General features: G+C 37.5%; 8 protein-coding genes and 1 long non-coding RNA gene across 10 annotated transcripts; 7 read left to right on the plus strand and 2 right to left on the minus strand.

Annotated features, from left to right (window-relative positions):
• The first annotated feature begins 16,523 nt into the window (after window positions 1-16,523).
• LOC306852557 (dual specificity protein phosphatase 3-like) lies at window positions 16,524-28,729 on the plus strand. The gene is made up of 3 exons (XM_079389480.1): window positions 16,524-16,859; window positions 22,235-22,461; window positions 25,011-28,729. The coding sequence occupies exons 1-3, from the start codon at window positions 16,693-16,695 to the stop codon at window positions 25,217-25,219; spliced, it is 603 nt and encodes a 200-aa protein (XP_079245606.1). The 5' UTR covers window positions 16,524-16,692; the 3' UTR covers window positions 25,220-28,729.
• Window positions 28,730-36,351: 7,622 nt separating this feature from the next.
• LOC306852193 (sclerostin-like) lies at window positions 36,352-40,752 on the plus strand. The gene is made up of 2 exons (XM_079388876.1): window positions 36,352-36,670; window positions 38,858-40,752. The coding sequence occupies exons 1-2, from the start codon at window positions 36,430-36,432 to the stop codon at window positions 39,250-39,252; spliced, it is 636 nt and encodes a 211-aa protein (XP_079245002.1). The 5' UTR covers window positions 36,352-36,429; the 3' UTR covers window positions 39,253-40,752.
• Window positions 40,753-100,807: 60,055 nt separating this feature from the next.
• LOC306852587 (homeobox protein MOX-1) lies at window positions 100,808-106,571 on the plus strand. Its single transcript, XM_079389534.1, has 3 exons — window positions 100,808-101,567; window positions 105,046-105,218; window positions 105,832-106,571. The coding sequence occupies exons 1-3, from the start codon at window positions 101,111-101,113 to the stop codon at window positions 105,952-105,954; spliced, it is 753 nt and encodes a 250-aa protein (XP_079245660.1). The 5' UTR covers window positions 100,808-101,110; the 3' UTR covers window positions 105,955-106,571.
• Window positions 106,572-138,158: 31,587 nt separating this feature from the next.
• On the plus strand, window positions 138,159-164,789 carry LOC306852625 (ETS translocation variant 4-like). The gene is made up of 12 exons (XM_079389609.1): window positions 138,159-138,557; window positions 139,152-139,242; window positions 139,473-139,520; window positions 144,893-144,946; window positions 154,426-154,555; window positions 156,170-156,370; window positions 157,680-157,960; window positions 161,300-161,368; window positions 161,937-161,984; window positions 162,550-162,722; window positions 163,632-163,733; window positions 164,337-164,789. Exons 1-12 carry the CDS (start codon window positions 138,501-138,503, stop codon window positions 164,562-164,564), a joined length of 1,482 nt encoding a protein of 493 aa, XP_079245735.1. The 5' UTR covers window positions 138,159-138,500; the 3' UTR covers window positions 164,565-164,789.
• Window positions 164,670-174,430, minus strand: LOC306852623 (ATP-dependent RNA helicase DHX8). Of its 2 annotated transcripts, XM_079389606.1 has the most exons (23): window positions 174,287-174,430; window positions 173,650-173,735; window positions 173,461-173,533; window positions 173,233-173,324; window positions 173,037-173,143; window positions 172,605-172,940; window positions 172,356-172,500; window positions 171,563-171,766; window positions 171,377-171,464; window positions 171,128-171,225; window positions 170,852-170,999; window positions 169,975-170,156; window positions 169,694-169,888; window positions 169,410-169,595; window positions 168,788-168,998; window positions 168,520-168,701; window positions 168,268-168,408; window positions 168,033-168,188; window positions 167,804-167,941; window positions 167,571-167,699; window positions 167,242-167,438; window positions 166,709-166,888; window positions 164,670-166,623 (listed from the first exon to the last, which is right to left on the minus strand). In XM_079389606.1, the coding sequence occupies exons 1-23, from the start codon at window positions 174,393-174,395 to the stop codon at window positions 166,404-166,406; spliced, it is 3,603 nt and encodes a 1,200-aa protein (XP_079245732.1). In that variant the 5' UTR covers window positions 174,396-174,430; the 3' UTR covers window positions 164,670-166,403. The 2 variants fall into 2 exon arrangements, with proteins under 2 accessions (XP_079245732.1, XP_079245733.1); XM_079389607.1 differs by lacking the exons at window positions 173,650-173,735; window positions 174,287-174,430 and having other exon boundaries at window positions 173,037-173,141; window positions 173,461-173,483.
• A 377-nt stretch (window positions 174,431-174,807) lies between these two features.
• Window positions 174,808-215,497, plus strand: spata20 (spermatogenesis associated 20). Its single transcript, XM_079388973.1, has 16 exons — window positions 174,808-175,092; window positions 175,602-175,736; window positions 176,155-176,219; window positions 176,318-176,472; window positions 176,562-176,705; window positions 177,911-178,112; window positions 178,322-178,452; window positions 178,550-178,654; window positions 179,639-179,713; window positions 180,294-180,506; window positions 181,895-182,087; window positions 183,119-183,287; window positions 188,572-188,780; window positions 191,959-192,158; window positions 195,291-195,371; window positions 214,824-215,497. The coding sequence occupies exons 1-16, from the start codon at window positions 174,890-174,892 to the stop codon at window positions 214,992-214,994; spliced, it is 2,451 nt and encodes an 816-aa protein (XP_079245099.1). The 5' UTR covers window positions 174,808-174,889; the 3' UTR covers window positions 214,995-215,497.
• A 21,694-nt stretch (window positions 215,498-237,191) lies between these two features.
• LOC306852702 (voltage-dependent T-type calcium channel subunit alpha-1G-like) lies at window positions 237,192-472,152 on the plus strand (the record flags this gene model as incomplete). Its single annotated transcript, XM_079389755.1, has 40 exons — window positions 237,192-237,821; window positions 238,380-238,709; window positions 324,456-324,567; window positions 334,767-334,900; window positions 349,612-349,709; window positions 356,748-356,907; window positions 358,629-358,920; window positions 360,323-360,415; window positions 362,003-362,816; window positions 363,648-364,030; window positions 373,077-373,228; window positions 374,631-374,816; window positions 374,912-375,026; window positions 376,016-376,171; window positions 386,553-386,618; window positions 388,448-388,522; window positions 389,854-389,947; window positions 390,609-390,790; window positions 392,039-392,518; window positions 392,710-392,810; window positions 397,776-397,899; window positions 408,855-408,923; window positions 411,158-411,342; window positions 432,753-432,879; window positions 433,811-433,936; window positions 434,140-434,229; window positions 435,649-435,841; window positions 437,230-437,277; window positions 449,549-449,700; window positions 451,075-451,184; window positions 453,120-453,253; window positions 454,692-454,762; window positions 456,670-456,748; window positions 458,594-458,715; window positions 458,827-459,252; window positions 461,026-461,169; window positions 462,511-462,633; window positions 465,596-465,785; window positions 465,870-466,039; window positions 471,304-472,152. Exons 2-40 carry the CDS (start codon window positions 238,387-238,389, stop codon window positions 472,150-472,152), a joined length of 7,548 nt encoding a protein of 2,515 aa, XP_079245881.1. The 5' UTR covers window positions 237,192-237,821; window positions 238,380-238,386.
• LOC306852473 lies at window positions 338,558-342,277 on the minus strand. Its single transcript, XR_013782593.1, has 4 exons — window positions 342,001-342,277; window positions 341,530-341,559; window positions 341,208-341,251; window positions 338,558-339,998 (listed from the first exon to the last, which is right to left on the minus strand). It is a non-coding gene; the product is annotated as an uncharacterized lncRNA (long non-coding RNA).
• Window positions 472,153-503,222: 31,070 nt separating the features above from the next.
• On the plus strand, window positions 503,223-539,967 carry LOC306852071 (urotensin-2 receptor-like). The gene is made up of 3 exons (XM_079388684.1): window positions 503,223-503,685; window positions 504,704-505,795; window positions 538,125-539,967. Exons 1-2 carry the CDS (start codon window positions 503,634-503,636, stop codon window positions 505,792-505,794), a joined length of 1,143 nt encoding a protein of 380 aa, XP_079244810.1. The 5' UTR covers window positions 503,223-503,633; the 3' UTR covers window position 505,795; window positions 538,125-539,967.
• Window positions 539,968-576,716: the final 36,749 nt, after the last annotated feature.

Genomic DNA, 576,716 nt, shown 5'->3' on the forward strand with positions numbered 1-576,716 from the left:
ATTTTGGCCTCATTCTGGTTGTAATTTCACACATCACAAAAAAAGTGCACATAGGTGCTCGGGGAGCTCTTTCTGTGGAATAGCTGGCAAATCAAATGGCCCAGACGTTCTTATTTGTCACCTCAGCAACTGTGAGCGTGTAACCATGGGTGACCTCAGAGAGCTGCGCAGGTACTTTTAATTGCCTTTGTGACTGGGTATGTATTTCATGTGGGGGTGACAGAGGGGGCAGAAAGGGATATAGAGTATTAATGGCTACTGTGTCTCTTAAGATCTCAAAAACTCTTTATTGCGCTAAATGTAATATTGTCTTGAAGACACCTCACGGGTCTGGAAGAGATTCAATGCGGTATGAATGTAAGACCGCCTCTCACACTGGGGGATACGAATGTGTTTATCGTTTAACCGTTGTTGTCAGGAGGCGGGGACCTCTCTAGCCAGCACTATTTTCCACAGGCTCATAAAGCTGCCACTGGGACTGAGATGAGAAAGTGTCCTGGGGAGTGGGATTGCCGAGAACCGAACACAGTCCCAGGGCAAGAGAGCGTGGGTCATAAATCTATACCCCAGCTCAAAAGGTTTGCTGGGGAGCACATAGTTTCACTCTTTGGAGGCTGAAGAAAACACTCTGAAACAGTGATATGTAATGGACTGGAACTTTAGTGGCTTGTCTCTATCTCTTCACAACTAAAACTGGGTCTTTGTTAAGGTAAAATCTTATAAACACCTTTTTCGGGGGTAAAATGTCATGGGTGATGTTCCCAAATATCTAGAAAATTATATTTCTGTTCTTATATGCAGCATGGTTTTGTAAGTGTGATTCATTAGGCAGGAGGCCCCACTAGAACTATTGCCTTACATAAATACCAAAATGCTTGAGCCAAAGGTTTCTCATAATTCAACAGTGGGCCTCTGTACATTCAAAACACACCTCATTAATGTTGTAATACAAACCTCAATATTATTAGCTCCCGTGATCAACAAAAAATGAAATGAAATGTGAATTTAATCATTCTACATAGATGATTTACCCATTTTAAGAATGCATTGTGTTGATACTCTTTGTGTCTGCTTTACTGTAAAATCCTAGGCATGTTAATCCTAAATATTGGAAAAGCACGTTTGGTAATGCTGGTGTGGTGCACTGGGATCTTTAAGCAGCCTTCACTGAAGTTCAGGCAGGAAAAAAAGGTTTTTATGTGTTTATCAACAGTATTTTCTCTGAGGTCTAGTGATGCTATACCAGGATTACCCCAGTATCCCATCTGGCCAGACAGCTCTTGAGGATTAATGCAGCAATATCCGATCCACTGCTAAACTCAACAGCTGATTTATGTTTTGCAGTGTTGTGGCTGTTGAGAGTGATTGAGAATTGATCTACCTCTGTTTTGGTACATTGACAATCCTGGAATGTAAACACTGAAATTAACAGGAAGTTTTAGAATCTTGAACAATTAGGATTTAGAAATGAATTTAAAAGTAAGAACAAACATGTGCAGGTATTTGAGCGTGAGATCAGATGCAGAGCAGGTTTTATAAGCATACATGATTTGTAGCAAATTGTACAACCTATGCCTCTTCTGCAAGACAGGGTCAATAAGTTCTTCTACTTTCATTAAGTTAATGTACGAGACTCAATTTTGACGACAACAGCACATAAAGCAAAATTCTCTGACTCAGCGTGTCTGAAGCTTCAGGTAGCTTCATTATCGTCTAGTGTTGCTTTAAACATCCCACAGCACTAATAAATGTAGCACACATCAACTCGATGTATTTTGAAAATAGGATAGGATGATGAAAAAAGGAATATTCCCCATCAATGTTATGACAGAAAACCTACATTTAGTACCAGTTCTGTTGGGGCTGAGACCTGCATTCTTGACAAAACACTACTAAAAGTGAGTTTCTAGCACTATTCAGCGGCATTACAACACAACTACTACAGACCAAACATATAGTCATCAGTGTATTTTGATTACCAAATGAATGTCTCTTATCATCCGGGTTCTTTAATGAATCCAAAAGATAAATTATGGGCAGTTTAGTTTGATTCCAAAACAAAGGCCATTATTATGAAAAACATATAGTGTAACCAGTGTAGTCCCAAATGAATTAGCTGAATCTTTTACTGAATCAAAAACATACGACTAGTTTGATTCTTGTCCAATTCAGAACATAGAACCAAATTTGTGAAAAATTACTCTTATGAACAAGCTTGTCACACAGCGAGATAAGAATAGTCAGATTCCCAAACAAGTGAGTCTTATGAACTAGTTCTTTTAGGGAATCCAAAAATACACAGCGTGACCCAGGATGTTTCTAGACCCTTTTTACTGGGACACAAGCCCCACTGAAATACTGCTGTGGCCCAGTAAAATATATAAATCCTTGTCTGAGGATAGAGATTACCATACACTGACCTGATAATCATTTTCCCTTATTATATTTTAGCAGTCATGTCAAATATGTAATAAAGAGCCCTAGACATGACATTATGGTGAAAAAATCTAATATATTGTGGACACAAATTAAGAATTTGCTCCCACAACTTAATTAATACATGGTCATGGCTTAACTAAAATGAGGGAATTAATGGATAAATTGTGGAAATTAATTAGTAAAGCATGGCCATGATATACTTGCAATTAGGGAACAAATTAATAAACCACAGAAACACATTCTTACTTTGTGGTGATGATTTATTTATCTATTTTTTCCCATGTCATGTGCAGGGCTCTGAAAAATAGTGTTTCTAAAATGTTTAGAAGCTAGAAACTAGTGATTTGCGATTTGTGTTTTACTTCAGTTTTCACTTTTTGAGTTCTACTACTGTACAGGCTTTTACATTTGATTGCACAAATGATTGACAAAACACTTTGTGCTGGCATATTTTGCATTGCAGTTGCAGATGCAGCAAAATTCATGTTTTTTTTGTACCACACTATTACTTATGAAACAGATCAAAATCTTTTATCATATCACTCCATCAGTAGCCTGCCTACCCACACTCAGGGCTCTTCTTTCACCACCCACCATTTGTTTTCTGATAGTAAAGCAGTTTTTAGTGTGGATGGGTGATCTCACACTCCCCTGCGCTGCCTTTGGCAGAATGCACACTGGTGCTGATGCCTTTGTTGTACAGCAGGACACCCCTATTGCTCCAGCATCCCATTGTCTAACTCGTTTAGTAAGCAGCCAACATTACAGTATGCTAGAGCCATTATTGCTCAACCAGCCATGGAGAATAGTGAGTGGGGTCATGGTGTGAGAGAAAGGAACACACGTGTGAAGTGAAGCCCACGTGAGTGTGGGAGCTCATGGAGTAAACCGATTCACTTGGTAACAAAAGAGGTCCTCTTCACTCAGAAGGACTCTCATCTCTGATTTAGAATTAGAAATCCCATCAGTATGATCATATGAAAAGCTCCCAGACTCCAAAAAAGCAAAACAAATTCACTGAACAGTTGTTCAATAATTAATTTAAACAATATTTTACATTAATATTGTTTTTATTATTATTAATGTTATTGATTTTTTTTTACTTGAATAGTTGTGGCACATGCAAAAAGTGTTTTATTCATTAATTTATTAATTCTTAATATGAATAACATTTTACATTCAAATTATTTTATTATTAACGTTATTGCTTTAATATAATATTATTAATTTTTTTTTTGAACACAACAATTGTGGCACTTGCAACATTTATTCATTCCTAAATTTTATTATTATTAATGTTACTGCTTTAATATTATATAATTCATTTTATTCACTGAAAAGTTTTTTTTTCTTTAATCGGCTATAAACCTATTTAAACCAGGCAGTAAATGTGTCTAAAGCTAAATAATAAATGTTCTGTGCACATCTAAATTTAATTGAATTTCTTTGTTGTCATTCTTGCAGTGCAAACACACAATTGTTCAAAGTGTTAAATAATTAAAATGTTTATCATTTTTGGGTTTGACCTAATTTGAATACTTCCTATTGAATCAGGTGCTTAAACAACACAGACAGGATGTGTAAATAAATGACAATGCAAAACATTCTTAGTAAATTTCCTCCCATGACTTCTGTGCAAACACACATATGAGGTCCACAACGCTGTTCTTTCATTAAAAGATTTAGGCCTTTTTTCTAGAACTGGACTTTTCACGGCACTCACACCCTTTATTTTTGAAAACAACTACCCTATTTAAGAAGCCATTCTCCCCTAGTGCGTGGCAGTGAAAACAGTTTTCATACTGGCAGCTGGCAGGCTCTGCAGGTGAGAGTTCAGGTAGCTGTTAATCATGCGCTGTGTGTGGGTCATCTTTGAGCCCAGGGCTGGAAGCCAAGCACGGTTCCTCTCATGATTGTTAAGAGGAACCCATGCAAAGCAGATTGGGTATTTACTCCACGGCCCCTAAATTAACACCTTGATAAAGAGGCTTTTGTTTATCCCTGTTGCTGCCCAGTCCATCGCAAGCTTCCCAGACAATTATTTTCTGGCTTGTGCCTGCTCGGTTGATTATTTTCTGAACCCATTCTTCTAGAGCGGTCATCAGTTCGTGTTCAGAAAGGTAAACGGACATCGTTCTATTCCACTCAGTGCTTATGGGTTTCAAAAATGTATGAATCCGTTGCTGTGAGATAACTTTAAATTCCCCATGAATATGTTCACATATGATCCATGAATTATAACAGACAGCTAAATGGCCTCAAAAATTTGTGGGAGATTTATAAAGAGCAGTCAGCCAGAGATGACAGCATTGCTTTTCCATTGCCTCATACGTTACCACTGAAGATCAGCAGACTCTTTGCTGTTACTGCTTAATACCATGTTTGGGGACAAACTCACTCATCTTCTTGGAACTAGCACTTAACTCAAGTAAGTAACCAGCATTTGCATAAACATCACTTGGGCTTGTTTGGAAAGGATCCGAATGTTTAACGTTTAACCACAGGCAATGAAGACGCAGAGACGCATACTAACTTTGAAGCACACAAATGAGACTGTAAAATACATAATACAGAAAATATGGTCCCTTCATCAAATTTAACAATCACTGTGATTTTGATCACTAAAAATAGAAGAATAACTGCTTGTATTTGACCATTATGTGGTCTTATTTAAGAGATGGAGGCTAAGAAATTCTCTAGACATTCTAAACAATTCTCAATCATCTAAAAACACAAGTCAAGAGCTACAATTAATCTACCATAACACTATGGCTAAGAGGAGAACTGGGACGCAGCCAGTAAATGATGCAAATAATGAGATAAGCTAATGGTTTTGCAGTATTTTCAAGTGGGTAATTGCTAAAACAAACAGCAAAAGCTTTGATTCTGGTCTAATGTTTGCACTCATTCCATTTCCGTCTCATTAAACCCACCAAACCCCCATGAAAACTCACTAGTACTGCAAATGAGGAGTTTAAGTTTTGCCCAGTGGCAATCTAAAATAAACTGCATTTTAGCATATTTTTATACTATATTCACAATAAAACAGAACCAATTATTAAGTTAGAAACAATAATTGCTTGTAGTTTTATTATGAATTATTCATTGTGTATAAAATATGTATGATTGCAAAATAATACAGAGAAAGGAACCTTTCCATTCTATAAAAGGCTCTTTAATAAAATGTTCTTCATACAAAAAAATTATGAATTGTTCACTGAAAGATTATTTGGGAACCCAAAATATTTTTTCCATAGTATTACTGCAAAAATTTCTCATTTGGAACTTTTGTTTTCCAGTGAGTGAAGCTAAATGTACAAATAATATAACTGAAAATAAAGTTAAGCAGAAATAGATTCGATTATCTTTAGTTAACAATACTAAGTATACTAAATATAGTACATAAAAGCATTTCCATTCATTGTGGCCATAATATTAATCCTAAGTATTGTGCAATTACAACGTGACAGTAATATGCAACATTACAACACACTGTTTAAGGAATGTGTTGAGCGCTGCACTCCCTGTCTCCCGCGTCCCGCAATTCCCACTTTGCGATATGTGGGTCAGCATTAATGTATGCAGCACCTGAGCTAATTGGTGCAGCACAGAACCTGAAAAGACTCTGTGATCACAGAAAAAAAATAGCTCAGACTATCAAAGTACAATCAGGACAAGCCATCCATTTCAATGTAGTTAATCTAGGTGCGATGGGCTGCATAGATGGACAGTCAAACACAAAGTCACTGTGATGCTGACTGGGTGAGGGAAGCCTGACAGCTCGCAATTTCAAGGCAGCAGTCGAGGGGAACAAAGCTGTCAGAAAGGTGACTGTAAAGGACGATGGGGACTGTGAAGAGTTATGGATGTAAAAAGCATAGATGTATGGCACAAGAGAGGAGAATAGAGAGAAAATGGATGTGATACAAATAGGGATGTAACGATTACCGGTTTGACGATAAATCATGATAAAATTCCCCGCGGTTAGTATTACCGTTTCATATTTTAATTATCATTAAAACCGTATTCGATTACCGTGATTTAAACAACTCGCGATAAATAAATACTGTCCGGCATAAAGCAGAGTTTTCAGTAACAGTCTCACGTGCGCACAGCAGCACAGTAGTTTCGTTCTGAGTGAAAATAGGGCGGAAAAGCTGGGAGGTTTTAAAAGAGTGCTTAGGGAATTATACAAATTAATATATCAATGAATTAATCATATGAATGTACCTCTGAAGGATCTGACTGTCTTCAGAAACGATTTGATGGCATTTTGTTCTCATCTTCGCTCCATGTAATACCTAAAGGAAGTGTTCGCGGAGTTCACAGGAATTAGCTGTAATTCAGCTTTTCCGTATAAGGCGCCACCTGCTGTCAGAGAGTGGATTTACAGACACTTATTTACATTCAGTCTGTGTGCAGTTTCTGTCTGGCCAAAAAATTGACCAAATTTGCATGACCTGCTGTAAATTTTAACCGGTTGATGAAAAACAAACTTATGTACATTTAAACAATTCAGATATGCTATATAGGATTATTTATGGAGCAGATAAAATACATATAATCATTTATTAATTATCATTTTAATTTAACCCTTTTCTTTAAAGGCTGAAATGTGTGGTCTACCTTTATGTTAAACTTTTTCAAAGCTTTATTTGAACATTTACATTATTTATTTGAACATGCTATTAAACTGGTGTCAGTCAAATTGTCATTTAAAATCCAGACCTCACTGGTAATGTTATTGTTTTAGTGATTATGCAAACAAAAAGTCATTTTATTTGCTGTTTGTTGATTTTTAAGTATGAAACTTGGTGAAGTGATTTATGTTTCGGTACTTTTTGAACATCTCCAGCACATTTTAACAATACCGTGATAATACTGATAACCGTGATAATTTTGGTCACTATAATCGTGATTAGAAATTTTCATACCGTTACATCCCTAGATACAAAACAGCAGCACCGAAGCTTGCAGCTCTGCTCCCCAGGCAGGTTCATACACTTTACTGCATTGCAGAGAAAAAAAAAGGGTGGTGTAGGGGGTTGGTTAACACACACACACACACACACACACACATATACGTGCGCGCATCCACAAACACACTCACCAGTACTTGCACAAACTCTAAAAAGCTTCACTTCTCTCTCCTCACTGATCAGCAAGATTATTCTTATGCTGAATTATTTAAAGAGTCAGGGATGGTGTTTTTCTTTAAAACAGTAGCCCTAAATAAAGAGATTTTGTGCACTGTTTTGCACATACTGACTGGATGAAAGTGCACTTAAGGGGTTAGAACTGATCTATACATTAACATGAGCTCATTTGCATGTAAATGTAAATCAGTGCATACATTTAAACCTCTCTCGTAACACACAGATATACTCAGGTGTGACATTGCTGTGGATGGGTAACCTCTACTGTCCACCTGTCTGAATAGCTGAAGTCTGACCCTGATCTGTCCTCTGGATCCCACTGTGGAGTACAGAGTAAAGCTAACCGCTGTTAGAAACCATGCCAGGGCCTATTTTAGCAGCAAACTTTTCATGTCCTCACTTGATCCTCCATTGAAAAGGTTAAGCGATCACATGCTAGAGGGAGGAGATACACCCTAAATAGATAATGGTAATCTCCTAATAGATAAAATCCCTCCATTGCCCCCTTCAAGTAAAAACACAAATTGAGATGCAATAAGACAATCTTCTAAAGTATTGAGAAATCCACACGTACATAATGTTCTTCTGGACTGGTGTTGGATCCACAAGTAATGTGAGGGCGGTCAGTCGGCCTACAGGAGGAGGAGGTGTTGTACTGTGTATGTGTGTGGGTGGGTGGGGGTTTGTTACAAACATAAATGTCAGTTTTCACTATAACAATCTCACACAATGAATGTTGTTACCAACATTTTAACAGTTATAAACAGCATGCATTATATTATCCCTTTCCATCTATTTATTTCCATCTCTGTTTCAACAGAGCTGATATACAGTAAACAGTTTGTGTCACTCCGTTTGTCTTTTTTTTTTTTTGCATTCCTGACTGATTGTCAGTCTGTGTATTAGTTGTTAGTATAATTCTGGGACTCTTTAAAGTGTCTTCATTAATCATTGAATCATTCATTCAACCAATTAGTTTGCAACTATTGCTGTAAATTAACATGATGGATGTAGTATGTCTAGATTTCATCTATGTCTAGATTTTAATCTTTGGCATAAGGAAGTAGTTCAACTCACAAGATTAGAAAGACAGACAGACAGACAGACAGAGAGAGACAGACAGACAGACAGACAGACAGAACAGCACACTGAACTTAAAGCAGAACGTCCCCTGTTTGTTAAGCTTCTCCCTAACAGTTAAAGATCAGAGGCACACACACATAAACTCTCTCACCTTTTCAACACATACAGATACACACACACACAACACACATAAGCATCTCACTCAAGTGGAGCTCGTGTTTCCACAATAGCTTGCATGTGCGGGGGCTGTGGCTGTGGAGAGGCGTCGGTGCACTGCCTCCAGCTGACAGCTCCCTTCTGCCTGAGATCAAGGCCAGCTGAGTGCACAGTCATTTATTCTCACACAAAAACATGTGGCATGTGCTTCTCAGAACTAGGTTTCATCTAATCTGCCCAGTAACAGTTGCAGTGTGCAGTGGAAGGAGCAAACAGTGAGGAGAAGGGATAGTAGAAGAAGAGGAGGAGGAGGAAGCCACTAGGAAAACAATCCAGCAATAGCTAAAGATAGATCTGAGCTTCCAGGCACGCTAAGGCCTGGCACACTCAAGGTTAGTGAATGCACTGGGCCACGCATACACATATGCGCACAAGCAGGGAGGAGCACAGACGAGAGGCCTATGCAGTGGATAGAGGGAATAAGCAATGCTTGCTTTGGAATTCACATGGCCTTCAACATTCAGAACAGTGTTACTTCACTACCATTGAGATACTATTGTAGGTTTTTTTAATATTATGAATTTGCTTTTTTTTTTGGTGTTTTCCATGTAATTAATTTTTAGTAATCTTGTGTGTTTTTGTCATTTTAGTTTTTGTTTTAGTATATCTATATAGATTTTTATCAATTTTAAGTTTTTTCAAGTTTGAATAAATGAAAATGAGAAATGTTGAAAATAAAAACTAAAATAAAAAAATGCTAAGTTTAAGTTTTTAAATTTTATTTCAGTTAATGTTGATTTTAGTTCAAGTGACAATTTTTTAATGATTTTAGTTTTAGTTAACTATAATAACCCTGATTCAGGGTCATGAGTAATGCATAATGATCTTTCTTCTATATATCTAATGTAAAACTCAGTATATTGTAAATTAGATTCTTGACTGAATCACATATTCATCAGATATTACTTGTAAAAAATTCACAGATGGTTTTTATGGAATGATATAGATAGGAAATAACTCAAACTATGGATTTCAAGTGTTATATCATATTTTCAATTATGTTACATGAATTATAGATAAGGTAAATGTAAAAAATTATGTATAGAGGCAGAAACTATGACCAAAATATCCCACTTCATGTCTATTTTACAAAAAAGTTTGTTATTCAGGTCTGATCATATGAACCTAAAAATAAAAATAAACACACACACACACACAATTTTGAATTTCTTTCTTCTGTGGAACACAAAAGGTTTTTTCCCCCAAGTGTCATGAACGTCTGCTCAGACGGACTGTCACGTGTACAGTACGTATGCCAAGCTGTGGTTTTGGACAGGCCCATCATACTGACCACTGTTTAAAAAGGAATTAAATGATGAGAAACACCACATTACTCTAGGTCCATTTTGGGTAGCATTTTCACAGGACTTGGCTTTGGCAACTTAACACACTACATTTGCAAAGGCTTTAGAACTGAACTTGTGCTGAACTCCCATGAATGAACTTAAATCCAGACTCAGAGTAATAAGTTCAAGGGGTCTGAGTTAGTTTTATTTATTTGTTGTTGTGTCCAGCCAACAATCCTTCCATTGAGACAGACTAAGCCACTTGGAGACGTTAGATAAGGTAATATGCCCCTTTGGTTAACCTAATAAAGCCTAACCTCTTTCCGACAGGCCTATTACACCAGTCTAGCCTCGTTCTGAGGTGTGACATCCTGTGTTCTTCTTTCAAAAGGGTTTTGCAGTCTAAAAAGCTGTAGCTCTTTTGAACCTTTTTATTTAAAGCAACAAAATCTAGACTCTCTCTTCTCTAAAACTGCAGCGAGTTATTTTCTGAAACCTACTATTTGGTACCAAACAATGTATAATTACAGTTTACAAGTTTTTAACTCGCATAAGATAATTGTAGCCTTATTTCAACCCTGTGCTTACAAGCACTGAATCCTCATGTGACAGAACAGTCATCAATTTGGATTCAAAGATACAATTTGCTCATAAAAAACAAAGTCCTCTCAGAGAATGAAAACAAGTGCAGCCTTCAAATTACATAAGAGGTCTCTGAAGAACAGCCTGTGTTCAGGGCCAGTTACATACTGAACTCATGATGTGGAAAACAGTACTCTACTGAGCACTGACGGGGACTGTTTCATGGCACGGATGATAAAAGGAAGAGAGAGAGAGATGACAACACTTCTACAGAATCTTTCTGTTTGTTTGATTCAACTAATACAGTTTTTGAAGGAAAAACTAAGCTATTTCTGTGTTCAACAAGACCTCTATTGTATTCATTCTTATTTGGTCTGGCATGTTTGTTGGACCTCTAATTACTACAACACAAGAAAAGACGCCTGTATCTGAACTTGATACAGGACGGATGTTATTAAAAGTGCAAGGAGTTTTAAATAAAGTTTTACAACATGATGATTTGGTTTTTGGTGCTTTTGTCTTTTAGCTATTAAAAAACAAAACAAGCCACAACTACTTATGGCATCTTCCTTTACAACATATCATTGCGTTGTCAATTTTGGAGACACTCGTTTATCTGAGCAGCAATATATGTTTTTTTTATATATATATATATATATATATATATATATATATATATATATATATATATATATATATATATATATATATATATATATATATATATATATATATATATATATATATATATATATATATATATATATATATATATATATATATATATATATATATATATATATATATATATATGGGGAAGTCGTGGCCTAATGGTTAGAGAGACGGACTCGTAATCCAAAGGTTGCGGGTTCGAGTCTCGGGCCGGCAGGGATTGTAGGTGGGGGGAGTGAATGTCCAACGCTCTCTCCACCCTCAATACCACGACTGAGGTGCCCTTGAGCAAGGCACCGAACCCTCAACTGCTCCCCGGGCGCCGCAGCATAAATGGCTGCCCACTGCTCTGGGTGTGTGTTCACGGTGTGTGTGTGTTCACTGCTGTGTGTGTGCACGATGGATGGGTTAAATGCAGAGCACGAATTCCGAGTATGGGTCACCATACTTCGCAGTATGTCACTTCACTTCACTTGTTGTCAAAATGTATTTAATATTATTAAATATGTTTTACATATCTTATGAGATAAACATAAAATACACCTGCCTAGAGTACTGAATAATGCAGTAACTAACTCCTATAAGCAAAAAGTATTGTGTGCAATGTATATTAGGCAACAACAACAAAAAACAACAACAATATATATAAATTAGAAATAGCGTAGAAAAGATATATCATAACATCTCAACAATATATAATATGCTTATGCTCACCAAGGCTGCATTTATTTGCTCAAAAACACAGTAAAAACAAATATTGTGAAATATTATTAAAATTTATAATAACAGTTTTATGTTTTAAAATATTTGCAAACGTAATTTCTTCCTGTGATGGCAAAACTGAATTTTCAGCAGCCATTACTCCAGTTCACAGTGTCCCATATTGCTTAAGAATTCATTCTAAGATGCTGATTTGGTGCTCAATAAACATTTCTTATTATTTGTCACTGGTAATATTTATGCAGAAAACATGAAACATGTTGTTGCTTAAAAGTGCAGAAACAGAAAGGATAATGAACCCATAGTTCACAACACAATGCCTGTCACGGAAAGATTAAAAGCAATAAAAACTTTGACTTGAAGACCAAACAACTGAAGAAATCAAAGAAAAATCAAACAAACAGAAAGATGCTCAAATACCTTAGAAAAACCCCAGAATCTCTTTCATAACTAGTTTTTGGGAGTCAAGAGCTCATCTAGAATTCTTTGATGAATCAAAATCAAAAGAAGAGCATTTATTTGAAAACTGGAATACTTTTACATTAGAAATGTTTTTACCGTCATTTTGATCAAATTAATGCATCCTTGCTGAATAAAAATGTTAAATCTTAAAATGTTATAAAGTTTAATGTTAAAATGTTAGTTTGTTTAAAAAATGGAGATGATCTTATATGAAATATCTGTGAATTAATCGTTGAATCGAAGAAATCGTTGTAAATGGTGACCATGAATGATCCAGTGTGAGACTTTTAGGATGTGGAAAGATTCTGTGTGTCGTGTCTTGTTATTTAGGTTAGAAAATGTCCTTCTGTTTAGTTATGCACCAGTGGAGCAGGAGAGGGTATGCGGGGGGGTTCAATGAAAGTGCAGATCTGCACAGATTAAAATGACAAAACCAAACATCATGTAACCTCGTGTACTGGGACACACTAAATCTTCCACAGTGGTTTTATAAAAAAACGTTTTGTTTTTGATAGCATAGTCAGACATTGATGGGTACAGGTTAAACGTTTCTATCATGAAAAAGATCTGAAAATATGAAACTTGAATGCATCTTTTCTAAATGTCACTGTCTCAAAATAAACAATGATCCTCAGGTCTAATGCAGATGACTAAACAAAAAGACTAAGCTGCTGTGGACCAGATGACCTGATCTCAATGACAAACATGAGTGGCATGACCTCATGCCTCAAGTATTCAGTCTCAGTGTCTCTGAAACTCTTGATGTCTCTGAACACCTCTACCTCTGCAAAGTCAGTCTCTGATTTTTGCTGTCATGTCTAGAGTCTGCTCAGGTGCTTCAGCAAGCAGATGGTTAGATTATGCATGACTCCCTATAGTGCAGTAGTCTTGAAGGTCATTAGTCAAATATTCTTCCAGAAGAATCTGATAGCAATGATGACAATAAACGTAGAGAGTAATAATGCCAAGGTCATAATCAGAACGATCGCTGTGTTGTGCAGGTAATATGGATCAAAACATGATTTGCTCTGATAACATGTTAAGATCTTGTCCTCAGCTGTGGTCACATCCTCTGTGTCTGTGGTTTAGTACTCTTAAAAACAAAAATCTAGATCTGAGTGCCACCTACTGGTTGAAAATTGATACTGACTACTGCAGTAAGATTTTTCCTGAATCTTTGAATTTTCACTTTAGGTCAAAGAAAATAAGGGCCAAATACACTTGTGGAGGAAACATTTAACTTTCTTTATCACTCAGCTGGTTCAAAACAGACTGTTTTATATATATGTGCATACATCTCCATTGCTCAAACTAATCAGAATGCACATTGTATAGTCAAATTCCCTATGGATCTCTAGAGAAACATGCTGATTTGGCATGAGGGCATGTTGCTCCCTGGGGTAATGAGAATTGTGCCTCCTTGACAAACATAAAGACCTATGAAACCCAAATGTACAGCGCTTAAGTGTGTGTGTGTGTGTGTTCTTTTTTAATAGAGTAATTTTGTAGAAACATTTTTCTTACAAAAAGAAACTGCAAAATGTATAGCTATGATGTAAGTACATAATATGCAATTATTTTTTATATTTGAAAGAACTAATATTTATTAATATTTAACTTTATTAAGAGTATTTAGTTTTCTTGTTAACAAATGACAGATTTACAAAATTATATATATGATATAAATTATATATTGTAAACAAATATAATTGTATTTTGTTTTCTTTTAAAAATGGCAGATATACAAAATGACTAAAAAATTATTAGAAGTAGTTCTACTGAATGTATACTGAATGCTTGATATGTTGTCTGGTTTAGTTTGTTTCTGGATTAATTGGATGGACATACAGAGTCCCAAGTTGTCAATAAAAGGACAATTTAACTGATGCAGTCCCTCCTCCAAGTCCATCTAACCCCAGATGCCTTCCCAAATATTCAAATCATGGCCTTGGCTACATTTCAGAGAGAGAAATCCTCACAAGCACTCAGGAAGAAATGTAAACAAGTGAAAAAAATATTTTTGATAGGCTTGTTGCTATGGAATTGTATGGCACCTCCTCATATTGCTATGGCAACAGACAATGACTGCTTTTCTGTGTCAAATATTGTAATAGCATGTCATCCACAGAGGGCAAAGTCACAGCGGGTATGCAAGACATTTCGACTTGATTTACCAATAAAAAATGGTGCCCACAGTAACTTTAAGCTTGCCGGTCCAAAATATAATCACAGACTAACAAATCAGATTGACTGTATTTATGCAAATGTGGAACAGAAGTCACACCAGAGGTCAACTGTTATTGGACACAAGACCAGCTCTAATCACTCTTCTCTCATTGATCAACTGGATTCTGTGAAATGCTCGTCTCTTACATAAAACAGCTGGAATAAGGACACTACTGCTCACTTGACTTATGGATTTCATTTGCAGTTTTTAGTGAAAATGTTACACAAAACAAGAAATTCTGAAGGGTTTTATTTAATATATTTTATTATTATTATTATTTTATTAGAGGAAAACATCTGCATTCAGTATTTTATGGTAAATAAAATTTTACACAAAGAAATACATTGCATTTTTGAGAAAAAATCATTAAAATGTAAGGACTCCAGTCATATCAGTCTTCTAGAAGCAACAACAACAACACCAGTTTTTCTACATAGTCAGGCATGTTTATTTTAACTTGTTTGACTGCATTCAGTCATGGTTTAATGGCTTAATCTCTGAGAATGCAGACCAAACATAGTTTCTTTCATTTTCATTGTGTTTTGACCCTTGATCCTTTTCATAAAATTTTCTTAAACAGTTTACCATCTAATAAATGTACTTTTGCTCCCTCATGTGGTTATATAGATCATTACAAATTAGACGTATAATATTTTGTTTGCAAGCTTTCATGAAACAATGTATTATTATGTATTTTAAGGCAGCTGATACACAAGGTAGAGGTAGTTAGTGAGCAGACAGCAAAACTGTAATATTACTACAGAGGCAAGAAGACAAGATTGAAAACAATAGGAAGCATGCGTTTCTTCAAAAGCCCTACTAAGGGCATTAGAAGTGTCTTATTAAAAGGCCTTTAAATCCTCAGTTAAAATGTAATGTAGGGCAATATAAAAGTAACTTAATGTGTGAACTCTGTGTTGTGTGCCTATAATTCAAATGAAAAACCATGAGCCATGATTGTTTGTTTATAACTTAGCACCACGTCAGTTTCATGGCAAGGGACTATAGAAAGCAAACAAATATTATACATAGGCTATATATACACTGACTATCTAAACAAAAACAATATTTTTGTTTAACTATTAATAAATAAAAACTAGTCCATTTGTAATATAAGCCAAATTTGACGAACAAAACAATTATGACTTTTCACACTTGGCAAGAATCCACAACCACTTTCCTAAATGCTCATAGTTGTCTTGTTACTCCATCAGTTAATTTTCTTTCTGTGACACTTTTTGGACCAGATAACAAATTTTCCTAATGGGAGCTCTTGTAATTGGCTTGAAAGTGGGTCAAATTACACCTAATCACAGAGTTAAAATACAAGGGTTAAAAAACGAGAGAGAACTACTTTCAGTAAGCCTGCCTGTCATAACATCAATTAACACACAAATCTAGCTTTATATGAAGGGAGGGGTTGATGTTTGGGAATACACTAGTGTTACTAGATCAATGAGCGTTACAAAACGGATTGCTTGTATATAATGAGCGTTACAGACACGTTTACGCACAACATGAACACGTGAAATGCTGTCTAACCTGTCAGAAATGTGAATGGATTCGATGAGAGAGAAAGAGAGAGAGTGATGTTTCCTTTAAAGCAGCTCTCAATGATTTGTGTATCGGTGCGTTGTCGCCATCTTCTGCCAGTTCTGTTACCGACCTCACCGGAGCATCACATCAGACCGCCGGTGGGCGAGTCCCGGGTGTGTCTGCCTGCCTGCGTTCAGGAGAGCACGCTAACAACACTGAGTTGGGAGGGAAATAAAATGCTAGGGAATCGAAAGCCGTGACATCTTCATCACTAGACACTTGTTGTTTTTTGCTTTTGGGGGAGGACTGAAGCATGAAGAAACATCACAGCCCCGCGAAGGGACCACTGGAAGTCACCGTACCAGACACCGAGGCGACCATACAACAACTCAACAAGCTGCTGTCCAACGGCAGCGGTTTCTACAGCCTCCCAGCACAACATTTCAACGAGGTCTTTCCCAGGATTTACATCGGCAATGCGTAAGTTCAGCGATCTTATGGAGACTTGGGTGCTTCTGATGGCAGGAAAACACTGACAGGTAGCTGCTTTCAAATGCTGGATAAATGTGTTGATTGTGGCACAGGCAATTGATCTGTATAGATAACTAAACCCTGTCAGTGAATATTGACTGAATCTTTTCAATCAGTGTTCAGGTGCAAAACAACAAACCTGTGAATGGAGCATGTCAGCTCTCCGCCAACGAGAACAATCACGAAGCCACAGGAGATTTTGCTAACCTTTAAACATTGAGTCAGACTGCAAGAGAAGCTGCTTTTCTCCTCTCCTCTATCAGTGCCATCTTGATCTCTCTGAGATCACTGGTTACAAAATCGCTTCAGTTAGACCTCAGTCACGTGTTTCTTTTTATTAAACCTTACTAATACACATTAATTGCACATTTCCTCTATCATACAAAGAGAAGACGACCTCAAGGGGGTTTAACCAGTCATTTGTTTTCACGATGCGCTGATTAAAATCCCTGTCGATTCAACAGCACCGTTCCTAAAAATATGACTTAAATTATGTGCTAAAAATATGCAATTGTGTAATTGTGACCTTTTACTCAGAATCCTTTGTTTACAACTTCCCAGTGTGACAAGTTCGCTGTCTTCACTATTTAATCCAAAAGTCTATAAAGGCAGTCAGATTACATTAGCCTATTATTTTCATGTTTCAAAATTTGCATCAGGTTCATGATTACAGCTAGTTAGTGATTTTTTTCCTGGAATAGCCTACATTTGTAAAGTAACACGCACGGGTATTGCTTTTACATATGAATTGTTTTTGGTGCAGTAAAATTAAATAAGTGAAATCAGTAAATACAATTCTCAGAGATGGTTTGCAAAAACTTGAGAAAGATCAAAGATACTCAGAAACAAAATCTGTCATCATGACAACAGTCTGTTTAGTTCTCTAAAATATTTGTTTCCCAGGTAGTTTGTGGCTAATATGAATGATAAAAAGGAGAAATGTTTTTGTTTTAATTGCAATAGACCAATATACTAGCAAGGTTTGTAAACTGCTCAATATTTGGCCATTTTGAGATTATCAACATTAGCTAAAGCCTGATTGGCAGATCAACAGAAGTATTATCTCCCATTGTGTTATTTCAAACATGCGGTTGAGTGGATAATGCACAATTTTGGTTTTCAAATATTTTAAGCAGATATCAAGTAAATATTCAATTTAAAATATTTATTAAATTTCAGAGTATAATCTTTAGTTCTATGATGAAACTCTGTCTGTTGACATCGAATTGTTGGTGTATTGTGTTATGCTTTAATTTTCATTTCTGAAACTTGTAAGCAGCAAATCTCCCTCTACTTTCATAAACACACCAGTTGGAGATGGACTATTTATATATATATGACTATATATGAGTGGACTATATATGAGTGACTGTTCCCTGGTATCATTTATTTCTTTAATAAATCAGCTCACATAAGCATTGTTGTATTGGATAACTATAGAACAAGCTCATTATCTCTTTGTAACTACAAATCAATTTGAGCATAAAACCACAGCCGGATGTGCCTGGCTTATCTGTGCTACTAAGAGCAGCAGGAATTTAGAATTTAGTAGATATTGACAAAACATTTTCACTGAGCTGCTAATGTCTGTATCTGCCCTGTATGTAGCTTCCAGATTTATTTATATTCAATTCTAATATGATAGAGATGTATATAAATAGTTTGTTTAAATCTAAGTACACCTTGCACACCAAAGTTATTTTTAATTTTTTTACACTATGCACAAAAGAGTACTTAATGCACTTGTATTATATTGCACAAAGGATTATATTAGGACTGATATTGCAAAAGAATTATGTTTGAAATGAGATGATCCCATCCATAATTACCCATCTAGATAAGATTGAATGTCCACATTGTGTTCAGCATGCACTGCACTGTTTTGTTTGTTCATATTCTTGCCAATACTACAGAGCACATTAATAAACTAAGTGCAGATATTAGAGCGTGCCAAACCTTTGGGATTATAATTCAGTTAGTGTTATGACTGTAGGATATGATCTAAACGATACTGTCTTTAGTAATACAAAGTCATTATGATTATACATAAAAGAGAAAATCCTAAAATTTTGCTAGTACTTGATTTGGACCATTTACCATATGTAAAGGTGCAGTATGGGGCAATGGGCCACTTTCTTCATAGCACACCTCTCTTTGTAAGACTTACATTAATAATGCATGTGAAGGGACTGCAGTGAACAGAGTGCAGGACAGGTGAACAAGATACAAAGCAAACACTTTCTCTCTCTGTCTCACTCTCACTCTCTCTCTCTCTCTCTCTCTCATGCACATGCATACACGCATGCATACACAAACACAGGGAGAAATATGACCACAATCTGCAAAGGCTCCATATAGACAGGATCTCAGTGGGGGAGAGTTTGAATTATAGGTGTTGGGCGGTGCATCTGAGTCCATCACTTCATCACCACTGAAGAGCCTATGCTGCTGGCAGAAACAGAGACTGATGGGCTGCTACATCCTCCAGTTATAAACCAAAAGGCCTGGAGACGGGATCTTTATTTAGGGGGTTCTTTTGAAACTGTGTAAATACAGTGTCTGTGAAAATGACGTATTATAATTATATTAGGTTATATATATATATATATATATATATATATATATATATATATATATATCATCCCATATGTACAGTCTTTCATCTACTGCATTCTCACAAGGGATGACGCTGAGAAGCGGACTAGAGAGACATAAAGAGGCTGGATTTTTAGGAGACAAAGATGAAAGGGTTCTAGGTGCTCAAGCAAAATAGAGACAATGCAACTACATGACAGAGCATTCTGCTCATCTCTTGTTTTCTCTCTCTGTGGACTCAAGAGTCCTATTTTGGGCACTATGCTGGACGCCTATGGCTCTTTGTATGCCTCTGGGCAGCAGCCAAGATTTCCTTGGTGTGTCTGTTCTGGTTTAGAACACTGCTGTCCCCAGGGACCCTCTGACATAGGCCGACATCTCTGCCAACTAAAAGCGGCTCCACAATTCACTCCAATCAATCTCAAACTAGACACAGCAGACCGATCCATAGCTGAGGCTTATGGGTGGGGTTGGCAGGGTCTTGGGTTTACTGGAACTACAAACTGAGAGCGTGCAGATTGTCACTGTTTGTTGGAAATGCATTGAACATTCTTGATAAACAGTTATATAATGCAACATAAGGGGTTATGTAACTATTTTGTCAAGAATGAATGATTACAAGGTATTTAGCAGTGAGAGAAAAGAACACAAGAAAAGTCATCAATTTTTAATATACCCTAAGAAATTTATTTGGGAATAATGCTCAATCTGAAATCTGATGGGAAAGCCTAAATATTTTCTATGAATTCATATGATGTGAATTGTTAAAAAAATAGAAAATAATTACTAATTGCTTTGAGATTTCTTGCTGCCAAAAATAAATGCAGACAATTTCCATGACACAGTTTACCATGCATTTTTTTTTTTTAATTATCACCGTATGTGCGAACAGGTCATCACTGAAAATGAACAACTTCAGGTTGATTTGTTAGATCACTGTCAGCAAACACCAATTGAGACAGGGTTGTAGTTGAGACCAGCTCATTTGAGACCAGAAGAGAGTTGAGTTCAGGTTAAAAATGAAAATTCTGTCATTAATTACTCTAATGGGACCCTAATGTCTTTCCAAACCCTTAAGACCTTCATTCTTCTTCTGAACATAAATTAAGATATTTTTGATGGAATCTGAGAGCTCTCTGACCCTCCGTAGACAGCAACGATATTACCACGATCAACGCACAGAAACGTAGCAAGGACATCACTAAAATAGTCCATGTGACATCAGGGGTTCAGCCGTAATTTTACGAAGCTACGATATTACTTTTTGTGCACAACAAAAACAAATAACAATTTATTCAGCAATTCTTCTCCCTGAGTTACCGTCTTCTGCCATGCGCGAGCTGTCTACTGAACGTAAACACTGCTGATTTTACGTTGATTACATTCTTAGGTACTCTCCAAAATGGCGGAAGACAGTAACTCGAGGAGAAGAATTCTTCAATAAATTTTATTATTGCTTTCTTTGAGCACAAAAAGTATTCTCATAGCTTCGTAAAATTACGGTTGAACCCCTGATGTTACATAGACTATTGTACTGATGTCCTTGCTACATTTCTGTGCGTTGATCATTATAATATCCTTGCTGTCTATGGAGCATCAGAGAGCTCTCAGATTCCATCAAAAATATCTTAATTTGTGTTCTGAAGATAAACGAAGGTCTTGTGGGATTGCAACGACATGAGGGTGAGTAATTAATGACAGAATTTTCATTTTTGGGTGAACTAACCCTTTAAAGTGCCCCTATTATGGATTTTTGAAAATGACCTTTCATGCAGTGTGTAACACAGCTCTAAGTGAATGAGAACGTCCTGCAAAGTTTTAAATCTGAAAATGCACCGTGTATAAAGTTATTGTCTCGCAAAAGAAAGAGTCGACTCTGAATCATTGAAACGAGTCATTTTTAAAATGAATCCCAAGCCGTTTCATGTTCACCTCAACATGAATCATTAGCATATTGCCCGCCCACTTGTTGGTCTTTTCGCATTGGTCTGAATGAAAATTTTGGAGCGGTAAAAATAGCGATTTCCCCAGTAACGGCTGTACACCAAGCAGCACTGAGCTCACAAACGCTGCTTTATCAGGCATAACAATCACCGCAGATTAGCATTACGCAAAGGAACGGTTTGTAAAAATGAATCGTTGAGCGAATCAGTCGTTGAGGTAAAAATAAATGCATATTATAAGACAATGAAAATGTTTTTTGACACTGCATGCATGTCAACCTGTTGTTGGAGACTCCCAAAACCAAAATAGGAACCTTTCATTACCCATAATAGGGGCACTTTAAGACCGAGTCCACATGTTCTATGACGAGACCAAGACCAAAACAAATATTGCGTTGGACTCAAGAAACATGGCCATATTATCATGGTCTTGGTTTTATTGACTCCGACTCAACACTCTTCTGTCTCAGTCTTGAGCTGTTCTTGCCTACAACACTGCCTTTAAGGGACAGTTCATCCCAAAATGAAAATCTTTTCATCATCTACTCACCTTTAAGTTGTTCCAAACCTGTAGGAGTTTCTTTCTTCTGTTGACCACGAAAGAAGATATTTTGAAAAATGTCAGTAATCAAAACAGTTGATGGTAGCTAAATGGATTGGAACAAGTGTGTAGGGTGAGTAAATAACAGAATTTAAATTTTTGGGTGAACTGTCTCCTTAAGTTATAACAAAATTGGTTTGTTTGGTTCAGGTGAGTGTCACACGTGCTGTGCTTCTGCTCCCCAGGTTTGTGGCCCAGAATGTGATGCGTCTGCAGCGGCTGGGTGTGACACACATACTGAATGTCGCAGAGGGAAACTCTTTCATGCATGTGAACACCAACGCAGAGTTCTACGCAGGAACTGGGATCACGTACCATGGCATACAGGCCAATGACACTGAGCAATTCAACATCAGTGCCTTCTTTGAGGAAGCAGCAGACTTCATTGATAAGGCTCTGGCACATGGAAAAGGTCAGCTGCTCGTGCTTCTCTTTTTGTAAATGCTTTTGTTTCTTATCAAATACCCACTTTAGACCTACATAAACTGATTGTAAAGAAAACATTTTCCATTCACCGACAAGACTATCCCATGATATTACAGAAATGTTGTTTAGTCCATTTGACACAGATTCTTGATAAATCATGAAGTATGAAGCCAGCGATGTCTTTGCGGAGTTAGAATGCAAAGTATTCTGTGGCGTTCATAACTTGACCTTTCTTTAACAAACCAAGTTACTTATTTTTTCCTTATGCGTTCTTTTTTCATCACTTTGTTTTAATGCTTAGCTTGCACAAACAACAAACAAAAGTCAGGACAGAAAACAATGAAAGGAAAAATACAGTGGATTTATTGAATTGTTACTGTATATGTATCCACGGACAAGAATGTATCCCAAAGTGGATCTGGTAGTCCCTACACACAGATTTTATCCCTAGATATCTCACACCAGTCGTTTTAATTGGTGCATTCAAACCCATCTTTTATGGCATGGATTTTATGCCACCTCTAACACAGGGGAGCAATTATAAAGCATCTTAATTGCAAGTCATCTTGGCAGCAGGAGCCCAGTAGGCGGTAAATCAGACGCCAAACCTGGGTCCAGGGAGGACACTAATCTTTTCACTGAGAGCTTAAGCTGAAACAAAACCTCTAGAATATATGCTGCCACTTCGTAGCCCGGCTGAGCTCAGCTGTAACATTTGAGACAGCCGTGCTTACAGTGGGCTTGATGTCATCTGGTGAATTTGCTGGCTGAATCACAATGAGCAGTGGGAGGGATGAAGGTCTGAGTGCTCCCGCTGCTTCTGAGTCACACTGAATCTATTTAAAAAATATGCTCTGCACAGGGGTGGGTCTCGATGGCTGAGTTGTCGTCTAGGTTTAGATTTGTTCTTGTTTTAAGGTGTACTGTAGGTCTAGCAACAGTGCATTGCAGAGGATTGATGTGCTATTCAGTTACGTGAGCACATAAAAAAAAAATCAGTATTCTTGCTTTACCCATATATACTACGGTGAACCTAAAATAACTATTGCGAGTAGTTGGTTTGAATTTTGTGGGGTTTCAGGTTTACATCATTCATCATCCTTGATGTTAAAAAGATGGTGATAGAGAGGCCAAAGTTCAGAGAGCCGTTATCCTTAGGGGCCATTCACGCAGAATTTAAGGTTTTGTGCTTAAAGGGTTCGTTCATCCAAAAATGAAATTTGTCATTAATTCTGCATCAGAACACCAGCTCCTGTGTCACCATTGTAGAATTAAGTTGTTATTTTTGTTTTCTTTGTGCACAAGAAGTATTCTCGTAGCTTCATAACATTACAGTTGAACCACTAATGTCACATGGACTATTTTAAAAATGTCCTTACTACCTTTCTGGGCCTTGAACATGGTAGTTGCGTTGCTGTCTATGCAGGGTCAGAAACCTCTCGGATTTCATCAAAAATATCTTAATTTGTGTTCCGAAGATGAACGAAGGTCTTATGGGTTCGCAACAAGAAGTTGAGTAATTCATGACAGAACTTCAAAAGATGTAAGACTGAAGTGCTATGGTAACATCCTATGTGAACATAAAACATTAAGGATGTCCTGTATAATTGTGTAAGAAACCAACTAGCCGGCTGATTTAAAAAATACGGAGTGTCTATTTACATTAGTGCAAATAACCCACCTTGTTGGCAGAAGCAATTTACACTAACTCTGGCCACCAATGTGTGATTGGGATAATCAACACTACAAAAGATCATCGTCTAATAATAGCTCCAGTGGCATTGATGGTAAAGCATGTGCATTTATTTTCAATAAAAACGAAGGAAATAATCCAAAAGTTGAAAATAAACTATAGGTGCAACTATAGGTTAGGGTATAGGTGCAGGGAGGGCTTTAATTTCCCAATAAGGTGGCATCCATTTATAATTTGAATTAAAATTATAATTTAAACTCAAATACTTTATTATTGCATTCTGTTTTATAATGTACTACAATGCTGAGGTGCAGATAATTGCCACTATTTGCAATAAGTAGTATAAATAGCAGAAAATCCTGCTATTTTAACAGTGTAAATAGCATCTATCGCTAAGAAAATATGCTATTTACACAGTGCAAATAGCTGCTTCCTTAAAAATATGTAGTTTTGCATAGCCGTAAGCCGTAGCTCTGCATTGATCTACAGGGAGCTGAGATTTAAGAATCAATGAAGGTTATCTCCTTGACATATAAACAGCACAAAGACTCACAGGAAAACGTAAGTAAGCGTTTGGAGGAGGTATCAGGTTTCAGATCCTCTGCTGCATCTGCCAAATAAGCACAGCAGAGGCTTGCAAGGTGAATTCCTTCAGGAGAGTAGGCTGGTCAATAATGTATGTGTGTGGTTGCATGTTTGGAGGGGAATTGGTCTGAAGGTTGATTTGAGACGGTTCACGATGAGCTGATGTTGCGGCAGAAACCACATTTGTATCCTCAAAGGATGAGCTCTTCAGAGGTACTCCAAAACCAGCCTTTTAACCGTTCTTATTACTCTTCTAGGAAAGGTGTACGTTCACTGCCGTGAGGGCTACAGCCGTTCGCCCACTATTGTCATCGCTTACCTCATGCTCCGTCACAAGATGGATGTACGAGTTGCAACGGCTACAGTAAGACACAAGAGAGAGATCGGTCCGAATGATGGATTCCTGCGCCAGCTGTGCCAACTCAACGAAAACCTGGCAAAGGAGGGCAAGTTGAAGACCAAATGATAGAATGTGCTCTACCCCCACGCAGGCACATTGTCAAACTGGTGTGCACTATTTCCAGTCCAAGTATATTAACAGAATGTATGCATACATCCAGAGCATAAGCATGGAGATATACAAAGTGTATTCAAACACACTCTCACATACACACTCACACGAGGTGTTGTCAGTGTCCTGAATAATTACCCCTGCTTCCAGCTGGCTGGTAAAGGGACATTTACTGGCATATCTGAGTAATTAAGGCTGTAGAAAGAGCAAGGGCAGCATTTTATGTGTCATCACAACTGTTTTGTTTTTGCATCACTCCCCATGATAATTAGCTTCCGTTTTTTCACTAGGTACACCTAAAGCATTCCAGTACCCAACTGTTTATATATCTCACAAATTCAACTTTTGGAGCATATTAGCCCAATTGTCATCTGTAAAGTAGAGCACAATCATTCTATGGGTTCCGATTTGCCAGAAATACTGCGATTGCTCTTCCCATTTCTATTTGTATGAGGTAGAATATGATATTTAGGTATAAAAAAAGCACGTCGAATACACCTTTTAACCCATTTACAGACCTACAGCCAGATTTTTGATGGCTTTCCAGCATTTTAAATCAGGAGGACAAAACTGTTGTGTACCAGCACACACTCCATTCGCTCACTAAATTAACATTCCACTTTGTACCGGATGGTACAACCGTATGTTGTAGCTCGGATTCAACAGACACTACAAACTGGTTCAACCCGGTTCTATGCAGCAGTGATAATGCATCAGCCCCATTAGATCTCTTTACTCTGGAATCACTGCATCTCACTGCCAAGTCTCATGCCACATTTTGTCCATCACAAGATCACAGTCAGCCTTGACCAGAGACACGTCCAATAGATGGAGAGCCTCTGCCATGCCAGCTGCCTAATGATGTGCCCTTACACAAGGTTTGTTACCCAGAGGCCCAGTGCCCCTTCATACTGCTAGTTCAGAGACCGCAGGAAGCGTGTCAGTGACATCTGTGGAGTGTAGATCAGATTTTTAAGGGTAGCTGTTGAAATAGATTAGGTTTACTTCGGGCTCAGCTTTGTCCTTAAAACAGAATCACTTTAGCACTGGAATTGACTCATTTTGCTGCATTGCTGGCTTGTTTCAGGTTTTAAAGGGGTCATATGTATGTATTTTTATAATTTAATTATTTCCCCCGAGGTCCACTTATAACGTTAATCCAATTAAGCAGGCCGTTATTGCTGCTGTGCCTTTAAGACTTCTATGTAAGCATCCTTTTTGAAGGGAAGGAAGTTACATTGACAAGTAACTGATAGTTGTCGGTATAGTTTATGCTGTCCATCGTTCAGTTACAGCATCATTGCGGCAGATTCACAAAAAGGTCTGCACTGAAATGTACTGTTCAAACCATTCAGATCAGACTTTAACAGCAGAACTTTCCCACATTTTACTCTTATCATTAGTTATTCAGTTTTGGAATAATAGTATCCTTCCTACTTATGGGCCCTAAATATGGGCGGTCGAATGTTAAAGTATCCACATTTTTGACGTCAAAAATTTCAGTATGTAATGTCAGTATGTAAATGTGCTTTTTGGACTGGGGAGGAAATTTTGATTTCTTAAAGTTAACCCAAAAATGAGATTTCTCATATGACCTCTTTAAAGGAGAACCAGCATCACTTCATTTGGAATAAGTGCATGCAAAAGTTTCAAACACGTAGCTTTTTGAATTAGTCTAATTTCTCTTGTCAAATTTGATTGATCTAATATTAATAGCCCCTGGGCCTCTACATTTTATTATTACTGAAGGAAAATACTATAGTACAAATCGTAGGCTAGATTATAACACAAAGCACTAATTATGCCTCTTTTTTTATATTTCTATATTCCAGATATATACATACACACACACACTTGTATATACATATTTAGACGTTGACATATATGAATGTATTATCTGTCCATAATATTTGTGTATGACCAGTATCTATTACCAATAGAAATATCTAATATATTGTAGTCAACATCCACTTTATTTTGAAACGCCTTGAATGCCATGGCACATTTACACAAAAACACCATGTTTAGTTTCATACACCCAGTTGTTTCAATATTATCCAGTTTTTCTTTTCGCTGTGATGGAGAGTGGTGTATTTTGCTTATTTTATCATTTATATTGTATTAGAGGATCAAAGTCTGTTTTCACAGGTAACAAAAATTTTGTTTTTTTTTGTCTTACATTTAAAATTGACAGATACCTATATGTATGAAAGCATTCAATCTATAAACATTCCTTTAATATAATCTGGAGACCTAGGCTTTATACAACCTAATCAACTGTAGCTTTTGGAAACCTGTGTGCCGTCACAAAAACCGTGAACCAATGAGGATGGTCTGTGCCAATGGCAAGCAACCTATGGGAGTTTATCAGTCATTAAAACTGAACTGAAATCTTCCTGTGCTTTCAGAGATTTTAGCAGCAACTTTTAACCTCAAAAAGCAACAACAACACATTTTGAATACGCATATTTATAAATTTCAACATAAAGATGTGTTTGCTGGCTCTGTTGGCTGCAAGGCTTCAGAAGATGAAGGAACACACCCTTTTCTGAACTGGATCTGTGGAAGGAGAAACACTGCCATCTGCTGTTGATAACCCATGTGGTTTGCACAAACTTGCCTGCTATGTATTGCCTTTTATTCATATGTATCCAATTGTATCAGTGTATAGCAATTGTAAACAATGTAATTATACAGGGAAGATTAAATGAAAATGGTTGTACCACTATATGGGTTAAAGATGTCATTAGTATATAATATACGTATAACAATGAATCACAATGCTGCTTGGTCATTTTGTATTTGTCTCAATGTGATATTTTTGTTTTTATTTTAATAACACAAACTAAGGTGTCTAAAGTGGTGCATTTTTGCTTCTTTGTTTTGTTCATGTGTATAAGCACATAGTTGCATTCATGTGCACACACACTTGGTCAAACAACGCTGACTATGTAACTCTATATCGTCTATGTGCCGTCTCTAACTCCTGTATGCTTTGTGTTGTTGCTGTAATGTGATATTGTAAATGATTGACCACTTGTTTGTTGTAAAGGACACGGAAACCTCAGCAGTTGCAAATTTGGCAGGAGGGTTTGGCACAAATGTTCAAACTCTCAAATTATGTTTTGCATTTTGAGTTCGGGAGTTGCTTGATGTGACTAAACAACAGACTTATGGTTTCGTTTTAATCAGACTTCATCAGGAAAAGAATTACAGATTGCTTGAAGTGGAGGTCAAATGAATGCATTCACATGACACAGGCTGTCTAAACATCCCACCTTAAAGCCTTATCCTGAAGATGGATTATATCTTTTTGATTCATGTCTTCACTTCACAAAGCAAGGTGTACAGCTTCTACAGACACTTTGTTGAAGTGCACTTGATTAAATCAGTTATTTTTCTTACATTGAAAAATGTTCTTTTGTTTTATGATGTCTGAAAATAAATCGCAAAAATTCAAATGTGCTTTTTTTTCCCTTTAAAGTTTTATTCTTCTAGTTAAGTGAGTCCCAACTGGGTGAATGCATTGTTAAACCCATAAAACTGAAGTGACAAATTAATATAAAATATTAGGGTGAATATAAGGGTGATATAAAGAGTTAGGATGCTAAAAAATATTATTGTCAATTTGTGTGTGTGAGTGTGTGTGTATATATATACACTACTGTTCAAAGGTTTGGGATCAGTAAGATTTTGTGTTTCAATTTTAGGTTTTACTATCCTTGTGGGGACACAATAAACAAGTACACACACACACACACAACGTTTTAACATCAAATAGTATCCTCAACCTTGCTAACACATTATTTTCTCCATTCTTTTTCTCGTATTGCCTTTTCAAACTCCAAAGCCTGAAAAAACAACTTTAATATTGCATTTCATTGTTTCATATTACTCAATGCAATAATACATTATTTTTGCATTTCCTCCTAGAGCATGAGATGAACTCATTTCTCATGTACATGGGTAGTTTGCATGACAGTACCCTTTTAGTTCTCCTTGTGTTTTGCAAGCAGTCCGTGTCTGTGGGCCTCTGCGGTCTTTGATTACAACAGAACGGGGCATATGAAAAAGCGCTCACAACAGCCCCTAATTACTCCTGTTAGGTAACAGAGATAAGTAGGGTTACGTTCAGCTGTGAACATACTTTTTTGACTTGCCTCAGCAAATCTACAAAGACTGAGCAAATGAATGACTTCACTACATCCACAACTAGATTTAATGTGCATGGCATCATGTTTTACTGCATGTTATATATTTGTTGAAGAGATCATTATAAAATATGAGAGCAGGGTTAAGGTTTTGGGTCAGCATGTGTGAACATTTATGCAGTTATGGATATGTATGTATATTATTTATGCACTATGTTTATTCATAAATTAGAAACATATCCGAAAGATGCTTTATGGTATATAGTCTGCCTCCAACAGATGGAGACAAACGCTTCCATAAATCTGTCTCCCTCTTGGGTCCTGTGCTCCTTGTACCATGACTTGCACACTAACATACTTTCTTTTAACACAAATACACTCATATCCAATACTCCGTCACAGAATCACAAAGGACAATTTTAAATGCGAATGGTCTTTGAGGTCCTTTAGCATTTGTTCTGTGCACCTGGGATGACCAGCTCAGACTTCATGTATCCACAAGGATCACTGAAAACACTCAAATCAATTGGTCTGACACTAGGGCATATCTCTTTCCATGACCATGTGCACACAGCAATTACCCAAGCCCAGCTGTGGGGTCCTTTGAGAGAGCTGTCCAGGGGCTCCTCCCTGTCACACTCACAAACCATGCAGGACCACAGAGCAGGCTGGGATGTTCTCTAGTTTGTAATTAAATCACAGTGGTGGCCAAAATGATCAGAACACTAGTATTTTCACCAGCTAATAAATGGTTTTAAGTCAGTTATTTCTATCTTTTGCTGTAGTGTGTACATTTCCAAATATTTATTTAGCCATTATTTGTTATAAGCCAGTGAGATTTTTGTTTGCACAAGGAGTCTGACAACAGCCAGTGCTCCACACAGAGATCTGATCTCATCATCATCCAGTCTGTCTGGAATGACATGAAGAAACAGAACAAACTGGAGACAGACTAAATCCAGAAGAACTGTGGCAACGTCTCCAAGATGCTTCAAGAGACCCACTTGCAAAGCTACAGTGCTGTTAAAAGTTTTAGGCACTTGTGTAAAAATGCTGTAATATGTGGATGCTGTCAAAACTAATGTCATAAATAGATTTTCTTTATCAATTAACTTCTATAAACTAAATTAAATCAACACTTTAAAGCAGCTTTTGCTCTAGGTGCACTTGAGCATAGCTTTGCAGGTAGGTTTCTTGAAGCATCAGCAACAGCTATCAGTGCCAACAATTGTTTTGTTTGTTTGTTTATTTTTAAATTTAAATGAAAATAATTACATTATTTTTTAAGGTCCATGCATGCATATATATTAGTGCTGTCAAACGATTAATCATGATTAATTGCATACAAAATAAAAGTTTTTGTTTGCATAATATATGTGTGTATTCTGTGTATATTTATTATGTATATGTAAATACACACACATATAGTACATTTAAAAAAATATTTACATGCATTTACATATTCATACATTTCTATATTCATATAATTTATATATTTTTCTGAAATATATCATGCATGTGTGTGTATTTATATATACATAATAAATATACACAGCACACATATATCATGTAAACAAAAACTTATTTTGGATTTGATTAATCTTTTGACAGCACTAATATATATATATACACATGATTTTTTAATATAAAATGTTAAATGTAATTTTTATATATAGATATGGTATGATATGAATTAATAAATAATTTATTGTTTTATATTTTTACAAATATTGCAGGACAGAATTTGTAATAATGAAAACCTGAATGTTGAATGTTGTTCAGTTGGGCTTGACTAAATTCCAGATAATTTAGGAGCTCAATTTTAGTAACAACGACTCTTTTGAAATCTCATTATTAATGGCACTTCTCGTGAAGGTTATCCCCCCTTTTCTTTGTCGTCTTCATTAATGACTGGCTTAAATGAAAAGCATATGATGTTTCCCTTTTTCAACTTTTTTTGTCCCATTTCACTGCGTGCTCCCATAATGAAAACTTCAGAAAAAAGGAACATCTGTGAAGCAGCACTAATTATTGGGAAATATGGGAGAGAACATTCTTGGAATGGATGGGCTTCAGATCCTCTTCCAAGCACTTGTGCCCGCAGTGATGTTGCTCGTTTCATCTTCCTGCACTCTGCTGTTGTGTCGTTCCTGCGGGGCCTTGCCAAGTGGGTCTGATATCTATTAAAGAACTGTCATGTAAAGAACAGCAGAATATGGCTCCATGGCTCCTAAGGGTCCAAGTCAGATTGCTGGTGAGATACTGGCGGGAGTGTTTGATTTGGAAGCAAGTTAAAGCTGGATGCACTATTTCTTTTATTTTTCCCAAGGCATTGTTTGATTTAAGTTGTGAAATATGCACACGGCACTTGTTCGTAGTCATGTAGAACAACAAATTGGACATATCTAAAGCACAACTTCATTATTGTGGGAGATCAACCGTAATGATCTCTAATTAGCCACAGACACAAAAACCACATGAAAAAGGATCTTCATCTGCGTTATTGATGCACAAATGCAGCCAGAGCTAAGATACAAAAGAGAAACATGAGTTAATGAAGAACAGGCTTCACAGTTGACCCTTATTTGCAAGGTCAGGTTTTAATCCATTTGCTAGTTTTGGATGACACTGAAGTCTCGATATGGGTGCCAGAGATCCAAAGTAGCAAAAATAAGCAACACAATAAGCTCTAAACAGAGTAACACTAAAATGGATCTGTGGCATGTGTTTAGTCTAACACTATGTATTCCTCAGAAATAACAATTTGTGCATAAATAAAAAGCTAGGTATGCTGACAACAAAAACGACCTTTTAGAGTGACCTCTGACTTAAAGGAAACCAAAGAGAAGAAGGTTGTAACAATATATCAGTGGGACAAAGTAGGATTTACGTACACGTCTGTTGTCTTTGGCAGTCCATAACAAATCGACAGCATTGACAAAAACAGACGGAAGGAAAGTCCACACTGTGAGGTGTCTGAAACCTGTCCCTTCCCAAAGCAGGTTTATTTTCTCAGCACAGTTTCTTCAGTGTGGGTGGCCAGTGGGAATATCTTTCCTTCTACTCCATCATCAGCTACGTTCACATGACAACCAGTGGCATGACCCTGTTTATTAGTCCTGCTTATAATTAGTCTTTATTGGATTAGATACCAGAGAGCAAGATTATTTTCACATGCTTGTTATCTGGTTTTATTGAGCCCATAAAAAGCAAACTTGTGGAGCTTTTTGAAACATGCTCTTGAAATAACTTCCTTTTTTCCCTCCCTCTCTTAGAACTCAAATAAATTCCTGCATGCTCAGCAGCTGAGCCTTTTTATATGTTCATGGGTAGTTAACACACCTTTCTCAAGCATTCTGGGAAATGATGACGCTCTATTGGAAAAGCACATCATTGTGTGTTTCCACATACACTCAGAGACACTTTCACTAAGAAAAGTAACACCCAGTGAATGAGTGATTCATGTACTATGAAAACTGCTTTCGGCTCTTACAAAAATGTACGACTCTTTGTTTAACACACTAAATTGTAACATCTTGCGGAATCAAATTTTACACGCTCTACTTTCATTATGGCAACAAAAGCACACAAGAAACAATGTTTGCCTAAAAATGCAGAAATTTTATTGCTGAAAATTTCCTTTCCGTCAGGGCAACCATGTAGATGCATTTGTTTATTCATCAGAACCAATTTGGAGAAATGTTGCATTACATCACTTGCTAACCAATGGCTCCTCTGCAGTGAATGGGTGCCATCAGAATGACAGTCCAAACAGCTGATAAAAACATCACAATAATCCACAAGTAATCCACACAACCACAATCCATCAATTAACATCTTGTGAACAGAAATCAACTTCCATTTGTAATTACAAAGTTCCATTATTAAGATGTTTTAACTTTCACTCCAGTGAAAAAGTCTTATCTGAATCAGTAGAGAAATATGCAGCCATCAAGCACATTTACAAGCGAAAACAGTCCATACCAGTTCGAAACAAATGTTGGATTTTGATGTGAGAGAAAAACGGGGGATGGACTTTTTCACTGGAGGAAGCGCTATTATATGGATAGAGGACTCATATTTTAATGGTTTAATGCCTTAATGATAGACTCTATTCATACTCATTTACATCTTGGATGGCTGGAGGGTGAGTACATTTTCTCTTTTGGGTGAACTATTCCTTTAAGATTAAACAAACATTGTATCAATAATCACACAGTGTAAATTACAATGCCAAATCATTAGAGAATTTCAAGACGTGTTGTTGTTCTGCAAAATCACACTTCCAGTAATCCTGGACCAGATTTGATTAAAAACAAGCAATCTGGATTGTAACAAAGTGAATCGGAGAACAATGACGCACAATATTTCTCAATAAGGTTCTCTCATAACTACTAAAGTTGGAGCCTTTCTCCCAAAAATCTCATTTGTTCATAACCCCATCAGAATGAGTTTAATAGCTTATAGCTAAAGCTTTTTTTCCTCAGCATACTAGCTGCGACTGCACTGCCACCCTGTGTGCTTATAGGAATCATCAATGCATAAATGGACTGAATAATATGCTAGGTGATCAGTGTTTACAAATGCACTTGTGGGAGCACTCTACATCGAGCGGTTAACACATGGACCCAGTGGTCAGCAAGGTTTGCACTGTGAAACCACAGCTGAGGTTTTGACTGCTCTTCAACTCAAATGAACTCTTTAAAACATGATTTAGACTTGGAAGTGCTTTCAGTATGATTCAGCTAGTCATGGTTTATTTAAACATCTAATGTGCTTCTTGTTCTGTAAAATTTTCAGACTATTGTTTTTTCAGCATGAATAATGTGCTAATAATGACAAATGCAAATGTCTTGGCTGATTGAGAAGTGAAGTATTACTGTAAGCTTATATGTTCATGAGCTGCAGGGGAGCTGTACTTTATAAATCATGGATAAAAATGGATCCATCATTTATTTCTTCTTCTGTAACATTGCACAGATGCCTCATTTATAATAATATTTGTAAGGACTGTATTTCTAAATGAGACATCAGTCCCAAGGACAGCTTAAAATAGTGTAAATCTACATTTGAATAAAGAAATCGCTGATGTTTTGATGCAAAACGGCTCCATTTACCACTTATTATATGGATGTGTCCTCTTGGCAGACTTTGTGAAATGTTATTATGACTACATCCCTCAGAGTATCCCCTAATCTGTTTGCTGACTCTAGTTCTGTGTGAAAAATGACCCTGATTATCGCAGATACAAGATAATTTTCCCACTTTATTATTACACATGTACGGAATTTTAAATAAACGTGGAAATGTGGCACCAAAAAGTATTTGGACACTTAAGAATTTGTAGATGGACGCAATAGCAATAGATGTTGTTATACAGTGTGTGTGTGTGTGTGTGTGTGTATATATATATATATATATATATATATATATATATATATATATATATATAAAACCATAAGGTACAATATACTGTATTATTGTATAACTACTGTATATAATACATTTTTAAAGATATAACCATGAATCGGTGGGCAAAAAATTATTAGCAGGGACAAGAACACTTTGTTTTTGCAAGAGTAACATTTCTACTCAACTTTGACCCAGTTCCATCTTATCTGAAAACTTTTAATGCTCAGCTGCAAGTCAGTATGTTTGCATTTCATATATATTGAGTTCAGTCCTGTGAGTACAGATGAGATAAATGCTTTGTTTATGTGGCTTTGACATTGTGTTACCTTTTTTTCTTCTTTATAAAAATATATTTTGCTGGCAGCCCTTGTAAATCTGGAACACATCGAAGTGTTATTTATGCTCAAGCTGCTATCTTGATAAAGCATGCCTGGAGACTGTGTTTTCTGTGCACAAACCCAAAGAGATATAAAAACAGCCAGTGAATGACAGGGAAAGAACATAGGCTACAATCAAGACTAGGCCTGTGGTGGACATTGTGATCTTCATGATGACAGGACGAAAAGAAGAGTCACAATAGATCCGATTTTTCTCTCAGCCAAAGTGGTTTCTAAGCTTGAACAACTGGTGGACACAATGTATCAGAGTAGCGTTAGAAGTAGTTGCTCATCCAGTGTCATGCATACTGAGATATTTTCTATCCTTTGCTTAGCTTAACTGACAGGAGAAACAGAATGTCTACAATATGCCAGAAATAAGAAATAATATCCTTTCAAGATATTTGTTTGTTTGGGCTCCCTCAAGAGGGCAGTGTTTGTACAAAGCGATGCATTTAACACAGATGAGACAGTTACGTGCCATAAAGCATCTGCATCTTGAGCCTGTTACACTGCTTATTCATATTCATCTTTCATTTATGCTGTCAGACTGCTAATGTGTCCCTAATATATGTGCGCAAAAACAGAGTCAAAAAGGAAGCCAAAACAAAAGATCCGCGGTTAGTAAAAGTTAATACAAGTATATAAAATATTATCAAACGTTTCAGTAATGATTAAACTTACAAGTCAAATTTAACCGGTCGCTAAACACGCTACCAAAAAACACGTTACGTTCTCAAAAGATTGCGTCTGCTAAAAGATACTTTAGGAGAACTTTCCTTTAAAAAACGTTCATTTAAATACATATAGTCAAGTCATTGTAGTATAGTTTGCACACTGTCTCTAAAAAAAAAAAAAAAAAAAAAAGGCTCTAAAAATATTTTATTAAAAATAATTAATTTTAAAGAATGATAAGGTGTGTCCAAACTTCCGAGTGGATGTATTTGGTTTGATCTTTCTTAATAAAGACAGCATGCTGTCTCATTTCTGGTGAAAAATAGTTGACTTTTCTCTCTCCAAGTTGACCTTACACTTCTGCGCGTGCCCCTTCCTCCCTATCAGTTTCTGAATGAGCGTCTCTGCCGAAATCCCTCCCACTTCGTGTAAGCGCTAAATTATCTGGGTTTTTTGCGAAACCTGTGGTACTTTAAAAAGGCAAGCCTCTCACGAAGAGAAGAAAACCGGTCCGAGTTTGCCCCCTGAACGTGTCGTTCTCTATTCGAGTATGCAGGTGTCTCTAGCGCTCGTGCAGTGCGGCGCGCGGCTGTTGCTGCTGCTGCTGCTACAGGGATGTTTCACAGCTGCGCACGGATGGAGAGCTTTAAAAAACGATGCTACAGAAATTATACCAGAACACACGGAGGACACGAGTAGACCTGAGGAGCAGATACAAATTTCCAATAACAACACAATGAACCGAGCTAAGAACGGAGGAAGGAGGTCATCAGCCAACTCACGTACTTATGGTAAGTAAAAGGAAAAATAAATTTAATTAATAGCACTGAGCTCCATCAAAGCACAAACACAAAAATGTACTAGTTAAAATAATATAAAATTGATTTTTTTCTTTTCTTGTAAGATTATTTGTGGGGTATTTTCCCTTAAAATTGGGCCGTATCAATCAACATCAACACATTAAATGAATCTACCAATAGATTATTATTTTTAATTAATAACCCACCAGGTAGCCTAATTGCATTAGTTTACTTAGTTGTTTTGAATTTTAAGCTATTTTAAGCAACGACTTAAGAAAAAGTTATATTATTGTTTTGATATTTTATGTAAATTAGTACAGCTTGTTTTAAGTAAAATGAAGTAAAATACATTTTAACACTCTCAAGGAATATGTGTATTTTAGAAAGTGTTTGCATGTTTGCAAGTTAACAAAATTTGGGTACTGTGTTTTATAAATGTGTGTAAAAATCAAGAGGTATGATAAGGAATTCGTGTCAAATATAATTAGACAATTTCTGCTAGATAGATCTGTTATCTAAAATGGACATTTGCAACTGAAAAGTTCATAAGGGTTTATCCATCTATAAAGTAATATGCTCTAATAATTTTTAAAATCAACAGATTTTTTTGCCGACCACTGACTTTGAGAACTCACTCTTTATAGTGTAAGGTATATACATAAAATCATCATTTACTTGTGTGAAACTGGATATTCCTGAATTGGCTCTACATGGATGTGGCCGCTTTTAAATAAAAGCTGTATAGTAGTTCAGAAAGAATGCTTGCCGTTCCACCTTTTCACCAGCATAAGTGATGCACTAACTTCGATAACACTTTTTGTTTTTGTTCCTGTATCTCCAATTTTACATAATTAGACAAGGTCTGCCTTTCCATAACCATCTAATTGCAACAGTATGGTTTCAGGGTAGTTGAAAATGTGAGAAGTTATTCTAAGGGGTCATTTCTTCAGGCTATTGCCTTGATAGAGAATGACTCCCACCTGTGGAAAGTAAAACTACTGTGAATTCAAACCTCTAACAATATACACTTTGTGTGTGTGTTTGTGTACGTTAATGTCAGAATTAAGAAAAAATCTCTTAGAGCTTGTTTCCAGAACACAAATCAAGACTTTGGAAAAAAGCAAGTGTGTTTGAGAAATTGGAATGTCAAAATGTATTGCTAAATAAATACACAGATTACTTCCAAAAAAATTAAACAGCGAACCTCCATGAACAGAGTAATGAAATTATGACAATAACAATAAATAATAAAAATAATTAAGGACTGAGCAATTCGCAAAGTCAACAGGATAGTTTCAAATATCTAATTATGTCAATGGACACCCCTAAAATGATGTTGTGTTTCAGCATAAGGAAACAGTTATCAAGCCAAGCACGTACGTTATACTCGCTCATTAGGGGGTGGAGAAAGATATCACACTCTGCTCTTGAAGGGGTGACGTGTGGTGTAGTTTCTCTGGTGGTCAGTGTGGGGTCATGCTGAGATATGTTCATCTTCCTCTGGCTCTCGTCCCGCTCCTCATAAAACATCAGATCAGGTTTTCTGAGAATCAGGGGAGGCAGAACCTGAACTCATCACACACATAAATCCTTTGTTCTTCTCCATGAGGGGAGCTGAAGAAGGAAACAGATCTTTCCAATCTCACTTTCATCTCTTTAACTGACACATTAAAAGCGAAAAATTTGAGCTTTAAACGTTAAATTCAATCTTACTGCAAAACTTCTGATCGCAGTTCACATGCAATCAGTCCTTTCGGTACAGAACAAGCTGGTATGATGTTTAGTGTCTGTGGGTTCCTAATTGATTGGGATTCTCATCAATTCCACTCTCAATCAAGAGCATATCTATTACTTCTCTAGCCAAATCCAAACCAGATTAATAAAAAACATTGTACCAATATTTAAAGATTTTATCATGCATTTCCTTGCTGGCTGGACACACAACAACTTTTTTTCTGGGAAACTCGACAAAACACTCAACAAAGTCAACTTTAGGAAATTTACTTAATGCCTGTGGATATAACAAAACAAAATCTGTTTTGTGTATTGTAGCTTTGAATAATCCAAAACCCATTATGCACAGGCTATAATAAACGCCAGTTCTGGTAGCTGTGTTTTATTTAAGATGCATCCCTAAACATTTAACTAATTTGTTTGAGTTCTCCTCTCTTTTCCCAGGAGCCTCTGAACTAAGCTGCCGGGAGCTGCGTTCTACCCGCTATGTAACCGATGGATCTTGCCGCAGCGTCAAACCTGTGAAAGAACTGGTGTGTTCTGGTCAATGCCTTCCAGCTCACTTGATGCCAAACTCAATTCTAAGGGGAAAATGGTGGAGAAGCAGCTCATCTGATTACCGCTGCATTCCCGCTCACTCCCGTACCCAGCGGATACAGCTCCAGTGTCCTAACGGACCAAACCGGACATACAAAATCCGAGTAGTCACATCTTGCAAGTGCAAACGCTACACTCGCCATCACAACCAATCGGACGTCAAGGAGTTGTCCTCCAAGAAGCCACGACGCAATAAGAAGCACCGTAGCAAAGTGCCATCGGTCAACAGCAATTCGTACTGAGGGGAAAACATGAACTGATACAGAAACTGTATTGCACACATACAGATACACCTATATGCATATGTACACATATTTCAGAAACTGCAATCGTCAACTAAGGGAAGGAATAAACGCATTAGCTTTTAACAAACGTGTTGGCATGCCAACAAGTTTCCAATGTATTTCAGATGTCTCACTGTTCGTATGTGCTCTTGAGCTGAAATAGTCCCAGTTTGATCACAGAATGCCAGTGGACTAATGGACGCTTGAGTAAAAGACACATGCTGTTATGTGAGTTTAGTTCAGGGGATGATGATATTCTGAGGAAGGAGGAATAACTCCATATATTCCTGCCCAAGCAGTTCATTTCGAGTTTGAAGTTCATTGAAAGGGTAAGCTAACTACAGGCAAGCTCGCTGAGCACTCAACCAATCCACCAAGCGCTCATGTGAATGTTTGTGTACCAGATTTGTCCTCCTCTTCTGGGACTTGGAGCAGCGTATGATTTGACCGTCTAGCCGTGTCGGGCCCAAAAGACACGCCGCTGCTGACAGATCGCTGAGGCCCAGAATTCTTAACCTTGGTCAATTTGACCAGCTCACGAGTCCTCTTGACAGGCTGGGGAGCTGAGCCAGTTACCATGTGAGTTTCTGCAACTTCACATTTCCACAAGAAACTGATCAGAACTGGCAGTTATGGAGAGTTCGAAAAGTTGTGTCAGCCCTCCGCGGTCCAAGTCCCCAGAGGTCAAGAACCGCAAACGATATTCCTGTGACTTGTCCTAATTACCAAATAGTTCCATTCCTGTGTTTAGGATTTGAGTCATAAAAAGCCATTTCCTCTATTCCTGTTTGTTAGAACACCCGAAAAAGAGGCCCACATGTGTGCAAGAATCTGGAGCAATTCCCCCCGGGCAAAAAACCTTTCTGCACCCTTCTTCAATGGAAACCATTTGGAGATATTTAGCTATCTGCAATCGCTAGCAGGTTACCTACATTCATTAGTGAAGTCTTCAGCAAAGATGTCATCGTTCCTGTCTCGTGACCGGAAAAGAAGAGACAAATAAGCAAACCAAACTTTGAAATTGTGGTGTGGATGTTGATTTTACACAGGATAAAGAGATAAGAGAATGCCAATTGTTCAACATTTTCTGCTCGTGACTTCCCTGCCTTTTTTTTTCCAGATCAGTGCTGATAATACTTGCTTATTTTTCAATTGTGTATTTGAAATAGCAACTGGAAGAGATTTTTATAATGTAAGCAGACTTGCCATGAATAGCAACTTGTACATACTGTACCTGTGTGGTCTCATTGAGCGGCATCCTCCTCTAAAGAATGGATCTCCACTCTCTGTCCGACCAAAAGACTGTTACAAAGAATGAATTGTGTATTTATTTTTTTTCAATTTCATCATTTAAATTATTTATGCAATCATTTGTAGAAAATAATAGCCATTATTGTACTATATGTAATTATAGTGAATTTCATAACGAAATGAATAAAGTTAAGCAACATATATGTGAAAAGAAGTGTGTTTGTTATCATTCTTGTCAGACTGCTTTGACAGATCCTTTCTCCTCTTGGGCCGTGCCCGCATGCTAAATCCGTCCCTCAATGAGCCCTCTGTAAACAATATTCCACAATTAGGAAGTAGAGGCTTTGTAGCACTTTGGAATGTCTAAGACACCTTTACAAAAGGCGAGAAAAGGAAAGAATCTCCTCCTCAGTCAGGAACAGTACAGTCACAACAGAAACAGCTCTTTTTATCCGGTATAGTGAACTCAACCCACAGGCTTCCATTCATCTGTTTGTTTGTTTAAGCCTGCAGAGTCTGAGCCATATATTTACAAGGAAATGTGTATTGGCGGACTTGTTTTAGTCTTTCTAATCTTGTCTGTTGCACACTTGAGTGCTTCCTCCTGATGAAATTCTCTATATTGGTCTAACTGGGTCCAGGCTGCTCAGTACACAAACTACATGGACTCATTATGCTGTAAAACAAACAAATTTCCTTTTTATGTATGTTTGAAATGTTTTATATACTCTTATATTGTGACTAAAAGATGAAACATTCTTAAACTAAATGACTTTCAGTTCTTGTTCTACAATAAAACATTATTGAGAACATCTTTGACTGCAGTTCTAATATGATCGTCCCATATTCATGGCCACCTGATATGCCATGCTTTCGCACAAAAGTAGGCAGGCAGAAGCATTTCCAAGTAATTCAAGAACAAGTGCTTGAACGTGTCACTTGAGTAGTTTCTAAATAAATTGATGCTGACAAAGCATCTGACCTGAGTTACAGCCCCTGTTTGCAGTCGTTGCTCGGCAGGGACCTGGCACAGACCTCCACAGCCACAGGGAAAGCAGGAGTGTGTGAGAGAGGTCAGCTGGGACTCACTCCTCAGTGTGTGTTTAACACTTTTGTGCCTGCTTCACAGTATCTCAGACGCCACAATGCTGCTTAGACGCAGAGGTGGGTAGTAACGAGTTACATTTACTTGGGTAACTAATACTTTTAGAGTATATTTAAAAATGGGTACTTTTACTCTTACTCAAGTACATTTTTAGTGAAAAAAACTGTAATTTTACTTCGTTACTATGGGCGACGCTCCTCTCGTTACTTTATCTTAATGCAATACAAGTTAAAAATCCTTCAGTTTATTCCAAACACGCCGTCTACTTTTCCCTGGGCAATGAGCGATGCCCATTCGCGAATGATTCATTCTTTTGAGTCAATTCTGTTCGAAGGCTTGATCAAACCAGTGAATCGGTTCACGAATCAGTTTGAAAGATTTGTTCAGTTCACAGTTGTCTGAAGCGGAGACCACTCAGAGTTGTAACAGAAAGTTTAAGAACATCAAGAGCGTTGAAGACATGGCTTTGGCTCTACAGTCAATTGAAAGCAAATCTGCAAAGGCTATGGTTTGTTAGCTGTGAAGATCTTTATTAGATGAACACCGTGTGTGCTGTCGGTTCCACAGGTATACATTCGATTACAGTACATGACACCACTATGACATTACCAGTTTGTTGTTCACACCTTACACATTAAATACAATGTATAATTTATTCATTAAATAAGCTGTCACAGAGTATGAAATGAACACCCGCCAAACCCACGTTAGTTCCAGGACGAATGCCTTTCCTTAGACACAATTAATATTGATATTTTCACAATATTTACGCTTGCAGAAATAAAGGTTACATTTGTTTACATTTTGCAGAATAGATGGAAGAAGATCCGTCAATGTGCTTTTGTTTCGTTATGCTCAAATGTTCTGTAGCGGTCATATGAGGAGTTTTCACTCTTCAGGCTATGGTTATAATACATAAATAAACTTTAAAATATAATTGAATTTAATTCAGTGATGCAAATCAGAATTTTTATCAGCTGTTCAGAGTTTTCAGAGTCATACGATCCTTCAGAAATCATTCAAATATATTTATTTATTACCAGTGTTGTTGAAAAAAACAGCATATGCTGATTAGGTATGTTTTGAAGCTGGGATGCTGGTCCTTTGCTGGTTTAAGCTGGACCTTAGCTGGTCGGACCAGCACATGACCAGCTTAAACCAGCTAAGGACCAGTTTAAATCAGCTCAAATCAGCATTACCATGATTCAAAACATACTTTACCAGCATATGCTGTTTTTTTCAACAGGAAACAGTTTTGCTGCTTAATATTTTTTGGAACCTGTGACATTTTGTTCAGGATTCTCTTATGAATAGAAAGCTAAAAAAGAACAGCATTGATAATAAATGAGGCTGATAAAAATTCTGATTTGCATTACTGAAATAAATTATATAAAAAAAAACATTACAAGTTTTTTGAACGGCGGTGTGTGTGTTTATGTATGTATATATGTATGTATGTGTATATATGTATGTGTGTATATATATATATATATATATATATATATATATATATATATATATATATATATATATATATATATATATATATATATATGATCTAAAAATATCTATTTGTCTAAATAAAAATAGACTATATTCAGTGTATGATCGAAAGTAACTAGTAACTAACTATTTGAGCAGTTTTTTTATCCGATACTTTTTTACTCTTACTCAAGTAACTATTCAGACCATTACTTTTACTTGAGTACAGTTTTTGGTTACTCTACCCACCTCTGCTTAGACGCTTAACTCCTATAGAACTCCATAGAAGTTGTTTAAAATGGATTCCTAAACCCTACTATTGTCCTTTTATTTTATCTTGTTTGTTATATTAGTTGATATCTTACATAAAAATCTATTACTTAATTATTTTAAAAATCTATATAAAAAAAAAAGCAAAACAAAAGCACAAAAAAAAAAAAATTATATATATAAGATTTCAAGAAGTTTTTAAATGAGTTTTTAATTTGGCTTGAATTTGATCCAAGGGCCAGGCGGGTGTGGGTATTTAGGACAAGGAGTGTTAGGAAAATGAGGAGGCACTAAAAGTGTCATTTAACCCTGTTAGCCACTTGACTTGACTATAATGTATTAAAGACATTCATTGTTGAAGTCATAGTTCAACCTAAGATGACGTCTTTACCTTCCAGTGTCTCAAAACACACAGGCTGACCTTTCTTAGTGGTACACTGTGGACTTCCAACACATGATGGTGATTAAGTAAATCTCACTGAACCGCTCCAGAATGTCACTTCCTTTTGGGCAGGCTGCATGCATGCAAAATTAAAGACACTGCTTTTGCAAATGAAATGTAACAGAGCTGCTGTGTATTATCAAATAAAATCCCAAAAAAGTTGCATAGTACCTAAATAAATGTATGCTGACGAAGCATGAGTCTATAGATTAGTGACATCAGTCAGTAACTTCTTCCAAATATAAGCCAATAAAACATCTGATCAGCTGATTTACATATTATGTTAGAGTAGCTGGTTTCTGTTATTGCCAAAAACCAAAATACCTCAGTAATATATCTTACAGTGATGATAGCCCTGTTAGCTGGGATTATGTTGTAAGGTTTGGCTCAATCAAAAAAAAAAAGAAAAAAAAAAGTAAAAGGTCAAATTCTCACAATTGTTTTAATCTTAAGTTTCCTTCTAGACTTGGATATTGACGACAATAGTTGGGCCATTATACAAGTTTTTCCTAGGGTGGGTATATTTACTGAGCGTAATGTTATACAAAAGGAACAGAAGTTTGTCAGGAGCCCAAATGCATGAAACAAGAAACAAAATTCCCCAACAGTGCGTCCTGAAAGTCTGAAGCCACAACGAAACCATGAGATTCAAAGTCTAAGATCTGAAAATAAACAAATTAAATTAAGTGTAAATGAGGGGTTTAAGATTACATTAATATGAAATGATTATATTATAGATTATATATACAATTGTTCATAAATTTGGTGTCGGTAAGATTTTAAGTTTCTTTTTTTTTTTTAAAGTCTCATGCTCATCAAGGCTGCATTTATTTGATCAAAATACAGTAAAAACAGTACAATTGTGAAAATGTTATTACAGTTTAAAATAACTTTTCTATTTTAATATATTTTAAAATGTATTTTTTCCTGTGATGGCAAATCTGAATTTTCAGCAGCCATTACGCCAGTCTTCAGTGTCACATGATCATTCAGAAACCATTCTAAATGTTGATTTGGTGCTTAAGAAACATTTCTTATTATTAGCAATGATGAAAACAGTTGTGCTGCTTATTATATTTGTGATTATATTGTGCTGCTTATTGATTCTTCGATAATTAGAAAGTAAATTAACAAAACACACCTGGAAACAATAAAACAAATGGAAAAAGGCACAAAGGACAGGAAACAAGAGTATAATATAAAGCATATCAAAATAAAAGGGCATGGATGCAATGCATGCTATTGGACGCATTACTGGGGATTACTTTAATTCAAAGTGTTTAACACACCGGTCAGTCTGCCTAAAACTCAATTCAAGGCTTTCCAAAGAAGAATTAAATTTCCAAAGTCAAACACATGTGGGCTATGCATTTGGATACGGATGTTTGTTCTCCATCTGCCACTCCCTTATAAGTTCATACGAACTAACAGTTTCTAACATATCCAAAGCAGAGCAGCACTTGGCACAGACCTGGGAACATGGGAAGTGTTAGAGAGGACATAGAGCGGGATCTGGTGGCAGCGGGGGCGTCTGAGGGAAAGGCCAGGGTCAGGGCAGAAAGGAGAGACTGGAGCCACTCAGCATGTCCTCGGTCACACCCCCATCAAAAAGGCTTTTAAGTGTCCACTGCTCACTGGATTCAAAGAACGAACCCTGGGACTAAGAGTGGTAAAGGGCCGCCTATCAATGATCCATGAAGGATGACTCAGTGGGAAATTCGGGTGGGGGGAAGAACGGATGTGTCCAGGGGTGGATGGTAGCATCACGGGTCAGCAGCGTTTGATGAGCCTTGACCGTCCCAACCAAGTGGCAGCATCCGATGTAGGCCAAAGATACCCGGCGGGAAAGGAAACCGGATAGTCAATAAACATTTACAATACTCCCTCAAAACAAATATGCATTGGTGGACATTTTGTACTTCAATTGTCACCAATACGACGAAAGTCTGGAAGCTTCTTGTAGAAACACACCAAGTTGAGGTACTGCGCAACGTGTTTGTGTGGGAAGCAAGGTAACATTCGTATCAGTGTTAACCGCAGCCCTTGCCAGCTGGGTGTCGAGCCTTGGCTCTGGTTTGCAGTTTGTTTGTTTAAAAGATTACAATCCATCCAAGTCAAACAGACACCTTGAACATAACCCAGCTCTGCCAATAAACACATGCCAAATGGTGTGAGTGTAAGCGCTATGCATTCTTGCATCAGAGGGGAAGGAGAAAGGCCAGGTAAAGGCCACCATACGCACGTGTGACAGCAACATATGATGTCATCATGGCTACCAATATACAGAAAGTTGAACTGATTACATATAATAATTCTACAGCTTATTCAGTTAACATAAGCACAGTCGGATGTTTATGGAAAGTCTCATATATTCTTCATTATGTTTGGATCTTTGCATGACATATTCTGGAACGGCATGTCTGAAATTGGGTCAGTTTAAACTTTTGTCAAAGACAGGAAAATGTGATGAAGCATCGTCTATTCTCTCATTGACAATCATCACTTGTTTGTTTTTCAGTAGAATTATGATCAGAATAGCTTTAGCTGCCTTTTATGAGAAGAACATGGCCTTTAAAGTAGAGGTCCTCAACCAAACTTTCAGGGAAAAGTACTTTAAATGATTTAAGCTAAAATTTAAATTTTAACTCTAAACTTAATTAAAATGCTTAAAAAGCATAAAATTAAGATCTATACTAGAATATTGAATAATGAACAATTCTTTCCTCCCTCAAAAGCTATTGTTTTTACTTAAGTTTCAACAAAATATGGTTAGTTAATTAAATGCATCAACACATTAAAAAAAAAAGATATAAAAAAAAAAAGTTTTTTAAAACAAGCAGCATTTTTATAATTACAGCAGAAATACCACACATATGTATTCAATAGTGTTTTGGACAGTGAAAGGCCATTGTATCAAAAATGGTTAAGAAGCACTGCTTTAAATGTACAGTTCATCCAAAAATAAATATACTCACCTTCATGTTGTTCCAAACCTGATTGACTTTTTCATCTTGTGAAACACAAATATTGTTTATTTTATAAATAAAAGATATTTAGAAAAATGTGTGTGTTTGGCAATGCATTGAAATCCAATGGGGTCTACTATTGTTTTGACCCCTTTTTGTGTTCTGCAGAAAAAAAGAAATACATCTCGTTGGATATTAAGTAAAAGTAAAAAGAGTAAAAACCTACTGCTTGCATCCAAACACGTGTATTTGATTTGAAAAAAGTAGGAAAAATTATTGTCTGCATGATGTCTATCCATTTGTTGACAAAGGACAATCATACTGGTGGATATAAAATATGGTACCAACCATTGAAAATCCATGCGGGTCACGCCCACCTCTCATCACCCAGATGTGCAGCACAGCGGGTTTTGATCATGATAGAACTGTTTCATTTTTTTTTTGCCGCAAGCTTTCATATGTCTCTGTAGCCTCACCACTCAACACAGGGGCTGACAGCTCTAATGGTGGTTTCACTATGTCTCTGTAAAAATGCCACTCCACTACTTCAACATCCCCAAAAAAGAAGAAATGCAGAAACCTGGGAATCACATATAAGATATCACCTCATCATTGCCAAGTTGATTAATTTTCTTCTTATTGAAAGAGCAGATCTGTTCTGGTGCACATTCTGGTATTAAATAGTATTAAATGTGCTAAACGTTTTAATACTTTTAGCATTAAAATACACTTTTCACACTTTTCACAATTGTATTTAATTTGCCCAACAGCAGATATACTTGATTACAAGAGAGCTCTGTCATTCGTCTTGCTAAAGCTAATTTCAGATAAAGCCAAACAATACAGTATATGGCATTTTTTGTATCCTAAGTAGTCAAAATGAAATAATATTTTCCCACTTCTTGCAAAATCTGACAAAATTACAGCTGCATAATAAAAATCTGCTGCTCACAAGAAATATTTACCTTGGGTTTCATCATGTTTCATCATATTCTCAAGCATGATCTTCAATGACACTGTTGCCTCCTTGATAAAAATGTACATTACCTTTTAAAAAATATCAAATAATAATAATAAATCAAATCAAATAAAATAAATTGACTGTAGTAATGGAAATGATGCCACAACCAATAATTATAGAAAAAAAAAAACTGTATACAATAAATATTAAAATGGTTTATGTTTATTTGACTCTTCGGTTAGACCATATTTTATGATTTTACAAGTAATAATTTATAAAAAGAGCTTTTAAAAAGTAGCATACAAATACAATGGATGAGGGCACAGCTTTAATGTGATCTTCATTTAATAAATATCAAAATGTATAAAATTAAAATAAAATAATATAAAAATCAAACCCTGTGACATAAAATTAAAGAAACGCACAACTGTTTCTTGGGGAAAAAGATGTCATTGTGTGAGTTACATGTGCCCTCTGTTTGATTGTGTTACAGATGGGAACTGTTTTGATTTTTTGGTATTTTGAGTGCTCTGATTAATCAGTCTCTTTTGAATCCTTTAAAAAAGAAAGAAAGAAAAAAAGCAATCAGTAAAAATGCGGTGAAAATTGTTTCCTAGCCGTGTGGCATGGTGCATAGCCCAAGAGGGGGTTAGCAGATATCTTTTGGATCTCTGAAGCTTAGAGGGATTTGAATGCAGTGATCAATTCAGCTTTCTAGTCTTATCAGATAACATACAGCCTTTGGGAATATCCATACAAGCTCACTCACTTGAAATACCAAACAGAGGTGTGTAAACTTTCAAAAACTTCCAAATCCCTGTAAGTGTATAGCGAATAAAGAATGCAGCAGGACTCAACAAAGAAATATGCTTTTAAGTTGATAAACATGTATTATGACATTTACATGGTCAGAATTTGACTCTTCAGAGTTTGTCTCGTCTGACTTAAAGCTACTTAAAGGTGTGGCAAACCCCTGAGCTCAGATTCTCATAGATTTCTTTTGAAGTAGCGAAATATCTGAATTTACTTCCATTTTTCCTTTCAACTGAGTTTGTATTTGAAGATGGATCGGCGAATAGCCCATTTTAACCTCAGATGGAGGAGACATGCAGTGGGATGATTTTAGCAGATGCATATCCATTAAAAAAAAGTTTAGAAGAGAATTGTGTAGGAAGAACGTGTAAATTGGCCTGTAAAATTTCCACTCAAATCAGCCAAGGCCATTCCAAAAGACTTGGAATGCATTAACTTGCAGCCGAAAACTTTATATTAAGTATAGAAATCTGGTTGCATCTCCATTTTTTTTCTCCCACTAAACTAAACTTGAAGGTCACTAAACCTTTTTTTTCCGGTGAATAAAATGGACATTAGCCAAATATTTTTTATGAATTCTTCAAAAAAAAAAATCAAGCCATAGGGAAAATAAATGTGGTTGAAATCATCATGTCCTCCTGACATGCATCCTAACTATGTGTTTTCAATATTTTTCCTTCAAACATATGCAAAGCACATTATCAATCTGAGACCATCTGAGATTTCTGACAGAGAGCGTATTAGCGATGGAGACAGATGGAGAAGGAGGGAGAGAGATTATTATAATTGCACAATAATACTTTTCTAGTTGCCAACTAGTTGAATGTAAATATTTGCGTAGAAGTAAAATGACATTTTATGACATAATGGCATGCAATTGTTTCCCAATATCTGTTAAGCACATGATAATGGTTAAGTCAATATATGTGAATCATGCCGTATGATCTGTGAACTACTTTACCAGACACTGGCTAAAATTACAGTTTTAAATCCCACTAGATCCGGAGTGATGCTAAAGCTCAGTTTGGCCCCTGACGGACAGGTATCAAACACAAATCTCATACCACAACATCTTCGGAAAGCCTGATCCGAAATACGTAAAGCCGGAATTTCACTTTCTCTGATGACGCTCCGACTTGAAACTTCCCATCGTCACCAAACCCTTGGAGAAATCACTCTTAATCCCACCAGATGAGTGATGGGAGACCTTTTTTTCCCGGGTTCTCTGAGGCAATTTGTCAAGTTTTTTAATAAAGGTCAAATGCCTGTTTTCCTTTCTCACTTTCCTTGGGTTATCATCACATTTCAGCCATAAAATGCTTCATATGAAATTTTCACAATATTAACAGACAAGTTCAAACAGCTTTAAGCAATCAGACTTACAAAGGAAGCATAAAAAATAAAAAATGCAACATTATTATTATTATTTGAATAGCTATATTCCTAAATGTCCTATTGACATCAGTCATTCCTTTCAGAAAGTGAATAGTTTGAATGCTTCAATCTGTCAGAATGATTTTGAGGCCCCACTGAAACGTTAGAGTCCTCTGGAAACCATAGCAATGGTAAACCCTATAGACTTACAGTACACGTGTGCTGTTGAATGTAAATTATCCTGAGAGCCGCAAGACCTAGGTCTGGAGTCAACAGGGAAGCATCAGCATTCTACCCTGCGTCCCCTATGGTAACCTCTCTAAATGAGCCGTTCTGCTTTTATGGGTGAACGCAAGTGTTGAAATCTGTGAAGCATGTTGTAGGTTCCCTTGGCTTCAGTGCATCCATCTGGACAATAAACCCCACAGCAGCTAGACCAGAGAGACGTGCAAATAACAAACAAAGGGTGTGGGTCGGAGCAAATTCCATCCATCTCGCAATCGCTTACCACTTAATGAAAAATCTGATCATCTGAGCATAAAAGATACATCTGCAGGCAAGCACATTTTTCCCATAAAAGGACATGTCGAGAAATGTCCCTGATATTTCCAATGGCCAAAATCGGTGATTACGCTCGTTTCATCTTGCCTGGGCCTGATAAATGAAACCAGAAAGTGGTGAACACACAGTTGCTGTGGAGACAAAGCAGTAATCGTTCAGCAGGTGCTTTCCCCCAAAGCCAAAGCGTGGATGAAGCACACATATGCAGAAGAGGTGGTTGCTTTTTACACTCCCTTTAAACCGCAACACACATACCTCACATTCTCCACTGCCACGCAAGTGGAGGGGCACAAGCACAGGGTGGAACTGCACACGCCATGACCAACATTACATAATTCCTAAATATTTTGAAGGTCAACAAACATCTCTATTTTATTAAGCTTGCATAACATCCTGCGTTTGGAATCACAAGCTCAGTTCCAAAAACAAGTGAGCGTCCTCTGTAGGCAACGTTTTAAAGCTTCGTAGGTGTGATTGTGACACAAAAGCTGTTTTGAAACTCTGCTAACTTACATATGCTGCGTCTTCTTTTTGCCAAATTCTAATACTGTGTGTGTTCCAGATAATTCTCAAAACTAAAGCTTAAAAATAACCACTGGAATAACTTGGAGACATTATGTTTTGGTTCACTGTAACACTTAAGTCAGAATTTCAATTTAAGTATTCCTAGTACCATTCACCTCCAAATTAGTCTGCAACAAAGCAAATAGCAGCATCACCCATATGAGCTTCAGGCGTGGACTGATCATCAGGAGAACTGGGACAATTCCCGGTAGCCGATTCACTGCTTTAAAAAAAATAAAAATAATAATTATATAATTGCGTGCCGAATGTACTAAAGTAATTATTTCCGAATTCGCCATTTGCTAATAAATCTCTAATAAATCATGAATCGGTTAGTTGTGCCTGGCATCTCCGCCAAATGGTTTCGATCAGAGTAATCAATGCCAGAGATTTGAGAATAGAGTGGAAGCTCCCAGGTGGAGCAGAGAAGCAAAACTTCTGCTCAGGATTTCAAGTGCAAGTCAGTTTCATCTGTAAATAGGCGATTGTAGTTTTGTTTTTGTTTACTTAGTTAAGCAGTAGCAGCCCATTACTCATAACTCTAAATACTGTACAGTAAAGAACATCATTATTATCTGTTGTAAAGTTACAGTAATTTAGCAGACAAATAATTATATCGTTTTATAATAGGTTTAGAGGGAGCTAGGGCAGACAACAACACAAAGATTAAAATTAATGATGGTTTTACTGTAAATCCAAAGATAATGGTAACTGTTGCTAAACCATGGTAACCACAAATGGTTTTGCTACACTAACCATAGCTTAACCGTGGAATTTGTAGTAAAAATAAATACAAATGGTAATCCATCTGACAAAAAAACAAAAAACATAGTTACTGTACTTTTACTATAATAAAATCATGGTTAAATTTTGTAAGGGAAAAATATGACTAATGTTCAGTATTAGGATTTTTCTAGAAAGATATTGTAATGCTGTAGTTATTATTGACCTAATTTTGACATTTAGGCAATTTAGAAAGTATAGTTTTGTTAAATCTTGAGTATTAAAGTCATGTGAGAGACAGAGAAATAAGGGCAAAATAAAGAGTCTGAAAAGTAATATGGAAGTGAAGGTGCAGTTCAGGAGAGTGGTGTTCATGTGATGGCAAAGCAGTGTCTTCAGTGTCACATGATCCTTCGGAAATTATTCTAATACACGGATATGATGCTCAAGAAATGCTTCTTATTGTTATCAACATTAAAAACAGTTGTGCTGTTTAATATTTTTGTGGAAACTGTGAAACACTTTTTTCAGGATTCTTTAATGAACAGAAAGTTCAAAGAACAACTTTTATTTGAATTATACTTTTTAAACAACAGAAAAGACACATTTTGATCAGTTCTTGCTGAATAAAAGTATTAATTTCCTATTTGTTTTTTTTACTGATCCTAAACTTCTGCATACATTATGAAATAATAAAAAAATATATTTTTAAAAAACATATATACATATCTTTTTTAAGTATTGTGTCTTCTGTGTGTGGAGCAATATACAAGAGTTTCTGCTTATGCAGAGCGTTCCAAGTTAAGATGCTGCCTTAGAAGTTCATTACAGGTTTTTTTGGAACGTCTGTATAGTCTGCTAACAATCTTGGAGAGAATATACTCTAAAAATACCTCAGAATTATTATACCTGAAGGTTCTGACCAAATATAGCAGACAAAGAATGGAAATAATTAATCAAAAGATGGCCAAGTTAAACTAAGGACACCCAAAACATATTCTCCCCTCCAAAGTCCTCTAAACTAGCAGGTCTGCTAATGCTCTAAGAGACAACCAGTACAGGAAAAAATCCCGCTGACACAAACTGAAGTTCACACAAATCATCTTTCTGAACCTGGCCAAGCTCATGGGGGTAGGTCGACTGAGAGACGGACAGCCTCATTTGGTTCCCTCGTCCTGGGATACATCAGGATATGTGACAGACCGATTGTGGCCCCACTGTTCTGACAGCACCAATAAGTCCTGAATGAAGGGAAAGCCCTTGACTGCCCCTGCCCCCACTTGCCTTGCCTCATTACCCTCCACAGGTGCCTCCCGCGTCAGCCGCAGCCTTTATCTCACAGGACGGATTTGATCTCCCCCACACACTTGGACTCAACCTGCGGACCATTACTGTAACAATCCCCAGAGCCGAGCAGCCCCGGCCTTACATACGTGGAAGTGTCACACAATTCAAGAATGATTAAATGAAATAGGTGTTCAAAGTATATCAGGTGTCACAACAAATGAAAGGAAAGTCAAAGAGAACAGACCAGACAGAGGTATCGTCATGTTAAACTGAATGCCATATTTAGGCATCTGCCAAGTTACATAAACGTTCTCATTTGTTATTAGGGAGATTGAGAGATGTGTCATCTTTCATCACATACAGCAGACATGCTTGCAGATAAAGACGGTTTCATATGTTCATTTTTGTCATGCATTCTTTTTCATTTCAGAGAAATTCAAGTTTACTGAACTCTCACTCCAAACTCCAAATGTACTGTGCTTATATTTTTTTTTTCACGCACTGGCTGGAGACAAGGCCTGGAAGCCCTAATCCTCCAGACTGTGGATGAATTCTGTATGAACTTCATATGACAGAGGAAAAATAGCCTCCAATCTAAACACTCAGAGCACCTCTATGGGCCGCGGTGGAGATCAGCCTTTCAAAAGCAATGTTTTTACAATGAGACACATCCGGTGCTATCAAACATTGCAAAATCAAAAGGATAAAGACTAGTTCTTTAGCTTTTTTGTTATTGTTGCAGATAAACGAATACACATCGATATCATCTGTTGATTTTCAAAAGTGTTTGCACACATTTTTATTTAAATATCTGGTATGTCTATTTTGCATGCTGATAGCGTATAGTTTCCTGTGATACACTGCCAGAACGCAGCCATCAGGGATGAGTAACTGGATATTTTATGCTGAGATGCATTTGATAACTAGACAGGCTTGTTTCTGTAGCATTTCTCTCATTATGCAGTTCATTGATGGTTTACATGAAATTTAACTACAGTATTTTTATTAGACTTTACATTACAATTTTTTAAATCCAGGAATCAAGACTGAATTCAGTGTTAATTATGGCTACGAAAATGATCCTAGATGAGACTAACATTTGCATAATTAAATTAAATTTACTTAAACTTAATTTGAATTAGTCCTAAATTTACATTTAACAACATAATATATATAAAATATATACCTTTTTTCCAACTAAACCATCTAAATTAGATACTATTTTAGTTAACGGCAACTAACTAAATTTATTGAATATGACATGACAATACATTGATTACAATTAAATGATATTTCTGTTAAAAACTATGATTAAGACAAAAATTGTGTAAAAATTAACACTGGTTTATTTTAACAGTCATTTGTGAGTTCACTTTTTTGTCATTTAAATCTCGCTTATATCAACTAAAATTAGATATTATTTTACTCTTTATTATTTTAGATATTTATTATTACAAATAACTAAAATTAATGAATATGACATGACAAAACACTGACTAAATATATATATATTTTTTTTTTTTAAGGCAAAAACTCATATCGAGACAAAAAATTATGTAAAAAGTAAAAAGTTAACACCAGTTTAAATTTGATGGTTATTTGTGATATAATTTCATTGGTCGTTTTTGAGTTCACTTTTTTGTCAACCAAATCTTGTTTTTGTCCACTAAAATTAGTTACTATTTTAGCCAGATTTCAACTAGCCAAAATGAATAAATATGAAATGACAAAATATTGAGCAAATTCAAAGTTATTTTTATGACTAAGACAAACGGTGCAAAAATGTACACCGGTTTGATTTTAATGGTCATTTGTGAGTTGTGCAAGATGCTATAGTAAAACTAAAGTAAATGAGAAATACAAGCGCAAGCTATAAATACACAGGACAAAATGTCTCCTGATAATCCTCCTTGAAACTGCTATCAGTAGGTCACTAAAATTTTCTATGTGCTCTTTGTTAACAGTGCTGGGAAGTAATTGTTAAGTGCTGTGATATCCATTAAGATTGAAGGCACTTGCAGAGAATTACGGCCCTGTGTCTCTGAGGTGCTGATTGAGCAGACAGATGGTACATAAATTATGATGAAAAGACATCAGCAGGTTGACCCACCCCATCGAATGCTTAATCTGCCGCCAAGAGAGATTTTATTTTCCTTGAATGACTAGAAAAAAAAAGGGACAGAGAGAAAGAAAAACAAAACAAAAAAATCAAGAGAGTCATTCCATTAAACCTGTGGTTGGCAATCGCGCATCTGGAAAGCTTCGGCATCTGTTGCTAGATTTTCCAAAAGCGTGTTCTGATTTTCCAGAATGCTCACATGAAACGCGATAAATCATTTAACCTCTGTGGGTGGTTAAGAGGGATCATGCACTCGTACGTCCGGTTCACTTGTCCTCTTTGAAAAGCGGCATTAAAATTTACATACTCTGTCTTCCTAACAACCGCTGTGGCCAGAAAGAGCATCTCAACTATTGCGACAAAGGCAAATCAGTGAATTTAGGGACTGACTGCTCAGATAAAACATTCTCCTCGTCAATGACGAATGCAGAGATCGTTCAGCCTGAATGAACTTCCAGAACCTGTTCGCGCACTCGTTCTGCAAGGAGCCCCTGGAGGACTGGAGGGGGGCTTGTGTGCGTAACCCCTTACCCTACGTGTCCTGGATACACATCTGCACCTGTGCTTTACGCAGGTCCCCATTAGCCTCGCACGGTCACTCTTTGTCCTGTCTCTGCAGTCTCAGAACTTTTTAAGTGTCTCGGTGTCTGTGTCTAGTTGCGGGCCGTTCTCCAGGGACCCGATTAGAACAGGCCGCTCTCTCAGCTGTGTTCTCCTCATGTCAGAACGGGCCTGCTTTATTGTTTCATTATGGGGGGGGGGGGGGGGGGGGGGCATTCAGGGAGTGTGTTTTACTGCCACTGGCTGTTTGTTAAGTCCAGGGATCACGACTCGTCCAACACTCACTAAATCATGAAAAGCTTTTTTAAACGCTGATTGCTTTCAGAAACACAACTGCGATCCAGAATGATACACAGCTGAAAAAAGCTTTTGCAGTTCATTACAAATTAGTTTTTAGGACACAAAGAGCTTTAAGCAAACATGTTTCATTGATAAAAGGACATAAAATCCAAATTAAGCCAGTTAAAACATGTCATTTAAGAGTGCACCTGATACGTTCTTTCTGAGGCGTTTAAAGAAGATACAGGTGTTTTTCCCAATGATATCGTGAGTATGCACATGTTGAGATGCACATCTTTTGATAATGTCACGAGTTCTCAATGGCCATTATGTTTAAGCTCTGCTAAGCTGATTCAAATGCATTTCCAGCTCTTGAAGGACATCTAACACTCCTGAGCCTTAACCACGGCTGTCTCCCGATCCCGGCCTACGTAAGTCTCCAGCATGCCAACGAGTGACTGCATAAGAGCATATAAATTTATTTTTTATTGGGGATTTGGTAGGCGGTAACACTATACTTTGAGCTGTTTGCTTAGGAGGAGAATGGAGGTAAGGAAAGGGAGAAGATGGGTAATGGAAGATTAAACTTTCGAGTCCCCCACCAGGACGTGGTCTTGGCTCTGTTGGAGAGGATGTGTGGAAGCTGCCAAATGTAATGCTCAAATCAGTCATAGTGAACTAGTTGTGCTTTAATTTGACATTTTTCACATTTGGAAGATACTTTTATCCAAAGCAACTTACAATGCATTCAAGTTATATATTTACCAGGGTGTATGTTCACCAGGAAACAAATCCACGACTGTGTTTCTAGCGCCAAATTTAATTAGTTACATGAACATTTTTATTGTGGTGAAAATGTTTTTCAGAGATTCGTAGTAATAATACTTAAAAACAATAAACAAAGTATTTAGATCAGAGTGAAACTATGAAATTTCCAAAGTTCAAATAAACATTACTGTATATAAAGAAGACTGGGGCTAGTTGTCACACTCTTTACTCCACTTCTTTACATACTTCAAGTTTAGGTTTATCTGTGAAAGTCAAATTCTGTATAGAGTAGCCATATACCTTAATGCTATTGAATATATTCCCCTTTATTTCCTAGAAAAAAAGTCACTGAACACATACTGGAGACAAAACTGTCACACAAGGAGGTCTCTATTGCGGTTGTTACGGAAGTTGCTGTGCAACGTGGTCACGAAAACTTATCGTTTGCAATGCGGTTTAAAAACAAGCAATTTTAAGCCGTTGAAATGCAATCAGCAGTGAAAGAGAATTTATTTCATTATACGCACATGCTATCTGAGACTGAGCGCGCACATGAAGACGGTGCTCATAGAGCGTGCGTGTACTGAAGTTATTTTTGCAGTTTAATAGACCTTGAACGGTTACACAAACTTGTATGTGTCAAAATGCCCGTCTTTGCAAGTGTCCCCATAAACACAGTAATTTAGGTCTTAAGTGAAAACAAATAGCTGAGAAAGAAAACATGTGTAACAGTACATTGGATCCTGGAAGCTCTTAAAGGGGACATAAAACAGTTTCTGCCAATCTCATGTTAATCTTGAGTACCTATAGAGTAGTATTGCATCCTTCATATCTCCGAAGAGTCTTTAGTTTGATCAGATTTATAAAAGATACAGGTTTACACTTCTCTCAGTTGAGGCGTGCTGGAGTGGAGCTAAAGAGTCACGAGAACGCAAAGCTTTTGTGTGGCGATCATCTGCAAGCTGTGACATCGACGTAAATAAAACTGGAGCAAAAACGTCATTGACTTAAATTTAATTTAATCTGTTTATAAGACATTCGTCACCGAGATGCCATGAACAAACAAACACACTTGCACAACCCCTTTGCTGCCCTGGAGAAACAATCATCCACTGTTCCCTAAACACTGGGATCTTTGGGAAGCTGAACGAGGTTTTCTTTCCCTCACAATCAAAAACACATTTCTTAATCTTTGGTGACATTGTTGTTTTCATGTTTTACAAAATGACAAATCCTTATCGAGCAAGTCCTGTGCAGCACTGCAGATGACTTGCGTAACCCGAATGAAGCACGTAGAAGGGTGTGCTCTCGCTCTGAGGTGCGTTTCCCAAAAGCATCATTAGCTAACTATGGTGATAAGTTCCATTGAACTCTATTAGTAATGATGGAACTTGTGACCATAGTTGCTTTTGGAAAAAACACCCCTGGTTGATGTGTGCACACACTCTTCCGGGAGAAGTGCCCAAACAATGAATTCTGCCCTTTATGACAATGAGAAAATCTCTCATTGCTCTTGACTAAATCAATTTTGTAACTTTAACAATAAGAAAAAAATATATACAATAAAAAAAATTATATACATATGTGTGTACATTTATATATATATGCGCATACAGTGAATAATATGCAGTGTTTCTTTACATTTAATTACTTTATACAATGTAACATTTCTTATTTATTTGTTCTACTGCAGTTTTCTGTCCTATACTGTATTTACTCATTTAAAATAAGTTTACTTGTCTTCTGTGAGGTTTTTTTTTCTTTCTTTTCTTTTTTTAATTTAGGCTAGTATTAGTTTTTTTGCGATACTGACACTGGTGACAAGAATTATGAAATTTATATTGTATCAAAAATGTTTATATCATAAAGACCTTATTTAAAGCATATATAATCGTTACTGTGAAATAAAATGACTCATATCGTGATGGTCATATCGAAGATTTTGGTCATATCGCCCACTGCTACTTGTCACTATAATATATTTTATTACAGGCAATTAAACAAAAACCTTTTTTAAACCTCTAAACCTTTGCTTCGTCCAACAAATATTCTAAACATTAAATTATATAAAAACAAAATAAAAATACATGTGACTTGTTATTTGAAACAAACATACAAGACAAAACACATATTTATGCAACTGAACTTTTGACACAAAACCTTACAGTAGACATATAGCCTTTGTGACAGCCTTCCCATGTGACGACTAGCCCCGGTCTCCCCTATATGCTTAGCTATTTAAGACATATGAAGTTAATTGTATGAATTTATCTCCTGTTTTAACGTCAGGTTTATCCAAGGCCTCTTTAACAGATGTGTCTACCGGGACAGAATAACAAGAGTTTGATTAAACTACAATTGATTTGACTGTTGTAATGTTTATGAAACACTGTATAAGCACCTCACTGACAGCACAGCATCTGAGTCCAGGTGTCCTATAAAAGACTGCAGACTATTCTTTCTCTCATCCCTCTCTACTCCTGCCTATTTTGTATTCCACTCCCTAATAAAAGTGTCTGCATTTTCCCAACAGCAGATGTGTGGTGCTGAATTATGCATTGCAGCTAAAGGATACATTCTCGTCATGCTGCGGTTCTATAAAAATAAATCCCATAAGAGCATCGTACTGACAACGGCTGTACTCACCTGGGCCTCTTTTTAAGTCCTGTCACTCAACCTCGAACATTTAAAGCACCTCCTCTCAGAGATAAAACTGTATCCCATGCTAGCAGTAGTCACGGCTCAGAGTTTTTACTATTAAGTACAAAAAAGTGCAGAGTGATATCTGAAATCTGAAAATTAAAACACAGAAAAGTGTACTGAATAAGAGTATTGTGTTCAGTTAGGAAAATGCGATGTCATATTGCGAGATGCTTTTTATCACAAGAACGACAACATCAGTTTTGACAAAGTACAGAGGTCAAACTCGTTTCTTTCGAGCAATGTTCCCTCTAATTTTTCTTCACAACACCCCTTGTCCCAGACTCATGCAGCATTAACTGTGCTATTCTTTAAAAAAAAAAGTCTATAATTACAAATTCTTAAAAAGCAACAACAAAAACATAGGCTATATAATACAGAACAATTCATTTTCTCAAGATAACTTTTGTTGAGAGCTTTAGGCAAAATAGGTGAAAAATAGATCAAATAATAATGCATGGGCTTCTGTATGTTTTAACAATCATCATTTTCCTTTGATGCTGCTATAACATCTTCATGCTGTTCTAGGGTGCGACATCCTCCCCACACACTGTCTGTGTGATTCAGTGTACTCCTACACATGCTTTCTCAAACACTTACTGAACATCATTAAGCATCTGGGGGAACTCCAGTGGAAAATTCTGATTTTTTTTTTTTTTAATAATAGACAAAAAAAAAAAAAAAAAGTCAAGGAAGCTAAAGATACCAGAATCATGCTTTTAGTTATATTTATGATTTTCCTACCATTAGGTGTTGGCAGCCAGTTTAGTAGGCAAATATCTGAAAGAACAACTTCTGAACCCATGGAGTGAGAAATCAGAGAAAAACTATTTTGTTAGGCTTTTTTAAAAGTTACGAGCAAAAAAGAAAGAGTAAAATTTTAGCTAATCTGTGGAACATTAATGTCCCCAAGACGTTAATTTGTTTCAACAGAGCTTCTTGTATCATTTTACAGTAGTAATGCGGTTTCAAAATTGAACTGAAATCTGATCAAAAATCTTATATTGTTTAGTACTGCAGATGGTGAACAGAACAAGGCTCCTCCCTGTGAACACATGAAGAACCAGAGAATCATTTCATGTAATATAGCAAAGCTCATAGAAAGAGACTGTCCCAATTACTTTCTGTTAACATGACTGTTTAATGTTTCTGTGACAGAAACAGTAAGAACTTTATTTTATGTCTTTCCAAACCAGGCTTCATTATAGTAAAGTGGTCTGGCTCCACATACTAGGTGTCAGGTGAAAGATGATTTCACTTTGAACCACTGATAAATGAGATACATAATTATGGTTGGCAATCCAACATACAAGACAGCATAATTGAGCTCATGTAAAAGTACAGATAGCTGGAACTTCAGCTTTTTTGCCCCTGAGAGTGAAAAAGTATATTATACAGTAAAGACGCATTCACACTACGAAGGATAACTATACTAACTATAACGATAACGTTCTGTTTATTATAAGCACATGCTGCAGGTTTGTCTTCTGCCACTTCAAATGCTTCAGGTCTTTAAAGTCAAGTGGATTCTAATTGTCTGTCAGTGTTTTTACCAGATGGAAAAACAAAAAATGCTAAAAGTGATCCCAACGATATCAGCCATTAAAGTTATACCTGTGGTGCATGTATTAAATCTTTACATTTATAGTTATTGTTACAGTTATCATCTTTGGTGTGAACAGGCCTGAAAACCAAAAAAGATGTAGTAATGCACAATGTTTCTTTTTCCTATGAGCTTTCCACTATGCATTTTTCCAGACTTATTTCCATGCATTTGCACCTATAATGCAATATTCTTACAATTTTGATATTCAGAACACTATACAGATGTCATAAAATGGGATTCAATTAAAACTGTTTTGTTTTTATCATCTTAGAAAAACAAGACATGCCTCAAGCAAACTAAAACTGTTGCTAACTTTGGCAGGGCCAAATTATAAACTATCATCAAAGCTCTTCCAAAGAATATCTGCGATGACATGTACATGAAGACACTCAGTGTGTTTACTTCTGAACAAATAAGCCCTTTCAAAAGACTCTGAGGGAAAGCAGGACAGTAGAAGTATTTACAAAAGGGCATATTATGGTAATTCAGATGGCAGTGGCCCATGTTCCCATAACCATACGTCTAGAATGGTCGGCATGACTGGAGACAGATATGTGATTTATTATAAACCACTGCTTCCATTTATGGCCAAGGCTTTTGCACAGGCATACGGGTGTGAAATAAGGCTTTTACAGGCATATAAAACCATAGCGGCTTATTATTACATAATGCGCGAGATGATGGACCCACACTCGTCTTAATGGCAGATCTCCACATCCCTCAACAAAACCATGAAACCTCAGCCCATAATGCCTGCTCTTGTTCACACAAAGGGGCAGCGTGCCACGGAGCCCATGAGAATAGTTGGCTGAACATGATCTCTTAGACTTGTTTGATTCACCAGGCGGTGTATCATTTATTAAAATCAATACCAGGTGAGGGCAAAACGAAACCAGATAAAAAGCTAAATGATATAAGATGGCTCAATATAAATGTGCAAACACGAGTGAATGATAATCCCGTATATGGGCCCACCCATAAAACTGCGATCAGCTGGATATGAGTGATATCATGGCATATCAAAGCAGCATGCACGTGTGTCATGTTTTCTTTTGAGTGGGACACCCTAATCGTGACTGACACATCCAGCGTGTTGGCATGCCTCAGATCTTTGTTCCAGCCGAGCTCTGATTAGATCCGTGGAGTACTTCATCTTAATCGTACTCGGTCTAACTACTTTCATGTGTCGCATGGAAAGAGAGCAGGTATGGGCCCAGTCTAATAAAGACAGAACAGAGACTGTAGGAAGTGGAAGGCGTGGATGGGATGAGCAGGGCTGCTCCATATGTGAAGGATGAATCCAGTTAGACCCGTCCCGCTTTGTCCACCAAGACCTGTCAACATCATCATTTTTACTCTTGGAAACATATGTACAGTCTGAGATGGTAATATAAAACAACAATAAAACAGGATAGCTGAACTTGGGAGATATGCAGTGATTAATCCCCATATTGCTGCAATATTTTCTAGGAAACAAAATCACATGTTCAATGTGAATATGAGATGCTATGAGGGATGACATTTAGCTACGCTTACTTGCACGGGATATCCTTCCCTTTGATTATAAATGGTCCCTTTGAAGAGCCCAAATCATTTACAGTGGATCACAGAGACTTATGAACCATGCATCGAGTCATTCCTCCTTGTAGTGATTGTGGGCTCGCTGAGATCCTGTGGCCCCCTACAGGTCTGGGAATCTGGAATCAGGCAGGGGAATATGTAATGGTCAATGTGGAGATAGCACATGAATGCAGCATGGACCAGACGACTTGACCCAGGGTGAAGGGTGAGTGCCAAATATGCACCAGTGGCTGGCTGCACCAAGCTGTGCACAAGTAACTCAGTCTGTCTAGGAAAAATGAGTGCTAAGATACTTGCACACTACTAAATATGTGAATGTTGCACAATTAAACTGAGAACATCACCATCTACGTAAGACTAATGATTATGGAAGCCTCTGACCAGGAATGACTAGAATAAATGGTATGCTGATTAGATCATGTTTTACTTGACAATCATTTAGACATTTGTCATGTTGTTGACATTTACACGTGTTTACAGAGAGAATATTAAATGAATATATGACTTCAAGCAACTGTCAAACATGGAACCATTGTAAACTTCCCCTTGTGATAATTAGTATAAGTATAATAGATGTCATCAATAATATTGTGTCATTCTGGGAATTCATTTTTTTTTTACTGCTTCCAATTACAATAGCCAAAAAGAAAACACATAGCAAAAATTTTTTCTTAAAAAAAAAGAAAAAGATTTGCACTATTATTAATTTTAATAAGAATTATAAGAATGAAACGGTTTCATTATATTCTATCATGCATATCTTTAATATGAGTGATTTTGTCACTTTTAAAATACGCATTTATATCATATTCATTGTTGCTTGAAGTGACTGATCTTGTTTTAATGACATATATATTTCAACTAAAAGAATATTTAAGAATATGATGTTATATAGATGTTATATTATACGAATACCATATCACGCAATGACAAAATACTTCAAGAGATCTTATGACCTAATTGTTAAGCCTCACTTTAAGAACTAATAGTGCAACCAAATGAAGTACAGAGTTAGTTCTAACGTAGCTAGCAGTTACTAAGCCCCTGGTGTGAATATTAGGCTACATTCCGATTTAATTAAGACCTTATGAACGACTGGTGCAGCTACACCCTGGACTATAAAATCTCACTACTGATCTTTGTATAGAAAGAGAGTGAAAGGAGGGTGGTAGGCATGGCAGACTCATAAAACCCTTATCACAGCCTGATCTCTGACCTCTTGTGGGAATCACAGGACCCGGGAAACATGGAGGTCAAGGGCAAATCAATAAACCTTGTCTATCTGTCAGCTCCTCACATCCCCTCTCTTTTTCTCACACTCGCACTGTTTTCCTAAATATAGGCATGTTGAAACTCTCTCTATAAAGGAATATTCAAGTCTGTAATTCAGGGGAGCGAGGAAAGTATTCCTGGCAACTGGTTTTATCTGATAAAGGGAACTGAAATTCCTCAATGATTTGTTTTCCAAGTGCACAGGCAGTTTACAGTCTGCCAACACCAGAGTAATGCCACTGGAAGGCCCATAAGTCGGCACCTCCTGAAGCAGTTCAAGCATGTGAAGATCTGCTATGCCATCTCCCCTTTTGTCTCCTCCTGCATTTATCGCCTTCCTTCCCCAGGAACTCATTGTGATAGTTTAGCCTGAGATGTGTTAAATTAATGACACACTAACAGGGCCAAGAGTTCTGTCTATCAATACCACTGCAGGGCCAATACTGCCCATCAATTTCCCAGCATTTCTTCCCAGAGGGCCATCGTTCATGTGGTGCTTTGATGAGTGATAGATGAGCTGCTAAACAGCTCAGATTCCTCAAGTAATGAGTTTAATTGACATGTCAACCCTGGAGCTTTCTCACCCAACTCACTCTCTTCAACATCAGTGCTCAAAGTCATTGGCCACAAAATTTTCCTCCATTAAAATACCATGGGGCCCATGATACGGACTTGCAGAACATCACTGAGATAGAGTGTCATGTCTCTTTCAGATGTAGTAATTATGATATTTCATACAGGAGAAGAGGGTTTTACAAGTGTAGGTAAAGGCTGGGTGAAAATATAGAAACCGATCAATTGTAAATGGATGCTGCTGCAATTCAATGTCAAATCAGTTGTGAACCAAACTCTATGGTGTCTGTATTGAATGTGATGCAATAAAAAACTAAATCACTAATAATTGCATGGGTTATTTATATTTTCATGAACAGGAGAACTTCTGATGAATAATTTCCCACATTAATTTGTTTTTAAACTAGTTCTAATGTTAATGAATTTGGATTATTCTAAATGACCGACAGAGTGTCTGAAATTAGTCATTTGAATAAAACAAGCCCCAAAAATATACTTCATGCATAAAAAGTAAACATTTCAACTTTACAGAATTATAAGGCCACCCAGAGTTATGTGATTTTTGCATACATATGGTTTCAGTTTCTGAACATTTTTTCATAAATTCAGAATACATTTAAGTACACAATTTATTGGTGAATCATAATTTGTTTGTTAAAACATTTATACGTAAATATCACACAGATTTGTGCGCATGCTCACTTAGTGAATGAGACCTACTGTGTTCTGTAAAATAATAATCAGACATTTCTATTAAGCTGTCCTAGTAGGCTGCATGCAAAAACATACATGGCCATTGTAGTCCAATTCGAACAAAACGACTCATCTGAACTGGCTCTTTTTAATGAATCAAAAACAGTATCACAGCTGTAGTTTGATTCATGAACAAATGACTCTTATCAGTCTGTTCTTTTTTGAGAATCAAAAATATACAGCAACACCAGTGTAGTCCAATTCACAACCAAATGACTCTTATGAACCGGTTATTTTTAGTGAATCTCAAACATACATGCAACCAGTGTGGTCCAATTCACAAGCAAAAGTGAGTTTCTAACTGAAATAACCAAATAAATCAGAATCGATTTCAATTGAATCAGGAAACCTGTATCGATACCCAGCCTAGGTGTAGTTGCATCTGTTTAAATGAGTCCAAGCTGTGTTTTCATTTAAAGCTAGCCAAGAGCTTGCATATCATATAAGTAACACAACAGCACCAGTGTCTTTTATCTGAATAATTATAACATGACTCAACTCTGGACCAGTCTGTTGTCACTTGTTTTGAAGTTTAATTAAAGAAATGCCTGTCTAAATTAGAAACACCACCTGGTTGATCAGATCTGAACTTCTTCAGCAACTGTCAGTGGACACACGTGAGCAAGCAGAACTGCTATTGAACCATCAAAATGTTTGCATTTACAGGCATTACTGGTCAGTACATCAATTACAGTACATCTTAGAAACCACCACAACATGCTGGAATTTATTTAAGCCTGATGTGTTCTGCAGGATTGGGGGAAGTTGTGTATTACGTGTATTTTGTACGTTTGGTAAACACTGCAGTACTCACAGAGAGCTTTACGATGTCAGAATGATTTGCCAATGAAGGGTCCCATTAATCCCTGGACTAGTTTTTTTTTTTTTTTTTGAAGATGTGTGCGCATGGTTTCCAATGCTAAGCAATACTGGATTCCTCATGCTTGAAATTAATTTGAATACTCAGCACCTCATAATCCAGACAGAGGTTCATGCAGAGATGCACACAAACAACATTACTTGACTCCATTTTAAACAAGGCAGAACTGTTTTTGAGTCGGCTAAACTTGCTGACAGCTAGAAATGAATGAAGTATAAAATCGGCAGGGCTTGTGTGAGAACCAGGAATTCTTGAAAAGTCTTTGAAGTTTAATTTTGCAGTGATTTTAAAACAGGATTTCCAGGAACTTGCCATGCCGTACAGTGGTTTTTAAGAGGTTTGCATCTACAGTCATGGTCAGATGACATTTCCGGTGCCCACTCATTCAAAGTTCAAGATGTTCCTCTGTTAAGAAAACATGCTCCTAATAATGCATTGAAGGTATTTCAAATCTCTTGTTTTTTAGTAACTAGAAATAAGCTTTTCTAAATAGTAAAGACATTTGTAATCAGTCAATATTAGATTTTCTTTAATTTATCAGTAATATTGGATATTTAACAGTGAATTTATTATTATTAGTAGTAAACAGTCATAACACTGTTAAATGTAATCTTTAGCAAATCTTAATATCAATATAATGTTTTTTGTACATTGTAATGTGATGCCTAAATTCACTTTTAGCATTTAAAAACACATTTTTAATAAAAAAAATTCTAATTTAGAATTATAAATATTTATAAATACATTTTAATATCTGCAATTTTTCAATTACTAGCCATAACAAAAAATATTTATCAGCTAAACAGTCTCGACATCAATACACATTCACAGAGCAGTGAGATTTATTACACCAAAATATGGTTTAAAGTATCAAACACATCTATTTGCAAACCTATACTTCAGTTGAGATCTGTGTACCACCTGCATGACAAAACCTCCTGAGGGTAAATACAGTGTTTTTCAGCTATGGAAAAAGTAGCAGGGAGGAGGTTGCAGTGAATCCCTCAGGATGAGGTGTTGATTTGAACGGCAATGCATGAGTGAAAAACTAGCAGCATGGTGGTGGGAACAGGATGAGGTATAAGAGACAGAACAAGTGTTTTACAGTTGACACTCTCAGACACAACTAGGAGCAAACATAAGCCAAAACAAACCCATATGCTGCGGATCTTTCACTGAAACCGTATGCAGTGCAGCAACCATGATACATTTTTCTATCAAAATATTATTTATGCTGGAGAAACTCCAGGTTTCTTTAATTAAAAACTTAAGAGTTAGTCACAGGTATCAATTGTTTACTTTTTTGATTGGGTCACTCTCTGGTGGTGGTCTTGTTACTTGAATGTGCAAAATAAGCAACAGTACCATTCATTCTCCGCCATACTACCTTAAGCGCAATTTCTCATGTTACTAAAAACACAACAAATTCCGGGAATGGATTTGGCTTCTTGAATCTGGTTCCTGTTTGTAGCAAGAGGTGCGTTATTGCAACACAATGTAAAGAGCTTATTGGGCATGTCGAAAGTCTTGGCACCAGCGAACACTAAATAAATCAATGGCTACATTTACACACACCAATAGTCTGATTATTATCACTAGTCAGAATAAAGAATTGCTCAAATTAAGGTGTTTATATTACATGAGCAAACTTCTTTAATCCCTTTTACACGCTGCTTGCCATTATTTTGATTATTCGCTTTAAGAAATTAGGTTTCTAAGCTACTTTGATGCTATTCATTTGTAGCCCTACTCACAGCACAAAATGTAATGTGGACTGTTTTTATGCACCTGCTTCAAATGCACAATTTAGTTTTTTCATACGATACAGGTGTGTATGCATTTTAAACATTTATTTCATTCTGATCAATAAAGATAATTAAAGCTATATGAGAATATTTAGAAACAAAAGAACAAAAGTGACAAAATTACCACATAAAATTACACAAAAAAAATCTAATGAAAACTGAAAATATTAACAAAAGCAGATTCAAAATACTATAATAGTATATAAATAAAAGTCTTGAACATGAATACTGTTCTAAAACCAATTCATGCACTTTTTTGTTGTTTTTCTACAGAGCGACCAGTGCAATCTGATTCCTGAACAAATGACTCTGATTCACTGAAAAGGGCCAACTCATTAATCACATACAAGACTTAAGTGCTGTTACTGATTAGTTGTTCAGATGTCAACACATAGTTAAGCATGCACAATATGCATTTTGTCAGCAGTATTTATTAAAAGTACATGAATGAACTGTTACCACATTGTATTGTTGTTTATTATAAGACACTTGTTAAGTTAGTTAAGACATTATAAACACACCTTTTGCAATAATGGTTTATATCCTGTTCCACCATGTTTTAAACTTGTGCACGAGTGCATCCAGCTGAAGCCCTAACAAATGCACACTTTAGTCTGAGAGGAATAAATGTGATTAAATGCGATTAAACATGCCTGCATTGTGCAATTAAAACCACAGTACTTCACGTATTTTACTGCAATTATGCTAATTATGAGGATAATCACATAAACAAATCACAGTACTCTATTTACATAGCTTCAGCTTAATCGCATTATAAGGGTGCATGCAAAAGTAGCCAATGTGTAAAAACCAAACAATGTGGATTACTCTGCCCTTGTTGAAACAAGATGTGTTTTTTATTGTGTCCTTTCACAAAACAAAACTTTTCCTCCCTCACATTCTGTATGATTAATGCACAACATTAAGCAATTCAGATGAACAACTCTCCCTCCAGCCTGAGACAAAAGAGTGGTTTTACTTCGTCTTTGATCAACTTTCAAAGCAAGATATTTATTATTGATGTGGTGAGATAGAGTCATCTCGAACAACCCAGCATCAAAGCTATGGGAACAAAATTTCACGACAGTTCACGTTATAGATGTGTGTGTGCGTGCGGATTCAACATTTGCACCCCACAGATGGAATGTGAGATGTTTAATTAGGTGCCTGTGAGTGGTCTCATGGGAAGGTGCTTTTAATTTCTCAGGCTCATGGTCTCTCGCTGCACAGACCGAGCGCAGGTCAAACACAGAGGAGGGTTGCTGGGAGAGCGACGAATGCCGTGAATACCCACGAACCCCCGCCACAGTCTCCTCACAGCATCTGTCCCAACAAAGCGCGTTGCAACCAATTAAAGGCCACAATAGCTATCTGACATTGCATGACTAGTGATAAGATCACTGAGCAACAGTGAAATATGAATTACCCTCACACAAACTACTGTGGCATCAAATGAAAACCATCTTGCAACACAATACTCTAAAACATGCATCCCACAGCGTGCTTCCAAACATCCCTTGGGAAACACCGCCTTGCTTATTTGTGGCGGGGGAAAAACAGGCCTAATCCTTCACACTACCTGGCTGATGCAGTTAAAGGTGCTTCCTCCCCAGGGGCCGACATGTGACCCTGTTGAGATGGAGGACAAGAAAGAGCGAAAAAAAGAGAGAGCTGGAAGGAGTCATCGCCACCATGTCTCGGTAACCGCACGCACACACGAAAGGTCTGTTCCAAAAGCCGTTGACCTTCTGCAATAAAGAAAGAACACAAAACAAGACATCAATAACCTGAAAGCGATACATTGAAGAGGAAGCAGCCCTGTCGCATGGACTAGGTCTGAATGGTTCCTCGAAACAGGATCAACAAATAATGTGAAGGAAGGGTTGTGTGCCGTCATTGTGAGGGCAACAATAGCAGACGGTGAACTCCGGGTAATGGTGTATAAAAGACACGCCAAACTATGGATATAATTTTCTGTGAATGATCCTATTGTTCCACCGAAACACCGTTTTTTTGGCTGACGACCAAGCTGTGTCAAGTAACAGGTTGTTTGTAGAGAGATCTGTGGCGATACAGGACTGGAAAGAAGTAGACAGAAAGTGATAGTTCCATTGATGGTGCTTTTTCTCAATTTCGATTGCTTTCTTGGGCGCAGCAGGGTTATTTTCGGAACTAAAATGAAGACGAAAACTATGAATTTAGACTAAAAAACTAAAACTAAATGAAAATGCATCCAAAATATTATTAAACTGAAATAAAATAATAATAAAAAACAAATTAAACAATAAAATTCAAGTAAAAATATTAATAAAAGAATGTTTAATGACATTATTGCAAAATAAACCCCTTTGGGTGATAATGACCGGCTGACCGTACAATATTCAATATATTTTATTATATTCAGTAATTTTAATTTTAATATAGCTTTAAATTTCACTTATAGTTAATTGTGATAATTTTTTGCTAGTTAAAGTTTATTTTTTATTATATCCATTAGAATTATGCAATTTTAACAAACAAACTAATAAACTTAATGTTATTCATATTTGTCATAAATGAAACCGTAAGATTTTTGCACTCACAAAAATCATGGCACAGTTTATTTTTAACTACTGGTATCGATTTTATTTTATTTAAATAATATTTTCAAAATACATTTATTCAGACTGCTTAGAATCAGCATAAATCTGTTCCTTGTGAAAACAATTACATTTATTCATTTAAAAGGTATGAACATGGATAAAATATAGCTACTTTAACTGCAGAACAACAAATATTTAGTTAGGTAAAATGTATGAGATTGAAACAAATTGGATTTAGTGATAAATATTTATTGATAAAAATATAAATATGATTGTGCATTTCAAACAGTCAGTTTATTACTACAATTAGAGAAATCATGTTACATTTATGTATATCTAACAAATATGAATGACATTGTTTACGAGTTTATGTTAAAACAGTATGGAAATTACATATGCAATTTAAATACAACCTGAATTCCGCAGATGTTGGGACGTTTTTTAAATTTTAATAAAATTAAAACTGAAAGAATTTCAAAATCATATATGAGCCAATGTTTTATTCACAATAGAACATAGAAAACAAATGTTTAAACTGAGAAATTTTAAAATTTTATGCACAAAATGAGCTCATTTCAAATTTGATGCCTGCTACAGGTCTCAGATTAGTTGGGACGGGGCATGTTTACCATGGTGTAGTATCTCCTCTTCTTTTCAAAACAGTTTGAAGATGTCTGGACATCAAGGTTATGAGTTTCTGGAGTTTTGGTGTTGGAATTTGGTCCTATTCTTGCCAGATATAGGTTTCCAGCTGCTGAAGAGTTCGTGGTTGTCGTTGATGTATTTTTTGTTTAATGATGCGCCAAATGTTCTCTATAGGTGAAAGATCTGGACTGCAGGCAGGCCAATTGACCTATCGGTAAGCCCCTCCCCTAGAACGCAGACTAGCCAATAGCAGTCGAGTATCAGTTGTACAGGGAGCGGAACTCAGACATCTTTAGGTTTCAGCGTCAGAGAAACATTGGAAGATCTGAAACTCGCATTGGTTTTATGGAGTTTATGCTTCAAAAATGTTAAAACGATGTGCCTGAGGTTCTTGTAACACTGATTCCAGGTATCCCAAGAGGATGGGCAATATAATTTATTACATTTCCTGAATCCAAACAAAACAGAGCAAAATATCCATAAGTATTCAGCCCCAATACAAATGAAGACAAAAACGTTCATTTTCTGGTTGTCATACACTCATTAAGTTGCAATTTTCATCTGCTCAAGCAGAACGTTAATGTTATCTTGTGCTTTAGCAAGGTATCTCTGGCTAAAACTAGCTAGTTAGTGAGTCCATGCTAATGTACAAACCTAAATAGTGGACTGTTCTTGCGTCTTGTACAGTGTAGGTCAAAAACACAAAGGAAGGTCTACATTTCAGTGCCTCTCCATATTAAACTGGTTAAATGTACATTCATTTAATCGTACCCTGCCATACATGAACAGTGTTGATCCTGCATGTTGTCATCCGCGATCGTGATGACTGACCATAATATGAGCCTTCTCCCACTTGCATTGTGATCTGTAAACCCTCGCTTAGAGTTTCCCACCGTATTTATTTTGAAATATTTTATAAATCCATGGAATATTTAATTCCCATTTGGTGGCCTTCTGTGTCCAAAATTGTGCAAAAACATCATGGGACGAGGTTTTCACACTGCAGCCGTCATTGTAAGACAGTGAGCAACTCCGTTTGTTTGTCCGAGGGAGCAACAGTAACTAAGGGGGACGGGGCTTACCGATAGGTCAATTCAGCATCCGGACTCTTCTACTACGAAGCCATGCTGTTGTAATAGCTGCAGTATGTGGTTTTGCATTGTCCTACTGAAATACACAAGACCTTCCCTGAAATAGACATTGTCTGGAGGGTAGCATATGTTGCTCTAAAACCTTTATATAGCTTTCAGCATTCATAGTGCCTTCCAAAACATGCAAGCTGCCCATGCACTTGCACCCCCATACCATCAGAGATGCTGGCTTTTGAACTGAACGTTAATGACACGCTGGAAGGTCAACTTACTTTTCCAGCCCTTTTTGCCCCCATGTCAACTTTTTTTGAGACCTGTAGCAGGTATCAAATTTAAAAGGAGCGTATTTAGTGGATAAAAGTGTAAAATCTCTGTTTAAACATTTATGTTTTCTATGTTCTATTGTGAATAAAATTTTGGCTCATGTGATTTGAAAGCCTTTTAGTTTTCATTTTATTCAAATTTAAAAAAACGTCCCAGCATTTCTGGAATTCGGGTTGTACATACATCTTAAATTCAGGACTAAATATTTTTGGAACGTGAAAATAAAAACCTAAAAAGAAATACATCCACATAAAAAAAAAGGATCAAATTGTAAAACTGTAATAACCTCTTGGGACACTTAATCGATTCCATTCCATGAGAACATGTCTGTCAGGCCGTTGTGATACCTGGATGGGCCTGGCAGCAATGAAGCCTTTACTGGACTGGAAACCATCCCTGACAGGCAGGCTTCAAAACCAAAGAGGTCCAACCATCATGCACATGTTCCCAGTAAGAGCTTCAGTAATGTGGACAGCACATGAGAACAGGTCCATCTCATGTCACCTTATAAGTCAGAGTAATGTGGGACTTTGGTGCAACCCTTTGGCACAACCATGCCTGAAACAATTCAGGTGAGTTATTTTATGGACCTAAACCTTTATTTCTCATGACAGAATTACATTCAGATTAATGGAATTACGATATAAATGCCCAGCAAGGTCTTGCAGGCAAATACACACAGATGTGATTAATCTTCAAACTCCATCTGCAAATACCGACATGTGATGAATCCCTATCACAGGGAGCAGAGATCTCAGGCGTGCATTGCCTCGGCACAGCTGCTCTGTCCGGGGTTAGGATCTGTAGAGTCGCTTCCAAGGAGTTCAACATCCAAAGAGGGAAGTTCAGAGAAGATTAAAGATGTCATGGAATGAAATAGTAGAAGTTTTTGTATTCCCTACAGCTCTCTCCTTGCTTTCTCTTTCTTCCATGTAAGATAGCAGTACGGTTGGAACAAAAGGAATGACATGCGCCCAAAAACTTGACCTTTTTAGGAATTCAATCACGTTAATTATATTTTCCTAGATATAAAAGCTTTCACTTTTATGGCCTTTTGAATATTTATACACAAGTCCTATTTAACGAGCTATTTTAAGATTAAAATAACACTGCCGAAGGGTTACGCAAATATACAAAATGTTCACAATGAAAAGCACTTATTATATTTGTTGTTCTTACAGATCATTTTTGTGGCCATTAAATCAAAGTAAAAACCACTGAAGCCATGAGTAACAGTTCAACAATGCATCTTACCCACTTAATCCACCTTACTTCCAGTGTTCTGCATCTTTTGTTAGCTGAATAAACGGCACCAACAAAGAAGAAGTAGTCAGCCAGAGCTTCTTATTGCCTTTGGACGGTAATCCCTTTAAGAATAAGGGTGTACAGTGTTCGAGAAACAGAAGACACAGATGGTTAAATTTAATATCGAATGTATCTGGGCCAGTATCAGATGGTATGTCAGCCCTGAGGGGTGAAAAAACATGCAAACAACACAACAGGGAGGCAGCAACTAAAATGTAGTCAATTCAAAAAGAATAAACTTTAATAAAAAAATTATGAATTTTATAGGCTTAATATTAATGAACACACATTAACCCACATTTGTGTTGTCACAACAACTCGAAAACAACACAAGTGTGACACTTCAAGCTAAGACTCTGCATATTGAGTTTCGTCTAGAGGAAGTGCATGAAAGAGTATACGAGTGCTCCTTTATAGCTTTTAACACAAAGCAAAGCCCATACTTTCAAAATATGACATGTAACGGAAGGACCCACCCAGGTCTTACCTGCACTCCATTCACAGAGAGAGAAGGCGAATGGGTGCAGAGGATATCATTACAATTAAATAGGAAACATGGTTGAACAAATCCCAAAGACCATCAATTAATAGCTGAAAGCTTTATTGTGTTGGTGGTCGGAGGTTTAACATTTTTAAATGACACCTTTGCAAAGGTAAAAATCCTGTAGGCCGCACGTAAACATTAAAGGATTTAAACGTTTTATGCAACATCCAGTTCTTTAGCAACAGGTACTGAAATGAAACATAACACACCCTCTCCTCATCCTTAAATTAGTATGCAATGACTCATTCAACAAGAGGCTGGTGCTTAGTTAATCGTCTATGATTTACTACACTTCCTCCCTAGAACTTCACGTCGACCGCATCTAGTACTGAGTGTTGAGGAAAAGCTGGCGAACTTGTAGAGCTGGAATCCCAAGTGCTATTATTCATAAACATGCATTATTACTGCATGTCCTCACTCTAACCCTCTAAATACAGCTCTCAATCCTGAGGAGACAGGCACCGAGTACAAAGTCTTTATCACCCTCCACTTTCACCTGAGGGAGCAGGTTAGAGAGGGAAAAAAATGACTTACGGTAATGCAATGTGAGCCAAACTAGACTGGCAGCCAAAGAGCTTTTCAATACCATGAATATGGATGATTCAAAACCTGACAGCACAGCTGGGATTTTCATTTTTCTATTCGTTTAGTAGCCAAAAGTTTGATTTCGTGGAGATTTCATGGATGTATCTGTTCAATGTGAGTAGTGACAGGTCTGAAACTTTACTGGCACTGTGGTTTGTAGTCGAAATCGATAACTCAAATTATGCATAAAATAGTATATTAAAAATGATTTTAAAAAACAGGACTGTAGTTGCTTACTGATTGAGTTTATTATTATAATTATAACTTAAGTCCAGCTTTAGTGTTATTGAGAAGTAAACCGTTCATAACCATCTGTTTCATAGACAGATCTCATAAATGTATGAAATGTCATTTTGCTGTGCTTATTTTTTCATTACATTGTGGATATTCATTTCAAACTTGTCCTCAAAATGTCAAAACTTATCGGTCTAATAGTATAATTCATATGATATAAACAGTTTTACAGGCCATTAAAACAACGTTCACATGTGTCGGCTCTCCTGGTGCCATATTTATTTTTTACCTTAAGGCGGTTGTTGTAGCATTGAATAAATGTAACTTTATTAAAGTTAAATAATGTTGTTTTTCGCAGCAAAAAAGTGAGCAGTACTGGAACAAAATTATTTCCGTATTAAAATTTGAGGTATGCCCTGAAATAAAGTTTTTATATTATGACTAATAACTGATAATTGGCCGATGGTATTCTACACTATTTTGTGCTAAAAAAAAAAAAAAAGCTAAAATAAAAATAGAAAAATAACCACTAAATTTTTTTTTTAAAAATTACAAAAAATTATATTCATTTTGAGATTTGAGCCTACAGGGAGCTCAGGTAAGGTTTCTGGGGTCGTGACTGGACTAGTGGGGCAAGTAACAGGTTCATAGATTGAAACTGGACAGGCAGAAGGTTCAAAATCAGACTTGTTAACTGAAATAAGATAAGCAGACAACTCAACATAGGGTGAGATAAAGTGAACAGACTATACAAAACCAAGAGCATTGCCTGGAGCTGAACTGACACATAACTTATGGGCTAATACTGGGCAGACAGATAGTACTAAATCAGAATCATTGACCAAAGCTGACAAGTCAGACAGTTTGAAATCAGATTAATTTGTTGAGACTAGACGGACAGACAGTTCACAAACAGCCTCTGGAGATAGGTTGAGACAGGGCAAGAGTTCATGGCCAGTGACATGACCTGACAAAAGTTCATGACTGGACTCCATGGCTGGTTTAACATGAGAAAAGAGTTCATAAACTGCCTCCATAGCTGTACCAGGACTGGATGAGAGTTCACAGACGGCCTCCATAGCCGTGACAGGACAGGACGAGAGGTCGCAGGCGGTTTCCATTGCAGTAACAGGACAGGACGAGAGTTCACAGGTGGCCTCTATAGCCGTGACATGACGGGACGAGAGTTCACAGGTGGCCTCCATAGCAGTGACAGGACAGAGAGTTCATAGACGCCTCAATAGCCGTGGCTGGACAGACAGGGAGTTCATAGATGGCCTCCATAGCCGTGACCAGGGCTGAAGTGAAAGACGTAGACTCAGGAGGTTCTGCAGCATACGCCGCCACCTCCGTAGAATCCGGAATGAGCACCGCCGCCTCTGGAGGTTCTGCAGCCTCAGCTGCCACCTCTGGAGGATCTGGAGCAAGCACTGCCATTTCTGGAGGTTCTGCAGCCTCAGCCGCCACCTCTGGCAATCCTTCCATGAATGTCACTGGCTCTGGAGTTTCGGCGGTAGTGTGAGCAGCCCAGACACACCATAAAGCAATTCCCCACATGGGAAATGCTGCCGATAGAGGAATCAGTTCAAGAACTGGAAGACTCAGGTTTGGGGATACCAGCTGTGCGTGCAGATACCAGCTGTGCGTGCAGACACCAGCGGTACATCCCTCACACTGGATATCAAACTGGGATACTGAAGGACTGACCTTGATGATCTGGGTGCAACAGACAGGACGTGACGAGACTCTGGGAGATCAGCTGAGACGTGACGAGACTCTGGGAGATCAGCTGAGACGTGACGAGACTCTGGGAGATCAGCTGAGACGTGACGAGACTCTGGACGAACAGCTGAGACGTGACGAGACTCTGGACGAACAGCTGAGACGTGACGAGACTCTGGACGAACAGCTGAGACGTGACGAGACTCTGGACGAACAGCTGAGACGTGACGAGACTCTGGACGAACAGCTGAGACGTGACGAGACTCTGGACGAACAGCTGAGACGTGACGAGACTCATGAAGATCAGCGGTGACTTGACTTGACTCATGAAGATCAGCTGTGACTTGACTGGACTAATGAAGATCAACTGTGACTTGACTTGACTCATGAAGATCAGCTGTGACATGGCGAGGCTCTGGCAGGTCATACCAGACATACACATGCTCCGATGCGGCAGCCGCAATGTTAGAAGGTTCTGATGCGGGAGCCGTGGTGTGAATGCCATCCGAAATAACAACCGCGACATGTTTAGGATCAGGAACAATGGTAGTGTCAACACCGTAAATTTGTCGTCTCTGCCATTTTGTGAGGTTGTTCCGTGGCCGCGATTACACGAGCGGACGCGGTGTTGCCTTTCTCTGCGACACCCACAGTGAACGCTGAACCAACAGTCAACAAAGCATAGTCCATAAACTGACTGAGGGATGAACGGGGACCCTCACGGATTAGTTGTGATTTGAACGGCTGATTAATGCCCTCACAAAAGAAGTCTATGAGCACACAGTCCAGCATATCAGAAAAAGAGATCTAAATACTCTTGTACATAAAGTGATCCTCAAGTGATCGTAAGCCCTGCTTGAGGGTTAATAACAGTTTTGTAGTGTCCACAACTGGCCAATATCCACATGAAAAACTGCTGGATCCTTGTGTGGCCGAGTATTCTGTTACGAGGCAGATGAGACATGAGACGTGCGGATCCATATCCAGTCTGGAAAACAAGTGAGGGTCAGTCAATGTCGAACGTAATCCAATAGGGCAAAACAAAGAGAGATATTCCAGGTACACGAGCAATAGTCCAGGCAGGAGCAAACAGAGTCCAAATGACAAGACGAAAGGAGTAATCAAAATACACAGGCGAGAATCAGAACACGGGAAAACAGGCAAGGCAAGACTATGACAACAAGAACTGGCTCCGTAGAGTAGTTATCTCTAAGAGAGTGATATACGTTAAACAATACTCGGCCATCTGAAAGAGGAAGTCCAAAGCTTATAAAGCGTGTCTGATTGGATGCAGCTGTGTGTGTAATCAGTGCAATGGATGATGGGAATTGTAGTCCGGAGTGACATGTAACAGTCTGTGTGGTGTGAGAGTCAATATGATGGAGAGGCGACCTCTTGTGGCAGTCGGACGGAAGGCCACAAACCGGATTTGTGACAAATATTAACTATATAAACTAGTTTTAACATTTGATAATAATAAGAAATATTACACAAGCACCAGATCAGCATATTAAAATGATTTCTGAAGGATCATGTGACACTAAAGACTGGAGTCATAGCTGCTGAAAATTCAGTTTTGCGTCACAGGAATAAATTATAATTTAAAATATATTAATATAGAAATCAGTTATTTTAAATTGCAATAATATTACTGTTTTTATATTTTTAAAGCCTTGGTGAGCATACAGACTTTTTTTTTAAAATGATAAAAATCTAACTGACTCCAATCATGACTGATTCACTATTCCAAATGAGAAATTGCATGGAAGACTGCCAGTTTAAAATTTCCTTTAGAACACATTAAGTAGATGGAATGTGTGAAGTTTGTTTGTTTGTATGTTTAGAGTGTGAAAGGGAGTGATGAAAGTCGTGCTCACAGCTCCAGGCCCAGGACATTCCACTGCACCCCTCCCACTACATGACTTCATCAACGCTCCTTAGCTGGAAGATCAGACATCCACCAGACTGCCAGCCAAACCTCAAGATTTCAAATTAAAGAGCCTTGCTTTTACTCTTAAACACACATGCACACACACACACACACACACACACACACACACACACACACATCCCGTTATTTGCCAATCAGACATGCACAACCTGATACACAAATCTACAGAAACAACAGCGAAGACTAAACAAAAAGGTCAACAACCTTGATCTCGACGTGTAAACCGCTCTGTCATGTGTCGCTCACACAGAGTCAGCATGCATTTTACACATGGCAGATCTCCACATGCGTGTGATATTTACAGAGCATTCTTTATACAAGTGTGAAATCTCACAGGAATTTAACTGCTACATTTGACAGGCGCTAGTGTACAACGCTAGATGAAGTCTGAACATATGACCTCAAATGAAATCTATGTTGCATACAGGAGAAACCCAAGATGAGCAGAAGTGAAGGACAGCATTTAAAGGGAAAGTTCACCTAAAAACGACCAGTAATTTAGTTCTTCCAAACCTTAAGACTTGGTCTTCTGTGGAACACATAATATGACATTTTGAAAAATGAAAGTCAAAAAGGTCCAATGTTGTTTTGACTTTCACTATGTAGACAAAAACGGCAGGTTTTTTTGGGTGAGCTATGTCTTTATTGTGTCAGCTTTGGCCTCCGTGGATCCTGCTGACATAATATGGCTTTCAAATTGTGTTCCATTGCAAATGAGCCTCTTTATTTCAGACAGTGCCACTGGCACCCAAAAACCGCATTGCTCATTTGATATTTATGGCCCAAATCTGCAAATCGTAAAGCCTGACAGTGGCCAAAAAGGTCCAGAGACCAGTGGAGCCACATACAGTATACAAACTGGAGAGAATGTTTGCAAATAAAGTGGTGTGCCGGCTGATCGTTATCAACCTTTCACAAATAAAGTAATTCAGCGAACTGTTTGCTTTTTTTATTTTCATATGATTAGGTTTTTTTCTGGGAGGAAATGGATTATTATTATTTTGGGCCAAATATTTAATGTTCCCATTATTCGAGCAAGTCTATAAACAAATGTGTCAGGAGCAATTCATCGTACTTACAATAACATTCTGACATTTTCCCACAGTGTGGCCATGGCTGGCAGTAGGGCCAAGGCTTCCTTTGTACTCCTGAGAGCTGTCAGACCATAAGACCACCACAGTGCAGAAAGGTAGAGACAGAGGGAACACTGTCAGGATTGAACAGAACTCTACCGATCTGTTTAACTAGCATAGAACATTAGTGTTTAATGTAGTAAAAATGGTTGTGTGCGCAGATCCTCAGGTGGTAGAGCATGGCGCTGGCAATACCAAGGTCAGCCGTTCAATTTCATGGACATGGACTGATAAAATGTATTAAAAAAAGAAAAGTATAAATTTACTTCAGATAAAAGTATCTACCAAATGGTTATTAACAAATATTTAATTATTTTAACAAAATTAATGTAAAGTTAAAATGTAATTATAATTAATTTTTCAAATTAATTTGAATATAATAAAAAAAGAACATGCCACTAAATAGCACTTACCGTACAATGTACTGGGAAATTTAGCTCTGTTGAATATTTTTAATAATACCAGTTAGTGTATTAACTTTGGCAGCCCTAACATAATACAACTAAAATAAAACTAGCCTAAATAAACTGAAATAGGACAACTAAAACTTGATTCTCAATGACAGATATCTAATAATTAAAAAAATTATAATTAAAAATAACTATCAAAAAACCCAAAACAAAACAATGAAACTGAAATAAAAACTGAATAAAGGTGACCCTGCTGCCAAATGCATAAGTGTAAAATGTTGTCCTTGAACTGAAATTTTCCCAAATAATTAAACATTTTGCTGAGAATCAAGTGCAAGATATGGATGTAATAATCCACAAAATTAGATCCACATAACTTTTCCAGTACTGTGTATTGTTATATTAATTTTATTCTTTTTTTCTGCCAAATGTAGAATTAAAAGTGGCACTTTTCCCATTGGAAGCAGTTAAAAGAGCATAATATTGACAAAAGCCAAAGCACTTAACACAGGGAATACATCTGAAAGCACTTTTATCATAAGCAAATTCCTTTGCAGTTACATCCTCAATCACTAGGGACATGCGGCATGATGTAACCAGAGAACATGAGTCAGACATAAATCGTAAGTGCTGATAGAAAGCCTCTTCACATGTTGTACTTCATCACACAACAAGCTTCTCGAGACCCATCTGAAAACTTGTCTTATTAACAGCGTAAGAAACATATTTTGCTCCCTGCCATTCATCATATCTGAGGTTCGGAATTCTCGGAACGGAAACAGCAATGCATCACAAAGAAACTGATCTGAGCCATTTTAGGAAACCATTAGTGAAACGAGCGATGGTGCAGATTGTGTCAAGGCCGTTTCCTTGTTCCAACTCTGCCGGCTGCTATTTACAGTGTTCTGATAATTGTTCGGAGGCCAAACACCAGCCAGCAGATACATATCGTGAAAGAACCAAGTTGAGATCAAGTTCAGTCCAGTCCCTTGTAATTACAGTGAGAGACAAAGAAGCACACGTAAAAGACAGGCAAACGAATATAAGGGCACACGTACGTAGGATGTCAGAACCAACGCACACATGCACATCCTAACTATTATACACACACGCAGGGCCTCATCAATCACACTTTCTCTGGAGGGTCCGCGTGGCCAAAAGCAAATGTACATTGTGCAATTGGTCCTGTGTAGAACTTGAATAATAGTTCACAGTCCCAGAGCCTCAGCCTGGGTTGGGACTGTGCCTAAATGTTCCTCATGAAATCAAGTGGCGTACAGACATTTCTTCTCTTTGCTTTTCTCACCTTTGTCTAACCCAAGACCTTCATCCTCACTTAGCCGGTTCATGAGAAAAAACTAACCCAGTTGACATGCCGGCACCAAACAACTTCATCGTATTGGATTTTATTAGCTGCTCATCTTAGCGGGAGTTCTAAACAATAAAAGTCTTCAGTTTTCGCACAGAGAACTGAACCGTAAGTGTGGACATCTTGCACATTGCAATGCCTTTAAAAGGTGGAGAACATTTGCAAATGTCATCTTGTGGTGGTGGATTTGTTGATTCACCAAGACAACACTGGATTCTTCTGTTTTCAATGAAGAGAGAGAAAAGTGCATTAGTACATGAGTGTGTGTGAGATGTTCATCCATTCCTGCATTAAGCTCTTTAACCTCAGCTCCCTAAAGACTATCCTCCTTAAAGCACCCCTAAAAAAGCCAGCTATTTAACTCTACAGATGAAACGGTTCACTTTAAGAGCACAGAGAATCACTTGGGCTTTGTGATTGTTACATTTGCAAACCATGACCTTTTTCCTCATATATATTGTATATGACATCCCATAATAAATGTCTTTATGAAAACAGAGGAATCTAGAACAGACATTTAGAGTTAAACGGATGAAGCTGTAAACAGAATAATTATAATTGTAACTTTTAGAACTGAAAACATATTTACAGAGCGAAATAGTGAAATATAAGGCAGGGAATTTACAAAGGTTGTTGATTAGATGGAAGCAGATCTGAATGCAAACTTACAGTCGATTGTAAGAAAGGGGTGAGGTTTAAGCAGAGTAAATGATTGGAAAAGTCTGGTATATGTCTGTCATTTCACTGGAAGTTCAAGTTTTTGGTTCAAATATGAATTTTTTAAATTAAACATGCATACACGAATTGTTCACAATAAGAATTTATTCATTCAAAAATTTTAATTTCATGCCAACTTTAAGCAAAAGTTTGTCTGAGGAGGAAATTCAGAAACATTATAAGAGCTGGAGATGGGCCATTCAAACATATGAGGGAGAAAACTAAAAACGTTTTTGAAAAAGGTTTATAAGGTTGATTTAAAATGTTAATGTAATCTTGACCGGCAGTTTTTGATATTTTGGTTATTTCCAATTCATGTAGAAACAGACATCATACAAGTATGAGCTGTACTACCATGTCTGGAAACTGTTGCCTAGAAGTGTTACAAATATAGGGACAGTGAGTGAACTTGCCCTAAATGGACATGAGGAAAGTGGACTAAAATACAGCTTACAAAAGTATAGTTCAGTCCCTAAAATTTGATTGGATGAGCCACACTGAAGTCACTGTAATCAAACCAATATATTAACTGCACATCAGTTTAATTCTACTGTATATTAATACGCCAAGTTACTGCTCCACTTGCATCTGTATGCCAAACAACGCCCATTAATTGTGAGAAAATCGCTTTACTGCAAAGTCACTTGCTAATTATTACTTAATATTATCCCCTCTACATATCCTTTGATACATGGGATTACATAAACCCACAGCCTATTTAAATTATGATGTTTACAAATACTTTAGCCATGTAAAGTGGTAAATAACTCACTCACCAAACAAAATCACATCACATCCTCATATAAAAAGGAAGTTTCACTGCTCTGTACTCAATTGACTCACAGGCTTGGAACCGAATGTGGTTTATTCACAGAAGCTTATTAATGTATGTCTAAGTGATTAAGGAAATGAATGTGTCACTGCACACACAATTACACAACACCGAGTCCTTGTCTTTAATGGTAGATGCCTTGAGGATTTCGTTGAGTTGACACTGGCTCCTTTAAGGCTGAGATTATGCACTGTGCATGCCTCTGTGGCTCCAAGGTCTGACTCCTGCCTTTAATGCTCCCATGCATCACTGCCTAGAGACTCAGACGCCATATGAGTAAACACAGTACAGTAAACACGGAAGAGCATTAGATGACACCTGACAGAAAGGAGTAAAGGATCTAGCTTGGAGCTTTTTGTGAGTATGATGAAATTTATATTTCAAAAAGTGAATATATATTTCAAAAAGTTAAAGCTAAATGAATAGTGTTACACAAGCATACAAAAATTTTTGTAACAAAACTAAACTTTCAAAGCACAGATAATTTATTGATGTTAAAATACTGAGGTTATAAAACTGACATGGAAGTTACTTTTTAAATAAGATGGAGCTCTTTTCGGTTCAAATATTTCTTTTATGTGTGCTCAACAAAGAGTCCAAGTACAGCTCACAGCATGAAGACTTGGAGCTTGTGCTTGAAATCTCTGACAGCTCAACTCTGCAACCCACTTTATGAGCAGCAGCATTCTTATGTCCATTGCTCAACAATTACAAATCATTCTCCAATTACAGCGTCTCCATTAAAAAAACATAGTAGGTTATCTGCTTGTGCGAAATTAGTCTAGCCCCTCTCTATTCGGGCAAGCAGGAAAACCATGGATTCATTGGCACTGAACCTTAATTGAAATAATGGCGGTTATCTAAATGAGCAGACTATAGCCATGAGGGCCATTGTTTATGTCTGCGGTGCAGGGCAAATAGCCTGTCATTTATCGCAGCTCTTGTTTGTTATAAAATGCAGCTCTGCTGTTGATCGTATCAGTGCAGACGGGGCCAATTCACTGCTGGTACTCACATTTAAAACAGTCCTCTAATGCTAATAAGTCACTGTTCTGCCTGTGTCTTATGCACTGCACTGCCGCTGTAGGAATATATTGTATTAAACACATTCCTATTGCTTGTCATGTAATTTTCACTTTTTCATATTCCATGTATGTGCATGTTGGAACTGCTCAATGTCTATATTAAATTATAATCATGGACACATGAAAGCTTATATCCTATTGGCTGGGCAGTTTTTTCTCTGAGAAAAAAAAATGAAAAAAAAATTAGCTGATTAAGGGAATCCAGAATGTAGTCCTGCTGAACATTTGAGAAATTATGAGAAAAAAAGCTAGTTGTGAGAAGTAAAAAAATACAGCTGGATTTGAGAGGAGAAAAGGTCACAACTGTGAGATTACAAAAACTCAAAACTATGAGATATAAATGTCACATTTGTGAGTTATAGTGACAATTACAGGAAATTAAGTCACAACTGTTAAAAAGTCACAATTAAGACAAATTATGTAAAATTTTGTATTATTCTTACTCTGCAGAAGCAGGCTTTTACATGGACTACATCATTGAATAAGATAATGTTCTTTGAAATCTATCATGCTTACAAAGATTTCAGTTCTTATGGCAGCCTCTGTCAGCTTCTTTCAACAGGAAATGTGTCCACCTCACGCAACAAACCCTGCTGAGAAAACTGAGGGTAGAGCGGTCATTCACAGTAATGTTCATATTCACCTCCTCAACTTCTCAATTTCCTCAAAAGTAAAAATCTGAAATTCACTATACTGCTTGTTAAGAATATAATAATGGCATAGGGAATTGAGAAGTGGACACTAGATGGAGTATACAGTAAATCCAGGTGGAGAAGTAAATCCAAGTTTGCAGAAGATCTTAGATCTGGGAAGTGGCTCTGTTGACAGAACTGCTCACTGGACCCCTATAAGCACACTGTGTTTTAGAGTTTTACCCAGAAATCAACCTCTCCTGATATGCATGGACCCTTGACCCAAAGCGAACTTCTCTGGTGCAAAGAAGCTACAATGGCCCATCCACAAATTACTTATCTGGAAATCACAGCCTTACACAAAACAGACCGTTCCGTTCAGTGACAAAGAATAGAGACTGTCATTGTTTGTGTTTCATCTCTCCACCAGCACAGCTCTTCCTCTTCCCACCGAGAGCTGAAACACACAGTGAGAGACCAAACACGGGGCTCCTGCTTCTCCTGTCTGTGTGATGAATATTTTATAAGAATGAAAAGATCATGCTACGTTGCATCAGAGAGGGAGGAATGAGATAAAATGTCATGGGAAACGCTGGGGAGGAGCCTAAGAGTTCAGCGCCTCCCTGATGACTGTTGAGAAAAAAGAAGGTGGTGAAAAAAAGCATTTCCTCTCTTATTCAACATGTGTCATCTCTCAAGAGTTAATGAAAACAACTTGAATAGAGTGATGGGGAGTGTTGATGGAGCCGGGAGCAATGGTGTGTTAGACCTCATTAACTGAGGTTCCCTCTTTCATTTCTCCCTCCCTGCATTCCCTGATCTTTCCTTCTACACGCTGAGCTCTCTCCAGGTATTGGTTTCCATGCATTTATCTGCTCCCCTGCACACAGGGCAGGTCTGCACCCCAGCCACAGCCCCTGAGGTCTCCAGGACAGGCCGATTGAAACCATGTGAGATGAAGCAAGCTTTTCAAATGAGCTAAACGTGAGACCACAATGACAAAATCTAGGGAAAATGTAGGTTCTCAGGTCCCCATTTTAACATAAACACTAAACATGCATAAATGAATACATTGAATATGGTGTTTGGATTTCTTGACATATGGCCACACAAAAAGAGTGTTGCAGTAAGTTTACTCCCACTTTGTAACATTATGACATTATCCAGGAGTTAAAATTTAATTTTGAAGGTGGGGAATCCTAAATTTTGACTGATGATTCTGTGGTCTTGGCAAGACATTATAGATACGTCAAAAAATCCATAATATTTCAAACATTTTGTGATACTACTATAAATATTGCTTAAACACACACTTATACATATCAAACTATTCAAAAGTTTGGTGTCATTATGAAATGTTTTGAAATTAAATTATGTTTATTTCAAATTAATGCAGTTCATTTGAACTTTCTATTTATGTTAATCTAAATGTAAATTAATGTAAATAAAATTAACTCCTGGATAATATTTTACAATATTACTGTCTATACTGTTTTTTAACTGCAGCTTTGGTGAGCATATGAAACTTCTTCATACTGTATTGACCCCAAAATTTAGTGTAGTGTATATAAATGTATGAAATAACTGTGCGCATTTAAAAGACATTTAAAAGACTCATCCTCTGTTGTGTTGATACTCACACTACACTATGAATCACAGACTGTGCATCAACAAGATCCTCATCCACAAATTAAATTATGATCGAGGAATATAGTGTATGTGTGAAACAGAATATACAGTGTATGAGACCGAATGTGTGTACTGGATTAAAGAAAAACTGAACTGGATATTTCTTTGAATCAAAGATGCCATTCCAACTCACTATAACTTCTGAGAGTTTCCTATTGTCTTTAACTTCCCGTAAAACTGTCCTCACATGATCAAAACTCCCAGTATGACCGCACTCTCTCTGTGCTAAACCACAAGCTGAAAACATGCACAATTTCTGGTGTTTGATGAGCAGGTTGCACTTGAAATTAAAATGTAGTGTTTTAAAATGCTAAAAACATCTTCCCTATCTTGCTTGCACTTTCAGTAGAAGAAACCCATCAAAGCTCCAGATGACATAATAAGCTGGTCATTCAACTGCTAACTATGTCCCAGGCACATACTCATTGTGTGAACACATACAGTACTAGCGGCATTCAAGGATAAACACACACTCACAAGTTTGTTTATTTGTTTTGTCGCTCCAAAACCATGGAGCTGGGTCTTATATTACTTCATCTTTAATTTCAAATGACAGACCCTACAGATCATTCTCACTCTCAGAGCTTATAACATTGAGACCACTCCAGTTTGACTAATCATTTAGTGAGCAATGAGCTCAACTGTTCCATGACACAGGCCAATTTCACATCTCCACCATGGCCACCTTCAAACTCCATTTCAGAGTGATGCAAACCTCAGCCTGGCTCTTCTACGTCAGCCTGAGAACCAGCTGGGACTGAACGCTTTTACTTTTAACCCTCTCACATCACGTCAGTAGACATGGACTAGTGGTAGACTAATTCTAGGGTCTGTAATTGGCAGCTTTGGTTTCAGGGGGATATCGTTTCCGCCAGCCACCCCAAAGACCGCAGCACACAGAATGCCAGGTTTGAGTTCACACACTGTGCAATACAATCATTATCATATTGTGTAATCCATTCAGATGAACAGATCAAGATGTCTTGCATTCGCTTCTTTGAGGTGGTGAAATGCTGGATAACCACAGCTCTTTTGTGGCTTGCTTATTACTGTTCTTTGAAATGGACTACAGGGAAATGAGTTGTTGTGTCAAAAAAATGTCTAATTGCTCAGAAACAGACAAAAAGCTGACTGTGGTTTGATGGGTTGCATTCAGTACTGTAAGATAGTCTTATAAAGAGATATTGAGAGCAAAACACTGTATAAGAAGGACAGAAAGAGGAATTTAAAATCTATTCTCAATTAAATTCTGAATGGTAAACAACCCTGCTAGAAAGGTTCAAGAACTCAATGTTTGGATAAAGTGATCCTCAAAAGCCAGAACTATTACATGTTTAGAGAAGTACTAAACACTTCGAGACATGAAATAGGCTTCAGAAATATCCGAGGCAATGTTTATTTTCTGAGTGAGTGTTACTGTCCTTCCAGGTCATCACCATGTTGCTGTTATACCGAAATCCTCCAGCCTTCTGATACTTTTGTGGTGTTATTTTGCACAGGGGGTGCTCATGAGCATCCTTACAAAGCCTAAATGGCCCTGCAGTCTCCTTGACTTTCCCATCAGGTCTAGGATGGTGGAAGCTCCGTGAGGGGAAGGGAGGGTGAAGATGATAAAAAAAAACAGCTTGTGTGTAAACAGCATGATTGGAAGTCTGAAATTACAGACTGCAGATAGGGGAAGCTGGAAGAGATAAAAGTGGCAGGATTCGAGCGGTTCAATTCCCCACAGTTCGGTCTGAATGCACCTCCACACGCAGAGCACACGCACGAAACAAACGTCTTCCTGACTGATCCGAACCAGCACTAAACCACTAGATGACTTGGGGAATTACTTGAGCCGAAAAGCTAATCAATTTGCCCAAAGGGGAGTTTCAAACACGATGATAGTTTTGTATTTGTGGTAAACTAATATTACAACTACATGTTTATTTTTCAGTTGGGAATATTTAGTTCATATGTCAACATCTGAGTCAACACAATGCCGTATGACACTGAGGTCTACAGACAGGAATCCTTTTTTTTAATGCTACTCCAAACTCAAATGTCTAACTCAACATCTAAAACCTCCTAATGCTTGCCATCACTGCTCTGGAATGGCCATTAAAATCTTTGCAGGAGTTTGGAAGCACTCACATTCTGTTTTTTCAAATATGTATCTTTACCCAGAGGTGAATAATTCCATGTTTATCATTTGTTTGTCCCGACCAACCAAGACACAAACATCTGCACACAAAAACAAATAAAAGGGGTTTAGTATGTTTGTTTTGAATGTCCCTGAGAGAAAGATCTCTTTAAAAAAAAAAAAAAAAAAAAAAAAAAGCTGGGGGATGGGTAATAGAGAGCGAGAATTTCTCTTGGCGCTCTGCCTTGTGCTGCAATGTCTCTCTCTACCTCTCTGCATCTTGGATTTGACCCATTTCCTCCAAGTCAAAAGAAACATTCGAGGTGCCACTGAAAGATGACCCTCTCCACTGAAGCACAAACTCAACTGATAGTAAAACCCTTCACCAACCAGCTGGCAGGATATCAAAGAGCGAAACGCTGTGAAATTGGGATATCTCTTGAATGAATCGCCTCAAGAATTCAAGCTGCATCTGTTCCTAGAAAGACAATTATGCCTGACATTTTATACGCCGCTTGCTCTTCCTGACTTCGAAAGATTCAGTGGCTGATTCAGTGTCTGTACACACCATCAGTGGATAAATGACATTGCAGCATCAATATGTAGCGTCGGGATGGATGAACCACCTGTGGTCAGTAAACAGTGGAATGGATGAGGTCTGAATGGTAATACGATTGTGGTAAAAATGAAGAAAGAACACTCATCCACCCCAGACCAGCTGCTGCGCTCAAGTCAGAAAACAGAACAACACCTGCTGTTGAACTTCTACCAGAGGAAATATTCCCTGAACATAACCTGTACAGCATTCAGCTCAGTGAAGCTAAACTAAATGTCTTTGAATGTAGGGATGAATTCATAATGCCTAGTAAACTTCAATTAAATTCCTGAAATTGAATTGAATTTATATTACAGCAGCAAATTAGAATTCAAAATTAAGTGAATAAGAGTAATTTCGAAAGTGCTGTTTTATTTGTATTTTTACATAATATGGTAGGTACTATTTAAATATGAATAAGAAAAAAGACTAACTTTAAATTAACTGTCATCTTTATAATTTAGAAAAAAGCCTTACCAACTGCACCCATTTCTTTGAATTGTAATTCAACAAAATCAAAAAAGTTAATAAGCGAAACAATTCGAAAGTGAGCGACAGGAAGTAAGGAAGGAAAACTGAATGGGAATGTCAGGAAGTTGAATTTACTGAAAGTTTGTCTTGAGAAATGTTGTTTTCTAGTTACAAATGACAGCTATCAACCCAATCTCATGCACGGGAAACACAACTACTTCACAAGACGGCAATTTTTTTATGAATTTTTTGCAACAGGAAACATACAAACACATGTGATCTTTACGAAAAAAGTTATTGTGAAGACCAGCCCATAATCGCAACCCTAAACATTACAGCCAATGGGGCGCCATCAGATCTATACGAAAATGTATAAATGAGATCAAACGAAGACATACGAATTAGCCACCAATTTGCCAAAACGTACTACCATATGATTGTGTTGGTTATTTGCATTTCTTTGAATTCCAATTTATTTTCAGTCTCATTCCTTGCAGTTCTGCATCATGTTTTCAAACTCAATTGAAATTTGAAATTAGGGCTTGAACTGGAATTTTAAAATGGATTGTGTGCTTAACCCTGATATCCTGTAGACTTTTGTTCGCAAACTGCGGTGGTTTCTCATGATACCTCATCTAACTTATGGACCAAGACAATGACGGCTTATGGAGGAAGTACAAGAAATTGTTCATGCCTGAAAGCAGCAATTACTCACTCTTGACTCATTCGTTATCGTTTTCTTGATCTTTACCTCACTCCCTCTTTTTTCCTCTTTACCCCAGTGTGACTCCTGCCAACAATGATCTCCAGAGAGTAACCCCGTCTTGCCCACAATACCCCCAGCTCCAGCTCACAGCCAGACCGGAACTGCAGGGCATCCGTCTGCCAGCTAATGGCCTCTAATTTAGCCCTAATAGAGAACGTAATGAACAGGCTGGAGAAGAGGAGGAGGAGAGAGAAAAAAAATAAACAAGCAATAGGAAGGGGAAAAGGGCAATTTCAGTTGAAAAATATTAATGTAATCAAGGCAAATTAGTGGGTTTGGGATAACATTCCTATGGTGCAGACTGTTTACGTTCTGGGGGAGCGGTGGAAAGTGTGGTGGGTTGAGGCAGAGGGGAGTCTTGTCTATCACAAGCGTAACAACCCACAAGCAACATGTAAACATGCGCTCGTACACACATACCCATGTGGATGCCATTGAGGTGTCGTATACCCTCGACACCCCCAGACTGTCATCTCTGATGAGGATTAAAATGTTTCAGAAAACACAAACATGTCCTGCACAAATTATATTAGTGTATTGAAGACATGTGGGAAATATAAGAGGGTGTTACACAACTGAAACCTGTTGCATGATTTTTAAAACACTGAATGAAGGATGCCGAGGAAAGAGAACAGAGGATAATGTCAAAACATAAGACGATTGATGGAAGGATGTCTTGAAAACATGTTTTTTTTGCAAGAATTAAGATGAAACTGCTAAGACGGAGGGATAGGATGTATAGAGAGAGCAATAGGAAGTGAAGAGGATTTGTGGGAGCTGTGTTGATGTCCTGTTTTCTTATGGGGGCAGTGTCTCTTCTGTTTTCCTCCTTGTTAGACACGCTTGAGTGAAAGGAGGTTGACCCTGGGGAAAGAGAGAGAGGACGAGAGAAAGAGAGAGAACTCATGCTGAGCTCTACTACTGAATACACACTACGCTGGGATACAGCCTGGAAACTCATTAGAGGCTCTAAATACACACACACAAGTCATTTTATGAAAAGAGTATCATTTGTGTCTACAGCATTTTTCGAAGTGGACTAAACACACACAAGAAAAACTTCTGTTAAGTGTTTTGTGATCTTATATATTATTTAACATTTAAATGAAATAAAACAATATAAACTTATTGTAGCACTTACAGTATACTGTAAGTATGTGGTACTTTCAAGCAATTTTACTCAATGAAAACTAACAAATGTTATTGGTATCATCAGGCTATAAGGTCATATTCAGACAATGTATTACATTCATGTTATAAAAAAAACAAAACTCAAATCAATATTTCATTTCAACATATATTACTTTAATTTAGACAGTATTTTAATTTAACACAATGTAATAAAAAATATTTAGATTTTTAATGATTAATGATCCATAATACACCTTTTTTTGTTATATGACAATTACAGAAAAAAAAAAAAAAAATCATTTGTCACACTTATTTAGCCTAAAAGTGGAGTCAACTTTCACTTTAAATGACATCAAAAGTACACCATTGGACTTTTTTCATGCTAGTCACAATTTTATTCAAGCATAATCCAGTAATAAAACAGTAAGGAATTAATTAAAATATCTAAAAAAATACTAACGATTACACTGTTTTAGATGACACTTTAATATATTATTTGTGTGATAGAATTCATACGGAAATGTACTTGAAATTTAAATTTTCCAAAGTGGAAAAAAACCTGGTTTAAAAACCCTAACTCACATTCAAACCCTTCTCGACCGTTTTTAAATAAATAGTCGGGAAGCATGCAAATTTGGACATGGGAAGTGTGTCTCCATCCTCATATCTGCACGATAACACCCTATACCCATGTGGCTGTAAGCTACTTTTTTGGCTGGCTAGCATGCACAGTAACAAACATGCTCACACACAATCAGACATTTTAACATTCTCCCTCAGGTAACTATGTAACAGGTCCTCCATGCATCGGTCACGGCTGTGAGCTAATTTACTGATGTATGTTTGCTGTGGCTAACGTTTGAAACTGCACTCCCATGTGGAGGAAGGAGACTCGGAGGTGTTGAGACAGTCTGGCACGGTGGAAAAGGTGGTCAGACATGCGTGAAACGATGCTCAGGAGAGTCCGGAGCGCAAACATGACCGCTTACAGACTCGGAACCTCACAGCTGGGGCTTTATCCCACTCACTCTACTCAAATACACTACAGTGTACTACACAGAATTATATTTCAGAGGACATATGGCTTTATGCCGGCTCTTGAGGAATACTGCTTAAGGGTCTAATTTTTAAAGGGTCTACTTAATTTTTTTTAATAAAAAGATTTAAAAAATTACCACAACAAATGCAAAAAGAAAATGGAAAACTGGTATTGCTTCACACACACATACAAATGTAAACTATTTGCAAAACTGCCTAATATTTTGGCCATGTATAATGAAATTATACTACACAAAAACAAGAGAAAGAAATCATGAACTGAACTAAAAGTCATAGAGTTCCCACTAGTGGTGAAATTCAGTACAGCATGACAAATGAGCGACAAGGGAGAAATTTAAAATATATTTCTCCTTGCTGTATTAGAGAGAAATATCCAGCATCCAGTATAAATGTTGCACAATGTTCTGTGTCTATCAATAGGTATATCTTAGGGATATATAAACGAAAATGATGTAATGTAATAGAGTCACATAAAAATACAAGGGTCATTCATTGTCTGTGAATAAGGACCAGGATGGCTTTGGCTGGTTTGGATGAAATTGAAGACAGATGTTCTTGTGAAAACATTTCTTGGGTGGTGTAATTTAGGTCACCCTAGACGAAGGTGGGGTGGAGTGTGGGGTCAGTAAAAACAAAAGTCAAACAGTGAGCATGATCATGCTGTATACTTTCCAGCACCTTGCTGTTCTTGAAGCTTTATAGCATTGCAAATAAATCTATTACCCAATGGTTAAGCCAGAATGCATATGAAACTGGCAATATCAGATACTTTTGGGTTCAAATGCCTGTGAAAAGCACGCATTTATGACACACAGGGACACACTGAACATATACTCCTATTGACCTGTGTTAACATTCTATAATGAACGTATGTCACTGTTAATGACAGCAACAATCCATCTGGCTAATCTGTCCAATTATCCAATTAGCATTGGTCCTTGCTTTGTTTATAGTAACCAGTGCTGACTGATCTCTCCTGAGAATCAATAAATGTGTTAAACATCACATTAAACATGCTTTTCAACACCTACTCATCTGGAACGTATAACAGTACCGTTCTCAGAAATGACCCCACATATATACATAGATAATTTGCATTGTACCTAAAGAACCTCAACCTATAAAACATGGCACAAAAACGGTTTGTAACAAGTTCCAATAAAATTAAGTCAAGTAGTCCAGATAAATTAATTAAAATACTGATAATACATCATTTATATTATCTTAAAGCTTAATGTAAAAACATTTTGCCTAGAAAACACTAAAACAACATAACAGTCATAATACTAAAGTCATACGAGGGTATTTTCAACACAAACCAAATAAGACGGATGCAAATCTGCAGTGTGATATGAAACTAGCCAAGAAACTAGTACACTGAATGCCATAACTGACCACTCGGAACAAAGTCTTCAAGAGAGATGCATAATAGAACTAATTAAACTAAATACTTGTATTAATTATAATAAAATAATATATTATAAATAAATTACTAACAATTATGAATCCTGAAAATATATAATTCTGATCTACAGAAATTTAGAGCAAACTTTTTGTTTTCATTACCACTATTAACCACAAGAGGATGCCATTTACTTGAGAGAAACTTTCACAGTGGCTTGTTAATAGAACTTAGCATGAACTTGCTGGAAACACCAACAGTTAACAACCATTAACCAGTGACAGAAATTAATATAGAATTATGAACATAAAAAGCAAAGAATTATGCTTTTTTGCTTACTACTTTTCATAAGTCATCACCACTACACAACTGATCCTTTCTATGCTTCGTTCCCTCGAGTGCAGTCATAAAGTTTCCACACATGAACGTGCTAAATATATGAATGTATCGGAGCACGCAGTTTACAAGAATGATTTCTGCTATCATTTATTTTCCTTCCATAAAGCCCTCCGTTTTGTAGATTTGTTCTTCTCTTAAAGTAAGTGGCTGTTGTTCAACAGCATTCAGACAATGAAACATGACACTCCAGAGGTCTCATGATTCACATCAGCAGCCAAAGTCGCTTGTTTCTACAGCTTCATTAGCACTCTGACTACATCTGCTCTCTGATAAAAAGCAAAAATGGTGCCAAAGGATCAGCCAAACGGTTATACAACAAATCAGGGAAAGTCGTGGCCTAATGGTTAGAGAGTCGGACTCGTAATCCAAGGTTGCGAGTTCGAGTCTCAGGTCCGGCAGGAATTGTAGGTGGGGGGAGTGAATGTACAGTGCTCTCTCCACCCTCATTACCACGACTTAGGTACCCTTGAGCAAGACACCGAACCCCCAACTGCTCCCTGGGCGCCACAGCATAAATGGCTGCCCACTGCTCCGGGTGTGTGTTCACTGCTCTGTGTGTGCACTTTGGATGGGTTAAATGCAGACCACAAATTCCGAGTATGGGTCACCATACTTGGCCGTATGTCACGTCACTTTCACTTTCAGAAATGGACTGAAGACCAACTCTTTATGACATTCTACAATTCAGTCTGCTTAAAGTAGAAAAGGGAAATGTCCTTTACCTATGCACAATAACATCAGAAATTATAAAATTTGTTATAGTGATCTTTTAACTTGCAATGTTAGTACAAACCACACCAGTTATCATCATGGACAAAGTACATCAAATGCTAAGCAGAACCTGATGTTGATGTTCCCTATTGACTCCCATAACAGAGGCATTAAAGACCATGAAAAACAGATCATGAGTAATGCGCTTTGCAAAGGGACAATTTTTATATTAAATCAACCAATTTACCAAAAAAGGCACTTGAGGTCTAAAACACACGCTGCTGGGAAATCAGGTGCGTCTATAAAAATACAGCATGAAGATCACTCAAAAATGTGTGTGCAGATTTACATGTAAGAGTGTGAACACAAAAGAGTAATAATAATAATAGGACAGAGAGCTAAGTTTAGGGTGTTTGTTCACGTGTTTGTGCATGTGTGAGTGTGCATGTCATGTAAACTGAAGCATGCCTGGTGTAACAGGAGGTGTTTTCCACGGCTGTTCCCTTTTGGCTTGTTGAGTATGTGGAGGCCTGATCCTGAGAACTCTCTGGAGAGCAGTTTGGACCTCATTTTCAAAGCCCCGAGCTGCACAGCAGGAAGTCCTGCCCTTGGATGTTTGGGACCGGACAGGATCCACAGGAAGGTATTCCATGAACATGCCACGCAGGAGTCTCGGCTCTTCCCAGCAAACTCAGAGACAGCCCCTTGAGAACAGTAAAGTTCAAGTGATGCTTATAGAAAACAATGTTGTTCTGAGACTCTTTACTCAGTTACAAAATGTAGTAATCTTCCTACCTAGGCAGCATTTTAGGGCACAACAGGCACACTCCACACATCTGTTCTATGCTAATAGAACATCCTAATATGCTAATAGTTTCAGCCAAATTCCTCTTATTTTATGTTTTATTTCAGGTGGCAAACCAATCTTAGCCAAACTCCAAGGCAGCATAGACTTTAATCAGGTTAGACACCATATTGATTTTAACACAGATGAAAACAAGGTTGTGAGGGGTAGACTTAAAGTCTTTACAATGGCACACACTGTATAAAGGTACTAGATCATAATTTTCACACAGCTCACAACTTTCAAAACTCCTAATGGAGTTTTTGTCTACTGAATGTTTTTCGCAAGGACATTTCATCAGCTGAACAGAGTATGCTGTTAAACAAGTTCAATCCTCCCAGCCTCATTTTCATTCCTGTCAGAAATGAAACCCGAAGCTACCCTGATTCAGATGTATTGCATGCATGTTTCACAGAGAAGCCAATCCCAGAATGCACTGCAGTGTTGCCAACTGCTTTCAATTGAAAGTATCTAAAACTGGTAGCTAAATGTCACTAGATGACATCATAATGTCAAATTCACTAATCTATATAAAGATGAATATAGATCAGTGGGCAAGATAAAAACTTAGATTAGCGTTGTCCAAGAAGTTGCTATATTTGTCCCTAAACTTTTGAAAAAAAGTCTCAAAAGGGGTGGGGAAGTAGCTAAATCTAGCTACAAAATTGCTAAATTGGCAACACTGAGTCTGCAACATAGTCAGTGGAAAAAAATAGGCTGGTCCCCAAATTGCACACTCACTGAGTAGGTACTTTGTGACCAAACTCTATATAGTATGAATGTAATCCGTACACACTACATTTGTAATACTGTCAAGCCTCAGCGTTCATTGGATGTGCACTTTTGTACATAACGACTGAATACTACTGATGTACACGTCAGAATAAAATAAATATATAAAATCATTCATTACCAGACTTGTTTGCCGCCATGTTTCACGTCAACCCGCTCTTTCCAACATCTCAATAACCTGCTTTTAGTGTCTCCGACTCCACTTGAAGGCCGCATTAATCCGACTTGGAGAAGGAAGCAACTTAATGTTCATTCAGAATAAGCTTTTTCGTTTAGCCCTACAGAGTATCGATAAAATAGCCTAATGAATTTTAAAAGGATAATTTCACTCAATATTTGTGTGTATTTTATACTTATTTTGAGTAGTGCTTAGCAACATGCTAACTTAAAAGTCATTTTTGAATAAATGAGCCTCGCGTGCCAGCCGTAGTTGTCTGCGCGCGGGGTTCCTGCTTCAATTTAAGAGGTTCCACCATGACGATTTTGTTACCATCGACATTTTGCAGAACCCCCCGCCCCCAACTTTAATTAAATTACAACTTCACTACAAATAAAACAAACAAAAAAAGCTTACTGTAGTTAAACCAGAAGCTGAGTGGTGTTTTTAAATATCTGAATGTTCAAAGATGTTAACAAAAGTTATTTACCACAAAAGAGATCTTTTTCGTTTCAAATATAAAATTAAATTTGACAATCTCCCAAGACATAGCCTAGTGAGTAATATAGATTATTTTTCTGTCTTAAAGTATCTGTATTAAAATAGCCAACTCACCTCATACATTTGCGATGTCCACATTAAACCTCATTCTCAAAAAATGAATGTCCTTTATAATTTTTTATTCACCTTTTTACGTTTTGAGGCAATGGAAAATTAAATGTATTAACTCCTAATTATATGTTGCTTTTGGAATTCAAAAGTGCTGAAGTTTTTCAAGCTTATTAGTAGCCTACCATTCAAAATTCTGATAGAAAGACGTAGAACAAAAACAACCTACATCTATTAGGAAATATGCCATAAAAAGTTTATATAGCCTAACGAAAGAAAACTTATATGGTGATTGCTGGATATGAAATAAGCAGTCCAAGACATTCTGATACAGCTCTTAAGCATAACATGGTCTTTCTCAACCACTAGAGGGCAGCATCATTTAGTTTTTCCTTCAACTCAAAACAATTTGTGCAAAGTGTTATGCAGTTGAATGAGTTGCATCAAGTGTCAGAAAAATTGAACTACGACGTCAGACTAGTCATTTTTTACACACAATTATTTGGAGGAAAAAACAGTGTAATCAATAAACTGCAAAAAAATTATATATATATATATATATATATATATATATATATATATATATATATATATATATGTATATATGTATATATATATGTATATATATATATATATATATATATATATATATGTGTGTATATATGTATATATATATATATATATATATATATATATTTATATATAGCCTATATACATACACACATTGAATTTAAGACTATTTGCATTTGGAAAAAAAAATATGGTAAAAATAGAGATGTTTTGATATTTAATGGAGAATTTATTTCAAACTTTACTGTCATTCATTTCACTTGATGGTCATCTCAGTTCAAACAAAAGTTAAGCGCCACATGTGTGTGTTTTGGTTGTGTGTGAGAGTGTATCTCGCAGTTTGGCGGAAGCAGAAAATGAAGTGTACACCAGCAGGGTCTGAATCTCTTCTGTTCTCCCACAGCTCTCTGACCCGAGTCTGGCCTGGAACGGTGCTCCATTAGGACACTCTTTCATCCTTCTTATTCTCTCTGGTGTCATGAAGATGGATCAAATGAAAACACAAAAACACCCTCTTTGCCCCCAACCTGCCCTGGCTGACTGACGGCAACAGGTTTAAGCATGGAGCGGTGACTACTTCAAGACCCAAAATGTGCGTGGACTAACACACACTCACACAGAGAGAAAAAACCCCCGCAAAACTCTCTCACACAGATGGCCCTGTCTAAACGCAAATGCTGTCTAACCCCAGCCCCCTGTGGTCATGCTAAGGCCCAGGTTGCCAGTAAAGAGGTGGATGCTTCATGGCTCAGCTATTTGCTGGGTAAAGGGAAAGGATTGCAGTCTTACCTCAGAGCCTTTAAACATTACGCTGCTTTAGTCGAGGTGAAGGCTGTGCTGTTCACAAAGGTCAGGATCACACAGAGGACAAAGTGAAGCAACAATAAAAATAACCAAAAACCACAGTTCTTATAAAGGCAACTAAACACGTTTGCTTTCCATCACTTGTTATACAGCCTGTGAAGAGAGAGAAAATGAGAGATTCCAATCTCAACCACATTGAAATGTCAAGTGAAATCTGCTCAGTAGAGTACTTGCCAGAACAAACACATGGCTAGGATACAGGAGAAATGACTCACATTTGGAAGATACACTGTTTGCACGATTGCAAACAATGTGAAATATGGATAGCAGGGACTTCTTTATCAGTGTTCATTTATATGAAATCAAGCATGCCATTGTTTAAAAATCTATATTACTGACAACTATTTTTTTCCAAACCGAAACTTGAATTTTAAAAATTAACACACAAATGAGTATTGCTATCTTTAAAGTGTAAGTTATGTTTACATTGATAGCATTTATTCGATGCATATAATATAATATAATATCATATCATATAATATAATATAATATAATAATTGGTTTATATACATTACTGTTCAAAAATCTGGGGTCAGTCCAATTATTTTTAAAGAAATTATTAATATTGCTCAGCGAGGACACATTCAATTAATTAAAGACAACTATAACGTGACAAAGGATTTCTATTTAAATCCATCAAAGAATCCTAAAAACTAAAATCATAGTTTCCAAAAAAGGTTTATTGAGAACTAAATCAGCTCATTAGAATGATTTCTAAATGATCATGTGAAACTGAAGACTGGAGCATGCCCTCCTGAATCCACAGGAATAAAATACATCATATTAAAATATAAAACTATAATAATATAATAGAATATCTAATAATATTTTACAATATTTCTGTTTTACTGTATTTTTGGTCAAATAATAAAAAAAACTGTAGAAAAACAGAATTTTCATTGAGCCATGTTTTTTATAAGTTCAAATCATTCAGATAATTAAGATGCTAATGAGTTTACAGACTAATTTGGTGTTAATGAGAGCATGATTGTGTGTTTGTTGTACTATAGCTTGTGCACGCGAGAGGTGTGGAAGAAATCAATGCTTAAGTCAGGCCTTTTCACCAGCAGTGTGTGAGAAACCCCTAACTGTGTCCACAGCCAATACACACGTCCTTAACGCAGACTACAGAGCACCAGGATGGAGCATGGTCCATACTGAGTGGGGTACAAATTCCCACCAAAAATGTGAATTACATAAAAAGAGAAGAGTGAAAATGGGGGTTTTGGGGATAAAAGAAGCTAAAAAGGATCCGGTCAACTTTCCTGTGTGGGTGTTCATTTTATATTTTACAGACAATGTTCCTTTAAAAGCCAACACCTGGAAATCCCATTAGATGTGCATATAAAATCCCCCATGATTAATAGTATATGAGGCAGGACTGGGTTGGGGGGTACCAACATGTGGACCGCAGGACTCCTCCTCTGCAAGCTCACGTTACACTTCATAAACTTGCTACTCTTTCCCACCTAAGCATTTAAAAAGGAGGAGGGATCGCTTGTCAGGAATGTCTCAGAACTGTGAAAAGAGCGTGTAGAGCTGAGAGTGGATGTAGTGGGTCAGGCTGAAAGCTGAATGAGAGAGTGTGTGAGCTGATGTTTTACACCAGACTAACAGAAAGGTGGTCTGCTTTCAAACATCTGCTTATTGATTTGCAAAGGTGGACTTTGAGGCGTTGATGTGCACATGCTGAAGTGGATATTTCCCACGTTGACTTGCACCAGACCCAAAAAGCTGCATCTCTGAGGACACCTACTCTGTGCTGTGTGCTCTTCAGCATGGATCAGCCAGCCAGCAGTTGCATGCGGAGCCCTCACACGGGCAGCGCTCTGTGGGGATGCGTCAGGAGCCCCCATTCAGGAGGGTCCGGAGCTGGGCTGCAGCCCTACCAGCAGGCCCCATTCGCCCTGCACCAGAAGCACGATTTCCTGGCCTACACAGACTTCTCCCTGGTGTCGGCGCCGCACGCTTACCCTCGCGAGGACAGACTGTATCCGGAGGCGCATGGCGGGTACCAGCGGACAGAGTGGCAGTTCTCTCCTTGTGAACCCAGAGGCAGAGGGCAGGAGCCGTGCCAGGGGGCGGCAGAAGCGGTGGGAGCTGAATTGGACAGTGCAGGGGGAGACAGGCTGCCTGGAGCAGTCACAGCATGTCTAGAGGGAGAATACTCACCTCAAAGTGTGCCAGCAGTTGACACAGAGAAAAAAAGCTCCAAGCGGAAAAGAGAAATCACAGGTGAGTCATTTAGGCAAGAATGAATGAGATATGAGGCAATGGCTGGAGTGATTCATGTGAACTTTCTCATTTGTTGCCTGCTCAGAAATTGTAGCGCTTTATGTAAAACATTTAACTTAGCATAAGTTGTGCACAAAATTCAGTGTAAGGGTTGTTTGTGTTGATAAACACACCGTCGCTGTGGTTATAGCAATAGTGGTCTGTCTTTATCCAAAAATGACAATTCTTGTGATCATTTACTCACATTCTCATCATTTTAAACCTGAATGACTTTCTTTCTTCTGTGTCAAACAAAAAAAGATCAATTATCACAACTGTTTTTGTCTATGTAATGAAAGTCAGTGGGGTCCAAAACAACACTCGAACCGACTGACTTTCATTGTATGAGCAAAAACACTTTTCCTTTTGTGTTTTGCCGAATAAAGCAATATATACAAAAAGAGAGTGAGCGATTACAGAATTTTCATTTTCGGTTGAACTAAGGACATATTAGATTTTACTCCAGATATTCTATTTAAAACTCCTCACAGCAAGCATGCACATGAAGGATGACCTATAACACATTATTTTGTGCATATTATTCTGCAGTTGTTTCCTTCTATTGTTGGAGGCTCTTAGGTAAAGTTCAACTTTACAGTGTTTGCTATTGTTTTCAAAACATCTGTTTGGTGGTTTTGACATTCAGTAACATCTGTCACACTTTCTCAGCCCAGATCTGACTTTGTTAAATATTTTGATTCAAATGAAAGATGTGAAAGATGTAAAATAGAAATTCCAACAAAAGAATCGGATTTTATTGTCATGGACTGTATATGAATAAGTGGATATATGTGTTATGAATCTCTTCAAGTCTAATATACTGGACTTCCAAAAGAAAAGATGCTCAAAAATGAAGCCAGCATCTTGTGTCCAGTATCAGAAGTGTAACATCACTGAAATGGAGTCATAGAAGGTTTATTATTATTATTATTATTATTAAAATTACCCTTACAGCACTCGATAGTGTTCTCTATCGAAATGTAAAGTTTTGTGCTAAAAGTTCATATTCACCCATTTGCATATCTAAATAAATGTAGGTTTTGATGAGTCTTACAATTTTTGGCTAAATATGTCCATATCTACATAAATTCTGTAATGAATGCTCTTCATATTTCCGATTTCACGCTATTCTGAGAGGAGGAAAAGTGAACCTCAGTGTTTGTGGCACATCTGGTGCATTAATTTCATCTCTCAGCCTTTCTGTGGAAACTGAGACCACTCAGGGAAAATTTCTTGAAGATAAATACATTTCTCCATTAGTGCTTTGTACAGCATTGGCCAAAACAGCAAGACAATATTCGTTATGAGTGGCATTTAAAAATGATTAGCTCAAATCCATCACCAGGCCTTCTGCTACAACAATGCATCTAGGCCTCGTAGTCTAATGTGGGGAATAAATATACCCTTTCCTTCTCTGAGTTACCTTAATGTAACCCTACATCACTTGCGGTTGAAACAAGCCAGACCACGTCTGTAATATAACTTGCCTGCGATCCCACTTCTACATTCTTATCCATTGACATTTTCCTGTCGTTAAGCAGTAACAGGATCTCCACAGAACATACTCTCCATTTGACTGGAGAGAAATTCACCATCATGAAAATATTCTTCACCGAGGTTGAAGTTTAAGTGTGCATTAATATGAGGGAAGGTGTTGGTGTAAATGATAGAACAAAGGTGTGAAAATTTTGGCAAGGATACGATTATCAAATCTGGTAGTGATTATGTTTTCACCAGTTTTTTTTTTTTTTAACTGAAATGACAAGCAGACACTCAATGATTGTATCAAATTGTAAACAGATGTGATATTCGCTTCCAAAATGAATTCTGAATCACGAAGGATGTGCTCATCACTTTCCTTTCTCTTACAACATAGGTCTGCAGTTTATTTCAGTTTAGAGAAGCTACATTTTCATAGAAAATAATTAAATAACATGAATTGACACAACAGAAGCAAATTTGATCAAATTTTGGAGTGAAAATAAATGTATTTAAATATACTGTATATATTATATTATGTATGTGTGTGTGTGTGTGTGTGTGTGAGTGTAAATATATTTCTTCTGCTCTTCTGTTAGTTGTCATTTAGACATTATTAGTATGTATTGAACAGATTTATAGATAGTAATTTTGACTGTTCCTTTTTGTTTGGTGTCTGACAATAACTGGCGTAAAATTAAGCTTGTCAATTAATCTTGACTTCATTTGGTCAAATTACTTTAGTGCTTTCCTACATAAAATGCCAAATGCCCACCAGACACCCCACCGGGGGGGAAAGGTTGTTCCCTAAATGTTTATGGGCTTTTGCTGGGGAAATTTATTGGAGTCTGTTTTTTTGGAGCACGCACATACACACAGTGCCAGGTGTTTCTCCCCCAACCTGCCACCACCTTTCCATTTATTACCCTCAGCAGTGCATTTAAATGAACAGGACTTTAATGACGATAATAACGTGCCTTCTAAAAGGAACAGAGGCTACAGGTTGCCATATGTGAGAAGGTACTTGTCTCACTTTCCCACTCACATCTGGCAGTCCAGTCCATTTCACAGTCTGGCCAAGATCTGGTGAACACGAAGCACGAATTCTCACATTGACAAATTAAAGTCATTTAGCATTGCATCAGCTTTCTTTCAGTGCTACCGATTCTAATATGTGCCGTATAAAGGGTCACAAGGTTGGAATAACTAATTAAACTCACACAAACTGTGTTACGTGAATGCATTTTGAAGGAAACATTTTTTTCAGTGGCAGGGAATATATAAGGCACAAATTCACACTTTTAGATTTCAGCTAGGCCCATCCGAGCCTTTGTTCTTTTGTTAGTGGATTTAACAATGTTCCGGTGCATTCCTCGCTAACTTGAGTCCTCTGTGGTCAGTTGTGGCCCCCGACAACCCTCAAACTCCTGGCATGCTTTAACTGGGGCTCAAACACCCTGTGATCTGAACTGAGCCCTGTGCAAATGTGTGCCCTGTGTGGCCCACAAAACGCCTTGTAACCATGTTTTAATGCAGACAGAGTTTTAAACTTAACATGTATGAAAACACTCGCCGCTCCTGGGGGAGCTAAACTTCAGTGTTGCGTTTGAGTTTATTTTTTTAAAGGAATAGTTGAAAATTCTGTCATTATTTGCTCACCTTCATGTCGTTCCAAACCTGCACAACTTTCTTTTTTTCTGTGGAACAAAAAAGAAGACATTTTGACATATGTTTTGACACTATTGTCAGTGACAGTCAATAGGGTCCTAAACTACATTAGAACCACAAACCCCATAAAATATCTTCTTATGTGTTCCACTGAGTAAATTCAAGCAGTATTTTTTTATTTTTTGGTGAACTGTTCTTTTAAATAAACCTTTTTAAGAAACGTTTGCTTTAAAAATATGATTTAACTGTCTCAGATCACAAAACTAGTCTCTTTTTCCTTTGTATCCTCTAGATATTCAGGACTCAAGCTTCAAAGCAGACTCAAACTGCAAGGCCAGAAAGGAACGGACTGCTTTTACCAAGGAGCAACTCCGGGAGCTGGAAGCCGAGTTCACCCACCATAATTACTTGACCCGCCTGCGCCGCTACGAGATCGCTGTCAACCTTGACCTCACTGAGAGACAGGTACAAAAGATACTTCAGCTCATGCTAGTGGTATTTTTGGCTGAAAACAGCGAAGAAAACACTCATCCGTCAAGTCTAAATGAGTCTGTGTGAAATATGATTGACAATACTGAAGTAGTGCCGTCATCCCATCAATCCCTGACTTTGCCCTTCAGTGATTTCGGACTAAGCTCTTTTTTTTTCTTAGGCTCAGACCACACTTAGCTTGGTCCTTGATGGTTTTCCCAGGCCTGAGTCCCAAGCACATGCCAGATCCCAGCACAACTCTGGGCTTCTCCCGAATCCCTTTGCAACTCTTTCTCCACTTTTTCCGATGCATCCTACATATCTTGGCTGTCTGCCACCCTTTGCTTTCAAAATGAGTGGCAGACAAATTCAGTCAAGAAGGAGCATGTAAAAATAGTGTGGGAACAGATGGTCCATGTTCCTGTGTTTCCACAGAGATGCACAGGGGTCACAGACTTGCGTTCCTCAGAGCTTAGTCGTCAAAAATAATGTCACAAATCTCTTGATTTGCTGGCTGCAGAATTATTTCGAATCACTCAAGAGAGGATGCTTTTATTCTCAAAATCATTTCCAGACAGTTTTAATGCATCATTGTTTTTATTCACAGGTGAAAGTGTGGTTTCAAAACAGACGGATGAAGTGGAAGAGAGTGAAAGGAGGACAGCCTGCATCTCCTCATGACCTTGAAGCAGATGAGATGGACTCCGCCGCTTCGCCCAGCTCCGAGTAAAACTCTGATCTAGACATTTGCTCATATTTACAATCACCCAAATCACCCTGGCCATACACACAATGTCCAATTTTTCACTAGTCCTTCCACGTATCCCGTTGCACTGCTTCATGGACAAAAGCGTCCGTGCTTCCTGTTGCTCTTTTCACTCAGATGACTAATTATCAACAGAGCTTCAACGGCTTGGAAGCACCATCCACTTTCAGTCCACATGTTTCACTTTCATTCATAAACAGATCGAGTGAAATCAGAGACTTATAAAAACCCAATTACTCACGTGTAAAAACAATTTATATTAACTGTTCATGCCCTGGTTTAATAGCTTTGACCTCCAGCCGTGACGGCATGATGTAGGTCTTTCACACTGTGGTGATGGTGCCTGAACCCTGATCAGAAACACCTGTGAAGGTCCACAGAATAACTAGACGGTCTCGGGATCACGCCAAACCACCAAAGTGTCGATATCACGTCTTTATTTTTTCCCTAAATTGTGTTGTCAGGTTACTCTTAGAATAAACCTTGTTGAACTTTTTTTTGTACCTCTTTTTATATGAAATTAATAAAACACAAATGTTGCATAAAAATGAGAAAAAAATAATAAATATTTGAAAACTGAGAAAAAACTAATTGTGATTATTTTTTCTTCCGGTCTCATTTGAATTGTAATACGAACAATTTTATACTGACACCCACTGGCGGGAGGCAGCATTACACCAAAAGCATGCATACATTTAATAAATGTAACATAAATATCAACAACAATCAATTATATGAGATTTACAACTATTGTACTGGTTTGTGTGACATGAATACATTTAAAATAGATTTATGATCCAAGATGGGTTGTTTCATTATCATTAAAGGGATAGTTCCCCCAAAAATGAACTTTCTGTCAGCATTTACACACCATCATGTAGTTACATGACTTTTTTTTATTCTCAAAAGACAAAAGAGGATATTTTGAAGAACTCTTTTCACCTATAAATAAAAGTCTGTGAGGTCTAATAACAATGTGGACCCCACTCACTCATTTTAAGGAAAAAGTTGTTTCTTCACACAGAAGAAAGAAGTACAGTATAACAGATTTGTAATGACATGAGTGAGAGTAAATAAAGACAGAATATTTATTTTTGGGTGAACTATGCCTTTAAGCAATAATAATAATCTTCCAGAAAGCTCTCAAAGCTCTGGTGAAAGTGCAATGGGATCAACTCCTCTCTTGGCCCCAAAGTTTTGAAGGAAGCATCTGGATCGGCCCGAAAATCGATTTCAACCAGAACTTAGACCGGCCCACGTGGGGGAGATTCGCACCAGAAGTCTGGAGAGTGACCACTGGTGTAGTGCTGTGGAGAATAATAGGTGGGTAGGAGTGAAAAGATGACTTCTCAAGTACAGGATGTTGTTGTAGCAGGTAGCCAGTCATCCAATTTCCTGCTTCCCAAAGAAAACAGTGGTAAAGCATCCAGGGTCCAGGGACTCACAATGGTGGGCCTATACTTTGGCTGGCCAGCCGGCCAAACAAAGACAGGAGAGGTGAGTGGCCTGTGAGGTAGACCTGTGCAGGAATAGTTCCAAACACACCCATGATGGGGTTAAGACCCTGACCTTGTGCTGCTTCGGCTTGCTTTCCACCATTACATGCACTATTATTGCTTTTTTAGTAATGACTATGAAAATAAGCCATGCGTATAAACTTAATTATGATATTAGAGCCCCTAATAAAAGCACACTACATTGGTCCATTTACACCTGTGACATTTACTAAAATAAACACAGTAGGGGACTTATTCTTAAAGACACATTCGCATACAAGCTATTTAAACAGAACCGTACCGGTTTGTTTAATTTTGGCCCCCAAAAAATAACATGTTAAGTAACGTGATCTTGAGTACTAGTACTCGTTTGCCCGGTGACTTCATTTAGATGAGGATTCTCTTGGGTAAAACGGAGAGAAGAAACGAGAGAAAGAAAGACAGATGGTAGAGAAGTCTGGTCTACTGAACAGGATGAACATTCACAGCTCAGACTGACAGCTAACTAAAGAAACCAGAAGACAAAGTAAGGCAGTTTCATCATTCTGTGGCTGAGCTCTTGATGACAAATGCACATTTCAGTAAGAGACATTCTAAAGTGGCTCTTGACTGTAAGCTTTTTCAGTTTGATATTTTGTGGCCAGCAAAATAACGAGACAAAAATAAATTAGTTTGGCTATGCAACAAGAGATTCAGCCTGCAATACAACCGCATTTCATATTGCTCAGATAGAATAAATATGGTAGAACACATAAAGAGGCTAGTGATGTTTGGTGTTTTGTGTGATGGCTGGGTGTGATGGATAGCCGGAGGTATGCAGGTCAGATCTATGAGCCGGCTGCAGAATTAAAGCGTGGCTCACAGGCCTTGTTTCAGTGCTGTGGTCCATCTGTATGGTGTTATTGTTTACAGAGGCAACATTTCACTCTGACATCTAAGCTTCATGACCCTTCACACAGCTCAGCTATGCAACCACAAGCCTTGCCAAACTGCATTTTTGATAACTACACTATTTTACAGGGAACTTTTTTTTTTTTTGGGATAAGCATATTCTAGCATTAACAAGACATCCACACCAAAACCAAATAACATTAAACTTATACTTTCTTACGTCTAAGTACGCTAGGTGAAAATTACACAATATTGTTTACTTCTGGTTTACAAAATAAAAGTCAGTACTATAATAAGTATATTTTTGCCAAGTATTGTCATTTATAAAGTTACATTATGAAATTAATAAATTCTTTCGTAAGACTTCTTTTTATTTTTAATGACTTGTATACTTCTTTTCTTTTCTATTTCAGTTATTGCTATGATGCTATCACATATATTAGACAATCTCAATAAAAATGCCTTTCATAACATTAATAAATTCTTCCATAGTAGGTGCTTTTATTTTAAACACTTTCATCCATTTTATTAATTTTGTACTGACCTTTTTGTATTTATTTATTCCTATTCAGTCGATCAGTCATCATACTTCATGAATATGTTTTACAAGAAGATACTATTTCAGTTATTCTACTTAAAAAAAATATATATATATTTAATGTTTTGCCATTTCTTTGTAATTGTTTGCAAAATTTACCAATTAATTACTGAGATTTTTTCCCCAATTTTTTTGGTGTGTTGTTTAGAATTAAAAAAATGATTACGGTTTCCTTGTATGTACTAACATATTAAGGATTAAAAGGATGTCTTGAATGAAAGAATGAATGAAAGAATGAATCAATGAATCAATCAATCAATCTACTCTTACAGCCAGTAATGATCAGTTACCGGAATCAGTCTTTAATATTATGAGTTTTTATTACATAGTAATACAGAGGCTCAGAGGATCAAACCACTGAGCTATGAAGTAACATAATAAAACTAGTCTGCAGTTTTTATCTGACAGCCATCTCTACACTATCATCCCTAAGAGAACCTGCAAATTTACTCTAGTGTCTGTCTTTACAGAACTGTCTGATATTTGCTCCCTTGTCTCGGGAAGAAACTGCTGGGAAGGAGGGGAGGAAGAAAGAGCGGAAATGTGTGATAGCTTCCGCACATCCTCCCATGACAGTGCTTCCACTAGAGAGGAAGAAAAATGCATGTGTATTGCCTGTTCAGGTGTGTGTACATGTGTGTATGTGTGTGTGAGAATCTTTTGAAACGGCTTCTATTTAGAGGATGTGGTCAGCGAAGATCCGCGCCCCCAAAAGTCCCTGTAATGATTAGTGAAACCCTCAGGAGAAGTAAATCTCACAGTTTCATTGCACAATCATTCAAGATGGGCCAGAGACATGCAGTGCAGTTTTAAATTATGCAGGACTTCCTGCCATGTTCCTTTGACAGCTCTTATAACCCAAAGTAGAAAGGAAATTTTATTTGAATCTACTAAATATAATCTCTTTTGTTGTTTGTCAGTAGTTTGGACTGACCATTTACCTCACAGCAGGAAAGAAATAGGACAGGACCTGGCCACAGCGCCCCATGAATAATCTAAAATAGAACATGAAAATCACTGCTTGACCCATATGTAGAAAATGTTAAATCGGGAAACCATTATGTTAAAAGAGGAAAATTTCTGAGTGCCATCTTACCATTTAAGTAAGCTCTGTCAATAAAATTAACTTTTTTTTTTTTTTTTTTACAGGTTACATACAAAAAGCTATGTTGAGAAAATACTTATATTTTTTATTTAAATGATTCATTTAAATTGATTTAAGTTAAATTTAAAGATCCTTCAGTAACAAATAACCGTGCTCACATGGCAGCCCAGTGGAGCACCACAGTAGCTATCCATCAGCTGTGCTGTTTCAGTCTACCTCCTCCTGTCTCTCTCTCTCTCAGAGGTGTATCAGACGCCAGACAGCCATTACCAAACAAAAGAAGTCTTGTCTGATAGTTTCATTTGATCCGGTATCTGCCACAGCAGTTTAATACCCAATACTATTGATCCTGGCAGCTGAAGGTGCTGCCCCTGTGAGATCCGTGACTCAGTGAACCACAACCACCAGGATCTGCTACACCGAACAATAGACCCTCTTACTATAGCGCAGACATATGATCAATAAAAGTTATTACCTCATTTTTTTATCATCTGCTGTAAAAGATGAGGGATCAACTGGTACATATTTTGAGAGGCTGTTAGATTAAGAGACATGGTATACATGTGTTTCAACATTCCCCAGATTCCTCCTTAAAATTACTGCTATTTTATTTTACATCTGGTGCTTTTGAATTCACAAATCCATTCAGGTCAAATCGATATAAAAAAATAATAATTCTTTTTTCAGCTCAAATTTCTATTAAAAATAAAATTTTATTAATTATTTATATAAAATAACATTGTTATTCTATTATATTTCCTTATTCAATGTCAAATATTTGTGTTATATTATGTATTATATTTTTGTCTTATTGTAATCTATCTAAGAGATTAGACATATTTTTAAATGTCTGTTAATAACTTTATTGATGAATGACAATTATATATATATAGATAGATAGATAGATAGATAGATAGATAGATAGATAGATAGATAGATAGATAGATAGATAGATAGATAGATAGATAGATAGATAGATAGATAGATAGATAGATAGATAGATAGATAGATAGATAGATAGATAGATGGAATCCAAAATCTCTTGGAAGATCAATTGATTTATGCAACTGGATAAACCCTTGTTTGGATAAATGCTTGAACTGCTTGTGTAGGGTCTGATGTGAGTGTGTGTGTCTGTGTAAATGGGCACTGGAGGACCTCGTTCAGGGTCGGCTCACTCAACATCACTCAGCTCGCTAAAACCATGGGAACAGTTTGGGTAGGGGAAGTAAGCTTCATGCAAGAGCTCCATTTAAAAATAAAGCCACAGGAGCACATGCAGTTCAGACCAAGAAGTCAAGGTTTGGCCTGTTAGCATGGCCCAATTAACCCCTGCTGGTAAGATGATGTAAGTACACCATTCCAAAAAGCTTCTTTCTCCATTGTAGGCCATTCAAAAGTAATATTTAATTGAAATACTTGTAGTCTTGTGGATTATTGTGATGCATGTATCAGCTATTTGGACTCTCATTCTGACGGCACCCATTCACTGCAGATGATCCACTGGTGAGCAAGTGATGTAATGCTAAATTTCTCCAAATCTGTTCATATGAAGAAACAAACTCATCTACATCTTGGATGGCCTAAGGGTGAGTACTTGTTTTTAGCAAAATTCATTTTAGATTTTAGATAGATAGACTTATTTTAGATAGACTTATTTTAGATTTTGTCTCTTCAGGAAACAAGACTAAAAATCTTATGTAATTTTGCTAATCTAGTAAATGCAGCTTGATTTAAGCAGCTTTTTTTTTTTTTTTCAAAAATACCATAAGATAAGCCTTTTTTTTTTGCAGTGTATAAAAATGAAAAGAAATTCTGTCCATAATGACACCTAAGATCAGATAATAATGTAATATTTACGATATTTATGTCCTTCAACTGTCATTCTTCTCACACGCTAGAGAATATGAGGGAAATGTAGAAACAAGATGCATATATCCTATTAAAACTAAAATTATTGTTTTTTTTAATATATATTTTTAATCGATTTTCTTTCTTCAAGATCAATAAGAAAATTTCCCTAAATTGAAAAATCATCCATACTAAAACAATTTACTAAAACAAAATACTATAACTGACTTTGCAGGTGCATTAATATACAGATTTTAAATATAGGCTTTATATGACTGCATGAAGACTATACTGTTACTTGCTATCTTGTTCAAAAAGCTTTCCACTTCTGCTTTCAAGGGTTGGCTGAGATTTTAGCCTTTTTGAAGTATTAAAGAATGTGAATGATCTACTTCATCTGCTCAACACACTCCCCTGTTTTCCCCTCTTCTAACCACCCCCACACTCAGACTCCATCTCCCATAAGGCCATGGGCGGGGGCTGGGGCTGGGGGTGGCGATGGCTGAGCTGTGGCGTGACAGGCTGGGATTTCTGGAGCCTTAACACTGTCTTTCATCAGCATGGTGCTCCTGGGCCCGGAGTTCGGTTTCAGTCCGAGTCTGTGTCTGCGGCACGTGGGAGGAGGATTTCTAATTCATGGATCCCGTTCCCACCGAACAATGAAAGTCCTGTCGGTTCGCACTCCCTCACTGGGACGGTATGGGTGTGATGTCACAACACATGAGCCCACCCATTCTTCACAAGCTAAATCCCAGACGCGCATACACCAGCAGCACCACCGCACTGAGCTGGCTCTAATTAACACCTGCTTTCACGAGCATGTTCCCCCCTGACCAGGGTAAGCTGTTTGGTCTGGGCAGGATTAGTGTGTGAGCGCTGGTAATGCCAGGCCTGTGTGTCTCGCTCACGTCTGTTGGATACTGAGCTGCACGGAGCAGACAAACACAGCTCAAGTCTCAGACACGAGCGGCTGGAACTGTCCCTATGGGGGCGACCTGCTTGGCCTTCTGCCTAACAGTTACTGACCATGCCAACAAGCTGGCCACTACTGCAATCCAGTTCTTTTATGAAAGAATCAACTAGAATTAAGAATGAATTAATTAGCTTTACATTTGTTTTTGTTTTCATTTTTATTCCATTAGAATTTTAGTTTGGCTGACATTTAGACTTTATCTTTAATGTTGAAACAACATTTGCATCATGCTATGCATATATACACTACTTTTCAACCCAAATGTAATATTATTTATTATTACTATTTTTAAAGAAATTATTACTTTTATTCAGCAAGGATGGATTAAATTGATTAAAAGTGACAGAAATCTTTTGTGACATTATCTTTACTATTTCAATAAATGCTTTTCTTCTGAACTTTCTATTCATCAAAGAATCCTGAACCCCCCCCCCCCCCCCCCCCCCCCCGTCATGGTTTCCACAAATATATAAAGCATCACAACTTTTTTCAATATTAATGATAATAAGTAATGTTTCTTGAGCACCAAATCATGTTGAAATGATTCCTGAAGGATTGTTTGACAGTGAAGACCGAAGTAATGACTGCTAAAAATTTTGCTTTGCCTTTTCACAGGAATAAATTGCATTTTAAAAAGAATTCTAAATTGTGTTCATACATATACAGTATAAATTATGGCAACATTTTATAATAAATTTCAATTCATTAAAACGTGTTAATGCACAAGGGTTTTTTTGAACAAAGAACTTTTTTTACAGTCAGTTATTACATTACCTAATGTTAATTTAAATAACTTGAATTAAATTTTTTTTTACATATGCAGAAATTAACATTAATTATGGTTAAGAAAGTAAAAGTATTGTTCATCATCATTTCAGCTATTACTTTATTCTAAAGTTTTAGCAATAATAATTATACAGAAGTTTCATTGTATCACATAACCGTGTAATTAATATGTAAATATAATAATATGATTTATGTAATAAATCCATCAAAAGCTCCAATACAATCTAATTTTAAAATGCATCACTGGCATTTTTTACAGGATATTTGCATAAAATTTAGCATTTCTCAACTTTGAAAGCACTTTGCACTTTCCTCCATCCTCTGTCAACCCCATAAATGCATAAATACTCAGTCTGTGCCAGTGGACACCTGCTGTTAGATTTTTTTAAATTAAGGGCATTGATACTTTCTCTCGCTCCAGGATCACCCAGAGCGGGAATTGAAAAACCTGGAGTGGAGTAGACTGGACTGGTGTCATTACAGAGCATCCTCTGTACGTAGGCATCACAAGCTTGATGTTTTAGCTTCATTTGGAAACATTTTCATTGGTGGAGAAAATTTTTTATAATCTAATTGGCCAAATTTGAAACATAAGTTACTCAATATTAACTTCTTGTTTATAGAACTGTTGCATAAAATAAATAAAAGCTTGATGACATTCAGTACAACAGCACTTGTGTGATATTTCTTAAATGTGACATAATAGCTGTGAGGTCACACAGCAAATGTCTACATGGATTCTCATTAGTGATAATATCAACAGAAGCCTGACAACACAATTAGCCTTTAAGTTGTAAAAAGATCAACAACCATCTCAGTTTCACTTAAGACAACAGGACTGGGACTGTCCTCAGATTTCTCCTCTTTGAGAAAAACATTCGGAACTCGTTTGAACAAATCGAATTAGTCTTTGGTCCTGTCCCATGAGCTCACTATGTCGGCTGCTTTCTCTGGCATCAGTCAGAGACTCTCGTTCTCTGGTCAGCGCCTCCTGTGGTATGAAATGAGATATCTGAGAACTTTGAGAACTTTTGGGAAAACAACAGGCAGAGGTCAGAGCAGAGTTCAAGGATTGAATGAGTCGCGCTGAGGATTGTGTGCCAGAGGAAAGCGAATCAAACCCACTGGGGCGCTGAGAAAATGCTGCATGCTGCGTGGAGGACGTACACATACATACACACGTTTACCTCATTGGGACTTTCCATTGACATATGCAGTTCTTAATACAAACAAATGAAAATCTCCAAAGTGAAAGATTTGCCCATTCAGATTTCACAGTGGGTTCACATGTTGTTCCGTCACGTTGACCAGCAGAAAGCTGTTTGGTTTCGAAAGTGGCTTCATACATCCCTACACTTTTGACAATAGGTGATGGACCTATTTGCCTATTCCATCACAATTTTTGCACCTTAATTCAATGAGAATAGGGACGTCCAAACCACAACTATAGAGGTAACAAGGAACAATATCACTAGAATCACATTAAAAATGAAATTTTCCAGCTGCTGAGGGATAAAACCATGAACAGCCAATTAGTATTCATTGGATTTGAAAGAGTTCAAGAATTTAAAGCAGTAGATGACATAATGGTAGCTTGTTTTTATAATAAACAGAATATTATTATCCACTTATGTGGACGCTAGTATAATTATTGTTATAGCTATTATTCCTGGTCTGAGCCGGCCCTTAAAGAGATAGATCACCCAAAAGTGAAAATTCTGTCAGTAAAAACTCACCCTCATGTAGTTCCAAACCTGTAAGGCCTTCGTTCATCTTTGGAACACAAATTAATATATTTTAGATGATATCCGAGAGCTTTCTGACCTGACAGGAACGGCACTACCACATTCAAGACTCAGAAAGGTAGTAAGGACATTGTTAAAATACTCCATGTGACATCAGTGGTTCAACCGCAATTTTATGAAGCTACGAGCGAGAATACTTTCTGTGTGCAGAGAAAACTAAAATAACAACTATTTCTTCTCTTCTGTGTCAGTCTTCCACAGACATTCTTGACAGTACCATGTTCTATGCAGGGTCAGAAAGCTCACGGATTTCATCAAAAATATCTTAATTTGTGTTCCGAAGATAAACAAAGGTCTTACAGGTTTGGAACGGCATTAGGGTGCACAATTAATGACAGATTTTTTTATTTTTGGGTGAACTATCCCTTTAAAATCCAATAGTCTCATGTAAATTAGCAGCAAGGCTTATAAAGAAACACAGTTTTGCTCACTTTTATACAGTATATACATGTATTTATTCCCATTCAAATTTTGTCAGATCAGTAAGCAGTAAAGGCACATGACAGCTGGACATAATCCTGCCGCACGGAACAGCCTTTTGACACACTACAAACCCAGCCTTTGATTTTCGTAACACTGCTATAAATTAGCTGTAGAGGGGAACAAGATCCAACATGCTGTCTTGCAGCCCCTTTTCCACTTGTCTCCATCCACCACACCATCAGGCCTGTGCTCCCCAGTCACCTGCTTTCATTTCCCCCAACCATATGAACGAAAGACAGGAAATCTACCCTTGCAGTGATTACAGTGAAATTTGTCCGAGTCTGAAGAGGAAGTCTAAGCAGCAGTCTAACCAGCTCCTGCCAGGGGATTGGTTTTCAGAGCAGACCCTGGTGTTATTATAACATAGTCCATCTCGAATCGAACACCACTCATTTCATCCAAGCTTTATGGGTCTGGCCCACTGCATTCTGGGTTTATCCACAAATGTGCTGTTTGGTAATACCCTACTTTCCATCTACCAAATCACTGTCTCTGTATTTTCTTCTAAACTTGGTCCTGAAGTGATTTTACCCCACTTGTAATCTGTCTTACAGTTTGACTCGCAGTTTACAAGCAACTCCAGATTGTTCTCATTTAGCGGTGAAGATCTGACCCTTGACCCACGCAGACTGCTCTCTCCTCTCAATCATTTTTTCTCTGCCTTTTACAACTCACAGCAGCTGGCCTGGTCCTGGTGTCCTCATGGGATTGTTCTGGAGAGGTAAAAGAAGAGGCAAGGTAAGAGTCAGGAACAATCTATCTATCTATCTATCTATCTATCTATCTATCTATCTATCTATCTATCTATCTATCTATCTATCTATCTATCTATCTATCTATCTATCTATCTATCTATCTATCTATCTATCTATCTATCTATCCGTCTGTCTGTCTGTCTATCTATCTATAGTGGATCACAATTGATATTTGATCAAAATTCATATGTATGCGGTATTATATTATATTATATTACTGTTCTAAATTTGTTACTGTTCAAGATTTTTTAATATTTTTTAAAGAAAACTCATATATTCACCAAAACTCTATTTATTTGATCAAAATTACAGTAAAACCAGTAAAACTGTGAACTATTATTTATTTAAAATAATTGTTTTCTATTATAAAACATTTTAAAATGCAATATATTCCTGTGATGGTAAAACCATTTTTAGCTTGAAATGTTTGTGCAAACCGTGTTAATTAATAATTAAGTTAAAATAAACTCTATTTATTTGAAATTGAAATATCTTTACTGTCACTTTTAATCAATATGATACATCCTTTGCTGAAAAAAAGTATTTCTATCTTTAAAATTTTAAACAGCAATATATAGTATCTATTATATCAAATCTAGCCATGTTTTACACAATTTCTGCACACTTTTGAGACACAGTCAGACACAGTGGAGACCAAACAGACGGAAAAGGAGCCACACTCTCAGCAACACCTCATTTTGTCCCTTTTGAAGACCGGTAGACACTTTGGAGGAAATCTGATACAAGGCAAAAACAACTATGAAGTCAGACTTTTATTTAAGGAGCTTGACAGCCGATCTCTGATATCCCAAGTGCTGATGCGGAGCTGAGGGGAGGGAAGGGGGTTCTGGGTGAGGTTTGCTCAGTTGTTTTCTGAACGGCTGCCAGGAAAAGTTTAATGGCTATGGAATTTGGACAGGAAAAAAGCAGGCTGGAAGTTTCAGAGGAAGCAGGGATTTGTGGCTCACGCAGCACCTCTGTTTGTGTTCTTCTGGGTTGGCTCCACTTCGGCCACTGCTCTGCTCCACTTCTAGCGAGGAAGAGCGTCAAGCGCTTTTCCACGTATGAGTGCGTTGCCTCAGGAGAATACCTACCGGCGACATGCAGGCCACAGCCTATAGACCTCCACCCCTCACACACACACACCGCTGGACAGTTCAGAGGTAGTGCTCAAACTCACATACTCACAAGTTCTAATCGAATACAATACAAACGTTCAGTTCCAAAAGCACTTGCTACTTTAACCTATTCCTCTATTGTTTTCAGAGAATGTGACTTTTTTGAACTTGACCTTTGAACTCAAGTTCCATCATGGGATGCAAAACAAATCTATCATGTTACTCAATTTGTTTAATCAAATAAGCATACATTGTGGTTCTTTCTTTTTTGACTTCAACCACAGTTATGTTTCCATACATGACCTCAAACATGGTTACTATGTGCAAACTTGAGTTTGTGGGCTAAAACAGTAGTTTTGCCAATTTAAGTCTACATTTTATATACGGATAATGCACTTCCCCCGCAAATTATATGATTTGATGGTTATGTCATATTGTTTCCATTTCACATCAGCAATTGTCCCTAGACATTGAATATTTTCAACATAAAATCTCGCAACGTGCGCGTCACCATGCTCCAGATGTTTCTCAGTCAGCTTTCAGTCCCCCATGGGTACTGACTCAAAGAGGAGCTGGTTATGAGGAAAGGGAAGCTTGTATCACTGAGATGATGTCTGCAGTCCCTGTCAACAGTAATCACCCCTGCTCCCTATCGCTCAGCTCACACCTCCACACATTCCCTCTCTGTCTCACCACACAGACCCAGGATAAAGTCTCCTATCCAGCCTCGGTCAGGCATCGCTATCCGACCAGGACCACTGAATTTCTGGAACATTTCTCCCTCTAGATTTCACAGTCTCTTATTTAGTGTTTGGATTAAAACGGGCTAGCACATACTAACATAGACTAGATAAGAGAATAAGAGAACTCCAGTCCCAGCAATATAGATATAAATACATTGCCATCAGTTCCAAACTAGAAATATGTAGTTTTAACTGATATTGTACTGAAAATCATTTAGCATGATCATGAATATGAATAAAACGATCATCAGGACTGTAAGAAAGATCATTATGTATGTTTATGAAATATGTTTTGTTATATACATAAATAAATTAATACTTTTACATTAAAAAGGACACATTAAACCGAGCAAAAGAAACAGTAAAGACATTTAGAACAGATTTCTATTTCAAATAAATGCTGTTCTTTTTAAACTTTTTATTCATCAAAAAATCCTGAAAAAATTTTACACACAAAAATTAAGCAGGACAACTGTTTTCAACATTAATAATAAGCAGAAATGTTTCTTCAGCACCAAATGATTATATTAGAATGATTTCTGATAGATCATGTGACTCTGAAGACTGGAGTAATGGCTGTAATAAATTGCATTTTCAAATATATTAAAATAGAAATAGAGTTATTTTAAAATGTATTAATATTTCACAAAATTACTTTCACAAAACCAGTCAGCATTGTAAGAAACAGTTTTAAAAATAAAAATGTGTGAATATTCATTATTACAGTATTTCACTGTTAAACAAACTTAAAAACAATACATTTTGAGGCTCGCCAAGTAGTAGGAGAAATATAGAATTCTAAAAAACACACAAATAAAATCTTATATTATATACAAATATATAAATGTATTACTGCATTTAGTTTGATAAGGGTTTGGCTTATAACAAAATTTGAAAAATTTTAATAAATTAGAAAACAAATAGTTTTGACACTAATAGACATGCATATAGCCACATATATTGATACTAATTATTATAATAAAGTAATCATTTCAAAATCAATGTTTTTCTGTACATATACTCCCTGTACATACTCCCTGTACATATACTTAACAGAGATTATTGCTATACACAATGTCGACTCAAAAATACCTGAACACCACCACACAAGTGTTAAAGTGATGCTGCCCAGTTCAACATTTGTTCATTATAAAAAGTGCACCTTTGTGGGTAAAACTTTTGTCTGTTTTGAGTCCAGACTGCTCTTAACAGTGAGCACAATTGGCCTTGTGTAATGGTTTTGCGATCGCTCCTCAACACATTTGGGTGAAAGAGGCTTGTAAAGGTCCGGTCATCAGTTAAACTCGATGATCAGCTCCAGTTTGGGAGGTGTGAGTTCAGACACTACAGGCAGAAACATAAACAGAGAGAGAAGGAAATGCTTATGGACAAATGGCCTAAATGTGAAGGGAGCAAGAAACACATAAAAACCCTGGTGAAACACAGAGAGGGAATGGCCTCCGTAAAGCTTGTACCGCCACTGCGGAAAGCCCCCTGCCAAGTGCAGAGTACAACTTTTGACACTGAAGCAGCATATAGGAAACAAACTTCTAGCACCCCAGTCCTCCCTAAACAAATAAACTAAAGCCTCATGTAGGCTAGTCAACAACTATTGAGCAAGTGGACATGATTCTCTATGTCATCTGGACAATTCTCATGAAAACAGATCGTTTTAAGGAAAAGAATAAGAGAAATGAGAAAGTATATTAAAAATTATCTTTCTAAACAGGCCATACTAATAAAAAATAACAGGGTGAAAAACAAAGTCCCAGGTCCAGCTGGAATGCCGTCTGTGGTTGGATCAAGTGGGAAAGGCAGTGGTTTTGTTCTCTGATATTGATCTACTTCACCAGTATGTCGAGACACAGAAATGCAGTAATCAGTCTTCCAGCTCAGTGCCAAATGAAAGGGGTACAGACTAGCTTTCCCAAAAATTTCCATTGTGTACATTTTTTAAGGAAATAAGGAGAGCTTTCAAATTATATATATATATACATGTAATTTGGATTACATAATCAGATTCCAAAAATTAAGTTCTTGTAATTAGGAGATATTACATTTTAAAAAACATTACATGATTACATATTATTTATGCAATAGCAGTAAATAACTCTTTCCTAAGTAAGTAACTTTTTCCTCTTTTAAATTTTCCTTTCTAAACTCCTACTGTCATACCATTCAGCTTTGACTATATTCACAAAGACAGATACATATATATATATATATATATATATATATATATTTGTGTGTGTGTGTGTGTGTGTGTAATGTAATTATTAATGTATAATTTAACTTATACTCTGCACAGTAGTGGACAGATATGTTAAAATACTTATTTAATGAGAAAGAACTTTACATAAACACAATATTTTAAATAAATAAGAAGTTTTTGGATGCAGTAATACACCCAGATATGTAGCAGAAAACATCTGGGTCATGTTTGCATTTTCTTCTGTCATTAGTCATAATTCTAACCCTGGAATTAGGATTAGGCATAAAATTATGTCTTCTGAATCATTCATAAATGTGGAAATCAGCAGAGAATTTAACAAATAGTTGTAAACTGGCTAAGAGGAAGATATGAAACATATCTTATAATATCTGTATATATATTACTTTTGTGTGTTCCACAGAATAGAAGTCATGGTTTGGACATGAGGGTAAGTAAATTTCAAATTTCAGTTCCAACTAAGTTTCTGCACTCTCCTCCTGTTCTGCCTAGCCCTCATCGCCCTCTGCTGTCCCCTGTGCGTGACAGGACCATCCCAGGAGAGAGCCAGGGGGTCTTGGGGAGTTGTGTGGGGCGACCAGGGGATTTTGGCAACCTGTAGCTGAGCTCCCAGGCTGGGCTGGAATAACGTGGCCTGTTTATTCAGCTGGTTCAGGGGAAAGAGGATGTGTTCAGGGCCTCATTAATCACGGGCGCTTCGGAAGAGATAAACAGCCAGGACCCAATGGGGGTGCTGACGCTCCAGGTTAGCTGGAGCAGGGGAGAGTGGGGGTCTGTCCTCACCACAGGGGGGAACGTCTGAACACTTGCTGTAGAGTTGTTCGGGACAGCTTTGTGAGCCCTGAAAATATGTCTAATGAGCTATTTTAGATATTTTAATGACAAGAAAAAATGATTTATTAATTTTTATTATGTATTTGTCAACCAGTTATTGTTGAATTATTACAAATATACATTACACTTCAAAATTTTGGGGTTGGTATGATTTTTTTTTATTGATTTTTTTTTAAGGAAGTCTCTTCCAAGGCTTTGATCAAAAATACAACAAAAACAGAAAAAATTGTGAAATAATATTACAATTTTAAATACCTGTTTTAAATATTTCAAAAAAATATTTTGAAATATTTTATAAAGTAACTTATTCATGTGATGGCAAAGCTGAATTTCAGGATTCATTGCTCCAGTTTCCAGTCAGCATGTATTTGAAATACTGTATCTTTTGATTAATTTAATGCAATTAATGCTAAAATATTAATTTCTTTAAAAAAATAATCTTACTCTACCCAAGCTTTTTAATGGTAGCATACATATAACCATAAATCTGTCACACCATTATATATTAATGGTAGTTATCGTACATTCTTATAAGCTACTGTTATCCTTTGAATCTGTATTTTGTAACACTTATTTATTGCATTTTAATGTAGTATTTATTTATTATATGTATTATATGCATTATATGTCTTAATTGTGACATCAGACTACAAAACCCTTTAAATAAAGGGTTCTAAATAAAGAAAATAAATAAACCCAAAAGTATATATAAATAAAAGTATAATAAATACATAAACTTATTTAAAAGCATAAACATATCATAACTTTAATATGTATCCCATCTAAATATTATGTTTATACAAATAAATGCTATAACATAATACTTAATATTCAACTTTTACTCAAAAAGGCTACAAAGAGTGCCATTATCATTTATGTTACATTTATTGAGCATTTCATTTATACTAGTTGTCACCGACTTAATACTTGTACAGTATTAAGATAGTTGTCCAATCTGAGCAACAAATTACTGATAGCCTTACATCAAATCTGGAACACTGAATACAATGTACTTTATTTATGATGCTTCAAAAAAAAAAAAAAAAAAAAAAAACTTTATATATATATATATATATATATATATATATATATATATATATATATATAAACAAAAACAGACCACATCTGCACCTGTGACAACAAACAAGACAAAAAAACACAAGCGCTGACAGAATAATGTATCTCTTCTTCAGAGATATTCAGTGGGAAAGGCTCATTTATCTGACGAATTTCAAGAATGAGAAGTTCAGCTCCACATATTTCACTTGTTTTATTTATTTCAGGGATTTGTTTGATCGTACCCACTTGTTCTTTAACATGCTTGGAAGTGATTGCAAAATGGCTTTCACAGAACAAACTCATTTTGAAGTCTTATTTGAATACAGGAATGTTCCACAGACGCATCAGCAAACAGGCGGAGGAAAAAATACAGAATCTGTCATCCACTGCAGATGTCCAGCCAAACGGGTGTTATTCTACACTTCCAGATGTTCTCCTGTCTTCTCTTCTCCTCATCAACAGAAAATAAAATGCTGCTGAAATCCTGACCCATTCCAAAAAGGCTGCCATTATTACCTGCCGACCTTGCGGGCTTCTCGCTCGGCCCATGTGGTTCACTCCAGGCTGGCTTTCACTCATCTTCCTGTCCATATTTCAGCAAGGATGGGGGGGAGAAGTGGTGAGGAAGGGGGAAAAGAACAGAGGGCAAGTGAAAGAGATGGAGAGGGAGAAAATGAAAGCAAGAGGAGGAGATGATAAGTGTAGGTGCATGCTGGGAGAAACAGAGCACAGAAATGAAATGTTTTCAAAGTCAAATGACTGATCTACAGGCCTGACAGATGGGTTTAAATGTTTACAACCTGGTGAATGTGTTAAAGATATCGAATTTCCCTGTTTAAGTAAGATTGGTTTTAATGTTTATACAGGATTATTATGCAGTAAAGGTATACGTGGATGTATGTCTCTGTGTACATTCAGAGGTTAAAGTCTAATTGGTTTCGAAAGTTCTGGAAAGAACAAGACATGGTTTTCCATGGATTGCTCCCAATCACAGGTACAAATTAGTTGAGCTATATGATGTAAGGAGGTTAGTGCAAACATGCTTTCTTCTTATTGCACTCAAATACACAAATATACTTTCAACATTGATGTTCAAGCAAAAATAATGTTTAAATGATAACTAGATTATATTCATAGCACTTGCTTATTATTGCTCTTTGTTGGTTTTGATTGCTCATATTGTCCTCATTTGTCAGTCGCTTTGGATAAAAACATCTGCTAAATGGCTAAATGTAAATGTAAATATTCAGATTATGACAAGGAGTTCCATACGTGTGCTATATAGTACAAGTTTCTTTTCCTAATATATTGGATAAACAATTAATGCTACAGTTTAAAAAACTGAAAATCATATTAATTTTACCTTAACTTTTTCTTTCAGATCTTTTAATAAAATATCCAAAATAAGTAATTACTTAAAATAAAATCTTTAAATTCATTAATGATTTTTAATTCATTTTGATATCCTCAATTTCAATTTCAAACCTGTTAGACTTGGCAATAACACATTAACAAACAAAAGCCAGGAGCTTAATGGTATCATCTCCCAGAAAATGACATTATTTCAGAGGGAAAACAGAAGCACTTACAAGTATGTAGCGATAAATTACAGTATATGAATTGAGTTCAGTATCTCAAAAGCTAGGTAAGCTCTTAACTTTAGCTCTGTACTTTCATCCTATTAAGGTGCTTACACTGTCTAAATATAAGTTATCATTAATAAAGTTTAACGTGAGTTTGACCAGAGCATATTTCTGGCCGTCTGATATACTAGCTACATTTACGTATTTACATTTTACCTATTTAAATTACAACACAAGAATATTCATTTCATGAGATATACTGCCATCTCATGTTGTCCTGCCATCTACTGGAGAATGTATGCATATATCAGCAAAAGAAGCAAATTCGCTAATTGACTTGATTAAAGAAGAAGAAAAAAGTAGTATATAGGCTATATTTATACATGAAATAGATAGGCTAGGCCTATTTAAAACGACTGAGCCTTAAAAGAATAGTTCGCCCTCAGACAATCCAAGATGTAGGCTAGATGTGTGTATCTTGATTGGAACAGATTTGGAGAATAGCATTATGTGACATGCTTAACAATGGATCCTCTGCCGTTAAGAATAAGAGTCCAAAAAGCTGATAAAAACGTAACAATAATCCACAGTCCACCAATTAACATCTTATGAAGTGAAAAGCTGCGTGTTTGTAAGAAACCGTCGCTTCTGGCTAAAATAGAAGTCCATATGAACGCTTTCGGTATTGAAATAATTCCTTGTCCTCTCACATCAAAATTTCTCCAAATTTGTTCTGATGAAGAAACAAACGTATCTACATCTTGGACGGCCTGATGTTGAGTACTGTTTCAGCAATTTCTTATTTTTGGGTGAATTATTCCATTAATGCGATAATACAAGCACACTTTAAAGCAACGATGCAGTAGTAAGATGAAAATAGAAGCCATTTCTGATGCGTAGCAGTTTAGTATAATAAGTAATCCCACTAACACTGAAAAATAAAAGTTGTAAAAGTGAACTCATTTTGGGATAAGTTCTGGACACAGAATGTTCTCACAAAGACCACATGGTGGCGCATCTTACCACAACTATGGTGTTTGGAAACCCAAAGGTCAGTGCACTCACATTAGTGGTATGAGATTACAATGATCTCAGTCAGTGCAAACTGACTCAGTCTAATAGGTATAGTATTGCTTTTGTAGCAAAAACAACACGTCGATATAATGCGATTAAAACACTCACTTTAGTTGAACTAGTCTAATGAGAGGAACCATAACGGATGTATAAAGTAAACTTTATCCCCGCCTCCCCAAATGCACAGAAACTGACTTGTTTCTCTCTGTTTTATAAATATACACAGCTCAACTGTATATAGCGGAAGTCAGGTGCTTTACCAAAAACCCACAGAGCTGAGCTCATGTTTACCTCCAACAGACAGGCTTCTGGATTTATTTCATTGGATTCTGTTGCTGAGCGATAGAGCCATAAACCTTATCGAGCACTTTTGCTGAATGACCCCATCTGTTCCTACTGACATCCAATGAAATATAATTGTAAGAGTGAGAACGCTTGGGCCTGGAATGATGAGGACGTGGGTACATAACTGTCCAATGTTTGCTCAATGACACAAGCCTATTTTGCCACCTTCGAGCGTTACAGAGGCTGTATTGACTTTCACCATGGCAGTGGCAGGATGCTCAGTTATGGGTAACAGGAGATGTTCCCAACTCCCAGATTGCCCTGGGCTGAATGAGACATGATCACCTCAATGAAAGACGATGTGCCCAGCTATTCTGTTCAGAGCATGCAGGGGTAACAAAGCTGAGATTAACCTTGGTATTTTGTCCCACGACACTGTAATATTGAAAAAAACACACACATTAAATCACATGAGACCAAAAGATTTTGCAAGCCTATTTGTGAAGATGCAACAGAATGTGATATCTGAGTGTCCCAAGAAACAGGGCCAGCAGTTACAGTAGCAATACCTGAAGGTGAAATGAATCCTACCACAGATATTCTCCCACGGACTGTGATGCTCTACACAAACAGGTTCTCCAAAGGGCTTAAATAACAAGCAGCGACGTGACTTGTTTTGAATCTCCGGTGATTATGCAATAGCAAGTGTAATTGAATAGCTAAATATACACGCAGCCGGTCAGACTCACCCATTCACACTACAAACATCTTTGGCTGGAGGGCCAATGGCATAACGCTCCTTTTATTTTTGTCTAGATCTATCAATTATTAAAAATCATACATTTCCTCTATGATTAACATTGAAATTAGTTTTTAGTATTATTGGGGGGCATGAAATCAAGACAGTAAATCATGATGAAGGAAAAATAATAAAAGGCTTGTAAAGGAAACCTTATTAAGCTGTTTTAATATTAATCTTTTAATATTATATATATATACTAGAAACAACAAATAACAAAATTGCTTCACTGCTTATTCATACTTAGAAGACGTTTGTCTGTGCAACCAACATGCAGAAAAAAATCGATGCAAAAATGTAAAATAAAAATCTAAAATAAACAAAACAATGAAAGATAATGGATTAATCAAGGCCGAAAGGCCTCTTAAAATGCATTTATTCATATAATTTATTTAATATTATTTTAAAAATTTGTATTAGTTTGATGATTTGAATTTCTATGACAAGGTTACAGATTATAAATGTCATGTTGTAAAACTTCCTAAAAACGTATTGATTTAATAATGAAACTAATAATTTGCGTTATTTTGTGAATTTTATTTCATTAATGTTTTATTTTTTTGCAATTTGTATTCTCATACTTGTTATGCTGCTCAAAAAATGCTCTTTTGTTTAAAAAAGCTTGACAAATTTATATAAAACTTTTTATAAATGACTTTTTACTTGATGGTTACACCATGTGACATGTTTAAAGCCATTCATTTTAAACATGTTTCTCAAAGCCATATAAAACCAGCATGAACACAAGACCTTGCACATGTGTTTTAAACTAGACTTTTAAACTAGTTTAAGTAATATATATATACACACACATCCGTATATATACACACAGTGGAACAGTAAAGACAAAATTGCTCTGTTGGCTGTGGAGTCAAGACATTTGCAAATATGATTAAAAGATGAATATGAGACAAAATGTCACATTTTATTATTAGCCGTTTCAACACATACACGTTTGACCAAATAAAAAGAACAGCACTTTTAGAGTTCATCCCACTCATTGATGTGAGCATAAGTATTGGGACAGTTGAACATAAGGCAGATATAAAAGATTAAAAGCTATTATTTAGTTGCAGATCCCTTGCGCACAATCACAGCAGTGAGTCTGTGACCCATAGACATCACCAGACTCTTGGTCTCATCCTTTGAAATACTTTTCCCAGCCTTTAATGCAGCCAATTCCAATTGTTGCTTGTTTTGGGGAGTTTCTGCCTTTACTCTCCCCTTCAGCTGGTGAAATTCATGTTCAATCAGATTTAAATTGACTTCTAAGGCAATCTAAGACTTTCCATTTCATTGCCCTTATAAATTCCTTGACTGAACTGGCAGGGTGTTTTGGGTCATTGTCCTGATGCAATATGAAGCACTTCCCAATGAATCTGGTGGCATTTTCTTGAATATTGGTAGGCTAGATGGTTTTGTACCCTTCCAAATTCATTCTGCTACTGTCATCATACATTAAGACATCAGTAAAGTTGAGAGGGCCTGTTCCAGAGACAGCCATGCCATGACACCACCTCCACAATGCTTTACAGATGAGGCTGTATGCTTGGGATCATTTGCAGTTCCCTTTTTTTCTCCACATTTTTGCTTTCCCATCACTTAGATAAAGGTTCATCTTTGTCTCATTGGTCCATAAACACAGTTCCAAAACTCTTCTGGCTCACCTTTGTGCTTTTTTGCAAACTCTAATCTTGCCTTTCTATTTTTGGTGCTGGTCAGAGGTTTGCATCTTGCTGTGATCTGTAATTCTGTGTCAAAGTCTCCTGAGGACAGTAAATTGTCAGAGCATCACCCCGGTTTTCTGGAAGTTGTTGCTGATTTTACAGACATGTCTTTTAGGGTTCATTTTCATAGTTTTTATGATTTGTCTGTCTTCAGCTACTGTTGTTTTCTCAGCCGATCAGGTAGTTGCTGGTGTCGCTGGTGGTTTCCAAACTGTTGATTTCTCCATGCCCTTTGTTTTTGCTAGAGCTATAACTGACTTCCTCTTTTCTTTTAGCAGCCAAATTGCTTGCTTTTCTCTCAAAGTCAGCTCCCTCATCTTCATCCTGGTTTGTGTGTGTCATCATCGAATGCAAGATTCAGAGTACAGAAGTAATGGCTATAACTGATACAACACATTCCCTGCTTTTAATATCTGAAGAATTAATGCAACAGGACACAGCTGATCACTTAGAAAGACCTGTGAGGCAACTGTTCCAATACTTATGCTCACATCAGATAGAGGGATGAAACTCTAAAAGTGCTGATGATCTTAGCTGGTAAAACATCTCTGAGTTGAATTGCCCAATAATAAAATGTGACATTCTGTAGCTTTGTCTCATATTCATCTTTTAATCATATTTGTAAATGTCTTGACTCCACAGCCAACAAAGCAATTTTGTCTTTACCGTTCCAATACTTTTGAAGGGCACTGTATGTATATATATATATATATATAAACTTTTTATTTTATTTTATTTTTGAAGCATCATAAATAAAGTACATTGTATTCAGTGTTCCAGATTTGATGTAAGGCTATCAGTAATTTGCTGCTCAGATAGGACAGAGCATGTGAATGTGGCAGGTGCTGTGTTTAATATTCAATGGCTAAATACAGCAGACATCATCTGTTCACTGCTATAACTCAACTGAATCATCACCTTCTGAACATCAGAGAGATCAAAGTTGGATGGCATACACTTTGTTCCTCATTTAACCCAAGATGAATTCGGTTCCTCGCTCTACTGGGGTCACAGGAAGGTTTAGCATCTGATACCATTCTTCGAAAATGTACACAGAGAAAACTAGTCGCTGCTTTTTACGCCATGTAACAAGATTCCCAGCTAATCAGTGACTTTCCTGCGTTATCTCAGCCATCAGGACACTGGGGAGGATGTGTAACCGAGACAAGGGCTGATGTCATGACTTGATGGATAAGGTGGAGTTGAAGAGAGGGTGATGGAGACCGTTTTGATGTTGTATACCTCACTATTCGATATGCATCCCTCAATTACAATCAGATTATAATGAAATTACATGGATAAGTGGATCAACTTGTATATGAATAAAAAAAATGGGTGTATGTTAGTGTGTGCGTCCATCTTTCTGTGCCAGCGGTGATATCTATAGAGTGAGGTTTCGGGAAGGTGAGAAAACATGATGGTGTGCACTCATCTAATGATCTAAATTGAAGTAGATGAGCTTCTCTCACTCACTCTGAGTGGAGGTGTCTTTTACACTGGCCCTCTGTGCAGCATGAATGGAAAAATGAGCTCATGCCTTCAAATACCACTGACTTCATTTACTGACATTAGACAGCACTGAGATCAGTCACAGGCTACCTGCTGCACTCCTGGCACAGAGGGCGATGTTTATTTAATTTAGCATTACGCTGAAGCAATAGCAATAGGTTTTGCTTTCTGTTAGGGAACAACAGGACTAAAGGTCCACCTTAAAGAAAAAATGCCATCCTTTTTCTCATACCAAATTGTTAATAAGAAAATGTTAAAAGAAAATGATGATTTTCTTTTAACATGATAGCTTTTTAGTGTTTTAGGATAAAAAAATAAAATCAAAATAGTCTTTTCCCAGAGGCTTTTTGTCTTGTTTATCCTTACTTGATGCTTATTAGTGATCAAATTCTTGATAAAATTTGCAGTAAAAATGGTGGGTTAAAAACATCCCAGAGGTGGGTGAGATATGGACAAACAAAGCAAATGTTTAACGCAATCTTCTGGGTAGTTTTATTTATCACAACTATTGCTTAAAAAGTACTATGTTTCTTACTTAAAATTAACCCAAATAGGTTGGAAATTAACTTTAATTAATATGTCCAATAAATTAACATTTATTAATAAGTTGAATAAATAAATAAATAAATTGCTTATTAATAAATGTTTACCTTTTGATTATTGCTGACAGCTCCAGTAATTATGTGTCTGATTTTTAATTTACAACCTATTTTGGGTTCATTTTAAGCAGTAGTTGAGTCAAATCAAACTAGAAGGTTGGGTTAAACATTTAACCCAACCACTGGGTCAAAACAACCCAGTTGCTGGGTTTGTCCATATTTCACCCAGCACCGGATTGTATTTAACCAAGCATTTTTTAGAGTTTAGTTGCATTATAAGTTCACTTCTCGGCTGATTTCATTCTAAAATGTAGCACTCTTTCCTGTCAAACGCAGACCTGTCACCCGTTTCTGGAGTGAGTGTGAGCCATCTCTCCATGTGGACACATTTAATTACAGAGGACTTCAAGAAATATGGAAGCATTTTTAGCCTTGAATGCATCCCATAGACAAATGCCACTGTACTGGAGCACAGGTCCCACATGCCAGACATGCAGATCCCAGCTGCCTTTCATGACCAGAGCTCAAGGCAAGCCTGCGTTTAGCATAGTAAAATGTTCACACCATTCCTCACATGCATGTCCTTTCTTGTGATTGACAGGGTTTGGAGAAAGTTAATGCCAACTCCTTAAAACAAGTACACATTGGATTAGGAGACTATACACAAGTATTTTTAGGCCTCTTCAACAGCAACACTGAATAGGTCGATGGTTTCAGCCTTATTTTTCTTATATGAACATAAATGCTATGAGATATAAATGATAAACCGAATGAAACCCACTAAAACACATATTTTCCCAGCTGGAAGATGGTGTCAAGTTATACATCTGTGGTCAAGCTGAATGTTATCAGGCAACACAAAACCGGATAAGCCTAACCTAAACACTCAAACCTTTTTGTTTGCACTCCCAAATGGGCTTGTGTTCATTTAGAGGAAAATCTGGAGACATTGTTTATATTGCTCTGTTTGTACGAAGGCAGACTAATTACAACTCAAAATTAAACTGACTTTACAGTAATCCCTTTAGAAAACTCAAAGAATATGGATGAAAATTACTATTCAGTGATTATAAACAGAGCCAAAACTCCAGAGGCCCACTGTTTTGTGCACTTAACATCTTATTAACAGACCACATGTAAAGCTCAGATCATCATTTATTCCTTTATACACGCATCAAATCTTAACTTTGTGACTACAAAAGGCAGAATGTGAGAAATCTTCACACTAATGAACAAATAAAAGTGCCAGTAACCTGTTTGTTTGTGCTTTTTATTAGCATTAGCTAAACTAGCCAGAAAATGTGTTCTTTTGCACTATTTGAGCTAAATAAGCACACTTCATGGATTCATTACCAATATGGCCACAGAATTGCTCAAAAGCAGTGGTTCTCAAACAGGGGGCCTCAGCAAACTTCTAAGGGGGCTTAAAACATTAAGATTTTTTTATTTTAATTCACCCCTTCCCAATTTGAAGATCCAGGGCTCCTACTTTTTTGGAAAACCTGGATATATGAAGTAGTTTAAATTTAAAAGTGTAATTTCTCAATCTTTTTTTTTTTTTTTACTTATATCATGCTCATGATATTTTATTTAATAGAAATTGCGGGCAAAAATCCTTATTCAGTAAATCACAAACACACTCATTAAAAAAGGTTTCATTTTGGGTTCCACAAAGAACCTTTCAGTGAACAGTTCTTAAAAGAACAATTTTTTTAAAATGATTCTAAGTAACCTTTTTCCACAATAAAGAACATTTTGTGCAATGGAAAGGTTCCACAGATGTTAAAGGCTCTTCATAGACGTCAATAAAGAGCTTTTATTTTTAAGAGTGCAACTGTAAAATTCATGGGGCCTTTGAATATTGCTGTTCAATCTGTTCACACGCTTTAGAGTCTGAAAGGTTGAGAACCACTGCCTTGAGACTTTGACAAAATAACAGGCATACTGATAATATGACATATAAATTGTAACAAAGAAACTATATGATTTGCTTTAGCATGGCAGATTTTAAGACTTTGATATCACTCCTACCCCCACGGCTCCTTCTGTGGACTAGACACAAGTGGATCACTATAGCTGATGTACATGTGATTTGGTTTTGTCCTTAAATTAGCATGGAAATGGCCTGGAAAATGGGATATAAATGGAAATGTCAGCTAGTTGGCTGAACCAACAATTGAGCATGTAAACAAAAGCCACATTGTCAGAGACGCTAACAACACTCCTCTGTGTCTTCACGCTGCCCCGATCCCACCAGATTTAGAACACACACACAAAAAAACGGTCTTCTCCACGGACTCCTGATGTGCTGCTGGCAGCCAGAGAAAAGCTGTCAGAGGGAATAAGAGGGAAAGGTCATTGTGTCTGATGTATACATTCAGCTGGGCTGGTGCAGCTGTGTGGGCATCAGAAAGATCTCACTGGAGGACAGGCCTATTGTGCCAGTCTGATTGATCCTCTATGGCACTGAGCTTACGGAGAGACCCTGACTTTAACAGGGACAGGGCCTGTTGACAAACAAGCAGGCCTCTGTCTGAGGCAGGAGACTGAGGCTGCAGGTGCTTGGGCCATACTTGGATTGAGCCGCATTTGCCTGCTCGGATGCCAGCGGAGGCATTTCCTGCCTCTGACATAGGCAGGCATCCTGGCAACGGCTAAACACTAAGCAGGAATGAATAAAAGGCGAGAACCGGTATCTAAGCACACATAAATGTCCATTAGACCTTCAAAAACGTAGACAGAGGAACATTTAAAAATACATCCACACAGTGATTCTGCTGTAGAAAGGCATAATGATACTCAAACATTCAGAAACAAAGACAAACAGATGCATTGTAAAAAATGATTGCAGTTTTAACAGTAAAAGACTGTAAATGTGCTATGGCAAAAATTGATTAATTGGTGCTCTCTACAGTGCAAAATTATAATGGATCTAATTTAATAGATCTAACATCTAAAGTTTTGGAAGTGAAAAGCAATCTTAATATAGAATGAAAAACAAAAAACAAAATGGCATTCTTGGAGTTCTCATTTTTGATGATTTTTTAATAAATAATAAATTATGTTTATTGCATTATTTAGTGTTGTGTATGGAAGCTTGTTTCTGTCACAGAATAATAAAAATTAAAAAAGGTAAGTGTGACCTTCTATTTCACACTTTTTCTTGCAATTTTGAGTTTATATCTCACAATTTCATTTTTTCTTGCAATTTTGAGAGAAACTCAGAACTGTAAATGTAAACTCTGTAAAATCAGAATTTAAATCATGCAATTCTGAATTCCTATGTTGCAATTTTTCTCAGAATTGCGAGAAACAAAGTCTGAATTGTGAGAGAAACTCAAAATCGTGAGAAAAAAAGTCAGAATTATTTTATATTTGGTGGCTAAAAGCAGTTGTTTTTTTTTACGGTGTACAAATACATATCCTCGTCTGCGTCTCATTTTGTAGTACCTCACAGTGTTGAGAATTCCACTGTGGCTAGAAAGAAATCATTTAATGTGAGCTACTACAGAGCAGCAGGCAAAGACAGTGTGACACAATGACCCGGTGCCAGAGAGTGTAAATCTGACACAGCGTCTGCCATCACACCACATTATGATTTACAACAGACCAACAGAGCAACAGACAGCATGATCCGCTCCTTTTCTCCTCTGTGCTAGCATTCATATCTGCTATTTTCATGGATGGGGTGCTTCTAAATTTTACAGCCTCAATAATTGTTTCAAGCATCCATGATGACGTTTGCAATCCTAAACAGAAATATAAACATGCAGGGTTCAAAATCAACTAAAACGGCTCGAAGGAAATCAGAGGTCGTGCACACAGGCGCCTTGGTTTCTGCTGTACAGGATACAAAGCAGCCCGGCTGCAGATTTGGCATAAAAAGGATGTCAGATAAGTCAGCGGCCAGCATGTCTGTAGGGATTATTTTTAATCGTACTATTAAGTAGAGGATCGAAGAAAAATTTTGTCCCCCGCCCTTGCCCGCACACTCTGTTCCCGAGTTTCACACGGTGCTGTTTGCACTGGGAATCTTCTTCCAGTTGACATGGCCCAGCCCGGCGAGCTGCCCTTCCTCACACCCTTGGTGCACTGTAAACATCCCAGGGTCAGCACCTTACCAAGCGCCTGCCTATGCACACACTTAACTTCCTGTTTACTCTAAATGCTACAAGCCCCAGTGGACACCAATAGCCATATTACTGTCTAAGATCTGGAAAGTGGGATTTTGTCTCATACTGAACACGGGTGTTGTACCTGCTGCACTCAAAATCGCTGCTGTAACTGCTGTACCAAAAAAGCCCAACGTAGACTGGGTGAACATCAATAATTTTCGTCCCATCTTCAATTTGCCCTTTTTGGCTAAAGTGCTTGAGCGAATTGTGGCCTCTCAGTTAAATACTCACCTTACTTTACACAATACTTTTGAGTCCCTCCAATCTGGCTTCCGCAAACTGCATAGTACTGAAACAGCATTGGTTAAAGTCACCAATGATCTGTTAATTGCTGCTGACTCTGGCTCTCTGTCAATCCTGATTTTACTCGATCTCAGTGCAGCTTTTGACACTGTAGACCATTCTCTTTTACTCTCTCGATCGGAAAAAGTTTTTGGTGTTACTGACACTGCTTTAAATTGGTTCAAGTCTTATCTATCAGATCGTAGGCAGTTTGTGTCTCTGGGTGGTTGCAGGTCCAATATTGGTTCAGTGCAGTTTGGTGTTCCCCAGGGTTCAGTTTTGAGTCCCTTACTTTTTTAGTATGTACATTTTTCCCCTTGGACAATTTCTAAGATCCTTTGGTCTTAAGTTTCATTTTTACACAGATGACACTCAGATTTATATTCACTCAAAATCTGGTGATAATTCGGCTGTTGCCTTTCTTGAACATTGCGTATTGGAGGTAAAAATATGGATGTCTCAAAATTTTCTTTGTCTCAACAGTGACAAAACTGAGGTTATGCTGATTGGTTCACCCCATCAAATATGAAAAGCTGGCATTTTAAACTTAAAGATGGATGGTTCTGTTATGGAGTTTCAAACAAAATTTAAAAATCTGGGGGTGATATTTGATTCAAACTTAACATTTGATCCTCATGTTCAGAACACGGTTAAAGTATAATTTTTTCACCTCAGAAACATTGTTATCTTTCTCCGTGGCTGAAAAACTGATCAATACGTTTGTCTTTTCTCGATTTGACTACTGTAATGCTCTGCTCGCGGGGGTCTCTAAATCTACTCGAAACAAATTGCAGTATGTTCAAAACGCAGCTGCCAGAATCCTGACAAGTTCCAGGACAAGTGAGCAAATCTCTCCAATCTTGGAGTCCTTGCACTGGCTTCCGGTCAGGTTTCGCGTTGATTTTAAAATTATTATGCTTATCTACAAGGCCCTGCATGGTTTAGCTCCAGAATATCTGACTGAACTTTTAACTGTCTACACCCCAAGGCGTAATCTTCGCTCATCTGATTCTGGCTTTTTAACTATTCCTGTAATTCGTTTACGCTCTATGGGTGACCGGGCCTTCTCTTCTGTGGCACCAAAACTCTGGAATTCGCTCTCTACTGAAATTAGACAGGCTGAACCCCTTAGTGTTTTTAAATCTTCTCTTAAAATGTATTTTTCCCGATTAGCATATATGTGATATGTTTCTCTGATTGTCAATCTCAATGTATTTTTTCTGTATATGCCTTGGTAAAGCACTTTGAGATGTAACTTTTAAAGGCGCTATAGAAAATAAAGTTTATTATTATTATTATAGTGTATCATGCATGCTTAAATATGTATGTACATACACAAATGTTATATATTTTATAGACTGTAAAATATGAGACACTGGTAAAGAGAAAAGATAAATATTTGGCAGGAAAAACGTGAACATACGTTTCATGGTTTGAACACATGGCTCAGCCCTGGCAAGGGAGATAATGGAAAACCCAACAGGGGGTCAAAGTACAGTGTGACTCAGTGTAAGCTATGGCTTCACATTATTATATGTTATTGTAATGTTTTAATGCCTAATGTATTTTTTTTTATATTTTATTTACTTATTTTTATATTTCATATTTTTAACCTTTTAAAATATCTTTAAATAAAATAATAATAATTACAAAATAAAAATAAAATAATTAATATGTCGTCATGGGTTTTATATTTTCAGCCCCCACAAGAGCATAATGAAAATCTCAACAAGGCTATTTATGTGCATGCTATATATTTCGTTTGAAGAATATCATTCCAAAGCAGTGTTTTAACTACTAGACTTAAGTTACAAGTTACCTTCGGGAAATCTCTTTTTAATCAAAGGCATACATATATGAGTAAACATTGCCTTGACAAGGAGCTGAGAAAGAATGGAGGGCTTGTTCTTCGATGGGGTGGAGTGTTTTTATGTGTGTGCTGGGGGACAACTGTCCTTGGCTCCTTATATTTCTCATTCATCTCTCACATCACATGGATGACTGGCACTAACCGAAAACACACACAGTCTAGGTTCTGTGACCAGCAGTTCAGGTTCAGAGAGCTGCCTTACACACAGCAAGAAAAAGACAAAGGCAGCTGTAAGTGGTATATCAGTCATAAACCACATTTTTGCCAATTATATACTGATATGACTTATATACAATACTGATAGTCTGTATAAAAATATGCTATTTTAAAATATATATTTTTAACGTTTTCTGAAATTAAAACCAGCAGTGTCCTTAACTACCTAAGCACACACACACACACACACACACTAAGTACCAGCCTACTTACTAGTTAATAAGTTTAACTCTCGTTCTAGTAGTTTCTTTGATTACAGTAACGGCTAATACCATGTTTGTACAGCTTTGCATTAGTAATACTAGCCTAACTAATGATAATATATTTCGCATGGTATATTTTTGTAAAGGGGCACATACACTGTGCTGCTGCTGTTTCAAAATGTCCGCGCACAGCGCATGAAATGGCCAAACATTAATACAGTACTGTAAGTAACTCGCTGTTTATGCGCAGTTTAATGCACTAGAGAACGTCTTTGTTTTGCACAGGTTATTCTGGTTTATAATGGAAAGTATGTGTCGCTGTTTGTACATTTCGCTGCCAGTGTACACTCGTTTAGACACTTCTGAGATTGCAACCATTCACTGCTGTTCCGAGCCCAGCAGCTACCACGTGATGTTTTCGCAAACTGTATCTGTTGTTAATAGAGCAAACGCTGAAAACAACCATAAAAAATTCCTGCTGGGGCAAGTTTTTATGAATGGCATTTTTCCTTCCTCGACTTTCCCCTTTTTTGTGAATGAAAAACAACTGGAAACGTACTAGGGAAAGCCCTTGGGATTCTCAAGCCGCGATTGGCTAAAAGAACGTAAGCTCCGCCTTCGGTTGCTAAACCTTGAATCTGATTGGTTGTAATGTGCAGAGAGGTTTCATTCATAAGGAAGGACAAAGAGAAGAAATTTGAGCTCGAAAGTGAAAATCCACCAATCAAAATCCCTCCGACAAAGCGAACATCCGACAGCAAGAAAAGCAAGTTAAAGTCAGCAGTATGATTTAAGAAAAGCGATTAAAAAAAAAAAAATCTGTCCACACATCTACTGTATATGCCAAACATACACATTTTCCAATTGAAATTTTGGATATAAAATAAAAAAATTAAATAAAAAACTTAAGTTTAATTGCTGCACGAAATAGGCTATAAAATTGACAATCTATATAATCTATATATTTATTACAATTTATAATTATTATAATTAGCTAAATTTATTAAAACACATAAGTTTTTACACTGTATATCATCACTGAAACTTAAACAATATAAAACAATACAATTTTAATTTCGATCACTTTAGGCCAGTGATGAAGAATATAACTCTTTCGCTACACTAGCAATAATCTGATAGCGGACGTGGCATAGCCTATACACAAGTTGTCAAATTCTACGTATAAAATGTCTTCACCCCACAAAATCTTTTGTAAACTCTTTAGACAATAGCGTCTTGCCTCAAATGAAGCAAAGAACAGGTCTTGAGCTGTCCAGACTGTGATTTAGCGGAGACCAGAGTGTGTGTTTATACCCACGCTGGTGTTTTTTGTGAATGGAGCTCATTACGTATGCAGCCTTCTCGCGCTCCATTCACAGACTGCTGCTGCTGCTGCCTCTGTCCGTCTCAGTCTGCGTGGATCTCATTAAAACAGCCTAAATGACCACAAACGGTTGAGGCATGGATTATAAGATGGATGGATATCTGGACCAGCAAGTGCCTTATACTTTAACTAATGTGAGTTGGACCTGCTTAGGCTTTATTCACTTCAAAGAGTCGTTGCGCTTCACGCGGGGATGTTGTGCTGTTTCTCTGGCGTCGTTGCATGTGATTTGTTTTAAACAAGCGCTGCTGCGTTGAAAACTCTTTTCAGTTTAGGCTGAAACCAAGTGAAACTGTTGCAACTAGTCGACTAAATATTCGTTTTCTCCATGTGTTGTAGGTTGCGCTCAAAAGGTAAAGTTTAATCCTTTCAGCAAACGCTTTTCTCAAATCTGAATTCTTGAAAGGAAATCAAAACTCCCCTTTTCAGGATGCTTGAATTGTCAGTATTTGCTATTGTAGAGGCAATGCCGTGAACTTAGTTTTAATGTTGAATGGGCATAATCTCACACTGGCAAAAAGTATTTAGTCTTGACAGTATCCTGTATTTTTGTAGCTTGTCATAGTAACAATGATCACTATTAATATTTATTTTAAAATTGTTTAGGTTATTTATAGTGGGTTTTAAAATTGATATCCATCCTTGTGGTTCTGAAGTTGCACTCTTAATTCTTTGTGTATGTTTTTTTTTTTTTTTTGGACTTACATAATGTAGTTTCTGTTTTGTAGAGGTCGCAAGGAAATGGGCCCCTAAATAGACTGTTGATGGCGACAAAAAGGAAATACATGGACACCGAATTACCCCCTCAGGAATCCGAAGGTAAAGTAGCAAGCAAGTTTAAAAATGTCATATTGTTTTATCTACACTGTACATTGTCAGGTCAGTATCTTTGAAAAGGCAGATTTTACAAGCTATTTTAACAAAATCTAACTGTAGCCTATGTCAGAACAATTTTTCTGGTAAACGGATGAACAAAAAACAAAAAAAAAGGAAATAAATATTTGAAGCTTGTATGGATCAGCATGATAAGGATTTGTGTTCCTTTTCAGATCTCTTTCAGGATTTAAGCCTACTTCAGGAGACATGGCTCACCGAAGGTATGCGCCTTTTCTAAGCATGTATTGTGTGTCTATATTGCAATAAATATGTCCCTCTAGTGGCAGTGAGCAAGGAAATGTCACAGGAGGACATGCTATAGCAAGTTCACTCTGCTTGGTGAGATTTACAAAACAAAACAATAGAAGGATTTAGACTGAGGTGGCTTAATAAAGCAAGACAGCGGTTAGAAATAACTCATGTTTTCATTTTAGAAATTTAATAGGTGTGATAGTCCAATACAGTATTTAAGGTTTATTTTATTTAAGATTATTTTAACTGTACATCAGGACAATCATTGTGTCAACGTATATGTGTTGCTTTTGTACAAAAATGCCTTGATTGCACAACGCTGCTGGTTACATTTTATTCGGAAAGTCCTGACAAAGGCTCTTAAAGCCTGTACACCCAGGCAAAGCAAACAAACAGCATCAAAGCTGGACAGTCAGGAGGCAAATAGTTGAAATGAACCATGCCAGAAACAATTTAATGTGTACATGTCAGAGTGTGGAGAACACAAAGGCTGCTCTCAATGAGACCGGGTGGCTGGAACCCCGCTGTTTTGAATGAATTATACATCTGTCCCATTGCAAACCCTTATGTGTATTTTAAGCTAAAAATGAAGGTGATATAAATGCAGTTTTAAAAATGAAATGATAAACAGCAGTTTTGTCCACGTTTAGCTTGTATTAGAAAGAATGTTAATGCATAATTTTATCTTATGCTTTATCAGAAATTAAAACAGCCTGGTTGTAATTGCATGCAGTTAAGATGACATATGGCAAATACAAGATGCATTATCTTCAGATAATTCAGAGGATAAATTAGGGAAGTACACAATAGTATTATAAACATTACTTAAATGATTTTTTATTTAAATATTAATTTTAAAATTTGTATTTAATTGATTTAAATATTAAGACATTTACAGGAATCCCTCAATGTTGTTAATGGGGCATTTTAAGGATTTCAAAGTGCATGGTCAGAATAAGAGTTCTCAATAAATTGCATCATCCTCAGAACTATCAGCTATTATTATGCAGTGTCAAACTGTGAACTTCACACATCAGTCAGGAGACAGGGAAGGAAATGACCATAAACCAGAAACAATAGAGAACCATCCCTGACTCCACAACAAGTACTCAGGTGGAGTGGTCACTTTAGCTATGAAGTTTGAACAGTGATTTTAGTGTTTTGAGAGAACAAATAAAGCAAGAAATAACTTTATTGCTCACACACACTTGCTCTTTAAAACCAGCCTCATTTTTCCTGGCTGTGAACTTTTCTTTCTTCTTTTCGGAGGTAATGGCTTATAATCAGGTGGTTATGATGATTAATTCACCACATTGTTAAAACAGACACTGCTGCAGGGATTTTGCACTTTAAAGGCAAAGACAAAACATAGGAGGCCAAAAGTTGTTAATAGAAAAGCTTGTCCAGTCATGTGAGTATTCTTTACATTTTAAGACAGACTCCTTTTTAAGACAGACTCCTCCCAGGATCTGCCGAACTAAAAAAAAAAAGTCATTCAGGTTCCCTCAAAGAAAAAGGAAACATATCTTCATGCTTGCACAGACAAACTTTGGTCTTGTGCTGACTTGCATTTCAAAGCCCTTGACAAGATGTTCCTGGAAGCTCACTGACTTGAAACAAATGCACACACACACACAGACTCCCACAGACATTCACAGACACGGTCTGATGTGACTATGTATGCGTTCACATACACACACATACTAACTAGACTAAGAGAGATCGAGTTGGCTTCAATCAGCCCTGGAAACTCTAAAAAGCTTGAGGGACTCACGATAAACTGATATTTTTTTTTATCTGTCTAAAAATCGCATGCGCTCCTTTTCAAAAAAGTTGAAACATGTCTGAATGATTTATTGCTCGATCTGGTGGGCCAAAAATTGGCTTCAGCTTTGACTCATAAAAACAGCCTTAGTAATCCTCCTCGGGGCAGAAAAGAAAAAAACTTTTTTTCAATAACTAATATAATTACAGTATAGCAACAGGATAAGAGCAGCATCTATGAAATTAATGTAATTTCTTTGAGCATGCTCAAAGGGGCATCAGTACGGTTTCCGAAACACAGGAAATGCCAGATTAATGTTAAAGAGATGAAATTAATTCTCCCAATGTTCTGGTTTATGGACTACTGGCTAAAAATGAGAGATAATATGCCCAAGAAAAAAAGAAGTATGTTACCAGTGTCACTGTCATACACAGCCCGCATGACTAAGAGCTATTGCATGTCCGGAATAAAAAAAGAACAGTGGATAAAGGGGAAGAACCCAAGTTTCTTTTACTTGTGCCTTTTATTGAGCCATAAAAAGCTTTCAGTTTTAATCCATTATTATTATTATTGTTATATTTTTTATTGTTATGTTTTTAGCTAAAGGACACCACTTTACATAACATTTGCATTAAATCCAGGATTTAAGGGCAAATATTTTATGGAACTTTGAGATGTTGGTGTGGAATAAATCTGAGAACAAGTCTTACTTAGTCCAGAAAATAATAATTAGAAGAAGAAAAAGCAATGTAACTATGACAGGAAGTACAAAGCCGCTGTCATCGATATGGATATTTTAGCTGCTTAATTCAAGGACAACTCAAAGTGGCTACTTTTATTTATTATTTTATTTATCAGCATAACAACAATGACTTATCAAGGCTTTTTGTCCAACTGTTTTGAGTGGCAGTGCTTGGAATCATATTCCATTATTGAACCAGTTTGCAAATTTACAAATCCACAAAAAGTAAAGTCAGCAAATCCACATATTACTATTATTATTATTAATACCCTTTATGGGACATTATTGATTGTTACTGTACATTCATTATGTAGTCGACATATCCATTGCCTGTGTTTGTGTCCGTAGATTTCACCCAGCATGACCTTTAAAGACAAACAACAGAATCTGTCCACATTTAATTTGGCCATAAACACCTAAGAAATGACTGTACGTAATACCAGAAACATTTATCTTACGGTCGTGTGCATATGAAAAAAAGATCAAAGCTATCTTTTCGTTGACTGAGGCTCATTAAACTGCACTCTTCTTCTACTTTCCCTTAGTTATTTTCTCTATTCTTTCTCTTGCTCCCTTTCTCTTCTCAAACACTTATTGCATGACCTTAAAAGTCAGCGTTCAAAGACTTCAAAGCAGGTGATGAATTCCAGAACACTTCACCAAGCAGAGCTGACCAACATTGTCTGAGAATGTCCTCCAGTTTTTTTTCTATGTGCGCAGGAAGATACATTTTGTATGAATGCTACGCTGCTACATTTGCTCTCTTCTGAATCGTTTCTTATTCTGTTGAAACATGCTTACGATGGATAAGCGAGGTAATTGGCTACATCAGCTCGAAAGACTGTAAATCCATCAGCAGGATCCAGCTAGAGTGTTGGTGATGGGTAGGGGGAGGACATCACTTCTTGTGGACTGACATTGATCACCCCTTATTATGTTTAAATAAGGCCTGTATATGATACAGATGTGTGGAGGTGCCGGATGTTCAGATTTTGAATTTTCTACACAACATTTTTATCGTTTATAATTAGGTTGCAGGATGTATGTAACGATGTGGCAGAAATCACCCATTTACATCCAAATTTGGACGTTCTAATATGCTCTAATATGTCAGAACCAGCACTGGTGCTCTTTCAAAAATAAATAAATAAATAAAAAATAAATACATAATCAATCAATTAAAATGAGAAATAAAAATAACAACAAATAAATCTGTAACATTAATATGAGTAAAGCTGACACAAAGTCAAAGTTACAAGCAAAAAAAAAAAAAAAAAAGTAAAAATACATAAAAAAAAGGAGAGAGCAAATTTTGATACAAGAGTAATAATAGCCCATCTACTGTTCATCTGATGGAATTCAGCAGTAATCAAGATATCTGCACACACACACTCAGTGGTGATATTGATCTGCTGCCCGTGGAAAAGTGCTGGCACATGGAAAAGTGGAGGTGAAGGTCACGGGCTGTCCAGAGACAGTAACTCAGGTTTCACTGGGATGATGAAGTGAGACACACAGGCTAAGCTAATGGACAGCCCATCCCTTCATCAAATCACAGTGTCCATTGAGACTGTGTGCTCAAGAAAAATGACTTGGTTTGAAAACATATTTTAAGTCTGATCTCTGAGTCAGCAGGCGCAGAAAGAAGGAAACACAGGAAAACATAAATCCAAAATGTATTTTAACCCTCATGGTGTTTTGGGGTCAGAGAGAGACCCCATAAATAAATTAATAATGATAAATAAAGCCTCAGGTTATATTTCATATTTAAGGGACTACAAACAAATGTACATGTCCCTTAATGTTTTTCTTTTTTTCAGAAATATTTGCTATATGATTATACACTATTATTTGCTATTATAAATTATACACTCTAAAAAATGCTGGGTTAAAGACAACCCAACTTGGGTTATTTGGCAACCCAACGCTGGGTAAATATTGCACTGTAAAAAAAAAAGAAAAAAAGTTGAGCCAGCTTAAAATGAAGCAGTTTAAGCAGATTTGAGTTTTCTCAACTTGTTTTAAGTTTATGCAACAAAAAGAGAATCTCCTACAAAAATAAGTTGAGAGAACTCAAAGATCTGCTGAAGCTGGCTCAACTTTTCTTTTTACAGTGTGGACAGAACACATGCTGGGTTACTTTGACCCAGGTGGTTGGGTTAAATTTATCGTATTGAAAAATTATTATATTGCTGGCTTAAAATGGGCTGGAAATTTAAAAAGAAACAAACAACCCCCCCCCCCCCCACCCACACACACACAGAATTACTATAGGCAACAGCAAAAATCAAAAGATAAATATTTATTATCAAGCAAGAACACCCATGGAACTAATTCTCGTGCCGGTGTGTCGCTAAAATCTGAGCCAGTGAAGAGCTGCTGTTTGCGGTGGAACTGCGAACTTTAGACCACGGCCTCGCGTTTAACTCGTAGCTGAGAGATGGTGTGACTGACTCCAAACCTGCCCAAAAACAAACAGTAATGAAATTAGAGAACATATTTTAACATCAAATTAAATTACACTCAGTATTATAACGAAATAAATCCCTTTATGTTATGCAAGGCAAAGGCGTTTCCAGCACGAAACGACAAAACCCAGCATTTTTAGAGTGTAGTTATATATGGACCCCAAACAGAAACAGCGCTTCTAGAATATAGTCATATTTCTGAAGATTGTTTTTCTGCTTTGTGATAAATCTTTAGTATCTGCCTGGTTAGAGGAACTTCATAAAAGAATAATTAGTTTACTCATAGTTTTTATACATGCGCCATATGTGAATATATTAGTACATATTTTTAGAATGATTATTTTAACATTTTGGTGGTCTCTGCAGCTCAAGTTCCTGACAGCGATGAGCAGTTTGTTCCTGACTTCCACTCAGAGAACTGTAAGTACATCATTCCTTTTGATTTACGTCTTATGCATGAGCATTAATGAACATGAAACCTGAGAGGGTGAGAAAGATGACAAAAACAAAAAGATAAAGAAGAGGAAGTAGGTTTGTCCGCCAATTATTTGTCCAAAAAGTGACTGATTGACAAACCGCTGGAGGCTGAGGTGTGGAGGTTTTCAGACGAACAGTCCTGCTCTCAGGCTCTGCGTAACAGAAATGCATGATACATGACCTACTGCACTTACACTGACGTATTTGGATGTTCATACTAAAGAGCACCTTCCATTTGCATGTGCTTGAAAGACTCAATTGAGCAGCTAAGGAAGCCGGTAAAAGATCATTCAGCAGTCAAGCACAAAGATTTCCTTTTTGTGTCTGACAGAGGTGTAAATGGGAAAGCAAATTCCTGCACCGCACAACGCAAAGGCCGCCTTTTCAACTGCTTTTCTCGTTTTGTCAATGGCATGCCGGGCTTTGTGGTGTGCACTCTGTAAACAGTTCCTCTTTAACCTTTTGTTACAGCCATTCACAACATATTGGGTTGGGCCTTTACCACGTTGGCGAGTCTGCTATGGTGACATTTTTTCAAGGGTTATAAAGTTCATAGAATAAGTCATAGATCTGTTTTTCTTCAGTAACACGAACCGGGCCGTGGCTTGCTAAAAGACAGAGTGTAGTACACTCGTGTGTGCAAACAGCGCTGTAGTACCCCATTCTAGATGTGACCTCTAGTGACAGATGCTCCCCCATAACATATTGTTCTCGTCTGTTGTGCATCAATGAGGGGGAGGATGTGGAGATGAACTCTGGGGCAGGAAAGGGTCATGTCTACTTAACCCCATCAGGACATAACCAATCACCAGTGCTCTTTGCTATTGACAGCCTTTCCTAATACTCACAGAGGAGATGGGAGTTCAGGCTGACAGGCCCGTCACATTAGTTAAGTGGCGTAAAGCTTTGACTGACAGCAACACCCGCCCTTTCATTTAGACGTAATGGAGTAATAACTCACGAATCGGTCGTCGTTTGAGGTCGCTCATTGAGAAAAAACCTCGAGTTGACAGGGCGGCTATAAACAAACATATTCTCCCATGTTTGTGGTCCTCATGGTGTGGGTCAGTTTATGCCACCAGCTAAGATCCAAACACAGCCTCCTCTCTATTTGGTTCAAACTCACTAAGATTATCATTACATTCAGGTGAGTCAGATGTTTTGCTAAATCGTGCCAGCATGTTACGTTTCATAACTGTCTCTTGGCCTTTTGTCTGTAAACACATGAGGGAAAACAAGATACATGGAGTCAAGTGTTCGGTTGTTTTGCCAGTTAAGTTGTTTCCTGTCTGGGCATGACCGTGAGTCTAAGGCTCCGGGACGGAGCGGAATGCCAGATTAAAGAAATGGGGGAGGTGCTGGACATGTGGTTGTGCAACACCTGCACATCTGGCAAATCTATCCCTATCCCTCTCGTTTTTCCACATTGAGAACCTCCATTTGGCCTAACTGTGACCTGTTTGTCATTATTAGTGATGGAACTCAGCAATTTGGTCTCTTTGGTACATTCAGATCATTCAGAACTTGAGATATAAATGCGAGTTAGGGAATCATTAACATTCTTTAAAATGAGACTTTAAACTAGACAGTGCTGTAGAAAATGAATAGCCAAAGGTAATGAATGAGAACAAGAGAACACAGAGCAAACACAAAACTTCCCATAAATGGTAAGAAATTAAAACGGTATTGGTTAAATAGTAATTGTGAACATCAAAAATGAAACACTTTTGTTTTTTAAAATCTCTTTACAGTATTGAATAGTACAAGGAGATTTAGTCTTGTTTTTAATGACACTCAAAGAACAGGATTCTTTCTCCCATTCATGAAAATGCCCAAGAGCAGAACTAACTCCACCCTCATGGTTCCTTTTTCTGAATGGAGGTTTTAACCCCACCCCCATCCTGTTTCCCCTTCACTGTACTAAAATGTGATAATTTAGGCTGCCTTTTCTCTCCCGTTCTCTGTCTCAATGCTGAGTGTTCCAAGATGTGAGTTAATCCTACAAATGCTGTGTTGTGAGAGCCATTGTTTGGTTTTGTGCCTTGTTGTAATTATATAGGAAGTTGTGGCTATAAATCCAGTTCCAGAAAAGAGAAGAAGTCTACAAGGAAAAAAAGAGCAGGAGAGATAAAAACACGAGATGTGCAAAGGGATTTGGGAATTTACAGTCTCATGTCTGTTTGCACTTCCGTTCGCTCTCTCGACGTGTCTGATATATCACTGGATCGTGCTGTCGTGTTCTCCCCCTCGCCCCTCCTCAAACAAAATATGCAGCTCTACAGCTCTCAACTTTCCAAAATACAGCTGCTATGCAACAAAGTCTGCAAAAACATCCTCAAGAGTGCCAAAAATGTACAGAGACCAGTCATTCTACCCCGTAGAGGGGGCCAGGCTTTCCTCTTTCACTAACTTTTTGCAGTGGAACGAGCCACACGCGTACACACACACCGACACACGCGCACATTTAAGCCCCACATTTTTTATGAATGGACTGGTTGTGAGGGACTGGCTGAGGCAGCACATTAAGAGAAAACGGAATCTCCATTCATGATTTGGACTGACTGAGAGCTCCGCAGCCTTTACAGAGATGTTTTTCTCTACCACTTCACCGTTTTTTTTTCTTCAACTGCTTTCTCTTTTTTTGCTGTTTCGCTGTTCCTTTGTTTCTTTTTCCTATCTTTGTTGCTTTTTCTTTCACTTTTTTTGCTCTTTTTCCTTTCTCTTTTGTTTTTTTACTCTCTTTTTTATCTTTCCTTTTCATTTCTTAGCTCTCTTTTGCAAGTATTGTATAAAGATTTTTTTGCAACATTCATCTCAGCTCGTTAATTTTTAAATATACAGAACTGTTCAAAAGTTTGGAGTCAGTAAGATAAAAAAAAAAAAAAAAAAAAAAGTTACTTTTATTCAGCAAGGATGCATTCATTTGATATAAAGGTCACTGTAAAGATATAATTTTTTTGTACAAAAGATTTGTATTTGTCAAATATTGTTCTTTTGAACTGTCTATTCATAAAGAATCATTAAAAAACATTTTCCACATTTTCTAAAAAAAAAAAAAAAAAGCAGCAAAATGATCTTTGAGGGATCATGTGACACTAAAGACTAGAGTAATGGCTATTCAGGATCACCGGAATAATTTACATTTTAAAATAAATACAGAAATTAAAATAGAAAAAAGTTATTTAAAATTGTAACAATATGTCACATTATTACTGCTTTTACGGCATTTTTAATCAAATGAATGCAGCCTTGGTGAACATAAAATACTTCTTTCAAGAAGTGATTAACTAAGATTAATATTTTTTTTTTTGTTCATAACTATTGTGATAACTAATGTTAACATATATAGTCTTGTTGGAAAGGCTGACCTTTCTTTCTTCTGAAAATTTGAAGTCTGAACCATTATAATAGGAACGTATATTGAAACCGGCAGTAGCAAAATTTTAGGATGTTTTTGCAGGTGGATACATGCCGGACTGTAAGTGCCAGTAAACAGCAGCTCAGACTCTTATGTAAAACATGAATTTGGAAGCTTGTGCTCCGGTATGCTGTTGGAAGAAGTTAGAACAACCTCTTTAGAGGCTGAGGTATGGGCGCTGAGGCATTGAATGGACAGCAGTGTGTATTTTACTGCATCAGTGAGGACAGACGCAGCGGGGCAAGCACTCTAAACCTAGCCAGGAAATTGCCTTTTCTCCCTCCTCTCAAAGAGGGACTCTTTTCCTCCCTTCTCCTGCAGATAGAAAAGAAACTGAGGAGGGGGCTAATGATAACATAGAACATATGTAACATAACATACACATGTCCACACACATCAGAGACTTCCAGCGCACTGCGATAGACAGTGTTTGGAGACACAGAGTCTCTTCCAGCTAAATAGTGCAAGTCATCACTGGTCTAAATCACTTAGCTCAGTCCATTGTTTCAGCATAATCTCACGTCAGTTCTGCTGAAATGCAACGGGCCACGTCTTGTATTGAAAAGGCAATGATGGATCTATTGATCTAGGGTGATCTCAGGAGTACATCAGGCAGCATAAGAAAAAAGCTTGAGTGTTTCTCTATCTCTCTGTATAATTAAGATATCAGCCCAGATGGGACTCTGTGAGACAAGTCTCGGTAGAAATGTATTTCTCACCAACTTGACAGAAATTCAATGAGCTGGTGTTATCTCTGCATTCTCTACAGTAGAGTTCATTATACAATTTCTGCAATGAGCAGAGAAATCAATATATGCATTAAACATTAACCGTGGACTGCGATATATTGAGGGCTGACAAATGTGAGGTTGAGAGTTTGATTACTCTTTCCACATGCACGCATGCATAAAACACTATCATGTTGCAATGGATGACATTGTATTGCGTTTAACAAATGATGGTCATCCACCTTTTGCATGGTCACTTTCGTCTATTTTTTCCAAAGTTAATCTTTTGGTAATGGTAAAATGTTGGGTGGTGATGGCACAGTGGATAAGACACATGCCTTTGGTGTGAGAGACCCGGGCTCGAATCCACTGTGAGACACCAATGTGTCCCTGAGCAAGACACTTAACCCCTAGTTGCTCCAGAGGCGTGCGACCTCTGACATGTATAGCAATTGTAAGTCGCTTTGGATAAAAGCGTCAGCTAAATGAATAAATGTAAAATAGCTTAAGGATTCATTTTTAAAATACGCATGGTGCATTTCTTTTACTGGCAAAGAACGTCATGCGGTTTCATCAGAAAAAATAATCCAATCATAAAGGGAACTGATACAGTGTGGTTAACAGAAACTGGTCATATCCCATTCAGACCTAGTCTCCAGCCAGTATTGTCCACGCCCAATTACAAAATGACATTTAGTACACAAAAACACTAAACACATTAAGCATCCAAAAGTGTTTAGAAAACAAAAGACGTGTTGAGAGCGCAAAATTTAGCATCACACAAGACTCTGTCTGATGGTTTCTACTTATCTTGTCATTCAAGTTTGCCAACAATTTTTGAGCTAGCAATAGCCATCTGAAACTCAAAGGGGAAGTCGCTGACACTCAGAAGTGACAGTCAAACCAAAGCAAGCAGAGTACCATTTTTATGGAAAACCCCTGGCCATTCACCATCTGAGAGAGGCCAGAACTTCCTTTTTTGTTTGCGTTCTCTCGCTTGCTCTCTCTTTCATTCTGATCGTGTTGACATGGACACCACATGTCCGCCATGTGTTGCTGTACTGTGCTGAGATGACAGCATTGTTTCAGCAAAAACTCTGGTTGAAAGAACAGTCCTTTCTATCATCCACATCTCTCCCCGGACTTTCCGCTGATCATTTCAATTATGATGGATTTACAAAAGCTCCTCAAATCAGGAAAGAAAACCTTCTTAGCTTCTTTTCTACTTAAACAAAAAATCCACAAAAAGCCATGAAAGAAACAGCTCAAAAACAGCTATCTTTGTAATGCTCGCCAAGGCATTATACACGCAAATCAGTAAAATTGGGATCAGTTATACTTTCATTCAAGAAAGACACATTAAACTTAAATTAAAATTTCAATAGTGTCAGTAAAAATACATTTATGTTACAAAGGTTTTCTAGTTCAAATAAATGCTGTTCTTTTGAACTGTTTCCACAAAAACGTTAAGCAGCACAACTGTTAATTTAAAATGTTACTTGATTTTAAGTAATTTCCGAGGGCTCATGTGAAACAAGTCTAAAATAATAGTGTACTTCCCAAATTTAGCTTTGCCATCACAGGAATGGTTTACATTTTAAAATTCATTAAATTAAAAAAAATATATTTTAATTGTAAAAATATTTCACGGTATTATTGATTTCTGTATTTTCCAATCAAATCAATGCAGCCATGGTGAGCATTTAAGACTTTGAAAAACATTTTTAAAAATCTGTACGAGTAATTTCAGTGTTTTGATTTTAATTACACAAAATAGTATAAAATATTAACTATACAATTAATTATCAGCTTATCCAACACTATCTCATGACTAAATCATATGTATTTTATGAGGTGGCTAATTAATACAAATTCGTGTGACCTCTCTCGTACGATTTTGTATTATTTGTCTACACCCCAGTGACGGGTAGGTTTAGGGGCGGGGTTAGGTGTAGGTAATTTGTACAAATTCATACGAATTGTGCAACTCGTAAAATGTACGTTTTAGTGAGGTCGTACAAATTCGTAGGAATTAGCCACCTTGTAAAATATGTACGGATTGCCGTGAGATCAGGATGGCTTGTCTGTATCAGCTGGAATTGTTGCTGTAATGTCTACAATAAGGGTTGTTTAACTAGAAATTTTTGACATTACCAATTGGATTATTATAAGAGAGACTTTGTTTTGCAATCCTGTCACTTTTATTTCAATTAAACACCTGATGTACATCCTATGACAGGCTGTACTTAAAAAGAAACAAGCTTTGAGAGCCGTGTTAAGTGGGCTGCCCAAAATCAATACAGCCATTTCAACGTTTAAGCCATTCAGACATAATTGGCATCCTTGTTGTTCTTATTGATTTGTCACTGTTGGTCTCAAATGGCCAGTGGGACGCCAGGTGGCATCTCTTCACTCACTCTCAAGCAGACCGTTACTTATCATAATCGAAAATCAGATTTTATCACAACATCAGCTCAAATATCAAGCTCTCCCATCACACCAGACTAACACAACACCATACTCCTTTGTCCAGTGTTTTTATCAAACAGTCTTTGCATAAAGACTTGTTCTGTTCAGGATTGGTGTTTTATCTGACGACAGGCCGCAGCAGTCACATTCCTCTGGTAAGATATGATAGATTTATAATCTTGAGATATTATTACTCAAACTTTGGTACACTGTACCTGCTGAGTTGATACGGTTGGCTTCAACTGTAGCTGTCATAAGATGAAAATTTCCAGGATGTGAGCCTGACATGAAAATACAATACTGTCCAGATGATCAGTGAAGTTAAGGTTAACTAACTAAAAACAAAGCTGTCCTGCCATAACAGTGACTGAAATATGGCTCACAGTTTCAACAATGGTACTTTTATTCAAACTAAATTGATTAGTGATTATTTGTACTTTAACACACTTTCTTAGGACGATCCCCCAGAGCTTTCGGCTAAGGCCACCATACCTCCATCTGTCACAGCTGGTGGATCTTTTTTTGTTTAGTGCAGGGGGTATCGGGGTCCTGAGATTTGTTTGTGGTGGGAGTTGACTGAATGGCCCTCCATAATGATCCCCTACTTCCTAAAGCACTCAACCATGACCATCACCTTTCACCCCTTATCCTGCCCACTGAATCATGCTATTTACATATGTAAAGTCCAGCTCCCATCTCTAGCCCAGCCTGTCTCTAAAAGCTCATCCTGAATGGAGATACTCTTGTCATTTAGGTACAATGCTCCTGGTTTTTCACACTTAGATGTAGCTTGAAGGGAGGTGTGAATGGTAAATGCACTTGTATGTAAGGACAGCATTATTTAAATCTCCAGTATATTTTGCCAGGTTTATAGCCTTACATGGCAGACTACGATCACCAGAGGTGTCAAACTCATTTTAGGTCAAAGACCAGCCTTTTTTTTTTTGCAGGTTTAAATGTCTGGAATAAACTTTATGCTGCCTTCATAACAGGATAAAACAAAAGAGAGCACACAGTGTATGAATTAAATTTTTGTTAAAAAAAATGCTGCTGATAGCTGTAAATTATACAGATGCAAGTTCACATATGCATCACATGAAACCAAATGTTTACATTTAAAAAGCATCTTAGCCACAGGCCACCCCTTTTCTTTTTTTACCCTTCCTCTGATCTAAACTCTTTGAAGATGATAAAGTAGGCGTGGAGTCCTTCCAGTGAAATCTAAAATTAAAAAAAAAAAATTCAACGATGAATTCCTCTTTAGTATTAGGCATTATAATAATAAGGCCTCTGGCAAGCTCCAAGTCTCTTTCCTGATCACTGACTACTTTAAGAACCAAGAAAATCTAAACACAGATGTTACATTACACATTTAGGATCACAACCCATCACCCCTTTTTCCAAGAAACAAAACCTAAGAAATATGAGTTGCTTTAGTGAACAGTGATGTAAATTTCACATGAATCGTAAAGACAGAAAGCAGAAACTTAGAACTTTGGGCAAATTGCACTAAATAAAGTACAAGAGCTTCCTTTGTCACATCACTGTTTACTCGAGTGCCATCTGTAAACTCAAGGAGATTTAACGACAGACGGATGTGTCTTGATAATGTTACATGTTCCTGAAGTGTCCTCCTAAAGTCCTCGTTTGGGCCTCCGTCCCTTTTTAGAGTATTCAGAGTGAAATGATTAATTACTTTAATAGAGTGGTTTTAGTGGTTCTATATTCGTAATGAATTTGTAAAAGGACTTGCAGCCTTATTGATCAAATGAGCGGTCCATTATTAAAGCATAGCATTGATTTGGGATTTTAAATGTCAAATCTATAAATCTTGCATAAGCAGACTCGTTATAGAGGAGAATGTTTAAGAATCACTTGTTCTTTTCATATTTCAACTCTTTCGATTTGAGTATTGCCTTTGAGAGGACTTGTGCTGCAGTATTACAGTATTGGAAGGCCCCCCCTATTTTATTCTTGCTTTTGTGAATGAAATATGCAATTACCTGGGCTTGGGTTTCAGCAGTGCCTGTTCTGTCAGGTCTGCGCCCACGACAATCAACACATAAACAGCCATAAACACAGAGCTGCCGCTCAGCTGGAAGAGCACAGCTGCTGCTGTTTACCCTGAGCGGCCCAGAAAAACATCCTGTACCGTGCCGTCTTTGAGCCCGGCTGCTCCCCTCCAATAATAAACAGCACTGTGGTTCAGACCCAGACCCCACACATGCTGGGCGGCTCCTCTGCTACTCCTCAGCTAAATGCCAAAATCTTTAAAAGCTGGGCTGGAGAAACTGAAGAAACACACACAAATTCTTATGTAAATGACCAGTTGCTGATGTGCTTATAAAAGACTTACTCTTTTAACCACAGCCATTGAATGTTTTTAGCACTTCTGTGCCTTTAAAAGAGTTGAAGAAAAAAAAAATCTGGAAATTGGAATTATGAATCTAATGCACGTTAATAATCTAAAATGGTTAAGTCCACTTTTCAATATTGATTAATGAAAGTAACTTTTTTTTTATGCTAGTGGATGTTTATGTCTATAGTTGTTTATGATTTACTTCAATGCTGAGTCCAGGGCACAGCAAGTTTTACTGTCAACTGTGGTTGAGTTAAATGATCACGTTTGCATGATCTATTGCTATAGCAATCACTATAGCAAAGTAAACCAAGCCCATTAAAGTATTTGGAATACATGTGCATCTCTTTACTCTTGTTGTATTTTTAGTGCAGACAAAAGACCTGTAATTTCTTGAGACTAGCTGGAATGTGGTTCATTAATAAACCTGTTTCACTGTGTACCGCAGCAGTGGCATTCCACAGCCCACCTGTGAAGATTAAGAAAGAGCCCCAGAGTCCCGGCTCAGACCCCAGCCAGTCTTGCAGTCACAAGCAGAGCTTCAGCTACCCCAATGGAGAGCAATGCCTTTACGCCAGGTCAGTCAAAATACGGATGCTGTTCCTACTTTCATGGTGTGAACAGCTTTACTACATTCACCTTTAGCCCTATGGACACAGAAATTCGATTCTTACAACACACATTTCAGACTATAATGCAGGGTACTGTATGTACAGTTGAATGACAATAAAAAGCTACCTACCTACTTACCTAAATCCAGCCCTGGGAGGTCACTGCCCTGCAGAGTTTTGGCCTGATTTTGTTCAAAATGATGTTACACTGATTCGTTCTTCAATTTCACTTGAAGTATATCAGGGCCATAATCAAGGACACCCGAGCAAGCTAATCAAGGTGTTCAGAGTTACCAGAAAATTAGTAGTAGGTGATTTTAATCTTGAGCTAAATTCTGCAGGGCAGTGGCTATAATAAGTATAATAATTGTTTCAAGATGCCAATCTTTCGTCTGGGACAGCCGAAAATCGTGCAATGTGTCTCAGGCTTTAAAGTAATTTTGAAAACATCTCAAATGATGCAATGGGATTAGTAGAATTCCATGGTGGAAACAATATTTTAAGGCTGATTTCACATTTTATTTAATTAAATATAACTATATTGTCACACATAATAAGAGATGAAAACCCATTTGAGGGTCAGAATTTGTGTAAAAACATTATAAGATAAGTTTTTCCACTCTTTGTTCAGATTCATACAGAAATAGTTTTTCCACTCTTTGTTCAGATTCATACAGAAATAGTTTTTGCACTCTTTGTTCAGATTCATACAGAAATAGTTTTTCCACTCTTTGTTCAGATTCATATAGAAATAGTTTTTCCACTCTTTGTTCAGATTCATACAGAAATAGTTTTTCCACTCTTTGTTCAGATTCATATAGAAATAGTTTTTCCACTCTTTGTTCAGATTCATACAGAAATAGTTTTTCCACTCTTTGTTCAGATTCATACAGAAATAGTTTTTCCACTCTTTGTTCAGATTCATACAGAAATAGTTTTTGCACTCTTTGTTCAGATTCATACAGAAATAGTTTTTCCACTCTTTGTTCAGATTCATATAGAAATAGTTTTTCCACTCTTTGTTCAGATTCATACAGAAATAGTTTTTCCACTCTTTGTTCAGATTCATATAGAAATAGTTTTTCCACTCTTTGTTCAGATTCATACAGAAATAGTTTTTCCACTCTTTGTTCAGATTCATACAGAAATAGTTTTTCCACTCTTTGTTCAGATTCATACAGAAATAGTTTTTCCACTCTTTGTTCAGATTCATATAGAAATAGTTTTTCCACTCTTTGTTCAGATTCATATAGAAATAGTTTTTCCACTCTTTTAGATTTTACAAATGTTTCCATTTAAAAAAATATTAATATAATAATTAATATTATATTTTTATTATGCATTCTCATATTTTAAGAATACAAGTCTGGGTCAAATGCAAAAAAAAAGTCTATACATATACTTTTCTGGTTTTAATGTGATCTTCATTTAAACAGAGAAAAAAAAATCTTAATAAAATTTTAACAAAAATCTACTGCTAAGACATAAGTGTTTATAATCGAAGAGACATCCATACAAGATCTCGTGCATATATAACAGGAAATGCATTGTTGACTGTGAACGTGTCTATGTGCTCTGTAGTGCCTACGAGCAGAAGAGAGCAGCCGTGGTAGCAACAGCAGGAGGATCTAAGAGCTCTTGTCCAGGGACACCCATGTCTCCTATGCAGCATTACTCCCCAAAACCAACAGTGGGAACTCGGCCGGAGTCAGGGTACATGAATACACCCTCAGCCAGCCAATCCCATCCCTGCCACAGCCACAGTTACCCCATGAACCCCAGGTAACAATAATTATAAAGAATGTGTGGGTGTGTAAACTTTCGAGTAGAGATACATGATATATCGGTATGGTTATCAGTCGAAAAACTAAAATCATTCATTTTAAATACAAGCGAATCCATATGGATATTTAATTATGCATGATAGAATACAGATTAGGGCTGGGCGATATGTCAAAAATATCTTATCGATAATCGCCTTAAAAAATATTGCGATATCCGATAATATCGTCTACCTAAGCCCCACCTCCACCAGGCCCCGCCCCCGCTAAGAAAACATTGCCGACATGCACCATATTCAGTTTGGTCTTAATTATTGCCACATTAAAGTTTGGTATTACTTTTCATAGTTTGTGCTTAAACTAACAGAAAACATTAGCTTTACTGTTATGTTGGTGTTGCTAATAATTTCCACTCTGTTCTTATCAAATTTGTGTTTGAAATTAATTTCGTTTTGTGAGAAGAACTGTTGAGGAAAAATGATAGAACCCAATTTTAAGTTCATCATGGTGAAGTTGGACATTCTGGCGGTGATTGTAAGAATGATAAATGCATGTTGGTGTCATATAGTAATGTCTTGAATAAATATGCCTGTTTTCCGATGGTACTCTTTCTTTTTGGCATTAGACAAATTTCATGATGCTAAGTTTAATTTCCTTTATTAGAATAATTGTAGCGCTGTTTTTAAACTTGTAGCTATAAGTTATTTGATATTTATCATGTATGACTAAAGTCATGCAGAGATTAAAAAGAATTCTGAGCAAAAACATTAAGTTTTTTTTTTTTGGTAGCCTTGTTCGGAGGTCTCTTTTGGCCTGTTTTTAACAAAATAAAAATAACTGATTTATTTAGAACAAGGGGTAATTTTAAATTTTAGTTTTGTATTTTAGTTTTTATCATTTTTATTTTATTAATCAAAATACAACGCCCAAAATATAATATTCAGTGTTGGGCTGCCGAATCTCCGAACGCGTGCATGTTGAGCCTATAATGTCTTCATCCGTTTGCAACAAAACTTTATAGTTTTGTTGCAAATGAATTAAGAATTTATAGTGCTATATCTCCGCTTAATTAAACAATTATACTGTATTTGCAACCTACTAGGTTTATCATTTGTCATTTTTTTTCCTGATAATGTCGATAATCGTCTGTTACCTGACTGTTGACATCGACATCGCGATACTTACGAGACATCGTCGATATACGATTATATCGTCATATCGCCCAGCCCTAATACAGATAAAGCATAGTTGCATTGCAACAACATTTTTAAGAGCCTGTCTGTTAATCAAGGTCTCATTTTCCCTCCCAGTTCCAGGTTCCCTTCCGGCTCTGCAGAGATGTGCCCACCATTCGCTTCCCAAGGCCAGGCCTTGCAGCGCATGCATCCTGCCCATGCCACCGGGGGCGGTGGTTATCATCGGCAACACTCTGATCCCTGCTTGCCTTATCCTCCTCAGCAGAACTTCAAGCAGGAGTACATGGACCCTCTGTACGACCGAGCGGCCCACATGGCCGGGCCACAGCATCAGAGGTTTCCTCCTGCCCATATGATGATCAAACAGGAACCCACTGACTACACTTACGAACCTGGTACGTGAGTCAAAAGACTGATGACGCAAAGTGAATTGATCTGCTCTCTTTTCCTGAAAAATCAAACCACATTAAGCCACTAATGTGAACAGTAAACTGCTCAACAAACCAGAAAGTCTTTTGTTCGAAGAGATTCGGTTTGTTCTTCTCCGCTTCCACATCCACTGACACTTTACAAAAGGTCTCAACAGTGTTTTCTGTACTTCTGCTCCTTCGCCCCTCCCTTTTCTGCCTGTGTTCTTTGAGAAGGAGGGAGACATAGGAATTTCATTGAGAAAATGGAGGGCACTGGAAAGACTAGAATCCCCAGCGGAGCACTCGCGGATATAGGGTTGCAGCAGCGGCTTCCTTTTTCTGCAGGCAGATGAACTCATAATGGAAAAATGAGCATAGCCTCGGTAACCCGAGCCCGTGCACTGGCTTGGTCAAGCGGGTGGGAGGTGGGGGGGGGGGGGGGGTTGTTTTGTAGCTGGGGGGCTCAGGCCATATACTCACAACATAGGCGAACTCATCTCCTCCCACTCAGCTTTTGCAACTGACACAGGGTCGAAACACAACACCCTGCGCAGGTCTAACTTATCAGTGCTCTGTGAAAGACTATAAACAACGGTGCTCTAACAAACATTGCACATTGTTACAGGGCTGACGAGACGCGAGACGTACGGATCCATTTACAAAGCTTTATTATAGGACATGGTCAAGACAGGCAGGGTCAACCAACAGCAGACAGGTATGTAGAGGGCAAGACAGAAGCGTGGTCAAGGAAACAGGCGTAGTCAACTATCGGCGTACAATATCCAAACAGGGCAAGGCAGAAAGAAAAAACCAGGAACACGGGCAAGAATCAGAACACAGGAAAACAATTATTCTAAAACTATTAAAACTAATAACCTACAATTATTCTAAAACTAGGAACCGAGAACGCTTTGTAGTGCAGACATGCTAACAATACTCAGCGGTGAGCAAGAGCAAGTCCCAGGCTTAAATAGTGAGTGGTAGTGATAGTGAAATGGTAATCAGGTGTGGGCGAGATAGTGAACAGCTGTGCGTGTCGTCAGTGCAATGGATTGTGGGAAATGGAGTCCAGTGTGTTGTGAGTGAAAAAGTCAATGTGGTGAACGGGTGACCTCTAGTGGTGGTTGACCGGGAGAGCATGGACCAGTTTCGTGACACACATAGATTAGCTTAAAAACAAAGTTACCATTTCACCCGAATCTTTTAAATGGAATAAAAGGAAGCATGACCTTTTCATGGTTCTTTCCTTCCCTTCTAGTTGGTACTGCATGACCAGTGTTGTTATTGTTAACTAAAACTATTAAAATGATTAATTAACATTTCCATAATTGAAATAAAGCACATAAACATAAATATTATATTAAGACTTAAATAGACTTAAAAATTAGATATGTTGCCTTAGTAATTAACTAAAATAAAATAAGTTGAAGTACTAAAATGACTAGAACTAAGATAAAAACGAAAACTAATAAAAATGATAAAAGCTCTTAAATGACCAAAACCAAAACTGAAAAGATAAAAATAAAATAATACTAAAATAACACTGTTATAAAGCTGATGCTGCTTAGCTGAGATTCGTACGTGCAGAAATGTGGCAACTTTGGATGAGATGGTCTGGAACAAAAGGATGTTTGTGTGAGGATAGAGTGCCCTATCTGAGGTGGAGTACAGCATGTTATCAGTAGATTCATCCCTGCCCAGGCTGGTGGCTGCCGCTCTGCTACAGAACAAAAACAGAGAGAAATACAAACTAACACCAATAAGAAACCGTACTTACAATTTTGTACAACAAGCGGTAGGGCTGCATGATTAAATAAAAATAAAACTGATAGCAACAAATGGCTTAGTTTGATTATTAAATCGCAAAGCCTGTAGTTTAAGAAAATAAATATATGTGCAACATGTTTCAGATTGTAGTACGGCACCATGTTTATTTACACATGAGCAGTTCATGATCCAGTGTTTTCAGCATCCTCGAGCGGCTTGCAGTTAATGAAAAAAAAAATCTGCGTGTGATTGTGAGTTTGGGTCATATTCAAATGTTTTTGTTTTTTGTACAATATAACATTAGTAATAATTCTTATTATGTTTAATAATAATAATAATAATAATACACTTTCAATTATCATCATCATCACCATCATCATTATATGTATACAAACAATTAAATATTTCCCCAGTCGTGCAGCCCCTATCATGCAGTTTGTTTTATAAGGAATCCTGTGACTGTTTCAGTTGAAAATGGAACTAAAAAAGTTCCAGTCCAACAGCTCTGTCAACAGTTACATTAATGAGCTCTATGTATGAGAAAAGTGCTCTAGTCCCTCAGAGCTCTTTCTCCCCTGTGACCTCTTATCATGGCCTCTGCCACTGCATTCTCCAGCCATGAATCATGACTCCACCTCATTTCTCATTTAAACAGTATAGAAGGAGAGGTAGAGAGAGAGAAAGAAAGAGAGAGAGAAGGAGTGGTATAACCGTTATAAAGCTGATTCTAGCTTCCTGCAGTTCTGTGTGACTGTTTAAGATCCACTGCTCTTTACTGCCTAAAAATAAAGCTGCAGACAGATTATATTATGACAAATGACTTTATAACAAATGGACCTTTTGTCTTTGCAGCACTCAGTGGCAGAGGTTATCAAATCTGCAGATGCACCAGCCTCACACCCTACAGAAATAGTGCCTAAAGAGGAACAACAACGATTAGCTCTGTTCTCAAACCTAGTGAGCTGCCTTGCAGCAGACTACCTACATAAGCAGCATATCCTAACCACAACGTAACCTCATAAGGGAATAATTATGAATAGGCAGCAACACACAAAAAAATAGAGCTTCAAACAGAAGAGCAACTTGAAATTTGCTTCAATAGTGCAAACGGTGCGATACACTAATTCAGAGTGTTTGTGAGTAAACTACACAGGGTTCATGAGGCGAGGAAGAGTTAATCTATTAACTTTAATGTAGAATTAAAATAAATAAGGACTTATGTATGCATCAAAGTGCTTATGTGAAAATCAACATTTGTTTGAGCTTGTCTGCCACCTTGGATACATTTGTTCACTTTTTGCAATGCATACTCACTTTTTGCATTAGACTGTGTCTGAAGAATATATGCAATGCTGCCTTCCTGCTAGAAGGGAGCAAAACCGAAATGATAACATTTAGCTTTTGCTCCACACTTTAAAATGCTCCCTATGTTAGAAACTCACTATGGGCTTTGGAACAAAGCAGTTGACTTTTCACCAACAGGAAGCATAAATAAGATCATCAGATCATTTGCATGCATCCATCACTGAGGGTCATTTGTTTGTGTTTTCTCTACAGATGTGCCTGGTTGCCCCTCCATGTATCATCACCACGAGGGCTACCCCAACCCACAGCACAACAGTGAAGGTAAGATTCGGCCATCTAGAACACGCTGCTCTAGTACAGTTCTAGAATGTGCATTTCACACACTCACAGCAGGATTGGCCAATACTGTGCGGTCACTGGCTAACCAGGCCAGAGGGTCTGTGTTTCTGTTGGCATGGACATTTGTTTCTCCCTTGCCTAAAGAATTCCAGGGTAAATATTACTACTGGAAAAGACGAGTATTTTTCCTGGAGTGAAGAAAAATAATCCTTCTCTCCGCTTGCTGCATTTGCCGCACCATTTTGGGTATTTTCAGTTGTTAGTTGATCTCTGTAATGAGGCATTAGATACAGAAAATGTAGTTCCTAAATTAAGTGTACATAACCAAATAATAACAATCATCAAGTATCCTTGTTTCCCATAATAAGAATTCATAAATATCAATGGAAAAACAGTTACTGTATTCATACATCTCAATTTGAAAAGTCAAACAGGAAAATGCTTGTTATTATTAATGACTACCATTAATACATTAGCACAGTATAACTCAAGTGGATTGTCTTGGCATCCACTTTAAACTTCTAATAATTCCCTTGTCCTATCTCACTAGGTTACATGTTTGAAAATGATTCCCGTGTTGTTCCTGAGAAATTTGAAGGTAAGTCTCTCTTGTCCAGATAGGACAGGGTTTAATTCCAAATACAAATAGTCTGTTCAAGTGCCAAGCTCACACAATGAAATGAAGTGCTGTAATTAAAGCTATACAACATAAAAAATGAGAAACAAAATTAATACTCAAAAGTCTGAGACCATTACTGAAAATGTGTTTATTTTATTTTTTTAAATCTAATACACATTTTTCCATTACAAATTGTCACCAACATAAAAAATCATAATAGAAAGCTGAATTGAAAATTGAATATAAATCTCGTTATTTCTTAGTATTTGGCTTGCCTCTCCTACACTGAATGAACTCCACAAGTTTGTGTAAAACCTGATTATTGCATTCTCGAGCATGATTGCAAAATAATTTTTCAACATTTACATTTTTTTCAAAGTCCTAAAATTTTAGATTTTGAATCTAAATTTTTCAATGTGGTCTCCCCACTCTATGATTTCAAATCAAGTCCTTATTACTATATATCTGTCTTGAATAAAAGGTTTTGAGATATGATTGCTATCTATAGGTGAATTAATGGACAATCTCTTTTCCTTTTGCTCAGGTGAGGTGAAGCAGGAAGGGGGCGGTGTGTTTCGTGAGGGCGCCCCCTATCAGCGCCGTGGTTCACTGCAGCTCTGGCAGTTTTTGGTGGCCCTCCTCGACGACCCCGGCAATGCGCACTTCATCGCATGGACCGGCCGTGGCATGGAGTTCAAACTCATTGAGCCAGAGGAGGTAAAAGTTGGGCTTTTAAGAGTTCTCAGAAGCCAAAACATGTTTTTATATCCAGAAAACATTAATAGCAATTAATCATTCAAAGAACTAAGATGACAATATTATTGGGAGGTTCAGATCAATTCGATGCAGTGTTTATTCAGCCTTCACAAACTATAGAGAGAATAAACAATGGGTTTCAGAGATTTGCTTGCGATCAGCTCACAGTTCCCCAGGGTCTAAGAACTCATCCACACGATGCCAGTTTTCCATTAGCTGCCATGCATTATTTACCCCATTTAACAGCATAGTGAAATAAAATGGAGAATGGCTCCATTACCAAATATTACAACCTTCCATTTTGCCAGAGTCTAAGCACACAGCAGCGGTCGAGACGAGAGCGTTAACCTCCTATTGTCTGTGGTCAGTAGACGGCTAAATGGCATGACTCTGCAAGCTATCATGCAGAGATGCATCCATCAGTTCTGCTCAACTGTGCGCATGAATCATTCATTACAGCCAAAGTTTTACTATCACAATTAAAGCTTAGAGCTCTGTCAAAGACTAAACAATCTGTTCCTCAAATGTCAGCAGACCCACACGTTTACTGGCCCAAGATGGAACAAAACTTTTTTTTTTTTTTTCTCAAGGGCCCTTGGCTCAAGTCGATCCTTGAAGTTTAGGATAAATAAGTATTTCCTCTAGGTTTGACAACTAGTAGTTTGAGCTATGCACCGTGTGGTGTTTTGGTCAGCGTTTAGTGGTTATTTGGTTATATAAAAGGGAACTGCATTATTTTGCTGGGACTCGCCCTTCCTTTTCAAAGTTCAGTTGTTAGAGTCACAAAGGACCTCTTGTGTTCAAATTAAGTCACTGCAATACAGTAATTTCCTGCTCTTATGGTTTGTATTATGACTTTTGACACTCTAGGTGGCAAGACTCTGGGGGATGCAGAAGAACCGTCCAGCCATGAATTACGACAAACTGAGTCGTTCTTTGCGCTACTATTATGAGAAGGGAATTATGCAAAAGGTATTTTATCACTTATTTTGTCTCCTATGCTATTTTTTTTTCTCTTCACTTGAACCCTCATGTTCCATTGAGATCCCAGAGACTCCAAAAATTGACTCCGGAATAATTTGTCTAAAATAATAATAATAATAAATAGCCTAATCCCAAAATGTCAACTTTATCTAAGTAATGTTGTTTCTGTCTGGCTTCAATTTGACACCAGCAAAAACACGTAGTACAAAATACATTTCAAATACAATAATACTAAATTAAATTAAATCCAGGTGTGTACTACTAATGTATGTGTATCATATGAAAATGATTTGCATTTTATTTTATAAACTTATATAAATTAATTTATTTAAACCATTCAACATATTTATTATACAAAACAATATACATTTTTATTTTTAATTGCATATGCATTTAATTTCCATTTTTATAGCTACGGTGCCAGATTATAAATACATTTTTCATGATCTCAAAATTCATGATGTATCAACCTGATACTTCCATGTTAAGCATGTTTTTTTAGATGTTAAAAATAAGTCTGGGGTCCCAAACAGAACATGAGGGTTCTAATTTTTGATTGTGAAATAATATTTAACACTTTTTTTTTTTCAGGTGGCGGGTGAGCGTTATGTTTACAAATTTGTATGTGAGCCAGAGGCTCTGATATCCTTGGCTTTTCCGGACAATCAGCGTCCAAGTCTGAAGGCAGAATTCGAACGCTACGTCAATGAGGAAGACACGGTGCCACTGTCTCACCTTGATGAGGGGGCGTCTTATCCTCCCGAACCAGCTGCCACCAACATGGGCCCTCAATCCTACTCCAAAAGCTACATGTACTAATGCCACCAACATTTTCCCATGTTCCCCATCCCAGTTTACTCCCCGCTGCACCTATTGCACATGCCTACCCCATCCACTTGTATATAAGGCTGTTTTTTTTTTATTAAATTAATCTCATTAGGGACTCTGCATTCCTCTCACTTCTGAGGCCTATCTAATCTAAACACAGTACTGTGGTTCAAGAGATTGCTTAATAAAGACCCAATATTACTACTATACCATGTGAACAGTCTCTGTTTCTTATGTTTGCAACAAACGCAAAATGCAACAGGCGGTGTTTACCTGTAACTCACTGATGTAGTTTTTTTTGCCTTTTTTTGTTTTATGCCTTTATTTATATAGGACAGTATAGGTCGACAGGAAGTTAAGTGGGTAAGATAGACAGCAGAACATGAGATCCAGGGGTCGAGATTGGATCCAGAATTCCAGATCCAACTTCTCCCACTTTACATATCCCAAAACCTACCCATCTCCACCCCCAATCCCTAAACTTACCCATCTCCACCCCCTGATCCCTAAACTTCCAATGCTCGAGTCCCGCGTTTATAAATGCAAAAACACTTTCCGTGAGAAAGGTCTCAGAAGGCCACTGAATTAGACACGTCCCATCTTTCAAAATCATTTTTACCTGTCAAAAAGAAGTGTAGTAAGCTTTGAGCTCCCTCCAGCGACAAAACCTGAATTAACATTCTCAAACTGATGTTCACTCTCTTCTCATTTTTGGTCTCGTCACATTTTTGAGTTTTTATTTTTCCTCTGGCGGTGTAATCCGTTGCTGACAGGTGAGAAATAGTTAGCACCTCATCTTTCTCACTCTGGACTTCCGTTCTTTTAAAAATAAATGTAGATATATAGTTCAACTGCAATATAAGCTTTAAGGTAACCAAAAAGAAAAAGAAACCACTCAAAATAGGGACTTTTTAAAAGACAGATTTTAATTTAAGTTGACGTCAAAATGACTTCATGATGAACATATGCTGTAACAATATCAAAAACTGCAGGACATTTCCATCCCCCATCACTTCCTCTAATAAAAGAGCTATAATACAAAATCTCCACTGTGGTCCAATGCACTGATCCTGTTCGGAGTTGGTCATTTAAACATTAAAACAGAAGAGAGGTCCCAAATAAGGATGAGATCTGTGTGTGATAGTTGAAAGTGACTTAACATCTTGTTCAATTATACATGACCAGACCACCACAGAGGAACTAACTGAATTAATGAAAACCCTTTCCCTCTCAGCACAGTAATCAACATCCACTGACCAGACGGATGTGCTGTCCACACATTCTACAACACAAATGGGCCGTTCCGGAGAATCTGGACGAAAAAGAGCTGCACTATACAAATGCAAATAACTGATTTGTTATGTTAAAGGAATAGCTTGTTAAAAAAACATCAAATTAACTGGATTTGACATCCAACACAGGGTTTAATAACCCAGATAATTTAACTTTATATTTTGATCCCTCAGGTTTTTGTATTTTTTTTAATACAAATGTAGGGATAATTTCAATTATAAATCCATAACATCCATATCCAAAATTAAAATAATAAATAAAATGCTTATAACAAAAAAAAAAAAAGGGAAAGCAGAAAATCAGGCTTACTTTAATTTTTGATGGAATGTCTTTAAATTCAAACGTGCTGTTCACAGTAGTGGAAAGGAGCTCATCTTAAAAAAAAAAAAAAAAAAAATAGGGCACCTCGAGGTTTTTTTACACACATTTTTAGCTTCTGTCCATGCTATCCTCCACTCTGCCAACACCACAGACTCAACGTTTTGTTTAGCAGCAGTATGGGACATTCGCAGTCTATGAGAACCTTGTGTGAAAGTTCTAGCGTCGTCTGAAGGCTCTGGATATTCTCCAAGCATTTGGTTCCTCGTAGCGGTTGTAAAGGGGCTCCAACCGCTGCTGTTTCTTCTGTTTGCTGAGGCGTGTGGGATCAGAAACTTTGAAGAAAGCTGGAGAAAATTCTACAAGCCACCTGGGGTCAATGGTGGTCACCTCCCTCATGTACTCCTTGGTGGTCAGCACAAGCTCATGATACACCACCCTGAGGAGAAGAACGCAGTGAAACTAGCTTTAGTACAAGCAGCATGGATACTAGTCCTGCTGTTAATCGCTTTTTGCAAACATACCATTCTGGTTGGCGATTGAACAATGCGCTGGAGGGGTGGATGTAGACCACCTGCTGGTCTATGAGGGTCCTGTAACCTTCTTGAGGGTCCTTTTTGGCTGCGTTCCGGAAGAAACCACTGCAGATGGCCTTCTGTACACGTACTGTGGCTTTACCGCATGATACTACATCCAACTTGTGTCTGAAGAGAGAAGATAGAGTGTAAAGGGCCGTTCACACCAAGGGTAATACGTTTTAAAATTCATTCTAATTCTATGAGAAAAGGAAAGTTCACACCACAACTATAACAATATCAACACAAAGGAATGACATCAATGGAATCACTTCCAGAATAATTTTTCCTATAAAAACATCTAGCCAATCGGAATCCACTCAACTTTAAAGAGCTTCAGCAAAGCAGCGATGACATAACCGCAGCTCATACATAGTTATCTTCATAGTTATTGCTCTTGGTGTGAACAGGCCTTAAGGCTTAGGTTGTGTAATACAATTTAAGGAAGTTGTATAAAGTTACTGTTATTCTCAACCCCTCACCTGTCCATGATGCCCAGCATCTGTTTGCGGATATCCTGCGCACGCCTGAGAGATCGCGCCTGGATGAAGTTTTCATAGCACCAGGGGTTGGAAAACTTGTTGTTCTTCCAGGAGTTGTAGACAGCCAACAAAGTCAGGTGGTCCCCCTCAGGCTGGTGAAACTTAGCCTTCTTCTGGTCTGCCAGAGCTTGTTTGTCCTGAGATTTAGAGTGAAATCATGATTACCATCTTTAGGATCAGTCTGCTAGGATACCTAAAGCTCTATGTGATGATGTAACTGTTCCTTGACCACTCATGGATGTGTTAACGCGTGTGGGCTAAATGAGGACCTTTGGTCTGTAGAAGACATTCTGTACTGAGAGCATTGACACAATGGTCAGCATCTCTTCGCTGCAGCCAAGATGGACGGACATGATCAACATCTTACAAAGCATGGGCTCCAGAGGAAACTCGGCCATCTGATAGGAACAGTGACAAGAAACTTAATACTTCATTTTGAAAACCGAGCAGCTATAACCAAATCCGTTGAAAACCGTAAGAAAACGGACACATGCAAACTTACTCTACGACCGAGGCGTGTAAGCAAGCCTTCATCATCCAACGCTCCCAGAGTGTACAGCTGCTCCATGGCTGTGATGAGAGTTTCCATGGGCGGAGCATCCATGAAATCAAATGACAACAGGTCATTGATGCCCATTGCCTGATTGGAGGAAAAGAAAAATTATCAGCTTACATGCCAGAATTTTTATATTGTCCCTAGATGACTCAACATTAAAACTGTTGAATTGTACCTTTAGAGACAGTACAGTGCTGGCCAAGTTAGTTCTCTGAATCTCAGGTACGTTGGTTGTGAGCATCTCATCTCTGTAGGCACGTTCTGTGTAGAGTCTGTAGCATTTCCCAGGGCCTGTTCTACCTGCTCTGCCCGCTCGCTGCTTAGCCTGGGCCTACGGACCACAAGAAGGCAGTTTAGGAGACTTAAAATGTAAACTGAATATAGTTTGGGCCATTAGGAATAGATGTTACCTGGGAGATGGGGGTAACCACTAGCTGATCAATGCCGGTTTTGGAGTTATAAACCTTCTGCTTGACAAAACCTGGATCCACCACATAGTAGATCCCATCAATTGTCAAAGAAGTCTCTGCAATGTTAGTAGCAATGACCACCTAAAAAAAAAAAGAAGCAGAATACTTGTTAAGGTTTATACAGTGATCCACATTTTCAGGAAGAGATGTTCTGATATGTCAGAAGTGACCATAGAGAGCAATGGATGGTACCTTTCTACTTCCAGGTGGTGCTGGGTCAAAGATCCTGGTTTGCATTTCACTGGGCAGGGCAGAGTAGACTGGGAGGATGATCAGCTCTGGGACATCAGGACCAAGGGATTTCATTCGTTCGTACAGGATCTCACAGGCAGTGTCAATCTCCTCCTGACCCGTCAGGAACACCAAGACGTCACCTGCACATTAAATAACTTTTATTACAGGAAGCTCATTTTCACAGGCAAGTTTTTCTGTGGCAACAACTATGTGCGCAAAAAGTTACCTGGAGGCTCAGTGAGGTGAATCTGCATGACTGTGATCAGACTTGCATCCAGATAATCAGTCTCGGGTTCTTTAGTGTACAAAACCTCCACTGGATATGTACGACCAGGGATGGTAAAAATAGGTGCTTCATAAAAGTACTGAGAGAATTTCACAGCGTCCAGAGTAGCAGATGTCACAATGAGCTTCATGTCAGTTCGCTTCTGTACAGTCTAAATAATACAAAAACAAGACACTATTACATGTGACCCAAAGGAGGTGGACAAATCTAAGCACCTAAGTTTGTCACTTTCAAAAGTTTTTGCCCTGTTTTTCAAGAGTAGAAAGCAACAGTGTTTAAAACAGGTTCAAACTCTTTAAGAATAGATCTTGCATGCCTCATTTTTACTTTATCAGTTAAAGTTATTTATTGTTTACTTTATTTGAAAAAAAGTAAAACAAATAATTATTCTTAATAATAGTAATAATCTTTTAAATAATAGATATTTTATAATTTAAAACTATATAAATAGTATACATACATATAGATATATAAAATTCAAACATTTTTTTCCAAATAAATGAATACATAAAATAAAATCTTTATTGACCCAGACTGTGTGAACAAAGCCTCTGAACGGTACCTTCTTGAGTAGGCCAAAGAGCACGTCTGTGTGAATTGTTCTCTCATGGGCCTCATCCAACATAATGATGGCATACTGGCCCAGATCAGGGTCAATCAGACACTCTCTTAACAGCATACCGTCCGTCATGTACTTAATGACAGTCTCAGGACTTGTGCAGTCCTCAAAACGGATGGTGTAGCCAACCTGCACAGACACAGAAAGAGATCCATTTTAAACTGCTATGCTCAAATGTTAGGTCATTGTTGCCAATGTTGTGGAAATTAATATAAGCAAGCATCTACCTCTTGACCTAAACAGCAACCGTACTCCTCTGACACTCTTTTAGCCACAGACATGGCTGCCACTCTTCTGGGTTGTGTGCACCCGATCTTCCCCCGTGTGGTGTATCCAGCCTCAGCCAGGTACTGAGTGATCTGAGTGGTCTTTCCTGAGCCCGTCTCACCGATCACAATTAGGATCTGGTTGTCATGGACAGCCTGTGAAGACACAACGGTTGAATATATGAACATAACTAAACTGAAAACTAGCTCAGAGTGAAAATACGTATCAGTTGAAGTCACACCTGAATGAGCTGCTCTTTCAGCTTGTAGATGGGAAGACTCTCTCTTTGCTCTAGGATAGAAAGCTGAGTCTTTTTTCCATAGGAGGCTTTGTTGCCACCAAAGGCGTGTTTCTTCCATTCTGGGATGTCGTTGGGCATCATACCTATGCCCCTCATATTGGCAGCTATCTGCCTGCCGTCGGCTGTATGGATGGTGAGCGTGTGAAGACAGAAAAAAGCATTTATTAGAGATGCACAAACATGATAACAGACTTGAGCTCATACAAAGCCAGAGGGCATATGAGCGTCAGAGATAGGCTTGTTATGTGCAGACCAGCCACCATCTGCCATGATAGCAGAGCTCAGGAAATCAGATCTCCCCACCAGAGAACTCCCTAAACCCCAGTATGGACAAATAGGAAGGAAGTTTATCTGGAATTATCAGTGTCTTTCATATTACATAACCGCTTGTTCTTTTTTTTTTAACTGGAGGACATGGACTGCAAAACTTCCGTTTTCTCACACAATCCTACTTCACTATATACTTAATTAGACTGGTTTTCATTTTAGTCTTCAAATGTTACTACTATTCCATGGAGGTTTCAAATTCTAAAGTATTCTAATTAAAGTCAGATGTGTGATATTCCTGTTTGACATATCAGAATTCTGACCATAAAATCATTTGTGAATGTTTGACTTGATGCAAAATAATATTTATCATTGTCAACTATGCTGGCAAGTTTACAGGACATCTTACACCTGCATTAGAGTAGGAAGTGTGACTTGAAGTGGCATTCTATTGCACTTTACAGGGTAGGAAGACATTTTGACTTCCTGAATTGGAGTGCAACATCATTCCTTATTCAGATGAAGCTAGGAGGAAGTTTGAATGTCTTACCGTCAGGAAGTGGGTCCACCCAGTGTTTGTTAAGGCCCATGGGGATTGAGTCCATTTCAGCCTCCCGTTGGGCCTGTTTCACCTCCCGTCGCTCTTTGGCCAGGGCACTCTGCATCATGGCTGCTTGGGAGAGAGATCCATCGGGGTTCTGCCAGAAAAACAGAATATATGCAAGTGTAAAAATCACAGAATATGTCCAGGTTCATGAAATCAATAGCTTTGCTTCCTATGTTGCTCGGAGAGCTGTAGAGTGAGAGTACAGGTGGTTTGATCTACCTTGACAATCTTGACAGGACTCATGTCCATGCTCTGTTTGGTGTGTCCCCTCAGGAATGGAGGTTCCTCTTCCACCAGCTCAATCTCCAAGTCCTCATCTGACAGACAAACAACAACACAGACAAAATTTGAGGTGGCTGCTCAGGCAGCTAGAGGTGTTCCAACAAAAACTATTTTTTATGATGGGAAGCTGGATTTGATTTATTGGTATGGTAAAAATATTGAGTTAAAGGATAATCCAACTCATACCTTCCTCATCATCTACTTTAGGGAGAATTCCTGTCTCTTCATCAAAGTCTGGGAATTCCTCCTTAGACAACACATTGGCAGCAATCATCTAAGAACAGACAGATCAAGATGTTAAAATATGAACAATAAGTAATACATGTTACAACAAGAAATGTATTCAACTTCACATAAAAGATGGCCATGCACCTGTTTGATTTCCCACTTCTCCGGATCAGAGATCTTGGTGAGTCTTTTGCGTTCCAATGTGTCATCTTCTACCTCTGGAGCATGGCCTAGGTTCAGGTTTGTAGGTCTGTCAGGATTCCTCATGGCCGACTCTTCATGACCTTCTCCACCCACATTTCTCCTCCTGTTAGGGTTCAGGTCTTCACCAGTATCCTGGTCAACGTCCTTGTAAAAGACAACCCAACAAAAATCAGCCCACATATAATGCACAGTGATCAGTCAATATATAAAACAAGCGGAGCACAAAATGTCTTTCATATATGGAAGATATAAGCAAAATTTCTAGTCAAATAATTAAATGTATACAAGTGTTGTATAAGAGTCAGGGTGAAAGTGCTTAAAACAACAACAACAACAAAAGGCAATTAAATAATAAAAGTTATGATAATGGTAATAGTAATTATTACTACCATTATTATCATTAAAATTTCAATATACATCTAAATTTGTGTATATAACAATAAAAAAATGGAATACTACAATAAAAACAATATTATAATATTAATTCTAGTGATAATTATTTATAAATAAAAAAATATATATTTACTTATGTTAAGTGGCAGAATCTCAATATGCAGAAAATTTTAATTATTATTATTCTTTGATTTACTTTTAAAAATTTAACAAATCTGTAAATAAGATGCACAGACTGAAATATGCAATTTTTAACTGTTCTCTAAATTGGTGACTTTTGGACCATTGGCAGTTTTGTCTGTTCTCTCTCATTGCTTTCATTAAGACACAGCTAACTCACCTTCATACTGAGACTTGTTTTGGATCCAGTGAAGGACAACACCTTGACTTTGACCCTTTGACCTTTGCTGACCACATCTGCCACATTTGCTACCCGACCTTCTCTCCTGAGCTCAGAAATATGGACCAAGCCTTCCCAGCGTTTTCTTTATAAAATAAAGATGAAAGAGAAATGGTTTAATATCATATCATACACGCTCAAATCAATTTCAATAGCCTTAAAAGTAGATTTACTGCATCTAAACCGCACCTGAGGCCTTCCAACTGCACAAAGCAGCCAAACTGCATAATACTGGTGACTTTGCCATTGTAAATATCCCCCACAGATGGCTCCTCTGGAGGGGGCCGGTCCACATGTTTGTCCTTCCAGCGGTCTGAGCCTTTGTCTCTGTCTCCCCGTGCAGGACTCTTGGACCTGCTGCGAGAGTGCCAGCGGCTCCTGCGCTTCTTTCTGTCTCTCTCATTAGAGCGAGACCTGGAACGGGATCGAGAGCGATGGCGCCTCCGTCTGTCTCTGTCCCTATCCCTGCTCCGACTACGACTTCTGCTTCTCCGCTTCTTCTTACTGCTGCTGCTGGTTTCAGATCTAAGACGGATGATACGTACACGTTAAAATGCAACGGGGCAATCACTGCAGCATCAAGTTTAATGGCATCTATGTTATGTTACAGAAGTTCCTCACCTGTGTTTACTGCTGCTAGGTTCTGTACAACTAACACTGGGCATAAACATCTCCAACTCTTTCATAGCATCAGCAGCAACTTTCACATCATCCTCATCCAGCATACTCTAATTAGAAGAGCAGATATAGTTTATGATTACTGTTGATTAAAAACACATTATAATTATTTATATAGAAGATGTATATATAGAATTACCCTAGTATTAGGATTATCAGGTCTGCACAGAGCTGGAAACAGCTCTTTCAGCTTGTCCTTTTCCCTCTTTGGTTTAGCCACAGCATGAGAGGCTGTGCAATAAATATCACATAAGAAAAAAAAACAAATTCAAGAGATGTGAAAAAAAAACAAAAAAAACAGATGTTAGACCTGAAGATGTTACAATCAAAACTGACTGCTATTCTATAAGACCCTGAATGCCCTTACCTTTGCTGGTAGATGCTTTTGCAGGAGGACGCATGGTTTGAATGAGACGAAGCAAATTGCTGACAAGTGAATCCTAAAGGACAGAAATGACATGGTGGGTTAGATATTTCTAAAACTCCAAATGTAAAATCACAACACACAAAATTGAAGGACCACATTTTTGACAGAAGTGACTTTAAAAATCCTTACTGTGAAATCGGCTCCATTTTTAACCAGCACTGACTTAAATCCATCAATGGATGGATTTTTCTCAGCAAGACTGATTACAAACTCAGCTGAAAAACACAAACCAACATACTGTTACTACAGACTTCCATACACACAAAAACTGTGCCTGTCTTTTACATCAGTAAATAACTTTACTAACCAGACCCTTTACAAAATTTACTGATAATCACAGTTTTGGCCAAAATACCTTTTACTAAAATAATTGTTTTAAAACCTTTTAACAGCTTTCAAATAATTTCTAAGTGAGAAAGACATTTTTCAAAGAAACAACAAGCAATGCAACTCTACCACATAGTGAATACGACCACGTTACTGGCAACAGCCAGCTATTATATATATATATATATATATATATATATATATATATATATATATATATATATATATATATATATATATAGACATAAGAGGATTATAGATAAACGAAAGGTGTAACATAACAGGGTGACTGAATTTTACTTAATAACACAAATGAACGGTTTGTTCCAGTTAAATTTTGTACACAAACACTGATTCCACATGTAGAAACAGGCTAACCAGCCATTTACGAAACAGCTACCAACTACGACACGCGGTCAAGTCAAATTTATAAACTTACCAAGGTCTTTATCGTTGATTCCTAAATGGTTGTCAAGTTCGGTACACACTTTAGACACCAAAGACAAATATTCGAGCTTTTTGAGCTCATCTTCCCCGATCTCTTCCATGTCTTCAGCAATGTTGTTGTTTGATTTACCGGAAGAAAGGAACTTCTACTTCCGGGTTACATTACAAGCGTCCTCTAACGGTCAAATGAGAAATTGTTCTGAAGGGGGGCAAATCCAATTTCCAAACCTGTATTAAATGCAAAATGAACTGTTATACTTTTTAAAACTCGCGTACTATAAACGATGGTATTCATAAAATAGCCCTTTATTTATTTTCTCTTCCACAGCTTTAAGAAAACACAATACACGGAGATAATACATCATTATAATTTAATTAATTTAATTGGAATTCCATTAAATATAATTTTAAATAAATAATTATACTGTGAGAGATCAGTTAGGTAAAAATGCTAAAGGTAGACCAAAGTTTTGTTTTGCTGATATTGTTTATAGCAGATCTAGTGCGACATCTAGTGGCGCAAACATGAGTTTCAGGTCACTCCACTGACAGTGCACTGCGTGAATCCGCTCCACGGGCTGCTCGGTGCGGATCTATGATGCTGAGACTGGGTTTCGCATGGTCTACATTATCAACCAGCATCAAACACATCGCACAGGCCAGGCTCTTCACCAGGTCCCTTCTGCGAAAAGACAGTCATACTTTATATAACAGCCGGTGCTCTGGACTACTACAAGCCCTCCTGTTTAGCCAGAAGTCAGTGCTTGCCAGTACCAGATTGTCCTGGGACAGCTTCAGGTAGGCACTGACCTCTGACACCGTCATGCTAAGTGCTTCATGTCTGATCGCGTGCTTGCACAACCGATTATAAAACGATGCAGGCTTCGTTAGCACTGGAGCTAATACAGAGACCTTGATTATATATTACAAAACGATTATATGTTCAAAACCTAGTAAGCTGATGCCCAAAATGCTGTCTAGGGCAAATAAGAATGTTGAATTCATACAAAAATGCTGTCTAGACAGGTAGCTTAATACGTTTTGAGACACCGCCATTGTTTATATGCAGTAAAACGCTTGCTATTATTCAGTTGTAACTGTTCCAAAGTTTGTTTACAAATAAAAGCTGGCATATCCTTCCCTAAACTGGTTTTCTGACCAGTTTAAGCTGGTCTTAGCTGGACAACCCCCTGAAAAGTTCCCAAAACCATTCTAAACCATTCTTTTTTTTTTTTTTCGGGCCCTGTTTACTAAGGTGGCACTCTATTGATTTCATTCACCACAGATATGTCCTATGATTGTTTTAGGTCTTCTGGAGTGGTTTTCTTCAGCATGGCATCTGGGAGTGATGGACCAGACACATTAAAGATTAAACACACCAATCGCCTGAGTAAAGAGAAGTCTTCCTATCTATTACAACATGCACACAACCCTGTGGACTGGTGAGGGGCTCTGAGATCTTTAGGCTTACTGTAAACACAAAGTCAGTTTAGAAACTGTCAACAATAAGCACTCTGTGAATGCTTTGTAAAACTTGCAATTCCTGATATAACTTCCCTGCATTTCTCCTGTATTACTGTAGTGTAACTTGTATTAATACCTGTACCCTGTATTAGTGTATTAATAATGCATGGAAATTGAATTTTAAATAATATAAATAGAATTACACAAAATTTAATTGCATATAAATTATACTGTGATGTCTTGTCAAATATTTGTCAACACTTTCACTTAAATAAAACGTTAATATTTTATACTATAATTTGTGTTGACTTAAATACAAACCAAGTTTAGATAATGCGTGATTTATTTTACCATGTATTTTTTTAAAATTATTTTCTGGTGTTTTTTCTTTACTAGGTATGCTTGGGGACAAGAAGCCTTTGATAAAGCGAAAAGTGAAGACAAGCCCATTTTTCTTTCTGGTAACTTGAAAGAATACTTGTTGGATCCATGTTTTGTTAATGTTGTTTAACGCACAAGCCTACATATTTCAGTCTTTACCATTGATTATTGCTTACAGTGGGTTATTCCACCTGCCACTGGTGTCACGTGATGGAGAGAGAATCGTTTGAAGATGAGGAGATTGGAAAAATCCTCAGTGAGAACTTTGTCTGCATAAAGGTGGACAGAGAGGAGAGACCTGATGTGGACAAAGTTTACATGACATTTGTGCAGGTTTGGACCAGTAGAATTCATGTGTTGTCGATGCCATAACTTACAAAGTGTCATGTATAATTGAAATACGCTGAATGATTTCTGCCCAGGCAACCAGTGGTGGTGGTGGCTGGCCAATGAGTGTGTGGCTCACACCAGATCTCAAGCCATTCATAGGTGGCACTTACTTCCCACCCAGAGACAGTGGAAGAAGACCTGGACTGAAAACTGTGCTTTTAAGAATTATAGAACAAGTAGGAGCCAAGATTGAAGTTTTTTATATTTTGGAATATTTTACACTTCTTCATGTATGTATCCTTGTATTATATATTACATAATAATAATAATAATATAGCAATATTTTTTATATATATATATATATATATACTAATATCAATATATTCAAGATATTGCTATATTATTATTATGGAAGGATAGATATAGGAAGATATATATATTACATAATATGATTTTTTTTATTTATATATTGTATGTATATTATATATTGATTATTTGGATTACTTATCTACTTATTATTTTTTCCCCTAAATCTCCTAAGGCCCCCTAGTGAGCAGGGGAAGTCAGTTTTCAAAACTGTGGTCAGGTGGCCACAAGAGGCTGCTAAGTATAATAAAAATAATAATATAAAGACAAAATAAGTTACCATTTAACAAATTGGACATTATTACCATTATTTTATTCTAGTAATTGTCTAGTTTTGTGTTTTTCTTTAGGTTTATAAATCTAACAGTAGTCTTAAGAGATCAAATTAATAGAAAGTAAATATTTATTAGATAATAGTTAATATGTACAGTATTGTTCAAAGTTTTTAAAAAGTAAAGTAATACTTAACAATTAATTAAGTAGTTAATATTCATCAAGGATGCATTGACTTGATCAAAAGTGACAGTAAAGACTTTTACATTGTTGCTGATAAATGCTGTTCTTTTGAACTTTTTATTCATCAAAGGATCCTGGAAAATAAATTCAGGGTTTCTGCAGTAACTGTTTTCAACATTAACAATAATAATAATAATAAGGGAGTTTTCATGGAGCACATGAGCAAATCATCTTATTAGAATGATTTCTAAAGGATCATGTGGCACTAACGGCTGCTGAAAATTCAGCTTTTAAACTTAAATTTTAAAATATGTTAAAACAGAATATATAGTTAATTTACAAAGTTATTGTAAGTTGTAAGAAGGTTTAACATTATTACTGTTTTTACTTTCTTAAATCCCTGTATTCTAAGGCCCCCTAGTGAGCAATAATTGTTGAGCATAAGCATAACTTTCCTTCAAAAACTTTTGAATAATATTGTATGCATAATATATTTTCACAGTATAAATGGGTCTTTATACATCAAAATATATAGCTTTATTGACAATGGCATCCAAAGATTGAAAACCATGTACTGTGGTGCTCTGATGTCTGAGTACCTTCATACTGTATGTTTTAGTGGCAGAGCAACAGAGAAACCCTGGAGTCTAGTGGAGAGAGAGTACTGGAAGCCCTCAGGAAGGGGACAGAAATCTCTGCCAGCCCTGGAGAAACTCTTCCATCCGGTCCAGATGTTGCCAACAGATGTTACCAGCAGCTGGCTCACTCATATGAGGAAGACTATGGAGGTTTTCGAGAGGCTCCGAAGTTCCCTTCACCAGGTAAACAAAACACTGGAATGAACTGAAAAGATTTATCACTAAAACCTGTACAATATTTACAGTCTGTCATTCATTTGTTATTAGAACAGAGTCACAAAGCGAGTAAACACAATATCCTGTTGACCACCTGTCTTGTGTGAGTTAATTACCTGTCAAATATGCATCTGCATTAATAATGTAGAATGGCCTTGTGTTTTTCCTTTCTCCAGTGAACCTGATGTTCCTGATGTCATTTTGGGCAGTAAATCGTGTCAACTCTGAGGGAGCAGAAGCACTGCAAATGGCTCTTCACACTCTCCGAATGATGGCATTGGGGGGCATTCATGACCATGTGGCACAGGTGACATGCAAAAACTGTGTATTCAGAACCTGTGTCGACCATATCAGTTCTTCCCTTTTAATTGCATAACCAAACACAATTCTCTTCTTTCTTTCAGGGCTTTCACAGATACTCCACAGACACCTCCTGGCATGTTCCTCACTTTGAAAAGATGTTATATGACCAAGGCCAGCTTGCTGTGGCCTATATCACTGCTTACCAGGTGGGAATATGTATGTGGGGGTACTCTTTGTGTTCAATATGTTTTAATATAGGATATATTTTCTGTGCTTCTTATCTCTCTTGATAATCGCTTATGTCCAGAAAGTAATAATGAAACACTGTTCTGTATTTCTGGAGTTTGTAGACAAAATAAGTACTTTATTGGTGTTATGTTGCTTATTCTGTGGTTATCTATCAAATGCTCAAATTAAAGAAATAGTTTACCCAAAAAAAGAAAATTTGCTTACCCTTGGGCATCCGAGATGTAGATGAGTTTGTTGCTTTATCAAAAAATATAGCTTTACATTACTTGCTCATCAATTGACCCTCTGCAGTGAATGGGTGCCGTCAGAATGACAGTGCAAAAAGCTGATAAAAACATCACAATAATCCACATGACTCCACTCCATTAATTAACTGTATTTGCTGTTTGTTTGTAATGCATTCATCAAGATGTTTTTAAGTTCAAACCATTGCTTCTGGCTAAAGTACTAGTCTTCTATTCTTAATATTATATGCTTTCTCCAGTGAAAAGTCCTCTCATCTGAATCAGGAGAGAAATGTGCACTGATCAAGCTTTACAAGAGAAAACAGTATAAAACAGTTCTAGACAAATACGTGGATGGATTTTGATGTGAGAGGACAACAGTGGATGAACTTTTTTTGTACTTGTGGATAATTGTGATGCTTTTATCAGGTGTTTGAATTCTCATTTATGCGGCACCCATTCACCGCATAGGATCCTTTGGTGAGCTAGTAATGTAATGGGATTTTTTTATTCTCCAAATCTGTTCTAATAAAGAAACAAACTCATCTACATCTTGGGTGGCCTGAGAGTAAATTTTTGGCATTTTTTCAGTTTTGGGTGAACTGTTCTTTTAAGATGATTTTAAGATTTGTATAACAATCAGCTAAAAGCTTCTAGTTATATATATGGCATTGGCTTGGCTGGGTGTGGTGTTATTATGGCTGTTGATCTCTGCAGGTGTCTGGGGAACGCCTATTTGCAGATGTGGCTCGTGACGTGTTGCTTTACGTCTCCAGAGACCTAAGTGACAAGGTGAGTCTTCTTAGACTCACCACATTTGAGTCTCACATCTAATCTCTCATTAGATCCCACATTTGGCATCAGTCATGCTGAATCAGCACCAACCCACAAAAGCACTGAAAAATCGCCTAGGTCAGAGCACTTTTTGAGGTCAACCCTCATCCACTATCCAGCACAGGGTGCCAGCCATCTTGTGATGATGAATAGTTTGATGACACACACAATTTAAACCCCCTCAAATTTATGGAGTAATTAGGTACCAACAATGCTTCCCTTTATTTATCTGTCATATTTTGTTGTGAGAGTTACATTAGAGGTCAGTGTTTTCCCCACAAACACATACAAAATATAGCTGAAACCTTCACATTCTCTCTGTACTATAAATCATCCCCTTCTTATTATTCTTTAAATAACAACCAGAGGTTCACTGTGTGCTGAAGTTATGTAAAGTAACATGTTTTAGCAAGATAACTTGTGGCCAAGAAGTAATGATCCCCCCAAGAAACCACAATGTACCTTCGAAAACAGCTTACAAGTGGCAAAAAAATAAATAAACCACATTTGATTATGAGCATTGTGCTGCCCTCTGCAGTCTGGCGGCTTCTATAGCGCTGAGGATGCAGATTCCTTTCCTACGGTGGAATCCACTGAGAAGAGAGAGGGAGCGTTTTGTGTGTGGACAGCAGGAGAGATCAGAGAGCTGCTTCCTGACATCGTGGAAGGCGCCGCAGGAGGCACAACACAGGCGGATATCTTCATGCATCATTATGGTGTGAAAGAGCAAGGCAACGTGGAACCCGCTCAGGTTTGGGAATATGAGGTTTTTATGAGAGCCAGAACCTTTATAATCATGTTAGAAAGATTCTTGGCTACAACATTGAAAAAAATGTTTACGTATCAAAAAATTAAGTTGATTATATTAAGTTGGATTAATTTTCTAAGTATGCGTATAAAATTGTCTTTATGTGTAGCTACCCGTTTCTTCCATTACTTTACAAAATGTTTTGTTTTTCCCTTGCTGTAATGAAAAAAAGATATATACAAAAATAAACTAATGTCTCAAATAATTCTAAAAAATTATTTGCAAATATAGAGTTTAAAGGGTTACTCCACCCCAAAATGAACATTTTGTCATTAATCACTTACCCCCATGTCGTTCCAAACCAGTAAAAGCTTCATTCGTCTTCGGAACACAATTAAAGATATTTTGGATGAAAACCAGGAGGCTTTTGACTGTCCTATTGACTACCAAATAAAAAGCACTGTTGAGGCCCAGAAAAGTATCAAAGACATCGCCAAAATTGTCCATCTGCCATCAGTGGTTCAATCTGAACGTTATGAAGCGACGAGAATACTTTTTGTATGCAAAGAAAATAAAAATGACAACTTTATTCAACAATTTGTCTCATCTGCATCACCGTAGCGCCATTTTGGAGAATATCCGCTGGACACAAACTGTGTACGCTGTTCTGTTCTGTACGGATATGTCTTCTACGTTTCTTTACACTTTGATTTGAACGAAAACAGCGTATTCGTGTGGCACGGCTGACAGATTAGACAAATTGTTGAATAAAGTCATTATTTTTATTTTCTTTGTGTAAAATGTATTCTCGTCGCTTCATAACGTTCAGATTGAACCACTGATGGCAGATGGACTATTTTGGTGATGTCTTTCATACTTCGACAGTGCTATTTATTTGGCAGTCAATGGGACAGTTAAAAGCCTCCCGGTTTTCATCCAAAATATCTTAAATTTTGTTCTGAAGACAAACAAAGTTTTACTGGTTTGGAACGACATGGGGATAAGTGATTAATGACAAAATTTTCATTTTGGAGTGGAGTAACCCTTTAACTACTAAAATAATTATTATAATATTATTACAAAAGAAGAGCTTTGCAAATATCTTTAACTGCACATTGTCGAATGAACAGCCAGTTAATAATGTTTCACAAACCATAACACAAATTAGGTTTAATTTCCAATTCGCAGTTTTGTCTAGTAGCTTGGTACTGCGCTGATACTTACTTCACTAATGTCGAAAAAGTACGTTCTAGTAGAATGAATGAAATTCATTGGTTAGCATTTAATGTATACAACACCTAATTTGTGAACAAAGCAGGTTTTATAATGCCAATTTATTTTTATGTGCATTTACTGATTTGTTACTTTGTTACTGATTTGTGTTTTTGTAGGACCCCCATGGAGAGCTGCAGGGTCAAAATGTGCTGATTGTGCGTTACTCAGTGGAGTTGACCGCTACTCACTTTGGCATCAGTGTGGACAGACTGTCCGAGCTGCTGTCCGATGCGAGGGCCAAGCTGGCCGAGGTGCGAAAAGCACGCCCACCTCCTCACCTGGACACCAAAATGCTAGCTTCCTGGAACGGTAAGTTTCCCGCATCCTGATTGGAAAAAAAGTAAATTTGTCAGCCAGTAATATACTACTGGAAATCCCAGAGCACTGAACCAGGAAAAGACTCTAATTAGAGTTAATTGCTTTTCATAGAGTGTTTTGAAATGGAAACAGCCATCAATTAATCAATGAGAGGCTGAGGCATGAAAAAAATTCATAATGCTTGCATCCCCCCAAGCTATATGTACCCCCTTCCTATCCTTGCGATTTTATTGATTTCGTTTTGCGAACAAGGTCCAGTGTTCAACAAGCTCCTTAAATTTTTTATTTTTTTTTTCCTGACTGAGTTTGCTTTAATAGCAGCACTATAATGTTGGAGTTCTTTCATGGGGTGCTTAGATGTGGTGCCAAGCCTTTAAAAGCCCACAGAGGGGACCTTTGGGTTGTGGTCTTTGCCCTCGTTGTCTTTAATGAAAGGATATCAAAGCCTTCGTAGGGTGCCAAGGCCCCTTTGGAGCTCTGGCTGACAAAAGCGCTCGAAGAATAGTGACTAATGAGCTGATATCTTAATTAAAGAAAGCCTGAGACATTGTTTAATGAAACTGTTCCTTCCAGAGCTACGCTCCATTACATTCTTAATTCATACAGACTGGATATTGCTACCTGCAGAGTAACCCTTCGCATTAATCAAACCTGATAGGCCCACTTGCATAACCGTGAGACATGTCAGGGCTGACAGAACTATTGTTAGTGATCCCCGGCCCTCCGAACACATTGTACTTTAGATCTTATAGTCTTAATGTCTCCTTTCAAAGCTTGGCTGGCACCTATTTCAACTTTATCAAAATGTTTTTTGCTCTTGTTGGGGGAGTTTCATTATCTCAGAGGTAGAACTCTTCCCGAAAGTTTTACATAAGCAGGTTGTTTGCCCAAGTACTTTTGCTGGAGAAACCACAGACAGAAAATGGCTTCGTCATTCCAAGAAACTTGTTTTCTAAATTGAACACGGTCCGGTTTTCCAAAGCTTGTAATCTGTGTCCACTTCCATTTATATGCTTGGTCAGGGCTGATGCTGTCCGGGTTTGCACGTGTCGGAGCCGTGCTGGGCGACAAGGCTCTGCTGGAAAGAGCTGAGCGGGCAGCTTGTTTTCTCCAAGAACACCTGTGGGACGAAGAGGGCCAGAGGATTCTCCATTCCTGTTATCGTGGAAATAATATGGAGGTGGAGCAAGTGTAAGGAACATTTTCTGCTTTTCCAAAATATGTATTTAGCCTGCAAAAGCAGAGAGGCTTATATAAGAACAGTTACAGTTTATAAACAGCTAGTTTGTTAGCTTCAGTCTAATTTCCCATCATTATGAAGGGAAAAGACTATTTAAAATGGCAATTTTAATTGTGATGTTAATTTGCCAAGTTTGTCATTGGAGAATATAGAAAGGGTGATTGGGGATGTTTTAACTTATTATCATTCAGGGATGCTGTTAATTAAGCTTAAAACTATTCAAATCTTAAATTTAAATGAAAATTAGAAATGCTGTTTTGGCTACTAACTAACTTAATTAGGTTTAAGTTGAAGTACTAAAATTTGTAAAACTGAAATAAAAATAAATGACACTTAAATAGAAATATAAAAATAATAATAAAAATTACAAGGCCATAACAAAATTGCTGAAACTAGCTAACATTCAAATGAAAACTGAAAAACTAATTAACATCTTAATAAATTCTATAATAGTTTGTAAATGCTACTAAAATAACATTGATAATAATGAGGGTGTATGTGCCTTTACAGTAGGCCAAGAAAACTAGCACACATTCTGTCTTGCATCCAGGTCTTAATTGCCTTGGCACATATCCTGCCGATGTAGAAATGACCCAGAATCTGCACAATACAAAGCTTTTCACGTATGAAATCGACCACAGATTCACTGGCCTCATTCTTGGGGTAACCTCTCATTTGTACCTCTCATTAACACACTGTGTCAACACATCGGCCATCCCACACTGCTGAGTATGCTTCTCAGGTCACGCTGATCATTTTTATGAGTTAACCTACACACCATTTATAACTGATTTCAATTGGCTGTTTTCAGACGTTTTTCATTGAGTGTTCCGCAATGGCATAATGAAGAAATAGCTTTGTCATGTTGTCACATCACATAATGTTTAATCAGGAGCACTTCCTCTGTAATCATCTGATTGGCCTTTATGCTTTGAATTTAGCGTAGGATGTTTCTTCTCTTGCAGTTCTGCTCCGGTCTGTTTGCATAAGGGAGTTGAAAAAAATCTGCATCGGTTTATTTTTAATTTCCTTTGGAGGATTTCCCTCATAGGGAATAATTTACCAAGCATCTCAGCAAGAAGATGAATTACTAGGGAATTAGTTGTTTCTGGCCACCTGATTTCATCCATTCAAGAGGAACTACTATCTTGTTTTGTTCCTTATTTTTAATGTTCCACATCCATCCACAGGGACAGTTCTAAGAAAATGAACATTTCATTATTTACTCATCCTCAAGCCGTTTAAGATTTTGTCAGAAATTCTAAAAAAAACTGTACTTACGTGCAGTTAAAGTGAATCGGGGTTAAAGCTTTCAAGCTTCAGTAAAGGACACAAAAGCACCATAATAGATTTAAATAGAAATAGTCTTAAATTTACAGTATTCACAGATAATGTTCCCTTCCAGTTAATCGTTCAGACTGTTTATGTGAACCAAATGAATCGATTCAATACAAAAGAAGGTTTCATTCACAAATCAGACATCAGCTACTTCTATCATGACAACAATCCTTGGTGAGTTCAAGATTTTCTTAATATTACCTTTTCATCTCTCAAGGCTATCGTATGATTTGGAATATAGAGTGTGAGTCATATGGACCACTTTTATTATACTTTTACGGTGCTTTTTAGAGCTTGAAATCTTTAGACCCTGTTAATTGTAATTGCTTGGAAAAGAGCATGGAAAACAGCCTTTGCTTTTGTCTTCTGCGGAAGAAAGAAAGTCATGTGGGTTTGGACCGACATGAAGGTGAGTCAATTATGACAGAATGTTCATTTTGGGGTGGACTAATCCTTTAACTAAGAGCCCTGTGCCATGCAGTGAAAACATTTAGAGAGAAATCTGGCATGAATGTTTGATAAGAACGAGACAGGTTACCTGACTGTTGTAGCTCTCAAATGGAATTAAGGGTCTTTTATTGTAATAGAAGAAATATGCTATAGTATCTTGGCCAGGTAAAAATGCAGTGCCAGGTGAATTATTCATGAACCATTCAGTGGCTGTGCTGTTATTCCAAAGAATGTGGCAAATGGTCCAAATCTTGTTCAGCTGTATAAAAATCACACTACATTGTGAGCAGATCTATCAGTTTGGAACAAGAAGCCTTCTGGCTCCTGAGATAGATAGAAGTTAGGGTCTTTTTTATAGCTTCAGTCTTCTGACAGGTTTGTGTGGAAGTTATGATGTGGTTTTGTTGCACTTTGAAGAGACTGTATCACCTGTTGAGAATACAGAGAACGAGAAGGAGGGAATGGAAAAATCCAGGGAGAGCTGTTCATTAAAAATTGACTGGCAGGCTGATTTGTTTTGTTGTCTTACTGAGAAGAAACCTAAACAGAGGAGTCATATTTCTCTCTGAACCCATAAACCCAGCTGTGGGTGAAGAATACCTGAAAAGAAACTTGCCTCATGGTCCAATGAAGGTCTAGTTAGCATGGACCGTTTAGCTCCTGCTGCTAGAGGGGAAGTCGTGGCCTAATGGGTAGAGAGTCGGACTCGTAATCCAAAGGTTCGAGTCTCGGGCCGGCAGGGATTGTAGGTGGGGGGAGTGAATGTCCAGCGCTCTCTCCACCCTCAATACCACGACTGAGGTGCCCTTGAGCAAGGCACCGAACCCCCAACTGCTCCCTGGGCGCCGCAGCATAAATGGCTGCCCACTGCTCTGTGTTCACGGTGTGTGTGTGCACGTTGGATGGGTTAAATGCAGAGCACGAATTCCGAGTATGGGTCACCGTATGTCACTTCACTTACTTCACTTAGATGTCATAACCATCTAGACCCATTTTACCATTTTGTGCTCACATTTCCATCTGAGATACTGTCACTGACATGACAGACTTCTCCAAGAATTATAGACCTACTTGGGTTCAAACAAATGTTTAGTACCTAGTCACCAGGTTTGTATCCATATTCACCTGGCACTTATTGTACATGACATTTGAATAGTGCATTAGATCTGACAGCTTGAGGCAATGACATGGTAGGGGTCAGATGTTGAGGGCACTCTTCTCACAGGCACCTCATGATATTTTTTTATCTATTGGAATGTCAGTTGTTTGAACTAAGAACTATAGAGGTTAAGTTCCCAGCGTTAGATCCGTCTTGTCCGTCCTGCTGCGGACACTGTGGTATCTTCAGACCTGTCACTATCTGTTTCCTCACACTCATCTGGCCACAGTGCCACCTCTGTTCAAAGGTCTGAGGACAAGGGTTGAAGGGCCTTGATGCGATCTGAATCAAATTTATTTTAAACTTCAAAGACTTTTACAATCTTATTGGGTGACTATCACCTCAAAAGGAATTTCAAATGGCTTTTATAACACAAAGGTCCTGCTAAATGTCTTTGTATGCATTTCAGTCAATGCACAGAGCTTAGCTTTTGCATCTTAAGGTGGCGCCCCACTAATTTTGGTAGAGCATGTCATACTTACTGACTGTTTAATCTTCTGAATCTTCATGAAAAAAATGTCTTTTTTTTTCTTCATTTATATAATTCCAAACTTCCCTTTTTCCATACAATATAAGCGGAACTATCACTTTCATTGTAAGGAAATATTTTTTTTTCTTTCCTTTTAATAATAGAAGTGGAGCGACAGACAAAGCCAACGGGGCCTGACATTTCCCTCCGATTTCATATCATGGATTGCAACAGCCAATTCTGGCAGCAAATCAACATGAAGCTCAGTGAAATAAGAAAAAATTACCATGTGGACATGTGCAATTGTAATAGACTGAAATAGCCTGTAATTCATGATGTAACTACCCTGTGAGTGTGTGTGATGTGTATTTTTTCCATCGGGCTATTTTGTGTTCGCACTGTGCTTCGGTGAGGAAGATGATTCACTTTCAGTAAACAGAGACTGCTCTGCCCCCACTTTCTTATTTTATTAGACAAGTAAGTTTAGGAGAACTTCAGGGAAAAAAACGACTTCCTTTGGTTTTCAAAGGACTTAAAGCTTACATCCATCCATAGAATGTCATGATTGAAATATCACTGAAGCTCATTCAGATTAATCTTTTTACTTTTTAATTTCAGTGTACATCCTGAGTCTGTGTTGGGGTAATAAAGTATTTCAGGTCAAAGGCATCTCTCTATAGATTGCATTTGTGGCATGGCGTCAATAATCCCTGCTTGTTCAGCAATTAATTAACTTGGTATGACGGAACTTCACCCTATCCATGCATTTTATTGATCTTATTGTGAGTGATTCATCCATATATGTGACCCTGGACCACAAAACAAGTCTTAAGTCGCTGGGGTATGTTTGTAGCAATAGCCAACAATACATTGTATGGGTCAAAATTATAAATTTTTATTTTATGCCAAAAGTCATTAGGATATTAAGTAAAGAACATGTTCCATGAAGTTATTTTGTAAATTTCCTACTGTAAATATATTAAAATTATTTTTTTTAGAAATTAGATTAGTTGTTGATTAGTAATATGCTAATGACTTTTACCATATAAGACAAAACATAAGACACAAAATATTTTTTTTGCAGACTCAGATTCCAGATTTTCAAATAGTTGTATCTCAGCCAAATATGGTCCTATTCTAACAAACCATACATCAATGACAGCTTATTTATTCAGCTCAGCTCATTTAAAAAAATTGACCCTTATGACTAGTTTTGTGGTCCAGGGTCACATATATGTAATTTTTAATAAAAAATTCATAGCTCAACCTTCCAGGTTGTTATTTTTGCAATTCTGTAATATGACTAGTTGCACTGAAATTACACACTTCAGTAATATACCTACGTACATAACGCACCTATAACACACGTAAATAAAGTCACAATTCGGAAACATAACCATAACATTTAAAGCATTACTGTGTTGTAAGCAATTCAGCTATTCTTGTAGTTGTTTACCTACACTGGCTAATGAATCGGAAGTCTCACTCATTCACAGGAAGTAGCTTTTAGTGAATACAGGTTATCCATAGAGTTTATGAGTTTCGATTTCCTGCTGTGAACCCACTTCATCTTTTCTATAAAAGGCTTTCATTGATACTTGTATCAATGTAAATGTGTTTTCCGCTCTTTCGGAGTTTAAATTATTTCTGTGGTAAATTGGCAGCATGCCAGAGTTACGTCGATCAACCCAGCGTAGGTTAACCTGACATTATTATTACGCAGGTCAACCCAGCATTAATAAGAAATTGAATTTTTATTTGTGTAAAAACATAAGTTCTTGACCTTTGCTGCTAATGTTCTCTATAATGTTTTCTCCAGTGCATCTCCCATCGCAGGCTTTCTGGATGACTACGCCTTTGTGGTGTGTGGGCTGCTGGACCTGTTTGAGGCCACGCAAAGGGTCCGCTGGCTGCAGTGGGCTGAAGAACTCCAGCTGAGGCAGGATCAGCTCTTCTGGGATTCCCAGGGCAGCGGCTACTTCTGCAGCGACCCCTTGGATCCGACGCTGCTGTTAGCTCTCAAACAGGGTGAGGAGCAGAAATGTGACATCATGTGTAAGAGTACCCTGTATTCAGGGTGTGGAAAGCCTATGGATCTAGGCTTTTTGCTTTGGGAATGTGTGGGTGGCTATGAGTCATGGAAAGGATGATGAAGATCTGTAGCTGTCAGTCTACATTCTGCATCACTCCACTGCTGATAGCACCACCACACTGCGCTCTTATGGACCCTCGCCTGGGTAACTCTGTTTCAGCCAGATATACCCAGCTGAAAACGCCCCATTCTGTCCTTACGTAACCTCGTCACTGTCTTTTATTATGCTGTAATGTCCAAACACACTGCCTTTTTCTCGCCATCTCTTTTCCAGTCCGTCTTCTGATGAATTCCAATATCTCCGTGTTTCTGGGTAGAACTTGACCAATATAGAAGACTGATTCAGTACATCAAAGCCTGCTTTGTTAAAGCAACTGATATTTCCTTGAAGTAACACCACATCCCTTTTATTTCATGCTGTGCATCATTCATCACCTTCCGCGTGACATTGCTATGGAAGTGGTATGAGAGAGTGATTTTTCATTCTTTTTTTGTCTCCCACGACAATACAAAAAAGAAAAAGATCTGCACACATACTTTTGAAGTGTATAAGTGCCAGGGCTTAATGTCCCGAATGGCTTGGCTTCATATTTTCTCCGCAGGAATTGGAAGTGCGAGCTGATGTGAGCGAATAGTCGCACCAAGCGTGCCTGGGCCGTGACTGATGACACTGTGAAAATGGCACTGACACCAATGAGATATGGATGAGGGCCGAGAAAGCTAACTGTTATGTTTTTGTTGTTGCTTCTGATAAATTAAAATGGACATAAGACAGATTTTTCATCTTTTCTGAGTGACTGGGCCATTATATAGTGAGCCAAGCGTGCAGAGTTGGCTCCATTAGGAGCCATGCGGTGCCGTCACGTGTCAGAACCGAGTCCCCTCACCTCTCTCTGTCGGTGGAAGACGGATTGCCTCCCAAAGCATCTGCCACTCTACATTTTACGCCTTGCCCAAAGTAGACAAAACCAAAACGAGTCAGCTTTGCCATTTTGTAAGAACCACAAGCAGTATAGTCAACTAGATTTTTTGAAAATAAAGCTATTGGGTTTCTTTATTTTGGGCTCGAGTCCTTCAAAGATTTTTGTTTTGTATTTTCTATTTCATAGAAAGCCTGTTTTCCATACTGACCTCCTATAAAGCTGTGTTCAAGTCCTCCTGGGAATTTCTACATTATGAGTTTGAAAATCTTGATAATGATCATAGTAATAATTTATTTAGCTTTTTCACTTCCACATGAAGATGGGAGGCATTTTAAAAAGCTGCATTACCATTCAAAAGTTTGGCTTCGGTAAGATTTTTTAATGTTTTGAATGAAGTCCGAAAGACTGCTCATCAAGGCTGAATTTATGTGATCAAAACACAGTAAAAACTATAATATTGTGAAATTTTATTACAGTAAATATTTAGTATTTTAATATATAAAGCTGACTTATTAGCAGCCATTACCCCAGTCTTCAGTGTCACATGATCCTTCAGAAATCAATTTAATTGTTGCTAGCAGTTGCTTAGTATATTTGTGGAAACTGTGATACTTTTTTTTCTGGATTCTTTGATGAATAGAAAATTCAAAAGCACAGCATTTTTTATTAAATAGAAATCTAATAATATAAATATCATTATGCTAATATGTTATTAATTTAATGCATCCTTGCCAGAGCTGGGTAGTAACTGATTACATGTAATCTAGATTACGTAATCAGGTTTAAAAGATTAAGTACTCTTAATTAGTGTATATTACATTTTATAATGCTCATAATTAGATTACAGTTACTTTTCATGGATTACATGATTACATTTTATTCACACAGATACTTATCATTGATAATTTACTGATTCTCCTTATTCTTCTTTTAAATGGATTCCCAAACATTTTTGTTAGCCTAAAACACTTGGACATTAAATATTTTATTGAAATATCTCTGAGGAAGTTAATGTTTCAATAATTTAACTAGACATTTGCATATTTACAGTTTGTTGTTGTTTAATGGTGACATTGCCATGCAGGTAAACAAGTTAAATATTCCTGTTTTTAGTGTTTAATTATTAGCATTTTATCAACTCACAAACCTACTGCAATTCTAAAATTAAGCCTAGTTTGGGAAACAAAACAAGTTAGATAAAAAGTAGTCAGAATACATTGCCTAAAATTAATAACCTAGATTACATTACTAACTACAGTTTTCATCATGTAATGTAAAAAATAAATAAAAAAATAATTATGTATATGTAATTGACCCTAAACTTTCTAACATAGTGTATTGTTAGAAAGTTTCAGAAAGTTTTAGAAAGTTATGGGAAGCTGCAAAGTAAATGCAACAAAATAAACCACAAAGGATGCACATTACAGATGCAGTTGATGCTTTATATATGATTTTGCTGCAAGAAAAGGAACATTGGGAAATATAATTTGGTCGCAATATTCGGTCTCCTCATAAACCAGATAAATTAGTAGTATTTTCTGGCAAGCTTTATCACTCTACACACAAGCTATACAAACCAATTTTACCACCAACCTTCATAATCTTATTTTCTTCCACCATAATTCGTAAACTAATACACTCCCAACTTGTCAAGCTTTAAGAAAATCCAGATTTGTGGTGCCGTTCATGAGCGATCAGCTTGTAAATACAATCATTCGGACATGACTTGCATGCAGTAAATGGCCATGTGTGGTGCATGTGTCTTCTAAGGAGCAAGCTACTTGATATCATCTGCATGAGTTTAGTTGGGACGGCATTGCTGCTATTCATCAGTCATCGCTTCCGTCCCTCTCAGCTCCCAGATGCAATCTGCTCATTAAATTGTGACACGAGGCACGGGAACCCACTCCCAACACCCCCTTTGCACACACACAAACAAAGAACAGATAAAGTAAATCAACTCACAGCTCTAGAGCCACTTCACTTGTGATATCAGGCACTTATAGCTCTGCTTAACCTGATAAATGTGCTCCAGTTAAATTGATATTGGAACCATCAATGTTATGTTGCCATTTTTTCTAGAAGCCAGACTGTTTACATCAATGTGTTTGAAAACATGTGGCTGCTACGCTGGACTGGTTATCTGATGGGAATGGCATTGTGTCTTTTTGCTTTTTCTTTTTTTTTTCAGATCAGGACGGTGCCGAACCCAGTGCGAACTCTGTCTCGGCCATGAACTTGCAGCGACTCTCCCACCTCACAGGCCGGCAGGACTGGATACAGCGTTCACAGCAATTACTGACTGCCTTCTCTGATAGACTGATTAAGGTGCCAATCGCCCTGCCAGATATGGTCCGCAGTGTCATGGCCCAACATTACACCCTCAAACAGGTAACTGCAGTCTGGTCCAGAGCTACTGAGTATGAAGCTTAAAAGTTCGGTTTCACTTGTCACATCATGTCCAACTGATGCAATGGCAATGAAATGTTTTTTTTTTCAAGCCTCCTTGACTGTGAATACTACAATAAGACGGACATGTTCACAAATCCCTAAGGTAGAGTCAGATTCCAATCTCAAGTCTCTCAAGGCCAGGTTTCGAGTCCTGTTATTGGTCCAAGTCAAGTCTTGACAGTTTTTCACTGTATGCTCCTGATTAGTTTTCAATATTTATGATTTAAGTAAAACTTACTAATGCTGTAAATCAAGTATTTGTTTGTTTTAACCCTATGTATTTATTTATGTTGATGTGAATATGTATGTGTGTATGTATATATATATATATATATATATATATATATATATATATATATATATATATAAAACATAATATACTACTACTAATAATAATTATAATTATTAAATATTGTTTTCAAATTATTTATTCGTTTATTTTTTTTATTATCCAGAAGTGTAGGAAATAATTAGTTCTCAAGTCCCTAAGGTAGTGTCAGATTTCAATCTCAAGTCTCTCAAAGCCAGGTTTCAAGTCTTTGCTCTTAGTCAAATCTTGACAGTTTTGCACTATATGCTCCTGATTAGTTTTATAAACCCTTTCTAAGATTTATATTTTAAGCATTTTCAATTCTTTTGATTTAAGTAAAACTTATTAATGCTCTAAATCAAGTATTTATTTATTTTATAATAAATTTATAATTAATTATTTATTTTCTATTTTACAATTCAATATAATTGTCACGGTGCACACAGCAGGGAGGAACGAGGAACACGCAGATGAGGATGTAACTTAAAATAATAGTCTTTAATGAAGACATCAAGGCAGGGCAAGACAAGGCAAGGCTGACACAGACAGGAACACCGGGGAGTAACGAGTAGACCAGACGAAATCAAACTGAACAGACAGGACTATAAATACACAGGATAATCATAGATAATTAGACAAACACGGCTGGACAAGAATGAACTAATAATCACATATAACAAGGACAGGAAACAAACCAAAAATGGAAACATCAGACGGGAACACATGACACACGACAGAGGACTGACAATAATACATATAAATTAAATATTAAATATTATGTTAAATATAATTATTATTTTTCATTTATAATTTCATATTGTTCTAATTAATTAATTACTTTTTATTTATGTATTGTTTTACATATTTTTAATATTGATATTAATATATTTATTATTATATATTATTTAAATATTTATTATTTATTATTATTATTATTATATTTAAATATGTATTAACACATTATTATACTTTTTTTTTTTTTTTTTTTTTTACAAATTATTGATTCATTTATTTTTATTATCTAGAAGTGTAGTAAATAATTAGTGAACAATGCTTTTTGCTTTAAATTAAAATTAGGCAGACTCCAGTTAGAGCTGAGATGAGGATGGACCATTGATCAAGAGACTCAGTTCTCAATGATTTTCCTGTTCCATCTGGTGTAGATGTCCTGCAGGTGGACTGATACACCCGCGGTGTTATATCCAGCTGACCGCACCACCCTCTGCATGTCCTTGCGGTCCAATGTTTTGCTGCTACTGTACCGGACAGTAATACAGCCTGACAGGAAGCTCTCAATTGTGCACGCAAGTTTAATGATCTCAGCATCTGGAGAGCCATCCTGAACTTCCCTAGGCATGTTTGGCCCACACTAAGCCTTCTGGAAGATTCAGTTAAAGGCCCTACTGATCATAGAGGTGTCAAAACCAGCCAGTGAAGCTGGTTGACCACAAAAGTCTGGTGGGGAAAACAACAAATCAGCAAGCGAGACACAACATATGCTGGTGACAAACCATGGCTGGATGTAATAAAGTCCCACTGAAGAACCTCTTCACTTCATGCTCTAGAAACCTGGAAGTGAACTTCTCTCTGGTGGGGACTGTCACTTCTGAATGCATCAGCCTTCAGGAAATGCTGAGTAGATTGAGTGTGTTTGCCACGCTGAACGATTTTGCTCAGACTTGCCATATGTTCTTATGTCACATAACTGGAAATAAGTACCTTGCATCACGTTTTGGATTCATCTGGTCATTGGTTGGTTTTTGTATTCATTGATATTTCCATCCAGGTTTAATGCTGTAATAAACAAATAATGTTAGGAGCTCAGATATAAAAAAAAATTGTGTCTATACTGTATGTATGCACAATATTTCAAACGTTTGGGGTCAGTTTAAAGTTTTCTTTTTAATGTTTTTGAAAGAAGTGTTTTATGCTCTGGACTTATTTGATCACAAATACATAAAATTATTAGTAATATTGTTAAATATTACAATTTAAAATAACAGTTTACTATTTTATCATATTTTTACGATGTATTTTATTCCTGTGATGGCAAAGCTGAATTTTCAGCAACCATTACTCCAGTCTTTAGTGTCACATGATCCTTCAGAAATGATTTTAATGTACTGATTTGTTATTTAAGTAACATTTCTTATTACTATCAATGTTGAAAACAGCTGTGCTATATAATATTATTGTGTAAAAGTAAAAGTATTGTTTAAAAGAAAGAAAGACTCTTATTGACCCCAAACTTTTGAAAGGTACCTGTATGTCTGATCCATGATTCCTAAGCTTTTTTGGGATATCAGTATGACCCTTGCTGCTTCTGGTATAAAGGTGCATACAGTAGGATTGATAGCCAGCTCATCAGTCCTCACTATGAGGACCGTTAGCGTTTGGATCTGTCACATATCAACTAGAATGATACTGCTGGATAAAAGTTTTCCCTGTCAGGGCATTTTTCCAAAGTTTCCTCATGCTCCCGGACAATTGTATGAGATGTGAACATGTGTCATGGCCATCAGAGCTCACCACCGGCGGAGAAGTCATCAGAGTAGGAGGAATAACAAGCTGGAGGTCCTGCTAAGGGCAGCCCGCTCCATATCACACCTGCCCACCTCATTACAGCACTATACACGCAGTCCTGACACTTTCTTCTTCTGTGTCATTCTTTTCACATTTGTTCATTTGGTGGTTCATACAGCTTCTTTTGCTCACAAGTTTGTTGTTCTGTGCTGTGTAACAGTCTCTTATTTTTCTTGTAGATTGTTATCTGTGGCCAGCCTGATGCTGAGGACACTGCAGATTTGATTTCCTGTGTCAACTCCCTATTTCTGCCCCATAAGGTAAGTGTGCTTTACTCTCTGCAGAAGAGCATTGTTAGGACTGTTAAGGTCACTCTAATTGGGTTTCAATCAGTCCATTTGAACTTTGAAATACTATATGAGGTTGGGTTATTATAGTTAGCTAAAACTAAAACTGAGACTAAAACCATAAAAAAAGTTACTTGAAATAAAATACCGATAACTGAAGCAGATAGTTGCCATTACCAACAATTCTCATTTGAATTAGTTTAACTTGGTGTACTAAATTAACTAAAACTAACATAAACATAAAAAATTTAGGGCTGCAAAACGATTAATCACGATTAATCACATTCAAAATAAAAATGTATTTTTACATACTATATGTGTGTGTACTGTGTATATTTGTTATGTATATATAAATACACACACATGTATGTAATAAGGAAAAATATGTTAGAGTTATATATAAAATATTTATATTTATAATTATAATATAAATTATATACAAGTATATATATATATATATATATATATGGGGGGGGGGGGGTTATTTGATCCCCTGCTGATTTTGTATGTTTGCTCACTGACAAAGAAATGATCAGTCTATAATTTTAATGGTAGGTTTATTTTAACAGTGAGACATAGAATAACAACAAAAAAATCCAGAAAACGCATTTCAAAAAAGTTATAAATTGGTTTGCATTTTATTGACTCAAATAAGTATTTGACCCCTTTGCAAAACATGACTTAGTACTTGGTGGCAAAACCTTTGTTGGCAATCATAGAGGTCAGACTTTTCTTGTAGTTGGCCACCAGGTTTGCACACATCTCAGGAGAGATTTTGTCCTACTCCTCTTTGCAGATCCTCTCCAAGTCATTAAGGTTTCGAGGTTGACGTTTGGCAACTCAAACCTGCAGCTCCCTCCACAGATTTTCTATTAACATCTGGAGACTGGCTAGGCCACTCCAGGACCTTAATGTGCTTCATCTTGAGCCACTCCTTTGTTGCCTTGGCCATGTGTTTTGGGTCATTGTCATGCTAAAATACCCTTCCACGACCCATTTTCAATGCCCTATTTGGCTTCAATTCCCTGGCCCTGACGGTACATGGCCCCGTTCCTTGTCCCTTTGATGCGGTGCAGTTGTCCTGTCCCTTTAGCAGAAAAACACTCCAAAGCATAATGTTTCCACCTCCATGTTTGACTGTGGGGATGGTGTTCTTGGGGTCATAGGCAGTATTCCTCTTCCTCCAAACACGGCGAGTTGAGTTGATGTCAAAGAGCTTCTCCTCTGAATCATTCAGATGTTCATTGGCAAACTTCAGACGGGCCTGTACATGTGCTTTCTTGAGCAGGGGGACCTTTGGCTCTGCAGGATTTCAGTCCTTCACAGCGTATTGTGTTACCAATTGCTTACTTGGTGACTATGGTCCCAGCTGCCTTGAGATCATTGATAAGATTGTAGTTCTAGGCTGATTCCTCACAGTTCTCATGATCATAGAAACTCCACGAGGTGAGATCTGTCATGGAGCCCCAGGCCGAGGGAGATTGACAGTTAATTTGTGTTTCTTCCATTTGCGAATAATCATACCAACTGTTGTCACCTTTTAACCAAGCTGCTTGCCGATGGTCTTGTAGCCCATTCCAGCCTTGTGTAGGTCTACAATCTTGTCCCTGACATCCTTGGACAGCTCTTTGGTCCTGGCCATGGTGGAGAGTTTGGAATCTGATTGATTGATTGATTGCTTCTGTGGACAGGTGCCTTTTATTCAGGTAACAAATTGAGAATAAGACTCCCTTTAAGAGAGTGCTCCTAATCTCAGCTCCTTACCTGTATAAAAGACACCTGGGAGCCAGAAATCTTGCTGATTGATAGGGGATCAAATACTTATTTGACTCATTAAAATGCAAATCAATTTATAACTTTTTTGAAATGCGTTTTACTGGATTTTTTTGTTGTTATTCTGTCTCTCACTGTTCAAATAAAAACCTACCATTAAAATTATAGACTGATCATTTCTGTGTCAGTGGGCAAACGTACAAAAACAGCAGGGGATCAAATATTTTTTTCCCCCACTGTACATATTTTTTAAAAATATATACATATGTGTGTATTTATATATACATAATAAATATACATGGTACACATACATATACAAAAACATTTATTTGAATGCGATTAATAATGATTAATCGTTTTACAGCCCTAACGATTTTTAAAAATACTAAAAATCGCATAAAAACAGAAAATGTGAAAATATAAAAATTGATTCAAAATATTAATAAAAACTATAATAGTATCTCAGTGGTACTAAAATAGCACTGATATGAAAACTAATAGCAGCAGAAAATGTTTTTGAATATATTTTCTAATAACCTTGAAAACAAAGTAAAACAATAAATTGTATGCAGTTATAATAAAAAAAACATAGCTGTGAAATTTAATAAACTCTTTTATTCATTCAGAAACAAAACATTAAAACAAAAATTACACAGTCTTACCAGTTTATTTGCTGAAATCATAAATATTGTTACTACATTGTAATTTTCTGCCAACAAGTAACTTTTAAATATTTATTTTTTTTCAAACATCACATGCTTTTTTTATGTTTTCTCCTTGGTAACGTTATTAGTGGCAAATGTGTTCATTGTGGTGGACATTTATGTTTTTACACAATAAATATTGAAATGGTTTGTTTATTTCACTAAACAAACCATTTCAGAGCTTCTGTGACTGCTCTCTTCTCTCACACGACGACAGAAAGAGCAAACACACACATGTTTGCTCTTTCTGTTTGCTCTTTTCTGGCCTTACAGGTTTTAAGTGTGAAATACCAATAGCAAGCACAACAGAATACACACCGGGCTCTAACCTTTTGCCATTTATCATGGTAGTCTAACATCTTTTATTGTATGTGAAAATCCCTTTTAATGAATTTTAATAAAAAGAAAAATCCACATTGAAGAAACAGCATTTAAAAAATCATATGTATATTTTTTTTAATCTTAGCTTTAATTTCTTGTAAATTTATGTCTACAAATATGCCAAGAATTGAAATGGTCTTTTTTAATCTGTCACAATAGACATTATATATAATAATAGATTAATTTGGATCAACACTGGCTGATTTAACATTTGACCTTTTTTTCAGATTTCAGTGCCCCTGCACTGTATGTAGAATTTTTTTTCCTCGTACATGACACATTCATTGGTTTACACAGAATGCCATGTGCATTGGAGCACAGTCATGCTAATGAGTTCACTAAAGTAATCTCCAGCGAAAGGTCAAGTTGTCAGATTTTTAACCTATGGATGCTGATGCACACACTGCGAGGCAAAGGGTTGGGACAATGGCCACCCAACACACCACATTTTAAATTTCGGAATAATTAGTAAATAGTTAAGAGTTTTCTGTAGACGTTAGCCTTAGGCTTGGCTTTGTGGGTATTTTTTTCTTTGGCTAAAGGTCATAGCTCAGGATAGCATTTGCACTCTTCCTGCCCTTTTCCCCAGCGCTTCTGTGACTGCTCTCTTCTCTCACACGACGACAGAAAGAGCAAACACACACATGCTCGGCACACCTGGCCTTACAGGTTTTAAGTGTGAAATACCAATAGCAAGCACAACAGAATACACACCGGGGTCTAACCTTTTGCCATTTATCATGGTAGTCTAACATCTTTTATTGTATGTGAAAACCCCTAGAGAGGTAACCCTCCCTTTCCTTAAGGCTGGAATATTGAGTTGAGAATGGTTGTGAATGGAAAATAGGCTTGGGCCGTCCCGTTTCTCTCTATTTCTGTTGTTACAGTAGGTGGCTCTGTTGGATGGTGTTGGGAGGATGTAAGCATGTGACCTTACACTCCATCAGTGAACTTTGAATGTCACATCTCGTGTCAAAGACTGAGTTTGATCTCCTTACGGTGCATCATTTATTAACATTGTTCCTCCCTGGTGGGGCAAAGGCTTTGGCACATTCATCTTCTTTCTCATTATACCTACACTTATGTAATCTTAATGATAGCGACAATGAGTGAGAAATATAAGGTCACGTCACATTCATTCAATCTGTCGGCTCCATGACCTAGAGGTTTGTTTTTGTTTGTATTTTATTTGAAGACTTAATTTAAAGATTTATTCACTTTAATATCTTCTTATTGTGCATGTTTTTAGGTTTTCATAATCTTTCGTAAGGATTTAATAACTTTCTTTGCTTCTAAAACTATTTTTCTGCTGACATAAACCAAATCTGTGTAGGTAGGGAAAATGAGCAGTATAAAAATATTAATATTAAACCAATTCAATCAAATCCAGATTGAAAAATCAAGTCTTGTTCTACGTTGTTTCCCTTTGTATATTTCCCATTTCAGAAATGTCACATTATAGAAGTTAATTGCATTGTGAATGTTGTTCTAGGCTGTTTCATATCTGAAATCTGTATATTTTGGTCTTTTGGGCTTTATTCATAGTAGCCTAATAGATTTGGGAAATGTAATGTCTCTTGCTCCTGGCCAGATGTAATATTTAGCTGGTTTATTTATGATCCCTTCTTGCCATATGCACAATATACAGCATGGTTTTCTTTCTGTGTTTCGGAGATACTGGAGTGTGTGAGTGTGTGTCCCCCGATGCAGAGTAATCCTGCTTCTGTCAACGATTTGTGCAAATCCATCTCTGCCAGTCTGGTCACGATAAAGCACATTTACTGTTGCTTAACTATGGGAATTTAAAAGCATAGTTCACCCAATAATGAACATCTATTTGCTCAAATTCATGTCATATCAACCACATATGACAGCTGTGGGGTACAGAAGTGATCTGGATGCTCTGATAACAATAGCACCTTGATCATCAGGGCTATCAAACTCCAAAAATGACAAAAAAGCACTGTATTCATTTCTTGGGTTCAACCCAAAGGTTTAGTGATCTGTAGTGAATAATGACTTCAATTTCAGCCTGTTCGTCACACACAGCTATTGTATGGCTTCGGAGGACTTGGAATATATTGCATAAGTCATACGGAGTGCTTATGAGTACGTTATAGCCCCAGTCCTCACTCACTTCCATTATATTTCAAAAGTGGTCAAGATATTCTTCAAAAATTCACCTCATAAAGTATGTCCTGCAAAAGAAAGAAAGCCATTTGGATACTAAATTAAATGATAGCAAGTTAATAATGCCAGTATTTTCATTTTTGGGTGTACTATATATCTGTTACATTGGGTGTGCCTTTTTTATGCGTCATTCAGTGATATAAAATCTCATAGAATTAAAGTAAACATCAGGACAGGTGAATCGCCTTGGCCAGCTAAGTGAATGCTGTCTCACTCATTCGTTCCCGGAACATTTGAGCTCAAACAAATCCATCATAATGACATACACGAGGAAAGAAACACTGCACTGAAGGCCTCTGAGAGCTCCCTGTCTTTCACTATACCTTCAAATGCAGTTCCTGAATACAATCATTTTGTCATTTTGGAGCAAGAGCATCTGCTAAAAGCATAAATTGTACAGTCTCTGGAAACTCAGCAGCCCAGTCCCGTTTTCATTTTTAATCTAAATTCAATCATATGTGCTCATGAGTTCAATTCACATGTTAAACAGGGCTCACATATCTCTTGGATTTGATGCAAGGAGAGAAGAACTTGGCCCTGTTGCCTAGGCACAGCAAGACGACAACCAGAAGAGGCTGCAAGTAATGAGTTAGTGTTAGTGAAGCCAAAAAAAAAACAGCACAGAATTTCATCTGGTCAGGGGCTGATAAAGGAACTGCTCTCACACACACACACACACGCTTCTCTTTGCCTGACTGTGACTAAGCCTCAGATGGACCCTGGTCTGAATTGTTTGTTTAATTGACTTGGACATGATCGAAAGATCCGCCTGCATCAGGCCGTTGATTGCAAAGTCGGAAGGGCGTACTGAAAAATAGATGACTCTGTGTTATTGAGTTGAACCAGCAGTCAAATCATCATCCCTGCCTTAAATCCCTGGAGTATCACTATTCATAGACAAATTAATAAACTACTGCTTTAGCATGTCATATTCTGCTTAGAGACTAGCTTGGACTAGCATGGTTCAAGATGGTTTATGTTGGTTCTGGGTACAGTACATGAGCAGACATTTATAACACAGCAGGATTTCACATAGTTGAATCATTGCATAATATTAGTCTTTTGTGGCATATTCGCATGCAAAACCAAACTAAAGTAGTCAGCTATTATTAGCCAGTTTCTCAAAAGCAAGACAATATGGAAACCTAATTTTTCGTTTTTTCTTTTGGTTCTTCAAACACAACACTTAGGCCAGTTATTGTCCAATTAATGCGCATACAGTACATGATAGTTGAAGCAGAGAAACAATCACTTTATCTATATGTTCAAAAGCTTGCGGTCAATAAATAATATATTAAATAAATAATAAATTTGTTTAATTCTTTGATAGAAATTCATACTCTTATGTAGCAAGGCTGCATTAAAATGATCAAAAGTGTGTAAAGGTAAAGTAAAGGCATTTGTAATGTTTCAAAAGATTTATATTTCTAATATATGCTGTTCTTTTGAACTTTCTATTCAAGGAATCCTGTTTTCAACATTGATAGTAATAAGAAATGTTTTTGATTAAATAAATAAAGTCTTGGTGAGCATAAGAGACTTCTTTCAAAAACATAAAAATATCTTACCGACTTCACACTTTTCACGGTTGTGTAGATGTTCAACTTGCAAAAATCAGACTGATATGGTTGTAGTCTGACTAAAGAGTTTACAAAAAAAATTCAATTATTGCTGTAGTATGACTGAAATGTAACTTTTTTCAATTGTGTCAAGAAAATTCTTGCACTGATATGAACAGAGAGAGGATGCTTTCATGTATGGTGGGCTGACATGTCTGCTTTCAGTTACATGGAAAGATTAAGCTACATTTCTCTCTCTTTTCCTAATCTGTGTTTTTCATTTGTAACAAGAGAGACACGTAATTAGAGAGGGATAAATGGTTCTCACCTGCAGATTAAGGACATGAATTAAAGTAATGAGAGCCATCATCTTAAGTCACTGAATCAGCCAGAACCAGCGCTTTGTCTCCATGGCACTGGGTATTCTTTATAAACAAAGAAAAACAGAGCTTGCTCTAACTCATTATAGTCATATAAATCCTGGCAATGGAAAGATCATGCATCAGTGTTCCTCAAACACACACACACACACACATACATATTACTTCCAAATATTAAAGGCACGATCTGGTTTCCTGTGTGAAATATGTGAAATTCAATCTGAGACCTGGAGACTATGGAGCTGATGAGATTTCCTGCTCGTACAGTGCGAGAGCGTTTTGAGCGGTGCTGAGCTCTGCTTCTCACTCTAACCGAGAGCGTCCGTGTGGCACTGGCTCACCTTGCGTGTTTGTGTAGATATAGCTGTGATAGATTTAACCTATCAAAACAGTATTATCATTTAAAGTTGCACTGTCTGGGTCGCCTGTCTTCTGTAAGAGGCTGCCTTTTGTGTGCACTTTATAGTAAGCACTCCTTCTATTATCTATTATCAAACCTGTTTGTTTATCTTCACTGAAAATCTGTCCATTCATCCATCGATCTATCGTTATCATTCGATCATTCTATCTATTCTTCTGTCATTCTATTCTATCATTTGATCGTTCTGTCTATCAGTCTATCTATATATCGTTCTAACGATCGCTTTATCATCCATCCATCCATCCATCAAATTTGTCATTCTATCTGTCTGTCTGTCTGTCTGTCTGTCTGTCTGTCTGTCTGTCGTTCTGTCTGTCTGTCTGTCTGTCTGTCTGTCTGTCGTTCTGTCTGTCTGTCTGTCTGTCGTTCTGTCTGTCTGTCTGTCTGTCTGTCTGTCGTTCTGTCTGTCGTTCTGTCTGTCTGTCTGTCTGTCTGTCTGTCTGTCTGTCGTTCTGTCTGTCTGTCTGTCTGTCTGTCTGTCTGTCTGTCTGTCTGTCTGTCGTTCTGTCTGTCTGTCTGTCTGTCTGTCTGTCTGTCGTTCTGTCTGTCTGTCTGTCTGTCTGTCTGTCTGTCTGTCGTTCTGTCTGTCTGTCTGTCTGTCTGTCTGTCTGTCGTTCTGTCTGTCTGTCTGTCTGTCTGTCTGTCGTTCTGTCTGTCTAGTTTGCTCTATCATTTACTCTAACCACCCATTTGTCCATCCATCTTATTGTTCTAGGCTTAGTGTTTTTGTTTAAAGTTTTCAAACAAACGTTTGTCAAGCAGTTTAAAGTGCATCTTGAAAAAGCTTCTTTTTTTTTATGTAATTATAATTAATAAATACAAATTGCAAGTATTCACACAGTTTGCCACATCAATTTAAATTCAGGAATTGCACTGAAATTTAAATGTCATTCTCAATTTTTGTTCTTAATGGTGCACAACTCTAATATTTAAAATGGCGGATGCTAGTTTATGTAAATTGAATCAGCTTATGAACATGTGCGGCCCTGCAGTGATCTGAGAAACGCAACTAGTTCTCTGTTTGTGACCTGAGACCTTACTACACGCTTCAGTTAGTTATACAAAATGAAATATTCCCGTTCCACTGTACATATCGGGTGTCCCCTGATCGCCATGCCTTTGATGTGATAATGGCGTGTTCAACCTCATTGAGCATTTGATGCAAAGTATATTAAAGGTTTATGAAGACAGACCTAAAGAAGCATGAGAGTGCGTTGCGAGGACCATACCGAAAGTGCATTTTTCACAATACATTAGCCAACCAGACTAGAAAATCCTTTTTAATTTAAATCCAATTATTGTATAATCTGTTCCTTCATTTTGGGGCGCAGAGTTTAATTGTGGGGAATGCGCTGTATAAGATTCTCCTGCTTTTGCAGTCTCATCTGTTCTTACTTATTTAATTCAAATTTGCTAGAGGGACACTTGAATTCAACACACTTTTCAAAATCAATTAATCCCACCCGTTGCGATCGGCAGGCATGATTAAAATTGTTGGAATAAATTTATCCATACTTTAGGCTAAAACCTGTGTTGATTATAAAGGTGGTACGGTAGGGCTGCAGATCCTCATGGGGCTTGTTACAGTAGAATACGAGGCATTAGAACAGCCACTCCATATCCCTGATGATGGCAACCAGCTGCTCACTTCAGTCATATGATTTCCTCATGCTCAAAGAAAGTCTGTTCTGAGATCAATTTAGTCCATCCAAATGCATAAGCATATATTAAAGCTGTCCAGTTGTACTGTTGCCCAACAGTTTAAAAGTTCATTTAAGTATAACTGCAATCCAGGGATGTGCTTTTCATACAATTATTTATTTAAGTACAGAGGAGACTGGAAACTTTTCAGTGCTAATTTTTGTGGTGTTCATCTGAAATGGGATTTCAGCAGTACAGTAGAGCATGGACCTTTGCACCGCAAAGAGTTCTAGACTTCGTCTGATTACTGAGACAAATGGTCCTGAATCCCTAACAAGGCCGCTGAGATATCACAAGAGCCAGAGAGGTCCCGAGGCAATCCAGCGAGAACGAATGAGTACAAAGCAAAGGTTTCAAAAAGCCTTAGAAACTCTGAAACAGCACAATGGTGGATTATAGTAGATCTTAGAAAACTTCATTGTGGAGCAGTTACACACCGTACCAGCACATTGTTTTAAAACGTCACATTTCTGGAAGAGTCTCTGATTTCTCTTTGCCTTGTCTTTATAATTATAATAATAATAATTAATGTCAGCTAATCTCCTGTCTCATATTCCCAAAGTCAGGTCACACATCATCATCATCACTCATGTCTACTGGACAATCTAACTTTGCATCTTCTTCTTCAGGGGAGATGGTAAAATACACCCACGCACATGTGTTTAGAAACACTTCCTGAAAGCAATATTCCGGTAATTTAGCTTGTAACATGAGAAAAGCCATTTTTTATTGATTATAGAATTTTTTTTCTAATTTAAACACATTTAGAGAATTTGTTATTATTAATATTGTTCCATTGTGTTCTTTTGACAGTTAAAAATGGTAAGAAATAAAAGATAATTGTTCATATATGTATAATATTCAATATAATGACAGTTATTTACTTGTAACCAAATTGTAATATCTCACAGAGCATTAAAATTGTATAGATAGATAGATTCAGTTGTTTTATGTATTTACATTTATATTTATTTGTTTATTTGGTGAAATATTTTGCAAGGAGGTCACCATATTTTGGGGTTCTGGGCATTTAAACAATTAAAACCCTTGAGCTAAAGCATGATTGGATGTTGTTCATGTATAAACTATACTTCTGTAGTGAAAAATAAATATACTAAAATGTACTTGAAATACATTTATTTCTTGCTAAGTATACTACAAATACATTTGCATATTTATCTGCTTACCATGCAATTGTACTTTTAGTACACTAAATTGGTATACTTAATGTCTGCTAAATTGGATCAACTAATTTTGTGTGCTGAAGTCCAACTAAAGATATACTTAAGTATATTTGGTATATTTGATTGTGCTGAAGTGGAACTACTGCAAGTATACTTCAAGTACACTTTAAATATCTCACATTTAAATAGCGTTTAAAAATCATGCAGTGCTCATCAGTAGAGACATTAAAACACATTTTAGGCTCAATATTAAAGGGGACATCAGATACCCATTTTCCACAAGTTGGAATGATTCTTTAGGGCAGGGGTGTCAAACTCAGTTCCTGGAGGGCCGCAGCCCTGCAGAATTTAATTCCAACCCTGCTCCAGTACACATACAATGTAGTTTTCAAATAAGCCTGAAGGACTTGATTAGTTGGATCAGGTGTATTTAATTAGGGTTGAATCTAAACTCTGCAGGGCTGAGTTTGACACCCCTGCTTTAGGGTATTTGTGAAAATTTTATAACATGCTTTTTTTAATTTGTGACCCTGGACCACAAAACCAGTCATAAGGGTACATTTTTGGAAATTGAGATGTATACATAATCTGAAAGCTTGTTATGATAGGAAAATATTTGGCTGAGATACAACTATTTGAAAATCTGGATTCTGAGGTTGCAAAAAAATCTAATTATTGAGAAAATCGCCCTTAAAGTGATCTAAATAAAGTTCTTAGCAATGCAGATTACTAATCAAAAATTAAATTGTGATATATTTACAGTAGGACATTTACAAAATATCTTCATGGGACTTAATGTCCTAATGATTTTTGGCATAAAAGAAAAATCTATAATTTTAACGATTACAATGTATTTTTTGATACAAATATACCCCAGCGACTTAAGACTGGTTTTGTGGTCCAGGGTCACATTTCTCAATGGTAGTGTTAAGCAACACCCTTTTTACCTTGTCAAAACAGCTCTGTACACAGCAACCCATTTCAGTGCATGTCCATTTAAATGCCAATGAGCCCCTCTCTTCTGTGGGGTGACGAGCCGTTCTCATAAGACTGTTAACTTTAGCTGCATTCGTTGTGGTACTTGCTAACTAGCACATTATTAGGAAAGCTGATTTGCAAAGATTCATAAAAAAAAAACGTATACTCACTTCTTCTGTAGGTGAAGCTGGATCACGAATGATTTGCGTCAACATAAATGCATTGAGGTAGGTCGGTTGGGGGATGGGAGGTGGGGGGGTTAGGAGTTGAGAGTAAATGACAACTGCTATGTTCATTATTACATCTATGAAACACCTCAACTGCTTCGGAAACATTCTTGTCAACACCTGCTCCGGCAGCGAAACAATGGCGGACTGTTTACAGCTCACTCGGGGAGGATCTGTGATAAAACACCAGTGTCAATCAACAATCATAGGGGGGGCCTGCCAAAACTATGTCACACTGACAAGAATCTGTGAACAGCTTGATCTGAGAAAGAGCTTATTATTTATGGGGATTTAAAAAAAAAAAAGCATTGGGTGGATTTGTATCAATATATGGTGGTTGTGTGCACACATTGCCAACACACATTTCTGTTCAAATGTAAATATAAATTTTGCATCTGATGTCCTCTTTAAGAAATGTGCATTGTGCACAAGTAGTACTCCAAATAAAGTTTAATTATCATTTTTATATCAGTAGGTCTTGAGTGATATGTCTGTTAATATGTTAATAGATTTGAACTATACTTATTATAAAATACATGTGTTGTTTCGTGCCAAATTTAAGCAAAGGGAACAATTCTAGGTTGTTTTCAAAATCTTATTGCACATTATGCACATTATGCACATTTAGCAGTTACAGGCTGTGTTCAGTGTTTTTTTGTCCTGATCTCGGAGCAGTGTAGTGGCTCAGCTTGTCAGCAGCTGTCATACGTCACCAGCTCTCTGCATTTAACACACTAGACAACACGAGCTTATGAAGTAACCTTGTGGCCAGCCATAAGAGAGATGGCCCCTGAGGGAATGTGATGTTATAGTCTAGCTGTGTCTTTGTCTATCTTCCTTAAATCAACTGCACTCAGATTAAACAAGGTCTTTGTCTGTGTTAATCAGCATCATGATGAGAAATTATTTACTTTAGTCTTGTTTTCTCAGAAGCTGTTTTTTGTTTTTACATGTAATTAATCAAATTCATTTGGTACTGTTACTTCCTCCGAAAGCATAGAAAAAGTAGAGGAAAATCGTTTTTTTTGTATATCGCTTTTCAAATCAATCCTTTTAACTTAACATGCTTTAGTGAAAGACTTGATAATATGCACCTTCTGGAGGGAATTGTATAATATTATTGTCCACAGTGCAAGAGACTTCCATTTCGGTTCACTTTCCTAAACTAAGTTGAGAGCTTAATGATACGATTACCTGAAATCACCCTGGAAAAACCTCAGAGAGAGACTTTTAGCCTAAGCCTACAGTCAGACAATTAAAATACCTTGCAAGTCTTTTATCCTCCTTATGAGAGTATTTCCGCAGGTACTCCACCTCATGGGAAATTGTCACTTTAGAGTTTCTTTGCCACCGGATGAATCCCTGACAAGCTTTAATGAGCAACCCAAGAGAGAACTGAGTGCTTTAATAGGAAATGGGTTTTAGACGGACAAGCCAACATTCTTCATGTTCAGCTAGCTTAGCCATTTTTAAAAATGGTGCAGTCTGATTTATGCTCGCCCTGTGTATTGCCCATTTGGGATCTGGACACCTTGTGAGTCAGGGTCAGAGATGTTTTGACCATCTCACGAGTTGATCTTGATGTATGCGTAGACCGACCTATGCATCAACCTTGCAGGAATAGTCAACCCTTAACATCATTAAATCCTCCACAGGATCACAGGCACTCAGACCAGAAGAGCAGAGTCTGCAGAGGTCATGCAGTAGATCAGATGAAATAGAAAAGAAGAAAATGTTCTCTGCTTAGGTGGTTGCCCTTTTCACACTTTTTTGCTCACTTTGAGTTGTGGGCATGCTGGAAATAGAAGCTTCTCCCTGTCACATTGCTTCCTTATCTGTTGAGTGTAACTTTGCTGATTGTGGTTGTGAGGTGAAGCAGGTCTTAGGCCTTGTCCACATATTTATCTGAAAACAGGTTTAACCTTTTTTTTTTTCTTTCAATATCCTAAATTTAGTCAGCATTTCATCATGCCATATTCATTTATTTTATTTCTATTTATTTCATTTTTATGTGTTTTTTTGTCATTTTTGACCAAAATATCTTTTAAATGTATTAAAATTTATTTTCTTTTGTTTACTTTTTTCTGTTTTATCTCTCCCACATTGGTATTGTTATTTTTGTTTTACTGTTTAAAAATATTTTTGATCAAAGATTCAAAATTTAGTCAATATTTCATTTTCATTTTTTTTTCTTTTTTTTTTTATATATTCTTTTTGAAAAAATTTTTTTTTTGTCAATATTTAATTTTCATTTTTAATTAATTACTTTTTACAGTTTTTGTTTTGATATCTCTCAAATTAGTAGTTATTTTTGTTTTAATATTTTTGGTCAAATTCTACATTTTTCAATATTTCATATATCATTTATTTAATTTATTTATTTATTTATTTATTTTACAGTTTTTTTTATCTCTCCCATATTAGTATTGTTATTTTTGTTTTATAATTTTTATAAAAATATTAAAAATAATAATAATAAATGGTCAATATTGCATTAGCATTTTTATTTTAATTTAAAAAATAAATAAATTATATTCTCTATATCAGTGTTTTCTTTCTTTCTTTCTTTCTTTCTTTCTTTCTTTCTTTCTTTCTTTCTTTCTTTCTTTCTTTCTTTCTTTCTTTCTTTCTTTATATTATTCAGATACATTATATGATAATTTATGTTTAATCAAAACATGAAAAACTCTCATTGATGTTTTATCATTGTATCTGTCGCAGAAACGCTTACAATGCATTACACTCCACCTACTTATTCTGTACAGTGGCCTTTACCTTTGAGGGAAGTAGACAAAGACACCAGAATCAATGAGGTCATGATGCTCCATTCCTCTCCCACCAAGAAATAAATTTACGGCAGATAATTAAATGACTAATGGCTGTGTGCTCCACTTGTGCGCGCTGACAGCCTCAAGCTCTCCAGAGAGGCTCCATCCTGCCAGGAGAAGAAGCTGATGAAATTCCCCAGACTAATCAACTGTTTGTGTGTGTGAGTGTTTGTGCCTGATTTTGTGTGTGTGTTTAGGTGAGAGTAGGTAGGAGCTGCCAGTCTGGAAGAAGGATATCAGTGCATGCTAGCTGGGATGGAATCATGGCTTAGCTCATGGGAATTTGTGAATCAGAAAAACAGAGGAGTAAGAGATGGATTCATGAGCGGTAGGGTTTGTAGCAAAATCACAAAATGCAGAAGCTGAGATGTAATCCAAGCAACACCAGCAGAGCCAGCGGCTGTAGAACAAAACACTACCAGACTAATCCAAAGACGTGAGACTACTGACTAAAATAGGGGTTCAGACTAGACATCAGATAACAAGATAAACAACATAAATATTGCTGTCAGGAAACAGGCAGTACTTCCAAAAAAGTGGCACTATATCAGCGTATATATTGTATATTATAAACAATGTAAATGTAATATAAAATCTGCAGATTCTCTCTGTTTGGTATGCTTGGTTTGGAGACAAAAAAAAAAACGTAGCAAGCACAATGTTCTCCACCAGACCTGACTTATAATATGCATCCACAGTGTTTTTGCGGCTATCAGAACACAAATGAAAGCTGCTGCTCTCTTTATTTTTTTTCCCTTCATCTCATTTTGCGTTCGTATGTAAAATGCACAAACATATTTCATCCATTACATCAAAAGATCTGAAAGATTTGTAGACCCTCACCTGTCCATAGACCCTCCCGTTGAAAAAATGAGGACAGAAGTTTACATTTACATTTACATTTATGCATTTAGCAGACACTTTTATCCAAAGCGACTTACATTGCATTCATGTTACAGTTTTTACATTTTATCAGCTCTCTTGCTTTCCCTGGGAATCGAACCCATGACCTTGGTGTTGCTAGCGCCATGCTCTACTATTTGAGCTACAGAAAAGTTGGGCAAAAGCAGACAAAAGGGATGGATTAAAACACTAGGTGGAAATGGGAATGTGTCTACCTCTCTAACCGTCGTGGCCTAACGGTTAGAGAGTTGGACTCGTAATCCAAAGGTTGCGGGTTCGAGTCTCGGGCCGGCAGGGATTGTAGGTGGGGGGAGTGAATGTCCAGCGCTCTCTCCACCCTCAATACCATGACTGAGGTGCCCTTGAGTAACCCCCAACTGCTCCCTGGGCGCCGCAGCATAAATGGCTGCCCACTGCTCCGGGTGTGTGTTCACGGTGTGTGTGTTCACTGCTGTGTGTCTGCACGTTGGATGGGTTAAATGCAGAGCACGAATTCAGAGTATGGGTCACCATACTTGGCAGTATGTCACTTCACTCACACTTCACTATTTGTGATCCAGTCAACCAAAACACATCTTAAAACCATGTTTAAATAGGGCCTTCATTAGGTTCATTTAAGATGCGCAAATTCACTCAAAGCTTTCCAGAACATGGAATTATTATGCCTCACTTCAGAATAACCAAAGGAACATCACTTTAGTCACCAGCATCTCAACGTTTGATGCAGATTGTTCAACCTTGAAGTCACTAAATCAAAATTGACCATTCCATGCACCGGTGCGAGGGCTGGGCAATAGAGTCTCCCCTCCAGCAGTTTGTCACTCACATGAGATTGTAGCAATTAGCAAACAGCAACAACTGATTAACAGAAAACAACAAACGATCCAATTCATTCCCGATGGACAAAACAAGTCTCACACTATATTTTCCCACTGATGTCCCCAACTATCTCTGTAGTCCCTTTTAGCCACTTGCTAGCAACCACCTTTTTCAGGAAAAGTAAAAGGGGGTATTACTGATGTATTTTGTGTTGTAGAATAAAACAAGAAAATATACTGAGCTTGTGTTAACCACAGACATTATTTTAGGCCAGGGTTGTCCAATTCTGCTCCTGGAAGGGCCATTGTCCTTCAGAGTTTAGCTCCAAACACACTTGAACCAGCCAATCAAGTAACTAGAATCTTCTAGGCAGGTATGGGACAGAATGGGGCTAAACTCTTCAGGACATTGACATTGGTGTCCCTAGAATGTGTCCATTAAGGTTCAGCTTAAAATACCCCACAGATCATTTATCTGAAAATTTCATTTTTGGGGCGTGTCCTCCAAAGAGCTGCTTTGGTGTGTGCCACTTTAAATGCAAATGAGCTACATATTCCCGCTACATCTGCAGAAGAGGCGTGGCGTATACATCTCTGCTTTGCACACCTACAGCAATAAACTTTTAGTCCACTGAGGGCAGAAGCTATGACTGTCAGTCAGCTGTCATGGGCGGGGCCTAAGCAGTGTGATGTCACATTGCTTAGAGAATCAAAATGGCATGCCTAGTGAGACTGATTTGGTTTAATGAGGATTAAAAATAAGGAGTGGGTGGATTTTTTAACATTTTAGGTTGGTTGTGTTCACGCACTGCCAACACACATTTATGTCCAAACACCATGCAAAAGTGGATTTTGCATAATAGGTGCCCTTTAAGCAAAAAACAACAACAACTATTGACTTCAGAATGATGGAACTTTATTCTCTAAATTGTATTGTAGCTAGGCACAAAAATGCTGGGAGTTTTAAACTGAGAATTCTTGAGGCTGGTTTGAAACACTCTGCAGTATTACAACAAACTTCACAAATGAACTGTGAGAAAGTCCAGTCTTTGCTTAACCCCAGGCCTCATGCATCTTTTCAGTTTATGTTTTGTCTGCTTGTCATTTTTTATATGTTGCCTCAGTGGACTGTCAAAGTTCTTTGAGTCAGTGTGGAGACAGCGCGCATGAGGTCACGACAAATATGACAGAAAGCCTTGCCAGGCTGCTAGTGGGAAAGTAATGATGCGGAATTGTCTCGGCCCCTGAGATGCAATAAAGGGAAGATCCTCGCAAACAGACAGTAACAATATATTGTGCTTAGAAGTCCAGGGACAGGTTTCGCAGAGTTGAGTTGTTAACCATGCCCGTCAAAAAAATCACACAAGAGTGTCAAAACCAGAAAGTGGAGAGAACGTCTGGCTCTCCTGGAATACCTTCCAAAAAGTTGGCTCTAAACTGAGCCTCGAGATCTGTCCTAAGACTTAACCTCTGTCACATTCACGAGTCCTTTCCCGTGCCCTCCTCCTGGATTTCACTGAGCTTTGGGCTTGGCAGTAAAATCGTCTCACTGAGGAAAAGTAGATTTACTCGTTCATCCTTTCCCCTTCGGTAACTCTTGGCCACTGGGCAGCTCAGCCTATTGCTTTTCTCTCTTCGCTGTCTCCCATCCTGCTGTGGTATTGTTCAGTTAAAGGTTTTTTCTTCTCTTCTACAGGAAGCAGAATCTAGTGTAGCTACCACAGTGTCCTCCCCTGCTGCTGTGCCAGTCAGCCCCCCTGACTGGACATGGCCCTGATTGAGTTATTTCAGACTTTCCCCCCTGTGAGAGAGGTGAAGGAGCGGAAGTGGTGTGATGCTACAGTGTGCATGGATCAATTGAATTGAATTATTAAGGCGCAAGCTTTATTGCACAGAGCTACAATGGCTTTTTAATGCTTTTTATTTTATATTTAAAAAATTAAAATTATAAAAATACAGTCATGTGCTTTTTTGAGAATAATGTTGTAACAGGCCTTTTAATATTATGAAATCAAAGTCTTAATATTTTGAGATTAAAGTCCAAATTAAGAAAATGTATTTGTAGCATTATTATATAATGTTTTTTTGTCAAAAAGTATGATTTATCTAAATCCATCCATTATTATGACTGTATTGTCAAAACATTGCAACTTCATTCTCATTATGACTTTATTTTTAAATATTACAACAAACTTTATACTTAACATTATTTAAACTTTATTCACACGCCTTTAATCTCTTAATTTTATGATTTTATTCTTGGAATACTGACTGTATTCTAAAAAATATTACAACTTCATACTCACAACATTATGACTTATTTTTCAAAGCCTTACTAACAAACTTGTTTATCATTATGATTTTTTGCATTATAATGATCTCAAAATATTTCTTATACTTTATTTCCATGCCTCTAATATCCTAGCTTTATGTCTTTATTTTTGTATCATTGATATTCTCATTACAACTTGATTCTCATAACATTGACTTTTTCGAAACATTACTAACAAACTTATTTATTAACAGTTTTTTTTTTCATTCTCAGACCATTATGTTTATTTCAAAACATTGTATCTTTATTCTTGTAACATTAAAGCTTATTTCTCAAAACATTAGGACCTTTTTCTTGTAACCTTACGACTTAATTCTCTGATCATAATGAATTTCAAAACATTACTTAGTTGTTACAACAATATTTATACATAAATATTCTTGTTACAATTTAATTCTCAAAACATTGTAACTATTTGTGTAACATTCTGTTTACATTCTCAAAAAATACAACTTTTGGCATTTTGCTGAATTTTCAGATCACTACACATTTCATTTTAAAACATTAACGTTTCATTCTCAAACTTAGACTGTATTTTTATTTTAACATGGCAATAAAATTTCGTCACACAGTGCTCAGGTGCCTGATGTTTCTGAGATTATTACCTGGTCAGCGACTGCTCCACACAGGGGTGTAATATTGTGATAGCAGTTGAAGGGGTTTGATTTTTTGTTATGTTGATGAGTTGAAGGTGCGAATGTGACCAAGGACAGGTCAGGGTCATCTCATCCCATGCAAGCTACTTTGCCCATGGCTTGCTGTAACCCCCAAGGAAATAGAGGTCCCAGATATAAACAAAGACTGTAGAAATGAACCATTGATGAGACTGTCACCATAATCGCCCTGCCCTGTACTTGTTATTGTTATTGTGGGTTATTACTAGCCAAGAAAGCATATGGAGCCCTTTGGGTCATAAATTTTGTATTAGAATAAAGGTATATGACTTGTGCTCTCCTGCTCCCACCATCTCACCTAATTGTCATCATGATGACAGTATTTTTTTCATTCCTTCCCCCTCTTTTTTCCCCTATCTTTCTCTTATTCAGGTCCTGATGTTGGCAGATGGTAACACAGAGGGTTTCCTTTATCAGAGGCTGCCTGTTCTCTCCAGCCTGGTTCCTCAGGACTGCAAAGCCACTGCGTACGTGTGTGAGAACTTCGCCTGTGCCCTCCCAGTCACCTGCCCGCAGGAACTGAGGAGACTGCTGCTGGAGTGAGAGCTGCCGTCACAGCACACAAACATCACTGCGGGATCTCTCCATAGTCGGACCGCTAGATATCTCAGATTATTACGCAAGTAGCAAACTGCAGTCATCAAAAAACTGTCGTAAATGAAAAGCACTGGAAGACATTATACAGTGGCAAGGCAAACCTCTAGGGGTTGCCCTAGTTGTGATGTTCTGCATAATTTTAAATATATTATACAAGATGGTAGTCTTGGGAGATGAAAATACAATGACATCGTAATGTGAGGAGGAATGCTGAGATTAAACCTTTCATAGGTTTGCCTCATGGGCTCAGTTGATCTGTGTCAACCTGCTTTCTAAACGATCAAGCATGTTTCCCCGCAACCTTTCTATGCAGTGCAGCTGATCAGCCCTGAATAAGCAACATGCTGATGAACACACTAGATGTACAGTGGAATGACACATACAATGTATGTATAATAGACTTGGTGGAATATAATAAATACGCACTGAGTAACCTTTTGGGATCTGTTAAATCTGTTCATTCCTTTAATGTACTACCTAGGGGCTGTCACACTAAAATGTGAAACTATTGTTTCTATGAACGTATGTGTATCTTCACCGTTGTTTTATTTCCATTGATGGTGCCCAGATGTGAATTTAAAGGCTGCTCAAAATTATGCATCATATTTTTTAATTTAGTCTGACCAAAACTTATTAGGTATATACACTGCCGTTGAAAAAGTTTAGGGTCCAAAATTTGTTTATGTTTGTAAAAGTAGTCTCTTATGCTTACCAAGGCTACTGTACATTTATTTGATTCAAAGACAGTAAAAACAATTATTACAGTGGAATATTACTAAAATGTAAAATAACAGTTTTCTATTTTAAAGGAATAGTTCACCCAAAAATGAAAATTAGATTTTTATCTGCTTACCCCCAGGTCAAGATGTAGTTGACTTTGTTTCTTCAGTTGAACACAAACAGATTTTTAACTCAAACCATTGCAGTCTGTCAGTCATATAATAGCAGTCAATGTCCAACTGTCCTGAGCACGTTCACAACATCCGGCGCGTGATGCGTCAACGTGCTCTGGCATAGAAGACGCATGCGCGGAAGCGATCTAAACAATGAGTGTGAACGCGCTCAGGACAGTTGGACATTGCGGTGGATCAGAGGTAAAAAATTATATAAATACTGTTCAGTTTCTTGCACAGATCGATTGTTTTGTGTCTTAAGACCTCAATGTATCGTCATGAGCCGGGTTTAATTTGGTTTTGTCTGTGTATGTTTTTTTGGCTCTCAAAGCCATGGGTTGACTGCCATTATATGACTGACAGACTGCAACGGTTTGAGTTAAAAATCTTCGTTTGTGTTCTACTGAAGAAACAAAGTCACCTACATCTTGGATAAACATCAAATTTTCATTTTTGGGTGAAGTATCCCTTTAATTACTCACCCTTATGTCTTTCCAAAGCCGTAAAACCTTTGTTCATCTTCTGAACACAAATTAAGATATTTTTGATGAAATCTGAGAGCTCCCTGATTCTCCATAGACAACAACGCAACTACCACGTTCATGGCCCAGAAAGGTAGTAAGGACATTGTTAAAATAGTCCACGCGACATAAGTGGTTCAACTTTAATTTGATGAAGCTGTGAGAATACGTTTTGTGCACAAAGAAAACAAAAATAACTTTATTCACCAATTGTTCTCTTGTGTAAGCCTATGACGCGCATTCATAAAGAGTATATGACGCATGTGTGTGATGCTGCTGATGCAGGAGCTGGCGTTCTGACGTATCTATCACTTACATCACTTTTGATCAATTTAATGCTCCCTTTACTAATTTAAAATGTCTTTTTAAACTTATTGACCCCATTGTTGACTTTTGAATGGTAGAGTACATAATGAAGTGAAGTGACATACTGCCACGTATGGTGACCCATACTCGGAATTCGTGCTCTGCATTTAACCCATCCATCGTGCGCACACACACACAGCAGTGAACACACACACACCGTGAACACACACCCGGAGCAGTGAGCAGCCATTTATGCTGCGGCGCCCGGGGAGCAGTTGGGGGTTCGGTGCCTTGCTCAAGGGCACCTCAGTCGTGGTATTGAGGGTGGAGAGAGCGCTGGACATTCACTCCCCCCACCTACAATCCCTGCCGGCCTGAGACTCGAACCCGCAACCTTTGGATTACGAGTCTGACTCTCTAACCATTAGGCCACGACTTCCCCCAAGTAAGATAAAAGATTATGCAGTTTTTCAATAACAAGTTTGTGATTTTGTGGTTTGACCACTTGCATAAACCTTCTTCAATAAACAATGTATATAAACATTTTATTTCTAATCTTTCAGTGAAGTGCAAAACCTTTGTATCTAGTGATTTACCAATCTAAATTCATTGGTTAACACTCAGTAAATTGCAGACACGAGTAATTGCAGTTTTTATTGAAAAGAGTGTAAAGTTGCAAATCCTGTTCCCATGCCTGATCAAAAATGTGCCATCGTAATATCTTATTTTAGCTCACCACAAGAAAGTTTCTTAACCACTTAGAGGTAGTCAGCTAAGCTGTTAGTTTGTTAAATGAAGGTAAACTGAAAACACAAAGGAAAATGATTAATGTTTAGCTTTGGTAATAGTATGCAATATGTAATTGAAAAGCCACTTTTAACCAATCTTATGATTAAGAATATTTTCTAATCAGGCACCAAATAGTAAAAAAGTGTATAGCTATAAAAAATGTCCAAGTTCTCAGGCAATGGGCAATCTCTGCGGGATGACGGGATCTCGTACAACACCGGCAGACTTACAGGGATCAGTGCAGTGTAAACATCTAATGCAAAAGTGCCACGAAAAAAAAGATTAAAAAAATGTGGCATTGCATTCATGCTGAGCAAATGTGTCTAATTATAAGGACGTTCAGATATGTGGAGAGGGAACACCACTATTTAAGTTGGTAGGATTTCTTGAGAGCTTTCTTGAGATGTGTCTGTTTCAGCGAGACAGCTCCTTCCTCTTCCGCCCCCGCGACTTTACCAGCCGTGGGTGACACAGAAAGACAAAATTAACCCATCTGCAGAGCTACAGTACCAGTCCATTGTGAAAAATCCTCAGGTTTGAGTGTGCCGAATCTTTCCTTTGATGTCGGCATGAGCACTGCATTTTACAGATGGCGTATAGCTGTGACATGGATTACTATTAGAGCCCAGTGCTAGGAAAACTAGACAACAAAAGAAAAAACTCACCACGATCCAATCTCTTGTGTGAGAAAAAGGGAGAAAATCTGCCCTGGCCATGCTAAGCAGGCTAATGCAGACATATCTACTGTCAATACGTGCTGATTTTGGCTGCCTGTTCTCCTCGTGTAGATTTGCCGGGAGCTACGTTTCCCAGTGTTTGTGTGCAGACGAGTGCAGATTTTTTTCGTGGAGGAGGAAGGTGAAGAGGGGGCTCTGCTCCAGTTATGTCGAGTCCTGTCTTTGTGACTTGTCAGGAGTTTGTACAACCATGCTTTCATCTGTCTTATCGTTTTTTCTCATTCCTTCAACCAGCTCAGGGTGATGAAGAGCTCTTTGGAAGCACAGTATCTGCTTATTCAGGGACCTATGGAACCTCAGTTTGGTAACATCATGATAGGACATCTTTTGTTGTGTCTGCGATCCCTCCAGCAATCACTATTTTGTTTACAGGTATTCAGTGGCAGGATACCTGTTGCAAGAACCTCCACTCCTGTCACATTAGAAGGAGTCCTCCATGTACAGATCTCTCTAGTTTAAGCCCGTTTTGAAAGAATAGCTGCCGTGTAGCTTAAGGGCCGGGACTCTTAAGAGCAAAGTCCCTTTGGAGATCATTACTGCATAAGATTTGTGAGCATCTCCAAACCCTCCTTACCGTCGCAAGATAGCTGAGTAATAAGGCCACAGGAGGCTCACCGTGCCCACAGTCCATGAGCCAGCCTGGTAGACTGAACCTACTAGAATTACAAAGTATGAAATTATAGTAAGAAATAAAATATTAGTTGTATTATTATTCATTGAATAAACTGAGAGGAGTTAGAGTTGTAATTGGAAGATATTCAAATATAGATTTAAATATTGATAGTATTTTTATAAAGATTTTTCTGTCTGTGTCTGTGTCTGTGTGTGTGTGTGTGTGTGTGTGTGTGTCAGCCCTCTGTCATGTGTGTCATGTGTTCCTGCCTCTTGTGTCCATATTTGGTTTGTTTCCTGTCCTTGTTTAGTCTGATTATTAGTTAATTCTGTCCAGCTGTGTTTGTCTCATCTATGATTATCCTGTGTATTTATAGTCCTGTTTGTTCAGTTTGATTTGGTCTGGTCTACTCGTTACTCCCCGGTGTTCCTGTCTGTGTCAGCCTGGCCCTGCCTTGTTTGGATTCATAAAAGACTGTTATTTGAGTTTACTCCTCGTCTCGTGTTCCTCATTCATCCCTGCTGTGTGCACCGTGACACAAGACCAGACCACAACAGTAAGCGGCGCCCCTTTTCACTGTTTTGTTTTTCTGTTTTTTAAAGTTCTTTTGTTTTGTTCTTGTTTGTTTGTTTGTTAATATTTTATATAGATTTATTTATTTTTCTTTTCCATTTTAGTTTAGCTTTATCTGAATTACCAAAAGCCATTTTTAATCATATATATATATATATATATATATATATATATATATATATATATATATATATAATTTATTTATTTTTACAATTAATTTAGGTTTAATTAAAAACAATACTGCTCTAACCATAGATTCAAGTCTGGCATGAAAAAGAAATAAACACTGACTGAAAATGAAGTTTTTCTTGAATTTCCTCATGAGACATGCTGTACACTGCTAACAACATTGTGTGAAGAACAAATTCATCATCTCAAATGCTTTTATTGACAACCCTTACTTGACTTTAATGAGCTCTCTTTATCAGCCTGTCCATCTGTTTCCAGCAGTCCCATCTTTTAAAAGCAGGCTTCTTTAAGCAGCTTCCAGTGGCTCGGAGTCCTCATCAGAGCAGACTGGGGCGAATGGCTCTTCAGCTGCTGAGTGTATGAGTGTGTGTGTATTGATTCTGCTCTGTGTGAGTCCTTGTCTTATTGGCTGGTAGGATACCTGCCCCAGAGAGAGGAACTAGCCGCTCACAGCTGATTGATTATGGACCTCATCGCCGCTGAATGCAACTCCACATTCACACAAACAACCGCTCCCAATACTTACATTGTATGACCTCAACATCATAAAGTGACAAATCTTTTGTGACAAAAATTCACAAAAGATTGCAAGACCAATAGTAATTTAGCACTTGTTGAAGATTAACACGTTTTCAACATTCATGTCACATTATTTCTAATGCGGATTTGAAGATTTCAGTAGTTTAGCCTGAACTTTTTTTCTATGCTAAAATATTTTTTTCCTATCCTGTGCAGAGACAATAAGTAGTTCATAACTATGGAACAAAGTTAATTTTCAAACAGGTATCATATACAACTTTGTAAATTTCTCAGTGTAGTGTTATTGGTATCTAGTCGCATTTTAATTTAATGCAGTCAGGTTGAAAAACTTTAACGTTTTTCTAATATACCACATAACCACACACAAAAAAAAAAAAAAAAATCAGTGGGTGGATATTTTATTACATTTCAGTTGGTTTTGGAGTCATTTTAGTTTGTTTTTCGCACCTATGTGTTTACTTGTTTAGTGCCACTGTTTTCATTTAGTTATTTTTTTAGTTTTCACTACATATAATAACACTGTGCATAATGTTTTCTGAAAAATAGAAGACAGTTTGATTGTTTGGGTATCTATTATAAAAGTTATTGTTTTTGCAATCTCTTTAGGGCACAGAAAAAACCTTTTACTAAAGTTAATATAATTGTCTTGTCCAACAACATTTTCTATATATTTTTTTTTTTCCCCTTGCTGACTGATTGGTTGTTTTCTCTTTCAATTTCTAGGCCCTTTTTTCAAGCGCATCAAAGCTAGCTGGCCCGTCTTCACAGTGGAGCATTTCTGCCCTGGTCTGCTCTTCCCAGAGGAGACAATTAGCCATCCTTCTGCCACATGCTCACATACAGTACACACTCCCTGACCAGCAGTGCGTGTCATCCAATTGGAAAATTGTTACCGTATAGCGGCAACAATGTGACTCCTTGTGTCATCAGCTGGTTTTTCAGCATGTAATGTACTTTCTCTTTTCCAACGTTTCCAGCTAGACCGAATAGATGGAGTGTGTGGTGGGTTTGCGCTGACACTGCTGGTGATTGATCTGATTTTAGTATTCTTCGTTGCCCCAGTGCCCGGCGCACGAGCTGTTGTTGAGGAACGGACCTGGCCATACATATTCATCAGTGAAGAAGGTCAGGGAAGAGAGGAAGAACACAAACACAAGGGACCATGTTGAGGCAGTAAATTCACTCCAGTGCGCCGCGGCGGTCGGCGATAGACGTGACATTTCATAGTGTACACACAGAGAGCGGCGGGCGGGGAAGGAGAGGTCTGTCATTTTTGTTGCGTCGCAATTGGGTAATGATATACAGGAAGACGCAAAGGAGCTGATGTGGTCAAGTGAGGTCAGTGAGCTCATGCCAGAAGATTCCTACTGTCGCACCACATCCCTTCAGCATTTAGAGGCCCTCTCTGTTTCCTGTCCATTCTTTCAAACCATTACATAAATCAAATGCAGTCAAGGCTCTCTCTGTCCCCTGTTCCTGGCTCTGTTTCTGATCGGTTCCGGCTATTACATATCTGTATTCTTGATCCGGAAGATCCAGTCCTACAAGGTGACACCTTCCCAGAATTCAGTCCTGCGGGGTACAAGAAAATAAGAGACCAAATGTGTTGCATCACTTTATTTTCTGCTTGGGTTCTATTGTACGGGTGCCAGGTATGGGGGGGGGGGGGACCATAATCCATTAGGGGCAGTCGTGGCCTAATGGATAGAGAGTTGGACTTGTAACCCGAAGGTCGTGCGTTCGAGTCTCAGGTCCGGCAGGGATTGTAGGTGGGGGAGTGAATAACCAACACTCTCTCCACCCTCAATACCACGACTGAGGTGAGACCCTTGAGCAAGGCACCGAACCCCCAACTGCTCCCCGGGCCTCGCTGCATTGGCTGCCCACTGCGCCAGGTGCATGTTCACTACTGTGTACACTTGGATGGGTTAAATGCAGAGCACAAATTCCGAGTATAGGTCACCATACTTGGCCACACACCACTTCCCTTTCCCTTTCCATACCAATGAAATAAAGTTCACCCAAAAATGAAAATTCTGTCATTACTCACTCTCATGTCATTCCAAATCCGTAAGACCTTTGTTCATCTTCGGAACACAAATTAAGATATTTTTGATGAAACTCGAGAGTTCAAGGCCCAGAAAGGTAGTAAGGACATTGTTAAAATAGTCCATGTGACATCAGGGGTTCTAATGCAATTTTATGAAGCTACGAGAAAACCAAAATAATTTTAAATTTTTCAAATTTAACCAAAAATAATGCTTTTTTCAACAATTTTTTCTCTTCGATGTCATTCTTCGAAGCGCGTTCATGACAGTACCAAGAAATTGTTGAATAAAGTCATTATTTTAATTTTCTTTGTGCACAAAAAGTATTCTCGTTCTTAAAAAATATCTTAATTTGTGTTCCGAAGATGAACGAAGGACTTACAGGTTTGGAACGACAAGAATTTTCATTTTTGGGTGAACTCATTATCGTAAAATGTTAAAGTCGGGAAGATTTATTTATTTATTTTTTTATGGCAATGAAAACACTTATAGTGTGAAATATTACAATTCTGTTTTAATATATTTAAAATGTAATTCTATGTTGACAGCTGATTTTTCAGCAGCCATTATTCCAGTCTTCAGTTTCATTCAGAAATCATTCTAATATGCTGATTTGGTGCTCAAACATTTCTTATTATCAGCTGTGTGCGCAATATCTGAAAGCCTGAGAAAATGCAATGTTTTGAAATGGAACAGTTGATCAGTTTATTGAACTTAATCCTTTTATAATTGAGTTTCATATACACAATATGATACATCATGCTTTTATAACTCATATATTATGATATAGGAGCTCACACACGAGGAAGTCTGCTGGTATTTATATCACTAAATATTAAATGAAATTTAAATAGATTGAATGTAAATCAATGAGATGTTTATATATGTATACAAAAGTATAGCATAGTAGTAGCTATACCACTTAAATAAAATGCATATAAATATCAGTTGTCACTCTGTAGCTCTTAATAATATGATTTATTTAAATGCTTAGGTGTATGATCAAAGCTCTGTGGTTTTTATTGTGTGGAGGGAAGAAAACATAATGTAATACAATGATGATTGAGAGATGAATACGTCAACATTTCTCAAAAGCCTGATATATCGTATTTTATACATTTTAACATGAAGTTTCTAAAAAAAACAAAAATGCGGTATGGATAATTAAGTAAACTTAAGTTGCTTCAGTCCAGTAAGTGTTCATCTTGAAATATCAGCAACAAAATATAAAAGTTATGAAAAAATAATCTTGTACCAATCTTGGTGAGAATATCATTTAACAAATGAATGAAAAATTAAATGTAATTATGATAGTATTTCTGGGTTTTATAACATATCTGTCATCCTTTACATATGCGAATGTGTCCACAGGGTAGTATCAGTGATGTTCCCATGGGCCCAGTGTTGTCGTTGGATCTGTTTAATCTAGGTTTGCAGTTTTTAAATGAGCCATGCGAGTATGTTTTTGTAGGCAAAACCCTTTAAGATTAAGATCACTGAAAACAGTCAGACAATTATCATTCAGGAATAGACACAGTGTTATAATACATTTATGATCAAATTAATTCCTAATTATTTCAAGTTTACTCTTTGTAGATCCCTCTGGGCCCTATTTATGTGCTCATCAATAAAAAAAAATGGATTTATTAAATATATTAGTGAATTATACTTTACAGAAGATAAAGTTCAGTAAGCAAACCTCCAGGTTAAATCATCCACAGATACAGCCAGGAGCTCTCTTCTCTCGCACTTGTAAGATTTATTGGGTTTGACCAGAATGTTGTTGCATGTGGGATTCATGCTAACTAGAGCAATAGGGGCTAGTGGGAAAATAGAGAGACTAGTTTATCATGTTAGCCTAGTTACCTGAAGCAGACAGATGCGGCAGGAAAATCAATCTTGCCACTGCCCTCCTCTTACATATTCTGCCCTAATGATACAAATGACCACGAGGCACATGTTGAGCATGACCCCGTTTCTTACTTACTCATATATATGTCATATTTAGCAAACGCTCCAGCTCATTTTCTCCAGAACTGTTCACTGGGGTGATTGTTCCTGGCTTACATCAGCTTATTTGAATATAGCTCATGTGAGTTATGTCTTGTTTTAAAAACTCTGACTAGTTATATATCTGCCACGAAGCATGATGTTTCACTGTTTTATTGATTAGATGAGGTTAACCAAAGGCCTTTGCATTCAGGATGATTTTATTCAACATAGAGAGATTCTGATACCTCAGATGAGCTGAGTCTGATACTGTCATCCTCAGGGCTGTTGAGGGTCCCAGGACACTTGAAAAAACTGCGATGATGAGAGCAGGCCAGTGCTCGACCAGAAGTGTGGCCTGGAAAAACCAGCCCTTGACATTTCCTTGACATTTGTTGACATTTCTGAACACATGTAGACAGGGAAAGAGGAGTTAATCAAAACTAGCCGGGAATATTGATGCGCTACTGTCAACAGGCAGTGCCATTTGTACCCTCTCGGTCACGGAGGTTAACTGCATGAGGTACAGCTGCTGTGCTGTTGTCAATGATGGGTGACTGCACATGTCAAGACCGAAGTTAAACGTAAAGTGGACAATGTTTTGGTGCTGCTGGTGTCACCAAATCTCATTTTTGAGCAGGTTTTCCTATTTAAAGGACAAAACCTCCTCTGTCTTTTGAAGAAAATTCAATTGAGATTAAATTTAAAATAAGAAAGTCATAATTTTGTGATATAAAGTTACATTGTGCACTGTAAGCAAAAATCTGTTATTCGTTATCATTCAATCATTCGTTAAGTTTACAGACATGCAACACAATGATTCAATATAAGTAAAATGCTGAAAAAAATCAATAATCAATGCGGAAAAAAATCAATACAAAAAATCCTTCATATTAACTGTACATTGAGCCCATTTTTTTACATACTTCTCTTAGAGTGAAAGATATAAATCGTAAATTGTGAGAAAAAAAATGTCAAAAAAGTCACAGTGGTGAAAAAAATTAAATCAGGATTTTTAGATGAAATGCCAATCATAGGTTTGGGGTTTGTAGGATTTTTGAATGTTTTAGTCTCTTATGTTCCGCAAGGCGTTCCTTTATCTGATCAAAAATACATAATGTCAAATGTTATTGCAATTCAAAATGACAAAGTTTTCTGTTTTAAAAAGCAATTAATTCCTGTGATGGCAAAGCTGAATTTTCAAAAACATTTCTTATTATAAATGTGGATAACAGCTGTGCTGCTTCATATTTGTGTGTTTATGTGTGTGTGTGTGTGTGTGTGTGTACACAGTGCCCTCCAAAAGTATTGGAACAGTAAAGACAAAATGGCTCTGTTGGCTGTGGAGTCAAGACATTTACAAATATGATTAAAAGATGAATATGAGACAAAACTACAGAATGTCACATTTTATTATTGGGCAATTCAACTCAGAGATGTTTTACCAGCTAAGAAGTATAAGTATTGTAACAGTTGCCTCACAGGTCTTTCTAAGTGATCAGCTGTGTCCTGTTGCATTAATTCTTCAGATATTAAAAGCAGGGAATGTGTCGTATCAGTTATATCCATTACTTCTGTACTCTGAATCTTGCATTCGATGATGACACACACAAACCAGGGTGAAGATGAGGGAGCTGACTTTGAGAGAAAAGTAAGCAATTTGGCTGCTAAAAGAAAAGAGGAAGTTAATTAGAGCTATAGCAAAAACAAAGGGCATGGAGAAATCAACAGTTTGGAAACCACCAGCGACACCAGCAACCAACAACTACCTGATCGGCTGAGAAAACAACAGTAGTTGATGACAGACAAATCATAAAAACCATGAAAATGAACCCTAAAAGACATGTCTATAAAATCACCAACAACTTCCAGAAAGCTGGGGTGATGCTCTGATAATCTACTGTCCTCAGGAGACTTTGACACAGAATTACTGATGCTACACAGAAAGATGCAAACCTCTGACCAGCACCAAAAATAGAAAGGCAAGATTAGAGTTTGCAAAAAAGCACAAAGGTGAGCCGGAAGAGTTTTGGAACTGTGTTTATGGACCGATGAGACAAAGCTGGACCTTTATCTAAGTGATGGGAAAGCAAAAATCTGGAGATAAAAAGGGAACTGCAAATGATCCCAAGCATACAGCCTCATCTGTAAAGCATGGTGGAGGTGGTGTCATGGAATGAGCATGCATGGCTGTCTCTGGAACAGGCCCTCTCAACTTTACTGATGACTTAATGTATGATGATCGTAGGAATGAATTTGGAAGGGTACAAAACCATCTTGCCTACAAGTATTGAAGAAAATGCCACCAGATTCATTGGGAAGTGCTTCATATTGCATCAGACCCAAAACACCCTGCCAGTTCAGTCAAAGAATTTAGAAGGGCAAAGAAATGGAAAGTCTTAGATTGCCAAAGTCAATCTCCAGATTTAAATCTGACTGAACATGAATTTCACCAGCTGAAGGGGAGAGTAAAGGCAGAAACTCCCCAAAACAAGCAACAATTGGAATTGGCTGCATTAAAGGCTGGGAAAAGTATTTCAAAAGATGAGACCAAGAGTCTGGTGATGTCTATGGGTCACAGACTCACTGCTGTGATTGTGTGCAAGGGATCTGCAACTAAATAATAGCTTTTAATCTTTTATATCTGCCTTATGTTCAACTGTCCCAATACTTATGCTCACATCAATGAGTGGGATGAACTCTAAAAGTGCTGTTCTTTTTATTTGGTCAAACGTGTATGTGTTGAAACGGCTAATAATAAAATGTGACATTCTGTAGTTTTGTCTCATATTCATCTTTTAATCATATTTGCAAATGTCTCCACAGCCAACAGAGCAATTTTGTCTTTAGTGTTCCAATACTTTTGGAGGGCACTGTATATATATATAATGCACACACACACACAAATACACGCTTGCTTTTGTGAACTGTGGGAACATTCCATAGGTGTAATGGTTTTTATACTGTATTTTCCATCGCCCTACACCAGCCCTACACCTAAACCTACCCCTTACAGGAAACTAGAGCATTTTTACTTTCTCAAAAAACCCATTCTATATGATTTATAAGCCTTTTCAAATATAGGGACATGGGGTAATGTCCTCTTAAGTCACCTTCTCCTTGTAATACCTATGTGTCCTCATATGTCACAAAAACGTGCACACACACACACTGCTTAAATATATTTATAACAGCATTTTTATTATTAAAATGACGATAATTTACAACACAGTTTTTAATAAATAAATAAATAAATAAATAATGGTATAAAAAAATCTTCTTAAAAAAACCCCCTCAAAATTTAAATGGTTTTCCAAATGATATTGTATATATTGTATACATAAAAATTCAAAATTTCTAAATTCTAAGGAATAAAGTCACTATTGTGAAATCCAAAGTCTCAATTATTTATGTAAATCGGCTTCCATATTGGCTAGTTTTGCAGTTCTTCTGAATGAAATATTTCCTGTCTATTCTAAACACTTCCTCTACATCTAAATTTCAAGAGAAATACAGAGCACTCTCAAAAGCTTTTCATGAACTCATGCTAGCTCAACGACATCACTACGCAGGCAGCCAGCATTCTTTCCTGATGTGCTCGCTTGGACATTATATCGTAGCAATTAAAACCAGCCGATACCCTTTGTACAAATATGGAGGAAATTATTTTTAAGAATTTTATCTAGACCCTCTTATCGTCGTTGGCAAATATTATGACTCAGTCGAGCTTGTTCGATGTGCGACAGAAATGCATGCACATTTCAGCTCCCCAGAGTGTTGGCTTGTCCTTGAGTGAAGATTTGAAGATATGGTTGAAATGACTCTGCTAAATGAACGCAGGGATCTCCAGGAGAAAATCACTTCTTTTGGCAAGACTTCCTCTCTCCATATCTCCTCTGACCGAATCATTGCTTCCCTGCTTTCATACCAACTTACATGCAATGAGAGAATATACCTTCAGTGATAAGGCAGGGATAGAGTCATAGATCACGCTTTTGCTATATTTCGCTTGTAGCCTGTTTCTGAGGGCTTGATAGCAGGGCAGTGGGATTTTATTGCATTTCCATGCAGATACGGTAGCCTACATTTGTTTAAAGCGAATACATGAGAAAACATGTGCGGTAAAATGCAGAGCTCCAGATTCTTAGATGCTTTGGACTTACTTTTACTATTATCAACACTTCAACTCAAAAATAAATAAATTAATTAATTGATTTATTGAAAAAAGTAATCAATAAATAAAAAGATTTAAAACATTATAAAACATTAACATTATTAATTTTTTTTAAAAACACAGAAAAAAAATAAAAATAATAATAATAATTCTGTAAATACCTACTTGGTTTTGTTTTCAAATGAAGCTTGTGTCCGCCATGTAATAAAGGTAATTGTGCCTTTTTTCTGATAATTCTGATGACAATGAGTTGAGTTTGTATCTCAAAATTCGGACTTTTTCTCATAATTGCACTTCTGTCGGGACCACTATCATCAATATAACTTACGATTAGCATACATTTTAGGTTGGGGGAATGGTTCTGTTCTGGGCACTCCAAACCAAAGCAGAATCCCTGTTATCCCCCAGGGTAACAGAACAGAACCAACATCAATGATAAATGTAGCAGATGCCATTAATGTTCTACGTGATTATTTTAACAACATGATTCAGTGGTCTGACTCGATATATTCACTGACAAGTCCTGACTGGGCGAGAGGAGGAGCTGGGGATGGAGGTGGGTGATTAGTTCCGAAGGGAAACGATAGCTGCTGAATAATGACTGAAGGGACTTTATGAAGGGATTATGATTGGTGTCGTGATCCTATAGGTAGACGTGGATCAGCTGAGTGTCAGCTGATGCAAGCTTAACTAACATGGCCTGCCAGAACTACCTCTATGCTCCATTTGTCTCACAATGTGCAAGTTTTAATCTCGTAAATGTGGGTTTACACAATTCTGAATTCTTTCCTCAGAATTCTAACCTCACAAGTTTTTTAAATTCTGAATTTTTGAGTTCTGCGCTGGAATAAAAATAAAAAAGATGATTATGACTTTTTTGATTATGACTCACATTTCCTAGTTTTTATCTCGCAATTCTGAAAAAGTTAGAATTAAGAGATGTAAACTCAGAATTGTGATAAAGATTGCAATTAACTATATTTTATCCTGTTTGAATAAACAAGCTTCCATAGTTCTCGTGTTGAATTTTTGTTAAAATGTAATTTTGCAAAAAGCTAAATGAAATAAAATAAAAATGCAGGACTCCAAACTATGACTAAAATGGTAGCAAATGTCAATCAATCAATCAATCAATAAAATATTTAAACAACTGGGAAACCTTTATGTTTGTAAATGAGCATTTAAATAAATAAATATTTCATCTGATATAGTCATAAAAAATGCTCACAACTGGCAGCAACGAATGTGACTCATTATATCTGACTTACAAACAAATGAATTGGTTCAAAATGTTAAAAAGATTCACCAAACAATCTTATACTTGTGCCTTTTGACCCTAACTCAGTCAGTGAATCATTCTTAACCATTTCTTAGATCACAAATGACCCACTTACTAAATTATGAATCTTTTTTTATTTAATTGGACCTAGGCCTATACCTTTGTATGTGTATACTTGTGAAATTTACATCAGTCTGACTGGTTGTTCTAATGAAAACATGATATATGATCAACTATTTGTTTAATGTTTATCATAAAGAGAGTCAACTAAAAGGTTGTTTTAGCTCCTAAAAGTTTCATTTTATAAGGCAATAATCAGGACCCTGAGATCTATATTTAAAATATAGACCATCTTTCTATTTTTAAATCTCTTGTTTTGCGTAAATAATCACCTTCACCTATAGAGATCCCCCATGAATGCACCAGCTGGTGAGTCTTTTTTTTTTTTCCACATGATGAGATTGACTACAAAATAGCGTTAATCCTTTGTCTTTTTTTTTTTTTTTGGCTTCTGCGTGTTTTTTATCATTAGTGCTCAAAAGTCTCAACATCAACGTCAAATCATCAACCACAACAAAAGTATCATAATATGGCTTTTGTTTAGAAGTACGAGTGCCTTGTGCAATACTTTGACCACATTAAAAATCATTTTACCACAAAATTGACTTCCTATACTTCATTTTAGGTTTATTCAAAACTCAATCATTTTATGCCACTATAAATATTCCCATACATTCCCACACATTCTACAGGCCAATAAAATGTTTAAAAAGCAATGGGTAGGAGGCCTCAAAGATTTTCTGTTCAAGATTTGTCTGTTATGTGCAATAACACCAAATCATACATATGTATCTCAGAGCTGTGGAGTGTGTGTGTGAGAGATATAGATTATATTGTACCTATAACATCTGCTCAGCCTGCCCTGACTCTCTGATCTGCTTCCAATTTACATTCCTGTCTGGTGATTTCTATCACTCAACTTTGATAAATCATAGAGTGATGTACATAAAGGCAGCCCCATGCCCGGGCTCAAGGAGTCACACGATGGTGACTGAGGTTAAGCTCAAGACAGCAGGAAAATGACCACGGACAGATATATACTGTTTCAAAACCTGCAGAGGCAGCATTTTAATAAATCATAACTTATAATGCATTCGAGATATATTTATTATTCATGTTTGTATATGTGATCCCTGGGAATCAAACTCACAATCTTGGCATAATAGATCTACCAGTCTACCACTCAAACGCTCTTGTCCCCTTGACACTTACAACATGCTACCTTATAAATAAAGACAAAAAGCACTGAAAACACATTGAATTGACATGAAAAAATAAAACACACATTAAAAACGTTGGTGAACACGTATACACACTCTCAGTTCTAATGGTTCTCTGCCCTTGATATTTATGTGGAAAAATATCCAGCACATGCTCCTTTATTACTGAAATTAAATTGATTGATTTTATTCTGTGCACCTGCACTGAGACCATTTATTCAATCTTCATTTAGGTCAACACAGGCCTATGTGTCCAAATACATACAATATATTTTTGTTTGTTTAATAAAATTGGAACGTGAATGGGAATAATCAAACTTCCAATCTCAAGAATTAAATGCATTTAATGGCTTTTGATATGATGAATGTGCTTATTAAGCTACAGGGCTCTCTGATATACTTGATTCTGATTGGCTAATTGTGGAATTCAGCAACCAGATACAAACAATCAAGCAGCATTCTTAAGAGTGTTGATATAATAAGGACATTGTATTGTAACAGTCTATGGGAGAATAATTAATTTAGGTTACAAATTAGGTTATACTGTTTTATGGTATGAGGTGTGGTCATAGTAAGTTATCGTTTAATGTCCATAGCAAACCTTCTCTTGCTTATAATAATATAATAATAATTTAATGCTCCATTGCACAGTCCTCTCTATAGTTGTTTAGTGATTAAGTGAAGCGAAGTGACATTAAGCCAAGTATGGTGACCCATACTCGGAATTCGTGCTCTGCATTTAACCCATCCAACGTGCACACACACAGCAGTGAACACACACACACCGTGAACACACACCTGGAGCAGTGGGCAGCCATTTATGCTGCGGCGCCCGGGGAGCAGTTGGGGGTTCGGTGCCTTGCTCAAGGGCACCTCAGTCGTGGTATTGAGGGTGGAGAGAGCGCTGGACATTCACTCCCCCCACCTACAATTCCTGCCGGCCGGAGACTCGAACCCGCAACCTTTGGATCACGAGTCCAACTCTCTAACCATTAGGCCACGACTTTTTTTTAAAGGGGAAGGGGGAAAGGGACGTTCTCTGCATTTAACCCATCCAGGTACACCTGGAGCAGCGAGGTCACTGAGCTTGTTAGTGTTTAAGTCAGTTAAGGGAATAGTTCACCCAAAAATGAAAATTCACTCACAGTCAAGTTGCTATGAACCTTTCTTTCTTTAGCTGAACATAAAATATTTTGAAGAATATTAGTAACCAAACAGTTGCTGGTCCCCCCTGACTTCTATAAGAATGGAAAAATATACTATTGAAGTCAATGGTGTACAGAAACTGTTTAGTTAACCACATTCTTCAAAATATTGTTATTTGCGCTCAGCAGAATGAAGAAATTCATAGATGTTTAGAACAATTTGTGGGTGAGTAAATGATGACAGAATTTTCATTTTTGGGTGAACTATCCCTTTAACAGTTTACTTCCAGTCACCATTGTCGTTCCGTCAGTAAATGTTGCTTAAAGTCCCTAATCATTGACACAAAACACCACCTGCACAAAACACTGTTTTTTCTGTTGTTTTAGATTGTTGTGCTCATGTCTTGCATCTTTTGCATCGTCTATATTGTGATTTTATTCCACTGCCATGCATCTGGCATTTTTAAACACAAAAATGTGTTTTGTGTCAATGGTCTCTAACATAATTGGGACTTTACGGTTTAATCACTTTGCTTGTTAGTGTTTACATGCTTTACTGGAATTATTGGTGGGGATTTTTAGCGACTCTTTAGGTTCCATAGTTCCACCAGTAATGGGGACCAAGAGACTGTCCTTATTGGTGAATCATTAACTCATTCATCTGTAACTGTCATTTTAAATGAGTCACTGAGTGATTTACTCCACTTATTTTGTTCAGAAACACTGAATCATCGAGGAACAAAGCACAACCCTGCTGAAAAAAACAGCATATGCTGGTTAGGTATGTTTTGAGGCATGGCTGCTGGATTGAGCTGGTTTAAGCTGGTCCTTAGCTGGTAATGAGCTGGTTTAAGATGGTCCTTAGCTGGTCCTAAGCTGGTCCTGAGCAGGAGCTAGTTACTACCAACACATGACCAGCTAAGAACCAGCTTAAACCAGTTCAAACCAGCAGTCATGCTTCAAGACATACATAACCAGCATATGCTGAATTTAGATTGAGATTGAAACGGGCACTTCTTTCATGTTGCTCACACTGTGGGACTCTCTCTGTTTCATACAACTGGAATCAACTTAAATCTCATATCGATTGTAGTGAAAGCAGGCTTGTTCCTGTCAGGGTTTATTTTACTGTAATGACAAAAGTGATTTAATGACTGCTATAAATACAATCTATACAACAGATCTTGAGATGATGTTTGTAAGCATCAGAATGGATGGCCTCCTTTCTCCTTGATGAAAACCAGCAGGTCAGCTTTATTTTACCCAGTCCTATCAAAGTAGGTGTAAGGGCTGTCAGATGGAGGCAGGTTGTGACCTTTCTGCTCTTATTTATAAAGTCCAGCTGAGCCCTCTTGGTGAGAAGCTCCGCTTGAGATTTCCCCTGCTCATTCCTGTGCTCTCGCTGTCATAGATAGCTCTGCGTTTCTCACTAGGGTTACCAGACTCATCATCTAAATCTCAAATTGGATTTGGAGGAAAAAAACTGATGAGACAGATTTGACATTTTTGACAAGGAGAAATAAATCAATTGACAAGCTATAGGCTACAATAATGGCCAAACTGTAAGGTGGGTATATTTCTATAAATATAAATCTTTAATACATAAGGTATGATGACTATCAGTGAATGAACGAATAACTAACTAATTAACTAAGTAAAATATAGCATTCATAGTGGGTAACCTTCCACAAAGATACACAAAACTCTGAAATTAAATATTTTCCATTTTGTCCTGGTCTTGCCAAAGCATATGGTTTATATATTTGATTCACCTTTAATGCGAGCCAAATATTTGAGACATAATATGGAAAAATTGTCAAACAAAAATATATTCTGTCATTACAATCAAATGAGTTTATGAAAAAAACTCGCTTTTCCATGTGTTTTGAGTGAATTTGAAATGACAAAGATTTAATGGAGACTGTTTGAATAGAGTGAGGTGTATTTCAATATTTTTGTTCTGCCAGAAGGCAGAAGGTCAAGTGTAGAATTAAGTTTTTAACAGATTACAAAAATACATTTTTATTTAATATTCTTAAAAAAAAAAGGTGACCAGTTTTAGATACTGACCTCTAATCTCAGAGCCCATGATGACTCTCTCCTCGCCCCCAGTGGATCAGGGCGGAACTTTAGGAAAGTTGCTGGCAGGACGAGTTCTTCCAGAGGGGAACGCCGACTGCACAGCCCATTACAGCCAAGATCTTCTACTAATGACGTCTGGAGGAAACTCAAAGAGGAAGATGAAAGAAAGTGCTTTGAGGGCTCTTACACCTATTTCTGTGCAACAAAAATGCTTTATATCAAGGATATCTTAACACAAAAATTCAACAATAAAAGAGAAAGTAGTTTCCAAGGTGATGCATTAATAATTACATATTGCATAAAGACCTTCCATTTCAGTCTCTAATCATTTTGACACTTTATTCATTAGTTTATTTATTGATTATATTTTGGAATATATAGAAAATAAATCCCATAAAATACAAAACATATTTTCCTTATTAAATATTTGCAATCATTTAATTGTAATGTTACTTTCTGTGCATTTCATGAATCTGACAGGTGTAGTTTGTCCACTATCTTGACAGAAGTGTCTGTAAACACCAAAAAAAAAAAAAAAAATAGTAAAAAGGGTTAGAATTAGGCTGTCTGGAGTTCATAAGCTTTCACCAGCTATAAATTCAAATGCTACACAAAAGCATGAACATTATATCGTCTCAATGGCATACTCTATTCCAGATATGCCAGGCTTTCACCATTGAATGCTGTAATCCATTAATCAATATATAATTACCTTTGCTGGACAGAGTGCAATGAAATGACTTTAGCATAATCTAGTAACTGGTCATTGGAATCGAAGGGTTTAATTACGTAATTTGATTGAAAATTCAGTTGGGGAAGCAGATTATTGACTTGTTTTTACAGACAGACAAAAGTTCATTACAGGTTTTCTGTGTCAGTTTTCTTATGTTCAGCAAATTGGTTTAAATTGGTTAATTGCTATATTCTAAATTGTTACAATTAAGGTTTAATCTTGCTTTATTTTATAGGATAGAATATATTCTGACCAAAAATAAATAAAATATAAAATAAAATTGACAGATAGCCATTCTGAAATTTATATTAGAATATTTTTTTTTCACAATAAGAAGGTTTTAATATTATTTTTTTCTTGTTGCTCATTTGTGAAGAAACCTAGGGATTAATTAATATTTCTGTGGTAATACAGCATACCTTCTTTGTGTAAATTATTTTCTATAAGTGCTGCTGCCACAACAGTCATGTTTCTGCTGTAATATTGTTTTCTTTTACATTTAAATCATGTTTTACAATACATCTCATTTCTATTGCAGCTGTTGAAACTGTATTGCATCAAAATTGTATTTGCTCAATTACTTTTTTCTCTGTGAGCTCCTTGATGTGTTTTTATTGTTTTACTATAGGTGGCAGTGAAGGGAAACTTGATGTTTACCCACTCTTACATGCTATTGCACTTTAAAGTTTTGCACTTTAAAGTACTGTAACTTTTCATTTGTTCCTCCATTCCAGCTTTTCATCTTATTAAATCATATAGTATCAAGTACATTGTAATCAAGGAAAATATATTTTTTTAATGAGAATTCGACTTCAGCTAATGAGAAATGCTTTTGGGTCATCACCTCTGTGCTTTAATCTAACTGTTTTAAAAACCTCTGGCCATGTAGACTTGAACATTTCCACTTACTTAAAAATTTGCCTTAAATTTTTTATTGGAATCAAATTGGCTGTAAAAGTCATTTCAACTCAAATTACATTCAACTGCCTTAAAGGGATAGTTCACCCAAAAATGAAAATTCTGTCATCATTTACTCACCCTAAACACTTGTAACTAAACACTTGCTGGTCTCTGCTGACTTACGAAAAAATACTTTGAAAGTCAACAGGCAACAGAAACTATTTGGTTACCAACATTTTCTTCAAAATATCTTCTTTTGTGTTCGACCAAAGAAAGAAACTGATACAGATTTGGAACAAATTGAGGGTAATCTTGTAATTAAAAAACAATTAATGAATAAATCTGTTGAGTTAAAAAATGAAAAAACATATGATGGTATGACAGTATTGATATGGTATTATATGATGATATTTTTATTTATTTTTGATTTTTTAACAGTGTACAAAGACTCTTCATGAGTTTTTAGGTTGTCTGTGTGTAATAATGAACTTTTAAAATACACTATACTGAATAATATTTAAAATCCTGTTTGAATATTGTTCAGAGTGGTGAAAAATGTGTTAAACATTTTATGAAAAGTACCAATCTAAGAAAGGGACATTAAAATTCCTGTTGCAGGATAGCCAGTAATAATTTACAATGGCAGGGGGTCCTTAAGGGGACACAAGGGGGTGTGCTGAAAATTTTAGAGACTTTACAAAAGCCATTTTTTAGGGCTGTCAAAGTTAACATATACTAACTCACAATATTAATTAGGCTTAATTATGTTTAACACATTATTTCTTACATTTATATTTCATTAGGGCTTTTTAAGGCTATTTTGTACAAATTTGCTTTCAGAAATCATGTTATTATATTCAACAGAAAATGTTTCTGTTGTGGTACATTTGGCTACTTCAATCAACTTTAAACAAATTACATATTTTCCAGACAATGTTTTATTAATGTGCTTTTATCATTAAAAAAAATAAAATTCCCCCCTCACACTATAGGTCTTTATTCATTGAAATGTACAGCTACCTACATTTTAGGAAGGAGACATTGACGTCAACAAGTTTGAAAACTCCTGCACTGGTCGTTCTCATCACATATATATCGTTTCCTTTCTGTTCCTTGACATAAAATGTCCATGCATAACAAACATGTTCGAATCATATAGCCTAGTCTGTTTGGTCAGGTCCCAAACTCTTCCTAGTTTTATTGGTTCAGTGTAAACAATAAGGTTCCAGCTGTTTCACCAGACATGTTAGTACAGTGTTGATTGACATTTCTTTAATGCAATCAAAAGAGAGGCAGAGTTATTGTCGTCTCTGATTGGTTGACGCGCCTTCAAGGGGCGGGGGTTGGAAGTTGAATCCGAATCCAGCTGTGAATTGGTTCGCATGAGCGGATTCGTTCTATAGACCGTTTTGCCGACTGGGAGAATCATTGGAGACTTGTGTATTTTCGCAATAATAGACAAGACTTCAGCATAGAGAGCTCTCTTGCGCATCCTTTCAGCACGAGCTTAAGCTTTTCCTTTTCATATGCAGACAGAAAATCACTGCTTGCACCTTTAGAAAAGATCCTGAAGGATTTCACTAATTGTCTAAGGATCTATAATTGTCACTGTTGCGAATACTTTTGAGCAGTAGATCTTACGGTGATCTAATAGAAAAGAAAAAACATTCAATTGTAATCTTTGATCATTACTTTTAAGTGCGCGCACACGGAGAAAACGAGCGAAGCGCACAATTGAGGATTGGGAAGCAGTTTTGCAGGATCTGCTTTGTTTTGATCTGGTTGTTGGTCATCGAAATACAATGTTGAAATCTTAAGGCGTGATGTCCAAGTCACTGAGATGCCCATAAACCTGCTTGTGCTGTAACTGCCACCCGGAAACTCAACTGATCCTGTTTAATACAATCATTTGGACTGCTTTTGCAACTGAAATGATCATGCGATGAGTAAGCTCGATTTGGGCATAAAGAAAAGCATTACAGGTAAGAAATCAACATTTATAATATTTGACAGAATTATTGTCAAACATAACCACGCTCATTGATCAGTATATGTTGTGTAATCATATTAAAATGTAGTACCAAGTTCAAAAGTAAGTCATAATTGGCAATTATTTAAAATGTAGAATTATTATTTTTTTTTAAATCAAGGATTTATTTATTTAATGATAGGACACCAAAGTGCCATAACGTAGCCTATTGTTTGTGTGACTTATTGTTTTTTTTCTTAGTACAGTTCCATCAATTCATTACTGAATACCAGTCTGTAAATTTTTAATAGACTCAAAAGTCCTGCCTTTATATATAGGCTCTTCTTTGTTCAAATTCACCGACGTTAATAAATAATAAATTCAAGATACATTTATTCTTAATACATTTCATTAAGTATCATTTTATTTACAAACGTGTAAATAGACATGCACGCTCTTCTAACATTGCTTTTAATTACTCATGTTTTTTAAATACATTTCATAATTGCGTAAAATCAGATTTCTTTTTTCTATTGTACAGCTGGTAATGCATGCGTTTTCTCTCCTCAAGGGGGTGAATGATGGCCGAAGATGGAGGAAATATCTCCGAGGACCATCAGTTGAGGGAAGCAGAGGGTAGCTCCTCTCTTCCAAGGACTTTTATACGACTTAACGACCTGTCCGGTGGCGGGGAGCGCAGTGAGCTTGAGACTGATGGAGGCGAAAGGCGGGAGAGCGCAGCCGGAGCAGCGGCGGAGGAGGCGTCCGCTTGCGGCGGGGAACCCTTGCCCTATCCGACTTTGGCACCCGTTGTGTTTTTCTATCTGAAGCAGACCACGCGCCCAAGGAGTTGGTGTCTGAAAATGGTTTGCAATCCATATCCTTTCAAACTCAAATGCAAGTAATTTGCCTCACCTGGATGGCATTCACCTGTTCAGGTAGGACGCGCTACGGCGAACGCCGCAGGGCGCTGTCATAGGTTTGAAAACAACGAATTCGACACAATATTAGTAAATAATTCTGGCTTTATTAAGTTGTCCTCTTTGGAAATGAGGTAAATCGCGAAAACAACTCCCAAACACACTCACAAAAAATAATATTTTGAAGTCCCCATTGTACTGATAGCTCGATAGCAACAAATTAAAGGGCTTTAATTCCGCTAGTGCTCTTGAAGACAACACGATAGTTCCTGCAGAATATCAGAATTTATGAGTCAACAGGCTCATAACCGTTTTAACACAATTTTGTGCGTTTGTATGACAAACAACTGAGGAAAGTCATTATATTCCATTAACTGGCCAACAAGGCATCGCTCTGAGGCACTTTATAACATTACCTCATTTATTAGCACTGATGAGTTAAGTTATTTGTTTAGTGTCTTGAATTTCTAGAGCTAAGAACGGTGTACACAAAGTGCCTTTGGCTTTTTTTCATCAAAATTTGCAAAGTCATTGTATAAAGCAATGTCTATGCATTGGTTAACGATTTATCACATGGCAGTTCTGTTCTCATGAGAAAACATGAATAGTGTTTTACAAGGTGGCCTTTTACGATGTGATTCATATGAAAATGTATTTTTTTTTAGAAAAAAGCATGAAGATCCAGCTCTAAACCTAACCATCAATGGGGCGTACGCAGATTGTACAAATTAGCCACTAATTTGGCAAAACATAAAATAGTTAATAATTACCATGAAATTGTGTTGGCAGTGCCTAAAATTCAGCCCAAATTGCATTGGGCCTATATGTTCATGGCAATAAGTCCATTGCTTTTTACTTTCTATAAAATCAGATGCAGGGTTCAAATGACTCCCTTTGAGATTAATTTGAGAAGAAATCAATAGCCACATTGAATTCCTGAATTCCCAACTTTGTGATTAGTTAATTATTTAAGTGGAAAACCAATCAATCCTCACTTGGCTTTCAGTAGGAGTGTCTAACAAGTGGTTTAGATTAGTCACATCTTTCTAGTCCTAATGACTATAATTTTTAGGGTGTTGTTAAAGCTCTCATCCCCGCAGCAGCAAGATGATTTAATTTTGTACCTTAAGAGGACTCCTTGTCTAGCTGCCAGTCCTTTCGCAGAAAGAGGAGAAAACGGACCTGATTGCGAGCGTGTGAGGAAGGGATGCGGTTTGCTTGTGTGAGTCAGAGGTGTGCACTTGCAGTATGACTGATTCTGGGTGTAGGTGATCTGTTTGGTTTTCGACGGACTCGCAGCAGCCTCGCTGAAGGAAAGAATGCTCTTTTGGATCGAACGAGCTGGCTGGACGTGATTGTGATGTCTGGGTTCAAATGCTTTGTTTTTCTTCAGTAGGAAATATGATGAGACTTGTGGGCTCTGAAAGGCTGCCCAATCAAACACACTCATCTTTCCCCCATTCTTGTTTCTCAACCTCCTCACGCTCTTCCCCCATTAGAAGAGCCCACATCCCTAAAAAAAATAAGCTTTGCTTATGAAACACAGTGCCACTGGGTGTGAGCGGGCCTCGTGGTTCTCTGGGCCCGATGGTCTGGTATTCCTCAGAGGGGATAAAGTACGCTTTTGCCATCGCATTTCCATATTCTTAAATGCCACTGTTTCTGCCGTGTTCCCGTCGGTCCGGTGTGCTCATGCGCTTAGGAAAGGACTGAGCCAAAGGGGATCCTATTAACTGTGGTCAAGAAAAAGATGTGGAATTCCCTCTCCTTGAATCATCATGCTGCACAGCTGCACACACAATCTGTTCACCGTCCAGTCGAGACCAATGAATGGGCTGGCTTTTTATTTTTATTTTAAACAGCTATGAAAAGGTGGTTAAAGAAAAGTAACAGTAATACAGTCAAACGTGATATAGAGTCCACAGTACAGGGACAAATCATAGCGTACAGTGGAATTTGCATAAATGGGAGTGTCCTCTGTGCATCGTCTTGCAGATTTATGTGTCATCTCTTATGCTGCCATCTCATGTAATGATTCCTTGTGCAGCAATTTCTGTTTTTAGATCATTGTTGTGGTGTGGAGTGGGGTTTGAATCTCTGGGACTCATTATTAGCGGGGAGCTTTTATTTATATGTATAGTCTTCATAGATGACCTTTAATACATCTCTGTAGCCATTAGATAAAGGTCACTGTTTTTTAATAGTTTGTAAAGTATCTCAGATCGATCCTCCGTTCATCCCATTGGAAGCATGTAAGAGTGTTTGTCCTATTTGAGATTCTTTGGACGAGCTCATTTTCGTACTTTTTCCACTCTTGGGATGTAAAACTAGAATTTCGAATTTGTGTGTTGCAACGGCTGACAATCTCATTTGCAATTTGGCATGTGCATCAGTTGATCGCTCAATCAGTTCATCAAAAATGTCTCTTTGTATTATTGATTCGCAAGTAATGAAAGAGTTTACGTCCATGTGCGTCTGGTTGCCATTAGGAAACGATTCTGCAGTCTTTGTGATTCATCATTCTGTGTTTGTATCCTGTCAGTCATTAGATCTTTTCTCTCTTGAGTGTTACTATAGTTTATTGAACCTTTGACTTGTCCTTCGTCATGGGGTTTTCTCTGGAACCTCCAGCATATTATCTGTAGCTTCGGCATTTTGGGAGTGTTTGTGTGTGTGCACTTAAGAAAGCTTGTGTAAGAGCGAGCGAGAGAGAGAGTTTGGGTGACTCAGAAGTATACTTCCATTTGAAAGTCCTCTTTCGAATGTTGGACTGCACAGATAATTGCTTTGAAATTGAAACCGTGAGATGGTGTAGTTCAATTATTAAACTGAATTAAATATATAAACGATTAATTATCAAACTTTTAAGTGATTTAATTATATAAATATTATATAGTCTGCATGTGTTGCACACTTAACAGTTTGTGTGCGCATTAAAACATTACTGCATTGACTTTTACTTTTGTTTAATAGAAATTGCACCTTAATAATAAATAATAGGGCTGTCAAACGATTAATTGCGATTAATCGCATCCATAATATGTTCGTACTGTGTATATTTATTATGTATATAAATAAAAATTTTTGAAATGTATACATGTATGTGTGTATTTATATATACATAATAAATATACACAGTACACACATATATTATGGATGCGATTTAATTACAATTAATCATTTGACAGGCCTAATAACTTTAAATGCAATAAATAACACTAAAACCATTGTAAAAAGTAGAGATTGTAAAAAGAGACACTTTCACAAGTTTAGTGAGCATAAAGGGATCTGAATCCACTTGTCCAAGTGCAATGTGAACTTGTTTTTCATTGTTTGTTTTTCTCCATCTTTGATTTAAAGCAATAGAAAATGTTTATTAGAATAGAAAAAAACAGTTCTCTTTGCATTCACATTGTATCTAAACTACCTTCTGCCTTACCTACCTTAAACATCACAGAACATTTTTTGCACGTGGCCAAAACTCTGTCAGCTATCTCCAACATGCTCCACTATCTGTGATGACACTGCAAACACACAACAGTACTGTAGCTATTTCAGTCTCAAGACCGTTTCAGACCCTAAAAAACAAGGTCAGAAGATAAGCGTGTGATGATAACATGCTCTTTCTTTCTTTCTTTCTTTCTTGAACATGAAGTGAGCGCTTATTTAATCAGCAGAAAATGGGGGAACTATCCAGACCAGCGTATGAGATATTAATATTGCTTTTTCAAATCAAACCTTTGAAATATGAGATTTTGTTGATCTTGAAAATAAATGATGCCATCAGCTCTATGGTAATATTCCTCTCCGCGGTGTCACACGCGACACTATTCTCTACCGCTGAGCACAGCCAGAACTCCCAGACCTGGAAACATAAGGTGAATAACATGCCACGTGCATCCTTTTCACCTGCTGTAGCTGCTCATTAGTTACCAAAGAACTCCTGCGTGTTGTCACAAATCTACATTGCTTGTGAGCCAAGTATACGATTTACATCAGCTATATGTTTTAGGATGTGGAAGAGAGCATGCAAAAATGCTGTTCATTAGGAAATGATCCCATTCTAAGAGTTACTCTCTCACTTTTTTTTTTTTTTTTCAAAATGGTTTGTGTTACTGGCACATCCTGCTACTGTCTGTTATGTACTTTTATAATATTGCCAATGTGCTTGGCTTGGCAGCATTCTTTTACTTATGCATTGTTACTCCTGCTATAATTGGTGGTTTTGTTGCCAAATGCTCATACTGTTGATTTATGAAGACAGATTTTGATTCTGGAGGCAATCATTGCACTAACCATTGTCAATTAATCACAATTTAGGCCACGATTCTTTCATTTGACAACCAGAAATTGAGCATAAACATAAAAAGCTGCTTAAGCTGGAGAGATGAAGAAAATTTTGCCATGCAGAAAATGGTCATTACTTTGTTCAATATTTCATAATTCCATCTATTCCTTTTTTTTTAAGGCCTCCGTCCTATAACACATTTCAAGCTGAATCCCATATATGCCAAGTCTGTGAATTAAGGTACAGTGGCTCATTACAGGGTCCTGTCAAAGCCAGACATCTATAAGCCCTCAATTTGAACAAGAAGGGAAGTTATAATTACAGCCAGACTAGTCTGTCCTTTAAATTAGTCCTCTATTACATGTCTTACTATCAGCTGAGAGCCACTGGTGCTGTGTGCTGTGCTGTATCTAATGGCCTCAATACAGAACACTTTTGTTTGCCCATACAATAGGTGCTGTTTTTTGTTTGGAAAATAAATTTAAACATTAGCTTCCAAATAGATACGAAGTCGGATATTTGATCTCATAAATGACCTTGTAGGAAAAGTCATAACATTTTAAAATAAAAACCAAATTGATTTGTTCTATTTTACTGTATGTGGTAATACAGGATGACTGGTTTATTTGCGTTGTCCGTCACCGAGCAGTCAGTGCATTTGTATTTGTTTGCATTGCTGCGCTAACATTTGTATTTTTATGTGCATTTATGCAAGCTAAATTAGCGGTTGAGATGCATGAGTTTTCGTGACCAAGGCGCACAGCAACGTGATGTGAGCGCGCTAAATAAGCTAAAGCTTGTCGCAAAAATTACCATAAATATGTTGTGGGGAAATAGTAATGAGATATTTGAATTATTTATTAATAAACTAGTGTTTTATGAGTCAATGTGGCAAAGATGAAGTTGATGAGCCTGACTCGCCATCACATCACTGGACGTGCTTTTAGAAAGAAATGCATCTTTACTGATTACATCATTTTTTGTTATGGATTTTAACCATTTCATTTTGTAGTCATTTAAAGCTTTCTATAGATAGGACTATATTCATCATGTCTGTAAGGAAAATATTCGCTGAGTTTCAGTGCATTTTTGTGAAGTGCTGCTGTTCAAGACCGAGACGCCAAGCACTTCCTATTTGTTTTCTTTATTTAACAAAAGCATAACGTTTTGTTGATATTGTGAGTGCACACAAATTAAAATAGACCTTTTACAGTTCCGAACGATTTATTATTCTTACCTTTTTATAAGCAAAAATCGCGGCATATTTAATTTTTCACTGATGTCAGTTTTTACTCTCTGAACAAACCATTGGATATGCGCCTAATAGGGCACACTTATCTAGGTTAAATGTTTAAACTAACATTGTGATATGCTTAAGTATTTTGTATCTATAGATTTTATTTTTGGCAAGTCGTAATTACAACATTGTATGACATTGTCTAATCAACATTGTATTTAGTCTGGATCAAAGCAAGCGAACTAGCAGACTTTCATGGTGTGAATACACCCTGAGGGTGCAAAAAAAAAAAAATCGAAATATTGAGAAAATGGCCTTTAAAGTTGTCCACATTAAGTCCTTAGCAATACATATTAGTAATCAAAAATTAGGTTTTGATATTTACGGTTGGAAATTTACAAAATATCTTCATGTAACATGATAAATATCGTACTCAATATCCTAATGATTTTTGGCATAAAAGAAAAATTGGTAATTTTGACCCATACAATGTATTGTTGGCTATTGCTACAAATATACCCATGTGACTTAAGACTGATTTCGTGGTCCAGGGTCACATATTTGCCTTGGCGGTAAATCAGTCCACCACTAAGCTAAATTGTAATTGTTCATTCAATACATGCATGTTTTAGACATTTTCATATGTAGAATATCATCTGTATGTTAATTTGCTGGTCTTGGTAATGAATTGGTTGGAATTTTGATTAAAAAAACACCACATTTGTCATCATAAAATTGGCTGTAACTTATGTAGATGGTAAAATAGTATTTTTGTGTATAAAGTGTGTCCAAAAAATAAGCTTGTTTACCCTGGTGGGTTTCTAAGTGGGCAGTTTCTTCCTCAATCAGTATATCCGACTGCTTCATTTGGAATATTTACTCATCATAATTGTCCGTATATTTGACCTGAATTCACACTGGAAAAAAAGAAAGGAGAAGGAATGAATCAAGCTGAATTGGTTGTTTGACAAACACCCATTATTATCAAAATGTCAGACTCTTGGAAAGCTTTCTGTCTTTTGTGTTCTTCTTTGAATGTGTGTGTATATATTTCTCTTCTATATTACCTTTTGTCACTGTTCTTGCTTGGCCGCCCCCTGCCAGTCTTCAAACTCTCAACACTGTATCCACCTCTCTCTTTCTCCCTGGGCTGTTCCGTGAGATGTCTGTAAGTTTATATAGGAATCAGTCCAGGATTTTCCTACCAGCTTTTTCTCATTAGAGAATTGGAGGAGACTGGAGAAGTTGAGGGGAATGGCATGAGGCAGGAGAGGTGGGGGAGGGAGAGAGAGAGAGAGAGAGAGAGAGAGAGGGGGAAACTGGGGAAAGTAGGGGTGAGATGTATGTTGGCCCACCTAACCGAATTCCCATACGGCCTCTGAAGCTCATTACCTCTAACACGTGTTTACTTTTTTAGTCTTATTACCAGTAAGATATAGCCTTTCCTTTAACTCTCACCCCCCCCCCCCCCCCCCTTCTTCTGCACGTTAAAACTTAGCACATTATATTTATTTCTGCTGCTTCATTTGTCATGAAAAAAAAATGTGATCTTTATTGCTTTATTGAGGTACATTTGGTTGAGCAGTTTTACACCTACAGTATCCAACATGGGCTTAAATATTTTTGATCCAGAAGGCAGACTTGTTCCTTTAGCTCAGTGTTTTTCACTAGAGCGACATGTTTGATGGTGTGGGTTAGTCTTCACATGTGCGTTTTGTAGAGGTGGGTGGTATGTCCAAAATCTGGTACTATGGTATGAGAAATTTTATATAGCATTATTTTTTTTTTCTGGAAAAAAAGGTAAATAATAAAATAAAAGTAATAGTGTTTATGCAATAAGTAACATGTAGTAATGGTCTTTTTATGTGATATTTTAAATCAGTGAATTAAAGGATAGATCACCCAAAAATACAAATTCTGTCATTAATTATTTACCCTCATGTCGTTCCAAACCTGTAAGACCTTCATTCATCTTCGGAACACAAATTAAGATATTTTTGATGAAATCTGAGAGCTTTCTGACCCTGCATAGACAGCAACACAACTGACACGTTCAAGGCCAGATGGTAAGGACATCATTAAAATAGTCCACGTGACATTAGTGGTTCAACCTTTTCAATATTATGAAGCTACAAGAATACATTTGTGCACAAAGAAAACAAAAATAACAACTTTCTTCCATGTCAGTTGGCGCACATTCACAAGAGTGCCATGACAAAACATTTAAATTACTACCCATTTAAGTTAGAAATGCAGTGGTTCCTGTGGCAATATTGGGTGAATATGTAATGCTCAGAAAGACATCTCAGCCAATCAGATTTTAGAGATGTTTTGTGTGTGTGTGTGTGTGTGTGTGTATATGTTTATAAAATGTATTTGAATAGTATAGAATTTTAAAATTGGCCATAACGTGAAATTAAGAAAAGATATGAAGACATAAAAGATAATTCCTTGACAGCCATTACTTTTAATTAATTTTAATTAATTCAGTAAAATTATTATTATAAAGCAAATCATTTTGACTTTTGTTTCTGATTGGATGTTTAATTTAAAGTTGATAAAATGGCAGATACCACCCCATGTTTATGTGTGTGAAGGTATTTGTGCTATGTGTCTTGTCAGGAGGTGAGGCGTGATTCATTTTGTTGTTCAATGCTGGGATGTCCGACTGGCAGTGAGAATCCCCTTTTTTGGACATGCTCGGCTGTGTCGCAGGTGGCAGTGACAGACCCCAGGACTGACCCGCACCTTTATCAGCAGCATCCTCCCCTCATCGCCACACTTAGAGGCCCTTCAACCCACCCAGTGTCATCACAGTTCCAGACACGATGCTCAACCCAGTGTCTGGGCAAAGAAAAAAGAGATTTCTTACTGGAGATAAAAACCTCTTAGGTTATACAGTGGTGTGAAAAAGTGTTGGCCCCCTTCCTGATTTTTTTTGCATGTTTGTCACACTTTAATGTTTCAGATCATCAAACAAATTTAAACATTAACCAAAGATAACACAAGTAAACACAACATGCAGTTTTTGAATGAAGTTTTTTATTATGAAGTGAAAAAATCCAAACCCACGTGGCCCTGTGTGAAAAAGTGCTTGCCCCCTAAACCTAATAACTGGTTGGGCCACCCTTGGCAGCAACAACTGCAATCAAGCGTTTGCGATAACTTGCGATGAGTCTGTTACAGCTCTGTGGAGGAAGTTTGGCCCACTCATCTTGGCAGAATTGTTGTAATTCAGCCACATTGGAGGGTTTTCGAGCATGAACCGCCTTTTTAAGGTCATGCCACAGCATCTCAATAGGATTCAGGTCAGGACTTTGACTAGGCCACTCCAAAGTCTAAACACTTTTTCACACCGGGCCATGTGGGTTTGGATTTTGTTTTCCATTCATAAAAAACCCTTCATTTAAAAACTGCATGTTGTGTTTACTTGTTATCTTTGATTAATATTTAAATTTGTTTGATCTGAAACATTAAAGTGTGACAAACATGCAAAAAAATAAAAAATCAGGATGGGGGCCAACACTTTTTCACACCACTGTAAATATCTCTTTAAAGCAGAAAGCTACGTTATATAAGGCTGGCACATTATGTAGTTTCTGCCATGTTTTGAATTTCTCCCTTGTGAGAGATTAAAAACATCTGCTTATGTTTTTTTAATGCACATTTGACCCAAAAGAAAAGAACTAAAGAAAGCAAAACCGCTTTTCCTACCATCCAGTCCAGTGAAACTGATGTGACTTGGTTAAAAGGAACCCCTATGCTCTAATAATTATTGTCCTGAACTTGTCCAAGCAATCCCCTGCAGCATGTCTAATTAAAAATGGCTTCCTAGTGGCACACCTCAATATTCTCTCGCTGTAATGCTGCCAAGACCTGAAAAGTGAGTGAAGGGGGTGGAAGCCTGGGGAAGCCTTCCCAGAATTCCAGCGTTGTACAGTAATTACAGTGTAAAGCTTCATTGGCTTTTATTGGGATCCATCTTGCCCTTGCCGTCGCTAACAATAAGACAACTTATCTGGGGGAAGTCTTGGTGTCTCTCAGCCCCACTGCTGCCGCTTCCTGTAGTTGATGAAAAGCCACAGTGACATTTACAGCTTCCAAACCATTATAGCCTAATAGCTGTGGGTGACGGCGTCCACACCGGCAACAAATAAGCCAAACGAATACGGGAGCTACTACGTTACGTTTGAATGTCATGCTATCACCTGAACAGGCCCGTGCAGCATTGCGAGCAGCAGAGGGAGAGCTATAAAAAGGAAACTTTAACCTTTTACTGCTGCGAACGGGAGGATGTTAGTCCTGGAGATTTGGCGATTATGACAAGACAAAACGGAGGTGGCCTGTTGTCTCTGTGTGGCTGTCACAAAGAACCAGGCTGCTTGCTGTTCGTCATCTTTGGTTGGGATTTCAAAACAGCTCATTTGCACTTGCGTGGAATATTCATTTTATAGTTTATTCGGTTCAGATTTTTTGGGTTTTGATGTGTTTGAGAATATCTTAAGCAATCATCTTCCCTTAAGGCTTTGCACGCAGAAAGTGAACAAGGCCGTCTGTAATCTGGCCTAGATTAGGCATCGCAGTCAGGCTTCCCCCACGAAACGTTTGACTTTTTATACGGTTTCATTTTTCTACATCCCTTTGCCCTCTCTGAGCCTCTCTGAGTGTTTTATTGGAAATTCATTGTGGGGTTGTAATTTTGTTAGTTGGAGTTGTTTTGGACCTTGGAAGCGTGTCTTAATGTTCGGTTCTTTACATTAGGCAGGAGATACAGATATAGATATTGCCTGTGTGTGTTTTTCCTGATAGAGCTGTCTTGTGTGTACGTGTTGCTGTCACACTGAGTCGGGGGAGTGGGGGAGACACAGCCCTCGTGGTTTTCGTGTCTCTTGTTAACATTTTTTCATTTTTTGTTCAGGATTTCCTACAAGATGTGGCTACAAAAACAGTTCCAGACCCCCTCCACATCTCCCACTTGCTCCCTCCCTCTCTCAGAAGACAAAAAGACAGAAAAAAGAAAAAGAGAAATCTGCTTTTAATTTAAATGCAAGGAGCAATACACTAGAGTCCTCTGGGTCCTAAAGTCCTCCTTTATTTTTAAAGCAGATAGCGAATACAGAATCCGAATGCAGGGAGAATACAAAGCAAAATAAATTCTTCATATTTAAATTATGGAGGCATCAATGTTTCTGGAGCTGTCTTTGTAAATGTCTTTTATTTTAAACTTTATTTTCAGATTTATTTATTTTTATCAACTATTTTATATATATTATATTATTAAATGCACTGGCATTTCAGAGTAGTTCATTGTTCATATACTACCATACCAGGTTTATGTTTGAATTATTTGTATACTATTGTGTTTTTATTTTTAATGTTTTTGTTTTAATTTTGTTTTTAGATTACATTTATTTGTATGCATTTTTTTTTTTTTGTACAACATTTAGTAGAACTTTTCTGTTATTTCAGGCAAAATTGATCATTTTAGTAAAATTTTTAAGTTTTTAATATTTTATTTTATTTAAGCTTTAAGTTATCAAAATGATTTTTAATAGTTTTACTTATCAATAACGCCATTGCACAGGACTACATTTTACCTAAAACACTCAGAGAAAACTGACTATTCATAACAATAATATCTGACAGGTCTGTGATTTATATTTAATAATTTAGTAATGGCTTTCTTAGTGCACAATCTACTAGATGATCGATGGATAAGGTGTGAAGATATGGTCATATTTACTGTTGTTTGGTGAATTTTTGCAGGCGAACTCTAGTCATTTCAAAATGAAATCCATGCATTTGGGAATTTGACGTGAGAGTGAAAGATTTCCCCACGCAGATTTAGCTACAGGTCACATGGATTTGTGGCGTGGACCAACAGAAAGCTGATTGGTTTGAATGTGGAGGAGTGTAAGAGACTACCGAGGAGTTTGTGAATGTCCAGAGGACTTGAGCGTGAATAATTAAGAGGACAGCGTGGAACAGGGCAACGCTAAAGTGACAAGTGGGCAGTGTGTTGAAACACAGGCTGAGGTTGTGTCAGTCGTGTTATTGAGGGGGTTGGTTGAGGTACAGAAGAGCCTTTAGAGGGTATCGTATTTTACAGCCGCCATCGAACTCGACCTCTCCTAATGATATTAACTTGATATGTGTCCTCTTACATCCTTATCCTTGAGAATCATCCATAACATCGAGGCCGTCAGAGGTTACAGCTACTGAGATGTACAGTGACATCTTCAATATTTTGAGTGCTAAATCACGCATGTGTGGGGAGCGGTTTTGGTACTTTAAAACAAGCAAGCAGCCTGTCAGAGGAGACGAAAAAGGCCACAGTCTTGGAGTGTTGTACACACTGTCTCAGGGGTAGCAAATGAGCGCCTTGGCTTCAGACTCGCTCACACAACATCATTTATCTTGTCCTGTGGAGTGTAATCATCGGAGTGCTGCGCAGTCGCTCGGGCGGTTTGTGTCCGGGGAACACCCCAGGGGGGCTCCTGCCTCGTAGCTGTCCTCGCTGGTGGATACACTGACCTGGAAGAGAGCAGAGGCATTGTGGCCGTCTGATCGGTCAAATTACCAAAGTTTGGCAGTTGACACCCCATACTGTGCTGTAACTAATTTGATGATCAGATAATTTGTCTGTACATTCCATATTTACACTGTGATGCTAGAAAAAGGCATGTCCCAATGTTTCCAAAATTGACAGTCATTCAAAAGTAACTGCATATTCTGATTAAAGTTTAAATTTTTCCAACAACAGAATAATGAAATTGAAAAATGACAAAAGCACATAGCAAAATTCCAAAAACTAAAAACAATTTAAATGAAAACTGAGAATATAAAAATAAATGCTAATTTAAAATATGAATAAATACTATAATAGTAAATAAATAATACTAAAATAATGTATTTATATATGCTGTTCTGGATTAGGTAGCTGCTTGTAGTGCCTGATGAAAAATGTAGTGTTATCATGATATTTTGTTCTATAGCTAACAAAGTTCCTTTTTTTCACTAGTTTGCACTAGTGTTGTCACAATACTGGAATTTCTAACTTCGATACGATACCTTGAAAAATATCGATTTTCGATACCACGGTGAAAAAAACTGCCACAATATTAAGGGGGTAATTTTTTTAATTTAAAGATAAATGTAACAAGTCGAGAACATGCGGTATATTTTACATGAACAAAAAAATGTCTTGAGGTACTGCATTTGTTGATTTATTTATTAATCTTAGTTAAATGTTAATTGAAACTAACGTTTACTAATACATGTACTAATTAAAATCCAAAGTTCTATTTGTTGATATTCTCATTTGCTTCATAACCAAAATATTTCCAGATATAGGGCCCTATGAAATCCGTTTTATTTTTCCCCAATTTCCGTTTTATTTTTTTCTACATTCAATTTTTTATTTTTCTGGATTCCGTTTTTTTTTCCGTTTGAATTTTTCTGGACTCTTTTTTTTTTTTAATGGTCAAATTAAATGATATTAATCTAAAAGCACGTCTAATTCATTAAAATCATGAAAATTATACAATTTAACATTTAATTTATTAAAAGTGTAACAAAAATGACAGTCTTATTTTTTTTTTTATGTTTTTTTTTTTCTCACCTTATGCTTTATTGTTACCAAATTCTGTGTTTTAGCATGTCTATTATTTGAATGCATACAAACAATTTTTATTTATTCTTACAGTAGCCTTATGAAATGTGTTTTCCCCCTCAGAAATTCTGTGTTGTGTATTTAAATTTTGCTGGATATCAGATGAAGGCATAAAACAATTTTAATTCATTTATATTTGAATGAATGAAAATTAAACCTTTACATTTTTGGCAAATGAAGGGGATTTACTATTAAAATTAAAATATTTTGTGATTATTTCTTTAAAAACAATTAACAGCAGTAGTAAGTAGTAGTATTATGTACATTCTACTAAATAATAGTAATATAGTCTATTTCTGGCACACGGTCTTTAATAAGCTAAGTTAAACAGTACTTTTATTTTGAAGGGTTGCCGTGAATACTTCTAAAGTTCTGTGTGTGTATGATATGAGGCTAGTTTTACTCAAATTAAATGGTAAAATGCTCGTAAAGTGCCTTTCAGATCAGTTCTGGAGATATTGTTGATGTATTTATGTCCTCATTGAGACGGCAGACGCTGAAATCACCGCGAGCGCCACATTAGTAAACACAAACGCACGTGCAGCACATTCACACAGAGACGCGCAGAACATGCAGGATTCGTATTTAAATCGACCTTTGCAGCGTAATATTTACAGATACTAGTCCATATCGCGATTTGATTTAAGTGTAATGACCTACTTTTGATTAATTCATCCAAACTTTGACAAATTCCGTGACATTCCGCGTTAAACTGTAAATTCCGTGTTTATGACTGGATTCCGTGCGCGTTCTCTGCATCGCGGAGATCATAGATCCCTACAGATAGCGCTCCTGCTGTGTTCTTTAACAACCAGAGCAGTCATCTTTCTATTCACTTCACTTGTGCTATTTAACCAGAGCGAAGGAGACGAGTGCGGTCACGTGTGGTGCTTGTCCACGCGCCTTTGGAGAGAAGTAAAAGTGACAGCTCGGCTAGTATCGGTGTATCGATACTTCGGGAAATTAATATTGGTACCGTTCAGATATTTCAGTATCGATATTTATCGAAATATCGATATTTTTGACAACACTAGTTTGCACTATGCTAAGCTAATACTAATTGAAGCAAAGACTAATTGAAAAACAAGTAAGGATATTCCTTTTTTGTAATATATATTTTTACATTTATATGGATGCTAAATAACCATGTACTCTGGAATCGCCCCCTATACCTATATGTACTGCACTTTTTAAGGGGATGACCACATGTACTGATGTAAAAAATGTAATGGAGATTATAGAGTGTACTCAATATTCAACTAATCGACCTGATTAATTGCTCATGGAATTATCAATTACTTTCATGATCAGTTATCAAATGTATGCCTTCCAACATGTTATGCACATAAGAGATAAAATCTTCAATTCAGATTGAGACCATGTGACACACTCCCTCTCCAGCCATATAAATCCCACAAAGACAAATGGATGGCTGAGCAGTTTTTCAAGTGTATAGAGCTTAAGATGACTCGCTAAATAAATCATTTTCTCTTTAGTGCTCATTACTACCATTTAATTGCTACTCTCATTGTGTTTAGTGGTTAGGAGGTGCCGTGGGCTTTCCAGAATAATGATGGCTCATAGGAGGCCTACTCTTAATAGTCGTGGGCAACATCGTGGTAAACAATAATCATATCACCTATCTCCACTGTTTTTTCTTTGTACATGATAGTTGACAAAGTGCACAGTTAATTACTTACTGAAAGTGCAGTGAAGAACAAGTGCTTGTACAAAGCATGCTTGTGAATTATTTAGCTAATAACCAGTTTCCTTTAGAAGATCTGGACACACAATGAGCAGGGCAGTAGATTGTGCACTTGGCAGCATCCTTAGACACTGCATTAGGCATATGGTGTTTATTTTATTTATTTTTTTTATTTTTTTTGTGGGATGAAACATGGGGGAGCGGTTTTAAGATGACATTTTATTTAAAATTTGAACTGTTTTTAAAAATACCATGTTTTGTGTTAAATGTTTCAGTTAATTTTAAATTTTAATTTATTTTTTAATTTTATTCAAATGCTACTGTTTTAGCAGGGTGAAGGAAGTTTGGGGGAAGGGTTTTAAACTTATTCAGTTAATTTTTTTTATTATTTCAATTAATATTTAATTTAATGTGTTTTGAATTTACTTTAAATGTTTAATATTTAATTTGAATTGTTTACTTTTTAATTTAAGTATTTGCATCTTTCTTTTTAAAAGTGGGAGGGGAGGGGTTTTAAATGTATTTTATTTTTTTAAATGTGTTATTAATTTTATATTAAATCAGTTTTTTTTTTTTTAAATGTTATTAAAACCCCTCATCTTCATATCCACCCCCACACTGACTGTGAGCTCATCTGACCTGATGGGAAGTCATTTATGTAATGATAAGTGCTCACAAAAGATCCCAGCTTTCAGAGGAGAATGTCCTCCTGAACGGCTGCCAATTACTATGCATCAGCTGCCTAGAATTCCAGCTCTTCCCTCTTTATCTCTTTTCTTTCTCTTTCACTATCTGTATTTATGAATTAAGCCACTCTGACCAGTCAGGCTGTGGACAGCAAAGGGCACCTAGAAGAAATACTGTAGTGTTGGTGTTTATGATTGACGAATGTTGTCCTTTTGAGAAAAAGTTTTTTTTTTTGTTTTTTTTTCTGTAAAAGTTAGTGCCTCAAAATTAAAAGTAGGAACACTCATAAAATCCGTGCAGTAACGTTTTAAACATGATTTTGTTTCCCGACAGCCTGATTAAAGCTATGCACCCAGACTCCACTGAAGTAGCTTTGCAGTAGGAAAGACTGATTGGAGCTTGCAATTTTAAACAAGTGCTTTTCGGTTTTGTTCAATATGCATAAGACCGTCAGTGAACAGACCATAGGCGCTCTATGGGCGTGCCATCTGAGACCGTGACTGCACAACTACAATGGATAGATTTTGGATAAAAACAGCTCAGCTGGTTGGTCAGTGGCAGTGGCTATTATGTGTATATTAACTAAACATCATTCTCATTCAGTTCTTGCTCAATTTCCTCAGTTCCACCTCCCTCTCTCTTGTTTTTACAGAGTTTTTAAAACCTTGTGGTATGCTCTTATGTTTCCCAGCCAGAGTTGTCATGGAGATCTATTTTACTTTTTTTTTTTTTTTTTTTTTTTTTTTTTTTTTAAACTGCTTCTTACCTCTGGTTTTATTTTCTCTCTCTCTCTTGCTTTGCTTTCTTTGCCTTTTTTCTACCTTTCATGATTTCGCTCCTCTGTGCGGTGGTTGCCATGGTTTCCCTCACAGAGTGTAGTTGAGGTGTGTAAGCCCGCCCATGCCTTTAGTTTTCATTGTGCTGTCAATCAGCCTGACATCTCTATTGACAATCTCAGTTTGAGAAAACAACAGGAAAGAATCTTGGCTTGAGCAATTGGTACAAATAACGATCATGTATAGCTCTGGACTGTTTCACTCTCAAGACATTTATAGCATTTAAAGCCTATACAGTATTCTGCTTATTCTTTGTTTCAGATGTTCAGTTACTTGACTTTTGGTAAGGTTTTCCTTTTTTTCCCTTTTCTCTTTCATTTCTCTACAAGATTGTATTCGCATATGTCTGTGAAAAAAGAAATTTTTATTTTTAAAATTAATACTTTTATTTAGGAAGGGTGCATTAAATGATCAAAAGTGAAAAATATTTTATTTTAATTATTATTTTTATAATAAATTATTCATCAAGGAATCCTGAAAAAATTAAACAAAGAAATAAAAAGTTACTGATTTGACAAAAACATTGAGCAGCACTTTGAAGCAGCACACTAAATTGATAATTTTAAAATGTATAATATTTCCATAAATCTTGTTATGTGGTTAAATGTATATCAGTAGGTTTATAGTTATATGTGTGTGTGTGTGTGTGTGTGTGCTTTCCTAATTAAGTCCAGTCAGTATAATCAAACACAACTGGACTCAAATGAAGGTGTAGAACTATCTCAAGGATGATCAGAAGAAATGGACAGCACCTGAGTTAAATATATGAGTGTCACAGCAAAGGGTCTGAATACTTAGGACCATGTGATATTTCAGTTTTTCTTTTTTAATAAATCTCCAAAAATGTCAACAATTCTGTGTTTTTCTGTCAATATGAGGTGCTGTGTGTACATTGAGGAAAAAAATGAACTTAAATGATTTTAGCAAATGGCTGCAATATAACAAAGAGTGAAAAATTTAAGGGGGTCTGAATACTTTCCGTACCCACTGTATATATATGTATATATTAGGGCCGGGACTTTAACGCGTTAATTTAGATTAATTAATTACACAAAAATAACGCGTTAAAATTTAACGCATTTTAATCACACTTATTTTTGCACCGCGGAGCGTTTCTCACTGGATGAGTTTCGGCGGACCGATTATACTGGAGCACCAACTAGCGTTCAGACTAAAACAAACCACAGTGAACATGGACAAAGAAGCTGATGAGACCGCTTTGGTTGGCCCTGTGGATGGGAAATTTAAAAATCCATATGAAAAAACTTACTTCTCACTGTTCTCAGGTCAAATATTTATATGCGATTAAAATGCGATTAATTTCGATTAATTAATTACAAAGCCTCTAATTAATTAGATTATTTTTTTTAATCGAGTCCCGGCCCTAGTGTGTGTATATGTATGTATATATTGTGTGTGTGTGTGTGTGTGTGTGTATATATATATATATATATATATATATATATATATATATATATATATATATATATATATATATATATATATATATAAATACATGCATGTACATCTGTATGCATATGTGTATATATTATATACATACACACACACACACACAATATATATATATATATATACATATACACACACACACTATATATGTATATATATATTGTGTGTGTGTGTATATGTATGTGTTAAAATGTTGGTTTGTCCGTTAAATACATAATTTTTAGTTATGTGAAAATGACAACCAAACTTAAGCTGCAAAGACAGATATCGTTTATGCCATACAAATTACCTGGTATTTTCTGACTGTTCTTTAATGGTCAGCAACGTGAAAGTTGAGACTTTTCAAACTTTGAGCACCCATAGATGACACTTCATTCGTAATTCAGTGCAGTGTTGACGTGACTCAAGCGAAAGGATCTTTAGCTGCATTCCCAATCCAGTATCTCTCATACGCTCGAGGACCTGTGCATAATAAACGGAAAAAGAAAAGGTTGACTTCTTTTCAGGAGCTCTCCGATTTACTTCTCTCTTGTTCATTTTGAAACCTTGAGAAAATCAAGGGCTGAAATTGATGCAGCATATCTTTTCTTTGAAATCTATGCAGAATGACTTTTCCCAATGAATGGCGGACTAGTCTTTGACTTCCTTTGCTTCTGTGACACGTTAAGTCTGAGAGCACGGACAGGTGCTAATGTGACCTATGAGACTGTGAGATGATGACGGGTGAAGACAATACCACACAGACACACCTCAAAGCACTATTATCCAGTCTGACAGGAAGTCAGGTGCATGTGTCCATGTGAAGTTAAGGTTTCCTTCTTTCATAAAGAGCTTATGTGCTTTTAATGGAGAGAGCCTAGATCAACGTGTTTTTGCGAGTCCATGGTGGAGAGGTTTCAGTTCTCATCGACATGTGTACACGCAGTTAAATGTGCCAGAACCCCAGTGCAATGGAAGATGAAAAGCTGTGTGTGTTCGTACTTTTCCCTCTCCCATTTATTGAATGGGAGCAGTGACAATAACGGTTGTGGCAGCAGATGCCTCAGCATAAATTTCACTCTGAAGAAGAAAAGATTAAAGCTCTCAGGAGGAGATACATGTTTAAGAGAGAAGGATGAATAAATGCACAGCAGTTTCCTATAGTAATTTGCATGGATAATAGACTCAAAATAGATTGAACAGTTTAAAAACAACAAACATTTCTCATTGACAATTGGTAATGTATGCAGGATCACGTCGCGGATGTGCTCTTTCCTGCTTTTTTTCATCAAAGAATTTATCTCTTCAAAAGCAGAATACGATCCTGTATAAATAAGCACAGATGGATTTTTTTTTCATGCAAATTTGTCATTATGCTGGTGGTAAAATGGAAAAATGTGTTAAAATTAACACCGTAGAAATGCGTTCAATTAAACTGAAAGCACTGCAATCTTATCAATAGCTGAAAAGATAAGTCACCAAAATATTTAATAAACACATACTTGAGGCAAAGTATTTTGTGGAAATTTCAAATGCTCAAAAGTCACAACCTTATTATAAAATGATGAAGGCACGGTCTGAAATCTGCTGTCTGATGCCTATTCCACCTTTAGAGTAAAAAATTAAATAAGTATTTGTGAAAAAGTTTAAGAAATTAATTACAACTGTGAAGGGTAAAGTCTCAAATATGAAAAAATGACACTTTGATGAAATATAAAGTCACCAATAAGAGATATAAAGTCACTGATTAAATAATCTTTCATAGCTGACACTTTATCTCTCACAATTTGGTTTTCAATTGCAATTGTGAAAGTTGTTCATTTGACCAAATTGAGACTTTAAGTCGCAGTTGTGAGATATAAAGGTGCAAGTCACAGTTACCTCTTTATTTTTTTGACAGTCTGGGGTATCCATAGAAATCCATCTCAGCAGTTCTCAGCTTTTTCATTCTGAGGGGAGAAGCTGGTGTTTTTAGCCTGGGGCCAAAACTCTAGCGCTGTTATCTAGCAGAGTAATGTCTGTGTATGTTAGTGTGTGCAAGTAACAGCAACACAAAGGGAGCACTGACAGTGTGTTTGGCTTTTATATTTAGAGTTTATACCACGTCTCCATCTTGTGTCCCTTGAAAGCCCCGAATGGTCCGAGTGTTTACACCATCATGCCCTTTTCATTTAAAGTTTGTTAAACCCTCCCATCTCGCTGAATGCACAGTATCTATCTTGCCACATGAGAGCTTTTCTACACCAGCAGTGCCCCTTGTATAATTCATCTGTATAAATAAAGAATGACTATATACTCTGGTAAGCTGTGCATCTTAGTTAATGTCATTTATTATTGTGCTTTTCCCTGGTGCATTATTGTCTGGGGTCCTTTGGTCACCTGTAATTATTTTTTTAAATAATGAAGAAATATGTTGGCTGTCCTAGGTGAGCCATTTCTGTCTGATATAATGGAGTATGTATGTAGAAGCACTTTGGTTCACTAAGTAGGCCGCTGGGATTGGGGGATCTCCACACTTTGCTTTCATGCGCCCTGACATACACCACCATCAGGGAAGATGTATGCACAAGCTGTTGAGCCCGACTAACCTACGATTCTCAGCCACCCGCAGATGTTGGGAATTTCTGGATTCAGCAAAAGAGAAGCGACAACGCTATTCATCATTCAGGCTTATGAAAGTGGGACAGCGTCTCCTCCTCTCTTTATGCTTCTTACTGGGTTCATCTCTGTACTTTCACCGCTTGATTGCTTGTGTAGGACGAGTCAGACCCCTGTGCAAGTTTGCTGAGGGCAGAGAAAGTGTGTTTCTTTAAGTGTCAGGTTTGTTTACTCTATTCACTGCCACTAATGTTGCTTTTAAGAGGGAGGACATCTAGAGGTGCACGTTCTGTCGAGTTTTGAGAGTCTTCAGCTCTTTAAAGTCAGCGAGAATTGCCGATTGCAACACACTGTACTTGAACTGTAATTTGACATATCCTAGTGAAATAGGAAGTTCACATTTATTTACATTTACATTTATTCATTTAGCTGACTTACAATTGCTATATATGTCAGAGGTCGCACGCCTCTGGAGCAACTAGGGGGTTGAAGGTCTTGCTCAGGGACACATTGGTGTCTCACAGTAGATTCGAACCCGGGTCTCTCACACCAAAGGCATGTGTCTTATCCACTGCGCCATCACCACCCCCGGTTCAGTGGGGAAAAAGTTAGTGCAGATTTTATGAATTGGTATTTGATTGGATTGTGAAAGGTGGGTGGTAGCTATGGAGTTATTGATTTTTATTGTCCAATAGCCTGCTCGGCCTAGATGATATCATCAGAAAATGAAGCTAGTTTTAGAGGAAGCGCAAGTTATTACTGTACATTTTTGTTTTATTTTGTTAAAGGAATAATTCACCCCCCAAAAAATGAAAATATGTTTAAAATTCACACATCCTCAGGCCATCCAAGATGTAGATGACTTTTGTTTCTTCATCTGAACAGATCTGGAGAAATTTAGCATTACGTTACTTGCTCACCAGTGGATCCTCTGAGAGTCCAAACATCTGATGGACTCAAGTCAATTAATTAATGTCTTGTGAAGTGAAAAACTGCACTTTGTGAAAAATACAAAAAAAGCAGTGGTAAAAGTCCATCCCCTGTTCTTCTTTCATGTCAAAATCCACCAACATATTTGTGTAGAACTGTTTCGGACCATTTCACTTGTAAACGGTGCTTAATGTGTGCATATTTCTCTCCTGATTCAGATGACTTTTTCACTGGAGGAAGCAACATTATGGAAAGAGGACTCGTATTTTAGCCAAACAGTTTGAAGATAAAAGTGTCTTGATGGATTTGTCTATTTCAAACATGCATATTTTTGCTTCAAGATGTTATGTGATGGACCGGAGTTATTACATTTGCATTTTTGGGTGAATTATTCAGGGCTTAAAGTTCTCTGGCATCGTGCCGGATTTCCGGCGTACAGTGTTTGGCTGCACAAAAAAATAAATAATCCTACATTTAAAAAAACCTTGTTTATCACTTTCGAGTCCATGAGTTCATCTCTCAGTGGTATAAGAGGAGCACAGCTTTCACTCTCAACCAAACTAACATTACTAGGCAATCAGAATTTTTTGCTTTTATAAACACAAGACGCGTATAATAGTATCCAATTGCAGAGTTGCAGCCCTGATGAATCGGAGAAGCCCGACACGTTGAAAAAGCTGCGAGGCGCAGTGGTCAAAGATGTCCATCTAGCGCATATTTACATAGAAAAACGAATTAAAAAGCAGCGGAGCTTTGTAAAAAGCTCAGAGTAATCATGTCATCTCCATAAAAACTATATGATTGCCAGAACAAATTTTACCAGGATTTGTGAAAAGGTCCTGTTCACACATGATCTCTTTACCTACCAGTAAAGACTGTCCCCCGGTTTCACAGACCAGGCTTAAGACTAGTCCCAGACTAAAGTGTAATTCTGAGCTATTGTTAACTGAAAGAAACTTGCACTGATTGATCTTAAAATATATCAGTGCCTTTTTGTCTCAAGATGCACACCAGTAATGTTTTTTCTAAGGCATGTTAATAAAAAATGCTTAACTGTCCTAATTGAACTATGGCTTAATCCTGGTTTAGTCTAAGACATGTCTGTGAAACTGGGCTTGTATGTGTGAAAGGGGCTAAATTCTTCCTCTGCATATGCTGTGAATTTGAATTGCTTAACATTCATCTGGGAAAACAGTGTGCATAATCACAGTAGATTTGTAAAGTAAATCATTTATAAACACGAGAATACATCAACCAATTTCTAAATATGCCATTTATTGTACATCGCGATTTCAAAATAAAAGTTTAAGACATAAAATATTGTCTTGTTCTAGAGAACGAAGTATCTGTATTTTGTTTCATCTCATGAGTTAAGTCTATTGTCACACCTCTAGTGTCGATAAGCAGGGATATAGCTCATCATTTTCCAAGTGTATGATATAGCTTTCATTCTTCAGGTCCTTTCAAATGTTAAAGTTGCCTCAGTCATTGCATGCTTTGCATGTGCTGCCCTTGCCCTGCCCCCGGAAAAAAGTTTTTTTTTTGCTTTAACCCGATTATTCTTTTACATTGTGTCAGTTTTGATTTCATGCTGACTTTTAATGTAGGTAACAAGAACGTGCAGCATCAGATATATATTTTATAATTTAACAGTTTTAATAGTTTTTTTTTATTTAAATGAAAAGCACTCATTTCATTTTATGTACATTTTGATGATTATTTAGAGCTTACCCAAACTCTGAAAAACTGTTAAATTATTAATATTAATTGGAGATTAAGGAGAAGCATCAGTGAGCATTTGGAACACATTTTTAATGTTGCTCCCATAATCCGTGCTTTGGTGAGAAGACAAGGGAGTTAAATGTTAAAATCGGCCTTTACTTGGCTGTATGTCCAGTAAGTACTTTCTGGCATATCTCTGGCATGAGAGAGCAGTGACTGGTAGCCTCAATACCGCCTCCAAACAATAAACAAAAGAATAAGTGAAATTTTGGACTCCAAGGGGAGTCGCAAATGTCTGGCGAGTCTGATCTTTTGCCTGCACCTCTCCGGAGACATTTACTTTCTCTTCTCTCACTGCACTTTCTCTTCTATTTATTCCTTCCGAGCAGGATTCAATTGTTTCCTCTGTCTTTTGCACACAGATCTACACTACTGCAGCTCCTACATTTCAAGTAACAAATAGAAGAGCAGAATTTATGCAGTGTTACTATTATCATTCGAATCCACATGTTGAGCTCACAGACTAGCTTCTATTATGGGCCTATATATTTTTTTTGTTAGTGATCCTTTTGTCTAGAATTTGGAGCCATTTCAGGAAGCAGAACTTTTTTAGTACTCTAGGCACACTCAGATCAGTGATTTCCTTTATAGATTACGGGCCAGTATCACAACTGGGTCAAAACGAACACATTTGCGGATCTGTTAGTTATTACAAATACACATTGTTCACCACTGTGGCCATGGACAGGATGATATTTGGACAATGCAGGCTTTTTGCATTTGTTTTGGATGAAAGACACATGTGATTAATGAGATTAGCCACAGATCATGTTTTGGAGTATTTTAGGACCCTTGTTTTTCCTCCCAGCTCCCTACCATAGCTGCCAAAACGTTCTGAGATCAGGTTTTGATATGAGGAAATACATTCTGCTAGAATGGCGACCAGAACATTCCCCTGATAAAAGCACTGATCTGAAAAAAAAGAGCTGCAATCTGATTGGATGCTGAACCGAAATTTAAATAAGTAACACTGAACTAACTTTTGGCCTTGGTGCAAGAACAACAGCTCATTTTGGTGTTTCCTTGGCCGGAGGTCAAAAGCAAAGTAACAGGATCTAATCACTCAGATCACTAATCAGTCCCGTTTCGATGACCAACCTCTCTACACTCGAAGAGAAATGGCGTCATTCTTGGTGTTGACTGCTCTTGCAAAACTACAACATGTGCAAAAAGCACAAAAAAACCTCCTTGAGAACACTGGCAATACTACCGTTTAGCTTTTAATCAAAGTTCATGTGAAGCGTGAGTTGCTTTGAAAATGTGAAAAATTATAGAGTATGTCTCTGCTGTTGTGTTTTTATTGCCAGGTACCTAATCTGTGCAATAAAATTCACACGAGGCTTGAAATTCCCCGACTTCCATGCAGTTAGGAAATGGATATTCATCTGTGCGTCGTATATGATGAAGTTGCCAATAAACCCATCATTTAGCATTTATGTGCACTGCAGGAAATTTGTATTGAGCATCAAACTTGTTTAATCTCTATGAATCAATGCTCTCTTCCCACCAATGGACAATAAAATCCACTACTTAACTGTTTTATCTAGCTGTTGACCCAGGTGGTGTGCAAAGAGGAGATCCTCTTCTCTTCAAGGGTAGAGGTTGAGCTTTTCTTGTAAACATCAACATCCTCTTTTGACTGTTGAATGGACATCCTCTCATCGCGCATGAATGGTTTGTTCAAAACCTTTATTTCCCTGTAGGGTCAGACTTGTTTGTCTTTAATACGCCTTGGCTGATGGATTTAAAAAGTTGAGCTGATTTTCAAAGGAAGCAATATTTAAATATGCGTAATTTAAATGACTAGTTCAAAGAAGCTTTGTAATGTTTATGACTCGTTTTTCCTCAGTGGAACACAAAAAGAGAAACTAAAAGCTGGAACTACATGGAAAAGAGCAACTACATTGACAGAGGCTTTCAGGCATCAAAAAGGATGTGAAAATACCATAAAAATAGTATATATGTCTCATGAAGTTTATTTAGTTTTCTGACAGCTTTGTGTGAGAAACACTCAAATTTAAGCTATTTACTGATAATCTTCCACCTTCAGTGAGCTATCACCAAATAATTTGGTGAGTTAAACTTGAGAATCAATGAATGAGTTTAGCGATTTCTTTAGCAAAATCAATGAATTTTCGATAAAAAAATCTATAAAGTATTATAAATTAACAATTAATTTGATCTCAAACCAATTAATTAGCAGATGTTATTGACCTTATGTAGCCTCGCCCCTTTTTAGCGCTGCGTTTGTTGTCTTACGGTTGTATTTCAACAGAGATCTCACTAATTTATGAATGAACTGCTCGTTTTAAAGTCTTACTGGTCTACTGGCATTTAAGACATTTGTTTTAAACATTACAATGCTCACGATGACTTTTGTTGACTCTACAATACAAGACAGCGATCTCATAGAAATATACAGAGCTACCACACAAACGGAAGTTCAAAGACAATATTCTAAAGACAGTGGCTCACTTGTTTCGCCGGAGAATAAGGTCAATTACCCCATCACTTGGGTAACATTAATAACAGTTACATATTGTTGAACCAACATGGTTTGAACGATGGATTTGCGTCCAAGTTACTATGGTTTCAGGAAACCGTTGTGAATAGCTAGCTGATTTCTTCCAAAATGTGTTGTAGAATGGTAGTTAAGCAGTAAGTTACAATGTTGTACCAGAAACATACTGCTGATCAGTTTTGTGAACTAATTCAGCTAACTGAGTGAAAGATCATACTCAAAAAAATCATTCATTCATCATTTATCACTACTTCTCTTATGAACTCGCTAGTGAATAACAACTTTAAATTTCAGTCTCATACAACTATTGTATGACTACATAATACTTGGAATATAAAGCGTTAGTCATATGGACTTATTATAGTTTTATGGTGCTTTTATTTTCTTTTTTGAAGCTTGAAAGCTCCAGTTGGTGATTGGTTAGAATTCTGTGATTGGCACAAAATGCCAAAATGCTCATAGTCTCTAAATGTCAGTCATTGTGTGCAGTTTCAGTGTTTTTAGTCAAAGTAAGGTTCAATAGGAAGCTTCCTCTGGCAGGCGGTGCGGTGAACCCCCAGTGTGCCGTGTGTGGAGCTGGAATTTCACCCAGCTTTCCTCCCACCAATCGATTGCTCTAGCAGTCAGTCATGAGGGACCGCGAGCGAGCAGCACAGTGGCACTCACACTGCCTCTGCACTATCCTATTGATGTGTCCCACTTTCGCACTTTGGAAAAGATCAATGTGCTGCCTATTGCTTCACTGTAAGCCCTGTCTTTCCTATTTTTCTTTTTTTTTCTTTTGCCGGTTTCCTAGTTTGTTTTTGTTTTATTACACATTTATGCTATGACTTGCTGTCTCACTCTCTCTCCCAGGCTTTTCCGCTCCCGGTTCTACGGCAGAGGCATGGGAACCAGGCAGGGAAGCCTGTAAATTATTGTTTGTTTTTGTATGTCAGTATAGATGGTAATGCCTCCCTCAGTCGGGTAGCCTAAGAGTAGAAAATGATGGATAAGATCATGCTTTATTGACTGACACAGTCCTCTTTTAGCTTCATCTCGGTTAGCAGAAAATGGAATAGGTCTTTTTGGTCTAATACTGTTTATAGAAAGCCAATAGAGAGAAATGAGTGTTTAAGAGCTGCTGTTTGTACACACTGGAAGAGTGCAGCGTCTTATTTCCTTGTTTTTTATTGACGTCCATGATGTTGTATGGTGGTAGCCATGAGAACAGTCCCAGGCTGCGCTCTCTGGAGATCGGCTATATAACGATCCTGTTTCTTTGCCCCCAGGGGGCTTGTCCGGTATGCGGCCTTCATTGCTATCTCTCTACCACTGTGGGACTGTGACCATTTTTCTTTTATTTATCTATTTATGCACTTCTGTCTTCCTTTTGAAAAGCAAATCTAAGTGTAGGATGGTTAGGATTATGGTGTGGATGATGAAGGCCCAAGAGATGTATGATATATTAGTACCATATTGGTTGTTGGCCAATTTTAGAGGTTTATCATTTATTTATTTATTCTTACTTATCCTTTGATATTGGATATGTAATTGTTCATGCTCTTTTTTTTTTTACTTTTAGATGACCTTTGTCATTTAACACTCACTTAAAGGTAATCTGTAAAAACACTAGTAATTTATTCATAACACTGTAAAATGTAATCTTTAGCTAATTTTAAAATGAACATCCAGTGTTCATACTGTATATATCACTTGTAAATTGTAGTATTGAATTATAATATCAGCTGTAAAAAATTAAAATAATTGGTTAATCACTGTCGGCCAGAATTTGAATTTAATAAATTTCTTGCAAGAATGTCTCAGTTGCTTATTCTATACAACAGTGAAACTAAATAGTGTGTTTTGCTGAAGTTTTTGTTTCTCAAATGTTTCTTTTTAGGAAAATAAAGTCTCATTAATTTTGTGATTTGCCAAGACGTGAAGGTTTGCAATTAGCAGTTAGAGATGTCAATATGAACTCAAATATTTCCCATTCTTCCAAGACCAAATAATCTGAGTGGTGTTATCCACATTCATTTTTATTTCTCTATACTCTTACTGAATGTCAATTATTGACTAATTTGTGTCAATTTTTATTCATCATAATGTGAGACTTCGACAAAGTAATTAATGAGATTTCCACTAAAGAGTTAGTTCACCCTAAACTTATTATTTTGTCATCATTTGTTTACCCAAATGACGTTCCAAACCTTCATGACGTTTTTTCCTCAGTATAACAGAAAAGTTGTTGTGCAGAATGTTTGGGATGGACAGTCTCAGTCACCATTCACTTTCATTGCATCTCTTTTTCCCAAACAGTGAAAGACTGTCATTCTGCCTAATATCTTCTTTCTATGGAAAAAAACAAAGGCATAAATGTTTATAACAACATGAGGCTGAATAAGTGACACAATTTTTCTCTTTTGAGTGTTCTATGCCTTCAAAGAGCAAATACTGAACTCTCCCTTTAAGAACATTTGCGTCTCAGTCCTTTTGCACACAGCGGTCAGCTGAAAAAACAAGCTGACGTCACTGTTGCTAAAACGCTTTCGTCTGGTACTGTAACATCTTTGTAAGGTCAGAGGTCGCTGTTTAACTGCTCTCTAGAGGATTCTCAGCATATCCAAAACTTTTCCATATAAGTCAGCCCCCCAGCAACCACCCAAACAGCAGAGATGGTTCACTGTCCCAGGATCACTTAATCAAACTCTCATCCTGATCTGCCCCTCACTGCCTCTTCTGCCCTCTTGTTTTTTCTCTTCCTGTATTCATTGTCTGTGTTTATGTCACACAGGTTTGACCCAGTTTGTTATTTATGGGTAAGACAACTGCCTTTACAACTTCACAAGTGATGATGGTTTACAGAAATATACCATGTACATAATTCAGTAATATTGCTTTGGTCAAATACAGCTACTGCCAGACAGGTTAAGCTAGGGCTGCACAATTATGACAAAAATCATAATTGTCCATTATTCCCTTGAGATTGTAATTGCGATTATTAATAACGATTATTTTGAACAGATTTATGCCATTATTTGAAGCTGCATGCCATATAAAAAAAAAAAAATCTATATATATATATATAAGGCTGAAAACACTCTTCCTGAACTTTTATTGCTTTTCTATAGCATTGAGCCTCAAATGTCAGCTATACATTGGTTTGGTTTGGTACAATTATGTTACACTAAAGCTAAATGAAAAAAAAAATAAATAAATAAATAAAAAAAAATATATATATATTTAAGCTATATATTTCATTTACAATTAAACAGACACAATTTAAAATTACAGTAACATTTTACAGTACAATTTATATTATCAGGGCTCCAGACTAACATTTGAGAGCAGTGGCACCAGCACCTGATTTGGTAGCACTGAACATGTAATATTACAAGTTTTGTGTCTTTAGAAATGCACATTAGAACAGGAGCTTGAGTTCAGAGTAGCAGGAGCTTGGGTTGGGATGCAGATGTACATTTGATGGTACCATTGTGAAAACTGTAACAGCCTCATCTTTTATACATAACCAAAGTACAGCACCTCATTACCATGGTAAAAAAATATAACTATATGGTTTCTATGGTGTTTGCATTGAAAAACAGTAGCCTAAAGACATTGTCAATAACAAATCCACATCAACTGATAGAATAATTAACAAAATAATGTAATTATATTCCATTACTCCTTTAACATATTTAGTATATTAATAATATAATAATACTCAATATGAATATCCTACTTTTCTGCCACCGTACCATTGTTACCTTTAGTGTTACTACAGTAAAACTATGGTAAATGTGGGTGATTTGTGGATTAAAACGTCTTCTAACTGGATCATTGTTGCACTGTTTCTGTATCAGTGTTGATGAGAATAACAGCTCCGATTTATTTGGCTTTAAACTAGTTTAAATTAAAGAGACATGGTTTGTACTGGAGAACTCTGCGCTGAACTTGAGTGCTTCTTACTGGATTTCACAGCGTTGTTTAGTGCGTTATCTCGACTGGTCACTCTACGGCCGCGTTTACACTGCATGGTTCAAGTGACTCAATTCCGATTTTTTTTTTTCCTCCCATGTGGCACAGATCGGATATGACCCACGACCGTGTAAGCAGGAAAAAATCGCATGGATTCCGATATTCTCCGATCAGTTTCAGGCCTCATTCATATGTGGAAATAAATCAGATATGAATCGGATGCGTGCATTTGCGCCTGCCGTGTAAGCGGTCAGATCGGATCTTCCCCTGACTCCTACGTCATTGAAAAGTGAGTTTTTTTTTTTTTTAAACATTTCACGGTACAGACATACCTGTAACAAATGAAACATCTCTAGTTGAGTAGCAGAGTATTAATTTTGTTTGCTTGTGTTAAAAGGCGATCTGATGCTGAAATCTGCTGCTTTTGAAATCACGTTGAGTGCTTGTTGCTGCTGTTATTAGTGACGACGGCTTGTGCACAAACGAGCGCATCAGTCCCGTTCGTTCCATTGAAACCAAACCACAAAATAAAATGCACACAAACATGTCCCTGCCTTTTTTGATATACAATCACTGATGAACGCATTTGGTTTTAATTATTAAAAAAACACAGACAATGTGATATGACATGCTTAACAGTATCTACCACTGAGTATTATTCCACTCGCAAGCTTTCAGTGGAGCTGAGTACATCACTGTCCCGAAGAATTTGTATTAGGCTATATAATTATTTTGATGTATAGATGTAACTATTGCATTAAAAATGTTTCTATATGAATTCCATGCCAATAAATTTAAATTCAATGTAGCCTACTATTCAAATTGATTTGTGATGTCATATGCTATTTTTGGCTTGTTTCATCAAAGTGCATTGTAAAATGCACACATCGGATACGGGTAATGCAAGAAATGTAAGCATGTCGTCCAAAAAATCGGATTTTGACACGTTTGGCGTTTATATCTATCATGCACAACAGAGTGACAACGACTATCAGTTAGACAAAATGTCTTTTATCCAGTGTGCTTGAGTTTGTTAAACCCCGAGCTGCAAACACCTCTTAAGCGCACAGAATAATGCAAGTGGGCATTTTTAATTGTTTGTTTATTTTTGTTATCACGGCTTTGAACGATTATGTAATCATGGCATCCATAATCGTAATCGCAATTAGAAATTCGATTAATTGTGCAGCCCTAGGTTAAACTTTTGCCATCCTCGTTTCGTGTTTACAGCTGCAAAACAGCAAAACATTGGCGTACTGTAGTTAAGCCTATATAAACCACAACAGGTTGAGGAGTGACTCAGGAATGATCATTTAGAGCAGGGGTTTTCAACCTTTTAGGACATGCGCCCCCCCAAGTTTGTCTAATTTCACTCGCGCCCCCCCAACACCCGAACTCAGGTTGTAATTCTAATAAGATCTTTGCATTTGGAGAGATATCAGCATGTTGTTTTCAGCATGTTCAGCATCTTCAAAATTCTGTGGTCACTGTCGGATTACCATGTCATGAGAGGGGTATAAGAGTTTGAGCTAAGCGGGGTTAATGTCAAATCCCTTTCTGCTTCCTCAGCCCTTAGTTGGCACTGGATGTCAGTTTGTCAGACAACAGGCTGCCTGGGCTAAGTACTTCAGTGGTGTCTGGTTCTCGATGTCTCTCATACAGTAACCTTGGCACTCAAGGGGTCTCGGGTTGAGGTCCCTTGTAAAAAAAAAGTGCGATGTTCGATTGAGCAGTGGGTTGAAATCTGCTGCTGTAAGTTCTGAATGTCACTGGCCTTCGGAGACATCCTCCGGCCCACCAGTGACCTGACGCACAACGTGGGGCACGAGCAAGAATGCAAGGACTTTTTTTTTTTAATCTTCCCAAACATATTATGTCTGTTTCCTTCTTGTCGTTGCAGCTGTTGCTATTTTCATCAAGTGGTTATCATGTTTTGAATTAAGAAAGATTTGGACTGCAATGATGATTTGATGCATGATTTTTGAACCGCCAGGCGTAAGTTGTAAACAAGATTCAAAGAAAGCCTTAAGGAGTTTGCTGAGGAGGGGAAGATGGCGGCCTACAGTAGCTGTAGGCTTTGAACAACTTAGTTCAAGCTCACCACTACAGTTCAAAAACATAACAAATCATATTGGGGGGAAAAAGAAACAAACAGCCCAGAAAAATTGAATTACATTGAACTCAACAAGAAGGGGAAGGGAGGACTGAGGTTGGTATAGATGGTTATGATATGATAATTTCAAGGAATTCTTTCTCAGTGATATTGTGGTCGCTGGAATGTGATTACAGCATAGAATACTGCCTTGGGATTTTTCAGATCATATGACAGCATCAAAGCCAAGAGAGATGATTGGGTAATGGATGCCACAGGGGATGACTTTAATTGCTTGAAGCAGTCTGACAGCATACCACAAACACACTACATATGCTCTGGTTTAGGAGTCCGTCTGAAGTTTTGGCTTAATAGCACAGTATAGAAGCTGAGGAGTTTAATGTCTCTCACAGACCTACAGTGGAGAGGGAAGGAAAGGAACGACTTGAAGGAGAAGGTATATATGACATGCAATGCTATGTTATCTAAGCAAATGACCCTGCTGAGGCCAGTCTAGGGCCCTCTAGATAGCCAGTCTCTCGTTCTGGCCAAGCTAGTCTATTTTGATAGTTTTAGAGTGGTTTTGCGTACTTGAGATCTGGTCGGGCTGGGAAACCAACTGGCTGACCAACTAAACCAGTTAAACAACACCAACCTTAGTTTCCTAAGTCTAAATTGCTGTTTTCAGCAGAGGGAACCATGTTCCCCCCTAGGGAATCAAAAATAATATATAATCTAAAGCACATATAATTTATTGTAAGTTTTCTGTGCTACATTTTAAGTTATTGTACTGTACAAGCTTGGTCCATATCCAGTTTTGATATAAGTTTGCTACCTATAAAGTTTCATGGCATTTTGCTGAACCCAATGCGCTATATTGACTGGATGGGGAATCCATTGACTGTGTTAAGGTGACCTCATCATTATGAATTAATGAGGTGGAATGCTAGTCGTCTCAATTCCAGGTGGTCTTCTGATGTTTGTGTCTGGAGTGAAACTGAGACAGCACTAAATCTCCTGTACATAGAGCACCTTCCAATAAGGGATGTCATTGAAGTCCCCCTTTTTTCCCCAAAGTATTTTATTGGGCTGTCAAATTTAACAAGTTAACACACAATGAAATGTTTAACACTGTTTTTTAACACAGTTGATGCATTTATTCAAATGGAAATTGTAACGGTTTGATTTTTTCTTTGTAAGAGCTGCAGCTGTTGAACACACAAAACAGTCACCTCCTGTTTATCGGATGTTGAAAAAAAAAAAAACTTAATGACATTTTATTTTCATTTGTAATTTTTAATGTAATTTTTATTTTTTTTAAGAATGAGGGGGACTTAAAGTAGAATCAAGTAATGTTAACAAATACAACTTGTGATTTTAATAATGCATTAGTAAATGCTGAAATTAACATTAACTAAGATTAATAAATGCTGTAGAAGTATTGTTCATTCTTAGTTCATGTTAACTAATGAACCTTATTGTAAAGTTTTACCAGTGTATATACTTGCATTCATACATGCATACATATATAGGGGGAAAACAACATATGTTTAAATGCATACACTTTTTTTTATAAATTAAATAGGTATATGAATGGAAGCAGTGTTGCAGTGTAATTTTAATAGCATGAGGGGAAAAAGGACCTTTTTATGAGTCAACCATTCTTTTTAAGCAACCAAGCAGTCTGGAAATAACATCTACTGAGCTTTATAGATCATCCTGCGTTATCCAGTGTGGACAATGCTTCAGCATATGACAGAGGACAGACTAATTCTAGATGACTCAGCAATAATGTAAACACTCTACGGCGCTGTTCTAGTTATTGAAGGGGAGTCCTGCGTGAGGTGGACAGTATGATGAAGTGTCATCTCCAAGCTAGGCATCTGTTTGTGTATATATATATATATATATATATATGTATGTATATATATGTATGTATGTGTATATATATATATGTGTATATATATGTTTGTATATAGCTCTGCTGATTTACCTTTCACATGCTTTAGTTATAAGCTCACATAGAGCACTTAGGTTTCTGCCAAGGTTAAACATTATATGCATTCACCAAATATGCAGTCGGTGATGTAATGGCATCTACAGTTTAAGGTGACATTTACACCTCAATTACATGACGTCATATTACAGTGATTATGTTCACCTTCACTATATCTAAATTAGACCCATTTTAACTGCTATTTGTAGCAGTGCTCAGATCTGTATTAACTGCAGTAAATGTTTCCTGACTATTTCTCAATCACCAGGTACTGCATTATTGCCACTGGCACTCAAAGACTGTGTAAAGAGTTTGTAAGCTGTGTAATTGTTAATGCTCTTTTTGATCCAATCAGTGAGTCATTTGTAATAGCATGATTTCTCACAGAGGAGATGTCTTGATGAAATCTGTCTGCCTAAGAACATTGCTTTTCTAATCCTGTGGTCTGCTTCTCCTGGATGTTAATTCTCTTCAGCACAGGACCATTAGCATTAGTAATTTTGTGGCCAAGATGATGTAATTCTTTCAAATTTATGGACACGCTAAAGTCTAAAGCTTCCTTATTCTTTATGAATGTTATTGCCATCAGTGTTTGCCAGTAGGCATAGCCTTTTGTGTCTGTATGAAAGACTTTGTCACAACTGGTGTCTCAAATTCACTAAAAATGATATGTCTCTGTTTCAGCTTTACAACTCAAAGCGTGGTCACGTTTAGCATTTTTCAGCAAATGTACTATCATTGATTGTACTACCTTTTAAATGTACTACCTGAATTCATGAGGTCATAAATTTGCACAATTTGCCCAGCCGGAAACTGCTTGGTTTGAAAGTGACTTCTGTGTGAGCTGTACTTCATGTCCATTTAAAGGTAGCTACCATTGTTTGAGATTCTCAGTAAGATGCTGTTGCAGAAAAAGAAAGCTGTTTCTATACCACTGCAAGTTGATTTGGTGATACTTTCATTCTAGAACATCTTTCTTCATTTTGCAGTGTCTCTGGTTGTCATAACAATTTCACGCGCTCGCTGCCTCTCCCTATTGTCCTCAAGTTAGCTTAAAATAGCTAGATAAAATGTGCCCAAATAAATATGTGGACTAGTTTTAGGTTCCAATAAGTTAAGTTGTTTTATGAAATGTTTGGAGGCCAAGAACAGAAGATCTAAACAATCTTCTACAAGCTGTTTTGTGGTGTTTATTTCTGTTCAAAACTTGGGGGGGGGAGTAGAAAAAAGAAGAGAAGAAATTGTAGAATGAAGTCATTATTTTTTTTCTTTGCACAAAAATTATTCTTGTAGCTTCATAAAATTAAGGTCACGTGGACTATTTTAATAATGTTCTTGCTACCTTTCTGGGCCTTGACGTGTCAGTTATGTTGCTGTCTATGCAGGGTCAGAAAGCTCTCAGATTTCATCAAAAATATCTTGATTTGTGTTCTGAAGAAGAACAAACGTCTTACGGGTTTGGAACGACATGAGAATGAGTAATTGACAGAATTTTCATTTTTGGGTGAACTACCCCTTTAAGTTGGTTTGTGACCTTGTTTAGAAACCAATTTTAGAAAATTGCAACTCACCATAGTTAACGTCATAGCAAATGCTAATGTTAATCAGTGGGTGTTTTTTTTTTTTTTTTTTTTTTTCTTAATATCTTTCTTGCACTTACATCATATTGTCTACCACCATCGTATCAGAGCCAAGATGTTTGTCCAACCACTGAAATAATCATACAGAAATTCAAGCCTGACTCCCTGCGTTTAGAGCTGGAGCTCTGAGATCTCCCAGTTGCAGATCAAAGAAGTTAGTACGCTTTGGCACTCTTCCCCTCTGCCCCCTTGCTTTCATTTTGCCCTGTTCTCCTCTCCTCATTCCTCCTCTCCTCATTCCTCTGTTTGCTTCCCCTGAGTCACAGTGCTTCTTTTCTCCTCAAATGTTGGAGGATGTGAAAAAGGGCTGCTGGGAACACAAGCTGCTCCTCCTCAGATACTGGACCAGTCACTGACATCCTGTGATAAGGATTCATTCACTGCAGTACTCTCTTTAAGTCATACATAAAGGCATTTTCCAAAATAGTGCACTTGATGTGGACTTAAAGTCCCATGGTGTTTGTTTGCACATCAGTGAGACCATAGGGTGTCCTGTTTCTCATTTTAGGATTTAGGTGGATTCATATATGTGCCCTATTGCCAAATCCATACGGATGTGGACTAACTTTGCTCATGCATATTAGTTTAATAGTTTATAGTCATTTGTCATACAGTTATTGTCATCTCAACTCTTACTTGATCTATATACCCAGGTGCTTGCTTTTTAATCGGGCCCTTTTTTTAATTTCAATACCCAGATATTCAAGGTTGTCCAGAAGATGAAGTGACAGGAGCTCTGTAAGGCAGTCTTGTTTATAGTTTGTGTAGTTATGACTGCCTTCATGAATGTTTGAAGAGCAGCTGTAAATCTTAGTAGAGCACATTGCTGCTTTCTAAGGCGTCCCCGTTTTGGCACCAACCATTGTTTCGGTGGTTCTGACTCCAGTCTCAGCTGTTTATCTTCAGTGGTTGTTTTATCGTGAGTGATGAATGACTAACTGGTATACATGTTTTGATTCTTGTATGGAGCTGTAGGGTCTTGTGCCTAGTTAGACAAGTCTGATCTTTTCCCTGTTGTCTGATCTGCTTTTAAAACAAAGAAAACCCATCAGTGTATTGGCTGACTGATTTGCTCTGTGAAGAAAAGCTACAGGAAGAGAACTCGTGCTGTGATATTACCATAGTTTTTGGACATGTGCTATGAAATTCATTAAAATAACTGGTCACACTTTATTTTAAGGTCCAATTCTTGCTATTAATAAACAATTAACTATGAATTTTGCCTCAAACTATTAATTTTCTGCTTATTAATAGTTAGTAAGGTAGTTAAGTTTAGGTATTGGGTAATATTAGGGATGTAGAATATGATCATGTTGATTTGTCAACACTGGAATCTTTGTTTGCATTGTTTTTTAATTGATCCTATATTGTTTTCAATAGACTACTGTATGATTTGTATTGTGTAATTTTTTAAATTTTCTAGTATGTATTTTTAATTACATTTTCTTTAGGGTGACTTGTAACATCTTGTCCAGGGACTACGGATGAAAAATAGCCTTTGGATAATTCTGGTACATTTACAGGAATGTTTTATTAATGTACAATGTCCCTGTCAAGTAAGTAAATAAATAAATAAATAATAATAATAATAAAATGGATGTCTGATTTTGATTCATCTGCTAAATTTTTTTTATTGAATTTACCTTGTTTTATTGGTTTTTGGTTAAAATTTGACAGTCCCTGACAACATTCTGTTTGCTACATTAAAAAATAATAATAAAAAAAATAATAATTGCATAAAGAGAATTTCTCATCAAATTTTCTAGTTTTTGATCATTTTAGTAGTTTTGATAGTAATTTGATGTGTACATTTTTTGCTTTGAACACCCATTGTTCCTGACAGCTAAATGGATTAGTACCATGTAAAGGTGAAAATTATTCAGTATTATTAATAACGATATTACTTTGAGGTGTGCTTTTTCATTATATGCTCTATTAATAATACAGGTTTTTTTTGCACATCTATTTTTTTAATACTAAAAGATGGACATTGTATTTGTAGTTTTCTGAGACTGAGTCAAGGAGACTGAGTGCTCCCCTACTCTATCATTCACTATCATGGTACTTTTCAAATTACCATGGTATTGTACCTTGGCGCCACCACATACTTTGTTGGAAGGGATGTTGGGCAGGTAATTGTGACTTATTTAACTCAGTTATACGCTGATTTCAGGCTCCATTTATTATTGTGAAAATTGTGTGTTGGCCACTGAATGTATTTGCTTTAGACCGATTAATGAGAGTCTCAATAAAACAACAGTGACATTTAAAATTCCGCTTGTTCTTCTCTTTGGAACACTCATGATTATTTTAAAGGGGGTAGGAAGGCTGTCTGTTTGCTAACGTGTGTGTGTGTGTGTGTGTGTTTGTATGAGTCATGGACCCGCTTAATTGCCACAGTTTCTCCATGCACACCAAACGTGCTATACCCAGCAACTTGGCTTTTTGCAGTGAGAATTTCTTGGAAGACAGATCTGATATTGAATTTAACTGGTTGTAGTCCATCGGTTTGTAGTGGCCGTTATTCTTTTGTGAAAGGCTTTCAAATCAACATAAATATAAATCAGTGTGGGCTAATTTGGCTGTGTTTTGAATAGCTAATGAGCAGCTGACTGTAGCTTTGCTGGTGTCTCATTAAAGAGTGATAATATGTGCTTTGTCTTTCAGTGGTCTCTGGTTTGAGAGCTGCTGGAGCTGCGGCGCTCCCAACCCTCGTTTACATGTTGTCCTATTTTTTATTTTGTAAAATGGTTGCTGTGGTTTCCTCTCTTCTTCAGAGGAACCCAGGTGCAGGTAGCTCATTATAAGCCCTGTAGCAAGTGCATGCTCGCGGTTGTTTTCCAAAAACCACCAGTGACCATATTTCTGTTCGTCTTGTTCTTCAGCTGAGGTTACCTGAGGTACATTGATTTTTTTTCAGTCTTCGCAGGTTCCCCTTTCACTGCGGTAATGAGTTTCTGCCAATAAACGTTATCTCAGTGAAAGTTAAGGGAATAATATTCCACCATGCAGGGTTAGTCAATTTAAAAATAATTATCTCTTTTGTTTCTATTTAATTTTTTTTTTACATTTGTTTATTTCTCATGTATAGTCATTGTGCACTGTTAAAATGTATTATTTTACTATTGTTTCTCAGCCCCAAATACCACCCATGCTAATGTATAATGTTTAACAATGTTTCTAATTAGTTCCAGTAATAAATAGTTTTTGTCTTCAACATTGTCAATACATATTCCCACCCTTGTGTCATTCTAAACCTGTATGACTTTGTTATAGGTTACAAAAGGAGATGTTATGTGGAATGTTCATGCTGTTCTTTTCCATACAATGAAAGTGAATGATGACCAGGGGCTGTCAAGCTTCAAAAACAACAAAAAGACACCTTAAAACTCATAGTTGTGCAATTTGCATGTTTTGACTTCCTAAACTTTAATATATGTGCCCCTGGACCACAAAACCAGTCTTAAGTCACATGGGTATGTTTGTAGCAATAGCCAAAAATACATTGTATGGATCAAAATGATCGATTTTTCTTTTATGCCAAAAATCATTAGGATATTACGCAAAGATCATGTTCCATGAAGATATTTTGTACATTTCTTACCATAAATATATCAAAACTTCATTTTTGATTAGTAATATGCATTGCTAAGAGCTTAATTTGGACAACTTTAAAGGCTATTTTCTCAATATTTGTATTTATTTTGCACCCTCACATTAGAGATTTTCAAATAGTTATATCTCGGCCAAATATTGTCAAACCATGCATTAATGGAAAGCTTATTTATTCGGTATTCAGATGATGTATAAAGACTGGTTTTGTGGTCCAAGGTCACATATGCGAACGTGAACATCATCTTTCTGCAACTTCCGCAAAAACCAAATCATATGATTTTATAAAACTTATACAACACTGATCATTCTTGAATGAAACACATGAACATTCTGCTAAATATCTCTTTTGTGTTCCAAGAAAGAATGATATTCAAGCATGTTTGAAATGACTTGAGGATGAACCATTAACCCCCCCCCCCCCCCCTATTTTTGTGAGAATCTTTAAAAAATGTGCTGCGTTCCCCCTCTTATGTCTTTGTGACATTATGCAAACCTGCATTCTATCTCTTTCCACAGTCTTTCGCTGTTTGAAGACATCTCTTTGCCATCATTTTCTTTGCCTTTGTTCTTGCAAACAATCAGTGGCTCTTCGGTGAGTTGTTCAAATAACAGCTCAAAAAATAGTCATTTTAAGACTAAAGGAGCTGATCCTGAATTTTTAATCTAATTAAAGAGTCTATTGTTTCCCCACGCCATGCCATATGGACCTCTCAGTCTTGCAGATATTTATTTCTTGACTTTTTTAATTTAAACTTTAATTTAAACAGTTTATGATGTGGTTCTTCGTTTTAATTGCTCATGCTGCATGAGAGAACAGATCCAGAGTTTAAACACGTAATGCTCTCATGCGTTTCTTATGGAATATAACCAAGTTTACAGCAGAGCCGCTTTTGCGCGCTGTGTATTACAGGCTCCCCTAAGTGAGATGTGCACTAATTTGCTGGAAGGCAATGAGGTTCCACTGAAAAAAATTATATTGGATTTTCTCAGTCAGTACGATTATACCGCCTCCATCCTTGCATGGAGAAAAAAACACACACCAAAATAACAAATTCTGACAAATTCAGCCAACTAGTTCAGTACTAGTGCAATTATTTTCAACTGTCAGCTACAATAACCTTTCTCTTCTGTTTAATATGAAATGCATGCAGAAAACTGAAAGCAGCTGTCGTCATATGCTTATCTCTGATTTGAGTAATGATTACACGCCTGGTTCTTTGAATTTAGGGTCAAATGATAAATCATATATGCTTATGGTATATTTTATGAATAGGCTGCCAGTGCCACAGTGCTAGATGGTTGGGGGTATTTTAAGGAGGTTTCTCACGACTTTGACAGAAGAGCCTCTTCCTCCTAGGTAGGTAGATGTAGGAAGCTGAAGTGAGGAGGATGTGTGGGTGAGGAAGTGTTTAAAATCACATATGGAAGACTTGATTAGTACCTTTCACTGCATCAGAGGATGTCGGAGGAAGCGACCTTACATATCTCAGAATGGAGTCGGAACCTAGGAATTTTCTTTCGTTTTTCGATCCCCGCTGAATAAAAAGGTTAATCCAGGCATGCAGAGCGAATTAACTTAACTGAAAAGTCATAGAGGTTGCTTGCCAGAACAGCAAAGCCACTGAATGTTATTTCCTGCACCAACGCACTCGTTGTTTGTCAGGATCATTTCACTTATGGAGCCACAAAGTCTAGAAAGGAATTCTTCGAGATGTTACCTCATTCCCTCTCAGGATTCACCCTAAACGTCCTCCGACGAGTCATGCTTAAACAAAACATGTGGAAACCGCTGACGGACTTTGCTGCAGAAATAAACACTACCTCGCCAGTGGAATGACCGGTTGCTTAGTCTGCAGTGATGGTGAGATGACAGTTTCTCATACTGAGATATTCAGCAAAACATGATTGAACTAATATTAAGATGTCTGGCATAAAAGAAGCCCCCAGTGGTGTTCTTAATGCGAGGGATGTAATGAGTCTGGCGTAGATCTCTCGCCTCTAACCAGCTAAGTTGCACAGATGTAGCTAAACCTTTGCCAACATCGGAGTGTTTCTCGTAGTGTTTAGACCAGCAACATGCCACTATTTGTTTTGGTGTGATTTAGAGGCTGAGTGGTTTGGGCAGACAAGAAATAGAGTTGCGAGTTGTTTATCACATATCGCTCACATCCCATTCTTTTCTTGCATCAGAATCTAAGTGGATGCTCTGGGCGAACATTCTGGGCTGTTCTGCATTCTTAGATCAAACATCTTTGGCAGAAATGCTGGCTGAGTGTATCCCCGAGTACTGAGAGACAGCTGGGGTGTGGTCGAGGGGTTGACCTGTGCCCACTCAACAGGGCTTCTGCACTTCATCTCTATCTTTTGCTTGGCAGATTTATACAGAGTATACACTATTGTTCAAAAGTTTGGGGTCGGTAAGATTTGTTTTTGTTTTTGAAGGAAGTCTCTTATGCCCACACAGGCTGCATTTATTTGATCAAAAATACAGTAAAAAGGTGAAGTTGTGAAATAATTTAACAGTTTTCTGTTTTAATATATTTTAAATTAGAATTTTCAGCAGCTGTTACTTGAGTTGTCAGCGTCACATGATCCTTCAGAAATCTAATATGCTGACTTGGTTCTTAATATTAACATTTCTTATTATTTTCACAGTTGAAAACAGTCGTGCTGCTTAATATGTTTGTGGAAATGGCGATAGATTATTTCCAGGATACTTTGATGAATGGAAAGTTCAAAAGAACAGCATTTATTTGAACTAGATTTAGTTTTTGTTGTTGTTTTTGTAACTGTAAAATTCTTTACTGTCACTTTTGTTTAATGCTGAATGGAAAAAAAAAAAATACAAATAAAAAATAAATACTACGGCTACTAGTAATAATAAACGTATTGACCCCAAACTGTAGTGTGCATGCTTAGGAGGGACTGCAATACATTTTGTTGTCATTTTGTAAGTTATCATGCCATTTAAAAAAAAAAAAAAAAAAAAAAAGATTTTTTTATTTTTGTTTTTTATTTTTTTATTATTTTGTTGGACATTCAAAATCAATGAATTTGAGTAGGCAAAAACATGCAGCATAAAAAACAAATGATATTATAGAGACTCTTATGATGTCTGTTAAACTCAGTAAATCTTTAGATAATTATAAGGCAAGGTTTGTTAAGATTGGAAAGCCTCATGTGAATATTGTGAATATTTATGAATGAATAATTCATGATGTTTGTACAAAAATAATTTTTACATGGAAAAATAACAATTTTATTTCTTACACTATAGCATTTTATGTCAGTAAATTTAAACATTTTGTAGAAAATTAAATAAAGGTTTTTCAAAACCGTACTAAAACAACCACCACACTGTAAAAAAAAAAAAAAAAGAAAAAGTTGGACAAACATAAAAGTTTAAGGCAACCAGCTTCAGCAGATTTTTGAGTTTTCTCAACTTGTTTTACGTTTATACAAGTTGAGAAATTTCCTAAAAAATAAGTTGAGAGAACTCAAAAAATCTGCTGAAGCAGGTTGCCTTAAACTTTTAAGCTGGCTCAAGTTTTTTTTATTTATTTTTTTATAGTGCATACAAAGAGTATTTCTAAGAAATTGGCACACACATTTTAAACTAGATTAAGACATTACATTTTCTTTACTTTGGACACTATTTGTCATCTGTATAACTCTTGTTCGGTAGTGTTTCTGCATTTAAAATAACAAAAATATTTCCAAAATTTAATTTCAATTTGAATTCCGTCAATATTCCCTTACCTGTAGTTTGCCCATCCCAGGATGGGATTCTAGTAACACCACTGAGCGAGAAGGAGGACAAATGGTTAAACAATAGAAGTGGTAGGTGGTTTTCTGCATGGCGATGATAAATTCTTGAATATCATTCCAAAAGAACAAACCGTCCCCAAGCCCACAGTGGATGAATCACATTATGAGTGTAGAATGTAGAATCAGAGTTTTTCTGATTTTAATATGCTGACTGACTGAATATACTTGAATTTGCCTTTGATTTCATTTGCAATGCACATGGTTTTAATTATATTTGCAATCTCAGGAAAGTTATCATTTGCTTTTTATACTGTACGCTCCTGTCTGGTCTCATTAGTGTACTTGAGGTTTGGTACCTTTGAGGAATCGTTGCTTGCTTTTAAGCACGTGTGCCCTTTAGCTATACCTGTGCCCACCGGCTGGGTAATAACTTAAAGCAGATTGATGTTTAACTGTTGGTGATGAGCTTTATTGCGCCTCCTTTGTGGATTTGATACTGGTGTTGTCGAGGAGAACTCTGCAGTTATGGGGCCATTTGTATCACCTTCAGATCTTTCAACGTTATGAACTATTAAAGCGAAATCTCTCACTCTTCACTTGATCTTTTCAGCTCATTCTCTTCTTAAGTGGTCAGCGCTTAAAGGTCAGAAAACAGCCTTACGATGCATTCTGCAAATAGCTTATTTCATTCAGAGAAAGGCACATTGCGGTTTGAAACGGCTTCCTCTCGTCCCTAGACCTCACCTCATAAATATTGTACAAAAGTCGAAAACTTGGAAGAAGAAAGAGGAGACGAGGCGGTGGGGAAGAAGAATAGAACGGAGGCGGAAAGTAGGGCAGAGAGGAACGAGTCAGAGCAGCCCAAAATGATGATAGAGGGAGAAGAGGTGCTTATTAGAGGAGTGCAAGGATTTTAACACTCCACACATCTGCTGCTGCTATTACTGTAGACAGCCCCAGTGAGGCATAAATGAGCACTGTGGCCTCCTCAGTCAAAGCAGTACCTCTCACATGACTACACCACTTTTAGATATGCAGCCAAAACATCGCCAGGAACATTGATGTTTTTTGGATGCCGTTTTGCGAATGAAACTGGCTTTAGACATCTTTGCAAGTTACATTTGTTGAAGTTGATGCTGAATGGGACAATCCACGCAAATTGAAAACTCACCCTCATAATTATTTCTCTTTTAGAAAACGAAAAAAGATATTTTGAAAAATGTCTGTTTTTTGTTCATACAGTGAAAGTCTACGACTAAATCATATTTAGATATGTAGCCAAAATATTGAGGAACATTGTGACACTTTTTTATGGTGTTTTGTTTTGTCTAAAGCAGCACCTCTCCCATCACATTTAGCCATGCAGCCAAAATATTGTGAGGAAAGTAGATGTTTTTTGATGGCGTTTGTGAATGAAAAGGGTTTTAGATGTCCGAGTCTTTGGAGTTGCATTTGTTAAAGTTGATGCTGAAAAGGCAATACATTCAGAAATGAAAATCCTGTCAATGTTTACTTAACCTCATGTTTATAAGGCAAATATAAGGAAAAGTTTGTTTTTTGATGGTGTTTTGTGAATGAAAATGGTTTTAGAAATTTGTTGAAGATGAATAGGAACAAAATTTTATTAAAAATGGTCATTTACTCACCCTTATGTTATTTATCTTTTAGAACACACTAAAAATATATTTTAATAAGATATTAATAAAATATCTCTTTTTTTTTTTTTCTTTTTTTTTGTCCATACAATGAAAGTGTATGGGGTCCAATGTTGGCCCCCTCAGTCAAAGCAGCACCTCTCATATGATATTTAGATATGCAACCAAAAACTTGTGAGGATTTTGTGTTTTTTAATGAATAAAACTAGCTTTAGACATCTGTCAGATGGAGTCTTTGAAGTTGCATTTGTTGAAGCTAAAAGATAATCCATCCAAAAATGAAAATCCTGTCATCGTTTACTCACCCTCATGTTATTTCTCTTTTAGAAAACAAAAAAGATTTAGAATTTTTATTTTTTTTTGGTCCATACAATGAAAGTCAGTGGGGTCCAATGTTGGCCCCTTTAGTGAAAGCAGCACCTCTCACACGACTAAACCTTATTTAGATACAGTATGTCACCCAAACATAGTGTCAATTATTATTATTATTATTATTATTATTATTATTTCTTTTTTTTTTTTAGATATGCAGCCAAAATATTGTGAGGAAAAGTTTGATGTTTTTTGATGGCGTTTTGTGAATGAAATGGTTTTGGATGCCTGCCGTTTGGAGTTGCATTTGTTGAAGTTGAATGGGACAATCCACCCAAAATTAAATTAAAATTGTCATCATTTACTCACCCTTATGTTATTTCTTTTTTAGAACTAAAAAAAAAAGATATTTTGACTTTTTGACTTTTTTTTTTTTTTTTTTTTTTCATTCAATGAAAGTCTATGGGGTCAAGTGTTGGCCCCGAGTTTAAGCACCTGTCACATGATTACACCATGTTTAGATATGCAGCCCAAATATTGTGAGTAACATTTTGATGTTTTTTGAAGAAAAAAAAAAAAAAAAAAGTTATTTTTGTTGAAGTTGAATCCACCAAAAAAATGAAAATTCTACCATTGATTACCCAAACTCATGTTATTTCACTTTTAGCACTCAAAGAAGATATGTAAAAAAATGTGGGTTTTTTGGGGGGGGGTTTGTATCCACGCAATGGCAGTTAGTGGACCTCACTGACTTTCATTGTATGCACAAAAGCAGTATGTGTTCTGCAGAAGAAAGTAAGTCATACAGTTTTGGAATGACATGAAAGTGACGAAAATAATGCCAGAATTTGTTTTTGTTTTTTCCTTTCATTTCAGATGTATCTGTTGGTGAGCCCTAATTAAATGCATCACAGACTTTGTTGTTGTGGTAACAAAGACAGCACCATTTTGTTCAGTAGGTATAATGCCAGAGAATGTCCCGAGCGCTGTGTTTTTCTTAAGCGAAGGCATTAATGCTATGTAAATTTGGCCGATTCTTCTCTCAAGTAGTCTGGGCAGCTCGTCTTGTGTATATTTTCCCTGGATAGTATTTATACTTTTCCTTTTCCCTGGCAACTGATGCCTCTCACATCTCGTATGGCAGAATAGAGTGTATATGGTTATGTTATGTGCTGTGTAAATGTCTGTACGTCTGGAAGAATTCGTGTAAAGAAGTCTGGGTTAAAGAACAACATGTCCTGCTCCTTTTGCTTGTATTATATGTGCAACAGGATGTCTTTTAATCAATTCTTCAATATCGAAAATCTGATAATTTCACAAGCAGAGACGCAAACCCTCAATTACTCTGGTAACAAGGGAAACCTACCGGGGGAACAAATCAGAGCGCTTTTTGGTTTGTATTTGTGTGTGTATAGAGAGAGAAAGCTTTTTTATTTTAATTTTTAGTACTTTAATTTGATATTTCAGTTAGTTGCCGTTAACATTTCTAAAATCTATTTCTATTCAAGTCAGCATTTCTATGCGTTTTCCATATTTTATTTTTTTCAAGTGTTAAATGATTTTGAATGGCTTTAGTTAGTGATAACCACACTGAAAATGATGTCTTGTTGTAGGAGCTGAAATTTTATTATTGAAAATTTAACCCAAAATTCACTGATCGCCTTGGGGTCCATTTGACATGACCCAAATGTCTGTGACAGCAAAAAAAAAAAAAAGGTCTCCTCTTCACTGTCTATCATGGCCTGGAATAAGGGTATTTTATTCAAACCATTAATTTTAATGATCCTCAGGATGTAACATTGATATAAATATTTAAATGATTAATTAATAATTCTGTGGTCACAGGAGTTGAACAGTAAAAATAGATTAATAGTCTAAGTGTTTTGTGTTGTGTGCCATGCTGATTGGTAAATGACTGTGCTTATTGTAGTCCTGATGGAGTACGGACTTGCATGAGGAGGGATACACAGTCTCCCATCAGCAGCTCCTTACTGGCCGTTGAGATGATTAATGCAGTGACCTCTGTCAGTCTCCAGAGTTAATGAAAAATACCCACTCCACCAGCACACCGGCGCTCATCATGCATCATTATGCTGCTTATTTCTGTCAGTTAACTATCCTTGATTTACTCTGTGTGTGCGCTTGTGTCTCTGAATGCATGTGTGTTGATGTGAAGGGGCTATTCTTGTATCCGTGCTGTTCAGCACAACATTAGACCCAATCATGTGTCCAGTAATGGGCCGCCATCATAGCAGGAAATGTTGCTAAAGCGAGTCTAAATCATTGAGAGGAATAGATTGATCAGTGAGACTGGGGTCGAAGAGAACATTGTTCAGTTGTTGGTTCAGCAGTTGCTTCTCCTGGTTTGTAAGAACTTCCCTCAGTTTCTGTGTAAAGGGGGCCAAGATCTCAAACTGAAATAAGATGGGGTTACTGGTCAGATGGAGTTCTCCATTTGGGCCAGTTAAATATTAACAAAAATACTATTTTACAATCAGTAATTATATTACTGTATATACAAGTGGTTCTAGATTTATTTATTTATTTTTATTAATTAAATTATTTATTTAAACTTATGTTCATTTGTAGCATTTGACATTTCTTTGTATAGTATAGAATTGTAATATCAGTCATTTATTCAGATAATTGGAAGATCAGTGTTATGTTAATATTATTTAAATATTATTTATTTTTTTTCTAATTGGCTTTTTTATTTTTATATTTTCAGGGTTTTGTTTTGTTGTTATAATTTGTATTTATTTTCAGTACTTGTATATTTCAGTTTTTCAGTTTCAGCAGGGCCATTATATGAAGTTCACAATAAAACTGATATAAAAACTGATGTGAAAATATTTCATTGTGTGTATTTAGTGGGCTAGGGATGAAATTATTAAGGAAATATTATAGTCCAAACCAAAATACAGAAGTGAAAATTGATTTGCAAACTGAATTTAATGATAAATTGCTAGCACCTGAGGCTGTACTGTTTTTTTTTTTAGACTTTTGCTTTAATATAATATCTACCTTATATTAGCTTTGTAAGACTGGCTTGTTTTGGCATGTTTTCCAGTTTGTTTTATTTCATTAATATGTAGATGATTTTGGGAGTTTTTGTGCTGGGAATGTTTGGGTTGTGTTTTAAGCATGAGGTGTTTATATTTACTGTGGGCTCTCAAAGTCTTTTGTAGCCTCATTACAAGGGCCTGTGGTGTATTGAACTTTATGGTGAGTCAAACGCCACCAAAGCACTGCTGTCAGCCTAGTTTGCATCAGCTTGTGTTTTCTTCAGCCTCATTAGAAAATACCAGGCAGTCCCGTGCCATTCCTCAGCCAACACTTCAAAGAAATAACTAATACACACACAGGCCCATTCATTCTTAGGTGGGCTGACACATACTTCAATGTCCGTATTTTTACATCAGTCTTATGCCATTGTGTGCCTCCAAATCGATTCCTGTGTAGCACAGGAAATTCACTTGTCATAATTTACTCATCCTCATGTGGGTACAAACAAACAGATTTCTTCTGTGAAACACAAACTTGCTTTCAACTAGTGGTTTCCTCATACATTGAATAGAACAACCTTTTTAAAATCTTTTGAGTTACACTGAGGTAAGAAAATAATGTAGGTTTGGAACCAGTGTTGCTATTGTTAACTAAAACTATATATAAAAAAAATAAATGAAATAAAGCCAAAATAAAATATGAAGATTAGATGTAAACTTAAACTTAAGTTTGTTGAATTACTGAAATGACTAAAACTAAACTGAAATAAATGTAAACTTAAATAGATAAAAAATAATAAAAATGACAAAAGCGCAACAAATAAAACTAAATAAAAACTGAAGATATAAAAATAAAAGATATTTCAAAATATTAATAAATACTGTAATAGTACATAAATAAAACATGAATGTGAGTAAATGATGAAAGTGTTCCTTTTTTTTTTAAAGAATCTGTAAACCAGGTTTGTCTAATTGGTCTCAATACAAACTGAAAGTGGAGAATATATGACTACATTATTTATTGATTTATTTTTCACTCAACCGCAGGGTTATAGTTGTTGAATGGACTTTAACCTAACAAAATGATATAAAGTGGATGTGCTCAGTGATTATAAGTGGATCTCTATTATCCATTAGTCTTGAACAGTATCATTTGAAATCCTCAAGATAATGACATGATGTTTTCATATGCGCGAGATCGCAGACCTTGTAATTTGATAGACTCATATTGTGGTTGAATGCAGATGCGTATGTCACTGAACAGCTGTTTCTGCCCAGCCTGACTGTCTCTGTTTCTGTCTCAGGCCCATTTAACTCCTGAAGCCTAGGCCAAACTTCTCACTAGCATTACACTATCAATTCATCTGAAAGTGGTGAAATAGTTTAGTATTGGTCTAGACGGCACGTCTGGAATATTTATTTGGCCTCGATCACCATCTAAGACTGAGTAAATGAGAAAAACATATTTTCAACTATATAGCATTTCATAATACTGAGGCCCGAGATGGGGTAAATCCAGAATTTAGTAGTCATAAAGTCGACGCTGTTCACTTGCCAAACTAAAATGCTAGTGATAATCAGGTCGGCCTCAAGTTTTGCTTGAGAAACCACTTCTTGAGTGCATATAATAGAGGGCAAGCACACAGGACTGCCCTATTCCGCTGGGCCTTTCAGTTGAGCAACTGTGGCGGGTTCCACCTGACCTCAGAACAGCGGGAGTCCGTCTGCACGTGGGCTCCAGCTGGAAGAGTGGGGCGGCTCGAGTGGATTGTGTGTGTGGGACTGTGACTCATGGTAACCCCTCGAATACTTAAGTGCGCTCTACCTTCCTCAGGCTGCGGAAAACCGAGACTTCTCAACCGGGACGTCTTTTTTTTCCTGGACCTGGGGGTATTAATAGCTCTGTTAATTGCAGAGAATCTCACGTTGGGGGAAGTGAAGTTTGTTTGTGAAGGGAACAAGGCGAAAACGTTCCCCCAATTAGCTAAACTTTCGAAAGTTTGGCTGTCGCTCCGATGTTCCAGAATGTACTCTCGCTGCCTGAGGGGGGTCTATTATTGGGAGCCTATTCGGAGGGAGGTGCTGTTTTCTGTCAGCCAATAAGCAGAGAGTGCCCCTGTACTTCCCTGTTGATTTAAAGTAACACAAACCAGATGAATACAGCAGCATGTGCTGCGTTAATGATGCACGGGCCCCGAATTGGACGAGATTCGAGTTGAGGAAAAGTGGATCTTTCTAGAGTGTGCGTTCCTTTAAAACCGCACCATGCTTGAAATATTAATCAAGGCGATGTCTTAAGCATCCCGAGCTTTAATCAGACATTCAGCCTCTCTCAAAACCAGCCAAAGATGTGGCGATAAGCCCCTTAATGAGCAACACTCAGATAAGCATCTCGTGCTGGCTAATTACAGTTTTTTTTTTTTTTTTTTTTTTTTTTTAGTCGAGAGGATCATATTTGACATCTACTGTGTGATAAGACAAGATTTCTTCTTTGTTACTCCATACTGCTTTGTATGTCTTTGGTTTTGAGTTGTTTGTAAGGTACAATACGTGAAAAGCTTTGATTTTTTTTTTTTTTTGCGTGGCTGATTTGTAAAGCTTTGAAATCACAATGTCTTTGTGCCAGGATTGTGTAAGAAGGATGGTGCTCTGTAATCAGAACTCTTTAACCAATGCCTTGTTACCTGGTTTTTCAGGACCACTGTGAAGAGGAAATGCACAATAGCAACATTGGGTTGCTGAAAGTGTTTTTGGCAATGCATCTTTTTGCATTGTGATAACTCTTATATTATATATAATAAATATTATAATATAACAAAAACTGGGAAGAAGAGAATGGAATTACAATAAGTACAGTCTTTACTAGAGTATGAGGATGAGAAAACCTTCACCTAGAGAACTTAACGTGCAATGCGAAAAAAAATGCACTGTGCTTTTTTATTAAATATCAATTTATTAATGCTGTGTCAAACTCTACTGGAACACTATTTCAATATTAGAAACAATTTTGTTTTTATGATCAATAATTATTTCTTTTAATTTTATTCTTATTTATAATGATTTCTTATTTTAGAAGAATTTTTTTTATTTTATTATTAATTTAACAATTCTATTAATTTATTTTATAATTATATTTTAAATAGTGATTAATCACGATTAATCGCATCCAAAATAAAAAATGTGTTTTCATATGTGTGTACTGTGTATATTTATATGTAAATAAATGCGCGCACACACACACACACAGTGTTGAGAAATATTTACATGTGTATATATATTCATATTTATATCATTTATATTATATATAAATATATATTACATATATTTCTTAAATATAGTCATGTATTCAGTATACACACATATATAATGTAAACACAAACTTTTATTTTGGATGCGTTTAATCTATTTGACAGCACTATTTTTTTTATTATTTTTTACTTGGCTCATTATTATTTTTAATATATATCAGCCAATCAACTTGACGACTTATATCCTTATAAAACACTAGTAGACTGGTTACCACAGGAGAACCACACTGTACAGTGTACATTATTTGTGTGGTTGGTTCCAATATAGAGCATTATACATGTCAGTCACTTATGAGGTTCTATTTCAGTTAAGATGTTGCCTATGTAGATGCCAGCTGGATTTTGAACAGATTTTGTCAGTTTTTGTCCCCAAGTTGAAAATGTCTTTTTGCTTGTGTGTGTTCGAGTCTTTACATGATAGCAGCAACTTTGCATGCATTTGTTTAAAAAAAAAAAAGAGAGAATTCATCTACTGTATTCTCCCACCACCACACATTGCATGTACCTCACCTTATCTGTTTATACATTCATTAGTTTACCATGACCAGATTTACCCTGAAGCCCTGAGATGATGGATTTACCACTTCTCTGCAGTTACTGATGAGAAATACTGGCATCACCTTTATTGAAATACTTTACCTCTCACATATTATCTGAAGTTGTTTATGCAGTCTATCAGTCTTCAGTTGCTGCTTTAAAGCCTAAGTAGCTCTGGGCTCTGTTACGCTGGGTGGTGAGGACTAATTATCTTATGATTTGTTCTACGATACTGTTTGAGGCTCTATTTAATCATGTCGTTGCAACCTCTTATGATGATAATGATCAATTATTCACAAATAGAGCAAACACAGGTGTTTGGAGATACTGCACGTGTTTGCACTGATACATCTGCTGTGAATACCTTTTGAAGTGGAGTTTCTGGCAGTTTGGCTCAAGATTATTCACAATATTTAAATATAATGTAGCTGCTTTCAATGCATGTAGGGGTTTTCCAGCCTGACCGTCAGTGTGTGAGGAACATCCAAAGAACCTTTTTCCACTGTAAAGAACCTTTAGATGTTCCATAGATGCTAAAGTTTCTTCATGGAACAACCAATGCCAATAAAGAACCTTCATTTTTAAGAGTGGAAATCCACAGGAAAACTCAAGTGAGAGATGTGAGGTGCTCAAAAGCTAAATATGAACCCAGGCTTGGTTTTTGAGGTTTATGCCCTCTTGATGGAGACTAAAATAGCTACTGTGGAATCACCAGTAGTGGAGCATGTTGGAGATGGTTATTAGTGCCTCGGCCACATGTAGAGAAGGTTCTATAATGTTTAAGTCCATAATGAGGATGTGGAGTGGCATCTTGGGAGATCCGTTATCTTAGATGCTTTGAGGGCATATAGTCCCACTAGTGAGAGAGGTTCTGTTATCTTTTCCTCTTTCACTTTGATAAGAGATTATTCTCTCTTTTGTGCATGCCTCGTATTTTCTTTAGTGCCTTGATATGTAACAGTATATTGTTTCAGAGCTTTATTATCATCTTTAAGAAAACATGCTAATTTAAGTCAATTTGCTAACTCAATGAATGGTTAGCTCTGAATGTTTCATGCATTTAAAAATGTGTTATGACACCTTTTAATATTGGCTAGAGATGGTGATAATGATACTGTGACTGTCAAATAACAATGGTTTTTGGAAAAGAGGAAATGCACGGAGCAGCTTATTAAATCTTTAAAATGAACAATGTGCCAGTTAGCATAAGACCCAGTAGCTATTCTTACCTTAAACCTTTTAACAGAAAACTTTGTTTAAAACATTCAGAATAAATTGACTACTTCAAAGCTGTCTCCAAGGTCAATGAAATTGGAAGGAAAATGTAATTTTAATGTTTTTATCATGCTTTTAGCAGGTAGCTGTAGCATTCTCATTGTTTTTAGCATGTTGCTTACATGCTCTGAGTGGTTTTAGCACATTGTTAATGTGTTCCCGAATGCTTTATTTTTATTATTATTATTTTTCCCCCCCATTTTTATCTGACTTGTGGACAAGTTACATTATGAAGTGTCATAATTAGGATTTAGGGTTTATCAAGCACCACTAAAAATCCTTATAGTATTGCATATAATAAGATCACAAAATGTATGTATTAAAATGTTTTCATAGGAAAATAACATGGAGTTTACCAAAAAAGCTATTACCGTCACATGCTTTCTCATATTACTTGTCAGTTGTTAGCAGATGTTCCTCAAGATGTTGACTGGAATTCAAAGCTTTTGTAAATATTGACAACAAAAAGGCTTGCCATATTACGTGTGAGCTCTGGGGGCAGTTTGCAGTAATATTGTGTTCTGTACTCCCAGGGGGTGTATGCTTTTATCTGCCTTTTAAAAGGGCGATGTCGGGGCAGACATGTAAAACTGCAAAAATAAGTGTTTCTGACCATGTCTGGTTTGAAGCACTATGTCTATGTCGAAGCTGCTTTTTTGTTCTCAAGTTAGTCAAACATTCATTGACACATTTAAGTGCATAAACCTGCGTATTATTGTTTGTGTCTGTAGTCGATGTGAACAGGTCACTCTTATCCTGAATTTGAGTGTGTGGCGCTCTGACACTGAATGGCTCTGCATAACTGCGATCAATATTTCTGTCTTTTAGGGATAGTGTTGTCCATTCATCTGTGTCTTGTGCTTGCCGGCATCCATCGGAAATAGTCTGAGAGCAAGTGGAAGAGGGATTAAGCTGTTGGACTCTTAACAAGAGGAAAAGAACATCCCTCTTGAGACTGGTCGCATACTAGGACCTAATAAGAAGACTGGGCCAAATGTAAATAGGAATTGATTGCTGATGCTGTGCTGTCAGCACATGCTCTGCTTTATTTGCGCAACTGTGTGTCTGACTGCTTGTTGTTTATGTCAGGGGTCCAGGGACCCTCAAAGAGCCACAAGGGGATGCTAGGGAGTCCACAAAAATGTCTGCAGTTAATGTTTATTGTTAATAGTTAATGTTGAAAAAGATGGGAATGTAATGTATTGAAAGTAATGTGTTCTATGCAGTACATACATTTGGCTAATACTACTGTTTCATTCTGCTTTCTAAAACTGGTCAGAAATCATCAGATGAATTGTGATTTGTTTTATTCTATTGAAAATACTAGTTTTTAACTGTAAGAAAAAAGAAAAGAAAAAAACATATGTAGTATATCTGTAAAAATGTCAGTATTTTCCAAATATGTTTTTACTATCACACTTAATGTCACACAGTATAAAATATAAATAAAAATAATTTTAATACAATAAAAATAGCATGTTTTTTTTTGTTTTTTTTTACACAATCTTTTGTACATGAGAATATGTAAGTTCTGATATTTTATTTTTAATATCGCAATCTCACACAGTATAAAATATAAATGACTATATAAATAGGTTTTATGCAAGAAAATATGTAACATTTCTGTTTCAGCAAGAGGGTCCCCTCAAGGGTCTCAACATATTTTGGCGGCCCTGGCATCAAAAAGTTAAAAAACCCCTGGTTTATATTACAGATGCATACCACCATACAGTTAAAAAAGCTTTCTACACTCGTGTCTGCTTCTCTGATGAAATCCATGACTGACCAAACAACATTAAGGCAATAGGAAACATCGACGTCAAGAGCCTTGGAAAAATATTGATTTGATTATTGATTCCCAACACATTTCAGATACGCTGTATTTAGGGTCAGTTTTCCATGAAGGCAAAATGTAAATACGTAGTTTTATGCTCCCAGAAATATTAACATATATGTAGACATACCTCTTTGCAACCTCTCTATGCCTCCCAGTTTGAGAACATCTGATTTATGTTAATTGTATGCTGGGATCTACAGTATGTTTATAGATGTACATCTGATGTGTATTTGAAGGCATTGGTTTATGTCTGTGCAACTGCGCATGTATCCATGATTGTGTGCAACATATGTGTTTATGTGCATGCCTACATGTGTGTTTATCTTCAGCGGTTTCATCATTATGCTGATAGAAACAGTGCAGCCCTTCCATGGGGGTTTTGTGTGACATTTATACAAGATGCTTGAATAAGGTTAGCATTGATCTCACACCCTGTCTAACGTATAAATAAAAATGTGTTGCAAGCCCATGGGCTTTCAGCATCCTCACAGAATCTATGCGTCGTGTGGCAAACGGCCACAACCAGTTTGTCTGTTGCCAAAATTTCTTTGATAATAGGAGACACAAACTCTCCATATGAGTGTTTCTCATTCAAATTGGATTACCTTTGGGAAGAGACACTTAAAGGTATCACGAATTATGGCATATTTGTGAATGTATGTGGATCATGAGTTCAACAAAAATATTAAGCACCATAAATGTTTTAACATTGATAATAAGAAGAAATGTTTCTTAAGCACCAAATCAGCATATTAGAATAATTTCTGAAGAATCATGTGAAGACTAGGCCTAAACTAATGGCTGCTGAAAATTCAGTTTTTCCATAATAGGAATAAAATGACATTATAAAACATAAAAATAGAAAACACTTATTTTAAATTGTAATTGTATTTTACAATTTGACAGTTTTCACTGTATTTTTGACTAAATAAATTCAATTGTGGTGAGCAGATAATAAAACAACAAAATCAACTACAACAACGACAAAAAGTATTGTCTTTTAAAAAAAGCCCCAAACTTTTGAACGGTAGTGTATTATAAAATACATAAAATAAATAAATAAAAACGGTTGCATAGCTTAGCCTTATGGACTCAAATAAAACTTTATTATATTAAATGCCTGCAGACTTCTTCCTGAGGAGAAAATATATTCTGGGAATAAACAAAAAGGAAGACATTCTTAATTCTCATTATTCTTTTATAAACTGCAATTATTGATATGAAAGCCAATCCAAAAGGAATGGTTTATTCAATCATGTGTGATATACACATTCCCCTACCTCATAGCTAATTTGCTGTTATTCACAAATGTCCATAGTGTTTGGATGTAATGTTTCGTCAAACTTCCTGCCTTAAATTGATCAGAAACAGAGTTAGGAATGATGGAACAGACCTACAGACCTGACCGGGCATTTGCAGACATGGTCGAATAGCTCACAATGGGGATTAAGCCCTTACTTTAGCTTTGCTAGCTAATTAACTTAATTTAACAGTACACATGCTGTCTGGATAGACCACCACTTGATTAAATCCCCTTCTACAGGATGCCTTAATCTTCCTCTTTCTGTGCCCTACATTGCAGTATTAGGGAAGCTACAGTACTTTTAGCTCATTTTAGCTACAAGCTTTGAAATACTCTTTTGGAAAAGTAGTTATGCTTCAAGCTACTTACAAAATATAACTACATCGATGCTATTGGTATACAGTAGTTAGCTAACTAGATAAAATAACACATTTTACTTTTTACAATAGTTGTTTTTGAAGCCTTAAGCTATTTTGAAGGGGGGTGGTTACAGGCCTAATTTGAAAACTCTTGAAAAAGTAGTTAGAAATGCTACAAGCTACTTAAAAACTACAGCTGCATTGAAGCTATTGCTATACTGTAGCTAGCTTACGTCATTGAAGCACACTATGTTTTACAATTGAAGCTTTAAACCTGACATAATTCAACTTAAACACATAAATTTACGCTAAATACAACTAGAATAAAACATCTGGTGAAGGATTTACTTGAAAATCTTCCGTTACAATAATTACAAAGAAATGGCAGGTAACATGTTAAATAAAAATTAGGGTAACACTTTATTTTGATAGTCCACTTTAGACATTCTACTAACAGTAAGTAACTTTGCAACTACATGTCAACTAACAGTCGTTAGAGTATTAGTAGACTGTCTGCTTAATATCTTTTAACAGTTTATTTTGATGGGTTCACAATAGGGATGGGCGATATCTTATCGTTTGCGATATACCGTTGAAAATTCTCCTCACGATAAAAATTTGTCTCCTCACGATAATAACGATAAGTCTAGTTGATGACGTAGTTTTGTGCGCGCCCGATTCACTGTTTACGTGCGGAGTGAAAACAAGCATGGCGGAAGGCGGACGTGAGGCTGACAGTGCGTTCATACCGGACGCGACTTGCACGAATAAATCGCGCTATTCGCGCGTAGTTGGACACGTGAACATTTTGGGTTTACTCGCTTCATTCGCGCGTGAAATTCACTGCACAACAGACGCGAATTCGCGTCATGGACGGGGCTTCTGCCAGGCGCACATGTATGACTGCCACAGAGAGCATATGTATAGAATTTCGCTCTAAACGCTCAATTCGCGCTGCGTCATTCGCGCGGCAGGATGTCTATTCGCGTCTTTGCATTGACTTAACATGTAAATCACTCGCGCTTAACGCTTCATTCGCCTCTGGTGTGAACGCACCATGAGGAGGAGCTTGTTGTTACGCGAGGAGCTACCTCCACAATTTGCAACTGGTTTGGTTACAGAAAATCAGATGAGGAGCAAACTACCGTAATATGCAAAGTGTACAGAAAAATGGTGGTTACAAAGAGTGGAAACGCGTCCAATTTTAATTTGACATAAAAGATGCCATACTTTTAATAAAGTTAGAAAAATGCCATTACAAAGGTAAAAACAAAATTCCCTGTAAATCACTTTAAGGAGTCAAATATCACCTCGTAATGGGAAGGTTAATTTTTGATCAGAATGTTTGATTATTGATTTGAAGGTGCTGCTAAATTTTTGACCGTGCTCCTAAATATTTTAAATTAGAAGCACAAGCGCTCCTAAAAAGGAAAGTAAGCGTAGAGCCCTGAGAAATATTTCTCATGTATGTGACGAGCCCCAATTTTAAGTTTTCTTTTTTTAATTATTATTATTTTAAGTTGTTTCATTATCAGGAAAAAATGCAAGTGATCCGCGCGAGCACCTCACTGTCATGTATGCGCATTCTTTTCCGCACAAACACTTGCATATGAATAATAGTCTAGACTCTAGAGCATAGCCTCATAAACTTGTTTTAATAAATCGCTTATGCATTAAATAAAGATACAAAACAGGTTGTTAAATATGCTGAATATATTGTTCAAATATTTATAAAATGTGAAACTGTAGCTAATCTTATTCGCAGTCTAGCGTTTTGCATCTGCATAACAGTGAATTATTTTTAACATGCAATGATACAAAATAAAACCAAACAAGATTTGTAATGAAGAAAAAAAAATGTAGACAAATAAGAATGATGTAGCCCACATCTCTTGAGCGTCTCACTCAGCATGCGCGTGAACACGCAAAATCTTGCTCTCTGCATGAATGCAACGCAGATGGCGACATAAGTTTGTTTGAAACACATAAAAAGTTTAGATAAGATAATAATATTAACAATGAACATTATATGACATTTAAAATAATATATATATATATATATATATATATATATAATCGTCATTTGTATCGTTATCGCAATAAATACCTGAAATTATCGTGATAAATTTTTTAGGCCATATCGCCCATCCCTAGTTCACAACATACTGACTATGAGAGACTTTGCAAGTAAATGTCAACTTACTCTACTAACCTAAACCTACCCTAACAGTTTACTCTGAGTTAGTAGATATGTAGATTTAGTTGACATGTAGTTACAAAGTTTACTTATAGTTAGTAGAATGTCTAAAGTGGACTATCAAAATAAAGTGTGACCAAAATGAGTTTTTGAAGTAGAAATACTGAAATAGTATTTTCTTTGTGAAACGTACTCCACTAATCTTTGTTTTATTTACAACAAAATCATTTTTCGCACTGTAGTGGAGTGCACTTGGTTATTGATTTACTATTGATGCTATGTTGAATGTAAAGCTTTGTAGTTTGGTCAAGTGAAGTTTTCTAGCTTTATGCCTCTCCATCTCATCTCTCTTTATTCATCTCCTTGCTACTTTCAGGGCACCTGGCACCATGTCTTTTCATGTTCTAATCACAGAAAGAAGTGTATGCTGAGTTCTCTCGCCCCTCGCCCACTCCACGCTGGTGCCCTGAATCTCTGAGGATTGTTGTGCCAGATTGCATGTTTTGTGCATATTGCCTTGGCTGGTCTTCTATCACTCTTCTATCTCTTTCCTTCCATATTCATCTCCTGTGGCTTTCTCCTCATTAGCCTCTTTAGGGTTTTCTGGCAGCCTGCACCGCAGTGGTTCCCGTTTAAGGATAGTTTTAGATTATGGGGCCCATCAATGAAGCTATTGTCAGGTTCCATGTTATTTTGCAGATATAGTGGATCTGAGTGTATTCCAGCTGTTTCCTACTTCTCTTCTGCGTACATTAATTTTCAGCACCTTGGGATTTGTGAATGGCTTCTACACGGGCTCTCTTCAAGTTCAGTGGAGACCCAGTAGCCTATACATATTTATAGGGACTAAAGCGTTAAAATCTTTTCATACAAAAAATATATATATATATATATATATATATATATATATATATATATATATATATATATATATATATATATATATATATATATATATATATATATATATACATTTGCTAATTACATTTAACGTAATGTAAAAAAAAAAAAAACATGCACATTCACCAAATTTGCTAAAATTATTACTGATATTTCATTTTGCAAAAAAGAAAGAATGGTCCAGTTTGTTAACAATTTTTCATTCTATATTATATTATATTATTTGTAATAATTTTAAAATAGGTTTTCAAGTTTGAAAACTTCAGGAACTTCTGTGCTATGGATTGGGTTTCCCTCTAAATGGAAAAAAAAGTCATAATGCTTTACAAATTCCAGATTTCAGATTTATAAACAGGAAAATAACTGTCAATTTTGCGAAGTCCATCTATTATGAAACTCAATTCCGCTTTTAGCAGCTGCAGAAGGCAATAGTGTCATTATTCAGCTCAGATCAGTTCATTGTTGATTCAATTCAGTTCAGTAAGTTGAATTTAGTTGAATTCAGTGTTGATGTTGCAGACTTATTATTATACAGTTCAATTGAGTTGAAACTTTTTCTCATCTGATAAAGTAAAATCCGATAATATTACTGAATATTAATTGTCTTTTAAACCCCAACAGTTCATCAGCTATCATTAGTAGAGAAAAAACCTCAACACGTTACTGTAAAAGTACATGTATTTTCTTGTTGACCATTATATGGATTTAAAAGGGTAAATTATATGGTAATTCATACTGTTTACTTACCAAAAACCATGCATTTTAAAACATTCAAAAGTGTTTAGTAGGGGTGGCACGGTTCGCGGAAAAAAATCAAACCGAACGGTTCTCCACGCACGGTTCGGCATGCGCTAGGACCGCGGTTCAACTTAAATATGACAACGCATGTGTAATATGGTTTGATATAAATAACACGTAAAACAAACAGGGTTCGGCTAATGTATGTTTCTGTTAAAGGATGCGCATTCTGGCTTCCCAGTACATTACAATAACAGCGATGAAGAAAAAAACAAAAAAGTGGACAAACCATTCTCTCTTGTTCAATGTGAGTGCCGTATACTGGAATATGAGCTGTCATTTATTTGGTCATCACCCGGGTGCTGATAGTGCGTGCGCACAGGTGAGACCTGAACAGCACATGTTGATATCTGTGTTTAAACTACTCATGTAAACCTAGCTAGTTTAAATATTTAAGAGCCAGAGGATGCAAGCTCGCGCGAGCAGGGGGAAAATTTGTGCTGTTGCTTGTAGTTAGATTATTCTTATTTTTATTTGACAGTATAGTTTTTCCCTAAACATACCGAACCATACCGAAACCGTGATACAAACCGAACCGTGAAAAAGTTGAACCGTACCACCCCTAGTGTTTAGTATAGAAGCATGAGTTAATCTTTTCAGTATGTCTGCATAACTGTGACGCGACCACCTCAATAAAAGGAGGAGTCTAGATATAAGAGCTAAAATTACCATAGAAACTGGATCTCCTAACAACCTGGAAAATGAAAAGAGACCAAGTTCTGCAGAGTGTAAACATACTGTCAAACTGAACTGTGTTGCCATGGCTAGTCTCTCTGTGTTTACATGCATTTCCTATTCATTAAATTTGGTTTTTGTATGTCTCTGTGCATGTGTGTGAGGTGAGCTGAAAAGGGAAAGAAGGACTAGAGATTTTTAGATGCATTCATGTTTTCAAACACATATTGCCAGCGAAAAAATAGTCAGGGAATATTAAATTGTTGGAAAGTTCAGTACATCTTGCAAAGAATTCAGCTCCCTGTTGATTTTCGGGAAGGTCTTGTAAGTCTTCAGTAAACTTTAGGAGAGCAGTAAAATACTTCTTGATTTGGTGGTTTGGATGCATATTCTTTCTGTTTCTGTCATGTTTATGTTTCTCATAATAATTACATCGGTTTGATAACATTACTGTGGGCAGCAATAGATTCTCAGTGGAACACACTTACTCTCAAAAGATTAGGTGCTGATTCTGCAGCTCTCCTAATGAAAATGTACATGTATCAAAACACTATTTCATACACATTTATAGCATGAATGTTTGGTCAGATGTGGTTTTGGGAGCATGTTCGCAGGTTTGGTACTGATGCAAAGTCTCAAACTTTGATCAAGTTTTACCATTTCTCACCATTTTGTCATTAATCACTTACCCCCATGTCATTCCAAACCCGTAAAAGCTTTGTTTGTCTTCGGATCACAATTTAAGATATTTTGGATGAAAACCGGGAGGCTTGTGACTGTCCCATTGACTGTCAAGCAATTAACACTGTCAAGGCACAGAAAAGTATAAAAAACATCGTCAGAATCATCAACATCTGCCATCAGTGGTTCAACCGTAATGTTATGAAGCTACGAGAATACTTTTTGTATGCAAAAAAAAGTGGGACAGTCACAAGCCTCCCGGTTATCATCCAAAATGTCTTAAATTGTGTTCTGAAAACAAAAACAAAGCTTTTACTAGTTTGGAACAACATGGGGGTAAGTGATTTAATGACAAACATTTTCATTTTGGGGTGGAGTAACCCTTTAAACTGTCAAATACACACAAATATGTCAAAATGTCAATCTTGGTATGTTTTCACTTGAAGTCAGTTTTGTTTTAGTTAAACATAAACAGTTGAGAAAATACTAATGCTTGCCAGTATACTAGATCTGTGCATTCAGTCTTAAAGTTACTGCAGCCTAATATACCTGCTGCTGTCTCTGTCATTTAAAGTTAATCAAACAACACTCAATAAACTTCCAGATGGTACTTAATGATAGTCCACCCAAAAATTTAAATTACCCCATGATTTACTCGCCCTTACTCACCCTCACCCTCATGAGGTCCAATAAAGTCCATCCGACCATAATAAAAAGTACCTCACATGGCCTCACACTGATGTAATAGCTTTATCTGCTATAGAGGTCACACCTCTGGGGTGTCAAAGAGCCAATGGTGTCTTGAACTTTTGGAGGGAAAGTTTACGGCTCTTTGTCTCTGAACATTGTAATTGGCATAGGTAATTCGCCTGGGGTTAATGCACAAACTACTAAAGATTCTTAGGACACTAATATGTTGCATAGGTATCAACATGTAATATTCACACTCAATTAGATCATCCGAAGACTAATTGATAGAGACCAAACATGGTATAAGTGAATTGATATTAACTAGTGATCTATCATAAGCATGTATAAAACCGTATACAATACACAAGAACATATACAAGAACACTAATAATATACACTGACCTGAAGATATGCGTGTTCATTCAAAGAAAGGTTTTCCTATGAATTAATTAGAGAAGAGTCCATTTTTATGGCATAATGTGTCTTTCCTAAGGGTGTTAAATGAATGTCTGCCCGCATTCCTTTGAGCAATAAAACTGGTGTTATCAGATTGGTTGCCATGGAACCGGGGGCTGGGAGTCATCACAGACATAAGGGCACCCAGTATGTGTATTGGGTGAGGGGTCTGTGATTATTTGTTAATCTAATAACTAATTGATTTGTTAAATCAAATGCAAAATCGTATGTCTGATTGGTCCAAATGCTACAGTGAATAAAGGCCTCCTGTAGGGAATCGAACGCCGAATGACGTGGGATGTCGGCATAGTGTAAGCTCCGTGGAAGCACACAGGAGAGAGCAAAACAAAACACTGGTCATGAATTAGAAGTACAAAACGAAGATTTGTTTTGATTTAAGCCAAGAGGAGACTGGTTTTCCTTTGCCAAAGTAAGGAAACTTTGCTTCCTTTGCTCCTGTAAACAATCGTTTGTTCTCTCAAGACTAGCATATTCTCACTAGAGCTTATGCTATACCAACATCCTACATCATCCGTCATAACAGCGTTCTATTGTGAACGCGTGTACGACAGTTAGCGGAAGCGAGAGATTATGGTTTAATAAATGTAAAATTTTAATATTTTACTTACAAAATCACATTGATTTGCTGCCGGAGGCCTCTATTTACCCCCCCCCCCCCACGGGCTGTGTGAGGCACTTTTTATTATGGATGGATGCACTTTATTGGACTTCTTTTGGACTATTGAAAAATAACGCCCATTCACTAACATTATAATGCTTGTTAGAGCCAGGACGTTTTTAAATATAACTCCGATTGGATTCATCTGAAAGGAGAAAGTTATATACACCTAGGATGCCTTGACGGTGAGTAAATTATGGGGTAATATTTATTTTTAGGTGCACTATCCCTTTAAAACATAGGTCTGCTGTTTCTTGAGTTGCTTCTTCTGAAAGGGTTAAATACTGGGAAATATTTAATATATTAAGCTGAGGAATATTGTTTTACACTGGGTGATTGCCTCACAACACAAGTGAAGTTCTGTCATTTGTTACGAAACACAGTGGTTTATTTGTACTCCTACACATGCACACAGCGGTCAATTAGGGCCAGACGATGGTGCAAAAGAAAAAAAATGAAAGGGTCAACTGCTTGTCAAGTTATATTTATGAAAACGTGGCTAACATGCATTCAGGAAACTCATTCTCAAGTGGGTTATTTAAGATGCCCTGTGAGCAAGTGAGCATTCTGCTTTATTTACTGAGTGTGATGGATTATGACATGCCAGGAGATTGGCTGGGCTATTTTGATCGTTCCTCAAACAGGAGTTTGGGGCAGCGGGATGGTTTTGGATCCACAATGGAGATGAACGGGTTTTCTGTGAGGATCCCAGCCAGATGCTCTCCAGGGTGATATAAAGATGTTTTAAAGGGACTCCCGAGCAGACAGGGCCCTCCGACGGACCACCCACTCAAACCCTCCTCCTCTTCATTACTGTTTGTGGTGAGAGGAGAGACTCTGAAATTAAGCTCCATGTCAACCAGATGGTTCCGATTCCGTCTGTTTGCTGGAATTACTCTTTCGTCATTGCAGACTGAGAGCCAGAGTTAATAGTGTTGTTAACGTGAACTTTGCCGTTTAATGTTTAACAAAGGCAACGAATAGCTCACACTTCACATATACACCATTCCATTGCTTAGATTAAAGGATATATTTCAGGTTTATTTAGTCTGCTGCTTTCCTGTTGAAAAAAACACTGCTAGTGTAGAGGTGAAAGGAAATATGCCAACACAAGATGACTTCAGGAGTGGAAGTGCTCTAATTTGTTGTGTTTTATTACACTGACTCAAGTGTGAACTCCAGTGTGATGACTGTCTGGTTTTAAGATTTGGTGCCATCTTCGTGTCAGGTGGAATATTTCTCATTTTATTAAATAAATACACGCACACACACACACACACACACACACACACACACACACATATATATTAACACATATATTTTCTGAGTTAACTTTAATAAAAAAAAACGAAAAAAATGATACCCTGTAAAAATGACACAATCATGGATTTTCATTACTTTAACTCATCAAAATAATTTAACCATATATAGAGAAATATAGATTTATAGGATTTTAGCCATTTGTTGATTATCAGTCATGACATGAAAATAATTATTGCCTTACCAGTATTGGTCAGAATTGAAATGTTGGTGGATCCCTAGTTTATACTTTTTAATTTAAAGAAAAAAACATGCACACAGACAGCATTTTTTATCTCAGTCTCCCATTAAAAAAAAAACTGTTGTTTTTCCCTCATGAAAGAGAATTCGATCCTAATTCATGAAGCCTGACAGCTCTGTACACTGAATACATAGTATTTGATTATTTGATCCATCCACTAATGTCAAAGCTGTGCCTTCAGTCTGTCTGAAGCAGAATTGTGTTCTCTTCGGTGTTATAGGAGATTGTTGGTTCTTGTGGTACTGGAACATGCTGTACTTTTCTCCTTCGCCTCTGATGTTTAACTACATTTTTAGTTCAGGGCTGAGCTGTGAGGGGATCAGGTTTGACAGGAGTTTATAAAAAAATCTCAAAATGGCAGAGTCCCTCCATGTCCTTACATTGTAGGATATGTGTGCCTGACAACTGTGTACCACTGTGATGGCTGTTTATTTTATGCGGCCTGCCCTTTTCCTCAGTCTTTTATTATATCTCTCCATATTGATTTTTTTTATAGTCTGCATCTGTCTTCAAGGCGTATTTTGTACTGTTAAAGTGCTCAACAGTAATTGACCTTCAATGGCTCCATTATTTGAAAAATGTTACACAAATCTTTACATTTATTACTGTAGTCTTAAGTACAGTTCACACATGGATCATTTTCTTGGGTCTCTTTTCAATTTTCTAACAAAACGAACCAAAAATGGTGGCCAAACAGAAGACATTGAGGCACTTCCTGCCTGTCAGACATAAGCAGGAAGCTGAAAATGTGGTAGCTAATAGTTTAATAGCATCCAAGTTTAGTATTAATTAACCATTTTGCTAACTCAGTTTTGAGGAAGTTTCAAAGTGGTTACTGTACCGTTAAAGTTTCTTTCATCATTTATACTGTTTAAACTCTCTTAGTAAGCTAATCTTAAAGCTTTCTTGACCTTGCTTTGAGTGCTGCTTTATTTTAGTCACCATTTAAAAGCTATTTATGATGATTTTGCCATTTCCATTTTGAGCATGTTAATAGCAGCTTTAAAGGACTTACTAAAACGATTCTAATAACAAGGTAATTTTAAGACAAATTGTCTTTCACTTTGTCTTTTATGTTGCAGTATTATAATCAACACTGACTCTGAGAGGCCTATTGTGATGGTCGTAAGCTGTAGTTGTAAATGGCTCTTAAAGGTATAGTTCACCCAAAAATTAAAATTCTGTCAGTAATTACTTACCCTAATTTCGTTCCAAATCCAAAAGACCTTTGTTCATCTTCAGAACACAAATTAAGATATTTTTGATGAAATCTGAACAATTTCTGACCCTGCATAGACAGCAACGCAACTGATATGTTCCCAGGTCGAGAAAAGTAGTAAGGACATCGTTAAAATAGTCCATGTGCAGAGGAATGCAGTGTGGCACTCTTGATAATGGCGGAATATGTTATTTGGAGGAGAAGAATTGTTGAATAGTCATTATTTTTGTTTTCTTTGTGCACAAAAAGTATTCTCGTAGCTTTAAAATTACGATTGAACCACTGATGTCACATGGACTATTTTACTGATGTCCTTATTACCTTTCTGGGTTTGGGAACATTTCACTTGCATTGCTGTCTATGTAGGGTCAGAAAGTTCTCGAATTTCATCAAAAATATCTTAATTGGTGTTCTAAAGATGAACGAAGGTCTTACGGGTTTGGAGCAACATTAGGGTGAGTAATTAATGACAGAATTTAAATTTTTGGGTGAACTCTCCCTTTAAGGAGCACTGCAGGGTTTGTTTCAGTCATCATTTCAACACATAGTGAGAAGATGGAGAGAGAGATATAGACCGATCTCAGGACATCAAGAGAGAAAACACTTCACTTCACCTCTGGTTTCCTCACAGAGCAACTTATAGGGTCTCACCTGTTGCTATGCTAATACATACCAGGAGAATGTGTTTGACTGCTTACGGCTGTCTTTATGTGTGTGTGAGAGTGTGTTTGTGTGGGAGAGAGAGGAAGAGAGCAGGCTGTCACTGATGACTCTGAATAGGTCTGCTTTAATTTTCGCTGGACTGCAATTCTCCTCACTGTTTCAGCCAGAGGGAAGACATGATCTAGTCTCTCTCTAACAAGCCCCATATAAGCCAGAAGAAACAGTCAGCCAGGAATGCAAGAGCAGAAAGACCTTTTTTTTTCTCCCTCAATGATAAATTAATGAGGTAAACAATAAGACATTCCAAGATTCCAAAGACCTTTTTAAGGTTTTAGTGGAATCTCTTTGCAGTATGTGGAGGGAGTATTTGTGACTGTCGTTCCGATTTTCAAGTGGGTGGATTTCAATCATTCAAACGGTTTCTTTAAATGACATGTTCCCATCAACAAATCATATGTCTATTGTTATCATCATCCCTCTCAAAACACCTACTGAGATCAGTATTGTCTCTTATGAAATAGCAGTAGGCCAAGAGATTTTCCTTGAAAAGCAGAAACCGAGAGTAGATACCAGGGTGACCTCAGAGAAATGTCTTTTTTTAGATGTCAGATCTGAAAGATTTATGATCTGCATAATTTTAAGATTAATACTGTATCGCTGTCCTTTCGCATAGTAGAGTGTGAGAACAGATGGAGAATATGATTTCTGCTAAAATATACATGCCTCGCATACCCAGCCAAACATGAGCATTTGAACAAACAGAATTAGGCCTACGTAAAGGTGTTGAACATTGAACTCCTGAAGGAAACGAAAATGAGAAACACATATTAGACCTCTTTCTGTGTTTTGATCAAAGTTCTCACGTCTGGAAAAATCTGACTGACTTTTTTCCCCCTTTTCTGTGATCAAAGCTCTTTTTTTTGGTTTAGAAGAAATGCTTTGAAGAAATTTGCCCTCTCCTGTCTCTTAAAGGTGAAGTGTTTAATTTCTGTGCCACTAGCGGCACCAAAAAGAATAGCAACAGTAATGAATGAATGAAGTTTAAAATGGCTGTCACTGTTTGGACAAATCCAGAGTTGAGCCACTCAAACAAACACACAGTTTGGGCAGAAATAGACACTTCAGTCCAATATATACTTAAAGGGACAGTTCACCCAAAAATGAAATTCTATCTCATGCCACTATACTGTCATGCTTCAAAACTCACCCTCATGCCGTTCCAAACCAGTAAGACCTCCATTCATCTTCGGAACACAAAGTAAGATATTTTTGATTAAATATGAGAGCTTTCTGATTGATAGATAGATAGATAGATGGCATCAGTTTTGATTCCATGCTTACTTAAACACAAGCAAGCTTGAGTGAGAATTGCATTGTAACTCTGAAGGGGATTTGTGAGCGTTAACCGCAACCATGACTGGCTCTAATGCGCTGTGTGTATGGCTGTGTTCAGTGAACTAGCATGGATTTGTCTGTGACCTGTCTCTGTTTTGAAATTCAAGGGTGCGTGTTTACCTCAGAGAAGAGACTGGAGGGTTCATTTTAAAAGGAAGCAGCCCACTGAACTGGGACCAGTTTGCTCTCAGGATCTTGCCTTTTGTTGTTTGCTCTGTGATGTAAAAATATCTCTGTGCCCCTTTGTGTCGGCACTCTGATCCTAATGAGATGCCGTCCGTATTTTGGCTTTAAAATGTTTTATTCATTATCCCTTAGCATAGAGGGGAATTTTTCTTTCTATTCCTGATCACGCACAAGTGAATAAACATCATATTTTTCAGCATCTGTCATTTACTTGCAGATGGTGCTGGGGGTCATGATTGCTTAATACAGACACAGTTGTTAAATAATAAAGCTTTGAAATGGGAAGATGTACTCTGGCTAACTTTTTTTTTGGTAATGGTTTGTTTGAAAGATGGATCACGTATTTAGTAGTGGGTGTTTATGTATTCATACACACACCTTCCCCATAACAGGAAATTTGGTAAATCTGTTACATTTACTGAAATGAAAGGGGAAAAATGCTCTCGGTTTATGAAAATATGACCACTGACAATCACCATAATCATTGCAAACTGATGGAGAATGATCTTCTCCGATAGCACGTTTGGGAAATGTTCATATTGCCATTCAGCTCAATTTTCTTGACTGATGATCTTCTCTCTCCATAAAAGATTTCCGTTGCTATTGTGAGTCTGGCTCATATATTTAGGAGACATGGCCTTCTGAAAATCGATCTAAAGCCAATCAATTCCATACGTGCATTAATCTAATCTTTCTTCACACATCTGAGAGAAGACACACTATATTTTTAAATATGCCTTATTTTAATTATTTAGAAGGAGAGTAGCTGTACCATCCTTTTCTTGCTGTTTGTAACAAAAATGTGTTTTTGCTTTGTTTATATTTCATTAAAAAAGAAAAAAGCACTTGTCTTACAGACTTTCTGTAACGGGGCTGACAAGACGTGAGACGTGCGGATCCATGTGCAAAGCTTTATTAAAAAACATGGTCAGAAAACAGGCAGGGTCAGAGATCGGCAAACAGGTATGGCATGGACAAGACAGAGCAAACCGTGGAGCAAGCGTGGGTCAACGATCAGCGAACAGTATCCAAAGGGGCAAGGCAGAGAGATAATCCAGAGACGAGAGCAATAATCCAAACAGGGAGCGAACAGAGTCCAAACGGCAGAGGCAAAGGGGTAAATCCAGTAAACAAAGGCAGGGTCAGACACGGCAAGATAAACAAGGCAAGACAAGACAAGACTAAGGCTCTGTAAAGTAGCTATCGCTTGGGGAGTGATAAATGCTAAACAATACTCGGCCCTGAGCAAGAGCAAGTCCCAGGCTTATATGGTGTGTGGTGGTGATTGGAAAATGGTGATCAGGTGTGTGTGATGTGTGAATGGTGACAGCTGTGATCTGTGCAATGGATTGTGGGAAATGGAGTCCAATGTGCTGTGAGTGTAAAAGTCACTGTGGTGAACGGGTGACCTCTAGTGGTGGTTGACAGGGAGAGCATGGACCAGATTCGTGACATAGCCCCCCCCCAAGGAGCGGCTTCCAGACGCTCTTATATAATCCAGGAGGGCGGTGGAGCGGAGGCGGAACAGGGGGAGGGACGGAGGGCCAGGTCCATGAGGAAGTGGGAAGACCGGGGACTGAGGCAGAACCGGCAGAGCAGGACACCCAGGCGGAACCGGAGACCAGGACAGAGCAAGAGCCCACCAGGGCGGAGCAGACGGACCAGGAGCCCACCAGGGCGGAGTAGATGACCACCAGACCGGAGTAGAAGACCACCACGGCGGAGCAGACGACCACCAGACCCGAGCAGAAGACCCCCACGGCGGAGCAGACGACCACCAGACCCGAGCAGAAGACCACCATGGCGGGGCAGACGACCACCAGACCCGAGCTAGAGCCCACCAGGGCGGAGTAGACGGACCAGGAGCCCACCAGACCGGAGTAGAAGACCACCACGGCGGAGCAGACGACCACCAGACCCGAGCAGAAGACCACCATGGCGGGGCAGAGGACCACCAGACCTGAGCAGAAGACCCTCGCCAGGAAGCAGACTGGGCAGGAAACCATGGCAGAGTCTGAGATCTGGGGGAAACAGAGACAGACAACACAGGGAGAGCAGAGACAGACAATACAGGGAGAGCATTCATGATCTCAGGGGGCGTGGCAGGGCACGACGAGGATTCATAGACTGCGTTTATAGCCGTGACAGGACAAGGCGTGAGCTCACAGGCGGCATCTTTAGCCGTGACAGGACAGGGCGAGAGCTCACAGACGGCCTCTTTAGCCGTGACAGGACAGGGCGAGAGCTCACAGTTGGCCTCTTTGGCCGTGACAGGACAGGGCGAGAGCTCACAGACAGTGAGTTCAGGGGCGGCCTTCATGACCGTGACAGGGCAGACAGTGAGTTCAGAAACGGTCTCCATGGCCGTGACAGGGCAGACAGTGAGTTCAGGAACGGCCTCCATGGCCGTGACAGGGCAGACAGTGAGTTCAGGGACGGGTGCCACCACTTCGGGAGGTTCTGCAGCAGAAGCCGCCACCTCTGGAGGCACTGGAGCAGACTCGTGGACAGGAGAGGCCTCAGGAGCACAGTGTGCAGCCCACACACTCAAAATGGCAACCGCCATAACGGGAAGCACTGAGGTCAGGGGAACAGTCTCTGTAATAGCCAAGGTTGAGGCCCTGGGAATGCCAGCTACTCGCACCGACATCAGTGGTGGGTCCATCACACTGGATATAAGAACTCGAAGGACCGACCTTGAATCCTTGGGTGTGACAGACTCTGGCTGGAGCACTGTGACGTGGTGTGACTCTGGCTTGACAGCGGCGACGTGAGCAGACTCTGGCTTGACAGCGACGACGTGAGCAGACTCTGGCTTGACAGCGACGACGTGAGCAGACTCTGGCTTGACAGCGACGACGTGAGCAGACTCTGGCTTGACAGCGACGACGTGAGCAGACTCTGGCTTGACAGCGACGACGTGAGCAGACTCTGGCTTGACAGCGACGACGTGAGCAGACTCTGGCTTGACAGCGACGACGTGAAGGGGTGCTGTTGCTGCCGCCATTTTGTGAGTGAGTGCGGTGCCGTGTTCCTCCGCGACACCCACAGTGAACGGAGAGCCCACACACAGCAAAGCATAGTCCATAAATTTACTGAGAGATGAACGGGGACCCTCGCGGATTAACTGAGATTTGAGCGGCTGATTAATGCCCTCACAAAAAAAGTCTATTAGTGCATAGTCTGGCAGATCAGAAAAATAGGCGAGGTCTAAGTACTCCTGTATGTATTCCTCGAGCGGTCTCAAACCCTGCTCGAGGGTTAACAACAGTCGTGCAGTGTCCATACCTGGCCAATGTCCTCTGGAAAAGCTGCTGGATCCTTGTGTGGCCGAGTATTCTGTAACGGGGCTGACAAGACGTGAGACGTGCGGATCCATGTGCAAAGCTTTATTAAAAAACATGGTCAGAAAACAGGCAGGGTCAGAGATCGGCAAACAGGTATGGCATGGACAAGACAGAGCAAACCGTGGAGCAAGCGTGGGTCAACGATCAGCGAACAGTATCCAAAGGGGCAAGGCAGAGAGATAATCCAGAGACGAGAGCAATAATCCAAACAGGGAGCGAACAGAGTCCAAACGGCAGAGGCAAAGGGGTAAATCCAGTAAACAAAGGCAGGGTCAGACACGGCAAGATAAACAAGGCAAGACAAGACTAAGGCTCTGTAAAGTAGCTATCGCTTGGGGAGTGATAAATGCTAAACAATACTCGGCCCTGAGCAAGAGCAAGTCCCAGGCTTATATGGTGTGTGGTGGTGATTGGAAAATGGTGATCAGGTGTGTGTGATGTGTGAATGGTGACAGCTGTGATCTGTGCAATGGATTGTGGGAAATGGAGTCCAATGTGCTGTGAGTGTAAAAGTCACTGTGGTGAACGGGTGACCTCTAGTGGTGGTTGACAGGGAGAGCATGGACCAGATTCGTGACACTTGTAATAAATGTGCCTTATTTTAACTGTATATGTGTATATGTATATATGTTTGTGTGTAAATAATAATAATATTTTAGTAATCTTTTAACTACTTTCATATATTAAATAATAATAATACATGTTTAGAGTAATTTTATCATCTTCCCACCATTTAAAATAATAATAATAGATTTGTAACCAAATTGTGGTGTTCTGTTTGTCAAAAAAGTAGAACACAGTTGTAAAATGTTGCTAAATGTGCCTTATCTATCTATCTAGCTATCTATCTATCGTCTAATTTTTTTTTTTTTTTTTTTTTCTGTGTAGTTTTCCAGGTGGATCAGTAGTTGCAGTGCTTGTTATAATCAGAATGAGCTTTATTGGCCAAGTATGTTTACACATACAAGGAATTTGTTTTAGTGACAGAAGCTCCACAGTGCAACAGAAAGACAGCAACAGGACAGGACACAGATAATAAAATAATAATATCCAAATAGGCAATGTACAAAGCAGTAAAAACACAATATATAATATAGACAACTATGTATGTACAGGTCAAGTATGTGCAAATTAGAAATGAGAAATAAAAATAAAATAAGTGAGTGTGGTGAATGGATAATGTATTATAGTTGTGTGTCCCACGTTTATTGTTCATGAGTGTTCATGAGATGGATTGTATGAGGGAAGAAACTGTTCCTGTGTCTGGTCGTTCTGGTGCTCAGAGCTCTATAGCGTCGACCAGACGGTAACAGATCAAAGAGGGAGTGTGCTGGATGTGAGGGGTCCAGAGTGATTTTACCAGCCCTTTTGCTCACTCTGGATAAGTACAGTTCTTGGAGAGTGGGGAGGGTTGTACCAATGATTCGCTCAGTAGTCCGGACTACCCTCCGTAGTCTTTTGAGGTCAGATTTGGTAGCTGAGCTGAACCAGATAGTTATTGAAGTGCAGAGGATGGATTCAATAATGGCGGAGTAGAACGGTTTCAGCAGCTCCTGTGGCAGGTTGAACTTCCTCAGCTTGCGAAGAAAATACAACCTCTGCTGGGCCTTTCTGACAATGGAGTCTATGTGAATATCCCACTTCAGGTCCTGAGAGATGGTGGTGCCCAGGAATCTGAATGACTCCACTGCAGTCACAGTGCTGTTCATGATGGTGAGTGGGGGGAGAGCAGGGGTGTTTCTCCTGAAGTCCATGATCATCTCCACAGTTTTGCGCGTATTAAGCTCCAGGTTGTTAAGACTGCACCAGACAGCCAGCTCCTTAACCTCCTGTCTGTAAGCAGACTCGTCACCGTCCTGGATGAGGCCGATCAGTGTGGTGTCATCTGCAAACTTCAGGAGCTTGACAGAGGGGTCTTTAGAGGTGCAGTTGTTGGTGTAGAGGGAGAAGAGCAGTGGGGAGAGAACGCAGCCCTGAGGAGCTCCAGTGCTGATGGTACGAGTGCCGGATGTGAATTTACCAAGCTTTACTAACTGCTGTCTGTCTGTCTGTCTTGTTTTTTCAAAACGACAATAAAACTTGTTTAAGTCGTCTGCCAGGTGTTGATTCTCCACAGTGTTGGGGGGGATGGTGTCTTGTAACTGGTGATATCCTTCATCCCTTTCCACACTGAAGCAGGATCACTGGAAGATAATTTTTTCCTTAGCTTGTCAGAATAATGTCAGAATAATTCCTCTTTGCCACTCTGATCTCCTTTTCCAGTGTGTATTTGGCCTGTTTGCACAAGACTTTATCCCCCTTTCTGTAAGCACAGAAAGTAATGCTCCTATGACAGGGAGTTACCTACTCCCATTTAAAATAAAAATCCACTAAAACTGTGTTTTTGTGTCCCGGCGTGCACGAATGGCTTATCAGTTAGCACCTGTGCCCTGGAGACAGGCAGCCGGAGGCTTTGAGGATATGTTGCAGGGAAGGAGAGAGGGAAGACGAGGGGTGAGCCGACCTGATTGTCTCCGTGCCTCAGGGGCCCTGTTGGCGAGAGGCAGATGCCACCATGCTCTGACACAACCATTGGCCTTGTCACACTTCCAGCACCATTAGAAACACAGACGCAGCAGTATGTATTCTCATTTGAGGCCAGACCAAACGCATTTTAAATCAAATAAGTGAGCTACATGCTTCATCATTGTATGAGAGTTTAGTCTGTGTGTTATAGAGCTATACTGGAGTGTATGACTGGGAATGTGAGTTGCCAAGTGCAGTTAAGATCAATTAAATCACATTACTTAATTCCCAGTTTTAGCAGTGTCTTGGGGTCCATACTTGCATGTGATTAGCTGTATGTATATTACATTTCCCATTGTGCCAGTGGAAAACTCACATGCTTACAGCAGACTCGAGCCAGGAAACACCTCTGCTCCTTTGTGCTCTGAAATGTCTGTTGCTAGGCAACATTGGCTTTCATCGTGAAGACTCATAGTTCAGGAGAATAATATCTCAATTACTGTTTTGATGACAGGCATTAGAACGGTATAGCAACCAATTTATTGGTTCATAGCAAAAATGAGCGCTAAGGACTGAAGACTTAACACGTAACCCTTTCTTATCTGAAGTTAACTAGCTCCTGAAATTTTGAAAGCATTCAGTCACGTTTAAATTAATGCATAGAACAGATTGAAAGATTATTTCTTTCTTTCTTTATTACAAGTGCAATTATTTGTCTGCTGATTGATGTACAGAACATAATTTATTTGTTTGTTTGCTTGCATTTGGACACAGTAATTATCCTAATCATTACATTTATTTATTTTATTAATAAAAATTACTTCTTAGTTTTGCTGCTAAAATCTATAGAAAAATCTTATTATTGCTGTAATTATTATTATTATTTATTAATTAATTTTTCTTTTTTAATGTTTTCTGTTCATTCATTAATTTTGGACACAAATTAACTAATCTTTACATTTATTTTATTAATGAAAAGTAACTTCATATTTTTCTAGACATTATTATTATTATTGTTTTTCTATAGATTTTAGCAACAAAACTAAGAAGTTATTTTTATTAATCAAATAAAATAGGATTAGGCTATTTATCTGTGTCCAAAACCATATGAATTATTATTATTATTATTATTATTATTATTATTATTATTATTATTATTATTATTATCATCAAATTGTTTTGCTAGTAATAGCTCTATGCATTGATAATTGTGTTTAATGGTCAGTTTAACCTGTTAACCCGCATCGGCCCGTGGGCGGGCCGGAAGGGCGTGGTCGGGCGTGGTCGGACTTTTTATTACCTTTGTTTTAGAACAATATTCAATCAATTATCATTAACTATATATCATTTGAAAGCTAAAACACTCAAGATTAACGATGTGAGCTTGTTTTTGAAATCAATACACCAGAGAGGAAAGGGTTAACAGAAATGCTGAAAGACCGGCCATTTAAAATGAACAAAGCGAACCGCAGTACTCACGTTTGATCGCCAATAGCGCTGGTCAGCTCAGACTATTCCAAGACACACCAGCATACATTTCAAGAGAAGGGTCCACTCTTCAAAATGCATCCACTTTTTAATCCAAAACAACGAAAAAATAGGGGAAAACACGATAGATCCTCCTTTGTTTACATAAGCGATTCGAGTTATAGTTATCGATAGCGTCCATTTTCCAATAAATATCGATTATAATTCGTATTCCAGCTTTGAAACGCCATCTATTTCCAGCAGAATCGTCTCTTCCGAGTAAGAATAGCCCTCCCTCGTCTCTCTCCTTCAATCGCAGGAGCTGTTATAACCCGGGACAGTAAGCGCGTCCGTGAATGGGTCAGCGAGGTGTCAATCCGGACACATCACAATAGGGGTGTTTGAACCCAGCCAATGCCTCGCCAGCACAGTTTTGATGGATGGAAGTGTTAGCCAACCACAAGGACGTTTACAGTGATTGACAGTTTGAATAGTTTACGTAAGATTGTTTAGAGAATAGCTCGGCGTATTGTCCGTGTGTTTTCGTGCGCTCTCGGGTTACGCATGAAGCGTACACATAATGGCGTCGCAGCGCTACACAGACTGGCTATCAGCGAACAGATGTTGTCCAAAGCTCACATCTGAATCTCTCCATCGTGGATCTTCGACTTGAGAAGTGTTTCTGTGGCGTTTGGTGGTGTTTTGGAGGACGTGGGGAGAAAAATGGCTAATTTAGTAGCCGAATACGCGCTGAGATCGCTGGGAAGCGTGGATAGCATTAGCACGTAAGTGTCTCCACCCTCCTCTTGAATGTTTATGTGTCTTTATCATGTATTTGCAGCTTTTGTTTCATGTTAGCTGTTTTAGATTCTAAAAATGACAACGGAGAGGGATAATATGAGGGGATTACATGAGTTTTGTTCGTGTGGGTGGGTGGGTGTGTTTGTTTGTGGGTATGTCCCGGTTATTGTGTGTGTGTGCGTGCGCGCGTGTGTGTGTGTGTGTACAAAATGTAAACAGTGTTGCAAGTTTGATTTGTTTTGCTTACACACTTTCTCACTCTTTTTCTCTCACTCTTCCCTGTCTTTTCAGAGGTCTGGTGAATCCAGATGGTCAGAAAAAAAACCATTTTAGTGGCTGCTAGAGCGTCTTCCTCCACTGTAAATACTGTAAATAGTTTTTTTTTTTTATTATTTAGTAATATTAGTAATAGTAATCTATTACTATATTAGTAAAATAGTAATATTCATAATATTCACCATATAAAATAAATAAAAAATACAAATGTTGTAAAAACAATGTATTTTGCATGTTTTGTGTTTTCACTAGTTCAAAAATGATCAAATCTGTTTTGGTTCACTGTTTTCATTATTGGAATTGTTCAGAATAAAGACTGTTTAGTTATGTTCAAATTCTGAAATAGTTTTGTGTTTTTTTGTGGTTTCATTGGTAGAGCAGTTCTGAATTGATATACATATGTAGTATGCAGTGTCTTATGGAGTCTCTAAATAGCATTTTTGAAAGGATTCCTAGACTTTTCTTGAAATAAAATATCCAAATGACTTTTCCAAAGCTTTTCTTGAAATGAAATACCATAAAGATGTACTTTCTGTAAGTCTTTACCTATAAAAAATTTATTATTTCATATTTTATTTCAGGAAATATTTAGGCGTTTTTTTTCAAAAATGCCATTTGTAGACTAACCAAATGACTAAATGAGTCAGCACTACAAATGCTGTTCAGAAATAGTTTTTTATTGTGTGTTTTGGTGGGCAGAGCAGTTCTGAATTGATATACATATATGTATTATGTAGTTTTGACTCATTTGGACATTTGTTTACAAAGTGTCTATTTGGGGTCTCCAAATGGCTTTTTTGAAAGGACGCCTAGATTTTTTTTAAATAAAAGCTTACAGAAACTACATTTTTGGGAGTATCATCCTCAAATTTGAATCAAAACATGGTCAGATGTTCAGCTTTATCTTTATGGTGTTTTCAGGCCTTTGGCATGAAAGTCTCATCCATTTTTCCCTTAGTGAGCTTCATTAAAACATATCGCGAGTCAATTTCATGTATATTTTACCTTGTTTTACTCTATTGCTATACTAATTTTGAGTTATTATGACTCTAGAGTAACAAAGGATCAAGTGTCTAGTTTCAAACAACACCAGATTTTTAAATATAGACCTTAGGGTTCAAGAGCTACAGACATTTTTATTTGGTTATATCGTTTTTTACAAAATGCTCAAAAATAGGGGCGCAGGGTAACAAAAGATATTCAGCATAGTGCTGTGATGTACTGTTAAAATTCGCATTCAGATGACGAGTTCTTGCCAATCTCTCTACAAGGATGAACTCTGGTCTTCCTGCTACATCAAAGCAGCTAATCCTACCATGGAAACTCTACTTCCTGATGCTAAATCAGGTCTTTGCACTCCTGTGCACATCTCCCTTGGAAGCACTTTCATGTTATTTTGAACAATTAAAACACCCGTGTCAGGTGTCAAAGCATGGCTCACAGCCGTCACGGGGGCAGCATGCATCAGCGAAAACATGCTCAACTGAGTGGCAGCAGGGCTGATCTGGTAATAATTTGATAGACTGCTCAGCATGTGTGTGTATGTGCACATCCCGGATTCTGAGTGAAGAAAAAATGAACGAATGAATGAATCCTGCTGATTTCATATTATGGACTTTATTAACACAATTTATAACACATCTGATATCAGCCAGGATTCTGGGCAGAAATATGTGAATAGTTACCATTTTAAGATGTCATTTATGAATTGTATTATTTATATAATTACTTCAGATGCTTTATTTATAGCTATACCTTATTTAAGTTACTTTAAGTATTCCAATAGTTTTGATTGTCAATCAAGCATTCTTTTTTTTTTTTAAATTGGAATTTTGAAACTACAGTAATTGGAATTTTGTATGTAAACAGTCACTTTTTAAATGCCCATAATATCAGCATATGTTTCTGTAAAGCTTAATTATTTCTAGGGTGAATAAGGGCTTTAAGATATTTGCTATAGGATTTAAGGCGAACACTGCTGTACAGATTAGTGTAGCATCTGCAGGGAACAGAGGAGAGGATCTAACTGACTGGAGGGTAGTGATGGGGGCTCTAGTGTCTCATTCATCTTTGTTGGACTAAGTGGACTCAACGCTCTGAAGAGTCTGAGGCAGATGGGGAAAAGACTGAGACACATTGAGGTACTGCATGATACGAACAAGGCCTTAATTGAGCGAATGAACAAGCTAATGCTCCGCAGCAGAAAATCGTTGTCTCTTGGCACAGCATGCATTGCTTTCTGCGTGTACAGCCTCTGTAATTGTGAATTGTTTGGCACATTCCAATGATTCCTTATTGCCCTCTTAACTTCATGTCATGGCTCTTTGATTCTTAGTTTTGCCTGGCTTAATGGTGATGGGTCAATTCATGTATCGACTGTCCTGTTAAGCCATATCACAAACTATTTTAAAACTGGTATGCCTTTTTGATGTTATTTCTGGACTAGTAAGGCTGAGTAATATGTAGAAAATTCACAATGATTTTGCTGGCAATATAAAATTAAGCAACACATTGCAGTGCTTAAATGTGCTTTTTATTTGGCCTTTCAATTTCTTACAAATTGTTTTGCAATCTTACAATTTCCAAGTATTAGCACTTAGACTTATTATTTTTTTTTGTTAAAATAACATCTCTGATTTTAACTTTGGCAACAGTGGCATTGAAGTCGTTTCAATTCACTTTCATGAATTGGTTTAAATTTTCAGTGAATCACTTAACTATTTAATGATTCATTTCTATTATGTTTTCTGAGACATTTTTCATACATTAACATGCCTTAGTACAGTGGTTCTCAACCAAGGGCTTAAATGTAAAATGTATTTATTTTAATTAATTTTAAAAGTAATTTAAATTACATTTATAATAAATTTCTATTTTTATTATTATTGTTATGCCAGGCTGTAACACATTTTATCGGGTAAAAGTTATAAAAAACAATTTAAATATATTTTTAGAAATTTGTGGAAAGTTAGGGCTGGGCAATAAAATGATAATGATAATTATCGCAATAAAATTTTCCTCAATAAAACGATATCAAAAGTTTGATAAATGTTTGATATAATGTTTATGGGCCAAAACCGGAATGAAACAGTGCTACTCATTTGAATTGTGCCACACCAGACCATTTATCCACTCGACTCAAAGTTAAATTTTTTTTTGTTGGTTAATTTTAATAGAAATTACTAATATTTTTCCTTGTGTTGGAATGCTTTGAAACAGTGTACCTTGAGTATTCTAAACGAGACTTTTGTGTTTTAGTCCTTACATTTAGTGTTTTGAATTTAATTGCAGACAATGGCTGTTTGATTCAATTATGGTTTCACTGATTGGAGAAAAAAAAAAACCTTTTCAGATCAAAAACATGCATATGCTGATATCTATTTATCATACTCAAAAGTCTAAAAAGCATCCAGATTGCTTTTAGCCCAACTTTTTGTGCTTCAAACGTGTGCTGCAAGCTAACGCTTGAACATCAAAACAGCAGGTTAACAAATCCAGTAACCATTTTCAGATCTTGACCGTTTCACCTCTTCAGCAATGCTTGTTTATCCACGTGTTTTGGTTAGAACAGCGTGTTGTGTTTGTATCCCACAGTGAGTTTCTAATTTTGAACCTAGTTTTTCCTCATCTCGGAATTTCGCTCTGTTATTTTTAGCGGAATTTGGATTTTTACACTTAACAGACAAGCAACAGTTCCTCACAAACTTTTCTAGTTTAAGCAGCTCCCTGGTGTGGAACAGAGAGTGGCTCTTTTAGCACTTCTTCAGTCAGATGTCCCCAGTTTTGTCAGTGTTCCATCACAAGATTCCTTCCTCACTGATCCTCAGAGACTTCTGATCTAGTAACAGAACTGCTGGTTCCAGAAAGTTAAAAAGAGAAGATGCTGAGGAAATCTAAATGCTTTTATAGCCATCTGCCCTTTAAATTGCTTCTGAGGGTTTTTCATTTTTACTCTCAAACTCTCACTCCCTTTTAGATGGACAGCTGAACCTGGCAAATGCTTTTGGACCACGGCCCCTGAAGCATCTGTACATAAAAGAAGACGCAAAAACGTTTACGTCTTAATTTTTCACTAGATTAAACACTTAAGTATGTGGCATTTAGTGTCTCAGGGCAAAGCAGCTTTAAATGAATTATGATGTTTGCTTTACATAATGCAAAATTTGAGATACTTCTGTCATTTGCTAAGAGGCTCATCATGCATTTATGCAGAGCTGTAAGAGGCAGTGGAAAACTTACACCTCCATCTGCTTGCTAACCCTTCATACATCTCTCTCTTCTATTGTTTTGTTTCGTAATGCTGTGCTCCACATCCGTGCTGATGCAAAAATGAAATGGTTTTATTTCTGTTTTGTTTTTATCTGGGAGGTCATGCAGGACTAATCATTAACAGTGAGGAAAACAAAGGACTCTGTGCACTAGACAAGCCTCTCATTGTTAAAGGAATAGTTTACCCTAAAATAACAATTCTGTCATCATTTACTCACCCTCTAGTTATTTCAAACCTGTATGAGTTTCTTTCTTCTGTTGAGCACAGAAGATATTTTATTATTATTAGCATGTTAGTTTTAGACCCCCTTTTAATATGATTACTGTGAAACTTAATTACCCAACTTATTTTCTTATTATGTATTTCTTATTATGCATCTTTATGTATTTATTTATTGTTTGTTTGCTTCATACATATATTTGATATTTTTCTCCTTTTAGACACTATTTCCTTTAGACACTATTTACTTTCCATTTACTTCAGTTCTTAAATAAGAGCAATATTTATTTTTTCACATTTGTTTTTATTTGTGTATTAATTTTATTATTAACATTAAGTCTTAGACCTTTTCCGTATGATTACTTCAAAATTTATTTCTCCAACTTATGTTATGTTATTCATTTATTTGCATTGCATTCAAAATCTACCTGGCTTAACATTTCCACATTGAAATGGCCATGATGCATTTGCTTCAACTCCACCATGATTAAAATAATTGATGCATGTTTACTGACTTAGGTGTGATAGTTTGAGCATGTTTCGCGGTTACTCAAAAAACTTACTCAATTCTTAGGATGGGGTAGGAAGCAAAATGTCCTTTGCTAAAGAGTGTACGATGACATAATAGCATGAAATGGGTCTTGCATTGGAGCAGGATGAACATTTTAGCACAGTGGCACCAGCAGACTTAATCCTGCGAGGGTCCCAGCAAAGGGCCATGTCAGGACTCGCGACACTGGAGAATGTAAAAGCCTGGGATGAAACATAGCTAATGCCAAGAGCCTTGAATTAAACATAGGACGGATGAAATATGGCTATTAACCAGGCATGGCAGTCATCCATATGGGCTTCTGAGACCCTGGAGAAAGGGCCACTAAACATTTAAAGTGCCTGCATGCACACATTTAGGCTAGAAGGAATAGAAATGTGAACAGTTAGAGATACTAAAGAGGAAGAGGTACTAAAGTGAATTCTCAGTGCATTTCTAGGAGATGCATTTGGCTTTATTATTTAGCTAGCTTTATTATCATTGCATGTCCTTGCAACAGAATGTCCCGATAGTGCTGCATCCTGCATACAGGACGCCCCCTCATTTATTCATTACTTAACATAAAGATAAGTTTATACAGAAGCGCTGGAGCTTGAAAAGTCTGAGCGTGTTGCTTATTCAGCCCACCCCGTCACTCTTTCAGGTGTGTTTGCTAGCATTAGTCTGCAAAATCGACCTGGAAAAACTGCAAAATCGCGCACACAACCATACACACGCCATATTTTTATGCCTTGTTACTTGCTTCCAGCCTGTCAGATGAGTGAAAGTGAGGCTTTTCAGAGCATGAAGGGAGCCTCTTGTGGGAATTGGGCTCCACATAAACACAACATAAAGAGTTGATGAGGTTTTGATCTCACCGTTGCCTGTGAGTGAAACCCACCTACACTCCTCCAGCAATGGTGAAGGGGGTCCACGTGAGAGAAAACGCGTGTCTGCTCATGGTGAACGGTGGAAATGTAGGTAGGGATGTTCTGTGTGCATCTGTATGTGTGCCACGGCCCACTGAGAAGTTTTCAGAAGCATAGAGATACCCGTTAAGGATCACACAGCATTTTTAAGCTCAGATTCTGGCTGTTTTGTGAGTTCACTGCTTTGTTTTTCCAAATTAAAGCTACACTTTATGAAATAATTTATAAGCACATGTTCCAGTGTTCTCATTTATTGTTTATAGGGGTTTGTGTGGATATTACTGTCCACGGGACGCTCTCCATTTCGTTTTTTATTACTGCTTGCTGGCAAGGGAAACATTTGCTATGTCTGTGACTCGCTACATTCATTAACCCTTTTAATCCTGTGGGCATTTATGAGTTGCCGAAGGCTCTACCACTGTTTTTCTTGCTGTGAATATTGTTTTGGTTGCTATAAATTAAAAAAAAAAAAAAAAAGGGCATATAAGTAGACCACTTTAGAAAGAGCTTTTGACAACTTGCTGGATAATGTGTCATGTGGTGGGTAGGTTGTTTTCACTGAAATGCACCTGGCAACTTCCTTATTATCTCAATCTTTGCATAGGTTTCTATGGGAGTTTCTATATAGAGATGGAAGCAGTCAGCCAGTCATTATCACAGAATAAACCCCCGAGAGCATGAGCAGAGCCCCTGTTCACCGAGTAAATAAATGAACATGCAGTAATGATTCAAAATTATTTTATTATGCAAGCAGAAAGATTGTGGAGTGAAATAAAACACTTGAAACTCATTGCCAACGGTCAGACATTATGCAAAATCAAACATTATGCAAAAATACTGGATAGCAGAAATGCAATGCTGCACAGTATGAGGAATAATATAAATAATTTGAATTGCAGAAATCTCTGGAATTAAAAAAGGGCATTAATGGGTTAAGTTGAGATGTTTTGGTAGCTACACAACAGTTCAAAAGTTTGGGCTCTGTGATATTTAAAAAAAAAATTATGTTCACCAAAGCTCCTTTAATTTGATCGAAAATACAGTAAAAAGAGTAATATTGAGAAATATAATTTATTTGTGTGATGGCATCATTACTCCAGTCTTCAGTGCATGATCCTTTAGAAATAATTCTAATATACTCATTTACTCCGAAATATTTATTTTTATTATCAACCGTTGTGCTGCTTAATATGTTGTAGATACAGTGATAAAAACAATTTTTCCTAGGATTTTTTGATGAACATTATTAACAAACATTATTTGCAGTATTTATTTGAAATATTTATTTTTAACATTATATAAAAATGGCCTTACTGTCACTTTTGATCGATTTAATACATCCATGAATAAAAGTATATTCTTCTTCCATTAAATAAATAAGAAAGTAAATAAAAATCTTATTGACCCCAAACTTTTGAAATCTATAGTGTAATTGCATGATTTACTATTAAAACCTATGTTGTGCGTCATCCATATTTTTACATTGTTTCTGAGTAATTTTCCTCACATAGTTCACGACTGTCAGTTCCGCTGACTCTCCTCCATGCCTCTGGTTCAGTGTATATAGATCAATGATGCCTGAGAGAAGTTAGCAGCTTGTAATTAGTCTTCCGCCTTTCTGGAGGAAGAAGACACATTCTGTCTGTTTACATTATTCATGCAGAATACATTATAGCCCGAGCCCCTTTATGCATCTGGAGACGTTCATTATGGTCAAGAACTGTAAAATACCAGAACACCGTTGAGACTTCACACCAGAAATCATTTCAGCGAACACAGAATGTGCCAAGAGTTACATTATTAAGGTTTATGACTTCTCATATATTTGTACACAGCACTAATTCATGATGCCATTGTGAAAATGTGATCACATAAGAAGCCTGAATCTCACTGTAAATCCACTGAGCGTTAATTTCTTAAGTTAAAATGTCATCGGACAATATATAATTTTATTGTTGACCATAATCAGAGTTTCTCCTGGCAGGAAACTTTCCCGTTTGATGGCGCATCCTCTTATTTTGTTTTGGTGGCTGTAATTGTGTCCCCTTGGGCTCTCTGCTGGCAGTAATTGTGAAAAATGTGCTGGTTTCTGTCTGGTGCCACTTTGCTCAGACGGCACCCCATATAGGCATTAGCATTCTTGTATTTAATTTAGATGTAAATGTGCGAGCTCGACCCCTGGATGGGTACGTGGCATCTGAGGGACCAGCCACACATTTTCCCACCGCGTGATCGATTACTAGCGGTGAGCTAAAAGGATGAATGATCTCTGGGTCATTTATTCTCCACAAGTAAATCAAGAAAAATAATGGCGAACATAATGACTAAATCACCGTTGGCCTTGTAACACGTTTAGCTGGACTGACCTCGTTTTCATGACAGAGAAAGTGATTTTAGCCTTTGAAATGTTATTTGTTTAAGCTGTAATAACTAAATTATGTGATCGCTAACAATAACGTGATAATTTATTAGTTTCACCTTGCTGTCTTTTCCAAAACAGATTATAATACTGTGAAAAAAGGACATCATTTGTACAACACAGTCACATCAATAAATAAGCATTAGTTGTGCTTTTTTAACTCTTTATCACTCACTTTAGCAACCGTGAGGTAAATGTGGTTTGGATGTGGTATGAAAAAAAAACTGTAAAAAAATTTTTTTTATGAAGTTTTGTTTTACAGTAGGTTTTACAAAATAATATTTCACTCTATCTACTTCAGAATTAATGTTTATTTCAGTGTGTTCCTTGTTGAAATTTGCTGTCAATTTCTGAGTGAAAATTGTTTCGGAATCCTTTTTTTAAAAATCTGCACAGGCTGCAATAATGTTGTTTATTTATATTCTGAACAAGAGGTTTGCTATTTTTCTGTGACTGCATGTATTTTATATGTACTCTTCCTTAACTTCTGCTTCCCACATGGTTCGAGAGGGCCAGCATGTTGGTTATCCTGCTGAACTGTGTTACTCTGGGAATGTTTCAACCTTGTGAGGACAGCCACTGTGACTCAGAGCGATGCAAGATACTGGAGGTAAGTCTCATACCTAGAATACACCACCTTCCGTAACCCGATGTACTTTAAATAGATCAAAGAACAGATGGTAAACAAATTAAAATGTAATTGGACACAGACTTGAAATGAACTCGTTGTTAAAATGAAATCCAACGACTGTTACAACTCAAAAAAGGGAGGTTATTTTGAGGCGTTTGTCGTCGTCTCTTGTGGAGCGCTGGGTTTCTCTAGATATCCTGAAGCATGTTGTGTTGAATGACTTCCAAGAGACACAGGAATGCCCAAAACCACATGTGGCGATAGTCAACAAAAATATCCTCGCCTGTAATTCAAAGCAGGTTATCACAGGAAAGACACTGCTTTGGTTTAACATTGACCTGTGAACATGGCTCAGGGACTTTGATTTCAATCTGCTAAATTCCTTTTGCTTTGTTTAATAGATGAATGTTTTGCCCTAAGGATTTCAGAGAGCCATCCTCTTTTTTCTGCTTTGGAGGTTCTGCTATAAATGTCTTTTATCATTCTTGGACCCAGCAACAACTCACTTTTGTCCTCTATAGAGGACATCGATATTTCATATAAATATAAATATTGGTGGAGGATTTTTTTAATTATTTTTTTAAGTGAAATTCAGAAATTTAGCAAGACTGCATTATTGATTCAGAACGACAGTAAAGACAGTTATAATGTTAAAATTGATATCCTTTTCCAAATAAATGTTATTTTTCTGTACAGTTCTGTAATACTGATAAGGTAACACTTTAGTATAGGGACCAATTCCCACTGTTAACTAGTTTCTTATTAGTCTATTATATGTCTATTATTAACATATTGGCTGTTGATTATAAAGCACATATTCTGCACATCATTCTACATCCCTAATCCTACCCAATACCTAAACTTAACAACTACCTTACTAACTACAACCCGATTTCTGGAAATGTTGGGACGTTTTTTAAATTTGAATAAAATAAACTTTTCGTGAAGACTTTCAAATCACATGAGCCAATATTTTATTCACAATATAACATAGAGAACATAACACGTTTAAACAAATAAATTTTACACTTTTATCCAGTAAATGAGCTCATTTCAAATTTGATGCCTGTTACAGGTCTCAAAAAAGTTGACACAGAGGCAACAAAGGGCTGAAAAAGCAAGAAATTTTTGAAAAGATTCAGCTGAGAGAACATCTAGCAACTAATTAAGTTAATTGGCATCAGATCGAGAGGCAGAGTCTCAGAAGTAAAGATGGGCAGAGGCTCTCCAATCTGTGAAAGAGTGCGTAAAAAGATTGTGGAATACTTTAAAAACAACGTTCCTCAATGTCAAATTGCAAAGGCTTTGCAAATCTCATCATCTACAGTGCATAACATCATCAAAAGATTCAGAGAAACTGGAGAAATCTCTGTGTGTAAGGGACAAGGCCGAAGACCTTTGTTGGATACCCGTGGTCTTCGGGCACTCAGACGACACTGCATCACTCATCGGTAAGATTCTGTCATTGACATTACTAAATGGGCCCAGGAATACTTCCAGAAACCACTGTCGGTAAACACAATCCGCCGTGCCATCTGCAGATGCCAACTAAAGCTCTATCATGCAAAAAGGAAGCCATATGTGAACATGGTCCAGAAGTGTCGTCGTGTCCCGTGGGCCAAGGCTCATTTAAAATGGAATGTTTCAAAGTGGAAAAGTGTTCTATGGTCAGATGAGTGCAAATTTGACATTCTTGTTGGAAATCACAGACGCCGTGTCCTCCGAGCTAGAGAGGAGGGAGACCTTCCAGCGTGTCATCAGCATTCAGTTCAATGAATGCTGAAGGGTATATAAAGGTTTTAGAGCAACATATGCTCCCCCCCAGACGATGTGTATTTCAGCAGGACAATTCAAAACCACATACTGAAGCTATTACAACAGCATAGCTTCGTAGTAGAAGAGTCTAGGTGCTGAATTGGCCTGCCTGCAGTCCAGATCTTTCACCTATAGAGAACATTTGGCGCATCATTAAACAAAAAATACATCAACGATGACCACGAACTCTTCAACAGCTGTAAACCTATATCAGGCAAGAATGGGACCAAATTCCAACACCAAAACTCCAGAAACTCATAACCTCGATGCCCAGACGTCTTTAAACTGTTTTGAAAAGAAGAGGAGATGCTACACCATGGTAAACATGCCCCCATCCCAACTATTTTGAGACCTGTAGCAGGCATCAAATTTGAAATTAGCTTATTTTGTGCATTAAACTTAAATTTCTCAGTTTAAACTTTTATGTTATCTATGTTCTATTGTGAATAAACTATTGGCTCATGTGATTTGAAATTATTTTAGTTTTCATTTTATTAAAATTTTAAAAATGTCTCAACATTTCCGGAATTCGTGTTGTATTAATAAGCAGCAAATTAGTTTATTGATGTCATAGTTAATGGTTTGCTAAAAGCAATAAATGGACCTTAAAATAAAGTGTGACCACTGTTATTAATACTAATATTATTAATAATATATTAATACTAATATTAAAACTGGCATAAAGGGCCTTGGAAATTTAAATGTATTATTATAAACGACAACAACAACAACAACAACAACAACAATAATAATAATAATAATAAATACATAGTAAAGTGTGTTTTAAATTGTAATATTTCACACTTTTATTTCATTTTAAATCAAATAAAGCCTTGGTGAATGTAAGACTTCTTTTTAAAACATAAAAAAATCACCCAATATTTTGAATAGTAGTGTGCATAAACTGATTTATGAACCAGTTCTGTTTTGTATGAAAAGTAGCATTTTGCCTGTAGTGTCACATCTTTATTTTCTCCTGATTATTCTTGAAAAAAAAACAAAAAAACTTTAGTTTTGTCAGATCTATTTTATGCTTCATATACTGTCATGAAGTGAAGAAAATGATAAATTCCCTAAACTTTTTTCAGGCTCTTAGAAGTTATATAACACTTTCAACCTCTCTTCCTCTCCATGTGATCCCTTTAATGCTATGGGGGTGTCAAGCGTTTGGAGAACTGTATAAAAACAAATGAGCCTGAAATGGCCTGGCCCTAGAGAGGATTAAACCACATTAAATGAAGTGCTTAAAACACGACTTCAAAGCCACTCGTCCAGGCAGCCATTGTAATCAGGCACTTCAGAATATAATGTGACTGATTGTGACATGAGGTGAATCGCCTCTTATTTCTGAGTTATTAAGCTAATGGTTGCTATAATGAATGATACTAATCTGTGATCTTTACATTATGACAGTCGGTCAAGTTCACTGTACAGAGTGCAGTGAACACGGTGAGACGTGATTTATAATATTCTGTTCAAAGGCAAACTATCACATAAATCTTATAAAAATGGTGCAGTGGCTTGCCTCCAGACTGCATTTTGAAATCAGTTTTGACATACTTTTGACATAACACTTGATTAGTGCACATTATCTAGTCATATATATGTATAAAACATACACACACTCACTCACACACTCTCTCTCGCTCTCTCTCTCTCACCCACACACACCCACACACGTTTTGAAGTTCAAATAAATACTGTTTTTAAGATTTTATTCATAAAAAAAAAATCATAAAAAAAATTCCACGTTTTCCACACAAATATTAAGCAGCACTACTGTTTTCAAAATTGATAATAATGTGACCCTGGACCACAAAAGCAGTCTTAAGTGTACATTTTTTCGAAATTGGGATTTATACATGATCTGAAAGTTGAATAAATAATCTGAGGGTACAAAAAAATCTAAATATTGAGAAAATTGCCTTTAAAGTTGTCTAAATGAAGTTCTTAGCAATGCATATAACTAATCAAAACTGAAGTTTTGATATATTTATGGTAAGAAATTTACAAAATATATTCATGGAACATGATCTTTAATTTAATATCTAATGATTTTTGGCATAAAAGAAAAATCGATAATTTTGACCCATAAAATGTATTTTTGGCTATTGCTACAAATATACCCCAGCGACTTAAGACTGGCTTTGTGGTCCAGGGTTACATATGCTACTTGAGCACCAAATCAGAATATCTGAATGATATCTGAAGGATTATGTGACACTGAAGGCTGGAGTTATGACTGCTGCAAATCCAGCTATTTCATCTCAGGAATCAATTGTATTTTAAAGTATATCAAAATAGAATACTTATTTTAAATTGAAATAATATTTCACAATATTTCTGTTTTTACTGCATTGTACTGCAGCCGTTGTGAATAAGTCTTAGAAACACTAGCAAAAAAAAAATCTTACCAACCCCATACTTTTGAACAATAATGTATAGTATTTTTTAACTATATATATAATATGATAATAAAATTGCATTTACACTTTAATAATTTAGTGTAGTATTGAATGGTATGGATAGTGATATGGTTTGGCCATGGTAATACAACTGAGCTATATCTATTTCAGAAATGTACTGTATATTGGAATATCCATGGTGCACATTTACAGTGTTAAAACTGAAATGGGATTTAGAGGTGCTTTCTTGCTGTGAGTTTCCTGGAACCATCATCTTTTTCTCTCCACCATTCCTGGGTGAGATTGCTTTCCTTCCATTGAAAATGCCAAGTTTTCATTGGGATTTAATGGGAACAGATCAATTTCTTTGTTTAATTTTTATTCTGTAAACTTGCATTTTTCTGAATGATAGTAATTGAAACCCGTAGCACAGCTAAACCCCAGTTTTTGTGCGTTCCCCTCCCTGCTTCTCATCTGAAATAAATGGCCTGGGCCGTTTCATCTCTGAGATCTGAGAATTTACAACGATTATCTTCTCCGACTGCTCTATCAAATCACTCTCCCTCTTGCCATATGGAAATTAGTGTGCTTTGCCAGAAATAAGATTGCAAACCTGGTCATCAGGAAATTTACAAAGACATACAATCAGCTCCCATCACTGTCAGGGAGACACGCTTGGGCTCCATAGTTGACGTGACTCAGGTTAGCCCTCGGCATGAGCTCCAAAAGAAAGCCTTTGGTGGAATAATGGAATTCAGGGAAATACAATAAAGCTGGGGACCATGCCTGCTGTCTCTCTCTTTCTCTCTGTGCCCCTTCTTTTCTACCCACACAACACATTATCATTTATTTCTACAGTGCTTTCCTTTTCCTGGAATTCCTAATTTCTTTTGGAATTTTTTTATTTTCTGTCACTACATATCATTTTAAACACCTGACATACCTCTGTAAAACACTAAAGAAAAAGTCTACTTTCAATGATAGTGAATTTAGTCCAGTTTTATTTTGGACCACATTAGCTTTCATTGCATGAAAAAACAGTATTTAAAATGTCTTTTTGTGTTTCACAATAGAAAAAGTCATACGACATGAGTGTCAGTAAATGATGCCAACTTTTTTCATTTGTAGGTGAATTAATCCTTTAACCAGCATTAGGATGTGCATGTGTGTGTTATTATGCAAGCTTTGGTTGAATAGAGGGTGTAGATAAGTGGTTTCTGGGGCAGAAAATGAGTAGTATCATATTTAAGAGGAGAGCAAAGCGTCAAGTACTGTGGATGACGAGATTCTTATGCATGGTTTGAACTACGTAACTCTTGTACAGTACAGTATGATCTGTTCTGGCTTGATTTTCTTAACATTCTCTCCAGGTAAAGTGAGCATATGTTCTATTTGTCAGCTGTTTTGCTGGGAACCCCATTTGCCTTGGAGTAATTCAAATAATGACACTTGTGGTTTTTTGCTTACGAGTGACATGATGCAATGAGTGCAAAAAAAGAAGAAAACTTTAGTGTGTAGCTTCTTTGTCGCATTGTATCTGTAAGTCAAATGTGCCTAATGGACAAAATCCGTTGTCGTCTGTATGCAATTTTTTTCAAAAACGCAACGGCAAAACTTTTCAGTATTTTTGTATATCGTTGTTGTTTAAATGTACCCTACTGTAAGTCACACTGCGCTGACAGATGCAGACCCTCACTGACAATCACTAGATTACAGTACATCACTTCTTAGACATTTCGCAAACCTAAAAAATGCTGTGTGAGTATACAGTACTTGATCTACTCAATTGCCAACCAAAGGCAACAGATGCAGACATGTAACACTAAGTCAGCAAAATCCAACAAACGCGTCTGTTGCCGTTGTTCGTGTGTGTTGGTGCAGTGTTTTTTAAGGCCCATTCACACCAAGAATATCTATAAAGATAACTAGCAATAACTAAATTCAATGCACGATAGTGTTCTGTTTATTATTATTATGATTCTGATTGGCTGTCAATGTTTTTATCGCTCATCAGCTGTAAAAATTTGTTCTGAAAGTGATTCCAATTATATCTTTCCTCTGTGTCATTTATCATTAAAACCTTATAGTTATCGACGGTTGTTGTTGTTCATGGTGTCCTTTTGGCCTTATGAGGAATTGAACAATTTAAGTCATTAACGACTGCTAATCTGCTTTTTCAATTTATGTCTCGTTTGCGTATTGCCAAATATGGCACGTCAAAACTTATCGCATTAGATTGTTCATCCCACTAGATTGTAATATGTCTTTCCCTACTATGGAAGTCAGTGGGAACCAATAACTGTTTGATTCTTCAAACTTTTGTGTTCAACATAAAGAAACTTTGAGAGGTGTGGAATGACATGAGGGTGAGTACATTTATGGGTGAACTATTCCTTTAAGACCAACTATGCCAAACGTCATTGCTTGTCAATGTTTTGGTCTTCCAACCACTAAAATGAGGCAAATTTGAATATATGCATACTGAAATTGCGCAAATGAGATTTGAGAGCTAAGAGAGGAAAGTACTTCATCTGTTCAACTCATAAAGCTATCATAAGGCTTCCGAAGGCTTTTGTGAAGAATGTGGACGAATCATATGAATCGCTTGTATAATATTTTCATAGTGCTCTGTCATTGTTATTTGGCCTTGTGGTCTATTTAATTTCATTGGATACAAAATTGCAGCATGGACATCTTATTTGGTATTTGACGGAAGAAAAAAAAATCATACAGACTTGGAGTGACATGAGGGTAAGCAAATGATGACAGAATTTTCATTTTAGGGTAAACTATCTCTTTAAATGTTTAGTGAAAGCAGCATATTTCATCAACAGATGTCAATGTAGGGCAAATATCAGAGACTAAATGTGCATTATTGTGTTGATTTATGGTAGTGTGATGATTGGTGTTTTCCTGCTGCATTGTACACGTCTCTTCACTCTCCTAGACTCCATGATGTCATCGGCATAGCAACCGCTCTCCGCACACATGAATTAGATGAATTAGTAAGAAGACATAAGATATTTTTGTTTATCCTCAGTGAATGTGTGTTGCAGCTTCCTCCTCTCTTTTTGTGTGAGTGTGTGCATTTGTGGGGGTGGACGGATGGTCTGAAGAAGTTCTGGATATAAAGAATTGTTTTCTCCGAGAAATGGCCATCAGTTGCACTAGAATAACCTACTCGCAGTGCAGACAATACACCACTCAGCTATTTGTACAACAAAGAGGGCACCATGAGAAGATTTATTCAGTGCCAAAAGATCACCGCACACACGCAAACACCCTCGCTTCCACACGCGCGGATAAGACTGACTCTTTCTCCAAGCTATTTTTGAATGCTTCCCCAGAAATATGAAAGAGAAAGATGACATGTATTAAATAGAAATGGGTGGATGAGATGTGGTGAGAAAAAGGAGGGGAGGAGGAATATGGGAAGAGGCTCTCTGAAACAAAGGAGATGAGAGACAGGGAAGTATAAAGAGGAAGATATTCATATAGTGTGTAGGGTGTGTGTGTGTGAGAGGGAGAAAGGGAGAGGAAGGAAAGCGCTGTAGAGAATATTTAACCCCTGAGCTCTGTTTTCTGGCTGTGTGGAGACTCTGAGAGTGTTTTGTCGAGGGGTTCCCCTTCTCTGCATCGTTTATCTTTGGAGGGAGCTGTTGAACCGTAGAAAGGCCCATAGAGATTTATACTTGCACGCGCACAGCTGTGTGAGCAGAAGCTCTACATGGACTGTGAACAAAACATATATTAAAAAAAAGAGTAATTTGACAGTTGCTGGTTTTTCATACTTGTACGATACTTCTAATAAGATACATCTGTCTCTCTTGAAATATAAGGGTCAAGATCGGTCAATACTGCAGGGACCAACAATAGGGATGACCAACACAAGAGTGTTTTGGGCCAGTTGGTGGACTGTCTTTTGCCTTATCAGTCCAGTAAAGTGTTATCACTAAATGTTACTTTGGTGATCTTGTCTTATGCATTTATTTACTTATTATTTACTTACTTATCTACTGTCACAAAATTATTTAAATATGAATTATTACATAAATACACTTCATTTTAAGGTCAAACCATTGACTACGACTTTCGCCTCAATTAACTCCTAATTTGCTGCTTATTAATAGTTAGTAAGGTAATTGTTAAGTTTAGGTATTGGGTAGGATTAGGGATGTAGAATATGGTCATGCAGAATATGTGCTTTATAAGCAGCAAATATGTTAATAACAGGCATGCTAATAAGCAGCTAGTTAATACTGAGAATCGTCCCTATACTAAAGTGTTACCTTTTTTCATATCATATGCTGCCAAAAATAGTGATTGGTCGAGCAGAAACCATCCTTAGGTTGAGCAGTGTGAATATACAGGGCAGAACCTTTTTTTCAAAGTGAGATTTCAGTATGAAGATTTTTGTGGTATTTATAGCGAAATTATTATTATTTTGTTTTTATGTGTTCACCATATGTTCACATTAAGGCAGATAATTAGAGAACATTAGGGTATGGTCTTAGGAGATCTATCTCTGTCTGAACAGACAGTCTCTTCCCTAAACCATTAATGCAAAATGAAAGCTGGCAGATTCTCCCCTTGTCCTCATCCTGACAGCATTATGGATGTGTTGTGTGTTACCATTAACTTTGAATTGGCAAGTACTAGTGCTCTATAACCCAAATGTCCAATATGTACAATACAAGCAGATCAGGGATGAGGTAATACATTAGCGCTAGGCTCTGAATAATGTCCAACGTGACAGTAAATGCTCTCCACTGCGGCTTAATTAACATTCCTTGCAATGTCAGAGTGCAAGTGCTTTGGCTGGAGGGAATCCCTCACTTAAGAGCTTTGACTAATGTCCTCGCTGGCTGAGAATGCCCAGGTGTCTTTCACTGACGCTCGACCTTGAGGAAATGACGGTCTCTGAGTTCATATTTGGCCGCCGATGTCTCAAGGACCCGGTCTGTGGTCTTTACTCAAGAACTGACAAACAGCCTTTTGCATCTGCCTGAGGAAAATGTATGCATGCATTAAAAAATGTAGTTCATAAGGTCCAAAAATGCACCATCTATTGTTGAAATTAAATTAAAGGAGGTCTGAATTGGTCACCAGTCTAGCAGACTTTCCTTCCATGCATATAGTTCTAATCAACAAATCATTATTCAATAAAAATAAACTAAATAATCAGCAAACTGACACTGTGTTTCTCATAATTGCCTTATGTAATATGTTTTTAGTTTTACAGAGGAGGTTTAGAGAGAATAACATTTTCACAGTCTGTCAGAATTGTCCTTCTGACTTTATGGTTATTAGCACAAACTTAATTTACTGACACAGACTGAGGGGCCGTTCACACACAGCACATTTTTACATTCCACTGTGCTACTTTCTCATTGTTTGTTTCTTTTTTTTTATATGTAAACAAGATGGATATCTTTTTCTGTTGCATTCACGTCTCACGTGACAGAAGTGCAACTTTTAAAAATGTCTTTTTAAAGCAAAAATGCTTTCTGTTTACGTCTTAATGCTGTATTGTCTATGCATATTCAATAAAACTCCATATTGCAGATAATTTCCCTGTATATACATCTAGTAAGGATTTTTTAACGCATAGTACATTTCTGGTAACGCACTGTAAGCAGAGGATTTATGGGTAAAGACTGATGAGTTGGCTGTTTGTGCCCACTCAGACTTACTGAGATCTCTGTGTAAGGATGAGTCAAGGCTTATAGCCCCTCAGTACATGGACACACACACTATGCTGTGACATCAAAGTGGAAATTTAATATTCATCTGCATATGCCTTTGGAGGGTTTATTTCTTTATTTATAAGTTGTCCTTAATTTAGTCCGAGTTAAATTGTATCTCCTGATCAAGAGAAGAATATTTTTGCAAACTGATTTGGCCAGTGCAGCATTTTAAGATTTTGCTAACCCTTCGGATATTTCTCTCTTCCCTCAGGACTTTGATGATTTCATCTTTGCTTTTTTTGCCGTGGAGATGGTAATCAAGATGGTTGCACTGGGCATCTTTGGGAAAAAATGTTACCTTGGAGACACCTGGAATCGGCTAGACTTCTTCATTGTGTTGGCTGGGTGAGTCCTGAAATGACTTTACTGAAACTTTATCGACTCCAAACTTTTGAACTGTAGTGTACCTATTTTTTATGTATTCATAATTTATTATCATGAGGCTGATATGATCAGATGTTTTGACTCAAGAAGCAGTTAATCTAAAAATGTATAATATTTATCTTTACTCATCCTCTTGTTGTTCCAAACCTGTTTGTTACTTATCATGAAACACTTGCAAAGTAATTTTGACGAACCTTCATGAAGCTCTTTTCCTTCCAGTGATGGTTCATATTGACCATGCATATTATGTTAAATAAATAAATAAATAATATGTATAAGTTTAAGTAAAAATTCACCGCCATTCAGTTTTGAGGAAGAATTTCAGTAGATAACAGCTTAAATTTCTCCCCTTTCTCATATGGCTTTAGAAGAATTGGAATATTTGGCCATATGAGCCATTTTGTGCTTGTCGTTTTTCTTCTTCTTTCTTTTTTTTTGGCGCATGAAAGACATGTTCACTATTGAAATATAATAGTTACATGAAAATTATTTTAAATAATTATTCTTTCATATTACCTAGTAGAAATAACAGCATATCAGTTTGGAACCCTAGTAAAAGTGTATAAGTAATATATAAAATATATAAACTTTATTTGAAATACTACTTGTGTACAATGCACATTTGCTAATATTAAGCTTAAAATGTGTTTTAATGTCACTATTGATGAGGGTGTGATCTTTGAATAATATCAGTCTTTAAATGCTAGATATTTAAAGTGTACCTCAAGTAAACTTGCAATAGTTCCACTTTAGCACAATCAAATATACTTAAAGCGCCCCTATCATGCCATCCAAGGTCAAAAAAACTGTTTAGTTTTCTCAAAAATAGCTTTAATTTGACCTAATTTCTAAATGATTCCTAAACGACTCGTGCGAAGCTGTTCGAAGAATCAGTCTCTCTAAACCCCTCCTTTCCGTGAGCACTCGCTGCTGTGATTGGTCAGATGGCGCAGTCCTTTGTGATTGGTCTACTGCGTACAGCGCTAATGACAGCCCATGGGCGGACATTATGCAAATGTGTTACTTCGTGACATACAGCCGTAACAGAATAAAATTCAAATTCCTAACGACTCGTTTAGGCGATTGCGAGCCGACTCTTTTTTTTGATAGACAACAACTTTATATATCGTACACTTTCGGCTTCACAACTTTGCAGAAAGTTTATGTTCACATACTGTTACATGACACACTGCATGAAAGGTAATATTCGAAAAGGCATAATAGGGACACTTTAAGTATATCTTTAGTTGGACCTCAGCACTACTTCTGCACAATTAAGGTGCATTAAGTACAAAATTAGTTGTTCCAATTCAGCAGACTTTAAGTATACCTAAAAGAACAATTGCAGGGTATTTTTTTTAAATTAAGTACATAAATATGTAAATGTATTTGTAGTATACTTAGCATAAAATGTATTTCAGATACATTTTAGTATATTTATTTTTCACTAGGGAATATGTGGATAAGTAAATAATGACAGAATTGGGATACATCTAGTTCTGTCTGTTATCAGCCAGTGCTTCTGAATCGGTCACGTCACACATGGTTAGCTGCAAATACGTAATTCTTCAGTGTGTCTGTGTGAGTGTCAAAATAATCTTTATCACTGCCAGATTCTACGTTTATGTGTATGTGTGCATCTCAAGTCTTCTAAATAGGGCACGCTGTTGTGTGAGGCACTTTAGTGTGAACCACCAATCAATGAACATGGGTTTGTAAACACCATAAAACAAAGAGACTCGTATTACATACAGACAGTTAGTTATGCAAATGTGTGCCCTGGGAAATATAGTAAAGAAAATGTGTATCACTAATACAGATCTGCAACTTTTCGAGAAAGCCATGAAAGGTCAGGAAAGACAAGCTGTTTAGTGGATAAAAGATTTGTGGTTAGTTATGTGATGTGTGCTTTCCAAGAAACACAAGGACTCCCATTCCTATTCCATGAAGCGTGTCAGTCATGACTCAGTGGCAGCATGGGCTTTATTGCCAGATTTACCTCTGACCTAACCTCATGTGTCATGTTGGTAATCTCATAGGAATATTTGTTGAGATTGAAATCATCCCAGCATATGGAGCGTATAGAAGCACTTTCAGGAGACATCATCCAAAGTGTGTACACAAGATAACCATGCAAGAGTGACAGACTGCTGGCTTGTTCCACTGTTGGCGCAAACTAGTTTCCCCTTGGGTTTTTGATACTTCTCCAGATGAAACGCTTACCACCAAAACCTTCAGTAATTCATGACAATTTGATCAGTTGTGGTACCTTCTAAAGAATCAGGACCATGGCACAGTAGTGGTATTAGGTTCCATGGTTTTTGATATATACCATAATTCTGAAATGTTATTCACATGATGCTCCAAAGTACTTATAAGAATACCAGCTGCTGCTGTGGTACATGTCCAAAAATCAATGGCAGTACTATAGTGACATGTCCAAAAAGCTGTGTTACTTGTCCACTGTCCAATGTAGTACTCTGTCCAAAAATCATGGCAGAACCACGGATTCTGATTTAGTTTGTTAGTACTAAGATTAATTTATGTTTTGGGCTTTGGGTAAAAATTGGCAGGCCAATTAACATAAAGTGTAATTCATTATAAACCAGAGAACTTGGAGGCCTGGTTTATATGAACAATTTGTTTCAGTTTAAAGGTTAACATTTAGTGTCTTTTTTTTTCCTTTTGGAGAACATTCTGATGCAGTAAATCACAAATCTAAAACTTACTAGCCTGCTTAATATGTAAATAAATTGGTGTTGGTGGTTCAACTAGATGGCTCGGTTTCCAAAGCCCCTTCAATCACACATTTTTTTGCTGAATCTTCTGTTCTCTTCTATCTGAGGTGAGCCAGAGTGCTTATAGAAGTTGAAAGATCTTGGCTGCTGTGCTGTGGATCGTATGTCTTTGTGTGTCTCATCTGCAGAGACATTGAGGCGAGCTTTCTCTCTTCTCAATCTTTCAAAGCAAACCCTTAGAGAATGCAGACCCTCAATACACCCCACCAAGACAAGGTATCAGTTTCAGACACCCGCAGCGGTTTGGCAACTTCTGTTGAATCACTTTTAAATTAGTTTGCCCTTTTCCTATCCAGAGTCTTCACACACACCGAGTTAAATACACAAAACTTTCCAAATCCACGGGGCTTCTACAGGGATTGTGACAGTGTCTTTAGGGATTGTTTCAAGGCTTTTTAAATACTCTATGAGACAGAAAAGCTTTTACGATTTTTAACGAGAGATTGGGTATAAAGGCATTTCTAGAATTTCTTCTTCGTACTTTGCCATAACCTTGATGGAAGTGAGTTTTACGAGTTTTTCCATAATGCTCTACCAAATGTTGCATACTTTGACATGGAACCAATATGTTATTATTTCAGGCATTATTCTCTCATGCATTTTCATGCCAACTTTGGCCTAGACAGGAAACAGATACAAGACAAATTTTGTCTTTTATTTTTGCTTAAATATTTATTTTACTGGAATACCTGCACTGTAAAACCCGATTAGTTCAGAGTACTCAAAACTTTTGTGGAAACTGATTACCTAAGATTTTTTAAGTAAACATACTTAAAAATTACAATTACACTAAACTTAAATATTTTTCTTTCCTTTTTTTATAATTTTAAGTACAGTGTACTTAAAAACTTTACATATGCTACACTAAAGTTTTATGTTTTCAATACTAACTGTTTTTAACTAATTACCACTTATATAAATAAAATATTTTATTCAAGAAATAAACTCCTGAATAACTCATAGCCTGATACATATTCAAAATACTAAAAAGCACACACAGAACTGTTGACATATAATTAAAGGGTTTTTATTTACTATTAAATTCTTTGTCTATTTTGCACAACTGTTTATATAAATCTCTGTAAACATGTAACAAATCAAATTAGAAACTGTTAAAACATCGATTATAATTTTTTACACCCATGGCCATTATTTTGCAACATGGCAAATCAAAATAAATAAAATCAATAAAATAAATAAAGCTCCTCCAAAAAGAAATGTTAAAAAAATTATAAATTATAGGAAATAAAAACAATAAATTAAGTCAAAACACAAACAATAATACATACCTGATTGCATTAAATATGCAACAGAGATAGATTGTACAAAACGTAAATGTAAACATTTAAATGCTTTAAACTACATGTTCCATTGTGTAAAGTGCAACTGAGGTAGATCTAACAACTTACCAAATGTTTAAAATACATATTAAACAATATACACTTGTAAACAACCTTAAAATAAACAAAATCTGATAACAAAAATCAAGTTTCTGTTGTAAGAGTGCAACTGGGGTAGATCTGGTGCAGAAAACAACCTACCAAATGTAAAAATGCTGTAAACTACATGTTTAGCTTATAAAACAAATTGAGATAAACAAAGGAAGTGACAATATTAAAGTAACAACCTACCAAATGTTTAAACTACATGTTTAACAATATACACTTGTAAAACACCTTAGAATAAAAAAATACAATCTGATTGCAAAAAGTTTTTGTTGTAGAAGTGCAACTGAGGTGGATTTGGTGCAGAAGACAACATACCAAATGTATAAATGCTTTAAACTACATTTTCTACAACATACGCTTACAAAACTACTTAGCAGGAACTAACAAACCCAGAGTGCAATCAAGATAGATTTGGTGGCCAGGACACAACCTACCCAATGAAAACATCCAAGCACTTAAAACAGCACTTGTAGACAAGATGGAATTTGCCTACAAAGTAAGTAATAGTTAATTTTTTAGATTGAGTAAGCAGGGTTTCAGAGGTTTACCATCATCAAGCCCCATCAGCATTTTCTGGATGAATGTGAAGGTGTGAATCAATTTTCTTGGGTAATCCAAATGCAATGCATACATTAACCCAAAGAGTAACACAAAGGCCTCAGGAAACGTGGGGATGTCGCTCAGCACAAACTCATCTTCCACCACAACAGCGGTCCTTGCCGGATTGAAACAGACAGGACCAGTGTTCTCAGTGACTTCCATCACAAGGGCAAGAGGGGTACCAGTGATGTCTGGCTCATCCGACTCCTCCACCTGGAATGCACAAAGAGGGTCCAACTGTAAACATGTCTAGTAATGAATTACATCATCAGGTATATCATAAGAATTTTTTGGTTAACTATCACTTTAATATAGTATCATACTTAACCAGGCAGGCCTTTTCAGTTTACACAGAATTGGCCCAAATTTAAAAACTAGACAAGAACATACATAGAGAATTTGCAAAAGTAGAGTGAAATAAAGTTGAATATATATTAAGGTAATATATAATACACAGGGCCAACTCCACTGGAACAATGCCTTCAAAAAGATCATGAAGGACATCAGGCGGGAAACCAGTGATTGTGTGAAAACACTGCAAACTCTCTCTCAAGACACAGTCTCTTTGGACACCAAACTGACTGTGACCATCCCCTTGTAAAACATCCTGCAGGTCATGATCATGGTTGGCTTTTGTCCTTGGGGTAAATTCGCCATCTCCAACAGCAGAAGATTGAATCTCTTCTCGTGTAGCTTTGCAGAACCTACAAACATATCCAACTCTGAAAGACTGCACAAAGCCTGCTAAGGAATGGGCTGCTAGATTATCAGCCACAACAACTGAAACAGTACCCCGAACTGACCGACCAAGGGACTCGATAAAAACCCCATCATGTTCAAGGCAGCCAAGGTCTTGCAACAAAGGAGAAAGTGCTCTTTGATAGCCACAGCTGTGAAGATCTGGTACCTTACATAGGACTGCGAGCTGAATCACATGCAGTGCAGATCGATATTTAGATGGCAGATCACCAAACATCCAATAGACTGAACAGAGTTTGTGGATCTTACGTGAAGTCCCAAGTGGATTAGCGATTTCTAGATCATCTATGTATAAAATCAATGGCAGTGACAGTTCTGAAGATGACAACAAAGTATTCTCCTGGAAATACTTGCCATCTTTATGGCTCATATAATGACCTTCTTGTGATGCCTTGGTTTCCTTTTATTCGGTCAAGGATGTCAGTATGTTTGAATATTTCCTGGATCATCTGAAGTATTGGGACATAAACGACTGTGCGCCCAGACTCCAACACGTACTGCACTGGCTTTACCACAGGAAATGTTTTTTCGAAATATGTTTTTTTAGACGGCACACAACTTGCACTTCCACTCCATTGATTTTTTTATCCCTACAATTGGGGTGAATACTTTTTTAAAACCAAGAAATTTAGCCTTAACTTTACATTGTGTTATGTAACTTACCACTGGAATTGAATCAGATCTTCACAATAACAGGTACTATACATCTATACAGGAAAACAAAAAATAGCAGCATTTTAGTTTTCATGATTATAATGGATTAGATCTGGCAAATGCTACAAAGTCGACCAATGAGGCCAAAGCATGTTTCAGACTTTCAGTCATTGTTTTGTACAATTTGTACATTGCGTGGTAAACTCTGAACACGTTATTTTACTTCACTCACTTGCTAACTTGATCTGTACAAAATTAGATAAATATTCAATGCAGGTTTATGTGTGAAGCTGCTAAAAATATCTGAAGTAAACGAAAAAAGGATACTTACCAAGTTCACAGACTCTGCATCCACTTTAGCCTACAAGGCAAAAAATATGTAACTGTTAATACGAGCTTGCCGGTGTCTCTACCATACCTAGTTTTCACAACTCTTATTATTAACTATTTTTCCAATATATAACTTTGTGTCATTAGCCTTAACGTAATGGATACAAGTTACAGCTAGCCGCAAGCACATTAACAGCTGAAGGCAAGCATAAATAAGCATTTTCCAGAACAGATCGCTTAACAAAAACAGAATAAAAAATTATGACTTCCCAGACAGCAAGCAGCGTTGGCCCAGATCCGGCTCACATTTGGCCCGCATGGATTTCACTCAGGCCAGATATAGACCGGATCTGGGCCAAAACTATGTTGCTGACTTGGTTCCGCTGACTAACTGATTACAATATTAACGTTACATAATAAATTAAATATGGCAATGGGGTTAATGGTTAAAAAATGTGCATGAAATACTCACACGAGTGTCCGCCATCTTGGTTATGTTTTCTGGTAGCGTCAGTCAGAACGATGGCGTACGTCCTGACGTAGATGACGTCATTGAACGTCACTCCGTATACTTAAAAAATATCACTTCAGTAGCAATGTATACTCAAAAATGATGAGCAACGCAAAATTAAAATTAAGTCATTTGTTCAAAAAATGCTATAGTTTTAAGTTCAATAAACTATGTAATTGATTATAATTATGGTGTTCTCATTTTTTATAAGTTAGTTGTACTGTTCGGGTTTACAGTGTGGTGTTTTACACTATTATTTTTCATCAGTCCCTGTAATGATATGCTGAATGTTATGTACCTCATCTGGGATATGATGTATGTTTAGTCTGGAAGCTTCACCATTAAGGTCAGGCCCAGATGTCTTAATCTTCTCTCTTTTCCTTCCTCTTCCTCATTCCACTAATTCTAAAGCCTCCTCTTCTGATCCACGTCCACATATTCACTTTTTTTTTTTTTTTTTTTCCACATCCATATTTGCTTCTTATTGTCTTCCTCTTCCACTTTTATATTCTTATACTTCCACATCAACAGAACATTCTTTTCTCCTCTTTTTTTTTTTTTTTACCTCTTCATCTTCCTCATCTTTTTTCCCCTTCCACAGTATCATTGGATTTTTGCCTGGAAGTTGGCTGATAAAAGGGAGTGAAGGCTCTGACTGTCTTCCTGAAAACATTTCAGGTTTTTAACTTAGAAAGATCCCTCAACTCACTTTCTCTCTTCTGGTACACACTCACCGCTCATTTTAAACCCAGCAAGCTGACCCTGAGAGCCAGGATTGACTTGACATTATACTCCACTATTCGAAAAAACATTACAGTTATTTGAAGATTTTCTTCACTTTATAGTAAGAATAAATTGATCTATCTTGTGATGGCCTTTTCACATGAATGCCTTGGTGAGAAAATGCTGATAATTTACTTTCCTCCTTGGTGGTTTGACCTGACATGTATTCTGTTTCATGTAGACAGCTGTCAGTTTCTGGTCAAGTCAATAGTTCTAAGGCTAGCACAACCTGTCAACGTAATTGCCATCATTCATGTCAAAAAAGCTGACAGTTACTGTCTTTTGTGTGACTGTCACCAGAACATGCAGAAGACGCTTTCACAAGCCCACTGCTCAAAAGCATCAACAACAGCTGATGAAGTTTACTTTTTTATTTCTATTCTACCTAATAACTGACAGCTGAGTTTAGAGACAGGTCTGCTCAAGATTGAATCACAGTAAAAGCTCCTGATCAGGTCATGACCCACATCACCAGTGCTAATAGGCAAGGCAAGGCAAGGCAAGTTTATTTATATAGCACATTTCATACACAGTGGTAATTCAAAGTGCTTTACATAAAAGAAAGTGAAATAGACATTAAAATCAATAAAAACATGGAAATAAGAATAATAAAAACAAGGAATTTTAAAATGATATAGAAAATGATTTAAAATAAATTTAAAGAAAATGATTATACATAAAATTCATTGCAGTCAGTTCGGACATATAGCACAGTGCTCATTCAAATGCACAGTTAAACAGATGAGTTTTGAGTCTTGATTTAAATGTGGCTAATGTTTTAGCACATCTGATCTCTTCTGGAAGCTGGTTCCAGCTGCGGGCCGCATAATAGCTAAACGCAGACTCCCCTTGTTTTGTGTGAACTCTTGGTATTTCTAACTGACTCGATCCTAATGATCTGAGTGGTCTGTTTGGTTTATATTCAGTGAGCATATCAGCAATATATTTAGGTCCTAGGCCATTGAGTGACTTATAAACGAGTAAAAGTACTTTAAAATCAATCCTAAATGTAACTGGAAGCCAGTGTAAGGACCTGAGGACTGGTGTGATATGCTCAGATTTTCTGGTTCTAGTCAGAATTCTGGCAGCAGCGTTCTGGATGAGCTGCAGTTGTCTAATGGTCTTCTTGGGAAGGCCGGTGAGGAGACCATTACAGTAATCCACCCTGCTGGTGATAAAGGCATGAACAAGTTTCTCCAAGTCTTGATTGGAGACAAAACATCTAATTCTTGCAATATTTTTGAGATGATAGTATGCTGATTTAGTTATTGCTTTGACATGACTACTGAAACTAAGGTCTGTCTCCAGAATCACCCCAAGATTTCTGACTTGATTTTTCGTTGTTTGACCCCTAGAGTCAAGATATGCATTCACCTTGAGAACTTCATCTTTGTTTCCAAATGCAATGATTTCAGTTTTCTCCTTGTTTAACTGAAGAAAGTTCTGGCACATCCAACTGTTAATTTCATCAATGCATTGGCAGAGGGAGTCAATGGGGCTGTAGTCATTTGGAGATAAGGCTAGGTAAATCTGGGTATCATCAGCATAGCTGTGATAGGCAATTTGGTTCTTCCTCATTATCTGACTTAGTGGGAGCATATACAGGTTAAACAAGAGCGGTGCAAGAATTGAGCCTTGTGGGACTCCACATGTCATGGCCGTCCACTTAGACTTATGCTCTCCTATACTCACATAATAACCTCTCCCTTCTAAGTATGACCTGAACCATTTGAGTGCCATCCCAGAAAGCCCGACCCAGTTTTCCAGTCTCTCTAAAAGTATGTTATGATCGACAGTGTCAAACGCAGCACTAAGATCTAGTAGTACCAGCACTGATATTTTGCCAGAATCAGAATTGAGGCGAATATCATTTATTATCTTAATGAGTGCTGTCTCTGTGCTGTGATGTGCTCGGAAACCAGATTGAAAATTGTCCAGGTATCCATTTGACTTTAAGTAGTTGTTCAGCTGATTAAAAACTACCTTTTCAATAATCTTACCTATGAAAGGAAGATTTGATATGGGTCTATAGTTGCTCAACATGGTGTTATCAAGATTGCGCTTTTTCAGAAGGGGCTTAACAACTGCAGTTTTAAGGGAGTTTGGAAAAGTCCCAGAAAGAAGTGAGGCGTTCACCACTTCTAAGAGATCAGCTTCTAAACAGTTAAGCACATTTTTGAAAAAGGATGTGGGAAGTGTGTCAAGATAGCAGGTTGAAGATTTAAGGTGCTGTACTATTTCTTCCAAAATTTTATCAATTTCTTTAAAAACACACATAGTCACTTCTTTTTGAAATTGCGGTTGAATCTGTGTGACCTCTGCATAACTTGAGGATGTGCCAATCTCCTTTCTGATATTATTGATCTTCTCAGAAAAGAAGGAAGCAAACTCATTGCATTTGCTGTCGGAGAGCATTTCACTGGGAATCTGACTTGGGGGGTTTGTCAGTCTCTCAACAGTCGCAAAAAGAGTGCGGGTGTTGTTTAAGTTACTGTTTATAAGGTTTGAAAAGAAAGTCTGTCTAGCTGTGGCTAGTTCCACATTGAAAGCATGAAGGCTGTCTTTATAGATGCTATAGTGAATTTCGAGTTTCGTCTTCCGCCACATCCGCTCAGCTTTTCTGCATTGTCTTTTCATGCTCTGAACTGCTGTTGATTTTCTCCAAATTGATTTCTGTTTCCCCGTCTTCTTGCTAATAGAGTCTCTTCAGACCTGAATGAGGATTCGAGGTGCTGAGGTTTAAGAATCTTCAGGAATGCCATTTGGCCAGGAGGCTGTTGATGACACTGGACAGCATCCAGCACTTTCATCTTAGGAGTTCTTCATCTCAAATTTGTATATGGAGATGCCTGGAACTAATAACACAGTCATTCATAGATACGAACAGATGGCTGAGAGCTTCCGCACATCCATTAAGCTCAAATCCATTTACTAACCTAAAGGGAAAGAGACGGATGGCAAAATATTTGCTTTTGCTAACTGTTTTGTTAGGAGAGTTGGTGAAATAATAGCTTTGAAATAAGCAATAGTACACCGAAAAATCCTTTACTCGTTGATTAAGTCTCCTTGACTTTCATGCCTTAACGTTTTTTTTATACTCACCATATATCATACTTGTACACTATTCAGTTAAAGGTTCTTTATTGGCATTCATGGTTTTTAAAAACCATGTTCTTTTAAAAAATGTTCACTGAAAGGTTTTAAGAGTGTATGGGTCAGTAGACTTCGTCAGTAGCCTCCTTTTGTGTTCCATTCAAGAAAGCAAGTCATACAGTTTTGAAACAACCTGAGGTTGAGTAAATAATGACAGAATATTTGGTGAATCATCCCTTTAGGTTCTCATTTGATTTGGTGACTTTAAATATTCAGGCTTCGTCACTCACACTCTGTTTGAAAAAAAAAAACAAATCTTATTCTAACGAATCTCACTGTTGTCATCTGCTGTTTCAATTCTTAATCAAACCACTGTTCTCATGAAGGAGAGGAGAATCCAAATGTCCACCTCTGCTTCTGATTTAATGATGTGCTTCGGCTGTTTCTAGACAGAAATGCTGATACACATTATGTTCAGACCCAGACCTTGTCAGTAGGACGAGACAAGGACAAAGCATTACGATCAAAGGTTATCAAACGTTTCCTCAAGGAAAAAGCCAGTTACAGGTCCCCTTCATTCATTTATTTTCGACCCATCAGAGGAACGCTTTTTAGCTGAGGCACACAGAGCAAATCTGGTTTCCTCTTCATCCACTTGAGTTATACATCTGCATTAGCTACCATTATGATTATTATTCTGTAAAGCGACCACAGGGCCCCAGAATGGGTACGTGTTGACATAGTATACTGTATATAGTCTCAAGGGGAAAGATAGAGAGGAAAGAACAAAAAATGGCTTTATTCCTAATTAAAATGGTGGGAAGAGAAGTGCTGCTCTCTCAGACATTCTTTCTCTTTGAATTGGAAGGCTCTTGCTTGGCTTAGGTGTTGAGGTATTGTTTTAAAGAACGCTTATTTGAGAAACAGAAAGGAACTTGTCTTTTTGCTGTTCTGGATTTGAGGCTAGGGGCACATTATCCTGTTCCGGCCATAGTAAATCAATCTGTCCCATCCCATAAAAACAGAAAAGCACCCCTGATGGCAATTGTCTCTGAGAGCTTGTTGAGAGTGAAATAAATAGAAAAGTACAAGACAGAAATATAAAACTGAGGAGAAATATTGTTTGAATCTCTCTGTTGGTCTCTGTTTGTGAGCTGAGACAACTAGACAGGCCCCATGAAATCAAAATCAAGCTATGTAGCTTTTAGTCCACACCTGTTAGCTCTGAGGCAATTTGTATGCTAGAGTTCTCCTGAAGGTTTAGGAAAATAGCTTTTAGCGGATGTAGCTAAAACGAAGCAGAAAACATTTATATGTATGCTACATTTGAAATGTTTTTAATAGTTTTGAAAGAAGTCTCTTGTGCTCACCAAGGCTACATTTATTTGACCAAAATAAAGTAAAAAAAAAAAACCCATCTCCATTAAAGATGTTTTACAAATGATTTACACAAATTCGGTATGATTATGTTTCCTGATTAAGAACACTTCCAGGAATTTCTCTTCTATGAAAACATAATGTTCTTCCATAATGAAACCTACCTAGTAGTAAAGTAAATTCAAAGAAGGGACAAGCATTTTGATGTGTTCTAGCAATAACTAGATCAGCACAGTGAACAAAACTTGTGTTGCTAGCATTATGCTAAACTGTACCAGTCTCCCTTTGTCATACAAATGTATTTGTAGTTGGTCTAAAACGAGATACCATAAATAAGACAAAGAATTTAATTCATGTGGACAGACTGAGAGGGAAAGTGAGGACAGAGTAAGAATGCATGTGCTGTTAGGGGTATCTTCCTTCTCTATCTTAATGGAGAGCTGATTGTTCGGAAGTGAACCTCCTCTGAAACTCGCCTCATTAACCTGCCAGGTGGTGGAAGACACCAAGCTCTGATTGAACTGCAGCCAGGACGGCTGCTTTGAAGACCACAAGGGACTAGACAGAGAGAGAGAGAGAAAGGGAAGCATAGAGCATCTGAAATACCGCTCTGTTGCAACCTTTTTACGTAAACCAACAAATCTTGCATTGATCATACAGAGAAACCCTGGTTCATAACGTATGAAATGGAGCATGTCCCAAAAGAGCTGGTATTTCTAATGCTGCAGGAATTTAAATGTCTTTCAGTCCTTTCAATTGTCTGTTGTGGAGCTGTTCAAACAAGACACAACAGCACTCTAGCTCTCTCTCTCTCTCTCGAGTGCAGCCGGAGATCGATTCGAGCAGATTTCTTAAGAATGTGGAAGGCCACACTTGTTATGAATCTGAGACCCTTGGCTCGCTCATACTTTTCCTATTATAGTGACCTCGCAACTGGCATTGTATATGCAGCGTGGAGCTGTTGTTGATTGTGCGACCATGTTTTCAAGAAACAGAGAGATTCTGGGAAGGTGTGTCATCCTTCACCACGGCCGTTCCAAACACAAACAGATAACAGAAGTGAGTTCTAGGTGCTGACTGGACAAACGCCCGGGTCTGACACTTCACTTTTTGTTTATGTGTTTACGAGCGGCCATATTAGTGATTCATACGTGTGTATGATAGACGTAAGAGGCTGTTGACGATATCACATTTACACAGGTCCTCCTTGTTTAGACGCATCCTACGTCCCTGGGGACATTTTTGCAGAGTGTCCTCACGCATGTCCTGTCTCTCTCTCCTTCTTTACAGGCGTTTTGTCCTTTAGAGTCATCGACTTGCTCTTCTTTCTCCATATCCACTTCCTGTGTTCCCCTTTTGATATTTTCGTGTTTTCTTCGTTCCCATTCCGTCAAATTTTAGTCTTAGTCACCACTGTTATTATTTTTGCAGTCCAGTCGCCAGCTGGTTTCCATCAAGCCCAATCAGTGCCTTCAAAGCTGTTCTGCACATTTCAGGAGCAACAAAGTCAGAACACATTTCCTCACTACCCTGCTTGGCTAATGGGGCTCGCACTGTTTGCACGTCACCGACTTCACTCTATCCATATTTAAAAGAATGGAGAAACACCCCAGATCACGCAGCTTTAATCTAAGCAGGCCATGTGACCGTGAGAACCCTCATTAACATGTGTATATGCTTATCGACATCAGCTTTGTGTATTAACTTGATGCGTACTGTAATTCTACATTTTTAAGTTGTTGTATGGCCAGAGACGGTTATTGGGTTTGCAATTACACGGTTGCAAGCTCACAGGCACATAGAGACACACACTTTGTTTATTTTCTACAAAAACATGCGATTCTTTCATGTGCCTCGCTCCGAAAGTTCACATGTGCGGAGCAGCTGTGGATGTGTTTGTTTTTGAAAGCTCTACATTAACCTTCCTTCCACCTCTCTTTGACCTAATTGAAAACGATTCAGTGTAATTGTTTGATGAATTCTGATAACTTTCGATTGATCTACAGTATGGCGTTGGCGGTTCGGCAGAAAACACGCCACTAATGTGTCTGGGCTGTCAGTGTTTATTTGAAAATATTACTGGCCTTTTACGCTTTGCTGCCATAGTAAGTGATACATATGGAGGACATTCATCAGTTTAAAAATCAGATCAGTTTTTACTTTAAGATGATATTAAAAATTCCAATAAAATCCAAAATGGGGATTAATTAACAGATGCACTGCACATGGGGGGTAATGCATCTTCATCAGTACGTGCATACATTCAAATATATTGCTTTATCGAAAGTTGAAACTCTTTCTATTTGTGTGTGTTTACAGGATGCTGGAATACTCTCTCAACCTGCAGAATGTTAGTTTCTCTGCGGTCCGAACGGTCAGAGTACTTCGACCTCTTCGGGCTATCAACCGAGTGCCCAGTGAGTACAATATCAGCAACTATTTTCCAAATTCACTTGCTAACATTAGTAAACTGCATTTGATTACATTAAATAACAGTGGAAAATACATTAGTCTTGGTTCATTTTAATTTCAGCAAGTGCTGTCAAACGATTAATCGCATACAAAATAAAAGTTTGTGTTTACATAATATATATGTGTGTACTGTGCAGATTTATCATGTGTATATATAAATTCACACACATAAATGTATATATTTCAAAAATATTTACGTGTATATATATTTGTATTTATATATAATTTATATTATGTATAAATATAATTTATACACATATAAATATAAAATTTTCCTTAAAAATATACATGCATGTGTGTGCATGAATAAGTATTTTTTAAATAAATTGGCAAATTAAATGATTCAACTAGTCACTCAAAGGTAGTCACTTGTTTTTCATTCCTGAACGAGTTTGTTTATGAATAAATCAGTTAAGTAAATGATTCAATGAGTCACTCAAAGGCAGTCACTTGTTTTGTTACTGAATGAATCAGTGTTTATGAATGAATCATTTAAGTAAATGATTCAATGAGTCACTCAGTCATTTGTTTTGTTCCCCACTGTATCAATGTTTTTGAATTAATTGGCTAAATGAATGGCTCAGTAATTAATCCAGTAATTAAGGCAGTCACTTGTTGTCACCTTCTGGTGTGATTATGTCATTTGCAGAAGGATTCAATATCTGTCTGGAATGTGCAAAAACATGAGCAGCAATACTCAATAATAAAGCAGTATGCATAAGAATAACAGTTGATTTTATGTTATATTGAGATCCTATTGCTTGTGTTCTTTATAAGTTAGTAAGAGTTTTGGAATATTACGTAAACTCACTTTTAATAATCACTTTTTTTTTTTCTTTAACAGCGATTGAATGTTTAAGTAAGGTACATTTCTACCAGTTTCTGTTGTAGAAAATAGGAACTCAGAACTTAATTCAATTTATTAATTCCCTGCATTCAATCATAGAGTTTATTAAATTCAGAATATTCTATGTTGAATTGCATTATTTAAGCACTGTGGTCAATTAATGCAATTTAATCAACATTTGAAAGAGAAATGTAGCCTGGGCTCAGTCATATACCAGAGGAGTTCATGCCATTTTAGGGACTTTAGATTTATAGATCATTTTCCTCTTCACTGCTTTTTACGGCTTCTCTCTTTACACACACACACACACACACACACACACACAGAAAGAATAATAGAGAGCTATTAGTCTCTCTCTCTCTCTCTCTCTCTCTCTCTCTCTGTCTCTCTCTCAAACACACACACACACACACATTCTTTCTAAGGCAGGGTGATGATATTTCATTGGCCACCTCTTTATATACCGGATGTTTTAATCACCCTCCGTGCCAAGGAGATGCCCGCGGTTCCCCCGCGGCTCTTATTTCACGAGGAATCGTGTCTGGCCAATTCTGCTTGATGTCCCTATTTGTAGGGAGTAGTAAAATGTATATTGAACAATGGTAGCATTTAGGTGGAATGTTGTGACTAGCCCAGCTGAGATTTTGGTGAGAGTAATTTGTGTGGGGTCTCGTTCAGTTTTCACCCCTCTGGATACGGTTCAGTATGTCTATCAGTCCCAGAGACAAACTGCACCCATTCTTCATCACAGGAGCAGGCCGTGTTATTCACTGTAGGCCCCAGGGGTCACAAATGGCATCCAGGTGTCTTCCTTCTAGTTCAGTTAGGAGACAAGAGTGCATCCATTCCTGTCATGATTGATAACTAATTAATACCTGTGCCAATCAGAGACAGGGGGTGAAGTGGTAGCAGACAGCCTAATTCATTATTCAGGAGTCACCCAGACTAATTAAAGGCCTAATGTTTGCATTAATTTGCAAATTATTTTATCTGTGCCTTGCCTGCTGTGGACCGTCACTGGGAAAATGGGTGACAGAGATTTTTGTTGATCCTATTTGTCATTTTTCACTTTTTTTCCAGCACTAATCAAAACAAGAGAGAGAGAGAGAAAACATAATAGGAGTTAAACTCAAATCATCAATCACTAAACTGTCAAGCTGGAAACTACACCAGCATGTCATAAACATTTAGAAATTCTTTTGACAGTAAAGTATTAAATAATTTGGTATTGGTGGTCTTTTCCGCTCTACAAGGCAAATTCTGCAACTAGGGACTAAAAGTTTTTTTTTTAAGTTTTTAAAAAAATTAAGTGTATTTTATTGTATTTATTATCTTAATTGTATTTTTCGACTGTTGTGTACTTTTAAGAAGTATTTGTTTTATTTTTTATTTATTTATTTATTTCACAAATAATATGTGAAAATAGGTGCTTAACCTCTAGGAAATATTGTACAAGATATGTTAATAATAATCATAATAATAAAATAACAATAACAACATCAATATCAACAACAATAATAATAACAAATTATAATAATTATTATCATCAATATAATTATTATTAAATATTTAAATGATTTACATTATATTTAATAGTTTCTAGAGGTACAGGGAGTTCAATTGATTATACTGTTCTCTAACAACATACCGATTGTTCAGCTGATGACCAGCTGTTTGTTTGGCATTATAAAGACTGTAAGTCTATCCCTCAAAGTCTTGTTTTCATCTGTGTTAAATTCAGTATGGCGTCTACACAGTCTAAGGCCTATGGTTGAGCTTGTACTTTCCAGAGTCATGTCAGTCCCACTCTGTGTTTCACATCACCTTCTTCTATGTCCTCTATACTTCCCTGCCCTCTGTGGTTCTGTTCTCCCTATCTTTGAGGAGCTGTCTTAATCAACATCGCACTCTGTTGTTCTCCACAGCCATGGCTTGATTGATGAAGAGACGGGGAAAAACAGTCAGTAGATGACGACACATGTTCCCTCACAAATCAAAATACTCAACACTGCTGTGGTGTACAGCTGGCTCACTCTGCCTTGTATTTGGTGTGCAGGTGTAAAAAGTGATCTCTTAAAAGGTTTGTAATATGTAGCCAGACCGCTCGTGCCCTTTCACTCCCCCAGAAGGTAGATTAGTCTGTCAGAAAGTCTGGAGATCTTTTACACTTCATCTTCTGGATTAGAATTCGGTTGGAGGTTAATTGGAAATCCGCCTGGCTGCCCACTTGTGTATTCTATTATTATTTGGGCCGAGCAACAACATCATGTCGAGTGTCCGCCAGCGGTGACGTTGCGGTCATCATTTTCAGAAGGCCAGCAGTAATTGGAGTGGTGGACACGTAGATTGGTGAGAGGAAAGAGGACACTATTGGAGAGAAAGAGATCCAGACACAGGAAGAGAGGAACTGATAACTGTCCACCACATGAGGGATTTTTTAAGAATTATGAAAATTACGAAGATGAGAGTGCACTGGTGCGACTAAGGAAGCAGACAGTGAGTGGACTGTGAAATTTGTGTGAGTGTAGTCTTGTGTGATTTGAAAAGAGAAATAAGTCTAAGTCTTGGACCAGGTGGATGGCTTGATTATTCTGATGAATTAAATTTAAATTGAATTTTAAAATAAATAAAATATTGAACAAAAAAAGTAAATGTATGTTCACCTTCAAGTGTTTCTCTACCAATTGGGATACTTTAAAACAGTAATATAAATCATGTAATTATTGAAAACAATGACATGATGTATATTATTATTAAAATAATATATTAAAATACTATATTATGTAAAATTAACATTTTAAAACTGAAAACTTTAAAACTGTTTAGAATTGTATATGCAAAGTGTATCAATAACCCTTGGAACGAATGGATGACAGAATCGTGGCAGTTTTTTGGTAAGATATTCTAGTCTCTCTGGAAGGACATGAAGAAACAGAACTAAATCCAGAAGAACTGTGGCAACATCACCAAAAAATAGAAATAACTGACTTAATAGCATTTTTAGCTGTTGGAAATACTAGTATTCTAATAATTTTGGCCACCACTGTATAACATACATGAAATTACCCTGTAGCTGATCTATAAAGCTTATTGGCTGCTGATGCGAAAAGAAACCAATCAGCTGTGCCATGTGAATGATGATGTAATTATATCAGATTGGGTTAGACCTATTGCTCTGTGCCATCTAGAGTTTCATGACAGAACACTGTATTTATCTTTTTAACATCAGGGCATTTATTTCTCCAGCACTTTTTAATGAGCTTTTGAGTGATGCAGAAATGAAATCAGTGGGTTGAGTGTTGTCCTTTTACAACCTTATTGAATTAATATTGAGAAGATTAAGCCTCTCATCTCTTTTGTTAAATATTCTGCCAAGTATCAACACCCTTGTGTTAAGACTGCTACAGCAGTACAATACTGGAACAGACTCATGTGTTTATATGATTTTCATGTCCCCTCAAGCTGTTTTAATTAAATCTACAGAGAATCTGCTCTTTTATTATCTGTGGAAGCTGATGAGAAATAAATAGAAAGCATGGTTATGATCTCTTTCTCCCCTGTGCTTTGTTATTGAGCTTGTTTGGTGCATGTGGAGGACTCCAAAGGGCAGGGGATCCCAGGGGTCTTCTTAACACAGGGACCTGAGCACATTGTGTGGCCTGGGAGACTCTCTTTTCAACAAGGATAGAGCAGCTATGGCAGGATATTTACAGTCTGCCCTTGGGGAATACGCTCTCCTAAATAATCTTTTCAGGAGGAGTTTATAAATGAGTTGAGCCCCTGCGGAGAGATAAACCTTTGCATTAGTGAATTGGTATAGACTTACAAAGCTAGGTCAGATAAAGAAAAGAGTAAATAATGAGTTGTTTTCTGGAATATTTGCAAGATTTCATTTTTTCTGTCAGTATTGGTACAGGTATGAATGCAGTGATTAGGGAAATTAGGACTGGCATCTATGGCAGTTGTGGAAAAGGACTTTAGAAGGTTAAATAATCATATAAAGGGGAAGCTTGCCATTTTTATGTTTTCATTTGCAGAGAGAAATGAATATAGCAGTAAAATAAAAAAAAAATATTTTTTTATTTTTTATTTTTTATAAATGTTATTTAAAATGATGTCATCATTGTGCCAAATCTATATGACACTCTTACTTCTGTGGAACATGAAAGAAGATATTTAGTTTGTAATCAAAAGAGTTTTGGTTCCCATTGACTTTTATGTCTATACAATGGAGGTCAGTGGAAAACAAAATGGTTTGGTTACCAACATTCAATATCTTTTTATGTTCTGCAGAAAAAGAGAAATCAATACAGGTTTGGAACAATATGAGGATGAGTAAATTATCAGAGGTTTCATTTTTAGTGCGTTGTCCATTTAACACTTTTTACCAACAACTATTTTAAATATAGTGTTTCAATAGTTTTATTTATGTAGTCTTTAAATTGCGCTTTTAATGCAACTTTTAAATTGCAATATTAAATTCAACTTAAGTTTTCTTACATTTGTAAATGCTTAATACTAAATGTAAAAATGCTTTTAATTTGCGACTTAAATTTAGCATTTTAAAACTTTTTTCAAAAAATTAATTGAACCATTTTTATTGGTCAGTTTCACTATTTATTTGTTTGTTTGTTTGTATTTTTATGTTGATAATTAATTCATTTATTTTTAAATGCTATTTCTAGTCCTAAATATAGTTTTCAGAGACCTCTGTAATGCCTGGATACCTGTTTGAATTCCATTTCATTTAAATGGCAGTTGCTCTGCTGGTACGCAATTTAAAATCTGCCATTATTGTTCATGAGGCTCAGCCAATCAGCTTAGTAGTATATTCCATGTGACTGTTGAATCTAACATTACACATTTTTTGTAGTGTATACTACAATATATTTTAGAAAAATAAACGATTTATTTTTTAATTAAACAAAAAAAATATGTATACAACATGTTTTATACAAGTCATAAAATGAGTTGACAAGTGACATTAACAAACAACATTGACTAAAGTTAGCTCAGCCTCCTGCTCAGACAGTCCATTATCGTATTGTGAGGAAACTCACATGGCCCGGCGTTCCATTTGTCAGGCTTCTTAAGGGACCCAAATTCCAGAAGGTGATTTTCTCCTGGAAATACACTTGGTTCCCTGTGGGGAATTACCTTTCAGTTTGTAAGGGACACGGATCTGTGCCACTGTCACTGATTCAATGCTTGTTAAGACCTGACTTGGCAAGTTTAGCTGAATTGCTGTGCTAGTCACTAATGACCGAAGTTAGGAAGTGATTTTCTGTGCAAAATCTCAGAGCAGTGGATTATCCACGAGAAATGCATCGTAATTGGAGGAAACACTCTGAATTTCAGAGACCCCGATTGTTGTTCAGCACTCACTATTTCCTAATTACAAGTAAATAGATACAGGCTGATAAACACTCACAAAACGACGCAGCGTTTCCTAAATTCCCAGTCATAAAAAAATATTTCGAGGCCATGTTTCCATCAGGGCGTCTCATTAGAGTAGAGCGAATTTAAGGGGCTAAAACCCGTCTCGAAGGCGATGGCTTTGATAAATGCAGCATCTGCACAATACTGAGCTCTGTAAACCCACACAGCACAGAGCCATTTTATGTGATGACACGGATCCTCCATTGTCATTCATTCCTGTTAATGCCTCACTGCTTATCCCCACTCACTCTTCGTCCAAATGTGGAAATTACAGCCGGCCACAGTTATCACCCACAGACTGCAGGCTGCCAGGGAGCACCGGCTGGATTACCCTGCTCCACCAATTACCCGCCAAACCCTGAGCAGGGAATGATTTTCATCATTTATGCTCCAGTCAGCTGGCATTGTGGTTTGACACAGGGCAGATATATTGGAAAAGCCAGAGCAGCAGCAGTGTCTGAAAAACTGGATATCAGCTGAGATTTTTACTGGCGCTCGTACTGTGGGTCGACAATGAGCCTCTATAAACGTGAAAGAGTGCTAGCAGCAGTTTGTTCAGGGCATTATAGCACTATAATTTCATATGTTTTACGAGAGCAATATGCTTGTGGCCGTATCTTTTTATTATTACAACATTGTATTTTTGAGCGTGTGAGGGATGAAATAATACTACAGTTGCTCTTTCATTGTGTTGCAGGTATGAGGATCCTGGTGACGCTTCTGCTGGACACTCTTCCCATGCTGGGCAATGTGCTGCTGCTTTGCTTCTTTGTTTTCTTCATCTTTGGGATCGTAGGGGTCCAGCTTTGGGCCGGGCTTCTCCGCAACCGCTGCTTCCTCCCGGAAAACTTCTCCCTGTGAGTGTGATGACCTGGGATGTAGTATCACAAGCATGATCTTAATTTACAAGTGACCTCAGGAGTCCTAAAATGAGAGGGTTTATAATGTGAGCACATTATTGTAATGGTGAATGGCCAAATGTCAACACGAGATCAATTTAAATGGGATTTTATGGGCCTACAGAAAAAAGGATTGAAAGCAATAAACAGAAATGCAAAAATTATCAAGGACAAACAAATAAATATGATTTTTTTTCTGTGTATGTGTGTGTATATATAAATAATAACATTTTATATATATATATAATAGCAATTATTGTATTTGAACACTATTTTATAATTTTATATATGTAAAATTATAATATTATTTTAAAATTATTACAATAAATGTATTTTATTGATTTACTCTGAGTATGAGTTCTCCTCTATGTCACTGCAGCACAACTCCTTACCCCTTTTTTGAGCAAATAAAGTTTAAATTTATATGGAAATAAATGTGCACCAAATGTCCACAAAGGTGAAAGGGTCACATGAGGAATTTTGGAAATGATTTCCTTCCACAAATGCATAAATCTGTAGCAGACACGATCTTATATTTGATGAAAAAAAGTCACTTCTTTCTGCTACCATTCATTTTCAACCATGAATCAATTCTTTTTGTTTACTATCTAGCACTGTAAACCCCACAGCTATCATTGTGCTGAGAGCATGAATTAGACCCCATGGATGCACAGCGTGTTGAAGGAATCCACTGCCTCACAGAGATTGGCTTGCAGCGGTGATTATGTAACATTAAGACAGTCTTAAACTGTTAAATTGCTCTTAAGAAATAAATATTTCAAGGGGCAGGGTTCTTTGGAAGTCTAGGATTTGTCCCAATGGGTAATTGAAGGTACTTGTGCAGCTAATTCGCCATGGCACTTTCTCTCTGAGGTGAATTTGTGTTGACAGACGGCCCAATTATCCAGTGTCAGAGCCAAACGCCATTAAAGCTAGGCCTTGCTCAATCGCATTTCTTCTGGAGATAGTTACCGCTGATCTCGCTGCAGCTTGACTGCTGCTTAAATGGGTGTTTGCCCAACCCTAGGAGAAGCTGAGGCTGAGCGGAGGACACTGAAGTCTTCATTGGCTGAGTTATTGCTCAAAGCACAGTTGATTTGCATGAGTTGTCTGAACTGTGTGTTTGTGCATTGCATTTTCATTCTTTCGTGGCACACAAAAGGTGAATTTTTGAAAAATATCCTGGCTACTCTCCACTTCATTGACAGCAAATGAGGAATAGTGTAAAGCTGCAAAATAAGAGAAAAAGTAATAAAATAACCATAAAAGGGGTTGCATATGACTTATTCCAAGTCTTCTAAAGCGTGCATAAGCCTTGTGTGAGGAACATAATGAATTATTTTGTTTTTCATAAACAAATCTTTCTAGAACCTGGTTGACCTCGTTTATATAACCGGTCTGAGTGATTCATTCACACGTTCAGTTCACTGACTCAGTGATCCAGTCACATTAAGTTGAAGACCTGGAAGGCTATCATAGAAGACTGTGTATATATACTTATGTGCCACTTGAAGCTCGCTTCCTTTTTATTGTATTTCTATTGAAGTACATATTTCTAATTTTGAAAGTAAAGAAGACTATACACTTTTGTAACGTCGTTAAAAAAGTGATTACATTTTCATTATTGGGTGTTTTTTTTATAATTTTAAGAAGTGATTCTTATTTTATCCTTTGTACAGGCCTACCAGTTTAGACCTGCACAACTACTACCACACAGAAAATGATGATGAAAACCCGTTTATCTGTTCTCAACCACGAGAGAATGGCATGCGCCTGTGCAGCTCCATCCCCACGCTTCACGAGGAGGGCCGGCAGTGCCAGCTGGACATGGCAGCTTACAATAGCACAGACAACACCACCTGCGTCAACTGGAACAAGTATTACACCAACTGCTCTGCCGGAGAGGCCAATCCCTTCAAGGGGGCCATAAACTTTGACAACATTGGTTATGCCTGGATTGCCATCTTTCAGGTCTGTTTTATGTCTTCTTTTATTACTGATGCTGTGAAGAATTATACCAAGACCTATAAAAACACTTACAATGCCTTAGAATGACAGTTTAGTAAGGATGCACAATATATTAAAAAATTTAGTTGCTGTTGGATATGTAAATTGTGCATGCTCATTTGTGCATTGTCAAATTGTGCATGCTCCTATTTTTACATTTTACGACTAACACACAATCTTTAAAAATGCTAATAATGTAATTACACTAATTTAAAAAAATAATTCCGTTTTACATACTGTACATTGAAAAGGTTAGGATGCCTAAATTCACTTGTAGCATTTAAAATGTATGTGTTTATTAAATTGATTGATTGATTTACAAAATAGTAATGAATTTTGATATTGGCCATAAGAAGATGATAATTGATAATGTCCCTACTATTAGTTATGACTTTACACAGCCACCAAAATCCGAGGCACTTTGACCCAACAGTGACATTTAATTTACTGATTGATTGCAGTTGATCCAAACGAATACTTAATTTACTATCTCGAACCCAAATGTGCTTACCTCCTTTTCCCTGAACAATTATATATTTCAATGATATCTAAAACGCTTGACATTGTGTTTAATAACAAAGCTCATTTGTGCTGGGATTTTGGATAAGCCTTTTTAGAAACTGGCATGGAGGCAATTGCAGGGATAAGCGGGCCCTATTAATTTTTATTCTTTGTTCTTTTATCACAAAAAGGGTGATAAGGTTTTAATTCTTCTGCATGTGCCCACTGATTTTAACCTCAAATTGAATTAAAATCTCACTTTTCGTTTGTTTACAAGACAACAAAATACATTTCTATTAAATGTTTAGGGGACTGTTATGTAGTGAACTGCACAGTGGCCCAATGACTTAATCTTCCTTTTGCAAGCGGCCAGTTCTGTGGCTCGGCGCTTAATTTTTTTAGTATCTAAAAATGAATTAGCTGTTTTACATCCCTTCATCCTGCTAGCACACCCAATTGCCCTGTAAATATAGCAAGCAAATGCCTTTTTCCTTCTGGTTTTGGCTTTCCCTGTTTCTCCCTAATCTGTGACAGATTAATCAAAGGGAATGAAGAGTGCATGCTGGGTAGGGTGTCCCCCCTGAGCATTCGATATCTGTACTGTCTACCTCATCATGCATGCTTGAGTACAGAACCAAAAACTGATCACAGAAGCATATAATCAGAGATTACTTATGCTTTTAGTTTGCATGTCTGTCACTGTATTGAAATTAGTGCCAGTATGTTATTTTTCATGCTTGAGATTGATATCTAGAATGCACAAGTTTCCTAAAATAGTTTTCTATTAAAAAATATTCCTTATATAAACTGTCTCTTATGAGACATAACCTGCACTGAGTCCCTCTCCTTTTGTTCTTTCCTGTAGGTTATTACTCTGGAGGGCTGGGTGGACATCATGTACTTTGTTATGGATGCTCACTCCTTCTACAATTTCATCTACTTCATCCTCCTGATAATAGTGAGTGGGTGTGGGCTGAGCTGGGCAGACCTGGACTCGTTTATGAGAGCATTACCTGAACTGTCACCAAACAGACATGCATGCTCTGATGTAACTCTGTGTCAGACAGGCTTTAGACAGCACAGAAGACAAAAACAAAAGAATCATATTTTGAACATTTTGTTAAATGACCATGTTTTTAAAAAACAGTTGTAGATGCAATATCCATAACATGCTATAAATCATGTTTTGTTTAGCCTAGGACATGGATTGTTGCCAAAATGGTTTAAATCTGTTCAGGAGATGCATTTAGGGATATTTAAAAAGGATTATTCAGACAAAAATCTAAATTCTGTCATAGTTTACTAATCTAAACTTCATTGTCGCATAGATTTATATATAATGTTGGGTACATTTCCAGCTTTATCCATATACATACAGTATACTCATGTGAAGTGATATATACTTTATTGGAAATCCCAACTGCTTAACTTTTATTTAATCACAGAATATAACAATTTTATCGATCAGCTCTTTATATAAAGTCGTATATACTGTGTAAGTATGTATATTTAAAGTATGGCTTGATTGCTTGTATTGTTGCTAAATGTACTGTATATTATTACTCCCAGCTCTAATCTGCTAAATTTGACAATAGATCATGGAGATGTTAAAATATGTGCCCCTGGACCACGAAACCAGTCATAAGTAGCACAGGTATATTTGTAGCAATAGCCAAAAATACATTGTATGGGTCAAAATTATCGATGTTTCTTTCATGCCAATAATCATTAGGATATTAAATACAGATCATGTTCCATGAAGATACTTTGTAAATTTCCTACCATAAATATATCAAAACTTAATTTTTGATTAGCTATATGCATTGCTAAGGACTTCATTTGGACAACTTTAAAGGCAATTTTCTCAATATTTAGATTTTTTTGCACCCTCAGATTCCAGATTTTCCAATACAGTAGTTGTATATCGGCCAAATATTGTCCTATCCTAACAAACCATACATCAATAAAGCTTATTTATTCATCTTATTTATCATAAATCTCAATTTCAAAAGTTTCAAAGTTTTGTGGATTAAAATCATCAACATCATGACTTTCTGTAAAGCTGCTTTAAAACAGTGTGTATTGTGAAAAGCACTATGCAAATAAATTTGACTGAAGTTGACTAACTGTAATTTATTCAATGTCATGTCTTTCTAAACCTGCTTGACTTTCTTCCGTGGAACACAAAAAAATATATATTTTGAAGATTATTGGTAATCAAAAACTGACTATTATTGTATGTACAAAAAACATGGAAACATTTCTCAAAATGTTTTCTTTTGTGTTACACAGAAGAAAGACAGTCAAACAGGTTTGGAATGATGTGATGGTGAATAAATGATGAGAGAATTTTCCTTTTTGGGAGAACTGTGGGGTTGTTCTAAACTTCCAGTGTGTTCATTTCAAATCCTATTAGTACAGAAAATAACCATTGATTTTATGCTTGCTATTTTTATCATGCCATCTTTTCTTGTTTTTACAGTAACAATGTTGTTAATGAACAGTGAAGCTCTCTGTGTTCATGGTCTCCTTCACTGTTTTTCAGGTGGGCTCATTCTTCATGATCAACCTTTGTCTAGTTGTCATAGCGACACAGTTCTCTGAGACCAAGCAACGAGAGAGCCAGCTTATGAAGGAGCAGAGAGTGCGCTTCAGGTCCAATGCCAGCACGCTGAATAGCTTCTCTGAGCCAGGAAGCTGCTACGATGAGCTTCTCAAGTATATAGTCCACATCATCCGCAAAGGCACCAGGCAAATCTGCCACCTCATCCGAGCCGCCGGTCGTCGGGCAGGCCTGCGGATCTGTGCTTCTCCGCCGCTAGAACCACCGCCCACGAAAAGACGCCGTCAGAAGCAGAACCAGGGATCCATCCGTCATGTCATGCACCATCAGCACCACTTCCACCATCACTACCATATGGGCAATGGGAGTGTCCGAACTGATGGGGGCAGAGAGGTGGACAACGGCTCCCAGAGCGGAAATGTCAACAAGTCTGGGCATCTCATGCTACCTATCATTGTCCCTCATCAGGACCCCTTTTGTGGGTCTCTGGGCCCCAGCGGTGCAGAATCTTTGCATAGTGTTTATCAGACCGTGGGCCACCTTGAGCCGCTGCACTGCGGCCCTTCACCTTCTCCCACTGTACTTCAGGCATATAAGAGGAACTCAGTACCATTTGCGGCTCCAGTACATAAAAACTACCCCACGTTACAGTCATCTCTGGCCTTAGAGCAGCTCAGACAGAGAATCCTGGAACCAGGAGGAGGCAGTTGCACTGCCAATGTCCTTACCAACCTAAATATCCCACCTACTCCCATCAACACCTCACAGTGCCTGGTGGAGACACAAGGTCCTCCTGGTAAATGGATTTTAAATGAGTTACTTAAACTGAAATTCAGAAATTCATGAAATTCAACAGCTGTATGTGTGAAACACGAGTTTAGAGTAGGTTAGTTTAGAGTTTAGTAGTTTAGAGTTTAGAGTACAATAAAATTAGTAATTTCATATTAGGGCTGTCAAATCGATTAATCCCAATTAATTGGATCCAAAATAAAAGTTTGGGTTAACATAATATATGTGTGAGTACTGTGTTTATATAAACACACACACACGTATATATTTAAGAAATATATTTATATATAAGTCTAAATCTTATTTTGGATGCGATTAATCGATTTGACAGCCCGATTTTATATTTTTGTATGTTGTATTTTGTTCATATCATCATGGTTACACTATGTGTCATAGTTACTTTTGCTGGAAATTTGATGGAAGTGTCTATTCGATAGTTTAAATTTATAAACTATTAAAGTCAAATGATTCTTTTTTTTTTGTAAAAAGAAAAAGATTATTTATAACAAATGGATACATTTATTACATTCTTCAGATATTAAAATTGCTAATTATTTATTTAAATAATTGAAATTTAATAAAACTTTACAAACACTCTTTTTTACTTACTCATACTTACTATTACAATATACCTTACTATTAAAATTGTAGATTTTTAAAATCATAGATTATATTTTAATAATAAACAAAAAAAAAAATTGATTTTATGCACAGTTATGCAATTTCCAGCTATTGTAAAAAAAATATATATTTAAAGATTGGATGGATGGATAGAGAGATAGATAAAAACAAATAGACGTTTGCTCATGCATCATGTGCTTTTTCTTATATTTTTCAGTCAAGATCATCTGTAAGGATGCACTCATGAACTGCAGTGGCACAAACTTAGACACCGCTTTGACCTTTGATCCTGAGACTTGTCCGTATTGTGCCAAATCCATGGCCAATGACTCTGAGGGAGTAGATGGGAATGAGACGGCAGACTCTGACAGTGAGGGTGTATATGAGTTCACGCTGGATGCCCATTATCGGGACAGCAGAGATCCCAAAAAGAAGAAAAAGAAGTTTGCATTAGGAGCTCGGGCAGCAAAGGTGGTCCATTTCTGGAGGCTGGTGTGCGACACTTTCCGTAAAATTGTGGACAGCAAGTATTTTGGACAAGGAATAATGATCGCCATTCTCATTAACACACTCAGCATGGGCATCGAGTACCATGAGCAGGTTAGTGCACGTCTCTGTGCTGTTCTCACTGATTTGATATCTGCAAACCCTCATTCATAAGATAAAATTATGTTTTTGCAAACCCTCATTCATAAGATAAAATTAGGAATTTTTTATTACATCTCTCACTTTATTTCCACATTATTGTGTCTTTATATCTCACAATGTGCCTTTATATCTTACAATTATTGCTACTTTATTTCTAGTAATTGTGATTTTTGTCTCGCATTTGCGAGTATTTCCCATAATAACAACTTTATGTCTCACAATTATGAATTTACTTATACTTGTGCCTGTAAATCTCACATTTGTGAGATCATACACCACTGTTCGAAAAGTTTTAATGTAATTTAATTCAATTACATTAAAATAGACAACATTAAATTAATACATTAAATTTCACAATATTACTTTTTACTTTTACTTTTCTACTGTTTTGATAAAATAAATGCAGCCATGGTGAGCATAAGAGACTAAGAGAGCATAAGAGACTTATGAGCGTGAGAGAAAATCTTACCAACCCCAACATTCCGAACGGCAGTATATGTCCTAATTTGTTACAGTTAAAACTTTCTATATAATAGAAATCATCCAGAGCCTGACTGCCTCTGCTGCCCCTGACTTTCCATATGCACCATACTTTCCTTGCTTACCGTCTTGTGGTAATTCGTCATACTAGAGAATGAGCACGAGTTTGAACTGAGCAGAGAAGGCAACTGGCACGCATCTGAAATTCATTGCACTGTGTTTACACAGTGTGCTCGCATGCTTCACAGTCTTCCAGATCCTTTGGAGGGCACACACAGCAGTTCGTGCCCGCCTGCAAGGGCTCCTCTTGCTTGTGATTGAAGTCGTAACTCAGGGCTTTGACGTGAACAACTAGGAAAATTATCAGTATTTTATGAGACATTGCAACTTTGAAGGATGATGAATTCCTCGAAGTTAGAGTTAGAGTTTTGTATTCTTCTCAGAAAATGGTTGATTTTCAGACAAGAAAACAACATTCATCATCACTCACTCTGATTAGAATGATTTATTCTGGTAATTTGAGAGTTGTTCAAAAAATATGAAGTAAATGGGAACGTCTGCTGGCAACCAGGAGCGAATATGCAGGCAATGTAAGAAGTTTGGTCCTCGGCCTTGTGAACTCGAGCAGCGTTTTATTAGACGCAGAGTCATTGCATGAATTCACAGGGCCCAGGATAGTAGCCTACAGAAAATTTGGGGGTTTTAACATTTTTTTTTAAATGTTTTTTTATGTTTTTTAAAAATCTCTTATGCTTACCAAGAGTCATTTTTTAATCAAAAATACAGTAAAAACAGTAATATTCTGAAATATTATTCCAATTTAAAACAACTGTTTTTATTGTAATATATTTTTTATTTCTGTGATGGCAAAGCCAAATTTTCAGCAGCTATTACTCCATTCTGTCATATGATTTTTCAGAAATCATTCTAATATTTGATGTTGAAAACCGTTTTGATGCTTAATATTTTTATGGAAACCATGATAGTGTTTTTTCAGTATTCTTTCAAGAACAGTATCTATTTAAAATCTAACATTAAAACAAAATATTATATATTATATGTGTGTATGGGTGTGTGTGTGTGTGTGTGTGTGTGTGACGTTATAAATGTCTTTACCCTCACTTTTGATTAACCTAATGCATCTTTTCTGAATAAAAGTATTAATTTCTTTAAAAAATATATCTTAATGACCCTATTCTTTTGAATTGTAATGTATATTTGATAGTGTAAGTACGGTGGACCCGTAACAAAAGGAAATGTATACAACATACACGGATGGCATCTTTGGTCTCTCCTCTCGTTTTATTCCCTGTAAACTCCTGGGGAATTCTGGCAGTGAACTTCGTATTTATGGAGCGATCCATCTGGAGAATTGGAGACTGCGATAGAGCAAGAATTTGGATGCACAAGGTCACTTGGGTTTTTTGATCCTCATAAAACTGCCAATCTGGCTAATTGCATCTGTTCCTGTTTCACATTCCTGCTTCTATTGCCCTTTGTCTTTCATACTCGTCTGAGCTCCTCTTTCCCAATCACTGACATCCTGCATCACTTTTTAAACCCACTGTGGAATGAAGAAGCAGCTCTCGACTGCAACAATTCCAGCTTTGTTTATCGTTCCTGAGCTTGATATGTTGCTAGTAGGGTTCAAAACATTATTTGATGTTGTGTTGTCCAGTTTTTGTATTCCATTGTGCGGCACAGATGGAAAGATCACACATTGCTGGATGAAGTTAAGATCAAGTGGAGTTTCACAGAGTGTAGCCAAAGCGGAATGTGTGAATGACTGAGAAAAACAGGCTGAAGAGGTTGAGCTACGCTAATCTGAACAGTGTTCTGTGCGGCCTCCTTCCAGACCCTGCTCTGTGTTTCTTGGAGAGGAGACATGTTGATCGCTTGATCTTATGCATGAAAACCATACAAAACCTGACCACATGGCTGCTATTTACAGAGCTAAAATGTGTGCTTTTTATTTTAGAGTTTAAATATAAATCCACAGGCACATCTCCAGCTCTCTTTTCCATCAGTTATCACGTTCTGCCTTCAGCCCAAGTTGTTCAAAAGCTCCTCAGCCCATTCTGTTTCTTTTATTTCTTGGCTTGTTGCTGTTTCTCTTCCATATCGGGCTATATATCTGTCAGCTCTTTTAGCCAGAAAGGGATATTTGCCTCCATATCTACCTTTTAGAATTTTATTTAAAAAATTGCAACCATAAATCTAATGCTTGTGGACCCTACAAGTACAATACTATTCTTAAAATTCTGTTAAAGAAAATCTTTTATGCTTACCAAGGCTGCATTAATTTTTATAAAAAATAGTCAAATCTGTAATATTGTGAAATATTACAATTTTGGATTTTGTTTTTCATTTTTATTATATATATATATATATATATATATATATATATATATATATATATATATATATATATATATATATATATTGTATTTGTTGTATTCTGCAATTTTAGAATTTCAGAAAAACAGACATGAAGGGCTAAATCCCCCTAACAGTGAGTTTGTTTGCCTCAGTGTTGACACATTTTGAAGTGTTTTCAAATCACTTAATGGTCTTTCATAATCAAACATTTCAAACTGCTCAAACCCCATGTTGTGGCGCAAGAGAAGCTATGCGTCATGTACCATGTTTATCTATACCCTGTTTTCCAGCTCAAGTATCTTGTTGACACATACTTGTAGGTGAACTTTTTTAAGCTCTTAATCTTGAAGCTATGAAGTCCTTTAAGCTTCTCATACTTCCTTGCGGACGAGCAGTACAGGTTGTAGCAATCTCTGGTCCATGTGCTCACGTAGAGAGGAGGATGTTACTGCTTAAATGGACACATCTTATACCTCTAACCTGTGTTTTGCTTTCAATTAGTAACTCCTAGTAATCTCCAATATGCATCTCTGCTGGTAATCTCGGTGTCATTCAACCTCTTCCTCCCACTCTGCCCTTTTTTTGCTTCCATTCCCTTCCTAATGTGCTATTGGGGCATAATGGTTATTGTTGTTGTGGCTATGAAAGTTAATGAGTAAAGAGGGTTGCTTGCTTTGTTTCAGCACTTGCCCTGGGACTTCATACAATCGTTGTAATGACAGTTAGGCCTTATTGCAAAAACAGCAATGAGCTTCTATCCTCAGATAAGAGGGTGTATTATGTGGGTGTCTGACTGCATGGGTTTACCCAAATATGAAAATTATCAATAAAATACCAATTTGTGTTATATGGCTAATTTGTGTGTTGTTATAGAATTATGAGCCCTTGGAGCTCCAACTTCCAATAGGCAACACATAATCCTTAAGTTATCCTCTGGGGTCAATATGACCCCAAGCGACTTTTCTTTAGTTAAAAATAATGGTTCCCTTTATCTCAGTGGAATAAAATCTTGTGACTTTTTCTAAATTATCTATCCATACACACACAAAAAAACTGGGCTTGATTTGGTTGTTCTAAAGGTATGTAAAAAAAAAAGTCACACTCATGACCTTTGGGGTCAATATGACCCCACATTGAAATGAATGGGAAAATCAAAAAAAAAAAGTTTTTTATTTTTCATTTGTCAAAAAAAATCTATAAATCCAGAATAAACCTGAAAATTTCCATACCACAATGAAGTCCTGGTACTAGAGCACAAATGTAATGTGGAACGAACATGATCACTTGCACACACACATGCTCACGCACACAAACACACACACAGGTGTGACTCCAATTGAAAGCATTTTTTTTAGAAATTGACAAATAAAATCAATAATTCCAGCATAAATCTGAAAATTTCCACACAGAAATGAAGGCCTGGTACTAGAGCAAAAATGCAATGTAGAAAAGACATGCTCACTCAACACACACACACACACACACACACACACACACACACACACACACAGACAGGTATGACTGCCACAGCCAAATGCAGAACAAAGATAAAAGGGGTGAGACCTAATGCACACACACATGCGCACGCGCACACACACACACACACACACACACACACACACACACAGACACACACGCGCACACACACACACACACACACACACACACACACACACACACACACACACACACACACACAGACAGACAGAGAGAGCAAGGGAGAGATGAAAGGCAACTGACCTGTTCAACTTTGAGAAAGTTTACTCTGAGATCTAAGAGCTGCAACTTTATTTTGAAAACAAAGAAATAGTTCCCACACCAAAGGTATAAAAGAGGGTCTTTGGTGTCACACAGTTCATTCTGTGTCAGTATGGCAAAGCGTTACACTCTCCTGGAGACTTTAGATTGCCTGCTTGATTCAAGTGAAACTGAATCATGCCTGGAAGACACTGAGGGCGATGACTCTGAGCCATTTGAGACATTTGGTTCATTAAAATAAATAATATTCAACTACAATCTGATTCTAAGTCTTGTCCTTTAGGTGTTTCTTATGTGGCAATTTCTGTGGTATTTTGTAAAAACAGACATTTCAAATCGCTTCAAAAACGACCAAAATTCTACTATTTGAAAGAATATTTATTTTTAATGTCTTTAATAATGTTTATACATGTATAAATTCACAAAATCTATCACAAAAGTTATAATATGAGCAGTTGGCTACATCCAGTAAAATGAATGGATCTCTATTGCCCTCTTCTGGGTATCTATGGACAATACAATTTCTTTCTTAAATTTTAATTCCTAAAGGTTTGTCTTTGACCAACAGATGGCAGAATTGTACAGCTAACACCTAGATCAATATCCAGAAACAACTTATATTTAATTTAGATCATTGTTTAAGTATTTTTTTCATAAAAAAATAATATTTTACATGCAAGCTAATGGTATAGTTGAGGAATTGTGTGGTAAATAGGTACAAAAGTACTTTGTATATCCAAAAACACAGCATTACTGTACAGATGAGAAGTAAACAAAAAAAATAATATATTATATGTATTATTAAAAATGTACATTTTTTTCACAATCATTCTTTAAATTTTGGGGTCATATATACCCCAAATGCAGTGAGTGTGAACAGGAAACTAAGGTTATAAGAAGGTTTAAAGTGTCAATGTTTTTGTCCACTGCACATTCACCCCAAGCATTTATTTACTTTAGACGAGAACTTCTTACTAAGTGAATCATTTTAGGCTTTTCTTTTCAAACTGTTATGTGGTGAAACTTTTAGCTTGTCTACAAGCCATTTGAGCCATAATGAGGTTACATAATGAGAGGAAATGAGACCAGCTAGTTTATGCTTCAATTAAACAATTTCAAATGCTCATCATGGGCTTCAATTATTTCAAACAATTTAGTTTTTTGCTGGATGTAAGGCATGTACTCGTCATTGTTGGTAATGACTGGAACACATATCTCATACTTGGGAAGTGGCCACCACAGCCTTGTTCTTTGCCAAGGGAACTTTTTTTTTTTAATGCTGTAAAGCTTTTCTCAGAAGGAAACTTAACTTCTTGAATCGTCATCTCATCGTCACTCCTGGTCATTGTAAAATCCCACAATTACTCTGTGAGAATCTGTTTTTTTCTTCTAATTAAATTTAGTTTAAAAAAAAAAATAAAAACATTTTTGGAGTTTTAAATAAAATGTTAAAAGATTTTCACTCAGAGTGTAAATAAATACATAAATAGGTGTATATACAGTACAGTACACACAGTACCAAACTTTGTATTTTTCCCTAATTTATTTTATTTGAATAAAGTCAATATTTAATAATTATAATATATCTTTTATTATTACAAATGATGCTTTTATTTTTGTTAGTATTATTATTACAAATACATTCTGACCTTATATGCACAGGACTTTTTTCCAGGTTTAAAGGAATAGTTCACCCCAAAATGAAACTTTCGTCATCATTTACTCACCCTCATGCTGTTCCATACCTGTATAAGTTTCTCTCTACGTTGAACGCAAAAGAAGATATTTTGACGAATTTTGAAGAACCAAACAGTTGTTGCTCCCCATTGACTTCCATAGTAGGGAAAAAATACCAAGGAATTCAATGGGGACCATCAACTGTTTATTTACCTGCATTCTTCAAAATATATTTTATGTTTAACATGAGAAAGAAACTCATACAGGTTTGGAACGACATGAGGGTGAGTAAATTATAAAATGACAATTTAAATTTTTGATTGAACTATCCCTGTTAATTACATTTTGAATGTCAAATTTTCAGTGTGGACCGCAGTGTATATATCTTCATGGCACAGTTCTTTGTTTATAGGAGTGTGTATAATTAGATAAAGGGACTCTGATCTTACGTTTGCTACAGTATGTGTTGGAATGAGCAGCAGCTGATAGCAGATTGCAGCCGGTGAGATATGGCCCTTTTAAAAGCAGTTCATCTGAAGAGGGCTCTGAAGTTCAGAACCCTGTCTGGATGCTCCTCAACAGACCAGAATATTGCGTAGTATTTTTGACCACTTTAAGTAAAATAACCCATAGCAGGCTTGCATTAATATACTTTGTTTTACATGTTCCAGGCGTAGAAACCTCTAACTGGAAATGTTTCGTGATGCAAAACCTTTCTCAAAGCATGCATGCAGAGTTCACCGTTAGTCTTCAGCCTTGGAGTTCCCAGAAAAATCACTCCTGCATAGATTTGTGTGTGGTGTACTCTTCCCACAAGTGGTCCTGATTTGAAGCGAATAGCCTCACCCTATGAAGAGGCCAAGTGCAAGCTCCTGCTGGGTAGACAGTGCCCAACTCTGGCTTTCTTCCCCTCCTCTGTGAAACACCTCGACAGCCGCAAATAGCCCCACACTTCATCATCGTGCTCCACGGACCACTTCTCAATCTGATTAGATTACATTTAATTCTATTAGCTAATATAGATGTTATTTTTCATTTCATGCACAGTATGTAATTGTATTTTTTCCTCATTACTTTGCGGAAACAATCATCTCGGTAAAACAATTACCTAGTTTTTGTCATCATTTAAAACTCTGAAGTTCAGCGACCTGTCTAAATGTCTCTTAAAATCACTGTTAGTTTTCATAGGAAAATTGTTGCGTGCTTGGGGATGTTGTGTTTTGTTTTCAGGCGTTTAAGACTCTGTTCATTAAACCCAGCTAGCCGTGATGTTTCAAGAATGTGTTATGTGTGCTGGGTCTCTTGCCCAGTCTCATTTTTACAATCGAAAAAACTGAAGCGAAATATGAACCGGCCCATATGTCTCTCCTTCAATTCACCCATGCCTCATAAAAAAAAAAGAAAAAAAAAGAAACTCTCTCTCTGCATACCGAACTATCAACAACATCAATTACACCAGGGAATCTGCGGTTCTTTCTTTGTAGTTCACCTGTATCTGAGTTTTAAGTTCAGCCTGCAGTCGTTCGAGACAATGCGCTCTGATGAAACAAAAGAACAATGATGAGAAACTTGGTGTTTGTGATGTCGAAAAGTTAATTCCCACATTAGTTTATCTAGCACAGTCTGCACCGTGAGCTATTAGGAAATATGAGGCCATATGAGTGTGAGTCTGTTCTGTTTAATTAAATGTGAACAAAATATGACCTGGGCCCTTTGGAGTTGAGCAAATTCGTAGGTTTTGTAACTTTTCAGCTGAGATGGTGTATCAAATAATCATGCAGACCAAGAAGAGTGACACTTTACTGTAGTTCTGTAGTTTATTTTGGTGATCTATACAGATACATGCATTGAGACAACCACTGAAAAAAAACAATTACTTTCTTTTTTTTTAATTTTCAAGGAATGTGTCTTTGATATAAGTGCCCCCCCCCCCCCCCCACTTGCTTTAATTATTATTTTCACTTGCTTTTAAATAATTATTTTATTTTAATATTTTTTATGCTGTATTTAACTTTTTTAGAATTTGTTTTCATATATATATATATATATATATATATATACATACATACATACATACATACAGTATGTGTGTGTGTATATGTATATATATGTGTGTGTATAAATGTGTATATTTTATATTCATTTTATATTTAATAATATTTTTTGTTCATACCTAAAGAAAGTGGAAAAAACACCAAATTAAGTTCTATTTAAAATGCTATGACAAGTCTTAATATATTTTACAGTGTTGCTTTTCAAGTAAATGTATCTTGTAAAATGTGTACTTTTTTGTAGTGTACACTAAGCATGCTAAATTATTTCATTACTACCCTGCAACAAATGTCAGTAACAAGAAAAAATAAATGTTAAAGGCCTGGTAAAACAGTTCCAAGACCAGTTTTATTTGACCTTCATATTCAAAAACTCAGTTTTAGTTTAAAAACTTAGTTTTAATAAAAATCAACCTGTAGTACATTAAATGATGGGGATGCTGTTAAAGAAAAAACTATATTTCGCTGCACAGCTCCCACAGATTATTTATTATTATTAACATTTCAGTGACTATATTTGCTTAATAATGTTTTAATGAAAACATGTTTCCTTGCGTACACAATGTGTCCTTCGTAACAGTACTGGCATGCCACAATGGCATCTATGTGATAGCCTTGATTTTATCATCTTATTCTCTCTCTTTCTTTTTCAGCCTGATGAGTTGACAAACGCTCTAGAAATCAGTAATATTGTCTTCACCAGTTTGTTTGCACTGGAGATGCTCCTGAAACTGCTGGTTTATGGTCCTTTCGGCTACATCAAGAACCCTTACAACATCTTTGACGGCATTATTGTGGTAATCAGGTAGGCATGCTCTTCTGGCTTCTTTCCTTAGAAATTCTAAACATTAAAACCACAGCCTGTGTCACTGTTTATTGACGTTCATCTTCATTTCTGAAAATGCACACTGGCAGTGTGTTATATCACAACAGTGACAGCCAGACAGAATGCAGCCAGTGATGGGACATCTGTTGCCTGTTCAGTCTGATGACTGTCAGCTGTCATGATGAGTGCTGCAATTTCACGCCTATCCATTCACAATTGACATGAATTTGCATTTACTAAGACGTCTGAACAAGCGAAAGATTTGGCATGGTGCAGCGTTATGATGGGTTTTGCATTTATTAGTGCTCAGCGTGTTGCATAAGTACAGTCACCAACAGAACTCTGTTCTGGGGGCGTGGTTTAACGTGGGTGAGAAAACAAATACTGGTTACCATATAACTAACAATCAGATGGAAACTCAAGAAATAGTTTTTTTTTTCTTTAAATACTCCGGATAACTCTACATCAATCAATCAATCAATCAATCAATCAATCAATCAATCAAGTGACAGACAGACAGACAGATAAAATAAAAAGCAAGAGTGTTTTTTCCAATTTAACAAAATATTAGATATAATATTGTTAAAGAATTGTTAAATATTAAAATAATTAAAATAAATAAAAATACTAAAGTATTATTTTAATGATTGATTTCACTTTAAGGATTTTTAAATATCTTTTTTTATATTTAATAATTATATTTTTTGTTTATAATCAGTTTTTTTAACATAAAGAATATAAAAAAACAGCAAAAAACATATAAAACAAGCAGCTTTTAAATGAACAAAAATGCATATAACAAGATATAAATATTAAAACCTTCAAATAATAATTAAAATAAATAAAATAATAACAAAATGTTGTAAGTAAATAAAGTCATTTTAATTCTCAATTATTAATTTATTAAAATAAAGTGTATTGCGATACACTAAAGTTCAAAGGTTTGGGGTCAAGATTTTTTAGATATTTTTTAGATATATTTGAAATGGATCTAAATGAAGCTGCATTTATTTGTTCAAAAATGACAAAAATGCGTAATATTGCTACAATTTAAAATAACTTTTCTATTTAAATATCATTTATTTGCTGTGAGATTCCACAGTCGTCTCTAATCATCTTGTGGCTGAATTGCTTGCGTTCACAGCAGTTTTATTTTAGCTGCTTTTATTCAATTGGCTGGTGAGATGTTTTGCTTTGTTTGAAATGCAACAAACCACACCAAAACATTTTAGAATGTTTTTCTTGCAAGAAATAACCCATTCTATTGCATTTTCCCCTTAGGAATGAAAGGGTAACTATGGTAGCTGGGATTTGTTTTCGCATTGTCCTCCTTGTGCATTCTGTCAGATAGTCAGATGTGTGTGTTTATATGTGTTGACAGCGTCTGGGAGATTGTTGGCCAGCAGGGAGGAGGTTTATCGGTGCTGAGGACCTTCAGGCTCATGCGGGTGTTGAAGCTGGTCCGCTTCATGCCGGCCCTGCAGAGGCAGCTGGTGGTCCTGATGAAGACCATGGACAATGTTGCCACCTTCTGCATGCTGCTTATGCTTTTCATATTCATTTTCAGGCAAGATAAGATATCATGTTGTGCAATTTGAGTGTACTGTATATTCAGTCCCTTTATTTTACATTTGAACTATTTTTGTCATTTTTATTTTACAGTATTCTAGGCATGCACCTGTTTGGATGTAAATTCGGCTCTGAGCGAGATGGAGACACACTCCCTGACCGCAAGAACTTTGACTCGTTGCTGTGGGCCATTGTTACAGTTTTTCAGGCAAGATTCCTACATGATACACAAGCTGCAATTTCAATCAGGCATCTTAACATCCATCTTGAGTGATCCGATCATAAGTGCACAGCACAAAATACAGATAGAAACATGTTTTGTGATCCCAATTAATAACAGATGCTCAAATGAGGCATGTTTCATGCAAATGTACACTGATATTCAAAAGTTTGGGGTCAGCGAGATTTCTTCTTTTTTAAAATGAAATTAATGCTTTCATTTAGCAAGATTGCAATAAATTGTAAAAAAGCAAAACAAAAAACAATAAATACATTTATAAGTATGTTTTAACATAAGTTAATTAGATTATTTAACATACTAACAAAAGCATTTTCTAATATAATATTAAAATAAAAAGTTGTATCTGTTAATCTTATTTAATGGAACTTAGCTAACATGAACTTATAATAAACAGTTGTATTTCTATTAATAACTAATGTTAACAAAGATTAATAAATACATCACTGTAATAAATGTATAGCTCATTGTTAATTAATGTTTATGAGTTAAATAATGTTAACTAATGGGACCTTATTATAGTGTTACCCATTTATAATGTTACAAATGATTTCCATTTTAAATAAATTATGTTTCCTTGATGAACTTTCTATTCATCAAAAAAAAAAAAATCCTGAACAAAAAGTAGTCTTTTTTTTTTTTAACAAAAGTATTGGAATGATATAAGCATTTTATCAGCATGATTTCTGAAACATATTATGACAGTATGTGACTGGAGCGATGGCTGCTGAAATGTCAGTTTTGTCAGAACAAGAATACATTAGAAAATGTAGGCCTAATATATAAAACTGAATTTGTGGTGATATTTCATAATATTACTGTTTTTACAATATCTATCAATATATTACAATATCAAATAAATGCAGATTTTTTCAAAAATATTAAAAATCTTTCTAACCCCAAAATTTTGAACAAAAGTATGAATGGCAGTTTGATTATATTTGTTGTTTGTACATCAGATCTTGACTCAGGAGGACTGGAATAAGGTACTGTATAATGGGATGGCCTCCACCTCTCCTGTGGCTGCTCTGTACTTCATCGCCCTCATGACTTTTGGAAACTATGTCCTGTTCAACCTGTTGGTGGCTATCTTAGTGGAAGGATTCCAAACTGAGGTAAATCCAGTCTCCAAATTAGCCTCTACATTTTCATCCTCTTTTTTTGTCTTCATTTCACAGTCTGTCTTCTCTTTTTCTTCCTTTAGAGTCTAGCACATATTCCAACACCATATCTTTCTTCTCTCTTCTCTTTCTCCACTAGCTCTCTCCTGTCCCCTTCATCTAACACTATGTCCTAAACAGGCACGACGTGACAAGATTCAAGTGAAAAGAAATTTTTCTGTCCAGGCTGAAAGCGAAAATGCCGCTTGACGCAACAAAATCACAGCCAATCTGTTTGCGTTCTTTCTCACACTCCACTCCACAGCTGAGGAGCGTGAAACTAAAAACACTTACTTCATACTTTTGGTTTTCTTTAAGGTACTTGAAGGATTGAACTTGAAAGATTTGTCATATAATTTGTCGCATAAAACTAACTTATCAATCTCTTCTCATCCTTTTTTGATGTTTAATATATGCGAGGAGTGATTTTGGTCCAGTGAGTTTCGTGTGGGCAGGGCTACGTGGCACAACACAATATAGAAAAGACACTTGCTGATTTTTGGAGTAGCATACTAGTATACTACTTCTATGGCAGAAAAAGTAAAAGTAGTATGCTATTCTGAATTTAGCAACTTAAGATTTCTCGGTTTTGCCTTTAACCTTTATGATTGTTTATTTATGCTAAAATGCACTTTATAAAAACATTATGTCCCAATTCACATAGTTATGCACTCTTCTGGGGTGTTTTGTAATACAAATAGGGCATTTAGTGTGTTCACACTGAAGATTCCAACAATAAAGGCCTATTTACACCAAGAACGATAACTATAAAGATAGCTATAACTATACTAGTGTCAACACCACCATGTGGTTGTATTGTGTTTATTATAAGCACGCACTGAAGATATGTTATCTGCCCCTTTAAATGCTCAAGCTCTTTAAAGGGACAGTTCACTCAAAAATAAGATGATATTGATGAAATCCAAGAGCTTTCTGACCCTAGATAGCAACACAAGCTCAAGGCCCAGAAAGGTTTCAACAATTTCTTCTCTTTTGTGTAAGTGGACATGCATTCAAGAGAGTACCATGAGAACTCAAGGCTAACATGGAAACTCAAGGCTGACATATTTTTGTATTCTCGTAGCTTCAAAAATTCATAAAATGAACCACTGATGTGACATGGAGGATGTTCTTACTACCTTTCTGGGCCTTGAATGTGTCAGTTAAGTTGCTGTCTATGGAGGGTCAGAAAGCTCTCGGATTTCATCAAAAATATCTTGGGTTTAGAATGACATAAGTGTGTGTAATTAATGACAGAATTTTAATTTTTGGTTGAACTATCTCTTTAAAGATGGATTCGGATTATCTGTTGGCACTTTTACCATTCATTAGCTGGAAAAATTAATTCTAAAAGTGATTCCAGCGGTATTGTTCTTCTGTCTTTATCGATATAGTTGTGGTGTGGACAGACAACATAGTGTAGAGTATGTCATTTGTGACACAACTATTTGTTTTTTACTTAATTTGAGCTAGAAAAAGTTGAATGTATGATACTGTTTTTGTCAGATGTATTGTTGATTTGAAATCATACGTCATCTTGGAAAAAGGCATTGGAGATTTCGGTCTTTCTCATTCAAGTAGATAGCAGTTAAATAGCTGTCTGGGAGCGTTTCCAAGATGTCCGCCGAGTAAACTGAATTGGGGCTTTGCACCACAGAAGTACAGAAGCAACTGATAAAGTGTAGTGTCGTTGTCAAAGCTGCTTAGGACAGACACTTGGAAAGCTTGTTGCTTTGTCACATTGTGCCTGGTTAGGACACTGTTGTATTATTTATTCAACTAGAAGTGATGAGTTTCTTGTTCGGTGTGTAATAGTACCTACTCCACATTCATGAACACTCCTTCTCATCCTCCTTCCTTCATTCTTTTCCTTCTTTTTCCATGATCTTATGAGACAACTTATCTCCCAATGCATAGCAGCCGTTCTTCTCTGACAGAAAGACAGACACGCATACAAAAATGGCCAGGCTCAAGATAAATCAGAGATATAAATGTTATATCTATGTATCATTTTGGGTGGAGAGGTTGTTTTATTACTGTCTCTTTGGAAAGAGGCAAACCGAATCACGCAAGTTGGCGTGTGTATATGGTGCAAAAAACAAAAAACAAAATATGATTTGATTACCTTTATTTTTATGGTATGAGGTATGATCAAGTTTAGAATTTTTTTTCACATGCAGTCTTGTTGTTTGGTGTTCTAGTGGATGTAAAACAGTTTATCTCATGATAAATTTTACTGTAAATCTAAGACCTGACAACTCGTTTGTTTTGAACTCTGCTCACTTGGTGGATTCAGAAGATTCGTAAACTTTTAATGAAAAAAGTATCTCTAGATTTGATCGATTGTTCAATTGAGTAAAATCATTGTTAGAATAACGAACAGATGAATCAAAAATGATAAAGTGCTGTTTCTGTAACACCTCATTAGAGCCACAAAAAGAGCAACAAAACACGTAATTGAAAATTGGCTTGTCATTCATATTAATTTGCATAATAGGAAAGTTCTGAAGCTTTAGTATTATCTGGACGGAGCTCAGTTCTTTGCTTTTTTTCCCCCTCTCTAAAAGATGAGCGTGCCTCTCCTGTGCCTGCCTGCCAGACAGAAATATCTTTCATACTGCATCATGGCTTAGAGGAAATTATATTGCTCAGAAGCCTTCAAAATAAACTGTCTAGTCTTAAATAAGAGGATAGCCCACACTCAACTGACCCCTATCTGCCGTTACCTTTGCTAAGTGCATCAGATATTATAATTGCTTCCCAACTGATCTGTTGCCAATGGGAATGCCAGGGTACTGTGTTCTCCCACTCTCCTGTACAACTGACAAATACTATTTTAACCTTACATCGTTTTCTGCAAACATGGTATTTATTTTTAGTTGGTCGAACTTTTCAGTGCGTCAGGGTTGCTGGGGAAACCGGTGACTGAATGACGCGTGTGAAGCAGAGAGATCAAGGGCCGGGATGAATGTCCCTTCAACAGCATAATGTCCCATCCACTGAAGCAAGTAGCTTCATGTAATCACACTGCTGTAAACAGGTGGTCTCGGTTGGACTAGCATGTCAGTCTGTATGTCAGCATGTTCAATGGTCGACTTTATTGGTTATAAGCTGATTTATTTTTCACTACTGTATTTGTGTCCATCTTTGCACAGACACCTTCACAAGGCATTTATTTGATCAAATACTGTAAAAACAGTAATATTATGAAATATTATTAAAATAACTGTTTTGTATTTTAATACGTTTTAAAATGTAATTTATTCCTGTGATGGCAAAACTGAATTTTCAGTCTTCGGTGTCACATGATTTTTCAGAAATCCTTCTAAATGCTGATTTGGTGCTCAAGAAACATTTCTTAAAGAGTTGAGTTGTGCTGATTCATTTTTTGTTAAAACTGTAATACTGTTTTACAGAATTCTTTATTAATAAAAGTAAATTTATGTTTTTACTGTCGCGTTTGATCAATTTAATGCATCATTGCTGAATACAAGTGTTAAAAAAATTCTTACTGACCCCAAACTTTTGAACGTTATTATATTATATTATATTATATTATATATTTAGTGCTGTCAAACAATTAATTGTGATTAATCGCATCCAAAATAAAAGTTTGTTTACATAATATATATGTGTGTGTGTACTGTGTATATTTATTTTGTATATATAAAAACACACACATGCACATATATATTTTGAAAATATTTACATATATTTACTTGCATATATTTATATTTACAGTGGGGGAAAAAATTATTTGATCCCCTGCTGATTTTGTATGTTTGCTCACTGACAAAGAAATGATCAGTCTATAATTTTAATGGTAGGTTTATTTTAACAGTGAGAGACAGAATAACAACAAAAAAAATCAAGAAAAACGCATTTCAAAAAAGTTATAAATCAATTTGCATTTTATTGAGTCAAATAAGTATTTTACCCCTTTGTAAAACATGACTTAGTACTTGGTGGCAAAACCCTTGTTGGCAATCATAGAGGTCAGACTTTTCTTGTAGTTGGCCACCAGGTTTGCACACATCTCAGGAGGGATTTTGTCCCACTCCTCTTTGCAGATCCTCTCCAAGTCATTAAGGTTTCGAGGTTGACGTTTGGCAACTCAAACCTGCAGCTCCCTCCACAGATTTTCTATTAACATCTGGAGACTGGCTAGGCCATTCCAGGACCTTAATGTGCTTCATCTTGAGCCACTCCTTTGTTGCCTTGGCCATGTGTTTTGGGTCATTGTCATACTGGAATACCCATCCACGACCCATTTTCAATGCCCTGGCTCTGACGGTACATGGCCCTGTCCATCGTCCCTTTGATGCGGTGCAGTTGGCCTGTCCCCTTAGCAGAAAAACACCCCCAGTGTTTCCACCTCCATGTTAGATGGTGGAGATGGTGTTCTTGGGGTCATAGGCAGCATTCCTCCTCTTCCAAACACAGCAAGTTGAGTTGATTCCAAAGAGCTGGATTTTGGTCTCATCTGAACACAACACTTTCACCCAGTTCTCCTCTGAATCATTCAGATGTTCATTGGCAAACTTCAGACGGGCCTGTACGTGCTTTCTTGAGCAGGGGGACCTTGCGGGTGCTACAAGATTTCAGTCCTTCACAGCGTAGTGTGTTACCAAATGTTTTCTTGGTGACTATAGTCCCAGCTGCCTTGAGATCATTGACAAGATCCTCCCGTCTAGTTCTAGGCTGATTCCTCACAGTTCTCATGATCATTGAAACTCCACGAGGTGAGATCTTGCATGGAGCCCCAGACAGAGGGAGACTGACAGTTAATTTGTGTTTCTTCCATTTGCGAATAATCGCACCAACTGTTGTCATCTTCTCACAAGCTGCTTGGCGATGCTCTTGTAGCCCATTCCAGCCTTGTGTAGGTCTACAATCTTGGCCCTGACATCCTTGGACAGCTCTTTGGTCTTAGCCATGGTGGAGAGTTTGGAATCGGATTGATTGCTTCTGTGGACAGGTGTCTTTTATTTAGGTAACAAACTGAGATTAGGAGCAGTCCCTTTAAGAGAGTGCTCCTAATCTCAGCTCCTTACCTGTATAAAAGACACCTGGGAGCCAGAAATCTTGCTGATTGATAGGGGATCAAATACTTACTTGACTCAAAATGCAAATCAATTTATAACTTTTTTGAAATGCGTTTTTCTGGATTTTTTTGTTTTGTTATTCTGTCTCTCAATGTTCAAATAAACCTACCATTAAAATTATAGACTGATAATTTCTTTGTCAGTAGGCATATGTACCAAAACGTACCAAATTAGCAGGGGATCAAATAATTTCTTCCCCCCACTGTATATAATTTATATTATATAAAAATATTTCATATTTAAACATAACATTCATCTTAAATATATACGTGCATGTGTTTGTATTTATATATACATGATAAATATACAGTACACACATTATGCAAACTTTTATTTTGGATGCGATTAATCGTTTGACAGAACTAATTATATTATAACTATTATTATTATTATTATTATTATTATTATTATTATTATTATTAATTAAGTTATAACAATTATTTTGCATAATTTTAGACCCATATAAATATACTTGTAATGCGGTGAATGAGACGTGAGACGTGCAGATCCATATGCAAGGCTATAAATTCAGAGACATGGTCATATACACAAGCAGGGTCGAACAACAGCAAACAAGTATGGCATGGGCAAGACACAGAGTAATCCTAGGGCAAGTGTGGGTCTTTGATCGGCAAACAATATCCAGAGGGTTAGAGAAGAGGGGTAGTCCGATAACCTGAGCAATAATCCAAACGAGGGATAAACGGAGTCCGAACGGCAATACAAGGTTTAATCCAAGATGCACGGGCAGGAATCAGGAAACGAGGCTATAAACCAAACATAGACTTAGAAAACACGGATGGGCTCCGTAATGTAGCTATCACTTGGAGAGTGATAAACGCTAGACAATACTGGAACTAAACAAACACAGAATGGCTCGGTAAAACAGCTATCACTAGGAGAGTGATAAATGTAGAAGTAAAAAAGTCCATGGACCTGATTCATGACAGAGCGCCCCCCCCCCCCCCCCCATTACACAATCCAGGAGGGCAGTGGAGCGGAGGCGGAACATGGGGAGGGACGGAGGGCCAGGTCCATGTCCATGTAAAGGTGCAAGACCTTGGGACTGAGGCAGGACCGGCAAAAAAGAGGACCACGATGGAGCCGGCAGAACGGGCGGAGCCGAGGACCGCCATAGCAGATCAGACTGGTCCGAGGATCCCCCCGGCGGAGCAGAAGACCACCAGAGCAGGACAGAAGGCCACCACGGCGGAGCAGAAGACCACCAGAGCCAAACTCCACAGAGGAGCAGACAGAGCAGGAGCCCACCAGTGCGGAGCAGACAGGGCAGAATACCTCCACTGCGGAGCAAATAGAGCAGGAGCCCACCAGTGCGGAGCAGACAGGGCAGGAGAACACCACGATGGATCCGAAGAGCACCACGATGGATCAGGAGAACACCACAATGGATCAGGGGAGCACCACGGCGGGACAGGAGGCCACCACGACGGATCAGAGGTGCACCATGGCGGAACAGGAGAACACCACAACGGATCAGGAACCCACAGCAGAGATTGGAGCCTAGGGAAAACTGAGACACGAGACAGACATAGCATTTATGGTCTCAAGGACCAAGGCAGGGAATACGAGAAATTCAGCAACAGTTTCCCTGGAGCCCACTGAACAAGCAGACAGTTGACTGAGACTTGACAGATAGACAGTTCATGATCAGGCTCATAGACTAAAACTAGACAGATTGACACTTCACATTCAGGTTCCTTAGAAGAGACTGGACAAACAGATAAATCAGCATCAGATTTGACTGCAGAATTTAAACCAACAGACAGTTCACAATTGGATGCATTGACTGGTACTAAATTGGTAGACAGTTCAGTGATTGAAGTTTGCAAGACAGACAGTTTAAAATCAGACTCATTGACTGGAACTGAACAGGAAGACAGTTTAAAAACAGTCTGACTGACTGAGACTGAACGGCTAGGCAGTTCATAATCAGGCTCATTAAGGGAAACTGGACTGGCAGGTAGTTCACTAACAGATTCTTGGCCTGATATAAGATAGACGGATATCTCAAAATTAGATGAATAAACTGAAGCTGAATTGGTAGACATTTCAATAACTGAAATAGGACAGACAGATAATTAATACTCCGAGCCATAGAAACTGAACAGATGGATGGTTCAACAACAGACTCGATGACTAAATCAGGACCGACAGATAGTTCACCAGTGGTCTCTTTGGCTAAGACAGAAGTAATAGAGCAAATAAAGATTTCATTTCATGGTTTCAGAGTTCATAGCAGGCAGGGTTAAGTGTTCGAAGGTTACCTTTTTGGCTGTGACAAGGTTACTAGGGCACATAGCATGTTCATTAGTAACAGGACAGTCATGAAGTTCGCGGACAGAGTCCTTGACTGTGATTGACAAGACTGAGAGTTCATAGGTAGCCTCCTCGGCTGGATCGGGACAGGAGAAAAGTTCATAAGCGGCCTCTGTGGCCAGTTCAGGGCTGGACAACAGTTCACGTACAGAGGGGCGAAGGTTCACCGACAGCCTTCGTGGCCTTGACAGGACAGGACAAAGATTCGCAGACGGCCTCCATAGCCGTGACAGGAACAGAAATCAGGGACAACCCTTCTGGCTGCAACAGGACAGACAAAGAGTTGATGAATAGATACCACTGACACCTCCGAAGGTTCTGCAGCAGTTGTCGCCACCTCTGGAGGTTCTACAGTGGTAACAGTCTCTTTGACCGTGACACGACAGGCTGAGAGTACATTGCTGGGCGCCACCACTATACAAGGAGTTGAAGCCAGCACCGCCATTTCGGGAGGTTCTGCAGCATGTGCCGCCACCTCTGGAGAAGCTGCAGTGGGTGCCATCGCCTGGGGCAGTTCTAAAGTGGTGTACGCAGCCCAAATGCAACATAAAGCAATCCCCATCATGGGAAGCGCTTCGGACAGGGGAATTAGGGCAGGAACAGGAGGGTTAAAGTGAGCTGGACTGGGGATACCTGGCTTGACTCATGATGATCAACTGTGGCTTGAATGGACTCATGATTGACAGCTGTGACATAACGGGGCATTGTTATGTCCGCCATTTTGCGGTCAGGCTCCGCTGTCGCTGCCATTGTGCGCGCACTCAGGTGCGTCCGCCACTTCAGTCACAGACGCAGTGCCGCGTTCCTCTTCTGCGACACCCACAGTAAACAAAGAGTCAGCACACAGCAAAGCATAGTCCATAAAGTCCTTTAAACTACAATTAAACTTCTCTTCAGGCAAACATGACTTAATGGGCTCATTTATTCCAAAATAAAAAAATGTCTTTTAATACGACCTCATCAAAGGGTACCCTGTAAGATATCTCACAGAAAGACGTACTCCTCAATAGATTAACTCCCTTGTCTCAGGTCGAGCAGCTGGTCGAATGGATCCATACCTGGCCAGGGTTCCTTAGAAAAGCCACTGGATCCGCGTGTGGTCGAGTATTCTGTAACGCGGTGAACGAGACGTGAGACGTGTGGATCCATATGCAAGACTTTTATTCAGAGGGAAAGGGAAAGTGACCCATACTCGGAATTTGTGCTCTGCATTTAACCCATCCAAGTGTACACACAATAGTGAACATACACCCGGAGCAGTGGGCAGCCAATGCCATGGCGCCCGGGGAGCATTTGGGGGTTTGGTGCCTTGCTCAAGGGTCTCGCCTCAGTCGTGGTATTGAGGGTGGAGAGAGTGTTTGGTTATTCACTCCCCCACCTACAATCCCTGTCGGACCTGAGACTCAAACCCACAACCTTCAGGTTACAAGTCCAACTCTCTATCCATTAGGCCACGACTGCCCTGGTTATATACACAAGCAGGGTCGAACAACAGCAAACAAGTATGGCATGTACAAGACACAGAGTAATCCTAGGGCAAGCGTGAGTCTTTGATCGACGAATGATATCCAGAGGGTTAGAGAAGAGGGGTAGTCCGATAACCTGAGCAATAATCCAAACGAGGGATAAACCGAGTCTGAACGGCGATACAAGGGTTAATCCAAGATACACGGGCAGGAATCAGGAAACGAGGCTATAAACAACATAAACAAAACTTAGACTTAGAAAACACGGAAGGGCTCTGTAATGTAGCTATCACTTGGAGAGCGATAAACGCTAGACAATACTGGAACTAAACAAACACAGAATGGTTCGGTAAAACAGCTATTACTAGGAGAGTGATAAATGCAGACTAATACTCTGAGCTAAACATAAACACGGAATGGCTCGGTAAAGCAGCTAACACTTGGAGAGTGCTAAACGCAGAACAATACTCGGCAACTAGAACAACATCTGAGTTTTATATAGTGAGTGTAATGGCTTTCAGGTGAAGGAGTGATTGAGACAGCTGTGTGGACTTAGTGCAATGCATGATGGGAAATGTTGTCCAGGGTAATATGTAACGGCCTGTGTGGTGTGAAAATCAATGTGATGGGGGAGTGACCTCTGGTGGTGAGGGAATGGAAGTCCATGGACCTTATTCATGACAATACTCATCTGAAATCCTCTGAAAAGACAGCATAGCAGGCACAAAGGGTGACGAGTTGTTGCATGACATGCTCAGAACTCTCAATAGACTAAATATATGCCAAGAAAGAGTGGCCAAATGTTATATTCTAGTTCTTGTTATAGGCAGTGACACTAAAATGACTAAATGTGGTGTTATTCTTGTTGAACATAATTTTCCAAGAATTTCTGAACTTAAAAAATGGGTTGTGCACCAAAGAGAGTTGTAATTTGGCCCAAGGCAGAGTCTGATCTTTTTTTTTTTCTTTTTATTCAAATAGCTTGTAGAAGTAAAAGAAAAACATTAATTTTATATGCATAGAATATTTGTCAGTTGCACTCATTCGCTGGATGTAATTCGCTGATTTACTGTGTCAGATTCACAATGTGAAAAATTCAATACATGTTATCTCAGAGGAGCTAGAGAGAAAAACAAAAGAGTTCATCAATTTCAGAGAATAAAAGAGCCAAGTATTGATACCTGCAGTTGTAGCATTTTAAATACGGGCAACAACTACACAAACTCACTGTAGCAAGAATACTTGCAGCCTAAACTCCACCCAAAATGCAACATTGCTTTTACTTCAACAGAAATGAAGTTTGGTGAAATGTGGGAGTCCGATTTTTCATGTGTCTTTGTCAATTTTCTAACACTTTCTGTGCTTTTTTCCCCTTCTATCTTACCTTTTCGCTCTGTGTGGTAAAATCCTAACACGCATCCTCTTTAGGAAATAACCAAGAGGGAAGATTTGCATGGCCAGCTGAGCTGTATTCAGCTGCCTATAGACTCAGGGGTATGTAGCACTCCGCATGATGTAACTCAGTGAGACTAACCAGGAGGACCGCTGCGTTTGTGGAGTGTCACTTGTGATCGTTTCTTGTAGAAGCAGACTTGACTCAAAGTCTTTCTTCAGGTTCACTTGCTCAATGCCTGGCGGCAGAGTACAAACCTTGTAGAGCCTCATGCTTTATTTTATCTGGCTGAAAGGATGTTTTTGGGCATATGGAAAGCCTCAGTGAAATCTGACAAACCCGGACAGACTGCTGTGCAAAAGCAAATAAGGCAACTGGGAAGTCCTTTTGACTAGATCTCAAAATCGTTTAATATGTGGATACGTCTCTTAATACCTCTTTACTTTAATTAATTTGATCTTGTAGAATTGCTCTGCATGGTATCATCAGTTTTTATTTAACTTGACTTAAAGTTTTATTAGAATAGCCCTCCGCTGAGTTCAGTACCTCAGCGATCGAGAAAGTCCATTCAGTGAGCCAGAGCTGAGTGGAAGCACTTGACCCTGTTGAGGAGACTCGGTCTGTTTGTGGTTCTGGACATCACATCCCGTGTTTGTTTTCATTCATGCAGCTGTGCTAGGTGACACATGCAGTGGAAGGCTATAAAATGGAGAGCACCAATGGGGTTTGAACTAGTCTCTTATACCTTCCAGTCCTTCACCTTGACAATCAAATTACATAAACCTCCCTGCTAGTCCTTACTCAGGGGCTATTAACACGTCAAAACATGCCTAAAATCTCTCTATCAGCAAGGTTGCTTGAGCCCAGTAGAATTCCCAAATTAAGATCTGTGATGGTTAAGCAGCAGTTGCACAGCAACCTTAACATCTTAATTGACAGTACAGCCCCAGTAGACTTTCTTTCACACCTTGTACCTGACCAAAGCAGTTTCTGGCAAATGGAGCTTAATTCTTACATTTCAGTTAATCATTGAAAACCTTGTCATTAACAAGAAAAGTACAACACACTCTCATGGGAATGTGTGAATTTTAAAATTTAGTAGCAAATTTGAATGAATTTGTACTGTGTACGACCCACTCATTATTGGGTTTAGGGATGGGCAGTCATGCTTCGTTTTTTCCTAAAAATCGAGTAAGTTCATATGAATTCGTATGAAATCACCACCAATTTGCTACCAGTTTACCAAAACATAAAACAGTTGTTTTTTCATGAGATCAGGTTGGAAAAGTATGACATTTGAATCAATGTCTGATTCAAAAAGAAATCTTTTTTTTTTTGGAGTCCGATCTTTTCAGTGAATTGTTTGATCCACTTTCCAAAACTGATTTGAATGATTTGTTCACAAATTATTATTTTGAGTCAAATATTTTCAATTTGCAATTTGCAAAGATGGTCTGAACGATTTATTTATAAATCTGGCATGTGAACAAATCATTCATTTGAGTCAAATATTTTTAGTAAATCGATTCAGTTCATAAAACTGGTCTGAATTATTTGTTCACACGTCTGTTTGATTTGTGAACAAATTTCTTTTGAGTTAAATCTTTTCAATGATTCAATTGCTTGACTTTATAAAACTGAATTATTCTTTCCTAAACTGGACACATTCAGTTCCTGAAATCTAGTTGCGGCTAATAACATCTCACTGTATACATATACTATTTTATTTAATATATTAAATAAGTATTTTTTTTTTTTAAACATGAGAGTGAACTATTGCTTTAATAAAGCTTTTAATGGTTTTAATTGATTTTACATAGAATACAATAGCTAACAGCTTTTTGCTAGTGCTTAGGTCAAAAAGTCAGGGAGCTTGTTTAGCAAATACTGTAGTTTTTTTGTGACATTTCTGCTACATCTCTTTGTTCAGAAAGGCCACGTGGGAGTGAGAATAGTAAAGTCCAATCCAGACACATCATCCACAGTGCTCATTTCTGAGCATGCAGTGAGTAACAGTGGGTGCTTATGCTAAGCTAACCGCTAACTGCACCTGGTGCCCAGCAGACAGTGGTGGCCTGTTTCTTAGAATGCTTTGTAGTGCCTCTCTGCTAGTTCAACCTATCACAGCTGTGTTTTGTTTTACTCTTCACTATTGTTGAGAAGGGGCAAGGAGTCCCTCTCCTGTCTTCACTTACAGAGCTTGACTCCAGTGTCATAATTCTTTCAAGTTTTGTTTTTGTTGCCTTAGTAATGTAGATATTGTGTTATTCCCTACTGACAAGTCCTGTTTTTGTTGTAGTTATAATGTGAATTAATTGCTGTTCGATTGTGCTGTCTAGTGTTGCAATGATCCCACTGGTTTCAATGCGACGTAAATTTGCTTTGTTTACTTATCCATTTACACATTACTAATGCATTGATTTTTTTCCCCCCTTTTTTCATAACGTTTTGATTTAGCTTGATGTTAATAAGTGAAGCCAATGGGATACATTGTTTGTAGGTGCAAGGTTTGTCAGAATAGTCTCCACTGTGTTCTCTTTGACCATTATTGCTGTAAAGTACTATAGTAAATGTATGCTGAGATGAATGAGTTTGACATCCTGTAACCACATGATAAGGAAAATGATCCATCCTTTTATGGTCTTGCTTCATATTTAAATTACAGTCGGTCCACAAATAGACAGCCTAATGGTCAAACTAAGAGAGTGATCCATGTCCTCAGACAGTCTGTCTGTTTTGACAAACCACCCAGGGTTGAATTTCTGTGCTAGACCACACTGAAACGCTCTCGGCATGAAGCCATTTTAAGACCAGCCCAAGACTGGGGATGAGGAGGATACAGGCCAAACAATGTGATGAGCCCTCTGATAAAAATAGCAGTGTTTATTTCTCCTGCCTGATCATTGGATGTGCCTGCTCTACTGGTGCTGCTCCTTCAGTGAGCCGAGAAAGAAGAAAAAAACCCACACATATTCACCCGCATGTGGATGTGACTTACGCTAATATAGCAGATGGTCTGACCATGAGATCATCTGCTTACACTCAAAGATACATTTAACTAATATTTAGTACACAGTACTTGTGGTTTCAGAGTGGTCGTGCAACCTGGTATTGTCAAATGCATGCCAGCACTGTGTTTTTGTGGATTACCCCGACCAGGATGTCTCTCCCTTAGATACCAGTCACCCTCTGGCCTTTTTTGAGGGCCGGCTGGGGTGGGGGAGACCACACCCTCACCCACCTGCCTGTTCCTCACCAATATGCAAATGCTTCTTTAATCCCCAGCAACATCTAATCCTGGGATCTAATCTTTTATATCTTCCACGTTTGATAAAGGGAGATGCCTCGAAGTCTAATTCTGAAGCGGATTTCTATGCACAAAGCTTGGAGGATGTTTCAGGACATAAGAAGGATCAATCTGCATCATCTGGTGAGATCCACAGTTTGTATGGAAGCACATGGCACATTCAGGGCTCAACAAAAATGCCCCCCCACCCCAAAAGCCAGTAGATTTTATTTGCCATGCCAACATCTTCACTTGCCCCACCAAAAAAAATTTAATAAATAAAAATTATTCATTTATTTATTTGTTTGTGAGAACTTATTTATTTGCAAGAAATATTTATTAATTTATATTTTATTATAGACTCTTACGAGTTCATTACAACCACAAATTTTGTGGTCATCTTTATTATTTTTGCTAATTTTCTATCTATCTCTCTATCTGTCTATCTGTCTGTCTGTCTGTCTGTCTGTCTATTATAATTAATATATTCTGATATTGTTTTTGTAGGACACAAGCCTGCAATTTTTAATATTAAAGACATGATTGAGGTGCACTCTTATAATTTGAAATCCACAAACTAACTTCTGTGCAATCCCAGATACCCTTTTACCTTTCTAACAATGGAGTTATACTTTGTATTTTTTGTCTTTTTCACATGATGCATTGCAATCCTTTTTGAAGATTAAAGCCTGCCTGAAAAATTCATGCTTGAAATGGTTCCTAATACATTTTTTAGCTGTCTGTCATGTTTTGTTGCTTCAGTTGTAATGTTGAGCATACTATCCTGTCCCTTCCTTTCTCGCAGTTGTGCCCATCAATGGCCATGTGGATTTGAAGAGCAGCCTGACCCCTCCTCTCATCACTCACACGGCTGCAACACCCATGCCCATCCCTAAGATATCAGGAGGAGGAGATCTGGCGCTAGGCTACGAGTCCCGCAGAGGCAGCAATGTCACCATGGATCCCAATGGCCAAGACAAATCTCCAGTCAGTAGCTACCTTTCTCTGTCTTGATACAGAAAGTTGTCCAAACAAGTTTTTTTTTGCATTTTTTATTTTTTTGGTATAATGCATATTAGTTTTGTTACTCTCAATTAGGTGATTAAGTGAGACTTGTAGGGTCACTTAGTTATATAATATAGTATATAATATATATTATATATAATATAAAAATCAGTGTTGGGGAAAGTTACTTTTAAAAGTAATGCATTAGAATATTGTGTTACTCCCTGATAATTTACTCATAGAGTTACTCGGTTACTTTTTATTGAAAGTAATGTGATGCATTAATTTTGCGTTACTTTTCTCATCTCTGCTGGGCTTGCTTGTTTATTTTTAATATAAAAAAATTATATTTTTGGCAAATGTAAAAGACCTTTCCCTCAGGCTGAAGGAAATGTGAATTCAGGCTCAAATAAACTTTCCGCTGTGCTGGCAATCTGGATTGCATGAAGAATAGGATGCAGAAGAAGAAAGTTCATCGCTCTTCAGCAATAAAAAATGAAACACAAATGTTATGTTTATCTAAAGTTATTTTTGCTTAGAACGGTTGAATTGGATCATTGAAGGTCAACAGCAAAGACATTGGATAATAAAATGGGATTAAATACATAAAAGTGGACATTTGTGCTATTTGTGCACAATATAAACATTTGTGCTATTTAACACAATTATATCAGGTTTGCGTCATATTCTGAGTTTGCATTTCACAGTTTTTATTCATTTTGAGGAATGCTTAATCTGTTTTTGTGCAAGTGAGTAAATGAGTAAATGGATGTTTACATTTAGTCTAGAACTACAGTAACATCATGGGTACACAGCGCACAACACCTCAGCACTTACTCCCAATTTCTCTCAATATGGGGACAGAGGAGCTGTCAGTCAATGAATAAGAATACAAAGTAACTGTCGTTACTTATTTGAAAAAGTAAATGCATTACTGTGCCAGTTACTTAAAGTTATCTGATTATGTAACTCGTGTTACTTGTAATGCTTTACCCCAAAACTGAATATAGTATAATATAATATAAATGATAGAATTCAGAATATAAAATATATTTTTTACATTTATAATATGTTAAATATATGAATAATGAGTACATGTGGTGCAGTTGGCTTCTAATTTTTTTGTTCTATATTTCTGTGTGATTTTGACAAAAACGTTGGCACAGAGGTTTTACAGTTAACCAATGAGATATTATTTGATAGTAACATATTCCATCCGTCTCTCTGCAGTCGAGTGTACGGAGCTCCCCAAATGCCCCCTGGAGTTCAGCCAGTAGCTGGAACAGCAGGCGCTCCAGCTGGAATAGCCTGGGCCGAGCCCCCAGCCTCAAGAGGCAGAAACGCCAGTCTGGCGAACGCCGCTCCTTACTATCGGGCGATGGCCAGACCAGCTCCGATGAGGGAGATGTGGAAGAGAGCGGGGGCGGAGGTGGCTTGTCCGAGGACGATGATGCCTCCCTCGCCAGGACGGACTCCCTGGGCCAGAGGCCTCGGCACAGGCGCATGGAATCCCTGGAGACACGTAGCTCGTTTGATCTGCCTCCAGACACCCTGCAGGTGCCATACGTGCATCGTTCCGCCAGCATACACAGCGCCCGGCCGCCCAACTTCCTCAGCAACGGCAAGAGTTCTCCATCTGCAGCCACCACGCAGCTTTCTCTAGATGAACACCACAGCGAGGATGACAATGGAGATGATGAAGGAAACCTGGTGAGAAAAGCTACACTTGATTTATTACAGTTATTTTCAGTTCCTTCCAATAGATTCATCACAAACATCTACAGCTTTTTTTCTATTCAATTCACTGTTATAAGATCACAGGAAACAGGATTCTATATCTTCTGCTGCCAACAAAACTAATTTACTGGTCCTATAATCTCATGTGGTCATCCGTCTTTTAGAGTCGGAAGGCTCGTCTCTACCGCTGGCTGGAGCACAAGCAGCCCCAGTGGTGTCGGGAGAGGTTCACCTGGTCTCTTTATCTGTTCCCCCCACAATCACGGTAAGTTTCTGTTGCCTTCTTGGCTCTCAAAGTCATTCCTTCTGAAAAGACCATTTTATATATCTTATATATTGAGGAGGGCTCAGCATAAATGTGTTATATTGTGTTTTTCACCCATGTGATTAGTTGTCTTATGTTAGTAGATCTTCAGTTTCTGTAATATTATGCACCAATAACCATACCCAACCCAGGCTCATATATACATTATATACACATTTCTGCCACACCGTAATTACGTACCTTACTGCACGTTTCACAGCAGTTTCAAAGTGAAATGTCCAGAAAGTGGCGCTAAAACACACGTACAATATGTGACCATGGAACATTTTTATTACTTTAGTACTGGCACGTATTGCTTCGTTTTTATTATGCTGCTTGAGGTATGTTTTGAGGCTGTTCAGAATTCAAACATCCATGGAGTGTCGCTAAAAGTCAATGCTCTATCGTGTTGAAAATATCCCCTACTTCAAACCCAACCCTAAATCTACCCAATAGTGTTAACAAATGCAAAAGTGATATAAAAACGCATTTGTTGATTCAGCCATGCTATTTTAACTTCCTCATGTGGATTTGAGCTGTTTTACTGAATTAGAAAACGCATGCATATGAAGCTGTGTATGTGAAGACAAAACGTTCAAAAGTATCAGTTTTCATATCGTGCAGGATGTTAAAATTGTCATAACATAATGTTCTGCAAGTAACTGTGAAAATTAGGCTTTATTAATCAAAACTTTGTACTTGTGAATCATACTTTGTGTTAAAAGGAATACAAGTTTCTAGTGTTCATTTCAACTGGACACTGCAGTGATTTGTACAAAAGTTTGGAAACACCACTGGCAAAGTGTGGTTTTGGACGATATCAGCATAAATCCTTATCATTTTTGGTGCAAATACATTAAAGTAATTTGACATTATCATTGAAGGCCAGCAATAAAACATAATAATGGCAATATACAGTATACATGTCAAAGTCAGACATGCCCCTTTGCCAGCTGTAATGCCTGGTTACTGGTTTAAACTTGGCCCAGGTTTTTAAAAGATTTTTGGGTCAGCACACCTTAATAGCTTCAACAATTGCTTGCCAATTCAGAGTCGATGTTTGAATAAACTGACAGCTCAGGTGCCCAGATTATGCAGAGCTGTAATAGCTGCTAATGGTGGATATTTTGATGAATCAAAAATTTAATTTTTTTCTACGTATAGACTTGTTTATGTAATAAAATGTTTTTGTAGTTTGTGTTGTCCCTTATCAGTTCAAAATTATCACACATTAAAAAGGATTCATGCCAATATTGTCCAAAACCCCACTTTTCTAGGGCAAACTTTTGGAGGGCAGTGTTATCTACTTCAGATTTGCAGAAATGTATATAGAGGCACGTATTTCCAATGTGCCATAGACCATACCAAGTTCAAAGTCACTTAAATAAACTTTCTTCCCCATTCTTCCCCCCACAGCAGATCATCTTGGCTGTGCTTACATGCCTCAATGTATTGAGTTACTGCCATATGATTGGCTGATCTGATATTTACATAAATGAACAGTTGAACAGGTGTACAAATAGCATGGCTACCTAATGGAAGTATATAGCTGTGTTCGAAATCTCCCCCATATACTCGCATTCACTGTTTCTTACATGTAATGCATTAGTCCACTAATATAGTCCAATTGAACGAGTAAATGAAAACTAGTGAGCAAATTTGAACTCTGAGCTGCCGCTTTTATATAGTTTGTAGTTTGTACTTGTATCTGTTTAATAATTATTTAAAACTTAGCAAACTGGCACCTCCTGTAGGAATGAAAAGATTTATCTCGAACTCCGTTATGGCATCTAGCATGTATAAAAGTTATTTCACTGGATGGATGATACTTCTGCAGGCGCCATCTTCTGGTGAGACGTATGAATTATTTCGGCACGACCCTCATTATGGGTATTCTCTAGGCGTTGAGTGTACACTCATTATTGCATTGCATTATGGGATTGAATGAGTGCACTCGATAACTTCCACTATAGTGTCGGACATCACTACAAATGGCTATCTCCTCAAGTAGTGCCCTATTTAAGGGTATAGGGGGAGGTTATGGACACCGTCAATGAGCAGTCCTCACCTGCAGCATAAATCTTCCTGGTTAAATATATTAAGAAGTCTGCTGGGGACACAAGCTGTCCAGCATCCAAATCACAACATATGCTGGTCATTTCAGCAGGTGAGTCACATTTATCATAGTACCATGGTCCGCAAACTACGGCAGTTTAGGTTTCCCCCAAGCCTTAGAAAACACCTTCATGAAGATGCTTAAGGGGTGAGAAATCTCCTGTATGCCTTTGCCTTAGGCGTCTTCTTGGTGTTCGCCTTCCTCTCATCTCTTTCCAGTGCTTTCCATTTTTTAAATGCATGTCTGCTCACATTAAGCTCCATAGAGGCTTCACTTATTAGAGGGAGAGGAGAGGAAAGAAGAACTCAGCATTGCATGTTACACTCTGTCAGCGCTTTACTAATTAAACCTCAGATCATCCTCCTCCTCCTTCCTGTGCAAGCCCTGGATGATGCAAGTGATCACCACTTTGCACTGTTATGACATGCAGACTGGCATACATTGGTGTCACCAAAACCGAAGCTTGTGAATTTAGTTTGTCCATCTGTGCGTGTTCACTATTAGAAGATCGACCATGTCATATTGGCACAATCAAAGAGGTTTAATAATGTAAGAATGAGCATTACGTGTTTGGATTGATTTGTAAATGTAATTTTTAAATGAATATACATGCTATATGTACAGTATAAATATACTACTGTTCAAACGTTTGGGGTTGGTAGGATTATTTTATGCTTTTGAAAGTCTCTTATGCTTAACAATCTGAAGTTATTTGATCAAAAATAATGCTATTTGTAAAATATAATTAAAATAAAAAATCTATTCTAATATACGCTAATGGTAAACAGTTTTGAAATAAGATTTTTGTTAATTAAAAAAACTAAATATAACAGGAAAATATTATTACAGTTTTGTGATGGCAAAATTGAAGTCAGTCTTCAGTGTAACACGATCCTTCAGAAATCATTCTAATATGCTGAATTGGTGCTTAATTTTTATTGGTACACAATTATTAATCTTGTTTTTTTTTCTTTCTTTGTCTTTATGTATTATTTATTTTGTTTTACAAAATTAATCAGCAGAAAAAAAACTTTTCAGCATTAATAAATGGGTTTCTTGGGAACAAAAACAGCATCAATTTGAATAATTTCTGAAGTATCATGTGACACTGAAAACTGGAGTAATGGCTGCTGAAAATTCAGCTTTTCCATCACAGAAACTAATAAGTTAAAATAAAAACAGTTTGCTAATAATATTCTAATAATATTTCATAGTATGCCTATTTTTTTCTGTATTTTAATCAAATAAATGCAGCCTTGGTGAGAATTTTTCAACATTTGAAAATTTTGATTATCCCAAACTTTTGACCGATAATGTATTTTGAAATGTCATTTATTCCTGTGATTTTATTCCTTTTTTTTTTTGAATATCAATTGTTTTATTTCAACTTTTGAATTCTTATCTACTCAGAAAACAGCATTGCATGAGCAATGAATATATGCTTTAAAATACATAGTTATATCTAAAGTCCATTTGAATTTGTTTTAGTTCATTAGATGTGACATTATGTACTTTTGGAAGCCTGTGAAACCTTGTGTGAAGTTGTCTTAACAATAACGGCTGTGAAGTATATTGACTAACTGGGTAGTGAGGCAGTATGGCAGCAGCCTTAGGTATCGGACACAGCATTAGACTTCTCTCCCCGTTTCACCCCGGCATGACCACACTCCCAGCATGAGCGATCGGGGTTGAGAGAGGCAGGTTGGCATGACAACGGTGCAGAGTTTGCCGTCTGTTCCCACACAGTGCCGTTCTGAGCATAAATTCTTTAACATCAGGCCAAGTCGCTGAGACATTAAAGAGAACTGAGCACTATTTATTCATAAAAGAAGTCATTCCACCACGCAGTATGTCTTATGGCAGACACACGTTCATGCATACGTTTGTCACAAGTTCAACTGAAGTGAAATAGAGGAAAAAGGGCATATGTAGTTCTTTTGTTATGAATGAACCCGAAGTAATGATTGTTAACATCTCATACCTGATATGTTAAATGATTTTTTTTTTATTATTATTATTGTTATTACTTTTTAACATTATTATACATAGAATGGGACTCAAAATGCTGTTTTTGTTTCCAAAATGATAAATGCATGTTACTTTGCAGCATGTCAAAATGTTGCAACAGTGTAGCATTCTATTCTTTTAAACATCTAGATAGAAGATATTAATTAAAGGAACAGTTCACCCAAAAATTAAAATTAGCTAAAAATGTACACATTCTCAGACCATCCAAAATGTAGATGAGTTTGTTTCTTCATCGGAACAGATCTGGAGAAATTTAGCATTACTATACTTTCTTACCAATGGATCCTCTGCAGTGAATGGGTGCCATCAGAATGAGAGTCCAAACAGCTGATAAAAACATCACAATAATCCACAAGTTATCCACATGACTGCAGTCCATCAGTTAACATTGTGGAAGTGAAAAGCTGCATGTTTGTAATAAATAAATAAATCCATCATTAAGATGTTTAACTTTAAACCGTCGCTTCTGGACACAATGTAAGCATCTGAATGATGGATTTGTTTATTGTTTATTACAAACAGTTTTCCGTAGAAGAATGTCAGTGATACAGAGTTCATAACTTGGTGGATAAGGGTGGATAAATGATGGAAGTAGTCTCATTTTGGGTACACTATTCCATTACGAAAAGCTAGTCAAACCTTGTGACCTATTTTTTTTTTAGTGGAAATCAGTTTCTTGTTTATTAATTTTATGATAAACATGATGTATGTATGATGTTTATGATCAACATGAATTTTTGCATCACTCAGCCCACCATGTCTGGTGTGATTATGTCTTGCAGGTTTCGTGTGACCTGCAATAAAATCATCACTCACAAGATGTTTGACCATGTGGTTCTTATCATCATCTTTCTCAACTGCATCACTATTGCCATGGAGAGGCCCAGAATCGACCCCTCCAGCGCTGTGAGTAATGTTACCTCATACACATTCACACACGCAAGCATGCCATTCAAAAGAAGTTTTGCTGTAGGAATAATAGGTCAGACAATTGAAACACTTATCTGACATTTGTTATATTCTTATTTTTAATCAAAAAAGTTCATTTTCATACAGTTTTTGCAGGATAAGAATGAATGAATGAATGATGCATTTATATAGTGCTTTGTATATTGCTGTACACCCAAAGCGCTTTACAATCATGTGGGGGGGGGGGGGGGGGGGGGGGTCTGTCCTCAACCACCACCAGTGTGCAGCATCCACTTGGATGATGCGACGGCAGCCACACTACAACGGCACCAGTGCGCTCACCACACACCAGCTACAGGTGGAGAGGAGAGAGAGTCATAGAGCCAATCAAATGTATGGGGATTATTAGGAGGCCATGATAGACAAGGGCCAGTAGAGGGAATTTGGCCAGGACACCGGGGTTACACCCCTACTCTTTACAGGGTTCCCACGCTTCTTGAAAGTACTTGAAAGTACTTGAATTTCAGACATATGGATTCAAGGCCTGGAAAGTACTTGAAAACAAACATAGGTCCTTGAAAGTGCTTGAATTAAATTTAAAATAAATTTAGTTTATGGCGCTATTTCAAAATTGTCCTATATGTGCTGTCAAAGACAGAACGAAACGGCACAAATAATTGGGGTGGAGATGGGGGTAGCGCGAAAAAAAAAAAACTTAGCTTGTGTTGATGTGCAGCCTAGAGTTTTCTTGAGCCGGTAATGTCTGACCATTACCGCCCGCTCCCGCAACGTGTGTGTGCCGCTCCCGCAAACATTCTAATATTGTATATCATTTTCACGCTATTAATAAGTGAAATCACATTTGAATGAGCGCTCGCAGTTCACTTTCACTTTCGATTACACGATCACACACACTCTGTGTAAAGTGAGCACATCTTTACAGTGCGTGAATAATTATTAGACACGTTGATATTCTGATCATATTTATTTCCAAGAACATTTTACCAATTCCAAACCACATCAATCTTAATAACTACTATTAATTTTGTAATTAATCATTTATAAGTGATATATAATTGTCCATGAAGGCTGGAAGTGAAAAACTCATGTGTGCAGAATTATTAGGCACATTTTCTTTTACAGATAAAATGAGCCAAAAAAGAGATTTAACTGAAAAGTCAAAAATTATTAAATCCTCAATGAGAAATATTCAGAACTAATGCAATACAGAAATTGTAAAGTTAAGACATGACCATTGGTCAGCGAAATGCTCATTGGTTACAGCGGGGTTTGACAAAAACAGGTGGAGAAGATAAGACACACGGTAACTGCAAAATAATTAAGAATTAATGTGAAGAATTAGGTGTAAACCATCAAACATTTAGTCTCCAGCGCCACCATTTTCCAGAACTTCAACCTTCCTGGAGTCTCCAGAATTATAAGGTGTCAGGTTCTCAGAGACTTTGCTTGCGTAAAAAATCCTAAAAAAATGACCCTCACTTAATGAGAATAACATGCTGAAGTGTTGTTAAATACATGAAGACAAATTTTTATAGGCTTTATAGACGGATAAGTTGAGAGCAGTGTTAATTTTGACAGCAAATTTTTTAGTTTTAGTCATAGTCTTTTGACTAAAATGCCATATAGTTTTAGTCATATTTTACTCATCTGAGTTGTTTTTAGTTTTAGTCTCGTTTTAGTTGACTAAATATCATAAGATTTTTAGTCGACTTTAAATCTACAGTAAATTTAGTCAGCTAAAATCTAATGGGTTTAGTTACAGTGCATTTATTAAGCATTTCTCTAAAATTTCCAAACTCATTATATAGGTTTGATATTGTTTTTTTTATCATGATAGACTGCAATTTAACTGCGGTGACACACAACATGCCTTTGATAAAATTAAATAAAACCACTTCTCATAAAGAACAAGAATATGGTCTTCTTTTTAATGCAATACCAATGGTTATATAGGCTAATTATACATTCTTTATAACAACTTGTTTATCATTCTTTCAAGCAGACATATATATTTCTATAAATAAATTTAGATTAATCTTTAGGGCTACTAAAGTTTTTCAGTCAAGAGCAGTGAGTGATTGTATGTCTTTCTTTTGTTGCTTGATTAACATCAATGACTAGGACAATAGCAACTAAATTAGGCTGCTATCCCTTTAAAACCGAATGCACGGTGACGGATGCAATGTAGGCCTACTGATACACGTTCTCCCTACTGTTTACGTTCACAGCTGTGTTTACGTGAATACTCGTCAAAACGGACATTTCAACATCATTTTGTGTGTATTTCTCCGTTCATGCGACGTGAAAGAGTACTCACGTGCTGTGAGACGCGATTTCTGTGTGTGTATGCTTCAGTGTCTGCACTCAGAAAACATGACCGAATTGAGTTCTCTCTTGTGTCGTCAGATTTATGCATATGTCTGCTCTCCTCTTACTCCCACATATTGACATTTTTTAATGTTTTATGCGCCGTGCAGCAAGTGTATTTTAGCTTATGTCCCGCCGGTTCATATGTTTGCATCTAACCTTCTATGCAGCAGATTCGTTCTGAATGAATCTCTTCCCAAATTGTCCCTCCCTAACATTTTAGATTAGATAGATAGATAGATTTGTAATAATTTTTGTCATTCAAAAAGAGTTTTCGTTCATTATCGTCTCGTTGTCGTCAGTGAAAAAAATGTTGTTGATGAAAATTATGATAAAGTATTCATCAACGAAATGAACACTGGTTGAGAGTGACTCTTGATGGACCAGCACCACATCCTCTTGTACCACTGTTTGAAGAATTTATCTTCCAGAATAGCAGTAAGTTTTAGGAGCTCATTTTTAGTCAATCTCTGCAAGACAGACTTTTCAGGATAGGAGATGGACTAAAAATGAACTCCCAAAACTTACTGCGACATGGAGCTAAGGAGAAAATGTAGAACTTGAAAAATAAGAAAAACTGCTTAGTGGAACGCGTTTACATTTTAAAAGCAAATAGAAAGTCCTATTTTTTTAATTTCTTTTCTTTATATTTATTTGCAGATTTGCACATGTACAATGTTTAAAATGTTCATGACATATTAAAAAAAAAATATTGAAATTTTGAGTAGCTGCATGTTTGAGCACCTGCATTCCTCTAGGTCAAAGATGAAAAAAATGGGATTTACAAAATAATTTTGACTTGAGTTGTTTATTAATGAGTAACGTCTAATTTTTAATAGAACATGCTAATTTTTAATGTTAACAGGTTTACAGTGTTATTACAACATTTAACCACTTTTTATTAATTTAAAAATTGTGAAATTCTTTCAAATTTAAATCTTGTACAAGAACTACAGCAAAAAACAGTTTTGTTTTTTGTAGTTTGCGGTTTTTCTAAAAATATTTTAGAAATTGTATTTGAATATTACCAGTATTAACTTCAATGGATTTCATTAAATTCTTCGAACACGACTACTCAAAACGGTCTAAATTTTTGAAACCTACACATTCAAAACACTATTACTCTGAAATTGTTAATGTAAATGTTAAGTGTAAGTAAAATGTTTAGTACTGTAAGGTCTTTCATGACACTACATTCGCTGGCGTGTGAATTTGATAGGTGCTTGATATAAAATAAATGGTGCTTAAAAAGTCCTTGAAAGTCCTTGAATCTGGTGTTCATGAAAGAGTGGGAACCCTGTCTTTACGAGAAGTGCCATCATGTGACAGTTGAAAAAAGGTACTAGGTTAGATTTTCTTTATGAGGTCCCATGCTCCCTCTTGTCCTTTGGTCTCAAGTGTAGGCTATATTAATTAAATTTTTATTTCATTTTTAATTTTATATTTTATTTTATTTTATTTGCGTCTGTCTGTCACTAGTAAAGGATTTGCAATTGTGTACTTGCTTGTAATGCCCTTAGTTAATCAGGACATTATTTCCTGCTGCCCCAGAGTGTTAAGTCGCATGGAATTTACAGTTCAGGTTCAGTTCAGTGAAAAAATTTTCCGCAACCAATTACCCATGAAGAAAAGCTAGTCTGCATGTGCCAGCTGAGCAACTTTGTGATGAATAGGAGTGCTAACTGACACTCAGTGTCAGCCGCCAGGCCTCTGAACTGCATATCTGTCATTTCCAGATTCTGGAACTGGGTGATCATTATGGTAGTTAGTCTGTTAGTCTAGCATGTGGCCGTAATTATTACCTTGTCTAACTGGTTGTTTTGTTAGTGACTAAGCAGGTTTAAAGTAGATTATTAGATGACTTGGGAGTTGGTTGGATTTGCTGTTCTTTTAGGATGTTAAAATGGAAAAGATTCAATTTGTTATTCATGCTTTCTTACAGGCCCAAAGGACACAATCAGCTTGGCTTAAATGCTTTGCTACATCTCATTATCAGTTTTGTATGTTTACTTCTTTCAGCAGTTACATGCCCCTCAGGACACCTACAGTAAGACAGAAGAGAAAGAAGAAAGCAAGACATGTTTTATCTTCTTTCCTTTCTTATCTAGAGCATAATAGTGATAAGAGTCAAAATAGCTACACTTCATATACTGTTGTAAACTGTATATGAGTAGAAAGTATTTCAGGGAAAAACAGCTATTTTAGGTTGCTCTTTTTTGACTTGGCAGAGCAGGACTCCTGCAGACCTCCTTGAAAAGAGACAGCAGATGTCCATCATTTTTGCAGCTACCAGATTCCTGACATTTCAAGGCACATATTTTCATAAAACGTTGCCTACCTAGACTTTTCACTCACTCATGTACCAAATGAGGACATTTCAAGCTCTTTATTAATTCACTGTTAACCCAAGTCAAGAGCTACTTTGGACCATAATGAATTTATTATCTAATAACAAATTTATGTCCAGAGTCACTCTAGCACTCATTCTGTAGCAATTTGTCAGTGTCAAATATCATTGTGATTTTTCACACTGAGCTACTTTATACAGAATTACACAGCAGAATTGTGAATGGTCCTCTTATTGTATAACAACGTTATGTAATCTGAATGTATGCAGGAAATTTTTTATTTTTTTTGCATCAGGCTCATTGCATATAGTGATGCATACATTAGCATTATTTTCTTGTATCCAATGACTGTGTGTCTACCTCTGTAACTGATGAGAAAGAGAGAAACCCCAGAGCGCTCTGCATGGCAGAGATCTGCAGTGCAGACGGCTTGCATGTCCATCAGAGACTTTCCATGTAGATTTAAATCCAATTATATGGACTTGTTCACAGAATAGAGTTGTATTTAGTTTTTTCACATGTATACACATTCTTGATTTGGAACAAAAAACTGGAAAAAAGAACAAGTAAAAGCCTTTCCCCCCAAGCTGATGAAGGATTCTGTCAGTAATGGAAATAGAGGACCTTAAAGCTTTCTCACGTATAATGGTTTTCTAAGACACATTATGTAGCATGGAAAGGTTGTTTTCCGTTGTGTTATTTTCCTGAGGTTTAATCCATGTAATCCGGTTTTTACCATGTGTGCCTCTGAGCCTCTAAGATATTTGTTTACTTCCCCCTTAAGATGTCCTGTCAGCACAGAAAAACTCTACTTATTTTCCTTCCCTGCACAGGCATGTGGATTTTTTTTAGACTGGTGCAGATGGAACACAGTCTTTTTGCTGTTTAGGAAATTAAATTATGTATTTGCGTAGGTATAAATGCATAATAAGATTATTATGTTTAATGAAACGTGTTACAAAGACAGAAATGTTACAAATGTTACATGTTACAAAGAGCAGCGGTGGCAGCTAATGTGACTTTATCACACAGTGTTTTGGTTTTTTTTTTTGGAGTAAAATGCAATTGGGAAAACAACTAAATTGAAATATTACATTTGCATTTAAATACAGAAAAAAAAGAAAATTAACAAACAAAGATACCAAACAAATGACTTTGCCACATTGCATGTTTTGTCATTTGTGAATGTAAGTAAAATTTGTAAATGTTTTCTGGTAATGACCTGTGACATGTTTGCTAAGGCATATGCACATTACAATATAAATCCACAGTATGATATGACATTTATGAGTAATTGCAGAATCTTTGGAGCAGGTAAAGTCAGTTCGGTCCCACTGTCACTGCAGAATTGCGTAACTTTGTCTGTAATAGAACCTCCATGTTGAGCTTATGCAAACCATCTCATCTTCATGACAGACTTGATATATAGTAACAGATACCTCACTGAGCTCAGATGTGTGTCATCAATATTTCATATGGAGACATTTTTTCATTTGGGTATGAACAAATGCCATCAGACTCCCCACCTGAGTCCCCCTCTGTAGACAAGGCCTGAGCATGTCTTTTCAGTGCCCAAAGTAATGGGAAAAAGGTGATGAAAATACCAAGGGGAGTTTTAGCAGCTTTTGATTACTCTCTGCCTCTCTTTCTGTCTCTAGTCACGTACCTACACACTGAACGAATGACAAATGCATTTAAGTTCAAAAGTGGATCCCCGAATTACTCATTAATGAATGCTTTCGATTCACTCTAATTTGCTAATGAATCGTTTGGATCATTTTGTGAACAATGGACAGACTCAAAAACAACAATTTTACAGTTTTAAGCGACAGCAATGTTTAGCAATGTTTTTTTTTTTTTTTTTGAGCAGCACATTATACAAATCTATCCATCTACACACGTGGTCAGAATTGTTGGTACCCATGATAAATATGATCATAGAATGCTGTGGAAATAAATCTGCATTGTTAATCCTTTTGAGTTTTTTTATTTAAAAAAATTCACAAAAATCTAACCTTTCATCGGAGAATAAGAATTAAAAATGGGGGAAATATCATGATGAAATAAATGTTTTTCTCTAATACACATTGGACACAATTAACGGTACCCTTTTATTAAATTCTTTTTGAAACCTCCATTTGCCAAAATAACAGCTCTGAGTTTTCTCCTGTAATACCGATGAGGTTAGAGAACACCTGACGAGATCAGAGACCATTCCTTCATCCAGAAATTCTTAATTATTGCCCTGGTGGTGGAAATTTCCACTGCTCTAGCTTTTTTCTTAAAGCTACTTCACTAATTTGTGAAGCTCAATTATCTTTTGCTGCACATCAGAAATATATTCTTTGGTTTTTCTCATTGTGATGGATGATTAAGGGAATTTGGCCTTTGTTTTCTCTCCTATTTATATTCCTGTGAAACAGGAAGCCATGGCTGGATAATTTCATGTTCATAATCACGCTGGTATGCTCAAAATTGTGAATATGAATGGGAATATACTTCAGAGATATTTTACTCATAAGAATTTCTAGGGGTACCAATAATTGTGTCCAACGTGTATTTGAGAAAAACATTTATTTCATTTTCAGTTGTTTTAGTTCAGTGAAAGGTTAGATTTTTGTGATAAAAAAAAAAAAAAAAACATCAAAAGGATAAATAATGCTGGTTTATTTTCACAGCCTTCTTTCATATTTACCAACGATTCTGACCACGAGTCTGTCTGTCTGTCTATCTATCTATATATCTTGGAAAGCACTTTAAAACATTTTGTTTTATTTATTCTTGATTTTATGTTAGATTTAACTTGAGTTTTCTCAAGTAATTGTTTTGTACACAATCACATTATCTGAAACTTTTACATATTTTTTTAATTTTAATTTTTTTGTTTTGTTTGTCTCAGTTTTCTCCGTCAAGCTAGATGTACTGTTGTGTGTGTGTGTGTGTGCTACCTCAGACATTCAGTAACCTTTAAAAGAATGAGAGTGAAGGACAGGGTTGTCTGACCCTTCTCCTTCAGAGACCAAACACTGTGCTTCTCAGACATGCTCTTCCTCATTCATGAATTCTGACCCGCACATACACACACGGTTCACTCGACAATGAATGAAAACAAGCCTCTGAGCAGAATGGAATGGCAAAGACGTCAGTCTGTTTTCAGAAACAATACAAACCGCAGTGATGATGTCAGCAGGAGGCTTTCTCAGAGAGAACAGGAGTTTTAGAACATGATGCCATGACCCACTGAAACATGCATTAGTGGCGGGTCATGGGAAAGATGGCCCCTGGGCCCTGCTGCTCAGAAACAGTAGGAGAAGGACAAACAATCTAGAGAGACCATGTTTGAGGAGGAGATCTCCACTGCTTGTTTTGTTTCCACACTAATTGTTTAAAGTACAAATCAGCTTCTCATCCCATTTCAGCCAGAATCCTTTTCAAAAAGCTTAGCTTAAACACCAAGGTTTATTTGCAAGGTTGAATGAATCCTCAATACCTGTTGACTTAAACGAAATTGCTTGTGGCAGAGCTGAAGGCTGATTTGTATATGGATTCTGCTTCAGCGTTTCCATAAAAAGCCAAAAACAATCATGAATCACAGTAATAACGTCAAGTTATAGATGAAGAAATTCAGCAATCCATGCCTTGCTCAAAGGAACCATGGTGGGAACTTAGCAGCCCTCCGGTTAACTGGGTCACCCCTGACTGAGACCAAACTAATAACCTTTGTGTAAGCAGCCCACATGGTTATCCATTAGGCTTTCACAATCTATGCATGCCTGACATAGACAGAGCATGCAGCATAGACTACACAGTGGATATTAATCTTTTCTGTCACCCATAATGCAAACTGCATTGTATTTGTTTAATGTATGTTTTTTTTTTTTTTGTATCGTTCAGGGAGGTGCCGTGTAGACAGGAAAGTGGAGGGAGAAAGTGGGAGAGTGGGACCAAGACCAATATAAAATTGGTTCAAATTGCTGACTGTTTGGTTGGCATCACACTGTAGTGCTTCTACACTTCAAACAGAAAATTAGGAGTTTGAGGCAGAAATTGTAGTTAATAGTTTGTTAATGAATTAAGGAAAAAGTTGTGACCTTTTTTTCTTTCTTGTTTTTACACAAACTCGCCATTCAGCTTGAGTCATTTACATTTTTTTATATTTATATTCGCATCTACACTACCTTTTAAAACTTTGAGGTCAGTAAGGTTTTTAATAGACGTCTCATGGTTACCAAGGCTGCTTTTATTTGATCAACAATACTGTAAAACAGTAATACAATAAAAAGTTTTTACATTTTAAAATGACTGTTTTCTATTTTAATATGTTTTAAAATGTCATTTATACCTGTGATGGCAAAGCTGAATTTTCAGCATCATTACTCCATTCTTTAATGTCACATTATTCTTAAGAAAAAACACTAATGCTGATTTGGTGCTCAAGAAATATTTATAATTATTATTAATATTAAAAACAGTTGTGCTGCTTAGTATTTTTGAGGATTCTTTGACGAATATACATTTTAAAAGAACAGCATTTATTTGAAATAGATTGTCTTTGCTGTTAATTTTGATCTTTTGATCTGCCTCCTATTATTTCTTACCAAAAATAGTAAATACCCCAAAGCTTTGAGCGAGTTCATTCTTTCCGTTCTTTCTATTTGGAATTTCTTTTCAATTGTTTCCATCTGTTGTTTCAGAAATGCATAGAATTTGCATAACTGCTCTTTAAAATGGATATTTCCCAGTTCATACACATTGTATATTTTCAGGGGGGTTGTTTTAGATGTTGAACAAAAATATACCTAACTGTTTAAAGGAACTATTTAATCTCTAATGAGCATGCGGCTCTTTCTGTATATCAGCATATTAACGCACCTGTGGCGTCGGGCGAGTCATATTCCTTACACCAGCAGTCTCTAGATTTTAGTGATCTTAGTATGAGAGCATTTTAGAATGGAGTCTGTTGACAGTGTTTCAGTCTGTTATAGAAAGAGGAACAAACAGTCCTGGCTCAGGTCAGAGCAGAGAGGTGGAGAGGACAGCACCTGCTGCGTGGGAAGGCCGTGTGGCACGGACGGAGGGCAAGAGGAGCAGGAGGTCTTCGTGTTTGCAGTGTCATTTTAGAATGATAGTGTTTTGTAACAGTCTTATGTTTACGGATGTGATCTCATGTCACTGTTTACTTTAATGGTAAATGGGAACAATGAAACATCAAATTAAAATTCAATCAAAATCAAATTTTGGCCTTATATAAAATGTATGTAAAATGACAGTAAAAGTTTCCAGAGGTTGCATTATAGTATTCTAAAGCAATGCTGAGTGAAATACTAATTCTTAAAGGCACAAAAAGTGTCACATTCTTAGAGTTAGAAGTAGTGCTGGGCAATGTTAATCATGATTAATCGCATCCAAAATAAACGTTTTTGTTTATATAATACGTGTGTACTGTGTACGTATATGTATGTATAAAGACACACACAAACAGTATATATTTTGTAAAAGTATTTACTCTTATATTTATATTCATATAATTTATATTAAATATAAATATATTTAATATATAAACATATATACATGCATGTGTGTGTATTTATATATACATAATAAATATACACAGTACACACACACATTATGTACACACAAACATATTTTAGATGCGATTAATCGTTGCCCAGTACTAGTTAGAAGATGATGATAAAATGTCATAAAAATATTCATAATGGGTGTTTTACCACATAATTTTTTTAGACTTAAAATATAAATGGAATCCAGGGAAGAAAATCATGATTTATGATATGATCACTTTAAGAATTTCTTTTCTTTTAGGAAGGAATTTTAACCGACACTTTTGTCTTTAATAATAATTCTTCAGATTTGATTTATTTATTTGGACTTCAGAGATGGTTACTGTCATGAAGCTGTTACTTATCCATTTGTTACCCACTGTGTTATCTAGTAGTATCCAGTGAGGATGCTGGATGAAATTTATTGCATGCAGTGTGCGTGTGAGTATGTGATGTTAATTCCCGTGGAGTACTCAAAGCGTGGGCAGATTCTTAGTCCAATAGATGCCTTCATAGGAGGCACCTCTAATGTGTTATGCCACACACACACACACACACACACACACACACACACACACACACACACGAACGAATCTCCTCTGATCCAGCACTGACTCACCCGTCACTTTCCCTGCTTGTCTGGTTCTCTCCGCAGGAACGCATCTTCCTGACGTTGTCCAACTACATATTTACTGGCATCTTTGTGACCGAAATGATAATAAAGGTAGGTGATGGGGTTGGCATTTGTCTCTGTGTGGCGTCGTCTATGACAGAGGGTAAACTAACACACTGACTGGGCCAGAATACCAGCCAAAAGCAGACTAACTTCAGTTCCCTGTGGCTTTTTTGTAGTGCCGATCTCTCTTAGATCAGTGTGGCTAATGGAGTCTGGTGAAAACATTCCTGTCACAGGCGTTTCAGCCTATCTTGCAGCCCTTTTACTTTAACCCTCTGGGGTCTGAGGTGATCTTGGGTGATTTCTTTTAAAAATAAACTTTTTTTACTCATCTTCATGTTGTTCTACACCTTTCTTTATTCCGTAGAACACAAAAGGAGAAATTTTCAAGGATGTGCTTATCACCATTTTTCATGCAATTACAAGCTTTTGAGCTTAAAAATATGTAAAGGCATCATAAAATGTAATATTCACAAAAAATATTAATATCAGTCCTATCTCTTCTTGACATTTATGACATAAGCAGTAATGTCTGATCACTAAACATCATTCGGTGGAATCATATCTTGTCAATGAATTGCTTGATCCACTTCACAAATGATTCATTCATCAAAGAAAAGTATAAAATGTTTATTTGATTAAGCATTAACATTAATATAATTCAAAGCATTGCTTATCAATGTTGAAAAGAGTTGTGCTGCTTAATAGGGAGAATTTTCGGAATTCTTTGATAAATATAAATATCAAAAGCATTTATTCAAAATAGAAATCAATCTGTTTGCAGTTGTGCATTATAGTGCACAAGTTATACATACATATATATACTTTTATGATGCTTTTGAGTCAGGTTCATTCATTGCAAAAAAAATATCTCCTTTTGTGTTTCATAGAATAAAGTAAGTTGTGCAAGTTTGGAACAACGTGAGGGGGAATAAATAATGACAGCATTTTCATTTTGGGTGAATGATCCCTTTAAGGCACTGCTTTCCTTTGACAATTACAAAGTCTAAACAAAGACTACAGCAGCAAAATATTAAAATCACGCTCTGACATGTTCAACTGCCGCCAGTCAGCTGAATTAAACATTTGAACAAATGCAGGTCCTAAAGAGAGCCCACTGACATGAAGAGTGTATTAAGCAAGCCTTGCTATCTATTTTCCACTCTTCACCACACCAGTTAATACTAAGTAGGGACGGATTGTCTGCCAGATATTCAAATGACTATAGTTGAAATGGAGGAACATGCTGAGGCCTCACTGGAGAAGACAGAAAAGTTCATAGGTGTCAGTCACAAAGGTCTAGGGTTTCTATTCTGGGGTCCTGCTTTATGCCAGGTCACGCCCACCCAAGAGATTTCAAATGAAAATCATGTCACAGAATAATCGTACTCACTGGAGGTTAATTAATGGCGACTGACAAAAACTTTCCGACTTGGATGAAGATGACAGGGCTGTTGAAACTCCTGGCTTTTGTTGCCTGACACGCCTTTGTTCATTTTGAGGTCTGTGGTTTGATATATTCACCAGCAACAGCATTAGGAGCCGTGTATTCATGCTTAGCACTTCTTAGTCAGATGATTCTCACTCCTGGTTTGATTATCTCAGCTTTTCTCCCCCCTCTGAGCCCTTTTATATGCCAGCTGTATGCCAGTCTAACCTGATACGTTATCAGAAATGCCACAGTAGTGTGACAAAGACCTCAAGGAAATAAGAAAGTGTTTCTTCCCAAATTCAGATTTCAAACACCTCATGTTTTCTCACGTTTCCTGTCATGTGCATAGTTTTTCTAACAGGTTTTGGTTTTGAAAGAATTTCATTTATAGCAGGGTGCAAATTTTCATGAAATTGTGTGCATTTTTAACATCTACAAAATTAATTTGTCATGAAAGCTATAGTAAACAAAGTTCATAATTGTGAAGGTTTCCTGCAAAATATGCTTTGCAGATGTAATGAAATACTGGCTTTCCTTAAAGTTATAGTTCACCCAAAAATGAAAATTTGCTGAAAGTTTACTCACACTCAGGCCATCCACGATGTAGATGAGTTTGTTTCTTAATCGGAACAAACTTTATTTTTGCAAAAGTTTTTATTTTGACTTATGGTACAATCAGTCCGTCTTCCATTTTTCAGACAAACAGTTCAACCTACAAATGGCTGACTTGGGACTAGAATAAAATTGGGACTAGAATAAAATGTTTTATCATGAAAATTAACACAATTTGGCTTTAAGTGAAATTTTATCCAACATTTCCACTGTCATATCTGTTGTTGTTGTTGTGAAGGTGGTTGCTTTGGGCTGGTGTTTCGGGGAGAAGACCTACCTGAAGAGCAGCTGGAATATTCTGGATGGTATGCTGGTGATGATCTCCGTGATTGACATCCTGGTATCCTTGATCTCCAATAGCGGCACCAAGATCCTGGGAATGCTTCGGGTGCTACGTTTACTGAGGACCCTGCGGCCGCTCAGGTACACTGATCACAGCACAACTGTTCAGACAACCAGTCAGTGTTGCGTTTAGTCGTTACGCTAAATAATAGTAACGAATACATCAAAGCTTTAATGCACAAGTGCACCACCTGCAATGCTGTAGACTACATACATAAACAGTTATATGTACTTTGGATCAGATTGCTAGATTTGCAATTTATCTGATTTATCTTAAATCAGCATCCACTTTCTTACAAGAAGCATAATTAATGTAAAGACTGAAGTCCCACAATTAGCCTCTTCCTCACAGAAGCATCAATTAGCTCCTAATTGATGCAGTATGTAGCCGTGTTTGTGTTTATGCATATGTATGTGTATTTGTGTGCATATGTGTGTGCGCTGTGCACCTTTCCTCCTGCAGAGGGAACTTCTGGAGGCCTTCCCTACTCATAAATATTTATGACACATTCAAGCAGAAAATAAAAATCAAATATTCATCTTTCCTGCCCAATTTCCCCACAAAATGCTTACACTGGTCTTTCACCCCAGTCGCTCCCTTCTCCCTTTTCAAGTACTCCTCAATTTAGGGTCAACTTATCCAAGTTCCTTAAACTCCCAAGTGACTTGTATTAAAAATACATCATATTCCGGTAGTTGTGTTTTTACTCGCCTTTCAGCTGTGTTGGTGCAACGTTAATGTGCCGTCAACAACATTTCTGAAGAGGAACTGTTGGGAAAATGGTCCGTATGGATTTGTTTTTACATTTAATTCATGTTTTTCCGTCATGATGCAAGGAACTTTCAAATATTAAATGGCAAAAATCAACAACTTTTTTTAGCTTTTATTTGTATTTATCTTATTTATACTGCATTAATGTAAATTACATGCTTTTGCACCTGTGAACTACTAAATAGATAAAAGTTACATTAACTAACATTTCTAAAAGGGAAAGAAAAAATGACTATTAGGGTTTGTTATAGAATTTATTTAAATGTAGTCGTTCTGTAAACATGCACACTGAACCGAAACACCTATATTAAAATATTTAATATGGATAGATCTACTGTTACACTACTTTTAGAGAGAGAGAGAATATAAATATAAATATAAATGTCTCTATGTATATGCATATATTTTTGTATCTGCAAACTAGTAAAGAGAAAAAAGTTGCTGAGGGAAAAAAAAGACCATAATTACAAAATCATAACAAAATCATAAATGCAACACTTTTGTTTTTGCCCCCATTTTTCATGAGCTGAACTCAAAGATCGAAGACTTTTTCTATGTACACAAAAGGCCTGTTTCTCTCAAATATTGTTGACAAATCTGGCTAAATCTGTGTTAGTGAGCACTTCTCCTTTGCCGAGATAAACCATCCACCTCACAGGTGTGGCATATCAAGATACTGATTAGACAGCATGATTATTGCACAGGTGTGCCTTAGGCTGGCCACAATAAAAGGCCACTCTAAAATGTGCAGTTTTACTGTATTGGGTGCAACACATCTCCTTCGCATAGAGTTGATCAGGTTGTCCACTCCTCTTCAATGGCTTTGCGAAGTTGCTGGATATTGGCAGGAACTGGAACACGCTGTTGTATACGCTGATCCAGAGCATCCCAAACAGGCTCAATTGGTGACATGTCCGGTGAGTATGCTGGCCATGCAAGAACTGGGATGTTTTCAGCTTCCAGGAATTGTGTACAGATCCTTGCAACATAGGGCCGTGCATTATCATGCTGCAACATGAGGTGATGGTCGTGGATGAATGGCACAACAATGGGCCTCAGGATCTCGTCACGGTATCTCGGTGCATTCAAAATGCCATCAATAAAATGCACCTGTGTTCATTGTCCATAACATACGCCTGCCCATACCATAATCCCACCGCCACCATGGGCCACTCAATCCACAACGTTGACATCAGCAAACCGCTCACCCACACGACGCCGTACACACTGTCTGCCATCTGCCCTGTACAGTGAAAACCGGGATTCATCCATGAAGAGAACACCTCTCCAAAGTGCCAGACGACATTGAATATGAGCATTTGCCCACTCAAGTCGGTTACGACGACAAACTGCAGTCAGGTCGAAACCCCAATGAGGACAACAAGCATGCAGATGAGACAGTTTCTGACAGTTTGTGCAGAATTTTGGTTATGCAAACCAATTGTTGCAGCAGCTGTCTGGGTGGCTGGTCTCAGACGATCTTTGAGGTGAAGATGCTGGATGTGGAGGTACTGGGCTGGTGTGGTTACACGTGGTCTGCGGTTGTGAGGCCAGTTGGATGTACTGCCAAATTCTCTGAAACGCCTTTGGAGACGGCTTATGGTAGAGAAATGAACATTCAATTCATGGGCAACAGCTCTGGTGGACATTCCTGCAGTCAGCATGACAATTGCACGCTCCTTCAAAACTTGTGACATCTGTGGCATTGTGCTGTGTGATAAAACTGCACATTTTAGAGTGGCCTTTTATTGTGGCCAGCCTAAGGCACACCTGTGCAGTAATCATGCTGTCTAATCAGCATCTTGATATGCCACACCTGTGAGGTGGATGGATTATCTCGGCAAAGGAGAAGTGCTCACTAACACAGATTTAGACAGATTTGTGAACAATATTTGAGAGAAATAGGCCTTTTGTGTACATAGAAAAATTCATAGATCTTTGAGTTCAGCTCATGAAAAATGGGGACAAAAACAAAAGTGTTGCATTTATAATTTTGTTCAGTATACATTAATTCAGTGAGAAATTATAAGCAGCCTAGGTGGAACCATTCTTGACTCTGGATCCCCAGTGCCTGGTCTGCTAATTATTGACCTCTGGTGTGGACTATCCATGCACATACTTACTTTTTCCTGATTCCATGATTTTCTAGTCTTTTTATTAGTATTTTAATTTGTGCTGATAAAGCATGCTTGTTTGCTGAACTGCATCGTGCCAAATAGGGATGAGGTATTTTGATGTGACGAATAAGTCTTCCAGCAAATCTTTTAAGGCATCCTTCACCAGTTTTCTAAAACAGCTAATATATGATTTATGTCACTACCCTTGAGCATCACTGCTATTGAATAGTGCATAGAGATCCAAGTATGCCCTTATAGATGATGAATAGTATGTAGAACAGTTCTTGAATTCCTTTTTATGATTTTATTCTGATGAAGTATTGAATTTTATCCACTAGTGGCATAGTTGCATAAGGTGAATTAACCTTTAAACAGTCTGTGTGATAAGGTCCTATTATAACTAATGACAGTTGCTTCGGTTGACTGTCAGAAAATGTAGAGCACCCGGAGAGAAAAAAACGCCCTGTAAATTAAACATGAAGCGGTCTGTGTTTTCACCTCGAGCTCCTCTGCGTGAACATTTTAAAGATTCTCACTCAGAGTTTCTTCCACTGCCAGAACAATCTGCTTCAGAGAACTTTACTGTGTGTGTCTGCCTCTGCACCGCTGAACACCTTTTGAAAGTTCTACTTCTTGATCCTTCCCTCGACAGACTTTATATTAATGCACCTCTGTGTGAAGTCCAAGTTGAAATCAAAAGAAAGACAAAGACAGCTGTAAAAAGTCTCCACAGCGTGGGCTCGGCTACTCCGGCAAAAGTGAACTCAGGGAAGGGTGGGTAATCCAGACCACGTGTGTATCTGGACCACTCTGTGCAGTGAGCTTAAAGGGACAGGTCACCCCAAAATTAAAAATTTCTGCTATTGTCTGCTCACCCTCATGCATAACTTTCTTCTTTTATTTTAGCAAGGATCCTGATCTGCTCTTTTCCATACATTCAAAGTGAATACTATCATGGCTGGCAAGCAAGACAATTTTTAATCTTTGAATACATTTAATCTAAATTATTATTTTAAATTATTTAAATAATTGTTATTATTAATAGTCCATGTCCAATGTATTCACATATATATATTTCCAAATAAACTTTATATACATTTTATTAGTTTTTTTTTGTTTTGTTTTGTGGAAAAAAAAATCTTATGCTGACCAAGGCTGCATTTATTTGATCAAAATACCACCAAAAGTGTAATACTGTGAAATAATATGGCAATTTAAAGCAACAGTTTTATGTTTAAATATTTTTAAATGGAATTTATTGTTGAGATGGAAAATAATTTCTTATGTTGAAATCTGCTTAAGATTTTTTTTTATTTGGAAGCTCTTTTTTGCATTATTATATTATATTTAGTGTTGTCAAATGATTAATCATTTGACAGCACTAAATATATTATATTATATTATATTATTATTAATTCGTTTTTTAATTCTTTGAATAGAAGGTTCAAAAGAACAGCCTTATTTTAAATATTTTTTATTTATTTATTGTTAGGGCTTTTTACAAGGGCTTTGATATAACAAAATGGCGCCGCTGTGTTCGGACGCCGTCCAGGCGTGCCTCTTCAGCGTGGCCTCTGGAGATTCTTCGGAATGCAGAGATGAACAATAACCCCCCGAGGCGACGGATCAAGAAACACTGCGGGAAACGCGCTGGGATTCGAGATAGACTCAGGAAAAGGGCTCACAGTCCTCCTCTTCCGAGCATTCTGCTCGCAAATGTCCAATCCTTGGAGAATAAGATGGACGATCTTAGAGCCAGGATTAGTTTCCAACGGGACATTAGGGACTGTAATATCCTTTGTTTGTCCGAAACGTGGCTTTCATCCTTGGTCCTGGACACTGCTGTAATGCCAAGTGATAACTTCTCTGTTTTTCGGATGGACAGAACAGCAGAGGCCGGTAAATCCAGGGGTGGAGGAGTGTGTTTCATGATCAACAAGAAATGGTGTGATCCCAGGAATATCTCCATTCTGTCGTGTTCCTGCTTGCCTCATCTGGAACATCTTTCCATTATTTGCCGCCCATTTTATCTGCCCCGGGAGTTTTCATCGATCATTGTTACTGCCGTGTACATTCCACCACAGGCAGACACCGGCTTGGCTTTGTCTAAGCTTCACGATGTGCTCAGCGGCTACATTAACAAACATCCTGACGCTGCCTTTATCATCGCGGGAGACTTTAACAAAGCCAACCTCAGACAGGTCATGCCGAACTTTTATCAACATGTATCCTGTCCAACTAGAGGACCAAATACACTGGATCATTGCTACACTCAGTTAAAAAATGCCTACAAAGCCCGCTCACTACCGGCTTTTGGTAAATCGGACCATGCCGCCATTTTCCTCACACCGGAATATAAACTCAGGCTGCGTCCGAAATCGCATACTTCCCTACTATATAGTATGCGAAAAACAGTATGCGAGGCGAGTAGTATGTCCGAATTCATAATATTCGAAAAACAGTAGGCGAGAATTACCCGGGTGACCTACTACTTCCGCCCGAATTCTGTAGTAGGCATATGATGGACACTTTACTATCCCATGCGGCCACGGGAGAGGAGGCGTCATATTCGAAAAATGGCGGAAAGCGGCGACGCGGCTGTTTTCAAGTGCAACCTCAAGGGAAAACGTTCATTGTGGTTAAATTGCACTTGTTTAAAATAATCAAAGTAAACGGCTGACTTATTAAAGTTTAAACGTTGTAAATCGATGAGATGACTTCATGAACATGGCAGATGTAGTACGTCCGAATTCTATTCATACTACCCTCATTCATACTATATAGAACGTACTTTTTTAACGGTTGAGAAGTACGTTTGAATTCAAATGTAGTACCTACACAAGTAGTATGCGATTTCGGACGCAGCCAAAGGCTCGTTCAGGACCCCCCGGTGCAGAGAGTAGTGACACGCTGGTCCTCCCACTCAGAGGCTATGTTGCAGGCGGCTCTTGATGACGTTCCGGGCAAGCTCTTCTGATGTCAGCGAGTTCACGGATGTAGCATTAAGCTTTGTAAACACGCTAACCGAGCAAGCTACAGAAACAATAACGATAAGGACATTCTCCAACCAGAAACCGTGGGTGGACAGAACAATTCGTGCTGCGGTTAACACACGCACTGCCGCTTACAATGAGGCTCTTCTGACCGGAAATATGAGCGAGTAAAAAGCATCGTGCTATGCTCTACGACGTGCAGTAAGAGCCGCCAAACACAGATACAGAGAGAGAAAGTCTCATTTCCAGCTCAATGACTCTCGACGGATGTGGCAGGGACTGAGGACCATCTGTGCCTTTGGAAACAAATCCTCCGCGGAGGTGAGAGCAGATCCTTTGCTGGCCGACGAGTTAAACATCATCTACGGCCGCTTCAATTGCAACGTGCCGTCTCTGCCGTCCAGCGCAGCAGGCAGAGCAACGATAATCCTGTAATCACAGTGTCGGAGGATGAGGTTCGGAGGGCGCTAAAGAAAGTGAACGTCAGGAAAGCAGCCGGACCTGATGGGATAACCGGCTGTGTTCTGAGGTCCTGTGCCAATCAGCTCGCTGGTTTGTTCACTTCCATCTTTAATGAGTCCCTTGCTACCTCCGTGGTTCCCACCTCTTTCAAAAAATCCATCATTATCCCTGTGCCTAAGAACAATAAACCCTCTTGCCTGAATGACTATCGCCCAGTTGCCCTCACATCTATAGTCATGAAGGTTTTTGAGAGACTTATAAAGAGCCACATTTGCTCCTCCATACCTGATACTTCGGACCCTCTTCAGTTTGCCTATCGCCCAAATAGATCCACTGACGATGCCATCTCTCACGTCCTCCACTCTTCCCTCACACACTTGGACAGCAACAATGGGAATTATGTAAGGCTGCTATTCATTGACTATAGCTCAGCTTTCAATACTATAGTCCCCATCAAGCTGGCTTCTAAACTCACAGACCTCGGCCTAAACTCCTCACTCTGTGACTGGATTCAAGACTTCCTCACCGGCAGACCTCAAGTGGTGAAAGTTGGCCAGTTCACCTCAAACTCCATCACTCTGAACGTAGGAGCCCCACAGGGCTGTGTCCTGAGTCCCCTGCTCTACTCTCTCTACACGCATGACTGTGTGTCCTCTCACAGCTCCACATCTATTATCAAATTCGCTGATGATACTGTGGTTCTGGGTATCTCCAACAATGATGAGACCGCATACTTGGATGAGGTAGAGAGACCCACATCATGGTGTCAGGACAACTGTCTCTCTCTGAATGTGAGCAAAACTAAAGAGCTGATCATGGACTTTAGGAAGAGACAGCAGCAGCCCTACACTCCTCTTATGATCAGTGGGACCCCTGTGGAGAGGGTGAGTAGCTTCAAGTACCTCGGTGTAAACATCTCCGAGAACCTGACTTGGACTACACACATCCAAACACAGGTTAAGCCAGGCAAAGACCGTACCATCTGCGACAGCTGAGGAAATTCAGGGTCTCACCAGCAATCCTGAAAACTTTCTATTCAGGGACCACAGAAAGTGTATTGACTCAGTATATCTCAGTGTGGTATGGAGACAGCTACAATCAGGACTGCAAAGCACTACAGAGAGTTGTGCGTTTAGCTGAGCACATCTCAGGGTCTGCTCTCCCCTCTCTGCAGGACATCTACCTCAAACGGTGCAAAAATAGAGCTGTCAAAATCATCAAGGACTCTAATCACTCTGGTAACCGTCTATTCACTTTGCTTCCATCTGGTAAGCGCTTCCGTAGCCTGATGGCAAAAACTGAGAGACTTAGGAGGAGCTTCTTCCCCCAGGCCATCGGGCTCCTAAACTCTAACTCTGTGTCATAACATCACTTGACTCCATGTAAATATCACTATATCAATAAGCTATTCATAATTGTTCTCTACCTCATATTGCTGCTATTTAAATAGCCTGTGCAACATTTTTGCACATTCTTTTGCACATTCCTCTTTATTACTATTTAAGTCAACAACATACTGACCTGCACATTTATATTTATATTTATATTTTTTATCTTTTATTTCATTCTTTTATTTTTTCTACTTTTCTTTTTCTTAATATTTGTATTCTATATAATTGCACTGTCCTTGGAGCGGACCTGACCTACATTTCACTGCTGGTTATACTCTGTATAATTGTGTATGTGACAAATAAAAAATCTTGAATCTTTATGCTTTAATGGAGCTTTTTGAAGTTTTACAGCCTCTGTTCCCCATCCATTTTCATTATATGGACAAGAGCAGCGTAAACATTCTTCAAAACGTCTCATTTTGTTATACAGATTTGGAATGACGAGCGCAAGCAAATGATAACAGAATTTAAATTTAATTTGAGAGGGGTTTATACTCTAAGCCCATTAATTCATTTGGAAATCTGTGTTGGATGGTTAAAGTCCATACTGTGTACTCCTTATCAAGTATTAATGGCATTGTTACAGAGATGTGTCTCTTTCCATCTTAAGACAGGTTGATTTATGTGCTGTGTTAAGGGGGGATGTGCACTCTGTAAATTCATCAACTCTTTGACCCTCAGGTTAAACCCCTCCAATGTATGTTGCACTGCAAGTCACCCTCGCGGATCTAAATTAATCTCAAAAGCGAATAAAGAACCATCCATCCTCTACTGTCTGCCTGAGCCCCAGAGGAACAGACCCTCCCTTAAACACCTGGCGCCAGCATCTATCTACTCATATCACTCCATTCAGTCTCCTGCTTGACCTCTTCGTAATGCAAATAACCTGACAAAATGTGCCGCTTTTTATTATTGTTTGTGCTCATTAATTCTCACGCTAATTACAGTTCCGCTTCTTTCACAGTGCCTGACTTGAAGCAATTTAGTTTTTCTACATTGTCCATTTGCTGCAATTAACAGGGTCGAAGGATTGCAGCAAAAGACGATAAAGACAGATTGGCTCTTTCGGATTTAATCTGGAACTGATTAATTTCATTTATGTAGCATCTCTGCAGATGTCCTGTTATATTTTATTGTTTTTAGATAATTGCTTGTGTAATTGTGAAGTCTTAATTTTACTGGATTATGTGAAGGTGCTAGGATGGAGAGAGAATATGTTCAGTCATTATTTCTTCACTGGTGCATTAAAACACCAGAATGAATAAGTAATGACTGAATTTTTGGGTGAACAATCCCTTTAATATCTCCTTTTTTGGTTTGCAGAAGAAAGTAAGCCATACAGGTATGGAACGACATGAGAGTGAGTAAATAATGAGAAAATTTGCATAACATCTGCTTTTATGCTGCAGTTTTTACTCGCGTCGTTTTTGGGGGGGGGGGGGGGGGGGGGGGGGTGTGTTTCGTCCTTTGACGGATGTCCTTAAATTGTGCTTGCTGTGTGTGAGTGTGTGTGTGTCAGGGACACACAGCTTGAATCCCCCAAACTGACGGTTCCCAGCCAAACTACAGCATCCTTTAATTACAGCCAGGATGAAAATGTGTCTCAGTGTTCTGGGAATAAGAGGCTCCTTCAGCGCTCTAGTTATTGTTCCCTTCTTAATTTATTTATTTATTAAAACCTTTCAGAACACAAAGACTGGATCGGAGCTATGAATATGGGAAATTCAGCTTTTCTGAAGGCTTACATAACACAGTAACTATAACACACGTGCCTACAAACCAGAAGAACGCATCAGCATCACATTAGAAAACTAGGACCACAATCCTGTTTTCTCACAAAAAATAAAAAATAAAAAATAAAAAATCATGGCATTTACAATAGTACCGTTATATTTTATCATACTATTGTAATCATTCAGTAGCGTGGCGTACCATGGTGTTACCATTTGATATTTTCAAAATGTCCTGTTTCTTTTTCTCCTACTGCTCTTTTAATATTATATAAATACATGTTAAATTGCACAAAATCCAATATTTACACTTTATATGTATAAGAACATAAGTTTACTGTGTTCTGGAATGTCTACTGCAATGAAAAAACATTACTGGCACAACACTTCAGACAGTAGCGCCCTCTATTGGTCAGGGGTTGAAATCTCATAGTGTGAGACCAGTATTGATAGTATTATTTATATACTGTTATAATATTTATTGATATTTTTTTTGATTTGACTTAGTTTACGTTTTTGTAGTTTTGTTTGATTTTTGTTATTTTTAATTGTTATTTTAGCTTTTCTTTTAGTTCTTCAATTTTTTTCATCTATTCTTATTTTATTTGATATTTCACTTCAAGCTTCATTTCATTTTAAGAAAAACTATTTTTAATGGCTTTAGTTTTAGTTAGTAAACAAGTAATATAATTTCACTAGACTGTCCCTCTCAAATTCAGTCAGAGCGTGGGTCTAGACATATTGATCCTTCTCATCGTTTGACATTTCCATAATTGATTTTACAGTATTACCTGAAATCCCCCAAGTGAGCTTTGATAAATACGCTTGAGCTTGTGAAAGATGCACACAGATATTCAGACAAACAAAAGACACAGCAGCCTGTTATCTGCACTCCCTGTTGGCAGACTCCTTTCTCAAGCAGTCACTTTGACTAAACCTGATTACTCTCTTTAAACGTGGCCTTTTCTTCATCCTCATCCTCAGATACAATCACAGCACACTTCTTAAGAAGATCAAAGCCAAGGATCAAATCAGGTTTTTGCCACTTTAGCTCAGTTCTGTGGTGAGGAGCCAGAAATCACTGTCACCAGATGAGGACTAATGTGCCTTTTATTCTGAAGGGAGAACATTTGTTGAAGTCTTTGTGTGTATGTGTGTGTGTGTGTGTGGTATCATAAACATCTTGCAGTATATACAATGTTTTTGCACTACGTCCGGATCCCCTGCTACTGCTTTAGGTCCTCATTGAGTCTTATTAACATCAGTTCAACACAAACAACGCCGAAGATTAAAGCCAGTTGCCTTTTACAGCTCCCTTAGCGTATAATTTTACATGTTATGTGTTGTTCTTACAGACAAACAGTTGGTCTTGAATCTGTCTGCACTACTTTTTAATTGTTGGTCTTGCATTATATGGATATCTTTGACCATTTAAGCACCTTTCATTGGTGCAACTTTCATGAGTGCAACATTTTTAAGACAGCATGTTAACTTTTAAAGAAGCCAAACTTTTAAAAGCACATGCTTTCTGTCCCCTTTTAGTTGTTTTTAACAAAATAACACACCCTGGCCTCTAAAACAGCTGAATTATTGTTACAGCTGTGTGTTTGTATTACATATGTTATTGTGTGTGCCTTTGTGAGCAGGTGCCTTTGTCACTGTTGGTGCCACCCTCTGCAGAGGTTGACAGGTGTGGTTTTGTGCCGGAATGTCGTGCCGTTAATAATTAGGCTTCATCTTTATTCCGGTGGTTTAATTAAAACTCTCCTTTCTTTGCAGCACAGAAAGTTTCCCTACAGCATTGCATTGCGGTTGTTTAGCATAATGGCAAGGGCATGAAATGTTTGCTGGTAATTGCCATGCTCATCCGTAGAGGAGGTAGTGATTGCAGCAATGATGAAATGCCAAAAGTAGAGAAAGCTGATAATGTCAGGTCAGTGAAAGCATGGGAAACATTTTTCCACTCACAGACTCTGGCCAGGCAAGGACTGAGGAGTTTAAGGACACTTTCTGAATTTACAACTATGCAGCTCATCATTCAAATGCGCATAGTTAGGATAGTAAAATAAATTGGCTTATCAAGTTTTAAAAGAAAGGAGAAAGCGTTTCCCATCTATTTTATTATTAGTCAAAGATAGTATGTCTAATTCAAATTTTTTTCTGTTGCAAATATCTGTTGCAAAGCTATATAGAAAAACTTTGTGATGAAGCCAATTGACATTTAATTCTCTGCATTGATAAATATTAGTGTTGTCAACCAATGTTAGATGCTTTATTTTGTGTGTGTATGTATATATAGTGGAGGGCACTGTGTGTGTGTGTGTGTATATATATATATATATATATATATATACAGTGCCCTCCAAAAGTATTGGAACAGTAAAGACAAAATTGCTCTGTTGGCTGTGGAGTCAAGACATTTACAAATATGATTAAAAGATGAATATGAGACAAAACTACAGAATGTCACATTTTATTATTGGGCAATTCAACTCAGAGATGTTTTACCAGCTAAGATCATCAGCACTTTTAGAGTTTCATCCCTCTATCTGATGTGAGCATAAGTATTGGAACAGTTGCCTCACAGGTCTTTCTAAGTGATCATCTGTGTCCTGTTGCATTAATTCTTCAGATATTAAAAGCAGGGAATGTGTTGTATCAGATATATCCATTTCTTCTGCATTCTGAATCTTGCATTCGATGATAACGCACACAAACCAGGATGAAGATGAGGGAGCTGACTTTGAGAGAATAGCAAGCAGTTTGGCTGCTAAAAGAAAAGAGGAAGTCAAATATAGCTGCGAGCAGCGATGACGGGCCCAAGCCGTCAGCATACGCCACCCCGGTGGCATCGATAAAACGGTGCCCAGCGAGCACAAGCATTACAGTAACCCTCTGGCAGTTTGGTTTTAAGGGATACGGCAATTAAAGGGTTAATCCAAACCATCAACTCTGTGAAACACACACACACACAGAACAACATATAAAACTTTAAATTCTGTGAAAATATATTTTTCATTGGTAGTTGATGTTAGTTAATGCATTTACTAATGCTAACAAATGAGAAATTATTATAGTTACCAAAGGTTTTAATGATTTATTTTTCCATTAACTAACATGAATATTTTTTTCTAACACAAATGAATAAAGTAAAAAATATATTGTTAATATTTAATGTTATTTGTGAATTAACCAATGTTAAAAAACAACATTATTTAACTGTTGTTAATTTACATCATTAATAAATATATACCATTTAATGTTGATCAAAATCAATTCCAAAATGTGTTAATATATTATTACATTTTAAAGTTTTATCTTTTGAACATGACTATTTTTCTAATATTAAAAATATTTTGTTCATTGTTAGTTCGTTGTAAGTTCATACTATCAATGAAGAATTAACATGCTGTAAAATATATATTTTTCATTGTTAGTTCATGTTAATTAATGCATTCCCTACTGTTAACAAATGAGACTTAATTATAAAGTGTTATCAAAACCTTTAATGCTTTATAAGCATTTTTTAAGGATTTTATTGAGAAGTTTAAACAGACCCTCTCTCTCTCTCTCTCTCCCCCTCCACACTCACTGAACTCACACAGTCAGTCACTCACCCAGTCACCCACCGCACACATTAGAAGCAGTGACAGGAGAACTCTGATAAGTTTTAAATTTTCTCCTCTCCATAGTGTATTGTAAATTCATGAAATTAATCACATATCCTCAGACTGTATTGTTCTGTGTATGTAATTTTTTATGAAGTGTTTGGAAGCTGCTCTTAAAAGATAAAAAAAAAAAGTTCTCTTTTTTCTGTAACTTTAATAAATTGCCATTAAATCATCGTTCAAGATATCCTAAATCCGTCCACAATTTAGCATCTTCAGTATTTTGGCATCATGAGAAAAAATGTTTGGTGTGATTTCTGTGTTTCTGCTTGAAGGAGTATGAATTTGTTTACAGCCTGTTTAAAAAAAACCCACATTAAAATAAATATAGCCGACTTCCTGTTGGTCGTAGCTAATGACTGTAAATTAGAAAGTTGTCCGGATTAATAAGAACAATTTATGTACCGAGTTTGGTGTCTGTAGCTATCATTATATATATATATATATAAACATTAATAATTATATACCATTTAATGTTGTTCAATATTAATTCCAAAATGTGTTAATATATTATTAAATTTTAAAGTTTATCTTTTGAACATGACTATTTTTCTAACATTAAAAAGATTAATAAATGCTTTAAAAAAAAATTGTTCTTTGTTAGTTCATACTATCCTGGAAGAATTAACATGCTGTAAAAATATATTTTTCATTGTTAGTTCACGTTAATTAATGCATTTCCTAATGTTAAGAAATGAGACCTTATTATAAAGTGTTATCAAAACCTTTAATGCTTTATAAGCATTTTTTAAGGATTTTATTGAGAAGTTTAAACAGACCCTCTCTCTCTCTCTCTTTCTCTCCCCCTCCCCCTCCACACTCACTAAACTCACACAGTCAGTCACCCACCCAGTCACCCACCGCACACATTAGAAGCACAGAGACAGGAGAACTCTGATAAGTTTGAAAATTTTCTTTTCGCCATAGTGTATTGTAAATTCATGAAATAATCACATATCCTCAGACTGTCTTGTTCTGTGTATGTAATTTTTTATGAAGTGTTTGGAAGCTGCTCTTAAAAGATAAAAAAAAAAAGTGTTCTTTTTTACTGTAACTTTAATAAATTGCCATTAAATCATCGTTCAAGATATCCTAAATCCGTCCGCAATTTAGCATCATCAGTATTTTGGCATCATGACAAAAAATGTTTGGTGTGATTTCCGTGTTTCTGATTGGAGGAGTATGAATTTGTTTACAGCCCGTTTAAAAAAAAAAAACACACATTAAAATAAATATAGCCGACTTCCTGTTGGTCGTAGCTAATGACTGTAAATTAGAAAGTTGTCCGGATTAATAAGAACAATTTATATACCGAGTTTGGTGTCTGTAGCTATCATATATATATATATATATATATATATATACAAATTAATAATTATATACCATTTAATGTTGATCAATATTAATTCCAAAATGTGTTAATATATTATTAAATTTTAAAGTTTATCTTTTGAACATGACTATTTTTCTAACATTAAAAAGATTAATAAATGCTTTAAAAAAAATTGCTCTTTGTTATTTCATACTATCATGGAAGAATTAACATGCTGTAAAAATATATTTTTCATTGTTAGTTCACGTTAATTAATGCATTTCCTAATGTTAAGAAATGAGACCTTATTATAAAGTGTTATCAAAATCTTTAATGATTTATAAGCATTTTTTTAAGATTTTAAAAAACAGACCCTCTCTCTCTTTCTCTCTCTCACCCACTGCCTCAATCCACACTCAATCCACACAGTCACTCACACAGTCACTCACAGCCCACCCCCACCCCTCACTCAGCAGCAGTGACAGGGAGCTCTCACTCAGAGGCAGGCTGGCAGGGAGCTCTCACTCAAAAGCAGCTCTGATAGTTTTTAAATTTTCTCCTCCGCATAGTGTATTGTAAATTCATGAAATTAATCCCATAACCTCAGACTGTATTGTCCTGTGTATGTAATTTTTTATGAAGTGTTTGGAAGCTGCTCTTAAAAGATAAAAAAAAAAATGTTTTTTCTTGTTTACTGTAACTTTAATAAATTTCCATTAAATCATCGTTCAAGATATCCTAAATCCGTCCGCAATTTAGCATCATCAGTATTTTGGCATCATGAGAAAAAATGTTTGGTGTGATTTCCGTGTTTCTGTTTGGAGGAGTATGAATTTGTTTACAGCCCGTTTAAAAAAAAAACCCACATTAAAATAAATATAGCCGACTTCCTGTTGGTCGTAGCTAATGACTGTAAATTAGAAAGTTGTCCGGATTAATAAGAACAATTTATGTACCGAGTTTGGTGTCTGTAGCTAAAACTAACCCCCCCATTTTTGACAAAAGGTGGCGCTATAGAGTGTCTCTTCCACGCCCGTTTATGAGCTTTTTCCAGTTTCTAACTATCATTAAAATGGATATGTGTGTTGAGTTTCATGACATTCTAAACATGTTATCTGCCTCAAAATCACCAGAAACGAATTTTCAACTTTGACACGTTGCCATGGCAACACAATTTTAGATATCAATATTCCCTTCACAGTTTTACATCGGCCGTGTTTTGACATTATTCTGGTGAAGTTTGAAGCAAATCGAGTAAAAATAAGATGCTGAATTCAAAGCATTTTGAAAACGACACACTTCCTGCAGCCAGTTGGTGGCGCTATAACTTTCAGTCATAATAGTCACATCTATCCGATCGGCATCATACAACGAACAAATCTCTGAAGTTTGATCTACATCATACAATGTATGTGGACGTTATTAGGCATTTCCTGGGTCTCATTTTTCGCCATAACTTCATCGCCTCGCCATGGGCAAACCGTTCGACATATCAAAAATATCTTCGCAATTTAGCGTCCCCAATGTCTTGAGATCATGTTCACCGAGTTTGGTGGCAATCGTATGGAAATCCTCAGAGGAGTATATCAAATTCCAGAGCATGTGCTTTTTAAACAGCCCTGAATAGCCGACTTCCTGTTGGGCGGAGCCTAAGACATGCTGCACGGAAGTTGTTCGGCTCAATGAGTTCTATATGTGTACCGAGTTTCATATGAATACGTGCAAGTATGTGTGAGCTATACATCAAGTTTTCTGACAATTTTCCAGGGGGCGCCGTAGAGCCCCTGTGCCACGCCCGGGTCCCAGCCTCAGCGGCGTCCTAATGGCCGCAGGTTCCAATGTGCGTGCCAATTTTCAAGAGTTTTCGGGCACGTTAAGGCCCCCAAAAGTGCCCGGATGATTGAAATAAAAAAAAAAAAAAAAAAAAAAAAAAAAAAAAAATATAGCTGCGAGCAGCGATGACGGGCCCAAGCCGTCAGCATACGCCACCCCGGTGACATCGATAAAACGGTGCCCAGCGAGCACAAGCATCACAGTAACCCTCTGGCAGTTTGGTTTTAAGGGATACGGCAATTAAAGGGTTAATCCAAACCATCAACTCAGTGAAACACACACACACACAGAACAACATATAAAACTTTAAATTCTGTGAAAATATATTTTTCATTGGTAGTTGATGTTAGTTAATGCATTTACTAATGCTAACAAATGAGAAATTATTATAGTTACCAAAGGTTTTAATGATTTATTTTTCCATTAACTAACATGAATAATTTTTTCTAACACAAATGAATAAAGTAAAAAATATATTGTTAATATTTAATGTTATTTGTGCATTAACCAATGTTAAAAAACAACATTATTTAACTGTTGTTAGTTAACATCATTAATAAATATATACCATTTAATGTTGATCAAAATCAATTCCAAAATGTGTTAATATATTATTACATTTTAAAGTTTTATCTTTTGAACATGACTATTTTTCTAATATTAAAAATATTTTGTTCATTGTTAGTTCATTGTAAGTTCATACTATCAATGAAGAATTAACATGCTGTAAAAAATATATTTTTCATTGTTAGTTCATGTTAATTAATGCATTCCCTACTGTTAACAAATGAGACTTAATTATAAAGTGTTATCAAAATCTTTAATGATTTATAAGCATTTTTTAAAGATTTTAAAAAACAGACCCTCTCTCTCTTTCTCTCTCTCACCCACTGCCTCAATCCACACAGTCACTCACACAGTCACTCACACCCCACCCCCACCCCTCACTCAGCTGCAGGCTGACAGGACCTCTCACTCAGAGGCAGGCTGGCAGGGAGCTCTAACTCAAAAGCAGCTCTGATAGTTTTTTAATTTTCTCCTCTGCATAGTGTATTGTAAATTCATGAAATTAATCACATATCCTCAGACTGTATTGTTCTGTGTATGTAATTTTTTATGAAGTGTTTGGAAGCTGCTCTTAAAAGATAAAAAAAAAAAAAATTATCTTTTTTACTGTAACTTTAATAAATTGCCATTAAATCATCGTTCAAGATATCCTAAATCCGTCCGCAATTTAGCATCTTCAGTATTTTGGCATCATGATAAAAAATGTTTGGTGTGATTTCCGTGTTTCTGCTTGGAGGAGTATTAATTTGTTTACAGCCCGTTTTAAAAAAAAACCCACATTAAAATAAATATAGCCGACTTCCTGTTGGTCGTAGCTAATGACTGTGAATTAGAAAGTTGTCCGGATTAATTAGAACAATTTATGTACCGAGTTTGGGGTCTGTAGCTAAAACTAACCCCCTCATTTTTGACAAAAGGTGGCGCTATAGAGTGCCTCTTCCACGCCCGTTTATGAGCTTTTTCCAGTGTCTAACTATCATTAATACTCATATGTGTGTTGAGTTTCATGACATTCTAAACATGTTATCTGCCTCAAAATCACCAGAAACGAATTTTCAACTTTGACACGTTGCCATGGCAACATAATTTTAGATATCAATATTCCCTTCACAGTTTTACATCGGCCGTGTTTTGACATTATTCTGGTGAAGTTTGAAGCAAATCGAGTAAAAATAAGATGCTGAATTCAAAGCATTTTGAAAACGACACACTTCCTGCAGCCAGTTGGTGGCGCTATAACTTTCAGTCATAATAGTCACATCTATCCGATCGGCATCATACAACGAACAAATCACTGAAGTTTGATCTACATCATACAATGTATGTGGACGTTATTAGGCATTTCCTGGGTCTCATTTTTCGCCATAACTTCATCGCCTCGCCACGGGCAAACCGTTCGACATATCAAAAATATCTTCGCAATTTAGCGTCCCCAATGTCTTGAGATCATGTTCACCTAGTTTGGTGGCAATCGTATGGAAATCCTCAGAGGAGTATATCAAATTCCAGAGCATGCGCTTTTTAAACAGCCCTGAATAGCCGACTTCCTGTTGGGCGGAGCCTAAGACATGCAGCGTGAAAGTTGTTCAGCTCAATGAGTTCTATATGTGTACCGAGTTTCATATGAATACGTGCAAGTATGTGTGAGCTATACATCAAGTTTTCTGACAATTTTCCAGGGGGCGCCGTAGAGCCCCTGTGCCACGCCCGGGTCCCAGCCTCAGCGGCGTCCTAATGGCCGCAGGTTCCAATGTGCGTGCCGATTTTCGAGAGTTTTCGGGCACGTTAAGGCCCCCAAAAGTGCCCGGATGATTGAAAAAAAAAATAAAAAAAAAAAAAAAATAAATAATAATCCTTAGAAGAACAATAGGGCCCTGCGCCTTACTGGCTTGGGCCCTAAAAATAATAATCCTTAGAAGAACAATAGGGCCCTGCGCCTTACTGGCTTGGGCCCTAATTATAGCTATAGCAAAAACAAAGGGTATGGAGAAATCAAGAGTTTGGAAACCACCAGCGACACCAGCAACGACCTGATCGACTGAGAAAACAACAGTAGTTGATGACAGACAAATCATAAAAGCTGTGAAAATGAACCACTAAAACACGTGTCTGTAAAATCAGCAACAACTTCCAGAAAACCGGGGGGGATGCTCTGACAATCTACTTTCCTCAGGAGACTTTGACACAGAATTACAGATGCTACACAACAAGATGCAAACCTCTGACCAGCACCAAAAATAGAAAGGCAAGATTAGAGTTTGCAAAAAAGCACAAAGGTGAGCCAGAAGAGTTTTGGACCGATGAGACAAAGATGAACCTTTATCTAAGTGATGGGAAAGCAAAAATGTGGAGAAAAAAAGGGAACTGCAAATGATCCCAAGCATACAGCCTCATCTGTAAAGCATGGTGGAGGTGGTGTCATGGCATGGGCATGCATGGCTGTCTCTGGAACAGGCCCTCTCAACTTTACTGATGTCTTAATGTATGATGACAGTAGCAGAATGAATTTGGAATGGTACAAAACCATCTTGCCTACCAATATTCAAGAAAATGCCACCAGATTCATTGGGAAGTGCTTCATATTGCATCAGGACAATGACCCAAAGCACCCTGCCAGTTCAGTCAAGGAATTTAGAAGGGCAAAGAAATGGAAAGTCTTAGATTGACAAAGTCAATCTCCAGATTTAAATCCGATTGAACATGAATTTCACCAGCTGAAGAGGAGAGTAAAGGCAGAAACTCCCCAAAACAAGCAACAATTGGAATTGGCTGCATTAAAGGCTGGGAAAAGTATTTCAAAGGATGAGACCAAGAGTCTGGTGATGTCTATGGGTCACAGACTCACTGCTGTGATTGTGCGCAAGGGATCTGCAACTAAATAATAGCTTGTAATCTTTTATATCTGCCTTATGTTCAACTGTGCCAATACTTATGCTCACATCAACAACGTGCAGAATACGGCAGCTAAACTCTAAAACTTCACAGCGTTTTATTATAATAGTGTTCTCATTATAATGTTATGTATATGACAGGCCCAGTTATAGTTATTAATATTCTGCATTGTTTTTTGTCCTGATCGCGCTGCGCTCGCTGAAGATAAATCACCGTAGTCCCAATGAAGCGCTTTACTACAGGGCAACTCAACCAAATGCATCATATACGAGATAAATAATATATACACAATATATAAACCGATTTCAAAACATTTCAGCTGGTTTATATATACACAATATATAAACCAGCTGAAATGTTTTGAAATCGGTAAGTTGTACCCTACCTGATCGAAAAAATCCAGTCTTTCACTCTGCCTGTGTCAATTTGAGTCTTGATAAAGATTTAAATACCTGCCGCCAAGATGCTCCTCTGTTGGTCCCAGATTATGGAAAGTGAAATTTAAATCTATTGGGGTGGCTGGATTTATTCATGCATGTTAAAATATTTATTTAAAGCTTATTTCTTATCAGATTTTTATTTACAGCATTATTTTAATAGGCAGTATATTAACTTATTGGGAGAAAAATGGTAGTTTTATGTGAAACCAAAGATTTGAGCACCCCCATATTTGTATATGTGTATATATGTATGTATATATATTAGGGCTGTTAACGCGGTAACGCATGTGATTAATCTAAAAATGTTAACGCGTTAATATTTTTTTAATGCAAATTAATCGTTTGATAAGGTTTGACCCCAACTTTTTGCCGTCATCGCAGCGCGGAAGGAAATCATTGCCTGCATCCCAATGTGCACACTATCCATCCTAAATTCTATGTGATATGAGTCATTTTCAATACTATTTAGGGCAGATAGGGTGTATAGTATGCACATTGGGACGCAGGGATTGTGTGATGTACAATGCACCTGCAGAACAGGTCCAATTCTTCTTCATAATGCATTTTATCATAATACTTCATGTAAGGTCGCAAGAAAATGTTTTGTTGTATTTATTTAGAAATACTTTTGATAATAGTTGGGTAAATGTGTACTGGGTTTGAAGCGATGTGGTTTGGTAAACATTTTATTGCCAGTATAAAGGCTGATAATGGCTGAATTAAAACAAAAGAATAATAAGGATTATGTCTCATACCTGGCGGAGGTGTGAAAGGTTATGTTTCCTTAAACTAGTTTGTCATGCATTCCTTTATTTCAACACATTTACAGGTAAATCCTAGTATTTTAAATTTGCAATCAATCGTGATTAATCACAGTCCAGGACTGGGATTAACATGATAATTTTTTTTAATCGATTGACAGCACTAATGTATGTATGTATGTATGTATGTTATATATAAATCTTACATTTTCCTCCCTCTCTCTCTCTATATATATGTGTGTGTGTGCGTGGGTATATTTAAAAATATATAATAAATAATAAACATAATACACAGTACACATATACTGTATATATTAAGTATTTTGCGATTAATTGCGATTAATCGTTTGACAGCTCTAAAAGTATATACTTGTATAACACGATAATACTATACAAAATATGTAATATTGTAAAAATGTTTGTTTATTTTTCCTGAGAAAGTAGTTTCTGTGTTGAGTTGCCTCTTGATTTCCAAATGGAAAAGTTCCTGAAGCAAAAACCAGCTGAGAACCTCCAGGCTAGTTAAACATCTGTTCTCTTGTTGGATTTTCAGAGTGATCAGCAGAGCTCCAGGACTGAAGCTGGTTGTTGAGACACTGATGTCATCCCTCAAGCCTATCGGGAACATCGTCGTCATCTGCTGTGCCTTCTTCATTATTTTTGGCATCTTGGGAGTTCAGGTAAGTACAAAACAGCATAACCCTGCATAAATCACAAGCGTAAACCAGTTTAAAATGGTTTTCTGGTGGTAAAATGGGTCGTTTCAGAGAGGCATTGAGCACTTTTCAGCTTGGTCAGCATGGAAGGCCATCTTAAACCAGCTTAGGCTAGTTTTAGATGCATTTTTTCAGTAGGGAAGTTAGAACTGCTACCTTACAGTTGTAGTGGATATAGCCTAATACTTCTTGCTTAGATCAGACTATTAAAATGAAAGCCAGTCTTAACTTTAGGGATTAATTGTAGTAATTCCTTCTAAGAAACCATCATATATTAAGTAACATAACATTTGACAGCTGTGTGTTTAATCCACAAGATTGCCTTTAAGAATTTTAGTGAGAGAGAAAGAGGTGGTACACAGAACAAATACATGATTTTCTGTAAATTTAAAGCATACTCTTCCTGCCCACAGCTGAATAATTTGACTATGATTAAAATGCTCTGTTTTCCATACTTCCACAATTTGCATAAGTCCGTAGGGGAACGCCGATGTAATTTATCTTCCATTCTTTCAGGAAAAGATGCCTGTGCTCTTTGTGCCTGTACAGTGTGTCATGTGTAACATTGACTTTGTCCTTGTATGGTTTTCACTAAACAGTCATACTGGACTTTCAATAACCATCTTGTATGAAGTTGTAACATGTATTTATGATTAATTAATATTCAATGTGCAGTTCTGGTAATATAGACATTTTTTATATAATTGAAATTTAAACTTTGAATTTCACACCCTCTTCTGCTTCCAATATACATCCAATATGTATATATTTCTGTATATCATCTCAAGACACTTGATATCTATCGTAGTGGTTAAAATGTGTGGTATTCCAAAAAATCTCTCGCAGAGAAAATGAAGGTTCCTTGTGAGCTGATAACATCGCTTTTTCCTCACAGCTCTTCAAAGGAAAGTTCTTTGTATGTCAGGGGGAGGATACGAGGAACATCACCAACAAGTCTGATTGCCTCCAGGCTAACTACAGATGGGTCAGGCACAAGTACAACTTTGATAACCTGGGTCAGGTAAGCGTTTAACCTGACAGTTGTTACACAAACATTCGCTCTGTCTCAAGATGCTCTTTTAGACGTACCTACAAGCGACTGGTAATGCCACTTTCAATTTGAAAAGAATCCGTTACGGTCTCATCCCATTTTCAACAGTCAAATGGAGCCACTGAAGTCAAAGATTTCTTTTAACCTTTTTTATCATCTCTCACCTCCCTCAGGCCCTCATGTCACTTTTTGTTCTGGCTTCCAAAGACGGTTGGGTGGACATAATGTACGACGGACTGGATGCTGTTGGTGTTGATCAGCAGGTATTGACTGTATTAGAAAGCTCCTATTACCTGTATAACTTTTTATTATATTAATATTTATACAGATTGTCATGCTTGTGGATTCACCTTTTCTGATCTGAAACTTGGACAGTGTGGCAAAGTTGTTTAAGTGGGTCATTGTGAACTGTCACTCGTATTCTCTGATAGCCGCTAACTCTGATTGGACAACTCTATTAACTGAATCAGAGCTGAAAAATCATTGGTCAACATTCCTGTTCTGGCTTCAAAGAACTGCTTTTCCATTCATCAGTTCTTCTGTAAAGCTCCTTACTGTCCATTCAACAGATCTCTTTGAAGTGACTTATTTTACACTCTTCCTCCAAATGTCTATTTTTTTAATACAGTTTTAATTTTTGAATAATTTTGAATTAATTTGTGAGTAATAAAATATATCATGTTTTGCCTGAAAAGGAAGTCTCCATGCCTCATGTCTGGCTGTAGGCTCCTGAAATTATGCTGCTCTATTTGAAAAGAGCCCAGTCCTTGTCCTAACCATGGCATTTATGTGTTTGAATTGGAACAGATATCTCTTCTTCAAATTCATGCTGTGTGGCCTGTGCCTCACCATTGCACACAGAACACTTAATCTAGCCTAGAGGCAGGCATCTTTCGGGTGCCCAGTAGGACAGACCTTTGAACTGAAATGTTATTGATATCCCAATTCTCCATCATCATCATCTTGAACATGGCTGTAACCTACTTCTGGGGACTTGACTCAGCAACTGATATATTGGTTTTTATATAGAACATTTTTTGGGAATTATATTATATTATATTACAATTTATTAAATACATATATAAAACATAGATTTATTTTCCTTGCTCTAATAAAAATCTGTTGCTAAAATAAAATTATAGAATTATTGTTAATTTTATATAATGGTTGCTAACTTCAGAGCCAACTTGATCTACTGTGGGTTGGTTTGTGTAAAAAGAGCATTGTTTTTTTTACATATATTATATTATGTTACAATTTATTAAATACATATGTAAAACATTGCATTTTTTTTGTTTGTCATGTTGTGTTATGTTATTAATTTCTTACACAAATATATATGGCATATAGATTTTCTTCCTTGCACTTCAAAAAATCCTTTGCTAAAATAGTATATTTTTAAATCATTTATTTATATATATATATATATATATATATATATATACACGTGTATACATATACATACATACAAATATATACATACATATGTCCTGGCTGTTAACCTCTGATCCAGCAATTCATATAGTGTATGTTGGTTTGTATAAAGAACATTTATTAAAATTAAATTATAATTAAATCAAAACCGTTGCTACAAATGAGATTATAGTTATCTTAAGCATTAATGTGTGTACATTAGTGTGCACTCTGTACATTAATCCATGTTGTGTTTTTCTGTGTTGTAGCCCAGCATGAATTACAACCCATGGATGCTGCTCTATTTCATCTCCTTCTTGCTGATCGTGGCTTTCTTCGTGCTCAACATGTTCGTCGGCGTGGTGGTCGAGAACTTTCACAAGTGCCGGCGGCACCAGGAAGCCGAAGAAGCCAAACGGCGTGAGGAGAAGCGCCTTAAACGCATGGAGAAAAAAAGAAGGAGTAAGGAGAAGGAGCTAGCTGGTCGGTAGCCTTTCCACACCTTTCTGAGTCCTGCTTGATCATTTTGATTTGACCGCGTGCTAAATTAGATGCTAATTAGTGACCGGCGTATGAGGAATGAGATGCTCGGGCCCGTAATTAGCTAGGAATCCACCCCTCCCCGGCTTGCCCCCCTTTTGCCTGGGAACGTCTCTAGAGCATGTCCCATGGCTTGCATGGTGATCTGCTTATTGAAAGAGCAGGGTGTGCGGTGGACCCCTGCCCCAGGGCTCTGCCCACCCTCCTCCTCTCATGCATGTAGGGCAGTGCAGTCTGAAAAGTAAATAAAAAATCTTGTCACACTCAAATTGGTTACATCCATCAGCTGCCTGCTCCGATGCTACCCAGGATGCACGGCGTGGTATTGATGGGCTTCTCTTTTGGTTCCACTGCCTGCTATTTTCAACACAAGCCATTAGCATTAAAACAATGTCATTGAGAATCTCCATGTGGATGCCGACTCTTATTTGGACACTGGCTTGGACACTGGTCAAGCATGTTTGATCTTTACAGTGAAAAATGGGAATTTCTGTTTGTTTAAGCCCTTGAGAAATACAGATGTAAATAGGTGATCTGCAAACTATAACATTTGAGTCAGACCACAAGATCAGAGACTAAAACTCATGCAAGGCAAACAAAGCTAGTCTCATTGGTACTTGTATCATCTAATCAAAGGTTCAGTTCAAAGGTCAAATCTAGTCTTCTCTAAATGTACTGTCACACCATACTTTCTCATGAATATCTATATTTGATTTGCGCATTAGCTGATTAGTTTGTCCTTTGTTTATAGCGCTTTATCATGCCATCAGTTCTAGCTGGAGAGGAAAAGGTGCTTTATTTTACCTCGCTTCATCTTTTCTTTTTGCTACAGATCTAATTTTCCGTAGGTGTGAATGTCTGATGGGATGTGTCAGGTTTCCGGGGTGGAAATGGGATTAAACTGTGTGTCAGCTTTGCCAGGCCTGATAAATATTGAGAAACTTCTTTTTGAATGTAATATCTAAATATCCTGAGGTAACTTTGTGGACTTTTGCTATAAAAAGTTGAGCGGAAAAGTTGTGGTTCCTTTCAGGTGAACTTGTTTGTATCATTAACTGAAAAAGTGAAAAGCTCTTTGTTTACCAGACATTTCCACCCAGAAAGTATTTAAAGAACAACAATCTAGGACTAATAATGTAGGGGATAAATAGATTTAGTATTAGTGTTTTACACATAACGATAGGGTTATATTGGACTCAGAATATTTGGAACGCCCACCGGCATGTTCTCCCAGAAAATACATCCTATTTAAGCTCCTTTGACGGTTTCTTTGCTTGCCCTACCTGATTAACATGGTTTCGTTCTTCTAGATGTAATGCTGACCGGTGTCAGTTGGTCCAGTCCCGATCACACACAAGGTACAGATTGCTTACGGCATGTCTATGTGTTCACCGTGGTGGTGGTGGTGGTTTTGGGATGAGGGTGGGAATGGGACACCGGGTGGGTAGGCACCATCAGTGCCCATGTTCTCACCTCATCAGATCTGATCTGACCACACAAGAATTGTCTGTGGAAGTGTGTATATGTTTTTCCACACCTCATCACCAGCTCCAGCCAGCCCAGCCTCAAGCTCACACAGGGGATGGATAGAGAGAGAAAGGGAGAGAAAAACCACAAATGTTATTTTTAATATTCTAGTTCTTGATAAACTCACCTCAGCCTGCAGTAAATGCTCTGGCGGTATCGCAGGTCCGATCTCTCGAAGTTGCCCCCAATGTGACGCACTGTGGCTGACTGTTCGAAGGGAAGAGTATCACTGTTAATGTCTTTAGCTTTTATTGATCTGTCTGCTTCAGAGTTTTCTCATCGGTTTGGTGTTGTGGCGTAGTGATTCACTTCGTTTTGTGATGTTGCCCCATAACACTGTTTTCAAAGTTACTGACATGCTAAACACAACACCACAACACACCTTGCTGTTGTTCAGAGGCTGCATGACGTGTTAATACTCATTTGTGACTTACGTGAGTGAAATGTTTGTATGGCACACTTGTTCCACTTTGACTTAAGAAAATGTTGCTATAATGGGCTGCTTAACGTGATTTTATTTGATACAGTGATTTGAGTACAGCTGGCTTGTTTTGGAAGATTCGTTTCGGTACTTCTGTAATATTGGAATGTATAAGCTAGGGCTGCAACTAACAAATGTTTTGATTATCTTTGATTATTTATCTTTGAGCAATTAAATAATGTGGAGATTTAAGTCTATATATTTTATGATGGACAGTATGATTAAAAAATTGTTTAAAATGTCAAGTTTATATTATAGTTATTTAAAAAAACAATTGTTTGTTTTAATACATTAAGCCTGCTATTCTCCTTTTTTCACTTTTGGAGCATTTCATGTTTCAATTACAGCCAATTTTAAACCTAAATTCGATGTCTGTCATAAAAATGTAACTGTAACAGTGACGTATGAACACTTGCTCACTGTTAGGACTTGCTGTTTTGCATAACAGAAGTACTCACATTATAACAGTATATCAGTAAATTGTACAAGACCGTTCAAAACTTTGATAGCAATTGATCAAAAGCAACAGTAAAGTTTATAATGATACAAAAAAATACTGTTTAGATATTATCCGTTAAATGTTGCAGCCCTAGTATTAGTCGTATGAAACCTGAATGAAATGGAATTTTATTTTATTTTATTTTATTTATTATTTATTTATATATTTTTGGGTCCCCTTCCCTCCCAAAGTTTGATCGGCTGTACAGAAACAAGCGCCTATGACAGTTCTTTTTCAAATAAAAAAATAAAAATTGGCAGTTATATAACACAAAAAGCAGAATATTTTTGTGCATAGAACATGTTTACCCGTGTTGTTCTCAGTGTAGCTGAGAGTCTCTTATCTCTTCTCTTCTGTCTGTGTTCTGCCTCTGTGAACAAGAGCTCCCTCATGAACCCCTTTCCTTTTCTCCTCTCTGCCTCTCTTCCTTTCCTACTCTCTCTTTCCCTCTCTTTCCAACTTTCTTTTGTCTCTCTTTGCCCCCATTCCCCTAATGTTCTTGCAAAACATCTATCTTCCCTCTTTCTCAATTATGCATTTTAAAACCCTTTAATTTTTTTTTTTTTTATCACCAGTGTTTTATGGAGACTCCATATAAAACTACTGATGTGATGAATACATTTGCCCATAGTAGTGGAAAAATTGAGTATTTTAGACACAAACATCTCTTTTATGATTAAAATTTACATATGCAGCTACGCTAATAAACAAAGTAATGCATCCATACCAGGAGGAGTCAGTATAACATCCAAGATGAATAAGTGAAAAAGAAAACCAAAACACATTGAATGCACTTCTAATGTGTTTGGCATATTGTTTATAAAGCTGTATATGCTATATATATTCTAACATAATAGCTCTACTGATTAGCCTGATAGGTATAACTTTTGATTAGCATATGCTGTCGTGAGTGTATGGATGATCACACTTTTCCACGTTTTAAACACGGTTCACAGTTGCACGCATCACCATTGTTCACACTATGATTGAGTTATGGTATCGCACTTGGGATTAAAAAATGACAGGCTCCATTTTCCTTCCAATTAGAAGACAATGTGTTAATTAGTTGACGATCCAGTTACAGTGAGCCTCAGCATATTTTATCATTCTGTTTTGGGTTTGTATTTAGGAGAGGTGGGGGTGTTACCCCCCACCGGTCTGTCTCTCTCGATTAGCTTCTGTTCCCCTCCTGTTGGACTGCCGTCGCTGCTGTATGCTCGCGTGTGGGATCAAAGGGCTGGTTAATCATATCACGCTGCAGTAGGGCTGAAACCATCTGCCTCTCCTCTACCTGTGTCCTCCCCCAGTCGCCATTTACTAGCCATTCTCTGAGGTGCCTCATCAGAAATGTGTCTTGCCAGCAGTTTGCCTGGACACACTGCGTAGGCATATCGGACACAACAAGGCATATCGTTTGGAGGTGTCCTTGATTATGTAGCGTATCTGATTTACAAGTATAAGTCCTTTTAATTCTTATCCTACTGATGTTTGCATTTTCAATCATCCATTTAAAATCAGGACGGTGCCTCATTGATAAGCATAAACGGAAACTAAAGTTGGGTCCTTCTAAAAAGATGCTGACTTTCTGAATTTCAAAATGTTGGATTTTTTCATTCAATTCATTTTTTTCTCAAAAAAAGCTGATGGTTTGTATTTGTTAATATCTTGACATTATTATTAATTGTAAAACACAACTTGACATTTGATATTAATTTTAAAGGGATAGTTCACCAAAAAAATTAAATTCTGTTATTAACTGTTAACTTAATTCTGTTATTACTTACCCTCATGTCAAACCTGTAAGACCTTCATTCATTGTCAGAATACAAATTAAGATATTTTTGATGAAATCCGAGAGCTTTCTGACCCTGTATAAACAGCAACAGAAGAATAAAGTCATTATTTTATTTATTTATTTATTTGCACACAAAAAGTATTCTCGTTGCTTCATAAAATTACTATTGAAACACTGATGTCACATGGACTATTGTCTTTTCTACCTTTCTGGGTCTTGAATGTGGTAGTTCCGATGGTGTCTCTGCAGGGTTAGAAAGCTCTCAGATTTCATCAAAAATATCTTAATTTGTGTTCCCGAAGATGAACGAAGGTCTAATGGGTTTAGAATTACATGAGTGAGAAATTAATGACAGAATTTTAATTTTTGTGTGAACTATCGCTGTAAGGACGTAAAAGAAAAATTATTTCATTAACGATTAAGTTTCAATAGATGTCAAAACACATCATTGATCAGATATTGATTACATTGCATTGCCATTTAACCCTTTTTTAAATGAAAATATTTTACATGAAAACTGGAAAATGTAAAATGAAAAGACACTAATAATAGAGTAAAAAAAAAAAAAAAGTAAATAACTTTTTTCAGTGTGATTGGAAAAATTCTGAAAGTATGGATTCTTCTTTACTTTTAAATATTTAATTCAGTTTTGCATAGTACTTTGTACAATGCATATTGTTCCAAAGAAGCTTTACAGAAAATAGAAAAATAAATAAGATAAAAGGGAAAGAAAAGCAGTGCTAGACAACCCCCAAGTGAGCAACCCAAAGGCAAGAGTGGTAAGGCAAAACACCATAGGATTTCAAGTATAATAATTACTTGAAATAAGAAATGATCTTTTTAAATATTTGTATTATTTATTTTGTTTATTTTTGCTGCTTAACTCAAAACAAAATGAATAAATTTACTGTAAATGTCAAAAGCTGCATACCATATGACAGAATTGTTAGTTTACAGAACTACTTTTAATATGGTCTTTTTTTCTTTTTTTTTCTTTTTTTTTGGAGAATGACCCTGCATTTTTTTCATCTTACCTTTTCTGTCCTGATTTTGTTGGGAAATCTGCTAAATGTATTTAAACATGAAAAATGTATTAAAGCAAAAATTACTCCATTCTTATTCATAGTTTAAAGTGCAATCAGATTAGTTAAAACATGTCATTTATGAACTGGGATGTGTAGAACCTCATCAATGATGGATGTTCCAATTCTGAGGTTCTGCAGGCATATTCTTTGGGTTCCATGCACAGAATCTACAGTTACACTGAAAAACTTGCCCATGATAGCAAATATGCCTTAATGAAGGATATGATGTCAGCATTTATTTCTTTTGTCTATATGCACCCACGTAGAACTGGAGATGACCCACCAATCTTTCTTTTAATCTCTAGCAGGCAAGTATATAGTCTCTCGACTGTTACTGGGGGAGCGATGAAACGGCGAGTGACAGAGGGAGAAAATGAAATTACTAAGTGTCGTGTAACCTCCACTCTTGGCAGCAGAAGGCAGCACGGTCGCTTATGTAACCTGGCAGCTCCAAACACCATTTCCTTTCTTCCTACTGCAAGTGAAAATGACTCAAAGTCTTCTTTATGTAACTTGGGCAAGCAACAGCCCCCCAAATTGAACAGATGGCGCAAAGTTTTCAGCTGAAAGAGTTACTTTTGCTCCAATATATGTCAAGATATGATCCTTTACCTCTAGACAGTTAGCGTATATGCTCACTTGTCTTTCTAATAGAGTCGCAGTTGGATATAACACATACTTTATGCAGTTTGTGATTAGGAAATGCATGGGTGGGTTTTATAAAGCCCATTTTTCCATCTTAAAATGTACTGTATATAAATAAAAACTGCTCATTAACTGAAATATTCTGCTACCTCATGTAAGGGTACAAGAAACATCCAACTTTGATTCTGATTTAAAATGCACACAGTGTCCTACATTTCAGCAGACTCATGCCTTTTGGCAGGAAGTGCACCTAATCTCTTTATGGGTCTTCATGGTTCATTCAGTAGGGAGTAGGTTTATTAACTGAATAGATAGAGAACGGAGTTAAAAGTCTCTTCTGCGAGAGTTGTTGTAGCCTCTTGGTGCAACATGATCTTTTTGTAACCTCTCAGAGATGTGTACTGATACGGCTGGCTTGTTTGTCATGTTGTGGGAGTGGAGGCTTGACAAATACCAGGCGAGAGAGGGATGTAACGCTGTCTGGGTGGTTAAACAAGCCATGTGAGCTATTGAAAGAAAATAACAGGGGAAGAGGTAAAGATATTCTGCTGGAGCAGTACAAGTGATCTGTGTTTGAAAAATATGTGTATCGATGGAGTGATTATATGATGTTTATGTGATTGGTCTTGTAGATTTTGTTAGTTTTAGCAGAATCAGTAAAGTTGCAGACACATTTACCATTGTTCTGCAAATTTTTGTGGGTGAAAACCAGTCATTTTCATAGGAATCCATGCAGTTGACTGTTTGCAAAGAACTTGATTGACAGGTGATCTGGCCAGTCATAACGCCGAATCCACCATCTTGCCCGACAAAAAATCAGACAGGAGAGTATATTAACTTCGATGGACTTAAACTTGAAAAAATGTGTGTATTGACATCTTTCCGTGGTTGAAATACAATACGATCTGATGTTTATTTCATGCTTTAAGTAAATATGAAAAGACGATCGATTCACATGCCGCTTGAACTGATCTGTCATGACACATTAAAAAGTCACAAAATGGCATTTATTGTTTGAATTTCTTTAAAAAATTACAATTTGAAAACTGAGACCTTGTTTCGTACCAGAAGTAACCTGCGCTGTCTTGTCTGTCAGCACGTTGTCAGTTTCCTCTTTGTTTCGCAATGTATTTTTTACTATGTGAGAATATGATGTGTAGTGTGAGAGCAGCATTGTTTGTCGGACATAGCAACAGTAACTAAGGAGGGTGGGTTGTTGCAAAGTGTCAATTGGACAAAAGATTTCCCCACACAGATTTCACAATGGGTTTAAGTTGGTGACAAATTCACTGCTTTGACCAACAAAAAGCTGTTTGTTTTGAAAGTGACTTCCGTGTGAGCTGTGATTCATAGATTACTATTTTGCCCCGAAATTTAGCAGAATTTTTGCTAATGTGAGTGTACCCTAATACATTGCCAGATTGATGCATTTAGCGGATGATTTTATCGAAAGTGGCTTGTAAATGTAGTGTTGGGGAAGCTACTTCAAAACTGTAGCTTGCCATTATATATTTTTTATAACTGTATACAGCCTTTTTTATTTTATTTTTTTTTACATAAAATGACCCTTTATATGGTGTGAGAAAAAAATATTGTGAGAAAGTAATGTTAAATAAAATATTGTTTCTATTATATTTATTTATAATTTTTTTAGACGCTTAATTCAAATTATTTGTAAAGCAGTTGCATAATAAATATAATTCCAGCATAGCTTTTCTAAACATTAAATTAACATTTATATTAACAGCTTTATTTTTAATCCAGTTCCTTTACAGTACAAATCCGCACATTTAAATGAATCAGACTTTGCAGTGCTACATACAAGAGATAAACATTATAGAAAAGTGCATTTGAGTATTGTGCTGGGGTGTAAAGTGGTATGTGCAATACAATGTGATAAAAACAGTGTTTGTCACAAAATGTTGCATGTTAGTGGAAAAGCTACACTGTTTTGTGTCACTTGTTAGTTTCTTCCCAATGGCAATCATAAAAATTCATACTAAGTATAGACAGTCACATCAAGTTCCAAAATTGCTCTGAAAAGCATAAGCTGAAGGTGATAAAAGTATGATTTTTTTATTTTGATGTAGTTACTCTCTCGCTCTCTCTCTCTCTCTCTCTCTCTCTCTCTCTCTCTGGACTAACAGCGTTTGCATTTGGAGGTTCTGCGATGAAAAAGGATTGGGTTATTTTTCCTTTTGCTGTTATAAACAAGGGTTGACTCAGTGTCGCGTACCAAACATATGACCTCGGATGTGACACGTTCATTGTTTTAGAATTGTCAGATATGTCAGGCACTCTAACTAACCTCTCATGTTGAGTAATATAGAATGACATCACTCTTGCGGCTCACTGCACTTCATCACCGTTGTCCATCCACCAGCCTCAGCCATTCAGCCTCCATCTCAAACGGCCCATCTTGCTCAAGTCAGACTCAGAAAGAAAGTGTGGTTTGTCTGCCACGTCTGCCAGCATGATATATTATGTGTGTCTGTGTGTTTCTCACCCTAATCTATCCTACAGTATATGTTTGTCAGTGTTAGTGTATGTGTGTTTTCTTTATCATGGCCTCCCATTATTGAAGATTTCTTTCTCTTATAATAATTGTTGTTTGCCTTCAATTTCTCCTCTTCCTTGTTATTTTTCACTCTCTTGCCTGTTTTTAGCAGGCATTTAGTCTGTCATTTTCTGTTGTTTTTGACTCGGTGTGTGCTGGCATATTGTGCCAAATAAAAGGTGAACAAGTGCAGGGTCTCTGCCAAACAAATTTTTTGCATTGGGGTGCATCAGCAGTATGTCCAGCAGACATCGCCTCATTACTTTAGGAGCAACTCATTGACCATGCACTTCAGGGGGGTAAAACCAGCCTCAATTAAAAACCATTCAGCGTAAAACAAATGAAGCTGCAATTTGCTGCCTTCCCTTTCAGATGGCTGTTTTTATCATCTCTGCTTTCTCCCCTTTCTATTTTTGTCTGACATTTTGCCATGCAGTCTTTAGAATTTTTTTCTGGCTCTTCCTTTAAATAACAGTCTAGTCCTCCCACTGCCCACAATTCCCCAATGCTCATGACTTTCACCCTACATGACTCATGAAGTCTGCATAATGGACAGATCTATCCCGAACACATTGCTCAGTGGTGTAGTTGCAAGTATCGCTTTATAAGGCTACGTCAGCCTTCAGAACATCAGTAATGTCAACCTTCAGGCTCTCAAAATCATGAACCATTTTGGTATATTTTTTGGTGTTTGTAGTACAAATTATGTAGATAATGGATGAGTTTGTCTGTATTTCCCAACTGACTTCTGAGGTACTAGCTGCTATATGGTTAATTTCTTGGATCGACACCTTACCCATCTTTTCTCTTTTCTCTTATGCACTGTTAAAATGTTTCCTGAAAGGACTTTGGACCTCCTAAAAGATTGTTAGAGGAGTTAGATATTTACCCAAAGATAAATAAATGAGGTGTCATGTTTATCTTATATTTTTATATTTCAGCAACTTAAATTTTTTCGTGATGGATCGATTCATAGTATACTTTTTGATTTTTGAATTTTATGGGGTCCAGAGTTCCTAATTTTAAAGTTTCTTTTAAGAGCTTTTTTCCTCCAAGTGCACGTGTGCTGCGGCAAAGCCAGAATCAAGTCGAAAGCATCAAGACCAGCATGAAGTCTCAGTGGGATGAAAAGGCCAAGAGATTTGTTGTCGTACCCTCTTTTTCGGGGCTGATGGGTATTGCATTGAGTTTTAACAGTTAACGTGTCCAAGACTCGTGGGCGACCGGCATTTTGTGGCTCTATTCAAATGTGGTATCATTCAGCCCAAAACCTTCAATCGCTTCACCCAATAATCTGGCCGTTGTTCTCAAATGTATTCATAGATGGAATTGGAACGGGCTAAAATTGCCATCTAACCAAAGAATGTCTCATTAAATCATAGTCATGGTATCATTAGCTTGTGCCACAAAAATAGAGACAGAGATGGAGAGGTCCAAGACCCACATTCTCCACCGCTATTTCATTCTTCTCACATTGGTTAAAAATAGTTTTGATCCATTTTCCCTCACTTTAAATTCTGTTTAAGCTGATTTGGCTGATGTGGACGTTAGCTGGACTCATTGCAATGACATGACATCAGAGAGGCACCGCTGCCAATAGGAAACAAAAGTTCAATCCATTTTCTGTAAATGGGATGCCAAAACCTTCACTTTCTCCCAACTTTTTTAATTTTTTAGTTGGGCCACACAAGGCCATCTGATATGAAGCTCTTTCATTAAACTCAGTGCAGTACTCATTAGATATAAACATCCGGTTATGGAGACCGCTTTCCCTCTGTCACTGATTTATTAGTATTTTTATTGTGCTGAGCAAGATTGGAATCAGCAGCCAATCAGCCAATCAAAATTGAGTTTTGTCCCACCAGCGTTACAAGCTTTTTTGAATGAAAGTGCATAAAGGGAGAGCGTCTCACTACAGAGGGTAGGAGGGAAGCAGATTAGTGGGGATGTCCTGTGGGAGCTGACCTGTCTACTGTAAAACCAGGCTGTGAACATACACTTGTTCCCATCCCAGCTGTCCCCCGTAATTGAGCACCTCTGAAACTGGGGCAGTCAACACAGCAACTTTCGGTCCCAGTGAATGGTTTTGCTTGCTGCCCCCTGGATACTCTTGTCTGCAGCCCAAATAAATTAATTGATAACACATGGGTTAAAAAGCAGAACACTGACCTCATCTCAGATTTTGTTAGATCCTAGGAGTCATAAAAAATAACAATAAATAAGGTAAATAAATAAATAGCAACCCAAAAGGCAAAGTTTAGCTAAGTCTGGACGTTTAGGATTCATAAATTGTACATTATGTAGCAAATGTAATGTTGAGTCAGCACATTTAAAAACACCAGGAGCATGGCTTCTATTAGCAGAATTAAAGCCAGATGGGCTAGAAGATTCCTTTGGTAATTAACCCCAGGACTGGTTTTGCTGGCATCTCATCCTGAGAACTCACACTAGAGTGACCCCATATACGTCATACAGTATGCATATTTAAGAAATATCACATGTAGAAAATGTATCATACGAACATATTGCTTTTATACATTAAATAAACAAGAAGTGAATATCAAGTAACTTGCATTCAAGACATTGTTTCCAGATACTTTTTTTCACTTACTTTTTTTTCATTTTCCTAACAAAAATAGTTCCAAACAAAGTCAAAGCAGAACCACTGTGTGTCTCCAAGCAAAACTAGTGGCATTTTGACCAGTGTTTTCAAACAAATCAGTCAAGTCAGTGATTCAATGACTCACTCATACAAACATCTGGTGAATTTGAAATGGCATGTTAGTGTACTACTCCAACTATTTTTGTCATATTTTATTTGGAAGTACTAGTGTATTATTCTAGTATTTTACTTCAACATTCAACTTTTTTCATACTTGAATGAATCAGCAATTTTGAGTAGATGGAATGAATCAAACACTCACTCATAAAGATGGCCACTTGCTATAATCTGCAGAAAGACACTCTCCCAGTGCTGTTATTTTTAACTAAAGCTTTTTTTTGTTAATTGAATTAAATATAAAATATATGAATATTAAATGAGAAACACAAATTAAAATTTGAAATACTGCTTTAGCAACTATCTGAAATACAAAAGTTTAGTTTCAAGTCCTAAAATGACTAAAACTAGAATTAATATAAATATTAAAAATAATAAAATTGACAGGTCCACATAAAGTAGTTAAAGCTAAAATTAAAATGAAAACTGAAAATTCAAAAATAAAAGGTAATTCACAATTCTAGTAAATACTATTATAGTATATAAATACAATTAGAATAACACTGGTGACTGGCCCTAATCACTAATTCAACGACACATAGTCTATGTAGATTCTACACTGTAGAACATGCAAACATATACAATGGCTTATGTATAGAATCTCTACACGTTAAACTGAGATGAACATCCAAAACATTACTCGCATCACTTTTAACGAGCAAATAATTTGGACATTTTCTAGATGAGTCATACTCAAATTCACTATCCAGTGGGGAGCAGCCATGTGATTAAACAAATACTGCTGATGTGGCACCATTATATATAAAAAAGAAAAGGTTGAATGCAGCACCTGTTCCTTTGGTCCAGTGGCTGGTGCCAGAAAAATCCTGCCTAATGGGCTGACAGGACCACAGGGAACACAGCTGCCGCTCACAGCCCTGCCTGTGTGTTGAGATGATAAGCTCCCCGGCCCCCCGCTGCTCTGCCATCCCTCCTGTCCTCTCCATCCTCAGCAAAAAACAGAGAGAAATCACAAAGAATAGAAATGGATCAGCAAAACTAGCATATGCACAGGTCCGTCCAAATGTAATGGAGTTTCTTTTATGTCTCAGGGAATCTCATTAGAAAATCCATGACAGTAGGACAGTTTGTTTTGTCCTCAGGCATCCTCTGCCTTTGAGCTGATATTTGGGACAGACCACAGAAACATAATCACAGTTAAAGGAAAAGTTCACACGAAAAATGAAAATGATGTCACTTGCTTAGCCTCATTTCGTTCAAAACCCATATGACTTTCTTCTGTGCTATTCAAACAGAGATATTTTGAAGGCTGTTTTGCTTTCAAGCTTATCAAAATCACCATTACCAAAGTATCATAAAAGAGGTCCATACAACTTTAGCACTGTATTACAAGTCCTATAAAGTCGTTCAATAGCTTTGTTTGAGAAACAGGATGCATGTTTTTACTCACTGAAAGGTTTAGATTTGTAAATAAGTTATTCTTTTGAGTCAAACCAAATTTGCAAAACTCATCTAAATGATTCTTTCAAAAATTGGACTTATCCAGTTTTCAAGTTCAACTCACAGACTCGATGATTCAGTCACAGTGATTAACACCGATTTAGTGTTAATTGGGCTGAATTTATTTTGCTACTCGCTGAAAAGATACAATTTGTATATGAATAATTATTTTGGCTCAAATCAATGAACGATCCAGATCATAAAACTAATTTAAATTCTATTCTTAAATTAGATTCTTTCAAAAATTGGACGACTGATGATACAGTCGCAGTAAATAACATTGACTTATTGTTAATCAGGCTGAATTTGATATTACTCCCTGAAAAGTTAAGATTTGATGAAGATTATTAATAATTCAGTTCATAAAATGAATAATTATTTAGAAATTTAACTGATCAGGTTCTCAAGTGTAACTCACTGACTTGATTCAATGTGACATACAAGTCATATGGACCATTTTAAGTCACGTTTATGGTGCATTTGCACCATTTTTAGAAACTACAAACATTGTAATTTGTAATTCATGGAAAAAAGTGGCCAGCACAGCCTTTCGAATCTCTTCTATTGTGTTCCACCGAAGAAATAATGTCAAACAGGTTTGAAACTACATGAGGATGAGTAAGTAAATTTTCATTTCTGGATGAACTTATACACACATATGGTATGATCTACTGTATCTCTTTCCCACCGGTTCTTTCCCTCTACCCCTCTTTTCTCATTGTGGGCATGAGTGTGTACAAAACAATGTTTGTTTCAGTACTGTTATTTCATGATTCCTCCCTGTTCCCATGGTTCTTCAGAAGCCCAGAGTAAACCCTATTACTCCGATTACTCACCTACACGGCTTCTCATCCACAAGATGTGCACCAGCCACTATCTGGACCTGTTCATCACAATTGTCATCGGGCTCAATGTTATCACCATGTCCATGGAGCACTACCAACAACCTAAGGTACTTCTTGGAATGCCAGTAGTGAGAGTGCATGCACTTGTTGATATTCCATTAAGGAAATTAACTCGCTGGTTATGTAACTGCAAACAATCTTACTCTAAGTTCAACTCACTGCTATCTGATTTTATGGCTCTGCATAATATTTGCTGATTAGGCAGCTGATGTTTATGTACTCTTTTTGCTGTACCGCATTTTGATTATATTATAGCAGTAAGTATATAATCTTAATCTTTATATTATTACACTTATTTGCACTTTCATTCTGCTGCTCCAGGACATTTTGTACTATTGCCTGTGTCTAAAGAAGCCTTATGAGGGTAATGCCTCACCAAAATAAACCACACTGAAGTGTATGCTCTGAAATGTATGCATATTCCCTCATCTGCCTTTTCCCTCTGCATAACACTACAGAGACAATTCATGAATATTCAATAGACGACTAAAACAATAACACGAGTTATCAGATATGCTCTGGGAGTTTAGATTGGATTTCTGTAAATCATTTGGGTGGTGTAATGTGTTCTTGTGAAGTGCTTTTTATACATTCCTTTATGACAAAGTTCAGTTTTGATGGTAAAAGGACCACTATAAATTAAAAAAGGATGATTTTGTGGTTGTTTCAAAAGGTAGGAAGTTAGAAAAATAGCAAACCTTTTTGAAATGTATTAATTTATTTGATTTATTTTTTTGTTACATTAGAATAATGTATGCATTTACTTATTTTTGGAGAGCACAGATTATTGTTATTATTTAATTTATAAACCATTATTATTATTATAGACATTATTAACATTGGATTTGAAAATGTTTTATAATATAATGTATAATTATAATGTTTTATATTGATTTATTTTGTTGGTTGGTTGGTATCTCTCTTTAAATCAAAACTGGTGTTTACTATTCCTATTAGACAACTCTGTAGCGATGCTTCCCAGGGTTTTCACCCATCATTAGTGGAGGTCCGCGACCCCACCTATGGCTATAAATAGCAGTCTGTTTTAATTAGAGCCCCGGTGGCCCGCAGAATCTTGGAGGAAGTGGAGCAAAGGGGATTGTTAGGCTTTGACCACTTACACACTCATTCTGTGAACAGAATCAATTGATTTTCTGGTGCATTGTCACACTTAGCCTGGCCTTAATTACTATGTGGTGGACAGGGGAGATGACTATCAGACCCTGAAGATGCCAGCTAATGATCTTTTGGGCTAATCTGACCTCCTTTCACAACCCATCATCTTTTCTGCTTATTGATAATGGAATGACTCATTTAGCCATCATTCAGCCTACAGTTTGTGTATTAAGTGGATACATTCTTGTTTTAAGCTTTGTTGCTTCTGTACTTTCGCTATTATATTATCTTCTGTGTTTTAACAGGTTCTGGATGAGGCTCTGAAGATCTGTAACTACATTTTCACAATCATATTTGTCCTTGAGTCCGTCTTCAAGCTTGTTGCCTTTGGATTTCGCCGCTTCTTCAAGGACAGGTAGTAGATGTGACCCTTTCAAAAGTTACATTTCAGGTGGTTGATCCAAACCAAATCATATTTACAGTAAATCCATTTCCATGGAGGTCCAATATCCCTATCAGTGATTTTTTTAGTGTGAGTAAACGCAATAGGGTTTGTTAGTATTCCTGAAGCCACATCCTTTGAAATGATATCACAGCTTTGAGATTACTTGGTTTGCCTCAGACTGTCAGAAGCACATCGAGGGCTGAATGTACTGGCATCTGTGGTGAAAAGCCAGAACCAAATTTATATCGCTTGTGGTTTTGGTAAAAGAAACCCCTCTTGAGTATCCAAATACAGACTACCTGGGGCTTAAACAATGAGAAAGTATCCTAAATGGCATTTATTCCTCTTAAATTAGTAACAAAGAAGTACTAAATGCTTTATTCTATCATTTTAATATACATGGCATATGTGTAGGCCACACATCTTTTCTATATAGAGTTTGAATGATCCATTACACTTTTAATTAATTTTGAATAATCAGTCAATATGGGGATTAGGCCCTTTACTGAAGTTGATAGGCCATTAGAAGTTCTCATGTAATCAGTTTTTTGTTTCAATAGTGTAATAAAGAGCATATCACGTCAATGTATTCCCAGATCCCTAATCCATGTGTAGGGAAATGTAAAGCAGCTATTTGCATACTAATGAGAACTATGACACAACATAATTGATATGATTTTAAAACAAATCTCTCACCATAGGCCCTCCCATGTGCTGAAACTACTGTTAGACATTTCAGAACATGTTGTTCAGGAGGTGAAGGTTTAAGCGTTTTATTGATTCACAACATTGGAAATGGCTTTCTATTACTTTGATCAGCTCTTTCATGCAATACACTCTAAGTCCGCAGGGATGGAGGATGGAAGTACTCTTTGATCACTGAGCCCCTTAGCGAGTGAAACTGGTGGGAAAAATGTAGAAATTCTTTGTGTTAATCATTTGACTTAAATTTCCACCACATATCTAATGAAACACCTCTCATGGCTGCAGGCCCCAGAAAATTGAGGTGTCCTAAAACAGGCTCTAGGCTCTACCTCACCCATGACAGTGTTATATTTGACCCTCAGAGGGAGTTATTTAAAGTTAGCCGCAAAGTTTGAAGCCATATTTAGACAATGAACATGCTGAGAAGTCTGCTGGAAAAGAGAAGTTAACATCCAGGGTCAAATAAGGGTTGTTTGCACAATTTTTTTTCAAAATTTCGTCGCTTTCCATTTTTGAAATTGCCTGGTGTATTTTTAAGGATGTGCTAGCTTCAAAGTCCTTTGAAGTTGTAAGATGAAATCATACTGTGATATTGAAGTGATTTTGAAAATTAGCACATTGGGCAAAACATTCAACAAAAAATATTGGCAAAGAAAGCTGGTACAACAAATAAAGGATGCACTTAACAGTGGAGAATTATGGATAATGTTATTTTTCTTCATAAACCAGCTAAATGTGTAAGATTTTCTGGCAATCTGACAAGTGTTCCTCAACAGTATACAAAATGTTTACTAAATAAATTGTAACATCAATGTAAAGCTATTTTTAAAAACTTAAAAAAAAACTTGTTTTAATTTAATTTAGAGAAAATAGATATGATTGAAATACAGTAAATTGTAACATAAACAATTCTTAAATGAAAATGAATAATGTAATTCAATTAATTTTAAACCGGTATAGAGGAATGCGATTGAAATATGTTGTAAAATCAACATAAAAGTAATAATAATAACAAAATAAAAAATTAAATATTGTTGTTGTTTTTTTTTATACAAAGTAAATATAATATTCATGTGTGCACATCTTATAAATACGATCATTCTGACATGACTTGAAGGCAGCATTACTATATTTTATTTACTATTAATAATTAATATTTAATTACTATTTATAACTAATGTAACGAGTGTCTTTCCGCAGGTGGAACCAGTTGGATCTTGCCATTGTTCTGTTGTCTATTATGGGCATAACACTGGAAGAAATCGAGGTCAACGCTTCCCTTCCCATCAACCCCACCATCATTCGCATCATGAGGGTGCTGCGGATCGCTCGTGGTTTGTATTCTCTGCCCTCTTATCTTCCGTACCACCATGGTCCATTTTTCTTCCCTGCAAAAGTTTACACAGCCTCAGTAGATCAGACCTGGTTGTGTATGTCACCCTCGGGATCTCTGTTGCTCAGCAGAAGCCGTAGCCTGTGTAGAAAGAGTCCAGATGGCTGTAATGAGAAATTCAGTTCACACAGCCACTCTACTTATTTCTTACACACACACTCACAAGCTTATACATTCACAATACACACAGTGTGGGAAGCTGGGGTGCTTGTCTACTTGGAACGATTATTCTTCCTCTAATGAAAGAGCTGCTGGGTGAGTCTTTATTGATTATTCCCTCAACAGAGATGGCCAAGCAAACACACCTGCTCAGATGTCTGTGTTCTCATCAGGTTGTGTGTGTGTGTGTGTGTGTGTGTGTCTGTATGCATACGCAGCCTATTTCTTCCTGGACTCATTCAGACATTCCCGTAATGAAAGTCACAGGCATTATCCACTTATGGCCATGATTGCAATTAACCAAACCTCCACAGCGGCGTCTCTTCCATGGCTGAACAGCCTTGTCATCAACATCATTAAAGCTCTGTGTGTGTAGTGCACGACCCCAATAATAACATGCTCTGTGATCTGACCACTGTGAAAATTACATGAGAATTACTTTCCACTGGCCACTTTTAAAGAAACAGTGCATCCACTGTGTGCATTTTTTTTTTTTTAACTGTCTTTTCTGTTAAAAGCTTGAGTCACAGTTTGAGCTTTTAGTATATTATTTTTTCTCAAAGGCCACTTTGTCAATATTAGAAGTGTAATTTAGTTTTACTCCTATTTGTAATACATTAAATGAACTGGCACATAACATTTGGGATCAGCATTTCTTTTTTTTCTTTTTTTTTTTTTTGGAAAGAAGTTAGTACTTTTAGCAAATTATATTGACAAAAAGTAAAAGTAATGATATGTATAATGTTACACAAGATTTCTATTTTAAATAATTGCACAAATGTTTTTATCACAGACAATAAGAAATATTCTTAAGCACCAAATCAGCATATCAAAATTATTTTTGAAGGATCATGTGACACTGAAGACTGGAGTAATGACTGCTGAAAATTCAGCTTTGATGCTTACTAATTCACTTGTAACATTTAAATGGCAGCTTTTTTTAATTTATAAAAAAGTGATATACATTTTTGAATATTGGGTAATTTTAATATTCATTTATTCATATCTTTTTAAGATTTTAATATTGGCCATCTTTTGTCCATTACATGAAAACAATTATTAGCTTATCAGTATCAATCAGAATTGTACTGACAGACTTAAACTTTCAAATAGATTTTGTTTTTTGTTGTTGTTGTTTTAATTAAGTGTATTTGAGATTGTATTCCTTTTATATTTTGTTTTAAAGTATATACAGTAAGCGGTCTCTCCGCTTCTTTCAGTGCTGAAGCTGCTCAAGATGGCCGTGGGAATGCGAGCTCTGCTAGACACTGTGATGCAGGCCCTGCCTCAGGTACTGCTCCAAACCTTTGTCTGTCTCCTTCATAAAGTTCTGCTCTCCACTCATCCAGTGTATCCTGCGCAGTGAGAGAGTGTATCCCGGGCCCCGTTCGCCATTCTTCTGGGGCCCCTCTGCTCTCCACAGACCTCATTTACATAGTCAGTCTGTCATGAAGAGGCCACAGCAGTGCAGATTGGCTCTGATGGGCTGCTTGGAGAATAGCAGAAATGACAGAAGCCAGAGAAGAAAATCTCCAGCATGCGCATTCTTTGATAGCATCATGTTCCATCGCCGCCTGCAGGGTTTTTGCTTTGGAAATATGCCGCACCACAGGACACACTATTAATTCCAGTCTCTCCTTTAGCACTCCTCAGATATGCACTTAGATAATCAGACATGTAATTCTACTTTAACTAATTGTCACTAATTGGATTAGATCATGTTTAGGCGTCACCTGATCTCAGCATCACCTCCTAACGCCCTTTCACTCTGGCACGGTGACTTTCACACAGTTTGTTCTTTTGTATTAAAGTTGCTTTTTGTGGCTCTGGTCTATTGATCTACTCTTCCGTGATCCGTAACAGTGTTCTGAGATATCCTGCCAGATTGTGTCAGCTTGATCCCCGTGTCTTGAATCACTGTGAATCCAGCCAGTGAAGAGTGCACTTAAGAGAGATTAGGGTGGGAAAATAGCCAGATTTACAAAAAGAAATGTCAGCGCAATAGGATTTGTCAGCACATCTAATCTGATTCTTTTTATTCCTTTCCGTTTTCCTCAAAGTCATGCCTGATCCAGTCGTCTGTGATCACTCTGCATGATTGTTTTGCATGATTCTTCTCTTAATCCAGCCGGGTGTAGGTGGGTTCTTCCTGTATGCAGTAGCACATGAATATTACTGTGTTTCTAGATATCAGGGTATACTAGAGCAAGGTTCAGGCACTTAAAAAACATAATAATAAATAAATAAATGCATTATTATTAAAAATATTATATTTTACACAATGGCATTAATTTAACAGGATGAACAATCTTAAATTATACGTCTTGCTTATTGAGAATTACTGTAGTTTACATGAGGGGGTCAACTTAATTTGATATTAATTTGATATACTTTAATTTGTTCATTTTAACCATCTTTAGACATTTTGATAATATCATGCCACTTTCTATGATTTTATATAAAAGGATTTAATATTTTTTAAGTCAGACAAACCAACTTGAACAAAAAAATTAATTACAAAACAATATTCCCAAGACATGTTTTGCTTGGAAAAAAAGGAAGGAAAAAGCATTTTTATTAATACATTTTCTATAAATAAATTCAATAAACTGAAAAGATTTCTCAATAAATGAAAAAAATCTCTTGAAATTGTGGCAAAAATGGCAACATTAACTCAAATAAATGTAGTCAAATTATTTAAAATTCAAAACTATGTTTAATATATTGTGATACATGGAAATAAATTTGATTTCTGTCTTTGAGAATAAATTATTATAATGTATCCAATATATTAAGGCATATGATGGTGACATGAAAATGTACTAAATAACTTTGAGGTTTTCTAATTAGGACATGAGGATTTATATTTTTGGGCTTCTGACACAAAGAGGGAATGGGATCAAAAAATAAACTGCCAGATTTGTCCTCCGTCAACATGTCTGGAGCATGTGTGCTACTAGCACGTGCCTAACTACTGCTACAGTATGCCACGGCTTCAGAATAGTTTGAGTTTTAAGTTTACAAACCTGGCAAGCTCTAATCAGGTGGAACACAGCTGCCATCTTCTCACTTCATGACTCTTTCTCATTGGCTCATAACTGGTGGTATTTCTAGGTCTGCCCTGTCAGTTTCCTTTGTGCTCCATGACAAACTCTCCTGGCTTTCTCTCCCTCGCTCTCTCTCACTCTCTCTCTACAGGTGGGGAATCTGGGTCTCCTCTTCATGTTGCTCTTCTTCATCTTCGCTGCTCTGGGAGTAGAGCTGTTTGGTGACCTGAGTAAGCATAACAAACACACATAAATAAGGACCATTTTTCCTCATGGTCTAATTCACTCAGACGCAAACACTCCCTCTTACTCACACACACACACACACACCTATGCACTCCTCAGGATCTTCCCGTCTAGGTTTTATTTACACTGAAATGTAAATTACTTACATTCCCTAGGGAGTGCGTGACACTACTGCATGGAGTCTAAAAACTAAAAAATGGAAATATGCTATATTGAAAATATTAAGTTAACTTTAACTAAACCCAAAGTTAAGAATTTGTGTCCCACTTTCAAATCTTTCAAGTATTTTCACCAGTATTTTCAATGCAAGTATCACAACAAAATTAATATGCTACTCTACACGCTATTATAGGTCAGACTTAAACGCAACACTCAGTTTTATACTGTATGTTACAGGCTCCATCACTCTATTCGTTAAGGGGTCCTAAAAAACTAATTTAATTCATTTATTTATTCCCTTTATCACGTTGATTAGTCCACTGATGTCATAACCCTCTAATTCTCTGATGCTACATAATTATATTGAATTGTTTGATTTATTGCTGTTTATTAGTTTATTTGTTTTAAATTGCTGTGAGATCACGTTCACATATTTTAGAAAGTGTTCCATCCTTGTCTGTAAGGGCAAACCATAAATATGGCACCTGCAGGAGATTTTCTCTAAAATACGTGGCAGGACATTTGGCACCGGTTTACTGAATACAGCCTGCCATGATTCACTGCAGCTCAGCACAATACCAGGGTTGTCATTTCCATTTCCAATCAGCCGACTCAAGATAAACATAGAGACTTCATAATTCATATCCAGCTTTACAATGCTGTTCAAGTTTAATATATGGAGTCTGCTGACTGAACTGAGATTGACTGACTGCAAGGCAAACTTTTTTCTGTTTCTTCCCAACCAAGGATGAGTCAGGATTGTTGACTGCTCGATTAGCAGTCCACCAACTAAATCGATCAGTGAGATATCTAGATTTAAATGTTGGTCTATATACATTTGTTGTGAGACTGCATAAAATGTGTAGTGTTTCTATTTTCAACATATTTGGACATTTAAATGCCATTTCATCAATAAATAATTTTAATAGAATTAATAGAATTTGACATTTTGAATGCACATTTTGTACATTTCTCTTCATTGAGTGTCTGAAATTAAAATCAGGTCTCACCTCGTATAGAATAACCTTAAACTGGTCTGGGCTCCCAATGGTTTCTACTTGGGCTTACATCAATTTTGTAAATTGCAGTTTGTACATACATTGAAGTATTTGGTACCATCATGCCAAGATCAAAATAGCTGCTCCTCAGAATGAAGGTTGCTGAGACTTAAGAGTTTGGAAAAAGATTTAAAGCCATTTTCAAGCCATTAAATATCAATTATTTTGTAGTACATAATAGAATTCAAAAATGGAGAAAGTTTCAGAGTACTTGAAATCTGTCTAGACTGCATGCACAGGACAAAAATCTTAAAAATAAAGTTTAAATTTTTGGAGGGGCATCCATGGTTCTATGAAGAACCTTTAACATCCAATGAACCTTTTCAGTGTATAAAAGTTTCTTTATAGTCAATAAAGGTTCTATAAAAGTATTCAAATTTTCTTTGCCCCCAAAAAACAATGGTTGTTTTAAGAACTGATCAAGGTTCTTTGGGGGATCTAAAATTGGTTTGCTGCGATCCCACTTTTGGAATCTTTATATCTGAAAGTGTGTGTTAAAAAGGAACCAACTTTTCATTAAGTGCATGCACTTTTTCACAGCACTGAAAATATGTAGATTTGCACATTCCCAGACCATGTACCTCAGACCCTGACATTTTGCTTCTATCCCAGTATGTGATGAGCTGCACCCCTGTGAAGGTCTTGGCCGATATGCCACGTTCAAGAATTTTGGCATGGCTTTCCTCCTGCTGTTCCGTGTATCCACCGGGGACAACTGGAATGGCATTATGAAGGTGGGACACAGTGAAATTCATGGTGAATTAAACGCTTTGTGCGTGTTCTGACTACAGTCGTTAGCAACATATTCACCTTTCATTTTTACACTCTGTGCATCCATGTTGTAGGACACGCTCCGAGACTGCTCCCAAGACACTGGCATCTGCTACAACACGGTGGTGTCCCCCATTTACTTTGTGTCCTTTGTACTGACTGCCCAGTTTGTGCTGGTTAATGTGGTGATCGCTGTGCTCATGAAGCACCTGGAGGAAAGCAACAAAGAGGCTAAGGAGGAGGCTGAGCTAGAAGCCGAGATGGAGCTGGAGTTGGAGGCTGTGGGTGGAGTTCGAGGAATATCCCAAGGACACATGCCACCTTTGGGCCATGGTGATGTAGGTGGATCAGGAGGGTCGCCTTGGATCTCAAGAGACTCTCGAGACATGCCGGGACCTCTTTACCCCACAGACAGCCCACCTGCAGACATACGCAGGGACTATGAAGATCACATAAAGACAGATCCTGATCCTCCTCATAATTTGGAGCCGGCATTAGAGGTGAGCGGTTATTTGATATGCAAGTTGTTTTTTAGCAGCGGGACTACTGAGATTTTGGTTCTGCATTACCAGTCTTAATTCCTGTGGATTTGTCTCTATGTGAAAAGTCCCTTTTTGGTATTATTGCACGTATCATCTGAAAATTGCAGGGTTTACTGGCTTTATATGGTCATGTGAGGAACTCTGCATAGAAGATGGTAAACAATTTTGTTACTCTAGTCATGTAAACACGTATAATGTTTAAGCCTTGTAGTCCTTTGCACAACATTGTGTGCTTCAAAATTTATTTCAGTGCAATGCAGTGCCCTATTGACTTCTGTTCAATGTGCGTAATTGTAAACAGGATTTTTCTTTAAAAAGTTATTTTCTGTGGTAAACAACAGCTTAAATGGATAGTGGATCCAAAAATGAAAATTTCATTCAAAATGTCATTATTTACTTTATTAATCTTTTATGTTGTTTTTAAACCTGTATTACCTGTCCTTCTGTGAAACAAAAAACTGGGTAAAACACACATTCACTATTAACTAATAGTATTATTCCCTCAAGAAATTTCTTATTTGCTGCTTATTGATCTAAAGTAAGGTAGTGGTGATAGTAGTTAGGTATTGGGTAGGGTTATGGGATCTAGAATATGGTCATGCAGAATAAGGCAATAATAAACAGCCAATATGTCAGTAATATGCATGCTAATTAAGCAGCCAGTTAACAGTGAAAAGTTCCCAACAGTAGTTATTGTTGGGTAACCCTTGAACTTATAACTCTGAACATTCTTCTAAAAACATGAAATATAATATGAGTATCTTTATTTCACACAATATACAAAATATGCAGTATTTTTTCCACATCACCAGTGACTAACTAATAATTAACTGTTTAGTAGTTCAAAAATTAACTAACATGCATTTAGGTTTACTGAATAGACATGTTTTAAAACACTGGCTGTTATTTTTAAAGTGGGGAAGTCCATCAGTTTCTGTTATTGTCGTATGGAGATGTGACTGTTGCTTGCTCGTCATAAACTTAGTGGTCGGAGGTCAGACTGATGCCATGGGAAAGTAGTGATACAGACCTATTCTTTTTTTAATGTAGGCTGGCTATTTCCAGAATACCAGCCATTTTTTTTAAGTTAACAATGACATTATCCCTCCAGCTCTGAAGTGTGGCTGCGTTTACTCATCATCAGGACAAATGTTCATAGAGCTCTAGTTCCCCCTTGTGGATATCAGTGGTAGTATCAAATGTTTTACCTGTGAGCAATGCATCTTTGTAAGTTCAGAGCCTAATACTACATCTGATCAGCATATAATGAATTGTACTACTTAAGTAAGAATGCATAGCTAAACTGGTTTAAAGGATCAGTTCAGTTCAAATTTCAAATTCTGTCGTCATTTAATCTCCATCATGTTGTTGCAAACCTATACGTCTTTCTTCTGAGGAACAGAAATCCATGGTTAAGGATGTCAACTTTTGTGTTCCATGGAAGAAAGACAGTCAATAACGTGGGTGACTAAATGGTGACATCTTAATTTTTGGGTGAACTGTTCCTTTAAATGAATTCTCTGAATAGCCTGTTTATCCTTTTGTAAACCTCTCTTCTGGCTGCTTGTGTTATAGTCAACAAACTTCTCTCCTTCCTTCATTTCTCCTCTGTTTTTTCTCTGTGTAATGTCATTCACGTCACCCCTGGTCATCTCCTCTGCCTCTGTCTCTGTCTGTTCTCTTTCTCTCTCTTCGTCATTCATCCTGTCTGCCTCTTGCTGGGGCTTTTAGCGGAGGCCTATGTTTGACTCAGTTTCCCTGGTGATCCAGGGCTCGATGGAAGGAGAGCTCAGCCTCATGGACAACCTATCTGGCTCCATCTGCCACTACTACGCTCTGCCCCCCCTTCCCAGCAAGCACTGCACTGAGAAACAGGTCAATGGCATCCCCGTTTACCCAGCTTTGCCTTGTACACACAGTCCTCTGCCTGTCTCCGTCCCTTCTTCTCTCCCTCTTTTTCTCTCTCTGGACCACTTAAACTTACATAATAGCACCGAAGCTTCTGTGTGTCAGTTACGAAACCACCTCTGCACTCTGGGATTTTCAGCACTCTTTAGAAGGCAAGGACTTGGTTCTGCTTCAGTAATATCCATTTGTTGAAGTGTACTTATTTCCTGATCCCATAAGAGTGACAAAGTTTTGCAAAATTGTGTGAACTTTGTGCCTCGTTTCAAAGATCATTAATACCCGAAAAAGTGATGGACTCATCAGGCTGGAGTCATGGAGGTAATGTGTGGATCGATAAAGAGCTGGACCACTGTTGAATTATGCAAGGAAATCTCCTTTGGTCTGTTTCATATTGAAATATTTTATTAAAATGCATTAGCATTGCAAAATGGAGGCTTCTAAAAGCTTTTTTTTTTTTTTTTATGTAATTGGAGAATCTGTAATGTCTTTATGGAAATAGCTGGCGCTTTTATTTTGACGACTTTGCAAAAAGTTGTTCCAGTCCAAACTCTCAGGGACAATTAGACGCAGCATGCAGGATTTCGCCTGCTGACGTTTGAGGATTTATGAAATAGACTGCACGTTATTCCTCTTTGAACGTAACTGAGTTTGACCTTTTGTTTCTGATATAACTTTAATATCTGAGGACTGTTAAACTTCAGGATATCCATCATGGCTACTGAAGGAAGATTATATGCATCCTGTCAGCTGACACCGGAGGGTGTTTCCATTAATTCTGAATTAAACAATTGGCACGCTTTTAGTTCATGAATGTTAATTTGAATTGGAAGTTGAATTGGAATATGAATAGGAATAATTATGGTGTTTAATTTCAGAAGAAATTAAAGAAATTCAGCCCAAATTGAATATTTATCTGTCTGTGTGTCTATTTATCTGGTCTCTAAATCTGCAAAACATTTAAACAAAGCTTTGTCAAGCCAGCTTTAAAAGTTTGTCTTGACAATCTGTTCTTTCCTACTTAGACATTGCAGTTATATAAATTCTTTGAATTTTAATTCTTCATTACATTGAGATTTGAATTGCAACTCTCCATCCTGTTTGGGATTGAATTGGAATTTAAAATAAATCCAAATTCGAATGGAGCACAACTCTGGTTTCCACGAACTGAACTGTTAAAAATAAGCTGACTTCACCACATTCAGTTGTATTAATTTACTTGCACTAACCTGTGTGATAGTCTGTGTGTGTCTTCTAACTGTGCATGTGCTGGTTGCCCATCTCACTCTTGGCTCGTCTCTTCTTCTTTAGATTCCTCTAGCTGAGATGGAGGCTCTGTCTCTGGCGTCGGAGAAATCCTGGTCCTTAGCTCTGACGGATGACTCTGTCCCAGATGATTTTAACCCCCTCTTACTAACCAGTCAGGAGTGCAATGTATTTAACAGTAGAGCAACGTTCATTTTCCACTCCTGCCTCTCAGCCTTACACTGCTTCCAAAGACATCTGCTCTCTCCACCCTGTTTCAGTATTTGACCCCAAATACTTTAGCCCTAGATCTTTTGGCCCTATAATAGATTTCCTCAGTTCAGTGTTTTAGGCAAGTTACAGCACAGTTTTAGCTAAATGTTCTTCGAGTGGCACCTTAAAGGTCCCCTTGATTACTTGTGGTACCCGATAATGTTGAGTTACAGAGCTAAAAGTGTCTAATTATAGTGACACTACTAACCTAACAACTAAATTTTGCACTAGCTGCTTTCAAATAAATGCAGGTTTTCCAGTGCTACACAGTTTTCCTAGAAAGCATCAGCTGACAAAATGATTATTGGGTCGCTTGCTGCTGTTGATCAGTATGATCAGAAAGAAGTGTCTTATGCTCACCAAAGCTACATTATTATTATTAATATTATTATAAAAATACAAAAATAATGCAGTGAAATATAATTTATATAATATTTTTTTTATATTCTAATGTATTTTAAAATGTAATGTTTTCAGTGTCACATAATTGTTCAGAAATCACTGTAATATGCTGATTTGATGCTCAAATAACACTTATGATATTAAACTCTTTCCTTCAGGATTATTTGATGAAAAGAAAATTCAAAAGAACATAATCAGTTTAATGTATCCTTGTCTGAATAAAAGTAATAACATCTATAGAAAATTTTAACTGACCCCAAAGATTTGAATGGTAGTTTACATTAAATATGAATATATTATATTTAGAATTCAGCAAATATATAATGTAATGTAATATATAACCAGAGAATTAGCTACTTTCTTGCAGAAGCTTGTAGTTTAACAAACTACTAGTACTTCAAGAGAGCAGTCTGACTGTAGTTTAGCTTTATAATACAAGTAGCTTGTATATTGACAAACTAGTTTCCAAGCTTCCCTATAACACTGGTGCTTCCTCTCTACATGTGTAACCTAATTAAGTACCTGCCGTGCCAGGGCTTTATGATTAATTCATACCAAAACTATGCCAGTAATCTGTTTTCTGACACTTGGTAGTCTGATGAATTTGTAAAAGTAGAGCATTTTCATCATAATCACTTTATGCAGAGCTGAGAGGCGAGTGCATTTGGAAGCTTTGGGGGTTTCTAACCGTCCGCTTTTCTCTTTCTCTTTCTCTTTCTCTCTTTCCCTCTCTCTGTACATTTCGCACCAGCCTGGTGTTTGTATGGTCCAGTCCAGTCCAGTAGAGTAGTATTACTGCCTGTCAATCTGCTCCTTTCCTGTCTGGGTTCTGCAGCTATGTCACCGTTCTTCCTCCCACACGTCTAAAGGCCATTTCTGAACCTCTTCTCCATCTAGTCTTTTCATACTTTTTACATGTTCCTGTTTGCATCCTCAATCTGTCTGTCTGCATATCTACCTGTGTATCTTTGTTCTGGTTTCATGATTTTATCTCTGTCTTATCTTTTGTGTATTAAAAGTGAAGTTTCTCCCTAGTACCATGCTTCTTGAAAGAATATAGGAGTGTGGTATGGGGTCGGCTTCTGCTGTCTGCCAGCTACAGTAGTACAGATTCTGGGCGCAGCTTCTGAAGGGAGGAGGCTGATGGTTTCTGTCATCTCGCAATTGAATTCATATTCATTGTCTCAGAACTATGCCCATAGATTCATAAATAATATATACATAGCATTTCTCAGATGAGTGAGATCTAGACCCAGCCTGTTCTCATTTTTCTGTTGCATTTATGTGGATGAAAAAGGCAGACAAAAATGTGCACTGAAATGTGCATAACTTCATAATGTCCATAAAGCAGGTTAAAAATAGCATCATAAATCTAAATGGGCATGTATATGTTACCCACAAAGAAGGATATTGGAAAGGGCGCAAATGTACTCAAAACACATTTAATCACAAATAATGATCAGAATATAATGGAGAAATATTAACAAAACAGATTAAATCTGTGTGTAAGAATATGTGGACTTGCATGAGTGCTATTTCAAGGACAAATTCTCCATAAATAAAAAAAAAGTCCAGTTGTTATTTAATATTACTATAATTACTATTATGTACTAATCTCACGTCATTCCAAACCTGTATTACTTAATTTTTTTCCCATAAATATTAGAAATTCTGAACAGTGTTACTTAAATTTGTCATAAATTTAGTTCTTTAAACTCATTTAACAGACCAAAATTTCCAAACGGAGTATATCTGATTCAATCTGATTCATGAATCATTCAGTTTTGTGAACTGGATGAGGCAATTCACTAAAAAGAAATAAAAAAAAAAAGAAGATTGATAGCAAATGCTCATATTTTCAGTTATCAGTCATTTAAATATATATATATACAGTATACAGTACACTGACATGAAAATAATCATTTGGATTTTCCATGAAAATCAGAAATTCTGGTGTGTGTTACTTCAACATAGGACACAAAAGCACCAAAATATATCATAATTTTTGTTCTTGAGACTTATTTAACAGATTAACAGACCTAAATTTCCAAATGGAGTCAATGTGTCTTATTCAATCTGATTCATGAATCATTCAGTTTTGTGAACTGAATGAGACAATTTATTAAAAAGAAATTAATAAAAAAAGATTGACAGCAAATATTCATTCAGTCATCTGTAATTTAAATGACTATAAAGTATACAATACATGGATATGAAAAAAATCATAAAATGTATGTTCACATAAGAAATATGCATTTACACAACATGATTTATGAGAACATGTTTCTTGATCAGTCTCCTCCCTATGTCTAGTGTGCAGTAATGTTTGCCTTTCATTGTATGCTAACCAGTCCAGCTTCTGTGTATTAGGTACAATGTGTGTGCGTGTGCATCCATGTGTTCATAAGGGCCCCTGATGCTCCAAACACAAGTACCAGCTCTCACCTTGACTTGCATCTCTTTTAATGCCCCTCAGACCACAACTCCAGCAGATCCCCCAGACCCCCAGCAGCCAGACGAGCCAACGGATGAGCACTTACTGTACGTGAAGAAGAGCTCAGTGGGCCGCACGCATTCTCTGCCCAATGACAGCTACATGTTCCAGCCACTGCAGCCCAACTCAACCCACAGTACCCACACAACCTCACCTCACCTCGCTCAGACAGGTAGAGCACTGCATTTTATTTCTGAATTTGTTTAAAATGCAGATGTAAAATGAAATGTAATTAGAAAAATGTCTCCTCACACAGGGTCTACAGGCTCTATCCAGTGTCAAACAGAAGAACCCACACTGCACTTGACTGTGCCCACCGATCTGTTCAGACCGATCAGTCCTCATAGCCTATCGGACTCAGAGTGCATCCCACGAATCCCCCCACCTCGCCGGGCACACACTCTCTCACGAACCCTACGCAGACAGGTGAGCTCAGGTTCAGTCTTCTCAGTCCTTTCACTGCTTCCTTTGAAATGTGTTTTGCTTACAGAGTTTGTTTCTATTAACACATGTTGATGCACTCTGGTTTTGATGATTGCACATAGTATCTCTGTTCCAAAACCTAGTGAGCTGCCTTGATACATACAGTCATGGCCAAAAATATCGGCACCCTTGGTAAATATGATCAAAGAAGGCTGTGAAAATTCATCTGTATTGTTAATCCTTTTGATCTTTTATTTTAAAAAATCACAAAAATCTAACCTTCCATTGGATAATACGAATTTAAAATGGAGGGAAATATCATTATGAAATAAATGTTTTTCTCAAATACACGTTGGACACAATTATTGGCACCCCTAGAAATTCTTATGAGTAAAATATCTCTGAAGTATATTCCCATTCATATTCACAATTTTGAGCACTCCAGGGTGATTATGAACATGAAATTATCCAGCCATGGCTTCCTGTTTCACAGAAATATAAATAGGAGGGAAAACAAAGCTCAAATTCCCTTAATCATCCATCACAATGAGAAAAACCAAAGAATAAATTTCTGATGTGCAGCAAAAGATAATTGAGCTTCACAAATTAGTGAAGTGGCTTTAAGAAAAGTGCTAGAGCAGTGAAAATTCCCATTTCCACTATCAGTGCAATAATTAAGAATTTCCAATCAACATAAAATGTTACGAAAATGACGTGGAAGATGACGTGTGTCTGTATCGTCCTAATGCACAGTGAGAAGGAGAGTTTGAGTGGCTAAAGACTCTCCAAGGACCACAGCTGGAGAATTGCAGGAAATAGTTGAGTCTCGGGGTCAGAAAACCTTTTGAAAACCAAAAAAAAATTGTCAAACAGCACCTTCATTACCACATGTTGTTTGGGAGGGTTTCAAGAAAAATTCTCGTAGCTCATCCAAAAATAAACTCTAGCATATTCAGTTATCAGACACGACTGGAACTTCAAATGGGACTGGCTTCTATGGTCAGATGAAACTAAAAAATTAGCTTTTTAGCAGCAAACACTCAAGATGAGTTTGGTGAACACAGGAATAAAAAGTACCCCATGTGTACAATCTTTAATCATATTTAACTAGGGTGCCGATATTTTTGGCCATGACTGTATAGTAGTTCTGATGTATTCAACTGCCACATACACAAACGTTCAAAAGTTTGGACTTTCAAAAGTTTTTTTTTTTCTTTTTTTCATTTACATTCACTTTCATTACATTTGATTAAAAATAGTAAGAGTAAATAGAGTAATATTGTAGAATGTTATTACAATTTATAATAAGAGTTAGGGGTGGGCAATATACCAGTAGACACAAATAAACTGGTAGAAATTTGTCAACCGGTAGAGATTTTGGACTATTGTCTCTATCGCGGTTACACACTCACGTCACATTGCTGTGCTACGTACTCACGAAAACTTACATTTGCATTGGTTGTGGTTTAAAAACAAGTGGTTTTAAGCCATTGAAACTCATTGAGAACTCATTCTGCTGTATGCGTGCACTGTCTGAGAGATTCTGGGTTTCTGAACACTGTTTCTCAGAGAGAGACGCATGCACGTGAATTTAGAAAAATCGCATTGAGAGCCCGGGGGGGAAAACTTTTTGAATTTGAAGATCAGGGTATATTTAACTTATTTTGTCTTCTGGGAAACATGTAAGTATCTTCTGAAGGGCAGTACTAAATGAAAAAATATGATATTTAGGTAAAATAAGAAAAATCTACACATCTGTTCAAAAGTTTTTACCCCCCAGCTCTTAATGCATGGTTTTTCCTTCTGGAGCATCAGTGAGCTTTTGAACCCTCTGTAATAGTTGCATATGAGTCCCTCAGTTGTCCTCAGAGTGAAAAGATGGATCTCAAAATCATACAGTCATTGTTGTAAAGGGTTCAAATACAAAAATGCTGAAAAACCAAAGAATTTGTGGGAACTGAGGGATTTTTCTGAAGAAACAGCAGGCAGCTTAACTGCTATAAATAGAAAGTTCAAAAGAACAGCATTGAAATAGAAATCTTTTGGAACATTATAATGTCATTACTGTCACTTTTACTCAATTTAATGCATGAATAAAGGCATTAGTTTCTTTGCCCTTTACGCAATACGTGTGAATCTTCTTGCATTGGCAAGTCATAGAGCACAAGTAGACATTTTGTGCACTCAGTGGTAAGTGAATGGATAAACCTGCTTAAGCTGCATATGATGTGCATTTGAAATGTCCCTCCTTCTACTTAAAGACCTGTAAATGGTTCTGTGAAGTAAAAAAAAAAGATCAGTATTCCATTAGAAATGGCACTGGCCTTCTAAATTTCATACACTGTATAAGAGTATATAATGTGTAGCAGAAGTGCACAGTGTATAGTACATTTGCATTTGGAATGCAACTTTAGAATCTGGCTGAAGTAAGTCATTTTAAGCATCAAAGTAAGATGGAATAACCTCGGTATCAGGAGCGGCATATGACTCTATTGCCTCCGTAGGCAGCTGACTAGGTTTTGTAACGGAGCAGTTTTCTCTCTGCTTGTCTTCTTTCATCATGCATAATATTCATTGTCTATGGATTGTGGATTGTGACTTGTGGGAATGTGAGTGATATGAAGTCTGACACCTCTGCACTGTTGATCTCTCCCTCTGGCTAGTATATTTCTTCTCTAAATCCTTCCTGCATTCTCTCCTTTTTTTCTGCTGCTTTTTGGCCTGCGCACCCTCTAATGTGACTCACTCCGAGCAGCTCAGCATGGTACAACCCAAGCCTGACCCCGAGCTGCTCCTGAGGCACAGATACTCCTGTTTCTGAGAGAGCTGGAATGGGCTGCTTGGTTCAGCTTGCCTCCAGCGCTACAGATCCTTGAACTCCGTCCCCAATTCTGTCCCTTTTTCTTCTACCACACCCCTTAAATCCCGTTTCTCCAGTCCAACGCATTTCACCATGGCTACTGTAAAGGCCAAAAGTGCAGGGTGAAGATCAAGAGGAATGAAATTAGTGGACTGACACTCAACTGAGTTGCATTTATGAAAAAAGATATTCTTACGATCTGCAATAATTATATTGAATTCCTTTTAAAGGAACACAGATGCTAGTTATCATTTATTTATGATAACCTTCCAAAAATATGTGTTCAAACATTATTACATTAGCTGTTTGTTTTTAACATTAACAAAACAGCATGTCTGTAAAAATATTATTAATAACAATGATACATATTCATTAAATTATATATATTTTGGTTTCCCATACATGCCATTTAGTCCAGGGGTGTTAAACTCAAGTTCCTGGAGGGCCGCAGCCCTGCAGAGTTTAGTTCCAACCCTGTTCCAACACACAAACTATGTAGTTTTCAATTGAGCCTGAAGGATGTGATTAGCTGGATCAGGTGTGTTTAATTAGGGTTGGCGCTTAACTCTGCAGGGCTGTGGCCCTCCAGGAATTGAGTTTGACACCCCTGATTTAGTCGATCATTTGTCATGCAAATGTAAAATCAACTTCCTGCCACTAGGGGACAGTATAGCTTCAATCATACAAGTTTCAACATAGAACAGGGACGCTTATGGCTCAGCCTCTTACTCATTGTCCGCTAACTTTCCAAATATGACATGGTTCCTCGTGATCTTTAGCCCCTCCAAAACACCCACCCACGTCTCTCCTACTGGGCTGGTGCCTCTCTCTGACTCCCTTGATTCAAAGAAAGCAACAGTTTTAGGTAGAATTCTGAGAGAAGGAGACCCCAGGAAGAGATGTGGGTCTTGTGGTCTGTTGCAGTAGCCCAGTGGCTCAGAGTGCAGTCTGCCAAACAGTGCCTGTAGTTTTGCCCTAGGGTAAAGGTTTCTCTGCCCTAGTTAAAACAGTACATCTATTACAAACTTTTCTCTGAAAGTGCAATTGATATTGTAAGTTTTCACCTACGTGACTTTACCCACAGCAGTAGCATGTGCAGTACTGCTACTCAGGCAGTGTGTCAATGTCAAAGAGGAGACAAAGATATAGAGCAAAAGGAAGACAAATATTTATTTGCTAATTTCTCCAATAGCCTGTACACTTTCTGATTTTGATGAAAGTGCACACAGTTCCTATCAGAAAGTTAAATTTCCTATCAGGACCAGGGGCGGTTCTAGGGACAGGAGATATTTGTGCATTGTCCAAACCTCTGAGAATACATATGAATCATCATTTGTTTAAATACTAGAATAGTAAAACTGTAAAGTAAGGTATCATTTTTATGAAGTAAATGTTTATATATTACTGGATAAAATAAATAATAAATAAAAATATCTCTATGCATGCCAAAAGTTCCATGCATTCCTTCAAGCTTTCCGTAGTTGTGTACAGGTTGACAGTAGTGTCATGACTTTCACTTGTCATTGCAAGTGATTTTGTTTATAAGTTATTGTACTGTTTATATGAGGGAAAACTTGTTGCTTTACCAAAGTTTGCGAAGTTCGTGGCCTTGGTCTTTGTCTTTATAAAAGAGTTTTCCAAGTGGTCAGGCTCGAGTACAAAAGCATATTCCATTCTGTCTTTAAAATACTTGGTGCTTATTGCATCTGGATGGACTGCAATTCTCACTAAAAAGGCAATAGATCTGCTAGTTTCTTATTTATGTCTGATTTATAGAGCAGATGACTAGACCTGACATTAAAACTCAAAGCAATAAAAAAAAGATTAAGGATATAACCCCTGGAAGCTCATCCCTAGGACCGCTCATGAGACTGAAAGGACTAAAAAGGTTTTCAACTAGTGGTTAACTGGTCGTTGAAATAATAATGTAACTTCAGAATGTGTAACTGCTATTAAGCAAGTTTTATTGAACTTTGTAGCACATTTTAAGCACTATTTTTGTCGGTAAAGGTTTGACGTGTGGCTGGACGTTTTGGTACGTTTTGTGGCGAGTTACTTCATTTGATACTTTCAAGTTTGATACAAACTTTTAAAAAATAAGAACACCAACATCAGATTCTAAATGTTGGCTACCTCGGATTGGGGCTACGAATGCATTCAAAACAGATGCCCTGAGGCGTTCTCTCTATTTTTCTAATTTCACTATCAATCCTTTGAAGCAAAGAGTTTGTGGAGTGCAATGCTAATGGTGAACTCCACTCTAACTCCACGGCTCCCCTTCCCTTCCACTAGCTTCTACATCCCTAACATCTCATACTAACCAATCTCCCTCTCACCTGTTCATGTTCTAATCCTTAATGTTACCCCTTACCTTCCCCTCACCTCCTCCCGTCCCTGCTCTCTTTAGGTGGCAGTGAGTGGTGACTCTCAGGAGACGCTATACACAGAGGGAGGGGAAAACGAGGGCCCCCTGGGGCTTAGGGAACTGTCCGACCCCCCTGTCACTCTTCCACCTCAGCAGCAGCAGCACCAGCCTTCCCTCTTTCTGGTCCCCGCCACACCAGGCGCTTCCCCGAAACCATCGCGACCTAGTGTCCACACGCAGCACAACCCCTACGACCAGTACAACGTGTTCTCCAGGCGTTCCTGCTCTCCACCCCTCCCATCACTGGCTGCCAGGAAGCAGGAGGAAACGGACTCTGTGGATCAGGAGGTATCCCGAATTATCCGGGCAGGGCTCGCAGAGAGGAGCGACGATGGGATCGGGGATCAAGGTGCAAGACGTCAGCTTAAGAAATACCACAGCGTGGACACCCAAGGTCAGCGAGCTCTGCTGTTACCACGGCCCTTGTCCTGGCTTGACGACCCACGTCGGCACTCCATTGAGGTGTGCTCGTCCGTGGAAAGCAGTCCCCAGCGCAGTTCAATCTCCTCCGGCTTCGTGTCGCGAGACGACAGCCTCCAGCAGCAGTCCTCTCCACGCGGCCGCAAGAAGAAGATGAGTCCGCCGTGCATCTCTGTGGATCCACCCGAGGGTTCGGAGCTTCCGGAAGGCTTTCACCCTGCTCTGGGGATGGTGCCACCCCCGTTGCCAAGTCGGGACACTTGCCTGAGGAGGCGCGCTCCCTCCAGTGACTCCAAGGACTCATTTGATTTGGGTGGAGGAGGAGATGGGCTGCCCCAAGAAGGCGTCCCGAACACCAAGCTATTGACTCTACCTAGCTTCTCTTTTGAGAAAACAAGCTCTGAGCACTGAACACTTGACTTGCACACTCTCTCTCTCACACTCACGCACACACACACACACACACACACACACACACACACACACACACACACACACACACTCGATGCACTCTGTGTATCCGTGATGGTGATAGTAATAGTAATAATATCTTAGAGAGTAATAATGCTACATGCAACAATGGTGAATACTCCATGATCATGAGGAATAGTAACTATAACTTGTATTTTTTTCTCTACTGCCAAAAGAACACAAAAGGACATTGTGCTGAGGATTAAACAAGCTAATAACGGGACTCTCTGTCCTCAAAGATGCCAGCCGATTCGCTGGTAACCTCATGACCTCCTCGTGGAGGTGAGTGCAGAGCCCGGAGGAGGGCGTCCCCTTCTGGCCGTTGTGAAGACTTCACAGCACTGTATTGCTGAACTCCCTAAAGGGCACTGATGAAGGTACAAAGCAATATGTACGTTTTAGAGACACTATTTTCTTAAATTATTGGGCCATAGTGTTTGTAAAGGATGTAGAATTTCTTTTTTCAATTTCGTTATAGTTTTATTTGTTTTTTTGTGATTTTCTCTTTTTCTCAATGTTTAAATTGTTTGTTGTTTGCTTTATTTTTTCACCATAGGATATTTTTAGCTTTCTTGTTTTAACAAAGACAAAATGAAAGAGAACATTTTTCAAAGTGCCGGGATCCATGTATTTGTAGAATAATGATATTATTATTATTAATAATGATGATATAATATATCTCTTTAAAATAAAGCATTAAACAGCTCTTTGATTTTTAAGCACAAGTATTAGACTGGTGTGCCCTGACTAAAGAGTCTATTGAACACATCTGCAGAACGAATTGTGTGCTACTTTAATGAGTCTTTCAGACAGAAGGGAACAAATACTTACATTAATTGAATTCATGAAGCAGAAAATCACTGCAAAACACGCACAAGCCACAGAAAACCACATAAGCATTTCATTGGAACTCTTTGGTTAAATAAACGCTGTTAGTACAGCATACAATATTCATGTGAAATTGTAACAAAAATGGGAGAAAAGCATATGTGTGTGTGTGTTTGTGTTTGTGTGTATGTGTGTGTGTGTGTGTGTGTGTATGTGTGTATATATATATTAGTATTGTCAGTAGATTAAAATAAATTTATTTATTTTGTGATTAAAGGAGTCTCAAGAACAGCAACTCTTAAAACAACATTTGTTGAGAGGACAAATAAAAAAAATTGTCCATTTTGCCGGACAGATTTAAAATAAGACCAGCAAAAAGAAACACAGGACCAATTTTTTTGGCATTAAGGTCAAGAGTGGACAGGGAGTAAACCATAAGAAAATGGGGAGTTTTGTTAAAACAAAGTTTAGTAAATGTTGGAAACACAAGCTTTCATTTCTCTGCTCTTAAAGGGGTCATGAACTGCCTTTTTTATTTTGTACTGTTCTCTGTGGTCCACTTATTATGTAATCAAGATTTTTTTTTTTACATCAAAAACCATCATAATTGAGAAGTAATAAGCTATTTTCTGTTTTTAACCCCCTCCATCAGAATGCTCCCTTTGAATATGCATGGCAGATTTTAGACTCCAAAGTAAACACCCACTGCTATGACTGGCTAATAGTTGTGTGTGTTTGACAGCCTACATTCATCATAGATGGAGACTGCTATGATTTAGGTCAAAAACTCATAAATAACTAAATACATATCAAATGATCTGTAAGAAGAGGCAAAGCAATAGTGACCATATCATGAAAATACTCACAGTGAAGTAACTCACACTTGTGTTGTGACGTTACTGTCGGATCCAATATCCAATATCTTTTTGAAAATCCTGCGTCAAATTGTGCCTTGTTTGTAAATGAATCTGCAGTAAAATGAAGTGAACAAAGGACCAAGTTCTTACTGACGTGGTATGGATCTTCTTTAAAAAATAAAAGTCACTCTTTCCTAACATTGGGATCAGAAGGAAGGCAACGCAAACACAGTTTTTCCACAACGTGGCACTGCATAGCATCTTGTTGTCTTTAGAGCCATCTTTATCATTTGGTTTCTATGTAGACATGCGCGTTCGCCTCTCTCGTAAACAATACATGCGCGAATCAGTGGGTGGGGCTAAACAGGTGGTAATGTCTTCTGTGGAGGTGGTGTTTATTCACACTCTTACATCATAGAATAGAACATTCTCAAAAGCTTTCGTTTTGGCAGACTGTCTCCAATATAAGCTGTTTTTAGACTAATGACAAAGTTTTGAGTTCTGAAACTTATAGTATATTTGTTATAGTACAGTGACCTCTTATATGTCAAAAGATCAAGGGAATTCTCAGTTCATGACCCCTTTAATGACATGGAAAACAGGACCTATCTGCAAGAACAGATTCATCCTCATGAAAGATTATCATTATCCTTAAGTTTATTATGAAAGGTAACTTTAAATGGCTTTGAAATACTTATACGTCCTACAGCCCGCTTGGAGGTTTACCAAGGCCTTTTAGTAGCCACCAGCTTCTTTGTTGAGAACCACCACTACCTAATAAGGGGTTATTTACATATTGTGCTACACTACCCTTACATTTTACACTACACACATGCCTTGTTAAGGTACATTTAGTTCTTATGCTTAAGCCTTACTCAGAATCAAAATGCATGTTGATTGAAGCTGTTGTCAAGTGCTCACTGGAGCGATTGCCTTTGGTTTTCATGAGAGCTAATCGGCACATCTGCAGACCTCCTTTCAAACCCAGGAAAGCTTGCGTTTCACAAAACCAACTCTGTAATATACCCTTATTTTGCTTCAAAGCGCTGGATGCAGTCCAAATCTGTGGCTACAGTTTGTATGTGGCTTCAGTGTGTGTTTGAACCTTGTTTTTGTCATTGGACCAATTTCAGAATGATTTACTCGCTTCACTTTAGCAATCTACATAAACTTTCTCCAATCTCACTTAATTTATGCATGTGCAAAATGCATTGTGAGTGGTATGCATCAGGATGGTGATTACAATTATTGTTGGATGTGCAGAGCACTTGCTGCACTGAACCAGGCATTTGGTTACCATATACACACTTTATAAGTGTTGCATAATTCTACCTCTAGGATATATTCAGTGATGGTCATTTTGACCAAGGTGATGCTAAAACAAAAGAATGCAAATGGAGAGAGTCATCTGTTTGCTATAATATTTAATACTTTGTTACTTCAAACATTTGGCTAACACATCAGAGTTAAAACCATTCTTTGACACTGAAAGAAGATGATGACGTTCTCACTCAGCTTTTCCATTAAACTGCAAAATCCTGGAAAACAGCTTGAGTGACCAGATGGAGAAGGAAAACATTGAAGTTATTGGTAAACATCCTCAGGAGGAAATGACACTTAACCTCCGCTGTGCTTCTATGCATGTAGATCATGTTAGCAATTTGGCTTCTCCCTGGGTTCCCACCCTTGAAATGAAGCCTGATAGCTGAGGACTTTAGATATTCAAGCTCTCCATCCCTCCATGCAGAAGATGAGTATTGGAAAATCTATGATAACTTAATTTACTGAACACCCTGACTCAATTAATTTGACTTCCAAAACATGAAGCAGTTCCCACTGAAGACTGATAAGATGGCCTGGCTGAAAATTGAACATTTGGGAAAACAACACCTCGAAAGATGTTTTGAGGTGAGTTAAAATCTCAAAGTCCTTGTTTACCAGCCAAAATGTCATCAAGACTCTTTGGGAGGTCCTCAGTGATTGGCCGAGTTGCTGTAGCCAATGTGTGCTCATCAGTGTTGCTCTGGCGCTCCACTGAGTTTTTGAAAGCCAGAAGTAATCCATTCATGACCACCTCCAAGTGCTTCAACACAAAAAGGTAAATAAAACAATACTTAAAAGACATTAATAACATGCATTTTATGTTTTACTTGAGCCAAATATGTTATCAATTTAGAATAACAGAACCTCTTAGCACAAAAATATGAGATTGCAATTTTTCATTTTCAGTGCTTCTGGGGCATAACAGTTCACAACAAGTTTACAACAGGACAGTGTTCCTTTGGAAAAATACTAATGGACTGTAGCGTAAGAAGATACAACACCAAAGAGTCTCTTTGCTGACATTATTATCTGTAAGAGATAAATCCATTTTATGACGTCTCAGATGTTAAGTGAGTGGGAGGTTAGATAATAGAACTTTGATAACTGTGTACAGTCAGACCACTTGAGTCACGCTTTCCCAAGCACATATGCAAATTGCAAAAAAAATATATTATTTATTAAGAATTTTTTTAATAAATATAATATTAAGAACCGGGAACCGGTCATTTGAAGCGATTCATGACAGGAAAATATTTAAATAAAATAAAAACGAGCACAATATGCTCCCTTCAAAAGTACATTTAAATATTTCCATGAAGACAAAGTAATCTCTTTTGGCATAAAGTTAGCCTTCATGTCATTTATTTTAAGAAATCCTTCATAATTTTGCTTCAATCAGGTAATTTTATACAGAAAGAGCTTTTAAAATGAGGCCAGCAGAAACAGTCTGCACAAAGAACCCCTCTAGCCTGGTAAGGCATCTCTTTATGATGTACCCTAGATGATTTGATGTCAAACAGCTGTCTGAAATCATGGATGGCTATAATTTAAAAAGAAATGGTTTAAATGATTTTGTTGTCCACTGAGATTGATAGATCTGTCATTTTGTGTGACCATCATAAAGCTTACAAAATATTACATAAGAATGTTGAATTACATTTTAACTGTAATTCAAGTTATGCCTTAAGGCCATTTGTCTTGTCTTGAGGATTTCGGGACCCTGAGGTCTGGCCTGAGCACTGAGTACCACTGAGTTTCCAAGGGACCCGGTTTGAGCCTGGTAAAGTCTTTATCCTGTTGGAGGCGGGACCCGTTGGGTCTTTTAGGGCAACAGCAGTTGTTGTTTATGGACCTGTGATAGGTTTCACTCTGATGTTGAAAGATAGCATCATAATTACAATTCAGGATGGTCACAAAAACAGTCACGTTTATCATCCTCTAATATTTTATATTCATTTTATCTGCCTGTCAGTACTTTTATTCCAAAGTCTCCCTTTCAGTTTTTAATTTCTCATTCATTCTCATGTGTGCAATAAATTGGTGCACATAAAAAAAAAAAAAAATTATTCCAGATCCCATCATTATTCTGTGGAGCGAGGTGCACCCAAAATCAATAGCAAAACCAATACCTGACATTTCATGCAATGTCCATACAAGAAGCATCGAAAATGTAGTCTCTTGTCAAAGAAAAATGGCAAGTATTTTTTTTATGTATCTGGGTAACATTATATTATAACAGGCATCCAGGGAACTAAAAAAAATTCACTTTAAAAGTGAAGGATACTCATGAGTCATGCACTCAATACCAAAAAAATGAATGCTAATCGCATTTAAGTGCAGAGAGGCAAACACAAAGGAATGCATTTGTCTTCCAGAAATTGTTTTCTATACAATTTTATATACATCATACAATTTTACAATACATTTACATAAAAAAGAAGCTCAAGATCTGAATGTTATTTTGTATGTAGAGTGTTTAAAGAAGGAAAAAACTAAATCTTCAAAACTATCATATTTTAGATTTAAAAAGCAGAGAAAGATCAAAGAGATGAGTAAGGAAAAACATCACATCTGTGCAGAAACGTTCAGACAAAATCTGCTATGAGATCTAGTCAGTTTGCCATCTCAATGGACAGGTCTATCCTGAAACTGAATTGCTTCATATCCACCAGACATTGCATTTCTGAATGTCTGTGAGGTTTTTTATTCTTCTGATTTATTGGGCCATATATCATTCTAAATCCCTTTTTGTTTATCGACCTCAGAGTGCACCTATTATGGATTTATGAAAATAACTTTTCATGAAGTGTAACACATCTCTAAGTGAATGAAAACATCCTGCAAATGGGATATATCGCCCTCCGAAGTGAAAACAATCATGGCCGCCATACTGAAGTGTCATTCCAAACTGAAGTGCTCAAAATTAGCCAATTCAAAGGGCCCTTCGGAATGAAGGATTTTGAAGGGTACAATTGATGGACACTTCGGGCCCCCATGATACTTGCATGATGTGCTGATTCTTTGCATGATGATGCCGTCTCCGTATAATGACGCAGAAGGGCACTTCAAGAAACAGTTGTTTGGTCCCCTGCACCCTTCAACTCTTCGAAGCTCTCACTCTGGAGGGTAAACTCTTTGAAGAGATTAGGGCATAGGGATGAGCCCTTCCGAATGGAACACAGGGTCAGTCTCTCAAAAGAAAGAGTCGACACTGAATCATTGAAACAAGTCGTTTTTAAAACGAATCCCAAGCTGTTTCTTGTTGACTTCAACATGAAACATTAGCATATTGCCGCCCACTTGTTTTTTCAGGTTGGTCTGAATGAAAATGCAAATTCATTCTTTGCCACTAGGTGCTGCTTTTGGAGTGGTAAAAATAGCTGTCTCCCCAGTAACTCTGCACACAAAGCAGCACTGAGCTCACAGATGCTGCTTTATCAAGCATTACAGGCATGATAAAATTAAAATGAGACCAATCGGACCAATCACCGCAGATTAGCATTACACAAAGGAGGGGTTTGGAAAAATTAGTCGTTGAGCGAATCGTTTGGGAGTCATTGAGCAAGTAAGGTAAAAATAAATGCATATTATAAGACAATGAAAGTGTTTTTTGAAATTGCATGCATGTTAACCTGTTGTTGGTGACTCCCAAAACCAAAATATGAACCTTTCATTACCAATAATAAGGGGCACTTTAAGCTTTAAGGTTATTATAATTATTATTTTGCTTTGAAATGTCAGATTCAATTTGTTCTGATGGTACACCCACTTCTAATAAGCAGAATAGCTTGTTTCTTTCCCACATTCCCCTCCAAACGTCTGTTCTAGGATTATGTAAATTAGTTTGGTGAGTATGTACGAATTAACACGAAAACGGCAGATCGCTTTAGCGCAGCAACAAATGCACGGTTGCAATTATGATTGTGAATTCCACTCACTTTTAACAGTTGGAGGCTCTAAAATTGCAAAACACACACACACAAAACTACATTCAGTTGCTTTAAAACATGTAACATCACAAAGCTGCATAAGAAAACCAGTGTTTTTTATGGCTTAGTTTCTATTAATGCTCTTTTTGCACTAGGGAGGATGTTTTGATTTCTGAAACGTCAAGGAAATTTTTATTTTTTTATGGCCTGACTCCCATTTAATAATGCACATGATGTACCTATACAAATCATCAGCACTATGCAGTAGGAGACCATTTAAGGAGACCACTAAAAACTGAGATGCACAAAACCCCTCAAAAAGTGCTTCTCAAATTAAAAAAAACTATAATCCTGCCATTCTGTATTCTTCAACCTACGTAGCCTATTGGTTGAAGAAGCTAAACACAGGCTGACTAATAGGCTGCATCTCCTGTTCCAAACAGAAGCTCGATCCACCCAAGATAATCACAAGAGGAGGAATCCTGCACGTCGGCCATGTAGTGACAGACACCCTTCATATAACAGTATTTGGAAAAATAAAATAAACAGCTGGCAGAAATGGGGTTCTCCCAAGCCAATGTTCATATTATTCAGCACATTTGGTCACTGCTATTAACTTGCCTGTTCTAGAAAAAAAGAAAGCTCTATTCTGTAGCTCTGCTCCAGTTTTGTGCTGAACACATTAGTGCTGTATGCCTGTTTAGGTCATTGGTTCAGTCTTTTGCGCAGGACATTGTGTGTGGCATACATTAATGTGATAGGAGGATAGGGTTACAGCATCTACTGATGTTATCTCCCCCACTTCCTGTTGTTAAGGTCTATGCCATGTAGTTCTTCACGTCCCTATCAGTGACCATACATAGTGGGAATGTGGCTAAACTTTGTTGAACTCTGTGAATGTTATAGATTGAAATGATAAGTGGAATGCAATTGTAGGAACTGCCTGTTTCCTTTTTAGGGATTGCTATAATATTATTTTAGGTAAGAAGGGAAATACAGAATGTTAAAATCTACAATATCTTTAGAAGCTGTGGCTTTTTTTTATGTTTTTAATGTATTTTTAATTTTTTTAAACTTTTTTTTACATTTACATAATGTAATTAATTTTCTTACCCCAACTCTTAATATAAGACAAACAAATGTATTTTTTAGATGCTTTTTTTATTTAACTACAGTATATTTGAGTTTTTTTTCTATAAATTATATTTTGAATATAAACACTTTTTTTTCTCTGTGGCATGGGATGTTCAGATATTTTTAGTGGAAAACAAGAAAAAAGTTTCTTCGGTATGAAAATAAAGCTTCATCGCTGCAGTCTGACATGACCCTTCACATCCAGTCTTTATGACTGATGAAGTTGAACACACACAGTGCTTTTCTCTGAATGTAGCACCTCTGTCTCACATTGTACGATAAGTGCTAAAGATAGATGCTCTCAGACCGAGTTCCCTTGAGCTTCTGCTGCGGTATATAATGCAACCTATATATGGTCAAAGACTTTTTCCACATTGTGAAAGCCTCTGATGATTCATTCAATTCCCAAGACAGTGTGACACCTCAGGAATTATTAATGGTTGATACAGGACAAGAGTGAAAGCATCATGGATTTCACTTGAGGGGATAAACCTTCTATACCGGTCGAGATCTTAAGCGGTTAAAACAATAGTGTTGTGCTATGGGAAAATCTTGACAATTTCTTTGACATTTTAGTTCAAGACATGACAGTGTACTGCACCTGAATAATAAAGAGCCTGAAATACATCATAACTCTTACATTTTCTTCAAATACAGCTTATTTGACTGTACATTGGTCACATAAAATTAGCAAAAATCTTGGGTTCCCTGCAGCGTGTAATTTCATTATCGGACAGCAATGAATGTCAAAAAAATAATAAAACGCTTCAACAAAATCTAAAACTGAGCAAAGTTAGATTTTTATTTTTATTTTTATCATGGGTCCATGAGGCAATGTGACAAAAGTATAATGTGAAACAGCTCACTGATTTGCCAGTCCTGCTGGGACATCAAGCTGCCTTTTCATACCAATTTATTCAAATTGCTGAGACACTCTGACATTGATCACATTAATGCCCTCCTTAGCTTTGTAATGTCAAAAGGCACCACAGAATGTCCATCTCTACATCGAAAACATGTCAGTTCAAACCAGCAGCGTTTCCATTCAAATTCCAAAGATTTTTAAACAAAGATAAAACATGTCAATTGGTGTGAAATCATGAACTAGCTTTGCTAGTTCTGGAGATGCTCCTTTTCAGAATTCACTTCTCTAACCTGATGTAACACCGATCCAAACAGTCTTGGCTCACTGTGGGTGGAATGAAACTATTGTAGGATCAATAATGCTTTAGGCTGCCCTCACAGCAGTGTAATATGACCCAGTTTCCATTTTGTTCTTCATGTATTGGCACAAGGGGGCTAGTCAACCGTACCCTTCAATATTCTGAAATTGTGGTGTCACCATTTTGTTTGAAACCTCCAGCATGTCATACTTGTAAAGGTTTGTCCATGAGATGGATTCTTATACTTAACATGTTTTTATTATGATTATTGTTACTTGTAATTGCATAATGCAAAGGAATGCTAAATATCTTTAGCAAATATATTTCTTTGTGAAAAATGGAAAAGGAAGTTTAATGCTGATTATATCCACAATATGAGAGCTTACACGTATGATGGGCTGTCAAGTTCCAATTAGGTAGTCACCTTACCAGCTAACAAAAATATGTTGTAAGAACATTTTGCGAACAAAGTCCAATAATAGAGAGTGTGTCTCGGGGTCCAGGTGCTGTAAGGTCAAGGTGCTCTCTAGTCAAGGGTTTATCACAGTACATCAAAAAAACAAAACAAAAAAAAACTTAAGAATGAACATTGCACTCTAAATCTAAAAATCATCCAAGAAATCGAAAAACACTCCAACACATTTCGGTAAATGCCTTCTTCAGGGAGAGTAAACAACAAACTTGGCACAGGTGAAAGCAGTGTCATTCATTAAGTCATCGGATCATAGTCAACAACTCTCTATAGGCTTGTTCGAGATGAACTATAGCCTGTCACTGGCTGGCGAGAGTAGCCGCTTGTAGTCGGGGCGGAATTAAAAGCAGAGACGTCAAGTCAGACACTTTCTGCACCCGGTAGTGACGCCCGCACAGTGTATGCATACTTTATCACAGAGGAAGTGCAATAAATGCAATATTTGTCAAATACACAGGCGTTTCAGAAATGTTTTCATGAGCAACAGAAACACTTTTTATATACAGCGCAATCTGTTCATGAATAAAGTTCAACAAACATATAGGCCGACTATTTAAAACCCATTATAATCATTAGAGGATCTTGAAATATATTTCTCAGCAATTAATCACTTTGTAGAATACCCCAATTTCTTTCAAATCATTTGTTTAATTTTTTACCAGCATTTGTACCATATTTGGGTTACAAAATAGACCTTATTCAAATTATCTACTCTTATTTTTCTTTGTGACAATTGTCCCTTGTCATATTTTTTTGCACACATCTTCGCTTTTTGAATGATTTCAAACTTATTCCCTCTTTTTAAAAATAATTTTTCTAGACTCTTAGCTTTATCCTCAAAATCCTGCTCTTTATCACAAATCCTACGTAATCTCTGAAACTGCCAGGTACAGCCCCAATTCCAGAGAAGTTGGGACATTTTGTAAAATGCAATAAAATCAAGAATCTGTGATTTTGTTAATTCTCTTTAACGTTTATTTAATTGACAAAAGTACAGAAAAAAAAGATTTCCAAAGTTTTCATTGACCAACATAAATGTATTTTGTAATTATGAACAAATTTAGATTTTGATGGCTGCAAAAACACTCCAAAAAAGTTGGGACAGTGTTAAACGTGCCTCTGTGTCACATCAACCTTACTTTTAATTACAATGATTGATTGTTTGGGAATGGAGGATACTAATTGTTAAAGTTTTGCAAGCATAATTTTTGTCCAGTCTCTCTTGAAACAAGGCTTCAGATATTCAACAGATCGTTGTTGTCTGATCCATACATGGCCTAATGGTTAGAGAGTCGGACTCGTAATCCAAAGATTGCGGGTTCGAGTCTCGGGCCGGCAGAGATTGTAGGTGGGGGGAGTGAATGTCCAGCGCTCTCTCCACCCTCAATACCACGACTGAGGTGCCCTTGAGCAAGGCACCGAACCCCCAACTGCTCCCCGGGCGCCGCAGCATAAATGGCTGCCCACTGCTCCGGGTGTGTATTCACGGTGTGTGTGTGTTCACTGCTGTGTGTGTGCACGTTGGATGGATTAAATGCAGAGCACGAATTCCGAGTATGGGTCCACATACTTGGCAGTATGTCACTTCACTTCACATTTTCAATAGGAGTCAGATCTGGACTGCAGGTAGGCAAGTCTAACACATTCACTCTGTCTCTACGAAACCACACTGTTGTAGCACATGCAGAATAAGAGCTGGCATTGTCTTGATCTAATAAAATGTCTAATCCTGTGCGAATTGGCCATTAATATTACAGACGTCCTGTGGTAAAATTACATTACCCCATCTACCCCTGTAAAACTAATCCCGTCCGAATAGGGCTTAAGTGGACGTCCATGAGATGCGGAGTCCCGCAAGGCTCAATTCTTGCACCGCTCTTGTTTAGCCTGTATATGCAACCATTAAGTCAAATAATGAGAGAGAACCAAATTGCCTATCACAGCTATGCTGATGATACCCAGATTTACCTAGCTTTATCTCCAAATAACTATTAACCATTGACTCCCTCTGCAAATGCATTGATGAAATTAACAGTTGGATGTGCCAGAACTTTATTCAGTTAAGCAAAGAGAAAACTGAAGTCATTGAATTTGGAAACAAAGATGAAGTTCTCAAGGTGAATGCATACCTTGACTCTAGGGGTCAAACAACTAAAAAAAACAAGTCAAAAATTTTGGGGTGATTCTGGAGACAGACCTAGTTTCAGTAGTCATGTCAAAGCAGTAACTAAATCAGCATACTATCATCTCAAAAACATTGCAAGAATTAGATGTTTTGTTTCTAGTCAAGACTTGGAGAAACTTGTTCATGCCTTTATCACAAGCAGGATGGATTACTGTAATGGTCTCCTCACCGGCCTTCCCAAGAAGACCATTAGACAACTGCAGCTCATCCAGAATGCTGCTGCCAGGATCCTGACTAGAAAATCTGAGCATATCACACCAGTCCTCAGGTCCTTACACTGGCTTCCAGTTACATTTAGAATAGATTTTAAAGTACTTTTACTCATTTATAAATCACTCAATAGCCTAGGACTGCAAATACATTGCAGATATGCTCACTGAATATAAACCTAACTGACCGTTCAGATCATTAGGATCGAGTCAGTTAGAAACACCAAGGGTTCACACAAAACATTTAGCTATTATGCCACCCGCAGTTGGAACCAGCTTCCAGAAGAGATCAGAAGTGCTAAAACATTAGCCCCATTTAAATCCAGGCTCAAAACTCACCTGTTTGTCTGAACATTTGCTGAATGAGCACTGTGCTACGTCCTAACTGACTGCACTGTATTTTATGTATAACAATTCTTATTTCTAACTGTTCTAAATTAAATTCAAATGAATTTTTAAATAATTTCAAACGTTTTAAAATGTTTGGTTTTATTGTTGTGATTATTTTTTTTATGATTATTTTACTTCCTTTTATGTAAAGCACTTTGAATAGGGCCGCTGCTGGCCAAATGGGTGCCCTAAGCAGGATTGCATTGTTGTGCCCCCTCTCTCTCAAATATTATGGAAGTAAAAAAACAACAACAACAAAAAAAACACCTACTATAGGGGTCAAAATAGAACTTACCAAAAGGTGGCCAAAAATGAAAGATTAAGTGGATATTTGAATTAAATGTTTGGTCAATAGCCTATTAAACAAGGATTTGATTGTCCTATAAGTGTAACAGTAGCAATTACCAGGCTTTTGTCTCCCTTTGCAGGCATTTGTAATAACATGTACATAAATTTATTTTGTATTACATTATGTATTTTAACAGTGTTATTCAATGAAACCATAGTTATTAATTAACCAATCATTATTGCCTCATTCTTTTATATCATGCATTTTAAATAATTTTAAAGGCTGTTGTTGGCTTAGGTCTGTTTTTATAACCACATCTTAATACTTCTTAGTAAATTATTATTTGAAGTAACAAAACCATGGTTAATTTGCAGTTACCATGGCTACAAGAACCATGATTTTTGGTTTTATTTGTGTTAAAACCATGGCAAATTTTCGTAATGGAACATGGAAACTAGAATATTAGATGCGTTGGTGGTGGTGAAATTAGCTATTATGTCAACAGCCAAAACGTTTCACAGGCTTATGAATGTAGCCTACCTGAAAGTAATGCACAGTCTTCATTTTCATCTTTTTCTTTTCTTGGTGCCGGATTGCTGTTGTCTTTTCACAGGCATAGACAAGTTGTCCATCAATTATGATCATTTGCGTTCAGCTTCAACTGGGATAGTGCCCCCCCCCCCCCCTGTGAGTTGGTGCCCTACGCAAACTGCATACTCTGTGTATAGGGAGCGGTACTGACTTTGAATTACCATTGTGTATGAAATGTACTATTTAAATAAACTTGCCTTGCCAACTCATCTGCATATTTGACACATATGCTAATGGGATTTGAGTCACTCTATGTTTTAAGTATGAAAGAATTGTGTACATGTATTTTTGTATATTTGTGTAAGTTTTGCGTGAACTGTTCCTTTAAGTTATGGTGTCAGTGAATCATCTGTAGGAAGAAGACAAATGCAAGTAGCACATCTTCATAATCTAAACAGCCCTGGGGATCAGTTTTGTGTCAGAGTCTGTTTGAGTGATGATCTTCCTTTCAATCAGCTGCTGCACCTCTGGTGTCACTTGCTCCTGCAGATTCCATGTCACTGACTTGTTTCAATAATTCACATACAACCAGCTGCCATGCTTTGATTCCATGCATTAAGTATTCCTGTTGTTTTAGGGCAATCGTGATGAGCTTCACAATTCATGCATGCAGAGCGTTCAATGTAGTTTAGGTGAAGCTTTCAAAAAGGATGTTTGCATCTCATTTGTGGCTTTGTCTAATTACTTTGGGGAGGACAAATAGAGAGGTGATTCAGGGATTTGCTGTTCCCCCTCAGAGATGAGTAATGTGTTTCTCTCTTTGCATTGGTCTGTTGTTGACTAATCTTGTTTGTGATCATTTAATTTAGTTTCTAGCTCAAGTGGCCAGGCCCCTCTAACCCTTCAGTGCACCCCTAATAATTTTCTTAATCAGGATTATCTTGTTTTCTAGTAAGAAAATCAAAGCATCCTAAAAACAAGATGTATTGGAGAAACAAAGTTGGATAAGATACCTGATAACACGTTAGGACAGAGAATATACTTTGTATTAAGATTCTTTTCTTGTTCAAAGTAAATCTAGCATTTTTTTTTATAATGTTAATTCTTTTAACAAAAACAATTACAATGAATAGTTGTATTCAGGACCCCCCCACACACACTTTCTACTCTCAACTTTATACTTTAAAATATATTAAAATAGAATAAGTCATTTTAAGTCGTATTGATGATAATTCACAATATTATTATTTTTATTTTTTATTTCAGCTTTGGTAAGTAGAAAAACATTAATTATATCTTTAATTATACTCTATCATAAATGAATCCTTGTGTAATTGTTGCAGGCCTCTGGGATCATTCACACCTTTACTCAATCATATAGTCTTAATATTTAATTAATCCTCCACTTTTGAGTTGATTCATCTCTGGCTGCATTTATCAAGTGTCCAGCAAAACTGAGCATAAAGAAGCATCTGTACATCTATGATAGATAATATTATTAACAGCAGTTGAAGCAGAGCAACAGTGGAGAGTATTTCAAAGCATATATATCAAAGGGTGATTCCTCTTTTCTGTTATCAAATCAACCTTTATTACAATATTTTTTACAAGATGATATTCTACCACCTCTTGGAGGTCAAGAAACTCTCAGCCTTCATGTAAGTCCACTTATCTCTGAACATATCTAAATCCTCATTCATAATTGCAGATCCAGAACTTTCTCCGTGTTTAATCCAAAGGTTTCATTGCAAAATTATTCTCGTTAACACTTTATAGGGTCTCTTAACTAGTTTCTCATTAGAATGCATATTACTAGAATATTAGCCATTTATTATTAAACATATATTAATGCCTTATTCTACATGACCTTACTCTACATCCTCTACATTCTAATCCTACCCAATACCTAAACTTAACAACTACCTTACTAACTATTAATAAGCAGTAAATTAGGAATTTATTGAGGGAAAAGTCGTAGTTAATAGTGAATAAATGTTCCCTATTCTAAAGTGTTACCTTATTCTCATATTACCACATTTCACACTCTCTCTGTATCGAATGATCACCTTTTCATAAAACCTAAAAAAGCGAATAAAATGTTAATAAAAGGTAACAAAAAACGATGTGACAATAGCACAGGTGGTCAAGGGCAAAAAGAGAACAATAATTAGTCTTTAGTCTGACTAGCTGCTGAACTGCAATAAAATTGTATTCATTACACCTTTCAGAACTCTCCCATCTACTTTAGTCATTACTGTCAATTTTAGCTGTAGGAACACTAGCAGGTAAATAACTAAGGAATTATGTACAGTCAGCTGGTCATTACTGGTAAATAAACCAGACAGAGTGATTCTGTATCACCCTGAAGGGTGTTATTGTGCCATATTGACTTGTTGCAGGTCCCACCTCCGGAGAGCCGTGGACAGATTACTGTGAACACTGCAAACACGGGAGTCGCGTATGCTCTCTGCCAGCTCCTCTGTTTGTGTTTTTATTGTTACATAAATATGCAGCATTTAATACAAAATTATTTTTTTATGTTTAAACATAAAAAAATAAAGCATTTGAAATCTTGTTTCATCGTCTTCTTCTTAAGTTGATTTATATTGTCTCTTTCTCAAACTCTATTCAAGCACAAATCCTCCAAACCGCAAGACAGTCAAATGTAATATTAACTTACACAAATTATGAATACATATGTATATTAAACCTTTTTAACACTGTAATGCATTTACAGCATTTCAATACTAATGAAACTGAACAATAACAGCTGTACAGGCTGTGTTAACTGTCACTAATGACGTGACCAGAAGGTTCCCAAAGCGCAGGTTCAGAGTGAGTTTTCCATTCAGTATTTAAGTCTTTTTAAACATAACTAATAAACATTTGTATCTCGAATTACATAAATAACAACAGGTTTGATTAAAAATATAAAGTTTACAGAATTATATGACAATGTATACATCACTTGAATCATCTCTGTGCCACGCACAACACGTCAGATTTTCAAAATGTCAACTATATTAGAATATACACTTCCCATTAATATTGTTATTTGAACAAACACTTAAATACTTTTACCTGTAAACACAAGAAACAAAGAAAAGAAATGGGAGTCGCGTCGGCTCTCTGCCAGCTCCTCTGTTTGTGTTAGGAGTTGTTATGGAGATAGCCCTACAATGATCTTCCCTTTTAAAAGTAAAAGTCTCTGCTTAGATTATTCATAAAAAAAGATGAAAAAAAAAAAAAAAAAAAAAAAAAAAAAAAATATATATATATATATATATATATATATATATATATATATATATATATATATATATATATATATATATATATATAAATAAATAAATAAATAAAGGGATTCATGAATGTTCATAAAATTGTGTAAACACTTTCTGTATGTACCACACTCTCCCTGACAAAAAGCTGACAAAAAATGGATGTTCATTTGATGTACTCTCTTCTGTTCTTAGTTCCTCTCTGTGCCTTGAATTTTCTCTCTCTTGTATAGAACGGGTGTCTTCCCCTACAGGCATTCTCCCCAGAAGTTGATTGTTCCCTGTTGTTGCCCAGCTGACTGGAGTCCTCAACCAGTATCCTTTTACACTGCTCTCTTCATCAACGTCTGCCATATCACTATCTTCATTGTCAACATTGTTGCTGTTTGTATGTCTCTCTGACTTTTTCTTTCTTTCAGGTCCCATGAATGCAGGTGTCAACGCTGGAGCTTCCACAGGTAAGTCATTCACGAGTAACAACCGATTTCGATGTAGCGTCTCGGTCTTTCTGCTGTCAACGTTCTCTCGATATACTATGTATACGGGGTTGTCTGTCACCTGTTACTTTACCACATATACAGCTTTTTCCCAGTAGGATCTCAGCTTTCCTGGGCCTCCCCATTCTCAGAGGTTCCTAACTAATACTCTGTCTCCTGCATTAAGCACAACTCCTCTCTCTTTACGGTTGTACTGAGCTTTCCCCCTTGCGCTTGGCTGACGACTATTACTTTCAGCAATATTGTATGCTTCTGTCATTCTTTGGGCCCACTGTTCTGCATACCCCTTTGAAGTTGTTTCTTCTTCTGGTTCTACCAGACCAAAGATCAGATCGACTGGAAGGCGAGGATGCCGTCCGTACAACAGGTAGAATGGAGAGTACCCCCGTAGACTCATGCCGTGAGCAGTTAAAGGCATGTACAACTTGAGGTAGGTAGTTCTTCCATCTCTCTTTTTCCTTGTCTGTCAGTGTTCTCAGCATCTGCAAGAGGGTCCAGTTGAGTCGTTCCACAGGGTTTCCTTGGGGATGATATGGGGTGGTACGGGAGTGACCAATGCCAGCAAGTTGTCTAAGCAATGGTCCGGGTGTAATTTGGCTGGGTATCCAAAGCGGGGGATGTAGTCTTGAAACAGCAGCTCTGCTGCAGTACGCCCTGATTTGTTTTTGGTTGGATACGCTTGAGCGAATCTGTTGAAATGGTCCATGACTACAAGAATATATTCATACCCTCCTCGGCTTGGCTCCAAATGAAGGTAGTTGATACACACCAGTTCCATAGGTGAGTGTGTTGTAATACTGCCCACTGGTGCTCGGATGTGTGTGGTTGGTTTCTTGTCCTTTATGCAGGGACACTTCCTGGTCACATACCCCTCTATCTCAGCTTTCATGTATGGCCAGTAGAACCGATCCCTTGTCAAGCTGAGTACTCTCTCTGTTCCCACATGTCCCATCCTGTCATGGAGGTGCTCCAAGGCCAACTTCCTATACTTGCTTGGTAAAAACTAACTGTTTTCTCTCTTTTGTTCTTCAATAGAGGAGCCCCGCCTCCCCCTCCAGATGCAGCCTATTCCATTCGTACATAAACTTCCTACTGGTTCCTGTCAGGCTTCCTCTCATTTCCTCTGTTGGCATGACCCCATCGGCTTTCCATTGTCGTACTTGATAAATCACTAGGTCCTCTTGTTGGGCTGCAACCAGTTCCTCTAAACCAACAGTCGGCAGGTAAGTGGTCAATGGCTGTAGTTCCTCTTTTGCAGTTGACACATACAAAGCAGTGATCCAGGCCACATCTTTATCTCCTGACATACGACTACCCTCCCAAGCAGTCTGTACTACGCTGGTAGGTAACTCTTCTGTGCACTCTAACTCAAATGCTTCGATGTCCAGGGGGAGACGGGACAACGTGTCTGCATCGATGTTGGCTCTGCCTGGCCGGTATTTGATGTTAAACCAGAAGTCGGATAGCTCCCCAACCCAGCGGTGGCCTACTGCATTCAGCTTTGCTGTGCTCATCACATATGTCAGCGGGTTATTGTCAGTGTACACCATGAAGTTTGGTGCATAAAACAGGTAGTCCCTAAATTTTTCGCATACAGCCCACTTCAATGCCAGGAACCGTCAGTGTTCTTGATCCATATCCGATAACCCTCAACTTTCCCTCCTGTCGCTGGTACAAGATAGCCCCCAGGCCCTCCTCTGATGCATCAGTATGGAGTGTAAAAGGTAGGTTGAAACACTGGTGGTTCTTTTAGCATACCAATTAGCCTCTCCAAGGTCTGCTGGTGCCCTCTGGTTCACTCCACTGGAGACTTTGAGGGGACTTGTGGTCTTTTAGCTTTCCTCCGGGTATGTGCATTTTGGTCAGACCCTGTTTTTTTCTGCAGCAATTCATACAGTGGTTTTGCAACTCTGGAGAAGTCCTGGATAAATGTTCGGTAATAGCTGAGGAAACCCAGTAGTCTTCGTACGTCCCCCACTGTCTGAGGTGTCTTGCGAGTCAGAGATTGTACAGCTTCGAAGTCCCTTGGATCCACACGTACACCTTCAGATGACACCAGGCGCCCCACAAATCTGACCTCTCTCCGAAACATCTCACATTTTTCGGGTTTCAACCACCCCGTGGTGATGAAGGGCACTTAATACTCTCCTGAGGCTTTCCACGTGTTCGACGAAGGACTTTGCATAACACAGGATATTATCTAAGTATGGTATACAGCATTCATCCCTTAATGAATCGAGCATCTCCTCCATGCTACGTTGAAAAGCAGCAGGCGCGTTTGACAGGCCGAATGGAATCCTGACCCACTCATACAGCCCCCACGGTGTACTGAATGCAGTCACATGTCTGGACCCATCAGCAATAAAGCCCTAGTGGTAAGCTTTACCCTGGTCCAAGATACTAAACCAAGAATATCCCCCAAACATGTCAATTAACTCCTGTATTCTAGGTAATGGGTGTCGGTCAGGGATGATTTTTTTATTTAGGAGACGGTAATCCACGCAAAGCCGGAGTTTTCCATCCTTCTTCCTGACGCAAACCACTGGAGCATCGTATGGCGATTTAGACTTGACAATCCACCCTTTGGCTAGAAGATCTTGTACATAACCACTGTTTAGTGAAGTAAAAGGCTTTGGCACAGCAGAATAAGCTCTTTGGACAGGGAAATCCTCCTGAAGGATAATGGACATCTGTAGACTGGGAATGCATCCGATATCGTCATCACCCTTACTGAAGACACCTGACTCCTCATACAACATTTTCTGTACGACTTCACGTTGACTCTTGCTCAGATGTCCTAATTCGACAGGAGGATGCCACAAGGTAGTGTTGATCTCTCCCTCTTTTGTTGTTGCAGTCTGGATACTGTGGTGGATTTTTATTAGTCGAAAGATGAATTAATCAAGTATAATTAAGGTGAAGTTAGCCATTTATGTATCAAGTTATTCTTCCATTATAATCATATGCCTGTGTGTGTCAGAGGCCTGCATGAATGTAAAGTGCAGACCCTCAAAATAGATAACAGCTGTAAAAGTGCAAGGGGGCTTTTTCCTTACATATAGGAAAGTGCAAACCCTCAAAATGGATAACAGCTGTAAAAGTGCAAGAGGGGCTTCTTTCCCTTCTATATATATGTAAGGAAAACACAGCCTAAAAAGGTAAAACCATATATGAAATGTATTGAACACGCCTAGAAGAAAAACTATTTAAAAAGAACGCAGAATACATTCGGGAGAACTTTTCTGCAGAAGACTTCTCGGCTTTATTTTCTTGTTTTAATAAAATCTATGTTCTGGCATCGAAACCCCAAGACTTTGAGAGTGATTCTTCATAAAATAGGCAGAAGCCACCACAATACTCGCTGTATGCCCTTGCTTCACTTGTTTGCCCAGAATCCACTATTTTTTTTTATTCGCTGTATTGTTCCGAGGACTGTGCCCTGCAGTAGAGTTACGTCACAGCCTGTATGATTCCCTACAGGTATGGAAATGCATGAGTTTTGTTTACTGGGTATCTCCAGGAGTCCCTCTCCAATATCCAAATGTCTCAAATGGGCGTTGTCTTCCTGTGGTTCAAACAAGACTACCGAGTCCCGTTGTGCTAACTTTGGTGGAACTCGACATTGGACCCAAGCGACCTGTCCTGCTGGAATAACGACTCCTCTATGGCCAACTTTCAAACGGCCCTCTTCCTCAATTACCACTTCAATTAGGGCCTGTGCCTTCTCGCTTGGAACATCAATGGCCCCAGACAATAGCGTGGTAAGTGTGGGTGGCGTGTGGTGATGGCGCAGTGGATAAGACACGTGCCTTTGGTGTGAGAGACCCGGGTTCGAATCCACTGTGAGACACCAATGTGTCCCTGAGCAAGACACTTAACCCCTAGTTGCGCCAGAGGCGTGCGACCTCTGACATATATAGCAATTGTAAGTCGCTTTGGATAAAAGCATCAGCTAAATGAATAAATGTAAATGTAAATGTAAGCCCAGAAGTGGCCTCTCAATCGTCATTTTGCTTACTAGAAATGGAACATTGATAGACAGGCTGGGGTCCTCATTTCCTTGCAAATTGACTGTAATGACAGCCCATTCATCGAATGGAATAGGATCCCCATTAACAGCATAGACCTCCAGGTCATTTTCATACCCCAGTAGGTCTTGCAGTGGCTTCACCTCAACACTCGGTAGGTATCTCTCTTTCCACACTCTATCTACCATGCTGACCTGCGCTCCTGTGTCCAGCAGTGCCCTCACTGTGAGTCCATTCAAGTTACACTGGGTACGTGCTTTTCTTCCAATTAGTTTAATTATTTTGTCGCCTTTTGTCTGGTAGGTATCAGGAATTTTGGCTCCTTGACCCTTATACTCGTTATTGTGCTTGATGATTCAGTTTCTTGTGTCCGATTAGTGAGTCTTTGATCTATCATTTTCCTTCCCCCTGGCCTGGCCAGTGGTGAGCAGGTTGCATCATTTTGGGACATTCGCTTTGCGGTCACTGGTTGTCCCTCTGCAGTGGCCGGATCTCGTTTCCCTGCCACTGAGGTCGTCTCAAACATCCAGCTGCCCGATGCCTTTCTTCACCACAAATGAAGCAATGTGCACAGTCCTGTCGACCCTTTTCTGTACGAGCGGTCATTTCAAAAATAAATAAAGTTTAAGTTTTATAAGCCTACTGACTCGGTACTTCCGCCTACCTCAACCGTGACCTTTTCCACGTAATTGCGTATTACGTGACGTCACGTACACGCATCACAGAACAGAGCAAGGGGAGCATTTGTGCTTATAAAACTTAAACTTTTTTATTTATTTTTGAAATGACCGATCGTTTCACTAGATAACACCCTTATTCATTGTCTGGTATCATTTAAAGCCCTTTGAAGCTGCACTGAAACTGTCATTTGGACCTTGAACCGTTTGGGTCCCAATGAAGTCCATTTTATGGAGAAATGTTTTCATCAAAAACCTTAATTTCTTTTCGACTGAAGAAAGAAAGACATGGACATCTTGGATGACATGGAGGTGAGTAAATTATCAGCAAAAGTTTTTTTTTTTAAAGTGAACTAATCCTTTAAGTAGGGTCTCATGGGCAAATAACTATGTAATACAATTGTTATATTACTATAATACCATAAAAGTAACATACGTTGCACCTGTTGTGAACAGTGAGAAAAAAACAGAGACTGCAGAGTAATAAAAGAGCAGCACAGTTAGTAGAACCTTGTTGAAAGTTGAATGTACAATTTAACAGTCATTATATACAAATATTTGAACACTTAATGCTGTGATTGGCCAAACAGTTTCAAACATTCTACAGAGCCTTCTAAACAGGAAATAATTAATCAAAAACAATAGAAAATTAAAGACACAGTTCAGACAAAATTTAAAATGGTCATTTATTTATCCTTATCCTGGGCCAAACCTGTATAACTCTCTTCTGCAAAATATTTTAAAGGATATTTAGAGGAAATATTGACAGATAAATCATTTTGGTGTTACCCACAGAAGAATGAATTTCATATGGTTTTGGAATAACAGGATTAATTGTAATTTTTGGGTTCAACTCTCTCTTCATTGTCACCACAGCCATGGGAAAAAGCCAACCTACTGTAGCTTGCTTGTTTGACTAACAATAACCCATTCTCTTAATTTTTGCAGTCTTTGTCCAAGGGGTTGTGTGTACAGTCTCCATATCCATCTATATCCTTCCATATCCATAGAACAGCAAATACAGCATAATATCGCATTAGAAACACTGATACAGCTAATACTATAGTATCATAGTTTACGATTGGGAAAAAAGAAAATCCCAAGTGAGATCCCAAAAAACGTCTTAGTTTGGAACGTGTACACAGCTGGGTTTGAATGACAGCTTGTTTAATTGTACATATCACTTTATATAATCGTAGTAGGGAAGTCCAGCTGATATGAAGAAAGTCCTTTGACTGGAGACAAGGTTGTTCAATTTCCCAAAATGTAAACAGAGACACACACAACAGCTAAACTAAATTGGCAGCACAACTCAAAGACACCCTGTGCTCTTTATCCCAGGCTCTGAGCCAATTTCTTTCAACTGCAATTTCGACATTGAAAACACTACAGCACATCCACTCTGCTGATAAACACACATTTGCTTGGCTTGCAGTGAAATGATTGGAGGCTTTTCTGGGTATTTGATTTGGCATGGTGCAGGCATACACAGGAGATTTCGCCAAGCGGAAAGAGTAATGAGAGAACAACAATAAATATCTGTTGTACAGGCGAAAACACGCTGATATGACACTAGAGTGGTCAGAGGAGAGGAGAAGTGTCACTAGAGGCAATTAACGGCCGTGGTTAAAGTGGGCCATTGGTGAAATCAGAGGTCTGATTGTAATAGCAGGGCTGCTAGCATGACCCCTGCTTGATTAGTGGTGTGTGCCGGCCAATTCCCGTTCTCTGCATGCTTTTTCACTGCTTCTATACGTTGTGAATCCACTTGGGGTCATCCAAGGTTTGCGTAAGAGAAGTATTAAGCTAGGTAATTTATAATACGAGCCACTGGCTTTTCACATAAGGCTGATTCTATTAATCTCATGCCTCTCTAGGTTATAGTTCCAGGGGAGGAGAGGTGGCAGAGGACATGCTATTCAGAACCAGAACATACAGAACCCAGATGGTGTGAGAAAGAGGCTGTGACTCATCAGTCAATGTATTTCCAGGGTCAAGTCTGCTTTGACCTCTGTGCTGCTGTTGTTACGGTAAAAATAAATGGATAGCTCAAAATGCTTCATAGACCATTGGTGGAGGCACTATAGCAGAAAAAGGTCTGTGCGGTCTGTGAAGTACTTCAAAGAGTAATCGCAAAGGAAATAATGCATCCATTTACAGTATAATGGTTTTCACCGCCATAGCTGCGTGCACAAGTATAACACCATTTCAAATGCCTAGTTGTCATGGATTCGCTCATATGAGATGTGATTTGAAATCCTAAAAACAGTATTTTTTGCATAATAATATGGTTTAAGCATTGGTGAGACAGCTATGAATATAAAAACACATTTTCGTCAAACATGACTTGCGTGCGTCTTTTCTCCACAGGAACTATGAAGGCTCAGTGCATAAAGTGTGCCAGGAAAGGCTTGGCTTATGAATATTAATTACATTAACCATAACTGATTTGCTAAATGACATCGGTAGGTGAGCGTTAGCGCATTCTTTCAGCAAATTGCTAAATTAGCCGAGCAGCAGAAGCTTCTGGCTTGATATTTAAGTCATTGTTGCTCACCGCTGTCAAGCAGAATGTAATGAACTGAAAGAGAAGGGGGACCAATTTCACAATTTATAAAAGTTTTAATAGTTGCTACGCAGTACGCACCTGGTTGCAATGCTTGTGAATACGATTATGTAAATCATAATCACATCACATGAAATGGCTGCCATTTAATGTGATGTGATGAGTGTCCAGAAATAAATATGTCAAAGTCAGGGTCATTACTCCTCGTTTATGTGCTTATAAAAATGAACACTATACCAAAATAGGTCATCAAGGCATAACCTGCAATTAATTTAATATTTATTTAAATATTTGTTATCTGAAGTAGTCTTAAAAGTGCTTTTAAGCAGAGTCATTGTAAAATTGTTCTCCCTTATATCTATTTCCAAGATAAGCAGCATTTATTTTTTTTTATCAAAGAGCATGTGTTGACTGTGTGGATGTTTGAAGCCTGGGAAGTGGTGCTTCAATGGGCAGTATTTTAGATGTGAATCCTTTCTTTTTTTGATGTCGCAGATCAATGTGAAATAGTTTGCAGCTTTTGACCTTCGGCTTCAGTCATTTTCCTTTTTACTTTTGAAGAAGTGTAAGCACTCATTTTTTTTTTATATATGTGACTAAACAAAAGTACACCTGACAATATTATATGCTTGGTGAGAACATTTATGGATTCATTTTAAATGACTGTATTTTAGATCTACTTTGGGACAAATTACAGTGTATGCTGCCTTTTGAAGGCAGAAATCTGAGTGTGAAATTCAGCAGTGGCAGGTCATTCCTTGGCTTTTGCTATAAAGTTTGACTTTTTTTCAGTTGGATGTTTTGCTTATTTTATTTTGTCTGAGAGATAGATACATTAATGTAGGCATCAAAGCTGTGCTGTGAAGAAATTGTAGGCCTTCCAACATGTCTTCGGGCCAACAGCTCTGACTTGGTTTCAATTATAGATTTATTATTTACTTAATTTGTGGTCGGAATAAATATTAGAGCTCTACTAAAGGCTGTGATTGGCTCTCGGGGATGCATGAAGAATAAACCATATTAAACTTTCAAATGGTGCTAGAGGGCAGTATGGTGTTAGGTTGTGCATAACACACAGCCATTAATAGTAAAATCAAGCGTCTCTATCTCTTTCACTTTGGCTCTCTCTTTCATTTTTCTCCTTTTACGCCTATAACACAGGAAGAAATGTTCCTATTTCTTTCAAGCCTTTCCTTTTATGTTTTTGTGAACCTTTGAAGAACCTGTTCAAAATGATTCTGGTAAATAAACAAACAGAGGCACACATAAAGGCTTAAAATAGCAAGGAGACGTGTTCACAGGCAGTATTCCAGTGGGGTTTTGCTACAGATTAGGTTGGTACATGAGTGCTGCTCAAGAAGTGCCTTTAAGAGAGGAAAAACACTATCTGTCAGAGACAAAGTGCAAATTAAGACTTGTTCCTCAGATTTCCCCCCCCCATGTGAAAACGGTGCTGTATCTCCTCCAGAGTTCTCAGCAGTGTCACAGACTGTGCTTAGATTTGCCAAAATACCAAAATCTGCAATCAGGCAGTGAGAGATTTCATTGTTTAATTTACATTTATTATAATGGAACATTTTTATGACAACATAGACATTTATAATAAAAAGTGATGTTATCTGTGATATGCTATTCAAATTGATTTTATAGCTCTATATTCCTATTTTGATAAGTTTAATTTTGAGAAACACATTAAACTTAAATGTGATGTAATACAATGCAAAAAATCCTAACTTAGTATTTTGTCTTCTTTACAGTATGAATATCTAAACATTCATAAATGAAAATACATTGAGAAGGAAAATGACGAGAGAGTTCAAAATTAGTTTAGTTATGCCTAAAACAAGAAAAAAATCTGTCAATGTGGTAAGAAATTTAAGCATAATTTAAAGGGAAGAACGGAAAACAAGATTAATTTTCTCACCCCACTTTGAAATTAAACTCACGCAATTTGATAATTTTTTTTTCAGAAAGACTTAATGAGTTATGTAATTTAGCTTTTCAAGTAAAGTATGTGTATTCTGTTTTAAGAATGTTTAGATATTCATACTAAATATCTGCAAACTCATAGAAATTGTATATAAATTTTATTCACACATTTTGTGCACGACTCAAGGTTTTGTTTAAATGTGGGGGTGGGGTAGACCTTTGTGCTTAATTCCTATTTTCTAATCACATTGTACAATCATTGTAATCACAATATAAAAACACCTTGTATATAATTACAGTTGGTGCCACCATAAAATAACAATTTATAATTGCAATATACTGACAAACCAATTTAAATTCCATTTGGTTGTCTGTAGTGGTGCAGAAATTGCGTGCTTCACCTTCAAGTTGCATAAAAGATGCATAAATGAGATCTCAACTAAGTGTTGACCTATGACGGAGAAACTTCTGAGCAGTAAAAGTTTTCCTGTGGTATCAGAGAAGTAGACAACGCAGGAATATGACACCAAGCCTCAAACTAATTAGTAAGGGTACTACAAAGGCACAAAAACCTCTCAAGCCACAACGTAACTTTAACCACGTCTTTGCTGATTCAGTCACTGCACACAAGCGCAGGGTTAATGGTGTCTCCAGACACTCTAGAGTTGCATTGGAAAGACTGCTGTCAGCAAATGTGTTGTCTTGACATAAGGCAGAGTGAAACACTTTGTCGAAGTCATAATCACACGTGACTCCCCTTGACATTCCATGTACATAAGAACACTGTGTGCAGGAAGTGATTTTCTGCTGTCAATCAACCCTGGCAAAGGCGGCAGCAGGCCAAGCACTTCTTCACCAAACAAACGTCCACAAGGACAATAAATCCCCGCTCAAGAGATGGATGTCATGTATTTATGTAGTGAGTGAATGGTTTGCTGATTTTTTGGATGTGAGATGTTTGGCAGAGTTTACAGACATTGTGTGGTGTTCTTTGCAAAAAGTGTTCTTATTCCTGCTGCTTTTCCCATCACTAGATTAAAACCTCACAAAAAAAATTCTCACAGCCTGTCACGTTTGGTTTTGAGAGTATGCCAGAGTTTGAAACATCATGTGAATATGACAAAAGAAAATGGCTGAAGAGACTGAAAAGCTGATGCATTAATCTGTCTATACTCGAAGTGTCAAAAGTGAACGTCATCATTCAGACAATTCACTCGAATGATTGTTATATTGTCCTATACTGAGTGAATGATGCATCAAATTTTGCAAAGGTGCTTATATAATGCTTAAATATTCAGATCATTCTGAAACATTGCTAGAATATTACTTTCGATATAGAAGTTCAGTAAACAACATTAAATCAATCAGCTTACATTTTAGACAGAATACTGATAATCATACCCTCTATTTTTGCTCAACCTATGAAAATAGTTCCAAACTAAACCAAAGCAGAATTGCCTGTTGCAAGCAGCAAAATATGAATAGTTCCCTACTGCACTACATTAGTAGTGTGTGCAAATTCACAGTATTTAAAAAAAACAGAGAGCAAAAAGTACTCCTATGTGCATCTAATGGACACTTTACTATCCCATGAGGCCACTGGAGAGGATTTGTGAATGGCAGCGAAGTGATGCAACTAACCCTGGTAGGTCACATGACAATGACAACATGACGAATGTCCGTCTGGATTACATTCATACTACACATTAATACTGTATAGAATGCACTTTTTTCATGGTAACAAAGTACTTATTCAAAAGAAGTAGTGATATTTCAGTTCCCGAATGAATTTTAAATCGGTTGAATGAATGATTCAGTGACTCATTCATGAAGACATTCGTTCCTGAACTGATTAAATGAACAATTCATTCACTCATAAAGATAAGGTAATTTGCCTCTACCTACTTTCATAACTGATATAACTGACAATCTGGTTGCAATAATGGTAGTATTGCTACAATTATGTTATGAGAAACAAGTAGAGTAATTAGTCGACTTTAGATCGGCCCTGTTGTAAATTTGTTTGTAAAAAATTATTTTAATTTTAAAAGTACAAGGATAAGAGGCTGTGTAATGCATCTATAATAGAAAAGGCCCATTGACAATGATGGCATGCTAAAGCAGTGTAGACAGCATAAATTGATTTGATTGAGAGTGATTTAAGGTTTATGCGTCACAACGTGTCACTCATGTTTGTATAGCCATAGTGTGACTGACCCAAGGATGACCTGACTCAGATTTGTCAGATCCCACATAGCCTTCACTGGCTGACATCACATCAATATTAAAACCTTACAGTTAAGTGCAATTGGACCCATCAGTTATGGGACAATCAGTTATGTCCAAACTGACACCCAGACAAGAACCATCCCTTCTCCTGCAATCACTCCCACATCTGTGTTGATCAGTTTGTACACTGTTATTACATTAACAGACAAACACACTCAACTCTGCATTGTGTTTGTGTTGTTCAGTTTCTGACTTAGCTGTCATTTTCTATTTCATATTGTATTCCTCCTACCTTTCCCATGTATCCCTTCCTGATGTCCTCCAGATGTGACTTTCACAGGATCCACAGGAGACCAGCACAACATCTATTAATCTGAGAATGGTCTCGGAGTCCAAGCAAAAACAGACCCAAAAATTGAGCTGCCTTTGACATGAGGTTACGATGATTTTTACTCTGGCCCTCAGAGACGAGAACAGCTAATTTGCTCAAGAGCAAAATGGTTGACCTACAAATAATATTCCCTTGGCCAAATGACAAGCAACTCTAAAATGCTAAAGCTGCGGATGGTGTTTGCTGTGTGCACCAGAGCATATTATCAGCTTGCATCGTCCATCAATATCTGTAAGGCCAAAAATACTCCAAACCTTATTTCCAGCCCTTTGAACTTTATTTACCAACCGAGGCAGTGTGCCATCAAATGAACCTGGTTATATTAAAGTCTGAGATATGACTTCCTGAGGATTCCAGATCGGATTCATATTGTTGACTCCAGGAGACTTGAATATTTCAGATGAAATGGTGCATTAATAGTCCCCCTCCTTCTGTTGGTTTTTCCCCTATTCTTGAATTGATGGAGCCAAGTGCCATTGATTGCAATGAGGTGCCGTCGACGTACTTCTGATTGAGTGTTCTGTCATTTGCTCTGACCTCTCACCGACTCATGGTCTCCCATTAATTGAGATGGTGCTGTGGCAAATTTGCAAGGACTTATTGCATGATGGAGGCCAGCATTAATTTTGCTCATATGTTAACTCAACATCAAATTATACCGACTGCCACATGAATACTAACACTGAATGCAAATCGCAGTGGACAGCTTTTAGCTCCTTTATAGTCACAAAAATTATATGCATAAGCAACCCCCCCCCCCCCCCCCCCCCCTTATGTTAACACTTTACAGTGTATTAACATTAAGTAAGATAGTATGCTTAATCTTAATGATTTTATAGTGAACAGTTCATCCATGCATGCTTTATTTGAAAATAAATAATAATAATAATTTATAATTGACCAAGCTCGTATTCAGATCTGCCTCCATGAAATCAATAACCAATGGATATAACATAAAGGCCTGGTTTCACAGACAGGGTTTAGACTAACCCAGGATTAGGCCATAGTTCAATTAGGACATTTAAGTAATTTTTATTAACATGCCTTAGAAAAAAACATTACTGGTGTGCATCTTGAGACAAAACAAAGGCACTGATATGTTTTAAGATCAATCAGTGCATGTTCATTTCAGCTGAAACAACTCAGAATTACATTTTAGTCTGGGACTAGTTTTAAGCCTTGTCTGTGAAACCGGGGGATGGGTTAATATTTATTTCTGTATATGCTAATATATTTTTAATATTTGCAGTTGCATACATTTATATTAGTGTGTTTCAAACAAGGAAGAATTAAAAATGAACACCAGTACAGTATATTTCTAAATTAACCTTGTGAAAATGATTTATTAGTTCACAATATATTATGCATTAACATAGCGCATTAATTGTATTTGCTCACCCTCCCCATGAGAAATGTTTTTGATGGAAAACGCCTTGAACCTTTGAAAAAAAGAGAACATTTATTACTCCATAACACAGCAGATCCAGTAAAACTGTGGAAGTATGCTGTATAAAGGTCATTCTAAATCCATGCCATCTTGACACATCCTTCAGCACTAGAGTCATAAACAAGCTCTGAATGTGGATTCCTGCATATCAAGACTCGGTCTGTACTTATATGAAATCAACACTGCAAAATGTTTACCTTGGAACACCAAAGTGGAGAAAATTGTGATTGCATCGCTAACAGGAACTTGACAGAAAGGAAAGCTAAATTGCCTCCGTCAAAAAAAAAACATTTAGCTAAACCTGTTTGCTTGAAACGCCTGCAGATTCCGTTTTGCGGGAGCAGCTTATGGTACGTTGTGTTTTGCATTTTAGATTTATTTCTCTTTATATGTGAACAACAATGTGTAATACAAATCCCCATGTGTGGCAATTTTCTGCCCGCTAGATGAATGAATGAGCTCAGGTAGTAGCTCATTAGTCATTCACAAATAACACAAGTACACACACACATTTCCAAAATGCCTCCTCACACAATGCATTTCCCCCCAACCAATCTCTCTCTTCTCTCCCTCTCCTTTCCTCTCGCCCTCATGTCCCCTCCCACTCTATGCTAGTGTGCGAGTAGCTCTCTCTCTTTCTACCCCTCGTAAGCACGCACTCTGTCAGTGGAGGAGAGGGTTTTGAAATCCAGCTGTAGCTCAAAGTGATCGCCTCCTTGGGCACATACATCTAAGAGGATTGTGCCCTTTTTTCCCCTCTTACCACTTTTTTTTCATTGTTCTGAACCTGTAGGATTTTTCTTATCTGCCACTCAGGTTTGTGATATAGTGAGTGTTCTGCTGAAGAATAACTGAAGTTTTTCATGCATGGCTGAAGCACCTGCCTATGACTGTGCTTTTTGTATTGATCTTTGTGTCCTAACACACACGACACAACTTGAGAAAGTAATTTCTCTTTGGTATACTGGAATTGTTTCATTTTAGCATACAACAATTTCTTGCTGACAACGTGTTAGGAATCCAGGAGTAAACTCTTAGGAGAAACCATGAGTTGGACTCATTATAAATGCTAAACGTCTGTTTGCTTGGAGCTACGCCATCTGAGGAATCCAATCAAGGTAAAGCATTATTTTTTTCTTCTTGTATTTGAGTTTTGAGGTCACTTATCTAAAATGCTTTAACTGTTATGATAAATAAGCATATTTCAGTCATTTGAGGGTGTATGGTCTAGTTTTTAATATTTTATATTTTGTTGCTGCTTAAGCATTAATAATTTGATAGGAATAGTAAATAAATTCAGCTGACTTTAAAGCCATTACAACAAGTAATAGGAAAGTTAATCCACCTCAGCTTAATTTTTTGTTGATAGGAGTGCTGATTTTCTAGGCATAATTTAAGGCACACTAAACATTTTGATCTTATATGTACCACAGGTTAAAACATTGTTTTATTTTAAAATTTGTATTATTTTATTCATAACTTACAAAACAAGTCTGTAAAAGGCATGTTAGGCACACAAACATGTCTGAATTTGTACTATTGGTTAAAATACCATTTTATATTAATTTCAGATAATTAGTTTGTTACACTTTAGTATAGGGACCAACTCTCACTATTAACTAGTTGCTTATTAGCATGCCTATTACTAAAATATTAGCTGTTTATTAGTACTTATAAAGCACATATTCTGCATGACCATATTCTACATCCCTAATCCTACCCAATACCCAAACTTAACAATTAGCTACTAACTATTAATAAGCAGCAAATTAGGAGTTGATTGAGGCAAAAGTCATAGTTAATGATTCGTTAATAGCAAGAATTGGACCATAAAATAAAGTGTGGCCTTTTTTATTTAATAAATGCAATTATTTATATATATATATATATATATATATATATATATATATATATATATATATGTATATGTATGTATGTTTGAACTGATATGTAACACAGGTGCAAACACACACTCACACACACATCTTTGAATTGACCTTATATGTATCATAGATAAAAATAGATTGCATTATTTTTTTAATTTTTTTTTTCTAATTGCAAAATAAGTATATAAGAGTAACAACTTAGTGTTCATCAATTTTTTTTAACCATTTTTTACCATTAATTCCTCTGTAGAGATGACCACTGTGTCAATGGAGTCCATAGTGGCTATGGTGGAGAAGGTTTCCAACGTCACTGAGCTTCCAGTTGAAGCTTCTACTGAAGACATGGCTGCCACCTTCACCATTGGCACCATCCTGTCCCTAATGTGTCTGGTGGGTGTATCTGGAAATATCTACACTCTGGTGGTCATGTGCCACTCCATGCGCTCGGCTGCCTCTATGTACATCTACATCATCAACCTGGCACTAGCTGATCTGCTTTACTTACTCACGATTCCATTTGTGGTGTGCACACATTTCCTTAAGGGCTGGTACTTTGGAGACGCTGGATGTCGGATTCTCATCAGCATGGACTTCCTTACAATGCATGCAAGCATTTTCACCCTGACTGTCATGAGCACAGAACGTTACTTTGCCGTCCTCAAGCCTCTGGATACAGTCAAACGCTCTAAGAGCTACCGAAAAGCAATCGCCCTCTTGGTGTGGACAGCTTCATTGATTCTCACATTACCTATGATCATCAGCGTCCAGCTGATGACGGAAAGCTCCAAGCCAATGTGTCAACCCACCCTGAGCCCTCTCTCGTATAAAATCTACATCTCCTTTCTCTTTGGCACCAGCATCGTGGCTCCAGGGGTGATAATTGGGTACCTGTACATACGACTGGCACGAACCTACTGGATTTCCCAAACTGAGACTTTCAAGCAGACCAAGAAGCTCCCAAACCAGAAGGTCCTGTATCTGATCTTCACTATCGTGCTCCTATTCTGGGCTTGCTTCCTGCCTTTCTGGATCTGGCAGCTTCTAGGTCAGTTTCAGCCCAAGCTGGATCTCTCCACTAAGGCCAAGCGTAACATTAACTATCTGACTACCTGTCTGACCTACAGCAACAGCTGCATCAATCCGTTCCTCTACACCTTGCTCACCAAGAACTACAAGGAGTACCTCCGCAAGAGACAGAGGACATGGACGGCTGGCAGCTACCTAAACCGACGGAACCGCTTTCAGCGTTCGCCCCGACGTTCCTTGTCCTCTAGTAGCCAGCAGTGCACGGAGAGCTTTGTCCTCGCGCATACTTCTCGCACCAACAACAGCAGCCTCTGAGGTAGGTCGTTGACCTTGTTTTTTTTGGCCTTCTGTCGTAACTGCATGCTGTTTTCCAGACAGTCTGAGTCGACGTGAAAGATAAAGATCCTGTCTGAATAAAACCAAATTTTCTCCAGTTTACCTTCATCTTCGCCCATTCCAGCGGGTCTGTTTTGAATCAGACAGGACCAGACTGTTTTAGTTTTGCGGACTTGTCGCTACAAAGGACTACAGCTGAGATATGAGAACTTGAAATGCTTGGTGAATCTTTTTTTTTTTTTTTGGTTGCTTATTATGCTCAACTTTATTGTTCAAATTATAACTACACATACAATATAAACAGACATGTGAACTGGAGAGATGTTCAAAATGTTATGCTTTGTTTGAGTAGCATTTTAAAGGTGAAATTTTAACACTTGATGAGTCACCATTATATTTAATTGTGTGACAACCTTCCATTAATTGCAGGATGTTATGTTTGAAAACAGATTTAAGTAGATCAGACATTTTGATTGAAAGAAAATTCATTTTGAAACATAACTATGATGTCATTAGTGTCTCAAGATTGTAATTGGTTCATAGATAATTTGTCATATTAGCACTGCTAGTAAAATAGGCCAGATGATAATTAGGTTCCTCTGATTGGATCTCTGCACCAAATTACTCTCCAATCAGCAGAACTGCTACCTGAATGTCTGCATTGTATGAATGACAGTAGACTAAAAAAATAAAGCTCTAACAAGGCTTGAATAGGCTATGAGCATGGTCGAGTTAGGTGCTAACATTGTGCTAACATCAACAATGAATTACTCACGGTGTCTTTCTGCTCTAATTCTGTCTGGAATCACTCAGGAAAAAGGACAACAAAACTCCCCCCGTATTAGAACTTGATCTAATCCTAAAATTTATTTAAATTTCCCACCAAATGACCAAATTAAAAACAGGACGGAGAAAGGAGAGTGATAAAAAGAGCATACAAAGCTCCATTCTCATATTATATTCATTAAGATTTCTCAAGTAAATTCTTGTCTATATATATATATATATATATATGTATTAAATCTCCACTAAAAATACAACTGGTAATGCAATTTCAGGTTATCAGAATCTTTTTGTATCATAAATGCAAAATCTATTACCATATATACTGAAGAGTTTCCAAATTGATGGGGAAAAAAATAAATATAAGATCACAGCATGTTTATAATGAATTATTTAATTTCAAACTGCACTCTACAATTATTTAGACAGACATCTTAGCACCAGAAAACCTAAACCTTAACCCAGACTGTTATAAAAACTATAGTTTCTGCTAAACATAAATTCATAGACTAAATAACAACAGTGAGAAACATTTTCTGAGAGCATTAAAATGCCACTGCATAACAATAATTGAATAATTTTTCCAAGCACTGAAAATACAAAGCTTTCTAAAAAACATAAATACTGAAATTACTGGAATGATAGTTTGGGGAGAAAAAGTTTATAGTTCTTTTTCTTTCAAGTCAAGAAAGAAAGAAAAATCAAACAAAGAAACCAGTTCACTGAAAAGCTGAACAAGAATGTATCAGTCTGTTCAATCACTGTCATGATTACAATATCATCACTGCCAAATTCCCAAGTTTATACAGTTTATTGAGTTTCCCTTTTCTTTCTTCTCAATGTCACATTATGCTTCCACTGTCTGACTTCTGAGCACTACTGAGAGAGGAAACCGGTCAGCAGAGCAAAGAAACAATTCTACTGAGGTCTTTCCTCTTGCATTTAGAAAATCTGTCTTTGGCGGGCCACATGACCCATGTTTAGGAAGTGATGGACATTGCCAGAAGGAAGACCTGCATGTCCCTGCAGCTCTAAAAATAACCTGTCCTCTACAATAGCCTCTGTACACAGTGCTGCAATGTCTCTATTTGGTGTGGACACTAAATAAACATTACACGTAATGATTACTCTTCCCTTGAGCTTTAAATATTGATTCACCACCATTGAGGGTGTGATTACTATAATTAGATGGATGTAGCAAATTTTACAATTTATGTTAAAATTATTTAAGCAATTTTAAAAAGCATGCATACACTGAAAAAAGGTGTAGAAACAATTTTCACTCAGAAATTGCTGGTAAATTTAACAATGAATTATAAAGAAGCTAGAAGTAACACACTGAATTAAACATGAAACTGAATGTAACTAGTATTTTCTTGGAAAACATCTTCCAGTAATTTTTGTTTTGTTTACAAATTTGAAAAATAATAGCTTACAGTGTATTGGATAAAAAGGCCACATACCTGTATGTATTTAAAAAATAATAATTTAATGATTTTTTAATTAATGCACAATGCTTCCATGGCATTGTGTTAAACAACAAAAATGTAAAGGTCAAGATTTACATTTGGTAACTGTTACTGATCTATTTTTTGCATACTAAATTTAGCTACATGAATAGTCAGTGACGGTAGCATGCATTTACCTGAATTTGCATCCATATTATCTTTGACTTAAGGCCTATAACTGAACAAAAGTCACATTTGGCATTCAAATCAAAAGGAAGCGCAAAGACACCACAAAGAGTCCCTGTCAAAGCCTAACTCACAAACTAAGTTCACCTTAACAAAGTTATTACAGTTGGATTGAAGTTAAATAAAAGCACCCCGTTGATAATGGCACTGGTTTCAATCTGGACACCAATCTGTCACCGAGTTAGAGACCTTATTTGTCTAGACGGTGGGCTGTTTCATCTGGTTCTGATCCAATAAGGATCCAAATCAATACATCTCATATATTCCAGGACCTCTTCCAGACCATCTTGAGCCTAGCATGAGATACTCCTGGCAGAACAATTGCACGATGATAAACTGTTATGATCTTTGTAATCCAAAAGTAAGAAGAATGGCACATATTTCCATCAAACTCTCTAAAAATAGCCCTGGCTTGGTTCAGTAATCAATGCTGGGCCTGCCTTACAAAAGCAGCAATCATGGATCAATACATTTATAATTCACATTGATAACACAGAACACTGCTATACTCTAATTGTGAGAGAAAATTTGAATAATTTGTTGCATTCTGGATGAAAGAGCTATTGGTAGCTCACATTCGCCAAAATATTTTGCAAACAAAAAATGTAAGGGATGGGAGGAGGATGCGTTTGGATTTTCAGTAAATATGCTGAGCTTTTCTTGCAGGGCTAGTGATAACAGCTGTAGAGTGGAGATCTGGGTGAGTGAAATACAAATGCAATAGCTGCAGAAAGGTTTGAAAGTTTAACTTTCATATCCCCTGGTAAACTTGAGTGAGATTCTTATGCCATGGGCTGCAATGGGAAGAACAACAGCGGGAAACAGGTTAAAGAAAATGAGAATCAGCTGTTCATGCATCAAAATCTGCCCTGACTACTAAAGACATCTTATAAAGTTTTGACAGTGCATAGTCAAATTCTGCCTCAGCTACAAATACATTATGCATTATACATACACCTCAGAGCTGCCTACATTATCTAATTAAAAACTGCTAGTGCAAACATTGCTCTATGCATAGTATGACAGGAATCAGATAGCTTTGCATTTGTTTGCTATATGTGACACTGTTTCATCATTTTGTTTTCCAAGTCAATATGGTGTGGGAGTATATAGACGGTGGTAATGGAAATTAATCGAGAAGCAGGTTCACCGAAGACCTGTTAATGGCAGCAGCCTACTGACAGACCCAGGACAGCTGGCTGAGTTTATGAGACTCCATTGCTCTTGTGTGCATGCTTGTAAATACCTTTCCAGTGATCCCGGTTACACAAGTCAGGCATCTTATCTCGCATACACTGTACGCAGGGCCTACAACTAACATTTTGCCACAGCTGCCAATGGCCAGTCACTTGAGAAAAGTGACCAGCCATAAATATTTTTACCAGCCATGAAAGTATGTGCGCATTACATTAAAAAAAAGGCAGAACAATTGCATATAATAATAATAATAATAATAATTTACTATTCTAAATAATGTCGATGTCTTTGAAAAAAAGTCTGCTAGATGAATAAATTTAAAATGTACATGCACTTATTATTATAATTATTTGAAATTTCATAATAATTGTAATTCACATTTTATGTAATTATAATTTATAAAACAATAATAATAGCAATAACAACAGCAATAATAATAATAATGTACTATTCTAAACAATGTTGATGTCTGCTAAATGAATACATGTAAATTCAATTATTATTCTTATAACAACAGTAAAAATACAAAACTAATATTGGCAGGCTTTGCTTACAGCTTTTACTGCAGAGAAAATTCACTCTAAAAAATGCTGGGTTGTTTCATCCCAACTTTGGGTCAAATATGGACTAAACCAACTTTTGGGTTGAAAAAAATTATGAAAAAAATTAACCCAACAGCTGGGTTAGTCCATATTTGACCCAAAGTTGAAAAACATTTCTTTGAAAATGCTTCTCTTCGGTTGACAACCTAAGCTGCTCTTTTATATCACAGCAAGTGATCATAGTTCACAGTGAAACATGCAGCGCATCACATTACGTATTTTTATAATTACAACACATGCTTTGGGATTTGATAATCGAGGTAAACCTTATCGCGTTCTCAGGCATTGTTAGAATTCATTTAAAAAGTTACGAGCCAACTGACGAGTTAGAGACCTTTCCTACAGAATGCATTATTCTATTTCACAGTGCTAATTTTCCATTGTTTTTCTATCCAAATACGCTAGATGGACAAGTTTGACAGCCGTGCTCCTGTCTAGTGTCTTGCGCAAAGCAGCATTTGTGAGCGGAGCGCTGCTTTGTGTACAGCGTTACCGGGGAAACTTCCTGCTGGCAGAGAATAAATTTGCATATATATGCCGCTACAAATAGTGTAACTCTGTGGGACAACGGTATAAATAAATTCAACTGTATAACAGTTTCACTGCAATTCATCTTATAATGTTAGAATTAAAGAACATTGAACATAATACATATTACCGTTGCACTTATCTGTACATAGTAAATGCAATTATTTTTAAGTTGTTGTTGACATCCTATCTAAAACATGACAACAACAATAACCTTACCACTTTAATATGTCTTGCAATATCCGTGCGTGCAAAGGTTCTGCACGATCCTCAATATTCTCGGGGTCTGAATTGATATGGCAATATTGATGAACTTGCTGCTTTGGCAAGGGGCGGGGCAGTTCTGAAACACCGTCTAAGCTGTTCGCCAATCACAATGCAATGGGACAGCTAACCAATCACAACACATTTAGTTTTTCGGAAGGCGGGCCTTCATCAAACTCAGAACTAATCGAGCCGTTTGTGCCAGGCTGGGGAGAGAGGTATTGTAATAATGTTAATTATGTGAAAAATAATGCGTTTTTTTAACCACCAAGCATGAGAGTATGTTCTAGTACAACCCCAAAACAAAATCAAGACTTTGTAAAAGAGCATAATAGGACCCCTTTTTAAAAAAAAAAGCTTAAGTTGAAATAATAATAATAATAAAAAAACACATTTCAAATGGCCTTTTCTCCCATTCCTCTCTCCCCGTTTCTCGTGTGTTTCAAGTTCTGCATGAATGGCTGTTACATTACATATACTTGCCAATACTGATCTTTATTTGCTGCTTGGCGAGTGTTAGTTTTAGGCCTTATGAAAAATCCATTGTTCTGCATTAATTATGATCTGGACCTCTGAGTAGGACACTAAGATATCGATCACGATTTACAGGCCCGCAGATTCCTTCTGCTGCTCCATTGATACGAGTACTGTAAATGTGTCAGAGTTTCCCCTTGAAGAGGACACTCGTGAATGTGTCTTTCTCTGATATTAGAGGGTCACAGAACAGCAGAGTTCCATCACCCACATCAACCGGCAGGCTACCGCAGTATCTGTCTTGCGAGGCGAGGTGAATGTGCTTCTACAAGGTCAGGCCATTACAGATAGTTGACACCGCCATCACTCACGCAGCACCTAGCTAGTTTTAATGCACACATCTGCGCTAATGACTTTTGTGAAGTAATCAGCGCAGCTTAGATCCCTTCAGTCTTTATCCTGTCAAACTGTACAGGAAACCTGCATGCTGTGCCAAAATAACCAGCTTCTTCCCATAACCCTTTAGTCCTTCCTTTTGCAAACGCTGGAAAACATTGTTGTTATGCAACTTAAGAAAAATCTGAGACGTCTTATGTTTTCATGTATAAATTTGTCCCCATTTTAGATGAAAAGAAACTATGAGTTTGTATTATTCTCTTGATTATTCTGAAATCCACTGGAGGTTTGCGATCTTACATTGTTTTCATGAAAGTTTTAGTGCTTTGTCAAGGCTTTGTAATACACAACTGTTGAATGATTGATGTTCAAATGGTACTTTCTTGTGCTTGTTTTTTTTCTTTCCCTGGTGTTTTAATATGATGAATGTTAAGTGGTACTCCAGGATGAGAGATTACATTGTGTACTACTCTTTGTGTAGTTTTTCCATTCATCAAACAAAAAAGATACAAAAAGGAAAATGAAGGTTCCAAACAAAAATGTCATTATTTACCCACAATTTGAAAATAATATTATATAGCATATTTTTTATATTTTATTATTTTCTGAAGTCATATATTTAATCAGAGAACTGAACCATGCACAGTAAATCAAGTACTAAAACAAGGCAGTGCATGCAAGTAAAAAGTTAAAAAGGACAGCACATAATTCATTATTAGTGACATTCCAGTATGATATTTGACATTACAAGACGATGAAAAATAAGCCCTTCAATGCCTTTGAAATTATAGTTACCCATAAAAATGTGCACTGGTGTTTTTACTACATGAGCTGATAATGGCAGTTATCATATAAAAAGCATTTTGTCACACTGAGGTTTTGCACTCGGCCACTTGGATAACTCATGTTCTTCAGAGCATGACTAAGCCTTTGAGGGAAGAGCGTTTCAACGGCCAAAGACAGATGAGAGAACAGGGATTACAAAGATCAACAAATAAGGCATTAGAGGTCAGAGAGACCTATTTATAAAGCGCTTACTAATTAAGCATTATCTTTACTGACATTAAGCTCAGAAATGTGAAATGTTCAGAATGTGAAACACATGCAGCATGGTTATTAACCATTAAAGACTTTTTAAATAAATATTCGCCAACAGATATATTGCTGTTTTGTTATTTATTATAACATTTCCATTAGAATGTGCAGCCCTGTGAATGATAAATAAACTTACCCATTCATAAATAATATTTGTTCTATCTATATGAATCAATCTTTTGGTTGCAAAAGCCTACAACTGATGAGTAAAGTCAGGACTGATAGTAATTACAAGCAGATGTTTAAAAAATAATGAGCAGTTGTGATTCACAAGATTTAAACCTCAAAGTTCCTCAATGTTGTCATGAATCGTGCCGTTTCCATGTATTCACAACATCGGTTTCGATGCTGAACAACGATCCTAAGAAAGAAGATAATCCACAATGTCACCACCAGATCTATGCCTGGTAGTTTGAAAACATAAACACAAAGCCAAATGAAAACCGTATATGACCTTCTGCTGGTTGAGATTGAGGTTGAAATACCATATGCAAAGAGCTGACAGATGTGAACTGTCTTAAAGTCAGTTCCCTGTAGTTAAAGGTTGAACTGATTTCGAAATATTTAGTTCTGAAGACCAGACAAACACAGTATAACACGACAACTACGTGCAGTTTTAACTTCATTCTGGACAGTCTTTCTGAACATATGCTCATTTATATGCTAATTTTTTCTGTCTCTTTTCCCTTTAGTCTTCGTAGCTAAGATTGAAAAGGTTCTTGTTAGTTCACCTCATTCCACGTACCTGTTCTCATGTTAGACTTTTTTTTTTTTTAATATAAGTGTGAGTTTGCTGAGAGTCTTTATTACATTCTTTAAGAATGATGTTCTATCTTAGACTAAAATAGTGTTATTGACAGTGTGGATAGGGCAAAGTGTTCAGTTCTGTGTGATTACACATTGCAAGGGTGTTTATACAAGGACAAAAATACACAATGGATACAGTGGGATCAAAAAGCCTGAGATTACTAGTGAGATTACTAGTGTTTTTATTTGCATTTTTTAAATCAAATTTTAAAAAGAATAATAATGTGCATATAACGTTTTTAGCCTGTACATTGCATGTTAATAAGCAAAGCTTAATGTACTATATGTTCTTAATGTTCTATAGTACTATACTGAATAGTAATCTTGTTTATTTTATTTTTTACTTTCTTTGCTTGCAAACATTACTTTATGTAAAGGTTTTTTTTTTTTCCTCAATGTTTCTTAGAGCTGTTTGTGCTTTTTCCTGGCATAACATTTGCTTACTGCAATAGCCGAGGAGTATATTTTGTTAGCTAAGATGTGTGAGTTTCTCAATCCCTTGTGAAACACTCAATGAGGGACTAGATCACAGGGTCAACTGAACCACAGAGCTTCAGTAATGAAACGGCAAAGCAGCTCCATCCCTCTGTATAGTGCATTCCACAAGTATAAGGCTATTAAAACAAAGATTCAGAGCAGTGGGATGCATTTCTTATAGACTGTCAATCAAATATTGGTTGTGCAAAAATACACAAGGATGCACAAGGACATCATGTGCTGACCCTGTGTTTGTCTGCCTTGTCTTTTTTTGCAAGTGCATGGACACGTTATGAAACAGATCACAATACAGCTGATGGCCCCTGGCCTTTCTGTGCTGCAATGTCCTTTCGCTCCCTTAAAAAGGAATAGTAAATGAAAATTTTGTCATCATTTATTCACCCACGTCATGTCGTTCTAAAATTGTATGACTTTCTTCTGTGGAACAAAAAAGAAGATAAATCAGTGGTAACTAAAATGAAACCACATGCATTCAAGGTACATATTTGATTGGTTCTTGCTTTCCTTGTTCCATAGAAGAAAGTTAATAGAAACACCTGAGACCGTACCACAGCAAAACTTACATAAAAGCATTTCATTATTTTTATTATTTTTTTACAATATTGCACTTGAAAACTTCTGCAAACTTTGTGACAATTCTGTTTCCCAGAAATGGAATGCAAAAATAGATTTGACTTTAAAGGTGCTGCAGGCGATTTCCAGTTTCCCGAATTCTGAGTTAGCCTCCCCAATCTCTTCAACCACATGCCCTTTCTCCAAAACTTCCAAAGACATGAACAAGAAACTGACAAAATTGCACAGATTTACATACCTTTTATCACTTATATATTCATTGCTTTGTTTGTGGTTCGGCTGTCAGCGAGACACGTTGATTCCTCAGGTCACCAATTTAAGGAAGTAGGGACATTTTATGTGTGGTGTTCCAAAAAGTCACTTACAGCACAAATAAATGCACATATAACAGTCTCAAGAGGAAAAAGTAACTTCTTGCTATTTCTTAATAGGCACTATTTCCCCTTGGCAACCTCTTAGGGCTCTGTGGAAGCTGAAAAAACTGGCTGATGGCTCCAGTAACACACATTAACACATCTATACACACACTCACACCTCATAATTGTACCATAATCCTATCTCTGCGGCCCATGCTGTGAGTTTCTCTTTTCCCACAGATCAGAGTGGTAAAGCGGCAGCTTTCGGGGTTGTTTTGAATGGAGAGGAAGTCATTGAAGGTGTTGCAGCTGAACTTTAGGAGGATCAGTGGGGTGGGCCAATAATTAGAGTTATGTGGAGTGTCCGGGAGGAGCGGAAAGAGGAAAACTGTGAGCTGGGACGATGCCGCAGTGCAAGCCCGGGGCAGGGAACACAGGATAAGGCAGGGTATCTCTAGGAGAGTTATAGCTCCACAGTGATTCCAGTTGCTGCAGGTTTTGTTTTTGTAAGTGCTCTGAGAGGGAGGGCATTGCTGCAGAGGATATTCTCTCAGGTGCTGGAACCATTAAGGCAGCAGGAAATCACAGATGATATATGGTCTTGATGCACGGTCCAATAAAGACAAATAAAGTCTGTGCAAGCAGCCCTTGTGTGGCCTTCTGCCCTTGGAGAGTCAGTGGGGAAAAACAAGCTGGATTTAACAATGCGATCGTGTTCTCTATAGTTAACTTATCAACACATTGTCCTCTATAAAATGACTGTTGTTGCAGAACAAATCACTGGTTTAATTGCTCTGGACTACTCATTTGTGTTCGGGAAGAACATCAATGCAGTCTATCTCAACTGGATGAGAATGAAAGGTTTTGCAGCTTAAATGGTTCATGTAATTGTATTCCTATATTAAGATTTCCCATCTTTTTGGACCCCAAATGTGGAAATTGTAAGAGATTGGAGACCTTCGTGGTAAACTGTCTTGTGGGTGGCACATGGAACTGATGTATCTGTGCATTTGAGTGTGTGCCTGTACGCCAGCCTTGAAATGGTAATGGGAAAAACAAATGCACTTTCACGCTACCTCTGAATAACAGCTGTATGCTGTCCAAGCCACATGGTCTCTAAACTGATAATCGCAGTGCAATGGAGATTATTTGTTGCACAGAGGGACTGTGGTTTTCTGTGATATTGCAAATTGTGATTTGCATGATAAATCTAAAGGGATAATCGTGTATGAGGGAAGTCTGAACACACAGTACACACTTTAACTCACTTCCTGTTAGATGTCCCTTCAAAGATCCATGAGATATCAGACTGGCTTAGAATAATCACATCTTTAATACTTCCCTATATCTTCATTGATCAGTTGATATTTCACCGCACTTGTCATGCAAAAAAGATTTAAACATATCAGGGCACTGATCAGTGGCAGTGTCCTCCTATGCAGTGTGTGACAAGCTACACTTAATCTAATGGAATATAATATCATATCAATGTCATGTAATAATAGATTTTATATGTTATGACCATGATCCGCACTCACAAAAATAGTTGTCTTTTAGCGCTTTATTTTACGTTAATAACCAGCTAAAGAAGACTATTTTTGTGAGTGCGGATCATGGTTTCATATGCTTAGTAATTTAATAGATTGATGCACCAAAATAAAATATTAAGTGACAAAAGAGCATGGTGCAAACAGCTTTGTGGAACTGCATATTTTATATATTTAGAACTATTTTAAACAGCATTTTGCCAGTTATTTTAGAATTATGCAGTTTTTATGACTTCATGAAGATTGCCTTATACTGCAGGAGTACTTGAAATGAAATACAAAAAGGGTTTAAAAAGTGGTAAAAACTAGGCCAGTCAAAGCACTTAAAAAATACACAACTTTTAAACGTTTTTTATAAATATTGACCAAGAATATCAAGCTGATTGCACAGATGTTCACTGTCATGTTGTGTATCAACTATATATACATTTCAAATGTAAACTGTATTTCTTAATGTCTGCACCAGCCTATTCTATTATTCTTTTTTTATTATTCTGTATGATGTAAATGCTCTACCTTACACTAATATGCATAATGTAGAAGAAGGGAGAGAAATTCATTCAGTACACCCATATGTCTCTGTGATAATGTCCTAAATAAAGACACTGATTTAACAGCCGTTGATTCATGGGTTTTCACACTGCAAATAAGATTTGAAATATTTAGTGAGAGATGGTCTGTGATTGTCTTCAGTGTGTCCTTGCAAGGGAAAGTTATCCAGAGAGAGGTGTCAAGCAGCTTTATAAAAGGAATGTGGTTCCTGTGCCCTCTGGCTCAGATCATATTGCAGGCTTATGTCATGTTCCCTGGAGATATGCTCTTCAATTCACAACTGACTGTCTCCTCTGTGGTCAGACTCAATAATCACTTACCTCTTAACAAAATACATCACAAAGCCACATAACACTTGATATAACGATCAGATCTGTACTAAATTTGCTTTCCCGAGGATTCCATTGAATGCTATTAGTGGACTATTCCGAACAGTTGTCTGTTACGAGGTCTATTTCTTCATTTGCTTAAGCCTCATTTATTCATTTACATGCTTGCATGAGTTAAATTTGGATTTTGGAGGTGAGGGAACCTCTTTAATGGAAAATATGAAACGATAAAATGTGCTAAATTACTTATGCTGAAACTCAAATACATGTGAATACATAAATAAATGTGATATTGTTCTTTTTAAATGATCTCTTTTTTAATCAAATGTGTGGGATTGCCTTTCTGGAACATTCCAGTTCATAGTAATCATCACTTACTTGGCACTAAGTTGATGTAATTTCTACATAATAGCTATTACCTTCCACGAAACATCAGCTTTTGAAGTGTTTCTTGGGTGGTCTTGCGTGTTCCATGTGTAAAAACGTCTTTTCACTGCCTGGTCTTAATTGTGACTGGATGCTGTTGAGAAACAGAGCATTTGACATTCTGTTCCTCAAAAACAAACAAACAAACAATTTTTTAATATGATCATTATTTCCATAATGAGTGATTCAGAAATGATTTATATGCAATGGGGGACGTCTAGATAAACATCTGGATTTAGCTGGTTGACCAAGCTGTTTGAAAAACTTAGGTCATGTCTTTCCCAATGATTTGGGTAAAGGCCTAAAAAAAAGTGATGTCTCACACTAGCTGTCATACACTAGACAGCATGTAAGCTGTCCAAGAAGCAGGAATGTGTAATATTATGAAGTGCAGTAGGTTAGATTGCTCAAGAAACAGACATCCCATGAAGATGATGATTGAAGATTAACCCTAAACTAAAAACATATAAAAACAAAGGCAAGCACAAACAACAAACACTATGTGATTGCCACTGGCTTACAGAAAAAAAACACCATGTGTGAGTATCAGTGGGTGCCTGGCAGATGCAAAGCTTATTAAAATCTGTTCACAGGAGTTGAAGGTTGAAATGGTGCCAGAATTTTCCTAATTGGATCTTCCCTGGATTCCTACGGAAGACGTCGGGCAGCTAATTCCTCTACTGAGTGAAACAAACTAAGTGGCATTAAATAACATCACTAGTCTTATGCTTTTAGTTTTAGTTTACATTTTAATATGTACAAATGCATTTCAACGACTTGCTTGGAAAAATAACGGCATGACAGTGGCCCTGTCCCAAATGGCACACTTGACATATACTTGCAGTCTTAAGATGGCCATATGTGTTTGTCCTTGGAATCCAAGACACTGTATGGTGTCCCATTCGTCATCTTACTTTCAGAAGAGTGCTCATGGCTGCTGCCCTTGAAACTGCTATATGCCCTTGATACACACTTCAGCCAAGCATGCACTGATGTTGTCAAGGCATTGGACTGCTATCTGACAGTTTATGCATCATTATATCACTAAAATGTAGACTTTGTGGGGTGCAAGGGCTTAGGATGGCATTTGAAACAAGTCTAATCAATTCTTGTGGGAGATTTTCAAAAGGACGAAAATCTGTCATCATTTAATCACCCTCTTGACGTTCCTTTATCTGCAGAACATAATATGAAGAATGTTTCAGTGGTTTTTGTCTTTATGTGACCCAGGACCACAAAACCAGTCTTAATTTGCTGGGGTATATTTGTAGCAATAGCCAACAATACATTGTATGGGTCAAAATTATCAATTTTTCTTTTATGCTAAAAATCATGTAAAGATCATGTTCCATGAAGATATTTTGTAAATTTCCTACCATAAATGTGTCAACTTCATTTTTTATTAGTAAAATGCATTGCTAAGGACTTCATTTGGACAACTTTAAAGGCGATTTTCTTAAAAAAAAAATGTTTGGTAACACTTTAGAATAGGAAACGTACTTGGTTACTAACGTAACCTCGGTTCCCTTAGATACGGGAACGAGTACTGCGTCGCTAGACGCTATGGGGGAAAACTCCCTTTTCTCCGAGGACTGAAGACTTTTTCAATCACGCAGTGTGACTGCACGACCATTGGTTCGTGCAGTAATAAAAAACGAACCAATGGCTCGTCAGTGGTACTGCACGAGCCTATGGCGGCAAAGCCCGCCAGAGCCCGCCAGAAGGGGCGGGGTCATCTGGCTATATAAGCGGGCACTTCGCCATAGGAAAACAGGCCAATTCGACTGAAGCGACGACCTGAGTCGTGCAGCTGCATGGCATGGCATAGTACGCAGTACTCGTTCCCGTATCTAAGGGAACCGAGGTTACGTTAGTAACCGAGTACGTTCCCTGTCGATACTACACTCGTACTACGTCGCTAGACGCTATGGGGAACAAATACAATCCTGCCATGCCATGAAGAGAAACGACAACCATAAAACTGGCCTTGAGCAGTAAGGCTCAGAGGGACCAATTATGAGCAGGAAGCATCCTGCAGGAGGCATGAGGACCAAACTCTTCAGAGGTCAGTCCAGCCTAGAAATCGTTTCAACGGTCATAAGTACAGCCTCAGCACCAGGAATGGGGCCAAGAGCGTTCTTGGAGAATCAGGCAATGCCTGAGGGGACCGCTTTAAGACAGGTGTGTGCCATCTAAGCAGAGAGAAACCTAGCCTGTAAGGCCGGGACATCCAATCTATAGAACCTGGCAAATGTGGACGGCGAGGCCCAGCCGGCCGCTGCACAAATGTCTGCCATAGACACACCACTAGACCACACCCAAGAAGAGGCCACGCCTCTCGTGGAATGAGCTCTCACTCCAATGGGGCTCTGGAGGCCCAGGGAGGAGTATGCTAGTGCGATAGCGTCAACTAACCATCAAGATATTCTGTGCTTTGTGACTGGAGACCCCTTGGTGCGGCCGCCAAAGCAGACAAAGAGTTGTTCCGTCTGCCTAAATGGCGTGGAACGCTCGATGTACATTCTCAATGCCCTGACTGGGCAGAGAAGGTTGAGCTCTTGGTCCTTTTCCGAAGAGGGGAGCGCAGAGAGCGTAATAACCTGAGCTCTAAACGGAGTGTAGAGCGCCTTAGGGACATAGCCGTGTTTTGGTTTTAGGACGACCTTAGAGTCGTTAGGCCCAAACTCAAGACAGGCAGGGTTTACAGAGAGAGCCTGCAAGTCACCTACTCGCTATACCGATGCTAGCGCTAGTAGCAGAGCGGTTTTGAGCGACAGTGTTTTTAAGCTTGCAGATTGTAGTGGCTCAAAAGGAGGGCCCTTAAGGGCTCTCAGGACCGTGGGCAGGTCCCATGCAGGGACTGTGAGGGGTCAGGGCGGATTGAGCCTCCGAGATCCCCTCAGAAAACGGACAACCAGGTTGTTCCGGTCCACCGACTGTCCGGCTATAGGAGCGTGAGAAGCTGCTATAGCTGCCATGTAGACTTTGAGCGTGGAAGGGGCCTCCAACAGCTCCTGTAGATATGACAATATCCAACAGCTCCTGTAGATATGACAATATCACTGATATGTCACATGTTGTCGGGTCTTTACCGCGGGCTTGACACCAGGCGGAGAAAACCGACCATTTAGAGGTGTAGAGGCGTCTCGTGGACGGGGCTCTAGCCTGTTCAATGGTGTTCAGGACCATTCTCGGGGAGATCTACAGAGTCCCATCGAGTGCCCATAGATGCAGGTCCCACAGCTTGGGCTGGGGGTGCCAGATCGTTCTGTTCGCCTGGGAGAGGAGGTCTCGCCTCAGGGGAATAGGCCACGGAGCCGCTATTAGCAGCTGCGATAACTCCGGGATCCAAAGCTGGTTCTTCCAGAGTGGGGCCAATAGAAGCACCTTGTGCTTGCATTCCCTGATCCGCCTGATTACCTGAGGAATCAGAGCGATCGGGGGAAAAGCGTAAAGAAGGAGGTTGGGCCATTCGTGGGCCAACGCGTCCTCGCTCTTCGAAAAATAAATCTGGCAGTGAGAGTTGTCTTTGGAGGCGAAGAGGTCGACCTCTGCCCTGCCAAAGATTCACCAGATTTCTTGAACCGTCTGTGGGTGGAGCATCCACTCCTCTGAGGGGACATTGCTCCGAGAGAGCATGTCTGCTCCTTGGTTCAGAATGCCGGGCACATGAGCTGCTCTCAGTGAACGCAAGTTGAGATGTGCCCATAGTAAGAGGCGCTCTGCCATCTCGAAAAGGCGTTTCGAGGTGAGCCCACCCTGGCGATTTATGTACGACACCACCGTCATGCTGTCCGAGCGGACTAGCACGTGGTGACCTTTCAGGACTGGCAGGAAGAACTGAAGAGCTCGACATACTGCTTCCATTTCGAGGCAGTTTTCGTGCATTTGTCCTTCTGCGTTCGTCCAGGAGCCGAAGGTTGGTTTGCCGTTGCACAGAGCTCTACAACCTGTGTAGGAAGCATCTGTTGTAACAACCTTCCTTCTGTAAACCAAACCCATTGTCACGCCTTGTTCGAACCATCGTAGGTTCCTCCAGGGGGCCAGGGCTGACACGCAGGCCTGGTTCACCCTGACACGAATGCGTCCATGACGCCACGCATGAGGCGGAATTAGAGGTTTCAGCCAGTACCGAAGGGGTCTCATCTTGAGAAGGCCCAACCGAAGAACTGGCGATGCGGAGGCCATGAGGCCCAGCATTCTTTGAAACGATTTGAGTGGGTAGGAGGCTCCAATCTTGAAGGAAGCCGCGAGCTGCCGTATGGCCAGAACGCGATATGGCGCGACTTTCGCCTTCATGCGGGCGGAGTCGAAAACTGTCCCCAGGAACGAAGTTCGTTGGCTGGGGGACAGGGAGCTCTTGGCTAAATTGATCCTGAGTCCCGAGTTCTCCAAGTGCCTGAGGAGGAGGGACCTGTGTGCTACCAGCTCTGCCTCTGACTGTGCCAGAATGAGCCAGTCGTCGAGGTAATTCAGGACATGGATTCCCATCTGTCTCAGAGGGGAGAGAGCCGTGTCTATGCACTTCGTAAAAGTGCGGGGAGCTAGAGCCAGCCCGAAGGGCAGGACCGTGTATTGATAAGCCACACCCTCGAAGGCGAATTTCAAGAATCGTCTGTGATGGGGGGCTATCTGGATGTGAAAATAAGCGTCTTTCAGATCCAGCAAAAAGAACCAGTCCTCTGGGCGAATTTGCGAGAGGATCTGCTTCAATGTAGTCATTCTGAATGGCCGTCTCATGAGGGCACGGTTCAGACGTCTGAGATCAAGGATGGGCCGGAGGCCGCCATCCTTTTTGGGGACGAGGAAATAACGGCTGTAGAAGCCTGATTCACTCTGAGCTGGGGGAACTATTTCTATAGCTCCTTTCACCAGCAATTTCTCCACCTCGGCTCGCAGAACGTGAGCGTTGCTGCTTCGCACTAAGGTGGGGACCCTGTCGCTGTACCGCGGGGGTCCTCGAGCGAATTGAAGTGTATAACCTCTTTCTATAATCCCCAGAACCCACTGTGACACTCCGGGGATGGCCTGCCAGGCCTCGGCCCGTGTGGCAAGGGTGTTGGAATTAATTTGGGTGGCGAGTCGCCGTGTGGGGACTCGACACACCTGTTAAGAGAAAATTATTCCTTTGAAAATGTTTGCGTTTTATTTTACCTCACTATAGTAGTGATCGGCTGTGTGGGCGCTATATAAATGGGCCCAGTTCACAACAGAATGTACACAAACACATTGCCGTCGACACACCGAGCTAAACGGGGTGTTCAGAGGCGTGACAGAGGCCGTTTTGAGTGGCGAGTCGCCGTGTGGGGACTCGACACACCTGTTAAGAGAAAATTATTCCTTTGAAAATGTTTGCGTTTTATTTTTCCTCACTATAGTAGTGATCGGCTGTGTGGGCGCTATATAAATGGGCCCAGTTCACAACAGTATGTAAACAAACACATTGCCGTCGACACACCGAGCTAAACGGGGTGTTCAGAGGCGTGACAGAGGCCGTTTCGCAGCGCTAGACTCAATGCTTCCATCAGGAGAGCAGTTAACTCCCCCGTGGGCGGGGTCTAGAGTCTGAACCTGACAGAGATAATCATAATGACAGCCCTTTCTATCAATCTGCCTAAAAAGATCAAACCACTCATTAGAAGAGGGGTGCTGATGATCTTTGTGTGTTAACACCCTGGCAGATCAAAAACTGATGCACGCATCCCATCAGATCCGTTCGTAGCGGATGAGGGGAGGCAGGGCAAGACACAGACTGTCAGCTGTCAGATCAAAGCTGTATGGAGAGTGAAACATGGGGCTTTGGCCAGCGTAAATTCACTCAAGCTTGAACGCTCAAACCCGCGATTTGATATTTCTTCTCCGAGGTAACTGGGAGGGGAGAAACACGAGAGCAGGGGAGGCGGGGCCAAATTCGTTGAAGTAGTACAACCGCGAGCGCCGCAAGGACAGCTTAATAGTGAAAATAGCGCGAGCAGATCAAAGAGCTGCTAGAGGCGCTAATCCTTAGTGCAAACACACTGGCAGATCAAAGCGCTGTGTGCAGAGTGAAACACGCGGGGCTATGCCAGCGCGCAAAAATCACTCTAGCCTGCCCGCTCAGCCCCGCGATCTCTCAGTTTCCAGAGAGTGAGAGCGGGGAAGGCGGGGCCAACCAGCGCAGTATTGTAAGATCTGTATAAATGGATTGTGCCACTCAGTGCGATGAGGAGCGCTGATCCTCGCGTGTTTAACACTCCGGCAGATTAAAGTGAGCACACGAGATAAACTGACGTGCAATCACTCAAACCTGATCGCTCCGCTCCGCGAGTTAAGTGTTCCTTCCTCCGAGGTGTCTGGGAGAAGAGGAACACGAAAGCGGGGAAGGCAGTGGCGCCTTATAGTGAGCGAATCAGGGGCAGCTTTCGACGAAAGCAGTCTGTTTGTGAGGGAGCAGCTTTAGCGACTCACACGCACACGCAAAGCTGTCAAAGATAGCTTTCTACTCCTGTCCGCCCAAGAGGATATAGCCGCTCATGTAACGAGGGGCGGTGATTCTCACGTGTAAAAACACAGAGAAATTTTATTTTAGACTCACCGGATGGCCGCAGGGGACTAGGCTGGCATCTGCACAGGTCGCTGGAGCGGCTCGAAGAGCTGGCAGAGCAGCGAGAAGGTGCAGAGGAAAACGCAGCCTCTATCCGCAGCGAGGTGTTTCTACGGCGAGCGTCTTCCAGTCCCGAGTGTCAGCGAAGGGATGATCGTCGTCGCTGAAGGAGAATTGATCTGTTTTCCTATGGCGAAGCGCCCGCTTATATAGCCAGATGACCCCCGCCCCTTCTGGCGGGCTCTGGCGGGCTTTGCCGCCATAGGCTCGTGCAGTACCACTGATGAGCCATTGGTTCGTTTTTTATTACTGCACGAACCAATGGCCGTGCAGTCACACTGCGTGATTGAAAAAGTCTTCAGTCCTCGGAGAAAAAGGAGTTTTTCCCCATAGCGTCTAGCGACGCAGTACGAGTGTAGTATCGACAGGGAACACTTATTCACTATTAACTACGACTTTTCCCTCAATAAACTCCCCATTTGCTGCTTATTAAAGTTAGTAAGGTAGTTGTTAAATTTAGGTATTTGGTAGGATTAGGGATGTAGAATAAGGTCATGTAGAATAAAATAAGGCATTAACATGTGCTTAATTACTACTAATAAATTGCTAATATTCTAGTAATATGCATGCTAATAAGCAACTAGTTAAGAGACTTTAAATTAAAGTGTTACCATATTTGTCATATATGTTACCATCTCAGCCAAATATTGTCCTATCCTAACAAACCAAAGATCAGTGGAAAGCTAATTTATTCAGCTCATTCTGACCCTTATGACTGGTTTCATGGTCCAGGGTCACATCAAATGAAAGTCAAAGAGGTGTGATTTCTTCAGTGTCAGTATAAGATGAACTACAGGCACTTTTTATAATTATTGCAATCAGAAAGGACTCTCAGAAAATGAATTTACACTCGACTAACCACTGTTGATTTAAAAGTAATGTCTGTGAAGAGCTTCCATGTAAAGTGTGATCACTCATTTTGAAAAATAAACCAGCTGTCCACTTTAAAATGTATAGTTTGGTTATAATTAAATCTGTACAGTGTACACGTGTTACAGATCTGCCAGGCTCTGCCACCACAGTATCACTGCAATCACTCTCACCTGTGTTGATTACACTCACCTGCTCCTCGTCACGCTCCTCGTTACTGCTCCCCATAAAGACACACACCGCCAAACACTCGATGTCTGGTCTCGTTCCTGAGAAGGAGGACTGCTAGAGCTACCACAGCCTTAGTAGCTATTACACTTTGTGTACTTACCTGCTAATCTACTTACCTGCATTCTGTGCTCCTAGGATACTAATACCATCAGCTCCAGTGATTCCTGAGTGTCTGCTCCTGGTCGGCGGTGTGTGTCTTCTCTGGTTCCCCGTGATTCCCGCTCCACCTGCAAATGACAAAGATTCAAGTTCAGCCTCTGTCACGTCTGTCTTATTTAACCAGTTCCTCACTCACCTGCCATCTCCTGCACCCGCCATACTGTTGATCTAATAAATAACATAACCATCTCTCTTGCCTCTGTCCTACTTCTGTAACAGAAGACCAGACATCTACCGAAGATGAGGTATGAGTTAGCCTCTATTAATGTGTGGCCCAGTGAGGAGGACGACCTTTCTGGAGGCTACACAAAATTTATTTTCCAGAAAGGACAGGATGTGGAGGAATATGTGGTGGAGATTCTGGGGACCAGCTACCAGGCCTTATGCAGTGACCTCACCTTAATGGAGGGTTTTAGAGTCGGACTGGATGAGGAGATCCAACTGCTGATGCCATCAGGTAACCCCGATTGGAGTTTGGCTCAATATTTAAATTTCGCCCTGCGGATCGCTGGATCTTCTTACTACTTAGGGAAAGAGGAGGATCCTCCAGGCATTGATCCCAGCCAATCGACCGCTCCTCACTCCAGTCCGTCTCAACCAAGCCCTCCACCTTCCGAGACTCCATCAAACCAGCCACTGACCAAGGCCAGGAGTGCCGATCCCGAATCCAGTTCCCAGACCTCGGCCAGGAGTGCCGATCCCGAATCCAGTTCCCAGACCTCGGCCAGGAGTGCCGATCCCGAATCCAGTTCCCAGACCTCGGCCAGGAGTGCCGATCCCGAATCCAGTTCCCAGATCTCGGCCAGGAGTGCCGACCCCGAATTCTGAGAATCCAGTTCCCAGACTACGGCCAGGAGTGCCGATCCCCAATCCCGAGAATCCAGTTCTCAAGTCACGGCCAGGAGTGCCGATCCCCAATCCCGAGAATCCAGTTCCCAGACTACGGCCAGGAGTGCCGATCTTGAATCCCGAGAACCCACGGCCAGGAGTGCCGATCCCGAGTCCAGTTCCCAGACTACGGCCAGGAGTGCCGATCCCCAATCCCGAGAATCCAGTTCTCAAGCCACGGCCAGGAGTGCCGAGCCCGAACCCCGAGAGTCCAGTTCTCGAACCACGGCCAGGAGTGCCGATCTGGAATCCCGAGAATCCAGTTCTCAAGCCGCGGCCAGGAGTGCCGATCCTGAACCCCGGGAATCCAGTTCTCGAACCACAGCCAAGAGTGCCAATCCCGAACTCCGAGAATCCAGTTCTCAGACCCCGGCCAGGAGTTCCGTTCCTGATCCCCAAGTGTCCACGCTTCCAGAGCGCCCCCAAGAGCCGGCCCCTCGCACGTGCCCTCCGGTGCCGGCCCCTCGCAAGCGCCCTCCGGTGCCGGCCCCTCGCAAGCGCCCTCCGGTGCCGGCTCCTCGCCAGCGCCTTCCGGTGCCTGCTCCTCGCCGGTGCCCTCCGGTTCCAGCGCCTTGCAAGGGCTCACCTAAGTTCCCGCTGGTTCCGTCCAGCACCGCGCCTCCAGAGCGCCCCACAGAGCCCGCGCCTCCAGAGCGCCCCACAGAGCCCGCGCCTCCAGAGCGCCCCACAGAGCCCGCGCCTCCAGAGCGCCCCACAGAGCCCGCGCCTCCAGAGCGCCCCCAAGTGCTCGCTCCTCCTGAACGTCCCACAGAGCTCGTTCCTCGAGTGTGGCCGCCAGAGGGGAACATTCCCAAAGAAATTTTGGGGGGGGCCATATAGTCTCAGCCTGTGTGGCCAGGCCAAGGGCCAAGGCCACAAAGCTCTCTGATCCACCAGGGCCATCCAAGATCTCTGATCCGTCAGGGCCATCCAAGCTCCCTGATCCGCCATGGTCATCCAAGATCTCTGATCCGTCAGGGCCACCCAAGCTCCCTGATCCGCCATGGCCATCCAAACCTCCTGATGCGCCATGGCCTCCCGAGTCTCCAGTCCCGCCATGGCCTCCCGAACCTCCTGATCCGCCATGGCCTCCCGAGTCTCCAGTCCCGCCATGGCCTCCCGAACCTCCTGATCCGCCATGGCCTCCCGAACCTCCTGATCCGCCACGACTTCCCGACTCCCTGGATCCAGCCTGGAGGCTTCCCCTGCATGTCTTGCCCTGCATGGGCCTTCAGGATGTTCCGTCCCCTATGTAGTAATTACGGTGCGGAACGCACCTTCCGGGAGGGGGAGCTAATGTTACAGATCTGCCAGGCTCTGCCACCACAGTATCACTGCAATCACTCTCACCTGTGTTGATTACACTCACCTGCTCCTCGTCACGCTCCTCGTTACTGCTCCCCATAAAGACACACACCGCCAAACACTCGATGTCTGGTCTCGTTCCTGAGAAGGGGGACTGCTAGAGCTACCACAGCCTTAGTAACTATTACACTTTGTGTACTTACCTGCTAATCTACTTACCTGCATTCTGTGCTCCTAGGATACTAATACCATCAGCTCCAGTGATTCCTGAGTGTCTGCTCCTGGTCGGCGGTGTGTGTCTTCTCTGGTTCCCCGTGATTCCCGCTCCACCTGCAAATGACAAAGATTCAAGTTCAGCCTCTGTCACGTCTGTCTTATTTAACCAGTTCCTCACTCACCTGCCATCTCCTGCACCCGCCATACTGTTGATCTAATAAATAACATAACCATCTCTCTTGCCTCTGTCCTACTTCTGTAACAACACGCTTGTTTTACTCATTTTTAATGTGTAGTTCAGCTGTGAAGAAGGTAATGGCTTATACAAAAGAGACATCATCACAGACTGAAATGATACATCAGATGTTCCAGCAGTAAAAAGTTGAATGAAATGCATTTAAAAGAATACAAGAACATCAAGGTCCACACATAGTTTATCTTATCCAACTTCGCTATAAATGGCTTATCCAAATTTATAAATGGCTATTGGACTGGCTGCTCTTCAATTAATCTTTTTCTTCACTGGCTCTGCAATGTTAATCACAGATGTGCTCTTTCTGAGATGCTGAGATACTGCCTGTTATTTCCTGCATCCTTGGTAATTATTCAGAGCACCTGTGGTGTGAATAAATCGTTATGTATGTCAGTATAAACCTGGGCTGGAAATATTTTAATAACAGATGAAAGTTTATTTTTCCTCTTGAAATAATTAAGATTTTATTTGATATGGGTCAGTTAGAAAACACATAAATGTGCCAAGCTGTTTACCAGAAACCACTCCTTTCCCTTATCTCCTATAAGCTTTAAAAGCCCTGACCACTTGATAAATCACCTGCGGCCTTTAAGATCATGTGTTCCAATTAGCACCCATCCTATCTCTGCACTTCTGAGACATTATGCCATGGAGTCACTAACGTAAAAAATATTTAGGAGCAATGGCTATTTATGTTAAGCATTAGTTTAAAAGGTCACCTAGAACATGACATTAATGTTTCTCCTAAAAGTGAACAGTGATTACATGTTGTTCTTCACAGCTACATGTGTGCGACACTGGAGTAAACAACCTGAGATTAGTTAGAAAGACATCTGTAAAGCTGCTTGGAGATTTAATTATTTCCACTTGTGATTCAATCATAGATCCTGGACAAAAGACAAACAGTATTTAATTATACGATTCGGTCTCCTCATGTGTTCTGAGTTTTCTCCAATTGTCTTTTTTCTGAAATACAGTCGTATATTATTTTCCACTTGTGTTACTGAACCCTGTCTTTGTTTTGCATGGTTCCGTATGTGTCATCATCCTGCTTATTGAAGGGTGGCACGTAAGTAATGCAGTACAGTACCCTGAGAGCTCAGCAGCTGAATCCTTGAATTTTGATGAGATTCAGGTCATTTATACTCAATGCTAGCACGCAATCACGTTTTATACCAAACTAGGACTCTTTTAAGGCAAATAATAGTATATGAAAGTATGTAAGATTGTGGAATAAACTGTGATAGGAACGTGAAAGAAACTGCAGCTGACAATTATGTGATTTAACGATCAAGTGGATAGAAAGTACTATACTCCAGTGTTACGCAGATTTAGTGAAATTTGAGCCAGAAAGGTTCATGCTGGGAGATTATTACAAGTGTTTTTGTAGCCTATAATAATGACGCAAGACAGTCAAATTTGGGGTTGGTAAGATTTTTTAATGTTCTTGAAAGAAATCTCATATGTTCTGCAAGGATTTATTTAATCGGAAGTCTAGTAAAAAACAGTCATATTGCAAAATATCATTAACATTTAAAATAGTTTTTTATTTTTAATATATTTTTAAAATGTCATTTATTCCTGTGATGAAAAAAGTTGAATTTTCAGTAGTCATTGCACCAGTCCCTCAGTGCATGATCATTTGGAAATCACTCTAATATGCAGATTTGGTAATCAAAAAACATTTCTTATTATTATTATCAGTGTTGAAAACAGTAGCGTTGCTTAATATTTGTGTGGAAACCAAGAAGCATGTTTTTCAGGATTATTTTATGAACTGAAAGTTTAAAAGAACAGCATTTATTTAAAATAGAAATCTTTTGTAACACTGATCACTTTTGTAAGGACGTTTACAATTTAATGCATTCTTGCTAAATAAAAGTATTTATTAAAAAAGCACTGTTCTAATTTTACACTAAATTAAATCATATTATATTCAAATATATTTCTGTTATATATTATATTATATAAAAATTATGTTAAAATTATGTTGTTATAGCAATTTTATGAAAAATGTTATAATTGTAAAACGTTTATTACTGGCTGGAAAAAAAAAGTGTAGAATCACAAATATTTCTTATTAATTTAACAGGTTTTTTTTTAATACTTTTGGACCCCACCATATATTATGAGATTTATACCAGATTTTTTTTTCTTCCTTCTTCCTCACCAAAACAATATACACAAATCACATAAATATCAATTACCAGAGAAGGTAACTGCTTTTGGCTCAATTGCTTGCTCAGCTAAGCCAAAAACTGGCTTAGTGAGTCTAGACACAGTATGTCCTGAGGTTCTTTTTAAATGAGGTTGGAAATGTAGTTGTTCTGACAGTCATAAATGAATAGTAGTGCAAATGGATTCCAAAGAATTACGGTAATTCATTTTTTTATTCTATTTTCTTTATTTTTTATTTTATTTTATTTGTGATTCCAAACATTTGAAATTCAGTTCTCAACAACAACCTTTCAAAGGTATACAGGATGTTTAGGCTGTGCTCAGAGTAATGACAAACAGATAAAAAGGCGCACAAAACACATGTGGGCTCGATATTTCAGATGAAGCATGAGTTAAAGGGTATCCCTGTCAGCTGGTATTTTTCCTCAGACATGGACTTTGACAAATATGCCGTGTGCTCAGTTACTTGCGACCTGCCTTTCAGCTGCAGCAACCTACAGCAGACTAATTGCCATGACGGTCTCACTAGAGCAATGTGAGGTGAAGACCCTTGCTCAAGGGTCCCGTTGTGATTGAGCAAAACTGAGAACTCAATATGTCCCCAGTGTCATCTCAACCTCGCAATACTTAACCATTCAGCTACCTCTGATTCTCTGGATGGTATAAGGGTGGTGATGGCGCAGTGGATAAGACACATGCCTTTGGTGTGAGAGACCTGGGTTCGAATCCACTGTGAGACACCAATGTGTCCCTAAGCTAGACACTTAACCCCTAGTTGCTCCAGAGGCGTGCGACCTCTGACATATATAGCAATTGTAAGTCGCTTTGGATAAAAGCGTCAGCTAAATGAATAAATGTAAATGTATGTGATTAGTATTTCTTCATACATATCTATAATACATTAAACTCTGTAAAAGATAATGTCCATCAAAACCACAGCAGACAAATATCAGCTGCTGATTCTAATTACCTCTGCAAAATAAAAAGTACTTTTAGATTGAGTAAATTGGGTGAGCCGGTTTTTAAAATGCTTCATGCTATTGAAAAGATGTGCAATATCCTTGTGGTCCAATTTAGCACACAATGGAGTGTTTGTTGTGTATATAGGTGCATGCCAGTATCTTTCTGAGTGTGTAGTATGTGAATGTGTGAACTGTGCAGCGATACATATGGAGCTAATTGAGTGAATGAGTCATAAAGTTGAAGAAACAAGGATCAGACATTAGTGCTCCAGGTTCACTTGTTTGATGCATGATGTACCATATGGACCATCCATTTGAAATACAGAGAAGAACTTCCTCATCATCAGTACAGAACATGTTAGGGAAGTCTGAAAAACACAAACACTTCTCAACCAAAACCTTTTCAAGCTTCATGAAATGCAGCCCCCCCCCCCCCCCCCCCCCCCTTTAAACAACAAAGAGGTAGCAGTGTTTTCCGTGTGTCACCAGTGCGTCGCCACCATAATAACTGAGGAAATGGAAACTGGGAGAAAAAAACTTCCTCTGATCTCAGCGACAGAGACAGGGTTTACTTGTGGCACTGTACACGTCTTCCCGTTCACCCGCTGCTTTAGCTGCTGCTCACATGAAACACTGAACCAGGACTTCCACTGAGAGACCCAATCCAGATCTTTATTATCCATTCATGAGGTGTATCAAAAAGAACCTTGAAGGACCTTTTGTGGAGGTTTTTCCATTACGAAAAAAACAGTCTAGAATGTCCTTGAAAAGCATTCCCCTTTGTTTTAAAAAATAATTGATAAAAGATTCTGGAAAGTGCTGCATCCCTCACCATCTGGTCATTCATATTGTTCTTGTGAAATAAGTGACAAGTGGATGTCACATTTCAAATTCAACAAAAGAAAATGCTTATTTAGATGATACCACTTCTGCCATTTAGATCAAATTTTAAACCAGGTGTAAAATTTTACCTTAAAACGTTCTGTAAATCCTATAGCAACTGTCACTAAACATCTTGAGATTATAATTACATACAAATCTCTCCCAGTAATTCTCAATTGTGTTTTTTAGCCAATATTGTTTCTAAATTAATACTTATATTCAGCAAGGACCCATTAAATTGATTAAAAGTGACAAGAAACATTTATAAAGTTTATCAATTTAAAAATTTCTATTAATCAAAGACAATTATGGTTATGGTATGTTTTTAACATTGATAATGATATGTTTAATGAACCCCAAATCGATATATTAGAATGATTTCTGAAGGATCATGTGATCTAAAATGCTGAAAATCTAACAGAAAATAGTTATTTTAAACTTTTGCCATATATTATATTCAGACAGAAATAGTTATTAATAATATTTCACTATATTACTGTTTTTACTGTAAAAAATTCTAAAACATTAAAACACCTTGTTGACCCCAAATGTTGAAACAGTCATGTTTTTTGCCATCATCTAGTGCTCACTTAAAGTGATGGTTAGGTATGGACCTTCAGTACAACCCATCTGGAGCTGCCCCATCCACTTGGAGCTGACTCAGTCCTCCATTTATACATATCTCAAGCTGTCAGGGCAAAAGCCCTCTTGTGATATGTCATGCTTGTATGGTAACTGGAAAACAAAATGTGACTGAAACACAGTGTCACTAAGCAGGGGTCTAAACACACATAATCACACAGTGCTGTTCAGCTCTGAAACCCAAAGACACAGGATGATGTAGTGGAGAAGTGTACTGTGGTACACCAATAAGCACAGGGGTTGAAATCCGCTGGGATTAACTGAAATGAGAATGGGACAGATGTGATGCTGGAAACCAGGTTTTGTGACATAACGTAAGTGAACACTTCACCCATATGCCATCTCTATTTCCGGAGGATGTGTAACACCTATCATAATACTCATAATAACGATAAATCCTCTCGCACATAACACAAGGACTTGATTTAGACATCCTCCTTAATAGGTTTTTACATTATACACAGTCCCTCCCTGCTAACCAGCAAATGAAAGCACTCTGATGAGGAAGCTTTGGCAATACGATTCAGCTGGCATGCTGCAGGGGTGTACTGGCCAGGATTACTTTGCCCGGCACACGATAGATGGAACGCAGCTGATAAGGAGAACGAGAGAGAATCATGGCACCTGTTGACATTCGATTGTAGCTTATGTGCTCATTGGCTGTTTGCCCTGCCCTCAGTTTCTAGCCTGTCTCTCTCTGTCTGCATCTCACTGATTTACAAAGCATTTCAGGCCATTCCACAGACCACATCACAATGTACTGCATTATGGTTTTCCACTGCCAGCCAAACGCTATATTCTAACAGCTTGATCTAATCAGAAACAACACAAAAGATTTACTAGTGCAATGCATGAGACCATCGATCAGACCACAAAAACAATACCTGTTTTTATGTATTTTTCCCTGTTATTTTTCACAGATTCCTATTCTAATTCCCTTAAATTCTAAACAGTTAAATGAGAGATAAATCAAACAGGCTTATCCTTCAGGCAAGAAAAGTGAAAACAGAAAACCTAGGTGACTAACACCACACTTTGGAAAAATATCCAGAAAAGAATCTCCCTAAAACATACATTTTCATATATTTCTTTATAATCAGCCAGTGCGTTTCATTGTTGTCAAGGAATTAATCAACATGGCAGTAAACAGGTTTAAATCAGGCTGGTGTTGAAATTGAAATATGTACAAATATGTGCAAGGAACAGGGAGGACAGATAAGAAATAAAATCAAACAATGGTAACAAAAGGTGGTGTGTTTTAAACCCTTTGCATGTAAAATGAAACCGCTTTTATTAGACTACTGATATGATATGATTCAATTCGAATGTGGAATTACATGATTTTAAACAGATTTTAAAAGTACTTTCCATTGCTTTGCAACTTTTTTTGATGATGAAAGAAGTTCAAAGGCTGTTCAACCCATTAAAGAGTGTGATCTATGATCTAAATCATAACAGGAATCTCTCATCTCCATAGATCTTTGAAACAAGCAGTATAGATCTTCGGATTTGGAAATTTTCCCTCAAACATAGGTTTTGAATTCTTTGAGGGGGGGAAACCAGTGAAAGCTTGGAGTGAGCTCGGTAGAATTCATGTCAATTACAACGGCTCCTAAAAAATAATCACTGCATTAACCAAAGCCCAAGAGTGGTCCGTCAGCTGTGCTCCTGGAAGTAGAAATTTGTCCACATTTTCTTTCTGCATTGTATTTTCAAAAAGTGGTTGGATTTACTTATAGTACTATGAAAGGACAGTACAGTAGTACAAAATTACAACTGCACTCAAGGAGTTCCATTTTGTCCAAACAGAACATACTCAGGGCATCACTCATACAATGCCAGTGTAGGTGCTAACTGGCCAGATTATGGTTGGTGCCTGACTAAAACTAATTTATTGGATTTCCCGCTCTTTCATTCACCCAGTGATGACATTTCTTCTCTATTTCCTAGTAATCACAGTAAGGAGACAGTGGGCTGCTCTGCCTGGCTGCTCAGCCCCTGATCTTCTGGCCCTATTGCAAAGTCATTCTGTTCATAATGAGCACAAGCTTCATTTCTTTTGTGCTCATTTCTATAATGATGAAAAGCATTTCTATAAATTTTTTCTCTAATGATGTTGTCTTCCTGTTCAGAACAATCGCTTAATGCGCACAATCCACACATCAAGAGAGAAGTCTATTTTGGAAAATCTAAACAAGAACTAATGGAGAACATGTCTGCTGAATGAATTTGACCAGAAATATGCACAGAATGGTTAGTGTCAGATGTGCAATTTATCATAGGTGTTAAGAGCAAAACATTCAGAATTTTGGAACAGCCGTGATTTTGGTTGGTGGGAACTCTGAGATTTTTGGGAAGCCCGTTGCACAGCTAATGGAATTCAAACAGTTGGAGATCGATTGCAGTGTAAACAATCTGTGCACTAATCTGTGATCGGTAGGGCTGCACGCAGCTGGTCTGTCCGGCAGATGTCACCTTGCTGAAATCCCACTGTGATAATTCCTCGGATGAGGGCTTTGGTGATTCTCTCATTGCCCAGAGTAATAGCCTGAATGGCCACTGACAGCTGCACATATAGCCACATACCTCTCTGATTTAGGGATAGAATCATTGCAACCATCTGCTGTGTTGTCCTTTTCTTAGTTTTTAAGCAATAGCACATATGATTTTGAAAATTTTGAGTGCTGATGTTCATAGAGATGCCAATATTTCTGATTTGCATTATAGGCCTACTGCTTTTGCACTACAACAGTTCCATAAAAAAATAAGTTAATAATGAGGGAATTAAATTTTAGACACAATATTTCCACTTATTTTTTCCTAGACTGGCTCCGTGAATGAAAACACTTCCAAACGAAGCCAATGGAAAATCAGCTCTTGTGATTCTGAGCATCACACATGGCTCACATGGTGTTCCTTTCTTAATTAATTAGTTGCTGTATCCACAGTTGAACACAAGAGTTAAACATTATGTGAACAGAGTAGTATACCCCAATTCAGAGTTTTCATAAAACAGGCATTTCTGGCGAGATTGTGAAGTGTGCATCTGATGGACACTCTACTATCCCAGGACGCCAGGGTGAGGATCTGTGAATGGCAGTGAAGTGACACAACTGCTGCTTGTGGGTCACATGACAATGACGAATGTAGCACATCCGGATTACATTAATTTTACACACATTCATGCTATACAGAGAAAGGACTTTTTTAACAGTCACTAAAAAAGAACTACTTCAAAAGAAGTAGGCCTACCTACTCTGAGAGTATGCGATTTTGGACATAGCCAGAGTGTTTGAACAAATCGGTTGACTAAATGATTCAATCACTCACGCATTAAGCCATTCACCTGTTTCTTTCCTGAATTAATCTGTGTTTTAAGTGAAAAGTTTGAGTGAAAGATTCATTGACTCATTAATAAAGCTATTCACAAATTTTGTTGTTTTTGAACAAATTGATTGGCTGAATGACTTAAAGCAATCATAAAGCCATTCACTGTTTTGTTACTGAATGAATCAGTATTTTGAACATTGTTATATTGAATGGTTTAGTATCTCACTACAGTATGTCATCACATGTTTCATTCCCAGTTGAATCAGTGTTTTTGAACAAATCAGTTAAATTAGAAGTTAAAAAGAAACTTGTCGCCACCTACTGGTGTATCAATGCAACTTGCAGAAAGTGTCTGGAACCTGTGAACACAGTGTGATACAAACAGTATCACTTAGTAGTTTGGGAACTTCACTCTGTAAAATCAGATTCGAAGATCAGGACTAACTGATGCATAATTTGTATCAATCTGCAAGTAATCTGATGTTTACATAATTGCTTGCTTTGCTACAGTGCTAAAATCAATATTCCTGTGTAGGTTCATGGCAAAAATGTAACAAAGTTGTTGCATGTTTCATATTATATTACTCAAATGACCTTCATGACTGAACACAGTCAAGTATATGAGTGACACTCCCAAATACACAGTAGAACCATTTCACTAGGTCAGCAAACCTTTGAAGCAGCCGAATAGATCATTCTATTATTGCTGTGTTATTTAAAGCACGGGCCTATATCTCACTTTCAGATAGCTTTAAGAGTTGCGGCAGATTTTGACTCTTGTCATGACAAGACACAAAATGCACCAGCTGCTGTGTGTGTCAGCACCCTTCCTAGGCAACGGGACAAGCCAGCGGTCGTGACACGTAGGAGTTTGATTCCACACTATTCTCAGATTCATATGCAAACAAAGCTGTGGGACTGGACCGAATGTGGTAGGTTATTACTTGAGAGGGGACAATATGAACACCAAAGAACTGGAATATTATCTTTTTTAAGAACTTATATTCAGAATTACTAGGAGATTTCATCAAAATATTTTCAATACAAGCTTAGTTATTTTTAAGAGAAAACCTACAAACTACAACTACATATGTCATCTAAATGCCTCTGGAGAACAAAATAAATGCTTTGGAAGGAATAATTGGATAAAAACAATAGATTTTTGCTCTTGACAAGTAAATCATGCTGTTTGCAATGCCATTATTCTCAAACAGTTTGCAGATTGGGAAACACCATTATAGTGCCAGGTCTCTAAAAGCAAGAAGCAAGTTTAAAGTGAAGCAAATGATACCTTAGTTCACTGTACTGGAGGCAAGAATCTATAAACCACCTATTTTTATGGATCCCAACCTGTAGGCAGTGCATTCTAGTAATCGAGCACTACCGTAATAGGTAATATAGGAAAATTAAAGCTAGATAAAGCAGGAGTCTTGGCCTCCGTGCACTGCTTAATCAGTTCCACACAGAGGGAAGAGTTTGCTCAGTCACATACTGTTCTCTCGCCCTTCTGTTCAAAACATGACCATATGGGAGAGCGGTCTGGGTTAGCACGAACTGACAGACGAAGAGTATGTTTATCTGCCAAATCAGATCCACATAGTTTAACTGGTTGTTTTGCTGCCGTTACAGGGATAAGCGACTGTCTGGGGCAAGACAAGAGCAAAGCAAGCCAAGACGGCTGGTATCTCCCTCTTCCAAACAGAAGAGGGAGAGCAAAGGAGGAGTACAGCGGGCAAGAGAAGAAAAGCAAGTCACGGCATGAGGAGTATCCCCAGATGAAGAGGCCAATGTGGGGTTGGAGTCGCCGCCATTTCACCTGTTGATTCGTTTCGATCTTGGATGACTTTTAAGAGGGAAAAACCAATTCCCAGTTCATCAGTTTTCTCAAACTCTGGGCTATTATCTGTGAACTGGGGATATATATATTTTTTTTGATCATCCGTCAAACTTTGTAATCAAGGAAAAAAATTTCAAAGCAACGCGATAACCAAAAGAAAAATGTGACAACTTTCATCTCCCCTTTCCCAAGTGACTCAGTTTGATGAGAGTCATTTCCTTCAAATAACTGCTATAGTAGCTATCAGAATCTTTCTGAACATAACTCCTGCAAAAGATGGCATCAAAAAGGAGGTGTATTTCCTAGTACGAAATCTGTTTCTCTCATATTTATGAAAGAGTCTTGCTCTATTTGATCTCATGGGCTGCGTTTGACATGAAGCTATTCTATTTGATTTGTCTTTGATGATTTGATGATCTTCACTGTAGGGTACTAAGTGCCAATGCAACCATGGAACGCCTTCCAGAACACTGCGGGAAGGACTTCCGAGTAGCCTTTTATTTTTCAGAACACTATTCCATTCCCCGGGCCTGTCAAATGGATTCTCTCTGATCAGTGAGGATTCTGTCTCCTCCATCCTATTTCCTTGAGGCCGCCAAGACTGGACGTTTTACGTTGACCTCAGACTGACCTGAGACCTGTTTCTCCAAACAACAATGCAGAGGATGCTTGGCTTTGACTTCTAATGAGTTGGACATTTATACTTTCCATACTGACAAGTCCGTACCCATCCATATGGAGGGTCCGTACAGATACAGGATACACACAATGTGCACAAAATGACTTCAACTTCATGACTCCAAAGGAATAGATTATTTATCTTAATGCACAATGGCAAAATGGCACGTATTATTGCAGGATTCTGTATTTGTTTTACACAAAAGATAAACAGGAAAGTACTGCCCAAAGTCTGTGTGTTGCTTTGGTTTGTTGAATCTTAGGAATGCCTATTTTCGTTTTGTACAGAGAGCTCAAACATACTTGGTAACACGTTATAATAATGGTAATTTGTTAAAAGTGTTAACTTTTAGGGATGCATTAACTATCATAAACTAATGCTAAACATAATGCATTTATTAATCTAGATTAATGCAAATTTAATTATAAAAATATTGACATGCATCTGTCATTACGTTGCAACATGTTAGAATTTAACATTAAACTATATTAATAAATGCTGTAAAAAATATTGTTCATTGTTAGCTCATGATACCAATGTATTAACTAATGCTGCGGATTATTGTAAAGTGTTACCATGTACTTAATGTCTGTGTTGTATTTTATATTAATTTTGGTTACACTTTATTTTAAGGTGTCCTTGATACAGTGTAATTATACATTTAAGTACTGAGTAATATTAATTAACTACATGTACTTACTATATGTTAGGGTTGGGTTTAGAGTTACTTGCATGTAATTATGCATAATTTATTGTTATTTTAATAGTAAGTACATGTAACATGCAACAAGGACACTTTAAAATAAAGTGTTCCCTTAATTTTTTTATGGGCAGATTACTTGTAAATATTACAGCTATATGTTATTTAAATGTTTTGCATATATCTTTATTTACACAAAAGCTAATGGCAATCAAAGATCAGGTGAAGTAAAATGTGTATTATATGAAATATATATATAAAAAAATACAAAGAAAACATGCACCTACAGAGCTCCGGCAGTCACGTGACCCATTCTGTTTACACCACCATGCTGGCAGGCAAGAACAGCCGGGAGCGAATATGAAATGAATGGTGCCAGCGTAAGTTTCAAGGCAACAGAGTTCACTGCGCACTTTAATTCAAAAGACATAGACCTGTACATAGCAAAAGTCAAGTCACCTTTATTAGCATAGCGCTTTTAACAATACAGATTGTGTCAAAGCACTTAACAGTATCAAACTGGAGGATAGAGTGTCAGTAATGTATAATAATAAGATTAAACACTCAATTTTCAGTTAAAGGCATTTCATTATTGAATTCAGTGATGTCATTGTCTAGCTCAGTTTAGTTTAAATAGTATCTGTGAAATCAAATTGACGATAATCGCTAGAAATCAAGTGTCCCCAACTGAGCAAGCCAGAGGCGACAGTGGCAAGGAACCAAAACTCCCTCTGTGACAGAATGGAGAAAAAAACCTTGGGAGAAACCAGGCTCAGTTGGGGGGCGAGTTCTCCTCTGGCCAGGATATTATTGTTTATTTATTGTTTAATTATTGATTTAATTAAAATTTTAAATGTATAAATGTATTATATTTCTATTTTTATATTGTTGCCATTTCTAACAATAATATTATTATGTAGTTAAGTATTTTATTATATTTTTTAGTTATTTTGTTTTATTTTTAGTTTTATTGTATTTTTAGTCGAGGTCTTCACTGGGGATATGTACCTGGGGCTCATCCAGGTGTCCGGCCTCCGCCGACGATCAAGGCCGCAGACATCATCTCCCGGTGCCGATCCACCATCTGATCCAGACACGGACTGAGAAACAGAATAAGAAAGAAATTGGCATTATTAGCGCGAGCGCTGCTTATTGTGAAGCAGGAGCGGCCAGCCAGCAGAGGATTCTGCAGCCTTCCTTTAACAGTTATGTTCAGGACTTTATGATTTACTTAACGAATACTGCGTGAGGGGGCGAGAAACTGGCCAAGGGAGGTCACGTACGGGACACATAAATTAAGCCCAATATACGTGAAGTCCCGGCTAATACGGCTTTCCCCCGCATGTTCTGGTATTCTGTTAAAATGGTGTAAGTTTTGTAAGGTCTAAATAGTCTGGTTTTAAATTATTGTTCTACAACTGTTGATACTAATGCTACGCTCTAGCGCGCTCCTGGTTGCCTGCCAAAATGTCGGAGTGTAGATTGCTTGACGTCAACCGCCGGAGCTCTATTGCAGCATGACACACAAAAAGAAAGAAAAAAAAAGAAAGAAAAAATCAGAGGGAGATGCTTTCCACAGAGCAGGGGAATTCATAGCTCCAAGGTTGCATTTTGTACCTCAAGGGAGAATAAGTTGGTTCCAAATGACTAAAACAGTACACTTTTTGACTGCTGTGTAACAAGTTAATTTATTTCTAATATAAACTTTGTAATGGACATGTTGTCGGAAGATGATTTAGTGTGCAAAAACAAACAACCAGAGGCAATTAAAAATGCAAAGCATGAATGCAAAAACAATGTTATGTTTGAAGTGGTTTGGTTGAATACACACAGATATTTTGACAATATGGTTTTTCTTTGTGTTTTTGTTTTGCTATTGTAGGTGGTGATGCTGTTTTTCCATATTTGTCACTATTTAGTATATGTGCAATTGCATAATTTCTCACTCTAGTTTATTTAAAAGATTCGATGATGCTTGCTGAGCAATGTACCTTACATGCACTCAATAAACATGTTCAGTAAACAGTGGCAGTAATTTCTTTATTTTTTTGGTAAAAAAAGCTGTTTAATGAAGGCAGTAATTGACTGTTAGGTCTTTGAACATACTGAAACATAATTCATGCTGGACCAGTAGTTTGCTGCCATTAAAGGACAAAAGATATCAATGCCTTGAAATGGTAGCGCCAAATTAAAAGCTTTTGTTTAGGAAATGTTATTGCTGCAATGAACTGCCATTCAGATTTCAGAGGAGACTTAATGAGCCAGATGTTTCATCAGATGTTGTCATCAGAAGCTCGGAGAGGTTTGTTTGATTTAAAAGCCAGCCAATGGACAGCACAATGGAAATATTGCTGTTTTATCCACTAATGTGATTTACAGTAATATTAGCAGTCCTTTCATTAATTATAATGTTAGTCTGAAGAAATGTTGTGTGCCAGTTTTTGTATTAAAGCCTCATTTTTGCACAGATGATTTAAATTGAAAACACGTATGGCCAAAATCCATGTTAAAAACAACCCAAATAGTGGTTTATTAACACTTTTTTATTTCGTTATAGATTTCCAAGGATGTTTATCTTTAAAGAGTGTTTATAACTAGCATTACACCTATACAACATTTACAAATATGCAGTAAATTTGATCTATTTATCTATTTAAATGCTCAAATTCTAATTAAGACTGACTGTAATTATATGACACAGAGTATGCCTATGTAAATTATATGTATTTTAAAAAAGCCATTATATGTGTGTAATTCTAGAAATCTATGTTTCCAGGGCCGTTAGATGTTTCCAGGTAAAGTACTGACAATGTCCATTTAATTTTCCAATGCTGAAGTAAATATGCAATTAGTCATATCATTTTCTTAGAAGAAGAAAAAAATCAACGTAGTATAAACTCTGTGGAACCTGTGTGGAAGCTTTATATTTCAAATCTGCAGCTATCATTTTCTAATTAAGATAAGGTTAAGTCACCTGTGAAATGCATCAGCCACCAAAAGAATTGCAGTGCAGAGTGGCCAAATAGCACAAAATAAAGAGGGAAGCAAGAAGCCTGCAAACAAACAAGATAGTATTTTTCATTTTTCAGTAAAAGCACTGAATTTGCATCTACATATATATTAACCAAGCATGCAGTAATTGACACTATTGTTTTTCTTGGGACCCCTATAACACCCTTTCTTTCTTCCTTTCCTCTTTGCTCACTGACACATACACACTGTCACCGACGTATATTTGTCATGTATACATATACACTCACCTAAAGGATTATTGACCCCCTTTCGCCTTCAGAACTGCCTTAATTCTACATGGCATTGATTCAACAAGGTGCTGAAAGCATTCTTTAGAAATGTTGGCCCATAGTGATAGGATAGCATCTTGCAGTTGATGGAGATTTGTGGGATGCACATCCAGGGCACGAAGCTCCCGTTCCACCACATCCCAAAGATGCTCTATTAGGTTGAGATCTGGTGACTGTGGGGACCATTTTAGTACAGTGAACTCATTGTCATGTTCAAGAAACCAATTTGAAATGATTTGAGCTTTGTGACATGGTGCATTATCCTGCTGGAAGTAGCCATCAGAGGATGGGTACATGGTGGTCATAAAGGGATGGACATGGTCAGAAACAATGCTCAGGTAGGCCGTGGCATTTAAACGATGCCCAATTGCACTAAGGGGCCTAAAGTGTGCCAAGAAAACATCCCTCACACCATTACACCACCACCACCAGCCTGCACAGTGGTAACAAGGCATGATGGATCCATGTTCTCATTCTGTTTACGCCAAAGTCTGACTCTACCATCTGAATGTCTCAACAGAAATCGAGACTCATCAGGCCAGGCAGTTGTAGCCCATCCGCCTCAAGGTTGTGCGTGTTGTGGCTTCACAAATGCTTTGCTGTATACCTCGGTTGTAACGAGTGGTTATTTCAGTTAAAGTTGCTCTTCTATCAGCTTGAATCAGTCGGCCCATTCTCCTCTGACCTCTAGCAACAAGGCATTTTCGCCCACAGGACTGCCGCATACTGGATGTTTTTCCCTTTTCACACCATTCTTTGTAAACCCTAGAAATGGTTGTGCGTGAAAATCCCAGTAACTGAGCAGATTGTGAAATACTCAGACCGGCCCGTCTGGCACCAACAACCATGCCACGCTCAAAATTGCTTAAATCACCTTTCCTTCCCATTCTGACATTCAGTTTGGAGTTCAGGAGATTGTCTTGACCAGGACCACACCCCTAAATGCATTGAAGCAACTGCCATGTGATTGGTTGATTAGATAATTGCATTAATGAGAAATTGAACAAGTGTTCCTAATAATCCTTTAGGTGAGTGTATTTATGTGTGCATATACATACACGTGTACATGCGCTGTATATAGTTACATATCAGTGTTATTTTAAAACTGAGATACTATTATAGTTCTTATCAATACTTTTTAATTCATGTTTATTTGTATATTTATTATTTGAATTTTTTGTTCATATTTCTTTCAGTTCAGTTTTGTTTTAGTTATTTTAGTACATCAGGTTTAACTAAATGAAAATGGGAAATGTTGCCTTGGAAATTAGCTTTATTTTAACATTAATTTTAAGTAATAAAAATAGTTTTAGCTCAATAACAAGGATACGTACACTGTAAAAATTGATAAGTTGACTTAACTAAAAAAAAAAAATAATGAGGAAACCCCTTGCCTTAAAATTATTAAGTAAATAATAATTTAAAAAAATAAGTTAAGTGAACCTGACTGATCACTTAACTTAATTTTTTTAATTATTATTTACTTGATAATTTTAAGGCAAGGGGTTTCCTTAATTTTTTTAAGTTAAGTCAACTTATCACTTTTTACAGTGTATACATATACATATGTACATATATTTCTGTGTTTGGCCATGAGCTATTTATTATTAATTTAGCTGTGCTGCTAGAAGTATGTATATTATCTACTTAGGACAAAACAAATGCAGTTATGTATTCAACCTGTTCTTCACCACTATTAAGAATTTTCTGAATTCAGACTATAATTGCGTATGATTTGTTACATAAATGTGAAAATGTTTACTGATTTGCCTTCACGCATAATCATGAACATTGTTTAGAAACAGAGGTTTCTCTCGTGAATATAAATTAAATTATGCATGAATAATTTAAAATGAGCTTTAACTGTTTTGATAAATAGTCTGTGTAATGATCAGCTGATGAGACATGTAGTACAATATTTGCTCATTTCCAATTCAAAATTTTGTACATTTTGTATAACACATTTATATAACATAATACATTTGTTATATAGAACGGATAGAAAAAGGTGAGAAACTGCTGCTTTAGGTTTTCGCCACAGCAATCATTCAGTAAAACATTAAAAATCAAAGATTCAGCCATGTACTCATGCATCCCCATCATGAATGATGCATACTGCATATGAGATCTACCTCTACCCATGCCCAGGGTTTGCTAACAACATAACATGCTGCAGTGAAACAAAGTGTTCTACCAGGTGCACATTCCTTTTCTGTCTGGTGTCAGATCACTTAGCAGTGACTAGGCGCTTTAGCCCTCTCAAAGTTATTATATGACTTCAATAAGAATAAAATAAGGGAAATTAAACTGTCTGGCTAACAAACTATAACACAGCATGTCTCTTAACTTTATTTATATACTAGTGTTCAGTTTCGCAGTGGCAGATCTCAGAAAACTGAATGAAGCTAAACTACATAGGTGTTCCACTAACATCTTATTTCACAAAGTAAAACTTATGCAAATAAAGTGGCCCTAAAAAGTACAATATCTTTTGCATATACACAATGTAATACAGTATGATGCAAATATCAAACCATGTACAATGCCCACCAAATCATGTATATATCTACATTTTGTTCTAAAAAAGGAATGAGGACCACAGCAATTCGCAATATCCCAGAATTCCTAGCTACAGCCCTGTACAGTGGAATGTTTTGCTTGACAATATTTGCTAGTTTAATGTTTTGTTATATAATGTAATGGAATTCATACATTTTAAGTGTGCCCTATGTGTCCAAATACACTTTTTTATTGTATTAATAAAAACATTGACTGCCTTAGAAGTCAAATCTGTCAATTCTATGTCATCATGCCTTTTCTGAAAAAAAGAGTTTTTCTCAATGCAATTACTTATTCAATTACTTTTTAATACTGGAATTATTATTCTCACTTTATCTGAATGGTATTGAATAAAAATATACACTTAATCTTAAAATTCTAAGGATTTTGTGTGTGTGTGCATGTGCGTGCGTGTGTGTGTGTGTGTCCATTGCACTGGATTCGTTAATTAATCTAAGCCAACAAAAACAGGCTACTCTGTTTAGCAAGAGAGTTGAAATTGTTTCATCTACTTTAAACGTCTTTAACTATTAGAAGAGTAAAAGCAATTTCAGACAACATTATTTTTATCTCACAACTTAGAGCTGGCTGTAGCATTTACACCCCAAATAATTAGGGGAAGAGAAAAACAACTCTTCAAATGAGGTTTTAGAATGCAGCAGCTGAAAAAAAGAAAGGTCTTCCCATGGGAGAAAGGCTCAGCACTCAAAATGTCATTTTCTGTTTACAAAGACCTTAATGACTATACAGTATTGTGCCTATAGAATAACTTTATTGATGTAAATTCACTATGGAATTTAAACTTTTTACTTTGATGACACTTTCAAGTTTGCCACCATCCACCTTTAATCCTCTTAAAACTAAGAATACACACACACACACACACACACACACACACACACAAATAGGCCAACCCATTGTCAACTTTAAGGTCCAGCTGTAACATATTAATTTGTATTCTGTTTATACAATGTGGTATTTCAATGAACTGCACAAAGAAAACAAAAATAACAACTTTATTCCACATTTTCATCTCTACTGCGTCACTTGTGGATGCGCATTCACGACAGTACCATTGACGTTGAACTTGTGTCATGGTACTGTCGTGAATGCACGTCCACAAGTGATGCAGTAGAGATGAAAATGTGGAATAAAGTTGTTATTATTGTTTTCTTTGCACAAAAAAGTATTTTTGTAGCTTTGTAGCTTTTGAACCACTGATGTCACATGGACTACTTTGTCGACCATCTTGGAAATTTTCTGCACCTTGACCATGGTAGCTCCCTTGCTGTCTATGGGAGGGTCAGAGAGCCCTCAGATTTAAAAATATCTTCAATTGTGTTCCCGAAGATAACGAAGGTCTTATGGATTTGGAACAACACGAGGCTGAGTAATTAATGACAGGATTTTCATTTTTGGGTGAACTATCCCTTTAAGATCATGCTCTCCAGACAAGTCTCTTTTCAGGTAAAGTTGGCCATGTTTAATTTATCAAAAAATATCCTGTATATTAATTGGAAATTATAAAACACATTTCTGTATGTATGTATGTATGTATGTCTTAACATACATACATACATACATACATACATACAGAAATGTGTTTTATAATTTCCAATTAACTTGACATATTTAACGACGGGTTTAATTATTAGAAAATAATACACATCCGAGGTGTTACATTGTTCAGATGCTGTATTTCAAGACATTTACCAGTTTCATTTTTTTCCCTTGGAACACTCTGTGTGCAATTTCTTAGGCATCTCATCTTCGTTGCTAATCAAAACACCTTCGTTGCTAATCAAAACGTAATTTTAGACCTAGTAACAGAAGCTTGAGCCATTAGCCCCTTTCACATGCAGACTTTACAAGAAAATTACCGGTAAATCGCTGTAAAGAGATCATGTGTGAACAGGCTCTTTTTTAAAAATACCAGTAAATTTGTTTCGGCAATTCACCGGTATGAGAAGTTGTTAAAATTTAAAATTTAGTTCAGAACACACTTACATAAGACGTCAACTCCGGGCCAAATCAGAACCATTGAAATTCAAAATTAAGTGGCTCTGGGCCAATTATAACATTCTGATGCATTTACATCACGCTGTGTATTTCGGTTTGAAGTCGTTATGTCTCTGGGCCAAAAGAAGCTGCATGAATGAGAACATTTGACACAAAAATTAAAACATCAACAAAAACACTGATTGCGTATACCCCTCCATGTTTCTAAACACCGGGAGGCACAACCGTTTAGAGGTCATTTCCATTTAATGATGTCAGATAATTTATCGGTAATTTGAAACCGATGTGTGAATGATGCTTTACCGGAAAAAGACAGAACGCCATTGCCTGTGTGAACAGTGCATTTTTTAATTTACCGGTTAAGTTGTTCCAGTATGGCAATTTACTGGTATTACTGTGCGAAAGAGAAAGATTAAGTGTGTGTGAATTACCTGAGTTTGTGCATCCCTCACAGTGTTCCGCAGTGTCTCTAATAAGCGAAACTTTATAAGGGGCCGTTCACATATCGTGCTTTTGCGCGCTCAAGTTCGTTATTTCAAATGTAGATGCACGGAAAAACATGGAAATTATTTGTTTTTTTTATTTTGTTATATACTATTTATTTGCGTGGTCAGTGTCATTGTGATATTTAGTTCTTTTCATCATCATTTGTCGAAGTGATATGGACACATGCTGTCAAGATCTGCCTGGAACTACTTTAGCCGTGCTTTCCCTGAAAAGAACTGCACACCATAGAACATTCCTCAGCCAATCAGATTAAACATTCAACAGCCCCATAGTATAACATGTTTTGATATTTTATTTATTACTTTTTTACATTTTATATACCACTATCAAATGTCTCTCATCTCTCATGTCTCTCAAATGTCTCTCATCAAGATTTATTTTATGTAGGTACAGTGGATGGTGCATGTGTGGGGGTGGATTACAAAGTGCCAGCTTCCATCACCATCATGGATGAATAATGAAATTGTAAGAGACTGATTGAATGATTGATGCGCTTTGTGAGCAGACAGAATCACTGAAATGAAGTCTGACCAGATGACCTCAGCTAGTTAATGAATACTGACGACCGCAACCACAGTCTCCCCCAAGGGTGGCACCTTTCCTCTGACTTTGGCTTGCAGCTGAATTTTTAAAACATCCCGCTGATGAGCCCTCAGTGGGTCACATTGTTAGGTACATTTGATGAACATTAGCACTGACACCGCAATTAATTAATAGATCATATTAGATGTGAAGTTACTAATTAAACTGCTGTATTTGCATGAAACAAGGATGCTCTCGGGTGATGACATTTGCTGAAAACAACTGTTTACATAATACAAAGAGAAAGTATAGTACCTAAATAAAATGTCAAAAATACACTTAGCGTGGAAAGCTCTTACCCTATTATTCTGGAAAAACCCATTAGAGTCAGTGTCCTCCACCAGAGAGCTGACTTTGAAGAAATTAATTAAATAATTTCTGCTCATTGCATTACTGGTCTCAAATGTTGCCAGAAGAATGTCACTTCAAATCACTTAGCTCTACACCTTATAAACAGGGGTTGTTGTAACCTTACAACATTAAAAAAAAAAAAAAAAATGAATGAATTTTTTTTTTTTAATTGTAGGATACATAATATACCGGTACTATCGCTGAAATATGAAATGCCACATCAGAGCAGCCTTAAACGTTGCCATTATCAATCAGCATGAATCTTGTGTTCTGTTCGGCTGTGGACAAGTACATCACCAACAAAAAGAAGCAGCGAGCTATTTAGTGATACTAAATTTCCATCTCAATGTAATGAGAACCACCACTTGAGCAGATACTTTTATCATCAATGGTAATACTAAGAAATGAAATGCACCTGGGGAAATGCTTTTTAAAAATTAAATCTGTGAACAAATCAAAGCATGCTTACTTGCCAGTTTAGAATAAAGGACAGTGACAGATAATGTTCTCTGCCTCATTAAAGCTGGACCGAGCAGCTAAAGGTAGGTCCCAGCTGGGCCCCAAGAACAAGAAAGACCACTCATGCTGGTTCTCTGTGTGAGAAACTCCTGGAGGACTCAGGACTCAGATTAATTCACTATTAAAAAGACATTTCTTGTGCATTTGTGCCCTAAAAGCGAGACCAAATATACAAGGGGAGACCAAATGTATGATGGAAAGGACATGAAGTGGGTGGGTGGTCATTTTAAGAGCTGCAATAGTGAGGAACAGGTATTGTATAATAGATTTACTTGATGATCCGCACATCTGTATCCGATCAGCTAGAGCCGCCTTATAATTCCTAGAAAATTCAGAACATTTGAAACAACACCTGCGAGCGATAGTGAAAAGAAAATCACAGCCAGCTTATTTTTTGTTTTAATTTCCATTTTGGATGGCTGTCTGCTTTACTTGAGTATTTTACCTGTTCGCCAGCTCAGTGTCTACTTCTCCATGTCATATCATTGGGTTTCCAGGCTTAACTAGAGCAAAGAAAGAGAGAGTGAAAGTCTTCTCTGGTAATTTACTCTTTAAAAAGGCATGACAGAGCCATCTGAAACCCAAGGGAGTTTATATTAAAAGAGCAAAGAGATGTATTATTTTCAGATGACTAGTGGACTGGTCTCATGTTGTTGTATTAGCATAACGAATAATGAGAGAGGCAGCAGAGCAAATCAGTAATATGAAACAAACTGTCTCATACGAAAGGATTTTACACATTTCCTCTGGGCCAAAGATTAAAATGAGAATTAGGCAGCACAGAAGGTAACGCAACTCCTAACACATACCGTATTAATGGATTCGGTGTAAATGCTGATGCATCTTCATGCTGATACATATGTGAGCGTGACATGCCATGCACAGAGTTCATCTCATGGGTTCAAACGCTTTCTCTGAAGAAATCACATAAAAGTGTGAAGTTTACTTTGTTTTCAAAGTTCACCTCGGATCACTTCAGTCCACTGATATATTTCCACTTTGTGCTTTCTTTTGAACACCCTTAAAAGGATACGGCTGTGCTCACAATCAAGAACCATGGTAGCTCGTAACTGCATTTTAAAGTTTAATAGAGCTGGGCACAGGCTTTTTTGTATTTGTTTTCTGTCTCTCACCACATAATGGCACCCAGAAATAGTGAATTAATGTGTTTATGTACCTCATAACAAGAGCTGATGCTTTTAGGCCAAAATAATTCTGGAAAAACTGAAAAAAGTGTCTTTAATCCAACAAAATGACGTTCTTGCTAAAAAGCAAAAAACAGAGGGCAGCACTTTCAAGGCAATCAGGAACATAAAAGAACAACTTAACACTATAGCTTTCCCCAGACTTTAAAAATAAAGCCTTCGTTTCATGAAAATTCTCTCATTCTCTCGTGTTAACAGATGGCTTCTATTGAATGTTGAGTTTGTACACTTTGATGCAATGTGTAACAGTGCTCTAAGAGTCAGAATAAACCCACAGCAATCGATCTTCAAGTACATACATGGGAAAGCACACTTTTGGGACTGACAGGGTTCACAGAGAGGGTTTAACCTTGGCTGCTGCACCGAATGGTATGAAAAGACAGAGTCAGATATATGGCCTCTGTGCCTACAAAGAAATGGGATAACTCCAAAAGAAACATAATTTTCGAGAGAAAAAAAAAAAAAGCAGAAAATTACATAGTCCCTCTTATATGGCATTTATGTGCTAAGTACTTGTGACTATTACTAACAGGCCCCTTTACACAAACCATTCAAATGTGTTTCATATCCAAACAGTATATTCTTTAGCTGGATTGCATATATTAAATGTGTCTCCAGTGTAATCGGTCTTGCACTTAACTATAGAAAATGGAAAACAGCACTTACGTGTTACATCAGAGACATTTTCCATAATTATTGTGAATTTGAAAAATTCACAATAATTAAATAATTAAATTATATTTTCTATCATTTTGACAGGTAAAAATAAGATACTGCATATGGTCTATTGCGCTCATTCTACTTTGGATTCCCACATTAAAGGATGCTATGCAACTCAGAGCTTGGTTAGAGTAAAAGAGCTTTTGCAACAAGTTCTTGTGATATTAGAGTTACAACATTAAGCATTACAACATTTTACTGGGGTACAAAAGTAGAGCATGACAGAATATTTGCAATTCAGTGTGTCATAGTGATTAGACCTACTTGTGTAGATACATGCAGCTTAATACATTAGCATTTGAACCTTCAAATGCGGTCACAATCCATCTCTGACCACCTCTGAATGTGGTTTCAGTGATCTGCTCACAAACAGGATGCATGTGGATGCATTTACACCTGACATTTAATGTGGTAAAGTGCTATCTGAATGTAATCTGATCACACTCATGTTAATGTCAGGTGAAAATGAAGTCATAGTCATCCTTTCCTTAGTGTGCATTTGTCAATTTAAAGATAAATAAATATCAAATGTGTGCATCCTCATGAGAAAGCATAATCTAAATGTTCCTGTACAGATGCCTGCTTTAATTAGAGCAAATGTCAGAGTATGTTATTGTCAGCTTTCAAATGTCAGAAGAAACCTTGTATTTTTACCTCAGAGTCTCAGAGGGAAGCATCCCAAGAGCCATGACTTGGAAAGAAGCTTTGAATTTCCTGCACTTTTGCTCTTAGTCCAAATTCTCTGTGGAAGTTTTAATTGTTATGGGCTTCATGGTAGAGTGCCACCACAGACATCCTGAAGTATTGCTTGGGTACAAACAATCTATCAGTGGCCAGCACATCCGAACTCTGGCAGAGCTCTATAAAACTACTTGAAGTGAAAGATATAGTGACTGGAAAAAAATAGATCTCTGAGCTTGAAATTTGGAGCTTAGTGGTTGGTTTTCTTACAGTAATTGAAGGCCTGCGAGTGTTCGTTCTGACATCTTGGAAGACAGGTATTTCCTATTTTCTTTTGTACTATCAGTGGGATGGCTAGCTGAAGAGTTCATGCATCATACAGCAATAAGCCTAATAATGATACCAATATATCCACACTAAGAAAAAAATGAAAAAAAACTGACAGAATGAAACCCAAATCCAAGTAGAATTTTAATGAAATGAGTGTCATGGGGATTCGTAAACGACAATTGGCCTCGGGACGCACGATTCAATCATTTCATCTCATGTAGTGTGTCATAGTGCACGACACCTCTGCGACACTTCACGACATCAACACAGAAAGACTAGCATGTTTCATTTTTTTCCCGTCGTTCACGACAAGTTCCATCACATCTGTGTTACTGGCCAATAGGAGCACAGAAGCGCCTTTGCACAAGCTTTCAAACACGTCGAAATGAAAGAGAGACAATGGTATCGGTACTCGCCTAGTTATGCTTGGAGACTTCAACATCCACCTAGATAAACCTCAATCACTGGACTATAAAAAGCTTAACAAGACGTTTCAGTATCCATCCAAACACCTTCATCAGTTGTAAAAACAGGAAGTAACTTATTTACAGCACAGCATTATAGGCGTGAGACAGATGGTGTCTCAAACCCCCTCCCTTATTCAAAGAGGGACGCTCCACCTTTACATGGTATCCACCTCTTCCCTATCCAGAATTCTCACCTCATGGTCGTGAAAATGGTGTTTCTTTTGTTGTAAATGTAAGAAGACTGCCGAATCCTGCCCAGAAGAATTTGCACGTCTATGCTGAGCCACGCGTCGATAAAGTGGTTGTTTTGTTTCTTTGTTTTGTTGAACTTCTCAGATACTCCAGCCACATAAGGGATAATTTTTTTTTTTTTTTTTCAGAAATTGTCTCCTTTGTTCTGACTGTTTCACCTCCCTTTTTTTTGTACGAGTTTTGTCCAATTTGGGTAACCACATTTCTTTAATGCTTGTTTGATGTGATTATTCTCTTGTTCTATGGCTTCTGGAAATGTGGGTATACTCTCCGCTTGATGTTGCAAGGTGCGACTCACACCCAATTTTTGTTCTAATGGGTGGTGTGAATCAAACAGAAGATACTGGTCCATATGAGTGGGTTTACGGTACACCGCCACTTGTAATCTTCTGTCTTCACCCACTCTTATAGCACAATCCAAGAAAGGAAGTTTGTTGTCCAACATCTCCTCTTTGGTGAGCTTGATATTTATACACTGAATTAATGTGCTCAGAGAACATTAATCTCCCTTCTCTTAATCTTCACCCATGTATCGTCCACATATCTGAACCAGTGGCTTGAAACCTCTCCACTATACGTGTCAAAAGCTTTTCTTTCCACTTTCTGCATGAACAGATCAGCCACTATAGGTGACACTGGGGAACCCATCGCACATCCATGCTTCTGTCGATAAAACTCATCTTTGTACTTGAAATATGTTGTGCATTCATATGTATTGCTATCATTAAGAAAGCATCGTGCTATGCTCTCCGACGCGCAGTAAGAGCCGCCAAACACAGATACAGAGAGAGAATTGAGTCTCATTTCCAGCTCAACGACTCTCGACGGATGTGGCAGGGACTGAGGACCATCTGTGACTTCGGAAACAAATCCTCCGCGGAGGTGAGAGCAGATCCGTTGCTGGCCGACGAGTTAAACATCTTCTACGGCCGCTTCGATGGCAACGGCGGTGGCGCGTTTCTGCCGACCAGCGCGTCAGGAAGCAACAGGCAGAGCAGCGATGATCCTGTAATCACCGTGTCGGAGGATGAGGTTCGGAGGGCGCTAAAAAGAGTGAACGTCAGGAAAGCAGCCGGACCTGATGGGATAACTGGCCGTGTTCTGAGGTCCTGCGCCGATCAGCTCGCTGGTTTGTTCACTATTATCTTTAATGAGTCCCTTGCTACCGCCGTGGTTCCCACCTCATTCAAAAAATCCATCATTATCCCTGTGCCAAAGAACAATAAACCCTCTTGCCTGAATGACTATCGCCCAGTTGCCCTCACATCTATAGTCATGAAGGTTTTTGAGAGACTTGTAAAGAGCCACATTTGCTCCTCCATCCCTGATACTCTGGACCCTCTTCAGTTTGCCTATCACCCAAACAGATCCACGGACGATGCCATTTCTCACGTTCTCCACTCTTCCCTCACACACTTGGATAGCAACAATGGAAATTATGTAAGGCTGCTATTCATTGACTATAGCTCAGCTTTCAACACTATAGTCCCCATCAAGCTGGCATCTAAACTCACAGACCTCGGCCTAAACTCCTCACTCTGTGACTGGATTCAAGACTTCCTCACCGGCAGACCTCAAGTGGTGAAAGTTGGCCAGTTCACCTCAAACGCCATCACTCTGAACATAGGAGCCCCACAGGGCTGTGTCCTGAGTCCCCTGCTCTACTCTCTCTACACACATGACGTGTCCTCTCACAGCTCCACATCTATTGTCAAATTCGCTGATGATACTGTGGTTCTGGGCCTCATCTCCAACAACGATGAGACCGCATACTTGGATAAGGTAGAGAGACTCACATCATGGTGCCAGGACAACTGTCTCTCTCTGCAAAACTAAAGAGCTGATCATGGACTTTAGGAAGAGACAGCAGCAGCCCTACACACCTCTTATGATCAGTGGGACCCCTGTGGAGAGGGTGGGCAGCTTCAAGTACCTCGGTGTAAACATCTCCGAGAACCTGACTTGGACTACACACATCCAAACACAGGTTAAGAAAGCCAGGCAAAGACTGTACCATCTGCGACAGCTGAGGAAATTCAGGGTCTCACCAGCAATCCTGAAAACTTTCTATTCAGGGACCATAGAAAGTGTATTGACTCAGTGCATCTCAGTGTGGTATGGAAACAGCTCCAATCAGGACTGCAAAGCACTACAGAGAGTTGTGCGCTTAGCTGAGCGCATCTAAGGGTCTGCTCTCCCCTCTCTGCAGGACATCTACCTCAAACGCTGCAAAAATAGAGCTGTTAAAATCTTCAAGGACTCTAATCACCCTGGTAACCGTCTATTCACTTTGCTTCCATCTGGTAAGCGCTTCCGTAGCCTGATGGCAAAAACTGAGAGACTTAGGAGGAGCTTCTTCCCCCAGGCCATCAGGCTCCTAAACTCTAACTCTGTGTCATAACATCACTTGACTCCATGTAAATATCACCATATCAATAAGCTATTCATAATTTTTCTCTACCTCATATTGCTGCTATTTATATACCCTGTACAACTTTTTTGCACATTATTTTTGCACATTCCTCTTAGTACTATTCAAGTCAACAACATACTGACCTGCACATTTATATTTATATTTTTTTATCTTATCTTTTTATTTTATTCTTTTATTTTATTTTTTCTACTTTTCTTTTCTTAATATTTGTATACTATATAATTGCACTGTCCTTGGAGCGGACCTGACCTACATTTCATTGCTGGTTATACTCTGTATAATTGTGTATGTGACAAATAAAACTCTTGAATCTTGAATCTTGAATCTTGAAGAAGAATAAGTGCCTTTTCATGATAGTCCTCCATATTCAAAACTACTGTACCTCATGGTCATGTGACTTTTGTGGATATATTTGCCAGAGTTACTTCCTGTTTTTACAACTGATGAACATGTTTGGATGAATACCGAAACGTCTTGTTAAGCTTTTTATAGCCCAGTGATTTTAATAAAAAAGTACCTTTTTTGAAAACAACTATAGTAATATAAACAAATTACTTTACCCAATACTGTACTATGTTTCCTACAACTATAGAGTGTCTTCTTTAGACATAACCTACGCTCACTCTCACCCTCCCGGCTATCTACTATGGTTTCATCTTCGTTTCCTCCCCCTAAACAGTTAGCATCTTTTGATGCTAACAGTGCTACTGATACTTTCTGTTCCACTTCTTGTTTAGACACTGTCTGCCCTTTGCCTTCCAGGCAAGTCTGTACCACCCCTTCTGCCCCTTGGCTATCTGATGTTCGTCGCAAACATCGTTCTAAGCTCAGGGCTGCTGAAAGGGTGTGGTGCAAATAAAAAAATCCTACTGACCTTAATGTATATCAGTTACTCCTCTTTTCCTTCTCTGCTAATGTCTCCACTGCTAAAAGGACATATTATCATAATAAAATTAACAATTTGTCTAACTCTCGCATGCCATTTAGAATATTTTCCTCCCTCTTTTGTCCCCCTCCTCCCCTCCTTCATCAAATCTAACAGCTGACGACGTTGCCACGTTCTTCATTAATAAAATTAAAACCATCAGTGCACAATTTTCCACACCACAATCTGTCAAGCACATCTTACCTGCAAACATACACTCATTCACATCCTTCTCTTCACTCTCTGAGGCAGAAGTCTCCAAACTCATCCTTTCTAATCATCCTACTACTTGTCCGCTTGATCCTATTCCATCTCATCTCCTTCAAGCCATTTCTCCTGCAGTTGTGCCTGCACTCACTCACATCATTAGCACATCCCTTCACACTGGTGTTTTTCCCTCAGCATTTAGAGAGGCTTGTATAACCTCACTACTTAAGAAACCCCCCTTAACCCATCTCGTTTAGAGAACTACAGACCGGTTTCCCTTCTTCCTTTCGCTGCAAAAACACTTGAACAAGATGTGTTCAACCAAGTCTCTGCCTTTCACACACAGAACAAATTCCTTGACAGCAACCAGTCTGGTTTCAGAAGTGGACATTCACCAAGACTGCCATGCTCTCAGTTGTTGAAGCCCTAAGACTGGCAAGAGCGGATTCCAAATCTTCAATACTTATCTTGCTGGATCTGTCCACTGCTTTTGACACGGTTAACCACCAGATCCTTCTGTCAACCCTATCGGCAAAGGGCAACTCAGGAACCGCACTCCAGTGGTTTGAATCTTACCTCTCAGATAGGTCCATCAAGGTAACTTGGAGAGGTGAGGTGTCCAAGTCACAACATCTAACTACTGGGGTGCCTCAGGGCTCAGTTCTTGGACCACTTCTCTTCTCTGTCTACATGGCATCACTAGGCTCTGTCATTCAGAAACATGGATTTTCATATCACTACTATACTGATGACACTCAACTCTCCCTCTCATTCCATCCTGATGATCCAACGATAGCTGCTCGCATCTCAGCTTGTCTAACAGACATTTCTTGCAGGATAAAGGACCATCACATACAACTCAAACTTGCCAAGATAGAACTGCTTGTGGTTCTAGCAAACCCATTGTTTCATCACAATTTTCACCATCCAGTTAGGCACATCAATCATAACTCTTCAAAAACAGCCAGAAACCTTGGAGTTGTGATTGATGATCAGCTGACTTTCTCAGACCAAATTGCCAAAACTGCCTGGTCCTGCAGATTTGTTTTATTCAACATCAAGAAGATCAGGCCCTTTCTTTCAGAACATGCTTCACAACTCCTTGTTCAAGCTTGTTTTGTCCAGGCTGGACTATTGCAAAGCTCTCTTGGCAGGTCTTCCAGCCAGTTCTATCAAACCTTTGCAATTAATCCAGAACACGGAAGAAAGATTAATTTTGAGGTGAAAATAATGCATGTCACACCTCTGTTTATCAATTTGCACTGTCTACCAATAGCTGCTCGCATAAAATTAAAGGCATTGATGTTTGCCAACAAAACCACCACTAGCACTGCAACCCTTTACCTAAATTAATTACTTCAGATGTATGTGCCCTCTAGAAGCTTGTGTTCTGCAAGTGAATATCACTTTATTGTGCTATCCCAAAGAGGCACAAAATCACTTTAACATACTTTTAAATAGCCTGAGATTGTGCGTGAGGTTGAGAGGTTCCGACTAGAGATAGTCGGGATCACCTCTACGCACGGCTTGGGCTCTGGAACCACACTCCTCGAGAGAGGATGGACTCTTCACCACTCTGGAATTGCCCATGGTGAGAGGCGGCGGGCTGGTGTGGGTTTGCTTATAGCCCCCCAGCTCAGCCGCCATGTGTTGGAGTTCACCCCGGTGAACGAGAGGGTCGTTTCCCTGCGCCTACGGGTAGGGGATAGGTCTCTCACTGTCATGTGTGCCTACGGGCCGAACGGCAGTGCAGAGTACCCGGCCTTCTTGGGGTCTCTGGGAGGGGTGCTGGAAAGTGCTCCAACCAGGGACTCCGTCGTTCTACTGGGGGACTTCAATGCCCACGTGGGTAGCGACAGTGACACCTGGAGGGGCGTGATTGGGAGGAACGGCCCCCCTGATCTGAACCCGAGTGGTGTTCAGTTATTGGACTTCTGTGCTAGTTACAGTTTGTCCATAACGAACACCATGTTCAAGCATAAGGGTGTCCATCAGTGCACGTGGCACCAGGACACCCTAGGCCGTAGGTCGATGATCGACTTTGTGGTCGTTTCATCTGACCTGCGGCCGTATGTCTTGGACACTCGGGTAAAGAGAGGGGCGGAGCTGTCAACTGATCACCACCTGGTGGTGAGTTGGATCCGATGGCGGGGGAGGAAGCTGGACAGACTCGACAGACCCAAGCGTACTGTGAGGGTCTGCTGGGAACGTTTGAGTCTCCTGTCAGAGAGATCTTCAACTCCCACCTCCGGCGGAGCTTCGACCGGATCCCGAGGGAGGCTGGAGATATTGAGTCCGAGTGGACCATGTTCTCCACCTCCATTGTCGAAGCGGCCGCTCGGAGCTGTGGCCGTAAGGTCTCCGGTGCCTGTCGAGGTGGCAATCCCCGAACCAGGTGGTGGACACCGGAAGTAAGGGATGCCGTCAAGCTGAAGAAGGAGTCCTATCAGGCCTGGCTGGCTTGTGGGACTCCTGAGGCAGCTGACGGGTACCGACAGGCCAAGCGAACTGCAGCCCGGGTGGTTGTGGAGACAAAAACTCGGGCCTGGGAGGAGTTCGGTGAGGCCATGGAGAAGGACTATCGGCTGGCCTCGAAGAGATTCTGGCAAACCGTCCGGCGCCTCAGGAGAGGGAAGCAGTGCCCTACCAACGCTGTTTACAGTAGAGGTGGGGAGCTGCTGACCTCGACTGGGGATATCGTTGGACGGTGGAAGGAATACTTCGAGGATCTCCTCAATCCCGCCGTCACGTCTTCCATTGAGGAAGCAGAGGCTGAGGGCTCAGAGGTGGACTCGTCCATCACCCAAGCTGAAGTCACCGAGGTAGTCAAGAAACTCCTCGGTGGCAGGGCACCGGGGGTGGATGAGATCCGCCCTGAGTACCTAAAGTCTCTGGATGTTGTGGGGCTGTCTTGGCTGACACGCCTCTGCAGCATCGCATGGCGGTCGGGGACAGTGCCTCTGGGGTGGCAGACCGGGGTGGTAGTCCCTCTTTTCAAGAAGGGGGACCGGAGGGTGTGTTCCAACTACAGGGGGATCACACTTCTCAGCCTCCCTGGGAAAGTCTATGCCAGGGTACTGGAGAGGAGAATACGGCCGATAGTAGAACCTCGGATTCAGGAGGAACAGTGTGGTTTTCGTCCGGGCCGTGGAACACTGTACCAGCTCTATACCCTCTACAGGGTGCTGGAGGGTTCATGGGAGTTTGCCCAACCAGTCCATATGTGTTTTGTGGATTTGGAGAAGGCATTCGACTGTGTCCCTCGCGGCGGTCTGTGGAGGGTGCTCCGGGAGTATGGGGTCCGGGGTCCTTTACTAAGGGCTGTCCGGTCCCTGTATGACCGAAGCAGGAGCTTGGTTCGCATTGCCGGCAGTAAGTCAGACTTGTTCCCGGTGCATGTTGGACTCCGGCAGGGCTGCCCTTTGTCGCCGGTTCTGTTCATAAGTTTTATGGACAGAATTTCTAGGCGCAGCCAGGGGCCGGAGGGTGTCAGGTTTGGTGACCACACGATTTCGTCTCTGCTTTTTGCAGATGACGTTGTCGTGTTGGCTTCATCAAGCCAGGACCTTCAGCAGGCACTGGGACGGTTTGCAGCCGAGTGTGAAGCGGCTGGGATGAGAATCAGCACCTCCAAATCCGAGGCCATGGTCCTCAGTCGGAAAAGGGTGGTTTGCCCACTTCAGGTTGGTGGAGAGTTCCTGCCTCAAGTGGAGGAGTTTAAGTATCTTGGTGTTTTGTTCACGAGTGAGGGAAGGATGGAACGGGAGATTGACAGACGGATCGGTGCATCTTCTGCAGTAATGCGGTCGATGTACCGGTCTGTCGTGGTGAAGAAAGAGCTGAGCCGCAAGGCGAAGCTCTCGATTTACCGGTCAATCTACGTTCCTACTCTCACCTATGGTCATGAGCTTTGGGTCATGACCGAAAGGACAAGATCCCGGATACAGGCGGCTGAAATGAGCTTTCTCCGCAGGGTGGCTGGGCGATCCCTTAGAGATAGGGTGAGAAACTCGGTCACTCGGGAGGAGCTCAGAGTAGAGCCGCTGCTCCTTCACATTGAGAGGGGTCAGCTGAGGTGGCTCGGGCATCTGTTCCGGATGCCTCCTGGACGCCTTCCCGGAAAGGTGTTCCGGGCGCGTCCCACTGGGAGGAGACCCCGGGGAAGACCTAGGACACGCTGGAGAGACTATGTCTCCCGGCTGGCCTGGGAACGCCTCGGTGTCCCCCCGGAAGAGCTGGAGGAAGTGTCTAGGGAGAGGGAAGTCTGGGCATCTCTGCTTAGACTGCTGCCCCCGCGACCCGGCCCCGGATAAGCGGAAGAAGATGGATGGATGGATACTTTTAAATTAAATGTTCCCTCCTGGTGGAATGACCCGCCCAACTCAATCCGAGCAGCTGATTCCTTTTACCCATCTTCAAGAATCGGCTAAAACACATCTCTTCCATCTTTATTTGACCCTCTAACTCTAGCACTCTCTATTCTAATTAAATTCTTAAAAAAAAAAACTGTGCCCCTTTAAGACTTTAGCACTCTATTCATTTCCTAATTGCTTGTTTTCTTTAAAAAAAAAAAAAAAAAACTAACCCTAGCTTCTCTATTCTTTTTGTTTTCTTTATCTGTTTCTTTTCTTTTTATTTATTATACAATTAACAAAAGCAAAAAAAAGGCCTCTAACACTAACTTGTGCTATTTTATCCGTTTTCTTTTTATTTGTTAAATAATAAACTTGTACTACTACTACTTGTACTGCGTTAAGCTAACTGAGACTTGTTATAGCACTTGCGTATCATTGCCCTTTTGTTGACTTTGATTGCTTCCATTGTCCTTATTTGTAAGTCACTTTGGATAAAAGCGTCTGCTAAATTACTAAATGTAAATGTAAATGTAATTTGTTTATCAAATGGATTTGAATAGGATAATCTTGTACCATTTTGATATAAAAATACAAAGATTAAGAAAATATATTCCATTCATTGTTATTAACAACAAAAAGTCTATTACACATGACATTAGATCAAGGTTTCCCAAACTGCAGGGGGTTTGTGAGTTTAATGAAAAGCTAGTAATTAAATCATAATAATGTAAAATTAAATCATTTTAAAATAACATCAATCAAAATAAAACACTTTTATTTGTGTACCTGCATGTGATGTGACCATTAACCAAAGCTAGAGAACTGTGAATTTAATTATTTTAAATTAATTTATTTTAACCCCACTACTTATGAAATCTCAGAGGGTTCTTTGCATAAATATATTAGATGAAAGGGGTTCAGATGACAAAAAAGTTGGGAAATTCCTATATTACATGTAAATAAGAAATGCATTTTGTGCATTTTAATGTGTTTGAAAGACAAAAGCCTTACGATATCATAGTAATGCATGGTTAAATAATTCAAATTATTTATAATTCAAATAAAAATTAATGTGTTTATCAGTAGTCGATGCACTATTGAAACACTTCTTTAAAAAAAAGAAGAATTAGGGAGATCAATAAATTATGAATATTATTTCTATTGTGTGAATAATATGCAATCAATAAAAAAGTAACTGTAGTTTGATTCAGAGTGTTTTAAGTATTTTTAAAATAAAAAATATAACATACTTAAGCATTACATTTTGAATTTACGAGCTGCCATCTGAGCTCCCACATCTAAGAATACACCAAACAATTTGTGTGTAATAGTTTCCTGTTTTCTTTGTAGTATGTAGGGGAATTCACTCAGACATTAGGAAGTTCAAAGCTATAATATGCCCAGATCCCCAGATGCTGGAACCAGACCTTTGACTTTCAGACCATGCCCTGACATCTAAAAATAAAAACTCCCAGATAAGGGAACCCCACACTCTCATACAATTACACTAGACAGCATCAATACACTCCCACAATAATATAAACATGAACTGTTCCTTTTGGATCCCTTAGTTTCCATGGTCCCTATAAACACATAGGGTAAAGTAGAGATCAATTGTGATGCAAGATCCCTAAAGTGTGATCACAACAAACTGCAGATGTTGAACGTACAAAAATAGTTTCAAACTACCTTGTTTCAACCCAATACAGTAGTAGGCTATGTAAGTGAAAAGTCTAATGTGAAACACCATGGAAACATGAAGTTCAGTTTCCATGGTGACAGTATGACCCTTTTGTGCAAAATGAGATTAATAGTGTTTAAATGAACAAGATTGATATAAAGTATCTAAATGACAGAGGAAAATAACTGTGACTGTATTAATAGAAGCTCGCTAACATATCTAATGGCACATTTTAAGACCATTATAGCCTTTCTCTGTTAATTAGCTTCTGACTGTCAAGCTAATTGGTTCATTGATGCTTTTAAGTTTTGCCCCAATTAACACTGAACAATTCTGTCAATGGCCCTATTTGATATATACCAGGGATACTCAAATCTGGCTCATGAGATCCACTTTCCTGCAGATAACCCTAATTAAACACACCTGAGCATGCTAATCAGTGTCTTCAGGATCATTAGAAAATCACAGGTAGGTGAGTTTGATCAGAGTTAGAGCTAAACTCTGCAGGAAAGTGAATCTTGCGAGCCAGATTTGAGTATCACTAATATATAGGTCTACAGTAAATAAAATTTGCATTTATTCACACCAGAAACTGACATTAAAAAAGGAGCGAACATATACAGGTTCTTTGTCCCCACTGTATCAGTGACCTTTCCATTTTCTGTGGTCACTTAGAACATAAACAATTGTGAGTTAAAGAGTTTTAGTATCATCCTTGGGACTGTCAAATTGGCATATTGTAACTGAATGCAAAAGTGGTGAAAAATATACAATATAAAACAGTTACCTCCAGTCCTCTATTCTGATTGGCCAGGCAGCATTGATATGTAGTATACAGTAACATTTGTATACTCTTAAAGGATTAGTTCACCCAAAAATGATAACTAGCCTGTGCTTTACTCACCTTCAAGGCATCCTAGGTGTGTATGACTTTCTTCTTTCAGACGGATCCAATTGGAGTTATATTAAAAATTGTCCTAGCTATTCCAAGCATTATCATTGTAGTGGGTGGGTGAGTTCTGTTCAACAGAAAGCCATATACACCTAGGATGCCTCGAGGTTGAGTAAAACACAAGCTAATTTTCATTTTTGGGTGAACTAACCTTTAAGTCATACCAGAGGTGAAGATTATCGTTCAATAACTCTATAGTCTAAGCTTCGGTCTGTTCTTTGCAAAAGCAATTCGTATAACACAAGCCATGTTTTATTCAAACCTATGGTACATTAACATGAAAGGTCCTTTTCATGTTTTTCTTCACTGATGGTTAGTATGTTATTATGTAGGAAAATCATAACTTGGGAGCTGAGATGCCTGGCTCTACAGAAAAAGGAAAAAAAAGTACTTAAATGCATTATGAAATGAACTAACTGGCACATAATTATCTCACATGGTCAAATGTCTCCACAGCTGCAGCCAGTCCTCAAGCCTCTGAGATATAGCCTGCATCTGAATACTTAGGCAGCTGACTTGCTGCCTTATGAGGCAATGACTTTGCAGGCAGCATTTTTGCACGAAGTCACCTCACAAAATTGATTTCGGACAGGCTTCTGACGTAACGTAAAGGTTTAATGATCTATAACAAAATAGAATTAGTTTTAGTGACAACTAAACAAATATTTAATTACTATAATACTAATTTATCGCTAGAAATAACATCAAAAGTGCAAAACGTTAATCAGAAATATACATTTACACACAAACTAACCACCAAACAACTTTTTTCAGACGCCATCTTTATTTTTTAGCTCAACCTGCACGGAATGGAACGCACAGGATTGTGGGATATCAAAGGCAGCGAAGGATACATGTATGCTGCCTTCAAAAATTGATCAGAAGAAGGTATCTCATGAGACAGGGGGTGAAGCTAACTTCATTCGGATTCGGATGTGCCTTGTTGCCTTCCTACCTTGGAATGTGTCTTCCCGAAGGCAGCATTTTTCAATTTTTGGATACAGTAAGCCAGTATGTTCAATCAGGTTCACAATGGGAAATCCTGCCCTAATCACTCTCATTTAAAGCCCATCTTCTGAGTTGTTCTGACAAACCAGACCCAAGATCACAAACACTAACTTAAGTCCAGTCACCCTATAATGCAGCTGTGATAAAATAACAAACATTCAGTATATTAGTACATAACAATGCCAGAATGATTGACAGGCTCTGAAAAGGCTTTTTAGTTTGTCAACATTTTAATTCAGTAGTTTTTGTTTTCATAAGAGATCCAATGTGAACTGGTTTGCAATGTCCTCACCCCAATTTCTAAGTTTTCTTTCCGTTGCTGGTTGTAAAAGGAGTTATAAAATGAAGGTAAATAACAACAGAAGCAATTTTTGTAAAAAAAAAAGTTTTCTGTCATTTTCTCTCTCTTGTATGAAAAATCCCTCAAGATGATTATTATTAATGAACCAGTAAAATCTGTTCACGCTCTCTGTAAAACACTTTTTTTCTTTGTACTTATGGTATCATTTCAATATTTTTCAGTCTTTTGATTTTAATCCAAGCTTTCTTTTTCACTTTTTATGAGCTCCTATTTTCCAAACCAACACCCTTTTTTCATTTATTTACGAGTGGAATTCATGTTCTTCCACAGACAGTTCCAGATGTTGCTATGCTTCAGAAGGACACATTTACCTTAATCTCACAAAAACAAGATTTTACTTTAATACTTCAGGGCCCGTATTCACAAAACATTTTATCTTATCACTAAGAGTTCTCCTAAATAGCAGTAAAAGTTTTTTAGCTAAGAGTTAAACTCTCTTAAAACCTATTCACAAAGCTGCTGAGACAAACTTTTACTAAGGAATCGAGAGAAGTCTTAAGCTACGAGTAAGGGCGGGGTTGACCTTGTTGATATGGATCATGTCAGCATGCTTACTAACTATGCACACAGTGATTGGCTGATAGGAGAGGGGAGGGGTCTCTGTCAGAGATTTATTCATAGAAATATTGTAGAGCACAATATTATTTTGCCATATCCAAATAAAGGTTTAAAAAATAATGTTAATTGCCACATTCAAATAAAGATTTTAACACGCAGGCTAAGTGTCACTAATTAAACATATGTTCAGCTAATTGTCAGTCTCTTACATGTATGCTTCTTGTAGCGGATGCATATAAACCGCATTTTAATTAACAGAGTAGAATAATCATGGCTGATAGTAAGACATGCAAACGTAAAAGAAAACCAAACTGGACGCAAGGACATCTGTTACATCTTGCCCAACTGGTTAATGAAAAGTATATAATCAAAGGAAAATTTGGATTTGGGATAATCTCCAAACCTTAAAGGTGATACCATTTTAAAGGCTCATTATCGTCAAATGTTTCTAAAATGTTTATATTCTGAGGCAGATTGCCGGCAACAGCCATTTTAGGATAGCTGTGAGTTGGTCTTAGAGACTTAGGAGTCCTCTTCACTACTTCAGTACTGTCTTTTATCAACCACTACATTTTCCCATAGGAACTAAGTGTTTCTCACATATGTTGTCCAGCTGCTGCCAAAACCCATTATTGTGCTTGTAGAGTTCAAATTCGAGATTCTGGGTAACCTCAAAGTCCAAACTTTAGTTCTAGAGAAGGTAAAAAGCTGGAGGCCACTCAATCCTATGGAGGACATGTACTGGAAGCTGCGTAGAATAAACTTAATGAGGTGTAATTTTTGCCAACAGGCTTGAACACAGACTGTATCTTAAGAGTTTATAATATTAAAAGGTAAAATATTTGAAGTGTTCAGTTTTTACTTAATTTTACAGTATGTGTTGATTCGGGGCATTTTCTATGAGAAGCCAAAAAGTCTCTTTTTTAAAAAAAAATGAGGATAACAACAAATATGTAAGTGAATATAGTATATCCACAACACTATGACTGGTTTGTTACCATCAATGTGATAATGCCCACCTCACTATGATTAGCTGATTACCCTCTTAATGTGATAATGTCCACCTTTAATGATCACGCAAACCGGCCTAAATGGGTCAAACTGGTGGAAATGGATGGATTAATTACCACATAAACAACTGAACCTGCTAAAAAACAAAATTTTTGTTCGCATCTGAATTACAATACACTATTTCATTGCAGCATTTCATTGCTTCATTGCAGCTATTTAATGCTTAGTATGAATTATCTTATTTTCTTCACACCTATTACCTTTAAAAAGCTCTCAAGCCATGTTCCAGGCTGGCTGTGAAAAGAACACTATGGCAACCAATTCTGAGCTCACATCTCGGACTGCTTCCATGGCCATAATATAAAGCATATATGTCATTTCAATTATACCTTTGTTCCACTGTGAAGGACTGGGTTAGCAATAGGAATGAACAATGAACAATTAATTTAGAGCAGAGGTTTCCAAACTAGGCTTCGGGGGTCCCCAGAGGGCCACAAGGGGGTGCTAGAAAATTTGAGAGTAGGAAGAAAAAGATTTGGCAATGTTTATTTGTAGGGCTGTTAAAATAAATCTGAATTGAAATATATAGTTTACATTTATTAGTTTATTTAATATTATGTAAAAAAATATATTATTAGATAATATTAGTAAATAATAATAGCAAATAATATACAGACATTTAATTATTGTTGCTTGTATTATAATGAATAATATAGTAATTATTTGCTTTGGCATAAGTAAATTCTATTATATATATAAGAAAATTACCCTATTATAAGGTATGTATATATATATATACAGCATATATATAATATATATGTATATAATATATATATATATATAATTTATATACGTATGTGTGTGTGTGTGTGTGTGTGTGTATATATATATATATATATATATATATATATATATATATATATATATATATATATATATATATATATATTTATTTCTTTCTTTTCTCCACACTGTATAAATAGCATCCTTAGCTTCAAAAAGTTTGAAAAGCCTTGGCTGTATCAAACTAGACAATGCCAGACTTACAGTATGTGACCAAGGAATCACATCACATGCTGCAGTGGGCTGCTAAAAACCACACATTAAAAAACACAAGGCAGTTCTGAACTTGCTCAATCATCTTACAAGATGCTACAGTCTTTTCAATCTGGTTTCCAATCGCATCACAGCACAGAGACAGCACTCATTAAAGGATTAGTTCACTTTTAAAAAAACTTTTGCTGATAATTTACTTACCCCCATGTCATCCAAGATGTCCATGTCTTTCTTTCTTCAGTCGAAAAGAAATTAAGGTTTTTGATGAAAACATTTCTCCATATAATGGACTTCAATGGGACCCAAATGGTTCAAGGTCCAAATGACAGTTTCAGTGCAGCTTCAAAGGGCTTTAAACGATACCAGACGATGAATAAGGGTCTTATCTAGCGAAACGATCGGTCATTTCAAAAATAAATAAAAAAGTTTAAGTTTTATAAGCACAAATGCTCGCCTTGCTCTGTTCTGTGATGCGCGTTCGTGACGTCACGTAATACGCAATTACGGTGAAAAGGTCAAGCTTGATGTAGGCCGAAGTACCGAGTCAGTGTTTACAAATGTGCGGAAGGAGGACCATATACACATATTCAAATGTCTTTGTGTCAGTTTATCGTTTAAAATGCCCATTTCGTGTGCGTATCCTGGGTGTTTTAATATTAAAAAGCCTAAAAGAAAATTTTGGATTTTACGTCAACCGTGACCTTTTCAATGTAATTGCGTATTACGTGACGTCACGAACGCGCATCACAGAACAGAGCAAGGCGAGCATTTGTGCTTATAAAACTTAAACTTTTTTATTTATTTTTGAAATGACCGATCGTTTCGCTAGATAAGACCCTTATTCATCGTCTGGTATCGTTTAAAGCCCTTTGAAGCTGCACTGAAACTGTCATTTGGACCTTGAACCGTTTGGGTCCCATTGAAGTCCATTATATGGAGAAATGTTTTCATCAAAAACCTTAATTTCTTTTCGACTGAAGAAAGAAAGACATGGACATCTTGGATGACATGGGGGTGAGTAAATTATCAGCAAAAGTTTTTTTAAAAGTGAACTAATCCTTTAAGATAATAAATGATATTCGCTTTAATTTTGATTCTGGCAAAATATCAGTGCTGGTACTACTAGATCTTAGTGCTGCATTTGACACTGTCGATCATAACATACTTCTAGAGAGACTGGAAAACTGGGCCGGGCTTTCCGGTATGGTACTCAAATGGTTCAGGTCATACTTAGAAGGGAGAGGTTATTATGTGAGTATAGGAGAGCATGCTTACTTTACTTACTTTTAGTCATTTAGCAGACGCTTTTATCCAAAGCGACTTACAAATAAGAAAAAGTAACTAAAACTAAAAGTTAACACTCTGAGTCACTTAGAGTCTTAGTGTACATCCATGACATGCAGAGTCCCACAAGGCTCAATTCTAGCACCACTCTTGTTTAGCTTTTATATGCTCCCACTAAGTCAGATAATGAGGAAGAACCAAATTGCCTATCACAACTATGCTGATGATACCCAGATTTACCTAGCCTCATCTCCAAATGACTATAGCCCCATTGACCCATTTCATGCATTGATGAAATTAACAGTTGGGTGTGCCAAAACTTTCTTCAGTTAAACAAGGAGAAAACTGGAGTCATTCATTTGGAAACAAAGATGAAGTTCTCAAGGTGAATGCATACCTTGACTCTAGGGGTCAAACAACTAAAAATCAAGTAAAAAATTTTGGGGTGACTCTGGAGACAGACCTTGGTTTCAGTAGTCATGTCAAAGCAGTAACTAAATCAGCATACTATCATCTCAAAAACATTGCAAGAATTAGATGTTTTGTTTCCAATCAAGACTTGGAGAAACTTGTTCATGCCTTTATGACGAGGAGGGTGGACTATTGTAATAGTCTCCTCACTGGCCTTCCAAAGAAGACTATTAGACAGCTGCAGCTCATCCAGAACGCTGCTGCCAAGATTCTGACTAGAACCAGAAAATCTGAGCATATCACACCAGTCCTCAGGTCCTTACACTGGCTTCTAGTTACATTTAGGATTGATTTTAAAGTTCTTTTACTCGTTTATACATCACTCAATGGCCTAGGACCCAAATACATTGCAGATATGCTCACTGAATATTTGTAGCCTGAAAGTAGTCCCCAGCTAGGTAACTAGTTATGATATAGCTGAGGACTACTTTCAGGCGCTGCGTAATATCACTGCGCCTGCTGCACCCATGGTACGGCAGCAAATTTCCTTGATTATTACGCCGGAACGAGAGTATAGTTCCTAGCAATATCAGCCTAGAAAATCACAACTTTTCATTTTCTGTCGGTCTTTGTGCATGATGTAACTACAGAAGACTCAAGCTTTAAATAGGAAAATTATCAAAACTCTTTAGTCATTTTTGAGCGAGATGCTAATGGTTTAATCCGATTTAATGATCTACGCTAAACTAAGCTAAAAGTGCTACCGCCAGACCCGGAGATCGGCTGAATGGATTCAAAAACGGTAAAACTCAACAGTTTAACTCTTGGGGAGTTGTAATAATGCCCCTATTTCCAAAAAAAGTGGAGTGTTCCTTTAATATCAGTATGAAAAGATGTGTTTGAGTCACATTTTCCATAAAACCTTGCAGGGAAATTGCACTGGGATCTGCCACTGTGTTACTGTGTTTTGGTGACTTCTTCATTTCCTGACTTTAAAATCATCATGTTTATTTCTCCCTCTGGAAGCACTGAAATTTAATGTTACAGACAAACACAAACACAAGAGGCCAAAATAGTTATCTTTCCAGAAAGTGTTTCCATGGCATTGTAGTGCCAAACTGAGAATAGTGTTGAATTATGCTACTGTTTGAGAGCTTGCTGCCTCTTGAGAATTTGAAAATAATGTGTTGGCTAATGTCTACACAGTCTACTATTTTGCAGTCACAAGAGAGACCGTTTCTGTGGAAATGTGGCACAGAATATGCATGTTAATGATGATCACTCAATTGCCCCGAGCTTTACAACAACCTTGGTTGTCAGTAAAAGCAAATGACAAAATTGGCCCAGAGGACCCTATGCCTTATTATCAGCTTGAGCCATAAGCCCAATTAATCAACATCTGCCACTGTGTGCACAAAAAATACCCACAGACTATTACTTACATTGTATACTACAAAAGTGGTATATACATGCATGTAAACATACACTATATGGACAAAAGTATTGGGACACACCTCTTAAATAATAATTCAGGGTAACACTTTAATTTAAGGTGTCCTTGTTACACACGTAACAACATTTATTTACTATTATAATAACAATTAATTATCCATAATTACATGCAAGTAACCCTAAGCCAAACCCTAATCCTATATTAAGTATATGTAGTTAATAAATATTACTCAGTCCTTAAATGTATAATTACACTGTAACAAAGACACCTTAAAATAAAGTGTACAGTATACAATCAAGCACCTAGCAATGCAGTCTGAATTTACAAAGATTTGTGGAAAAAAAAAAATTATACTCTGAAGTGCTTAGTAGTGAATTCAAGCATTGTACTGTGATCGGATGCTACCTTTGCAATACGTTAGTTCATTAAATTTCATCCCTCCTAGATATTTTACAGTAAACTATAAGTGGTATTATTGGAAAATTATGGTGTTTAAGAACAACAGCAACTTAGCCACAAAGTGGATGAGTATAAAAAAAATCAGAGAGCAGGGTCATTTAAGTCCCTGTTGGTGTAATGGTCGAGTGTCCCAATACATTTGTCCATACAGTGTATTGTATACATTCATTTATATACAGTAAACAGCTTCTTCAGAGTTTCACAACGTAGAGCGGCACATGGTAATTATTTAATGTTCAAACATTTGTTGTAGCATTTATGGAATTAACCAACATCTCAGTGGATTTTCTGAATTCAGTGGATTTAAAAAATAGAGCCAAAACTTTACATAATTGCTTACACTTTTTTGTAGACCAAAGTCTACACTGCAATAGTGAGTAAGTGTCTGTTTTAGCTTTCTGTTCTGGTTATTAATAAGGGTGATATGTAAAAACCCACTATATAGGCATAAAAATTATAATATATTGGAAAAATTAAATTTAAAGAAAATTGAGGGATATAAAAACATACAAGGCTTTTTGAGTCAGAAGGTTATTTTTTTGTCCAGTGCTGTTCTTACATGTAATGAGACTACAATGTACCTTTCTGGTGCCAGTGGCTTGCTAATCACAGAGACTCAAATCTGCCCTTTATAGGAAACCAATGCAGATTAGAGTCAGGGTAGTCCTATGATCATTCACAAGAGATGCTGTAATTGTTTGCCTGTTAAATCTTTTTTGTTTGTTTTTGAAGTTCTCTGTTGTCATGTAAATGAGAAGTTCTGGAGATTGCTGGGTCAAACCAGGAGAAGCATCTCTGTCTGCCTTGGTACTGGGGGGGAATGGTACTTGGAACAAAAGACTCATAGCAGATGTATAATAAGAATGAATTATAACCCCCAGTTATAATTCATTTCTTATACAACATCTGCTATGAGTCTTTTGTTCAATTCCTTCCCCATCATCTCTGAAGCTAACACACTGAGTGGTTTGGTTGAGCGCCAAGGTAGGATTCAAACTCTAAAGCTGATTTTTAATTTTGAAATGTATTAATTGCATACACTAGAGTGCAACACGTAGCAGTGCACTTGACTACATTATATGAAGCCCAAGAGTGAACTTACCATAAGAATATTAATGTTTTGCTCCACTCTTGATAATTATTCATGTTGTTGATTAAAAGGTAGTAGTTGTTTGTGATTAGCTAAATTCTCCTTTCATCCAACAACAAACTGCAGTGACTTTAGTGTAGCCACTAAACAGATTAGTTCAGTACAACACAAATTTTACTGACAATATCTAGATTGATGAAGCAGCCTCTTTAAAAGGATCTTCACAGCTTCACCGTACATCAGATCTGACTATGAGACAGTGTAAAATCTTACTGGGGAATAAGTGATTATGGATGTAACTCACTAAGAAAAATGAGTGATGAAATTTCTCCTCATTAATTCATTAGTGGAAAGACTGGAGCTAGTAGTCACTCAAAAGAACTATATCTCAGCTCAAAACCTAACTAGTAGATCACAAGTGGGTTTTGTATGTTAACAATTGCATGAAATTAAATTGAAATATCATTATATATGTGACCCTGGACCACAAAACCAGTCATAAGTGTCTGAATAAATAAGCTTTCCATTGATGTATGGTTTATTAGAATAGGATAATATTTGGCCAAGATACAACTATTTGAAAATCTGGAATCTGAGGACGCAAAAAAAATCTAAATACTGAGAAAATCGCCTTTAAAGGTGCCATAGAATGAAAAATTTAAATAATAAAAGTTCTGTACATGGAAATCTCGTGAATAAAAAAAGACCACTGAAAAACAGTCGGGATCACTACGCCCCCAACATTTGCATAAACCCGCCCTTGTTCTAGGGCGGGTCGCCAGCCGAACCATCAGAAGTTCTGCAGGTATTGTAAATAAACAAGCACGGACAACAGCGAAAATGGCAGACCAAATGCTTTTTTCACTCAAAAAATGAGGTACCTACTCTCAGATAAATGAGGCTTACGATTAATCAGAAGCAAATAGAAACACAAAACCAGTCCTAAATGAAAGAAAACAAGTTGACAAAAAGATTGAATCCAATATTTGGTGATAATATAGCATAATGACAGATTTATAAGCAGTTGTTTGGAGTCCGGTCATTTTTGACTGGGAACACAACGGGCGTGACCGGAGTCCGAACACAACCAGAGGGTTTTAAATGCAACCCATGAAATTTTTAATGATGTCTGAAGAAAGAAAGAAAAAGGACTTTTGGATCTCCAACTTTTTTCAAAGCTTTTTTTCTTTTGCCAAATCACAGTGTCTTTGGATTTTGAAGAGAACAAAAAGAATATTTAGGGTCAGGTAGGGCTGTTTTTTCTCCAAAAAGTTAACTGTAGGAACATTATCATTTGGATTAATGTGGTTTAAACAGCATATTTAAATATCAGAAAGTTCAGCTTCAACATAAAAACTTATTTTTAAGTAATGTACACCAGAGAAAAAGACGCTTGAATCTCACTAACATGAAGGAGAAATCCCTTAAGTTGAAGGAGAGATGATGATCTTTCATATTTGATTATAGTTCACCCATCAATTCTACTCTATGGGAATCAGACCATTCAAATGATATCAATATTGTCTGTTAGCATGCGTGTTTTGCAGATGTATTTACAAATGTATTTACTTGCAAAGATATAGCCAAATGTGGAAAATGCAACAAATATGCCACGAAAGTGTTTGAAATAGTCTTCTGGGAGAGCTTATATAATTCTTAGACTGCTGTCAAAAAGGAACACATTTAAGACACTGTATAATCTCATTCTTTAGTTTTTGAAACAAATAGTACAGCATACAGAACAGATGTGTTAAGAATAGTGCTATAAAAATTAGTGCGTTAATGCAGGCAATCAATTTTCCAGTTTAACAGCATTCAAAATATTTATATAGTCATATATAGTTATAGTCAATGGTTAAATATTAGGAGAAAAAAAGAATTTCCAAGAGACATCAGTAGTATTGGAGCAGTGATACTGGCCTTCAGTCATAAAAAAGTTGCCATTAAACAAATATTAAAAATATAACGTATTTATGTTGTTTCTACATTAATTTGAATGTGAAATTATTGCAATATAAAAGTATATTTAAAACTTAAATGTTACGTGGGATTAATCGCGATTAATTTCAGAAAAAATGTGAGGTTCGTTAGTTAATTTATTTAATCGATCGGCAGCACTAGTTATGAAACATCATACCATATGTTCCTAATTCCTATGTCATCGTTATCACTGACACAACATCAGAACGCATTTGATTTTTGTCAGTCTGTCACAGACAAGGCTAAGCACCGATCTGACCCCATCAAAACCTCTAAAAACTACAAAGCCACATCGCTGCACAATACAGAACACTGTGTGAAGCTATAAACTGAAACGATACAATCCAGTTTGTTTTGATTATAATGATGCTGACATGCAGGGAAGGATATTAGATGCAGCTTTCCAAGAACACCTTTCTATACCACTGTATGGTCAAATTAAATTAATAGCCGAATTTGATAAGAATTCGATTTTTGAATTTGATTATAAGAATTTGATTTTTCATCTGTTGTCATTATGAAGCATTTCACTGCAGACCTGTTTTTCAAATCTCTTGTGTCTCAGTGCTCTTGAAATGCCCTTTAGCAGCAAAAGATAACTGACATTTTATATATTCTTCTAAATGATAAGCTGTCACTGACAATATAATATACCCATTTTAGCATAAGAAAAAAAAGAATAATTTCCATTCAAGTCCATTCTAGTAAGAAAAATAAAAGCTCTTTTTTTTGACTCCCTTGGCAGGCAGAAGCTTTCATAACTAATTCATAGTTATTGCAGAAATTACCTGCAGAAAATATAATGTTAAAAAAAGGAAAGTTAATGCATTCATGTCTTTCTTATTCAGGACAGCGGACAAATCGTAATATAGCGGACAGGGGCTAACATACACATAACAAGCATAATATAGCGGACAGGGCCTAACAAGCTATTTCTTTTCTCTTTACTCTCTTGCCCTTTGCTCTAGCAGCACAGATCAACTTTAATTAATTTTGGATTGCATGTGAAATTGGATGTAAATTCGGTGTTCTTCCATTGGCAGCCTATTCTATATTTCTTTGAGCCAAAAAAATCCGGATAATGAGGTAGATGAGCAGAAGAGCCCATTCTGAGAATTCTCTTTCATTCGATCGGTCTATCAGAAGTGTGAAACCTTCATCTCGTTATGAATTTGGAACGGCTCGCACACATTCTGCCCCTCCTTCCATCTTCATCACTCTCTTGCTCTCTGGCATTATGTCTCTGCTCACTGAGCCCCTGGGCTGACTCACACAATCACACACACAACATAGCAAGACTTCAGGCTGATCGAAAATTCATAAATGATCTTGTTTCATAGAGCAGAATTGAGTGCTGAATGCCATCCTTTGATAATGCTTTGAGGTAGTGAGGTAGAAGAGAAAACCACTGCTTGGGGATTTTGGAAAGACATGGAACTTGATTCATTCAGTCTCAAGAAAAGACTGGAAAGTGCTCAGCGGTAATCCACCCGTCATCGGAGACGGAAAGGATCGTCCATTGGTTGATAAAACCTTAGAGCGTTTGAGCCCATGAATAGAGGTCACACGAAAAGCAGGAAGGAAGAAAGGAAGTAAAGTGGATCAGCTACTTCTAAAGCTATAACAAAGTTGGTACACCAAGTCAAATAGCTAAGAATAAATAGACAAATAGTACATTTTATGGTATTTCCTCGAACAACCATGCAGGAAAATATACAATTAAACAAACATAGATATTATTTTTATGCTTTATGTAAAATACACTCTCCAAAGCTTACATACTCTTTGATTGTAAGAGGTGTAATTCATCAACAAAAGCAAGTATACTCATACATTTACCATTTTCATTTGCATAAATTAACCTTATTTGTATTAAAATCTAATAGAATATTTACACTATAAAAAAAAAAGAAAAGTTGTTTCAACTTAAAATAATTTGTTACCCCTCTGACTTAATTTTTTAGTTTAGTCAACTAAAATGTTCCAGTTGTCCCTTAAATTAACATTGAGTAACTTTTTAAGTCAGTGGGGTAACAAATTATTTTAAGTTGAAACAACTTTTTTTTTACAGTGTCATTACACTTTTTAAGATGTCCTTGTTACAGTTTAAATATAAGTTTAAGTAATTTATGTAATATTAATTAACAACACGTACTAGCATTAGGATTATTGTTTGGTTCAGGGTTAGTTGCATGGAATTATAATTTACTGTTATTACTATAGTAAATGCATGCAACATGTAACAAGGACACTGTAAAATTAATAGTTACTGTACATAAAATTCAA

The sequence above is a fragment of the Barbus barbus genome (assembly GCF_936440315.1).
Source record: "Barbus barbus genome assembly, chromosome: 32".
Lineage (NCBI taxonomy): Eukaryota > Metazoa > Chordata > Actinopteri > Cypriniformes > Cyprinidae > Barbus > Barbus barbus.

What these genes read in the sequence shown, in the direction of transcription:
- LOC306852071 (XM_079388684.1), top strand. Translation starts at nt 503,634, where the DNA reads ATGCTAAACGTCTGTTTGCTTGGAGCTACGCCATCTGAGGAATCCAAT. An exon ending in ATCTGAGGAATCCAATCAAG is followed by an intron (nt 503,686 to 504,703) that starts GTAAAGCATTAT and finishes ATTCCTCTGTAG; the next exon opens with AGATGACCACTGTGTCAATG.
- LOC306852623 (XM_079389606.1), bottom strand. Translation starts at nt 174,395, where the DNA reads ATGGAAGAGATCGGGGAAGATGAGCTCAAAAAGCTCGAATATTTGTCT. An exon ending in TTACACGCCTCGGTCGTAGA is followed by an intron (nt 167,700 to 167,803) that starts GTAAGTTTGCAT and finishes TGTTCCTATCAG; the next exon opens with ATGGCCGAGTTTCCTCTGGA. An exon ending in TTCAATCGCCAACCAGAATG is followed by an intron (nt 166,624 to 166,708) that starts GTATGTTTGCAA and finishes TCTTCTCCTCAG; the next exon opens with GGTGGTGTATCATGAGCTTG.
- LOC306852193 (XM_079388876.1), top strand. Translation starts at nt 36,430, where the DNA reads ATGCAGGTGTCTCTAGCGCTCGTGCAGTGCGGCGCGCGGCTGTTGCTG. An exon ending in AGCCAACTCACGTACTTATG is followed by an intron (nt 36,671 to 38,857) that starts GTAAGTAAAAGG and finishes CTCTTTTCCCAG; the next exon opens with GAGCCTCTGAACTAAGCTGC.
- LOC306852587 (XM_079389534.1), top strand. Translation starts at nt 101,111, where the DNA reads ATGGATCAGCCAGCCAGCAGTTGCATGCGGAGCCCTCACACGGGCAGC. An exon ending in GCGGAAAAGAGAAATCACAG is followed by an intron (nt 101,568 to 105,045) that starts GTGAGTCATTTA and finishes TGTATCCTCTAG; the next exon opens with ATATTCAGGACTCAAGCTTC. An exon ending in TTGACCTCACTGAGAGACAG is followed by an intron (nt 105,219 to 105,831) that starts GTACAAAAGATA and finishes TTTTATTCACAG; the next exon opens with GTGAAAGTGTGGTTTCAAAA.
- LOC306852625 (XM_079389609.1), top strand. Translation starts at nt 138,501, where the DNA reads ATGGATTATAAGATGGATGGATATCTGGACCAGCAAGTGCCTTATACT. An exon ending in CCCACAGCACAACAGTGAAG is followed by an intron (nt 161,369 to 161,936) that starts GTAAGATTCGGC and finishes CTATCTCACTAG; the next exon opens with GTTACATGTTTGAAAATGAT. An exon ending in AGAAGGGAATTATGCAAAAG is followed by an intron (nt 163,734 to 164,336) that starts GTATTTTATCAC and finishes TTTTTTTTTCAG; the next exon opens with GTGGCGGGTGAGCGTTATGT.
- LOC306852557 (XM_079389480.1), top strand. Translation starts at nt 16,693, where the DNA reads ATGAAGAAACATCACAGCCCCGCGAAGGGACCACTGGAAGTCACCGTA. An exon ending in AGGATTTACATCGGCAATGC is followed by an intron (nt 16,860 to 22,234) that starts GTAAGTTCAGCG and finishes TCTGCTCCCCAG; the next exon opens with GTTTGTGGCCCAGAATGTGA. An exon ending in GGCTCTGGCACATGGAAAAG is followed by an intron (nt 22,462 to 25,010) that starts GTCAGCTGCTCG and finishes TTACTCTTCTAG; the next exon opens with GAAAGGTGTACGTTCACTGC.
- spata20 (XM_079388973.1), top strand. Translation starts at nt 174,890, where the DNA reads ATGATGCTGAGACTGGGTTTCGCATGGTCTACATTATCAACCAGCATC. An exon ending in TCCGAAGTTCCCTTCACCAG is followed by an intron (nt 178,113 to 178,321) that starts GTAAACAAAACA and finishes TCCTTTCTCCAG; the next exon opens with TGAACCTGATGTTCCTGATG. An exon ending in CCAGAGACCTAAGTGACAAG is followed by an intron (nt 179,714 to 180,293) that starts GTGAGTCTTCTT and finishes TGCCCTCTGCAG; the next exon opens with TCTGGCGGCTTCTATAGCGC.